We start from the raw sequence: 487,587 nt of genomic DNA, 5'->3' as shown, positions 1-487,587 counted from the left end.
CGGAGAGCTGGTGACAGAGCAGGAGGAGGGTCAGAGCCCTTAGCTTTGCTGGATTTCGAGTCAACCTCTGGTGGGTTGGACCTTGAAGATTTTGGCCTCTTCTGGCTCGGCTCTGGGCTCAATACCACACTTCCTTTCGTGGCCATTAGTCATTTAACTGACCTTGAGGAGCAGCAGTTGTGTGAGATGTAACTTTGGTCTTCGGTCCCGAAATTGTTGCCTGTCGTGGTGCTGAATTGAGGAATTCAGTCTCTTACTCAATGTCGGTGGTCTCAGAGAAGCGACCCTCGAGTTCTTTCTGCACCAGGCCGAGGGAGTGTTGGAAAGGCCCGCCACGTCCTCCTCCGAGACAGGTATCTCTGCAGTGTCAAAAATAACAGGAGTCGCAGATAACTTGGAGTGCACTTACCTTCTCTCCCTCTTGGGTCTTAGCAGCAGAAGGCAAGGCAGGTGTCGCAGACTTTCAGTGCTCTGTGTCGAGGCAGATAGATGGACTAAAATTTCCAAGGAGAAAAACAAGCTGCAAATTCTAGACAACACTTGTTGGCAGTAGTATGCAGAGCATGTGTATCTACAGCTATACATGATATATATAACTATAAAGAGATATGAGGGAAACAAATAATATATATACCCCCTAGAAAATAAATAAAAATACTTTAGCAATATAAAAATATATAAAAATCAAATATATAAATTAAGGGGGCTAGTTTGGCGTTATAGTTATAAATGTGTGCGTGTATAGAAATAATTATGTAAACAGATTTACATACAAAAAATAAAATGTAATAAAAAGATGTTCAGGGAAGGCTGAAATGCATGAAAAGATGTTTTGGACAAAATAATGCACTACATAGAAAAATAAAGATATTGAGAGGTGTTTTTGAAAAGTGATTGTGCAAAAGATGTTTTGGAAAGGAGATGTTCACCCTGTAAGCACTTGCTTGTAATGAGAAGTGCTGTAGATTAACATGGCTTGCATGCTCCTGCAATGAACTGTTGGGCTCAGACATATGTTTTTTGTTTTTTTAAAGAAGCTTTCACACTCTGGATGTTGAGCAACTCCCTTCTTTACTCCACGATGTGCATGGACACCGACTACGCCTTAGATCGTTTTTCGCTCAGTGGGTAAAAGTTGAAATTGAGATTGAGTGTAGAGTGAGAGTAACTAAACGTGTCCTATGCATTGTTAATTGATTTGTACTGGAGTACAAAAAAAACATCTGCTGGCTTCAGGGAGGGAGGTAGGTGCATGTGAACCTCCAGCACCACACGCTGTGAAATGATGCTTACAGGGTAAGTAACATTTTGCGTTCATAGCATGCATATGCTTTACATACACGGTAAACCATTTTTCTCCTAGCAGTGGCTAGTGGTCAGATAATGCAGATGTTTGAAGCAAAGTCCTTAATATATTTTTGCCAATCATACCTTGTTGACAAGCTAGTATGACTACATAGTAATTCTTTGTGAACATGTCTGGTGTTTACTAAAAAGCTGTTTTGCCAATATCAGCTAATGGGATGTTGTCTAAGACAGCCATGGTGGCTCTCTTTTTATGAGTAGTGAGCACTGAACATTGCAAGGAGTACACGTTTATCCTTGGCGTATCAAGTTTGGGTGCATTTGTGATACCTGCTTTAGAAATAGGGTGATCCTTGTAGGGTTAGAAAAAGTAACGATATGTTGGCTAGCCCTAAGGAAAAGCTAAGTACCATCAATACTGTACGCGTACCTGTTTAACATCTGAAGTGTGGAATGCTCTTTCCTTTACAGAATCAGGTGGTGAAAAGACTACAGGCAACTCAATAGTTTGGTTAATGTGAACAGATCAGACTACTAAAGGTAAGGAATTGGGATTGGAACCAAGGACTACCTTTGTCCTTGCGCACCTGAATGAATGTTTTTCAAATAGCAAGAGCTTGTAACTCACTGATGTGCCTGAGTGACACTATAGCTACAAGAAAGGACTATTTGCAAGAAAGGAAGAAGCCAGTTATTTGTCTGCAATTATAGTTTTTCATCTTGAAACTCTTCTAGATTCACATGCTTTGCACAATCCTGACATCTACTGGTTGGTTTTGGAGATGATCATAGTGTTCTCAAAGTTTTCTTAAGTTTCCGTTTGGGGTCGACATGGGGAAGAGCGGGCGGGGAGGGTTGTCCCTATGACATCTTCCATAATCCCACAATACCCATGTACATGACCAAATTTTAGATTCTTTTGTAATTACTCTTGCAACAAACCTACTGCTAGGGGGAGGCGAGAAGGGTCGCAAGTGAATCTAGAAGAGTTTCAAGCTGCAAAAATATAATTAAAAGTAAGTTAACTAGTTTCTTTCGCAGCATGAAATCTCTTCTAGATTCACATGCATTGTGGTGGTTAGCAGGAGTGGAAGCACAAATAATCCTTAGAACCTCCTGTCCCACCTCCACCTCTTTGCGTGAATGCAAGTTCACACAGTAATGTTTAGTAAACATATGCTGCAAGGACCAAGTTGCAGCTTTCCATAGCCCCTGAATGGAGAGGTTTGCTGTAAAGCCCATCGCAGCCCATTTTTTCCCTAGTAAATGGTGCCTTTGGTTTGTAAAGTAAAGGTGTGTTTGTTTGCTGGATAGTTTGTACAATCCATCTTGCAACAGTATTTTTAGAGACCACTGTTCCAAAGACTTGGACTGAATGGCTCACAAAGAACTGTTGCGTTTTCCTGATGCCGTGGTTCGCTTGCATGTAGTTTATGATTGCTCTCCTAACATCTAAGGTGTGTAGGCTTCTTTCTACTGCATTTGTAGCTTTTTTGAAAGAAAGCTAGTATAGTGATAGTCTGACTTATGTGAAAAAGAGAAATAACTTTAGGTAAGAACTTTTTGTGTCCTCATAATCACCTTATCACTGTGTATGACTAAGTAAAGTTACCGCAGTGTTAGGGCCTGAATCTCACTTACTGTCCTGAGAGACAATATAGAAACTAAAAATTGTGATTTTTAGCATAAGGTGTCCGAGCGTGGCTTTATGCATTGGCTCAAAAGGTGCCTTCATCAACCCTGCCAACATCAACACTAAGCTATATTGCTGGAAAGTCTTTTTACCCCTTACATAAACCTTTTGATCAACGGACTTGAAAATATGTTCTGTATGTGTAGGCCCTTTAGGTATTCTGAAACGGCTGCTAAATGTTTTCTTCTCAAGGCATATGTACATTTTGATAGATAGATCAAATACTAGACTTTAACAGAGCACTAATGGATCGTATCTTACAATTGTTTTGATTTACACCAGGTAACATATCTTTTCCATTTCAGTGCACAACACATCCTGGTAGTCAATCTACGGACCTTCTTGATATTTCGTAGTGTCCCCTTCGGTAGATGCAGGTGTTCAAATTCTGCTAATTCAAGAACCATGCTGTCAATTGTATCTCCCCTGAGTGTGGATGTAATACCCGTCCCTGCTACATGGTTAGGGTAGGTTTGTTCATTGGCAGACCCATTTGCTGTTGTTTCGACAGTTAGTTGTAAGAACCATGGTTAGTAAGGTCTAGGTCTGGTGCTCCCCATAGACTGAAAATTTTGCCCACTATAGACTGTTTTACCTCCCATTCGTGAGTGAGGTTTGTCTGATTTTGCCGCCTGCTTGAACATTTTCTACTTCGGGGACATACTTCGCTAGGAATGATATCTGTTCTGCTATGTCCCATTTTCAAATGTTCTGGGCTAACTAGTAAAGTAGGTGTGATAATGCCGCCCCCCCCCCACACACACAAACACACACTTGTTGATTTACAACATTGCTGTGGTATTGTCATTCAGGATTGGTACAGTTTCCCCCTGATCTGACTTTAGGAAGCTCTCAGAGCTAGGAATACTGTCTTTAATTCCAGGAAATTGATTTATTTTGTGGAGTCCTGCTGCAACAATACCCACTTACTCTTAGTGTGGCCATGTGTGCTTCCTAGCCCACCATTGAGGCATCCATGGCAATGGCTTGCAGTAGGGGAACTTTGAAAGGCCTTCCCTTGAGCATGTTCACTGCATTCCATCACATCAATTCTTTGCTGACCAGGTCTGATACAACCAATAAATTACCTTCCTCACTGTCTGAGATTGTGACATTTGGTACATGAGAATTTGAGCAGGAATGGTCTGCACACTTTGTGCTGTAGGGGAAGCCTTTACTAATTACTTGTTGAGGTCCACTCCCAGGAATGTTTTCTGGGTTCCTGGACTATTTTTCCCAAATTACTGTAAATACCAGAATGTACAGAAGGGACACTACCCTCGTCACGATCGCCTGGTAAATTTTTAGGGTGTCTGCTTTGGCCAGCCAATCGCCTAAATATGGGTAGACATGTATGCCCGTCCTCCTGAGGTGTGCGGCTACCACTGCCAGTGTGTTGGTGACGGCTGTTGGTGCAGAATTTATTCCGAAGGACAGGACCTTGAATTAGTAATGTTCCCCTTCCAGTACAAATCTGAGGTATTTTCTGTGTGCTATGTGAATAGGTATATGGAAGTATGTAGGCATCTTTGGGATCTATAGTTGCAAAGTAGTCCTGTTTATCTAGCAAAGGATTACTTCTGGCAATGTAGTCATTTGAAATCTTTGTGCTTTATAAAGTTATTTTACGAAGCGCATAGTTAGGTCTATCTTTGGTACAATAAAACAAATTGAGTACACATGTGCTTCTCTCACTCTTGGTACTTTTTCAACAGCATTGTTTGCTAGGAGATCCTGGACCTCTCTACGTAGGACTTGAAGCTGGTCCTTTTTGTAGTGTTGATAATTTGGTTGCTTTGTTGGTAGTTTCTGTATGTAGTCTTTACAATATCCGAAATTAATGATATTTACAACTCACTTGTCTGTGGAAATGGTGTCCCAGTTTTCTAGGAAGTCCTTTATTCTAGCCCTTACAGGTGCGGTGTGATGGGGGGGGGGGGGGGGGGGGAGGCGATGATCGAAGCGGAGGCAGAGCTTCAGGAGTTTCCAGCCCCTTGAAATGGGAAGTTCTCTGTAAAGCAAACATTTGTCTTCCTTGTCCTGTCTTATCTTGAAAGGGGCCTCTTATAAAGAAAGGTCTAAAGACCTGAAGTGCCCCCATTGTTTTGGCAGGTTTATCTGCACTCTTCAAATCCTCAGGCACTTGGTCTATCCCCGATTGAAGATTGCACCTCGGGTTTATACCCGGAGATGCACAGGCATGCGTCTCTCAGCCTGTCACCATAGCTGGCTGCCTATTTGCTGTATGAGCAGCATTGAAGGTTGACTTTAGGACTACATTTGCAATTTTCCCCCCCCATAATGATGCTCTGTTATGGAATTCTTCATGGAGATGTGACATAAGGTCTTCCATTGCCTCCCAGTATTGGTGAGCATGTCTACGGCACTGGAATTGGAAATTCACCACAGCAGCTCTCTCCATCTTCCTTTCTCCATTCTTTTACTTTCTTCATCTGGTTGTTGTCCGAAGGATGCTGGAGACAGTTCTTTTCTTGCTTGCTGTGGTGACAACCAGCAAGTCTGATTCTACATGCCCCTCTATAATTGTAGGGTCCTGTGTTGAGGCTCTGTAGTTTTACTCTCCCTCTATAAACGTAGGGTCCTGTGTTGAGGCTTTGTATTTTTACTCTCCCTCTATAAACGTAGGGTCTTGTGTTGAGGCTCTGTAGTTTTACTCTCCCTCTATAAATGTAGAGTCCTGTGTTGAGGCTCTGTATTGTCTCTCTATCTGTGGTGTAACTGGCTTGGATGTTGCTGGTTTCGTGAAAACTTCCTTACCGGACAGTATAATGCTAGGGAGCAGGGGGAAATATTGGTCCCTCCGATAGGTGTGTCAGGGTAGAAGTGCCTCGAGGATTAAACAGGTCTCCTCCTGTTCTACTTCCATCTCTACCCCAAAGGCCTCACCTGCCTTTTTTACCACAAGTTAGTATGTAGTGATATCACTGGGGGCAGACGGCCCTGAAGAATAAGATTCTACCTCCTCCAAGGGAGAGTGTCTCAACATCTTCCCATAACATATCGCTCCATTTCTTTATTGTCGGGGTCAGCTCCAAAGACTTTCCTCCTCTTCTCCTACCTCCATGTCCTGTCCCTCTTCTGTGATTTCTTCCTGTTCCTCTGCTAGCGTACTGTAGGCTTCTTTTACGGCCTGTTGGTTGAGATTTTTTGAATGGATTTATGGATTATTCCAATGCCTTCCTTTTCCTCATAAGAGTCTCTATTTCGGTCTCCAAAGTCCTTTTCTTTTTCTCAACATCCGGAGGATTAGGCTTCTCCTGAGCCTTTTCCTTCGAGGGTGCCCGTCCCTCTTTTCCTTTTGCCGGTTGATTTTCGTTGTAAACCGAGGCGCTGCCTTTCAACGTGTCCTTCCAGGTGAGTTTTGCTTTCCTAGTAGCTTGGGAAGTGCTCTAAGCTCCTTCGACTGCTACTTTCCTCGTGTTGATGGCTTCCCCTTACCTGACCGAGGCATTGCTCGAAGAACCAGGCTGCGGCGTCTTGGGCCTATGCTTGACTGTTTAGTCTTTCGATGGATCAGATTGTTTTGGGGCATGTGGCACTGAGGGTGTGGGGTATTTACACTGAGTTTTTACGATTTCAAAAATCTTGTGTGGTGCCTTGGTGTTCCACGTGGGCCTCCTACGCCACTTACTTGTTATTGGAGAAGCCCAGTTCCTCCATCGATAGAGCATCCCTTCTTTGCCTTTCCATTTCCGACATGCCCATCATTTCTGTGCTTGCACAGTGTGCTCAAAGCATTTTGTGCCCATGGACGACTACTGTTTTTGGCTTAAAATACAAGCATAAATGTTGTAGACTTGTAAAGCGCACAGCTGCCCCAGCAACAGGGCGTCCCGGCGCTGTAGACCGCTGGGGAACCCGTCCTGGCTATCCCTGTGAGATGGTCCTTTTCTGGGTATCTCCAAGGTGAAACCAGGCATCCCCGGCGTCTGTGGGGGGCCGTTGTAGGGATGAGGCAAGCTTAATGCCCAGAGTTGCCTAGTGTGTTCCTGGTTAGAGTAGGTACCGAGGCGAGAATTATCGAGTCCGTTTTGACCCTGGTCCACGACCCTGCCGCGTCGGGAATTGAACCCTGGTCCCTGGCCGATTCTCTGCTTACGGGTCTGCCGCCTCTAACCAGTGAGCCACACCTCTCCACAAGCATAGGACACAGTCCTCCGACTTGTGGTCTTGTAGCAAACAGAACATGCAGCTTGGCCGTTCATTGTTTAAGGCAAACTTTCGGTGGCAATTTGGACAAAATTTGAAGAGCGTGCTCATACTCTAAAATAGCATTGAGGAACCCCAGAGATTCTACTTGGACTAAAAAAACACACATTCTCTGAAAGCAGATCCCTTCTGCAAACCGCCCCCCAAAATTCTCTCCAGCTGCATTCTCTGTTCCTTAGACTGCTTTAGAAAATTGTTCAGGGACTCAACAAGTTCTGTCAAAAAAGGTCGGAAGACTTCCAATACACCTCTGTACCAAACAGCAGAAAACTAGAATCAAAAATGGTGGGCATGTACATGGGCATTGTGGGTTAACAGCTGAAGTCATTAGGACTCTGCACGTCGATCCTAACCACAAATTTAAGAAAACTTAGAGAACACTAGGAACACTTTCAGACCCAACCACTCGATGGCAGATTTGTGCAAAGCATGTGAATCAAGAAGAGATTTCATGCTGCCAAACTGCAAGTTGCATGAGAGGAATTATTAAAGCAGCCCCATGAGGCATTAGAGAGCCACATTAAGGTTCCACACAGGCAATGGATGTGTTCTTGAGTGTATCTCCCTTTGGAGACCCTCCTTGACTACACTAATTATAAAAAGAGAGGCGCGTTTCTCTGTTCTGCACATAAAAAGCTATGGCTGCTAAATGGGGGCAAATAAAAGATGTATGCCAAAGCTACCTTCTGAAGATGTAAAAGGTAAGAAATGATGTCCTGGGCCTGAACTTTGAATTGGTGTCTAACTGCTTAGAGAGTAACAGCAATGGACAAACCTTATCCACTTGGCTGCCTTGCATGCACAAGTAGTGGGCCTATGTGCATCTCGTAGGATCGCCTATACTGCCCTCTTGAAGATGTAGGTATCCAACCTCAGGTGCCAGAACACTAGGTTTAACTGCTTGGGATCTGGGTATCCAATGTTGCTGAGTTGCTATAAGAAGTTCTGAACTAATCGGAGTTTCTCGTATCGTATGGACTGATTGACATTTCCAGTAACTAGTGCTTGAAATGAAAGTACAGAAGTGCAGGTGCTCCTTGTCCCATAGAACCGGTTTGCTGCTGAAAATGCCAGTCCTCTCCCATTAAAAGCATAGGGGCAGTGCTGAAAAGTGCTGGTACCACCCCTTCCAAATGAAAGAAGTGCAGGTGCTTCTGGAGCAACAGAATGATATCCTGCAAGTTTGTCATATGGAGTGCGCTGACAGGATGTACTAATTGGGGCAGACTTAAAGGCGTGGTTATGCCCAAGCAACTAGGCTGCTGTCTACGAAAATTGCCCCTTGGGGTAGGCTGGAAGGCACCCATAGCCTCTGCGCAGTAAGTATCTTTTTTTATTTTCTACACCACCTAATCCACTTGGGAACCAAAAAGATGTTCCCCATTGAATGGGCTGTTGAGGCATTACTGAACCTGTGGTTTAAATCCCGAGATGCGAATCAATGAGTGCCTGCGGAGCAGGAAACGGGTGTTTATGCTGTATGAGGTAGGGTCTGTGGCATCTAGGGCATAGATGATATTTGCTTTGGAGGTAATTTTCCCATCATTAAACTACTCATCACCGCTTTTTTAGTTGGCATCAGGGAGGTGCTTTAGGAGTGCGTCTCTCTCCACCCAATCAAACCGGTCATACCTCGACAGTAGATCCATCAAATTAGCAATGTGCTATTGGTCGCGCCACCTGCTACACGTTTGTCAGTGGCATTGAGGCATTTGCTTTCTTGATCTGGGAGTGGGAAGTCTCATGTTGCAGAGGCCCTCCTTCTGGCGGTATGTACCACCAAAGAGTCTGGAGAGACTTTCCCGTAGAGAATGTCACTGGGAGACGCACTACTTCTTCACAAGGGAATGGGACAGCTTTGACTGGATCTTTAATAGGGTTGGGGTGGACTAGAGCATACCCTTGAGATGGGGCAAGAATTGCACACTACATTCAGTCTTTAAGAGGGTCTCCACCAGACAGTCGTCTTCATCCTCTTGTACGTACATGGAGACTTTAGGATGGTGAATGGCTCTGAGTGAAGGCACAGTGTGCCATAACATCATCCGGCAGGGATGGGTTGGCTATGTGGTGCTCTAGATTCTGCCCTTTGAGTGGCGGAGGTGGGGGAGGAGTGAAAATGGTAGTCACATAGCTCATCCCAATCTCTTTCACCAATGGTGAAGTATAGGGTCTCCCTCCGTATGCCTGGGACTGAAAGAGAATGGAGTGATCTTTACGGGAATTCAGGTGAAGGTGGTGGCGAGACTGAACATGGTTGTGGCGAGTAGGACTGTGGTGGTGGAGTAGGTGGTGAATGCTTTGTTATGAATGTTTGTGGAAGAGGACTTGTAGCCTGGTCCTAATTTCTCTTGGCCACTGGGTGTTAAGGTGTCACAAAGGCAAGCTGCTCTTCAACGGTTAGCCTCAATTAAAAAAAAACAAAAAAAATAGATTATGAAAACTAATTTGCTGGATGACTTTGGTGGAGGTGGTATAGCCAAAATCATGCCTATTTCGTGATAGATGAAGAGACACTTGTCAGGAGTCAAGTTCTTCTGTCAGTCTCATGAAGATGGAAGCCTCGGAGGTCAGTCGAAGGAACCCTCAGATCGACTTGGTGTCCTGTTTAAAAGGCACACTCTATGCCACATTTAGCTCCAAAGTTGGAGGCTTAGTGCCTTTGACGAATGGTGCCTCAGACTCTGAAGCCTTGCCTCACTGTCAACAGGAGCCAGAAAGCGGTGGTCTGCCAGAGGCAGAAAGCGGTGGTCTGCTCTGGGATCAATGCACGGCAGATTAAAGTGGTGCTATGCTTCGGTGTAAAGTTTTTTAACTGGGCATGGCTCAGGGGCATACTAACGGGCCTCTGTGGCTTCTTGCTGCATGGCCCCATCAGTGCAGATGTCGAAAGGTTTACTGCTTCTCCGTAAGAGGCACTCTGGGATAATGGCTCATAGCTATGCTTGTCTCCTCCTCTTCGATGACGAGCAGATCCTACTCACTGAAGATGTCTGGGATAACAACCACACTGCATTTTTTAGTGTGCCCAGTGCCTTTCCCTCTGCTACTGAAATGTCTTCTTGCAATGTACAGTGAGGCATGTGTTACAATTCGACTCATTATCATCAGGATAGAGGAAGAGACTGCAGACGCCATGTTGGTTGACCCAGAAATTCTTGGCATTACACCATCTGAGACAAAGTCCTCCTTGGCTGCGGAGGGCAGAGACATAGAAGGCTGGGTGCCATCAATCCGGGTATCAAGCTGATTAGTCTCGGTCAAGGGTGGAAAAAGTGATTTCCCATCTTGAGAAACAGGCATGGTGATTGTTCCTGGTTGCCAGACCCGAAGGGTAATAGCTGGGCACGAAATCAGCATGAGAAACATGTTGGCCTCTGAACCAGAACTAAACGCGTGCAAACCCAATAGGAGAAAACAAACAATCTAAAAGGCAGTTGTGCCTATGTGCATTGTGGACTAAGGGAGGAATCACTCTGCTGTGCAACATGTCTAAAAATATATTAAATTGTATTCTGATTGATAGGCATGACTGTTTTGGCATAAATGAGATTCAAAGGTGTATATATTAGACAAGCTGTGCTGTGTTACAAAGATCAATTAATACAATTAAGAGTACAGCTTTTACTACTTCAGAAATGCCAATACAAAAAAGTGTGCTAAAGCAGAAGTGGCAACAGTCGGCACCATCCATTTCTACATTGTAATCACTACATCCTTGAGGTTTGTTTAAATGCACTGCATCTTTAGCCATCTTTGTGAAATTGAAACATTGTGTGGGCTTTGGTGATCTTGAAGGATGTGTTAGTTAGTAGTCATTGGAAGAGTGTGCCAAATTGAGCTGATCCATGGCATCAGAAACTTTTTTGAGTGGCTGAGCCTCAAAATTGGCTGTTTTTTTACTCTGAATATTAGCTGTGCCAAGGATGTGTAGGAGCTTTTAAGCTCAACTTCAGACTGTAAACCTATCGCTTCTTCGGCTCTTTGAATTTCATTTGCCACTTGCTGCAAGTGAGAGGCTTGTGGAACTAAATTATTTCTTACCTGTAGGAGTAGTTTTGCAGTTTGAAGAATTTTCGGGATTCACATGCTGTGCATTATTATTCTGCCATCTAGTAGTTGGTATTAGTAGTCCTTTTTCTCTCATTTTTTCTTTTTTGGGGCATGGACATTTAGGTATTTCTGTGCTCTGTCCACTATTTCCTTGCTGTAATACTTAAAAAGATGGCAAATATAAGAAGGAATATGCTACTTACCAGTATGCATCTGTTCTTGGCATGAAGAGCTGCAGATCTACACACTGTGCATAGATCGCCATCTGGTGTTGGGCCCGGATGTTTGCACTTTTTTTTGTCTTGGAAAGTCTTTGGAAGTCACAAGGTATGTCACTCCTCCTTTGGATCATAGTGCGCATGGGCATCGGCTCCATACTCAGATTGTTTTTCGCCAGCAGGGAAATGATGGAGCTTAGTAAGAAACAGGAAACATGTCCATGTGTGGTGTATCTAAGTAAGATAATACTGGAACAGATAAAAGGAGGCGGGTGGGCGTGTGTAGATCTGAAGCTCTACATGCCAAGAACAGATGCATACTGGTAAGTAGCATATTCCGTTTGAGGCATATGAGCTGCAGATTACACACAGTGCATAGATTGTTAAGCAGTATCCACTCCTAGCGGCGACCACCAGTATCTGTTGCAGTAGTTTGAAATAGTGTTTTGAGTACAGCCTGGCCCTTACTAGCCTGTTGTTTAGTTTGCACAGACACAATAGTGTTTTGTGAATGTGTGCGGTGTAGACCATGTAGCTGCTCTGCAGATATCATCTAAAGGAATGTTTACTAAAAATGCCATTGAAGCCCCTATCTTTCGTGTAGAGTGGGCTTTAGGAGGAACAGATAATGTACGTTTTGCTTTGTGGTAACAAGTCTGTATGCATTTGACAATCCACCTAGCTATCTCAGATTTTGATATGGGGTTGCCTTTGTGTGGTGGTAAGAAAGACACGAATAGTTGTTTGGTCTTACAAAAGGGTTTTGTTCTCTCTATGTAGTACAGCAGTGCTCTTTTGACATCTAAGGTGTGAAGAGCTCTTTCGGCGACTGTTTGTGGCTGCGAGAAGAATACAGGCAGCTCCACAGATTGATTGAGGTGGAAGGGAGAAATGACTTTAGGGAGGAATTTAGGATTAGTTCGGAGAACAACTTTATTAAGATGCATCTGGAGAAAGGGTTCTTGAATGGTTAGTGCTTGTAGTTCACAAACTCTTCGTAGAGAAGTAATGGTTACGAGGAAAGCAGTTTTCCATGTTAAGAATTGTAGCTCACATTTATGTAGCGGTTCAAATGGAGGCCCCATTAGTCTTATGAGAACCATGTTCAAATTCCACACAGGGGAAGGTGGTACTCTGGGGGGAATTATTCTCTTGAGTCCCTCCATAAAGGGTTTTATGGCAGGTACACTGAAAAGTTAGAGATGCTGTCTATTTTGTACATATGCTACTATGGCAGCAAGATGCAATCTGATAGAGGTATAGGCTAGGTTGCATCTTTGGAGGTGTAGTAAGTAGCCTATGATGTGTTGGATAGACACATCTAGGTGATTAGTGTTGTTGTTATGGCAGTATACTACGAATGTTTCCCACTTGGCTGCATAGCATGCTCTAGTGGTAGGCTGTCTAGCTTCTTTGATGACGTTCATACAGTCAGGAGGAAGGTTAAGGTAACCAAATTCTAGGACTTCAGGAGCCAGATCGTTAGGTTGAGCTGAGCTGGGTCTGGGTGTTGGATCTCTCCGTGGTTCTGGGTAAAGAGGCGTGGACAGAGGTGTCGTTTTTGGTGCAGAACTACTGAGAGTTCCAGCAGTGTGGTGTACCATGGCTGTCTGGCCCGAGTTGGAGCAACTAGGATGAGCGTTAATGAGTGTTGCTGTAGTTTGCGCACCACTAGTGGAATGAGTGGGAGAGGCGGAAAAGCGTACGCAAATCTGCCTGACCAGTTCATCCATATCGCATTGCCTTTGGACAATGGGTGAGGATACCTGGCAGCGAAGAATGGGCATTTGGCGTTTTCTTGGGTGGCGAAGAGGTCTATCTGTGGTTGCCCCCAGACCTGAAAAAATGGTTGAAGAACTTGTGGATGAAGCTCCCACTCGTGGATTTGTTCTTTTTGACGGCTCAAGAGATCGGCTATTGTATTTTGGACTCCTGGGACATGTTGGGCTAGGTGAAAAATGTTCTGAGGTATAGCCCACCTCCATATGCTCTGTGCAAGCTGAGAGAGCTGCAAAGTGTGTGTCCCACCTTGTTTTTGGATATAATACATGGCTGTCATGTTGTCGGTTCGGACTAAGACAGTCTTGCCTGATATTTGTTTTTTAAATGCTTTTAAGGCTAGGAGTATAGAACTCTGTACTTCGGGTTTAAAACCCGATATACATAACCAGGCATGCCTGCGCAAAAGGACACTGGTGTTGATTGCCCTTGAGGTGGTATCTGCTGCATCTAGGGCACAGCTGATGGAGGTGTTAGTGACGGTCTTACCCTCTTGGATTAGTTCACTGGCCCTGTTTTTGTATTGGTCAGGGGGGTGCTGCATTATGGACTCAAGCTTGTCATAATGTGCCCTGTCATACCTGGCTAGGAGTGCTTGGGTGTTAGCAATGCGCCAAATATTTGCTGCCTAAGACGCTGTGCGATTGCCAGAGGCGTCTAGGAGTTTTGATTCCTTGTCTGGTGGTGGTGCGTCACCGGACGTTTGGGAATTCGCTCACTTCCTGGCATTAGAGACTAGCAGGGAGTCTAGTGGTGCGGGGCCCTTAATGTATACTGCGTCAGTAGGGGCAGCTTTATATTTCTTTTCTATTCTTGGGTTGATGACCCGAGCCGTGACCTGGTCTTTAAAGATCTCTGATGCTTGCTTAATGACCCCTTTAAGCATGGGCAGTGTTGAGGTCAAAGGCCTCCATAAGAAAATCCTCCTCTAGTGGCTCTGTATGCAGGGCCATCCCGTGGTATTGGGCAGCTCTTTGAAGGAGCTGGTTGAATCTAATATTGTCCTCGGGGGTGGGGGGGGGGGGGGGTGAGGCCTGGAGGGATAAATATCATCTTGTGGGGTGTAAGGGACATATCTGGGGCACTCTAATCATCCCAGGGGTCAGGGGAGCCAGTAGGAGTAGGGTCCCCAAGGGGTTGATCGTCCGCACCTCCCCCTGCATCATCTGAGGTGTCATCATCATCATCAATTGGGGTAGGTGATGGTGTGGGAGAGTGGTGTGGTGGAGGAAGAGGAAGAGGAGCAGGAAGAGGAGAAGGAATCCGCAATGGAGAGGTAGCAAAGTCTCTCTTCTTTGGTGGCGGTGCGGGCACAGGCATTTCTAGTTGTCTTTTCTTGATGCGGAGCATTAAATGACCAGTCTTAGGGTCTTTCATTAAAGTCTTTTGGGTAGGATTTGGACGAAACAGTTCATCTGTGGGAGACCGATCTTTCGGAGCCGAGGGCTTTGGTGCCATAAGTTTTTTGGGCGTCGACTCGGTAGCAGTTCTAGGCTTGGAACCGTATAGTTTTGAAGTGTCTTTATCAGTTGGAACCGGTTGTTGTTTTTTCGGTTCCGAGGTCTTTGGCTTGGAAGTATCGGGGCCTATTGGCGGGCGTTTTTTAGTCGGCTCCGAGGGTGTTGTCGGTGCTGAGGAACTGGTGCTAGCCTTCGACGCAGAGTGCTTCGATGTGGGAGCAGCGGTCGGCGTGGATGAGGTCGATGACGCCTTTTTCTTCGGTGCCGGATGTTGCTTTTCATTACCGAGGGTAGGCTGATTCGAGCCCAAGTCGCCTAAAGGCTTACTAGGTTTCTTTACCGGGCCCGAAGGCGGGGCATGGGAAGCAGTGTCTCGGCGTGCACCTGGGCCCGAAGGTGGAGGTGGTACCAAAGCCTTTTTTGATGGTGTCGGGGGAGGGGGGGTGGGGGTGGGTCTGGGTCGACGTATGTACTCACGGCCCTTTGAGCTGGAGTGATGTCTTCGACGTCGGAATCATCTGCTTCGGAGGCACTGAGGATTGCTTCCTCGACTCGACCCTGCTCCAAAACATGGACGCCCTCTTGAAAGATGTCGTCGGGGATCGAAGAGGACGAGCGCGCCATTGCTCTTCGAGCTCGACGGTCCCGGATGGTCTTTTTGGAGGCGAAGGAGGCACAAGCTGGACAGTCTCTGGCCTCGTGCTCTGGTCAAAGGCAGAGGTTGCACACCTCATGTAGGTCGGTGTGGGGAAACTTCGACCCACATCGAGGACACTTTTTAAATGGCGTCCTTTCCATGAGGTCCGGGTAGGCCCGAAGGCCTTGGTCGACGACCGGAATCGAAGACTTCGAAGTTGAAGGGTCGCGTGTGGCTGGAAACGCGATCGAAAACAATACCGTCGAGATGGGAAGGATTGCGCGTTCGAGAAAGAAAACCGTTAACGGTTCCGAACTGGAACGCGAGAACACATCCGAGCCTGATGGCGGAAAAAAACAATCTGAGGATGGAGCCGATGCCCAAGCGCACTATGATCCAAAGGAGGAGTCACATACCTCGTGGCTTCCAAAGACTTTCCAAGACAAAAACAAGTGCAAACATCCGGCCCAAACACCAGATGGCGATCTATGCACAATGTGTAATCTGCAGCTCATATGCCTCGAACATTGGGTTTTTAGTTAAGGGGGAGACTACCCACCTTAAGCAACAAGCACAATGCTTTTCAGGATTAACCAGTAAAGTCACTAAATTATCCTGAGCTCAATCCCCCGGTTGCTACGGCACGGAGCAGACAGGCTTAAGTTAGAGGCATTATGTAAAGCATTTATGCTGTACAAAAACAGTAACACTGACAACAACAGAATGAAAATCCCAAACCAATTCAGAAAAATGTAGAATAATTTAGTAAATAAAATGCACTAAAATGACAACAATATAATTTGGGGAACCATAGACCTGATTGGGTAAATTTTTAAGTATAGTTTTGTTTAATAAGGGGTGAGGCTTGTGGTGTTTACGTAAACTGGACAGGACCCTAGTTAGTGATCTAAGAGCAGGACAACCTATCAGGTGGCTACAACCTAAAAATCCACCAGACGGAAAGAGAGAAGTGTGAAAAAGACAGATTGTGCCAAAAGTTTATAGTTTGATTTTCAGAAGAAATGTCCAAATATCCAAAAGTCATGTATTTTTCGGTATTTATTGTGATCATCAGAGTTCAGGCCTGATAACGAAGGAACAGCCTACACGCGTTTTGCCCATATGGCTGGCATGCCTAGAGATTTTTCAAGGCAAATATCAAAATGACAATTCTAATTGTCGTCCTTTAATAATTCTCATAAGACTCTGCAAAATAGGAGAAGTGGAAGATAGTCTCTGTGGTCAGACCGCCACTCCTATTTTTCACAGTTACTTTTTTAAGTTAAAAAAAAGTGTTAATCACTAGCCATGGTTAACTAGTTGTGGTAGATCGGAACCTAGGCGCAATATGAGGCTGACCTCAATGGAGCGTGGGTCGGATAAAGGTACCAGGTTCAACCCAGTTGGGAGGATTTACTTTGGGGCTTAGTCTCATAAATGGAATTACAAAGTGGGGAATTCAGGCAAGCTGTAGAAGAGGAGGGATCCACAAGTGTTGGAAAGCCGCTGGACAAAATGTTGGTGAAACGGTTGGTTTTAGGAAGGCAAAATTTGAATCTAGCAGCCATGGAAGGTCCCTCGCCGGTTGGATACTTTTTGATGTCTTTCCCCCCCGATCATGATTTCTTTATCCTCACCTTTTTTTTTAGCTTGTATTTCCTGAGAGCACAGGGCAGCAGCCGAAGAGAGCTCCATAAGGCCAGATATAGCCTGAGAGTTCCAACTGAATTGGATTTGCTGCTGCAGAAAAGCTCAGAGCAGGTAAACCTGAATGATCAGCCCTGCGGCTTGACAGGTTTTGTCCCGGTCCCCCACTGGTTTTTGGAGCCAAAAAGTGTCAAAGCCACAGATTTTTAGTGGTGGTAAGAAAAGTCCACCCAGGCCCAGTCAAGGGTTCAAGGACTTTATGATTTGCACTTAAGAAGTCCGGTATCACAGCAGCAGAGACCACAGGCAGAGTCCACGTCAGGTTCAGTTGGAACTGGTCAGATGGAAATCTTCAGAAATGGCCTTCTGTAGCTTGTTGTGTCCTTGTAATATCACCAAGACTGGTCTTATGACCATTTGAGTTCACTTCTTTGTTAAGGGTAAAAAAAAGAGAGAAGGTCCTGTTCTGGGGTCTTCTCGGGTCTCGGACAGAAGCTTCAGTCTTCTTCTGAAATTCCTGAGGTTCTGAGGAGGGTACTGGGGACGAAATTTATGTCTGGCAACAGCTTTTGGTCTCTCCTTAACCAATGGAGTAAAGGTTCTCAGGAGTTACCCTACCCATATGTTCAGCATTTCTTGTGTGCCCTACTCCAAGCAATCTCACAGTGCCCTCTCTGCCTAAATCCAAGTTAGTGAAACCCTCCTCCCCTTGTGCAGAGCCTGTGTGGTGTAATAGTTCAAAATGTCTGCAAAAGTAACAGTGAGCAGGAGAAGCGTATCATGCCAGCATGCTCCCAAAATAATTTAGGGTACTGTGAAGAATGTTGATGGTTTCTAGCCATTAACTTTATAAAGTTTCTCAGTCCTCCCTGAGACTCATTTATCAAGTTACAGCTAGCATTTTGAACATCAAAAAACAAGACTGACTCCTCCAACTTCACCACACTTAATGAGAGTCTGACGTTTTGTGGTTTCCTTGAACAGCAAATACCAAATATGCGTTTATGATGAGAGATCCCAGATCTAGGAACCCATGAGCGACTGTCAAAACATTCACGCATAGTGTTCATCATACTGTATATAGAAGTGGCATACGAGATGCAGAAACTATCTGGGTACTTGAAATACAAAGTCAAAAAGTGAATCACACATCTCTCGAGTCATGAACAAGAATTAATGAACAAAAAATGTCCTTGAAGTTCCATGCAAATTAGACTAATTCATTATTAGTCACCAAGGACCCGCACACCGCCAAAACCAACCTCCACGAGGGAATGAAGGCCGTCACCGAATGGATGAGGAGCAGCCGACTGAAACTGAACTCGGACAAGACTGAGGTCCTCATCCTCGGACCCACCCCCTCAGCCTGGGACGACTCCTGGTGGCCGACCACGCTGGGAACAGCACCAACACCCACCAACCACGCACACAACCTAGGAATCACCCTAGACTCCTCCCTCTCCATGTCAAAGCAGGTCAACGCCGTCTCCTCCTCCTGCTACAACACCCTCCCCATGCTCCGCAGGATCTACAAGTGGATCCCTACCGAAACAAGAACAGCGACACAGGCCCTCGTCAGCAGCAGGCTGAACTATGGCAACGCACTCTATGCAGGAATCCCGGCCAAACACCACCGACGACTGCAACACATCCAAAACACCTCCGCCTGACTGATCCTCAATGTCCCTCGCCGCAGCCACATCACCCCCCCACCTGAGATACCTACACTGGCTCCCCGTCAACAAGAGGATCACCTTCAAGCTCCTCACCCACGCACACAAAGCACTCTACACCACCGGACCAGCCTACCTCAACAGCAGACTCAGTTTCTACACCCCCACCCACCAGCTCCGCTCCGCCAGCCTCACCCTCACCGCTGTCCCACGCATCCAACTAACGGCCTCCGGCGGCAGATCCTTCTCCTCCCTCGCCGCCAAAACCAGGAACACCCTCCCTACCCACCTTCGACAGACCCAAGACCTGCTCACCTTCAGAAGACTCCTCAAGACCTGGCTCTTCGAGCAGTAGCAGCACCCCCTCCCTCAGCGCCTTGAGACCCTCACGGGTAGGTAGTGCGCTCTACAAGTACAATGATTGATTAGTAGCTGTACTCTAACTAGACCTAACTAACATTTCATTCCACAGCTTTCCACACCAAATACTATGCACCAATACCATACAAAGGTGTGCAAGCTAGTGAGGAAACATGGGACTAACTAGTGCTTGGACTGCTCTACAAAATGGACAATCTGTGTTTATATGCTGTTCACATCCCCATAAGCAATATTCTCGGAAAGGTCATTTTCTAGTATCACACAATATTCTACCACAGACTAATATTGATATTCCTAGAATTACATCAAATCATACCACTACATCATAGGAGGCATATGATATACTTGACATTTCAGCAGTCACTGTTAGGAGATCATGCATATAAAGAACACGTAGCGCAGGCAATAAAAGAATATCTGGACCACAATATGAATTCTGCTCGTATAGCAGACATGTGGGATACAGTGAAGGCAATCCCGAAGTGTGCTATGCAGTTATACCAGCACGAAAAATCAAAGTGAACCAGGTGGGTTTATACAAATCAGGAAACAAATATATACGCTAAAAATTGATATTATTAATGTAATAATAGTCAAATCAACTTCTATTAGAGAAATATACTTAAAAACACTGAACCTTCATGCACGATTAGCAAGACAGAAGAAGAAAAAATAACCCACTGCATTATTATGTCTGCTTGTATATATGGATACAATGAATCGCTTGGGCATACATTACTATATAAGCGGAAAAAAGTTTGTTTATTTTCTTAAGCAAATGAGGGTGGATGATGGTGGTACAAAACCAATTATCAATCAATTTTAAAACTTCTATCACAATCTGTACAGCAATGAGGAACAATATGACTGAGAAAATTAAAATATACCCAGATGGGATATCACTAAGTGCACTACCATTAGGACATTCTGCTGACCTTTTTCTTTTTGTTTTGTTTACTGTTGAGGAGTTGATGAGGGCCATAAATATCCTGACTGGAGTATGCATGAGGACCCACTCACCCTCTCTGTGTTGGTTTATTTACGGTGTCTGGCTTCCAAAGCTTGAGGAGCTGCTCTTTGTGTAGGGTGATTGAAGGTGCTTGGTTTCCAGACCTGGAGGAGTGGCTATTTGTGTTGGTTTATTTAGGGTGCTTGGCTTCGAAAGCTGGAGGAGCAGCAATTAATGATTCAAGGAGAACAACATGAAAATGAAAACTCATTTTATTGGTACCGTACATGACTCAAATGGCACAGACTATGCAAATGAAAAATTCCTTTGAGTAACTCCAATGTTGGCAGAGTCTACAAGGTGATTGGATGGGGGGGTGGGGTCTACACGTCACCATTTCACACAGAGAAAGAGACCAAGATTATTTAAAAAGAAATAGGATTAAAATCGTACCTTCAAATAACAAAAATATATACATGTACATATATATATTGTACAGGCCCAGGGGTTCTCTGAAACACCTGCAATGCCCAGGAACAATAAAAAAGTGAAAGGTGTCTGACCCTCTTAGAGGCCACGGAGCATTTGGTTGCAACACGTTAAAGTCCCAGTACCAGCTTACAAACATGAAAATGGCACGAATATCTGGTGACAATAGCTGCTCCCAGCCCCATCCACTCCCTGTGCCTTTTTATTTTAAACTTGCATTAGACCCAGAGGGTGGAAGGGAATAACTGTTCTTTTCCCCAAACACCTAAGGATGCATTGCTTCTAACGATAACACAATAGGACCAGCATTACAAACTGCTTCTACCGGGCGTATATTCACAAGCGGGGGCTACACAAACCAAAGAGGAACTGGATTAGGGGGTGAGGAAAGATAACAAGCACAAAAGCTTACATTTATGGAAAGAAGAAAAAAATACTTATAAAATGTGTCTGTGTCTCGCTTGAAGGATTAAAAAGCAACTTTGCAAAGTCTCTCCTTGGTTTGAAGCTTTCAGATCTGTATAAAACAAGACCCACCCCCCAGAGATACAGAATAAGCCAGTACAAAATCAGGACAGTGACCTTATTTTTTTTAACTTACTTTTTTTTAATAATAATAATAATATTTAAAAACAAGAACAATAATGTCAAAGGAGGTACTGGGAAGATGGGACCGCAATAAACCAAAGGGCCACTGTGAGAAAAGGAGATGGGTGTTCCTGCCTTGCAAGGCTATCAAGGTGCAGCAGAGAGCAGCTAGAAAGGGTGCCAGCCTGTTGGGTGGATGTGTGGAGTGAGGCGGAGCGGGACAACCTCCTACAAACATGGTACAAAAGAAGTTGGAACACTAAAGATAACTTCACATTAACACAGTTAATCTTGACCAATTCTGTTTTTAAAACGCTTCTTTACAAGAAAGTCATACAATTTGGTTCAGAAAGTTAAAATAAGCATGGATACATGTTTTTTCTTGGTGATTTCACAAAATAGCTGACAAAAATGTTAAGTTGTCACCAGAAGGCTCCTGACTGCTTTCGCGTATTTTTTACAGAAACTGATGTGCACATCAAATTAATGTTTAGCTTTAGAGGGGGAGGGGGATTCAGAACGTTTAGTCCCCAATGATACCCCTGTGTCCAAAGGACCACTAGACAGAAAAACTACACTCTTGCTAACCAAGCAGCCGTTATTTCTGCTGTTAAAAATCTAACATACATGGCATCTTTAGACATGGATGTACAAATTTAGGTCCCAGGAATTTGAAGAGAGGAATTTATACTCATTTGACATGGAAAAAAAGGTATTGACGGGAATACTATTACCCTTCTCCATTCCTTGAGACAGTGGAAATGTGTCTTCTAACAAGCTCAAAGGGATACCACTAGAAGACGGTATTTAAGTAAGAGGCAGTCTCTCAATGAGCCGCCTCGCATCTACCAGTTACTGTACATTTCCTAATAGTGGTCAGTATAAAATAATATCCTTTTACACAGGAATAAAACATGTATGTAGACAAAGAGACAAACAAAAGAAATGTTTTGTAGGGGAAAGATTTCTTCCTCGCTCTAGCTCTGCTTCAAACACTGAAAACACCGAAATTGAAGGAACGACGAATGGTTCACCGAAAATAATAATTAAGACAAACTTTATTAGTTTGCAAACATGGACCTGCGGGGTGCTAATTTGGGTAGAGGAGACACTTCTGGAGCAGACAGTTTTGTGCAAGGATAATCTGGAGGATTCCCAATAGTGCCTCCACTGTGACACTAGTTAACAGACTCCCGCCACACAAAAATTCGCTCTTTCTCGGTTTCTTTGACAAGCCTTGCATTCGGCTAAAGATAGCCTTATCTCCAAGCTCACCTGCAGTCCTGAATCCCACAGTACCTCTCACCTTCCTCTATCAGGTTTGCAGTTTTATTTGCAGTTGGTTTGTTTTAATTTACAGGTAGATACGTTACAGCTTTTCAGAGTCTCCCCCCCACCCCATTTCTTTCCCCAATCTCAACAACAACTTCTCCTACATGGCCTTATTTTTTACTGCGATGCCTGTGAAGTTGGGTTCTCTGACTTGCTCTCTTGGCTTGAGGGTGGTTTGCTGTTCCATGGGCTGTTGGCACCCAGGGCGGGTGAGTTGTTGAAGCTGTCTTCATCGTCAATACCATTGGCAGCGTCAAACTGTGTGTTCTCCAGTCGTGTGATCAGCCGCTCATCTTCATCCCCAAATTCACCTCCCATGAGGGTTGGTTCTCCCACCACCATTACATCCTGAAAGGGAAGAGGTCCCGAAACATAATCAAGGCAAAGGTGTGTCCCTCCTTAACTTCTCAAAGTGCAGATTACTAGCCCATAAGCCTGTCACTTATTTGCTTTTACAGTAAATAGTCCAATCAAAATACATGCATGCAGAGTTTGAGTTACTCAACTCTGCCACCAAACCAAGGGCAAATGTGGGCCCTAGTTAAAAGAGTACAGCCAAGCCAGTGGATTAACCAGCTAACATTAAATAGGTAAACAGGTAGTTGTCATACGAATCTGCGATTTCTTTGAATACCATAACAATATTATAACTAATATCAGAAAACACTTGTGAAAATAATGTAAATATTACTCGACTACACATTCGACATGCAATACAATGATTAACTCCAATATTGAAAATTGCTTGCTATATGTGTAGCGATACCTTTGGTCTACGGTGTCTGCAGAGTGTAAACAAGGGCAACAGTATGTGTATAAAATGCCACAAGCAATTTCATTTAAGACACAAACTCTAAAGATGGAGTAAATAAGAACCTCTTCATTGTTCATACATCAAGTTACATCAAGAGGGATCAAAGCCTGATTTTTCATGAAATATAACCCAAGGCACAGACTATGTAGGCAGCCATACTGTCTGTAGGCTAGCAGAGCCGGCTGTACAGAATCTATGTTCCTACTTCAGCCAAATCAGACAAGGCGTTTATTGGGTTAATAAAATCTGCTGCCCACCAATGCAATGCCTGTGCTGATAGTGGCCCGCGTTGGACAACGTTGGAGTAAGGAGCACATTTACTTCATTAGAGCATTGGAATGTTGAGCTCCACTGAAGACAATGGAGTGGCTCCGGGCTTATAGTGGGTGGTATAAACTGAGCGCCAATATTACAATGTTTATCTTTCTCTTTTTCCCCTCTTTAATTTAGAACATTCTACCCTTAGTGGGTGGGATTTTCTAATAGCCTTTTAGCCCTTCTGTCTCGGGCTATACCTGTTTCTAAAGTCCCTCGCCTTGGTTATAGGCCCGAGCTGCATAACTCTGGTTCAGGGCCTTTAACAACCGATATAGCCCTCGGAAGCGAGCTGTAATGAATTACCATTTTTCAAATAGCAGTCTGCTCAGACAGACAACGTTAGGAGAATGCATTAGCTGGTAGTGAGGAGCATCTTCAAAGAGGAGGAAGCAGGTTTTGCTAGCCCCTATTCCTCGATGTAATAAAAAAAAGATGCAGAACACTGTGGCCAAACAGTCCTCAATGGTGTGTTTTGAAAGAATTATTTTGTTGATGTGCGTTATGTCAATGATTATATTAGGCAGGCAGTGTGTACTGAGCCATGGGGACCTGGCAAAGGTGGTCCTCTTAGAAAAAGAGAGGACACAGAAACCAGTAGGACAGAAAGAACTATCCTGCGTGGAATCGAGAGGTAGACCCGAGAATGTTCACATGTAAGGCTACCCAAGACTGAGAAACCTTGCACGAATGGATGCCTGAGGATCTGACACTTGCACATGTTTTGGATTTAGGCTGGGAATACTCAAGAGTCCGATTAAATGGTTTCTACGTGTGCTTCATGCAGGATGGGAGACCCAAGAGACTGCTCCTAAAGCATCTCCAAAAATGACCCTTGCTCGAAGACGATATTGCCCATTTGGAAATAGGTATAAGAGCAAGGGGTGGTGACTAAGGCCTATTCCTGGGTTGTCCAGTAATAAATTGTGATGAAAAAGAAACAAAGACGCACAGGAGTGGGCTCTATGTCTCAGAGAATCATGGAAAGAGCAACGCTTAGCAAACGTGCTTGGTTCATCAGAACTAGGATACCAAAGATTACACTTCAGCAAAGTGCTGGGCCCAACAACCAGAACCCACCCGCAGGGGCTGCCAACAAGCTGCACTGAAAACTAAGAAAAAAGGGGTAGCCATGATTTAGAGTATTTCAACCATGAGAAGCCATAAAGTGGCACAGAACTAAAATCAGACAAAATGGCTCACCAGTGCGAATAATAGTGTGGCATCCATGCAGACGCATACCGGTAAGGTCAATGAGTTATGTAAGAAGTACTTTTGCAAAGTCGCAATTGGGTCGTAGCTTCCACTAATGAGGAGGTGTTGCGGCTTACGCTCTAACTTGAAGTTGGAATCATAGCAATGAATGCAAATTATTCTATGCATGGCTGGTCTACTTTTCAACATGAATTCAAGGGTAAAAATATCCACAAAGGAAAGCGTGCATCAGCCGAAAACTCACATAACTGGTGGGTTCTAGGATAAAGACCAAGCCAGAAAGTCTTTCAACATCTTTAACAGGAAAACTGCCTTTACCACACATGGTCTTTAGCATGCAGTTTATCCTTCAGGTAAGTACAGGGTATAGGTTTCATACCTTTATCAAGCAGACTGAACACGTAATAGTGGCTAGGAGACCAGTTTGTCGCACTATCAAGTGTGTTATATCAAATTTAGATACAAAAATTATTTGTTGCCCACCTCAAATGGCTAGCAACCAATTGCCATAAATAATACAGGTTTTTTTAAACAGAATAGAGAGGTAGCTTTGAATACAATCTTATGTAATGACAAAATGCTATTAGATCATGAAAGGGTGAATCGAGAGGTAATTTTCTTAGTTTTTGCAATTCTTTAGTCAAACTTCGTCTGATTGAGGAAAATAATTTCCGTGCAGCAAACGCGTTTTGCCCAGTTACGTTTTTTTGTAAGTTTTGTAAATCATGAAATGTGATGTGGAACATAATTAACAGGTTGTCTAATATTGCATATATGTGTATATAGATGAAATGTAAGAAATATTGTTAGAATGAATAAGTAATGTAAGTTATGTTTGTATAGGTTTGCAGCCCTGAAGTAGCCAGTAACTGGGCGAAGCGCATTACTGCGGGGAAATTTTCCTAAACCAGAAGACGTTTGAATAAAGAATTGCTAAAACTAAGAAAAGGACCTCTCGATTCATCTATTCATGGTCTAATAGCATTTTGCTGTTACTCAAGTTTTTATTCAAAGTTCTCTCTATTGTGTTTAAAAAAAAAATACCTTTACCAAGCATACTTTACCACGTATTTTTAAAAAAAAATCTAATATTTCATGTTATTTTATTAGAAAAGGGGGTAAAGGTGCGGGTAGAGGTAAAGGGAGGTAAGGGACATTTTTAGAGTTAAGGGGAGGGTAGCAGTAAGGGTAAATTTAGTATTATGGGGTGGGTAGCGGTAAAGGGAGGTGTGGGTAGATCTAGGGTTCAGGGAGGGTAAATGGAGGTTAGGAGTAAAAAAAAGGGGTTTACCACAAAAATGAAAAATTCAAATACATATAATATTATATATGTGTGTATATAAAACCCCAAAAATGTGTGGTAACCTGTCACAGTGCAATGCAGCCGGTGTAAAGGTGTTAAAGGCATGCGTTGTAATGTCGGAAATTCTTTTAAAGGAATATGCTACTTACCAGTATGCATCTGTTCTTGGCATGTAGAGCTGCAGAGCCACACACTAAGGATAAGATCGCCATCTGGTGTTGGGCTCGGATGATTGCAGGTTGTTGTTGTCTTCAGAAGAAGTCTTTGGTCACGAGATAGGTGACTCCTCCTCTGGACAACAGTGCGCATGGGCATCCACTCCATCCTCAGATTGTTTTTCGCCATGATGGGAATTGATGGAGTGTATAAGAAGTAAAGAGAAAGGATGTCCATGTGTAGTGTCTAATTAAGACAATGCTGGAACAGATACAGGTCCCGGGGAGGCGGGTGGGCGTGTGTGGCTCTGCAGCTCTACATGCCAAGAACAGATGCATACTGGTAAGGAGCATATTCCGTTCGAGGCATACGAGCTGCAGATCACACACTAAGGATAGACTATATAGCAGTGTCTCCCCTAGCGGTGGTCACCTTTATCCGTTGCAGCAGTTTGGAATAGAGTTTTTAGGACAGCTTGGCCTACTGAAGCTTGTTGTTTGGATTGCACATCAACACAGTAATGCTTAGCGAAGGTGTGTATAGTACCATGTGGCTGCTTTACAAATGTCTTCTAAGGGGATGTTCCCTAAGAATGCCATAGAAGCCCCTATTTTACGCGTGGAGTGCGCCCTAGGGGGAACTGTAAGAGTACATTTAGCTTTTTGGTAACATATTTGGATACATTTAACTATCCACCTGGCGATACCCGATTTGGAAATAGGGTTGCCTTTATGTGGTGGAGCGAAAGCAACAAACAGTTGCTTGGTTTTTCAAAAAGGTTTGGTTCTGTCGATGTAATAAAGCAAGGCTCTTAACATCTAAGGTATGAAGTGCCCTCTCAGCTACTGAGTCTGGATTAGGGAAGAAGACTGGCAGTTCGACTGACTGGTTTAGATGGAAAGGGGAGATGACTTTAGGGAGGAATTTTGGATTTGTCCTAAGAACCACTTTGTTACGATGTAGTTGTAGGAAGGGTTCTTCGAGAGTTAAGGCTGTATTTCACTTACTCTTCGCAGGGATGTGATTGCGACGAGGAAAGCCACTTTTCATGTTAGGAACTGCAGTTCGCATTTGTGCATTGGTTCAAATGGGGGACCCATGAGCCTTGTTAGAACAATATTAAGGTTCCACACTGGGGAAGGTGCTAACCTTGGAGGAATAATTCTTTTTAGACCCTCCATAAATGCTTTAATGGCTGTTACCTTAAAGAGGGACAGGTGTTGTCTATTTTGCAAGTAGGCTGCTAATGCCGCTAGGTGTAGACGTATAGAGGAATACGCTAAATTGCATCTTTGCAAGTGTAGTAAATAGCAAATGATGTTTTGGATGGAAGCATCCAGTGGTTGTATGTTATTGTTAGTGCAGTAAATGGCAAATGTTTTCCATTTTGCAGCATAGCATGCCCTAGTAGTAGGTCTTCTGGCTTCTTTAATGATATTCATACAGTCTGGAGGAAGGTTGAGGTACCCGAACTCCAAGACTTCAGGAGCCAGATTGCCAAGTTCAGTGTTTGAGGATCTGGGTGTCTGATTTCTCCATGGTTCTGGGTTAATAGATCCGGGGAGAGATACAGTTTTTGATGTGGAACTAGCGATAGTTCCAGAAGTGTGGTGAACCAGGGTTGGCGTGCCCAAGTGGGAGCCACTAGGATGAGGGTTAGCGACTGTTGTTTCAGTTTGCGTACCACAAATGGAATGAGTGGGAGAGGCGGAAAAGCGTACGCAAATCTGCCTGACCAGTTCATCCATATTGCATTGCCCTTTGACCGTGGGTGTGGGAACCTGGCGGCGAAGGTTGGGCATTTTGCGTTTTCTTGTGTGGCGAACAGGTCTATGTCTGGTTGTCCCCACTTTTGGAAGAATGGGAGTAGGACTTTGGGGTGTAATTCCCATTCGTGTATTTGCTGTGTGTGGAGACTTAAGAGGTCGGCCACCTGGTTCTGAACCCCTGGGAGGTGTTCTGCTAGCAGGTAGATGTTTTGGGGAATTGCCCATCTCCAGATTTGTTGTACAAGTTGGGACAGTTGTAGAGAATGTGTCCCCCCTTGCTTCTGTATGTAATACATTGTGGTCATGTTGTCCGTGCGGATGAGGACAGTTTTGTTTTTTAGATGCACTTGGAAGGATTTCAGTGCTAGAAACACCGCTAGAAGTTCTAGGTGATTGATGTGGAGCCGTTTTTGTTGAGTGGTCCACCTGCCCTGAGTGATGTGTTGAAGGAGGTGGGCTCCCCACCCTGTGAGAGATGCGTCGGTGGTCAGCACAACTTGTGGAAGAGGCTCTAAGAACGGCCGCCCTTTGGACAGGTTGATGGTGTTCCACCACTTCAGCGAACGAAGTGAGCGGCTGTCCACCAACACCAGATCGGTAAGTTGTTCGTGGGCCTGGTTCCACTGTTGTGCTAGACATTCCTGTAAGGGACGCATTTGAAGGCGTGCGTGGGGTACTATGGAGATGCATGACGCCATCATGCCTAAGAGTTGCATGAACACTCTTGCTGGGAGAGAGTGTTGTATTTGAAATCTTTTGATGAGATTTTGTATATTGGCTATCCTGGCTGTGCTGGGATAAGCTATGGCCTTGGATGTGTCTATGGTGGCTCCCAGGTATTGATGTACGTGGGAGGGTTGTAGTTGAGATTTTGGATAGTTGATGGTAAATCCCAAGCTGTGTAGGGTTTGAATCGTGCGGTGAGTGTGGAGAACGCATTTGTCTAGAGTATTGGCTTTAATGAGCCAATCGTCCAGATAGGGGAAGACATGGATTTGTTGTCTTCTGAGATATGCTGCCACAACTGCTAAGCATTTGGTGACTACCCTGGGTGCGGTTGTTACTCCGAATGGGAGAACTGTAAACTGATAGTGCTGACCGTCTACCACGAATCGTAGATACTTCCTGTGTGCGGGATGCATAGGGATGTGAAAATATGTGTCCTTGAAGTCTAATATGGCAAGGAAGTCGCCTTGTTGAAGTAATGGAAGGACCTGTTGGAGAGTGATCATGTGGAAATGATCAGATTGTATGTACTGGTTTAGTAGTCTGAGGTCTAGTATGGGACTTAAGGTTTTGTCCTTTTTGGGAATGAGGAAGTATAGGGAATATACTCCTGTGCCCTGATGTTGTAGTGGAACAGGTTCTATTGCATGTTTTTGAAGCAAAGACTGAATTTCTTGCTTGAGGAGCGTGAGGTGGTGAGACGTCATGGGACGTTGCTTGGGTGGTATGTTTGGGGGGGGGGGGGTTTATGAGTTCGAGGCAGTAGCCAGACTGGATAATTTGTCTTACCCACCTGTCTGTTGTGATGGAATTCCAGACAGGTAGGAACTGTTGAAGTCTTCCCCCGACCGTAGTGGAATGGTCTGGGGGGAGTGGTGGCAAGTCACTGTTTAGTGGCTGGAGAGGTGCGGGTGTTGCTGTTGTTGCCCCGTCCTCGGCCTTTAGTATTGTTTCCCCGATAACCTCCTCTAAAATATCCTCTGTTAGGGGATGTTTGACCTGATGTTTTGAAGGTGGAAGAGTTGTCTGTTCCCACATTTTTGGAAGCTACTCTATAAAAGGAGCGACGAAAGGAGCCTCTGGGTTGAGTAGACTGTAATGCTCCCATTGATTTGGCAGTCTCATTATCTTTCTTCATTTTTTCTAAGGCAGTGTCTACTGCGGGTCCGAATAGTTGCTCCTGATTAAAGGGTTGAGCAAGAATGGTGGTTTGTACTTCCGGCTTAAAGCCGGAAATGCGTAGCCATGCGTGGCGTCTAAGCAGTACGCTTGTGTTGACTGCCCTAGAGGCGGTGTCCGCTGCGTCTAATGCACATTTGATGGAGACATTTGATATTAATTTACCCTCTTGGATGAGGTCATTGGCCTGTGATTTGTATTGATCAGGCAGGTGTTGCAAAAGGTCCTCTAGTTGATCATAATGTGCCCTATCATAGCGAGCCAATAGGGCTTGTGTATTGGCAATACGCCAGTGGTTAGCAGCTTGTGCGGCAACCCTTTTGCCGGAAGCCTCCAAGAATTTAGACTCTTTGTATGGGGGCGGCGTGTCTCCGGTTGTTTGGGAGTTCGCCCGTTTTCTGGCATTTGATATGACTAGTGAGTCTAAGGGGAGTTGCGCCTTGATGTACGCAGGATCTTGTGGCGCCGGTCTGTATTTTTTTTCGATCCGGGGGTTGAGAACCCTGGCCCTAACAGGGTCTTTAAAAAAGTCAGTGGCGTGCTTTATCACTCCCTTAATCATGGGTAGAATGTGAACTGTCTTTTGCGACTGCTCAAAGGTGTCGAGGAGAAAATCTTCCTCAGGGGTGTCGGTGTGCATGGGGACGCCATGAAATAGTGCCGCTCTGTTTATAAGCTGACCAAATCCTAAATGGTCTTCAGGAGGGGAGGGTTTTGAGGGGTATGGAGTGGGGTCAGGTAAATCAGGCATAGGGTAAGTCCAGTCATCTACTGGTGCTGTGTCCGGGAGTGTAAAGGGATCAGTAGGATCAGTGGGATCATTAAAGAAATCTGGGTCTCCCCCTCCCCCAAATCATCATCATCCTGTGGAGGTGGTGTGGGAGAAGGAGATGGTAGAGGTGAAGGCGGTGGGGGTGGGGGGGATGGGATAGGAGGTAATGTAGGAATGGAAGGACGTATGGGTGAAGTGGCACAGTCCTTCTTCTTTGGAGGAGCTGGAGGAGGTGTTGTGTCCAGCTTCCTTTTCTTGTAGGGCACCGCTGTGACATGTCTAGTTTTCGGATTTATGTAAATCCGTTTTTGCTTTGGATCTGGCCGAAAAAGTTCCTCAGTGTCCGAAGGCGGCTTTGGCGCCGACTTTTTTGGTTCCGATCTTAATTTTGTGAGATCGACGTGTTCTTTATGGACTTGTTTTGGCACCGAGGATGTTTTGGGTGCCGAAGAACTTTTCGGTTCCGGTGGATTTTTCGGTGCCGAAGAACCTTTTGGTGCCGACGAGCCTTTCGGTGCCGGTGGAGACGTCAGTGCCGAGTGACGTTTCGGAGCCGATGGAGATTTCGGTCTCGGAGCCTGCTTCGGTGCCGAAGGTATTATAGGCACAATAATATGAGGTTTGCTCGAGCCCGAGCCACCTGCAGGCCTACTTTTCTTCGGAGCCGGGCCCAGCTGGCAGAGTCTTGACCAATGTCTTTTTTTGGTGGGGTTGGGGTAGGGGAGCTGGTACTCACAGGCTGCCCCGGATCAGAATTGCCGGCCTCGGACACGATCTGGAGGTCAGGGACATCCTGTGCAAAGATGTCTTCTGGTTCCGGAACCGGCTTGGCCATGATATGGCGCCGAGCTCTTCGGTCCCGGATAGTTTTCTTCGAACGGAATGCGGCGCAGGCTGGACAGCTGGATTCGTTGTGGTCTGGTGAGAGGCACAAATTACAGACCTCGTGGTGATCACTATGAGGAAACTTTGCTCCACATTGGGGGCATTTTTTAAAGGGTGTCCTTTCCATCAGCCGCGTCCGGATCCGGTCCGATGTGGATTTCGACGTCTAGTTTTAAATTTTGAGAGTTGTTTTGATTGCTAGAAGTTTTCTGCTGGAGCGGAAAAAAGTTCATCCGAACCCAATGGCGGAAAAAAACGATCTGAGGATGGAGTGGATGCCCTTGCGCACTGTTGTCCAGAGGAGGAGTCACCTATCTCGTGACCAAAGACTTCTTCCGAAGACAACAACAACCTGCAATCATCCGAGCCCAGCACCAGATGGCGATCTTATCCTTAGTGTGTGATCTGCAGCTCATATGCCTCGAACATAGCAATTATCGAATATTATTATGCAGATTATGAATCTAGGTGGGTCGGATGTCTGGGAAGTAGAGAAAGCCCTCCTAGCCTACATAAACGTGCAACCATGTGACGTGAGGCACTGGAGTGGAGAATCACAGGTGAAGAGTATGAGTAAAAAAAAAAAAAGTACGTGGGTAATGCCTTATGGCATAGAAAAGTGCAGGGAATTTGAAGGCGAGTTTCATCATTAGGTCTCGCCTAGCATAGGCTGCGCACATTCGCAGTCTCGCTGGCGAGACTTAATGACTGGTTAATTTCTGTAATGGGCATTAAGCCCCGCCCCTCTTTTCCATCGGCCGGCGTCACCATTTATGCTAAACGGTGGCCAACCATTGGAAAAGAGGTGTTTGTGACATTTTTGCTCGTCTTTCTGAGCCGTCCCATTTGGATGGGCTCGTCTGCCTTTCTTCTGCCGTGAAAGCTTTCTTATCTTTATGGGGCCATGTGTTTCAAAACACATGGCACCATAAAGACAAGAAAGCTTTCACGACGGACCGTGCTTGTTAAGTGGTAGCTATCAAATATTAGGAGTAAAGACAGTAAGCCAGAATATTCAACAAAAGAGATGCAGGGCACAACGCCTAGGAACCAAAGTCCCTCAATAAATAATGAAGGAGCACATGATGAGGGACCTTACTGAGGAGAGACTGTGAGGGGATGACGGGTAAGGCAGGCACCAGGTGCCTCACCAGCTAAAAGGAATACCTTCTATGAGGTATCGGTCTACATTAGAGACATATACGAAATAATTGACTGAGTCCTTTTCAGCACCTACGATGACCACGGAGGTGTAACTAGGGGAACAGAGTTACTGATCCCAACCCTATATGGCGGCTTAAAGTTAGGTTTTGGTGGGAAGGTTAAGTGGGTGGAAGTGTGGGCATGTAAGACGTTTACACAAAGCCTAGGGGCTACCCCCTGAGTTAAGGTGACCTTCTGGCCGTTACTTACACAGTCCTTCCGTGGAGTCTAAGGTTTGCTCCGCTGTTGCTTCTATGGATATAATTTGTCTGTAATTTCAGCAGCACTTCCGGGTCGCAAAAGAACAAGTCCCACAGCTGCGGACATTCTGGTCGTGGCCTGGGGTGGGCGGAATCGGTAAGGTGGAAGGCTACCTAAGATTGACGCATTGGCGGCACCTCAGCCAATCGTAGTGTGCCGCATTGAACTTGCAGTGCTGGTTGGCTGTGGGGTTCACGTGTTCCTTGGCCGCCCGCTTCTGACAGTTGATGGTCATGGCCACATCGGAGCTACTGAGGGCGGGGCTTGGCTGGAAGCGTGCAAGAGGGTAGGCGGTCAGGAGTGCCCGTTGAAAGCCTTTCTCTGTTCGTGCAGGCCAAGATCGGTTGTTGTCGTCCGCGGTTCTGGCTGAGAAGAGTGGAGAAGGGATGGGGCTTGGAGCAGGGCTAACCCCGGATGCCCAGAGTGAGCCAAATTTAAACCTTGTTACCAGGCCCATACAGTGGCTCGTCTGTTGATGAGTGACAACCTGCCCGCGGCTGCTCATGTATCTGTGGCTCAGGCCGGGTCCAGGCACATGTTAAATGTCTAGCATTTATTGATTCTGGGTATTCCGTGTCAAGTGATTAGATTCACCCTTTGCTGCTACATTGGCCTCTCCTTGGCATGCCTGCCAGACAACATGTCAAACTTCTGTGGCATGATTGACATTGCAAGTCCTGCTGCTCTTTTCACCCTGTTGTGCAAGTTCTTTAATAAATAAGCGGTGAACTTGTAGTTGATTTATTTTACACGATCGTAGGAAACCACATAAGCAGCAGCAGGCTCCTTGCATGCCCTCAGCTCCTTTGCAAACGACCACCCTTGAATTCCAGCGCGGCAAGGAAGCAGAATATAGTGTCACTACACAGTTCCCTTAACACAGCCACACTAGCCATAGCTGCCAAGGTCTCAGATTGCTTTTGTGTTATGTTTCTGTGGTTCAGTGTGCCTATGTGTGACATTTCATTGCCTTTAAGTGACGCTATAGAAACAAGAAGTTATAACTTGTGCCATTTTACACACATACAGAGTATAAACTGGGTAGAAATGGCTGTGAATACTAGCTAGCATTTGTTTACTTGGCAGTTAGGAGTTACTGCTTAAGAAACACATTTACCTTCATTGTCGATAATAAAGAACATTATCACTGAAGAGAGGTATAAAAGAAGAAATCCAGGAATCCAACGAAGGTAGGATATATTTATTATGCAAAAGATGTTCCCGAACAGCAGAGTTTCCTAGGTCAAACAAATTATCCAGCTGACTAATTCACTGAACATTTTAACTCACATTCCCAAGTGTTTCAGGAGTTCCATGGATCAACGAACAATTCTAATTAGGGCTCTCAGTTTTATGGTGTTTACATTTTTGTCATTTATGTCTGTATTTATCCATATTTATTTTTTGCAAATCTTACCTGTATTTATCCATATTTATTTTAGGTTTTGTGAAAAAATGAAGCTAAAATGTGTATATTTCTGCATTTATTTAACCAGTTAATGTGCACTAGTGCCTGAAGGCCTGACCGGTTTTAATTATATCTACACACTCAGATGGTAAAATATGCACTTGTAAGGAAATATGTACATTTTAGTATCAATTTTGTGCAAATCTACTTCTGTTTAAGGCTTGTACTAAAATCCCTATATTTTTAGGGCTCGCGCCTGCGTTGCAGGGCGTAGCGCTGCTCGCGCAGCGAGAGCCCTTTTGTATGGGGTTTTGAAAGCTGACCACACGCTTGGTTTATTTCAGGAAAAATCAGGCAAGCATTACTTCACAGGACAAGGAGCAGACCAAACCGATGACGTGGGAAAAAAGAAATAAAATTCCAGCTACATTAAAAAAATATTAGAAGCTCTCTGTGTAAGCTGCAGGATGAGCTGGGCAGTGCAGAGAGAAGAGGGAGTAAAGCTCTGCCCGCCCCAGCCCAGCCTGCCAGCCAGATGCACCAGACAGAGTCCTCCCTAGTAAAACTATATGAGGACGCCACGCCTCACAGGTGTTTCGGTTTCATAGTACAGTGCACTGTGCGAGCTGCAGGCCTGCTTCACTTCTGTACTTTTCTTTGAGTAAAAACAGCGATTTTCAAAGGGAAGGCCCAGGCCCATGGTTATATGACCTCATCTGGTGACCCTACTCTGTGGCCTGCTTTCTGCCTGGATAAGAGACATGCAGTGCAAACCTGCGTATGCAGAGACCCTGCCTGCCTCGCACTATAAACTTGCATATGTCGGGACAACGAGGGGGGGGGTGTAGAAAGTATCAAACTTGGATGCTTACAGGTACCTGACTGGAGAGGGCAAAGGTACTGGCGGGGCTTTTCTTCTTGCTGTTGCTGTTGTTTGTGTTCCCCCCTCCAGAGCTCATGGTGCTGCCCCCGGACATCTTCCTTTTCCTGCGCTTGCTGGGCGCCTGTCGGGCCGGCTCCGCTGTGGAGAAGAGAGAAAGATTATGCTCTACGAGCTTAGCAAAATGGAGCCATTTTGGCTGTCTCAGCACAACAGCCAAGCACTGAATGGGACCCTGGCACACCCAAGCACCCTCTCACCCCCTAGAGGTGCCTCCAGAGCAGGCTTGAAGCTCCCTGGCAGCACAGTACTGGGGGGTTTACACTGCCGATCCCCATGTGGTGCTTGATCTGTGGATAAAAGCAGGACTTCAGTTTTCCAGGGGTGCCCACCTTACCGGGCGCCATCAGCAGCACCTAACATGCGCAAAAGCATCAACACAAACCTTTGAAACCAAGTCGCAGAATTTATTATATTGGTTGGTAAGACTGAAAGCCTGAAAATCTCGAACACTAGAAAAAACACCAAGCAACAGCCATGAAGCTGCCTACAAAAGAAGCCTACTCTCAAATGCCACACAGGACATGCAGGTCTCGATTTCTTAGTAAAGACGAGCAACAACTGCTGAAAACAAAGTGGTGATTAGATGTGAGGATAAAACATAAAAACAGGTAACGCAACTAAAAGTCAACATATTCATGAAAGGAAAGGAGAACACCCAGGTGCAACTCTAGAAAATAATGTCATGAAAATTGCAGTGAATGCCTCGAACCTAACCCCAGCCGAATTGGTGGAGACAATCCAAATTAACTAATTGAATTATAGTCGAGGCAGAATCAATGTGATATGCCTGCAAAGCATCTAATCCCGACATGCTTGCTACAATTTTCTGACCCTTTAACAGGAGATGCGCTGGGGCACATCGTAAAGTGAATATTTCAAGTAGTAACACTTTGGAAATTCATAGTTGAAAAAGATTACATTTTTATGCTATTGTTTCACAATTTCGTCCCTTGAGTAGGGGCAAAAACTGAATCTCACTAGCACTGTCTGCAAGCAGGGGATGGGGCACGGCAGCCATTTTGGAGTGGAGTATCCTACACCATCCATGAAATCGATGTTACAAATGGGAGGAGGGGCATAACCGCTTATTAAAAGGTGCAAAGTGTTCACCGAGGCTTTCCCACACATACTGTGTAGTGGGCTTGGATTGAGTAAAGAGAAGTTAAGAGATGCTGGACAGCGAACTGAAGGGAAGTACACTGGGGCTACTACGGGGCACTAGGTATGGAATTCGTACAGGTGACTAGACAGCTGAATGAAAGTGCAGAAGTCAGAGTAATTGGGGGTCTATAGGCATGACAATATGCAGAAGATCACTTCCTGTGCATCTTTTCCCCACCATAGAAAAAGAGGGATTAGAGAAGACCTTTTTATGAACAAATGCGAATATATATATTATGTTCCCGTTGCTCATCCCACCATAATGATGCACACATTCCTCACAACATCCTTACAGCCACTAACACAAAGATGTTAACTGGTAAAAAAAGAATATATGCTGCTATAAGTTGGACATGTTCCCACCTGGTGGTGCCACCATCCGCTGCCATTTCTGGAATAAGCATGTCTTCAGGCAGTCACGTGGGCTTAAACTGTATGTCTTATGCCGAGACATGAGCTCCTGCATGGGTTCTAGGATTACACAGAGCTAAAAAACAAACAAGAGAGAGTTGGGAAAAGTAGGAGTGTATAAAAGGATTGTCGGCCTATGTGTTGTACACTCAGTCCATTTACCTCCCCAGCACAACCATTCAAACAGAAGTGCTCACATCCATGTAGGCAACTGAAATGCAATGACCACTAAATGTCAATGATGCAACTAGAAAGGTTTCATTTATTTTGCATATATGCTTTAACATATACTTGCAGCCAATTAAAAATATATATATATATTTGCCATAAAATTTCAAAACAGTTAATGTGTTGACTAGAGAAACTATACCAGCAGTGCTTTAAATGGTCAGGTACTATCCGGTACCGACACTTGTTTATTTTGAGGGGACAGTGCCTGCACTTCTCAAGAAAAACATAATTGTTAGAAGGTGGTTCTGACTCAATGGGTCGCCCGGAATTTTCGCTTTTTGAGCACCTAATTGTTGAGCTTTTACTGTGGGGGAGCCTCATAAGTTGGGACTCACCCACAGTGAACTCAGGATGTAAGAGACAGCATGGGGATTTTACTGGTGTCCCCCTGGCTTGACCAGGCCACTGCACAGCAGCTGGAGTAAGGGATACCGGGCTGGTTACACGCAGACACATGTGTACCTGCTTGTGCACATGTGTAGGGGCTGCGCAGGGTACATTCCTAGCGTGCACAGCCAAGGAGCAGGTGCAGATAGACTAGTGTGGCAGGACTGATGCAGAATAGGGTGGTGACATGGAATAGGCTTTATACACTGGAAAGAAACATGCCAGGGAAAGTCAGTGTGTTTTACTGTGTTTTTCACTTCATTACCCCCTGGTCCCTACGTCCTCGACACCTTCATTGACAAGTGAGATGTACTATCTCACTGACAGAAAAAAAGAACGAAGGAATGCTGGACCTACCCTCCCACTGGGAGTACATAAGGCGTACAGGTCCCAGCAGTCCTCCTGTTCTTTTTTTCTGTCATGCTGACAGTGTGAGGACGTGGCGGGAGCAGGGGTGCTCCTGCCTTTTTGCTGGATTTCTACTTACGCGGAGGTCGCTGGTCGATCTTCGGTCGGCGGTCCTTCGTCGAAGGCCTCTCCCTCCCTGCTGGGCTTGGGGGGAGTGGCGCAGGCTTTTCCTGGTTTGTTCTGCCGCGCGGCGGTGGTGGTAATACCGCGTTGGCTTTCATCTGGCCCGATGGCCGCACCTCCTGGCCTGCCGGGCTTGCTAGGGGGCGTGGCCGGTGTGCTGCTCCTGGATTGGCTGCAGCTTCCTTCCCCTTCCGGTTTCGGCCTGCCTGACTTCCGGTTTGTGACGGCGGGACGGAAGTCAGGCGCCTTGATATTCCCGGCTGTGGGCTGCTCGTTAAAAACGGGCCGGTGGGGTGAGTACCGCATAGCGGTTTACTGCTGTGGCGATTTCTTGTTTTGGCTGTGTTTGTGGTGTTCTACTGCCATGGGGAAACGTTCGAAGAAGCGGCATCATCGTGAGAGGTGTTACTCTTCTTCTTCTTCTGATGCTTCCAGGTCTCCTTCCCCTGCCAGGTCTAGACGCTGTGAAGATGGTGGTGGCGATGCGCGTCTTCAGCGCTTGATCCGTGAGACTTTGTCCGAGATGGGTAATGTTGGGTCCCGTCGCAGGTGCCCTGCTCCGGTTTCTTCGGACTCTTCTGGCGATGAGTCTGCTTGGTTGGGGGACGGTGAATTGAAGGGCAAATATGTGGACAAGGACGCGTTGCCAACTATTCTGAAGCATGTTAAAGAGAACATGGGGTTCGTGGATGGTGACGCTCCGAGTACCTCTAGGGGGCCTTTGTTGCGTCAGTTTCAAAGTGCTGCCACAGTTGATGTTCCTGTCCATCCCTTCATTAAGGATGTTCTGAAGCGTGAGTGGGCTGATCCTGATCGCATTTTGATTCCGCGCTTCATGGCTCGCCTTTATTCCCTGCAAGATATGGCTTTGGCCCTTCCGGATTCTATCCCCATTGACTCCTTTGTGGCTAGTTTGGTGGATTGCACTTCCCTGGCTGAGGACGCTGTGCTGAAGGATCCTGTAGACAAGGCGGCGGATGTTGCGCTTCGGAAGGTTTATTCTGGTTCCCACCTGGCCTTGCGGGCTGGAATCTATGGCACTTATGTTTCGCAGTCTCTGCTGTCTGACCTGAAGTCGCTCTATCAATCTATGGACGATGCCACGGATTGTTCCGGGTTGCTTGAGCAGATCGAGCATCAGGTGGAGCTTCTTTCTGATGTCTCCTTTGACGTTGTGCGTGCTTCTGCACTGTCCGTGGGGCTTGTGTGGCGGCTCGTCGCTGTCTTGTCCTTAAGGACTGGAAGACTGAAGGCGTGCGCTTTGCGGTTGCCTTTCCAGAGTACTATGTTGTTTGGGGGGGGGAGTTGGAGGCCAAGTTGCATAAACTGTTTAAGGAAAAGAAACATTCTTCTTCGTTTAAGGTCTCCGCTTCTGCTCCTGTCCCTTCTAAGTCCAAGTCTTTCTTTCGTCCTGCCTCTCGTACACAGTTTGTGAGGGGCCAGGGAAGGTTTGCTTCTGGCCGGGGTCGGGATCGTAAGGCTAAGTCCCCTCCACCTGCCAAGCCGCGTTCGTGACTCTTTGGCGGTGGTTCCCGGGTTGTTGGTTGGAGGGCGGCTGCGCTTCTTCCTGGCTGCCTGGGTTCAGTCTTGTTCCGACGTCTGGGTGTTGGAGATCATTCGCCTCGGTTACACTCTGGAGTTTTCGGTTCCACCTCCCGATTCAGGGGTTCGGCCGACTCCCTGGCCTTCGGGCCGTTTGAAACGGGCTCATCTTTCTCAAGGGATTGTGGATCTTCTTCGAAAGGGTGCCATTCAGGAGGTTCCTCCTTTGGAGATAGGGGAGGGCTTTTATTCCCGGATCTTTCTGGTTCCCAAGAATACGGGGGGTTTCCGCTTGGTTTTAGACCTGAGGGTGATGAACAGGTGGGTGACCAAGGTCCCTTTTCGCATGGAGACTTTGCAAAGGGTGATGCCTTTGGTGCTTCCGGGTCACTTCATGTGTACCCTGGATCTTCAGGATGCATATTACCATGTTCCGATCCATCCGAGGTCCCGCAGGTTTCTGCGGTTTTGTGTACAGGGGCGTCATTATCAGTTCAGGGTGTTGCCCTTCGGTCTTGGATCGGCACCGAGAGCTCACGGCGGTTTCCCGGGCTGTGATGGGGTTTCGGGGTCTGTTGCTCGGTCGGAACGTGTTGGTTCGGTCCGACAATATGGTGACGGTGGCTTATCTCAATCATCAAGGGGGGATTCGTTCGGCCTCTTTGAATGCGGTGGTTGTCCCCCTGTTTTGTTGGGCGGAGGGCCATCTGCTGTCTCTGACAGTGGTTGATCTTCGGGAGGGGTGTACAATTGTGTGGCGGTTGTCCTGAGTCGCCGCTTTCCGGATTCTCTGGAGTTGTCTCTCACCCCGGTTGCGTTTCGGCTTGTGTGCGGGAGGTTTGGGCGTCCCTTTCTGGACCTCTTTGCCTCCCGGCACAATGCGTAGCTTCCTCGCTTCTGTTCCCGGTTTCTGCAAGACGGTTGCTGGGGGGTGGACGCTCTGTCGCTTCCTTGGCCGTCTCGGCTCCTCTATGCCTTTCCTCCTCTGGCTCTGATTCCCCGGTTCCTGGCCCGTCTGTGTCAGGAGGATTGGGAGGTGGTGGCGGTCCTGCCGTTTTGGCCTCGGAGGTCCTGGTTTCCGACGGTTCGTCTTTTGGCGGTGCGGGGTCCCTGGTTTCTTCCCCTGTCCCCTTCTCCTCTGCGGTCTTCCCCGTCCCGGTCTCTTCTCCGGTTGAGGTTGTCGGTGTGGAGGTTGAGAGGCAGGGTTGGCGGCGGCGTGGTTTCCCGGAACATTTAGCTGTGGCTCTTCAGCGTTCCCGGCGGCCTTCTACCCTCAAAGCTTATGATCGGCATTGCGGTAATTTTGGTCGTTGGGCCTCTCCCCATTGTTCTGCTCCTTGCAGGTGGTGCTTCAATTTTTGTGGGAGGGTTTCCAGAAGGGTTTGGCTGTGTCTACTCTGCGTGCCCAGCGGGCCGTGGTTCGGGCGTTTCGTTCGCCGTGGGGGAATATTTTGGATGTTGAGGACTTGGTCTCTCGTCTTCTCCGCAGTTTTACCATTTCTCGTCCTGTGCCTCGTCCTTCTTTTCCCCTATGGGATTTACCGTTGGTTCTTCGGGTCTTGATCAGTCCTCCTTTTGAGCCGTTGGATGAGGTGGATTTGAAGTTTCTTACTCTCAAGGTGGTTTTTCTGGTGGCTGTCACCTCTGCTCGTCGTCTTGGGGAGTTGGGGGCCTTGATGGCTCGTGCTCCTTTTCTGTCCTTCACGGAGGGTGGGGTGGTGCTGCGCCTTGATTCTTCTTTTGTGCCGAAGGTTTCTTCGCAGTTTCACCGGTGCAAGGAGTTGGTGTTGCCTGCCTTGGGCTCTGCTTTGGATTCTCCAGGTGGTCCCCGGTGGTCCTTGTTGGACGTGTTCCGGGCTTTGCGCATTTATCTTGATCGCACGGCGGTGTTTCGCAAGTCGGACTCCCTTTTTGTCTCCTTTGGGGCTGCTTCACTTGGGGGTAGGGCTTCTTCTGTGTCGATCGGACGTTGGCTGAAGCAAGTCATTTCCTTGGCCTACTCTCTGTCTGGGTCTCCTCCTCCTTTGGGGGTTCGGGGACGTTCTACGAGGGGGGTGGCTGCCTCTTGGGCGGAGGTTCGGGGTTTTCCTCTCTCTGAGATTTGTAGAGCTGCCACGTGAGCCTCTTCTAACACTTTCATCAGGCATTATCGGCTCCTCAATGTGTTGGGGGATGATGGGAGTTTTGCGTTGGGGGTGTTAAGCTCTGTTCGCTCCTGATGTTTTTTTCTTGTTTGTCTCCAATAAATCTCTGGGTTTGTTTTGCTATCCTGGCAGTTTGTTGTGTTTTCTGGTATGAATGCCGGTGTCTGCTTTGGTATTTCTCACTTGTCATTGAAGGTGTCGAGGACGTAGGGACCAGGGGGTAACGTCCTATTACTTACCGGTAATCTTCATTACTCTGGGTCCCGTAGTCATCGACACCTTCATGACTTCCCTCCCTTTCTGTCTGTCGGCCTTCATTGTGGCTTGGTATTTCAGGAGGACTGCTGGGACCTGTACGCCTTATGTACTCCCAGTGGGAGGGGGGAGGGTAGGTCCAGCATTCCTTCGTTCTTTTTTTCTGTCAGTGAGATAGTACATCTAACTTGTCATTGAAGGTGTCGAGGACTACGGGACCCAGAGTAATGAAGATTACCAGTAAGTAATAGGACACATGGGATGGTGGAACCCCTGGGCTAGGGTAACTTCCACAAGGCCTACAGATTCCAGACACGCACTAAAGTCCACTGTAGCTGATGTGAAAAGAAGTATTCTGCAGAGTCCAAAGTCATATTTGTACTGCTATTGGGTCATACAGAACTGTCATATTTCTCTGAGCCAGCCATGACCAGACCCAGGCTGAGGGCTGATCTTAGCTGGATGGATTGATTGATTACCTTTCTTCCACAAGCTACGGCCTCTTCTCCACGAAGAGAAGATGGGTGGGGCTACAGGCTCATCCATTAGCAGCAGTCACTGGGTGCCAGGCACCAGGCTACACCAAGGAGGGAAGGCAGTGAGGGGGGGGAAGGAGTTGGGTTTCAGAGGCCATGTGGCCAGATACACTGGACGACGCCATTTTGAACAAACCCAGAGGCTGGACAAGGAGGAGGGGGCAGGGAAGTGATGTGTCGCTGTTTGATAGGACCCACAGAGACTTCCTGCCAGCCCCCTACTCAACTTTTAAAAAGTGCTTGGACAGGAAGAGAAGCTCTCTATGGGGTGTGGTCTGCTGAGGCGGAAGGTGCGGCAACCTGGCAATGGGCAGTTGGAAGCAGGTACCCCCTGACTGCCCCCCAGGGCCCTAACAGCACCAGAAGAAGAGCCCACGACTGGTGTGCAGATGCAGGGGCCTCTGCGCAGGGAGAAGAGAGGCCCAGGAGGACAGCCGGGCGAAAGGCTGGTGCAGGGAGCCAGTCAAGACTGCTCCCTGCAGAATGCAGCCTCTTGGAGACCCGGAGGGAGAAGGAGAGTGCTCCCAGTGGCTGCGGGACGCCACCAGGAGCAAGAAAGAAGACGCGAAAATGGGGCTGATCGAACCCCCAGGGGCTGAGACATGGCCCCCGGAAGGTAGGCGACCTTTGGCCCCTAAGAAGACAGACAAAGTGCGTGGGGCTCCGCCGCCGGTCTCAGAGATGCCCCCGGGGTGGGCCAGGTCCCGGGGGCTGCACCCAAGGAGAAGGGAAGCGGGGGAGTGCCGTAGCACTCTCCGTGAAGGTGCCCTGCAAGGGGGGCCAGGAGCCCACACTGGCCCCCACTGAAGATGGGAGGCGGGGGAGCGCCGTTGCCCCCCCCCTGCGAAGATATAAGCCGGGTGCGCCGTCGCGCTCCCTGTGAAGGTGCCCCCGCGGGGTGCCAGGAGTCCACCCTGGTCCCCGCCGAAAAATTAAGACCGGGAGCGCCGTTGCGCTCCCCGGAAGGTTGGCATGGGGGTGCCAGGAGCCCACCCTGCCCCCCAGTGAGCAGCGAAGACTGAAGGCACAGGCGCGCTGCCCGTAAAGAGGACAACATAATACAAACAATGGTTCCATAGGGAAACAATTTCAATCAAAATGAATAAAAAACCACAGCATTTAAGCATCAATTGAATAATCAATATTAAACAAAGAATTACAATTTTAGATACAACAATTTATTCTTTACGTTTTCAGTTGAGTATCAACTCATTCACAGATAAACAAAATCCTATACAGAGAATGAAAAAATGACGAAAGGCTGTATACACAATATTTTTTGAAAAATGACGCAGTGACCAAGTGAATAAAGTGACTTAGTGCAATAAGTGAAAGTGTTGATATTTACAATATATGCACGTATCTCTTAATTGAAACCAAAAAATATATACAAAATTTCCTATTATAAAAAGTCCTCAGCTTCCTCGTGGGTATGCAATAAACCTTGTAAAGCACATGTCCTATCCTTTTGTTATAGACAAGGAAATCCAATCAAATAAGGGACTGTAGAACCGTCGACGTTTCGACCCTACATCAAACAATAATTGTAAATAGTCATATCGGGTCTTCTTCAGGACACAGGAGGTATATAACAGCCTAAGGTGTAGGTGATGGAACAGATGACCCCACAAGTATCACAGTTGCCACTTGATGTCAATCAAAGGGGGACGGGGTCGTAAAGGGTCTTTGCTGCATAAGGGTTCCTCTTAATCTAGCAGGTTAATTTCTTCTTTGCTCTCTCTGTCTTTATTCTTACCGCTGCACTTGGCGGGACTTTCTCTTGAATACTGGCTTCAAAGTTGAAACTTTACGTATACCACTTCAAAAAATAGATGCAGCCATCAGGACACGACTTCAACTGACGCTCGTCAAATATTTCTCACTCCACGGGGTCAACTCATTAGAAGCAGCCCAAAGAGGAGGCAGGGGCCCGGGACCCAATCTCCGGGCCCCGAAGCTGGAGAGAGGCAGGGGGAGTGTCGTCGCACTCCCCCCTGAAGACTCGCCGGTCCTGCGGCAGCCGCCGCGTCTGCCCGCCGGAGCGTGCAGACCCGAAGAGCAGCACTGGCTACTGCGGCCGCACACAAGAGTGCTGGCCAGGCTGGGAGCCAGCCGGAGCAGCCAGGGGTGGTCTCCCTGGGCTGTCCCCACCACCAGAAGTGCCAAGGTTGCAGAGGGCTCGGGTGGGACCAGGCCCCCGCGAAGAAGGAGGAGAAGCGGTGCCAAGGGCTCGGGTGGGACCTGGCCCCGAAAACTCTGCATAAGCGGCCAGGGGTGGGCTCCTCGAGCCATCTTACTCACCTGAGGGTCCGGGTGGGACCAAACCCTCCAACGGGCAGCCAAAGTGGCCGGAGGCACAGATCGCGGCTCTCCCCTTCGCAGCGGGAAAGCCGCTGCTATAATGTTCATCAGCAGGAGCCTGAAGCGCCCCATAATGCCTTGCAAGGCATGGGGAATCAATTGTTTTTGGCGTTTTGGTGGCCCCCAGAGGAGAGGGGTCACCCTCAATGGTGAAAAGGGGCTGGGGGGGAACTGCTGGAGAAGCGCAGTCTCCCCCCAGCACGAAGAGACGTCCCCACCTATGTCACATGGGGACTTAAAAAGAATAACTCCTCAAGGGCTCAGCCAGCCACTCCTCTTGGGATGGAACTTTCGTTCTACAGCTGGAGGAGGGTTGAGAAGTGCATAATGGAGTGAAGGGCTGAGTAGGGGATGTCTAGAGAAGGGCATCCCCTGGAGGTGAAGAGGTGTAATTGCACCAGAAATGCTTTTACTAATGTTATTTCTTTATGAGGGACTGAAGGTCACATGTATAATGTGAAGTACTGGTGTAAGGTGATGTCATAAGCAAAGTGGGATTATGTTGTCAGACATTCCTGCTAGGATGTCTAGTTGTATCTGCGTAATCCTTTGATTTCAGCTGTGATGCCTTTAGGGGCAGTAATTGCAATGCAATCATTTTAATGATACCCAAATGTTATGAGAACCATCATTCTAAAGTGGTGCTTAAACATGTATTCTTGCTGCTGCACTTAGGTGAAGACCCCAGACTGCTAGCCCTTAAGTTATCGAGGTGCATACTTTATGGTCAGTAGGAGATGCTCAGTCAGGGTTATGTGTCACCAAGGCAGGTGTATCCATCTTTAATGCTTGTTGAGGTAATGGGGTGAGTCGCTACTGGGATGGTGCCAGTGCGCAGGGCCCACGCCACAGGAGATGTTCAACTAATTGAATTGGGGGCAAGATGATGTGCATACAGGGGAGTGGTGGTACTAGACCCCACCCCCCACGGGAGGGGTGGAGATGTTATGCAATGTCACAAAGTAATTCCAACAGCTTATGTATATTTGTAAATTGGTGCATGGTTTTGAGTAGTGTGTGTGTGTGTGTGTTTAATAAATGTACTCTTACTTTTATAAAGCAAAGTACAGACTGGACAATCAATTATTGAGTGTTATTTTTGCGCACCTGCAAATGGCGATTACTAGCCCACACCACCTCCCTTGAGTAAGCCTCAGACTGCTCTGCAAAGCTACCCTCAGAAACAGGTGCTACAATTGGGTGTTTGGTTCCCAGTGAAGGACAAATGTAGTCATGTTATATGTGCAGGCCTCACAGATGCTGCCTCGTTTTCCAACAATAATACTTTTAATTGGAGAGTACCAGCACTTCTTAAAAAAACAAGCAGGTACTCTTAACACGAAACTGGTTTTCTACTGCCCAAGCTTTAAACTTTTGCTTTTCGCATCTTTTAGTTTTTCGTATTCAATAGCACTATTGTGTGCGTGAGGAGATCGAAGCCAAGCCGATCAATCCGCCTTTGCAGATCAAGTGATATGTATTTAACTGCGAACACATACATGTAGAAGTTGATGTTGTGTTCCCTGAAATTGAGCATGGGAAAACAAGTAGATATTGAACAAAAAAATTGATAAAGTGGTCCCTTAGGTTGTAAGAACAAAGATCTGATGATCACCGCTTGGCAGCAGTGCGCTTTAGCAAATTCCTTTTTTCATTTCATTTTCATTTCACTGGATCTGGGAGAAGAAAATTAAAGAAAATGCATTCATTACAGGCAAGAAGAAAACCAGTGGGGTTGGCCCGTTTATGTCAATAACAATGTGCCCATCTGAAAGATGAATTTCTGTGGGCCGTACACATGACGCACCTAATTGATACCAGCAAGCAAAGGTCTTGGAATATTTATGCAGCTCAGTGTACTTAAAAAAAAAAAAAAATTAAAAAAAAAAAAAATCGCTTTAATTGATGAATAAATGACAGATGGTTCAGAGATGTGGTAATTTTGTAGTTGAGTTACCACTTAATAAGCAAGGGACCAGGCCTTTCCTACTTGGCCAAACCAGGTGATGGCGGAAATATGTAATTTATGTTTTTTTTGCCAGAGTTTCCATAACTGTCACAACTAGAACCTCTTTGAAACCGATCACACCCATAATTATGAGCCATAAAAAGTCACTCACCTTGACATTTACGTGTATACTGCTCAACGTTTAGTTGGGTCAGTTTGCAAGTTTGGAACTGTTGGACCTGATGCCATCACATGCTCAGCATAAAGGGCAAGCAACTTGAGCACTACACTGGGTTAATTTACATTATTGTTAATTACCTTCAATTAGCTGCAGTTTCTTTCATTCAATAATACTAATTTAATTACTATAATCATCTTAGATAGAAACCAAGTACCAGTAACAATTTTGCCAGACAAGTGATTATTAGCATGACTCCTATACTGCAGACCAAGATTTAATCGGAGTGTCATGCTTGGAATCTGTGTAAAATGATGCAACATACCTTCACTATGCCTCTTCCACAGTACTCATAGGCAAGTCAAAGAAGTCAGCATAACTTGCTAAATGAGATTTCCATAGAACTGATTAAGGTGTATGCTCACTGGCCCAAGAGACGCTCTAGTTAATGTGAGATACCACTTACCCGGAGGTAGTTAAGCGTGGAGTTGGAAAGTCCACACCTTGTGATGTTCTTCGACAACTGATCCAGCATCTGGGGATCCTGGGACTGCAATGGACAAGAACACAATTTAAATATGCATGTACAATATGTGCTCAAAGATTCAGTGACATGCCCTTCTATGCATTTTTCCTTTTTTTGTAACCCCGTAATGGTGTAGTGATCAAGTGTAATGAACAAGAAACTATTTTTAAAAAAAACACCCTGAAGTGGATCGAGTGGTATATACTTGCCTTTATATTACTCAAGCAGATAAAGGGCAAAAATCTGGATCCAAAAGAATATAATCAGTCACAAAGAAATTTAATTTCAACAAAGAAATGACTCCAATTATCTCACCACAGACCAAACAAGAGTCACTTTATATATAAAGTATGTATCTATGCATCTCTCTCTGTATCTCTCTCTCTCTCTCTGCATCTCTCTCTGCATCTCTCTCTGCATCTCTCTCTGTATCTCTCTCTGTATCTGTATCTCTCTCTCTCTGTATCTCCATCTCTGTATCTCTCTGTATCTGTATCTCTCTCTCTCTGTATCTCTCTGTATCTCTCTCTCTGTATCTCTCTGTATCTCTCTCTCTGTATCTCTCTCTCTGTATCTCTCTCTCTGTATCTCTCTGTATCTCTCTGTATCTCTCTGTATCTCTCTGTATCTCTCTCTCTGTATCTCTCTCTCTGTATCTCTCTCTCTGTATCTCTCTCTCTCTCTCTGTATCTCTCTGTATCTCTCTGTATCTCTCTGTATCTCTCTCTGTATCTCTCTCTCTGTATCTCTCTCTCTGTATCTCTCTCTCTGTATCTCTCTCTCTGTATCTCTCTCTCTGTATCTCTCTGTATCTCTCTGTATCTCTCTCTCTGTATCTCTCTCTCTGTATCTCTCTCTCTGTATCTCTCTCTCTGTATCTCTCTCTCTGTATCTCTCTGTATCTCTCTGTATCTCTCTGTATCTCTCTGTATCTCTCTGCATCTCTATCTCTGTATCTCTCTGTATCTCTCTGCATCTCTCTCTCTGTATCTCTCTGCATCTCTCTGCATCTCTCTGCATCTCTCTGCATCTCTCTGCATCTCTCTGCATCTCTCTGCATCTCTCTGCATCTCTCTGCATCTCTCTGCATCTCTCTGCATCTCTCTGCATCTCTCTGCATCTCTCTGCATCTCTCTGCATCTCTCTGCATCTCTCTGCATCTCTCTGCATCTCTCTGCATCGCTCTGCATCGCTCTGCATCTCTCTGCATCTCTCTGCATCTCTCTGCATCTCTCTGCATCTCTCTGCATCTCTCTGCATCTCTCTGCATCTCTCTGCATCTCTCTGCATCTCTCTGCATCTCTCTGCATCTCTCTGCATCTCTCTGCATCTCTCTGCATCTCTCGCTCTGTATCTCTCGCTCTGTATCTCTCGCTCTGTATCTCTCGCTCTGTATCTCTCGCTCTGTATCTCTCGCTCTGTATCTCTCGCTCTGTATCTCTCGCTCTGTATCTCTCGCTCTGTATCTCTCGCTCTGTATCTCTCGCTCTGTATCTCTCGCTCTGTATCTCTCGCTCTGTATCTCTCGCTCTGTATCTCTCGCTCTGTATCTCTCGCTCTGTATCTCTCGCTCTGTATCTCTCGCTCTGTATCTCTCGCTCTGTATCTCTCGCTCTGTATCTCTCGCTCTGTATCTCTCGCTCTGTATCTCTCGCTCTGTATCTCTCGCTCTGTATCTCTCGCTCTGTATCTCTCGCTCTGTATCTCTCGCTCTGTATCTCTCGCTCTGTATCTCTCGCTCTGTATCTCTCGCTCTGTATCTCTCGCTCTGTATCTCTCGCTCTGTATCTCTCGCTCTGTATCTCTCGCTCTGTATCTCTCGCTCTGTATCTCTCGCTCTGTATCTCTCGCTCTGTATCTCTCGCTCTGTATCTCTCGCTCTGTATCTCTCGCTCTGCATCTCTCGCTCTGCATCTCTCGCTCTGCATCTCTCGCTCTGCATCTCTCGCTCTGCATCTCTCGCTCTGCATCTCTCGCTCTGCATCTCTCGCTCTGCATCTCTCGCTCTGTATCTCTCTAACTGTATCTCTCTGTATCTCTCTGTATCTCTCTGTATCTCTCTGTATCTCTCTGTATCTCTCTGTATCTCTCTGTATCTCTCTCTCTCTCTGTATCTCTCTCTCTCTCTCTGTATCTCTCTCTCTCTCTGTATCTCTCTCTCTCTCTCTCTCTCTGTATCTCTCTCTCTCAGAACAATCTCTCTCAAGAGAAGCATGTCACAATATTCAGCCAAGACAATAAAACCAGATATAGTCAGACATCATAGCAGGGATGAAACTAGGAGCATTTCAGATCAGACTTCATTAACTTGGGACGATCACTGAACTGAATCACGAACACCCCAATCAAGAACAGTCAAGATCCCTGGGATTAACCTGCAACCACTTGCAATACAAAGCAAAAGACTCACAACAGGACCCTACTTGTAATCCGCTACTACCCAGTTAGCAACAAGATTGCCATGGAAGTGCACCCCATTCGGTAATAAGATGAATCACTGAGATATATGCCACTCTGCATTTTGACAACCACCCATATTCAAAACAAGGTAAGAAGCAAATTAAACGCTGAAATGAAATGTGCCATGCAAAAGCATGTGGCGTCTAACCAGCTAGTACATCTACAGCTCTGATGCAATAAAACCATCATACTAGGGTAACACACAACAAAATCAAGGTGGTTTCACCTGTGCCTCTGACAATGTGGTCTAATAACCATCTGTATAAAATGTTCACAGGAGGCGATTATGCTTTAGAAATGAGGGAATTAAACGTCACTGGCAGAGTAACAAGATACCAGATAATCGCGGCTCTAAGGGAGGGCATTTTGGGGAACCAACCACATTTTCCGAAATCTAAAAATTGAAATACTCAAAAAGAACTTCATAACAGAAAGAAAAATTACAACTTCTGAACATAAATGTATGAAATAGATCCATACACTGAGAGTTGGTCTTAACAGGTACTGCAGCTTTAGGACAAACTCGACTGAAACTTTCACTCTTCCCCTCCAAACGCACATGTTGCAAAAAACTTGACCCAAAACCCCACACTCCTCTCTGAGCCACTCGTCTGACATTCGAGTCACGCCTCCAGATCCTTAAATTTACAGATGCATTGATCCATCAGTAACTAGATCCACCCAAGCCCATCCCACCTTCCAGAAGTACCAACTTAAAATGCAACTCTGCACTTTGACATATGTACAACATGCCAGTATGTATACACATGTGCAGAGTGGAATATTCTATATATTAAGATTGTTGAGTATTGGGAGGGTCCAGGTTCATGAGGTGCAAAGTTTTGAGTGGGTAATATTGGCTCTAGCTTCTCTAAAAATGGCACTACATAGCAAATTACTCAACAAGGATCTGCATGTATGGTTAATTCCATGCTGCTTGGACATGTATAGCAGTGACAAACAAAATTGGATCAGAACTTGGACACAAGGGATAAAAAGTGAAACAAAAACACACACCGCTAAACATCAGGTCTATTCGGAGAGCTATTTACCTCTGAAAGTCATTGTAACATGCAACGTGGGACACTCACATCAGTTATACTGTACTGTGAAAATACAAGACATCTTAAACTTTCACACAATAGTAGTAAAAGTATGTTTAATTGTAAACTCGCTATAGGTATCGTTCTATTGGGTCACCTTTAGATTCACAGGAGCAGCATAAATCCATATATCTATACTCATACATACATCTTGTGTTAAAAAATTATGGCAACAGGAGATATACAAGTGCATTATTTCAGCTCAATTAATTACCAGCGACTTAACTATTGTGTATTACACATTAGATGAATATAATCCAAACTTCTCAAATGTACAGGGCATAATTTACAAATGCATTCAAATTATTTCCGAATTTAGCTAAAAGGAATTCACAAATCCTAGCTAAACAACCACTTCTATAGATAGTATGCACATCTATGTACATGAAGGGGCGGTAAAAACACACAACTACCCTGTAACTATGTTCTACCTACTGCATGTGTCCTTTTCCCTCCCAAGGCTTCATCTCTTCTAACAATCCTCCACGGATTTAACCTTCCGTGGAGGGGGCGAGGAGGTTGACTGAGGAGGCATAGAGCCCAGCCACAAAGAATTGCACTCTCAGAAAAAGAAGAGGAAGATAGGCTACCTCCAGAACACTCACATGCATAGCAAGGATGCTACGTGGGATGAGCTCTCGATGCTGCCGGATACTGAAGTGCCATGTTTTTATCCTCATCATGTCATCAAACATGAACTCCAGGTACAGACGGCCTTCCACACACACCTGCAAAGTCCACAAATCCCAATGAAAGAAGAGCATTAGAGAAAAGAACAACTGTGTTGCCTCAAACGGTTTTGCTATAGTAAACACCATTAAATGGCTGGGCATTGCTTAAAATCTAACATGTTATGCATCTGAAAACCACGTTGTTTATGAATGCGGTATATGTTTTATTGTATAAATGGCATACTTACCCGTTATAATTTTGAACTTTTTCTTGATTCACATGCTGTGCTTTATCCCACCATATAGTGGTAGGGATTGGAATAGCTTTGCAATTACTAGAAATTAAACTTTTGTGTGTTGATAGTGTGACTACATGACATTTACCTAAACCGGTCACTGGAGACGCCATACTGCCAACGGTTAGCCGTTTCGCTGAGCACATTTATGTACCGAGGATTCTATAGCCTTATCTATATAGTCCATATACGTCCAGAATTAGATACTCAATTATAGCTACTTGGTAATGAGCACAAACACAAATTATTTGTGAAAAATGATTGCCACAAATTACCATGCATTCCTTTTCCAGCCCTCTGCCATTTCAGCTCTATCACAGGTAAGACATGATGCAATGGTGCGATTTACATAACAGTCAACTTTTATTAGAATCCATAGATGGAAAAATTGACAAGCGATGCAGGACTTGAAGGAGGCTATTTTCAGTGCTATAACCCTTATCCAGAAAAATAAAAGGAGAAATTATGGATAATCCTATTAACAAGCAGGCCATAAGCACCTCAACAGGACTCCAAGTGCAGCACTCACTTGCGCACTCAAGTTGTTCAGGGGTTTCATGCAGATGTACGGAGGAATACAAATACGGCAATGGGTGGAATGCTGGAATTACTCTCCAGGCCGCATCCCAGGTCATCGTTATTTTTCCCACCATGCCACCTAAAACAGGAACAGGCCACATGTAAATCCGCTTTGGTCATGCTTCAACAGTAGCAGTCCAGCCAGAATTGCCAAGGCTAGGGACCTTCTGAACCAGAACGCAGGCTACCCTAAAAAGATTTTGGCCTGTTTGGGCCTCATCAGTAGGGTGGTTCAGATGCATTCAAGTATTCTAGCTATCACTTTGCTGTAGTTGATGCCTCAAGTGAGTGCGATGAGTATGCACAGAAGTAGGTCCAGTGCTCACTGTGCCATAGGAATCAAGCTGCACCCCTACTGAATAGGCCCAAACCAATCTACGGTTGCTAGCATTTCCTTCTGAAAGGGGCAGTTCAAGAGACTGCATCCATGATGACCCAAGTCAGTACTGTTTTGCATACGGCAAGCCTCGATCTAGAGTGGCATGTTGGGTGAAACACAATGAAGTGAAATGCGGCCCATGATCTCCAGTGGCTGAGAGTAATTCAAGCATTCCATCTATCGCCTTTTGTCGTTGGGTGTAGCTCCTTTACGTTCAGACACAACCCAGCCTCTAATACACCAATCATAGCAAGCTTCCTATGCTCAGAGATCCAGGTATGGAACTGGAAAGTAACTTCTTCCTTAACTGCAAGAAGGCTCCGTGGACGGTCCGGATTTTTACTGAAGATTTTATAAAATAAGATCTTCTGCAGGACAACCAGAGAGTCCTATATGCATCAGATCACAAGAAGCATCCTACTGCCATATGGCAAGAACCCATCTGAAATAAGGCTTCCAATAATGATGCCTTTATGCAAAGGCTGGATGAACAATGGAAGCAGAATTCAGAGCGTATGCTGAAAATTATACTTTTACATGTCTGCTGTTACATGTCTGAAGTAATTGACCACGCAGTAGGTAAGATGAATGTTCTTTAGTTGTAAGTCAAGAACCAGTATACCTTCAGCTTGCCAGTCAAAAGCTCAAATCAATAGAAGCACTGCCTGCCAACATTCCAAGGCAGCCTTCACTCGAGAGTTCCAAGATGGAGCCACTAGGTAAAGTAGGGAGGGGGGAGGGGAATGTACCACCGGGGTAAGTTATAACAATGTCACACTTAACAGAGTTTAGAAGAAAGACACCGCTTTGAGAACCCACATTTATATGAACCTTCGTAGCCTCTAGATTAGCACAATCCCTACTTGAGAGTTGATTGCTGGGTATAATGTGATCAAAAGACATGTGGAGTTAGTTAGAAACAAGAAGCTTTTCATACTGGCCTGGCTTCTCTTCCACTTGCACACACTACATTCTAGAGGCTTGCAATCCAGCATCTTAAAAATGTGATAAAGTACTCGTCCCCAATTGACAAAGCTGAACAGGCATGTAAAAAGGAGTGTCTTGATATCTAAATAAAAGAATCTTTTACACCTAATAAAAACAAACTTTTGGGGTTAAGAAAAAGCGGACTATTACTTTTCTTTTTAGATGGCAGCCTAAAACACCACCAAGCAATAAGGTCTGTGGTTAATGTGCCTACCACAGGCTCCTGATATTAAAAAATAAATGTTTATGCTATAATTAAAATACTTCTGGGAATCCAGTTTCCAGACACACCATAGCAAGACATTTTCATTCAGAGTTGGTAGGAGCGTCATCATGGGGAAGTCCCATCGTCATCCTCCTTTAAAGGTGAAACAGGAATTAAGAAGAAAGAGTGAAACCTACCTTCAAACTCATGGAAACTGTATGCGTATGGCTGTTCTTCAATGGAATAACAGCAATATACAAGAACTTGGCATAGAAGGAGCTAGAAAATGGCAAGACCAAAAGACCCAGAACCTACATAATTTTGAGAACATGCTTTAATGAAGTACAGCAAAAGAACATTTCTGCCTCTTATTCTGAGAGACACAATAGAGAGGGATGGTGTAATAAGATGAAATAATTGGAAGTAGATGAGGTGTAGCATATGAAGAATGCTTTATTAATCAGATGATAAGTATCAAGGGGGCCCCACCAGGAGCAGCCCACTTGCTGCTCAGCCCGTCCTCAACTGATCCTCACACTCGGGCATTCCAACACTCCATTCCAACCACGCACCAACATTCCACTCTGGCTGAGCAGCAAGACCTGTAATACTAGTCTACTACATCACCTTCCCCCTTTTAATCAGAAACAAAACAATTCTGTAAGTACAGTAACAAAATGAATCAACATAGGGGTAAAATTGCTAACACTGTATCCAAAGGAAAAAGACATGCAATAATTCATAAAAGAAAATACATTGCATTAATTAAGAGCAAAAGACATAGCATGCCTCATCCCCATTAACGGAGCAAATGAAGGATAGAAATAGCAAATGGTAGAAAAGGTAGGAAAGATCAAGCAATTCATAAGAATATAAGGAAAGACTGAAGAAAAAAGTATATTAAGAAAGGTGAAAACTGCACCCTGTTGAACAATAAAATAAGTTCAACATGACAGAAAAAGGGGTAGAATCATGTACCAGAACCAAGAGAAGAAGTGAAAACCACACACTGCCACAAAATTACAGAAGTCGTAGATTCTACACACAGTGGATGGATAAATCCAGTAAAGTAAAGAAATAAGAAGTAAAAACACAGTAGGTGATATCAGCATGTACAAGTGAATATCACAAAGCCAGTAGGCTTTCAAAAATGTATACCAGAAAGTGACCTGTCCACGCAAAAGTGGATATCATCGTACACATGAATAAATGGCAACCCCTTAACTAAACATGCGAAGAAAGCACTATGAGCGATACACAATAATGCAAAATATATATATATATATATATATATATATATATATATATATATATATATATCAGAAAGACTACTTCCAACAGCCTTGAGGATCCTTCAACTGCCAAAGGAAAGAGTACACGAGCCTGGAATTGGTGCTGGTTTCTTTATTTGCCCAGAGCGACGGCCATAACGTTTCTGCTCCGTGGAGCCTTGATCATATGTGGTAAATTCACGTACCGGTGGAAGACCACATAGCCGAAGGCTATTACAGTGTGTACCTTAATAAATGCAAATTCTAATCATGCAGTTAAATTAAATAACGTACAGTAATAATTTATGTGACATTTCCACGTACAAGTGAAATGACACTGGCAATGCATGCGTACCATGAAAATTCTGTTACTGGCTGAATTTAGAAGGCAATCTATACATAAACCTAAACTAATGAAAATTCCCATTAGGAAACTTGTAACAGATTAATTAGCTAAGGGAAAAATTCCACGTTATGAACCAGTGCATACTTCAATAATGAAAATTATTTCTGTGAAGATGAGTAAAATACTATACAGTAATAACGTATGTGACATATCCACGTACAAGTGAAATGACACGGCAATGTATGCATACCATAGAAATTCTGTTACTGGCTGTAGTAGGCTATATATAAACCTAAACTAATGAACATTCCCATCTGGAACTTGTAACAGATAAATTACCTAAGAGGGAACAATTACACGTTATGAACCAACAAACTTTGTTGGCAATGCATACCTCAAATAATGAAAAAATGTGTTAGACTGTAGGTTATTCACTCGCATACCTAATAAAAAGTTTCCTTCTGGAAACATGTAACAGATCAATATCATAAGAAGAAAGCTATACGAAACCCTTGCCCATAAAGACTGCTGTGTCAACGAAATGGAAAAACATATTGCAGCAATTTTAAAATAAATAACTTCTATTCTTTTTTTTTTTTAAATAAAATAAACATGCCACACGAATGAATGAATGAATGGTTGAATTAACTTTTTAGATGGGCCTGAGAGATATGATAATAACAACACCAATACTTGAAAGAATAAAATGTTTCCTTAGAGGATTAGCCGATGACCAGTACATCAATGTAATGATGAATATTAATTCATTACAGAAGTACGAATTGGGCGTTCTTCTGATGGAACGAAACGTTGCTCCAGATGGATAGCGTTGCTTGCAGAAAATAAGCGAGACTGGCCATATCCTGAAATTGGCATTGGGTATCCTAGGTGATTCATGAAATCGCTTCACCTCCATGCTGTGACACAACTAGATCTTGGCATCGAAAAGGCGTAACTCACCAGAGCATTTGAGCAGGCAGGTCTTTGAAAAACTAGAGTACAATGTCCTAGTGCTGCACGGGGAAAAAAAACTTTATTGTCCCCCCAAACGGAAAACAAACGTGGTTGGCAGAAGCAGCACTACTGGGTGAACACTGGAAGAAAGCGTGGCTAAAGTGCAGAGCTCCGGTGGAAACACAATATGGCGGCACGCTTCTTGACGCTGCCCCGGGTAGCTCACGGTGCGTCAGTGCACACAGGCATCCAGGAGCAGCTCTGATCATCATGGAAGCAGAAACGCCTCGCGAGGAGACGCAGGTGAGCTCGAGCGCGCGGAGTATAGCTCGTGCTAAATTTAAACTGAGACGGTGGTTTAACTGCCTTAGGGTGCTCCACTGCGATGCGTAAAAAGCTAAAAATAAAACAACTAAATAAAGTACTCACGGTCAACGCTGGGAAAAGCCAAAAACGACTCCAAAAGTGCCCAAACTGCATACACAGACGAACTGCTCACCCTGGTGCTAAACCACAGCAAACTAAATTAGGCAGCCTCACTCCTCGAATTCATCAACAGCACTTGTACTAGGATGTATGGGGATACAGTTTCAGGCGAATCAAAGTTCCTTTTACTTCCAGTAGATGGCAGCGTCCATCTATTCACTCCTGCAAGTGACAAATTACAAAGCCCTCTGACCTGTCAAAACGTGGAGATCGTTTTCATGACTGCCAGTTCTCAAGTCAGAAATACTTATATCGCGCACATATCACTCTTACGAGTCTCATTGCGCTAGCAGGCTGCTCTGAACAGATAAAAACGGGACCACAAGGCTAGTTTCCAAAAAGCCAGGTCTTAAGCCTCTTACAGAAACAGCTGTGATCTGACATGTTGCGGAGTTCGTAAGGCATTTTATTCCAAGATGCTGGAGCCAGGAATGTAAAAGCGCGCCCCCCCCCCGTCTTGCAGTGTGAATCTTAAGGGGGGTAAGCAGAGCAGAGTCGCTAGAGCGCAATGCCCTAGAAGGTTGGTACCAACGTAGCTTTGGCGACCAGTATTTTGGACCTTTTTCATACATGTGTTTATGTGTTAAACATATGGTTTTAAAAAGAGTTTGTTTTCTCACAGGGAGCCAGTGGATGGTGTTCAGACAGGGTGACGACGGAGATCTGTAAGGGCGGTCAAGGACCAGCCTCGCAGCGGTATTCTGAAGAACTTCGAGTTTATCAGAGTGTTGCCATAATCCATTCTGTTGATTATTAGACCTTGTATTAAGGGTCTGCGAGCCTCGAGGGGAAGCCATTTGAAAACTTTGCGAAGGCTCCGCATAACACCGAAGCAGGTGCCAATAATATGATTCACATGCCCCTTCATGGACAGACAATTGTCCATATAGAATCCTAGGTTCCGGACCAAGTTCTTATGAGGAGGACATGGACCGAGCCTATATGGCCACCAGTCCTGAATCCAGTGGTTGGACGCTTTACCAAAAAGCATGATCTCAGACTTGGTCCCATTTAACTGGAGATGGTTAGATATCATCCATTTATCCACATGGATCAAACAGTCTTTAATACGTTTCTTAGTTACGTTGGGGTCAGGACCGAACGTGACCAGAATCTGTGTATCGTCAGCATAGGATATGACGTCAAAGCCATATGTTCTAATCACTGCAGCTAGAGGGGTCAAGTAAAGATTAAAAAGGGTAGGACTCAAAATAGAGCCCTGGGGGACACCCATCTTTACTGGACGTTCACTAGAGGTGGTATTTCCCATCTGGACAATGGTTTTGCGATCCTTCAAGTAGCTGCCGAACCATTTCAAGGCCTGCCCCCTGACACCAACCTCCCAGAGTCGCCGTTCAAGTATCCGATGGGAGATGGTGTCAAAGGCCGCCGACCGGTCGAGCAGAACGAGGATAGCTGACTGATGTTTATCTAGAACTAGTCTGATATTGTCAGTGACCTCAACCAGAGCAGTCTCAGTGCTGTGTGCCACTCTAAAGCCGGATTGCGAGGGATCTAAAAGTCCATGGCTTTCAAGGTGGCACACCAACTGTTTATTTACCAAAGACTCCAGTATTTTCCCAAAATAGGGTAATAGAAAAATCGGCCTGTAATTCAGAAGTACCTCCCGATCTGCCGAGGGCTTCTTCAAAATTGGTCTGATCCTAGCTGTCTTCCAGCATGATGGAAAATCGGATTCAGCCAGGGATTTATTGAATAGGCTGACCAGCCCCGTTAGGACTGTAGGGGCCATAATAGGAAAAAATTTGGGAGGGAAAGGATCAGCGGGGGAGCCAGATTTTATTTTTGTCATGGCCATGGTGACAGACTTAAAGTCACACTCCTTAAAGTCGGTTAAAAATTTGCACGGATCACGTGAAGAACACAGAGGTTCTTCAATGTACCTGTGGTCTGGGGAAGTGGGAAAGGGTTGTGAATGTTCAGAATTTTTTCCTCAAAATATCCTGATAGGTAATCCGTCCACATTTGGGAGACGGGAACAATAGGTTCATTAGCAGCAGAAGTGAACACTTTAAGGATATGATATAGTTCCCTTGAAGAGATTTCTGCCTTGTTTATCCGATTTACCAAGTGCGTTTTTTTGGCTAGTTTTATTTCGCGCATATAGCCATAGTGCTGTTTTTTTATAATTTTCACGGTCTACAGAGTTTTTTGTTTTCCGCTACAGTTTTTCTGCGGTACAACATAAATTTTTAGTGATTTTTAAATGATCCGTGAACCAAGAAGCGGTTCGATTCTTGGACCTAATATTCTGGAACGGGGCAATTAGATCAAGTGTAGTTAGTATTGCGTTATTTAATTGCACAGCATTGTAATTAACACTAGCTGCGGGGTCTAAGGAATAAGGACAGAAATTCTCTTCGAATAGCGGCGAAGTTACTTTGCGCCAGGGCCTACGGGATACTTGATTGCTATCAACGTTTGGTTTCTTTTTAGGCATAGTTGGAATGGTGAATTATAATAAGAAATGATCAGTCCATAACAGCGGCTCCGGGGTTTCAATGACCATTTCCCGTACATTTGAAAAAAGAAGATCAAGCGTATGGCCTGCGTAATGGGTAGACCCAGCCACCATTTGGGCAAGACCAAGGGAACTCATATTTGAAAGTAATTTGTCTGTGTCCGGATTGAGAAGCAATTCCGCATGATGGTTAAAATCTCCAATAAGGAGAAAGTTGTCAGAAGCTAAGACATGTGGAGCAATAATTTCAAGTAGCTGATCAGAGAAGTCACCTTTTATACCAGGGGGTCGATAGACCAGGGCTCCTCTCCAAGACCCATTTAAGAGACCAATGATTTTAAAGGTGCAAACTTCCATCTGACTACATGATACATTTTCCAGAGCGTTGATTGTTAAAGTGCATTTATAAGCAATTAGTAGGCTGCCCCCCCTTTTCTCTTTTCTGTCAATACGAATAATTTTATATTCGGGCGGAAGGGCCACATGCAGATCTGGACTGGCGTGTTCCTGAAGCCAGGTTTCTGTGATGAAGCATATTTCTGGGTCAGTTTGATCCAGTAAATCTCATATCTCCAAAGAATGTTTGGAGACAGATCGGGCGTTAAAATAGATTGCTTTCAGTGAGGGGAGGGGGGCTTTACGTTTCCCCAGAGACCTAGGACTGACAAATGTGATTGGGTTGATTAAAGCAGGTAAACATCTAATTTCTGGGCATTGGAGGAGATCCTTTTCATATGTGTTGGTGCTATTAGAAGGAGGGGCATTTAGGTCTTTGAGCTGGGCACTCGAATGTTGAATAAGACCCATAGTCTTCTGATCACAAGGAGAGGGTTACCCAAGAATGTCTATAGGACGGAGAGGAGAACGTATCTTGGCGCGACCAAGAAACTAGCAAAGTTTCTGGCCGCTGGCTGCGACCAGGCGCGGATGGGCGCAGACGGGCTTGCCTTTGGCGCGCCGCTGCGCGCGTCCGCGCCCTCGCCCCACTAAAATAGGCAGAGTGTGAGGAAAGACTAGAACGCGACCCAGAACTTCCGTCCAAAACCGGAAGTTGAGCTGACCCCTAGGCGACCCTCCGTGCAATCGGCACACGCCGTGACGGACCGGGGTCAGGGGCAGTATCTTATAAAGGATTTCAACAGCGACAGGTAGGCTAAAACTATTTCTTAAAGACACAGTGTAAATATAGTATTAAAAACCAGTACATTTGGCAAATGGTGGAAAGTGCGCAATAGTGCAGAAGGATGGCATCTGAGGCAAGAGTACAGGCAAAGCAGCAGCTCCTTAGAGCTCCGGTTTTCTTTATCTGTTGAACTCTCCTCAGATAGCTCTCATACCGATCCTGGTTTGACGGAAAAGCGACCGATAAACCCAGGAACTGGCAGGCGCAGGTCCGGTAGCTATAAAGAACCAAAAGGCAGGAACCGGCAAACTGTAGGTGAGGAAGGTAGCGGGAAGAGCCTCGAGTCCTGACACACTTCAGCGGGCGACCGATGGTGGTCACTGGTGGGGCCCCTGGTGTCAGGTCTTTAAGTACGTAGATTACCATTTCAAGATAGGTGCTTTACCTTAGGTAATTTCAGTTTTCTGTTTAACCATCTGTTAAGGCAGCACAGGCAGGTTCTTCCGGATCGACGCCAGAAGTAATAAGATGAAATAATTGGAAGTAGACGAGGTGTAGCATATGAAGAATGCTTTATTAATCAGATGATAAGTATCAAGGGGGGCCCCACCAGGAGCAGCCCACTTGCTGCTCAGCCCGTCCTCAACTGATCCTCACACTCTGGCATTCCAACACTCCATTCTAACCACGCACCAACATTCCACTCTGGCTGAGCAGCAAGACCTGTAATCTAGTCTACTACAGATGGGTAGGGACGAGCTCTAAATCTAAGTGACTGAAACAAACAGACTGGGCTTCTCTTCCTCAAATCTTTGGCCTCTGGGAACCATCATATATATCAATAACACTTTGCGGACCAAGCAGAAGAGAAGCAAAGCTACACACCATATTGGTTATGGGTTAACCAACAAATACCCTGGGTAGGTGCTAAAGATCTGTCCCTGAACCACAGATCTCATGTTTTTGTCCACTAAACTACAGGACAGTATATATTAAGGAATTAGCACGGATTTCATGGCACCCTTTAAGATGAACGTCTACTAAGCATACTCTACCTTGAGAAAAAACTGTATGGAAAGCGTACCCAAGACAAAGATGGGTGGGAGCTACTCAATGTCACAATTCAACAGCACTACTTTTTCAGCATCATGCATCCAGTTCATACCGGGATCAAAACTCTGATGAAGGGATGTGGCGAAGGCAAGATCATTCCTAGAGACGTCCTGGACCTTTGAGTTACTGGACATTGCCCTGCAGTGGTGACCATAAAATAAGGGCTGTAGAGAACATGACTGCACACATTAAGAAGTTTGTTTTGCCTAGGAGTTAGACTTAATCTTGGCAAAGCTGCTTCTGGTGGTATAGGCCAAGGAAAATTTGGAGAGTGCAAAAAGTAATTTCTTACTAGCACTACTTAGAAATAAGCAGCCGCATCCCGTGCAGGTAAGAGCAGGGGGGTGGAATTTCGACAGATGACGACGAGGGGAAATTAAATAAACAATGTTGTCTGTTGAAATACACCCCCCCCCCCCCGCGCGCTGCCCGGCTCCACCGCCTGACCACTTTTACCTGCATGGGCCGCGGCTGGAAATAAGTTTCTGTTTTCTGGTCACCATTAATTAAAGAACCCTTCTCTAAGAATGGGCCAGGTATGAACCTAACTGGAAATAAGGACACAGTGGCATAATCCCAAAAGCAGGGTATCTAAAACGAACAACAAGAGAATCTTATTTTATTTATCCTTGGTTTTTAAAGGACATCAATATGGAATTCAGTGTGCAAAATTCAGGAAAGAGCAAAGTGTCAAACCCAATTCAAAGCACCCATGTGAAGGCTGCATAGCCTATTCCTAATGGCTGACAATTAAGCAGATATAGGCATAGACCTAGAAAATGATATATGTACATCATTAAAACCATTTTAGCAAAGAAATGAGACGATCAAACATACTAAATTTACCAAAATAAAAGAAAAAAAGTTTACATCAGCTCTGGAAATTGGGTCTCCTCGCATGAATTGGATCATAAGTGATGTCAACAAATGGCATGGTCATGGCAATTGTCTGGTGAAAAGACAAAATGTTTCCAGGCTCATTTGGGAAGATGCCTGGAGTGGAATCAGTACTCCAAGTCGCTCAACTCATTGAAGTATGTGACAAAGGCTCTAGCTCAATACCTATTGTCCCTGGCCCTGCTCTGAACGCCCATCTATTTTATGGGTGCAATATATCAAATACCAGCAGGTTCCAGAGTCTGGTAGTCAGTAGGAAAATAATAGATCCAGAGGTCTGAAAGAACAGTGGGCCCCAGGTGGAAATTGAAAGCTGAAAGGTGGCTCTTTTGGAAGCAAATGTGAGAGAGTACTATTGACTTCAATGTTTGTCCCATAAAATCTGTCTCCCTCTACCTTCGCCTGCTACAGAATAGGTCAGTGGGCCTCTGATTTTCTAGAGCCATTTTACTGAATGGCGTGGCTTGCTTTGATTATCGAATGCTACCATAAACCATCTCCTTCTGTGAAAAGACTGAACGCCCTCTGATCAATAAGAGGCAGCTATCCGCGTATCTTTAACAGGAAAATGACATGTGACAAAGATTTTCTGTCAAGTGGAATGGTAACCTTGGAGAATCCATGGGAGGGTGTGTTTACACTCTCAAAGTAAGATGGAATTGCTAATGTATCTGACATTAAGATATCAGTACCTTACAGCAAGTGAGAGCTTCCGTTAAAGTTCCTTTTTCAGAGCGGCCCACACCGAGGTCTCCATAATGAGAATCGAAATGCATGTGATGGAGGCACACTCTACCCTACTTTACTGCTTGAAAACAAGTCTCTCTCTAGCACCTAAAATGGATATTTGTGGAGTTTAGCAAATGATACAAATGGAAAGCATTACTTAGCCCATAACCATCTGTTCATAGCTAATAAATATATTTCTACCAATGGACCTGGAACAATTTTGCAAGCCACTGGATAATTAGTACAACTCCTTAACTGCAGGACAAACTTTAAACCAGAGGATTATCTTGCTGGGATTCTGTGTGTTAGATGATGCACCTACATACTTTAACAATTTTGCCAATATGAGCTCTTGATAGGTCACACCACTGTAAGATACCCTGCTTGTACAATACCCATATGCAACTCAAAGATGCCATTAACACTTGCTAAATGAGACTTCTAGAGAACTAATTAAAGTGCATGCTCATTGGTCCAAATCCTCTGCATACTCTTGTAATCTAGTGTTAGGCCCGGATGTTTGCAACTTATTTTCCTTCAAAGAAGTTTGAGTCATAAGACCTGCCGTAACTTCTCTCTTTTTCCAGAATACCTCAAACAGTCCACCTCCGATTGTTTTCCAGTCAGTGGTCGAGTAGTGTAAGTGAAGTGTAGTGTCGAAGACAGCGTGCTGTGCATAGTAAAGTAAGAAATAGTAGAAGATATAGGAAACATATGGGATCATAGCACTACACTCTACGAATAGATGGTTGCAAGGTAACATTTTCCGTTCCTAGCATGTGTGGCTGTAGATGCTCTGCACATACTATAAAGCAGTCCCTCCTCAAAGCGGTGGCTAGGTAGCAAGTAATGCAGATGTTTGGAAAAGTGTTCTTGATACCGCCTGCATTACTAGACCTTGTTGATGTGATAATACGTCTACAAAGCAGTGCTTGGAAAAAAGTGTGTGGTAATGGCCAAGTAGCGGTCATACTTCTATCCATAAGAGGAATATTCCCTAAAAAGGCTAATGTGCTCTCTTTTTCCTTCTAGAAAGTGTTTTGGGAGACCGAGGTAGAATGTGCTTTGCTTCAGCATAGCAGATCTGAATACATTAAACTATCCACCAAGCAATGCCAGCTTTGGAATTAGCATACCTTTTTTTATGGGGTATGGAAAAGGACAGAAAAACTTAATTGGTCTTTCTGAATGGTTTAGTTCCTTCAATAAATACACAAGTGGTCCTTTAACGCTCAGACTATGAATTGCCCATACAGCTACAGACCCAGGCTGCATGAAATAAAATACAGGTTGGTGTGAAAAGATGAGAAGCTTGGTAGGAGATTTAGGATTAATATGAAGAGCCCTATCTTTATTTACCCAAATGAATGTTTCCTATACTATATATTGTAAGAGGTTGGAGCTCACAAATTGTTTTTAATCTTCCATGAAAGATTTAGTTACAAGGATCCTGAAAATGGATGAATGTTGTCTGTTCTGGAGCTAGCCTGCAACTGCAGACAGGAGTAGACACAGAAGGTGTAAGCTAGACCTGCCTTGTAAAGAAATAGGAGGTAGGAAACCAGCTTCAGCACAGGGACGGCAAATGAATCCAGCTCTTTAGAAATATAATAGTCCATGCATCTTTTCCATTAAGCTGTGTAACAGGTGCAAGTAGTGGGTTTCCTGGCCTCCCGTAGAATCGCCATATATTCCTGTAGGAGGTTTAAGTAGCCAAACTCATGTGCCAAATTGAGAGATTGTGCCCTTTGAGGGTCTGAGGTGACTCTGGTGCCGATTGAGTCACTCCAGTTGAATTTGGTGGGGTCTGACATCAAGGGACACAGAACTAGAGCTATCTTGCCCAGGTTGGCATGACTAAAATGAGTCACGGATACCGGCCTCATTTTCCTCACCACATACGGGATGAGGGGGAGTAGTTGGAAACGCATAAACAAATATCCCTGACCAGTTCATCCATAGTACATTGCCCTTGGTCTGTGAGTACCAGGCAGTGAAGCTTTGGCACTCTGCGTTTTCTGGAGTGGCAACCAAGGTATACTGCCCTCTGTACCTCAGTGTTAGAAGAACTTGGAGGATTTTCCACTAGTGGATCTCTTCATGCGCTCTGCTGAGTAAGTCTACAAAATTGTTTCCCACTCCCAGTAGATGCTCCAAAAACAGGTAATTGTGGTTGCATGTTGCCCGTCCAGTGTCAGATCTACTGTACCAGTTGAGAGAAATGTGGAAGGAGTGTGATACCGCTTCGGGATGCTGTACATGGCTGTCATGTTGCTTGTGTTTATGAGCACAGCCTTCCCCCTCAGGACCGAGAGTGAGGCTTTGAGGGTTAACCCAATGGCTAGATGATCCAGGTTACTGATGTGACTACCTCCATGCTGTGGAGTCCAAGGGCCCTGAATGGTCACCTGATGGATGTGAGCTCCCTACAAGAGACACATCTTTAGTGATGGTCACCTACATATGGTGGGTCTAGAAAGGGACTGCCAAGCAACAGGCTGTTGCTGTTCCTCCAACAGACTGCTGTGCCATGGTTGTTAAAAATACGAGATCCACCTAATGTCCCTCTGCTTGGGCCCACTGCCATGAGAACGCTCTTGCAATAGACACTATGTAACCTGGCATGTTATACAATCGCTATGCAGAAACCCATCATTTCAACCAGTTCCATTACAGTGCAGAAAGTGATGGGACAGTTTGTCTGAAAAAGAGGCACGGGCTGGACTGCCATCACCTTCTGTTGGTTGGGGTATGCTTTGCCCGTTTCCGCAACGAGAACAGAGCTTAGGAAGGATACATTTGTTGGGGCTGGAGATTCAAACCTAGTTTGTGACGTAGAGACACTGTTCGAGACTGTAGTACACACGAAGGGCACATTCTTGACCTGGCAGCATTTTCCAGATACCAGAAAGCAAAGGAACTGGTGGTGTGCTGGGTGATAGGAATGTGAAAGTACAGATTTTTCAGATCCAGCACTGGCATGAAGTTGCCTTGGTGTAGTAGCAAGGGATTTCCATCTTGTAACGTGACTAAGTGAAAGATTTCAGAGGAGATTAATTTGTTCAGGGTCAGAGTGATCTGTGCTTTTGGGGGATAAGAAAATACAGGGCATACACCTCTACCTTCCATTTGTGCATGAGAAAAGGTTCTATAGTACCATTATGTAAGAGGGCCTGCATCTCTTACTCCTGGAGATTAAGGTGATCTGAATTTAGTACATGATGGCAGATTGGGTGATGGGGTTAGGTTAGAATTCAAAGCAGTATCCTTCCTGCACAATGAAGGACTCACTGATCCAATGTAACACTTTCCTACTGAGGCAGGAAGTGCTTAATTCGTCCCCTGACAAGCATGGGGTGATTGGGAGAAAACTGATCACAATTTTGTGGCAGATGATCCCCTCGCAGAGCCATTCCTACCTATTACCCGCCAGTTTCCGCTGTAGGCCACCCCCAGGCTGCTAGGTGTCTTAAAAGGTATTGCTGTTGGATACTGCTGATAAGGCAGCCTCTGTCTCGAGCCACTTGCTTGTTATTTATCCTGGTGTACTGCCTATGAAAGGCAGACTTTGGAGGGGAAGACTGCAGGGTGTCTACTGACTTTGCAATACCCATCACCTCCTTGACTTTATCGTGCTTCTGATAGACAGGAGGGTCATAGGGATTCTCTCCATAAAAGAGTACATTAAAGGGCTACTAATGCAACTCTGGCCTAAACCCAACACCTTAACCCCTTCCATGCCCATGACGGAACGGTTCCGTCATGAGCATCGGTTGCGCTGTGCTCATGACGGAACCGTTCCGTCATGGCCCCGCCCGCGCTCGAACCCTTCAGCACCGCGGGGGAATTCCCGCCGCGCTGAAGGGGTTAATAAAGGCATGCCTACGAAAAAGGATGCTAGTGGGGATCTCTCTAGGAAGACACTTTATGAGCCCCTTTATTTCTCCCAGTGGTACCGATCATACGTGGAGGGAAGGCAAATAGAGTTGGCAATTCGCCAGTGTGTGTTTTGTCTGTCTCTCTCTCTCTCTCTCTCATGATTGAGAGTCTTTTTGCAACAGAAGGCAAGGCAGGCGTCTCTGGACAATTCTCTCTGCTCCAGCTAGAGGCAGAGGTATAAGACCTTGGGGTGGTCATCATATCCAACACGGTCCTAGGTGCATTCTCAAGGAAATTCTTGACTGATTTCGAAAGAAAGCAGAGAACCAAGGTGCAGTGAAGTATTTTTAACTCCTAAGGTCGATACAGAAAAAGTTTGATGCAATATCATTTTCATCACTTGGGTGGAAGAAGGAGCTGCATAACCCGAAACAGAATTGATAAAGAAATTAATCCAGTGTATAGAATGCTTTGACTTTTTGTGTCCCAAACATCCGTGCCAATGACAGGAAAAAACAATCTGAGATGGAGCCTGTGAGATGATACTTTCTCGAAAAAGAGGACTCACAACAGGTTTTGGAACCAAAACTTGTGTAGTAAACATCCGGGTCCAACATTAGATGGCAGGTGAATGCAGAGCATGTGTATCTATAGCCAATTTTTCTTTTAAACAACAAATTTGATAAACAAGCTTTTGAGATCGTCCACATAGCTTTAATGACCGCATGAGGATCTGTGTGTACATAACACGAGGATCTTTCTATACATAACATGCAACAATATATATGTGGCACAAGGAAAGTAATGTGCCTGTCCCTAAACTCCAGAATTCCCATTAATAAAATAAATAAGACCAAACACCATTTATATTAAACATTTGTTTGAAAAATTAAAGCAATCTAAAGTGTCTAAAGGCTTTGCAATTTTCTTTTTTTTTTTTTTTTAAATAATGGGACTCAAATTAGTTTAATATTTAAAACAAAAACACATGCAGGAGTTGAGAAAAAACTCCTAATGCTTTGAGATGACATTCCATCAGAAGAACAATTAGGGAGCTCTGTGGCACAGTCAACAAGAGACATTGGCAGAAAATGTTATTTAGCAAATAATGTGTATACACCCATTTTAGTAGCATCACTATTTTTATTAGTAAACGCCCGCACTGGAGAAAAATCAACTACCCAATCTTCCTAGCACACGCACTACACATTGTGGATAGGGTGAACTGGCTGAAAGGTGATAGTGCAAAAAAGTATAAAGTTGGTGGCCAAAATACTCAATTGAGCAAGCAAGTTTCTTTAATAAATATTTTCTAAGGCAGAAACAGTCTAATAAAACTGCAAATACTTTCAACCCCTAACAAGGGCAAAGCAAATAGCCGTGTCCCTGCAATGGAACCCAAACCAGTAAAACACATTCCTCCACAGACACAGAGACTCAAGACAGTGGAGAACCTGCAGAGGATTCCAATCAGCACTGAAGCTCATGACTATAAGCGCCCCTATGCTTGATGGGGGAAATGCACTCTGTTCCATGTGGGACACTGAAACAATGAGATCAGATGATGAGGAGCATGTGGCAGAAAAGGAAAGCAGCAGCAAGCTAGGGGTTTGTGTACAAGAGCCCTTGCCGGCGACTGGGAGAGTACAGAAGGGTGGAGTACCGGAAGCACGTCATGTGGACCAGTGCATGCTTAGAGGGTTGCTAGCGTCCCCTGTGTGCATGGGGATAATCTAGGAGAAACTGGTTTTGCCAGCTTATTTGTATTACAACCAGACAATAAAAAAGTAACTGTGGTTTTTTCCTTTGGTTACCATTCCTATTAAAATGGAGTAGTGCGTTTGAGCACAACGTGGGAGTTAAGGCTACCCGAGTTCACTAGATATTCCCATTAAGGCAGCAATGGAAGGAGCATATAATAAGGTACTAGGACAACACTTGCTAGAAAGAGAGACGATCTACGTTTTCTGCCCAGCATGGACCACTGTGGCGATGGAGGAGTGTAAAATTGAAGAATCTGTTTTCTTTGAAGAATATTTAAAGTGTAAAATTTGTATTTTCAAAGACCGGGCCTGTTTCTACGTGCTTAATGAATGCTGCGCTGTTTGGTTCATTGCTGGTATGCTTATTATCTTCGCCAAAGCATGAGTGATATGCCTAACAGAACAGATTTGCAGGAAGAAATTGCCTTTTCAGGTGCAATTCACGGACATCTCAATAAGCAGGCTAATATCGTAACACTCCATTCAATAACAGCTAATGCTGGGATAGAACTAATCCCAGCTTGCTGGGCATGCTTCTTTACCTTATGTGCACAATCTGTACAAAAATTTATAAATACATTCCACTCCAAAGGAGTGCACACCAACAACTGTTTCTAGCAATCTTGTCTAAATATCAATCATGTATTCTAGTCTCCGTTTTGCGTACCTGAGTGAACATGGGTTTGCCGTGCTGGGTGACCATGGTACACTGATCACAGTCTAGTGAGACAAAGTTATTGTGGAATGACTCCTTGGGATGCTTCAAGACATAATACAGCTCTGTGGCTCCCCCTTCGAAGATACTACGGAAGTAGCGGGGAATAAGCGTCCGCCCAATTGCTGTGGTGGAAAAAAAAAAAATCGCAAACAGTAAAGGATTTTATAAGTGGCCCTTATGAAATTCTATTCAGTAAACCACTTTGAAAGGAAACAGAATCAAAAGATGCATGGGGAATATACAAGATGTTTCCCCCCAGGGCAAAAGTTATTGCGTGCACTTACTGTATCTCTTTGGTCCATCTTCCAGACAAAACGTAATGGTCAGCATAGCATCATCCTCAAAAAACTCTGTAGTAAACGCATCCCACCACAAATTGTCACACTCCTGGAACAAAAAAGGTGTTGGTGTTTTAAGCAAAAAGCTGAATTGCACCACAACACAGTGAACATTAGATTAGATGGAAAACAGCAAGGTGCAGGAGGGAGAGGTTCTTTAGTGGCTAGGAGGCAGTTTTTGGAACTAGGAACCCAGATATGCTCCAAGCTTCCGCACTTGACCCCACTGTGCCACCTTGCGCAATTCAGCTTCTGCCTCCGTAATCTAATAACATTTAGGGTGGATAGCAGTGATTCGGTATGCACGGAGAGCTATGTAAGATAATTAGTTCATCAACTACAAGTACACCATGATGGAATCTGAATGGATATCTCGTAACTTTTAAAAAGTGGCATGACTACTAAAATAATAGCAATAGCAATGGAACAAATTTAATGCAATAGTTCAGTATGTATTTTGTAATTTAATTTGCAATGTGACCTAGCTTGGTTGTTCTTTGAGGCATTCCTCTCAGTACATCAGATGGAGCTTTGTTTCCTAATCCGTCTGTTTTGCAGTTTAGTAAGAGAATCCTAAATATTTTCTGTACACAATGCTTAACTCATGTAGTCCTTTTGACAGCTGGATATAAATACAATAAACGCCAAAATCTCTTAGACTGCTTACAAGAAATACATTTGGGAGACATCTTGTTTCTCCACTCCTTGGCCATTTGTGGCGTTTACTCTTATCATACCTCTTTCAGTTTCATCAAGGGAAGTGACGTGAAGGACGTACGGCTCTATAGCAACGGGCCTGACCCATACCGGATATCTTCTATCTAATCAACCACAATTAGTTTACACTTTTCTATCTGCCCTTCACTCCCATTAAGAAACAGGAGGCAGCCACCTACAACACACAGCTTCAGACGGTCTCCTTAATGCAGTCCAGGAAACAGACTTCCTTGGACAAAAGGGAACAAGACTCGTTTAGGAATCGCCATGGTAGACTAGTATGGTCTGATGCTGCACCTTACTTTAGAAAATAAAACACAGAAAGCAAGAGCAGCAGAGAGCAGTTCGTTTTCTGGTGTGGCGATGAATGATAGGTAAACATTTCCAAAAACCTGAAGTTCAGTATAAGTAGAGGATATCCATTGAAGGGGGCAGTGAATAAATGGGAAAGATAAACAACCATTACACTCTATAAGGAGCTAAACCAACACAAGTCGAAGTTGGTTTTCCCATTTAATTTGAGAAGATTAAACCACCAGTGGATGATTCCAGATCTTTCGTTGTTGCACTATCTTTGGAAAGTCCTTCAAAAAGTTTTGTCAGTCTGTATTTAGGGCAATGCTCAATGGTTTTCATAAATTCCCAAATGTACATATTCTTAAATTCTTAATGCGACCATTAAATGCAATGTTAGATTAAAGACGGACAAAGAAGTCTGACATTATCCAAAACCTGCACATAAATTTATTGGGAAAGTAAAAAACATCAAGAAGATTTAAGGAAAGAGCGTCATTGTGCAGTGCATAATGAACAGATATGGTCTCATGGAGCAGAACGGATTCTTTTTATTTTTTGTTCTTTGGGAGAAAACATTATTTATAATAAGGTGTAGAAACCCAGGCCTGTGTTCATATATAGCAATAGAAAAAGACCCAAGGAAACACCTTGAAATCAATCAATCTCTGTTCACAGACAGAGATTATTTGTCCTTTCAGAGTATTTAAAATGTCTCAACTGGCTACTTTTACCATTGGTCACTAATCTATCCTTACTTTATAGGGTTTCTATGCTGAAATGTTCTGCCTTTCTTTTCAATTTCCTCCATCCACGTCGATTTTAATAGGGCACTAACTAACTGCCCAAATTAATGGAAAGGAACCCAGACATTGAATCAACAATGGGATCTTTGCAGAGATTCCTACTCATAACAATTGGGGCTAGGTAAAATTGCTTAAAGTGGAGTAAAACAAAGATATCTGAAAACTACCAGCTTCAATAGACAACCATGTGAAGGTCCACTTAACTTGTCCTGTTGTCAACACCTACGAAAACGTACTAAGTTGCCTGTTTAGCAAATAATTGCAAATTAATACACTGAAAAAAGAATAACAAAATCCATCCATGAGGTGACCTAATGGAGTTTGGGCAATTAAAAAGATAGTCTCTCTGATACAAATAAGGCCACAAAGAAGAATGTATCTGGAGAGGTAGGACTGGGCTCGCAGAATCGGAAATAACTGAAAGGAATTATGTTGCCCAGGTTTCACCAGAGAGGCACAGGTTGGTAAACATCCCTATCTGATTTTGAATGTCTACATTTGGCAAGAACTTGCTTCATTGAATGCAACTGCAGCAGAGAGAGGACTTTGACCTACATTTATCACTGTACATTTAGGTTAGAACTTTGAGACATAAAGAATTTGAAATCTCATGCATTTGACAATAAAAAGGTTTGAGAACTGTAGATAAAATTAATTTGTCCTTTAGAGTATGTGTCAATCTACAACTGTGTTCATGGGTCTGCCAAATTGGCTTCTCTGAACCATTTGTAATTTCCTACACTGATATTAACAAAATGACCAAGACTTCTTCAGTAGGAAAGGTTGATTTAGGAGTAACCAGCTCACTAAACTCAAAGAGCTCTATTAGGAAACGTAGACCGCAGGAGCAACCTGTTTATGTGACCAAGAGGGAAGAGGATTTGGCCTAACGGCTAGGGCGCTCGACCACGGACCTGGGGAACTGGGTTCGAGTTTCGGTAATGACGCTGAACATGCTGCGATTCTGGGCAAATCACTTAATCTCTCCGTGCCTAACAAAAATAAAAATGAATGTGTGTCCTGATGTAACGTAACTGGTGCCATGTAAAGCGCTCCGATACCTGATTGGATTCGAGTCACGTTCGCGCTATATAAAACTCTGCAAAAAAAATATATATATTATAAAAATTTGCCAAGCCTCTGAGGGATAATGTGGATTGCCTGGGTCACAGCGGGAAGTTTGAAAGAAGGTCCCCAAAGTATATTTCTAGAGTCAAAGTGCCAGATAAACAGAGTATGCAATCTTGAAACTATGCAACTGCCAGGTAAATCAATAGAATTTGTCTCTAAAGAGAAACTTGTCCAAAGGCAATAAGAAAATAATCAAGAGAAGACCATGCACATTCCTGATAGTGATGTAACCTAGTAGATTGTTGAATTCAAATGGCCTAAACTGCATCCCATGCAATGCCTTTATTACAGACTATGTAATAAATTATGCAACAGTAGTTGAAAGAAAATGCATGGCAAACATAACCACTTGAACTAAAAATAAAGATGGCAGTACCTCACTAATAAAAATACAAAGTTTCTTGTAGCCATACTTCATTCTCGGAGACTCCTTTCTTATACTAATGAACATTGCACAACGTATTGTGCTTGCAAGCAATACAAGTGTATCCACAGCTACTCCATGAGCGATAGAAGAATGCTACAAATAGTTACCATAAGTGTACAGATCCTATAGGATATAAGGACTGAGAAGTAAACCGGTTATGAATAGAATACAATTATAAAGGTTTTACTTCTAACCAAGTTAACATGTGACTACTTTAACTTTTTTTAATGGATCTGCCAATTTCTTGTTAGCACTTTCTTTGATCTGGAGAGCTCAGGACACGATAATAGATTTGTAGTAACATGAAGCTTGTGATTAGAGAAACGCTCCGCAGAGTCAGTGTTTGCAAGTGCATGTTACACACATAAAATGGTGAAAGTACGCATGCAAAAAAATGTCCTGGATATATTCTGAAGAATAAACCCCAAACTCGTTAATCTGGTGATCTCCACCATTCAACAAATATTAAAAAGTACATTTTACTTTCCATTTTTGTGAGACCATTTATGTTCTTTATTTTTTTATTATTTCTAACATTTCTTCTGGTAGTGTATGTAGCACGCAGCAATCTGACCTAAGTGTTAATTTAATGCTCATACAAGGAGATATCTGCAGCACACAATGGAACCTGGAAACCTCAAATGAAACTGTGCAGACAAATGACCTACCTCTGTCCAGTTCTGCAGACGCTTGTTCAACTCAAATATTCTGTAGTCCGTCTGATTTCCATACGGTGTGTGCCGCCTACAAATCGAAGAAATATGGACCAAAGATAACTATGCAGAAGACATACGCTTGGCCTCTCACTGAAGTGCAACACATTTTCCAAGGCATTTTTTGTTTTCATTGGATATATTAATAGCATTTACATAACGCTTCCAATGTAAGTTATTTAAGTATAACATAGTACCATTTATGATAAACCATAACAAAACAATCATTTATAGCAACACTGCAGATTTAAAACAAAAACTAAACAAGTCATGGATAACATTAGTACCCAGGTGGTTTTAAGCATAAGTTTTTTTACTCAAACAGAATCGGAGGGGGTGCAGGGAGAACATTAACCAGAAGAGAATTCCAGAGTGTTGGTACAAAGGGTGATGCAGAGAGGACGCATGGGTGCTTTATGGACAAGCTAGAAGACCAAAGAGAGACAGTGAGAAGATTGTGAAGTGGCTGTCCGGGGAGCAAGTTTAAATAATGAAACTGAAAAGTGAAGGAGGATTTAAAAGTGAAAAATATAAGGAGTGGTGTGACAGCATAACCAAGACCAATTGCTTTAGGTACAAGTTGAGGAAAGAACGGAACGAAAAGAAAGAAGGGCATAACTGAAACACCCATACATAAGAAGCAGTTGATGAATCAAGATACAACAAGAATCTGAAATAGGAGTTTAGCAAAAGGAAAGGGGAGTAGAAATTGAAGGTAATGCGGCACACAGGACCATGATATTGGAAAGAAGGGCAAAGGATTATTGGAAATCCTAAACTTGTGCGCCGCCAGCACAGAATCCTACAAGAAAGTCAAGTTGCCAGTCTAAAGGGAAGGTGAACTAACAAGGATTCAGAAAGATTAAAATATAAATGGTGAAGGATAGCGGTGAGCACACTTGAGCAACAGATGGCTCAATTTTATGGTTGACACCTGGACGTTTTTTAACCAGAATAACCAGTGTTGTACTATCCAGGACAGTACAAAAATTAGGGAAATCACCTAAAGCTGGTATTTTTCCGTTTATCAATAAGTATGTAAAACAGCCAATGTAAGAAGAAATCACTTTAAAACGTGTTCTAGAAGTGCAAAAATGACTATACTATTGACTGATAATTAAAGAAAACAATGACAGAAAATACTTATTACAAAATTAATTCAGATTATATTTAAATAATTGTTTTAAGTCCCGGAACTAATAGAACCTTAAAACATGGACAAATGGCTGGTATTTCTCTCTGGGAAAGGTGACAACCTAACACAATAGTCAAGAGTTGAACCTATCTGAACTTCAAGTTCACAAAGAGGGGGGCGGGGGGGGGGGGAGGGGAGATTGTATGATGATCAATAGTACCAGGATCAAAAGCTATATTATGATAAACAACATTTTCGGGTAATATGAAGTGCTAATTACCTAGAGCGTTCTACAAAGAATCTATATTTCATGGCCGAAACTTAAATAAATCGCAAGACTGTAAAAAGGGATTTTAATAAGTGACCCTCTCTAAAATTTGGGAAATGCGGTAAAACAGAGACTGGGCTAAAGTAAGATTGAAAAGAGGAATCCATAGAACTTTCTGGAATAGGATTAGCCAAAGCAGACTTCAACAATAAAGGAGATATACTGGAAATTAAAAATGAGGAAGGGAGATTAATATAAGAGAACTACAACAAGAACGGCAAAGGATGTGAAGAAGAGGAAGACAGAATAAGATGTGAAATTTCAAAAGACTGCCAGAGGTAAAAAAGCTGAATAAAATACTGGGCCGGCAAGGAATACTTTAGAATAAGCTAACATTGCAATTATCCATACACACACACACACACACACACACACACACACGTGCCAGAGGGTGCTGCTTCTGTGCCGCTGCTCAGTGAGATTTTGTACTTGAGCAGCACCTGTCTCACCGCAAACGGAAGCAACTGCCCGCGTTGAGGAAATCTCACCAAGTACACTCCTAGCGCCCGAAAATCACACTAGAGGACGCCAATTCTCATTCACTCTTGACAACTGTGTGCAATAAAAATTAAAAAAACTACGCGATTGGCAGAGTTTTACCAGAACAGGGCAAAACTCTGGGTACTCTGCCCGCAGAGTGGATTGTATCGCCTACCTCTAATACAGATCAGTCGTCAGTCCTCCTTGGGGGACCGAGAAGTAAAAGGACCAAAATGGTGTGCACCTCTTCCAGGGTCACCACTTATTTGGCCCTTTTTCCAGCAAGGCTTCTGCCTCTAGGATCAAAAAAGGGAGGTGGTCGGGGTCTAGGCTGGCAGGGGAAGGTACTGGGAGACTGCTATAAGTAGGAAAATAGGGCATAGCCCTGAAGATCAGCTTGAACACCCAATGAGCCGTCAAGCTTGCCTCAGACTGAACCCAATGCGTGCACTCGAATGGGATGCTGTGAGAAAGAGGAGTCAGAAAGGGCTGGATGCAGCAGAGCTAACTGACCACAGTGGGGATTGGATATGCTGCTGGCGATGCCCTCAGGGAACAACCCTGCTTTGACGTAGTGATGTTTTGCTGTAATGAGGCGATGGGCGAATTCGGTGTCACTTACATACAATATTGTACCGTGCCGAACGAGGGAACAAGTTATAGCCCTGAAAATGAAACAGTTCAAGGAGTATTCTCTCCAAATAGAGGATCACCATCAATGAGCATGAGTGTAGTCTGGACATAGTCCCAAAAATCCAGTGGAAAGCATCCTAGGATACCGAAACAAGGCAACAGCCATACTCACAGTCCAAGAAGCTGTGCTTGTGGTGTTAAAAATCACACTTTAAGATCTGTTTTGCTCTATCTAGTCCATCACTCAGCAGGTCATATAATGGCGTCTCCATATGATCTGGCAGACTGCTAGTTGCATGTTTCCACAGCTCCCCATAAGGAACTATAGAACGGCATAAAAGGCAGGTGCAAAGAGCCAAGCTCCTGGAGACAAACTCTTGCAACTCAAAGATTCAAGCATCCTGCATCGTCTGTTCAGAGAAGCCATATAGAAGGTATTGCAAATCTGCTTCAGAGACTAGGCTTCAACCACCAGACTCTCCAGTGACAGGTGGACGGAAAAAAAGTGTAGGTCACTCGAGTGGGCCTGTGGCATCTAACAATCTGCCTTGTAGTAGTAGTAGTATAAATCTTTATTCGGTTAAAATGGAACCATAGAAGATGCACATAACAGGTCTGTTGAGTGCTGGGGCTACAAAGGATTTCTCCCATACAGCAATTATATGATCTAGGAGAGCCTCATTAACATGAATTCAAATGAATCAAGGGCTTCACAGAAGCTGTGGAGTATTGCAACATTTCCATCAGAACATTAGATTTCAATTCTGTAGATGGCAAAGTCAATTCCAAGGCCTGGACCACCTTCGTAACGTCTGTTGATGAGGAGACCTTCACTGAAGGAAAACCAGGGTGGTATTAAATATGTCCTTCTGGATGAGTATCTGGCATATTGCAAGTCCAGGTAGAGGCCAGCCATCAGTTTTGTAAGAGGGTAGGAGGTGATCAGCCTCTGAAGCCTCATCATGTCGGGTCACAGTCCTAATCTTCCGTAGCCAAGACATCTGAATCTAAACCAAAAATCTCATTCAGGTGGACGAACCTTTGGGCCCTTCTGAGATGCTCACAATTGAAATTAGTCTTGACCTTCTCCTTTGCACACAGATGATACTTTTCCACTAAGGAGCGGTTGGTGCAGGAGTATGCTCCGTGGGCAGCATAATCAGTTCCGAAATCTGAGCCAATAAAGGCCCAAACAAATGTTTCAGCCTAGCCATAGGCAGCAGGGCCAAAGCCCATAGAGGTGAGGGGTCCGATCCAGCAAGCCTGCTAGAAAAGCCTTCGCGTGGAACGTACCTCATATGATTGTGGATAAGTGCTGAATAGATTCAGCATCGCTAGTTGGCAGGCCTCTACCTACACGGGATTAGCAAACAGACTAAATAACTCTGTTCTCATCTTTGTAGCCATCAGGCAGCTTGAAGGTTTTCGACCAACACTGAAGAGTCTGAAAACAAGGAATAATGTTGAATAATGTTGAAACTCTAAACAATGCAGGGAATCTGACCACTTACTTGAGGAAGACGCCTTCTTATGATGGTTCTTGAGTATTTTTTGGGGAAGATATCTTAGGAGAACTTTGCTTGTAGTGGACTTGCCTGAGGGAGTCTGCTTAGGATCTTCTCTGCGGGCCTTAGCCAAAAATAGCTGGGCCTCCCAGGTGGCCTTTGAATACAAGGCGGCACAAGATTCGCAGACTGCAATGTCATGTCCCGCTTTGAGACCACATCCAGCTGACTGGGAGATCCAAAAGGGACACCATCTTGCTGCACTGCCCGCGAGGATTAAAACCAGAGACCCTTCACTGAGACATTTGGCCTATTCACTGTTCACAGCTGAGGAATTTGCCAAAGAGACTCAGAGAGCTCCAGATCACGTTGACAAAGCACAGAAAAAAATTAAAATACTGATGTCAGTGAGCGGATTGGCGCCTAATATACTCCAGTAAATGCATATCCAAAGGCATTTGTGGCTACAACCGCGTAGCACCACCTGGTAACACAGTCATTGCTGAGTAAAACAATTTCTAGACCAATCTAAGGCCTCTGAAAAGAATTTAAAAGGCGGGTAAACTACGGGCAGGTATATCCATACGTTTTTATTTTGAAAGCATTTTGATTTGGCCTGCTCCATTCAAGTTCAATTACAGAAGTAGGAGTACGAGTGAAATGTAGTAGCTTTGCTCACTGTAATACACAAGAGTAATCCACACCCTGTTGCTTAGTGGGTGCTGAGGAAGAAGGCAAAATGGAAACAACCAAGATCCATGACGTACCAAAACATATGCTCATTGGTGTATTGGAAAAGGAAGAGAAAACCAGAATAAAATTTATTTATTCAGGGGCCAGCTCACCAACACAATCAAAGATAGCATAAAAGTCAATGGATCTATCGGCTTAATTGCAGTGTTTTTGTTAAAAACTAAATTACACAGACTTCTGATCAAGGGTCCCAGACTCTTACCTGACTTCCCATAAAGAGGAGTAAGGTCAATACAACCACACACCTTAGCCAACAGCAAGGAGGCCTAACCCAATGTAACCCAAATCAGTATTTGTAAAAATTCAGTGTATGACTTGCAAGGCACTGCGTTTCTATAAGTGTGTGAAGTGTTACATCTGGATCGAGACATCATGAAAGGGTTAGGCCTGAAAGAGATGTAATTGCACGCTTGTGTGCGTCAAATCCACAGGGGTAAATATGGAAACAGCTGACAATCATCGGTCTTCAATCCTTGGCTGTCTCACTACTTCAGATAAAGGTGGAAACACATGCCATGCCATAGAATGGTCCTTGTGAAATGAACCCTTGCCCACTAAATGGAAAGATATGTACACCAAGTTCAGAATAAGATGCCAAGCAATTTACATTTTTAAAACCGCATCTTAGGTCAGACCCCATAGTCCTAGTATAGTTTACTCTAGAGCCACTTTGGCTGTGGCCGAAAGCAGGAGGACTAACAACTTTGGGGAGCACTAGAACCATTGCTGCGAGTATTGAATCAGTCAAAATAATTTAATTTTTTCACTGTTGTTCTACTTACCTGATCCCAGATATCAAATTCAAGGGATTGCTTATGGCTGGATGGTATTGTGATAAGCAGGCAAGGGTTACCAGGTAAGTGTGCAAGATTAGCAACAAGTTTAACAAACTGTGATTTAGAAAACAAAATTAATTTATCAAGTCTCGAAGCACACCAAGCCATCGCACAGTTTGTCCTAAGTGCAGATATTATTGACATTTCTGGTGGTTGCATTTCATCGCAGACCAGGTCAATCAATCAATCAGGGAATTTGTAGAGCGCACTACTCACCCGTAAGGGTCTAAGGTGCTGAGGGGGGGTGCTGCTACTGCTCGAATAGCCAGGTCTTGAGTAGCCTCCTGACGGTTAGTAGGTCTTGGGTCTGCCGTAGGAGGATGGGGAGGGTGCTCCAGGTCTTGGTGGCGAGGTAGGAGAACGATGTGCCGCCAGAGGTCGCTCTTCGGATGCGGGGTATGGTGGCGAGGGTGCGGTTGGCGGAGCGGAGCTGGCGGTTCGGGGCATAGAAGGCGAGTCGTCTGTTCAGGTATGCTGGTCCGGTGTCGTGGAGGTCCTTGTGTGCGTGGGTGAGGAGCTTGAAGGTGATCCTCTTGTTGACGGGCAGCCAGTGCAGGTCTCTCAGGTGGGGTGTGATGTGGTGATGTCGAGGATCAGGCGGGCCGAGGCGTTTTATATGCGTTGCAGTCGTTTCAGCAGTTTGGCCGGGGCTCCCGTGTAGAGGGCGTTTCTGTAGTCCAGCCTGCTGCGGACGAGGGCCTGGATGACCGTTTTTCTTGTGTCGGTGGAGATCCACCTGTAGATCTTGCAGAGCATGCGGAGGGTGTTGAAGCAGGAGGATGAGACTGCGTTGACTTGCTTGGTCATGGAGAGTGTTGAGTCGAGGACGAACCCCAGGTTGCGTGCATGGTCGGTGGGCGTTGGTGCTGCTCCCAGGGCAGTCGGCCACCAGGAGTCGTCCCAGGCTGAGGGGGTGGATCCGAGGATGAGGACCTCCGTCTTGTCAGAGTCCAGCTTCAGACGGCTGTTCTTCATCCATTCGGCGACAGCTTTCATTCCTTCGTGGAGGTTGGTCTTGGCGGTGAGGGAGTCCTTGGTGAGGGAGAGGATCAGCTGTGTGTCGTCGGTGTAGGAGATGATGTTGACGTTGTGCAGTCTGCCGACACAGGCGAGCGGGGTCTTGTAGATGTTGAACAATGTCGGGCTGAGAGATGATCCTTGGGGTACGCTGCAGATCTTGGAGGCTTCGGAACGGAAAGGGGGAGGCGGACACTCTGGGTTCTGCCGGAGAGGAAGGAGGTGGTCCATTCCAGGACGGAGGTGGACGCGCATTGACAAACTGTAGCGGTGATTTAATTATGTAAGGCTCTGTGAGTCCTTTCTGACCAGCATTAATTACAGCAGACCGCTAGCCTCTTTCAGAAACGTATTTTTAAACTGATTTGCTCATTTGCACATTATCCTGATTTTAAAGTTGACTTTAAATTTTACTCCTGATTTTATAGTGTACTTCTCTGCCTTCATCTTTGTTTTTCCGCCTGCACCCCGGTCCACCACGGGGCTCTCCCGATTGGCTGACAGTATTTTTTCAGTGGCAGTTGGGGGGGGGGGGGGGGGGGGGAGCACCGCGACTAGCGCTGTGCTTGCAGCCTATATCTGCCAATGTGTTACCCGTTGCGCAGCGGACGCATGCAGTAGGCGTGCCAAAGGCAAGCCCGTCAGCATTTGTCCGTGGCTGGCCGGGGCCAGGGGCCGTGCATTATGTCCGTTTACCTCTCCGCTACTCCACAGCTGAGCTTAACTCCCTTCAGGGGGAGTGGACCATCAACCCAGATACCAGGAGTATCCTAGATAAACCAGGGATCTTGTTCCATAAGAAAACTGCCTGTAGATCAATTATAAACCTTTCTGATCACACGCCACAGACAAGTTCGAGGGACACTCTCCCCAAAACTCCTACCCCCCTCATCAATACAAGCCAGGATAATCTGTCCATCTGGTACCTTAACACCCGCTCGTTGGTCAAGCCTCAATTAGAGATTTTTGTATCTCCTGGATACCATTAAGGCTGACATACTCCTATCAGAAACCTGGCTTACAGCTGAATCCACCCCAGACATCCTAGCTGCAATCCCTGACAACTACTATGCCCTCCAGGCCAACAGGCTTGAGAGCAAAGTGGGGAGAGGGGGTCGCAGCCATAATATCACAGTCACACAAATTACTTCTTTAACCACATCAAAAATCCCCTCTGTTGACAACCTCCTTTTTAAATTCGAATCTAACTGCTCCTCCTTTACCTGTGCGTTATTTTACAGGCCCCCCCCCCCACATGCCCGCAAACGTTTGGCAATGCGATTGCGGAGTTGGCTATAAACCATGCCAGAGTGATTATTATCGGCGATTTTAATAATTGGCCACATGATGCGCGCGAAAGCCCCTGCTCGGCGGATTTCACTGACTTGTTAAAAGGAATGAACTTCACCCAGCACATCAAGGTAGCCACCCACATAAAAGGACATATCCTGGACCAGGTCTGGACATCCAACCTTGAGATCACTGACCAACAGATTACCCCCTGCACATGGTCTGATCACCACTTTATCTCTTTTCTATCCCTAATATCCCCACCACCAAAGCCCCTCCTCAAGATTCCTCGATGGCCAGGAACTGGAGCCGGGTGGATACCACAACACTCTGCACTCTTTTAGCCACCTCTATGCCCTTTACCTCTCTGCCCACTGGCCACCCGGTTTCACCGCACACTCCGGCAGAAAACATCAATGCCTGGCTAGCCTGGCTCCCCTGAGAAAGCTAAAAAATAAGAGGACCCATGACGCCAAGCGATGGTTCACCAACAATCTCAAGGAAGAGAAACTCACGTTGCGCATAACTGAACGCAAGTGGAGACAGGATCATTGCCCTATCAAAAAATCTATCTTCACATCTGCCCTTAAAGACTATAAGAGCGCCATCCTCAGAGCCAAATCAGATTATTTTTCTCTGAAAATCCTGGAATCCACCAACAAAGCTAAAGACCTCTTCTCCACTGTGCACGAACTCGTCAAACATGACCGCATCACTGTTAAACCCACCCCTTCACAATCCCTCTGTGACTCTCTCAACACATACTTTATTGACAAAATCACCAGCATCAAACCTAGCATCCCCAAGGCCACCCTACCCCCTGATCCCGGCTGTTCTTATCGCAACCCTCTCCATCTTGATCTTTTTCCACCGATCACTCAGGAGGTCTTCTCCCTCCTCAAAAGGGTCCACTCAGGCTCCCCGTACAGCTGCCCCCCTCACATCGCTTGGGAGGTTTTTTTCCACCTTCCTGAACCTCCCCTATCGCTCAATAACTCCCTCTCCACAGGCATTGTCCCTAACCTCTTCAAGACCGCGGAAGTTGCACCCATCCTAAAAAAAAGTAGGCTCTGATCCTCTTGTACTCAGCAACTTCCGCACAATATCGCTGCTACCCTTCCTGGGTAAAATTCCGGAGGCCCATGTAGCAAACTGCCTGAGCACCTTTGTGGAACACTCCCGCTATTTAGACTCACATCAAGCGGGCTTCAGGCCTGAACATTCTAATAAGTCCATTGTTCTGGCGGTTCACGATGAACTCAGGAAGGGGGCTAGTGCTCCTGGACTTGTCGGTGGCTTTCGACACCGTCGACCACAATTTATTGGTTGACCGGGTCGAGAGCGCCGGCATCCGGGGCCTCCCGCTAAAATGGATCATCTCCTTCCTCAACGATCGCTACCAAGCGGTTCGTCTTTCCAATTTCTTCTCTGAGAATAAAACACTGACCTGCGGGGTCCCCCAGGGCTCTTCTCTCTCCCCTCTTTTTAATCTGTATATTTTTCCCCTGATTTTAGATCTTCGGAAGAGAGAAGTAGTTACTTTTAATTACACGGATGACCTCCAGCTGGTCTTCACCATTGACTCGTCACCCTCCTCCATGGAGAATTTTCAATCGACCATGAATTTCATCAGCAACTGGATGAACTTAAACCAGTTAAAGCTCAATCCTGATAAGACGGAGCTGGTTCTCACAGGGACCTCAGCCAACCCTTGGAACTCTAACTTTTGGCCCCATTCTTTGGGATGCCCACCCTCCCAAGTCAGCTCGGTCAAAAGCCTAGGTGTCACACTTAGTAGTGACCTCACCATGAAGGCCCAGATTAATTCGGTGGTCTCCGTCTGCTTCTTCCACCTGCGAAGACTTCGGAACATTAGTAGATTCCTATCCTTTGAGGCTCTTATCCAAGTTACCCTGGCCTTAGTAATGTCGCGTATCGACTACGCCAACTCACTGTACGCCGAAATCCCTGCATACCAATCACACCGGTTACAAATGGTACAGAATCAAGCCGCCAGGCTTGTTTATGGCCAGCCAAAATCCCACCATGCGAAGCCGCTGCTTAAGAGTCTCCATTGGCTCCCAGTGACCCAGCGCTGTCTCTTCAAACTTGGCTGCCTGATCCACAGAGCCTTGTCGTCCCATGGACCTGTTTTTAATGCTACCAGAATTCAGTGATATGCCCCCTCTCGTGTGCTATGTTCTTCTAGCCTGAATCTACTGACCCCTTGCTCATTCAAACGAAAAAAAACACGGTAGTCTAAGATTCTCGACCTTGGCGCCTCAATTCTGGAATACCCTCCTCCCCCCCCCCCCGAATTGCACCAAGTTCCCTCCTACCCTCAGTTTAGGAAATCCCTTAAGACTTGGCTCTTTTCCCAGGCCTATAACTAATTGACTCTCACTGCATCTGTCTATGCATCTCCGTATAAGCGCCAAGAAACCACTGGTGAACGTGCGCTCAATAAATAATTTTATCATATCATTCCAGAGCCTTGTGTCAGATCCCTGCGTTGTGGAGGAGTGTGTGTAGGGTGCGGTGGCAGACCGTATCGAAGGCGGCTGATAGGTCCAGGAGGATGAGTGCAGCGGTTTTGCCGTTCTCCAGCAGGGCCGTGATGTCAGTGGCAGCAATGAGGGCCGTTTCGGTGCTGTGGTTGCTGCGGAACCCGGACTGGGAGGGGTCCAGGATGTTGTTTCCTCGAGGTAACGTGTCAGCAGTTTGTTGGCGGTTTTCTCGATGACCTTTGCCGGGAACGGGAGCAGGGAGATGGGCAGAAAGTTCTTAAGGTCCCTCGGATCTGCTTTGGGTTTCTTGAGCAAGGCGTTTATCTCGGCGTGCTTCCAGCTCTCCAGGAAGGTCGTGCGCTTGAAGGAGATGTTGATGGCCTTGCGGAGATGAGGTGCGATGGTGGCGCTGGCATTGTTGAAGATACGGTGTGGGCATGGGTCAGACAGGGAGCCGGAGTGGATGGTGTTAATTATTTTGATGGTGTCGTCGTCGTTGATGTTAGTCCAGGTGAGCAGGTGGTCGTTGTGGGTGGTGGTCGTGGGGTCTGAGGTGTCATTGGCTGTCGTGGTGGTTTGGTTGTCGAAGCGGTCGTGGAGGTCTGTGATCTTGCAATGGAAGAAGGTGGCCAGGGAGTTGCACAGGTCTTGCGATGGTGGGATGTCGTTGGTGTTGGGAGCTGGGGCTGGAGAGTTCCTTCACGATGTTGAAGAGCTCTTTGCTGTTATGTGCATTGTTGTCGAGGCGGTCATTGAAGGAGGCCCTTTTGACAGATCTGATGAGGTTATGGTGTTGGCGCATGGTGTTCTTGAGGGCTGCGTGGTTCTCCGGTGCCTGTTCACGGTGCCATTTCTTCTCTAGTCTTCGGCAGGTTTGTTTGGAGGTCTGGAGGTCCACAGAGAAGCAGCTGGCATTCTTGTTGGTGCGTCTGTTGGAGGGTTTCTTGATCGGGGCGAGGGTGTTGGCGCAGTTGTGGATCCAACGCCTGAGGTTGCTGGTGGCGGCGTCTGGGTCGATGAGGTCGGCGGTCGGGCGGTGTTTAGCTGGTCTTCGGTGACTTGTTGGGTGCGGTGGTGCATGGTGGGTTTCTGGAAGGTGAAGTGGATGCAGCGATTGTCGGTCCAGTGGAGTTTGGTGGTGTGTCTGAAGGAGACGTGGGAGCTTGCAGAGAAGATGGGATTGAGCGTGTGGCCGGCGGAGTGGGTGGGCGTCGTGACGAGCTGTCGGAGTCAGAGGTTGGCAATCAGGGTAGTGGAGTTGGTGTCGTTGTTGTTCTCGAGGTGGAAGTTCAGGTCTCTGAGGAGGATGTAGTCTGTGGAGGTCATGGCGTGTGCTCACGGAGTCGGCGATGGAGTCGCTGAACTGAGGCCAGGGTACGGGGGGGTCTGTAGATCAGAGTTCCTCTGAGGGTGGTGTTCGAATCAGTGTGAGCAGGTGTTTGGAGGTGCTTAGGGTATCGTCGGAGTTGGTCAAGACCTTGATGGTGGACTTGTGGATGATGGCGATTTCCCCCCCCCCCTATTCCGTTGGTGCGGTCTCTGCGGATGATCTTGTAGTCGTCCGGGATGGCTATGGCGATGTCCGGTGCCGACTAGTCGTTCATCCAGGTCTCTGTCAGGAAGGCGACGTCCGGGGAGGATGTGTCTAGCAGGTCCCAGAGTTCGACGGCGTGTTTACGTGCGTCCTGTCCTGGTGGGGCGGGTTAACGGCTCAGACTGGTGAAGCTGCAGCTCTGGCAGGAGAAGGGTCCTTTGGTGCACTTCAAGGCTGCCAGGAAACAGGTGTGCGCTCGTCCGGTGATGAGTGCGTGGACGGTGTTGGCGTCGTAGTGGAGATGGGCTTTCGTGGCGTTCACAGGGGCCAGGGGTTCTGGTGCTGGGCGCGGTCAAGGCGTGGACGGCCTTGCCTTTGGCGCGCCAGCGGTGCATCCGCTGCGCGCAGCTGCCATAAGAAGGGAAGGTGGGAGGAAGGAGACAGCTGGGAGGAGGGAGCGGCGAATGGGCGAGCGGGGCCGCAGTGGATGCAGCGGCGGGAAAAACGGGGGCAGGAACGGCGAGGGAAACAGAACGCAAAAGGGCACAGAAATTAAACAGGGAACAAGGAGGAAAGAGACAAATAATACAGAACCAATACAATACTGGGAAGAGGGAGCAGACGGATGGGCGAGCGGGGGGCGGGGCCGCAGCAGCGGGAAAAACAGGGGCAGGAACGGCGAGGGAAACAGAAGGCAAAAGGGCACAGGGCACAGAGATAAAACAGGGAACAAGGAGGAAAAAGACAAAAACAAATAATTCAGAAGTAATACAATACTGGGAGGAGGGAGCAGACGGATGGGTGGGCGGGGCCGCAGGGGACGCAGCAGCGGGAAAAACGGGGGCAGGAACGGTGAGGGAAACAGAAGGCAAAAGGGCACAGAAATAAAACAGGGAACAAGGAGGAAAGAGACAAACAAATAATACAGAAGCAATACAATTAAAGCAAAAAACAAACCTACGGCTTACCACTGGCCACCAGGGATGAGGCGCAGGTGGTAGCCTGCAGGTAGAGGAGGGCCTTGAACTCTCCACAGCAGCGGCAGCTGGGGCTTAAGGGCAGGACACACAGGTGGTGCTGTGCGGCGTGGGGAGCGACCTGCCTATGAAAGGGTCAAAGGTCGCTAAGGCGAAGACTGACAGCTGATCGCCACAGGGCATGCACTCAGGTCTAGGGCTGGCAGCGAGCCAGCATTTCTCTAAGATGAGAACCTGGTTGTTTTGCATCAGGCTCACTAGGAGCATGACCGCCAGAGCCAGGCTTAACGTTCTAGTGTATCCTTTGCATTTTCCGCAGTCGGTAAACGAAGACTAGTGCACACATTCCCAGCAGAAGATCAACGATAGCTCTCTAGCTTTGCCTAATGCCGGAGCTTTCTAGGAGCATTCTGTGCGCTATATGTTTTCCATTAGTAGGCTTGAGTGGGTTTTATGTAGTACAAGTTACAACGTCCCTTTGTCTGAAACCTCTGATCAAGCTTCAGCCCAACTTGAGTGAAGAGTTGCCCGACAGCAGCGTTCGTGTTCTCCCATTTTAGCTCATGTCAATGGTCGAAGGTTTCTCCATGTATCACGAGTGATCTTATATTCCCATGTACTGCATAAATGATGGGTTTCACCCCTGCCACGGTTCCTACAATCTTAAGTAAAGCCTGATGATCTCTCATGATGTGCACATTACCCGCTTGGAAGTTTTTCCTATGCTTAGCTGTCTGTACACTATGATGGGCCTCTGCTTTGCAGTGGTGAGCTTCCTTCACCTTACAAGGCCTCCCTTCTAGTTCTCGGTCTATGTACCCCTCCCCTCCTAGTCACAAATTTCTACTGAGCAGTTACATTCGCTTTCAGAGTTGCTTAGGAATCTCCTGATCATTTAGGATTTTTGGTTGCTCTATGATGTGGTGTAACCTATTTTTACTTAGTGATCTATTCAAACACTCCAACTCTTCCGACTGGATGCCCCGCCCTCATTAAAGAAGATGCTTCTATGCTTACCTTGAAGTTACAACAGTATAAGTTGTGCATATCTGTTTAATTACTGCCATATTCTAAATGCTGACTGCAAAACAAGGTCGAGCCTTCAGCTCTTGTCAATAGATTAAACTGCCCTATCATTATGGTAGATTGTGCCAGGCAAGTGTTAAATGAGGTTCCGAAAGCCACTCTAGAAGCTATTAAATAGCAAACTGTTCCCAGACAGGCTTTTCTGTCCTACTTAGTTTCCAAGTTTCGCTTTATCAGGACTCAATCCTTTCGTACTTCATGGTTAAATTGTGCTCTAGCTTGTTAAGACCAATGGGAAACTTTAGGCAAAGGATTCATATGCTAGAGTGACAGATCGCATTTAGATTAGTAATTAAGCAGCAATGCACACAACATATCACTGCAACCTGTAAGAATCTGTTTACAGGTAGAGAGATGCCAACAAGTGATGAGAGGCAGAAGGCAAACATGAAATTCAATGATGCAAGGGGGGTAGGCAGCAAAACCTTATTGTCGTCTGACCTTTGATGTCCCACAAAGATGCTGCATAGTCATAGAATATCAACAATCCTTCACACAAAGTGGTTAGGTATTTGTAACAAAACATTATTTAAAAAACATCAATATAGGTGACAACACATGCTCAATGCTCTCATTCATGATACACCTGTGAAAATAGTGGTCAACGTGTGCATCTAAAAACAAGAACAGCACAGACCACTGTTTTTTAAAAACAGTGCAAATATGTGACTATAGACAACCTTCGATCCCTTAGGCTTAGGAAGATAGCAGAATAATCAGCAGGACTTGGGAGAGTTATAGAGTCCTAAAGTCAGCTAAAATTCACAAAAATAAACAAGAGACAGATCTAGTAAGGAATATTATAAGTTACAACCTGGAAAAAATACTTGCATGTGGTACAGACAATGAAAAAGAAAAGCTTGTGGAATACGTGTAAAAAAAAAAAAAGAAAAAAGGGAATTGTCAAGATAGAATGTGATGGCTCACTTCAGGAGTAGTGAAGAAAAAGGTAATTACCTTCAGTTATGCCTTTTCTGGCAGAGACTATCTTGCCGCAGATTCCTTACCTTAGAATTTCCCTGAGGCGTCAGACTGGACCCTAAATATTTTTTTAAGCAGTACACCTGCGCGCCAGTATGTGGCATCGTTCAGCTCCACGTGGCATTGTTGTCGTCGTCCGTGTCGGAAGAGACATTCACGGTGCTTATATAGACACCACGCGGGCGCACTACCCTCAGTTACTTTTTGCAACTTTACACGCTAGAAGCACGGAGCAACGAAGTACACTGGCCACTGGTGTGGAAAACAAGCCCTGAAAGGGAAGTACCCAGTCCCTAGAAATCAGTTTGCAGAGCAAGGAGGATGGGTAGGTCACTAAGGAATCTGCGGCGAAAAGAGTCTCTACCACATAAGGCGTTACAAAACTTAAGTAACTTGTTCATCTGATAGAGACTTCTACGAACAGATTTCTTACCTTAGAATAGATGGCGAAACAATGACTTCCCGGAGGTTGGTCTACGGATCAATTCCACATGAGGAAGTCCAGCACGACTGAATGGAAAAAATGACCATCTCTACGGAACTGACTGTTCAGATAATGTTTGGTGAAGGTGTGTAATGAGACACACGTTGCTGTCTGGCAGATCTCCAGACCAGAAGTCCGTGAAATAATTAAATGGTTGCAGCTTAAGTTCTGGTGGAAAGTGCAGGCAAACCCTCAGTGGGTCGCTTCTTGGCCAGCGCGTAGCTGATTTTGATGCATTGAACGATCCACTGGGAGATGGTCCGCTTCTGCATGGCCTGTCCTTTCTTTGCTCCAAAATACACCACGAACAGTTGGTTGCCCACCCAGAACTCGTGTGGTCAAGGTAGAATGACAATGCACTTTTTGGGTCTATCGTGAAGTCACTCTACTTCCTTAAAGGGCTGAGGCAGAGGCTGGGTAAAAGGCAGTGTGATGGTTTGGCTCATGTGAAACGGAGTGACCCTTTTGGAAGAAAGAAAGAAAACTCTTTAAAGAAGCACCAGTTTATCTCGGTAGATGTTAAGATAAGGAGGCTTGGATGACAAGGCCTGAAGCTCACTGACCCTTGGGGAAGATGTGATTGCCACGTGAAAGGCCATCTTGATTGAGTCCGAGTTGACAATTGTGCAGCGGCTCAAAGGGAGCACACATAAGGATAGTGAGAACAGGATTGAGATCCCACTGGGGCATAACGAAGTAAGTGGAAAGGAACATATATGTTGCAAACCTTTCAAAGCCCTATGTACAATAGGGGAATGGAAAAGGAAAGGCTGGTCAGGCAACCGAAGAAAAGCAGAAACAGTAGATATCCCTTAACAGAGTCCAGAGCAGAGCCCTGCTGGGAAAGGGAAAGGACAAACAGGAGAAAGTGGATCAATGTGGCTTTCTTAACAATATGCAACATATTTAGCCCAACAGCAAGCATAAACCGTCTTGGTGGAGGGGCACCTGGCTACCAAGATAGCCTTCAACCTTCCGCCTGAAGTCTAGAATGTTATCAACTGTCACTGCACAATCGCCACGCAAGAAGGCGAGCATTGACAAGTTTGGGTGGAGACCCCTTCTGCTGTGACAGAAGATGCTCCTGAAGGGGCAGCCCGATCAGAGAACTGATGGCCATGATCAACAGCCCAGAATACCACACTCTTCGTGCCCAGTCTGGAGCCACAAGGAGGACTTGAGCCTGGTCATTTCTGATATTCTTGAAAACTTTAGGCAGGAGTAGTATGGGCAGAAAGGTGTACAGGAGGTCTGAGCTCAACTCAAGATGAAAAGCATCTCTGAGCGAGAGCCACCTTGGAGACTCCACCACGCACACTAGAACTTCAGGTCCCACTGCAGAGTCTGCATATGCCAACTGGCGTACACCAGAAACAGGATGCATGTGGTCCAGCAGCCTCAGAGTCAGTCTCACCCAAACCCAGGTGAGTGGTTAAAACATCAGTATCATAACCCGAATATCCTGGACTCGCCGTTCGAGAGAATAGGCCCACAACTGATTTGGGTCCAGAACAGCGCTGATGAAAGGAAGCGTCTGAAAGGGAGTCAGGCTGGACTATGGCATGTTAATAGTGAACCCCAGCGAATGCAGGAGGCCCACCGTAGTCTGGAGGTGGGAGAAAACAGACTGGGGCTAGCCCGCCTTCAATAGCCAGTCGTTGAGACAGGAGAAGACTGGTACCCCTTATCTCCGAAGATGAGCTGCAACCACCGCCATCACCTTAGTGAACACCCGAGGAGCACTGGTGAGGCCAAAAGGCATCACAGCAAACTGAAAATACTAGTCGCCCACAGTCAACCGCAGGCAGGATGGGAATGTGAAAGTAAGTGTCCTGCAATTCTAACTCCACCATTTAGTCTCCAGGGTAGACAGGACTGAGCCAGAGTGAGTATCTTGAATTTCTCCATGTTGGGAAAGAAATTGAGAGAGCATAGGTCAAGGAAAGAACAAAGACCTCCGACATGTTTGGGCACCAGAAAGTAGCGAGAATAGCAACCACAGACTAATTCGGATACCAGCACTCTTTACATCGCTCCTTTAGCTACACGTCTGGAAGAGAAGAGACATGTGGTCCTCCATCAGCATGTCTTAAGTGGGTGGCATGGAGGGAGGGGCAGTCTTGAAGAGGAGGGAGTAGCCCCTTCGGACAACTTACAAAACCCCCCTTGTCCAATTTTATGGACTGCCAGAGGAGCAGGTGATGACAAATCCTGCCACTGACTGGTTGCCCATGATGATGGGCAGACTAGGAGAATTTGGAGGTAGAAGGGGGGGTGGTGGACTGACTCGACCGCTGGCAACCCGACCCAGGGGGCTTGTAGAAACCACGTCTGTGGCCACAAATAAGCTGAAGAGCTTGGGCACCATGGTGGCTGGTAGGTAAAGACTTGGTTGCATGCCCCTTACGTGACCACGAAAGGCAGACATAGGGTGACGAGGGGTATAGAAAGGTCCATGGATGTGGCTGTAGCCTTGCTGTCCTGAAAGCGAATCGGTTTTGTCTGCAAAGCAACTAGAGCCATCAAAGGGCATGTCCATGAGGGAGGACTTGACATCCCCAAAAAAGCCAGATGTACTCAGCCAGGCATGGCGTCGCCACTGACGAAACTGCTTTGCCTAGTGAGTCGGTGGTGTCAAGTAGGCCTGGGCGGTGAACTCCGGTCTGTTTGCGGAGTTTTCTACACTCAGCGCAGCTCACAGAGTGCAGAAAACTCTGCACTCAGGCGTAGTGGAGTTTTTTTCACCTCGCCAACGGTAAGTTTGTGAGCGAGAGCTGCCACTCGGGTGGCATTTCTACTCAAGCGGCAGGAAGATCAGCGCGAACGGCAGTTTACACTGCTCTCCGCAGTTTTTTTTGTCACTTTGCGGAGTTTCACAGAGCGGAACTACGCCCAGGCCTAGTGTAAAGTCCACAATGGATGGTGAACTTTGATTAATCTTTCCTATCAGCAATATAGCCTGTGAGAGCATGGTCCGGGCATCCTCCAGGACCCTTGGCAGCACCTGCACAACCCTATCCCACAGAGCATGGGAATAGTGGCCCATAGGACAAGCGGTGTTCACAGACCGCAGAGCCAGGCTGGCAGAAAAAAATATAAACTTTCCAAGATTGTCCAGCCTCTTGGATTCCCAGTCCAGGGGTGCGGTAGGGAATGTGCCAGGACTTAATTGGGGCATGGAGGCTTTTAACACCAAGTTCTCCGGGGTAGGGTGTTTGATGAGAAAATGTAGGTCCCCTGGAGTGGGGTGGTGGCAGCGAGCAGTCGTCCTGTTCATATGAGCCCCTATGTCAGACTTAGGCCACGGTTTTACAGGCAAAACTCCTGGCTGATGCACTTGCATCAATACATTAGTCTTGACTGCCATTGAGGGCAAACTAAGGTCCTGGACCTCAGCTGCCCCCCGCACCACCATTACAAAGTAAGCTCCTTCCTTCATTGCCACGGAAGAGGGAGGAAGCATGTCAGTGTCTGGAGAAGTTATCCAGTCCACTGGCTTCACCCATATCCCCAGCTCAGTCCAGTCCAGTTGTTCCTCATAAGGCTGGTATTCTTCAGGGACCAGCAACCCCTCCCAATCCTCCTAGAATCCTAGCCCATTAGGATACGTCTCAGCCTCCAGCCCGGAATGCAGGACTCCAGTCAGTACCAGAGCCGGAAGATGCCCCTCCAGCTTCGTGTCTGAGTCAGGGATGAGAATGGAGATGGAGCCGCCAGGACTGTCAGCCTCAGGATCTGCGTCTGGGAAGGTCGAGGTGGCATGTCCGGCGCCGATCCAAATCCATCTGTGGAGCCTCGGAACGGAGCTATCAGCGTGCAACCAGTAAAGGCACCTCCTAAACCCACAGGCCCAAAGGTATGCCAGAGGGAATGGACCACCCAATGAGGAGGTGCATGGCTTCAAAAAATTCTTGCAACTGGGCAGAGTCGCTTCGGATCCAGGAAACTCGGGAGGCACGGAGCAGACCCAGATGCTGGCTCAACCACGGAGCCAGACTGCGAGAGGAGAAGCTCCCTCGTCTCGTCAGCAGACAGACTAGGTGAAGCAAAAGAACACTGACTTCTTTTTATGGGACATGGACTTACCCAAATGGCTCGATGACTTTGAATGCGACGACGACCTCGGCCTCCGCGACTGCTCCCGGGACCATGAAGGTTGCACTGTCAAGCCGCCATAAGCTTGAAGGGTCGCTCCCTCAAGGCCTTCAGGTGCATGGGGCAGCAGTCTGGGCAAGCCTTCGGGTCATGGTCCCACTCGAGGCACTAAAGACATACAAGGTGCGGGTCTGTCACCAACATCTGTGGGTGACTGGGGTCGCATAGCTTGAAGCCTGCCTTGTTTGAAGACATCCCTGCCACACCAGAGGTAAACCTAAAAAAATACTTGATCAAAACACCAAAAAAAAACTAGTGACTTTGGGGTAGGTCTTTCAAGATCAGCGCTGGCTGGTGCAGGAAGAAAACAACTGATGTCATCATGCCTGGGTGGCGCCTATATAGGTGCCGCAAATGTCACCTTCGGCGCGGACTAAGCCAGTGAATCCAAGAGGATCTGCAGCTAGAAGTCTATCACATCTTGAGATTGCATGGGGATGAGGAATACACGAGAGGCGCCTGAACAGAAGTAAGAACAAGCATTTGCTATGTAATAGGTCTCGCATTTACACCAGTTTGAGCTATTGACATTGTAAATGACAATGCCTTTTATTTTTGTTTTTAAAACATAAATAAAAAAGTCATTGTCATTTATAATGCCAATAGCTTAAACTCTTGTATACCGAACACGTAGGTATTCTATATATCTGCAGTGATGGTGATCTCACACCTATATCTGCAATGATAGTGATCTCACAGTAATCTCACACCTATATATCTGAAGTAATGGTGATCTCACACCTATATATCTGAAGTAATGGTGATCTCACACCTATATATCTGCAGTGATAGTGATCACACCAATATCTGCAGTGATAGTGATCTCACACCAATATCTGCAGTGACGGTGGTCTCACACCTATATCTGCAGTGATATTGATCTCACGCCTATATCTGCAGTGATAGTGATCTCACACCTATATCTGCAGTGATAGTGATCTCACACCTATATCTGCAGTAATGGTGATCTCACACCTTTTTACTGTTAGCACATCACTACAGCAAGGCCAAGCGAAATGAGCCCTTGGGCGTGAAGGGGCGTCTTGAGACCTCAATAAACAACAAATGAAGGCTGGGCTCTGGTGTGGAGCAGTGACTGGTTGAAGAGTTGAAGGGAGCCTCGGCGGCTGGCAGAGGGGGGAGATGGTGCACACGTGTGCTCTAGAGGCAGAGTCAAGAGATGGTGTATGTATATCAGCACAGAAGTCTGTTTAAACATTAGATTTAGGGTGAGGAAAAAAACAGTAGCATGAATGTTTTATTTCAGTGTAGAATGTGCACGGTGCTGTTTTATAATGTGGTCACTGGCAGACAATCACATTTAGAAGGGAAAAAAACAGACTTCGGAAACATAATCTGTCACTACACGCCTCCTTTAGATAAGAAATACCCTCACGACAGCCGTTAAGCAAACAATCCAGTCCGGATGGGCTGTTCCAAAAGGAGACAGGGCGTTAAAGAAGCCTCATTTTCAATCGGAGGCCACCGTCTAGCACAAAGAATGACGCCAGCCAATGAAAATGATGGGCGGGGCTTCAAGTCCCCAGCTGAAATCTCCTCTACCACAATACGTCTTGCAGAGCGTACAGCGCATGCGCGCTGCAACGTTAGGCGAGACCTAAAAAGTGACAAATTGCAATCCAAAAGGAGATTACTGGGGGGAAATTGCAGTCCAAATATATGAAAATCACCCCCAACTAATCTCAACCAAAGAGAACTCAAAATAGTGGTCTGGTGCTGTCCCAGAGGAGTGCCGTTTTGGGGCGGCAGATGTAGAAATGCATGGGACACATTGCAGTAAAGTGCCTGATCAGCGGTCTACTCATTGGAACCCGGAAGAGCGATGACACCCTGGGCAGTGTACCAGAAATTGGACGTGCTAGCATGCTCTCACAGAAGGACGATAAGGAAGTGAGGGGTATAGACACAGAAAGAGGACAAGGGGGACACACCAGTGATCAGAGGACGATTAGAAGGTGGGCATTTAGCTATGGTGAAGTATGTAGGGAAAATGGAAGTAGAGAAATGGAAAAAAGGAGAATGAGGATTGAGAGACTGCAAGGGGGAAAAAGCTGATAGTTAAAGTGGATTTACACTATGATTCAGAATCAACAATGGACATAATCAAATGATAACTATCCATAAATTTGAGTTCTCATGGATGTGCAGATCAGTACCCCTTGTGTTCAATGTCTGACAATTCATTCACTTGAAAAGCAGTGCAAACATAATTGAACCTGAATCAGAGAGAGTCTGGATAGTGGACAATTGAAGGTTGTCCATGTAGAGGGTGACCAAATCTAGGTCAAAAACAGCCCCTGTGGAAGTGCTATTCATTTACAGCAGGGGTCTCCCACCTTTTGGGTAATAACAGCTACTTAAGTTCTCTGAAAAACATCATGACCTACTAATACTATTAGCGTTATAACCACATTAGACAGGATTATATTAGTGGTAACACTATGCCCTGTTTACTGGCAGTGATCACTATAGTGCCTCAGGCAGGATTGCCAACATCAATATAAACAAGGCGTTGTCAATTTGAAATGCCTTTATGTGGGTAATGCATAGAAGCCACAGGTTGAAAGCCCCACCACCAAAGTAAGAATATTAGTAAAACAAAATGTCCCTAGTGCCACAAGATTTATCACTGAAATATCAACTTTAAATATATTTTTGAAATTCAACAATTTTTTTTGCAAACATCAGCTGATGAGTTCTGAAAATATATACAATTTTGTCTCAAACACACACTTTTCACTCTTGGTATATATATTTTAATCAAGCAAAAGCTTCTAATTTGGTAGGCTGAGCTGCACACAGGAGAGCCACTCACGAGTATCTGAAGAGCTACCAGTAACTCGAGAGCTACTTATTGAAGAAGCCAGATTTAGAGAAAGAAGTCACTCAAACTTTAAGAATTTTTTAATTTATGCAAGTTTGAATAATTCATTACCTAAAGATTTGGGTACCTGTTGAGGCCTGGATTAGGTGTCCTAGGGATACACTGCTCACATCACAAAATTATCACCAAATCGATTAGTGTGTGCGACTGCCTACCTTTTCCCGTTACGATTTTTTTTCAAAATATATTAAAAGGCACTGGAAAGTGTTGGTAGGATGGGACCTTGCTTTGGACACACCTATGTTTTCCTAAAAGAGGCAACAATTTGAGAAATCACCTTGTATGGGCTGCAATCTTACCAGATAATACACCATCCAGTATGACTGAATATTGATGTATCCCACCAAACATGGGCCATTTTAGGTATGGCCCCATTGCAGCGAGACCAACGTATTTGCGCACAGTAATACCAGGGTGCCCCTAAAAAAGGTCTCCAACTGATGCAACAAAAGGATTGGGTTAATTTGATATGAACTGGCTCCCCAAGGAAAATTATGCTTACATCGCTTCTCAAGTGACTGAATTGCCAGACGTTGAAAACCAGGAGTACTGATCTGCACCTCCATGAGGACTAAACTTTATGGATAATTGTCGATTAATAAGAAAATGTAATGTTTTATACATTTGTTTATTTATGTCCTTTGTTAATTCTGAAAGGTTTTCCTAATCATAGTGTATATCCACATTGAATGTCAGCTTTTGAGTCTATTTATAGGTATGGTCTCCTCTTTTCCCTTATTCTGCTTTCATTTTTCGTACATACCTCGATAGCAATATGGCCACCTTCTAACTGCCCTCCGGTATGTTCTCCTTGTCCTCTTTCTATTTTTATTCGCTTCCCTTCCTTCCCATCATTCCTCAGGAACACACTAGCACGTCTAATTTCTGGCACACAGCCCAGGGAGTCATCCCTCACCTTGGCTCCCATAGGAAGACCGCTGATCGGGCATTATGCTGCAACGTGTCACACACATCTCTACAACTGCCTGCCCTATACAGCACTACTCTGGGAATAGGTGTGTGTTCATTGCTCAGTCGAGCACCCGCAGCCCTGAGACAGCACAGGACCACTATCTTGAGTCTTCGAAGGTTGAGATCATTTGGAGGTAATTTGAGTCGAAGTAGGCTGCAATTTCCCTCTAATTATCTATCCTTTTGTATGTGCATAGGCTCACTTTTTTGTATTCCTCTCATTGCGGAGTCTTCATCCCCATGCAATCACAAGTTCACTACTCCTGAGGTGATCCATGTTTACGTCGCATTCTATTTTGCGAATTCCCTTTTTTAGGTCTTGCTAGCGTAAGGCTGCGCGCATGCGCAGTCTCGCTGGTGAGATTTAGTGTTAACAGGGTATTTTCAGTAAGGGGCATTAAGCCCCACCCCTCTTTCCCATTGGCCGGCGTCACCGTTTATGGTAAACGGCGGCCATCCATTGGGAAAGAGGTGCCGGTGACGTTTTCACTTGGCTTCGAGCAGTCCCATTTGGACGGCCTCACCTGCTTTGCGTTGGTCGCAAAAGGTTTCTGATCTTTATGGGGCCAAACACATGGCCCCATAAAGACAAGAAACCTTTTGGCAGGTGAGGCCGTCCAAGTGGCTCGGCAGAAAAAGCCGAGCAAATACGTCATGTCATGGCGTGCGCTTGTTTCTGCATGTCCCCTCACAATCCAGCGGAGAGGCGCAGGCATGAGGAGTGAGCAGCCAATGACGGGCTCTGACCTTCGCACAGCAGGCACATGGTGCGCTCCTCGGCGGGCCGGGCTCGGCAGCAGAATTTGGAGCCAGGTGACTCGTTTATAGCGCCCCGCCCAGCACTAGGCGGTCCAAGGAATGCACGCAGGTGCCACACAGCTCCCCCTCCCACGGGCTCGGCATGATACAGGCCAGGGGCAAGCACTGCAGTCCTCGCGCGGGGATGTCTGGGATCTGTCCGTGTTCACTGGCTGCTGCAGCCAGCTCCCCCAGGCAGGGCGCACCGGAGGGAGCTCTTGCATGCTCCTGCCGCCGCCACCAGGGATGATTGCCATCTCCTTCAAGTGCCGTTGCCAGATCCTGCGGAAGCTCGCCAACGGTACTGTGCCTCCGTCCCCTCCCTAAATCGGCGATCTCACGGCGTGAGCTGGCACGCGATATAATGTCACTGACACTGTAGCGCTGTTTTAAGCGCCGTATTTTCGACATAATGCCTGTGCGATGTGATGTCGCGGACACTGTCGTGATGAAGACTGTGCAGAATTTGGGCAAGTCTTTTGATGTAAAGCATGCGCAATATAATGTTGCCTATGGTTGCGAGGTGGTATGTGTACGATTTAATGTCGCCGACATACTTACAGTACGTGCTGCGATATAGTGCCTTTGGTGGATTGTCGCAGTACAATGGCCATCGGTCTGTCTGATCCGAGCTGCTTTGACATTTCAAAACACAGGACTTCATTAGCGAATTATTTCGAGTGGTGTGCTCGCACGAGCGGAATAGATGCACGTCCAATGTGGGCTGGCGAGAGTTGATATCAATGCTATACAAAACTGGAGGTGAATTTACCCCGAAATACAAGCGAGATGTGTAGATGAGGGAAATGTAGTGAAAGGCTCACTGCAAAAAGCAGTGCATTTTAGCAAGCCGTCACCTGCTGTTTTCTTCTTTGACCGGATGAAACGCATGTAAACTTTAGCATTAAACACATTGCATTGGCTCGGCTACGCTTACACAATCAACTAAAGGTGTGTTTCTTGTTCTGAAAGTAAAGATTGCGTATGCATCTGGTAAATGTTTTTTCAATACATCACTTTTACCATTTAGCAGTGCCCTGCGCATATTATTCTGTGTACAAATGTTGGGTAAGCCTCAGTTTTCGTTTTAATGAGGTGATCAGTAGGTCGTTAAATACATTACTGAACCGTTGCAGTGCTGCCACCTAAGGAGCCATGGGCGCAAGGAGATGAATGGTTTGCCCAAGATCGCACAATGAGAGGAAGATAAGATCGAAACCCTTGTCGGGTTCCAGATTCCACCTTTTCAATGCTAGACCAAGTTCCCTGTGTGCTGTTTTGCAGCTTCTGATTGTCACTGCTTTGGCTGGCGCTTATACTGTGGAAGTGAGTTGTGCAGTGTGGTTACAGTTACAGAGGTGTGTGTACTAGATTCAAAGATTTTTACCATCTCTTTCTCGGTTTGTGGCTCTTGTCTGGAGCAATTCATTTCATTTCGTACTGGATCGCAGCAGTGCTCGTATCGACCCGTTAATATAGTTCCTGACAATCGCTGCTTGTAAAGTGATTCACTACTTGTGTTCGTAGCGAGGACGAGGCAGAGTCTTGTGGGTCAGCGTCTTTTTATATTCCAATTCTTTTAAATATAAAGCGCAGTGTTGCGTTGAGCCTGCTTCTAAGCACATCCAGTTAATTTAGAGAAGATTAGGGAACTGGAGAGGTGGGAGATAATGGGTCGTCCAAGTTTGCACAAGGTTGGGGTTCAGGGTTACAACTGAAACCGGCCCCATCCGCACAGTTGTGAGATCAGTGGCTCACTTTGCACTTGTTGCTGATATAGCGCAGTGGGTTAACGAGCTTGCTGCTGGAGTTATCTGGAATGCCTGCGCTGTAGGTGTAACACGTTTGCCTCACAGCAGAGCCTTTGAGCCTTCCGATGTTGATACATTTTTTCAAGCCACGCCCAGACCCACGCCCATCCACCCACCCATCAACCTGTCCAACACTGACCCACGCCCATCCACCCATACTTCAACCCGTCCAACACTGCCTTGCTGCCTTCCATGTCTGCTACGCACCCACCACATCTCTGTTGTTAATGCTCTTGCTTAATCCTTTTCACAGGGCGTGCAGGGTGGAATTATTCTGGTCCTGCCGCTGATACATGAAATGTAACCGTCTGCTGAATGTACTTTCTGATGTTTGTAACTTTGCAGCATGTGTGCTGCATGGCTAAACTCTTAAAAGATCCCAAAGGCGAGACCTATTGGCAGGCGAGGCCAGCAGGAAAAGCCAAGCAAATATGTTATGGGAGGGGAATGGGGGCTTGCAAGGCACGTTCACAGAACTGCGAGGGGGGACCGAACACATGAAGTTTATGAGGGATGATGTTACAGCGGGGCAGTCTGGAGGAAGCGATGAAGTAGTGTGTGGGTTGCCAGTGACTTTGAAGCTGGGGGACAAAAGTCTGGAGAGAATAGCCCGGGGGGGGGGGTCAGGAAGCGCAGCGGCTGAGGAGGAGGCGGCGTTCACACACTGCGCCACTGGGAGCACCGGGCACGGCAGACGGTGGCTGGGGAGATAGCAGGCAGCGGCCGAGTCCCGAGCTGGGAGTGTGCGGGGCGGGGCAGTCAGTAGGTGGCGCTGAGAGCGGCCGAGGCACGCGTTGTCCTCCGGGTTGCTCCAGGCGCTGCGGCTAAGCCGATCTCCCCTCTGCGGGTCTCAGCGGGTATCTTTGCTGCGGGTCCCGAGCTCGGGTCCCCTGTCCGGCAGGAAGCTGTGGAGGCCAAGGTGCAGGATGGGCTGCACGGTGAGCGCCGAGGATAAAGCCGCGGCCGGCCTGTGTGCCAAGGGCAGCCTGTGCGCACGCGACTGTTTCTGCAAAAGGGTGACCTCTTTTCAAGTGCCACACTGTGTGCAAGGGTCAGTCTGCGTACCTTGGGCACTCAGTCTCTAAGGGACAGTTTGCGTAGAAGGGTCAGTCTGTGTTCATGGGCAGGCCGTGCAGAAGAGACATCCTACGCACAAGAGAGATACCCCCACGAGCCCAAACTGATTCCCACTGTCCACCCCCACCCATCCCGCACACACTGGTGTTTGGGAAGACCCCCCCTTCCGGTTCGTCTCCCCCAGCAAGTAAACCCACCGTTAGTGGGGCGCACTCTAGCGAGTAACCAAGAGACAGCCGTCAGCGCCAAGATGCTGAGAAAATTAAAAACGCGATTTATAAATACTCCGTACAATATCCTAGTATTGGGTTCTTTGGCGGCTTGTTGTGGATGAGGGCGTCTTTCCTGGGGTCTGGAGCTATTGGTAAACTCCAGGATCCTTGGCACAGTCTGAGAACGGGGCGCGAGACCAAGGGCAGGAGCAGAGGGCAGCTGTCAGGATGAGGTAGGGGCAGCCTCGGGTGTACATGGAACAACCGGTATACCGGGGTTGCCCTGTGTACATGAGAAACACTGATTTATACATGGAACAGCCTGCAGAAAAAGAAGAGCCTGTGTACAGGAGAGAGCAAAATCCTATATTCAATGGGTCGCCTTCTGCGCTGATGAGAAAGGCCGCTGCTGGGCGAGGTCAGCCTGTGTACAATGATGAGGGCGGCTCTGGAGACCAGAGGTCGGCCTGTGAGTGCATTGATTAACAAGCATTTGCAATGCAATAGGTCTCGCATTTACGCAAGCTTAAGCTATTGGCATTGTAAATGACAATGCATTTTATTTATCTTTTAAAAACAAAAATAAAAGGCATTGCCATTTGCAATGTTAATAGCTCAAACTCTTGTAAATGCGAGACCTATTGCATTTTTAATGCTTGTTTACACATATTGTATATTCTTTTTTCTTTGCAGTGTCTGGAAGCCTATACCACATGCATGTATTTCTTCCGGTTTCTTCTTTAGCTTGTACTGTTCCTTTTTACAGACAGCAGGTTCCTCTTTTTTACTTTTGTGGGTTTTAGCTTAGTCTCCAGCTTCATAACTCTCCAAGTGCTAATGATGAACCTGGTATCTACCCAAGGGATTGGAAAGTCGACCTCATTCAAGGACCTTATTTGCACTGTTCATTAAAAAGCAATAGGCCGTGTTGTTCTTGTTTTGGATACACACTTTGACTACTATTATCACGAGTGTTTCAAGAATAATAGGAGTACCAAACACGTTTTGCCACCAGCACCTACTGCGCCGCGGTCGATGTTTTCCAAGACTTCCTTTTGTTACAAGTAAATAACCATTTGGTGTGAAAGTTCGTTGATATTATATGTACAGTGCCACTGTTTGATATACTACGATTACCCAAGGTCCCAGACTAAGCTTGGGTTCCCTTATTACTTAAAACCACAAAGATGCTGCAGCACCAATCTGCATGATGAAGAAATGATATCCCTAAAATATGAACTCTGCTTGCTGCTCTGGCGACAATGCTATGAATTTCACAAACACTTGAGTATTGATAATAGTAATAATATATAAAATGATATGCAGACACAAATCATTCATGTATTAAAACTCATACTGATTTTGTTCCCAGCAGAAACTCCGAGTACTAATCAATCGAGAGAGACCTGCTTTTTAGCCTTGATGTCCCCGCTTTATCGATGACCGTATGCCGTATTTGCTGATGCGCTAACATGCACTGCTGGTTGTGCAGGTTAGCGCATCAGCAAATTCCTTCTCTGTTGATCAGTATACCTGTTGCAATACATACGACAAGACATCATCGCTACTGGTCGTACATGATGAAATTAGCAACCTCAAACAATTAGCAGGCTGCCTCCTCTGCAGTGCTGGAGGGAAAACAACACACACTGAAACTAGAACGCAGGGCACCAGTATATACTGCAATGCTCAAGTGCTGTTAAGGGATATTCATAACCGAGTTAAGTTCTTACCCTATCCCAGGCTCCAGATACGTCGGAGGGTACATTGGAGTGGGTCTGAAGGAAACAAACCAATAAAGTTAATGTCACTAAAGCGCACTGGCATCAAAACAAGTACCACATGCAAAGGGATAACCTGTTGTACATGGCAAGCCATCAGAAAAATCCATCCATTGAACAATTTAATGAACTTCCAAACTGCAATGTAGGACTTTCTCATATCCCGGTCCCTCCCCCCCGTAAATGCAGCTCAACCCCGTTCCATTTTCAGCAATGCACTGGAACCGGTTGGCACAGACTCTGCGAGTCCAGCCAACCGGTGACTAAGAGACATTAAGCAATGCAAGTCTGTGCCAACAGGGACATGCGGTTATTATTTAATAAACTTGAGCATGTATTGTGATGACAACCAAAATAACAGTTCAAAGTTACTGAAGATTTTTATGAGCTTTAACTCCCAGGGCTGCCGGGAAGCTTACTTCTGTGATTTAATGCTGTCTTCCATCAGCAGGAAACCCTCGGGCCCTGAACAGCCTCACAAAGGGCCAATTGTAATGCAGTGTACCGAGGTAAGATCCCAGTACAAAGAAGCCCAGGTCTACAAAGATACAGCGCTTCAACCAAGTAAGGTGAAGTTGGCATATTCCCCTCAACTGAGAACCAGGAAGTCTGAAAACAAGTAAGGATGTAGATTTCGGGATTCGGCCTGTGCACAAAGTAAACAAGCATTCAAAATGCAATAGGTCTCGCCCTTGTTTAAGTTAAAGCAATTCTGTTTGCAATTAGGTGGCTTTTTAGTTTTGTTTTTATTAGTGTTTTTCAAACTTTCATGTACATAACATGCATATATGTAAGCATGAATTTATATTTGGATTTATATAGATAAGCAGATGTACATAGGTATATATATATATATATATATATATATACATATACACATATACACACACATCTAAATGCGTATGGATATATATACATATATATGCATATGTGTGCGCATAGAGAGAGGTAGAGAGTGGTAGAGAGGTAGAGAGCAGTAGAGAGTGAGTAGTAGAGAGTGAGTAGTAGAGAGCAGAGCGTGAGCAGTAGAGAGCAGAGCGTGAGCAGTAGAGAGCAGAGAGAGCAGAGCGTGAGCAGTAGAGAGCAGAGAGAGCAGAGAGCGTAGTAGAGAGAGAGTGAGTAGTAGAGAGTGAGTAGTAGAGAGTGAGTAGTAGAGAGTGAGTAGTAGAGAGTGAGTAGTAGAGAGTGAGTAGTAGAGAGTGAGTAGTAGAGAGTGAGTAGTAGAGAGTGAGTAGTAGAGAGTGAGTAGTAGAGAGTGAGTAGTAGAGAGTGTAGTAGAGTGTGAGTAGTAGAGAGTGAGTAGTAGAGAGTGAGTAGTAGAGAGTGAGTAGTAGAGAGTGAGTAGTAGAGAGTGAGTAGTAGAGAGTGAGTAGTAGAGAGTGAGTAGTAGAGAGTGAGTAGTAGAGAGTAGTAGAGAGTGTAGTAGAGAGTGAGTAGTAGAGAGCGTAGTAGAGTGAGTAGTAGAGAGCAGAGAGTGAGCAGTAGAGCAGAGAGTGAGCAGTAGAGAGCAGAGAGTGAGCAGTAGAGAGCAGAGAGTGAGCAGTAGAGAGCAGAGAGTGAGCAGTAGAGAGTGAGCAGTAGAGAGTGAGCAGTAGAGAGTGAGCAGTAGAGAGTGAGCAGTAGAGAGTGAGCAGTAGAGAGTGAGCAGTAGAGAGTGAGCAGCAGTAGAGAGTGAGCAGTAGAGAGTGAGCAGTAGAGAGAGTAGTAAAGAGTAGTAGAGAGTGAGCAGTAGAGAGTGAGCAGTAGAGAGTGAGCAGTAGAGAGTGAGCAGTAGAGAGTGAGCAGTAGAGAGTGAGCAGTAGAGAGTGAGCAGTAGAGAGTGAGCAGTAGAGAGTGAGCAGTAGAGAGTGAGCAGTAGAGAGTGAGCAGTAGAGAGTGAGCAGTAGAGAGTGAGCAGTAGAGAGTGAGCAGTAGAGTGGGTTGTAGAGAGTGACTACTCGAGAGTGAGTAGTAGAGAGTGAGTAGCAGAGAGAGAGTAGTAGAGAGCGAGTAGTAGAGTAGTAGAGAGCGAGTAGTAGAGAGCGAGTAGTAGAGAGCGAGTAGTAGAGAGCGAGTATTTGGTTCCTGTCTGAGTGTTTGACTTGGAACTCTGTTGATTGGATTAGGGATAAGTGGAAGGTAAAGGGGCATGCTGGGATTTGTGGCAGCCTAATTTTATGGTGCTTCTGTCTTTTTAGTTTTTTTTTTTTCTTGTGAATCATGAGCCGTTCAAGTAAAGGCAGCCTTCAGTAACATTTTGGGAATAGACATAGCACCTCATGCCATGCAGAGGCGATCTCAACACCAATTTATTGTGTGCTGGAAGACACAAGCCAAAAATCACCCCATGCTTTACAGCCTGGCAAAAACGCGATCCCCCAGTCCATAAGAATCAAAAAAGCGAAATATGGAAAACGTAGACAACCTGCGTACAAAATATCCTCAAAAATGCTAAATAGCTTTACCAATGGCAACATTCCGTCGCAAGACTAATGCCAGACCTGTTTAAGGAGCTTCAATATTTGTAAAAGGAGAAGACAGGCAATTTTGTCCACGTTGCAATTAGCGCACGTGCGCCTCGCGCTAAAAGTAAAAATAATAACGCCCCCCGTCCCCGCTAGAATCACTCTCGTCAGAGGGTGAGAACCTAGCCCCTGAGAGTTTGCGTTTCTGAACACAGTTTTGCTGCGGCTTGAGGTATGCGTCTCTGGAGGGAGGGAGGGGAGGGAGGGCAGGCGGGAGGGGGCTTCTGGTGAATGCCTACAGACGGAGTGAGGCTGCTTGCAGGCGCCAGCAGCGGCGAGATGAAAGGGACGCTCCTGGGGGAAGCTGCTGCTTTTGCAGGCACCAGCAGTTGTGAGAGGGGGCGTCGTGGGGGCAGGGAGACAGCATGGGAGAATAAAGGTGCATTAAAAGAGGCAACACAAAACCGTCCTCACTCCAAAATTAAAAGAACGCGCAGGCAGGACGAAAAAAAAATCCAAATCCGTACTGTTAGATCCAATTGGGTAGGTGATTAATTTGTGCTTTATTCATAAGGGTGAACACAGAAGAAGAGGTGGCACAGCCAACACGTGTTTCACCCCCTACAAGGCCATCAGGCCTGGGGCTTCCTCAGGGCAGATGGTTCCGTATTAGCTTTCTTTGTGAAGCCGAAGGAATACACCTACGAGGCATTAGCCGAGACTAAAGAATCCATAGGTATTTACCTCATACATCACGAAAAGCTAATACGGAACCATCCGCCCTGAGGAAGCCCCAGGCCTAATGGCCTTGTAGGGGGCGAAACACGTGTTGGCTGTGCCACCTCTTCTTCTGTGTTCACCCTTATGAATAAAGCACAAGTTAATCACCTACCCAATCGGATCTAACAGTACGGATTTGGATTTTTTTTCCCTTACTATATAAGACCAGAACTCTTGCCTAGACACTTCTTCAGAACTCTACTTGTAATTAGGGGGATAGGGGCATCTCCCCCTGTCATGGGCAAGTAACAGCACAAGAAAAATTCATGCTTATTTTACGGCTAGTAAGGGATTGGGACTTTCTTCCCCTCATTTCCTGAAGGTAGCAAGTAAATTGCCAATGCTCCAGGGGAGGGGCGGACACAAGATGGACAAGGCAAGCCCTAAAATAAGCAGGCTAATGAGAGTGACAGTGAAGCCAATCCAAAGTAAGCAATGGCTGGGCTGCATGCCCCTCTATGTTCATGGTAAGCAAAGAATAATTCTTTCGCAACCAGATGGCAGCGCTGTCTGATAGTCCTGACTTTGAAAACATACAGAATTGGGGCCTCATACCCAATATTAACTAGTATTTTATTGCAACACTGCATTTTATTTTTCTGAATTCTGAATGTTGTGTGAGAACCGTACACTGTGCTTAGCGCCTTCTGAATAACTTCATGGACCACACAAGTTTTGGTGTCTTCACAGAACTGGAGTCACATTTTTGGAAACAATATTCTCATCTGGTTTTAACCACTCTCCAAACAATTTCTTTATTATTAATGTCATGTCTGCAACCAATCACAAAATATTAAATCTTTAATATGTTCGCAGATGGAATTATTTAACTAGTTTGAAGTTGCCATTTCATTTTCTTTGCTCTAAATCCAGAGCACTAGGAAAACATTCTGCTTCAACAGCAGTAATAATTTCGAAGGGACAAATTAATAAAATCACATCAGGATTTATAAAAGGAGTATAAACTAACCGAATGCAAACAGGAAAAGGTAGCAATATAGAAATTGGTGAGTGGAAGACAATTTTATTGAAATGGGTGCTTTTGTCCTTTAATATAAAAGAGTTGTTAGCAAATAACAACCATCAGCATATAAACAGTAGACTGTTAGACAATAGGGCTGTAGCCATCCGGATTCGATTACAAGGTATAATGATGAAAATAAAAAAAAGCAATATATTCCATTAGAAACAAAATGAAAAAAACATGTCTCGCTGGTAAAAGGAGAAAGTTATTACCATTGGTATCGCTCGCTCTGGTGGCTACCTTATATCACCGCAGATTCCTTACATCTTTAAAATTCCCGGCACTCATGACCTGTATAGTCTTTGGTGTCCAGACTCGCCCACAAGACATACCTGGCTGCCTCCAGACCATGGCGGATCATCTAAGCGAAACTATTTTTTTGGGACTCCTTAGGGAGGGTGGGTAAGATCTTCCTTACCATATCCCAGAGGGCACAGGTGCATCTCCCCAACTAGCAAACAACAATCTGAGACCTCAGCACCCAACTAGCGGAAATGAAAGCTCTTATTAAGTACATATATTTAAATGATCGGTCTCGCTGGACAGAAGGTAAAACATTCAGGTTCACCTTGCAAAGCTTTCTGGCATGTAGTGCGGTGTCTAAAATGTCAGATGTCCCCAGAGCAGGTCGGCAGAGCCTGGCGATAGGGTGACTTACGGACGGTATCAAATATGGTTTTTAGACCATTCCACCATCAAAGCCTCCGTCAGAGCTTTATTGAAGGGCAAGGAAGGCTCTGGATCTGAAGGGAGTGGGTGTCAGGCCTCAGTAAGAAAATGGGCTTTGTTTCCCACAAAAGGGCATTTTTATTCTAACAGCTCGGCAGCTCTAAGGACCATCACAGCAAGAGCGACACTTTTCTGTAGGTGGCCCCAACATGTGAAATGTCAAGACCATTAACGTAAATGGTATTCTGCGATCTGGATCCTAACTCATGTATTTGTAATAAAATAGGCGGGAGGCAGATCTTAGGTGCAATAACAGTCGAAAGAGCAGGCACTTACAAACCTACTAACATGGTGCCAATCACTTGAACGTAGATTTTACACCCGGTGCTCTTCCGTATTTAGGGGCTTGTAGAAGAAATAAGAAATCATAGACGCTACATATTGTGGCATTGTTCCATGGATCCAGGGGCACTAAGTATAATACAAGTGTTAGTCGCCCAAGTAGTTATAGGCGACAGGTACAGATAGGCACTGTAGGTCTATTGTATTATTATAATACAATATTACTAAGGCACAATTCTTCAGGACAAGAGTAAAGTACAATTTTTTAAGAAAAAGCAACATTTGATAGATGTGCAGAAAATAGAATATACTGCAGCTATTGGAGTTCCACATGTCACGAGCAGGAGTTCTGACTCCATACTAAAAATTCTAGCCAAGAGGACACGTGCCCCAACACCTCGGGCGTGTGCACGTCACGCCGACCAAGTAGGGCAGCGTTCCTCAAGGAGAATAACGTGAAATGGGATTGCCAAGTGCGCTAGAGCATCCCTCCGAAAGGAGCCTTGGTTGGTGTAGGGGCGTGGACCGAAAGCGCGCTCGCCCACCTGGAGCCACTGTACTTGCCAAAGGGAACATGAGAATCGGTTTTTATTCTTAGGGCAGAAACCGGCCTGCAAGCTTTATTTAGTACCTACTGTATACAGAACACAAAAAGGCCCAGCAAACCCCCAGAGGCATGGCTGGCCCAATAAAACTTTCGAGTTTACCAGGATTTCAACGTGGAAGTGCTATACAAGCTCACACCATGCATGGTGCGCGCTTGGCGCCAAGATGACCTGGTTCTCAAAGCGAGTGCGTCTCAACTGCGAATGATGCTCTCATCTGGCGACAGATCGTAAGGGAGCCAGGATGACATCTCAGCGTTAAGATCGGATGGGTGGGATTGCTTCCCAATTTGTTTGCCACATTTAATCTCCGTCGATCCTTCTTCCAGCATGAACGACCCGACCAATGCCTGGGATAGCGTGGCATGTTCAGCCAGAAGACCTACTTACCTTGAAATGAACCTGGGCATTTGTTTAAATAAGCACAGAAAAGCCATGAATGGAGGAGGCAGATGACGAACTGGTTTGCCAATCGACAGAGCCAAGCTGAGACGACTCGTCAGGTTCTTTATAGCTGCTGCTTAAAATCGTAAAACATTTACAAACGAATGTATAGCGTCCCAGAGCAGTTTCCTACACTGCAGTGTAAATAGAACAAAGAAGCATTCGGAGTGGAAAGATTTTCCTTTTAAGTGGTGATCCCGGATATGCCTTCAGCAGAAATCTACCCTGCTACAGATGGCCCCAGATTGGTTCCCTGCGTCTTATGACCAGCTGGTCCAGCATTAAACTCACCAATGACACCCGCTATTCCACAATGGAAATGTACTTTTCAGTTGTAAAGGAAAGTGAACAGATCAAGAGGCAGGGAAAAGGATAGGATTTGCTCAAATGGCAGAGAATGAGGAAAACAATGGATCTGAACATTTAATGAAGCAGATGAAGCAATGATCTAAAGGTATAGAATTTACTTTTGGTGGGTACATTTATACTGACAAATAGGTTTCTAGGTTCTGCACGTTTCTACAGGTTCCAGGTTAACAGGGAAACACTGTGGCCATGATAACCACCCAAGCAGGTTTCCTCTACCCCTGTCAAACACTTCTATACATTACTTTTTTGGGTTAGCATCTGTTTTGGGGTGGCATTGCATCTCATTAAATTGACAATTCAACATTAATACATTTCCGTCGAAATGTACCAAAAGAAGAATCAAGGGACTCGGAGCAGAAATAAAAACCAAAGAGCCTTGTACAAATAAACATATATAGGGTGCATAAAAGTAGGGAAGTGCTGTTGTGAAATAACTAATGAATGATCAGTCTAAAAACAATTCAACGTTACTTAGCATTTATTTAAGGTGGAACCTAATTTAAGTCAAGTTATTATATTGTTGGCTACAGGCACCTTTCTTCATGCCTACTTTCAGAAGTAGAAACAATCTGAGAATATGTTCCTTACAACTGGGTGGTAAAGGGCACGTCCCAAACCTACATTTGCCTCTACAAATAAAACACTAGTAGACTGCTGGTTATAGAGCCGTCCTTGGCATTGGTTTGGTTTTAACAAGTGTTGCCTCTCTACTTGGTCAAAGCACACCCCATGACTGAGCACGTCCATGCAGGCTCTTTCTGGAACACACAGTTGCCTCTTGGAGAAGGCATCGCCCAGCCCTAACTGGCTCATAAGAGGCAGACACCGAGGCGTAACCACACACAGACTCAGTTTACCATAGGTGATTCTCCACACAAATAGCCTCCATAAAATCCCACTTAGGCAATTTATTTACTTTTTAGGGAGCTATGGGAGTACAGTAAGGCACAAATTCTGTTTGTAGGTTGCCTGCGAAGTCTTCTGCCCTCCCTTCTACAGAGACGACAATTCCTATAAGCATCCATGGACCAATCAGGACTCATTTCTCCTCTAATGTTCCATATCAGTGGCGGGAGGTGGGAATGCTCTGTACGCTCAGCGCAGCACATATGGACCATCTTTAAACTTCATCCTCACTGACGAGATAAGCTGTTGCTGACTAACAGGACAGAGTAGGTGCCGGCTCATACAACGGAACTTGTAAACCAGGAAATCATAAATGTGGAGCTCTTGCTATGGCGGCTCTCCCAAACACTTGCCGCGGTTCTCTTCCCATCGGTCATCCAACAGACTAAGGTTTGAGTAGCCACTGGATTCTATTGTAGCCAGAAGAACTGCCAGCCCAAGAAGCTGGTGGAATGTTCCATATGTGACTCAAGATTTAACAAGGCACAACAAAGCAACCTGAACTAGCTCAAATAAACAACACAACCGAGGTAACCACTTAATGTTTCCTGTTCAGCAGTAAATCACATGGTTCAGTAAATAACTGCAATGCAATAAGAAAGAGAACATCTAGCAAGCAGTCAGTACAGAGACCGGAAGAGAACAGCTTGGAAATATTAAGATAATAATCCTGAACACACCCATAAAGAATTAACATAAAATGTTAACGATCAGACGTACGCTTTAGGAATTGCACATAAAGTTTTATATGCAGGCTTTGAAATAAAAGCATGGTTATTACCAGTCTCAGCAACAGGCTCAAAAAGCCTTAAAATAAGTTTCACGCACACAGATGGGATAATAACACGAGTGGCAAGTGGAGAAGAAACAGTACTTTTAATACGTAGATAGCATTTCTTCTCCAACCAATGTTTCCGACTGTGGAACACCTAAGCAGGATCTCCATGTTATCCATCCCAAAGTACAGGACGCTGCTTTCAATGGTGCAGCGCTCAGGTGACTTCAACCCGCTATAAGCAGGTTTAATCTGGATGTTCAATACTTGAAACAGGCAGTAATGCGGGGAGGGCTACCAGTTACCATCTAGTCTGGTTGTCCCCACCACCACTACGGCTCTGATAAAATAGCCATTTATGCGGTCCCCAGTTAATAAAAAAAAAAGACCAGCTTTGCCTCATGACAGGCATAGGGAAGGACCATCACTCATTGCCCCATGCGAGCTTGGACTATACTCGAAACACTTTGCACTGTTCAAAAGACTGACACTGCGTAAAATTAGACAACCTCATAGAGAAAATGTTGACCTTAGGATTTACCATTATCAACAGGATCCAACCACTATCCACACTGGAAATGAAAGCAAATCACACAAGCAATTCTGACAAGCCTGCCCCACTAATGAAGAGAACTCCCCATGTGATCAGACTCCCCTTCCACGCCTATAATAGAGGGAAAAAACTACTGAAAACTTACTTGGTCCAGATTTAAACAAAACGCGGACAATCATAAGCAACTAACTGAATCCTTGTTTCCTACATCCAAGTAGATGCCTTTTCTGATTGGACTTAGGGGCAGAATGCAGAATAAAATAGGCACAAGGACGCTCCGAGATGGGACCACGAGAACAGGAGATCGATGTACATTTGGTGAAGGGGGGTGCATGGGAGATACAAATAGGTTCTTGACTTAATCTGTAGAGATATTAAAACTTGAGAAGTTATCAACAGTACTTTGAATTCATATAGGGACAACCTATAGAAGGTGATTCTATGGAGTCTAAACGTAACCCCTAGTAAGGAGACATGCAAAGAGGCAACCAATAAAAAGACAGAGATTCACAGTAAGTGAAGAGATATGGTACAAAGCTTCAAACCGTTGGGTGAACCGCCACCATACACAGAGCAGATTAGTTCAAACAAAAAGGGATGTGGTCCTGAACTTGCTTAATATTTGCAGTAAATTTAGCAGGTTGCAAATTTACATTTGGACCTGCCTGACTAAGCCTTTTACAGGCTCGTCGATATACACACAGGCAAGACATCAAATAGTCTCTAAAAAAAAAAAAAAGGGGATTTACAAAAAAAAAAAGCGAGGGATGATACCAGCGAAACAAGAGAGTAGCCAATAGGCTGCATTCAGTCGCCATTCGCAAACTAATATGCATCCTGTCATGCACAATATTGTTGCTATTAATCCCCTTATTATAGGACACAATACAAACTCACCAGTTTTTTTGACAATGAACAACATTTTGCAACTCAATGGCATTCAATGTATTCAGGTCTTAAAAACCGAAGCCCTAAAAGAAGTCTAACTTATGCCACACTGATCATGCAGTTTGCAAAAGTGCATATACCCCCCTCCCCCAACCTATTTCTTAGGACTGGGGTTGGTGGCATGCACGTTTAACAAGGATCGTTGAAATGTATGAATGAAGTCGCAGGAATCGCTTGCTAGTATTTGAACCTATTTTCTGCTTCTGCATGTTGTGCGGTGCACAACGCACTTTAACTTTGTTACTATAGTCTTGCAGCTTAGTACCAAGTGCAAATGTTTATCTACGCTCTTGTACGTGCTCTGTGAGTCGTGCACGCTAAGAGCTGGGCAATTATTGAAGGGCCCGCATATAACTACACTGTAGGTTTACAGATTTCTATCATGCTTGTGGCGAGGTCTGGTGTGTCCTTAGATACCGCCCTTATGCTGCAGCGGATAAAAGCACTGCATGACTTGTGGGTGCTAGACAGAGGAAATCGAGATCTCAGCCAGGATATGTAGCGGGTCAGATTCAATCTTGTGCATTTTACTGCCAAGACCTCGATATCAACCGGTGATGTAGGAAGAAGTGCCAATCTTCAGCCATAGTTTATACTGTCATTGATTCCTTGGCAACAGGGTGAATATTTTTACCCACAAATGGGCAGGAGGTGAGCAAGTTCAGTGAAGCTCTCAAGAATACACAAGGCTGATAGAACCAAAAGGTCCAGAACGTTTAAAATAAAGAGTAAACCTCTACAATTTAATGTGGGCTAGGCAGTATCCATTCAGTTTCAACCGTCCCTTAACTGGAGGCCAGTGGTGTCTCACTAAGACTGGAGTGATGTGGTTGTGGCTTCCCTGAACCACTACTAGTCAGGAGGCATTATAATGGACCCGGGAGCATGGCTAATGTGTTTTTGGGAGTGTTCAAGTGAAATAGCCAAAGACATTCCAAGGTAACAAGCAGAGGCTTAAAAATGCCACAACTGATCACAGACTCACTGCTAGAGTTTGACTGCATATTTTATGTACAATGTAGTATCACTGGTTCAATGCGTGATCATTCAGACGGTGAGCGACGGATGCTACAATCGTAAGATGCTTGGGAATAAGCAGGACTTCGGGGAGTTTGAGCCATTGATCGGTTCTTGAAGGTAGGATAATGTTGCCCTCACTTGAGGTTCAGAATAAGAGACAAAACCTGGATGTCCAGTAATGACCGCATTTTAATAAAGGCAGAGGGAAGGGATAAATGGAGGGGCTGTGCGTCCTTAGCTTCCAAAAAACTGCAAAAATCAATTAGGGAAATGTTGAGGGAAAACAGAAATGACGCACTTATCTCACGTCAAAACTCACAGAAAAGGACTTCAGCAACATTAAAAAACTACCAGATAGAATCAATGTTAAAATAGACCACCAAATCAAACTTACCCCACATCTCGATCGAGCATGGTACCCGGGTGGAAGGGGGGGAAGGCGTTGCCGTTGGGGGGCTCCTTTGGAGAGTACAGTTTGAATGACTTGGAGGAACAGCCTGAAGAAAGGAGACAGTAAGAAAGAATGGTTAATAAATGGTTTTCTTTTAATGTAGCCCACTGATGGGGGGGGGGGGGGGGGGGCAGTAAACAAAGTAGGAAGTGCTTACACCCAAAGCTCTCGTCCCACTAACATCAGAGATGAATGCAATTATACTACTAGACCCTGGAAAACTGGGGGTCAAACAATGTATAACAATGCAAAGCCCTCACTTTATACAAGTTGCAAAAAAACAGGAAGACCCTTCAATGAAGGAATAAGAGACACCCAGTGCGGGTGACAAGCAGTGCAAATGTGATGCTGATGACAAGAAATGCAGCAAAAAGGAGGTGTTGCGCAAACAGATCACGGAGGTAAACAATGGTGATAAAAACAGTTTAAAGCATTACAATTCACATATCACACAAAATAAAGACAGTCTGAAAGGCCGAATGGGAATCTTCACCCAAGAGCTAAAAGGGATCCTGTTTTCTACCCCATTTAAAACTGAGCCACAGGTTTTCAAAATTCAAAATCACGAGTGATACGAGTAACCAGAAATCAAACCACTCAATTTCTTTAATACCACCCACTCAGTGTGCATTGGTCCCTTAATCTATCTTGCAGTCCTGTTCGCAGAAGGATAATCCTCCAAACAAATCAAGGATTACTTAACCTTCCTGCCCTAGGACCACTCCAAGAGACTCGTCACCTCATTTAAATTCATTCAATCCTACTAGATATGGTCCACCGTGTTGCGATTGATCCTTCGTAGCTCATACCACTGGAATTCTGCAGTGGGAGATTTTCTGAGCAGTTATGGCTCTATGGCATACAACACCATCTGCTGCAAAACTAAAAGGTAACAAAAATGTTTTCAGCTCAGACGGATTAAAAGTTACTATAAAGACTACACATGTCATGCAGCCAACTTCAGCACTAACTGCTGGCCTTGTGCCTGCCGATTGCTGCATTTAGACCTTCACGAGACGATGGTTTCTCCAAACAGGATCTGTATCGCCAACTGATTGAATGGGGAGAGGGCTTAGTCTACAGCAGCTTTCAGATTCCTTACAAATTTAAACGCCGCTCATGCAGGGTGGAAAGGACAATTTCTCCTGTGGCATGGATATATCGCAGTGTCCTTTAGCAAAAGCTACTTTAAGGAGGCAGACTCCGTTTAAACAAATCCCAGGCTTTTTCGATCTCTTGTTCAGGTTTGATATTTTGAACCTTAACGTAGCGAGACACGTGCATAAGGTACAGCACTGATCTACAGGGCAGTTTCTTGTTGCTAAGAGTTGCTCAGGTGCCCTATGCTGTGAAACCCTAAACACTCATGAAACGACGCTCCTAAAGAACATAGGATTTAAAAGAAAACTGGGCTGCCAAGATTAAAAGAGGTTCAACTTTTAATACAAGAATCATGTACAAAAACAATAGATTCCTGCCAAATAAAATATTTCATACAAACTATTTTACTCCAACAATTGTGTACTTCTTCAGTTCAAGAGAAATTCATTCATTGATTATGAATAACATTTATGTTAAAATGCCAGAACGGGTAGAGAACAAATTCTGCAGACTTTTGCATATCATTGCATAATATTCTTCATAACTTGCCTGCTCTTGAAACATAATTTACTTATCCCTCTCTTAATCTGGTCCTCCCTTGTTGCTGTGTTCCTGTCGCCGGTGACCTACATTTCATCCGCATCCTGTTTACCTCAGCATCCTTAGAATATATATATATATATATATATATATATATATATATATATATATATATATATATATATATATATATATATATCCTCAAAAGCCCCAGACCGGCTTAGTCTCGAGATATAAAACCGTATAATAAAATAACAACAAAAAAGGGACCTGTAATAGGGTTTAAGGAAGATTAACGTTAAAATCTGCCCCTTTAGGTAACCACTCTGGAGTGCCTGACCACCATAATTTAATGCTGCTGTAAATTAATTCAATTGTTAAACTTAAAGTGATGTAGATCACAGAGAAAGGCTATATGGTCGGCAAACACAAGTCCCGCTACAGTTACAGCGTGCTCAGCTTCTGACCCGGCAATCACTCTGAACATTACCTATAAGCACTTGAACAACCACTCTAAAGCTAAAACCAACCACTTTGTTTCAATGGCCCCTTAAAAGGTACCATTTTTGTCTTTTTATACAATAAAGCCATTTGTAAGTCTGGCCAGATGCACGAATAGTTCTACCAGTCAAATGGAATCAGCAGAACAAGTGGCGACACTGCCAATCGGTCTGCCATCACTGTACCAAAGAAAGTAAACACATGTATTCAACAAATGCGGTTTACATGCACTGCATGCAGAAATACTGCATATTACTGCATTGGTAAAGTCCACCCTATTGACTTTGCCTTTGCTGGAAATAGAAAGTAGCAATAAATAATGTGCAAACGGTGTGGTGATAGTGTGCAATTTTCGAATGTACTCCCTCATGCACTCCAATGGAAGTACTTTCTGGAATGATACACCAAACAACCAACAGCACGAAGGGACAGGGTAATGCTTCTTTTATTTTTTTTTATGTAGCGCTAACTAGTTCCGAGAAATCGGGTATCAGAGCGTTTTACATGAGCACCAGTATTGTTAAAGATGCACACATTCATTTTTGTTAGACAAGGGGAGATTAACTGATTTGCCCATAATCACATTTTGCTGAGCTTAGTTGCTGAGACTCGAACCTGGTTCTCTAGTTTCGAGGTCGACTGCTCTAGCTGTTAGGCTCCATCCTCTCTATGGGATGAGCCAAAGCGCAACCAATAGTGTTGGAAACAAATTGTCGGGCAGACACCTGTGCTATCAAGCCAGACCTAGAAGAGATTCAAAAATGAAGGGCAGTGTCCAACGATTCATTTAAAAATTAACATATTCAAATATTTTATGCATCAAACTATTACTATTGGTATCAAAATATAAACAAACGTCCAATAAAACAAATAAAAGAGCAAGTTAACGTAATTCTTCATATTGTATAGTACCTTACGTTTAGTTAGCGGGGTGACCTGACTCAATACAGGCCCAAAAAAACATAAGATTCTTAAAAAAGGCTTTCCAATTAATGGAATGCGGGATCTTCCGGATGCCGTGGTTAAGTATTAAAAAGTGTTCATGGAGGACAAAAGAACATATGATGTATTTCCATTTTATAATTTAAGACCACGACAGACATTTTATACTAACCAAAAACGCACAACCCATCTTCCAACTTTCATTGGCAGAAGAAAACATTTGAACACGGTAAGATTAAAGTAGTGCAGTCAAAAGTCAAACGCTTTATTGATCAGCTTAATATAAACCGCATTCAACACTTACAAAAATACAGTCAATGAAAAACCAATAACAGTAAAGTGCCGTGGGAGGGGGGTGGTTCGGGGGATAGATGGTCTTGTCACAAAAGAAAGTAAAAAGGCATTAGTTGAGACTTTGCAACTCTTGGTAGATCGCAAAACAATCTAAAACCTCACCTGTGCCTGGCACACATTAAAATCTATCTGTCCAAACAGCCCAGTACTCGCCAGACGCCCAGCAGATGCCTCACATTTGAAAACCAGCGACTTGGCAAGCGAAGCAAAGTAACTCCGAAACTTTGACTTTTTACTTTTTGGTGTACACAGCCATCAAACCGACATTTCAACGACAGCAATGCTGCGTCGTTTGAGCAAATGAAACAGACATACAAGTGCCACTAAACTCTGCGCAAACTTCACGATACACATTCATTTATGAGGCTGCACTTCCTGCATTACTATGAGGGTTTCAGAGACGCATTTCTCCGCAGTCTTGCTGACCCGTGCGTGCCTCGTACATGTGCAGGGCTGATGCTCATTTAATGACGTCGACCGTATCGTTGGTTTCAAGGCACTGTGCACATTAATGCTGAGCATGTTGGAGACTCCCTGCCTTTACTGGTTGCACTGTGTGTGGAAGGTTTAGGGGGCCACAGCAGTCGCACTTGAAATGCCCTCTGTACATAAAGAGCCGACAACACGAGCCAACAGAGAGGGGTGATCTGATATAGCGCCTACTATAGACTCAGCTGCCTCTCGGCATTATGGGAGCAAGGAGGTACCCGAAGCACTGCACATACAATATCAGGCCTTAGAGAAAAAGCTGAAGTTTTAAGCTTTTCCGGATTTCAACTTTTGAAAGATTCTAGCGCTGCCTCGATAACGCAATGACGGCTCCCCAGCAGTGCTCAATCGAACAGGAGGCGCTGAAGGGAATGCATGGTTCCCTGATCTGCCGGGACTCCATGCAGCACACATGTGTAGTTTAAGGTTTAACTCTTGGTGGTGGTGTCACGTGCAGTTTCTCATCAAGATGGGGCTGAGAGAAACCGCTCTCCTCCAGACTCGTGTATGTAAATGTAAAACAATAAAAAGGCACCCTGACAGTACCAAACCCAAACAATGAACCAGGGAAAGCTGTATAGTTTTGTCAAAGCCTACACCACAGCATTCCACTCAGCTGTGATAACAAGCATACACCAAACACATGCTCAAATACTGAAATATTTTGTTTAATTCAAAATCAAATAAAGTAGAAGTTTTACAACCTTAAATGTTGCTTCCTTATTTGCGCGGATCCCCCATGCCCCCCCCCCCCACCCCCCGAGTAGGCGTCATTGGCCACCAGGCGTCCTTGGACCACGGGTTAAGAACCACTGATCTAGGGGCTTGTGGTCATGTCTGTCTGCATTAGTCGCTAATCAACCGCCATTCCAGCTGGAATGAATCTCTCTCCTTCAATGACATTGAGATCATCATTCCCATGAGTGGCAACTGACAGTGTCTTCAGGGGGGGTTGGTCTGCCATCAGACTTTGTGTATACTTTCAATACTGAGCGTTCATTAGTGTTAATGGAAATCAGGAAGAGGAAAGCTATCTCCACTGATGGCATCTAATAACAGGCTCTCCAGACAGGCACCAGTGACGTGTTAAGTGTGCAAACCACTACTATATTTATTTTTAGTATGTGTAAAAAACAAAACAAAAAAACAAACAGGGTCCAAATGACCAATACAACTTCAACTTATGGCATAGTTAATACCACTAAGATTTCAATTCCTAATTCATTCCAAAATGAACTTAACTCAGGGCAAGACCTATCCATCTCAAAAAACGTCATCATGTGTTGCATGAAGAGTATTAGTAGGATAGAACTATGCCTGAAGTAGGTAGTTGGATTGCATTAGTCCAAAGCTACTGTTCCTGGATGGATCACTGACAGAATATCGAGGAGCAAAATATCATCCTGCCAAAATATCGATTAGAAAATATAGAATGACAGAATATCGACTTCCTATCTTCAAACAGGTAAGTACAGAAATATCGAATCCAAAATATCGTTGTAAATAATATAGTGTGTTAAAATATCGAATTTTTGAAGTGTCTTAAAAGTAATTTAAAATAATGAAATAAATATAAGTAAAACATACTAAAAATACTTAAATAACCTTACAATTAATAAAGAATTAATGTAAATTAAAAAAATAAACATGCCTTTTTTTAATACATATATATATGTTAACGTAATATTATTAAAACATATTCCTTATTTTTAGTGTTGGATAGCGGGAGGGTAAAAATTACTATTCCCACTCCAGTGAGTTCCACAGTAGGGAAAGTAATCATTTAATTATTAAATCAATAAAAATTAATCCACAGTAGGGAAAGTGTTGGATAGCCTAGGAGTAAAAATTACTATCCAAACTCCAGAGAGTGCAACAGTAGGGAAAGTGTTGGATAGCGTAGGGGTAAAAATTACTATTCCCACTCCAGTGAGTGCAACAGTAGGGAAAGTAATCATTTAATTATTAAATCAATAAAAATTAATCAATACCAATAAAAAAAATTAAAATTAATTACTAATTATAAAATATTTAATAATTAATTATAAAGACCAATACACATTAGTTATTAAAAATTAATTACCTGTTCATAATTACCAAATTAATTTTCAATGCCAAAAATGAAGTTCCAAAAAACAATAATTAACAGTAAATTAATCAATACACAAAATTAATTTCAATAATTACTTAATTACAATTAAATTACTTCCCACCCTATTCCCCTATAAACCCACAACCCGCTCCGAATAATAAATATAATTATTAATTAATAAAAACTAATGACCAATTAATGAAAATTTACCAATTAATAAATTATCAATACGAATAAATAAAAATAAATTACTTAATTACAATTAAATTGCTTCCCACCCTATTCCCCTATAAACCCACAACCCGCTACAGAACTAAAACGCAAAATTAAATTAAAAATAATTAATTCATAGAAATTAATATTTAATTTACTATAATTAAATAACTTCCCACCCTATTCCTCTATAAACCCACAACCCGCTACGGAATTAAACTACGCAAAAATTAAATAACATAAAATTCATTACTTTAAAAAAATTCAAATCTATATTACAAAAATAATACATACTTTAAACACATACTAACACTTAAAACACCACAAAAAAATGTGGATATTTTTAACTATATTATGACTGTCGATATTACCAACATCGATATTATGAAAATCGATATTTCTTACCTGAATTTCGATATTCTGCACCACTATATTTTTGCAATTTGATATTCTGTCCATTCTATATTAAAAACTAGATATTCTGTCCAGTCGATATTTTTTTTCCGATATTGTGACTAGTTACCTTCCTGGATACTGTGACACACATGCAGTTATGTTTACCCATACTTCACCAGTAAAGTGCACCGTGATACTAATCTCCCAACTATGTCTCGGTGCGAAGGGCCAGAGACATCCAGCAGTATCCCAGATTTTAGATAATTTTTTCCCCATCACTTGGTGTCAAAAGGGCATGTAAATGTCTAATCGCCTAGAGTTCAGGAGTTCATTATTCAAGGTTAACCTAGCAATTGGGTTGGACTTAACCAAAAGAGACCGCTACAAATAGAGAACACAGAAATATGTGATACCCTTTAATTTTGTTGCCCCAGATCAGTAGAAAACACAGAACTAGTGAGGCATGTATGGGGTTCACCGGGAAGGAACGCACATGCACAGCCAGCTTTGCTACTTAAACTCTGGTAAGACTGCTGGTAATGTCCTCAAGGGGGCACCAGTGACACACCCTCCAACGCCAGAGTAATATATAAATATATATATATATATATATATATATATATATATATATATATATATATATATATATATATATATATATATATATATATATATATATATATTACCTACTGGCGGTCGCCAGTAGGTAGTTATAGTTAGGACCCCTTTTCCATAGGAAATCCGCAACATTCTATTTTGAATAACTTTGGCGCCGGTCGATGAATCCTCGCGAATTTCTCAAAATAGGTGGGGCGCTACGCTCCGCTCCTACCCTGAAAGTCTCGGGGGGATTCGTCAAGCGGGGGCTGAGATAAAAGGGGGGTCCCAAAACGCGTTTTTCCCATGCATTTTTCCATAGGACCTTTAGAACGAGCTACAGCCCGAACGGCTGAACAGAATTACTAGAAATTTGGCAGAGAGGTAGTCCGTAGGTCAAGGAAGTGCCTTTTGTAGGTTTGGTGTAAATCTGTTCAGTAGATTCTGAGAAAAAAGCCTTTAAATCAATATATATATCTGAGCCCGCTTACGGTACGCTTACCGTACGCTTACCGTACGCGTACGGTGGCGTGCGCGAGCGCGATTCTGATTGGCTCTTAGATCTTAGTAAACATTCGAATCGGCCGAAACCAGGAAGCGGCGTCCGCCATTTTGTCTCTCGCACTGAGTGTTATTTATCAAACATGATGCCCAAAAACATGTTACGGGGCTGTTTTGACAACTCCCTCCCACATAGTCATGTTGAGGGAGTCCCCAAACATCCCCCAAGAGCAAAAACGGTTTTATTTTTTTTTCGGCAATTTCGCCGAGTACGCTTACCGTACGCTTACCGTAAGCGTACGGTAAAAAATAGAAATAAAAAAAACACTATCCACACTTACCCCACCCCCTGTGCTTTTGGTGGCCGTAGGCCACCAAATGTACAGGGCTTATTACATCAGTAAAAAAACTATATTTTGGCAACATGAAATTATAAAATCGAAATAAAAAAAACACTATCCACATTGACCCCACCCCCTGTGCTTTTGGTGGCCGAAGGCCACCAAATGTACAGGGCTTATTAAAGTTGATAAAAACCGTGCACGGAACGCACTGCGTTAAGTGGGCGCGCACGCCTCGAATGGCGTAAAGTAACTTAGCATTTAAAAAACCGTACAAATTCACTGAAAAAACCATAGGTTTCACACACGTTATAGTTAGGAATTAGCATTTAAAAAACCTTGCAAATTCACTGAAAAAACCATAGGTTTCACACATGTTATAGTTAGCGGAAATTTTACTGATAAAAAACCAATGAAATTGCCCCGTTATAGTTAGTGCTGGCAACTATAACTCACGCGACCGCAATCTTCTGCTGATGATATATGTGTCTTTATAAAAAAAAATATTTGTAATATATGTATAGCTAAAAATGTATGGAAGAAGACATGGGCAAATAAGTGTCTAAATACAGTATTAGCATCAGCAGAGGATTGCGGTCGCGTGAGTTATAGTTGCCAGCACTAACTATAACGGGGCAATTTCATTGGTTTTTTATCAGTAAAATTTCCGCTAACTATAACATGTGTGAAACCTATGGTTTTTTCAGTGAATTTGCAAGGTTTTTTAAATGCTAATTCCTAACTATAACGTGTGTGAAACCTATGGTTTTTTCAGTGAATATATATATAGTTAGGACCTAGTTATCGGAAAATCGTAATTCGTAACATTCTTTTCCCAATAACTTTGGCACAGGTTGACGAATGTTCGCGAAGGTTTCAAAACTGGTGGGGCGCTCTGGTCAGCTCTTATCCTGAAAGTTTGGGGGCGATTCGTCAAGCGGGGGCCGAGAAAAAAAGGGGGGGTCCCAAAACGCGTTTTCACCATGTTATTTCCCATAGGAAATTTTAAACACTGCTATATATTTATTGAGGCAGATGCTCTCCGTGCATTTTACATAGTATCTTTTCTCTTACGTTTCCGGTCCCATTAGCCTTACATGTTCGAGTGCAATCTGATTTGTTTGGAGCAGCTTCGGTGCATTTTCATACAAACTTAAAAACGAAAGCTCGTTATATTAGAACAGCATTCTATGCACTAGACATCGCGACGATAAAGTGATACCTGTTGTGAAGGAACAAATACATTTTTAGATCTAGCCTTTGACAGTGCAGCTGTCAAAATGACCTACTGCTAACAGAATACATTGTGTCAACTTTTGGGATCGCCCCTTTCAACCATTGGCTTTCTTCGCTAAACCCCTTTCAGCCAATGGCTGAAGACTTAGTCAACTTGTCTCCACACCGTGGATTAATCTGTGGCTTACTGCTATTGGCTGCTTACGTGCAGCCTTCTGCCTCCACTGCATCATTTGCATCGCACTGCACCGCATTGGGAGACTACTTTACATGGATAGTCCTTCTCCGATTGAATCTTCTGGCTCGGTCCCGTGCGCCTCATTTTCACGTTCTACTCAAACCTATTGACTTCATCAATACGTGTTAAACTTAGGTTTGTTGCATCACAAAAAGGTGTAGCGAAAACAAAACGTCTTTCTAGTTGAAATATGTACTGCATAAAAAAATTGGGAATTAACAGTCGGTTGAGCAGATGGGGTACAGGATTTTAGTGCAAACGGCAAGCAGCATATTTAATTATAGTTTAAGCAAGACTATAGTTTCAAATTAAATCCATGCTTTATTAAAAAAACACAGGGCTTAGATTTAATCTTGCAATTGTAGAGAAAACCCAAATTTACCTTTAGAATTCGTGAGCTTGGTTGGATTTACAGGAAGTAGGGGGATCATATGATCAAGTAAAGCAAGCATTTCTTACAACTCAACACAGTCCCTGTTTCAGAGCATGCTGAAGTTCAACAAAGTGTACGGTTACAAGATGACCCTGTGCCCTCAGCGATGCAGTGCTTTAGTATTGGGCGCTCCTTTTACAAAACACAGTGATTTGGTAGTTTAGTCCAATTGTCAATAACGGATTAGAACCAGGACTAGATTTAATAGAATATATTTAAGCTATGAAATGGACACTCCGGTCTGGTGTATTGAATTCTTGTTGACATGAAGCCATCAGATAAACTTATGTGCAACGAGTAACCAAGAGGGATGTTTGAATCACCAACTTTTAAAAGGCTCCCCCAAGAAGTTCCAATGAACCTAAGTGTAGGAAGCTTGCTCTTTATGACATTTCATAATGAGATATCGTGCAGAATCCAGGTATTCCCTTATGAGTGGAAAGGGGCTTGCTCTAGCAATCCCGCGGTGCTCTTCTAGGGGGTAGTGTGGTCGAGCAACATTAGGCTTATCAGCGAGGAGTGTCAATTAATGATGCACACGATCTGCTTATTGTGTCAAAGATACTGCCTCAGCGTCCTCCGTTTATTGTAGATTTGTTATTCATGCTATCATTTGTTTTTCTGAAGCCTCGCTCCAGCAGGCAGAAATTAGGTGTGGGGGCACTCCAGACTCACTCTAGCTGTCCTGGGAGACACAGTGAAAGATTAAAGGTTTTAACCGGGCGACAAGTATAAACGCACTCACAGACTAGCTGCAGCAGTCTCAGGAGGTGCAAAGTGTTATTTATTGGCCCGGATTTTACGTCCGTATGTTACATTTATGAGGCGCTGAGCAACAAATTTTTTTTTAACTGAATTCGGAGAGGGAGCCCATTCCAAGATGGCACGCAATTCCAAAATCTTGCGTTTACCACCATGACACTTTGGGTTGATTAAAATCCGGCCAGCAAGCAGAAAGCCGGTTGGTTAGTGTTTTCCGATTGGAAAGAAACAAGGTTCTTGCCATTATGTAGGAGATCCAGGTGACGACTACAGAGCCAGCTGCAGAGACTCCCTCACAGCCATCCTTACAGGAAATTATTGCGATGGCAGTGGAGGCAGCATTCAGAGCTAGAGAAGGTCCTTCCGCCCCTAAAATTCCCAGGATGCAGGAGCCCGAACGTCTGCTGGGGAATGTGGTTATATATGGAGGAAGAGAACAAAAAAAAAAATTGCGTTTTGATCAGGGAGCTGTACTTTCCAAGGGGCTACAGCACTTGCGCACCAATTTGAACGTCCCTGGTGCTGATTTGGCAGCGGACAAAGCTGACCTTTTGGCACAAAATTTAAAATCTGAGCCAGAGTCAGTCCCTTTAAATGCAGCAATTAAAAGAGTGTAACAACATGAGTGGAGAGACCGTGATAAGCCTTGTTTTCCGTGGTTCATTTCCAAAAGGTATCCTACTGAGAAATTTTCTGATGAATTTCCTGCTTCAGTCAAAGTGGATAACCTTATGACAGGATTGTCTACCCAGCGTAATGTGATTTTGGCGGAAGCCTCTCCAACAGATTCAGTGGATAAAATAGTGAATATTGCAATCAAATGGTCATATGCAGCATATAATTTTGTGGTTAGGGCCAACGCATTTTCAATTTATACCGTACAGCCGCTGCTCAAAGATTTTCAGTCTCCAGTTGATCACATGGTGGAGGGTTCCGACTGCTTGGCTCTTCTGGCTCAGATGGAGCAGCAGGCTCGTTTTCTATCAGATCTGTCTTTTGACTTATGTTCGTCAGCGACAGCATCATGGGCAGCAATCTCAGCTCGTCGTCATTTGTGGATACGGACTTGGAGGGCAAATGCTTCTCAAAAGGCAGTGCTGATGAAGCTTCCCTTTGATGACTCCAAGTTGTTTGGTTAACAATCGGAGAGCATGGCATAAACATTTTTTTTACAAAAAAAACAGCAGAAAATAAAAAGTTGATTGCTCCTGTTAAGACATTTTCTAGGGATAGAGGCTTTGCATATGAAAGGGCATTCCCTTTTTCTTCAGCTAAGGGTGCTTCTCAGCCCTTTTGGAGGTAGGGGTCGTGGGAGGAGATGGGCTAACTCAAATATAAATCCTAGTTCCATCTCCCAGGTCCTATGGGGAAATGCCACAACAGGTATGACTATGGTCCAGATGTTCCGGTAGGGGAGCATCTGAAGTATTTCAAAACATGGGCTTTGACCGTCTCGGATGCATCGTCATTTTTTTATGCAAGGAGGAGAGGAGATCTCACTGGTAAGGACTGGATCAGGGAAGATGGATGAGGTAATGCATAGGATAACCATGTCTCGCAATAGAGAATGAATTACACCACAAATCAGAAATGTCAGATCACTCCAGAGAGAATTTGTTTTAATGGTCTGCACATTAAGACAGCATGATCTGTGGTGTTGTACAGCACAGGGTCGGATACATGCAAATTTAATGATAAACCCTAAGGGTTCTTAGCAGACTCGGGCATTACAGGAGCACATGCCAAGGGGGCATTCTCCACTCTCTGGAACAATTCCATAGAAATAGATTAGGTTTTTCTTCAAAGGAGGAGTAATTATATCAATTAGTCAAATAACGTACACTTAAAATGTAATGTAAAAACATGCATGCTTTTGGTACAAGCCTGATCACGTTTTACAGATTGAAACTTATTTTGGAACGCTTGGCGTATTGCATCACTTGAATCATTCCGTTGAGTTTTGTGTAGTTTTATATAGCGCGAACTCGACCCGAAGGGATTGGAGCACTTTACATGGGCACCAGACATTACACAACCAGTTTGCTCCATGATAGGGCCAACAAAAAATGCAGAAAGAGCAACGCATGAACTTTGTCGGCACTTGCTACTGCAGGGTGAGATGGTGAGTGGGTGGAGGAGAGAGCACAGAAAACACAAACACATGGTATCTCCCCGCGCCCACAGCCGGGTCTGCAGACTCACAAGGAAACAGAGAGGCACCATCTGTTACTCAGGAAAGATCTGGATGGCTAAACGTGGTCAGGCCACAACATGAGCGTCCGCGGCCACCACACAAATAAACACAGACAAGCACCGGCAGTCTATGGTTGTGGTGTGCATCAGCCCACGCTTTACGCTGTGTATTCTATACGTAGCAATAGCGGATAAAGCAAACACTGGGTGCGTGGGATTGGTTTGTTTTTTCATTTATATTGTACCTGGTTTCATTAAGGTCCGGTCTTCACGCCTACCAGCCTTGCATCTTCTCCTCAGCTGCTGGGACCTTAAAAGGCACCACAGGTTTAAGGCTGAACTAAAATTCACAGGCAGCCATCGAAAACCGAGGAACTAACAATCTCCACATAGAAACTTTACTCTCCACAATGCCATCATGTTCTTCCGCTCAATGTCTGGATTGTGGCCCAAGATCCAGAACAACAAATCTTGTAAATCAAGCAAGGTCCAAGGTGGATTCCCCCTGGACTCAAGGGGCAGAGCATTGGATCTCTAGAAGTAGGAGTGAGAACAAAGAGCTGCTGCCTGCTATGGTAGGATGGACCACGCGCACAACCAAGAGTGCAAGGGAAGAGGAGTGAAGAACGTGAGATTGCATGTAGGGCTGAAGCCGAGATACTCAAGGCAGATGGCAGAAACCATGCAAATGGTTGTGCGCCATGCAAACGGTCTTAAAGATCCGTTTATTCACTGGTGCCCCGTGGAGGAAGTCCAACTGGGATTTAGCAGCCATGTGCTGAGGTACCTTAAGTAACCAGACGAAGCACCTGCATTTTGCGCAATATGAAGGTAACAGATATTAGGGAAGCCAAACAAAACTGCATTCCTATAATCCAACCAGAATGAAATGACTGCCTGGACCACTAAATTTCTCCCTTCAATACAGAGGTAAAGAATCATTTGAGATCTTTAAAAGGGTGTAACAAGTACCGATGGTCTTGTTAATATGCGAGCAGAAGTAAGATCAGCGTTAATAGTAACACCAACATTGCTGGTCATCGGAGCAGGAGATGAAAATGGACCAAGATCCAGTGAACACCAAAAGTAGGCCAGGTCTAAGGATGATTCCTGAGAACCAACACCTCTGTTGGTCATCGTGCATGTGACTGAAGTTTAAGAAAAATGACAGAGATGCTGCCCGGTTTTGCGTTAGTAATTATAGATTAAGAGTGTAGTTAAGAAGTACAGTCAAAAGAAAAAATTAAAGCACATAACGAGGCTAAATAGGTAGAGCCAAATAGTTCCACAAAGTGCATAATAATTCAATTAATCAAAGTCCAGATAAAAAAAAAAAAAAAGAAAAAAAAAAGTTGAATTGACACCTAACAATACACTAAACAACAAACTACAAATATGCACAATAAAATTGAGACAATAAAATTGAAACTTCTCTAATGCTACTTGAACTAGAGATCCGTGTCAGGTGGTCACTTAGTGTCATTCAGTGTGTAGCTCCTCTGTGATTTGTGTGTCAACTACATTAAGAAGAACTTCAGTTGACAGAGTTCAGGTAAATCACTTTCATCTTTCATTTTCAAGAGAGTTCACGATATAAAACCTGAGTCACAGGATATTGAGGCAGAGCAGCCCAATGTGGACTCGAGGGCGTGTTGTGGACTAGAAATCCAGAACACAGCAATACACAAAAATAACACACAAATCAATGTCAACCAGTGTGTTTTCTTTATAATGGAAAAGTACTCTTTAACGTACACAAAATTATTATACTAGCAATGACAAATATTTACACGTTTTCAGGTAGAATTACAAACTGGAGCCCCTCCTCTAGGCGACTCGCATAATATAAAGTGAGCAAATCTTGTATCCTAAAGAAGTATCAGAAGCATACTCCAAGTATATAATGACATGAACCTTAAGACAATTAAAACAAGCATTGGCATAGCCAAGAGGTCTCGCCTTTGGGACCTTATAAGTGTTTAGCCATGCAACAGTTGCATAACTAAATACTTATAAGGTCCCAAAAGCGAGACCTATTGGCTATGCAAAGCGGCCGCGAAAGTGATCGCGTTCACGATCAAACATCAAAGCGGCCGCGAAACCGAAAGTAATGGCGGTAAAGCACGGCGCGCGCGCACATGCACTGTGGCTCTAGGCTGGCCTGGTAGCACTTTTTGGAGCCCTCTCAATAAGTCTCGCCAGACCAGCGCATGCGCGGGGTCAGGCGAGACCTAAAAAATCTCTAGTAGTCAGACCTAAGAAGGGACATCTGTACTAAACTCCTTTCTTTTGTACGCGAGAAGTTTCACAATGTGAAACCCCTTTCTATGGTGTTTGGCAAGGAGTTTACAATATACCACCTCTACCCTATTGCATTGGAATCAATTTCCGGACGTTCCAAGTCAGTCACGACACCTACTGGAAAACATGGGGCTTTTCCCAATCATTACCCAGCAGTCACCAGGCTTTATTAACCCAACCACTGCTTTTTCAATAAAATTAGAACGTTCTTCAATGCACTCACAAATGCTATAATCAAAAGTACAACTATTTACAGGATTTCAAGTGGAATTATAAATTGGAAGCCCCTTCTGTGCTGCCGTTTCAGAATAACAAGGATGTAAATAGTGTGTGATGAAGAAATTAAAAAGTGGCAACTAACTCTGTAAATGTAGTTTCCTTTCATTATCTGTCAGGTACCATGTGACAATTTGCACACCAGCCGACTTCAATAGTAAAGAACAGCAATTGCCTCCTCGAATGGAAAATGTGAGACTTTTCATAATAAAAAATGTGAATACTACAGGCTTTGTAAAGTAATTCACAATGTAAAACGGGAGTCCTACTACCGATCTCACCATATTTATACACCAATATACTAAGCCTGTTGGCTTTAACATGAACATAAACATGACCATGTAATCTCTGCCTAGAAAAAAACTTAGTAAAATATTGTCCGAACTAAAGTATACATTGACAAGCTCATAAAGATGTATTCTCACAGCTCCAAGCATTTGCTGTGTCTATAACTAAACACGGACCTCTGTACTAGACTCTTCCTGTTACATTTGCCAGAGTTCATAATGTAAAACCCCTTCCTATTGCATTTGTCAGAGCTCAAAGTGAAACTTATTCCTTCCTACTGCATTTGTCAGACTGTTTGCAAAGTAAACTACTGGCTATGGTGATATGGAAGGAATACAGAATGTAAAACCGCTTCCTATGTTTTCTGACAAGCAGTCCAATGTATAATCTATTCCTGTAATACTTGTTCGACTTCTCAAAGTGAATCACCTTCCTAGTCTATTGGCCATCAGTTACAACAATGCAAAGCCCCTTCCTACTGTATTGGACCTGCGACTGGTGTTAGAAAACACTGGTCTACAGGTACTAACAGTGATAACAATCCACCAATAAAGAAAGGCCTAGTGACTTTAACATGCGCTTTTCACAATAAATAATTCAGACCTGCTGTCTTGGTTGCAACTTTTCAAAATATACAGATCAGACTGAAAAGCATATGACACAAGTGTTCCCAATGAGCCAATCAGGCCAACAGTCGTGATCATTTGCTTTTTACCACAAGTGACTCAGGCCTAGTGTATTGAGCAGGGCCGGCTTTAGGGCAGTGCGCTTGGTGCAGCCGCACTGGACGCTGATCTGTGGAGGGGGCGCTGTGACCTCAGGGGGGCGCTGTGCTTAGCAATATGTTATGATAGGAGAGATGAGGGGCACTTTTGCAGGTGGTTGTGAGAGAATCAGAGGAGGGGGGGGGTCATGGGACGTGGGGGCGCCTAAAGTGATTGTCGTACCGGGCGCCACCAGCGCTAAAGCCGGCCCTGGTATTGAGCATAATCTGCTCAATGCAAGCACTCTTTTTCAGTGGAAGCACACAACTTGCCGAGTACACCTTCTGCATCAGGTGACAGCTGGGATAGTGCAGCAGATGGCCCTTCCACAGCACCAACCCAACCCTTGATTGTCAAAGCCTATGCTTTCATGAAAAAGGTGGAATGCAAATAAATAACCCTCAAAGCCTGCTCTTCAACCAAACCCTATAAAAAATATCCCTGTTGATTTTCTTTTTCAGACATGCTAGAAGGGGTGAGGAGGAACAGTGTGGAGGAATAAGCTTGCGGAGGGAAGCAGCAGACGAAGAGTGCTAGAAAAAAACATGCACTTTTATCGAGTGCTGAAAAATAAAAAAGTAATTCCCTAAATGTGAGTAGTGGAACGATACAAGTCAGACAACCAAAAGGACCATACAAATGCTATGCTTCAGGGGAGGGACAATGCAACGAGAGGAATGCAAGAAATTGAATAAGTAAGCAAGCAAATGAGAGTGACAAAGCCCACCAACGTTAAGCAATGAGCGGGCTGTAAGCCCGCTAAACGTTCACAATAGGTGTTTAGCAACCTGAAAGCTTACGGTGTCTCGTTGGGGAGACTTGGAACGACCAAGTCCCTCACATTTAATAAGCAAGTAGCATTTGCCGGCAGGCACAACTGTTCATTTTCTACAGCTGATGAGCACAGGTCAGATGTGAAAGATGTCTTGTTCACGGACAATTGTTAACCATCAACTTCTGAATCTCAGGAAAGGTTTCCCGTGAAAGTGCAAGGAATCGTTCAAAACAACATTCATATCATCAGCATAGTTATGAAATCAGACATGGTTGAAGCAGAACCCTTTACAATGTCCTCAATTAGTAAAAGCAATGGTAATCCGCAGGGACCTTGAAGGAATTGCCAAAGTCTCCAAAACTGGGTCTAAATTTTCCATCTAAACCATCTATAACCTATATACGAGGCAAACCATTTCTGGTGCCTCTTCCCTTTACCTTCACTTTAAAGAAAGTTGGATTATCAGTTGTGGGTGACTGCGGCAAAAAAAAAAAATTTGCAGCATCAGAATGGCAGCAGTCCCAGCATCACCAAGTTGTAGAACAGGCTGCTCTGCTACTCTTCTGGGTGAAAAACACATTTTTGACGCATTCTTTGATCAAGTTTGGTGAGATAACAATAGGTTTAATATTTACTCAGGCCTGTTCCTTTATAATCTCTTTGAAATGGAATCGTTTTTTATTTTTTATTTAGTACTTCTGCACTGAACTCAGAAGTTCATTACTGTATCTGGCGGTGTCCTGTTTTCTCTAGAATCGCATCAATGCGTTCTTATACCAATTGAATTTACTCTTCCAGATCTTCTTTTAACTATTCATTCATGACGTTGACCCGTTAGATTTACATGCAATTAATGGAGTGAACCTGTTTATTTTTATGAATATTCCTGAAATGCTCCACTGTTAATCTAAGTTGGTATGGGAGGTCCTTCTATCCTGGTTCAACGGCAAAGTGATCTATTCATGGAACAGACATCGAATAGCCCTCTTGCATAGTGAAGATTAATACTTTATTGGATAGTGGCGTAACAACAACTAAATAAAAGCGGATTGCACAGCGATCTGGATCATCTACAAATTGCATATTCATATTTGTGTGCTCAATATTATAGGATAGTAACCAATTAGAATGTGGTCTTTTTTGTTTGTAGGTGTGTGCTTCAATTACACCCCATTGAGGGGTTTTAGGGTGTTAGTACAGCAAAAATAATTTACAGCATGGAAGATTCAAACAGCACCTACCCAAGTCCAAATTAACAGACATACTTCCTTTTATTGATCAGTAGGAACTGTATTGCAAAATCAATATCAATATTGTTGGTGGCTGATAACCACCACTCCACAGTAGGTAATGACTAGGGTGTGGTTCATCCTGCACCTAGAAATCCTACAACGTGCACCTAGCCAACAGCTGCAAGAAGTGTCCTCCTCTTAGCTAGCAGACTTCAAAAGTGTCATTTAGCACTTTAAAAATGCTGCTTAAATCCAAAATAATTATTTCTAATCTCAGCTTCCAAAAGGCACTACAGATACTCACCCTTAAAAATGGTCCAGATCACAGATATACGTTTACCGACCCAAGGATGATGACCTAAAGTTCTACAAAGATAACTTAGTCGGTCAACATTCCTGCGCCAGCTACATTAATAGCTTTAATACTGAAGATCCAAAACATCTGGACCGTGCTGTACCAAACCAAATTATTTTTTAATAATAGGGGAGCAGTATTAAGTTCACCTAATGGGACAATCTTAGGCTACAGCAGTGACCTCCCATGAGTTCTTCGGCAGTGTGCTGGCCCAGCTTATCGTAGGCAAGAGCCGGCCTTTCTGAGCTCAGCATTAAATATTAAGGAGGCCGAGCCGCAAAAGCGTTTTGGATTACATAAGGTAGCACGCGAATAGTGCCTTTTTCTGTGCTCTCACATGCCTTTGTGGATAGGTCCCAAAATATCAAAAATGGGAACATTCATAGACAATTAGCACAAATAAAAAGAACTGTGCCCTCTTTCGGTGGGCGTTTCTGGACGGATTCACAAAGACATTTAAGAATAAGTAAACTTATTACTATACTACTTCTCATACTCCTAAATGTTTTAGTCAGTCACTGGGCTGTTGAGAATTGACAGGAGTGCTTACCACCAATCAAGTAAATAAACTATGAAGTTTGTGCCTACCACTCAGAGCAAACAGAAATAATTGTATACGCCCGCACTTTAGATTCAATGTAATTGGCGCTTTGTCTGCACCAAGTGACCACATTCTCCAAGGTGTAGGAGCCTTTTCAAGACTGCGGTTATGCAGATACATTACAAACCAAACCATGCTGAGGGCTTCCACAACGGTCTTGATTTGGCATATGTCAGTTTATTTTTATTTGTTTACGTAAGCCTGCCAATTAATTGTGTTGATTTAGTTATTAACTTTTGTTTCCAAATTTAATTACTGTTCAAGGAAGAAGACCGGCTGTGAAATTGTTCATTCGAGAATTGATCTCTTCCTGAATTCATTGTTGCGGATACTCATTCAGTTACATTTACCCTGCCAAAAAAGCAACTTGCACCACAGATTGCTTGTTTACTTTACGCCAAAACATTTTGTTTTTTCAGGGTACCGCGGCCTGCGTCAGGCACTGTTCTGCCTCAAAGGCAAAAACGTTACAAAGGGCACCAAACACCAACCCTCTTCTGCTCCTTTCTCATAGGCAAACTGCTTAAAGCACGGCGGCTTGTCCAACAGGGATGGGGGTATAAATATTTTATAGTGTACATGATAGCAGGCATTATGACTGAGGTTACTCGGCTATCATCTCCAAGTGTGCGCCTCCACTTCATACTATAAAGTTCTTGTGTGAATGTATTAACATGTAGATAAACCTTGCTTCCCCCAAAGGAAACCTGCATTCAATCTAGAGAGTGCTTTATGCAAGCAGCAAATGCATGGTGTATATCTGCCATTATTTAGGCCTTGCATTGCTGATGACCAACAAGTACACAAGACAATACTCTTGTCAATGTACATAAATTGTACGAAGATGGACATCCTCTGGAAAAAATGCCCTTACAAGGGGAGCTTAGTGTCTGCAGACTGATACGGTTAAAACAAACCCTTAAAATACACCAGCCAAGATGAGTATTTCTGCAGCACTGTTGAAACGGGGAAATTCTGTGCATGACTAGGCATTGCGAAGGCCAGGCAACGGTGTGCATTACAGAAGCATGGTAGACACTGGACGTGTATTATTTCATAAATGTAGAGACTGGACAAATGTGTGCCTCAATGCGGTAATTGAGCATATTGTGTATGTGAATATATATATATATTCACTGAAAAAACCATAGGTTTCACACACGTTATAGTTAGGAATTAGCATTTAAAAAACCTTGCAAATTCACTTAAAAAAACCATAGGTTTCACACGTTATAGTTAGCTGGACATTTCACTCGTGAAAAACCATTGAAATTCCCCCATTATAGTTAGTGCAGGCAACTATAACTCCCGCGACCGCAATCCTCTGCTGATGACGTCAGATATTACATCACTGTATTTAGACACTTATTTACCCATGTCTTCTTCCATTAATTTTTAGCTATACATATATTACAAATATCTTTTTTTCAGAAAGACACATATGTCATCAGTGATGTAATATCTGACGTCATCAGCAGAGGATTGCGGTCGCGCGAGTTATAGTTGCCTGTAGATAATATATATATTTTATCTACTGGCGGTCGCCAGTAGATAGTTATAGTTAGGATCGTGTTTCCATAGGAAATCCGCAACATTCTATTTGGAATAACTTTTGCGCCGATTGATGAATCCTCGCGAAATTTTCAAAATAGGTGGGGCGCTCCGCTCCGCTCCTACCCTGAAAATCTCGGGGGGGATTCCTCAAGCGGGGGCTGAGAAAAAAGGGGGGTCCCAAAACGCGTTTTTCCCATGCAATTTTCCATAGGGACCTTTAGTCCAAGGTACAGCTCAAACGGCTGAACAGAATTACTTGAAATTTGGCAGAGAGGTAGTCCTCAGGTCAGGGATGTGCCTTTTGCAGGTCTGGTGTAAATCTGTTCAGTAGTTCCTGAGAAAATTGCAGTTAAAAGTACATATATTCTGGGCAATGAGTCTACTTAGTCCCCGTCCTGACCTTTTTCCCCCCTCGATACTCCTATGGACTAGTGGGGTCCCCCTCCTCGGGGAGCACATGCTGCTGTTTCCGATTGTGGGTTGCCTTGTGGATTTGTTTTTTGTTGTTAATTATATTAAAAAGAAACCGTTATGTGGGGTCCGGATGGTGTGGCTGCCAACGCTTCTTTCAACTCCTGTGACTTTCCCTCTGCCGCGGCATGCGTGCTATTGTCTGTATCACATGCTCCTTCTGCTTGCTAGCGGCCGGCCTGAAGGTTGTAGGCCCATCTTTGTATATTTTTTGGATTCTGTAATAAACGGTTTAAAAAAAAAAAAAAAAAAAAGTACATATATATCCATAAGCGCCCACCGTGCGCGTACGGTAAGCATACCGTACGCGCACGGTGACGTGCGCGAGCGCAATTCTGATTGGTTGTTAGATGCCAGTAAACATTTGAATCGGTCGAAATCAGGAAGTGTCGGCTGCCATTTTGTCTCTCGCAGTCTGAGGCAGTGAAAAAAAAAAAGGTGGAAAACGTGAAAAGGGGGCAGGATGGACAGTTCCTTACCCCCTAGCCTTTGTCAGGGGGTCACTGAAGGAGCCCCAAGGATTTTCGAAAAATCGTGGAGTGCACGCACCGTACGCGCAACGCATCGTGCGCACACGGTGAAAAACCTGAAAAAAAAATATATAAATACATAACTTAGCATTTAAAAAAAACGTACAAATTCACTTAAAAAACCATAGGTTTCACACATGTTATAGTTAGCTGGACATTTCCCTCGTAAAAAACCATTGAAATTCCCCCGTTATAGTTAGCGCAGGCAACTATAACTCACGCGACCGCAATCCTCTGCTGATGACGTCAGATATTACATCACTGATTACATATGTGTCTTTCTGAAAAATAAATATTTGTAATATATGTATAGCTAAAGATTAATGGAAGAAGACATGGGTAAATAGGTGTCTAAATACAGTGATGTAATATCTGACGTCATCAGCAGAGGATTGCGGTCGCGTGAGTTATAGTTGCCTGCGCTAACTATAACGGGGGAATTTCAATGGTTTTTTACGAGGGAAATGTCCAGCTAACTATAACATGTGTGAAACCTATGGTTTTTTAAGTGAATATATATATATATATATATATATATATATATATATATATATATATATATATACACACACACAATGCGTAATTATCTATTTATTGTGTGTATTATATATATATATATATATATATATATATATATTATACACAATCTCTCACTTTGATTAATATGCTGGAGCCACAACACTTTCTAATGTGTACACATTACATCCAGGCAGATCACCATGAGCACAATATCAAGGCTACATTGTAGTTTTTATTTGCAATCATGCCGAGGATTTTGTAGAGTGTCATATTGTGTCGCTTTACTTTGTACAGCACTAATGTGTTTAAACAAGTAAGCTCGTTTTTTTCAGAGCTGCTACAGTAATGAACTAATTCGTTATATGTTTCATGTTATAGATACTACAATGAAACATTACTGTTTATTTTGTCATTCACACTTTACATGCATGTATGCATGCATGAATGCATGAGTACGTTTTCCATGGCCACTACTTTTCTGACACTCACTTGTGGCATTTAAGGCTTGAGCAATGGCGGCCATGCTATGTGATCAAGGTGGCTGTGTCCAACGAAATGCGCCGTCCTACGAGTGTTTTTGCCCAATAAACACTTCTTCCACATTCCATGTTGCCGGTGGCTGCTTTTGAAGATTTAAGGCGAGTGGGTTTGAAAAAAAAAAATATATATATATATATATATATATATATATTATTATTTTTTCACTGAAAGAACAAAGGGTACAGGGATGTCATAGTTGAGGTCAGATTTCACTCGTACAAAACCAGCGAAATTCTGCAGTTATAGTTTCTGCAGTATAGTAACTAACATATGCCCCTGCAATGCACTGCTTAGGACCTCACATACTACATCACTCATGACATGGACATCACTGATGATGTCAAATGACATCACTGATGACATCATCCACAAAACCACTCACACCTACTCACAACCCCATACAACCTCTTGTACGCCCACTCACACAACTGACTTACCCATTCACAGACCCATAGCAGTACTCACAGACCCTCTTCCATAGAGCCACTCACACACCCACTCATACAACCATTCACTCACCCATACAGCAACTCATACAACCACTTACTCAGATTGATGAATAAAAAGAAAAAATGACCGCCTCATTTTGTTTGCATGCACCTACAAAATGACAATGCCTGCATCATAGTGCTTAATTTTTTTAAAAATTGTTTTTTAAAGAGAAATAGCTGGGGTACTATACATCATGTCTAAATATTATGGCAAAGCCCTCAAGCATGTACTTTACACAGAATACCTAAATTAGCACTCATAATGAAGCAATATTAGCACTTATTACGCGGCTCCCATCATCACCCACATTAACTCTGTGACCGCGCCCTCTTGGGATGGTCCATATTCCAGGTGATTGGCAATCTCCATCATGAATCCATTGTTCCCCGCCGCCACCAAGCAAGGTCACTTCTGCGGTACGTCACAGGTGCTGCTCCCCAATGTCAAGCAGGTTATTTTTCCCCCAAACAAGAAAATGTTCGCCGCTGCCGCCCTTACAAAAGCACTCCTTGCTTTAATGCAGCATTTTAGATGCGCGTCTGATGAGAAGCCAAAGTACTTCCAAGTAAAAAGCTGCACTTTTTGCAATGGAGAATATTCCTTTCTTATGTCGCAGAAATTACTACTGTGCAGAGCGCAATGTTTCCGAGGCACTTACATATTAGAGTGCACTTCCTTTTTCTCGTACTGACTAGCATAATTACACACCCTAAATGTGAAAATGGCTTTAAGGACCAGTTTCACATGATTTTACTGTGGTACATTTCTGCAGGTGTCTGAGGGGGGAGAGGAGAGCAAGCTTAACGGAACTTGCAGCTACAAAACAATTCCACACATTAAAGGTAGTGCTGGTTTAGAGAACGCACCTGTTGCCCCTGCGATTTATATACGGCGGCAACACCCAATGATACCAGCTCCACACAGGTTTGGACAGGAGATCGCAAGAATGAATGCCATCTGCAGGAAATGCCCTCGCCCACTCTATACTCAACGTACTCATTGGGTCTCCTGTCAACAAACACCCTCCACAGTGCCCGTGCTTCGCGGTCAACACCACAAACACAGCCCAGCTATGATCCAAAGCGGTACGGTGTGCTTTATGAACACGTATTGACAAGGTCAATAGGCCTTGACTTATGGACCTATTGCCTTTGCCCCTGTTTTTTGACAATGCTGTGTGACATTTGCAAAAAAAAGGCATGCTGATGCAATCACTCCTAAGGTCATATAATTTCCAAGGCATTCACATGTGTGACGTATGCACACTCATGCATCATCATGCTTCAAGCACTGAGATAATGACATGAGGTCCATTTTTAGGTCTCGCCTAAGCAGCACTTGCGCTCTTTCTCTTTGAGACATGCTGTATCTAGGATATAGGCTTGATAAAACGTCCATCTTTTACATTGATTCCTGTTGCTGTCATTTATAAAATGCTGGCTTTTCATTGGTGAATACAATTGGTATTCCCTCCTTTTGGAATTTCGTATCCTCCCATGAGGACTGGCACTCTTACATGTGTTCTTACTGTTCAGGTTACTTACACCTAGAGAACTGTTTTTGTAGTTGGCCTGCCTCTTGCACGTTAACTGTTCTGCTTACTTGTGCAGTGAAACTTCTGTAGCATCATGTGCTTGCCGTCGCTTTATCTCCGGTGCCCCCCTCCCACAACACTGCTTCAGTTACTTCATATCCCTTAAACTCCCCGTGCCTCTCCTTCACCCCTCTCACAACACTGCTCAATCCCCCACAACCCCTCCGAGACCACTGCTTTACAAATGCTTTTATTTATATAGCACACCTCTGCATGGGCTCTGGGAAATTAAACAATCAGCCCTATCACATGATGTTGAGCCAGACAGCAGACTCGAACCGGGCAGCTCACGAGTCAGCTCTCGCCGCTGTGCCATATCCTTTGCATAGTCATGTTGCAAGGTGAAGTACCATATGTGGCTAAAAGAGATCCCAATGGACACCTAGTGACAGCTGCGGTACTGCACCCTCACAACACTGCTGGTTTTAACGTGGAGTGGAAATCTCATTCTCACTCCCAGCACTACAGCATCATTGCAGGTTTACAACATTAAAAAAACACAACAGAGTTCTATATTTTATTAAGGGTGGGAGAGCATATCTATTGCGTAGGCAAAAAACTGTGGCATTTATTATTCCAATTACTTCAACTCACGCAAGACCTATTGCATATTGCATTTCCGATGCTCATTTATTTTCCTATCCAAAATGGCAGGCGCACCATGGACTGGTACTTAAAAAAAAAAAAAAAAAACATAACCATTTTCATGGTATGAAAGCGCATTCAGCACTGAGGAGGGATGATAGACTAACCACAGGATGGAGAGTAGTGTTGGCGGAGAAGCAGCACAGTGTGGAGAAAGTTAGACCACATATGCACTCTCAAGGAGTGCAGAAAGAAAAAGACAGAATTCCCTGATTGGGAGCAGTGGAAGGATACAACACAGCCAATCAAAAGGATGGTAAAGAAGCGGAGCTGTAAGGGAAAGACAAATACAAAAAGAGGATGGGAAGCCACCAGACAAAAAGCAAGGAAATGAGGGACAAGAAATCCAACTACAGGTACGCAATGGCTGGACTCTAAAATCGCCGTACACAAGTGTGTTGCATTAGACACTCAATGTCAACTCATAAGGGTACAGTCATTTCAAGTAGTTGATGGATTCAAATATACGGACGCATAGCAGTCTGCTACTAAATTGCAGTTGTTAAATTAATGGATCACAATTTGTGCTATTGAATCCCTTATGGTGTATAAGAGGAGCAAAGGTGTGGACTGTCCAGGTTGCTCTGGATGACTCCGTGGGCTGCAGGAGGCCACTCAGACCTGAAGTTGCTTCGAGGCATGTTCTGCTGAATGCTTGTTCGAACAATGTACTTCTATCGGAGGAAGTGTGCATTAGGGGCAGGCCAGATGGTGCATCCCTGGTTGAAGGGAGGTAGTTGAGCCATTGGAATCTACTTTGAGAAATGGTCCCCGATATCCCTTCATGTGTTCGGATGATGTGAATAATTGATGAGCTTTGCAGAGGTGAACATTTCTAACGACTTGGTGTCTAATCCTATGGGACAATGAAAGTTACTAGACTGGGAGAGATGTTGCAAGAGGGAGTTTTCCACAACAAAAAAACTGAGGAGTGAGGGTTAAACGGTAGGCACAGTAGCCGTGGTATGGCTTTCTTCATGGTCGCCTGTGCCACCAGAGAGCTCCTCTTGATTCATTTGACCGTAGCTCAGGAGAGGTGCATTACATTCTCTGCTGATGTACATATGTTCAGGAAATAATGGTCCTTAACATACATTTGTGGATTAGGCACATTTAAGCCGTTAAGTGGTGTTGAGCGCGTTCTTCAAAGTATCATGCAACTAAAACTCTTTAGTACTTTTTAAGGCATGGTGTTTAATATTTCAGGTGCTCAAGAGAACATAAAACCCTTTCCATCCTAGCCTTACATGAACCAAAATGGAGCGGGTTATAAATATGCCAGTAGAAGTATGGCCGACAGGACCTCGATATGATGGTAGCACACGAGACAGTGAGGATGCCGCACCCCTACAGTTCATCTATAGTCTATCATTCTACCATGCCATTAACAGGGGCCAGAGTGGACGCATTTATCTCATAGTATGCTTCCTGAATTAAATGGATTCACCTCTATGTGCTTGTGCATCCCAACTGTTTGGGAAGGGGAAGGAAGGGCACAACTAGTGGCAGAAACAAGCAAGTCAGGTTGTAATAAGCACAAAGTGCGTTTTCATGTGACATAAGTTCCAGTAGATAGGCGGCGTCTGTGGTCACCACCAGCTGGTATCACAGAAAACTGAGCAAACCACGAGGTGGACATGCATTTTGGCCTCTTGCGCCCAGTCAGGTGTATTCATTTCTAGAATGTGATCTAACCTGGAGGCTTTTCTCCACATGACACCAAGAGAAAAGCATTAACAGTAGAGTACTGCTGACACTCATTGTACTGGAGGAGGTGTGTGCTGTTGGTCTTTCGGCAGGCGTAGGGTAGCAAGTGCATTTTCAGTGCTTCATAAACTCTTAAGAAAGGAGGACCTTGTAAACCAGGGCAGAGCATGCCATAGTTTTGGATTGAAACAAGAGAAAGTCTGATAACCAAGATTAGATTTGGTGCCTTTTGGGGGATTCCAAGCACAAGGCAGTGTTTACTTCTTGAAAATCGAGAGCCTCCTGTTATGGCGATGGGTAGGTGAGTAGGGTGAGATGTATTGGGATCATAAGCCCCTTGATAATGGGTTCCTTCACGCTGTTCCATCTGTTGAGCCATCCATTGCCCTCCTCCCTTCATGCACCTCCACAGGTATGTATTGCTTACCTTACCGTTGCCTATTACAGTGCCATTGAGCGCACGGCAGTTGTACTGAGACGTAGATACCATGATGAGCAACGGATCCTGCTGTGCGCATAGAGAATAGAAGTTGGGGATTACCTCCATTTTATCGGGTTACTTCTCGCTGATCAGTGGAAACCAGTTTCTCCTCTGGTTCTTTAGCCAACAGCACAAGCAGAATGAATCAATCAATCAATGACATTTATAGAGCGCACTACATACCCGTAGGGTCTCAAGGCGCTGGGGGTGGGGGGGGTGCCGCTACTGCTCGAACAGCCAGGTCTTCAGCTTCTTCCTGAAGGAGAGGTGGTCTTGGGTCAGGCGCAGGTCGGTCGGGAGGGAGTTCCAGGTCTTGGCGGCCAGGTAGGAGAAGGACCTTCCTCCTGTAGTCGCTCTTCGGATGCGGGGGACGGCGGCGAGGGCGTGGTTGGCTGATCGGAGGTGGCGTTTGGGAGCGTAGAAGTTAATTCGGCTGTTGAGGTAGCTCGGGCCTTGGTCGTGTAGGGCTTTGTGTGCGTGGGTGAGGAGGCGGAAGGTGATTCTTTTGTTGACGGGGAGCCAGTGAAGGTCTCTCAGATGTCCGGAGATGTGGCTGGTTCGTGGGATGTCGAGGATGAGTCTGGCTGAGGCGTTCTGGATCCGCTGGAGTCTCTTCTGGAGCTTGGCGGTGGTACCGGCGTAGAGGGCGTTGCCATAGTCCAGTCGGCTAGTGACGAGGGCCTGGGTGACGGTCTTCCTGGTCTCGGTGGGGATCCACCAGAAGATCTTCCGTAGCATGCGTAGGATGTTGAAGCACGCCGAGGAGACGTTGTTGACTTGCCTGGTCATGGAGAGGGAGGAGTCCAGGATGAAGCCCAGGTTGCGTGCATGGTCTGTCGGTTTGGGTGCGGTGCCCAGGGCGGGAGGCCACCAGGAGTCGTCCCAGGCGGAGGGTGAGGAGCCCAGGATGAGGACCTCCGTCTTGTCCGAGTTCAGTTTCAGGCGGCTGGTCGTCATCCACTCGGCTACCTCTTTCATCCCTTCGTGCAGGTTGGCTCTGGCGGCGGCGGGGTCGTTGGTCAGGGAGAGGATCAGCTGGGTGTCGTCGGCGTAGGAGATTATGTTGAGGTTGTGTTGGCGTGCGATGGCCGCGAGGGGGCTCATGTAGACGTTGAAGAGGGTGGGGCTCAGAGAGGATCCTTGAGGGACGCCGCAGATGACTTCGGTGGCCTCTGACTTGTACGGTGGTAGACGGACTCTCTGTGTTCTTCCGTCGAGGAAGGAGATGATCCATTCCAGCGCCTTGTCCTGGATTCCGACGTTGCTGAGGCGCTGTACTAGGGTGCGGTGGCAGACAGTGTCGAATGCCGCGGAGAGGTCTAGGAGGATGAGGGCCGCTGTTTCTCCGTTGTCCATCAGGGCTCGGATGTCATCGGTGGCGGCGATGAGGGCGGTCTCGGTGCTGTGATTGGCTCGGAAGCCGGACTGTGAGGGGTCGAGGGATCCATTTGTCTCGAGGAAGGCGGCCATCTGCTTGTTGACGGTCTTCTCGATGACTTTGGCAGGAAACGGGAGGAGCGAGATGGGGCGGTAATTCTTGAGTTCGGTGGGGTCCGCTGTGGGTTTCTTGAGTAGAGCGCTGAGTTCGGCGTGCTTCCAGCTCTCAGGGAAGGTGGCGGTGTCGAAGGATGTGTTAATGATGTCTCGCAGGTGGGGTGCGATGACAGCGTCAGCCTTGTTGAAGACGTGGTGAGGGCAGGGGTCGGTCGGTGATCCGGAGTGGATGGAGTTCATCGTGCGGATGGTGTCTTCGGTGCTGATCGGGGTCCAGGCGTGGTGGGGGGTGGTTGTTCGGTCTTGGTGTGCGTTGGTTGGTTGTTGAAGCTGTTGTGTATGTCCGCGATCTTGTTGTGGAAGTATGAGGCGAGGGAGTTGCAGAGGTCTTGCGATGGGGTGATGTCGTTGTTTCCTGCGCTGGGGTTGGATAGCTCTTTCACGAGGTTGAAGAGTTCCTTGTAGTTGTGCGCGTTGTTGTCCAGCCGGTCCTTGAACGCAGTTTTCTTGGCGGCGCGGATCAGCTGGTGGTGCTTCCGGGTGGCCAGCTTGAGGGTGGTCCTGTTGTCCGGTGTAGGATCCCTTCTCCAGACTTTCTCGAGGGCTCGGCAGTTCTTCTTGGAGCTCTTGAGTTCGTCGGTGAACCACGGGGCTTTCTTGCTGCCGGGTCTGCTGGGCGGGGTCCTCAGCGGGGCGAGTTCGTCCGCGCAGTTGCTGATCCACTTCGTGAGGTTGTCGGCGGCCTGGCTGGGGTTCGCTGAGCTGGCAGGAGGGTGCTGGCTCAGGGAGGTGGCGAGCTGGTCGGCCGTGATCTTGTTCCAGCTTCTTCGGGCAACCTGTTGCTGGTGGTGGTGGGTCGTCGTTCTCTTGAAGGTGAAGTGGACGCAGCTGTGGTCCGTCCATTGAAGCTCTGTGGCGTGGCTGAAGTCGATGTCTGTGCTGGAAGAGAAGACTGCGTCGAGTGTGTGTCCGGCGAGGTGGGTGGGGGTGGACACCAGCTGCTTGAGTCCAAGATTGGCGAGGTTGTCGAGCCTAGATGACACATCTAGGCCGCTGCTTGATATAGCCGGAGTATGCGCTGTAATGGATGCAGTGCTGTGGGAGGAGCATGCGCAGGGCTTTACGTGATATTGATTAATGCGCGTACTTAAAGCACAGGGTGAAAGAGGTGCAGCAGCTCAGAGAGGATCCAAGGCTCAAGTGAGTACTGAAGGGTCTTGATGCAAGGAATTTGGTTAGTGGCCACCTGCAGGTGACATTAGCCATGTGAAGCGCTTTAAACTCCCCTCCCTTTCATAGTTCAGCTGCTGATTCACCTCAACATAGTGTAAAAATCTTCTTTCTGCCAAATTGCTCTCTCCTAACATTTCCTATATTCCTTGGTGCACCAATCATTCATCTGACGTCCTGAGTAGGAAAGAATGCGGTTTGAAGCGTACCAAATGAAGCGCTATAGAAATCGAATGGTGGTAATATAATATGCAAGTACTCCTCGCCTCATAAGTTGTCTGATAATCAAAATGGCCTGTGTGTAGTATATGTAAATAAAAGCGCACTGAAATGAAATGTGCATTTGGAAGCACCCGGTGCAATAATATGCTATTCCAACCAGGGCCGGCTTTAGCGATGGTGGCATCCAGTGCGACAATCATTTTTGGCGCCCTCACACCCCATGACTGCTTCCTCGGATTCTCTCACTACCACCAGGCAAAAGTGCCCCTCATCTCTCTAATCATAAGTTATTGCTAAACACAGCGCCCTGCCCTAAGGTCAGCGCCCACTCCACAGGCCAGTGCCCAGTGCGGCTGCACCAGTTGCACTGCCCTAATGCCGGCCCCGATTCCAACTTTCAGAAAATCTGTAGGATTACTCTCTGAGACTGGGTGCTGCTCTTCTGAAACGAAGCACTGCACTGCACTGCACTGTACTGCACTGCACAGCCTTGTGGTCTGCTCCGTTCGTTCAAGTGCCTTCAACCAAGGATCCTGCACACTTTAACTTAAACGTTTTTAAGCCTTAGCGACGCTGGGAGAGCAGTGCAAGGCACAGTGTAGAGCCCATCTGGACAGGATGCAGTTTGCAGAGGTAATAAACGACAGAACGGAATCAAAGGACTTCAGTAAACCTTTGGAGGAGGACTAGAAGACTGGACTGAGACACTATTCATTATTACTGCCGAACACGCCACGTGCAGCTGATCTGTGCACTTATGCCCATGTGTTATCCAAGCACACACTGCAAGGCTGGCCAGCAACTAGACAAGAGCACAAAGGAACAAGGAGCCCCAAACACAGCCTCATCAGAAAAGAAACTGGGCCAATTCAGAAATGCATTTGTGAGCAGGGGAAGCACTACAGGAGTACTCCCACTTCCTCAGGAGGAACTCTGAATTGACATCCAAAACATCCAACTCCCTATTACTAAGAATGCAAAGCGGTCCCGGGACCGTCTGTCTCTCTGTCCTAACTGTATATGAACATTCCATTAAAAATCCCATTTTAGTGGTATGGAGCCAATTCACAAAGACATTTAAAAAGGGAATAGGAGTACGAACGTAGTTCTATTTTACGTACTCCGAAATACCTTACTCAAAGGCCTAATCATGTAGTCCAGACCCATCTCCCTGGATGGTTTAAGGGACTTGATAAGAGTTAGTACTTAATTTGTGTACATTAGGGAAAAGCTTGTAATTCTGGTACTTCACACAAACTGCAACACATGGAGTTACGATTTAAGTTTTTTTTTAAATAGCAGACCCAGCGGAAATCCCATGATGTATGCAAGGCAAATACTTTGATTTTACTTAAAAGAAAAGCTTATGCCAACTTTTTTGGCAGCTATATCCGCTATATGCCAAGCATATCGCACTATGATGCAAGTTATGTTGCAGTAATATATTGTAAATGAAACATGGAAATAAAAAGCGTAATTCTTTGTTGGTGAATAAAAGTAAAATGCACAGGATACAAGAAATAGGAGCCCCTCTGTATTTGCGCTTTTTAGGTCGAGCATTCGAGACCTCTTGGTTATACTTTAGTATTTACTTATTAGGCTGAGCATTGGTATATACCGATTATTAGGTCGAGCATTTGAGACCTCTTGTATATACTTATTATATACTTATATGTGTATGTACTTTGTGGGCTCTGGAGATCAGCCCTAGGACTTGTCGGCTTCCGCTTAGGGACTTTGTTTTCTGTTCCACTGCCTCTATTTAACTGTCTTGATAGACAACAACCTGCAGAGGTCAGTAACATACCAGAATTGCTTTCTGCTGAGTGACTTTCTCTTTTTATTTTTCTGGCAATTGCCTCTATTTAACTGTCTTGATAGAAAACGACCAGCAGAGGTCAGTAAATTATCCGAATTGCTTTAGCATTCTCTAGATTCCAGTCCATAGAAATTGTCTTCCACGAGCACCCGTAGACAATGTTTTCTCAAATCTTGTATTTTCAGTGATATGACCACTGAAGGCTCCGGTATATATTATTAAAAACAGGAGCTTTGGACTACAATTTCCCGCTGAATGGTAATATTTCTCTTTGTGTGTTCCCCCATACCTGGCGTGTCACACAGTTTGGTGCTTACTTTCCCTCCATGTTAAAGAACAGTAGATGTTTCAGCACCCATGCTAATGTGCTGCATAGCTAAATACATACAAGGTCCCAAAGGCGAGACCGATTGCATTGCAAATGCTGGTTTAATTGGTGTAGATGATTTGTTAACCGTTTGATCGCTGAACTGTGGTGACCTCTCAGCGTTCTTTAGCTCTTCCCTGCGCTTTCTCTTCTACTGCATTTCTTGCTTTTTCTTTCCGTGTATACTTCCTCCCGAACCCATATCCAACTACAACCACCTGAGCCCCCAGTGTGGTTCTTTCCCCCACCTGTTCTCTCCTCCTCTCTTAGTCCAGTTTACAAAACAATTTCCATGTGCACTTACTAACAAAGTTTGTGTGTAAGTAGAACTACTCCAAAGTGTGAGCAATGGGTTTCTGGGGAGGGAGCGCCTTTAAAGTTTGTGAGTAATTTTACTTATACATTTCCGAGATAGGATTAAGTCCCTTTCCGTGCAGCGAATGGGAACGGAACACCCTTCACATCAAATCGGTGGGGTATAGGACATGGGGTTTCTCCTAGCAGGTCATTTTCCTTTTGCAGTGAAAAGGGCATTTTCACATTCACAATTGTACACAGCGTGCAACACTGCACAGGGAAATCCGCTGGAAGTGCTCCTGTAGGAACTCACAGAATTTTCTAGGAGGGCAAAAAAACTTCGACTGTCACTGGTTTGCAGTAATCCTCTCAAAATATCAAGAATTCAGAATCCGCATCCACCCTGTACAATACCTATCAGAGATAGATGAGAGATAGATCTGGGATTTCAAAAAATATTCAAAATATTTCCACATTTGTAATTTTCTCTATTTTAAATACTCTTTTGTGATCAAGAAAGTGTTCATGTTGAAACGCTAAATTTGAACAAGCGCTAGTAAAGCCACTAGGTCTCGACCTTAAATGACTGAAATATTCATAAAGACGAAAGAAGAGGGGGGCAATATTTCTGGGCAGAACAAACGAGAATAGGGAGGAAAGCCATCAAACCAAGCATATAACTGTGAGAAGAGCATCCAATCTTGAGCAAAGGGCTCACTCGAAGCCCACACTTACGTACATGGTGTATGTTGGAAACTGTAGGCCTACCAACAAACCGCAAACAACGGTGCCTGCAGCCAACGCTTAAAAGGGATGTTTGATGATTTTACTTTGAACGCACCGTGGCACGTGCTACTATATGGGCAAGAGAGGGGGTGAAGAACAGTGACACTTGCTCAGAATTCTGTGAAGCTGTAAGTAATATGCTAATGTTTGTGATGTGATGTGTTTAATCTTACCTGTACCTACTCACTAGTTTACTTCATGCCACTAACAACTGAAGCAAAGTCTAAGAGTCTTTGCAACTCTTAGCTGAGTCATGCTCAGAGGTGGTTTATTCCCACAGCTTGTTAGTTGGGTTCTTTTAACACCTCACATGAAAGCCATGGTCTTGAAGTATAGTTATTACATACATACCTACCTTAAGGTTAGTCCTGAATGCGAGTGGGGCAGGTGTGCAACGTCGTGGCATTCTAGGATTTGGAAAGTTGCTCTGTATATGGTCTGAGGAACCATAAGGTCTGTTGAAGTAACTAAGGAAGTTTAATCCTCGTTGCAGGGTCCTTTGAGCTAGAATAGCTTGAAGCTGAATTGTCAGCGAGTTCAACACTTGTCACCTACATAGACACTCACCTCGTGTGTAACAATCTTTATACGAACTGACCGCCTTTCCTTCAGATTGCTTTCTGTCTACTACTTACTCCATAGGTGGTATATATGGTGCAGAAGTGACTCACAGCAGGGGGTAGAGGACAGTGTGAGCGGGGAGAAGCAGACACCGGGATTGGGTGCACGAGGCAGCACAGAGCTTCAAATGAGACCGGGTTTACCTGCAGATATGGGTAGGTTATCGATGTTAAGATGTCCGTGCTTAACATATGTATAAGGACAGATGTTCACGTTATAGATTTAATGTTAGTTACCTTTGTATTCTACGTTGAATTCTTTAGGCTTCGATTCGTTGGGCAGTCTCTCTTTAGAAGACTCATCTTTCTATTAACTGGTGTACTTTGATTTTATTATTACAGGTGCTTTGTGATGCAATACAGTGCCTTCAATAAGAAAAAGAAAGCACTACTTGCTTGTAATAGTTTATTGCAAGCAAACGGTCTTGTCACAGCCCCATGGTTGTAAAATAGAGGCACGCAAGGCTCAACGACATGTGCCTCTACCACCCAGCCCGGACCACAAATGCGACTTAAAACACGCATTCCCTTACGCAATTTCATGGTAAAGGCATGAATGGCAAGGGTGTATGCACTGTTAGGTTCACCACTACACTGACTCCCGCCCTAAATTACAAACCCCCTACCTGCCCTCCGACCTAAGCCTTAAATTACAAATCCCCTACCCGCCCGAAGCCCTAGATACGCCCCATTTCTTAAACACTCCCTCAAACCCTGCCTTAAAGCTACCCCAACACCCTCCCCCAGCCCCAAAGACTTGCCACTGCACCCCCAATAGTGACCCCCAACCCGAACCCTAAAACTTGACCCCTTCTCAAAAGTACCCTGACCACCACCCTGAGCCCTAAACAACTTGCCACCGAACCCCCATAGCGCCGTCCGACTCAAGCCCTAAAAACATGACCCCCGAAAGCGACCCAAAGCCTCACAGGTCTGTGTCCCCTTCCCGTTCCCACGCTTCTGGTCCTAGTCCCCGCCCATCCCGAACACTAGAGCACATTTGCCTTAACCGCGCATATGCGCGGTTTATGCAAATGCGTTGTTTGGACAAGCGTGGTTACACTTGAAGGCTTTCGGAACACATGGCTCTGGCCGTGTAGTTCTGGATGTTTCACCAAGCCCACTACTGTTCGTGCTGCTGTGTTTGCCTTCCCGGTGTGCAGCAACAGCATCGAAAACTGCAGTAGGAGCAGTCTTGTTGCCTCTGGTCAGGCAGCCCCCATTCTCGTGATACTATGCAAACCTTTAAAAAGGCCAGGTGACTGCCTGTGGCCACTCTCGTCTTTCGCCTAAAACACCACCAAAACCCTAAGCCTGCAAACTGTTGAAGGAGGGAAGGGGCTCTATTATTGCACAGTGCCTCTTACTCGACAGCCACATTGGAACGGGGTTGTGGTAAATGCCTTTAAGGTTGGACTCACTACTCTCAGTTTCTCCGGGTTTTGGCCTCTACAGTGAATCTAGTCATTTCTGAATTATGGGGCTGTAAGTGCCATTTTTATAAACATAAAAACAAACCTCAGAATCCAATGGGGAAAGAACGGATTGGGCAAACTATGACTCCTAATTCCCACAACTACATTTGTAATGATATTGCAAGCCGCCATCTACTTCCTATGGCCTTGACCTTTGCATTATGAGGGTATTTCAAATGACTAAGGAGGTGCATACTTGAGAAGCACACCATCCCATACAATGTATGGGTGAGTGTTATCCTTGTGGAAGACTCTTTAGATTACTTTTTTTATTGCAGGTAGATTGGGATGATAGTACTGTTCTCTTGTAACAGCTAGTTAGAAGTGACCAGTGATAGGATACGAACTGTCCCAGTTTCTTTGCAGCAGAGTGGTTGGCTACTTCATCTCAAACTGTGAAAGAAGATGTGGCTGGACAAATGCACACACAGTACTGGAAGCAGGGTGGGGAAGAAAAAACCATAGTACTTTTTCAGTAGTCAGTGACAGAGATAGTGCTGGTATGTTTGAGCTCAATTTCCTTTTGAAACACTGAGGAACGGCGAGCCCTTGTCCATGGAAGTGGAGGAGGGGAAACACGGAGGGCGCAGGTGTGGGAGGGGAGCAACATGGGGTGGAAGGAAGCAACACAGAGGCTGTACTGAGGAGGAGAAGCAATAGACTGAGAAGGAGGACAGAAGCGGAAGCAACACAAATCAGAGATGAGGAGATGCTCACAGGTGAGAAAGCAAAGGGCTAGATGACATGATAGTGAGGCAGCATGGAGGGGTGGCGGGGAGAAGGTCATGGGTGACAGAGCAATACGGAGTGCAGGGGGGAGGCAATTATACAAGGGAGACTGGAAAACACCTGCTCTCTTGTGGAGTGCTGAACCAAAAAGAAACAAGCATTTGCAATGCAATAGGTCTCGCATTTACGCAAGTTTAAGCTACTGGCATTGTAAATGAAAATGCCTTTTTTTTTTTAAACATAAATAAAAGGCATTGTCATTTACAGTGCCAATAGCTTAAACTTGCGTAAATGCGAGACCTATTGCATTGCAAATGCTAGTTTTAAAAAGCCTCAATATTTGAAAATTACATCCTCCCACTTGCAAACAGAAACTTAGTTTCCATATATTTAGCCCCCCCCTTCAAAGAACTGGTTTGCTCGCACAAGGCAAAATGCCAAATCGGTGGTGGAATGTAACAAACACGTAAAACATATGTAACATACATGCATCTTCAGTTCATGTGAGTTAGGGCCTACATCATTTTCATTGGCTTTTGGTTCGATGTGCGCTATAGAAATACTACATACAGACATACACACACACACATACAGACGTACATATGTACAGACATACCTACAGACATACCTACAGACATACATACACAAAAACCAGTAGATAGGGTTGTCCAGCAGAGGTAGAGCTGGTTTTGGTAGCTGGGTGGTCAGGGTTCCTATTGTAAACAGGGGCCTGAAGATTGAAGGCTTGAATTTTGTAACTCAGTCAGCCTTTCATTATTTTAGGGCATCAAAATGAGCACCGCTGAGGGCTGCGAGTGGTGCAGTAATCCGGATGTTACTGTTCATGAGAGATACCGTCTGCATGGACATTGCCACTCATGGGGAGATACCACGACTTGAAGTTGAGAGGTTTATCTGCGCAAAGAATCGAAAACGTCTGTGTGAAAAAACAGCTAAGAAACATACGGGAATCGGGTGGGCTAGTTTCGTAAATATTCTGAATTCCCACAACAAAGTAATAATTATACCGAGGGTTTTGGTCCTTCCAGGCGCTAGAATGTACACTAAACTCTCGTATCACCAGTAAGCTGCCAGAGTTGGAAAACGCCTTTTAACATTGCTATTAAACTGCAAGAGTCTGCTAACAAGAGGTAGTAATGACTAGTAAAGCAAAGTAGGCACGATACGGACATCCGTGCCTTACTGCCCAGCGAAGACACGGACAATGTCCTCTTCTTTCCTGTGCTGGCAGCTGCCCTCCCACCTCTTTCTATTATTCCCTCTCTTTCTGTCTTGCTCCTCACTTACTGAAAACCGTGACTTGAAGAAACGGTTCACAACCTCTCTTTCATTTAGTTGCTTCCCTGTGAAATGGATCCAAAAAAAGAACAAGCCGTCTCCGTGGAGCAGACGGGGACGGAAAGGGAAAGCATGCGATGTGCTTGTGAGCGTGTGGTGGGAGCCAGAGACGAGACGCCATGCGGGCGCGCCCGTTGGAGCCTGTGAAGCAGAGGAGACACCATGCGCGTGCACATCGGATGTCCGTGCGCGCACATGGTTTGTCTCCTTTCGCTGGGAAAAGCCACAACAATAGAGTCTCGCCAAGCGAAACAGCTGCGCTGGATTCGCTAGGCGAGACCTAAAAAGTAGAGCTTGAAAAGTAAGCAATGGAAGCATAGAAGCCAGCCAATCCAAGAGATGCTAAATAAAGAAACCAATAGAAGATTGATAACTTGGGACACAAATACTCAGACAAATCAACATTAGGAAATCCAATGAATGGTAAGCAATGGGCTGGCTCCAAGCCCCTGTATGGTCTTCCTAACTGCACAATATGTCCATCTAAACCAGACAGCTGTGCCATCTGGCAGGCTCGACCTAAAAATTTGATTCTCAGTGCGACCGGATGTGGCCAGCAGTTCAAGATGAACTGCTGCTACTGGAGCAGCATCAAGGTGGACTTACATATGGGGGTCTCTGCCTGAGGTGACACAGTGAGCAAAAAAAAAAAACCTAGGAGGAGGCCCAGACTAGTGAATCTAGATAACTTAAGTATTCTTGTCAGAGCAATATTTCTGAGAATAATCATAATCTACAAGGTTGGCTCCAGGAAGAACACATGCCAACACCCAGCACTAGCTCATACTCCAAAAGCAGGGCCTCGAACAAAATAAGAGCTACTTATGGTCAATAAAAATCCTCCCTAGCTACTATTATTAAAGATGTAGTACAACCACATAAGACAAGATTACATTATGGCCATCATATTCAAGATTACAAGCAATGATCACCTGAGCGCATCAGGCATGGTTGCCAGCAATGATGTAAGAATGCTTAGTCAATGTGGACTGCCTCTACATGTGTAACACTTGAACAGCCAGAGCTGCACTGCTGGTAGCACCTAGCTCAAAAATATCAGTAATAAGTCTTCCTAACACAGTTTGATTTGTATCACTCAAATAGCAGTTTTAAATATATTTTGCAAACATCAACTATTTTTCCCTAAACATTAAATTATTATGAGTTCTGAAAATGCACACATTTTCGTCTCAAAATACATGCATTTTAATTTTGGCATACATATATTAATTCAGCCAAGCAAAACCATCTAATTTAGTTCACTGAACTGCTCGCAGGAGAACTACTTACGGGTAGCTGGGGATACTCATTGGAGAAGCCTGCACCAAAATATTGCCAAAACACAAAACATGCACTCATATCATGAACACAGGCCAAGAAGCACAAACGCAATTCATACACAGGCTGCAAAACATCTCCTGCGGATCAGATCAACTGCCCTGCATCACTTTTACCACCTTCAAGATATGAATGTAGGCAATTGCTAGTTCACAGCACTAGTAATCTTTTGATATGATACTATTGTACTCTGAAGATCTATATATAGTGAAAACTATTTTTGAAAGTCGTTAATCAACAAGTAATTTGTGCCAAGGGACTGTGATATCATTTTAAGATTTTTGAAAGTTGCCAATTGGTGGCAAGATGTCGAAAGAATTCTGTAGCAAGATGGCAGCGGATCTGTGAATTGCTGAAAGCAGAAGGTCAGAACCCACCCAGGCACAGAAAGGACTGCCGGGCACGCCAACAGAACCAAGTCACACAGGGAAAGAATCACCCAGAACAAGGGAAAACAACGTGGGAGGAATGAGCCGATCCACTCATGGATTGGAACATAGACACTGAACAGACCCATACAGCTGAACCGAACCACATTGGGATGAGCCACCCTTCACACCGCAAAGGCTATCATGCTGAAGGGAAGGAAGGGAGGGAAGACTGTCGACCAGGGCCTAAATCTGCACTGGGAAAGAACAGACTCAGGCCTTACTGGGATCGAGCCGCCCTGCACACTGAGGCATGGCCTGCTACCATTTGAGAAGCATCAAGCACTGGGAAAGGAGCATAAAAGCTGAACTGTGTCACTTTACTATAGAAACTTAAGGAGGAGAGTAACTTGTCTATTATATCTGGCTCAACTCTACCAGTACTAAGCTCAATGCTCTTTTAGAGAAGATGAAAAGGAGGATTCGAGCTCATGATGTACACAGCAGGGGACGGACGGACGGACACAGACACACCCCCCCCCACCCCAACTGAAAAAATGTGGACCAAAAGCTCACTGATGTAGAATGGGAAAGGATTAAACATTTCCAAAAGAAATTATCAATAAGACAAGGTTCAAGTTAACTCAGTTCAACTATCCACACCAAACGTATTGGACTCCCTTAAGGTTACATCGTTGCAAGTCGCAGTTTTCGAATTGCTGCCCAGATGAGGAGAAGCGCAATTTTAACGACATGAGTTGGCTTGAGACACACTGGAAGATCACATGGAACTGACACCGCAACACAAGTTGAGGTAGCCAAATGTAACCTACTATACAATATGCGTGGTCGGCGATATGCCCAGACCCAAGTGAGCTAAAACTGAAGATAACATTGGAGACCAAGCTTTCTTGCTAGCCAAAAGTCAGGTCTCTGGAGGTGGAGGGATGCACGGTGGACACAAGGCTCTGGGTGGAGGCTGTAAAAAGCACGCATGGTTCCTTGACCAGGTAAGCAGGGAACCTAAGACCGCTCATGCACTGGATGCACTAGCGTCACAATTCTTCAAAGCGGGTTTGCAGCATGAACACAACATGGCTACCAGATATAAAGGAGGCCCTCGACAGGATAGCTATATTGCACAGATTGTGCCCAGGAAAAAAATGTAGAACATGCTCTGGGGCAGCATGTTAACTATGTTACCCACTTTTGAAACGTCAAACGACATAAACCGCTCTTAAACAGCTGCACGGGACAGTGTTTGCTTGTTTAGAAAAAAAGCATTTTTTTGTTTTTAAAACGCACACAAAAAAAAAAAAGAGGGTGCATCGTCTTTTCAGCTCTATCACCAGCTTAAGTTTATTTTTTTGTTATTACAAAAAGCATTGACAAAAACAGAATGAGCCTTCGAAAAACAATAGCAGAACGATTATCGTAATCATTTTACAGAGTTCATCATCTTATCAGCTACAAACATCTGGCGATAAAAGGGGAAAGGTTTCCAGTCTGCTCATTAACTCAACAGCGCCTATTGTGACCCAAATACGTTAAAACCCACTTCCTGCGGACTTCCCAAATCAGAAATAGCTGCGGCTAATCACGGTGCAGGACAGGTTCAAATATCCTGCATAATCAAGGGCTGTTTATGCACGCGCTGAGTTGGGGCTTCCAACCACACAAACCCAGGCAACCAAAGATGACAGATCCAGGGCAAGAAAATTCATTGCTTCAGTGTCTGAAACTCGAGGCCATGGTTGCAACAACCTCACCATACTATGAAACCCACATTAACTGGCCTATGACCTGATTTTTTTTATGCTCGAATCAGAGCGTAAATCTACAAAATAAACTATTTGATTATTTCGGGCTGAAGGAGAGGGGAAAAATTGCCACAGTTCTGCAGACTTACCTCAAAATACAGATGTTATGAAATGGCCAATGCAATGTTTAGGAGTTTAACATGGCTAGGTGATAAAAAGTAGAGCTGGCCTAAAACGGAGATTAACTTTCAAGCGGGCTTTTCGGAAAAGTAAAAAAAAACATTTGCTGTATATAACGTCTCTCGTACTGGTAATGCGAATGGCCAGGAGCAGAATTGTCAACTACGGCCAGTCATAAAGCAATGTTTACATATTTTCCAAGTAAAATGGGGAATTCTTTTTTTTTTTTTTGGAGTGAGTTCGATTAAATACTTATATTTGGAAAGCAATACTACTGCTTTATTGCTCATTGGTTTTGTCTAGAGCAGTTATTATATGCACGCGGAGAAAGTTACTTACCATTCAGAATTCTTCTAATAAAGGCCTGAAAATTTAAATGAAATATGTTGCCGCCCCCGAACTTTTTTTTTTGGGGGGGGGGGGGGGGAGAGGTTATGGGTGGTTGCGGACGGTGAGAGAGTTGTACAACACCCAGCCACCTGCCCTCACTCGCCCTGCTGATTCTTACATGAAACTGACAGTTGTTACTGCAGGGTCAAACATGCCAACGTCATAGGTCCTGATCCTAACTAACACAACTGGCTACAGATTCCTGCACATGTGCCATCTCCGGTCACTCCAGTTCCCCCAATCGCACTCACCACTACCAGTTAGAGCATCCTTACTGCAGCAATCTCCTCACTCACTCCTTCTTGAGGTTAGCCCACTTATCGGGCTGTTAAAAAACAAAAAAGGTTTATTTAAATGCAAGCAAAGAAACTGCGGTCCACGGACCCTCGCAGGTCACGACCTTTGTGGCTGTATCCAATTGGAGTGATTTGCCATTTGTGACCTACCTAATGAATATTAATTAGGTAGGTCGAATTCTGACCCACTCAGATTCAGAATTTTACAAAACGACCTTTCAGTAGGTTGGGTCGCAAAAATTCAATGCAGATTGTAAACACACTGGACACAAACTGCGACCAGTGTGAGGCTACATCTGGCCCCAATTACATGCTGGAGGTCGTCACCACCAATGACACGAGATAAAAATGCTTATTTAGGATAAAACTAAATTAAGACTTATGTGATCCGCTGCAAAAGCAATTCCAACATCTAAACGATTAAAACACTGCTGTTGGGGATAGTAATTCAGAAAAAAACAACAGTATTGAGCAAAATTACTTTTAAAGAATTAGGACTACTATGAAGAGAAACATTTTACTGCAATGGAATACTGCCTTCCAAATTTACATCCAAAACATTTAGAAGATGACGGAAACCAGAAGTCTACTTTCCATGAAAATATTAACTGATCTTGAACAGACAAAGTACAAACTTGCAGGACTATGGAGGGGAGTCCTAAACTCTACACCTGAGCTGCCTATCAACAAAGCAAACAAGCAGCGGTACAGCGAACAGATCTGGATTGCATTCGGAGTACTAAATGAAAAACAAAAACACTTGCTGTGGAGCAAATTATAAGAATATTGTTTTCTGCATATAATGCATCTGTGAGATAAAAATAATGTATGAGGATGCAATGTAATTTATATACGCAATATAGTCCATCAGGAATTGAAATGAAAGTACTCCGTTGAGCTAGAAGGATACGCTAAGCAGCAAACCGCATGAGGCGGCGGCAGGGGGGGGGGGGGGAAATGAGGGGGGGGGTTCCTAGGCAGGACAGGTACTTCTTTTGATGGAGCCAGATCACACTAAGTATTTTTTGCAGCACAGGTAACAATAGGTAACAGACAACTGCGCTATCAAGCCACACCTCAAAAGGAAACCAGGATAACGATCATTTTGTCTTGGGGAAGCTCACTCCGAGATGCTCCTTAATGGAGTACGATATTAGTTTTAAAGGAAAATGGCTGTAATTTGCAAAGCTGAAAACTGTACACGAAAAGTTACCAATGTGCGCTTTCACCTTTCAATACCTATTCAGTGGGATTTTTCATAAGAGACATTTTTTAATCAAATGTCAGAATAATGGTACTTTTCTTCCTGCCAGCTTGGTTGGGTTTTGTCCGTTTCTTTCGCCTTCTCTATAGAAGATGAGAATAAACTTAGCAACCAGTTCCAAATTCTCAACACTAGTGTATTTTATTGCCAAAGCCACAGTTAAAACTTTTGCCAACTAAGAAGGTTTAAGATAGTTATTGTGTGAGATACTCTTATCCCAGGGCAGCTCTCGCGGCCATTTCCCTCAAAAGGTAATCAGCAAGGCAACCCAAACATCAGCCGACCAACCAACCAACCAACCTGGCATCACAGCACACAAGTTCGCAAACAAAGTCACTAGCAGCATGTTTGATAACAGACTTAAAATGAAAAGCAGCGCATAAAACCAGCAACTTGAACTTTGTGAAAGGAGACTTTTTAGACTTGCCAATGCTGAAAATTGGCAACAAAAAAAAAAAAAAACACCACCAATTAAGGCATGATGGAAACGCATGGAAGCGTCATAATGCTGCGTTCAGGTTTTTTTTTAAAAAAAACATTGGCAAAACCAATATATTCAGCATTAGCAAGATGGTGAAGCCCATGTGTTTACAATAAACATTTTATATTTTGGAAAAATACCCACAGCATATAATTTTAGCAGAACAGTACATGTGCGTCCTACCGGGTAGGTCTATGAATACAAACCCTTTTTAGTTTTAATGTACATCATAGCAAACTATATCCTTGCGCACTGTGAACACAAATGTAACCGGGCTAATTAAAAAAAATAATATTTTAATGAATCTGTCACCAGTTTAAAAAAAGATGTTTACTACCAAACGAGAACAGCGGGTACAGCATGTAACAGCCGCTGAGCTTGTATTAAACCTATAGAACAGACGTGTGCGCCATCCAACGCCTTCAATATTCATAGCTCCAGATTGAATATGCATGTAAACCAGCAGCGCCTTTACTATAGGGAAACTGAGCTGAGCAACTGGGGCAATGAAAAGGCAATCTGCTTGAATTATACAAGATTCAGGTAATGTAGGACTTGAAGAGACCACTGTCGTGACACTGCATTGTTAGGGTGGGAGGATATGATGCCACCTTGTGCATGGCCAGAGTGTTACCAGTCATCTACATATTTTACTCAATTCAATCCACACTATTCTTCTGCAAACTGTGATAATATTCACATATTTACACCGGTAGCACTGGGCCCAAACAAACGGCTGATGAGAGCGGTCAGTCCTACACACCTAACTTCATGCAGGTTCACCCTGCTGTTAGGAAGGCACTGAGCATATGGCTGCATTACATTTCACCGGACCGGTTACAGCAGCAGAATCACGTTGATTGCATTGTGCGCTCCTTCACTGATTTAACATCTTTTGCAGGTTAGTTAATATTGTCAACTTTCTACTAAGATGCTTTCCTGCATCAGTGTCCCTTAAAGTTGAACAATCTCCCCTCTCCCCTTTAATGTGTATATATTAACTCAACTGGGCTTCGCATTACCTTCAACTTCACCTAGAAGAACTTTGCAGGACACCCCTAGATCACCATAAACGCGATGCACCTTTACTCCACGTCCTTGCCTCAAACTCACATCACCTGTGAAAAACAGGGCAAAGTACAACCTCACCACCATCTAGCTGGTCGTGGAATCGGACACATACTAACCGCCTCTATGGGGAAAAAAACCTGGGAGTGATGATGGACTTCAGTCTGTCCCTGGTGCCACAAATAATCAAGTAAACCAAGGTGCATTCTACTCCACACAAACACCAAGATGCAGCTTGGACTCCATTACAGGGTTCAGGCCACCATCTCCTTGGTCCTATCATGCCTTGCCTAAGCCAATAATTACACGTGGCACCCATCTCTACATCCTGCAGATATCCAAAATGTGACTGCTAAACAGCTCACACTTCGACTAATATATGGCCAAAGTTCTCCAGCCTTATATGCAGGGCCACTGGAATTATGTGGCTGCTGCGAATTTTCCCATAGTCATAGATTTGCTGCATTTGGCCACATAATTCATCATCTGCCGCATAATGTGCAGATTTTGAAAAAAAAAAAAAATCTAGCTCAAACGGTTCAAAAGTTACTTAAGCACAGCGATACGTGTTGCTGAGCAGTGGAAGGTCCTTTGCAAAGGCAGATTGGTCACTTTTCTGTAGCATATTCCTATATTTAGATGTTTAACTGGTACAACTAATGTTTAGACAGTGTTAACAAGCTTAAATAAGACAAAATAATGAAGTATAATACCTTGGAAAAATGTGCCACATAATTTGCCTTTTCTTCCCACATAATGTACTCAACCCTACCTCATATTCTGCCCCTCCACTGCCGCACAATTAGAGTGGTCCTGCTTATATTCTGTGCACTGGCTAGCAATGGCCAGGCACAGCTTAGTAACATCCATCGCTCACTGGGGGCCATCTACAGAGTCCGACCTCAGTGGCGTAGCCGTATCTAAGAGCCGGATGGGTTTAAGGGTTTTTAGGGGGATTGCAGGTGAGAGGGGGGGGGGGAGGAACAACCCCCCATCCCTCTTGCTACGCCGCTGCCCATACAGCCTTCGCACAAATAAACAATAATAAATCCATAGTTGGGGTTTCGGATTGAGAATGGCCGCCTTTTTAGCCATCCCTTCCTTCAAATATAAAAGTGTGTCGCTTCAGTTCTAGAAGTAGCTTAGAACAAGCATTGGCATAGCCAATAGGTCTCGCCTTTGGGGCCTTATAAGTGTTTAGCCAGGCAACAGTTGCATAACTAAATACTTATAAGGTCCCAAAAGCAAGACCTATTGGCTATACAAAGCGGCCGCGAAAGTTAAAGTGATCGCGATCGGGATCACGATCAAACATCAAAGGCCGGGAAAGTGAAAGTAATTGCGGTAAAGCGCGGCGCGCGCGCCCGCGCACATGCACTGTACCTCTAGGCTGGCCTGGTAGCACTTTTTGGAGCCCTCTCAATAAGTCTCGCCAGACCAGCGCATGCGCTGGGTCAGGCGAGACCTAAAAACGTTGTACTGGGAAAGCTGTAAAGGCTACTTTGGTTAAACTGTATCACAACCAGGCAAAAACAGCGAACAGGAAGGTACAACCAGCACACAAGTGGACAAAAGGCGGCGGCTGCTGTGAAAACCAATCGAGCACAGAAACCAATTATGGCGAAGAAGGAGAAAAACATATGTAAAAAGTTTGCATGAACTCAAACCATAAACCGTTTCTAAAAGTTTAGAACTGTAACCAAAACTGCTCTCTGCTAACATTTATTGGAAGTGGTGTACTCATAATAGCACACCCTCTTGTGAAATTTATGAGCTCTTCAGCACTTAAATAAAAAAAAGAACCTTGCTCTTTCATCACCATGTGTCCTCTCCTGACTTACATCCGTTCAACTAAATTCACCAGCCACTGCCATCCATCTACTTTAAAAACAAGCACTTGCAATGCAATAGGTCTCGCATTTACATGAGTTTAAGCGATTGGCATTGTAAATGACAATGTCTATTATTTTTGTTTTTAAAACGTAAATAAAAGGAATGGTCATTTACAAGGCCAATCCCTTAAACTCGTGTAAATGCGAGTCCTATTGTATTGCAAATACTTGTTTAAGTTTAAAACTGTGTGGCGCCGCTTCAAGGCCACGGCGCTCAGTTTCTTTTAGCTTTAACACTGAGTGCGGTGTCCCAGAAGTGGACGCCGCACTCAGTATTAAATTAAAATAAATAAACTGAGAGCGGTGTCCCTAAAGCGGGCGCCGCGCTCAAGATACAAATACAAATAAAAATAACAGCTGCCATTGTCCCCATAAGTGCCCGTAAACAAAATAGTGCTGACCCCCCTAGATAAATCAGACCGTGTACGGAGCCAAATAAAAGGTCAAATCGTCATGAGCGGTAACAAATGAAGACCGGGCGGTTACAAGGAGGGACTAACAAGCCTCATAATGAATTGGAAGCCAGCATTTACCAAGGACAATGATACAAGCCAATCAAAAATATGGGCGGAGAGAATGCAAGGCTTACACAGCCTACTCGGAAAGAAAGCCATGGCCAGGGCTCCATGTCGTCCATCGCTTTAGGGGGTTCATAGTGAGAGGACTGCGGCTGCTCCAACATTATCGGAGTTGGAAAGCAGAAGAGAGTCTCAGCGTTTGGAATGCAGCAAAACCCTAATAACAGACCTACCTATTAGAACAGTCTATGAGAGGCGCGGGTAGTTAGGTGGTTTCCATTAAAACAAACTTTTGGCATTCGATGGTGAGCTAGAGGGTTTTGTAACAGAGCCAATAAGGAAACCGTTTAAGAAAGACTACTTTTAATATTCCCTGTCAAGGACTGGCACATGCTTACACCTCATGTCACCCTGGACCAGGCAATCTACAGAGCACCTCTCTGCACAAGATGAATAGGTTTAACAGACAAATCCACTCACTCAGGGCAGGATTTCCACATTTAAAGTGGGAGTGGAGGGATTAACATTGAAAAAGAGGGCAAATTATACCTCTCAGCTGCAGCACCGCCTTCAACCATGGCCTCCTTCATTCAAAGGTGAATGCAAACTGTATGTAGCGCCTCAAGCTGCATGTACCAGCTTTGAGGGGAGACACGGCCCCCACCCAAAGGCATCGTGGAGGAAGAAGATTCATGGGACCCCCCCCCCCACCCCCCCCGACCTGCAGGCTGAATGCAGAATACTCTGGACTTGAGGAGTTATCTGAAAGTATATCTTTAAGGGGCCATTATTACTAGAATTACAAATAACTCACTTTAGGCGAAGTACCGCCATCCCCTCCAGCCTCATCACAAGTGCGAGAGGCACAGGGCGCGCACAGAGGGGGCGCAGTGTAAAGCAGGAACCTCCTGAAATGCAGTGAAGACGCCCAGCTGCACATTCGGTGGTCGTCCATCAGCGCACCCCGTCTGCAAGAGACTATCTCACAGCATCCCCGGCAGTCCTGCCACAGAGATGCAACAAGACAGGCATAAAAAGGATACAAATAATCAGAGGGGCACATTAATTGCCAGAAAAGGTAACTTTGTATCCAGATAGAGGGCTGAAGTGGGGATTCTGAAAGTAACAGAAGAAATGTTTTGGAGCCATCAGGTCATGAGGGTGGTGTCAGTGCCATTAAAAAGAAGAAGGAAAATACACACACACACACACACACACACACACACACACAAACACCATTCTAGTAACAGAGTGCAATAATTTAAGAGGAAAAAAAAAAATACTGAAAAAATAGATAACACGAAACAACCAGCTTCGGTTTGGCACCCGACATCGCTTTCAGCGCTTCAAGTCTGTTAATGTCCTACAGGATGAAAAGCACCACCCACTGAACATGCCGAGGGGCCCGATGCACCAAGATATTTGCAGTCACAAGGCCAGACATTCGCAAGATCAGAGACAGAGACTTTTTTTGTTTTGTTTACAATCTTCAAAAGCCCTATCATGAGTTGGAACAGTGTTTCAAACTCATAAAAGGTATTTTGCAACTCTTTCCTAATTGCAATTATGAGGGCGTGTTAACGGAAGCACCCCACACCTACCCGCAATATGATTTTTCAGTGGTTTCTGAAGCTACGACATCCAAGATGCGGTGGTAACTGATTTGCAATGGGGGGAGCCTTTCCCTTTAGGAGAGTGTCCATGATTTTTCAAAATAAACAAGCACTGGCAAAGACAATGGGTCTGGCCCTGGCTGCAAGCCTTTTGGCTTCGTCAGTGCTTGTTTTTTCATGGTTTCGTGAAACATTATTGGGGGGAGCTGCTGGGCGACAATATAAAAAGAAACCCCTGGCTGTAAGCAAAACTAGGCTTTAAGATCCCAAATAGCTCACATTGCTTTAAATGTTCCCGGCACTGAAGGGAACCACTTGGTGTGTGCTCGCTCCTTGTGGAAGTGCAGAATGCCACCAGTCACGGTGGCTAGTTAATGGATGAAGAGGGCTCACCCATTACACCATGCAATATGTAATAGTGGGAAGAAGAAAACGTGAATGAAACAGCAACAGACCAATGGATGAAGCTTAACCCCTTCGCCGCGGCAGGAATTCCGCCGCGGCGCTGGGGTGGGTTTGGGGGCAGCGCGGTGGCGCTGTGCTCGTGACGGAACCGATCCGTCACGAGCCACGGTTGAGCTGTGCTCATGACGGAGTGGTTCCGTCACGTCTCCGCCCACTGCGCTAATCGCCCGCACAGGCGGGGAATTAGCGCCGCGTGGGCGGAGCGGCGGCTAACGGCCGCATGACGGAACCACTCCGTCATGAGCACAGCGCAACCGTGGCTCATGACGGAGTGGTTCCGTCATGAGCAGGGAAGGGGTTAAAGAGCCCTTACAAATATACATATTTTAATAAAATCAAGGTGTCTTGGCAAACGCCATATGTTAAAAAACCCACTTCTTGAACGTGGAAGAAGGTACAAGCGGACTCTAAGAGCACTCTGCTAGTTCAATTCCGAGCATGATGGAGGGTTTTCTAAAAAAATGTAAATCTGCTGAGACACAAAGCATTGCAATACACCTTTACTCCAATTCGCAAAAGGAGTAAACTCCTTTGTACACATTATTCCAAGAACGGGTAAAGTAACGCTGCCTTCAAAAGCAATGTTCTGAAAGCATAGTTAAGAGAAAACCTCCAAATCATGCAACACGCAAGCATCTCCCTGATAAAAACTCTAGGGCAGTGTTTCCCAAACTGCAGGTCATGACCCCAATTTTTGGTGGGTCGTGAAAGTACAAGCAACAAATTAAGATTCAGAAGACAACTCAAGACCTGGCTGTTCGACCAGTAGCAACAGCAAGCCGCCCCCTCCCCCCCCCCACCGCCTTGAAACCCTTGCGGGTATATAGTGCACTTTACAAACTATTTCATTGATTGATCGATTTAAATTGTGTATTTATCTTGGCACAATTGCTGTGCATCAAAGACAACGGTCTAATGCCAAGCTATGTCTTCTGACTTGCTTGGGTTTTTTTATTTTTGCATGGATGGGGATTGATGTTTACAAACAAAAGTAGTGTTAAGTGTGTGGGATCCTTGCTGGAGTAGGAGTGTGAAAGAAAAGGCTGAAGAACGTCGCTTTTATCGAACACAAAACAAAACGTAAATGCCTGTAAATAAACAGTAAATATTCAGGAGTTAGGAACGGAAAAATGAAGCACATTCCTTTTGGAATTTTAAAGTTTGATGGAAACAAAGATTTTAATAGAATCAACACAAATCAAGACACTTTACGTTGACACGCATAAACGATAAATATTCACTAAGCCCCGATTTCCTGACCATCATTTGTGTGCCATATAGTTTTATCAGTAAAACTGTACGCCCGTGCACATTCAGTCGCCATTTCACTGTAAAATGTGTGCTCTATAAATAAAAACGAGCTACCACATGATGCTTGGGTACATAAAAAAAAAATTCCCCTCTCATGTCGATTAAAGCTAGGTGGGTCGCAAAAGTTTGTTCTTGTAAACATTAGGTCAGTTCTAAAAAGTTTGGGAAGCACTGTTCAAGGGTTTTACAAACTGTTGCAAAGTATGCAACCAATTTTGTTGCATGTATGCTTATAGAAGGTGGGTCCAGTATTTAGTCAAGAAAGGCACGGGTACAACCCTACAAGAAGCTAGCTGACCTCCAATGCAATGATGCCCACACCACCAAGACACATTTGCGGTTTGAATGAAGACGGAATATAAACAAGCTTTGACAAAGCCAATACGTCTGTTTACCTTGCTAATGGATTCAGCTTTAGCACATTAGTGTGGGACACAGGGGAGGAACCAGCAGGAGCATAAAGGGCGCCTTGCAAAATAGTCCTTCTTGTAGTTCAATGCAAGCACTTGAGTGGTGGTGGTGGAAGGATACAGCCACACAGCCAACAGCACTGAGTGAGAGATGAATAATCCACTGGACTGAGGCAAGACCTAATTGACAAAATTACAAAACAGCTTAAAGTAGCTGAGAAACAAAATCCAGCTGTTTAAAGGGACTGACTTTAAAGTCAACTCAGTGTATATTGTTAGCAATAGCTCTGTTTGACAGTTGTACTGTCAAAACCTAGACTGAATGACCAGATAGAAATATTAACCCAACATGCATCCTTCAATCTCTAGGACCAACAGCCACACCCGTCAAAATTAAAAGTCACTATACAGGTCACCGACGATTAAGACAACTTTACTGGAAGCATTAATTGAACCATACATACAATACTGATGGTACAGCCTTACTAAACAAATCACACCCCGGAAAGAATTGTCAAACCCGCAGTTGGAAGATAACCAGAAGCCCCCATGCCTAGGAGGACATAATAATAGTTAGCCATGCAAATCACTCACGACACAACTACTACTCTGCCAACGTCCGAGGCAAGAACATGGTCTACTACAACGACTGGTCAATTCCTTTATGAAGAGCAGCATGTCTCTGTTTTCTAAATAAACAGTAAATTATTATCCCACCAGCACAGGCACAGAGCTTCTGTTCTTTCTAGATGGATGTGCACTTGCGATCAAGCAAAATGGTGTCACTGAAGTGGCCTGCTGCTCCATGCTGGCTGCGAGGGGCAAAGGAAGCAAAAGGTGAATGACCGTTGTATAGAGTAATGGATAACAGTGCTGACGCAAACCCCTCCATATATGTATGTATCAATATATAGGATATAGCTTTGAGAATAGAGCTACAAACTCACTTATTCTGTTATACTGGACCCAGTAGTCATCGCACCTTTCCATGATTAATATGAACCTCGGGTCACCGCAGAACTGTTGGACATATAATTCTTATAATCCTGCTCTTCCTCTACCCTCACTCAATCACCTTTCTCTCCCTGCCGCTTCTCTTCATGCCAGCCAATCCCCTTTTCCCTCTCACCCGTTAATAAAAAACCCTCAACTCTTCCTCTCCCATTACTCTTCTACCTAGAACCTGCCTATGTTCATCATTGTTGCACTTATTACTACTACAAACTATCAGTTCAACGTAAGAACTTGTGTTGCATTTAGTGTTAACCTCTAAAGTGCATCTTTACGTTTGGTGACTATGAAGTATAGAAGTCAGCTATATAATAGGCCTGGGCGTGAAGTTCCACTCTCGGAGTTTGCAGAGTTTTTCCAACTCCGCGCTCCACATAGCCTGCGGAGTTCTGAAAAACTCTGCAGAGCGGATTTTTTTTTATCTCAGTTGTGATCGCCAATGTTAAGTTGGCAAGTGAGGAAAATATTACTCCAGACCACCTCCCGGCTAAATTTCTCAACACGGGCAGTCACGGATGGTTGCTACCGCGCGCATTGAGAAACCTTCCATTTGCGTTGAAGAAGCTGCCGCTCGAGTAGAACATCTACTTGAGCAGCAGAATGAAGCAGCGCCCTCTTGCACTGCCCATGGTGCCATTCGCGCTGATTTTCCGGCGTGGGACAAACACCCGGCGCTAAAAATCAGCACGAACGGCACAAACTAACGTCCTCCGCCACTAGAAGAACTCCACGTAGGCCTACTAAACAAATAAAAAAAGATAGGTCAGACCTAAAGAGTTATGCCACTTATTCCATGCTTTCAGCAATGGTTTAAAGCTAATCTTCAGTTTTGGGCTCACTTTTTGGTCACAGAGTAAGGCCTCTGGAGACAACATCACCTTGTAGTAGTGTTGCATACTACATAAGTATTTTGTAGGCTTCTCATTAGGAGGCACTTTAAGCTTAATGATGACAGGCTTTAATAAAATTTTAAAAATGTAGTATTCTGAAGATGGGATGCTCGCCATGAAAAGCATTTTAGTGCAATTGATCACCGCGAGCTAAAAACAATATTTTGTTGCACATTATGCAGGAGATGGAGTTGAATGTGGCAAGATTGGCACATTTATAATTATTGAACCGTGCCTACAGGTAAACATAGTCTGTGTCTTTTTAGCGTCAGAAAGAACCTTGCACAAATGCACAACAGAGGGGATGGTTCATGGGTGCAGTGGTATGCAGAGGCGAATCTATCAGCCAGGTTAGAGGCTCCTCAAACAGATGGCTGACCGGCTTGTCCCATGCTGCTTTCACTTCTACACAAGGAAAAATGTATCTTAATGATAACCCTACTGTTTAGGCCTACAGGAAGAGTTCAGGGACAGTTCTCAATCACAAAGATGAAGAGTTCACCTGATATTTCTTATATGAGCTGGCAATTTCAAGGCTGTGTGTTTCAATGAAGTTCTACAGGAGCGCATTCTACCTTGTAACGGAGAATTTTTTTTTGTTGGAAGTGGATGGAGGTTTAATACGCATTTGCCACCAGAGGTGTAACTCTTCCGCTTAGACATTGTCCAAGTTCCCTATTCCCTGATCCGTCTTGTCCAAGTTTATTAAATGATAGAGGCATACTGCCAGAGACCAAGTAGCTTAAGTAGAAATTGATACAGGAATACGTGCTACAAAACCCAGCTGGGTAATGGCAGGAAGATGCATTACCCATTCGTCCATCTTTCATTCTCCGGGGCTCACTTTCATGGACCCGCCCCAAATGCAAGGATTGGGCTTGAAAGAGTTGGTTTCGTGCAAATATGCAGTAAGGTAACTTCAACTCCTTGACAATAAGGGCCAAACTTTAATGTGGCCGTTTTACTGCCATTCTCAATAGAAGGCCCGGGTAGTGAAATTCAGAGATGTCATGTCGAAAATCTTTCAACAACAGCTTAAAGGTGCCCCACAGTCCTAAAGGATCGAGGACTATCAGCATACGCTTACAAACCCAAATGAAACACACTTCACATACCTTATCCACTCACCATGCTATGGGGGCATGCTTGTGGCGGAAGACTGGGTATGCCATAACTAATAATGTCACCGTTAATTGTGACAACCATTAGTAGGGTCATGTCTGAGGCACAACCGCTCGCAACACAATGCGAGATATGACTGGCAAGTTAGACTTCTAGTTGCAGGATACAAGGCAGCTTTGTTATGAACGACGTGACATGTATTAATAATAATTAAAATGTTCCTCTCCTGTAGATAAGTCCCTCTTTCGAATCCACAACAACCTCAGCAAACACCAGTGTGATCACAGAACATCCCAGCTTTGAGAACTGTGTTTCATTGTTCCTTGAAAGCACAAGTTATGTTACAGATAACACCACTACTATTCCAGCTGCACGGCAGCCCCACCGTATACCCAATCCTTCTCCCTAATGCCTATATCCCTTACTTTGGGCAGTACCCCACTGATGAGAAGCCATCAAAGCAGCAGACATCTTCTCATCCATGGACATTAGGGATGAATAAGCCAACACAAACTCCCCAGCAGTGGGCAGAAGATGGAATCTTTACAGTAGGTGGTAACCTTCAGTCTGCTTTTCCAATTACCCGTCCCGTTTTCAGCCCCACCGATTATGGTCGCCCGAAACCTAGGAGCTAAAACTGACAAGAACCTATGCTTCAAGGCTCAATTCGAGAGAGGCTCATAAAAGTATGCAAATACACAATCCTATGCTGAGAAGCCACATGCCAGAACTACCTCACCCTCTTAAACCCTCATGGGTCTGGGTAGTCATTCTCTCCAAGACCGACATTGTTGAATCGCTCTCCCTCAGTCTGTCCCAATCCCTGGCCAAGAAGTTCCAGGCTTCAGAAACAACAACAACAAGGCTCATTCAACTGCAAGTCCCATGACTGCACATAGTACACAAAGACCTATCCTACGTATTGGATCACACACAAAACTCAAACCCCTCAAATTACCCAGAAAGCATATCATGGGAAAGTCCGTCATATCAGAGGCCTGGGATCATCTAGCACGCCAAACAAGAAACTCAGTCCTCCAAAATGGCCTGCAGGGGTAGGTGAGGTGGCTGCAGCTTATCTGCACCAGCCCAAATGTAGGGAACAGTCTACCGTCATACCTTGAACATCAACTTGATCTTCTCAGGTTAAAAATGAACCACAAAGAGTTAAAGTACCATTAATATATTATCACAAACTCCCTCAGTATCTTTTGATGTCTTACTGATCGTTAGGGCAAACTTAGGGAATACAGGGATATTTAACTTTATTCAACGATTTGTAAAACTGGAGTTGCATATAAACCTGCAGTCGCAAAATTGATCAAACAATACCACAACATAATCATGTTGTAGGGTTTACAATTGAAAAGACTTGGAGCAATGGGCAGACAGTTTTAAGAATATATAAATATCTTATGAAACAGTGAACTGACCATTAGGAATTGTGGACGAAGACTGTTAGTAAACAGTAAACGCATTGATGTTATTGGTGGAACATCCATACAGATGCTTACGCTTTCCAAGATTTCCCAAAGGATGAGAAATGATCCAATAAACTATATAATCCCCTGACCTTTGGCCTACCGAGTTATAACTATGGAGGGGTAGTAACTTTCTTTTGCACATAAACTTTGGTTCTGGTTTAAGCAACTGTAAAACAAACATGCAAAGGTTTCGTAAAAATGTATAAATGTCAAACTGAGAAGAGAGACCAAACACAGCAAGAAATTCAAAGTCCATGTTTTTGTTCAGTTCTGAATCAGAACTTCAAAGAAATTGAGGCAATGTCCATGCTTTTTCTCGCCTCATGCCCGTTTCATTCAGAACTAACTGGAGGACAACGATAACAGGAACAGCAGTGGATGCAGTTCAGATGCAGAAATATTTCTACGTTTGGGCCTAATCTCCAAGTCACTTTTCGAGCACATAAAGTACGTACTCATGTGCCCTTAAGAACTGGGCCCCAAACATTTAAAACTGGAGTAAAATGGGCGCACTAAGGGAACATTCATATAAAACTAGTGCAAACAGGGAGGAGCGTGGCTCTTTCCTATTTTACTAATGGGACACTGGGTGTTCGGGCACATTCACAAAGACATGCGAGAGTACATAAAAGACTACTCCTGTGCTACTACGGCAATAAGTCAAATGCTTTTGAGCCTCAGCACCAGTGTCTTTTATAACTCAGTCCCTAGAAAGAGGCATGGATTGGCAGAAAGACTGAAAAATGCAGATGTGTTAAAATCACATGGCTAATACTGGAAGATGATGGGCACTGAAGCATGCAAAAACAACAGTTGATGGACAGTATTCAGCACAATGTCATACATTCACCCCAGTACAGAGCTCTGGGCCTAAATCCATCGTTTTTTTGCTCACCATGCCGTTCCAGTTTGAACCCAGCCATATGCAAATCAGTCTTGACCCTGTGCCTCATGGGTACAGTCCAGCATACAGTCCAGCCCGAACTGCCCAGCCAGGTTCTCCCTGGACTGGAACCAAGCATCCTAGGACCGGTTTCGGGGTTTCACCCCTCTTCAGCCAGGATAGCTTGATTCCAGTAGCTTGGAGAGCACAGGACTCACGTCTGAGCATACCCATCCCACTCGGGGTGACAAATGCAAAAACAACAGTTGGACAGAATGCAGAACAATGTCATACATTCACCCCAGTACAGAGCTCTGGGCCTAAATCCATCGTTTTTTTGCTCACCATGCCGTTCCAGTTTGAACCCAGCCATATGCAAATCAGTCTTGACCCTGTGCCTCATGGGAAAAGTCCAGACTGAACTGCCCAGCCAGGTTCTCCCTGGACTGGAAACAAGCATCCTAGGACCGGTTTCGGGGTTTCACCCCTCTTCAGCCAGGATAGCTTGATTCCAGTGGCATGGAGAGCACGGGAACCACGTCTGGGCATACCTTTCCCACTTGGGGTGACAAAAGCAAAAACAACAGTTGATGGACAGAATGCAGAACAATGTCATACATTCACCCCAGTACTGAAGCATGCCACCAGCACATCACTTTTCCAACATACTCCAGGAGTTGGTTTTCTTCAAATGAACAGTCGGATAGCAACGAAAGAGAAGCCCACGACAGGAAAACAGTAGCGTCTGTTATACCTAAAACCATCTCACTCAAAGCCACTCAAACTGGGTCGGCAGGGCCAAAAGAAGGCTGAGAGGTAGCAGCATTCAGCAGCCCCCGCAAGTTACAATGGTGACACAAGATTCAACTCAACGCCGGAAGTGAATACAAGTCAGGAGGAGGTGCTGTCACTGCTGCGCTACGGCTTAGATCGGGGAGCATCAAAAGAGCCCAGCATCGCAGCAATAACGAAGCATAAGCGAGTCGCGTGCTGTTGCACATCCGGTTCAAAACAGAGAAAATGTACACACACTGAGAAGAACTTGGGTCCTTTGAAAATATACTTCACAGAAAAAGCACGAAGTGCGCAGCATGCCAGAGATTTTCAAAAATCCTCACTGTAAGAGAATGTTAATGCATGCAAACATAAGTAGTAACCACCTTTGGCGTTGCACGTGACAAATGTCTATCATGTCACATGGGGGATCCCACGAACACTGGCGTAGCTGCTTCTCGAGCTCTGTCCACCAGCAACCTGAAAGTTGCCTAGCCATGTTTACAACCAAGGCGCGTGCTTCCTGTCGCCACAGCTGAGCAACTCTCATTCATAGCAACAGCAAAAGAAGGGAAGTTCAGGGGATCCGAGTTTATTATTTCACTTCAGCTCCTGTTTCCGGGCTTTTCATGCTTCGAGACAACAACAGTGTCCTGTCATACACAAACCTCTTCTCCCCCCCTTATCAGGAACTGCCAAGCCGGCGCTCCAGTGCTATCAGGAACGCACACTCGCCCAACAAAAATACAACTAGCATCTGAAACAAGAACGAACTCCTTCCTTGTTTAACGTGGACTCTGGTCTCCCTCCGCACAAAATGCACATGCAAATTCACAACATCCCTTCAAAATCCAGCCTCACTCGCCTTCCAGGTGGGGGCAATGCTAACAGCAGACACACAGGCTCGGTTTTATGGATAAAATAAATACGTAAACACAAAGGCACTCACCTGAGGGAAAAAAGTATCTAGATCTTGATTCTGTGGAAGCGCTCAAAAAGATAAAAATAAAAATTTAAAACATGTCTGGCTTTCTCAGTCCCACACAAAAAAAAAGAAGTAAAAAAAAAAAAGTAAATTGAGAGATATACTGCTGCTTTTAGACTACAAAGGCAGAAGCAGTGGCCTGCAAGACTATCAGGAAAGCAGAGCTTGCGAGGAGGTTTCAGATGAGGCCTAGCGGGGCTCTGCCGCCCGAGGAGGGGGCCGGGGGCAGTGCACGGTGCCGGGAGCCCTCTCTTTGTTTGCAGGGCTCTCCCTCAGCTCTGAACAATGGCTGCTGCCGGCTGCTCACAGCTCTCTTCCTGTGCCTGCCTCAGCGCCGGCTCGGGCGGCTGCTACTGTTCTGTGCAGGCCCTCTGTGGGGGCACGGAGGCCTTGCATACACACACTGTCTCAGGGAAGGGAAAAAAATAAAAGCCGCCTTCCCGAGCAAGCCCGTCCCCTTACCCCTCCCCCACCGAGCCGACAGAAGGAGGAGGAGGGGAGAGAGCAAAGGGAAGAAGGGAGGGGACTGAAGCCGCATAGGGCCACGGAGAAGACACAAAAGGCAGAGGGAGGGATTCTCTCGCCTCCCTTCAGTTGTTGGGCTTTACAAAAAAAAACTACAAAAGAAACGTGCTTAAGAATGAATCCCACATTCTGCTGGCAAAGAGAGTTCTGCGTGAAAATACAGCTGTGTGATCCGCTGCTGGGGACGGTCTGTGCAGTTATCAGCGCCTGCTGTACTACTGATGTACAAATACAGCATTTTATGCAAGGCACTTGCCATACTGGACGGAAGCAACAATATTCCCAGCCCTTTTCACAAAAGGGTGTCTTTCTGCGCATCTGTATAAGGTTGCCGCCTTCTTTCAAAATGTACGCAGTGGTACCCATAAAGGCGCACGCGTACAGGGCTTGAACGTCCACGTGCAAAATAATGTTTTTCTTTTTACATTTGTTTTCTCTCACATATAAGCATAACATTGTTTATAGTAAATACAAGTACCGTTGCGTTTGCTGGACGTAGTTCGAAATCATATCGCCGTTATTTACATATTCCTCAGAATCCTAGGCATCTGTTTATGCATATACAGGAGAGAAGGAAGGGAGGGGGCTCGACTCCCCGAACGTATACAGTACAGAAATGGGAGGGCACTGTATAGCCGACGTACAGTTCACATAGCTGGAAGTCTCAGTATAAGAAGGTGGGGGAGGGGTGTCCCAGTAGCATCCTACGGATATGTCTCTTTACAGAAAGTGATTACAATACGTAGCACTCGATTCCAGCGGAAAAAGGAGTGTGCGTGTAATTTTATGACTAAGAGAAAATTATTTGTGTTAATAGATTAAAGCATATATAATGACCGCATCACAAGCAGTCAGTATAACGCCCAGCAGCATCCTCCCAGTTGCCACAGAGGAGCAGCCCACACGTGCACTGGTTTCAGAGACCGGGTGTCAAGCCCTGCGTGACTGCCTCTTGGCAAGACTAGAGTGGGTATTTTACAATCCCTGGATTTAGGGAGTTGCTACTAGGGAAAACTATGGAAGAAGCCGAATTATTTTAGATTAATGGGAGGCAATAAGAGGTTAAGGGCAGCATATTTGTCAAGATCCAGTGTTTCTGACCCTCGGTTCTGTCCAGGCCCAAGTAGGGAAGTTGCACGGACAGTAGGGTGACCAGAATTTGAAAAACAAAAACCGTCGCAAAAATAGAACAAGCATTGGCATAGCCAATAGGTCTCGTATTGGGACCTTTTAAGTATTTAGTTATGCAGCACAATATCCTTGGTGCAACAACATTAACTGTTGCATCGTTAAACACTTATAAGGCCCCAAAGGCGAGACCTATTGGCTATGCCAATGCTTTTTTTTTTTAAAAAAAGGACAAGCAGTGCTATCAGGCTCCGGCTGCCACTTAGAGGTAGAGAGAGAGAGAGGTGTGTAGACAGAGCAAGAGAGAGAGAGTGGGAGAGAGAGAGAGAGAGAGTGGTGTGTAGAGAGAGATGTGTGTAGAGAGGTGGGTAGAGAGAGAGGGGTAGAGAGAGAGAGGAATAGAGAGAGGGGTAGAGAAAGAGCAGAGACGTAGCTAGAGCTTGTGGCGCCCGGGGCTATCCCTCAGGTTGCCGCCCCTGGGGAGGGGGGCTAGGGAAAAAGGGCAGCAAGCACTTGAAAGAGGACCGAGAGTCACGTAGTATCGCCGCTAATAGTTACCTCGATCATGCAAGTTACATGCACATAAATGACATGGTCCAAGGCTACACAGTTGAATACAGCAGTGACTGGCAGTACAAAAGAGAACACACAGACTGCATGATCTATCTGGGGACTCAGAAAAACCGCATGTGACATCCATCAGAGCACATATAGATAACACATAGAGAGGCAAAAATACAAAATACAAAAACTGTACAATAGACACTTAAGTCCAAGTTGTTCATTAATACAAAATGTTTTCTTTAAAGTTGCAAGATGATCGTATATAGCAGCAGCAAGACAGCCAACGCGTTTCGACCGACAACGGGCTTCCTCAGGGCAAAATTCGAAACTAGTCCAATCTTGGGTCAGTCACTGATATACAACGATCCCAGCTTGATTTGCTTAACAATCATACAAAAACTCGTCTTTAATTTCCAGTATGGACAAGAGAAGGAATTCTTCAACTAATCCCAATTTTGAGGTAGATGTACAGCAGTTAAGTCCACAATTCACGTTAGTGTAATTTAAGCGTTGTATGGCACTCACAACGTTCACTACGATTGGTGAATATCCTGAGCAATAGATGTTACTTCATGACTGGCCCAGTAGGACGCCGAGTCCTCGTATCTAGACCCGCCAACAGCCTTCAAACAAAGCGGAAAATCCTTCAGAGAGCTGCGTGAACAATTACCTGGTAATCCCCTCAGCAGAATGCAAACATGCACATACATGACACTGTTCAGGGATCCATCATCTACAGCTGACATTAAATGACCATTCATCATGGTCCCCCCCTTAAAGCAGTGCACTTTGTGATCTGCATGGTACATGTTCTTTGCAGCAGGCACATTAACCTTCTGTGCTACCTTTCCAGGAGTCAACCCTTCCACTAGACAAAACTCGGATCTCTCTCTAGGAAGAACAGTAATCACCGAAGTTATCATGAAATTTTTATTGTTTCTGAAAATTGCTGGAGGCCAGGAAGGAGGCAGCAAGTTTTTTTAAACCATAATATACTAGCAAACACTACGCACCCACCCGAAATAGGTACCCAGTGCAGTCACACCGTTCGCACCGCCCTAACCTGCTCAAGGTTCATGTGACCTCAGTGACAGAGTCACAGTGACTGGATCACTGTTGCTCTAGGGTGCGCTGCTTCGTAGGCCTGCCCGCAAGACTGGAGATGAACTTCAGTATGGATTGTGGTGGACAGGCCTTCAAGGTTAACTCACAATTGACACCACTAGGGTACACCTGCTTGTGCTAAGACATCAAGCATTCTAAGGTCTAGTGGGGCCTTGTAAGGTCTAGCATGGGAATATGCTCCCTCAGTAGAGTGGTCTGGTGGACTGGTCATGAAGGCTGAACCCAGTTCGAAATTCGATAGCTCTGGCCATAGTGCCACATCCTCTCCCCCACTGAACCCCATACTGCCCCACTGAGAGAAACTCTCACTGCCTTCAGCTACAACCTAATTGTGCGCGCTAAAAACACTTGGATGTGGCTCAATTCAAATTATGCACTTGATAAGAGTAATATGCTGCCTAAAAAAAAAGTAAAAGCAAACGCTCATAGGGAATGCAAGATTAAGTAAAGCATGTGAAATGTAAGCAGAAACAACATGGTTACCTTAACGATGTCTCCCTCACTATTCAGAAATCAGCGAGTGGTTTTACCTGAAAAGTTAAGGACATGACTACAGGGCCCTGAAGGGAACCGTTTCAATGTCCATTGCTTATATCCTTAATAAACGTAAGCAGTATGGTTTAAAAAGACCACATCCATAAACAGAGCCATGATACACATTTTGTTTTCCAATCCATCCATCAACTAGGTATTGCAGTACCTCCAGGAATGGTGCACTTCCCCACCTGGGGACAACAATGCTGTTCAAAGAAAGACGAGAAAACAAAAGTAGCGCTTCACTGCAAAGTCTAAAGTGAGGCTGATGTGTTTGGATGTGAATAAAACCAATCTGGCCACTTTGCAACCACTCTGTCTTGCTTTATTTAGTTATGTATTTATTTTTCATATTTAAAACCTTCTATTTCTCTCCATCCCACTGCACTTTGGAATAGAAAAATGTCAGAAAAAGGGCATTTCCCGCAAGAGTGTTTTTCTTTTTTGGATCCATTTCACAGGGAAGCAACTAAATGAAAGAAGGAAAGAGGTTGTGAACCATTTCTTCAAGTTACAGTTTTCAGTAAGTGAGGAGCAAGACAGAAAGAGAGGAAATAATAGGAAGAGATGCGGGGAAAGCTGCCAGCACAAAAAAGAAGAGGACATTGCCCGAGTCCTATTCCTTCTCTGCCCGTCCACGAAAGCAAGCCGAGCCTTATTTGAATGCCTTTGTCCGCCCCCAAAATAGTGCCGCCTGGGGCGGACCGCCCCCACCGCCCCCCTCCTAGCTACACCACTGAGAGAAAGGGGTAGAGTTAGGGGTGTAAAGAGAGAGGTGTAGAGAGACTGGTAGAGAGGTAGAGAGAGGTAGAGAGAGGTAGAGAGAGAGGTAGAGAGAGAGAGGTAGAGAGAGAGGTAGAGGTAGAGAGAGAGGAAGAGGGAGAGGTAGAGAGAGAGGTAGAGAGAGAAAGTGAGGTAGAGAGAGAGAGGTAGCGCGAGAGAGAGGTAGCGAGAGAGAGAGAGGTAGAGAGAGAGAGAGAGGTAGAGAGAGAGGTAGAGAGAGAGAGGGTGGAGGAAGAGAGAGAGAGAGGTAGAGAGAGAGAGGTAGGAAGAGAGAGAGAGGTTGGAGGAAGAGAGAAAGAGGGTGGAGGAAGCCCGTGTGTGTACAGGTCCAGGAAATGGCGTAGGGTCTCACCCAGAGGTAGGAAGTACGCAAAAATTAAGGGTGCCAGGGTTGAGCCACCCAGGTAGTTGCTCGGAGGATCCACTAAGCGATAGTGGATTCTACAAGTAAAGAAGTGCCATGTGAGAATCACGGCATGTGGAAATCGCTTCACAATAAGTAGGTCCACTAATGATTGAGTAAGTGAAATCAATATGCGTTAATTATGGGCCATAAAGAAGGAAGAATAAAAATTCACAATATAAAGATCAATGCACATAAATATGGGCCACCGTGAAGGAGGAAAAGCCAAATGAGCATCAAGAATGGGCCATTATGTAGAGAATAGGCTCACTGTAAGTAGTGCAACAAAATTCTATTAGCCATGCAACAGTTTAATGTTTCGCAGTTGCCAAAAGTCCGCCCGTCTGCTTCCTCTCCCTGGGCTGGTTTGTTCCTCGATCACGCCCATGGCACAACCTCCCGGAAGACACCACTAACACCTAAACTGCCCTAATTAAGGCCCTGCAGGCAGGAGGAGTGGTACGGGTATTGATAAGGGAAACGAAGATAAGAGGGAAAGAAAGGGGCGGACGAAAAGGAAGCCCATTAAAGGTGAACGGAGAGCAGAGATGAGGGGAAAAGAAAGGGAAGGGTGGAGAAAGAAATGTGGCTGGAGAAGAGTTAAAGCAGGGTGGAGTTGGACCAGAGGATCGGAGAAGAGACGCCTCTCAGAGCCCACCTTGCTGAGTAACGGTCGACCATCATCTCAGCTCTAAGACACCAAAGAAGAAATGTATACATTTTTAAAGTGTTACATGTTGCAAAGCAGCTGCATTTTAATTCCGGAATGGAATTAAAGTCAGCAGATGCGCAGCTAAAACCAAACTTCTGGTGGGAAAGGGGGGTGAGCGGAAGGGGCGTTGGGATACTCTTTCGAAGAATGTGGGCACAGGCATCTTTAGATCCTAGTCAGAATTACCCGTGGGCACTCCCTTTACTGTTCTGGACTGGAACAATACACAGCCTGGAGGGTCATTTTCCGGGAAACAGTGCATTTTAAAACGCACTGAGCTATTTGGTCCTGGAATAGAAGGCTTAACAACTTGCTGTTTAAGTATATTCCTGTAGTTAATTATTTTGCGTAAACCATTTCGCAGCACATAGCACAATTATATAAGTTGCAAAATGGGTACAGGAGACAACTCTTGCAGCTGGGCCGGATTGAGCGTTGAGGCTTGAAGAAGTAAACAAGTGGAAGGGTGGGGGGAGTGCACGCGCGCACACACAGGAGACATCTCTTGCAGCTGGGCGGGCTTGAGCCTTGAGGCTTGAAGAAGTAAACAAGTGGGATAAGTGGGGGGAGTGCACACACGCGCGTGCTAAGCAGCAGCTGTTTGCTCTTTTTCAAAGCACACACTCATGCTTGTGGCGCGCCGCTGCGCACTCCCGCAAGCTGTATGCCGTCACGAGTATGTGCTTGGAAAAAGAGCTGTACGACGGCTAAAGGTCTCCTAAGCAACGCATGCGCGCTGCATAGGCGAGACCTAAAAAGGACTAACACTTTACTTCAACATTGAAACACAGATAATGTGACACTAAGTGAATAAACTAAAAGCAACTTATAAACCCAGTATCATGCATGTTAATTAAATTGGTTGCTGCCTTGGAACACATAAAAATAAGCCTCCATCTGTTTTCAGTGGATCCTCTCTGAGTAGCATACTTGGAGCCAGGCTCATCACTGAAGAGCAAATAACTTGTTTAGATGTATGTGAACAATCTGCATAGGATGTTAGCAGTCACTCAAAGTGAAAGGAGCCAATGGATAAAGGTGTGTGAGAAACTGAGTGTGTGTTGCAGTAACCCCCCCCCAGACTTTTTGCCTGGTTTCTGATGTAACTGGGACTGTAAGTTCACAGGGTCCCTTCCAATCATGTCCGCTGTGCCAGAAGCTCTTTCCCTAAACTGAACCTTTTGTTTACCAATTGGCACAACTTCAGTACCCCTTGTAAGTCCCCAGTAAATGGTACCCAAGGTATCTAGGGCATTGGCACTGGAAGGACCCCAAGGGTAGCAGTAGGAATTGCTCCAACCTAGGGTCCCCTCACCAAGGCCATGTACACTGCCATCGCAGATTGCGTGCCTTGGTGTAAACTAAACTGAAGAGCCGACATGACCCACATCCCTGTGTACCACGTCCACAGACACTGCATGGGATACAGGTAAGACACCCCTCTGACAGGCCTTACAGCCCTAAGGCAGGGTGCACTTTCTCTCCAGTGAGGACACATCTGGATGAGCAGTTATGTCCCTGCAATATCCATGTCAATTCTTGGATATTGTAAGTGAATAGGGAAGCCATAGAGTGAACATGGGCCGGACATTCGTCATTACGAGTTCCTCAGCTCCATGATGGATTTACTATACTATGGGATGTTTGGTACCAATCATCTGTTCTTAATAAACCTGCACAGATTATAGAGTCCGATGTATTGAAAATTGCACACAGAGGACCCCTTAGAGGGATCCCCTGAACCCCACCAACCCATAGTGTGGTCGCCAACTCGTCTAAGCTAGCCTGTCGCCACCAGACAGAGTTCTGACCTCATGGGGTGAGCGCCAGTGCGCTCAGAGGGTGAGAACAAAGCCTGTCCTGGGAGGAGGTGTTCACACCTTCCCCTGGTCAGAAAGAGCCATCTGTGGTGGGAAGCTTCAAAAGCATTGCCGCCTTTGAAACGTTATCCCAGCCTCTCCTGCTAGAAGGAGCAGGACACCCCCCCCGTTCCTCACTCATTTTGGACGAAGGACAGGGAGGAAAACTCAGAAATAATAGGAGGTGTGCCCCCCTCTGCCAACTCTAACCCTCGGGTGCTGGAGGTGAGGTGAAGCACATTTTTCAGTGCCCACCATTTTGAAGATGGTGTGACTTCTGCAATCAAGGCTAGGGTTATGTCCCCCTGCCATAGGAGGTGGGCATAATAGAGGGTGTTGTCACCACAGGTAAGGTACCCAGTGGCCACTACCTGTCACTCCCTTGTAATCGACCATAAATTTAGTATTTAGGTGGCATCCCCAGACCCTGAACTTAGATTCCACAGACACAAGAAGAAGACGAGCGAAGAAACAATGTTGGACCAAGCACTGCTGACATTGTGGTGGACTTGTGGGTGCGCAAACTCCTGCCTGCCGCTGTAGAACGCTGTAGAACTCGACAACTGCCATCCTCCAGCTTGTCTCGTTACTGTGTGGCCTCCATAAACCCAGGAGGGTCACTTCGCAAATTGCCAAAGAACTCCCTTGAGATAGAGGTACTATCTCTCAGCAGCCACAGGTCTCCAAAAACCACAAAGTTCGGTTCAGCCTTGCCCAGCTCCCCAGCCCGACCAACGTCTCTGAGTGCCATCTGAAGGTACACTTGCCCTGGGGGGGTCAGTTCGGCCTCTCACCAAGTCTTGAGGCCCAGGTCCCACCGAAGCTGCAAGGCACCAACACCACTGGTACCGGACCTCTTGCTGCAAAAACCTACAAATCTGAGTACAGGCGGACTCCAACTTTACAGCGAGCCAGCACCCCACGAGGGACTTCAGGACTCCAGAGACCCACCTCAATAGTAGCCCAGCAGCTCCAGAATCGTTGCTCCAAGGTGCCAGCCCCTGACTGCGAGGTTCATCTTTGCACGCCTTTACCAAGCTGCACGTCTTCACTGCACCCAGCCCAGGGCATCTTCAAACCAGCAGTGCTCCTGAGGCCCTAGAGCCCTTGCGACCTCTACTCCCCCTTGAGAGCCTTCGCACTTGCCTGCAAGTCCCCGTTTGCTTTTTCAGGTGGCCCCAGCTCTTCAAAGCACCAGCTACAGAGGCCCCTTTTGCCTTGTTTCCCGAGAAAATCAAGGAAGCTACCGAGAACTTGGCAATGGCACTTTGGACCTTAGCCCAAACCTTCCGATTTCCAACTGGTACCCACACAATAACTGTATTGCATTGCTTTTCCACTTGCCTTTTTCCTTCCATAGGAAATGTACTGTGCGTATTTGTGCACAACTGTGATTATAGCATTTAACTGTAATCTATCATATTGCGTAAAGTATTTAACTTGTACCAAAGTTCTTGGTCTAAATAGTTAAATAAAAAGAGGTACTATTTTTCTAATTTGATCTTGACTTCGTTCCTTGAGTGTGTGTAATAATGTATTGCCTTGATATGTACACCAAATGCGTAACACTACCCTCTGATAAGCCTAACTGCATGCCCACACTACCACAAAATAGAACGTTAGTATTATCTACTTTTACCTTTGTAAACCAATAAGGGTCTCTTCGAACTCTCTGTACAGTGTCCCCCATTGTGGTGCACTATATAGAGAGGTGGGTTTCCTATAAGGGACCTGACCCATTGCCCCATGCTCCAAGCTGTGGTGGGCAGACGAAAAATGTAAATGACAATTTTACAGATTAATGGATGAACACTGCTTACCTAAAGCCCCTCTTTGCATGAACATTATGTATGCATTTTTTAAATAAAACAATTGTTTAGCAAGACAGTTAAACCTCTCACAAAGACCAGGTCTAAATCCTTGCAACCCTGATAAGCAGGGTGAGCCGCAGTTCAGGTCCACAGACTGCAATCGGTCGCCATCAAGGGAAATGGGAGGGCTTACGTGACCACTAAAGACACTACTCTTCCCTTGAGGTTCTGTTTCGTCTAGTATTGCCCAGCGCTGGGATGCTTCCGGGTAGTCATGCGCTATACAAATGTTTTTTTAAATTCAATTCAATTCAATAGGCAGAATGAGCCGCAGTTCAGGTCCACAGACTGCAATCGGTCGCCATCAAGGGAAATGGGAAGGCTTACGTGATCACAATGTTTCTGATGGCGTTCTACGTCACTAAAATCACAGTAGTTTGTTATTGAGTGAGTGAGGACACCAAGAGAGACAACCCTTTTCTATATAATTGTAAAGAACTGGTAGTTTGTTATCATAGTTCAGAAAAAGAGATCATGATTTGCTTTTGTACCACAGAAGCATAGTTCTTCAGCAGCAGCAATCAAGAATTGTACGGCAAGTCTTAATCTCTTGCCAATGCGATGAGGAGAGATGGCGATCAAGTTCATTAGCTGGCTCAAAGCATGATATTTCCAGGTTTTAATTTAACGAATGGCTGTAAAGAGTATTTGGAAACCTGTTTTTTACAGTAGTGCATATTAAGAGTTGGGCAAAATTGTATTCAGTTCTGAAATTTAACAGCCATTTACCACCACGGCACAAATGGTCGTAAATGTCTAGGTAAATCAGTGTATGGGCAGCAATAAGGTCAAAACAGGAGAAAATGCCACTTGCTCACATTAGGCCCAATGTTTAGCCCCAAGCTGGATGTAAAACAACAGGCAGCACCCAGCACAGTCATATTTAGTGCCAGTGCACCTAAACTTACAGGGAGGGTCTAAATGACCCCGCGAGAGCGGTCAGACCCTGCTGCCCCTACTGCAATGCTTGGGAAGGCCTGGCCTAGCAGGGCCCCTGTCCCCACGGACCTCCGCTATGGGCCCTGGGGGGCACATGTTCCGACCCCCCAAACACCCATGTGCCAGGCACACGGTGCATGGATGTTTGAAAAATGCCATTTATGATTGCAGCTTGTGCTGTGCTGGGGACAGTACATGTTCTCCTTATGGTAGTTGCTGCACCTCTTGACAAGGAGAGATAAGAGTGGTCCCTCAATGAAAAATAAAGTTCTTTCCACTCCTCTAGCCTGAAGCCTATTTACTTTATTTGAAGACAAATGGGGCTAATAGACTATCGGGGCAAGTTGTACTTTCCTGGTTTACTGAATAAAATGAAACAAGAAATCGAACTGCAAATTGGAACTGGAACAGAAACTTAGCAATCAGCACTTAGTAATATCTTGGACCTTATCCCAGAAAGGGGGTCATGCGTGCAACGGAGCCTCCTTCACACAGAGCGGCCATGGTAAATATACTTGTGAGCACAATCATCATTGGGTGTTAATATGAAAGGTAACATATAGCAACATTCTTACACAGTGGATGTGGTACATAACCCGCAAGACAATTTTGGAGACATTTGCAGAAAACTTAGTATTTAATAGCACAATTTCTCATTTGTGTTAATGGTCTTATTACTGTTGGCAAATCCAAAATGGCTACCCTCCTCATCAGTTACTCATGAGGTGTCAGGAACATCTGCTGGCCGAGGCTGAATGCAGACCCTGGTTTGTGTGCTCCAATTCATTCTTTTTTTTATCAGGGGGAATAGACAAAAATATCAGAGAACAAATGCATTTATCTGAGTGTTCTTCTACAATGTACCATTTATTACAATGTTAAACTACTGTACAGTGAAGAAATTCCTAAAACATGATCTGTTATTCTGTTCAGAAACTATACGCGCAGCGTATGACTATACTCAAAGCCGGAAGTCTTGGTTATGGGAAGGAAATCCTATAACGTTCATAGTTTAACAAGGAAGTGAATGCAATAGTGAGTCATTACAGCTTGTACTTAATGAGGCTTGCTGCACCGGCTTTGGAAAAGTTGGCAGCTTCTTCTACGTTATGATTAATTAAAATGACTCGTTGGAATCACGTGGCACCGCTTTGGGTTTTAAAAAGATGCAGAAGGTTTTGCTTGTGAAATTACAACAGCCTCGAAGTCCCCTTGCTCAGACTAGTCTCCCTGAGTCGGGTGTGACAAACAGGTTGATGCATTTCCAATGTACAGAAAGAGTGTTTTGTTCAGTTCAATGTTTACAATCTCTTTTCACACTCCTCGTTTTGTTCCATTTACATGTGTGCTTTATGCAGTTTGGAAGTCTGGGGCAGTGAAACCAAGCTCACAGAACACGTTAGACCTCCCCTTACTGTCCTACTCTTGAATGTCATTAATTTCATATGTTAGCTATATACATACATATTTACATTTGCGTTCCATGCTTTCGGTATTCTACCCACAAAATAAAAACCTTTGCAATGGGCGTATTGATAAGAGCATGCCCAAGGAAATATAGGTGACCATGAAATTTCCTATATGACAAGACAACTGGAACAGGCAAACACACAAAATATGGACTGGATTGCGGACCAAAGCGTCTGAGATTAATTCAAGCAATCTACTCATCACTTTTTGGTTTCCAGGACAACTGGGACAAGACACAAACATCCTTCCACTGGTGCATTACTAAAGGGGATCAACCTCTTGACCTCAGAGAAACATGTGATAGCCTACGGTTTTAAAGGAAATGGCACCTGGAGTGGCGATTTCTTTTCACTTCATTCTTTGCGACAAGGGAAAATAGTATTTTTTTTAAATAAAATGACAACCTGATGTTTGGGTACAAAATGCGTTTATTCCTTTCAAATTACAAGCTAATAATTTGATACTAAAATAGTGAATTCCACATTCAAGTACATACCTGGTATCTGAAACCTGAACCTGTAAGATGTGTGTGACTGCAACAAAATTAGTGAATTTCCACGAGCAACTATGCAACTTCTGACTGAAACCCAAGTCTGTAACATTTGTGTAACCTTATATCACTGTATGAGCCTGGGAGATGCATCTAAGCTGAATGTCAGCTTTTCTGTTAAAGTCCCGGGAATTTAAATTCTCCAAGTTTTCATTTTTCAATATTGTCCATTTCAGGGATATTGTCATTTATGCTTTATAATAAAATAATGGCCTCACCCTCCTCAGCAGACTGCTCAACACCACAGTTGAAGACCATTTTCCATGTTGCTGGACACCTCATTCACTACCAGCACAAGTACACTCACATCAGCAACACCCTCTAGGACGCTCACCAGCTCTTGCTTCCAGGATGCTTCAAGTTCAAACAATTGTGCATCACCTACAGGTCCATACACTTCAACATACTGGACTAGTATGGGAGAAAAGATAGATTGCAGCTTTGATGATGGGAGGGAGATGGCTTTGATGATGGGAGGGAGATGAAATTGATGCGGGTGGGACTGGGCTTCAGGAAATGCAAGGGCAACCAGTGTCAAGTGTCAGGAAGGCAGGCAGTCAGTCATTTGGGTTGGAATAGCATCAGAGGGAGATAAAAATGGTGGCAATTTGGATCTCATCACTAAAGACTAGGTAGAAGTAACCACATGAGCAAATAATGACACTAAGGAATGTGAGAACAAATAGAAAAGGAGTGGTCAAGAAAAAACCTGTCTGATTATGCGCATTGGTTGTGGAGTGGGTGGGAAAATAGACAGTGCAGGATCAGGCACCAAGTGCCGGCACAGAATAGCACCACTGATGAATAAACTTTGCATAGATAATGAGTAATGGCGGATCAACCTTGTGCAAGGCAGCAAAAAGATCAAGAGTCATGTCAATCCAGGCATGACGACTGGGGTGAGCTGAGGCTATGAAGTTAGGGATGACGTTAAGAGGCATTGCTTTGAGGCTTTGATGCTCTATTGAACGCAACTGCAAAGATAGTTGGATGTGAGGTACTCAGAGAGACTGCTGACAATAAGACACACTATAGCCATCGCAAGAAAGGTGAGGAGTAGTTGGGCTGGTTGCTGAAGGGTGGTGGAGTGGCTTTTCAGGAGGAATGACCTACTTATAGAGCGCTCGGCTACACGTTCAGTGTCCTGGTGCTACAGGCAGGAACCATTCCCAGAACAGGACCAGAGCAGCTAAATAGGTGAGTGTTTAACATTTTGCAAAAATACTCTTCATTTCACATGTTCCTGAGATAGAACGGAAGTCAATTCCAGGCATGAGCAAACAGCACCGCAAATGAAGACCCAGCTCTTCTCATCAGCTTAAAGTGAGTAACCACCAGCAGCCGGGCATCGCAAGAACACAAAGCCCGGGTTATACAATAGTGGCAAAACCTACCCATAAGGTAATGTGGACCTGTGCAATGGAATGCTTGGTGGGCTAAAACCAAAGCTTTAAACACAATTCTCTTTCTGACCTGCAACCAATAAAGCTTTTTCAAATACAAGGAAATGGAAGCCCGTCTAGCATGTTTGAATAAAAGACGGACTGCCATGTTCTCCACATGGAATCATTGGTCTGGGAGACTCGAATAAAGTACATTTGAATAATGTAGTCGGGAGATGACCAAAGCCTGAACAATTGATCGCTGTGCTTTCCAAGGGAGAAAAGCAAGAAACTTTTTTAACACTTTCATTATCCAAATAAAAGGTCTCACCACGGAGGAGACCGGAGCCTTAAAGGAGAGATAAGAATCAAGCTGAACCCCCAACTTTCTGGCAACCTCTGTAGGAGACGGGGAGCCAGAGATTCCCTTGGCCAACTCCCTACCCCAGCACGGTTTGGGGCCAAAATAATAGCACTTCCTTTTTGTCTGGGTTGTACTGTAAATTATTAACTCTCATCCAACTCATAACTTTCCCCATACAGGCCGAAGAAACCTCCTTAGCTGAAGCAAACTCCCCGTCATAGGAGAGCAGGAGCCGAATATCCTCCACGTAGGAGATGATTTTAATGCCGAAGGATTCCACTAATAAGGCAAGCAGGGCCATATACATATTAAACAAGGTCGGACTCAGTGCAGACCCTTGAGGGACACCTCATTCGAGTGTCTTGAGTCAGAGGTATAAGGGTTCATCCAGATTGCCTTCTCTCTAAGGTTCAAAAACAAGCCAAACCAATTCCAAGCCGACCATCCTACTCCGAGAGCGGTGAAGTGTTGCAACAGTAGATCATTTATTTTTATTGAGTTTTGTACAGCGCAACTTGACCCGAAGACATCAAAGCACTTCACAGAGTTAGCACTGCAGCAGTTACAAGAGCTACATCAGTGCAAACAACAGAACCAAGTAATGGCATAACAAGGAGTACACAATAGACAGCAGGATATGTGTACAATAGCAGCAATTACATGTACTTAGTAACAATATAATAGACAGTGGGGTATGTGTATGGTGTAGCAGCAATTACACGATGACAGAGTTCATAGGGATACACAGTAACCATATACGAAGATGTATACCTATAGACAGTAGGATATGCAAACAATATAATTCTGAGGTAGATATGGAGGGAGTTGCAGAGGTGGGGAGAGTGGAGTCACAGTTTTTCCAAGGTAAGGGTATTCCAGTTTAGAGTGGGGTGCGGCGAGGAAGCACCAGGCCAATGGGGTCATTTAGGGGTGGGGTTTAGGAATTTAATGAGTAGAAGTTTAAGTTTCTTCTCGAAATTCTCAGAGCATTCCCGGAGAAGGGAGACAATGTCAAATGCTTCCGAAAGATCTAATAAGATTAAAGCGGCATTATGGCCGAATTAAACCAAATCAAATCTGCTATCTCCAACAACTCTGTTTCGGTACTACGGCGAGAATGAAAACCAGATGTGAAGGCTGTAACAGCTTAAATGTCTCCAAAAATCCTATAAATTGGGTATTAATCCTTTCGAAAATGTTTGATGCTACAGGTAGGAGAGAAATATTTCAAAATGTAGATAGAACTGCACTTACTGCTAAAAGTTTTCAAAAGGGGACTACATTTAATCGCTTCCAAATTTTAGGAACTTGGTCTGACTGCAGTGAAGTATGAAACAAATTAACAGATACCAGATTGATAATGCCAACGACCTGTCTCAAAATATGAGCAGGACAGGGGTCAAGAAGGAAGCCAAATTTACCATAACAAAAAACAGCTTTTAGCTCCTCCTGATCAATTGGATTGAATTGTAAACATTTACACACTGGTGGAAGTGTCTGTACAATAGGAGACAGCTGATTGATTGATTGAAGAACAACCCTACGACAGGGGATTTAACAGAATTTTAGGAATTTTGCCTTTAAAAAAAATCTCCAAGCCTACAACATAAGTCCAGGTTTACCGTAAGAGGCAGAGCCATGGCTTTACGGTCCAAAAAAATGAGACAATCTTAGAAATCTCTCTTGGCTTATTTTTAGCTTAATTTACTAGTCTAAATATTGGCCAGGCCAGTTTTAGATTCATATGACATTTGTTTAGTGCTTGTTTATATAATAACTTATCATCCACGGCATAGTGTCTCCACCATAATCTCCCCAGCTTTTTACAGCATTTTCTTTCCTCAACAAGGCTAGAGGATAACCAGGAGGCAGACTAAGCATGCATTTGCTCCCCACATCAGGTAACAACTTTTTTCCAGGATTGAAATGAGTGAACTAACATCTGAGATTTTGGCCTCTCCTCAATCATGAGAGACCAAGCAAAGGGAACTAGGCAATGGTCTGAACTGACAACCTCCAATGGGGGATCCCGGTTGTATTTCAGCAGGCAAGATAGACTCCTGACTGGGGGGTCGGGGGGGACCGAATACATAAGATAAGTGGATGAGAGTAAAGGGAAGAGCATCATGGTTATTCGGAGGACGGTGATGGGCCACCGGGAACAAAGACAAACTGCATATATATCCATTGCATTAAAAAAGTACTAGTGAGGTTAGCCAGATTGAGACTGACGGTATGAGAATCCATTGTCTACTATCTTGACTGAAAAAACCCAACTCTTTATGTCAAACATCAGGCATTTAAAATGGAGTGTGCAGTGTGTTGTGTTCTGGTAATTTTTTACCCAGTGAAAAGTCTTGGGTGTTCTGGGACCAAGTGCCATATCATGCCTTTGAATAATGCTTTTAAAACTACCCATCAATTTTACAAATGTAATGCATGCATTTGTATCACATCTACTGCTATTGTAAGAGTCACAGAAAACAATGCTTAAATAAGGGATATTAATTTCGACATAAAGGTGCTCAGCATAGAAAATGCTTACTTCCTTCCCATACCTTAACATGTTTCACAACCACAGACACCGCTACATATACACACTGCTTACTTGCTGAAAAATAGGCAAGGTGGTGCATGAATGAACGCTACAACCAGGGCCACTGTAATTATGCGGCAGCAATGGGCCAAATTATGCAGCAGGGTTGAGTAATTATGCATCAAGAAAAGGCAATTTATGCAGCTTAATGCGGCACATTTTTGTGATAGTAGTACTTCGTTATTTTGTCATTTTGACAGTTTCAAACACTGTCGGGGCATCGGTTGCACCCCATTTTAACATAAAGCAATAAGCAACATAAAGGTGGCCAGTTAACCTTTTCAAAGGGCCTTCCTCCGCACTGTAACACGTCACTGCGTTTTGAGTAACTTTTGAACAGTTTGAGCTTGAAACAAAAATATTTTTGGGCTAAAATCTGCAGATTAAGCAGAAGATGATGGATTATGGTGAAAATGTGGCAAATCTATAATTATGTGAATAACACTGCATCTGTACAATCGCATAATTCCAGTGGTTCCGGCTGTAACCAGCCTGCACAATGTGAGTGAGAGAATCCATGTGTTCGGGGGGGGGGGGGGGGGGGGGAGGGGACACATTCATTAGCAATTGCTTCCTACCTCTAAAATCCTTGGTCATTGATGGACTACATGACACCTTTTTGGAACAAGCCGGTCTTTCTCCGTTGGCGTGGCACAGTAGGCCATTGATTTACAATAGACCGGTGCAATGAATTATTGCCCTGCTGCGATGCCAATTGTGTTGCCATAGAGTGAAGCACCTCAAGATCAGCACCCCACATGCATAGTAAATATCGCAATTGAGAATCTCTGCTTACACCAGCTAAGATTCGTGGTTTGCCAACAAAACCATTCCTACCGATGGTCCGTCGCTGTGGGATGGGAGTTTGGTTAGTGTCTTGGAAGGGAGGTACAACGGCAAGCAGTGGCCATTTCCACCGTGCCTATCACAATAGGCATAACGCCTGTTACTAAGCACTTCCAATTTTTACAGATGTGAGAATAAACAAGCATTGGCAAAGCCAATAAGTCTCACCTTGTTGACCTATTGGCTTGATCAATGCTGTTTGCCAATGCTGTGCAGCAACAGCAAAAAAAGAAAAACAAATTGTGGAAAAAAGGCACAATGACACGGCCACTGCTGCCAGCTATTTAATTCTGTAGTGTTGACAGTGGTAAGGGTTTGATTGTTTGGAGGAAGCTTGGCGCTCAAGCGTGTACGTGGTTTAGTCAAGTGAACAAAGGTGTCCGGTGCCACTAGGTCAGGGGGGACAAACCCAATGAAATTACCCCTGCAATGCGTAGGTCAAGACCTACAACAAAAACTGAAAATGAGATCCTGTGCACACGTATGGATAATTAGCTGGTTCTGTATGTATTCAATAAATGCCAGAAGGAGTCAGACAGATTCTTAATAATGGATAAACACCGGTCGACATCAGGCGTGTTGCGTGCAAGATTCCTTTTAATGAAAAGTTTCAGTTCAATATACAAAAGAAATTGATCAGCCGACACGTGTTTCGTCACAACGTGTAGCTGTTGTGACTCATCAGGGCTAAGGAAGGAAAAAAGGGGATAAGGAAAAATAAATGCAAATGAAAATACAATGACCACAAAAGGATTGAAAATGAATAAATAATAATAAATGGAGCCATGGCAACAGTCAAAATGATGAAAGCCAAGAAAAGGAGAATGTCAAAAGACCGGCTCGACATATGGTGTCGGTGAGGGAGACGGAGGATTCTACGGTGTGCTGGGAAAGGGGTGCCAAATGAAACAAATGGTCTAGCAAGTTCGTGGACAACGAAAAATGGAGAGTGTACACAAGTGAGGCAGGCAAAATGTTGTAAACATTAGATTAACCGTGTGAAGACTAAGTCTTGCCCGAATGAGTAAGTTAGTGTCTATGATGCAAAACATAAAAATTATAACCGTGGAATGATTAAATTTCCTATAAAATTTAATCATTCCATGGTTATAATTTTTTGACATTCTCCTTTTTTTGGCTTTCATCATTTTGACTGTTGCCATGGCTCCATTTATTATTATTTATTCATTTTCAATCCTTTTGTGGTCATTGTATTTTCATTTGCATTTATTTTTCCTTATCCCCTTTTTTCCTTCCTTAGCCCTGATGAGTCACAACAGCTACACGTTGTGACGAAACGCGTGTCGGCTGATCAATTTCTTTTTTATATTGAACTGAAACTTTTCATTAAAAGGAATCTTGCACGCAACACGCCTGATGTCGACCGGTGTTTATCCATTATTAAGAATCGGTCTGACTCCTTCTGGCATTTATTGAATACATACAGAACCGGCTAATTATCCATACGTAATTGTATCAAGCCAAGTCAGAAAGCAAATTGGAATTAGAAACCAACGGAAACCCTCGCATAAAACGCACATTTATTGGGACTCCTCAGTAAAAGACAATTCACCAAAGTTTAAAGAGGAAAAGAAGGGTAGCGTTCAGAGGCAGGAAATGGGAAAGCCACACACACCTGTGCTTCTCTAATTGATGAGTTTTGATTTACATTTTATATAGCGCTCGAATGCCCGGGATCTTGGTGTTGCTGCTGTCGTGTTTGGGGCGGAGGAAAAAAGAAGAGGAAAGAGAAAGAGGGACCGCTGCGGCACTCACAGAAGTGAGCACTAGAAGGGAATGGATTATGGACATTGAACCTTATGCCGAGTGTATTTTGGAAAAGGGATGCTGCCAGGGGTACTTGCTCTTGTTATGCATTGTTCCCGCAGAGGGAAAGAAATGCTATCACGGGTTTTGGTTTGCAGGAGTGGGGCGGTGCCTTGTGGTTTGAGAGCCAATCCGAACTGCCCTAGTGGAAAACTCTTTCAGAAAACCTTAAGGTCTGAGAGAATTTTTCATGCACTTCACCTGGACTAAGTGAACATTTAACCCCCCCACCCCTTCCAGGTGACATACAGGAAGGAGAAGCCCTCCAGTCTTAAAGATGGCCGGCTGACACCTCTATCAGGTGGCTGTAGCAGTCTCAGAGGACTTGGGCCAAGCGACACAGGGGAAACTAGTTTATGGGTGAAAGGGCAGAGACTGAGGCAGGGTCAAACTCTTAGGAGCTACCTATGGGCCAGAGAGTATGGCCAGGGCTCAGGAGCTACAAGGTGAGGCTTTTACCAATCCTAATTTTTCCCTCTCATCAGGCCAGTGATGCTACAGACCCAGGGAGGGGTTAGAAGGTACATAGTGGCGACTGGTGTGGAAGGACCGAGTGCTAGTCCTCTCCCTTTTATCTCTCCTCGGAGGAACGCATTAGGTGCCACTCTCAAATAAACTATCCCAGGAAGGGTCTTTGACTGAAGAAAAATTACATAAATGGACACTATCTTTGTGCTGCACTGCTAACTGGGGAGCAGGGGATTATCAATTAATAGTTCGAAACCTAAGTACTTGTGTGTCTAGAAGATAATAAAACAACTCGACAAAAGAACTTCCTCTGGGAGACTGCTGCATTTCATGTCCATTAACACCAACATCTGACAGTGCTATCGTACATCGTTCAGAGCCACCAAATTACAGTGGGCATTAATATTACCATTCAAATGATTACTACAGAGGGAAGCCTTGGGTACTCGTGCGGGACAACCTCGTAAAGTGCTCATAGCATCACCATCTCTCCCTGTCTTGTAGTTTTTGAGGTTTGTCTTGATAATGCACATGAGGTTTCAGGATCCCATTTAGAAGGTGAACTCTGCTATATGTTTGTTCCAGCTCTCCTGTGGTTCTGACCTAGCTCTCCACCTGACCCCTTCCCAATGCGTGCGACCAAGTAGCACACAGGACCTTTTGGATTGACAGTATTTTCTGGTACAGGCGGAGACTGAGTTGCTCAGGGGTCCTTTGTTGGACCCTGCTGTATGTGGGCGTCCCTCATATGGCCTCAGTGTAGAAAGAGAAGCAGTTCCACTCTGGTCTAAGCAGCTAGTCTGCAGATATCAGGTGAATGAAGGCAGCAACAAAACTAGACAGAGGGAGTGGGTTGGTCAAGGTGTTCATTCCTTGGTGGCTTTTACAGGTTTGGAATCTTCCTCTGGCCGATACCTGAACCCACCGCCCATAGAGCTGGGTGCCCATCCTAGGTGAGTACTTAGTTCCCGATGTTGGCCCCTCCATGCCTCTCCTCTGGAACTTTGACTAGCCTCTTGTGGAGAACGTAGATTGGGGTGCAGTTTCTTGTAGTGCCCCACATCTTGGTGGTTTTTTTACAGTACTTCACAACTTTAGGCCTCTTGGTAGTTTGAGGAGAGCTTGAACAGGCTTAATTCTCAGCTACCAACGGTCTACAAGGGTACACAGTCTGGTCAGGCTGTAGCGACACCTGTGGGGGACCTGGACTTCACCCTATTAGAGTGGTGAAAGTTCTCTCAGTGCCCAGCAGATGTCGTTCGGTAATCCCAGCAGGACTTCTTCTGAGCAGCATCTCCCTCATGCAGAGACATGCCTAACTCTCTCCTGAGCAGTTGGTCAGCTTTCTCCCTTAACTCTAGAGTCCAGACAGCCTCTCGTGGTAGGTTCCTGATAGAGAGTTTCTTTTCGTCTCCGGTGTGTAGACCCTGGAAACCATTAGAGAGATCTTGGCACACCTGCTGCAGTTATCGGTCATATCTTTATATGACGGCTACAAACAGTAGTTGTGTAGTGCAACAGTCCGTTCTGAGATCAGGTCTGGGCAGTTCTGCCCTTTTGCTTATTCCACTCCAGCCAAAGTCTTAGTTACCATGTGTGAGCAGGATGGCGAGTGGAGCTGGGAGGCTTCAGGCAGGAGAAACCCTAAACAAGGGCACAACAGAAAGGACTGTGTGTCCCTCAACTACCTGTTAACCTGTGGGGATGGCCCTTCCAGAGAACCACAGCCCAGAAAAAATAGAGGGGAACTCCCTAGCACCATAGGGGCTCTCTTTCTCCTCTTCTTAACACTCTTCCATCTGATCCACTACGAAGGATTCATGGAAAGTCCTTGTAGAAGGGGAGACCCTGCAAATCACATGCTGTCTGGGCTCTTTAACCTTCCATCATAGGTACCTCTTGACTGTAGCAACTACAAAATGTAACCCAATTTGGCTATGGCCAGTTGTGCTACACACTCTGCATACGCACTTCTTTTAGATACAGTGAAATGGTACTCACATGCAACACCCCCGCCCAGCATGGACTGGTGAAGCACATGGTTGTAGAGACTGGCAGCCCACTTTTAAAGAGTCTGGTATGTGACTCTCCAAGGCACAGACAGGTAAAACACACCTGTCTTTACACTAGAAATGGTAAACTCCACAGGATGTCGAGTAGAGGCTAAGTCATGCTAGGTGCAGATGGCACAAATGGTGTGTCCTTCTGGACCACAGAGCTCTACTCGGTCTCAATCCTAGTCACAAAAGTACGTTAGTAGATCCAGCACCTCGAGACCCTCACGGGTGATTTGCTGTGCTCTATAAATCCCTTTTTGATTAATTGATTGAGTTAGGATCCTTCTATCCTGCCATGGGTGGTGCTACTTGAAAACATTCCGTGACCCTGTCTCCATCATGAACATTAGTTTGGAAACTGTGCCACACTCCAATGTTCATTCACAAAATGTCCTCATCCTCTTTGATACTAGATCCAGTTCAGACCACGTTCCAGGTTTTACGTTCCAACTGCTGATGCATCATAGAACATGTATGCCTTACTGGGGCTGAAAGCTAGAGAGGTGCTTTTTGGTGTATATAATTACAATTTGGACACCGGATTACCACCTCTTGCATGTCCGCCTGTGCTTCCTATAATCAATACCTGCCATGGTCCAAAAGAACATCCAGCCCAGGTTCCATTCCAGAGTTTCATTCTGCCCACTTGTTGCTTCCTAAAACCTCTATGCACTCCATCAGACAATGGGCTGGAGGATGGACTTTTACTGCTGTCAGCTACACTGTGCTGCAGCTAACCCATGCTTGTTCTATGTTCCATTCAGCCTGTGTTGTGAGAGCTAGAAGGGGGGATTTAAGACTGGCTTCTACCTTCAAAATTCATGCTTTAACTACCATTACTGGGCGCTCCTGCTTTCTACTCCAGTTGCCTGCAGTGGTGAAACTTTGAAAACTTGAGAAGAATTATGTTAACTGTTATTGCTTTTTGCAGCGTTCTGCTTTCTTTTAGCTGCCCTGTTTGGCACTGCGTTTTTCTGTTTCTTCCCTGCTTCACAGTATCATCTTGTTTCTGCCTTTCCCTTCTACCCTGATATCCTGACTTTTTGTATTTTCCTTGTTGGGCATCTGACCACATATTCACTGAGTTGGCAGTGGTTCCTGTTTCCTCCTAGTTCTTCATTCCTTTGTTAATTCCATGTTGCGGCAGGGCATCAGCTGTTCCAGTGCCGGTTGGGTGTATTCCAGAAGTTCTTTGTTCTAAACCCTAGCTCTGGTTTCCCTGTACCCACAGGACATTGCCCCAGTGTCTGTTGGGTACAGCCAGCTCTTGCTCCCAGAATTCCTGTCCTTGATCTCTGAAGCTCTATTCATGATTTCCTGTTTAGAGCTTTTCTCTTGACTCCTTGCAATCTCTTTTGTTCTCTAAGTAAGTGCTACCGTAGTATCTGTCTTCAGACTCTATCTCCTATTCTTTCATATTGTTTGGTTTCCTGCTCTTGATCTTTGTCTATCCTGTATTCTGGTTATTCCTTCCATTCAAGTTTTATGTTCCATTCCAAATTTGGTCATCTTTTGGACTATATGCAGTCTAGTATCAGTGTACAGTGGGACCTCTGGCATGGTCTCTATTCTCATCAGGTAAGGGAAAGGTGCCTGGTGTTGTATCCTGTTTTTTTTTAGTCTTAACTGTCTCAGTTGTGGTTTCAGTTTTGGTCCACTTTGCACTGAGTACAACAGTCTCTATAACAGCAGGCCCAAACTAGAACTTTGCTGCATGACTGTTAAGAGCAGTCTGTTGGAATAAATCCTAGGGGCTTTCCCTAAGCTACTAACAGAACCCTTGTTATATACTAGTACAGCCCTTACTTTGTTCAACATTTAACACTGCACACCTGCTTGTCTTCCTATCTCTTCCCTTGTTTCTACTTACAACCAGCTCTTGTCCTCAGCAGACCCGTGATCACAGTTTTCCCTTTTGGGCAGACTGGTATTTACCTTGCCCTGTCACCTTCCCTTCCTTCACATTCTTTGACGTTCACTTCCTGACTAGGTATCTCCACCACACATGCATGATTGTTGTGTGTGCTGAAACAGGGGTCAAAAAGCTACAAGTTGCTGAATTCGAGGCGGGGGCGCACCTTCCAGGCAGAGGGCGTGTCTCTCTCCCAAGATCACGCTCTTTCGAACCGTAGCTCCCGAGGAAGAACAAATATGAACCGGACTTTCAAACTCTTGTTCAGTCCGTGAGCATCTGGTTTGGATGGCTTTGATGCCTTGCCTTCCTGGTTTTCTGCTCAACTCTATTTTTTAGGGCTATTACCCACTCAGCAAATGGTTGGGGCCTGATAATGTGGTCATATCACTCGTCCTTCTTTTTAGAATGCACTGGTTGCCCGTGCGCTTTAGAATCTCCTGCACTGCTCTGTGCTAGTTAGTCCTAAGTCTCTATAAATCCACGGCTGGCAAACTGAACAATTACCGAGGCTCTAGGCATAAAACTTTAAGAAATGAATTCTTAAACACGTAATTCCTAAACTTAAGAAAAATTCTATACCCAGGTTTTTCTTTTTAATGCTTTACCTCTGAAAATCCACTGATTGTCCTCTCTTTTTTTTGTTTCATAGATCTTATAAGAACTGTTTCACGTTAGCCACCCTTGCCTTATACTGATATTATTTACCTATTCCAGATTGTTTGGGACATTGGTTTGACTTACTCTTAAGCTCTTCTGAGAGCATATTTGGGGATTTTGTTTTGTCTTACTTTTTCTTCTAGCCTCATGGTCACTTTACTTCAAAATTGTAAATTTTCTTTCACCTCTTGTTTCTTCTTAGTATTGTCTTTCATCATTACATATTTTGATGGTCAGTTTCACTTTATTGCTCGAAGACTCATTCCATTGTAAGATAGATTTGTGCTTCTTATCCATTAAAAAAAGTCATGTGAGGCCCTAGATCAGTATGTGATGATTTGTGGACACCCCCAGCATGCTGGGGTCACTTTGGTAAGCAATTATAAAACACTGGAAATGAAGTGAATCAACCACAGTCAAGAAATTAGACCTTTTTGGTGCTCCCCCCCCCCCCCCGAATATCCATAAAAAGCATACATTTACCACAGTCACCACCACTGAGCTGAAGACAGCTGCTGTAACAAACCATGTGTTAAACGCCCTATTTTTGATCAGATAAAAACAGTCCTATAGATTGGAATGTACAAACAAAATGAGAACAATCTCACACACGTGTCTACAAATGCCTAAAGAGGATTTCTCTAGGAACCATACAAAATCCAGAAATTACAATTCAATTTGTGAGCAATTCTCAAACCTTTTAGCAAGTGAAAGTATATCTTTTTAGTTTATTTTATTATGTTGCAGTTTTATAGAGCGCAAACTCAGTCCAAATGTATTGGATCGCTTTACATAAGCACCAGTTACATTACTCAAGGTCTCATTCATTTTTTCTTTTTTAGGCACAGGAAGATTAAGTGATTTGCCCAGATTCACAGGACGTTGAGCTGACGCCGAAACTCGAACCTGGTTCCTCATTTCCAAAATCAGCAGCTCTGGCTGTAAAGCCACCTCCTCTCACATATGGTAACAGTGTACATATATTTTACAAGTATAAACCAACTTTTGACATTCAGACAGGGCGGTATACACTCATAAAAATGCAGGCTTAGGCAAATACATTCTTGTAAGTATGTCTACTCTGGGGAGTGGGAGTTTCAAGGAGGAACGCCACCATGAAAAGGTTTGTCACTTACAAGCGCACTTGTCGGTGTCCAGAGACTATCGCCTGCCCCTTTCCCACCATCGAAATGGCCAGAGGTCTACTCCATAAATAACTAGAGCTAAATCCCTTTCCAAAATAAGAATGGGCATGGAACACCCCCCCAACATTGATGGGGTGTAGTGAAAGGGGTTCATGCATGGGAAAATGCTTTCTTCTTTGAGGGGAGAAAGTGCAATTTCGGTTATGCAGCAGTATTTTTGTATGCCTGACTGTAGTTAGTCCATGTACAACTACATATGTGGAAAGTCCTTCGCTTAGACACAACTAGGAATTTACAAACATTTTCTAGCGCTCTCTGGAAACCTGCAACTGATAATTTATAAAATTCAAAAATCTGCACCATGAGTGGTAGTAAACGTGCGGGGGGGGGGGGGGGGAGAGGAGTGATTGTTTTTAAGAACCCCCGGCCAATGATTTTCTGCAGCTTTTCAAGATGCATAACCAGCTACATATTTGATACAGACCAAATACCTTTGCCTCTTCATTAATTATGAGCGTTTGGTGCTAATTATTAGGGGACCCACCACCGCTGCGGTAAATACTGCTTCTTGCTCTCACAGGGTGTAATAAAGTCCTGCCGGAATTCCTCGGCTCGCCAAGGCAGGAGAGAAAGAAGATGCTGGCAGCAGGCGGAAAGGAGGAGCCACCATCCAGGTGCAGATAAAGGAGGCGAGGTTAGCGGACCCTCGCAGTAGGAAGTGGGAGGCAGAGCACTAATACCCAAAGGAAGTCAGCAAATCACAGCCATGTGCTGGAGCTTTAAACTCTCCTTCAGGACATTCATGCGCTGGAGTTTCAAATTCTCCTTCAGCACATTCATGCACTGGAGCTTCAAACTCTCCTTCAGCACATTCATGCGCTGGAGATTCAAACTCTCCTTCAGGACATTTGGGCGCTGGAGTTTCAAACTTGCCTTCAGCACATTCATGCGCTGGAGCTTCAAACTCTCCTTCAGCACATTCATGCCCTGGGGTTTCACACTCACCTTCAGGACATTCGCCCACTGGAGTTTCAAACTCTCCTTCAGCACATTCATGCGCTGGAGCTTCAAACTCTCCTTCAGGACATTTGTGTGGTGGAGTTTCAAACTCTCCTTCAGGACATTCATGCGCTGGAGCTTCAAACTCTCCTTCAGCACATTCATGCCCTGGGGTTTCACACTCACCTTCAGGACATTCGCCCACTGGAGTTTCAAACTCTCCTTCAGCACATTCATGCGCTGGAGATTCAAACTCTTCTTCAGCACATTAATGTGCTGGGGATTCAAACTCTCCTTCAGCACTTTCATGCACTGTAGTTTCAAACTCTCCTTCAGCACATTCATGCACTGGAGCTTCAAACTCTCCTTCAGCACATTCATGCGCTGCAGATTCAAACTCTCCTTCAGCCCATTAATGTGCTGGGGATTCAAACTCTCCTTCAGCACATTCATGCACTGTAGTTTCAAACTCTCCTTCAGCACATTCGCACGCTGGAGTTTCAAACTCTCCTTCAGGACATTCTCGCCCTGGAGTTTCAAACTCTCTTTTAGGACATTCATGCACTGGAGTTTCAAACTCTCCTTCAGCACATTTGCGTGCTGGAGTTTCAAACTCTCCTTCAGGACATTCATGCGCTGGAGATTCAAACTCTCCTTCAGCACATTCATGTGCGGGAGATTAAAACTCTCCTTCAGCACATTCATGCGCTGGAGATTCAAACTCTCCTTCAGCACATTACTGCACGGGAGTTTCAAACTCTCCTTCAGGACATTCATGCACTGTAGTTTCAAACTCTCCTTCAGCACATTCGCACGCTGGAGTTTCAAACTCTCCTTCAGGACATTCTCGCCCTGGAGTTTCAAACTCTCTTTTAGGACATTCATGCACTGGAGTTTCAAACTCTCCTTCAGCACATTTGCGTGCTGGATGTAACGCCCTGAACGTCTCAGGATCGTTTAACAGACACGATAATGAGGACGCAACCACTTGTGAAGGGTTAGTTATTTTAATGAAGGCAAAAACAATACAAAGACTAAACAAAAGTTATAGTCACTGGAATCCTCCAGGCTAAGTACGTTACCAGCCCACAGCACGGATGGTCCTAACCGTCCTCTGCATATACGCCGATCCCGGCGTATGCCAACAGAGGGCAGAAATGAAATGGCCGAAAATGCCAATCGGTAGGCTGTGAGGGGCACGAAGAGTGTTGGGGAGAATTGAGGAGTCAGGGAAACACCCAGCCGGGGTCTCTACCTGAAGGGAGCAGCCGCTCAACCTCTTCCTCAGACTGCACCGGGACGCGGAGTCACCTCCTGGTGATGCGTCACCGATACCCCAATCAAAAGCAAGAAGACTGAACCGAGAGCAGCCGCTCGATCGATCGATCCTGTGGACTTCCGAGTCTGTAACGCGGCAAACACCTCCTGGTGTGCGTTACAGCTGGCGGTCCCTGTATCTCTGGTCGGGCTGGGAGTTACGACTCCAACCAGCAAAAGCGCCACTGCGCTTTGACTCAGCCGAGTCAAAAAAGCGAAGCTCAATGGTTGACCGGTAGAGCTTCCGGGTCCTTCACAGGTGACGATGGGGCAAGACACGGCCCAGGGAGTAACGACTCGACCTACCTCCGTTCTTGCCTTACTGGAGCACCACTCCGGAACACTGCTCTTCACTAAGCAGGTACGTCGGTGTAAACACAATATCCGACAGCGTTGTACCTCCCGGTTCCTCCCTTTATAGGGCGTGTTTTCCTTGAGTTATGTAACAGCTCTCCTGTTTACATAAGGGCGTGTTTTCCTTGAGTTATGTAACAGCTCTCCTGTTTACATAAGGGCGTGTTTTCCTTGAGTTATGTAACAGCTCTCCTGTTTACATAACCTCTCAACCGCTAAGCATCCTGGGAGATGTAGTCCGTTTTCGCTGGTTACCGTTTTCCTCCCCTCGCATGACAGGAATTCTTGACACTGGAGTTTCAAACTCTCCTTCAGCACATTCATGCGCTGGAGATTCAAACTCTCCTTCAGCACATTCATGTGCGGGAGATTAAAACTCTCCTTCAGCACATTCATGCGCTGGAGATTCAAACTCTCCTTCAGCACATTACTGCACGGGAGTTTCAAACTCTCCTTCAGGACATTCATGTGCTGGAGATTCAAACTCTCCTTCAGCACATTACTGCACGGGAGTTTCAAACTCTCCTTCAGGACATTCATGTGCTGGAGATTCAAACTCTCCTTCAGCACATTAATGCGCTGGAGTTTCAAACTCTCCTTTAGGACATTTGCGCGCTAGAGTTTCAAACTCTCCTTCAGGACACTCATGTAATGGAGTTTCAAACTCTCCTTCAGCACATTCGCGCGCTGGAGTTTCAAACTCTCCTTCAGGACACTCATGCACTGGAGTTTCAAACTCTCCTTCAGCACATTCATGCTCTGGAGTTTCAAACTCTCTTTCAGGACATTCATGCGCTGGAGTTTCAAACTCCTTCAGCACATTTGGGCGCTGGAGTTTCAAACTTGCCTTCAGCACATTACTGCACGGGAGTTTCAAACTCTCCTTCAGGACATTCATGTGCTGGAGATTCAAAGTCTCCTTCAGCACATTAATGCGCTGGAGTTTAAAACTCTCCTTTAGGACATTTGCGCGCTAGAGTTTCAAACTCTCCTTCAGGACACTCATGTAATGGAGTTTCAAACTCTCCTTCAGGACATTCATGCGCTGGAGCTTCAAACTCTCCTTCAGCACAATAATGCGGTGGAGTTACAAACCCTGCTTCAGCACATTCGCACACTGGAGTTTCAAACTCTCCTTCAGCACACTCATGCACTGGATCAAACTCTCCTTCAGGACATTCATACGCTGGAGCTTCAAACTATCCTTCAGCACATTGGCGAGCTGGAGTTTCAAACTCACCTTCAGCACATTCATACGCTGGAATTTCAAATCTCCTTGAGCACACTCATGCGCTGGAGTTTCAAACTCTCCTTCAGGACATTCATACCCTGGAGCTTCAAACTCTCCTTCAGCACATTCATGCGCTGGAGATTTAAACTCTCCTTCGGGACATTTGTGCCCTGGAGTTTCACACACTCCTTCAGGACATTCATGCCCTGGAGTTTCAAACTCTCCTTCAGCACATTAATGCGCTGGAATTTTAAACTCTCCTTCAGGACATTCATGCGCTGGAGTTTCAAACTCTCTTTCAGGACATTCATGCGCTGGAGTTTCACACTCTCCTTCAGGACATGCATAGATGAATTTGTGGTGGTGGATGAAACAAACCAGGAGTGGAGGGTGTCCTACCCAAGTGAAAATTAGTAGAAAAAGTCTAGCTGTATGCAGCAGTGACATGTCGAAAAGGCGTGGTTCGCAAAAGGGATAGCAAGGAGGCAGAGGACTTAGACGTAGATAGTGAGATGAAGGCCACAAGGCACAATTGATGCTTCAAGAAAACTGGAAGCATCTTGCCAGAGACTTAGAAATCTTTTCTAGACAGAGGAAGTGGGGTTTAAATCATATGCAGATGCCGGCTGCCTTTTAATTTCCCACTCCTCTTCCCAAATGTTATCAGTGAAATACGGAGGACAATTACAAGCAGAAAAGACCATATTATAAATGTTAAATGTCTTCCTTTCTAAGTACATGATTCACAAACTCCGGCTCCAAAAGTATTAGAAATGTACTACTTCCGATATGTTTCTTCCTACATTCAGCATAGGTTGATGATGGTTTTGTAGGGGCAGGGGCAATATCTGAAGGCGCCGTAGAAATTTCTGAAGTATCTGGAAATCAGAGACAGCTGTAGACTTTCAGGAGTACACCTACTTATCACAGTGTGCTCAGACAGGGTTTCTGCTAGATAGGAGTGCTTGTGGAAGTGTGCATTTGCACAGTTGACAGCATTCTCCATAAATTCCCAGCCTTTCTCTAAACCCCTAATAAATAACCCAAGTATTCAATTCCCTCCCCTACCAATGGAGTGCTCTTTCGCCTTCCTTTAATAGAAGTAGTTTTATGTGAGCTCCTTGGGTAGAAAACGACCAGCTGTTTGTTAGTACACACTAATCTAAAGGTTTGTGGGTGTTCAGAAGACTTTGCCCACCATGTTCCCACATTAGACTGCTCAGGTGCACCACCATGACCCCACATAATGTTGCCTTTATGGCCCCCGCCCTTAACACTTGATGCTGGGAAATTTACCATACAGGCATATCATCTGTGGTCACAGGTATACTTTGCCTTTGAAAACACGGCTAACCCGAATTGTGAAGCACAATGTGAAATTCTGAAGAGTAGTCAGCGTACTTGTTCACCAAGTTCACACTGCCACAGAGCCATTATGAAATAGGCTGCATGTTTCTGTGACAAAAGCAATTGATAAACAAGTATTGGCAAAGTTGTGTGGCGTTGGCTACAAATCTTTTGGCTTTGGCAATGTTTGTTTTGTTTTGCCATTGTTTTATAAAACATTTTTGTGGGAGATGCTGGCCTCAAAAAGCGCACATCGCTACAGTAGTTTATAGCACTGAAGGGAACTACTTTAAGTGGATATGCTCATTGTGAAAGTGTAGAATGCCAACACATGGAAGAACAAGCACTGGCAAAGCCAATATGTCATGCCTATGTGAGAACTGGTTCGCTGACAGAATATCAGAACCAAAATTATCATGTGGACAGACCATTATGTCAAAAATATTGAGGATCAAAATATTGAGAAGAGAAGTGCAAATAGGTAAGTATAGATTTCCTATTCTTAACTCCACATCTACATACCTTGAAGATATATATATCGTCAAGATACATATATGTGAAGTTATATATAGTAAAACTTTGCTTACCTACAAAAACTTACCTTTACGCTATTTTTGTCCTTGATATTCTATATACATTATTTTGTCCCACAATATTTTTGGTTCCATGAGAGCTATTGAATTTGGCAATGTGTTTTAGCCATGTTGTACACCAGTGCAGTTGCTGTTCAGTGGCGTGAAGTGTTGTCGAGTGAAGTGTCGTAGAGTGGAGTAGAGTGGAGTGTTGTAGAATGGAGTGTAATAGAACGGAGTGGCATAGAGTGTCACAGTGTCAAACTGGAGTGTCATGAATTGGAGTAGCATGGAGTAGAATGTTTTAGAGTACAGTGTCATATAGTAGAGTGTCATAGACTGGCGTGGAGTGGAGCGGCGTAGAATGAATTGGAGTGGCGTAGAGTGGAGTGGAGTGGATTAAAGTGGAGTGGATTAGAGTATCACAAGTATAGAGTTGGGCAGTTGTGTTACATGCAGCTTCAAAGAAGAGCGCTGTAGGATATGAAAAGAGAATGAGACTGCTACTGCGGACCCTCTTTGTAGGCAAGTGATACAAATGGGGTCAATACGCTTGCTAATTTATGAAGATTAAAACAACCAACATCATCGCAGTACTTCGGTTCCCAGGGTGCGCCACAGAAAGGAAGACACTTTCACGTGCCTTGAGCTCCAGCACTACTGGTGCGGTACATGCATCAGTATGAGTGTTACTGCAGCTGTGTCTAATACGTGTTGTCAGGTGCCAGAGTGTGCATTAGAATATGTATCTTCACTGTCAAAATATTCTTGTTGTCGTGTTTGAAAAGAGCATCTGCAGTGATCGGTATGTGTGTGTCACTGTGTAAACAAATCTGGCTACATAACAGACTCTACAAACTCAAAGCCTACCTACACCAGCAGAAAAACATGTTGGCAGACAATTATTTCCCTGATGTGACTAAGACAGCATATACACAGGAACAACATAAAGAAACACGAACAGGCGAGTGTGGAGGGGGATAAAGAAACGTACAATGGAAACACCTGAATCACACACAGCGCAATCAGCAGAAGGACACTAATTCCGGTGAATAAATCTGTGCTTGGTCAGCATTCAACAGAAATAAGGAAGTGACACCAAAGCACATACTGGCCAATAAGGATACAGCAAAGTGACAATTAATGCAATGATTGCAAACCAACGGGCAGGCTGCAATATTGTACACAATAGTGTCTCGCAAGCGAGAGCGCCTACGCTAGCACATGCTACTCATGCAGGCTCGACCCTAAAAATGTGAATGACAATAAAAGGCCAGTGGTTTAGGAGGACTGACTTAAATACCCTAAAAGTAAACATATCTAGTGAATATATATATATTATTTTACTAAAATCAAAAGGTCTTGGCTAATCACATACCTAAAAATAGCTGAAGAAATGTCCCCTGACATCCAAATACCTCATTAGAAATGCCTTTCTGTAATCGTATTCCGTGAAGACTAGAAGTTTAGAATTTCTGTAGACCTGTATTTTAATCTGGGCTTCATAGCTGACCGAATATCATGTGATTCTCTGCATATTACTGGACCAATCACATGCTCCCACCCCCTTCACATCACAGTCTAGTTTCTAGCATACACAGTGCATTTTAGGAGACAGCTCAAGGCCTCTTCCGACTGACAAATACCTCCCATTGACTCCCAGCACTTTGTGCACTATGACTGGTAACGTGGGTGAAATACAACGCATATCTATATACAGTTTAAATGTTAGATGTTTATATAGGGTATTGTTAGGTACATAGAACCGACTTTTCAGAGTAACCCTTGAAGAGCTGAAGCATCAAGACTAACCAAAAGCAAAAACAGACACCCAAGATCATACCATTTCCAGTCGAAACCCTAGGGTTAAGTTGTTCCCATCTTGAACAAAACACAGAATTGTCATCAATTGATGGGAGCAAGAGCTGCCATGAACAGAAATATTCCAATAAGGAAGAGTGAGGCACAGGGGTCCAGGCTCTTCTTAAGAAAAAAATCCCTGATTTAGGAAATCTCAGAGGATAACATTTTTGTACAGATGGTTGTCACAATAGCACTGTGGCCTGCATTTTATATTGGACATCTGGCCTGCATTAGTGCCTAAAAAAAGTGAACTATCAAAAGAAACAGATGACATCTCCGGTAACACTGCAGGCATCTGAAAGGCCACTGGGTTTCTGTAGTGATGGCTATTCATCCTGTCTTGCTCATCTTCTGCTGTCACCATGTGGAATGTTGGTATTCATGATGACAGATTAGAATGTTGGGTTCCTAGCTCTGTGAATTCAGTTGGGAGCTTGGGGCTGAGCTGTGAGGAGACAGCTCCTGGTGGGGTTTTTATTCCATACTATTTAACATCCTGATACCTTGTACCATCTACTAAATAAATACTTATTCTTCAAGAACCTACGTGGACCTGACTATCATTTTCCACATCACTACAATTTTGGCGACGTTCTGGGATTTCAACTTTATTCTTACTTCAAATGTCAAGCAGCAACAAATGGACTTTCTTCAACAAGGTAAACATTTAAATTTTAATTTCTTCAAGTGACTTCCTAGCATACTGGCAACCCAACTACTGAACCCCACCAGTGACCATTCAATCAGTCGCCCTCATCTCAACAAGCCAGTCCCTGCTGTAACTTTCTTCTATTTTTCAAGTCTAAGTTCCTGACTTCTCCATCACTTCGTAACTGATGTTCCTTTCATGCCACTTTTGGACAGTGTGCCTTCAATTCCACAACGACCAGTCCTTGCTTTGCTAATGAGCGTCTAAATGATTTACTTTGCCTTATTTCAACTTTAATGCTGATGTCCTGCCAACTTTAACTCCAAGTTCATGCTGTTCCTATTATACCTGTTTGCCCTCAGCAACTTACTGCAATTTCTCTTGCCTGCCATATCATATTCTGCCTTTTCAAGTACAATTCTCACAGAGATGCAGCCGGCCTGATCACCCTGCTGTGTTTATCTGGGCTTGGTAGCAAGTTTTGCTCTTCATTCAGCGATTTTTGCAGTCAGTGTTTGTTTAAAGGCAACGGTTTTGGGGACTGTGACAGTGATTAAATTTACCTCATTCTGTGAGCATACTGCTTTAATGCCAGCGCCATACATAAAGGCCAAGTGTTTCTTCGTGAATCCTTTAAACAAGCGCCATCCAATTAATGTTTTTGGAGCCTGTTTCACGACCTGGTTTAAACGCTTATACATTTCTTCTGCATGTGAGGCAATTTTTTGAAACATTTGCGGTAATTTTTATTTTAATATTCATTATGGGCCTTGATTCATCATTTTCACTTGGCAGTTCAACCGCCCACTTAGTTTTTGAAAAACAGCGTGTGCCATGCTTAGCGCGCGCTCTTACCTTCGTATTTCAAGCTTCAGCCGCAACAATGCTTCCTTCAATGACGTACTTGCTCTCCGTCTTTGAAGCTGCCTCCATGTCAGCAGAGCAACGTTTGGTGCAATTTCCTGCTTTGAGCCATCCTGCAAGGCGTGCTGTACATGCCGCCATCTTGTGGTTGACAACTACTACCATACTTATACCTGACTCATCCTATTACAATTCTTCCGGTATTTCCTTCAATTGCCAACCGTGTTTTATTTTCAACATGAAGGCAGGCAGTTTCATCGTCAACATGAGCACCGAAGGTTCATTCTGTCACGTTCTGTCACGCTGCGAGTTCGTCAGGATTATCGTCTCACCCAGGATGTTTAAGAAGGATTTGTGACTCTGCGAATGTGTCATTTTCCGTGGCATTTTCTTCACAACAACTGCAAGTCATTTCATCTCTGAGCCTATAATTGCTGCATTGATTTCACGACTTCTATTTTAATTGAAACTTGGTCATGTTCCTAAATATTCTGCTTTGTTGTTTTATTTACAAGAATGTTTTTCTTGGCATAGTGAACATTATTCTTTTATCTGAGTACAGTGTGTCATCTTTTGTGTTTTGATTGAAATTGCTTATTTTCATTTCTTAACAAGTTTTCACATTCTAGTGCACACTCGGGTACTAGGTCGAGTACCGGTGATGTTAGTTCTTGTATCCATTCAAAATGTTTGAGCGAACCTTCACTTTCTATTCCTATTTTGTGAATGACAGGTTCATGTTTTTAAGAACGTAATCTCAAGCTGTAATGTTTGGTTCTTATTTCAAAATGATGCATTTCGCGTTTCTGCTGTGCAAGTTATAATGAAATTTTTCATATTTCTGTATTTCTAATGACAGTACGTACATGTTTTTAAGGTTTATTGCTGACGTCAGTTCTCAGTTTTAGTGCACAAAACCTTTTCTGATTTTTAAGAGCTCTATGATTTTATTCTATTCTTATGCCAGTTTTCTTCTTTGCGCAAAGTGTTTTTCATGAAATTTCCTGGCAATTGGGGTTTTCTCCTAATTAAGTTTGTACTCCAGTGTTATTCCTGAGTTTCATTTATTCTTCTGTTAGGAGTACTCTTTTTTCCATTATTATAGTTGTTATTTCTGCTCTTGTTTCTGACGTTCGTTGGTTTTCATCTCCACTCCTGTATGGCCAACAGTTGTGTTGTGGATGTAACTCTCAACTTTGCGTCGTTTTCTTATTTTTTGCTATCTTTTATCCTTTTTACTGTGTGATTTCCTCTTCTTTTTGTGTCATTTTTAGGGAGAAGATGTGTTCTATCTCGTTCTATCTCCTATATGTTCCATCTCGTATGTGTTCTATTACCTTATATCTACTATATGTTCCAACTCTTATCTCCCTCTTCATGTTTTTTCTTCTTCGCTTATCCTTTATTCTTCTGTTATATTAGGGTATCTTCTTTTCTTTAATTATAGTTGTGTTCCCTTTTCCATATTCCTTCCTGCTTTGTAATTGCTCTTTTTTCGTTATGTCCTTATCGTACTCTGTGTATTCTCTTTCTGATGCTATGTGTACGTTGTACATTTTAGTTGTTTTTATAAAAAGGTATAAAGGGGAAGATGTGTAGTGATGGCTATTCATCCTGTCTTGCTCATCTTCTGCTGTCACCATGTGGAATGTTGGTATTCATGATGACAGATTAGAATGTTGGGTTCCTAGCTCTGTGAATTCAGTTGGGAGCTTGGGGCTGAGCTGTGAGGAGACAGCTCCTGGTGGGGTTTTTATTCCATACTATTTAACATCCTGATACCTTGTACCATCTACTAAATAAATACTTATTCTTCAAGAACCTACGTGGACCTGACTATCATTTTCCACATCACTACAGTTTCCCATAAAAAAAATATCCTCTATTCAGAGCTTCAACCATCCTCTTAAGTTGTCACAGTTGTTTACTGCAGTTTGCCACTTCCGCTCACTGACTCCCTGACTCGAAGCACCCTCGCTATCACAATACTAGTTCTGTTACCATACTACAGAGGCACAAAGGATGACAGACACGCCTGTCTATTTATTTGCGACTTTCTACTTGTTGCTGCTTTACAATACCGTTTTTGCTGATCCGGAACTTATAAGACTAAATTCGCATCACTTATGTACACATCGCCCGTATTGTAATTTTACTTGCCTCTACAAATATGGCCACGAATGTACTTGTTGCAAATGTGTCAGTTATGCTTCCACAATCAACGTATGGGTGACTTTGTCTCTACTCATACTTTCTGTAACTCTGGGAGAACTCCGCGCTTAAGACAGCAAATAAATAAGTTTGTTACTGTGCGTAGAATGGTTCGTTATAACTTGTAACATATTTTGAAAATTAAATGAAGGACTGTATTCTGGCGGTTCCTTAAAGGAGCTCCTTACTGTGTCCACTAGAAGGCGCGCTAATGCTTCCTCCATGAAGCCTTTTCCCGCTCGGATCGTCGTAAACTGACGTGAGAAGGAGGACAATGCCGAGACAAACAGCACAGGTTCCATCTCATTGGATGAAGCATCAGTACATCTCGCACATTTCTTTGGTGCATCAAATGAATAGGTTCCGCCTATGCGAGATCTATTGAGTTTGTCAAGAGGTTTTTAAATGTTGCACAGCAGTGCGTGCTGCTGTGCTACATCGCTTACAGTAAAAAAAAAAAAAAAGCAATAGATTGTGGCCAGACCGCATTTTTTTTTTTTTACTTTAAGCTATGTACGTATAAACAAGTTAAAATAGTTATTTTCCCTATATTTAGTATGCAGTTTATATCCTTGAACAAATGCCTTTTGTAGTTACCAACGTGTCAAAGTGTAGCTATCTGGAACACTGCGTGCGCATGGAGAGGCTGTGGCATTATAAACATAGGTGCTCACTTTGGAGCTGCGGAACCAGGTTCGAGTCTTGGTGCCGGCTCAACATCCTGTGATTCTGTGTAAATCACTTTAGGCCTAATATAGAGTTCGGCAGACACGTTACTCCGTCACAAACGTGACAGATTTCCCATCCACCGTATTCCAAGTGCCATTGGATATAATGCACTTGTAATACGGCAAACGGAATATCCATTAATGTTTGTGATGGAGTAACCCGTCCACTGAATTCTGAATCAGGCCTATGCAATGATGGGAGCAAGGTGGTGGGAGGGACAGGCCAGCAACGAATGGGGAAAAGGCATGCAGGGAGGGGGCAAGCAGCGGTGGAAGTGAGGTGGTGATAGGGACAAGGAAGCAATGAACAGAATGCAGATGCTGGAAAGTAAAAAATGAAATAAAGTACGTTACAAGTGCTCAGCCAGTGGAAGGACTCTGGCCACTACAAGCAGTATTTGGTCCATGCTCCACAGCAAGGATGAAGATGTGAAGCCCAGCAGGAAGCTAGAGGCAGGAGGAGACACTGACTAACAGGAAGAAAGGAAATTAGAGTGATGTGAAAGCCAACCAAAGGTAAATAAAGGTAAGTAACGGGTGGGCTTGAAGTCCCTTTTAAGATGTATTTTTTTGTTACAAGACATTTCACAAGCATGGCACGAGTGCAATGTAGGAGAAACAAAAAAGAAGAATGCAGTGTAACAGCATTGCATCTTTTTGGTCAGATAATATCCCTGACAAGACATCGGTAAGGTGAAGTATTGTTTTTGAACACCTCTGAGTGTTCCTTTCTGGTATTTCTTATGATCTCAGCCCACTTAGCTGGTTACTGCATTAGACTGTTCTTTCGGGGATATTTTCACTGGCGGCTCGCAGTGGGAGTGCAGCGGTGGGGTGGGGCGTGGCAGGGTGGGGGGTAGTGGAGTCGGACATACGACGTCCACGAATAAACTAAGTAAATACATAAATACAACTATTTACATTACGCTCGCTGCATCGCCAACTCGGCGATGCAGCGAGCGCAAGGTAAATAGTTTTATTTATTTAATTACTTTACTCGTGGACGTCGTATGTTTGACTCCACTACCCCCACCCTGCCCCTCCCACGCCCCCCCTCACCGCCCCACAGCACTCCCACTGCGAGCCGCCACTGGATATTTTGTTTAAAGTTTATAGCCCTGAGCGCGCTGTGGTGGATTTTGCCAATATAATCCCATATCTGATTGGCAATGTGAGAGTTCACGGAGTGATCATGGTATAGCTTTTCGGGACCTGCAGTGGTAGACTAAATTAAAGTCCTCCATTGGCCAGCAGCATGTGGCAGATCTCGTCAGCTATTCCATGCCTGTTCAGTTTGTGATGGGATGTCTTCTGGTGCGGCCTGGCACAGTTCTGGGTGATGACATGATCCATAGCAGTTTTGTGTTATATGAGTGCAAGAGTGTCAAGCAGTATAATGGAGTTATTATGCAGTCTGTATTGTCTGCAATCGACTGCCCAACCAAAGAGTGTTATGGTAGTGGTAGTAGTATTAGTGTTGGCCAGGGGATATATGTTGCAAAGCAATTACATTTATGTAGATTTTATTAAACATAGGCTCACTGGAATTATGCGGCAGAGGAGGGCCAAATTATGAGGCAGGGTTGAGTAAATCATGTGGCATGAGAAGGCAAATTATGCGGCGTAATGAGGCATATTTTATGATAGTGTTTTGCCATTATTAAGTCAGTTTTACACTTGTTAACACTGTGTCAGCATTAGCCATACCTTATTTGTTCCAGTTTAACACTCAAATATAGCAATATGCAACTAGAAGGGTGACCAGTCAAGCTTTGGAAAGGGCCTTCCACTGTGCAGCAACTCGTGTCACTGCGCATTAGTAACTTTTGAACTGTTTGAGCTAGAAACAATTCTTTTTGTTAAAATCTGCAGGTTCTGCAGCAGATGGTGGATCATGAGGCAAATGCAGCAAATCTATAACTATGTGAAAACCGCTGCAGGCTCACAATCCCATAATTCTAGTGGCCGTGATTAAACATGAAGCAATGAAGTGCTTAACACCGGCGAGCACGCTGCTCCAGAACACTTGATTAGTGCTGTTTTCAATGTGGGAATGTAAATGGTACATCAACTAACTAACATTACTTTTGTTTTCTATTAGTTCCTGCTCACTTTTACACCTGCTGGCAAAGTTAATAACAGTCCATGCTTCTACAGCACTGACACCTTCTGGCCAGCCGTGGCCCATGCAGGTAAGAGCAGTGGGGCTGGGTGGGAGGGATTTCGACAGACGACGATGAGGGAAATTTAATTATTTATTTAATTTTCCCTCGTGGTCGTCAGTCGAAATCCCCCCCCCCAATTCGGTCCCACCGCCCACCACTCTTACGTGCATAGGCCGTGGCTGATTCTGGCGTGTTCACGTGCTCAAAATCTAATTTTCTCCTCTTGCCTAACTCAGTGGTCCTCATTTGAAAACCTTTCTAGGCTCTGTCAGGACTCAAACCTGTGACCTGTAAGTAACACAGAAATACCCCTTACAGATGATAAACACACTGAGCTACTTTTTACTTTTCAAAAGTGTGTTGCCTTAGCAGTGGCGTAACAAAAGTTTAAGGGACCCCCCGCAATGTACAAAGAGGGGCCCCCGCTCCTTATTTTATCCGGAGCACTCAGACCTGAGTACTGTGCTGATGGGGCCCCCTGCAGGCCCCCCGCACCGCGGAGGATGCCGGGGCCTGTGTTACGCCCCTGTGCCTTAGGAAACATTCGGTAGCTCTCTGAATACTCAAATATTAGCTCAAATCTCTTATAATTTTGGCCATAGGTCATGTGGCACATGGCATACATTAAAATATTAATAATTCATATTAGCAGTTACTATCTTTGTGCTGTACCACATTCACTTTGTAAAAATGTCTCCTGGGATAAATAGGAGAGAGTATCTATAACAAAGTAGATCTTAGCCAGGTCAAATGAATGTGTCCAGGTTTATTCTCACAAAAACACCCAATCCACCAAGAGGTTAAACACACAAACTAGCTCCAACTGTCCTACTCGGATGCAAGTGCATTCTAAAAAGAAATCAGAAAATCCCTCTACATCACATATGTGATGTGAGAGATACGACATCTACTACTTTACAAAATGTAAGGTAACTATGTACAAAGCGTCAAAAGAACAACAATCTGAATATAAAATGAAATATAGAAAAAGTTACATTATGCAAAAAAAAAAATTGGAAGAAAAAAACCAGTAGCCCAGCAAGACAAGCATTTGCAATGCAATAGGTATCATATAGGTATCATATTTGCGAGAGTTTGAGCTATTGGCATTGTATATGAAAATGCCATTCATTTTTGTTTTGAAAACCTGAAAGTGGTGCGTAAACACGCACTTTGTACTTTTAGTCCTTGCTTACCAAGCCTGGCAGTAAAAGAGGTGGTTACTGCCAGCCTTGCTTCTCGTAAGCAAGAACAAGAAGTACAAAGTGTGTGTTAACGCACCACTCTACTTTACTCCACACCATTCTGCTTTGCTCCACGCAACTCTGATTTGCTCCATTCCACTCTGCTTTGCTCCACTCTGCTTTATTCCACTTCACTCTGCTTTATTCCACTCCACTCTGCTTTACTTCACTCCACTCTGCTTTACTCCACTCAACTTTACTCCACTCTGCTTTACACCACCTTACTCCACTCTGTTTTACTTCACCCCACTCTGATTTAATTCACTCCATGCCATTCTGCTTACTCCACTCCACACCACTCTTCTTTACTCCTTGCTGCTCTGCTTTACTCCGTGCCACTCTGCTTTACCCCACTCAGCTCAGCTTTACTCAACTCCACTCTGCTTTACTCCACTCCATACCATTCTGCTTTACTCCACTTTATTCCACTCAATGCCACTCTGCCTTACTCCACTCTGCTTTACTCAAAGCCACTCTGCTTTACTCCACTCCACTTTACTCAAAGCCACTCTGCTTTACTCCACACAACTCTGCTTCACGCAACGGCCCTACACTCTACACAACTGCACTCCACTCTACTCTACACCACTCCATGCCACTCAGCTCTATGCAATGGCACTATGCCCAACACCACTCAATACAATGCCAATCCATGCAACACCACTCTACTATTCGCCACTTCACTCTACGCCACTTCACTCTACACCACTTCACTCTATGCCACTCCATGCAACTGCACTCCACTTTACTCAATTCTGCCCCATTCTACACAACTGCACTCCAAGCAACTGCACTCCAAGCAATTGCACTCCACGCAGCGTCAATCAATGCAGCCCCACCCATGCAATGCCACTTCTTGCAATACCACTCCATTATACACAACACCACTTCATGCAATCCCACTCCTCTCCACACAATGCCATTCTACTCTATGCAACACCACTCCAACCAACTGCACTCCAATCAATGCTACACAACTGCACTCCACTCTATGCCACTCCACTCAACACCACACCACTCTAATCTACGCAGCGCCACTCCACGCTCCACCACTCAATGCAATGCCAATCCATACATCCACACCATGCAACATAATTACAATCCACATAATACCACTAAACACCACATAATTCAACTCCACCTAATTCAACTCCACCTAATTACACACTACTCAATACCACATAAATATACCCCACATAAATCTACTCTATACCACATACCAATCCACATAAAAACACTCCACACCATGCCACAATATTCCACAACATAATATTACTCTTTGCCACACTGTTCCATGTCACACTATTCAACTCCACACAAATCCATTCCACAGCACATAATAAAAAAAAAACACACAGCATTATTCCACCAACAACCCAATTCCACTGCACACCACAGATATTCAATTTACAACACATAATTCAACATCGTACAATAAAATTCAACAGCACACCACCAAATTAAACTATTACATAACACTCCACAACACAAAATAAAATTCATCATAATTACACTCCATCACACACAATCCCACTACACCTCATTCCAATACACTCAAAAAAAGATAACTACTATCCACATAATACAACTGCACACCATGCCACCTAATTCCACTACACAAATCCACTCTACACCACACAATTCCAAGCCACACAATGCCACAACTAAGAATTCCAATCCAACCCACATACTTCCACTGCACACCACATACATCCACTCCAATTCATAACATATAGGTAAGAGACATTTACATTTACAATGCCAGTAGCTCTAACTTTTTTTTTAAAAAAAAACACACAGATCTGAAGCTTAGCTTCTACCTATTTCTTCTTTTTCATCACTAAACAGGTAAAACTATCCACACAGTTCCACACCACACAATTCAACTCCAAATATTTGCAATCCATACCACATAATTTGACACCAAATCATATAATACAACACACTTACACAACACACCACATATATTTAATCCACACCACACAATTCCATATCGTGCCACAAAATTCAACAGCACACCATATAATTAAACTCCACTACATACCACTCCACATAATTACACTCCATAGCAAATAATCCCACTCCACATAATTCCAGCACACTTAATACGACATATTTACTATCCATATAATTCCACAACACACCATACTTCATAATTCCACTACACAAATCCAATCCACGCCACACCACGCAATCTCATGCCACACAATTACACTACTAACTAATCCAGTCCAACCCACATACTTCCACTACACACCACATACATACCATAATACAAAAGTAAAAGACATTGCTACTTACAATGCCAATAGCACTAACTCAAACAAATGCGAGACCGGTTGCATTTTCAATGCTTGTTTCATTTATATTTGCCGAAGAAAGCCAGTGGCGAACACGACCAACAGAAAACAAGACACACAGGTGAGTTCTAGTAGTTGCACTCTGAACTGAGGCATTTGAAACATACAGCCAGTTCTGACGTTCGCTGCTCCTGCCTGGCCTGCTTCGCAAGAGGAATCTATCTTGCACACAAGAGCTGTTGTGTTGAAAGTGCTGGTTTTGTGAGCAGAAAGTTTTAAGGGTAAATGGAACAATGACCCACGGCCCCCACATTAAAGGTGGCTCCTAGTAATGGGATTGGACAATCAGACGTCCCACTATAGTAACAGTATGCTTAACAAGGGATTCTGCTTTAATATACCACGAAGGATTCACGTATCCAAACTTAACCTTTGCACTCTTTGGCAGTTGGTTACTGTTCCGTAGGCACTCTGCGTTAAAGAGTGCATGGTCAGGAACTAAATCGTAAAGCTGTGGTTGGGGTAGTCTGTTAGTATCCACAGGGACCGTTTTAAGCAACCTTACAATAAAAACAGATTGAGAAAAAATACAAAGTTCTAAACCCAACCCATGCACTTTGCACTCAGTTCGTTAATGCCGGTCATAGCTCACTGTCCAATGTAGTGGGCACAGACATTGCGTGAACTTGGCTGTGGGTACACAGCTCTACATTGGGCGCTTTTAAAAGGGATCTCGCAAGAGAATTTAGCTACCATAGCAACAGGAGCTGGCGTTGCGGGAGTTCTCTAAATCGAGCGACTCTAAGTTAAAGGGGTCTGAGCTCATTTTTTTGTTTTTTTTACTTAAGTATGTATAAAAATGAAAAAAAATAACCCTCGATTTCCAAAGTCTTATGTCTGTCTTTGGTGATTTTAGAGACGTGATGGCTACTTCACTAATAAGTTAATTCCCCGAGTTTATTCTTAATACTTACTGAGCAATTGCCCATGCCACGTTTTGTAGGGGCAGGATATGTATGCCCGAATACTTTCCCTGTTAGTGGTGCACCAGATAATCCTGCGCCTTCCACCCTCCCTCTTCCTGGGGAAGATTAAAAGAAATGCTGTTGAATCGCACCCCCCACTTAGCAGAGTGACCAAACTGCACGCCCGCCTTGCTTGTTACTAACTTACTGGTCGAGGGGCTAAGCTGGCATGAAGCCCAGGCATGTGATGTGTTGTCAATAAAAGGCTTAGCGCTGGGATCTACTTGGAATGTAGCAGTAAGCATCAAGTCGCGCTCCTCACTCAACACACACTGCACAGGGCCAAAGTTAGAGCGGTAGCAGCATCGACAACAAGCAAAAGTGAAAGCAAGTTGTTCTGTATGCGTGCACATGAGCCGTAAGCGTGCACATCTCCTGTCCTGACCGACGCGTGCACATCTCCTGTCCCCCTTCCGCCAACAAAACAACAACAATAGATCTCGCCAAGGTGTGCAGCGCATACGCTGCGTCGCTAGGCAAGACCTAAAAAATGGTGCTAGGACACATGCCATGCAGGTGGTATGGTGCAGGCAGAGCTGTTTATCAACACCATTTACATGGCAGAGGCAATCATACTTTGCTGTGTGCCAACCCTCCTTACATAATCCTTCAAATAAGGGACATGACCACACACCTCCCACTTCTTATCTTTACACTTGCATTGCCTCCCACATTCATCCTCAGGTTGCAGATGGTGACTTTGCCCTCATTGCGGCTATTCAACACAACACCATTGGCACATCCCCCATAGAACACTACCCTGTTTAGGGTACATATCATACCATCATTGGTTTTTACAGGATTAGAAAATAGCTTGGTGACCAACATCAGGTTGGAAAACGTGGAAACATCTCCTTTATTCTGAGGCAACCTTATACAAAGGGGGTCAACCAATTGAACCTTAGTGGCTTTGACAGCATTTCCTTTAACAAACCTTCCCCATATAATTTGAAAGGCATCCTTCCTGTGATAAAAACGTGAGATCAATCAATATATCACTATCCTCTTCAGCACTTTCACACTCCAATTTCTCTATTTGCCCAAAAAAAAAACCACTTAACTTTTGCCGGCCGCCGTCTCACCTCCGCTTCATTTCCTTCCCATGCCGCTTTTGCCTCAGCTTAGGGGGAAGCAGGAAGCACACATGCTCCCGCCCCTAAGCCAATCACAATGCTGCATTGCAGTATTGTGATTGGTCTGAGCGCTGTGGTTCGGCACTCAGACAGGGAGGGGGAGCCTGGGCATGTCCCTCACCAGGCTATGTAATGCAGACTGGTGGGGGAACATGCAAAGTGTGCATGATTGTTTGGCTGGCCCAACAGTCATGCATGCTTAGGGAGGGTAAACCACTCCTCCCCCTGTGACTCCAGCCCCACCCACCCTAACCTAGCCCCGTAGTGAAAACTAGAATGATAATAATGGGGTTATATCCTTTAATTTTTCCTTTCTCCTGTTCTAAAAGCAGTGGGGCGAGGCTCCTCCACCTTAGCGGTGGTGCCGCCCCTGCTTGTAAACTTTGTGACCTATGGCGCTCCAACGTTACACTTCCCTTGACATTTTAATTCATCACTCATTTTCCTATTGCAGTTGCGGCCGGTATGACTCGTGGGTGGGTGGACGGGGGTAGCGCGGGGAGTTTTTTAAAAATAAAAACATACCTTCGCCAGCCCGGTCCTGTCCTGCGTCGCATCGTCTCTTCTCCGAGTACTTGCAGGAAGCAGGCAGCCTCCCTCCTCTCCCCTAAGCCAATCACAATGCTGCAATGGCAGCCTTGTGATTGGCTGGGACGCCGACCACACAGGAGTCTATGGGGAGGCCATTTACTCCATGTGGCTGCATGCAGCCTACATGGAGAAAAGGGAGAGTGAGTATGACTGGTTTGGTCGGACCTGGGTCCGACCAAACAGTCAGTGTCCGCAACAGCCACTCCTCCCCTGCAATGGAGCAGGACCGCCCGCCCTCAACCAAACCCTTCTGCTGTCTCGCAGTGTGAGAAGCAGAAACATAAAATTGTACTTATAATACCATTTTATGTTTCTGCTTCTCGCAGTGTGAGAAAGCAGTGGGGCGACGCTCCTCAGCCCACATGGAGGAGCCGCCCCTGTCCTATTGTTATCACCTTAGTGTCTTGCTTTAGCTCCACTTTCACTTCACTCACCTTCTCTCTCCCTTTGTTGATTTCATCCACACATGCTATAGTGTGTTCTATCTGTTTAGCCATGATCAAAACATCACTCAAAGACAGTTTGACAAAGCGTGGGACAAGTTATGGCAGAAGGACAATGTTGCAGCCCACCATGAACTGATCTCTTATGCACTCTTCCAGACTGCCCCCAAATGTATAAGTTCTCATGAAAACCCCCCATCCACCAAGAAGGTAAACTCACACATGCTCAACTCAACCCAACCAGCTCCAACTACCCACATCTCTGATGCAAGAGCATTCTAACAAGGAATCGGAGTATCCCTCTACAACAAAGATTTGTGGTGCCAGATACCAGAGAACCCCTGTTTGAAAGGACCATTGACTAATTGCCAATCGTTTCTAGTGGACTTTGGACATTGCCTGAACTGCTAGTGTGAAAATAAATACCAGCAGCATCTTGAAACTTGGGTCTAATGCAAATCATGTCTCCCTTTCCTGCTCAGCCGGGAGTGTGTATGATGTCACCGAACACTGTGACGTCAGTGTTTGGACAATGGCAGATGGTGCGAGATGACAGGGAGACTAAGGGAAGATGCTGCTGCTGTTAGGGCAACTCAGACAATGAGAGAATAATAAACCTGAATAAACCACCTAATTATGTTTACTACTCTGATCCTGCATCCTTTCTGCAAGGAACACTGCTCAATTCAGCACAGCGAAGAGTCTTCGGTGAGTTTGGCTGGAAAGAAGAGGCACTAGAAGATGGAAGACTTTGGAAGTAGGTAGGAAAAGAAAGGTTGTGCCTCCCTGACAGTCCTGTCAGCTTATGGGTTCCAGTCACCTATGTAAGGATTTGTCGCATATTAGGGGAGTGTCCCTGCTACAACTGCAGGTGCTGTCAAGGAGCTGATGTTTTCTGTGAGTGACAGCGAGATTGTCTAGTGAAAGTTACAGGTGTGGTAACAAGGTATTGTGCCTCGCACCGATTAATGTGCACTATCACAGTACTGGCATCAAGGGCATTACCAGGGTGCAGACTTGCAGTGCTGGCGGTCTACGCTGTTGCAATGTTTTACCTATATTGGTTAATTGAGATATAGATATATATATATATATATACACACACACACATACATATACATATATACATATAGAAATGCACATTTGAAAGCTGTTATGAAATGTACATATCAATAGTTAAGGCTTTCAAATAAGAATTCTATAGGTTTCATGGCATTATTTCCCATTGCATATTAGATGACCTTTCGTCTGTTACAATAATAAGAAAGTAGCTTAGGAGGGATGGTGAATTATTGTTCACCTGCTATACCATCATTTCTAGGTCACTAGTGCTGCCAAGAATAGCTTTGCATGCAATGTGACATTACACAATCAACAAATGCAAAATGACAGAGGAAGGAGCCAGAGTAAATAAAATGGCAGCCTGGGTTTATTTTGTTTATTGATTTAGTAAACGTGCCATCCAATGAAAAGACACAGAACCCAGTACTGCGCGATTTACTTAATCCTGCAGCAGCCACAACCACCAAAAGTAAGCATCACCGTGTGCCATCGTTTGTTTAGTTATCCTTAAGGGACTATTCACAGGATGTCCACTTTCAGGTTGTTTGTGCAGAACCAACGTAGTCACAGAGACAACTATGTGTTGTATATCCATCAAAACGGGGAAAATATAATTGGTACAGAAAAATGTTTTTAGCATGAGCCTCACTATGCAAACTTTTAAAGGCAGATTCATTGACGGAGGTTTGTGCCGCACACTCAACTCATGCTCCCAAATTCTCCCAGAGACAGATGAAGTCCAAGAGGTGGTTTCCATCTTGATAATGGCACCAACTGGACTGGTACCCTGAGCAAGCCAGAGTGAGGCACAGAGCAGTCAACAGCCCACTGCCCTAGAGCACAAGACCTGTCCATCCTGCCTCTCCTCTCCCCACAGTCCTTTCTCCTCAAACTTAATCTCGCGACAGGCTCTTGTCCCAGAAACTCTGGTTGCATCTTATGCAAATAGAGCGGCTTTCCCAGACACACTATGCATTTCGTCACGTGTTTCTGCTTTGGTTTCAAGAAGCTCATGACATTCAGGGATAGGAAACAAACATTCTAAAACTGTGCACACAAATCTAAAGTGACAGGTGGGGAGAGATCGGATGCCCCCTGCTTCTGTTAACCCTCGCCCTTAGTTTAAACAAAAGCGTTGGAATCAACCACTAGATTCAAATAGATTAAAACTCAGGAAATGGGTATCAAACAGATACAAGAAAAACAAGCATTGGCATAGCCAATAGGTCTCGCCTTTGGGACCTTATAAGTGTTTAGCCATGCAACAGTTGCATAACTAAACACTTATAAGGTCCCAAAAGCGAGACCTATTGGCTATGCCAATGCTTGTTTTAACTGCTGCAATCTATTGAAGCCTCACGGAGAACATCAAAGCGCCCGTACGGCCCCGAAAGTGATCGTAATCGCGGTAAAACGCGACGCGCGCGCCCGCGCACATGCACTGTAGCTCTAGGCTGGCCTGGTAGCACTTTTTGGAGCCCTCACAAAATGTCTCGCCAGACCAGCGCATGCGCTGGGTCAGGCGAGACCTAAATAGAGGATCACACTAAGATGAGAAAGCTAAAGATGAATGCCAGCTTGGAGTGCGTTATTGTCTAGATAGAATAGTCCATGAAGCAATGAAATAATCTTTATTCAGTCGAAAGAACCATAAAAGCACAAGATGAAACAAGTTACAAATTGATCAAACACACCATCAATTATCTATCTCTCGCATCGTGAGTGAGTCACACTGCATAATTGTTCCTTAAACCTCTTGCCTGTGTAATAAAATTTAATATTACAAAACAGATTGTAGGAGACTCACAGCATTGTAAAAACAGTATACCTGATGTGTTTGAAAACATTTCCCTATTACAATTGGGTGTAAAAAACGGGTTCTAAAAGCGGAGTATAAAGTGCAGAATAACAAAGTGCTTGGTGGATAGTATGGACACTGAAGCACATGGGTAATGGGGTAATGAAGCAAACCATGACCCAGTAACGGGGAAAGCCACCACTAAGTGAATCATATTTATTTGGAGGCAGGTTAAATGAAATCTGTGTTCTGGTACCTTTATCCCTAAAAGATTAGGCTGCATTCTTCACAAGCTGGACAAAGTGATATACTTGTGGATGACTTTCTAAAGTTTCATCTTGTCTATATGGTCATGGTATGTGTCCTTTACCAGAGCTTTTGTGAGTGAGTCAATCTCGATAGTATTCTCAAAAACACTGGTTAATCCTAAATCATGACGTTTGTTTTTTATATACTTCATCCAAGGGATGTCTAGCATTTTAGTCTGTTTCAGACAATCCTCTAATATTCCCCGAGTGAAGCTTAGCTCCAGAGTCGACCAGATTTTAAGCCACAACAAAATAGGTGCCAAGCCCTGCTTATCTTCTAAAAAATCAAGGCCCATCTCTTTATGAATAATACAACTTGCTGTGGATGTGGGAATTCCTAAGAGCCTTGCTAAAAACGTGTTTTGTGCTACCTGGAGGGTCTTTACAGATGTATGTTCCCAGACTCCCACACCGTATGTACCAACCAACAAGAATTTCCTTCTGTATAGCATTATCAGTTCTTTTGGTGGATTATGTCCTAACTTTCTTGTGAATCTAAACAGGGATTCGCAGGCCGTCTCTAACGACTGGGATTTTCGAAGAATGAGACGATCCCACTTCTAATTGCCACTAAACAGAATGCCCAAATAGCTAAAATCCATGGTTTTCTTTATTGCTGTAAAGCCACAACAACAAAAAAAGAATTTTTGCGGGTGGTCTTTGGCCTACATGTTACAATGTAAGATTTATCATGTTTTACGTTCAGGTTTAACCCCTGCATCAAACTATAAAACCAATTTAAAAGAGCTGGCAGACCATTTGTGGTGCGGGGATGGAGGACTGCATCGTCTGCGTGTGATAAATTTGGGACTAGGCACAAACCAAGTTTTAGGAATTCAGGGGTACAGTCTTATAAAAAGGGGTCAAGGACATGAATATGAAAAAGAAATAAAAAAGGGCCCCAGGATGCAGCCATGTTTCACCCCATGGGTAACTTGGATGAGGGGAGTCTGGTCGCCTGACTGGGAGTGGCGTGCTCTCATATTTGTGTCTTGGTGAAGATTTTCTAACACATGCAATAGGGATGAATCCACTATCGCTAGGCTCATGATGTCCCACAATGTATTTCTAGCCACTGAGTCAAAGGCACTGAAGGTCCATAAAGGCCATATTTACCCAAACTCAGGGAGAGATTCAGAGCTTACTCTGTAGTACCCATCCCCGGGTGAAATCCAAATTGTGCTTTGGTAAAAAGAGAGTTTTCACTCGCCCAAGCTACACCAGATAAAATAGTCAACCTGGAACCAAAATAGGTTTCAGCACACGCATGTCCTCCTGTCTGTGGAAGACAAGAAATGGTATGGGGGGTAAGTTTACCCGTACTTACTTATTGAGCAATTGTAATCAATTATTTTACAGCCTTCAGAAGGCGGCTTGGCAGAACTTCTAGTGAGATTGAGCAACTCTTCTACTTGAAGTATAAAAGTTTGCTTGAAACCTCTGCATAAGCAGTCACGCTTTAATCAGCACCTGTACTTTTCAGCAGTTATAGTTGGAAGCTATGGGCGGCAGAGGAGGCTTTGGAAAGGTACTCTCCTGTGCCTAGGGCAAGCGAAACTGCATTTCCATATTTGAACCACAATCAACCTTCAATATGAGCCATGTCAAAAGTACGCGGTAACAACAATAAGGCATTGAATTCGATGAATGACACAACAAACCCCAGGCATCATTAAGCACAGTACATACAAGGAGTGACATGAATTGCGTTCCAAGATACACGCAGGATAACTTTATTTTGTTCAGTGAGACAGTGCAGAAGGACTCAGACACAATGGTCTCTACATTGCTCTTGTTTCACTTTGATTTAGCACAAATTGTTTACACTGAATGGTTTCCAAATAGGTCACCTTTTTCATTAGTTAGGTGGGCTTGCCTTCATGGTGGGCTGAGCGCCACATCCTCTGACATCCATCTGCTCCATAACACATCATGGTTGCTGTGCGGTGCATAAAGGGTATCCCATTTGCACCATACTGTGTAGGAGAGGGATACCCGCTGAGGGATGCCCGCTCTGTGTGAACCAGTCTGCCTCCATTCGCACACCCTCAGTGGGCAGGGGGTTTATCCAGGCTAGGTTGTTGGTCCTGCTCCCGACAGTGTTGAGGAGGAAGGGTAAAGGAGCTCGGACCCGGTCCAGGCTGGATAGGATCACCAGGTGATCCAAACCACATTAAAATAGGGTGACGAGCTCTCCAAAGATAGCACAATGTCCATGGGTCTTGTTCCCTCCCTTTCAACCTGGCCATCTTTCAGTAAGTTGGAGGAAATAAGTAAGGATGCCGACAGCGCTCACAGGGCAGCCTGCAGAGTCCAGGAGGTTGATGTACGCCTGTTATCCTTCAGAGTATCCGCTCGTCCCTTTGGTGCACGTCAAGAGAGGAGAGCGGAGTCTCTAGGCTCTCTTCGGAGAAGGTTTTGGCAACTCTGTGACCCTGGACCGCCCTTAAACCAACTGAAAAAGTAGTGAAAACGTACATTGTAATGGCAGCCCAAGCTACTTCTGAACCGTCCTTTGCATGCCACCTCCTGCTGACCTAAAGACCGTAACATTGTTGCCGCTTTTCCGGCCCCAGGTTACCATTTACACTTAGAAGCATTTGACCCCCGGGTAATGTTTTTCATCCTTAAGTAGAGATGACAACTCACAGGAACTCATGTTTTCACATTTGGAAGGGTTTAGTAAGCTTGGCAGTATTCTTTTTCATCACCTAAACCTGGTCTCACACCTGACTATCATATGCCAATCTCTGCCTGGCATGGACATAATTTAAATTTCTCCACATTTCACATCATTATTTAAACAATTAGGAAGGTTCTGCAGTTTGGTTGTGGCCTCTCCTAAGAAGGCTGCTAAACGGAGAATTTTTGAAGCAAGCCTTCGATTGCGGAACAACATTCGGGGGTACCACGCTCAAGGAATGCTGCGCAACAGAGCTGCAACATATTGAAGCTGGACTCACACCGCCTTTGACTTGCCCCTTACAGCTTCTCTTCCTTCCTCAGTTACTTCATCCTGTCTTCAACATTCACAAAAGTGATATCTGCAGCACCATCTCACTACTGGCCACACAGAGGCCATCCCCTACCTGCAAACACCACCTCCCACCCCCTATTTGCTGTCACATTGGCTGAAAACTGTACTCTGGACTGCCCCAGCCGCATCAATATGATGCCAGAAAACCACAGTACACGGTTCAGAGGTAAGCACCCTGATGGGGCTTTAACCCCTTCCCCGCTCATGACGGAACCACTCCGTCATGAGCCACGGTTGCGCTGTGCTCATGACGGAGTGGTTTCGTCATGCTACGGCCGTTGGAGGCCGCTCCGCCCACGCGGCGCTAATTCCCCGCCTGTGCGGGCGATTAGCGCAGTGGGCGGAGTCGTGACGGAACCACTCCGTCATGAGCACAGCTCAACCGTGGCTCGTGACGGAGCGGTTCTGTCTCGAGCACAGCGCCACCGCGGTGCCCCCAAACCCCCCCCAGCGCCGCGGCGGAATTCCTGCCGCGGCGAAGGGGTTAAAGCAAAATATAAAGTGCTAAACAAAACATCAAAATAGACGTATTGCAATCAAAAGGCACAGTACCAATGGAAACCAACTCCAACTTAATGCATGCTACTACTCTTAGAACGGATTAAACAACCCATCTCAAAGAGGACCAGGTTCAGTAGGGGAGCACACTATTTTAACTTTCAGTCGGGTTACATTCCTATACATACATTTGATTAGGAGTAATCTACAAGCAAATTAATTCAAACACGCTCAGCCCAGCACGCGTTTCAAAACACCGCTTTGTGAAAAGTCAAAATGGTCGTCTCCAGAAATCCAAGAGGTATAAATGTGACAAATCACGACTGTAGTTCTAGTAAGTTAAATATGAATGTATTTATTTATTTTACAGTATTTAGCTGATGAGCGCACAGTTCATTTAAACAATAAAATATACCTGGTGGTAGCATCGGCGGGAATTTATAATATAGGGGTTGCGATAGAAATGTCCATCTTCAGATAACCACTATTGTCTCATATTTCAAAAAAATAAATTGCATTCCAAGGTTACTCTAGTCTCATCTCAACTAAAAATCAAATTGAAAAGTTGATTTACTGTGCAGAAAATGAGAGCAGCACCTCTCCTAGTCTATTTATAAGCTTTCTTGAGAAGGAAAGCTTTCGAGGTCTGTCCTCCCTGTGGAAGTACAGGCCTTGGCACATCTTTCTTTCTTCCTGCAGCTTCCAGAGTCTCGAGTTGTGCAGCTTTGCTACAGAGCTGTGGCTGGAAATGACAGTGAGCAGATCTCCAGCAGAGGCTGTACGTAAGTGTTTCAAAGCCAATGTCAGGCCGCGCATCAAGCCTCATGGTGATTGGCTGTGTTACAGGCCCTGTACTGTCAATCACATGATGTGCAGATCCAGCATTGCCTCGAGCCGTGGAAGCCGCCCACCTTTGATGTAATGTTATTGCTGGTGGTAGTTATTGAGTACTGTGGGCATCCATGGCATGATGGTGTCTACCCCTTCTATCATGCTGGTCATGGCTTAAGGGTGGCAATTGTTTGTCAAGTTTGGGCCTCCATGGCATGGTTGGTGACATAAAGACATATGTAATGTGATTCTATGTTGAAAATAACTAACTGATGTTTGAGCTCTTAATATGTATTGAAAGAAATGAACAGCTGGTGTTTAACGACAAAAACAGTGTTTTATATGGGGTGGGGCTGGCTCGCTTGGCTCATCATGCACACGTTTTGAAATATTTCACAAAGGCCTCTTCGGAAATATTAGCTTTTTAGGACATCTAATTGGCTGTATTTGTTTCCAATATGTTCTTGGTGGTAATTATGGGGTGATTCGAACATCCCCCATGAAAATTCCTAAAAGAACGTTAGATCCCTTAATTCGATTGGTAGTGGGCATTTATGACGCAACACTTTCAAGGCTCACCCGCTGACGGCGGAGGCTTTGGCTTGGTGACTGAACACAGCTAGGGTATCATTTATCTGACCTCACTGGAAGAATGTTTCAGTACAGTGGACCCACCAGAACCCAACAGACTTCATCTGAACTGTTCATCGTCTTGCCTGCAAGAGCCAATCGCTGCAATGGAAATGCCCTCTTGTTTTCATGGTATGCGGAACTCGGGGTTTACCTTCTTTTTTTAGAACTTTCATGTGAGGCAGATCTTAAAATACAATTAACTGAGACACAAGGATGGAGTGATGTGCCCATTACCACACCGTTTGGTTAAGACCTGAAGTCTGAATGAAAACGCTCAACTTCTGTTTTCACATCCGACAACTGAGAAGTAATATGAAGGATTCCCAGAGATTTCAGCGTCTTTACTCCGTTGCCTTGATGAACCCGAATTCTCATGACACCGCCAACTGCATTTTGAACACTGCAAATTTGGCCACGGCCATGATTACAACCCTCTTCTGATACCACCAAGATCTCAAAACTAAGGTTTACGAAACCTTGCAGTAGCCACACCGCATCCTCATCAGTTACTTTGCCCACTCTCATTCCAACCTTTAATGCTCTTGGATCATGACAGAATGTTCTCGAGCGGACACGAAGCTTCGACTATAGAGCACTGATTTCCCTCGAATGAATAAAGTTAGTGCTGTCACGTTTGCTACTCGCACAGATGCATTCCGACTACAATCCTAATTTAAATAATGAATACATTTTTCCTCCCATAATCTATATGAAATATATTTCTAACCCGAGACAGTGTGCATTTACACCACTGAATAAGTTCAATGAGCAAAATATCACTTTTATGAACTCTCCGACTTTGTTCAGTCAAGTAGTTTACATTAGGCAAAGCGGTGGCTCGTCTCAACAAGAAACACTTTGTTCCACCTGCAAGCAGGAGATTATACAAACTGTTGTAGTCTTTTAACGCATATAATTTGAGGAGCCCATTTGGAGGATCTGGCAGGCAGGCAATGGTTAGTTGACAGCAACCACCACATTATGGATCTGTGGAGGTAAGTTGCACATTGAAATACTGCCCTGGAATGGACAACAGCTGTAGATGCCTCGCTGTTCCAAATGCACTCCAACCCAGTCGCGACTACACGGCATGCAGCTGATAGAGTAGTTTCTGCAATGTTATGACAGGCAGATGCCCCCAGGGCGTGCTTCTCCTGTCAGGGTCTTCCTTAGATCACATACTGCTGCCTATTAGCAGAAGAGATCCTAAAATAGCCATGCTGAACATCTTATTAATAATGTATCACTCTTGTTTCCTCTTTGCCAAATGCTGTGTGTGTATGTTTGCCTTTAGCACTGGATATTCAGCGGTGTACCACGATTCACACAGTAGGGTGGTTGGGGGATGTCCGATCATTCTCTCAAGGCTCTTTCTGTTAGGTTTTGTAAAGAACCAGGTTATAAGCCTATGTTATATATTATAAATCCACCTCACATTGCACTTGGACATTCTATATGCAGTCTGCCATGTTTATTTTTCGATACTTTGCGGGTCAGGTCAAATTTCCACCATGCCGGTTTTATACTTATTGGTCACGCCTGCTACTAATGCAGTGATTCTTAACATGCGGTCTAGAGATTCCTGGGGGTCTACCCTATCTACTCAGGGGCCTGCGCAACTTTTGAGAATTACGTAACATTAGCAGAATAATAAAGTACGTATACATAAAAAGCAGGATTGGAAACTGAAATTTTTTACATGCTCTGTGTGTGTGAAGTAATTCTAAATTGGAAGCTAAAAATTGAGTTGGTGTTCCTAGCTTGATTAGTGGAAGCAACACAAGTACAGGAAACTGAATCTAGTAAGGACGATCAGTGGCCTCAACTGAAGCAGCACTGGTATTCTGTGATGGAAAGAGCATGCACTGTGAGGAAAAAAGACAGTGATATGCTAGTGTCAAGCGTATTGCTTCCCATTTAGAAATAAAGCAACATTTTGAAAAAATCCAACCTTCCATAAACCTTTCAAATTTCAATTGTTGTACATTTTTTGTTAGTGAATTAAATAGATTTCATAGTTTCTGTATTAGTTTGATATATACTGGTTTCTGTATTTTGATGTATTATTTTGATGCTCAATTTGTAGAAATGGTTCCCGGCTTCCAGTAGTGATTCAGTCGGGATTCACAAGCCTCAAAAGGTTAAGTACTGCTGGCTTAGTTCATTTCAATCGTATCTATTCTGACTTTGGTAGTTTGTAGTTTCCAATAACATCCTCATCGTTTCGTCTGTGCCAGCAATGTCAACCTCATATATGCCATCACTGTGAAGCCATTCTGTGCCAATGGGTACTCAACAGGAGTTTGGCAGTCTGTCTGTGACTGCATCTATATTTTTTAAATGAACGTGTCCAGAAGGTTTCATAAGAGACTGCTTGAGATGATTTTTGCATGTTTGCCTCTATGTTGGCAGAGGTCTGTGAATGCGCTTGTAGATCCTAGGAGTTTTGCATATGATGCTGGACAACCACCCATTGATTGCTATGTGTCTAAGCAGACTATATAATAGAGGGTATGAATGCTGCAGAACAAGAGTGAAGTTGCCTTTCCATTAGGTGTAGATCACATTTACACTGGCTAGTGGTGGAGGGGCACTTCACTGCTCCCTGATTGGCTGGCGAGGTTGAGTATGCTTTGATGTGATTGGTGCAGTACAACCAATGAATTATATGCAGGATGCAAAAGAAAAGGTGTAACAGATGCACCTTTAAGATATCGAATCCTTCCCACAAATGTCATTCTTAGGTTGTTGTTGGAGCAAGCGGAGGGGTGTATGTTTGGGTAGGATATTGGAAATGGAGGAAAAGAACTGAATAAAATGCAACTTTGGTATAAGCATACTATTTCACACTCATTACGAATAGCGTAGTAAGACTTATAAAGAAACTAAGGAAGCAAAGAAGGTTTGAAGGCCCCTTAGCCTAAGAGAAAGGACAGGAGTGACCTAAAGTAAAATAGGTGAAAATAGTAAGGTTACTGGAAAAAAACAAATCTGAGCACTCAGCTTCTGGGAAAGAGAGCTCATTACACACGTAAACCCTGTTACGATGACATAATGGCACTTTGGTGAGTGCCAAAATGTCACCATGACCCCGTAATGTTTGGCTTTCAGAGGATCCTGGCACAGACAGCATTTAGGACTTTAGACCTCCTTTCATGAGATGTAGCAAACCCCAACAGAGGGGGGAGGTAGAGCCTTCTCAGCACAGGCAGTAGAACGTGGAACACCCCCCCCCCCCCCTTTGCCTAACACACCACGGAGGGCCACCTGACCTTTTCAAGAGGAGGAAACTTAGGACCCCTTGTTCCCTGCAGAGACTGTGTTGTCATTGAGCGAGTTGTGATATTATAGAAGATCTAACATGGCGCAACTAACCCAAATCTATATATATATATATATATATATATATATATATATATATATATATATATATATATAAACACCACATCCGACTCCTTTGGAAATGAAACCGGACACCGACACGGGGGACATTTTCGGTAATTAGGTTTTTAATCCACAATTTCGCTGCGACGCGTTTCAGCAAAGACTGCCTTGATCGCACAGTATATATATATATACATATATATATATATATATTCATTCTCTCTCTCTCTCTCTCTCTCTCTTCCTCTCTCTCTCTCTCTCTCTCTCTCTCTCTTCCTCTTCCTGATCATGGCACTCCATTTAAATATTATTGTCTTAATCAAGTGAGTTTTAGGCTCGACCTCATCTCTATATTACTGCAATTCTTCTGTAGTGCATAGGTGGCACTTGTACCCCTCTGGGCGCTGTGGCAGCCTGGTTTGCACATACCGTCACAGAGCCCATCAGATACTAATCTACTATAGGATAACAGCCGCAGTAAACAAAATGTTGGCTTGCTCGTGCATTCTAGTCAATATTTTGGTGCTCATAAAATGTTGAATTTTTTACATGAAGGGGAATTAAAGAGATACTTGTTTTCAGAAATCTACCTAACTGCATCTATGATTTGTTTACTCACTCTGATCTGCTTGACACACCACACAACTTGAATACAGACAAACAGTAATCAAGGTCTCTTCATGTTCTGCGCCCACGTTTATTGAAGGCTAAAATAATTTGTGGCCCTGCCAAACTCGCTGCTAAAAATGGCAGCTTGACACCTGCCAGTGTCTCGTGCATTGATTCTCAGCATCCTGTGCACTAATGTGGAAGGTTACGGCATTGTCCCTAATGTTATGACAGCAATGTCTACTTCAGTACTGACAAAAAACACAAATGACAAATCTATTAAACATTTTGAGGTAGGTGTATGAATTTTCCCCAACTGAGTGTGTATTGTTGGTCTGTTGAAATAGAAGTTGCAATGGAACATGCCAATGGCCATTTCCCATCAATGGAGACAATGGCACCAGGCTTGGTGGCTTCTGTTGACAGAAATCCCTCTCGCCCAGTGTTCGGCAGGTTACTACTATTGTTAAAACCGAGATCCACCAAGCACTCTTTCTACACAAGATCAGCTGGGTGTCTGCCTGAACTCTGTGAGATTCATCTCCTTCGTGCCTTCTTGTAAAATGTTGTCACCACACAGAGAGACCTCTTTCCTAGGAGCACACCCACTATTCTTTTAGATAGTCTTTCTATCATTTCCATCGTACCCTTTTGTTGTTGTATGTTGTATATGTCAAAACCCTTCTGAATTCCCTGGTCCTTGTTGAGCTCAATGAACCCCAGTTACCTAGCCCTGCCCAGAGTTTAGCTAGGTTTCTGACAGGTACCGGAGGACTGCCAAACCTGGCGGCCTCTATAAATATATACACATTAATATTGGGGCTTATAAAATGCAAATCTAGTGGGAAAACAATTGACCACTAAATATTGTGGCGCAAGGAATGATTCTGGGGTGAGTGTAGTGAGATGGGGGGTTCTCTTTTGGTTGACCAGGGTGTTCTGCGAAGCTTGACAACTTCTGTAGACTTTGGATGAGGCACTCCTTGAAGAGATGTGTATAAGCTCCTTTCTTAAATGTAGGGCTGGAGAACCGAGCTGTGCGGCGAGTTGCTGTTCCACAGACTTCGTGCTTGATGTGAGAGGATTTATTTCCTTTTATTTATTTTCTTGCACTTCTCGAAGGCAGAAAGTTCTTTGGACCAGATGTACTAAAGAGAATGGGATGTGTTTCAAAAAAGAAAATGAAACATTTACGTTTTATTTTATAAGAACAGGCAGGACCACTGCCTCCTCTTAAAAAAAATTGGCTTACAGCTCAAAGGGTTTAGGTGTCCCAAGAGGACCAGTTTCCATTTGCAAATGTTACCACTACAAGTTTGTAGTCGGTCAAAGATTAATGTTTTGCAACTGAAATATGGTCGCAAAACATTAATACATACCATTCTGATTTGGAATTTGGAAGGGACAACCCTTCCAAATACCGAAGCGGTATTTAGTAGCAAACACAAATTGTGATTCAGTAACTAGTTACTAAATCGCAATGTGCCTTTTGTACATTGAAAAAAGCTTTTGCGGTCGCAAACGTCCCATTCTGAGAATTGGGACATTTGTGACCTCTAGAATGCTTTGTATATCTGGCCATTAGTTACTGAGGGCTAACAAAGACCGACATTTACCTCTGGAGTCCTTGTTGCGAGTTATTTGGAAGGTATTTGAAGATTACATGATATTGTGGGATAACTTTTTATGTTTCCAGTATGTCCACAACTTTCCAGCCTGTTGTGCTCTTAAAAAGCACCTCTGAGTCAAGTGAGAAATGTACAATGATAGAGGTAGAATGTTTCAATTTAAGTAGGTCTTAGTTTTATTATATGAAAAGGATTGGGTTAGGTGGTCCTAAGGACCAGGATAAAAACATTTTAAAGAATGTGGCTCAAGGCAAAAAGGCATTCAACCAGCTTAATTTGTGACTGTGAATTAGAAGAAACAACTTGTGTGAAGAAGGAAGTGCTGTATTGTTACCTCTCTGCCTTTTCTTGTCCACTTAAATTATCTCAGATGTGAGTATCAAAAACATTCTTGACTACTTGGGCAAGACGGCTCAGCAGATTAATGCTTGCCTTGGTCATCTGCAATCATCACAATTCTGAAACCAGGCTAGACAGAATCAGCCATCTACGGTTGGTAAACTGAGCCCCATCAAATTGGGTTATAGTTGACATCTGTTATTTACAGTGCTTAGAATGACAGAAGGGTGGTACGGTGTGCCCAACGAGAAATAAGTTCTTGTAAATCAAAGCTATTACGTCAATAGGAAACAACACCTTCCTGAAGGTGTCTCATTGAAGTGTTGTTGGCAAGTCCAATCCATTTATTTGACTCTCACATTTCATGCAAGTTTGAATTTGTATGGAAACATTAACTAGATCGAATGTGGACAGAAAAGCACTTGATTTCTTAACTATCTAGGACCTTGTGTAATGGTGATCTATGAGGAGTAAAAGAGGTCACAGGGCCACGAGCCAGGTGAGGTTTTATCCCTTTAGCAGCGGGATATGGATGTGCGCTTGCTAACACATGGAATGGACATTCATGGCCACCAACATTTGCCATATGCGCTCCATAAGACTCTGTGCAGTCTGTAGCAATAATGGCATAGTCTGTGCTTGTTTAGACACAGTTTGGCTAGTTACAAGTGATGCTGTATATTCAGCTTTCTCCAGATCACAACACAGAACTAGCCTCTATGGGGCAGGTATTTTCTTACAGAACAGATGCTTTCTGTTATAAAGAGAGATGACACTAAGAGAAAATTGTAGAGTCTTTATCGATAGCACATAAACAAGGGTGGGGGGGGGGCCAGGGGCAAATAAAGGTCCGGCATGGTGCTCCAAGTTATGAACTATCAATCACAAGGTGTGCTGTTCCTAACAGAAGGAGCGAGATCAGTTCGGAAATCCAAACGGAAGGGGGAGGGGGGTAGCTCCTATAAGGAGCAAGGGCCCTCACACACCCCGGGAGTGTCATGCTTCATCCTAGGACAGCTTCTCTTTGGACCGGTGCTGCAATGCCCAATGTGCCCTACAGGGGAGCTCTTTGCCAGAGATCTTTTCCCTGTGGTTTCAGCCGTAGATGAAGAGGATGTGTGTGGGAACTGTGGTGTACAAGATTGAGTAGAGTGTGGGGTGGATAAAGTTAAAAATAACTATAGTAACTTGCTGTATTCCCTTCATTTAGCGGGTTCCATGTCATGATTAAAAACCACTGATGCTTGCATAGTGAGATTGTTAATGGTCTTGTCAAGCATTATAAGTCACGATAAAGGTCAACATGTTTCATGCCTTGCGTGTCAAAGATCGTGGTAAATCGTCAGTACCTAAATACCCTATGTGATACTCAGAGTGTTGGTATGTATATATGTGTAAACAACTATAACCATGCCCCACCAAAATACGCCAACTGTCACAAGGTTCCTCCAGAGTAGGGACCATGATGGCAGGTGAAGAGGGGCGGAGCTCCGGAGTCACAGGACGCTCACTAGCGTCAGTGCCGACTCATTGACGGTGGCCGCACTGCACGACTGACCTACCCTCCGTCAATCTGGAGTGCGGCCAAAGGTAAAGGTATTTCAAAGAAATACCACATGAATGGCATAGCAAGCACCCCAGAGAATGTATGACCCTTTTTTGTACAATCCACCCGTACGTACAAGCATTCTACTCTGATGAAAGAAGAAAACTCTAATTAAATGATGGAAAACATTGGCACAGCCTTTTCCAATAATTAGAAACGTTCTAGAATAAACCATTTGACCACTCCTGGTTGTTTTTCGGAATCTAGAGGTCAAAGTTTTGCTAAGGTTTTGTCCATTATATTAAAAAGTTGCGAAGTTTTGGTTCAGTTTTAATTTGCATTCTACCTGGTGTCTAGGTTGCACTGTTATCGCGTTGAAACAACCTATAGTTCCGCTGACTCCTACATAAACACCACATTTGCTTCTGATCAAGCTTCAGTTAAGTAAGAAAATGCACTGTGAATCTACAGAAAACATACTGCCTAAAAACAAAGGTAGTAAGTTCCGGCGAGCAGAGAATTTCTGCTGGAACAATCTCATTCTCAAAATCAGTGCCTGCAGATATAATATTTGTGCAGAGTTTGCATCTACGAATGCAAACATCTGCAGGATGTGCAGATTAGCAGACAATAAGAAGCATCACCAAGGGGTGGGGTTAAAAGGATTTCCCATAAGAGGGGACACTGCAGTTATGGCAAGCTGTTGGTATTTGCAATTCCTACACCTACCCTTCTATACAAACACCTAAATAAAGCAGTTGCTGATAGTGAGTTAAGAGTGAGGCAGTGCCATCATGACCTCATTTGAAAGGAGTGTAGGGGAAGGGCTTGCTTTACAGTGAAACATTATTTACATTTTTTTCCTTCAAAGGGAACACAAAATTGCACTAGTGCACTGTCTCCCTAATTCTACACCTGCACATGAATCACTCTGTTGACATTTTGCAGGAGTAGGATTAGGGGAAACAAGCATAGGGATAGAAATCTATCATAAATTGCAGCTCTTTTGTTTTGTGTCTGAGACCTTAGTGGATAGGGACAAATTGTAAATATCCGCAATTCATCACCTTTAAAGTGAGATATGACTCTGGGCTTCAGAGTAACAACTGTTTGCTGCACACCACAGAGCAATAACACCGACTGGTATGTTGCTACATGGATTTTGATCTGACAGTGCTCCTTGGTTGTGGTGCATATAATAAAAATGTGTGTTTTAAATTTAATTTGGGATATAAAAACTAGTGTGTCCCAGAAGACACCGGCCAGTAATTCAAGTAAGCAGATCATGTTGCTGACATAATGCTTATGTCGATCATGTAATTAAAAGTAATGTAAAATAAAAATAAAATAAAGAAGACATGAAACAGAATAAACTGGAAAATTAGTGGCACTGGGGCCATCTTACATTCTTGGCTCTTTACTCTGACAGGGGCCATCGAGATAAAGTCTTGATAATAGATCTCAAAGCTCAACTAGACCTTGCACAGACTGCCATCAGGTCTATCCAGTCAGCACGGGAGTTCCTAAGGATGGACATGCTCTTGTTTGACGCTGTATGAGACCAGTGCTTTATTTGAGCCAGTGGTTTCCAGTGCTCGACACGGGCACTGGTACTTAATTGTCAGCACTGGCACTTATGACAGCTGCCATATGCTGTTTGTATAATTTAGAGATGAGCAGAACAGCAATTGTATATTAATTCTGTATGAATTAAAACCAACTGATACCTGCTGTCAAAGCCATTTTTATAGCTTTGGGGGCCTGGAATAGTCCGAATTGTCATATTTGTAGCAGTGTGCTGGTCAGTAGTTGTGTAGGTACTGTCATTGGCAACGTTGGCAGTGACACTGGGTGGTGCAAGCTGCGGAGGCCCCCTGACTACAGCCATGACAAATTAAGCACTTCATGAGACCCAGGTAATGTTCTTCACCATACTACTCAAAGGATGCCCTGCACCCAGTCGCTAATACAGTTCACAAACAGCCTGAATAATTTAGTAAACACTTGTGAGATAAGCATGCTGCAACTGCATGCTAAGAGTGCCTCTCAGAATCTACATTCCAAAAAGAGGTTTTAAGATCAAGGATCTAGAAGAAAGTCCTATATTTGTTGTATGTATTTCTTAGATCCCAGAATGTCTATTCAACATGACATCACAGTGATAGTCCAGTTACTGTCCCTTTATTCCATGTTTTCCATGAATACGTCAAAGCATTTTTTTAAAATTACTTTTGCAGAATAGAAGATGCATTCTACGAAACGACCCTTCTGTGGATCATGTTCCAGTTCATTTACAAAAACCAATAATGTGAATTTATTTGGTAATTCACCCAATATCACCCGTTAGGAGGGAAGAATCAAGTATACGATCTAAAAGAAGCCCTTTATGTATTTTTATTATTTAATGCGCATGCTGACCGGGACATTTCAGCATGGAGTTGGTGCCTCTTTTTAAACCAAAAAGGTAATGAGTTGCTGCCTTGGTATGTTGGCCGAGAGTCAGTGCCTCTTTTTAGCCCAGAATGTCATTTGTCGATTTTTATATACTTTTTGGTTTTGTTCATGTCACATTAGCTTGGTCAGCTTCAATAAATTTAAAAAAGAATTGTAAAGAGGAATAAGTCTGCAGTGCATTGCTCATGGTTCCATCCCATTGCCAGTTTGATCAGTACCATTTTCTGGTGGAAATCACATGCTCGTCCATGGCCTCTCCGGGTCACAACAAACACTCTTTTAATATTCCACTACTATTTTGATCCACCACAGCTTGAATGCAAGTGCATCCTGAATTCCCCGTTTAAAAATGATTTGCATTCAAGCAAAGGTATTTAGAATAAGAGCAAATGCACACACTGCGACCCGCGTAAATTATTTCACAACGCACACCTTATGCATTAAATTACCCTTGCTAGCCTCACCCATAATTTCTAAAATTGCACAAACCACCTTAGCCAAAAAACTTTACACTTTAGGCACGAAACAAACATTTTGTGAAAAGTTTCTTTCTGTGGTACATCTGAAACATCTATTTCCACTCCAAGGGCTGACACGGACAGTTCCACATTGCACAAAGTACTGCCTTAGTTAAATAGGCCAAACTTGTAATGTTACTGTGGAGCCCTCACTTATTTCTTGCACAACCTCTAGGTGGCGTATGAGCCTCCATTTCTTGAATCCTACCTTGAGAGGTGTCAAAGTCCACCTAACTGGATGTATGTGTAACACATTATAGAACACAGGAAAAAAATGTTCGCTTGCTTAGAATGGGCAATAAGACAACCTATGCAGAATTGGAATGAAGGGCTTGAATTTTCTGCAATATACTTCATGCAATCACCATTCTTCTATATCATCTCTGTAAGAGTGTCTGGGAGCAGTAGGGCTGTTATCTTGAAGGGTGATGTAAGGACATATTTAAGGATAGACTCATGCAATTTCATTTCTGGGACAGGAGGCTTGTTAATATGCTCGTACCCCACCCGCGCATTACCAGCTTACTACCCTAGCTATCACCCAAAACATGCAAGAGTTCTCCATGTTTTTGTGCCTTCAAGAGGAGGGACAGAATTAAGCGCTGATCTAGGGGTGCCCGACACAAAATGAAATATACAAATGCATCATATGAAAAAGTACTGAACGCTTCTTAATTAGGGGTGTGCTAAATTTCCTATTGCGTAATTATCTGAAATTTCGGGAAAACTACAGGAAACGATGTGAAGGGCAAATCTGGTAGTTTGCACTTTTTTGAACGTGAAGTGCGTCCCCGCATCCAAAACTGACGAGATGATACGCTTTCCGCAAAAAAATATAGCACAAAACACAAGGGCTGTTAATAGCTGCTTGTGCTCCACCCATTTGAGCTGTTACAGTGCTCCTGTTATGGGATTTTTTTACCCGAGCGACCCACAATTAAACCAAATAATGCAACGTCATCATTTTACAGAATTTCGCAAAAATATCGCAACATAAAACGCTGGATATTACGCAAGTTACACCAGCGTTATTGCAATTTCACCCAAATCTATTCATAAGGTGTCCCAAATGCATTCCGATCAGTAATGAATTAAAGCTTTAAACAATCTCTGCCTTCAAGTAATGCAATCCGTTTTCTCTTTCAATAAATTTAATTTCCAAGGCTGTAGAAACTCACTCCTGTGCTCTCTTGAAATCTCCCCTGGCCAAACAAAAATAAACCCATGCAAAATGATTGATACATTGTTTTCAGATACCATTTTAAAAAGTAACAATCTTCCTCAATTGTTCACAATTTAGGATTCGGTTTACAGAGCAATTCAGATTATGAAGAGTGGATTTACTGTTGCCTGGTAGCCACATAAAATACCTTGTAGGTTCATATTTATTTACTACTGCAAAATTGCATGCCACAATTGCAAGCAATTAAACAGTAGTAACCCCAACCCTTTGAGCTGTTCAAAGCATGCTTTGCCTTGTGAGTTTGTCACCATTCACAAACTCCTCTATGACCCTTTTCCACCCAAGAAATGTCCTGAGATGTGCTAAAAAGAAAAGGGCTGGAATAAATAAAGCGCCTTTCAGGATGGGAAGGGGAGCGGACCACCACCAAACTTCATGAGAGGGTTGGGTATGGGCAGCTCCTCAGCAGGGCTGCCTTTTCCCAGAGCAGAACTGTACTTTGTGTACTAACCCGCGGAACAGCAATGTGGAAGAACGGGACAATGCTCTCAGTAGTGTGCATGGAAACCGGTGAATGGCGCTGCTTTCCAGGCATAACATTGGCTGTATTTGTGAATTGCAAAAAGTAGTAAATCTCCACCTTTTGTAGATGCACTTGTACAAGTGCAGATTGGCTACTTTTTGTGTGAACCAGGCCTAGATTATTCTAGCGGTTGCGTGAAGGGCAGCCTTCTGGCCTTACAGTGCCTCCCAGTGAGGGAGCTCCTGTGACATTGTGTTCCAACTGCATTTTTGTTTCGTTGGTAGAACTGAAGCCTGGGGAGATATGGGCTCTATGAGTGGGACGGCAGATGATGCTTTGCCTCCTTCACTGGGAAAAGCGAGGTTTGTGCATACAAGTGTGTCCTTCTTAGAGAAAATTCCAGTTAACCTCTGATAAATGGTTTCTACTGCATTCAGTTGTTAGACATTCAATGAACTGGCATGTTGGAAATAACTGATCAGCTGGCCTAGCTATTGGGCACTCAAGTCACCTGGTGCAGGGCCGAACTGGCTGTAGCGGGCATCGCGCGTTTCCCAGGGAGGCTGGAAGGGTGGGAGCCAGTTTAGCAGCGGTGGGGATCGGTTTTGTTACTGAGGGCTGGTTTTGCAACAGTACTGTGAAATCGGGCCCCTGTAACAAAAGTAGCAGTGCTTCACACTTCCAGGCCCCCTCCCACGGGAGCTGGTCCGACAAAGTTTCCAAGGCTGCTTGGGGTTTCGAGTCCGCCCCTGACCGGGAGCTCCCATGTTGGGTGTGTCCAGCACAGAGAAGGATTATGTGAACCACAGCAACAACAAAAAACCAAGCATTGGCATAGCAAATAGGTCTCGCCGTTGGGACCTTATAAGTGTTTAGCCATGCAACAGTTGGTGTTGTTGCACCGAGGATATTTTGCTGCTTAACTAAATACTTATAAGGTCCTAAAAGCGAGACCTATTGGCTATGCCAGTGCTTGGATGCAAGGCGGAGGGGAGAAGGGTGAAAGGCGGAGGGGAAGAATGGTGGAGGGGAAAAGAAGGGTGCAAGGCAGAGGGGGAGAAGGGTGCAAGGCGGAAAAGGGTGCAAGGTGGAAGGGGAGAAGGGTGCAAGGTGGAAGGGGAGAAGGGTGCAAGGCAGATGTGGAGAAGGGTGCAAGGCAGATGTGGAGAAGGGTGCAAGGCGGAGGGGGAGAAGGGTGCAAGGCGGAGGGGTAGAAGGGCGCAAGGCAGAGCATGAGGAGCGTCTAGCAGCACCAGGCCTGTCGGCAGTTTATACGGACCCCTATACAAACAACTATGCAGGGCCCCAAGTCACAAGCGCCGGTTTCGAAGTTTAAAAATAAAGTGTTATGGGAAAGAGAAAACACAGTAGCTCCAGTCTCCGCCACCAACAAATGATTTCAAATGCGTCAGCTGACATGAAAAAACACAAAATGATAGCTTCAAAACCTATGCATAGATTTTATAGCACAAGCACCGGTGCTGTCAAAGCGCAGGGTCTGAGGAAAAGAGTCCCTTTGGCAGTCCTTGAGTGTCTGTATCAAGGTGTGACTGCATCAGTGCTCCCTTTAAATGCAGTATCGCAATCAGCGGCTGTCTCCTCCCGCGCGTGGCAGTGTCTGGGGCCTCAGAATATATTATGATGGTGCCGAGGCCTCTAAACAGCAGCAGGCTTTGTATTAGCAAGAACATGCTCTGCATACAGCGTGGACCCGTTCTCATCAGAGCCGCGCGGGCCAGACACGGCTGGGGCTGGAAGCTTCTCATCACAGCCAGCGTGTTTACCAAGGAAACGTGTCCTTGGCAACCACTGGCCCCAAATTCATTCTCAATACAAAAAACAGAGGCACATTCCCCCCACTAATGCAATATTCGTAGGCGATAAGTCCATAAATTAGGATGTACCCACAGACCAAACATAATATTTAAATTGTTTTTACTTTCATTTTCATTCATCAATCAAAAATAATTTTATATATTTTTGGTATGAATGTTGTAGTGATGTCACTACTAATGTTCATTTGTTGGATACTAACGGTGGCCGGCTCCGGAACTCGCTGTTTCTATTCGCCTGGGCTGTACTCTATTCTCGAGATGCCTGGGGAACGCTGTGCAAACTTGGTCCTCTTCTCACTCACCCAGACCAGCGGTTAGTCCGTGGTTTCTCAGTCTTAGGGCTAGAAGATTTCCTCTCCAAACTGACTCATGTATCCTTGCAAGTTCTCTTTGCAGAACCCGCTGCACCTCTTTCTACTGTATGCGTTGCTGGATGCCATTCTGTATCTTTAGACCGGTATTTGCCGACTCATTGTGCACCCTACACAGTTTAGATTTGGTCTTCCCTGCCTGAGCCCCCAGCTTAAACTTACGTATCAGGTGTTGAAGCGACGCTCACACCATTGATTAAAAAGTTCCGCCGGGACGTCTTCTCTTTTTAAACCGTCAGCTTTTATGTGATTGAAGCCCGACATGTAAATAATTACTCAGTCTCAAATAATCCAATTGGCTATTTCTACTAAGACTGCCATGCTATCTGCGCCCTGAGGAAGGAGCTCATTGAATATTTTGGGATCTCCGAAACGCGCGTCGGCGCTTTCTTGTCTTGTTTATTGTCTTTTATGTATGTTATATTGTATTGTGCATTATTTATTGCTTGTGTTTCTATATGTGTGAATCCATTGTATGTATTGGTTGTTCGCTTATTGCTTCTTTTGTGTCTGGCATATGGATTGTTTTTCTTCTTTAAATTACGAATTGTGTTAATGTTGAATCCAAAATGTGTCTGGTTTTATATATAACAAATGAACATTAGTAGTGACATCACTACAACATTCATACCAAAAATGTATAGAATTATTTAACAATTTAAATATGTTTGTTCTGTGGGTACATCCTAATTTATGGACTTATCGCCTACGAAAATTGCATTAGTGGGGGGAATGTGCCTCTGTTTTTTGTATTGATTATTCCCTGACTCCTTTCCCCTCCTACTTATTGATCCAGGGTCCCTCTTTGTTTTTCACCCAAATTCATTCTCTGCAGGTCTCACTAGGGAAGTAGCCAATCCTGAGCTGGCGGGGGCCAGAGGGTCGGCCGCACATGGCTTAAGTCAGAGGGGCCCTTATGAGGGCAGCAACTTCTGCTGGTAGCGAAAGGAGGGGGGCGGGGGGTGCACAGCGAGGGATACAGTTGAGAGGGGGGAGTGGGTGTGAAAGGAGGGAGGGCGCAGAGAGATTCAAAAGGGGGCTCTGCTGAAAAGGGGCGAGCAGGAGGGGTTTAAGGTGGGGAGGGGTGAATGTAGCAGAGAGAGGAAGAGAAACAGGAGACAGGTGTGACAGGGGGAAGGCGGCACAGGGAGGGATACAGGTGAGAAGGGTGTAAAGGAGTGGGGAGGGGTGGTAGCAAAACGAAGTAAAGAGAGGAGCCAGGTGAGTAAGAGAGATGTAAGTATATTAGAAAAAGAAGGCATTAGGGAGCGAAAGAGACACAGGGATGGGGCTTGTGAAAAGGGGAGACGCGAGAGAAAGTGACTGAGGATGAAACCGATGCAGACTGGGAGTGAGACAGTGAGCAGGTGGGTAAATGAGTTATGGGGAAAGAAGGAAGTGGGTGAGTGAAAGGCCTTGGAGAGATATCGAGAAACGAGGAAAAAGAGAGGCCAAAGGGAGCATATGTGACTGGAAGGAAGAGGCCGGGTGTGCAGAGAGGCCGCGAGAAGGCGGTGCAGGGCGAGATGAGAGCGGGTCAACAGTGGGGAAACAGATGGGGGCGAAGGGGAACAGGAATATATAGAGGCGGACAAGGGGAGGCCGACGAGCAGGAGAGAAGGGTAGATCAGAGGGGCGCGGAAGCGAAAGAGAGGGGGCTAAGTGAGCGGGTGAAATGGGGAGAAGGTGGAAGGGGAAGCGGCGAAAAGGAGAACAGGTGGAAAAAAAAAGAAGCTCAAGGAAATCTGATGCTGGAGGGGAAAGAACGACAGATGTAAAGAAGCACGGGGTGAGACGGGGTTGAAGGGAAGACAGGGATCAATAGGAAATTGGTGTGTAGCAAGAAGAAGGGGAGGAGAGGTGGACGAAAATGAGGGAGGAAGAAGGGATCACAACGGAGCCATGAAAGAAAAGTGAGATAAGAAGTGCAAAAAGGAGTTAAAGGGGAGGGGCGTGGTGAAGAGGGGAAGGTTCACAAAGCAGCGGAGAGACACTAAAATGTTATGAAAGACGGTGTGCAGGAAGAAAGTGCAGGGGGTGGGATAAAGGTGTGAGAGAGGGAAGATCGCAGGTTAGGAGAGATACAGAGAACCAAACAGGACTGAGAATAGAAAGACAAGAAGAAACCGGGTGCCGCTCGCGCCAGGGATAACAGGAGGAGAGGCACAGATAACACGAGGAGAAGGCGCATGGCTGTAAAAGTAACACGCCCGTGAAAATACTGGCACACTGAGAACAGCAAAGCGGCCGCGAAAGTGAAAGTGATCACAATCAAGCGCGGTCAGTGATGCGCTTAATGAACATGACGAGGAAAGCCATATGGCACCTCTGTTCGTAAGCGCGCGCCCGCGCACATGCACGCAAGCTGTAGGCCGGTCATGGTAGCATTTTTTGAAGCCCTTACTAAAAGTCTCCCCAGACCAACGCATCCGCTGGGTCAGGCGAGACCTAAATAGTGCCCTCTCCAGCTTAAACTTGCTCTCTGAGTTAGTGCCTGCACTGGATAGAATGCAGCAATGACAGACATAGCAGTGGTTTGCCAACCGGTGTTTTATCTTTCACTGCAGGCTGGTTCCCCTGCCGTTGGAAGAGTGAACTGTAGGGTTTGCAGTCTGAAGGATGTCTACATGACCGTTAGTCGCCCCTCGCAAAAGTCACTATTGGAAGTCACACCGACTCTCCTCTCCTTCTGAGGTGGTGGGTGTGTGAAGACATTCCCTCTTTTTCCGGGGGCCAACCCAGATGCAAACAGGAAATGCACAATTTGTATTACAGAAGGGCCAACACAAGCATATGTGGAGCATTCTATAACACAGAACTGCACCCTGGAATACAAAAATGCCCGAAAATATCAGAATGGGCTTGAGGCAATAGACATCAGTTGAGTAAATTTCCTCACTATTTACATTCTACAGAATTGATCTTTATTCACTCTGCCTGCCAATACTATGTTTAAATATGATTTCCATTCAAATTAAACAAATTAACACTACAAACGATTACCAATGTATACCTTACCAGTATTAAGTCCAATTGATATGCAACCTGTGCTCTCAAAAAGGCACAATAAGATTGTGATAAAACTTTGATTGATGTTGGTTGTACTTGAATAATAATAGTCCAATTACTTACCAGTAATTTCCTTATTCTTAGTCCTACTTGTCTTCGTTCGAATCATTACATGCAAGGTGAATCCCACTTCTTGAGATACCCTGCCCACCCTCAGCTGGCTGCTATAATAGGGCTAGCATTCCCATCATACCCCTGCAGTCACAAGCACTGTCCGATCGCCGGAAGGAAGGGAGGGTGGGTTGTTGTAATACTGGGACAAGGACGAGTAGGCCGAAGAGTAGTAAAGATTACTCGTAAGTAGACAGGTCATTACCTCTACGTCCCTCGTCATGATCCCAGCCTTTACTTGTGAGGTATACCAAAGTTAAAAGGACTTTGACAACAATGCAAAAGACATTAGAACAGGGGTACTCACAAACTTTCTCTCGGGGGCCAAATTTACAGTGTGGTTTCTGGCTGAGGGCCGCACCGGTGGGGGCGGGGCCAGTGGGGGAGGGGGCGGGGCTAGATCAAAAAAAAACTATGACCATGAGGTTGAACACAGGCCCCTGCAGCGGACGCCTTCGTCCACTGAGCCACCAGACCAGGCAGTCACACATAGCTATCTATCTATCTATCTATCTATCTATCTATCTATCTATCTATCTATCTATCTATCTATCGCTCTGTCTCCCTCCCTCTGTCTCCCTCCCTCTGTCTCCCTCTCTCTCTCCTTCTCTCTATCACTCTCCCTCTCTCTCCCTCTCTCTCTCTCTCTCCCTCTGTCTCCATCACTCTGTTTGTCTCCCTTTCTCTCTGTCTCCCTCCCTCTCTGTCTCACTCACTCTGTCTCACTCACTCTGTGTCTCCCTCTCTCTCTGTCTCCCTACCTCCCTCTCCCTCCCTCTCCCTCTCTGTCTCCCTCTCACTCCGTCTCCCTCCCTCTGTCTGTCTCGGTCTGTCTCCCTCCCTCTGTCTCCCTCTCTCTCTCCCCCTCCCTCCCTCCCTCTCTCTATCTCCCTCCCTCTCTCTCCGTCTCCCTCCCTCTATCTCTCTTTCTCTCAATCACTGTTTGTCTCCCTTTCTCTCGGTCTCCTCCGAAAAACACAATAATAAGAAACATGGTAGCACCTATTCTCTAAATTTCTCAGGTATGGTTTGGCCTTCCTCCAAATGTCCTGCTGGTTGCCCTGTTGTCGCTTCTTTGTTAAGTTGTCTTCTCTCTCTTTTTTATCTCTGGGTCATTTTATCAGTGTTTTCTTTTTCTGAATTATTTTCTTTTCACCATGTCAGTCTTATTTCTCTTTCATTCATTGTCATTCTTCTGGTTTTTGTCTCACTTTAGTTCTACTTTTCACGCTCTACTACTCCTTTGCCCTCTCCTGTGTCCCTTCTCTCTTCTCCTTTTAGTCCTGTACCTGTGCTTTTGTTCTCTCTCCCTTTCTCCTATTTTTCTTTCTTCCCCAGTTTTACCACGTCTTCCCCTGTTTTCTCTAGTCTTCCGTGTCTCATTGCACGGCTGCTCCTCTTACGTTTCTGACACATGGTATCAGGGTTATGGCCTTTTCAGAGCACAAAGGCACGCTGTTCCCGTTCTTTTGACCACGTACCTCGATTCAGTCCTAAAAGGCGTCCTTGCGATATTCCCTTACATCTGCCTCTCTACAAACAATTTCTCTCCTGAACTGCACACGATGAGAGGGGGGGCGGGGCACAGAGTGGACAGAGCGCACACAGCCGCCGCACCCAAGTACTTCACGGGTCTTTTAAAGACCATTCACTTGGTAATGAGGCTTTGTTGTATTTCACCTCTTCTTAGTGCCCCTGCATCTCCGCTCAATCAGAGTGGAGATGCAGGGGCGCTAAGAAGAGGTGAAGTACAACAAAGCCTCATTAACAAGTGAATGTTATTTAAAAGAATCGCCCGGCCCCCATAGCTCGCAACCGGCGCCGGCGATATAAAAAACACCAAGGCATATGATGTCGGCAAGGTCCGCGGGCCGCCAAGGAAGGCTTGCCGGGCCGCTGGCGGCCCGTACTATGAGTACCCCTGCATTAGAATCACCTACACACAAAAGTGAAAAATTGTATGCATAAAGGTAAATTCAAACTTGTCTCAATAAATACATCAAAGAAATAAACACCAGAAATAAACACAGCATCTGTAGATGAAGCTACAAAGTTGCAGAATTGAATTGTAATTCTCAGAATTCTCTATGGACAGTAATCGTTCAGAAAAGCTCATTCAGAGGAATTCCATGACACTCAGCCCAAATGCAGAAAATACTTTTGTTGATCTTTCTTATTTTCTGGAACAGAAAAGTTCCTGTCCTGCAAAAGAAACATTCTCTTTAATCTAGTTACTTATTGCGACCTTGGATGCCTTCTTACCTCCCTACCTGGTACACCTTAGATCTCACATAAAAGGTCTGATTTCTTGAATGAACTGGTCCTGTCAAGATAAATTGACAAAGCTCTTCTAACATCAAGACAATACAATAAGGGCTCCTTATCAGATTAGGGAGAAGGAAAGAAAGTAGGAAGAATAATCTCTCAAGAAGAACTTAAATAAAGACTTGATCTTTGGAAGAAAGGCAAGATCGGGTATCAAAATCATACCATCTCCAAGAATCTCAAAAAAAGGACACCATCACAGTACCAAAGGTCTTCCCACTCTGATGTCTGGTGTGATCCTCCAGGAAAGCCACCTTGTAAGAAAGTCACCAGAAATAAGAGGATCAAATAAGTGGATTGGAAGAGATCAAGTATTAAGGGAAGGCTCTAAGCTGAAGCTTTCGGAAAAGAGATCAGCCTAGATAGAGAAAAACTCTTTAACAATCTATAAACTAAAATATCAACGTCCAAAAAATAAATTGTCATACTAACACAATGCCTTAATACCTAACCATGAAGTTTTCAAAGTAGAGAAGGCTAGATTAAGATGAAACCTTTTCCACAGACATTACAGAATAGTTGGTAAAAGGCATGAAACTGGAGGCACTGAATACAGTGAACACCATTTGTGAAAAGACGCCACAGGTCAGGAATATGACTTCAAAGTGGGAGGCCACCCTGAATAGCTTCTGCTACATGAAGTGAAAGTTTCTTGTTTCAAATGCTTAGGCTTTCAACTTCCATGGCAACAGACAAGATTCTGAGGAAGGTAAAGAGTAGAAGGCTTGAAATAAGACCGGGGAAAAGGAAGAATCCGGTGAAGAACAGCTGGAACCTACATCCACCATCAGGAGAACATTCATTTGGAATTTAACACATATTATTCCACCCTCTATCGAAGTGCCACTAATTGCACACCTAACGATATGGAGGATGTTTGTGCGCCTGTGCCTTTCCCTACTATCACACCTGCGGAGGCAGATGCACTGGTGGAGATATCATGCTCCTGGAGATCCGTGCAGCTATAAAGTTCATGACCCGAAAGAAAACACTTAACGGGCTCCCTGCAGAATTCTATTTCATCTATGTGGCGGACCTCACCCCCAAATTAGTTAACATCAATAAAGCAGCTAGAGGTGCAAACTTGCTGCCACCCACCACACCAGAGGCCCAGATCGTTCCCCTGCTGAAACCAGTGAAGCTGGCCCATGAAAAGAAGGCCTACCGGCCATTGTCTGTGCTGAACATTGATTACAAAATTCTAAGTAGGATCCTAGCCACTCAACTGAATCATTATATGCCTACCCACATACGTTGTGATCAGGCAGGATTCATCCCAGGACGCAATACAGAACTTATTATTCATGAGTTCCTTACATTGCTGGGGGCGGATACATATGACAGGGAGTCAGCAGTGATTTTCTCTGTGGACATCGAGAAGGCTCTCGATAGAATGGGCCTTCCTCTATAGTGTGACTCTGCATTTCAGGTTGGGGCAGGAATTTGTGTCCTGGACCAAATTACAGTATGCATACCCCTTGGCAAGGGTTCAGACAGGCCGCATCATCTCAGAAAGCTTTAAGGTGGAGCGGGGCACTCAACAGGGCTACCCTTTATCGCCTCTGCTCTTTGCCCAGTCGATGCAGCCATTGGCTTATTACATCAGGGCTGGGAACAAAATCGAGGTATAGAGGTGGGGACCCAGACACACCACATTGCGTTATACGCAGATGACATTTTGCTGTTTTTGCGATGCAGACGGTGTTTTGGCAGGTGCTTGAGGCCTACTAGAGCAATTCGGCACCCTCTCTGGTTCACAAGTTTACTGGCGGAAATCTTGCCTATTTCCCATTCTGGTGTCCAGGGCCCCTCCGGATGGATTGGGGTGCTGCAGTAGCAGCCTCATTAATTGCCCTACCTTGGGGTACAGATCTATCATGATCCTGAAATTCTTTTGGAGGGAAATATGGGTAAGACCATTCAAGCACTTCTATCCAGCATTGAATTCTGGAAAACACTACTCCCCTAGGTGGCGGGCCGCGTGGCATTGCTAAAAATTATAGCCCTTCCATGCTGGTTATATTTCTTTGTAATGTTGCCAGTCTGGATCCCTCTGACATTTTTCCACGAGATCGACACGTTATTATGAGCTTCATATGGGGTTGGTTCACATGAGAGTGCCTCTTGTCACACTTCAGAGACCATCAGCGGAAGGTGGGTTGGCTGTTCCCCACTTTGAGACCTATTATCTTGTGGCACAGCTCTATTGGCTGACACAGGGGTTGGCAGGCAGACCCACCCCTGGTAGAGAGAGGAGACCCTTTGTCCTTGGCCTTTACAAACTGGCTAGAACTCTCCTTTGGCTTCACAGTCCTAATGCGGGTGACACTACAGAATTCCATGTGCTACGTCGATGTTGGGCTAGAAGACTACAGAAGATTCAGATGAAATTACCATATTCCCCCGACATCCCGATGACATACCTTACAGAGCTTTCACATAGAGGCGGGTGCAGAGAGTTAACAGATTGGGAAGCTGCAGGTGCAACGACCGTCTGGGCGCTGTTTGAAGCAGAAATGCTCCTCCTATTTGAGGAGTTCAGCCTGCACCATGACCTGCCTCAGAGCCATTTCCTCCTTCAAGGCATGTTAACAACGGCTATTTGCAGACACTGGAAGACGGGCTTGGCGGAGCCGCCTTGCGCTCAAGGCTGTCAATACTTGGGCACCAAATTAGGGACCTTTAGTGCCATTACTACTTTAGATAAAAGCCTACGGGGAGACATGATGCTGTCCTCAGGCACCCTTAGCGTCCGATGGGAAGAAGACTTGGGGATACTATTTTAGAACAAATATTCAAGGTATCTAGAAATGCCTTTTTTAAAGTTACCAATTTCTATGCATTGCACAGTGCGTATCTCACCCGCAGAAGGATTAACACGTACTTCGCAGTGGAAGAATCGAGGTGCCCAAGATGCGGAGAGGTAGGAGCCGAATTTTTTGCACATGCTCTGGGAATTACCGAATTTCAGCGGCTTACTGGGAGAACGTAACAAGAGTGCTGGCTAAGGTCACCTAGACAAAGGTCCCATGTACCTCTGGACACTGCCTTTTTAGCTGGTTCTTGCACACCGCCAAAACTGAGGCTAAGAGCAGGTTTCAGGTTCTGGCTGCCATCCATAGTAGACCAGTACTTTGGTAGATGCCACAAAAGAACTTGAAGATGAAGTTTCACCACTGTACCACGAAAACACAAGCTGTAATGTGTCCCTGAATCTCAATCCAGTTCCGTGCCATAGCTTGGAGGGACAGCAAGGTAGCCAGAAAAAGGCAAAGACAGGCTCCTCTCTTCTCTGGCAGAAATTCCTTTCCCGAGAAGACCTGACTCCAATGAAGTTCATGTCTTTTTTTGGTTTGAGTTGACTTTTCAGAAGATTCAGCAGAAATTCATGAGGACTCAGAGATGATTTTGTTATTTCCAGAAATTGAAGGACCTTGTCTTCCGATGGGGCATGGACTAGCGATTTGTCTAGATACAGAAAAATGCATAGACCCTAGAGATGTAGATGAAAAATAGTGGGACCAAACATCTTCCTAAAGACTCTGTGCTGGCCGCAGTCCAAATTCAAGAATCTTCAGCTGCCAATGCTGAACTTGATTGCAAAACCTCAAGAACTGCTGGTGCCCTTTTGTAATCAGTATGTATAAATAGGCACCCCTCAAGTCTATTGTAATCCATGAAGTGATGCGCTGGAATCAAATGGCATAATTCCTTGAAGGGTCTCCATCTTAAACAGGATGCCTTTCAAATGCCTGTTCACTTCCTTGAGGTCTGTCTGAATCAGAAACCCCCCTGTCACCTTGTAAACCAGGTGGACAATGGAGTAGATGCAGGTTTTGTTTCTGGTACAGGAATGACAGCATTCTTCTTCGATAATGCACATCCCTTCTTTATTTGCCCTACACTTAGGTGGGTATTTTGGTCATTGCACAAGTATGATCACTGAACTCTGAAGAGGGTAAACAAATCCTATCCTGTATCCCTCCAAACAATGTCCTGTTCAGGACCCACACATCTGAGGATGATATTTGCCATTCTTTTAGAAAGTAGTGAATTTGACGGCCCACCTGAAATTCCTGGCCACTGTATTCCTGGGATTCAGCATAGTCAGAAACAAGGCTTTCTAGAAACTGGTTCCTGTGTTTTTTTTCTCTGTGAAAATTTCCCAGGTAAGTATTTTCCCTGGAACTTGAAAGAGTGGTCAGAATATTGCAATCTTCTTGAAGGCAGTCTGAACAAGCATTGGCATAGCCAATAGGTCTCGCCTTTGGGATCTTATAAGTTTTGAGTTATGCAGCACAATATCCTTGGTGCAACAACATCAAGTGACCAGCACCTGCTGAGCTGACCATCCGAGTGCTGCAACATCTATGCAAATAAAGGGCAGTCTCTGGGCCCAAAGCTTCATATGGCTCAACCTATCTGGGAACTTGCGCACAAGGAAGACAATGCCAAGTGTAGACATTTGTAAACGACTCCTCTGTTTAAACAAGCATACGTCATCTTAAATGGCGCAGCAAGGAATAGCAGAATGCAGTGAAATGGAATGCCACATTTTCTTATTACAGTTGATTCGTAATGTCTGAAATAGTCTGTAGCGAGAAAACCGAAGCTAGGTGTTCGTGTATGCTTGTTTCAGGTATTCGAAGACCGTACAACATAGTTATGTACACAAATCCTTTCTTTAAAAGGGCAACTGGTGGACATGCGCCTCAAATACGGATTGTAAAGGAATCCCTAATATAAATGACATTAAAAAGAGAAAAAAACAAAGCGAAAATCTAAGTATTTTATTTACAAGCTAACTATTCACCAGTACATTGACTATTTAGATCTCTTCCAGGAAGGGCATTCTAATAAAAAAGGTATGCAGAAATAAGCCACCTCTGTTCATTTCTTGCTAGGCGGGGACGGTTTTCTGACACTTTTATTCACTTCGCACTTCTTAAACTGTATGTGGACTAGAATTCTCAGACTTCCCATGGCTGGCAAATAATTTTATATCCAAAAGGGGTACAGAGTTCCTCAAGTACTGGAGAGTAGAGAAAGTAATCAGAGGACGGCCAGGGAAATTTCAGAGGACCGCCAGGGAAATTTCCTTTGGTGGAACTAATGCTCTCACACACCCAGCAAGCTAGGTGTCATGCTTCATCATATGAGCATTGCCCCTCGTCAAGTCGGCGCTGCAATCCTTGACGGGCTCCCGAAACCGGGGCTCTTTGTCGGGGATCTTTTGTTCCTGCCGAAATGTGCGTGGGTGTGAGGGGCCTAGTAGAAAAAATGTAGCAGAATGTGAAAATAAAGTAAAAAGGGTTAGTCAGTCCTAAGCTATTTTTATTCAACAGGTAGACTACCCTATTAAAAATGATGTAGAGAGGCTAGGTCCTAGAATATAAAGTTCTAGACGTAAAGCTCTACTCTAGAATGATCGACATGTTTCTTGCCATATATGTCAGGAGGATCAGGGCAATTCATCAGGATCGGGGACTGTCTACATAAAAGGTGGTAATGTGTGTGCTACATACCACGTCCTAGGCTGCTGGCCTGTAAAGAAAAAATAATCAAATCAAGGATAAAGACAACAACATCTCTACAAGGAGTACATAATCTTTCAGCAATGGTGTTTCCAAAATCACCGTGCACAAATGTGAGTGTGGCACACTAAAGTCAAGGTGCACAATCTTCAAGGATTCCGTGATCGTGAAAGGCGTGGGTGGTATCAGATTTACTAATACACTGGTGAAGTTCTAAAGGACAACAGGGATTGACTCACCTAATGCGTTAACTAGAAGTGCTAGCAACGGAGCTGGCGGCTTAAAAGGACACCGATTGGGTCCTGGAGTAAAAAAGAGGGGGATATAAAAACAAACAAGCAACCAAACACTTGAAATACGCGATCAAAACCAAGAGACAATGATATGGGTAATGTAGAGTACTCGTTTATTTGTCATGCAAGGGTTCTGACTGGCCTTCGAATAATATAATGCAAGGTGAGGTACAATGTGTTGCTAATTAAACCTGGTGTACTGTTGGTCGGGTTAGAAGGTTTAATCAGAAAAAAAGCGTGTCGGTAATAAACCCTAGTGTACTGTTATTCGGGTTAGAAGGATTAATCTAAAGCAAGGGGGTATCTCATATCGTCAGGTGGAAGTGGCCCAACGTATTTAATCGAGGACCCACACTATGTCGTCAATTGCGGCAATCTACAGACCGTCAGAAATGAATAAAATGAATAAAAGGGGCCCACAGTACGCCGTTGATCGCGGCAATGACAAGTGACTAGAGTCAGTCAAAAAATGAATGAAAAGGGGTGGGGTTAACAGACTAGCATGTCCGGAAAGAAAGGCTGTACTCACCAGCGTCAACGAACGCTTTTTCTTTATGACCTACCCAAGCCGTCAGTGTCCGGGGTGGTGTGGAACAACAGACGCTGCAGCTAGATATACCCAAAGTGAAAGTGAGATCCCTGTCACGTGTCGTCGCGTTGCGTGCTGACGTGTGTTTAGTTGCTATGGGAGCGGGTAAAGAATCGTCGCGTAGCGTGCTGACGATACTCGTTACTCAGGAGACGGTCAAAGGCGTCAGAAAGTGTGGGGGTGTGTAATTACACAGCGGAGGCGCATTCAATATCAATGGAAGTACCAATTAGATCACCAAGTGATGAGTTCCCGTCAGAGCACGGACTCTCTGCTGGTAGCATCGTGGAGCGAGTTAATTAATCACACCTTACTAAGTCAAGTAGTCGAATAGAGGGACCCGGTTAAATAAGGATCGAATGATGGAAGGGGTCTCCTAGTCTAGGTGCTAGTGTTTAGAGGAGCTAAAACAAACATCTACCACGTAAAGCTCTAGTCGAGGCTGCAGTGTGTTCGTGTAGCAGGTCAATGTTACCTAAAAACGCCGATATATAAAGCGTAATAGTAATAAATACAAAGGTGATCAGGATCTTGGAGTAGGTCTCGTGTAGACTTCTAGTGTGCTATGTCGGCGAAATAATATGAATAATTAGTCTTCCTACGACATGGGTGTGAGCTAGGGTATCTGAAGCCATCAAGGGGAGGGTAGTGCCAATTATGGAAGGGCACTCCATGGGATGTCATCATTTAATCCAATGGTGTCACATGAAAGTCTATGTACCCATCTCTGTTCTACTCTAAATAGAGAAGTTTTGGAAATCTGAGTGTGAGATTCCAGTATAATCCAATGCAGCGAATCAGGGGAGTGGTGTGCCTCCAGAAAGTGCCTGTAGAGTCTGGTTGTGGTGCGTTGGCAGCGTATGTTGCTCCTGTGTTCTGTTATGCGGATTTTAACTGGCCGCATCTTCATCCCTATGTATTGTAGTCCACAGGGGCATGTGATCATATAGATGCATTGTTTGGTATTGCAGTTGGTATGTTTCGTAATATGCCATTTGAAGTTGGTAAGTAGCGTGACTTCCTTGGTGGTGGTCGTAAATTGGCAAACGGTACAGGTACCGCAGGGAAAGTGGCCTTGGACTGGTGGTAGTCCCCAAAGTGTGGTCTGTGACGGGGTAGTCTTTCTCCTCGGTCTAGTGTGTACCAACATGTCTCGCAAGCTACTTGTTCTAGTGTATGCGAATCTGGGTTTAGGTATTGAGAGGTCTCCTGAGTTGAGAATCCCCCAGTGTTTCAATATGATTTTTTTAGTCGAAATCGAATTAGGTGTAAATGAGGTAACACATGTCATGATGTCGTCAGATGGCTTGTTGTGCACCTCCAGAAGGGCCTCTCTGGGATTGTTGAGTGCCCTCTTCATGGAGTCTTTGATCACTTTATGAGGGTAACCTCTCGGATACAATATTTGCTTTCCTGGATCTGAATATTAAACTAACAGATGGACAACTCGTTACTAGTCTTTTTAAAAAACCTACAGACCGTAACAGTTTGCTCCTATACCAAAGCCACCACCCCAAAGCCCTCCGAGATAACCTTCCAGTTGGCCAATTTTTACGTATCAGACGTAACTGTACCTTGACCAAAGACTACAAAGTAGAAGCTACCACCTTGGCCACTAACCTCAAATCGAGAGGTTACCCTCATAAAGTGATCAAAGACTCCATGAAGAGGGCACTCAACAATCCCAGAGAGGCCCTTCTGGAGGTGCACAACAAGCCATCTGACGACATCATGACATGTGTTACCTCATTTACACCTAATTCGATTTCGACTAAAAAAATCATATTGAAACACTGGGGGATTCTCAACTCAGGAGACCTCTCAATACCTAAACCCAGATTCGCATACACTAGAACAAGTAGCTTGCGAGACATGTTGGTACACACTAGACCGAGGAGAAAGACTACCCCGTCACAGACCACACTTTGGGGACTACCACCAGTCCAAGGCCACTTTCCCTGCGGTACCTGTACCGTTTGCCAATTTACGACCACCACCAAGGAAGTCACGCTACTTACCAACTTCAAATGGCATATTACGAAACATACCAACTGCAATACCAAACAATGCATCTATATGATCACATGCCCCTGTGGACTACAATACATAGGGATGACGATGCGGCCAGTTAAAATCCGCATAACAGAACACAGGAGCAACATACGCTGCCAACGCACCACAACCAGACTCTACAGGCACTTTCTGGAGGCACACCACTCCCCTGATTCGCTGCATTGGATTATACTGGAATCTCACACTCAGATTTCCAAAACTTCTCTATTTAGAGTAGAACAGAGATGGGTACATAGACTTTCATGTGACACCATTGGATTAAATGATGACATCCCATGGAGTGCCCTTCCATAATTGGCACTACCCTCCCCTTGATGGCTTCAGATACCCTAGCTCACACCCATGTCGTAGGAAGACTAATTATTCATATTATTTCGCCGACATAGCACACTAGAAGTCTACATGAGACCTACTCCAAGATCCTGATCACCTTTGTATTTATTACTATTACGCTTTATATATCGGCGTTTTTAGGTAACATTGACCTGCTACACGAACACACTGCAGCCTCGACTAGAGCTTTACGTGGTAGATGTTTGTTTTAGCTCCTCTAAACACTAGCACCTAGACTAGGAGACCCCTTCCATCATTCGATCCTTATTTAACCGGGTCCCTCTATTCGACTACTTGACTTAGTAAGGTGTGATTAATTAACTCGCTCCACGATGCTACCAGCAGAGAGTCCGTGCTCTGACGGGAACTCATCACTTGGTGATCTAATTGGTACTTCCATTGATATTGAATGCGCCTCCGCTGTGTAATTACACACCCCCACACTTTCTGACGCCTTTGACCGTCTCCTGAGTAACGAGTATCGTCAGCACGCTACGCGACGATTCTTTACCCGCTCCCATAGCAACTAAACACACGTCAGCAGGCAACGCAACGACACGTGACAGGGATCTCACTTTCACTTTGGGTATATCTAGCTGCAGCGTCTGTTGTTCCACACCACCCCGGACACTGACGGCTTGGGTAGGTCATAAAGAAAAAGCGTTCGTTGACGCTGGTGAGTACAGCCTTTCTTTCCGGACATGCTAGTCTGTTAACCCCACCCCTTTTAATTCATTTTTTGACTGACTCTAGTCACTTGTCATTGCCGCGATCAACGGCGTACTGTGGGCCCCTTTTATTCATTTCTGACGGTCTGTAGATTGCCGCAATTGACGACATAGTGTGGGTCCTCGATTAAATACGTTGGGCCACTTCCACCTGACGATATGAGATACCCCCTTGCTTTAGATTAATCCTTCTAACCCGAATAACAGTACACTAGGGTTTATTACCGACACGCTTTTTTTCTGATTAAACCTTCTAACCCGACCAACAGTACACCAGGTTTAATTAGCAACACATTGTACCTCACCTTGCATTATATTATTCGAAGGCCAGTCAGAACCCTTGCATGACAAATAAACGAGTACTCTACATTACCCATATCATTGTCTTTTGGTTTTGATCGCGTATTTCAAGTGTTTGGTTGCTTGTTTGTTTTTATATCCCCCTCTTTTTTACTCCAGGACCCAATCGGTGTCCTTTTAAGCCGCCAGCTCCGTTGCTAGCACTTCTAGTTAACGCATTAGGTGAGTCAATCCCTGTTGTCCTTTAGAACTTCACCAGTGTATTAGTAAATCTGATACCACCCACGCCTTTCACGATCACGGAATCCTTGAAGATTGTGCACCTTGACTTTAGTGTGCCACACTCACATTTGTGCACGGTGATTTTGGAAACACCATTGCTGAAAGATTATGTACTCCTTGTAGAGATGTTGTTGTCTTTATCCTTGATTTGATTATTTTTTCTTTACAGGCCAGCAGCCTAGGACGTGGTATGTAGCACACACATTACCACCTTTTATGTAGACAGTCCCCGATCCTGATGAATTGCCCTGATCCTCCTGACATATATGGCAAGAAACATGTCGATCATTCTAGAGTAGAGCTTTACGTCTAGAACTTTATATTCTAGGACCTAGCCTCTCTACATCATTTTTAATAGGGTAGTCTACCTGTTGAATAAAAATAGCTTAGGACTGACTAACCCTTTTTACTTTATTTTCCCATTCTGCTACATTTTTTCTACTAGGCCCCTCACACCCACGCACATTTCGGCAGGAACAAAAGATCCCCGACAAAGAGCCCCGGTTTCGGGAGCCCGTCAAGGATTGCAGCGCCGACTTGACGAGGGGCAATGCTCATATGATGAAGCATGACACCTAGCTTGCTGGGTGTGTGAGAGCATTAGTTCCACCAAAGGAAATTTCCCTGGCGGTCCTCTGAAATTTCCCTGGCCGTCCTCTGATTACTTTATCTCTACTCTCCAGTACTTGAGGAACTCTGTACCCCTTTTGGATATGGACTTGTGGGGCACGTACATTGGACCTCCTTAAATATAGCCCCCTGTCCCCCTTTTGGATTATTGGCAAATAATTTTACAATAACAGAAAAGCACTTCACAAAATGAACACTGGAGGTCAGTGTTAGCTCTAAGAAAATATTGGTAACACACGCAGAGAAACAATATAAATATACATTCCTTTACTTCGGAAGGTTATAGGTCTTTTCGAAGCAATGTGGGTACCCGTAATCAATTTTTTCATTTCGTTAGGGGAGGGGCAGAGCGAGGCGCTTGGGAGAGCAAGGCTTAATGAGCCATGAAAGCCACATGGCGGCTGCGCGCGTGCACGCGCTCGTGAACACAAGCTTGAGGCCAGGAAAAGATTGTGGTCGCACTTTGAAAAGCCACTAACTAAATGTCTCGCAGAGCAACGCATGCGCTGGCTCAGCAAGACCTAAAAAGGACTTCTGCTTAAAATAACCTGTGAATATACTTTACTCCTCCCTGAAAGAGTAGAAAAGGATCCTTTCCTTAAACATGGAGTGTGGCATATCTACCAATTCAAGTCTGAAAAGATGAGTTCCCTCAAAATGCATCATAAGGGCTGCAGATCTTTGAGCAGTATCAACATTATTTTACCTTTAAAGCCGAGACCCGTCCTGCTACAAACGAATTGTCTAAAATGAATTCCACTTGGTGTTCCATCCCTTCTGGATGCTCTGAACACTAAGTAGAATTCATTTTAGTCATTTTGTTTGTAGCAGGACGGGTCTCAGCTTTAAAGGTAAAATAATGCTGATACTGCTCAAAGAATATTTTCTTCTACCACTAAGGACTGGCTTCTACAGAATGAACATGCATTGTGTCCAGCAGTGTGCTGTTCAGATCTCCTAATGGATAGAGTTGTGCCATGAATCCAGGCAAATGTATCCTGTCAGGGTCCTTCCATTCATGCAAGACCACATCCATACCATGTTGATGACAGGAACTCCTACGCTGGTAGTTTTCTGGAAATGCCGCAGAAGACTCTTCTGAGATTCCTGGATTTTCTGCTTTAAAGAAACCCAGATTCTCCCTCACATAGCCTAGAAGGCTTTGACTGTTTCTGCTTCATTGCGGTCCTCTGAACCAGGTACAATCTTCCCCTATTTCTAAGCAGAACACTTGCCTCTATAATAGTGGGGCTTAAACAGCCCCAGGGGACTGCCAAAGAAGCTCTCTGGCTCTCAGTACATACATGAAAACAGACGCATGAGCGGTGTATGCCCTTCAAGATCCATGCAAGAGAAAAGACACTTTCCATACAGAGAAAAGCGAGTGGACTCTGCGTAAACATGAGCAAATTTCAACCTGAGCTATGAAACACTTACCAATTTGGGAACTACATTGCTCCAGGCTAGGAGCCAAATCCCGACTTCCCATGCCTGTCGTTCCCTCGCTATACTCTGGTTTCCCTGAAAGCAATGAATGCGTCTTTGTGTAACGTTACTGGTGCTCATGTAAAGCGCTCCGATACCTTCGGGTCAACTTTGCGCTTTATAAAGCTCTGGAGAGAAAAAAAAAGCCTGGCAGGTGAAAAACTAGGAATAACTGTCAGAGGTCTGAACCTGACAGAATCTTCAGCACTTCCACATACTTATCTCAGTTGAGACAGGAAGTAAACTGGAGGATGCTGGGAGTGGTTGCCCTGTTATGGCGTCCAGCTGAGGGTGGGTAGGGTTTGCAACTCAGCACTTCTGTGTCGTTCCTGTCTCAAAAGATGGAATTTGCCTCACAAGTAATGACTGAGACGAAGGATATAATAGTAATAGCATTATAGTGCTTTAAAACGTGCAGCCCTTGGCTGCAAGCTCTAGGCAAAAACATTACTATTAGTTATATCTTTGTTCTATTATCAATATTGAAGGACCCACTAGTAGAAAATCATCTTTGTTGAAGCCCTAATTAGACACAGACCAAAATGCTTATTGAACCATCATTTTGCTTGAGTCCTCCATCCATATTGACATAATAAACATACTTTACAATAGTTTTTTTTTTCCAAACTCAAATCCGAGATCGCATGTGTTCTGAGGTCTTGGTGCACACTAGGGCACTGGGCATACATTGGCTACACTATTGCCTAGGAGTGCTTTGTCATTATTTGCTGTACAACCCCGTGTGTCCCAGCGGACATTCTATAGCCCGTTATTAGTGGGGCCACCATGGCCCTCCCGCCCTCAACCAGCGGAGAGAGGCGGAGGAGGCAGAGACTGCCATCTGCCATCTGAAAAAGATCTCGCGCAGAAGAGAGATTACGGATGGCCCCAGGATAAACCTGCTTGAGGAAGAGGAGGGGGAGGGCAGTGAACGAAGGCACAGAGGAAACACGAGCGTGTGACGAGGGCGACTCATTCTGATAAAGAGGGGAGGAAGCGGAACTACCTCACCAAACTTACGTCAGCTCACGCTTCGCTCATCTATTGTGCGCGCGGCTGGTGAATGTAAACAACAAAGGGCGCGCAGCACTGCGAGGAAGGAAACGGCGTTCCTTCAGTAGTCAGGGAACTCGGGTTTGTGGCTTTAATATGAATGTTTTAACGAACTACACTGCTAGTGATCTGCATTTCGTGAGAAGCTGGGAACCCAACAACATTAAACGGTCTCACCTCCGGCAGATGGTCTTTTTATACTAACACATTTTGCGTTCAAGTTTTCGCAGCTGCTACTTTGCAATTTTGAAGGGCAATTAAAGTTTAATACGTGTATTTCCCAACTGAAGAGTAGCCAGCGCTGGCAGAGAAAAAATAATTAGCATTATTTGTGACATCAGACAACCTCTGATTCTGCGGCAGCTATCTTATAACGGAATTCATTCGATACGACATATACCTCTTAAATTCATATAAGGCATATCTGCTGAGAGCAGGGCTCGAGTCGGGGTACCACGCAGGTGGACGGCGTCCCCCCACTTATTTTACCAGGAGCACGATAATTGGAGCAAATGGAGCCACACATTCACTCTTTGGCCTCTCTGGGGCGAGATCGGAGCTCATTCAGAACGCTGCTCACGCGCTGGCTTCTCTGATGCAATCGCATCTAAGGGGTGAGCGAGGGGAGGCAATGAGTCTGATGGTGCAAGCCACCTATCGTGACGTCACTTCCTGTCGTGACGTCAGCGTCCCCCCACTTCTTTTTTTAGGACTTGTGCCCTGGCTGAGAGGTTTTGCCATGAGCAGTACTGCACAGCCAAACATTGCCAAATGAACAGGCATGGAATGACTGAAGAGATCTGACACACTTTGCTGGACAATTTGGAGGACTTTAATGTAGTCCATTAACTGCAGGTCCCAACTATCTATACACTATGACCACTTCTTTACATCTCACAGAGACACTCAATAGGGGACTATAACAAAATGTCAATCCCAACAGAACTCTCTGCTTCTCTCTTATTCTGGCCGTGCCAGCTCAGGACCACAATTATACACACAATCTCAGATTGGACAGCAGTAACCAGCTAAGCAGACTATAGTGTAAGAAATTCTATAAAGGTATCCGTTCAAAGCCACCAGCATGCTGAACAGGGCCGGCTTTAGGAGTGGTGACGCCCTGTGCGACAATGTTTGTTAGCGCCCCCCACAGACTCCCTCACTACCACCCTTTAACAGTGCCCCCTCAAGTCACCGTAACCACTCTCTATCAGATGTATAAAACCACTCTCTATCAGATGTATTTGATTAGTTATATAGCGCCACCTATACCAGTTTAGGGTGTCAGAGCACTTTACATTACACACACATTACACAGAGAGTCAATCATGTAGAAGAAATGTTACATAAGTCCGAAGACTACAAGGTGAGGCACATGTCATCCATACTGGTAGACAGTATAGTTTAAGAGTGCTTGGTCTGGAGAAGCACAGACTCAGAATTTAAAACATAACCCCATGGTTATGGCTTATATTAAATAATAAGGATTTATTTTTACCGAAACAAACCCTTTTTGAAACATTAGAATAATGAAAGACGGAGAAAAAAAATCATAACGCTCCAATTTAAACCTTGCAGTTTGCATGCAGCTCTTTGATGACAGTTATTAGTTCACTGTTCCATGTTAGGATTTTAACATCTACACAGCTAGTAACAAAAGGATCTCTCTGACAAAAGCACTGATCTATTTAAACTATATGCACTTTGTGATCTGCATGGTTAACATTCTTTGCAGCAGGGATATTAACCCTCTGTGCTACCATAAAATGAGTTAAAACTTCCACTAGACAAAACTCCTTCTCTCTCCAGGAAGAACATCAATCACCAGAATTATCTTTACGTTTTTATTGTTGTACGAAAATTGCAGGATGCCAGCAATGCAGCAGCACGTGCTTTTAAAACCATAGAATACTTTCAAATACGGCACCCCCCCTAAAAGAGTCAGCACCCGGTGCGGTGGCACAGGTTGCACCGCCCTAGAGCCGGCCCTGATGCTGAACACCATAAAACTGCTCGTCTGGCTCTCACACTTCATCATCCACCACATTGCTACATGCAGCGTCCCATAAAATGATAACCGCTGCTCAGTGGTCATCACACACGGCATGGAAACCCTTCCCACTTAGGATCAAAACCAAGACAATATCCTTTCAACCACACACTCTACACTGTGTAGCATGCTACCCATGTAGGCATGTGCTCCTGTGCCCTACCTCGGGGCAGTATGCACTATATAAATGCTGCAACACAATATATATTACATTGTACATAGTGGCGTAAAGGTAGGAAATAAAACAGGAAACAGTAATAGTGAACAACATACACTGCTTTATATCCAGGACCACAGGAATTCTGAGATTCTGTGGCTACCGCAATTTTTAGATGATTATGATTTGCCGCATTTACACATAATCCATCATCTGCTGCCTAATCGGCAGATTTTCACCCAGAAAATAGTTTCTAGCTCAAAAGGCATGAATGTTCATCTTTCAGTTGTTTATTGATGTATTTGGGTCTTAAAGTGATATTAATAAGGTGAACTTTTTTTCCCAGACACTGTGCCAGGTGTAAAAATGACAAAACAATGAAGTAATAATATCACAAGATGTGCTCCATCAAGCAACATAATTTTCCTTTTCTTGCCACACAATGTGGTCCTTCTCTACCACATAATTATAGTGGCTTTGCTTATATCTCACTATATAACAAACCATTATTCACTATCCAATCAAACTGAATAGTGCGGAAAATATCTGCATTTGGAAAGGTTATTGTACCTCACTTTATTTCATGTGTTCCCTGAATGCCATTTCTATGCGTATGCAACAGGTGTTTGGAAGTCTAACAACATGGGTGACAAAAAGAGGTAGAGACAAAGAAGTGCCTTACCCAGGATACCTTGTGTGTCTCTGCCATCCACCTGTCTCCTTGATCTTTCCCATCCATTTCCTCTTTTACATCTCTTCTCTCTCTGATTTTTCTTCTTAGCTATTTCTTGACACCCTTTTACACTTCAGGACGAATAGTCAATACTGAATTGGCAACAAAATAAGTGCCACTTCCGCTTGAACAGCCCACTGCCTCCATCAGCATCGCCAAGTACAGGTACAACACAACTACCAACCATCCCAATACTACAAGTAGGACAATTCTGACTATTCCTGGCCCATTACGCTATAAGAATGGCTTTGGCAGCAGGTATTGGTCATTTTAATTTACATTGAATTAATAAACAACTGTTGTTGAGCTCCTTTCAAAATTAGAAAAACAGCGCCACCATGTGGCAGACTGTCATAAGTACGGGGGTTGACAATTAAGGGTCGATACTGCGCACAGGCAACCACCGGCTTAAATTATGCACTGCCCATAGTCCCAGTGGAGCAGTGTATACCATACTCCCTATTCACAGCTTCCAGCTCTCTGCAGCCCTCATTCCCTGCCTCTCAGAGCTCACCTGACCCTCACAGCACAGGATACCCAGAAGTGAAACACTCACCTGTGCAGTCAGCCCCCCCCCCCCCGGCTAGCTCTTGCCCAAACTCCTTCAATCTAAAGCTTTTTTTCTAAAATGGACCTTGATGGCTTGTAGCACTATTATTAATGATTATAAAAATGGGTTTTGAAAATTGTGCTTCTTACCACACTTCTGCTGTTTAGATTTGCTGTAATTAACAGGTGTTATTTCTACCATGGTACTCATTACACAATTTCCTAGCAAGGTACACGGAGAGCGTGTCGGGGGGACATGTGCACCATTATTTCCCTTTCAGCACCCCATGTCCAAAAGGGAGCCTCACGTACTTGAAGGAGGCAGTGGGTGGCGAATACGCAGCATGACTGACTGCGGCTATAGGGGTGACCCACTCTCTGGAGACCCAGGAGAGCTGGTTTAATTTCATACCAAACCATAGCCACCCATGCGCTAATGTCTTACAGCTGGCACTCAAGAAGAAAGAAATGCAGGGTAACGGCAGGCACTTTGCACAATAGTGCACGTGTTTACACAATCCTCTTTCTGAAACCATCCTCTCCATGCTTCTGAGAGATGGCCGGCTGAACATGAGTACCATTGTCACTTACTGCAGGTTCCCCAGCCCTCTCTCCGTCAAGCCCATCCGTGAAGCTTCATCTGAGGGAAGAGGAAGCGATACATGACCGTACATAACATGTATGGTAATGCGCATGCTTTGGTAACCCTTTCTCTGGAACGCGCGACAAAATGGATTTGGAGCGAATGCCACACATGCTGAGTTTGTCACTCACAGGCATGTCTAGGAAACCATCACTGCACTCACACAGAGTGACTATTATTACAGCCACGTGCATACTGCTGGAAAAGCTAGCGACATTTTCTGCAGCCAGCGACATTTTCTGCAGCCAGAGTAGGCCTTTTCGAGACAACAATAACTGTCAAAATGTAAAATGATGCTAAAAACAGGAGAAATCTGTGGTGTGAATTGAGAGTTTGAGTCTCAGACTGTATCTAAGCTGACCTTGTTGCCAAACTGCCCTCTTCAACTTGCAGATATGTTTGCATTAGGTGTACTAGGAGTCTGAGGTATCACTCAAGGTGTAAAGGCAGAGTCGCAAAACACTGTTATTTAAATTGCAGGTTCCACAAATAGTTCTTGGAATGGGCACATAACCGCCGAACAATCTGCTGGCTTAGTGGACTAATGCGTCCACTGTAGTTGCCTGTGTTTGACCTCATGGTCACAGGTTCACTCAGCCTTTCCCCTTTCTGAGGTCAATAAAATGAGTACCATTGAGTTGGGTAACAACAAACATCTGTTATTCAGTGCCACGGTCCCCTTCTGGGTGAACATGCGCTTTGCAAATACACATGTTATGATATGCTATGTTATGTTATGTTACCTATTGTGAAGCAGGAAAGGAAAAGTGATAATGGTACTTTACTGCAAGAATATAGCACTCGCATGTCTGGATTGCGACGCTTTTGTTGGGTTCGTTTTGTTGGATTTCTTTTACAGTTCAAGGTCCCTACAATGCTGGAAAGTTTATTATTAAAATATTGATCTGGCTGGTAAAAGATCAAACAATAAAAGAACAGTATAATATGAGCACCGGGTATTGCCATACAATATTTGTACATCTCTCCTCCCCAACTATTATTCGCTGGCTGGTGAGATTTTGATTGAAAAATGAATTGTTCCTAATAGAAACTTTATGATCCCCCGTTGGTGATCCATTATTTTACTTTCAGCCTCTAGTTTTCTTGATTTTAAAGGATATGTTGGTTTTGAGCCGTTTATGGATGTCATTGAACCACCCCAGGCAAGAGCCTCATATATCCAATTTAGGTATGGTTCATTGCCTCTAAATTCAAGAAGAAGTATCTGGGAAAACGCATCCATATTGCCAGTATGTCCCACCTGTCAAGATTCCCCTGAGACCATTACACATTTTTTATTCTTTTGCCCATCTTATGTTGATCATCGGAAAAAATGGATTTTGCCTGTATGTCGCTCCTTAAGCTTCACACGCCCAAATGATGCACTAAGAATTTTTGTGTCTGACTCCACTAGTTGGTTGGTCTTTGCAATTTCAAGATACTTATTGTTTACTTGGTGGAAAAGATCCAAACTAACCAAAAATGCATACGTGATCAACTTACAACCTTAACAAACGATTCTTATTGAATTGTCCTATGAATTGTTTTTAATATGGCAGAATATTCACTGTTTTAAAAAAAGCCATAATGCTGCTATCTATGTTACGGGATGCTTTAAATCAATTTTATTTTAAAAATGATGTATTGTACTGTAATTTTAATTGTTTTTACTCATATGATGTGTTTTGATTTTACGATGTAAATGATCATACATTTGATCGAAATAAATATATACTTTCAGCCTACACCTGCTCTGGCTGCTCTGGGCTCCGTTGGGACAGTGATGCAGGTTAACAGTTAACATCGCTTTGTCCTTTCCTTACTGGCTCTGGCCAGTGTGGCACTCGCGTGGTTATGCATTGTGAGTAATACTCTGCGTGCTCTGGGCTTTTTTGTGGTCTTGCTGCTACGGGAGGGGCACCAGTAGACCCTTGGCCATGTTGCATGTGTTAATGGTGCAGCACTTACAGTACTTGGTGGCTTGTTTTGTACTCCAGAGAATACCTTGGGAACTGGAGTGAGACACCATCATGCATGCCAACATTTTAGAAAAGTGGGAGATTAAAAAAAAAAAAATAATCTGGAGAATATATTTTTCCCTTTGACATATTGAGGCCTGGATCGGGTCTACTGGCATGTATGGGACTTGCAAGTTTGCTGCAACAGGATCGGCTTTCTCAAATGCAAACATATGTTTTATGCCCTACTTGTCGGGAGCACAGAGAAAGTGCTATGGCAGACAGAGAGAGCATAACAGGCATGTTGTGCACTTGCCTGCAGGAACAGGTTACTAGCACTGCAAACTCCAAATCACACAAGCCCAGTCCCCGTCAGCTGAGGCCTGCAGAGGAATCTGGATTTTGCAAGCAGGAATCGGGAGACTAGCCTTGAAATCGGTAGTCTCCTGCCTGAAGGGTTGGCATGTATGCGTCATTACACACTGGCTGGATTCAAAGTGCCATGCCCACAATATTACATAAAGAGCGCTACTTACATTTAATATGTGGAGTTTATTTAACTTACTGCTTCTTCGTATATCTCTTAGAATTCGCTTAATATCTTTACCATAATTTACAGACCACCTGAGACTGGTAGCGGTCCCTTCTATTGAGTCCTACAAAGGGGACGACCCCCAGTTTAGAGGTCTAGTAATTGGTTGTTAAAATACGGATTGCTCAGTGTCAAGGCCTTAGAGTAATCTAGCCAAGCCCAGGCTCTTGGTAGCAGCAGGTGAGAAGGGCAGTTTATGATTACTACTGCATCCTATGAGGGATGTAAGGATGCCACAATATGTCCGCAGAGCCATTCTGACAAGGCCCCCAACGTAATGATTGGTGTAATTTACAAGGCAGCTGAAATAGAAGGCTTCAGTTTGGCATATCCCCCAATAGTTCAATTTTCAGAGGATAGCAAATTTCAGAGTTGAGTCAGGAAGTCAAAACAAGATTTTAAACCAATGTTTAAAAAATCATGATAATGGTTGATAGTTTCAGGAATCCTTATTCCAAAAACACATTCGGAAGGTGGGAAGCTTCTCCTCGTGGCTGAGTACATCTGACTCACCAATCACAAGCCCCTGAACAAAGTGGTCTTGAATGAGAACGTCCTTGTCCCACAATTGCTGACAAGGCTGGGTTCCTACCATAATAAATCTGTTAATGTTAGCAGTTCAACCCTACCCCCTTTAACTGCTCTTCGATATTTATTGGATTTGTAGAGCGCCTGAATCACCCCCTGAGGGGTATCTCTGCGCTTAGGACAAGGCTGCTGGCAAGCTGATAAAAAGAGTTAAAACAAAGTGGACTTAAGTAGTTTCCTGAAGCGCAGGTAATAAGGGCAGAGCCTCAAATGAATGGGCAGCTGGTTCCAGTAGAGGGGGGCGAGGTATGAAAAGGATTTACCACCGAATCTTGCTTTCCTAACTCTGGGGATTTGTAGAAGTGATTTGCTTCCTGACCTAAGAGTTCTTGAGGGAGCATAAGGCTTAATCTTCCTAGAAATGTAGGATGGGCCTTTGTTATGTAAGGCTTTGTAGACTGTGCAGCAGACCTTAAACTTGATGCGCTTGCGAATTGGAAGCCAATGAAGTTTTTGTAATAGGGGAAGGGACGGGGTTTAGAACGGAGAGTTCGTAACGAGTCGCACAGCAGTATTCTGAACCACCTGTAGCCTGCTGAGGGATGACTCATTTGCAGAGACCAGGAGATCATTGCAGTAATGAAGACGGCTCATAGCCATGGTCTGGATGAGAGTTTTTCGCATGTTGTCTGGCAGGAGAGGAAAGACTCGTTGTAGCAAGCCCAACACATAAAAGCAAGAGTTAGCAGTGTGGGTGACATGCTCATTTAATGTTAACACACGATCAAGGAGAATGCCCACGTTTTTGCCTAAGGATTTGGGATTAGGGCATGAGCCGAGAGCTGCCGGCCACCAATTCGGGGACCATAGAAGAAAGGCGTCTCCAAAGAGCATTATCTCCGTTTTTCCAGCATTAAGCTGTAAAAAATTACTTTTCATCCATTCTGCAATAGCAGTCATTCCTTCCAAAAAGGTAGACATGGCCAGGGAAGAAGATTTCTCAAAGGAGAAGAGACGCTGGGTGTCATCAGCATAAGAAATGGGCAGGAAACCATGGGACCTGAGAAGGTTGCCCAAGGGGGCAATATAGATGTTGAATATTGTAGGGCTCAAACAAGAGCCCTGGGGGACACCCTTGGTCAATTCCATTGTTTAGACTGAAAAGGACCCAGATTAATGGTCTGAGTGCGATCGGACAGGAAGCTGGTCATCCACTGAAAGGCCGTTCCACTGAGTCCAACCTTCTTCAGTCTCCTCAGCAGAATCAGATGCGACACCGTGTCGAATGCTGTGGAGAGGTCCAACAGAACAAGAATTGTGGGGTGGCCACTATCTAAGGTCATTCTGATGTCCGTGACCTCAAGTAGGGCCAACTCCGTGCTGTAATTGGGCCTAAAATCAGATGGAGAGAGGTCCAAACAGCTATTATTTTCGACATGGGCGGATAGGTGTTGATTAATATATTTTTCCAAGATTTTGCTGAGATGAGGTAATAGGGAGATGGGACGGAGATTGGATAGTTCTTCCATGGAGACCTTGGGATTTTTCCGAATGGGGATGACCTGAGCCGCCTTCCAGACCCATGGAAGATGTCCTTCTTCCATGGAAAGGTTTAGGATGGTACCTACTGGTGTGGATAGTTCGATATAAAGAAGGGAGGCAACTTTTGCTGAGATGACATCCAGGGGCGAGCCAGATGTGACCGAACAAAGTAAGGCTGCTGCCACCTCCTTTGACATAGGAGGAAAACTGTCAAGCAGTTGTGAAGTGGTAAGATCAATAGGAGTAGGGGCAGATGTAATCAGTTGTTGACTCCCCAAGGGGGCGATCTTATCATAGATAAGATCTATTAAAAAAAAAAAATACTGAGCGATGTCATCACAAAGGGCTTGAGAAGCAGTCTCAGGAATATCGCAGGCCTTTGGACAAGTAAAGGATTTCAGTATCTGAAATAAGGTTTTCGGTGCGTTCTCTGCTTTAGTTAACTGATGGGCAATGAACGTTTTTCGCGCTCCTTTTATATTTTTATGATAGCAGGAGAGAGCATTCTTGAACATATCTTTGTTCCTCTGTTCATGGCACCTATGCCAGCATCTCTACATGGTTAATTTTTATTATGATACATTTAGACTGATAATGCATCCCCTTAAAGCTCATAAGAAAATGGAAGATATCATTCAATTCAATGCCAGACTACATTCAAAAAGTGCTCAAAAATATTGTTTATCTCCTAAATGCTTTAACAACTTTAATATTGTAAACCACTGGAGTGTAACTTGACACCCTGTCTCCCCTACCTCGAGCCCCGGTCATGCTTTTCTTCCGTGCTCATAAAATGTAGATGGTACTTATCTCAAAACGTTTTGTAAATACCACACCCAGATTCACAAAAAGGCACTCAATACCCTAACAATAACACACATTTCACCCACTGTTGCATGCTACATAATTCTCAGCTCCTTAATCCAACCTCACCCTCAGCAGCGGTCCATCACCATTAGTCATGTCTTCTCTACCACCGACCCATCACCTTTGTTGATCCTCATGGCTAACAGCTTTGCACCGTACTACTCTTCATAGACTGTCATCACAAGCAAAACATTAAGGGCCTGATTACGAGTTTGGTGGATAGGATACTCCGTCACAAACGTGCCGAATATCCCGTCCCCCATATTACAAGTTCCATAGAATATAACGGAATTGTAGTATGGCAGACGGCATATCAGTTACATTTGTGACGGAGTAACCTGTCCGCCAAACTCGTAATCAGGCCCTTAGCTTTTTAGGTCTCGCCTGACCCAGCGCATGCGCTGATCTGGCGAGACTTATTGAGAGGGCTCCAAAAATTGCTACCAGGCCAGCCTAGAGCCACAGTGCACGTGCGCGCGCGCCGCTCTTTACCGCAAATAGTTTCACTTTCGCGGCCGCACGGCCACTTTGATGATTGATCGTGATCGCGATCACTTTCACTTTCGCGGCCACATGGCCGCTTTGCATAGCCAATAGGTCTCGCTTTTGGGACCTTATAAGTATTTAGTTATGCAACTGTTGTATAGCTAAACACTTATAATTTCCCAAAGGCGAGACCTATTGGCTATGCCAATGCTTGTTTGTAAGATCCCACTGACATTAATAATAATAATGTGCATCCGTCCACTTCGCACAGCCTGCTCAGCTAACCTCCTTTCCATCTTGAAAGTTATCCACATCCTCTGATCATCCTGCTACCCCTTAGCCCCATTAGACCCGTTCGGCACTCAACCATGAAACCACCACCCTCTTACTGAGAGGTCAAGATTTTTCTAACTCCCCCTCTGCCCACAAATACCTCAGTAATAATACTCCACAACCTCTCTGCAGCACTCAGCACAATCAGCCCCACACATTGTCACACATCTCCACTCCTTAGGCATTACTGATGAGGAGCTAGAGTGTTTCGTATGCCCTAGATTGCTCATCGCTCTCTCGCTGCCTGTTGGCATCCCCAAGGACTTGTTGTAGTCTTTCTCCCACTCCCTATGTACACAGCCACCCTTAGTGTCATCACCCCCTCTTCTGGATTCTCCATCACCACGGCACTGCTGCTACCAAAATATTCCAATCCTCTTCCTTCATTCCACAGCGTGAAACAAAAATGTCAGACTGCCTCACAGCTTTCTGGCGTTAGAGCGCTATCAGATTCCCTACATCCATCCCCTAACTGAGAATTCTGCCCAGCCTTCCCACCCGTGCAATTTGGCTTACATGTCTCTCCACCAGATGCACTGCTTCCGCCCTCCCTCTCAGCCAGGAAACTTGGCAGACATTTTCACTCTATTATGAGATTCCCATGCTCTATCTCCTCCTCTACTGAGGTGTTCAGGTTCCAACTACATGAAATCAGAAAGATCAGGTAGCCATTCCCTCATTTGTGAGAAGAAATCACTATCTAACACAATTTTCAGAAGCAAAGCTTGAGTACTACAAAAGCTTACTACTGGGTCTCTCACCCGCAAACAAGGCCCACGTTTAAAAAAAAGTGAACACACACCAGAACCCTACCCCAGAAGCCACAAGAAGGCTGGTTCTCAGCCATGCACAGCATCCGATAGAAACAGAAGCAAAGCAACCGTCTACATAGCAAGTCCTCATCTTACCGCCATCAACTGCTTGTGCAACATGTCCTCATGCATACCCTTTGGGTGGCCTACAACACCTACTAACCATACAAAAGCTATTCTAGGCTTCTTCTAGGTTTCTGTATTTTAAGTTGCCTTTACTCTTCCATGGGATTTCCTTTTCTCGTTAGATTTGAGACTTCGAGAGATCAAGTTTAGACTCAGTCTGACATCCAAAGGCTTGAAACCTGATCAGCTAGTCATTGGTGCACCTAATCCCTCAGGAGTCTACCTGCCTTCACAATCAGTAAGTCTCCTCAATTGAACATGTGAACATATACACCCTTGTAAACCGAATCAAATTATATTTTCTTGCTTTGAAACAATCCCCATCCTCACAGAGATGCATCATCATATTGGCTGTACACAGCCATTAAGTTAATGTTCTCGTGTATTGTTTTATTACCGTGATGAACCCAGTGGGTAGAAGTGCTTCCAAACAAATTAATAGAAACACGAAATGGATCAGCATGAATGCGGCTTTCGAGGAATGCTGCCCCACCATTGTCATCGTTCTGCCATTTCGCTTGATGGGAAAGGCTAAACCTGTGGATGATGTTATTGTGCTTGGTTGAAAAAAAGTACTTACCGACAAAATAATTGCCAATAAATACAACCTCTTACATTTCACATTTTTCCTTTTCACGTAGGGCATCGCATTTTTCCTTTGTTTTTTTACAGATACGGCCATGGATTTTCACAGGGTAGCAAAAACGCTCTTTAAAAATGTAAAGTTTTGTTTTACACTAGGGTACCCCCATAGGCAGGCAGATCCACATTTTCCTAACAAGCTGGTGCTTCTGAAAGAGCAGCATGGCTTGGGCAGCTTAGGTAGCATGACATGCCCCCCTGACGGCTACAGCGGTGTCCAAGCCCACCTGTTGGAGACATTTCTTCGATGGACAATGCCTTGCGTACTCTTCTCTTGCCAATGGATCTAGGACTTCGGGTTGGTTTTAAACCCTTTCGAGCAATGCAAGATTTTGGATCCATGGTATAGCACTGACCCTTTAAAGGTGAGGTGGGTATCCACTGGCAACAATTTCCTTAGCTAGCATCTGCTATGGAAGGGGCATGCCACGTGCAATTCTTATAGCAAAAAGGGCAATAAGTGACCTGGAGAAGAAAGCCCCAGTGGTTAAAGAAGGTTCCTGGGGTATAAACAGGGTTCACGGAAAGTACAGCGTTCAGACACTTTCACCACATCACCTGAATGGATGCACTTCACAAATTCAAATTTACAAAAAATCATCTCCAGTGATTACATTGTACTAAATAATTATTTACCAAAGTCTAGTGACAATCCCATTCACTAAGTCCTTGGCTTTCCATTACTGCGCTTCAGTAACGAGCAACATTCAGATGAGGACGTGAGCTCTTTAACGGCGTAGAAAGTGATTACTTGGTTAAACTTCAGATGAAAGCAATATATGAATCTATGAATCCTAAAACGCGTTGACTTATGGTATTGATTGCAAAGTAATCAGTGGAAATTTACATGAGACATGATTTGAATGCGAGGAACAAGATGAATTTTCTGTTATAAAACCGATTAACCCTGCTGGAACAAAATGAAAGACGTCCAAAATAAAGATTTCCACCTTGTATTCAGTGGAGTTAACTGAAGAATTGTATATTTTGTTCAGTGGCTGTGATGGTCGACTGTAAAGATTCATGTGCCCAAAAGTGCATGAAACAGTAACATAAAGGGGATCACTTAAAATATATTTTCACTGCATGCAGTCTTCTTTGTCGCTGTTACAATAAGCCTTAATGGTCAAGTTGTCGAATCGGTGCATGTCGGCAGGGCTTCATGTTTCTAGTCAGCGCCTTTTACAAATCGTTTTGTCAAGTGACTGAAGAATCCATGTATTAAGTCTGAGTCGCAAATAGATGAGGGCGTGCAGGCAAACTAATAGGGCGGACTGGGCTGGGCTGAGCCGAGCCATGGGTCTGGCTTGGCTCTAAGAGTCAATGCACAAGCTGAGCCATGAACCGGTTTGCATGTATGTTGTGCAACAAATATAATGTAAAATATTACACAATCTCTGCAAAATTTAAAGAACGTATTTCTCTAACCTGCGGAAGTGTTTCACTTTAGCACATCAGATTATATCACTGCATTGACTGACATTTATGAAACGTTTTTAGAAATATTCATGGCTTGCCCTCAAATAGCAATGCCATTCTGAATTCAAAGGTCACTGTTTTATTTTTTATTCTTGGCTCACCGCAGGAAAGACCAGCACAGACATAGCAGACTTGGCAGCCCCCGATCCTACTAGAAAGTTAAGAATGGATTTACTTGGGGGGTGCCCCACCCCAAACACCCACGCACACTCCCCCGTAAAGTTACGCCCCTGGACGTGCACTTTTATACAAGTATAACATGCTACTGCTTATTATTAACGTTTTAGCATCTGCTACATTTCTAAACACACTATTTACTTCCATCTTATGTTTTTAAAGTTTTTCTAAGTTTGATCTTACTCAGTAAGTTTTAACTTCCTTAACCATCATTGTAGAACTGCCTTCAATCCTTGAAACAAAAGCTGGCATCAGAGGAGGGCCGGAAGTACACCCTTTGATTTGTTACCGCAGTTTAGGTGCAAAATTCCTAGAAAGCCTATTCTTGTAGATGAAAGTAAAATCTAAAGTAGTCTTTTATTCTGTGCATGTAGTGATGTCCAGGATCTACAAAGGGCAGTTCCTGTCCGCCGCCAACATCGCTGCAAGGGTCAAGAGTGATGTTTAAAAAACGCTTTTACATATAAAGAAAGAATTAGATGAAGGGCGTTTTGATTGTGAAATCCATAAAAAAGCCCATTACTCGGACTACTGTACCCTGCACTAGATTACACCAAACGGAAAACAGTTGAATTATGTTATCATGCATTCGATTACAAGCCCTTATTGTACGTTTCCTTACAGAACCAAACTACGCTTGGTTGCAATACCCGACACTGAATTACAACAGGAGATGCAACTACTGCCCTGCAATAGGGAACAGAAATACTGCACGGATTATTTGAATCGCGCTATATGAAATGAGATTACTCCAATTACTTATTGTGCCTCATATAACAGATTACGTTGCAATTTATAGGATAACAGAGGTTCTGGGATCAAATCTGAGATGTTCGGCGCACTAATGAGCTCCTGGATACATTCATTTTTCACCTAGAACGCTTTCACATTGTGAGTACCAAGCACGGCCATTGGTGCTTGAAATATAAGGCTGGTTACTTGTTCAGAGACAAACAACTGGACTCTTAATGTATCTTCAGGGGAGTATTTGGGGTGAGACAACCTCCAAATAAATACACTCTGACGTTTTTAGTTAGGTCTAAGGTTGCACAATCGGGTGTGATGGTTCCTGTGTCAGTTTTCAGCACACACACACATACAACACAGACTTTACTTCACCAGACCATGTTTTGGGCATTGGATCACACAGTCTGTTACACACAGATCGAAGCAGCAGGCGTTCAACCTCTTGAACTATCTCATGGACACCGGTCCCTGAAAAATTCAAGCATCAAAGGAATCAAATGACTAGAGTCCATCAGCACACTACCTTGCAACTGTACTGGTGGGAAGTACCATCCATTAAAGGGGCAGGCTGGCCATGGCGGAATACGTAGGTGTGTGCGGTGTTGGACATCAGCATGGCTAAGGTTTCTGCACCGCCCGACAGTGACCCCACAGGAAATGCCTAGGATTCGTTTGGCACTGCCTTGCAAGCACTGCAGATGCAAAAGTTGCTCCGGGGTATCCCATAGGCCTGTAAATCCTACCGTACCCAGGCAATCCTAAGAGTTACCTTTTAAAAGGCAGTTCCTGCTAAAGCAGGTTCCACTGACCGCGCATGCGGAAAGCAACATCCTGGGAATCCCAGAGATCTCCCTTTTGTTTCCCATGGAGCCGTGAAGGTGCGCTTGTGATGGAGGTGGTCTCCTCCTGACGCGAGTCAGAGAATCCATGGGTATTCTTGTCAGCGTAGAGAGGGACACAGAGACATACCCCATCTAAACACCCCTTCAAGCCTCTGCCTGCCCATCACGTTGTGTTGTTTCGTGGGCTACACTCCAGTGGTTGTCAATACATTTCAGGCTCACATTCCTCCCCTCACCAATCTAATGACCAGGATACGCCCCTGGCGGAGTCTCTCTAGACATTTTAACTCCACAAAGTCGAAAGTGTCCTGCCACTAAAAGAAACATTTTAATATTTTGCAATTCTTGAACATTGTTAAATCATTCTTAAACCCTTTGATATGTTTTCTTTTTTTTTCAAAAGCAACATTGTGCTTATCAGAACTTACGCGACTAGATTATACTGTAAAAGACGCAGCGTACTCAAGACACTGGATGGTGGTTGTTGTTCTTTAGGGCATAACATGTAGAGGAAATATTTCTGAGATGTGTCATAACTATGACTTGTACCATCCTTCAATTCCAGGTCTTTTTTCAGCGAATGGGCAATGCTTCAAATGGCTAGTTACCCAACGAGTTAACTATAAACTTACTGTTTAAAGGCGTTCATTCTACCTCGCCTATGACACAGAGATTTCAGGTAACCATTGACAAAAAATATAGGTTTAAAAAACACATTTTTTTTCAGTTTTTGCAATTTCAAAATGCACTTATGTGCTATGTTTCATATAATGTTCAAGGACGGGCAACTTGGGTGTCTCGATGTTGATGGGCATTCCGGGTGAGGGGAACGAATGGTGCAGTCGTTTCTGGGACATTCCTCTGGGACATTAGGTACATAGGTCACTGTCAGGGCTGGTGCTGTATTAAGGTTTTTTTAGGCAGGTACCTTAAGGTACCATCTCCACAAGACTCAATCATATTGTAATTGAGGGCCTAAATTGGCTTTGTTGCTGAGGGGAGCGGCCAAATGGCAAACTGTCTTGTTGAAGGGGTTCCAAAACTTCTTGCGCCAGAAATGGCCACACTACTGAAGTAGCCGAGGAACAGCTTATGGGAGTTCACTGTAAATCTGTGCATTATTCATGGGGAGACAAAATGGCTTCCAGTAACCTCAAAACTACCTGGCACCCAGACACTACTATCGTCTATCTACAGAAACCTCTAATTCGACACATGAGAGCTTACTCTGTGTACATGCCGCCTACATAGGCATAGGTCCTAGGAAGCTTGTTTCCGGTCCAGGGAAGACATGGCTTGGCAGTTCGGGCTGGACTGTTCCCATGAGGCACAGGGTCAGACTGATTTGCATATCGCCATGTCTGAACTGGGGTGGCAGAGTGGGCTAAAGAACGGTGATGGATTAAACCCAGATCAGTTGACTGGGGGTGAGTGCTTGCAATGTTCAACACTCCGTCCATCATTTCCTTTGGTTTTTACATAGAACATGGGCACTGATTGCCCTCACTACGGTTCCCTTTATTTAAGTGTGGATAGAAATGAATGCAATGCCACACAATTGGTACATTGTGAGCTACACAGGCGCCTGTTAACACTAACAATAATAAACATACCCTTTGCTGGCTTTCAGAAGCGGACTGCTTTGACAGTTGTACCCAGCTTGGATTGCAGAAACATGTCGCTCTAATTTCTTTATCCTGGATTCTATTACAGTGGGTTGCTTCCTATATTTTATCATCTATTGAACTGCACAATACTCAATGTGCATGTGAATACAGAAGATGGTTGCTGTTATATTGCCCTGCATTTGATGGCAGAACAAATACTTCAGTCTTTACTCAATTACAGTAGGAGATTAGTAGGATTGTTCTACGATGCCTTACCACATTAAACTACATTAATAAAGTTAATGTTACCGTTTATTTACTTTTATTTTTTTCAAGTGGATTGCTTTACCTTTATTTATTCCTCCATGCGATTTTATAGAGCATGGGCATTACCCAGAGGTGTCACAGCGCTTTACAATAGACCGAAGAATATTACATGACCCTTCATTTTGGGAGAGAAGTAAATGGCATCACCCTGCATTTTACTGATTGGTAACGAAGGCGGAGTTGCCTTTTGCACTTACTGGATTACAGAAAGTAATTTAGGTTGTTTTATATGCGTTACTGCATCAGATTACAAAATTAGGACAACCTTGACTACATTACCCAGCATCCACTCACAGGTGAAGCGGAGCCCAACTGCTTTACCCGAATTGGATAACATACATTTTTTTTACATTACTCTTAATTGCACCACAGAAGTATGTTCGGCTACATATTCAAAATCGCAATCATTGCCGCATTTAAACTTTTTAAGTGTGTTGTGGCGCTGGTTGTGAATGTCCCGCGGCCCGAGTTTGTAGGCTCAAAGATGAAATGAGTTTACAAACCGCTCAAGATGCACTCCCAGCATCAAGTACCATTGCTGTGAGTGCAGAAGTGAGAACCCCGCCAGTGAAGCCTGCCTGTGCCTGCTGAGATCCGCACAACACCCGCTGCATAGCAAACATGTCTGTAAACGCTGCTTCCGCGGATTTTGTAAAGTCAATGAAATCGCAGAGACCATGATGGTAAGAACAGTATTACATAGCATAGAGTGTAACAGAACAGAAAAACTGTGGGATCCATCCACCATGCAAAACAACTATGTAAACAACGGGGGAGACAGAAAACAGTAGTATGGCTCAGGGAACATCCTACCCGACCTTCTCCTGACTGTCAGAGGAACTCCACAGCAGGGGCTCACTGCCTCAGCTGCTGTCGGGGGACAAGGGCCTCCCATCCCAGCACGACTGCACTAAAACACGCGGCGCCATGATGTACTGCAGATAGATGTGATCCTTTGGCAGAAGAACACCTGAAACGCACTGTCACTCCTTCACTCTCCTTCCATTGTAATACCAGGGCAATAGCACCCCCTAGTGGCAACAAAGAGCCACTAACCACACCAAATGTACAGTCTGCTTGAGTGCGGCGATGGGAGAAAAGGCGGAGCTGCCCAAGCATGTAAATCTAATACAGGGCTCCTGTGGCGCTAAAGCATTCACCACATAAAAGGGCAGGGTGCACCAGTGTGCAATGAGCTAGTTCCGGTGGCCTCATAATAAGCGCCCAAATCAGCGGCCTAAGTGGTTTAGAGCCGTTTATATAGTGCTCTGCTGACATTCAGTTAGGTTGCCGCTATATAAACAGCATATACTTGCCTACATTCAAAGAACACACGTGAAACGGCCAGATCACCACGAGCTGGCTCCCGTCCTTCAAAAGAGACAGACTATTTAAACCTTGAAAGTAGTGGTTTATCGCTGTGGCCGCCCCAGAAAGAATTCTCTGCACTTTGGGTATTTTCGACTATTGTACACTACGATTTTGTAAAGCTTGGACAGGCCGTTATTGATCACAAAGCATCGATCTGTTATTCCGCCATCACAGTACAGATTACTAAACACTCATGCCTGCTCGACACCAGGCATTTACCTCCCGTCTGGGAAAGGCAGTTGCCTCTTTGCCGTAGATTCTTTCTTACTTGAAGACTTCAGAACTGTAATATATATATATAAATATATTATTATTTTTTTTAAAGCGATCCTTCACTTACAATATATTACCTCCTCAGTTACAAACTCTAAAAATATCCTAAAAAAGGGCTATGCCAGTTTGTTGGCCTAGTAAAATGTATGACTGCCTACCGATGGACAACTGTAAACACTTGCACACTAAACCTAGAATCTTTTCAACGCATCTGGTATGGACGCTAAGAGGACTATTCCGGGCTACTGTGCCACTTTAATGGTGACCTTGAGGACACTTTACTTACTGTGTCTCAGGATTTATCTGTTGACTTGCAACTGAAAACGAACATATACCCCGACTCTTATTTGAGCTCTGAAGAAGTCCCTATTGGGACGAAACGCGTTGGCTAAAAGGATTATGAATAGTGGATTTTAACAACTTGATGTGTTCATCATTTTCAATAAAGAGTTAAGGAAATAAGAACATAACGACTTGGCATATTCTTCAGATCATCACGGACAATCTGTGTCTAACTGACTCTGAGTGCTTAAATAACTGATGTGTGCGGAATCCATGTTTTTTTAATAGAATCTAGAAATGTGTGGAATCTAGAAATGGTTAAATTGTTTATTGAATGATCGTGTGGTTCTTCCTGCCATCAAAATGATAATATTTTCCTTCTTTCGCAGGGTAGAACGAAGAACCGACAATATGGGGCCCTTCATGCATTAAGAAACATGAGCTACTTATTTGTACACACTGTCGATATATGCTTCTGACTGATGACTACAATATTCACTGTACGGCATTATACGACATAAGAAATCTCAGCGCCTTCACTATCGAGAGTTATCGATGAAGACAAGCCCAGAACAAATCAATACTTCCATAAGAGCAGGGCTTTAAGTTGGATGAAAAAAGTATGGGCGGTCTCTGAAAGGGGTGTGGCCTCTGTAGTTATAGGCGTGGCTTCAACAAGTAATCTACATTTCTGTGATTCCGACTGTGTGCCACCCAACTGGTAAATAGATTCTTCTGTGCTTTCTGTTATTTCATCCACATATAATATCACAGCAAATTACATATAGCTAAAAACCAGCCTGGACTATTGGCTTTGTCAATTGTTTTCTGTGTGCGCTCTACAGAGAAGCCAAGGATTGGATGACCATGTTTTAAGAACTGTCAAGAATTCCTGTCATGCGAGGGGAGGAAAACGGTAACCAGCGAAAACGGACTACATCTCCCAGGATGCTTAGCGGTTGAGAGGTTATGTAAACAGGAGAGCTGTTACATAACTCAAGGAAAACACGCCCTTATGTAAAACAGGAGAGCTGTTACATAACTCAAGGAAAACACGCCCTTATGTAAACAGGAGAGCTGTTACATAACTCAAGGAAAACACGCCCTTCTGTAAACAGGAGAGCTGTTGCATAACTCAAGGAAAACACGCCCTTATGTAAACAGGAGAGCTGTTACATAACTCAAGGAAAACAACGCCCTATAAAGGGAGGAACCGGGAGGTACAACGCTGTCGGATATTGTGTTTACAACCGACGTACCTGCTTAGTGAAGAGCAGTGTTCCGGAGTGGTGCTCCAGTAAGGCAAGAACGGAGGTAGGTCGAGTCGTTACTCCCTGGGCCGTGTCTTGCCCCATCGTCACCTGTGAAGGACCCGGAAGCTCTACCGGATAACCATTGAGCTTCGCTTTTTGACTCGGCTGAGTCAAAGCGCAGTGGCGCTTTTGCTGGTTGGAGTCGTAACTCCCAGCCCGACCAGAGATACAGGGACTGCCAGCTGTAACGCACACCAGGAGGTGTTTGCCGCGTTACAGACTCGGAAGTCCACAGGATCGATCGAGCGGCTGCTCTCGGTTCAGTCTTCTTTGATTGTGATTGGGGTATCGGTGACGCATCACCAGGAGGTGACTCTGCGTCCCGGTGCAGTCTGAGGAAGAGGTTGAGCGGCTGCTCCCTTCAGGTAGAGACCCCGGCTGGGTGTTTCCCTGACTCCTCGATTCTCCCCAACACTCTTCGTGCCCCTCACAGCCTACCGATTGGCATTGTCGGCCATTTCATTTCTGCCCTCTGTTGGCATACGCCGGGATCGGCGTATATGCAGAGGACGGTTAGGACCATCCGTGCTGTGGGCTGGTAACGTACTTAGCCTGGAGGATTCCAGTGACTATAACCTTTGTTTATTCCTTGTATTATTTTTGCCTTCATTAAAATAACTAAACCTTCACAAGTGGTTGCGTTCTCATTATCGTGTCTGTTAAACGATCCTGAGACGTTCAGGGCGTTACAAAATATCCGACCTTAATAACACTAACTGTCTCCCGGTCGATAACAGACATGGCAACACTTGATGATGTGCTGGCTGCTTTAGCGACCGTGCAAATTGAATTGGCTGCCTCCAGGCAAGAAACAGCCGATGTAAAAGCCAGACTGGATGCTATCCAATTGGACCCGCTCACGCCCAGCACCTCCCTCACGAACCAGACCCCTGCGGTAGTAGTGGAAATGCCGGTAGCCGTCCCCTTGGCAACACCAGAGAGGTACAGTGGGGATCCTAACACAGTGCAGGTATTCCTCACACAAGTGGCGCTACATCTATCGTGCAAACCAAGGGCGTTCCCCACGACTCAGGCTCGTGTGGCTTTCCTTATATCCTATTTGGCTAGAAACGCGGCACAATGGGCCGTACCTCTGGTGAGCAGGGACGACCCCATCTTATGTGATTGGGGTGCTTTTCGCGAGGAATTCCTGAAGGTCTTCGACAGAAGGGCTGACTCGTACACGGCGGACCGTGAAATGCTTGAGTTGAGACAGGGATCCAACGACCTGGTGCAGTATCTCAACGCGTTCCGAAGGCTGGTTGCGGAAACCAAGTGGCCTGTTGCTAAACAGACGGCGCTCTTCCATCACGGGCTGTGCGATGAGCTCAAGGACGCCGTGGCTCATATTGACCCACAACCCAAGACATGTGAGGGCCTTATCAACCTGGTATTACGGCTGGAACATAGGCTAAGTGAAAGAAAGGAGGAGCACGTACACCACGTCAAAGCTGTGCTCCAAAAGCTGAGGGAAAACATGCTGTTTTGTAAACTCAGCAAGTGTGACTTCCACGTCACATCCGTGGAATTCCTCGGAGTGATGCTGAGTCCAGAGGGACAGGAGATGGCAGAACGAAAGATCAAGGCGGTTTATAGATGGATTTTCAGGATTGGTGGCCCCAATCACACAGCTACTGAGGAAGTCCAAGGAGTTTGTCTGGTCCCCTGAAGCGAACAAAGCCTTTGAGGCCCTGAAAAGCGCCTTTGGTAAGGCACCGGTGTTGGCTCACCCCGATCCGGATCTCCCCTACGTGGTGGAAGCGGACGCATCGGATGTGGCGCTGGGGGCTATCTTGTCCCAACGCAACCACGACACAGGGGTGCTTCATCCCGTTGCGTACATGTCCCGCAAACTCAACGACGCCGAACGCAACTACCATATTGCGGAGAAGGAGCTTCTCGCAATCAAGGACGCCTTCACCGAATGGAGGCATTGGTTGATGGGGGCAAGACATGTGGTATCGGTGTACACGGACCATCGGAACCTACAGTTCATGACGGCCACAAGACACCTTTCTCCCAGACAGCTGCGGTGGATGATCTTCTTTGCGGGGTTCAACTTCCGCATCACATATCGGCCGGGGACGGACAACCGGAAGGCGGACGCCCTGTCCCGTCAATCTGCAGTTAAGGAACCATTGCCTGCGACCGAGCATTCCATCATTTCCCCGAGGATGGTATTGGGGGTTATCCAACCGGATACTTTCCTGAGGGGAATAAAGAGAGGGATCAGGTCATTCGCATGGCGGAGGTGGCTCCTCAGTCACAGAGAATGGCAGCTGAAGGACGGGATACCCCTGAAGGGCAGGTGCCTATTGATACCCACGCCTAGGTTAAGGAAACAAGCATTCATCTGGTGCCATGACTCTCCATGCGCAGGTCATTTGGGCTTTGAAAAAACGGTGGCTAGCATGGGACGGCATTTCTGGTGGCCAACCATGAGAGTGGATGTCAGGAGGTGGGGACAGGAGTGTCCTACGTGTGCTACCATGAAGGCCGACCATGGCCGAACCCAAGGGCTCTTACATCCACTTCCGACCCCGGATAGACCATGGGATAGCATATCGCTGGACTTCGTGGTGGGCCTACCGGTAGACCAGGGGATGACGGCAATACTGGTGGTGGTGGATTACTTGACGAAAATGGGGCACTTCATCCCCTGCAAGAGAGTCCCTACGGCCGGGGAATTGGCGTCACTACTCCTAAAGAATGTGGTACGACTGCATGGATTACCTGGGGTGATCGTGTCGGACCGGGGGTCGCAGTTTACTGCGCAATTCTGGAAGACTTGGTGCACTGCGCTGCATGTTAAGACCGCCCTGTCCACCAGCTACCACCCTCAAACGGACGGCCAAACCGAGCGCCTGAACCAAACGCTCAAACAGTATCTGCGATGTTTTGTGGACCAGGGCAGGGAAGAATGGGTCGACTTGCTATGGGTTGCAGAGATCGCCTATAACAACGCCACTCACAGCTCCACACAGTCATCTCCGTTCTATAGCAACTATGGCCAACATCCCAGGTTCTTGCCATTTCTACATCCGTTCAGAGAGGACAGGATTCCCGCCACAGCGGACAGGGTGGCACACATAAAAGACACGTTGATGCGCTCAAGGGCTGTCCTAATGGAGGCCAAGAGAAGATACAAGGCTGCGGCAGACAGGAAGAGAAGGCCCGGGCCACTGTACCGTACTGGAGACTACGTCTGGATATCCACAAGAAACATGAGGTTTCGAAAGAACAGTGTGTTCCATCCCAAGTACATGGGCCCCTATCGAATTACCAAGTGTATGGGTCCCGTGAAGGTGTGCTTGCCCCAGTCATTGCGGATACACCCTGTCTTTCATGTATCATTGCTCAAACCAGCACCCTCCAAGCCGTCTGGGACACCTAGGCCGGTATGCGTGGAGTCGGAGGTGGAGTATGAAGTGTCGGGCATACGGGCGTCCCAATGGCGCAGGGGGAAGCTGTGGTACCTGGTTGCGTGGAAAGGCTATGGCCCGGAGGAGCAGTCATGGGAACCGGCTGAAGGGGTTCATGCTCCGCGCTTGGTCTCCTTGTTCCATCGGCGTTTTCCTGCCAGCGCTGGACCCGTGGGGAGCCGCTGAGAGGGAGGATGTACTGTCAAGAATTCCTGTCATTCGAGGGGAGGAAAACGGTAACCAGCGAAAACGGACTACATCTCCCAGGATGCTTAGCGGTTGAGAGGTTATGTAAACAGGAGAGCTGTTACATAACTCAAGGAAAACACGCCCTTATGTAAAACAGGAGAGCTGTTACATAACTCAAGGAAAACACGCCCTTATGTAAACAGGAGAGCTGTTACATAACTCAAGGAAAACACGCCCTTATGTAAACAGGAGAGCTGTTACATAACTCAAGGAAAACAACGCCCTATAAAGGGAGGAACCGGGAGGTACAACGCTGTCGGATATTGTGTTTACAACCGACGTACCTGCTTAGTGAAGAGCAGTGTTCCGGAGTGGTGCTCCAGTAAGGCAAGAACGGAGGTAGGTCGAGTCGTTACTCCCTGGGCCGTGTCTTGCCCCATCGTCACCTGTGAAGGACCCGGAAGCTCTACCGGATAACCATTGAGCTTCGCTTTTTGACTCGGCTGAGTCAAAGCGCAGTGGCGCTTTTGCTGGTTGGAGTCGTAACTCCCAGCCCGACCAGAGATACAGGGACTGCCAGCTGTAACGCACACCAGGAGGTGTTTGCCGCGTTACAGACTCGGAAGTCCACAGGATCGATCGAGCGGCTGCTCTCGGTTCAGTCTTCTTTGCTTGTGATTGGGGTATCGGTGACGCATCACCAGGAGGTGACTCCGCGTCCCGGTGCAGTCTGAGGAAGAGGTTGAGCGGCTGCTCCCTTCAGGTAGAGACCCCGGCTGGGTGTTTCCCTGACTCCTCGATTCTCCCCAACACTCTTCGTGCCCCTCACAGCCTACCGATTGGCATTGTCGGCCATTTCATTTCTGCCCTCTGTTGGCATACGCCGGGATCGGCGTATATGCAGAGGACGGTTAGGACCATCCGTGCTGTGGGCTGGTAACGTACTTAGCCTGGAGGATTCCAGTGACTATAACCTTTGTTTATTCCTTGTATTATTTTTGCCTTCATTAAAATAACTAAACCTTCACAAGTGGTTGCGTTCTCATTATCGTGTCTGTTAAACGATCCTGAGACGTTCAGGGCGTTACAAGAACACTTTTTTGACCCACTGACAGGCACTGTGGGAAACCCGTACTGTCTGGAGCCTGAATAACAGAGCTCGCCATCCTAGCCGTTATAAACATCTGGAGACGACTCAGTTCCAAGCATGCACTATACAAGAGTAATATGCGGATCTAAAAAAAAAAAAAAGACAAAATCATGAAAATAGCCAACACACTAATGGAGTGCATTCAGTATCTAAACCACGGACATGGATTACCTGAACATTTATTACATTAATTGGTCAGAAATTGTCATTGTTTTCTCAGTAAAATTAAAGAATATAATATAATATAGGGCCCAATAGGGACTCGTTTCATGTCTATTCTAAAATACTACCAAGTCCGAGACCCAGATGGGCCTGGCTCACTTAAAGCCCTGCATCTGAGGCAAATCAAAACCCGTAAACAGTTCAATATGATCACCATATCAGAATCCGAGCACTAACACACCCACAAAAATCACATAATCTAAAAGCAGCAGCGAAAAAAGAAAGTTCCTTAGTGAGAAACAAAGACGTTCTAATGAAGTTAGCCTTGGGTTTCCTCTATATTGTACCATTGAGGAAACTGAGCCCCAGTGACAATGGAGTAACAAGGGTGCGAGTTGGGCCCTGCCCCAAGGAAGTAAAATGACCAACCACTGGTTAGGCAGTACAAAAAATATATAATAAATCAGGCTTCCGGGACCTCTAAGGCATGTGGACTCTGGTGTCACCGTCGAGACTGTACCATTGATAGCAACACCCCTGTCCTGTGATGCGGATACATTAATTATCCCAAAAATTATGCCCACCTTCTCTCATTGTCAAGTTATCCTCGGACACATGTGCTAACAATAATGCAACAGAAAGGAGTACTACACTTACAACAGTATATTAAAGGCCTCGTTACAAGTGTGGTGGGTAACAAGGTTTACCCACAGGCGCACCTGGAGACTCTTGCAGGTAAAATCACCCAAAATCCCCAGGTGAAACTGCAGCGGGAAATGAGTAAGTACAAGACTGGCACATTTCCTAGGGAATCCAGATGATTCAACTCGTAACGGCAAATATTTCTTCACCCAACCCCTGGGGTTACTGGTTCTACCAGCATCCTTAGATCCGATTTGCGAACATAGCACCTCCAAGTCCAGAGCACTCCTAAGTGGACCCTTAGTAGGGAATTCTGCCAGCAGAAGTTCACCAAACAACACTCCCTGATATGCTGTGAAAAGATGATTGCAAAACAGAGACCCACCCACTGCAGCGACTACCGGAGGGCTGAATGTTTGCTTGAAGTTCACATTGAAAGACTCCTTTATCTTATTGGTTGATAGACTGATAAAGCATTCAAAAGCATCCAAGAGTAAGTTACACCTAAGTGATAGCATTGCATGCAGAGGGGCCTGCTGTTACTTGTAGGAGAGACACTTTATGCTGTATAGTACGGTGGCACAGACACCATAGCGGTGTACCTCAAATATAATCCTTCCAATATGGGCTAAAGGACCCTGTGTCCTACTTTAGAAGAATGCTACAAGTTGAATACTGCAAGTCACCGTGAAGTTCAGTTCCCATAGAGAGGAATGAGGCGGAAAGCTAAGTTCCTTTATAAGATCATAGAACTCCGAGTTGACTTGCAATAAATATCCTTTTATTTCATGCATAGAGTCTTTTAATCCTTAGAATACATGGTCACACCATAACCCTTCCCACTAACCTCTTACATTTCCTCTTAAATCACCTGTGTCTTGCTTTTTCATATGAAAGAGATAGCATGGTTGCTGACCTGAAGAATAAAAGCAGAATCTGTAGTGCGGAACTAAACACGCTAAAAAGCAGTTTATTAGTGTGTTGCAAACATATATTAGAACAAATGTAACGTTTAGCAGGTTTTAAAACTGCTGTAGCTCGTAATGAATAGAGAGATAGGTCTTTCCTGGAACGACTCGAAGCACAAAAATAAACTTGTTGCCATATACATCTCTATTCTGCTGATCGCTGTTTATTTCAGAACAGACCAGCAGTAAGAAAAGCCAGGCCTTGTCTCGTTTAAACCACAGATAGAACGATGCTCTATGACCAGCCTTTCACCATGTCTTCTGGCTCCTCCTGCAGGCATTACAACTTCACAGCACAACTATAAGTTGTTACAGTTATGCAGCTACTCATTTCTTTATTGCAGGTGATTAGAGGCTGCAGGATCTCAAGTAGCGTAATCCTATTCAATAGGCAGCATTGTATTTTGATGACGTAAAACTTTAACAGAAGCTTCGCGTGTGCGCTCCCAATATGCACCACTAGATGGCACTCCTAGAAGACTTATGACCATTTCAGCATTAATTTGCAGGGAGAGGGTGGGACGAACCCAGGAAGCAGGAAGGAGCTCTCATGTAGGTCGAGAGCAGTCCTGCAGCTACGCAGGCATCTAATTGCGTAGAAGATGTTGCAATAATAAGCGGTGCCAGGGATAGGGCGCTGTTTTGCTCTTCGTGTTCACTGCTCTGCACATCAGAAATGCGCACCTCAGACGCCTGCACGATCTTGGCAAACCCAGCTCGCTTATATAGAGGGCGTGTTCTCAAACAGGTTTTCTTTTAAAAATGTAGTTTAGCAGACGGCCTCTGGCCTGGCATTTTTGTCTTCTTTTGTGATCGGTGACAGCTACCGCGAAGTCACAACGCAAAGGTCTGAGCTGAGCCTTTGCTTCCCAGCATCCAACCACGTTACGCAGTTACGTCACCATGATTAATGTAGCGTCTGCTCGCGGAGACGCCCAATAACACGAGTTATTAACTCTCACCTGATGTTTGGGCGCGAGCCAAGGGAGATGGTGCATAAGAAGGGTGTGAGTAAGAGATTGCAGCCAGAGTCTGCGTCTGCAAGCTCGAAATAGCATACGAACGTACTTGCATTTTCGTTCTCTTTCGAGGAATTAAAAAATTTCAGTTGTGGTAGACCTCCAGACAAGGGCTTCTAACGGTATTTAGCGGCCGCATTATGACAGATTGGGCGTTCCACGCTCAGCATTCTAAAAGGATCTGGTAATGATTGATGACAAGTTTACCGAATATAAGCATTAGCAAGCTGGTGAAGTAAGCAAACTGCAATCCCCATACTCCCAGGGCCGGCTGGTGACGCCGGGTGCGATATTTTTTGGCGACCCCCTCAAATCCTGGATTTAAAACATACAACAGTGGTTGACTTTACTTGTAAGAATGTATTTCTTCTCAAAGTAACCCTTTTTTAGCAACATTGAATCAATGAAATACTGAAAAACATGAGGGTCGAACACTCTGCCATGCAGTATGCATGCAGCTCTTTGATGACAGTTCATAAGTCACTATGCTGTATTTGGATAGTAAATTATGAACTAACAAAACGATATCTGTGACAAAAAAACAGTCCACTGAGCTATCCCCATCAAATACACTTGAGTGACCTGCAAGGCACACACACTGCACTACTTTATGACGAGTCAGAACCCGTGCTTAATTTGAGCAGGTAGTTTCCAGCACTGACACTTAATTGTCAACACCTGGGTGGTGTTATCTGGCTACTTTAGAAATGACCACAACAACAGTTAATTATTTATTCAATATACATTAAAAATGACTGTTACCTGCTGTCCAAGCCATTCTCATAACAATGGGGGCCTGGAATAGTCCAAATTGTCACACTTTTAAGAGTGTGATGGTTCGTAGTAGTGTTGTTACTATTATTGGCAGCATGGCAGGGCAATGTGTGGTTCAAGCTGCAGTGGCCTCCTGAAAGAGCCCTGATACTTTATTTTGTTTTACAAATTAACCACCAGTCAGAACTACCACTAATAAAACCTTGATCTCTGTCCAGCAGGAACATTGATCACCAGAGTTCTCTCTCATTTTTATTGCTGTCTGAAAATAGCCTGACACACAATGAACTCTGCAGCGGGTGCTTTAAAACCCATAAGTAATTTCCAAGCACGGTGCCCATTTCCCCTTTCCCCTCCACCCCAGTTCAGCACCATGTGCAGCTGCACCAGTTGCACCGCCGTAGAGTCAGCCCTGCGTACACACAGAATTTTGTAGGCAAAGTAGCTGTCACACCTCACGTTGTGCTTCCTATTGAAGGTCAGGCTCCCAGGATTTGGGCTTGCTTGAGGGATTATCAAAATACAGTGCTTAATTCAAGCCGGTGGATTCAGGTGCTCCGCACCGCCACTTAATAGGTTTCCGGTGCTCGGCACCAGCACTTAAAATGTCAACACTGCACTTATTACAGGCTGCCACATGTTGGCGCTGCTGCTCTAATTTAGAGAGGAGCATAACAATGGGTGTTTATAAATGCAATACTAATTAAACATTACTAATACCTGCCTCCCCAGCCATTCAGTTAGCTTTGGAAACTTGGAATAATCTGAGCTGTCACACTTTCAGGCAAGATAGATAGTTGTTTTGAGCAAGCTGCAGTGGCCTCCTGGTCAGAGGCCTGGCACTTATTATTTTACAAATTAAGGACTGCCGAAACATGGCTGCAGTGCGCATCTCTGAGCCACTGACAGCCCGTCTTCTAGGAGAAACCTGCCCATACTGCTTTTGGTCGGGGTAATGCTACGTGTATCTTATATGCCAACATTCGAAACAAGTAAGAGGGAGACTTAATTTTCCCCATTGATATACACTGGAGCAAAGGCAATGTCAGGCGGGAGACGGCTACAATGAAGTCATTTTTGGCTTTAGAAAATCAAGAGTTTCCCGCCTGAATCGGGTCTGTTGGCAAGTATGCTATATTACTGGATTGTACTACTGAGCAGACGTGCAGGGTCCATCACGGTCGCATACTACTCTGCCAGTCACCCTTCTCTTACTTGCAGGAGTCCAGGCAGCATGTCTCTTGAGAACACACTTTGCTCACTACCATACTCTCACGTGGTTCCTTAACCCCTTCAGTGCCCATGACGAGATAGTCTCGTCATGGAGCACGGTTGCGCTGTGCCCATGACGAGACTATCTCGTCATGAACCCCGCCCGCTAATTCAAAGCCCGGCACAGGGCGGGGAAAGGGCAGGGCACTGAAGAGGTTAAGTGACGGCAATATTGTTGGTACTTCTCGGGCCCAGGAGCCCTCATTCAGGGCGCCTCGCCTTATGGGCTGGATGAGCTACAGCGAGACAGATTGGACGGACAATCGTGGTGCTCCTTGCCTAGCTCGGTGGGTCTTGCATACAGCTACAACCAGCGTAAACCTCAGCCCCTCAGTCCAAGGGTGTTCGCAGCCTCAGACAGTTGCACTCACAACTGGATAGCGACTTCTTTACATTTCATCATGAGCAGAGTGAAAGCTCCACACATTTTCCAGCTTTTATTTGCCAGTGACGGCCAGAGCATGTACTCTGTTCATCAAGCTTCAATGAGGTAACCCTGTATTCTTCAGAACATAGGTATTGTTAAGTATATTTAAGCAGTTGGTTCTGTTGGAACAAAAACAACCAATGCTAAATGTATAGTTGATTTGTTACAATAAGACATCGATCTCTTTAGAAAAAGTGAACGCTGAATATATAGTTTATTAGTAACAGTATCAACAAGGCTTCAATCTCGTTAGAAAGAAAAGGACTTAAAAATATAAAAATGCAAAAATAATAAATGAAAGAACACACATGGGTGTATCTACAATGTGTTTGCTATTTTGGCTTGTAATAATTCAAAAACTTTACTGAGGGGGGTTGCTTCATAGGCGCAAAGTGAAAAGTGCTCGAGCAGTGCATCAAGCAAACAAGAAAACAATGTGACTAAATTCACAAAACAAATAAAAACGGATTTGGCTTCACAGTGTGTATGCAACAGGGTATCAGCACCACTGTCGTTGGCCTGTCTAGAATAATCTGGTTTTTGAGTCTCATATGACAGAGAAGGCAGAAGTTTATCTCCTTTTAGCTGCTTCCAGGACTGTGTTTTTCATACAGGCAAATTAGCTCGATCGTCGACGTTTCAAGACTCAAAAGTCGTGTTTAGTATGAAACATACGGGTGGGTCTTCTTCATGGCTGGGTTTGAAGCAACCTGGAGTCTCGTGGTGCCTTGAAACTCGTATTCGTTGGATCAAATGGAACTGCTTATAAAGTGACCATAGAGAACTTCATTCAATTATCATAAGTCAATGGCTAGAGAGCTCATTTTGGGGAGTTTTCTGTGCACAGTTAATTTTATTGTCTATGGAGCAGTGTCTGCTGAAATGTGGTCAAAACAATCCAGTTTCTTCTTTTGTCGGTCTCTTTTGTCCAAGCAGTTATGGCTCACTGGCAGCTGCTCTGAGTTGTGCTCTGTTCAGCATCACTCGGCAGAAGAGCATTGCTGTCAATGTCTCGAGGACTCCTTTATGCCTCAGGTAAGGGAGGGTGTTCTGTTTTTTAATCCTGTTCGCAGTGACGCATCACATCAGTAGAACAGGGGGATGCGTTCAATATACTTAGCATTTCACATTTACCATCTGGCTGGGTTTTTGGGTAACAGGATGATGTGCTTTGTCAATACACCACCGAATAACAGTTGTTATTTATTTGGAAGTTTTCAAAAGAGTTGTAGTAGTGGCCCGCAAAGCATGAGACGCTTTCACTTCCCTCTCCACTGGCTCGCGGTCAATAAATGCATTATGCTCAATAGACTCTGAGTTTTCTGTCTCATTGTCTACCGACAGGGACCCGTCTACATCTAAGCCAGAATAGTACCCTGTATTCCCAAAAGACCTTTTTGTTCTTGCTGTGCAGCCTTGGATACTGTTCCACTACTTAAAAGAGCTAAGTCATGCCGGCGTTCTTTTTTGTCAGCATCGCAAAACAATGGAACTTGTTGCCTCCTCATTTAAGGTCCCAATGGAATCGTCTGTCCTTCAGGAAACCACTCCAGACCTGGCTTTTTAGCTTACAGCCTCTATTTATGCTGTCTGCCTTACCTAGCACCAGGACACTCACGAGGAAGCAGATTGCCCTTTACAAAAATCTTAGCATTAACATTTAACTGTAAGACTTCCATTCCTCTTACAGTCCCTTGGCTAGGTATGTCATTCTGTTGGAACTATGCCTTTTCTGCGTGGTCATCCTGGACTTTTCCCCTTTTGCTGAACCCCATATGTTTACTGGTTTTAGAACTCTGTGCACTTTAGCCCTGCTAAGCAATAGTAAAGTGCCTGTGCTCTTCTTTTAAATCTGGTCAAATTGGCTTATTCCTAATTGGTATGTTTAGCTTACCTATAAGTCCCTAGTATATGGTAAAAGATATTAGCCAAGGCCTGGAAGTCAAATACCACTATTAGACTGCAGCAGCTATTGTGACACTCACAGTGACAGTGCAAACATGATTTCAAGCCTATCCTGTGTAGCCTGACTGCAGCACTGCAGAAACTGCAATTTGGCATGTCCAAAAATGCTTTGAGAGTTCAAAGTCTCCATCTTAAATATTAATAAGTCATCCTTATGTAGGCATTGGAGTCCACAAGAGAGGGTGCATGGTATTTAAAAGTATGACCTGTAGACATTTAATGTTAACATGTCCTTACGAACACGTCAATAGATTCTTTTTCCGGTTAGTGAAATTTATGCTATTGATGTTATCATTTTGGTCCAATGCCTTTAATGTTGCCTTTGAGCTCCACTGAGCCAGGATTTTACACTCTTGTGGATAAACATATCATCCCACAAGCCATAAACAGAAAGTGCAATTGTATTCCACAAACTTAGAGCAAGCACCATGAAAGCGCTGCTTGAAATGCCACCTCTGAAAATGACTAAAGCTTTTCATAAGCATATCTTTATGGATGTCAGTGATTACATTTACCAATGTGAAATGATGAGCTATTCCGGGGATAGCGCTAGGAGCAATAAATAGGAGCCTAAAAGTTACTTTATTAGCCAATGGATGAGGGTGGAGGGCTGAAGCTGGAATAACACGTTCTGCTAATTCCGTTAGGCACATTTTGTAAAGTAAGTATTACATTGGCCCTAGACAAACATATATGTTGTTGCCATAGTCATTCCTAGATGAAAGACTCTCATGCATCATCATATCAATCCGGTGACTAAAAGAAGTAAAATGCCTTATTCCATCTCCACGAGGAGAGAGACACTTGCAGATGCAGCAAGTTGCAGAGGCAATGAATAGATACCGTTCAAGGAGTTTTAAGAGTGCAGACAGATTCCTCTGGGGAAGGGGAGCAGAGATGGTTTGTCGATACTTTCGAGTGGTTACTGAAAAAAAACAATATCTATTATGGCTGGCCTCATTTTGAGAAGGCTCGAGTGCACTCAGGTATCAAAATACTGGAGACAAGTGAAACAATGAGACATCATTGAGCCCAGGGCCTATCCTTTTGCACTGCACACAAAGTATATTGCCACTTGTGTGGAAAAAAACTCCAACTGACTGAAGTAGAGGTGCCGGGAGACAAAGATGCAGACTAAAGAGGCCCGCACAAACAGGAGTGACCTTGGAGCTATCAAATTTCAGATGTCATGGTGGAGGTGCAGAAGTCAAGAGCGACAAATTGACGTCTGTCATTTAAGAAATAGGTAGTGCCAGTGCTTAATTTGAGCTGGTGGCTTCCGGTGCTCGATACCAGCACTCAATTGTCAACACCGCATTTGTGACAGTCTGCCACATGGTGGTGCTGTCTGGCTATTTTAGAGATGACCATAACAACAATTAATTATTAATTCAATATACATTAAAAATGACTATTACCTGCCACCCAAGCTAATCTTATAGCTTTAGGGGTCTGAAATAATCCAAATGTTCACACTTGTAGGAGTGTGATGGCTAGTAGTTGTTTTGTTACTATCATTGGCAGCATGTCAGGGGCAATCTGTGGTGCCAGCTCGAGTGGCCTCCTGACGAGAGTCCTTCACATTTCTTTGAAAAATGTTTTTATTACAAATTAAGCACTGGGTAGTGCATTTGAGGACGTCTCACGGACCTGCTTGATTTAGCGAGCACTGGAGGATGCCATGATAAATGGTGAAGATTGATCTAATCAGCTTCAACAACACAAGGGCACTGGTGTCCCTGCAAGCATCACATCAGACACTAGAGACAACACAACTGACATTCTGCACTTCACCGGGCATACACCTATTTGAAAATGCCCTTTGGACCAGTTTGCCAACTACCTGCTCCATGAGCAAAGCCAGGGACGGCGGGTAGGATCGCTGGCGAAAATAAGCTGGGTCAAGGAGATGCTTTTTAAGAAATGGGGGTCAACGTTGCTAGTGCAGCTTATTGCACTCTGGTATCAGGTATCAGGTGGGGCAGCTTAGCAGTTATGCAAACATATTCTCTCTCCTCTGTGTTTGCCTTCCAACTGCATCTTTTTTGTACCTATTCTACTAATAAAGATTATTTAAGTAGGCATAGGAATCGAAGTTGACATTATCAATGTTGCTTTTGTCATTTAAATTTAGCACTCGCACACTTCTGACTTCTGATATACTGGCACTTGTTACCCACCACACATATAACTATTTATCTAACCGCCCCATATTTGTCAATATTTGGGAACACTCAGGAGCTTGCTGCAGAAAAAGGAAAATTCAATCCGGCCATGTGGACCCTCATTACGGAAGTCATGGGACTCCTGATGTGTTAATGTTACACATGGAAATTCTGATATCGAGGTTGCAGTATTACCACACCATTCAGAAACTTCCCTTATGGCATGTCGAACACCATGAGATTCTTGCATGCCAGGCTATTGTTCTGAATCATGTTTTGCCAGGTTTTTCCTTCAGAAATCCAAATGAAAAAAGTAAATAAAAAAATATATGTCTTATATATATTGACAGAGAAAACAATGGTTAAATAGACGTTCAAGTTAGGTGAAAATGTCAGTTAAAACATACTGTTTTAAATTAACAAAACCACTGAAATTAACCAGTTCTAGTTATCTGAAGTAAGAATAACTTGTGCCCTAAAGTAACTATAACTCGCACAACCACCATGCACAGTTTTATCATCAATTATATCATTTCAGATATTGCATTGGTGTTATCAATGGTTCACAGACCATGTCATGAGTGATGTAATATGTGAGGTAATTAGCACTGCATGGCGAGGGCTCGGTTATAGTTACTTTACGGCCCAATTCCTACGGGCACCCACACTACGTACAGCCTTTGGCCGTGCGCAGCGTGGGGTTGTGCGCAGGTGCCATCTATCTCAACGGATGGCTGACTATGTGATGCAACAAAATTAAGGGTGTCATTTTAAGTACGGTAGGCCTTCTGACTTTGTCAAATGATCAGGCTTCCAACATATAAAAAGTGGACCTATTAGCGTTATCAAGGGATCAGTACATCAACATATATGAAGCAATCCTATTGTCTGTCAAAATTCACAAATAACGCTAACCAAATGTATGGTTGAGAATATTCACACATTCCAATGATTAATAAATGTGATTGTCATACTATATTTTTATTAATGCCTTAAAAAAACATCAGCGTGTCTTTGAGACTTTTAAAAACATTTTTCAGGCAACAAAATGCAACCTAAGAACACATTACAAGGGGGCCCTGCCCTCCAGCTGAAGAGCATACAGCTCCAGACCGAAGTGCCTAAAACAAATATATGATAAGCTCTTCTGAAGTCATGGATTCAATGACCCAGGAGACTTACCTGTTTTTATTAAAAAAATGTTTTAATGCACTTCCTGCAGCACCCCACAAGAATAACAAGTGAAGAATGGTTGGTTATTCCCTAGCCCCTTCTGAGGGAACCAACAGGAATAAAAAGTAGATTTGAAAAAGGCCTAAGGCATTATTGAGCAGTCCTTGCACGGAGCAGTGGAAAACAAGCCCCACAACACAATTGAATGTTGGGGGTTGCGAGGGGAGCCCCAAAACACCTGCAGCACCTGATGTATCTCCAGGCTGCTTCCATACCAGTTGCCAGCAGACGCTAGCATTTTTGGAAAAAGTGGTTACCATGGTGCCCACCCAGAGCACCCACAACATATTTCGATGTTGGGGACTGTGGGGTAAGTCCCCCACAGCCCCTGCCAGTTCTCATGCCAGCACCCATACTGAGAGCTGGTATTTGTTGTTCAAAAGTAGGGTCTTGTGGTCCCTGTCGGTTCCCCAGCCAGCACCAATTTTGGTGCTGGCAGGAGCCGACTCTGATTGCGTTACCGCTGGCGGGAGCAGTTTCCGGGAAGTTGTGCTCCCGTCCTGGGAGAGTGCAGGCAGAGAGCAAAGTTTATATTTTTGCACAAACTCTTCAGGCAGGAAACACAGCAGTGTCCTGGGGGATGGGGTCCCTGGAACACTGCAGTAGCCATCAGTACCAGGGGGATGGAGTCCCTAGGGCTGATGTACGGCTCTGAGAGATGGCTGCATGCCCCTCCCCAAAATCTAAGACCACTCTGCATTTAATGTAAACCGGCATTTAAAAAAAAAAAAAAAAACAGAGGCACAGATCCTGGCGCAGATTAAAAAAATATTTTTGGTGCCGGGGGTGGGGTGGTCCTGTGCCAAATTTGGTGCAGATTATAAAGGAAGTCTCAAACTTGTTTTTCTGTTGCTAGCAATATGGAATTTCTCACAACAAATCTTTCTACGCAGATATTTTAAGAAAATGCTGAATGGATTATTACCAAAATTTTATGGCACAACTGTCTTTTGGTAATTTTGAGCCTTCTCTTCATTTGGTCAAACTCTGTTCAGGTGTTTTGGCGATATAAGACAAAAAGTAATGGTATAGTGTGGATTTCAACAGCTTTTTTATAAGATCAAACATTTTGCAAACTTTGCTGAAATGGGAACACTTGAGGAAATTGCAAACTTAGATTGAGTTTGCTAACACCACACAGTCTATCCTTAACACTCAGAGACAACAAGCTTCATACACACATCTGGTACATCTACTCTGCAGGAAAATCACTCAACACTCAATCAGAGACAGTTTTCAGAGTGAGGTTACTGCCATAAATGTTACATCACTGAAGTCACTGGGATTTAAAAAAATCCAAGCGTCACACAAACAAGTATAGAAAATTAGCTATGCCAGTTCATCAAGTGAGTGGTAAGGGTGTGGTATATAGCCGTTCATGAATTGTAGAGCATACTGTCACAAATATATTACTACATAATGGTGTGGTAGCGCACTATCATTTACAGACAGCACATTTTCTATTGAAATGGCAAACAAATTTGCACGAACATGCAGTTTTACTGTTTAAACTATAAAGTGCACAAAAATAAATGTGTGAAAATCAGGTTTCCGAAAAAATGTATCATTTGCCTTTCACCAAGTAAAGTGTCTTGATTTGTTTTGATCCTATTAAAACCTCTGTTTCCGTCACACTTCAAAATTATAAAAAACTTGCTTCACTTGTAAGTTCCTAATTGCTGTGTTTTGAATTATTTGTACAGTTAATTTACAAGTATTTAAATGGTGTTGATAGAAATAAAACTGACATCCTACAGCATTTCCTTTCACACTCCATGTGCCCCAGCTAGATTGTCATATAGTTCACTTCACAAAATTCTCTAACATTGCTGTCAGAGAAAGAAAAGTAAACAGCAGTTTTCATATTAAAAGATAAACAGCTATTTGTCAGGCGACTAGCATGATATGAGACCTCTGTCTTTTAACACAGCAAATTTGACAAAAGCATTATTTGGTCATTGTGATTTCCACTACAATCTCTCTTGTACACTGTTCAGGTTCTATTTGACCCTGGGTGGTGAACTCCGTCCCGCTCGCGGAGTTTGCGGAGTTTTCCGCACTCCGCGTTATGTGGAGATTGCGGAGTTCCGAAAAACTCCGCTTCGCGGCGGAATTTTTTTTCCTCACTCGCGTTCGTCAACGTTAAGTTTGCGACCGCGAGCGAGGAAATCAACCACCCAGCGAGATTTTTTTCCTCGTTCGCGATCCTCAACATCAAGTTGGCGAGCACGAGCGTGGAAAATCAACATCCCGGTGAGATTTCTCAAAGCAAGGGGGGTGAGGGGGGGGTTCAGGTTTCTCATTGCGAATGGTCACATATGCTTGCGACAGCTCGCGTTGAGAAACTGCCCGTTCGCGTTGAGACAGCTGCTGCTCGAGTAAAACTCTACTAGAGCGGCAGAAAAAGAAAGCAGGGACCGCTTGCACTGTGCTGTTCGCAATGATTGCATAGTGCGGACAAGCATCTGGCACTGTGCAATCACCGCAAACGGCATTTTTCTCTCATACTCCGCCGCTTGCGGAGCTCCGCGTAGTGCAGCAGAGTTTTTTTTGCACTTCGCGGAGTTGCGCGTAGTGCAACTCCGCGAACTCCGGCGAGTGTTAGTTCTATTGCATGGCCAACCCCGCAGTAAACCACTTAGTGTTAACTTTCTTCCGAAACTGACTGGCAACTTTATCTGTGGCATTTTAACTTGGTATCCATTTAGTGCATGTATTCCTGTGAATTTTCCATGGTGATCATGTGAGATGAACGATGAGATGCCCAGGCAGAAATTTAAAAGTCTACTGCAGGAACAAAGTCATCAGAGAATTCTGAAAATCAGTAAAGCTTAATGGAAGGGAGTGGGTGCAAGGACAGAGAAGCTAAGCCTTTCAAGACATGTCATTTTGTATTTCTTTATTATTAGAAAAAACAGAAGGTGGCCTGAAAGATCCCATGTGGATTTAAGAATGGATCGTTTCCTGAAGAAAGGCAGGGGCAGGTACATGGATGGGTCTCTGGACCACGCTCAAGCTTAAAGGATATTCAGTCCTTTTTGGGAAGCTCGTTGAGTAAAGTTAGCTGTGGGCTAGTATGGCTAAGTTACATGAGCTCATCACTGGTCTGGTAGTCTGATTCTGAATAATTTGAGTGTGATGCAGTAGGATCTTGGGAAGACCCAGGTGGAGTGCATTAACATAACCCATATGGGATTCTCTGACAGCAGAGATGATAAGCCAGTTGACATGGTCAGTGAGAAAAGCTGTGATTTTTCTTAAGAGTCAGAGGTAAAAAGTAGAAGAAATAATCAGAGCTGAAATTTTAAGAATACATCTAACCTCGGAATCAAAGCAAAACCATATGTTATGGACCGTCCTGAGGTGAGATGGATAGGGCCCCATCTGCTTAAGTCAGGAAGTGTCACTCCTATGGTCAGCCCTTGTCCCCAGCATAAGGACCTCAGTTTTGTCCGAGCCATGGAGTCAGCAGCCTTCAACAGGAAGCATAGGTCCATGATAACAGGCAAGGTGGTTGCTAGGAGAAGGAATAGAATATCAGGAGACTTTCTAGTCTTGAATTGACTGAGTGAAGCATGCTCAGCTCATCTCAACACAGAATGGCTATCTGGATCAGGCCACACAAGGGACTGATAAAAGTTTTCTTCTAGAATAGCAAGAAGTAAAAGGGAAGTCTAAAATATCTCTGACGGGGCTTGTCGGTTTGTACACATCCCAAAATGTAGAAAGCTTTAGGCTGATCCATTGAATACCCCAATCTAAATCTAGTGATCAAAGACCAGTAGGCATTAAGATACTAAAGAACCAACTGAATGAAAAAATACATAGGTCCAGCCAAGAGGTGAGCATATTTCCAGGAAGAAAAGATGTGCATTAAGGAAAGATTGACAATGTACCCAAAATGACTTCACAGGAGCATGGATATTTAGCCGAATCATCTTCACAGATATGGCATTTTTGAAGATAAAAGTTGCGCACCGCCATTGTCAGTGTGAGGATTTCGGAGTAGAATCCCTTAGGGCATTATTCTGTCAGAATATGTGCACATCAAACATCTTGAATCAGTAAATCACAAAAGGCCCAATTGTAGCATATTTATCATCCTCACGCATGTAACCGAAACCATTCAATCATGCACACATCAATCACCAACCTTCTGACCATTCCGCCACATCCTCTACACATGGTTTTCATCACACTCAACCACTGTGTTATGCTTCAACTCTCCCTAAGCAATCCAAGTGTATCAACTCTGCCATACCTGCAGACAACATACATGATCACATTTAGGCTACACCAACTAAAAACCTTCTCATACACATGTGCATCAGTGTGATTCCTACGGCAAGGACAGCAAATTGGAACAGCAATGGCAGCAACATGCTAGTTTATTACAATGAAAATGGTAAAGAAGCTTTATCCTTGGCTGGTTTCACCATCTTACTGGCCATTCACGTGGACTTGGTTCCTCAGTTGATTTCACTAGGAAACACAATAGTGGCTCATATGACTTTCAAAGTCTATAATGAAAATTCAGCATCTACTTCTGATACAGGCTTGGAAGACAATCATTCATGCCCTCACTACTTCCCGGATCGATTATGCCAATTCTCTCTACTTCGGTCTTCTGGCACACCAGCTGAAGAGACGTTAGCTAGTCCAGAATGTGGCTGCATGGCTTTTATTAAAAGGCTCCGATATTGGCACACATTCATCAACACCCTAAGGAGCTTCATTGGCTTCTGATCAAAGAGAGGATCTGGTTTAAATGTCTCACATTGGCTCACAGAGCCTTTCATCAGGTTGACCCTCTTTATTTGGCCAATAGACCTACTCGAGATCACCCTGTAAGAAACCCTCTGCTCCTCTGGCACTGTGCTGGCAGTGATTTCGTGAATCAAGAGCAAAAGATGTGTGGGGTGACACTTCTTCATCCTTTCTTGCCACCTCAGCCTGGAATGCCCTCCCCTTGAACTTATGGGCAATGAAGTATGAGCACGGGTTCAGACACAATCTTAAATCCTGGTTGCTTCAATCAGCTTACCAGTAGGTTGGCTCTTGTATTTGTTGTCAACTATTCTGTCTAGCATCGGGACACTCTCGGAGTAGCCATGTGCTTTACAAATCCTTCGATTGATAGGTGGAGAGATGGTAGAGGATTCCTACATTGATCAGGCAATCTGTGGTCTAGCGAGGTAATGCTGTGGAGGTCGTTGAAGCATGCCAAAACATGTTCAACGGGTACAGTACAGCAGTGGCACAATAAAGCTTGAAGGGCCCCCTTGCAAAGTACAGATAGGGGGCCCTCCCACGCTGCCGACCCAGTCAGGAGCTCTCAGGCCAGGGGCCCACCACTTGTGCACAGTGCTGGGGGGGGCATGGAGCTCGGGGCCCCCCACACCACAGGGGCTGGGGGTGCTATTATTATGCCACTGCACTACAGGGCCAACTCTCCACAACAGACAACATGGAGAGAGATGCTGTATGCGTCATGCTCCTCGGAGTAAAGTAAGATATGTACCTTGAGGGAAGAGCAAAACCTCAGTCAATCACTTGGATATTCAACCTTTTTCCCATGAACATCATCTCGAGCTACTAAAAATATAATCTGAGATACATCAGACATAATTAATGGCCACTGCCTTCAGGCTTACTAGCTTGTAACCTCTTTGTGGCATCAGGCATTGCTACCTGCGGTTATTTCAAGCACGCGTTCTCCATATGGAATGCATGACGTGAGTGATGACGTACCAGCTAGAGCTGTACTGCCTCCTGGGACCAAGGAAACCGAGTCAGTAATAAGTCTCACATAAGTAGCATTAATTATCACTCAGCTAGCAGCTTTAAGTCTATTTTGGAAGTGCAAACATTGACTCTCCAAGAAAAAGATTTTCAGGTCTGAAAAGACACGTTTTACTCTCAAATACGCATTTTTCAATTTGGTAAACAAGCCTAATTTAACAATACATTCGCTTTCATCTCAGTAGGCTGGGCTGCACGCAGGGGAGCTGTAAACTGGTAGCTGGAGAGCTACATGTACCATAAGAGCTGCTCGTTTTACGACTCGCACAGCGATCAGAGAAGTGGTGTTACAGACTAGTAAATACTGATGATTTTCTGGGTTAAAGATGCGTTGAAGTGAGTTCTTTGAAGAGGAAAAGCAAATTAGTCAGCCTTCCTGTCAATAAGATTGTACGTCTCGGGGAATAGTTTAGAAAAACATGAACTTGATTTGTAGTTTTTTTTTTTTAATGTATGCTGGGCATGGAAAAAGAAAAGTGTGGTTTTCCAAACGTTGTGATCCTCAAACACAATCTCACGGATGATCCACAAAGATGCCGTACAGATGTGTAGGCTGTCACTACAGGTTTAACAGAGCAGCAGCTGCGCCCGTGACTCCCCCTAGGGGCACAGTCGGGTATGGCATCCGATGCCGCTACCATGTCATACGCCAACGCTTGTAGATCTCAAGGGGCGCTGCCAGCGCCGCGCTCCTTGCATCACTATTGCGCGCCTCTCCCTTTGGATTTGAATAACAATAATCAGCGCAGGGATTTCCTTCATTTTTCTTCTACAGCGCAGGGTTTTTACATGGAATTGGACACACACTCTAATTGTATGGGCATCACTTATTTATTCATTTTTTTTCGACAGTGCACTAGGAGTGTTAACACGTTATACAACATAGATTCTCAATGTAGGAGCACAATTACACAGATCAGACGACCAGAGATATTTTATTTTTCATCCTATGCATTGAAATGCTGGGAACACTGGAGGTAGAACCAAGGAAAGGGGCAGCAGGGCAATGGCATGGTCCTGTCCCCTGCAGGCAAGTGTTTTAGGAAAGCAGCAGGAATCATTTGGGATAATTGTAATAAGATCTTCTTTCGTCATCATCTGATACACAATTTACAAATAGCAATCATAGAGTGGCGGGAACTGAAGGACAAGCATTTATTCAATTTACTAAAATGTGCATGCGCAGAAATATACAGCGACTGGTTTGACGCCTGGATCTGCACATCTTTGCTTTGTCAGTTCTGTAAGAGGTAGCACGCCGCTTGCTCAGAGACGCTCTTGTGTAGCCTCTTCTTGGAGTCCAGCACTGCCTTCCAGTACCAAAGAGTGCAGATAGATTATCCCACCTTGTTCTCCGAAGGTTTCATGTCCACTAGACAACAACAGAGCAACAGACCACTCACAACTGGCCCAGCCCACCAGAACAGCTTATTGACAAACTACGACCAACATTGACTCGACTGCCGATCATGGAATTAAAGGATAGATCAAACAAGATAAAAGGCCAACCGCTGGATAAAGCACACACTGAAACCTAAAACCAGACACGCTACGAATTAACTGAAAGAAAACTGGTGTAGCACAGTACAAGAACCTTTAAAAACCAAAGGAAATCAGGGTCTTCTGTGTAAGCCCATCCTTTTTTTACTAGAACAGAACATCAATGTGTGCATTTCACTCCAGCACTGCATGCCATTGCACAAGGAGGGGAGTGGTGGAACATTCACTTTCGTGGTGGAAGATGCGAGGTAGTGGGATCAACCTACTAATTAATTTCAACCTACTCCAGACTAATTTAGTGTGTTCCTGAAAAACGTGACACTTCCAAAGTGAAGTAGAAGCAGAATAATAATCTACAGTGAGGTAAGTGTTGACTGGTATAAAGCACCAAGACGCATTAGGAAAGCCTTGATGAATACACTTACGTTACCAGCGTTACCCTGAATGTGCTGTTCTGAAGGAGGCCTGATGTGAGGACCCTCAACAAGCAAAACACGATGATCTCCAAGACTGGCGGATAGTGGATTGAGTAATTTATAAAAAGACCTTCTTTGCCTTGGGCAGAAAGATGGTGGGTGGATAGTGGTGTATGAGCAGGTAGCGCAGGACGAAAGTCAGTGGTCTTGGAGCTCTTAAGTTCCGCGCTCACCCAGCCGAGACATACACATGAGAAACAACAATCAGCCTACTGCGAGCTCCTCCTTACATTGGCAGCCATTGGCACACGTGGCCTGGCATGGGCAGATATCGAGAAACCGGCACAAGAGGTGGACACAACAACGAAACAGGAAGCGACCCAATGAGAGAAAAAGGAATCTGGCCCTGACGCTGTACCCTTAGCCAGCAGAAGGATGCTTTAGGAGGAGAAGACAACATTTGATCATTAAAACTCTCTTGAACAACCATTATTGGCTGGTCTCCATCATGAAATGGGGGAAGGTGCTAAAGAGGGTCCAGAGGGATAGAGTTGCTGCCTGCTGATGCACTCCTCGGGCTAGTGAACTCTTCAGCCGATGCTTGGCCTGAGATGTCCCGCGGAGGGACAGTCTTGTTCAAGTGGAGGTGTGCCGTGCAACCTTCCTCATTTGTAAGTCAGGAAGAGACTACTTTCCCGTTCTGAGTCATTGGAACATTAATCTATTCCAATATATTTACTAAAATGGTCAGGTTGAACAGATTAGACTAACATTCGTATTTGTCCTTTTGAGAGCTCTGGCCCTTCACTCCAGCCAGACAGACGGCGGTGGATGACATCTCTGCTGCTGAGGACGAGCTGTGAGCTAACTCCCAGGTCACTATGAGCAGCTCCAAGGAAGTAAGCAAGCCCAGAAGGGGAAAAGCCCTTTTACCCTGAGAGGGAAAAGTATCCCAAGGGGAAAGATTTTACCTTTTTAATCACCACCTGGCTTCCCAAAGGAACTGAAGAATAGTTCAGAGAGGAAGAAGGAATATTTGGGGTCACTATGGTGCTACTTTTAACCCAAGCTGGAGTACTTTTATGATTTTTATCCAACTTTAATTTGGACCTGTTAATATGGGAACCTTTGGTTTCAAGAGTAGATATTTACATCAAGAATAGAATGTTACATTACTCTTTACAACAATTTAATACATTGAATTATCATGTAAACAGTCATCAATATTTTGAGAATCTTTTCCAATCAAGATATTTGTTCTTTGTAATTCTTTAGTTAAGGGTGGAATAAATAGGAAAAAGTACACAGGAGTATGGAGACACAGAAGAGAAGAGAACGGTCATGTGGTAGGGAAAGATCTGAGGGGGTAAAACTACATCGGAAACCATATTTACGATAGTAACAAAATAGAAACAGTTTCCTGCTGTGTCTCTCATGTGCTTCTCTTCCCTCCATATTCTCTATTGCTTTCTCTCTCGCCGGTGTGCTTCTCTCCCAACACCTGTGCTTGTGTTTCTCTGTCTCGCCTGTGTGCTTCTCTGCTCCCATTCTCTATGTTATGGTTCCTTGCCAGTGTGCGTCTCCCCTTGCCCCTATGTTGTTCTATCTTATTTACTTGCCTGCTCGTCCGCAATGTTACTTCAACATCCAGTGCCTTGTTGCAACTCCTACACGCCTGGCTGCTTCACCTCCCACCCACCATCCTTCGTCCACCTACCATCCCTCTGAGTTGCTTGCCCGCCTGACCTGCTCCTCTGTTTAAAGATTTAAAAAATGCTTTTGTACAATTTTTTATTCTTTATTTACTGATCCATCTCAGTTCAGTAAAGAAAAACGGAGCCTGCATCATTTTGAAGGTGTGCTCACCCAGAAAATGACATGCCATCAGCGCCTTTTTCGTTTTTTCTTTAGCCATGCTCCAGAGCATTGGCGGTGCTTTACAGCATCACCAAAAACTACTGCGTCGCCCAAAACATTGGCAAAGCCAATGGGTCCCAAAAGAGAGATGCATTTGCTTTACTAATGCTTATGTTTGTGGCCAGCGTGCATGAAGTAATGAACAATCTATTATCAGGTATGTTTAGCAATCGTAAGAGACTGTAGAAGTGCCAAAGGGCTGGTAAAAGACAGATGTGGAGTTATATTCAAATGAGGGTAGACAGGCATCCATTCAAGCTCTATCTAGCGTACCTGACTTTATTAGCTGGTAAAATATTTGGACAAATAAATGAATCCATATCCAGGCATCTGGAAGAAGGCCAAAGTGGCAACACCAAATCATAGAAAGTGCAATTACACTGGACTGGAGGGATGCAGATGACCTGCTCCACTGTCATACTGTGCAGCAGAAAAGGTTTAATTGACTGGATGTGGTCACTGTGGTGTGGATCAATGAGGAGCTAAGTGACCGCAGTCAGGGTATTGGAGAATGGTGCAGGATCAGACTGGAGGAAGCTACAAGGTGCACATCAAGGGGCAGGTTTGCGACCTCTATTATTTACCTTAAGTATTAATAATCTCGGAAGGGAGTCTGACGCATTTCTGTACAACGTACAGAGGACAGAGAATTAAGGGATGCACAAGATACAACAGAAACGGAACAAAGGAAGAAGAACATGGTGGACGTGGGGCCTATATGGCACTACAGAGTTCCACGTTCTTTATGTTTTCATGCAAGGTTCTACTTTTTGGATCTTTAGAGTGTTTCTGCTCAGAGACTCCAGAGTAGTAAATAAAAGGTCTATGCCTAATGCTAGCCTCCTGTTTTGCCATAAAACCAGGGAAGTATACATACTGACCCTTAAGCAGCAGGATGGTAGAGCAATATAAATACTCATTGCCGACACATTATAGGACATGAGTTCGAAACCTGCCAAGGCCCACTCAGCCATCACTCCGCCAAGTGATATTTTAACAATTTGCAAACATTTTTGCACATTGTCACAACATGGGCAATAAATGACAGCTACAAGAAATACCACAGGAACCTTATTTTTATAGGTTGATGTGATATTAGATGCAGTTAGTAAGGCAGCTTTATGCAACCCATGGATCTAGGCTGGTTTTAATATTATATAGCATGCACCTATCACTACGGCATGCCCCCACCTTCTATATCCTTTCAAAGGGTATATTGTGGGGCGCTTCATTTGACCTCTTAATTTTCCATATTTTAACCACTAGATCAATCAGCATGAATATACTTTCTTCTAATTCAGCATATCCAATGCACTACCCTATTTCTCACCCTTTGCCGCTCTCAATATATCCTCTACCTCAACTCTGACTCACGTCAAACCTCTTTCTACTACTCTTTGCAATGCACTGCCCTATTTCTCACCCTATACCTCTATTAATATATCCTCTACACCCACTCTCTCATTTATCCCAAACCCCATACCATTACTATGATCCCCAAAATAGCCCTTTCTAGATTCTCCGCTACTCTACCCCTCCTTGCACCATCTGACACCTCTTTTACTATACCGATCGCCCAAAACCAAGCCTTTCTAAACTCTTCCCTCTGACTCTTCCCCTCCACATCCCTTTTAACTCATCCCAAGCATCCTACTACTGCTATGACCTCCAAACAAAAAATCTAAATCCTTCACTCTTCTATCCCTCCCTATCCTTTTCAATCAAAATAACAGACTAACATGTCCACTTCTCAAATTTCATATTTCACTATACTAATTCACCACTAATCCTTTATGGGTTCCAGTGCAGCGTGCTACTAGTCGAAAAAAAAGCGCTTCAACACCTCATCAGGGGTAGCAAGCGCTATATAAATGCAAACCTTTTTCCCTCTTCTATCCCTCCACTACCCTTCTCTATCCAAATAACTGAATAACATATCCACCACTCAAATTACTTTCATATTTCACTATAATAATTCACCACTAATCTTTTAATGGGCTCCGGAGTAGCGTGCTACTCGCCAAAAAAGGGCTACAACACCCCATCGGGTAACAAGCACTAAATAAATGCAAACCTTTCTTCCACTTCTATCCCTCCGCTATCCTTCTCAGTTCAAATAACTGGCTAATATCCACCACTTAAATTACTTTCATATTTCACTATACTAAGTCACCCCTAATCCTTTATGGGTTCAGGAGTGCAGGGTTCAGGAGTTTATGGGGTGTTGACGCGCTGAAAAAAGAGCTTCAACACCCCATCATGGGTAACAAGCGCTTTATAAATGCAAACCTTTTTTCCCCTTTCTATCCCTCTGCTATCCTACCGAATCCAAATAACTGACTACCTATCCACCACTCAAATTACTTACATATTTCACTATACTAATTCAACACTAATCCTTTATGGGTTCCGGAGTAACATGCTACTCGCCGAAAGCGCTTTGACGCCTCGTCAGGGGTAGTAAGCGCTATATAAATGCAATTAAAATACAATATTTTTGGGGTGGCCTCTAGACACCATCTATTCCTCTGTAGGGGATATAAGCTGTTCACAGATCTCAACACCAACATAATAAGCAACGCCTTTCCAAAACGCGCGTCGCTTTTAGATTCATTAATTGTCATTATCCTATCCAGATTGTTCTGTCTTCAGTTCTTATACTTATTTTTGTGCACCTTGTCTTGTACCGTATACTATAGTAGTTTTGCCCTTTTATTAAATGTTTCAGTCTCTTCATAAAGACGACTTGGTGATCCCTCTTGACTGTGTAGTTCTGAATTTGCTCTTCAACACAAGTATCACCTCCGCATTCATTTCTTCCTCATAATTCCCTCCGGCCCTACGGTATCACCAACTGACTAGGGGTGGGTGCAATTTGCGTAGTCACGCTACGCAAAGCTCTGCGAAACGGTAAAAAATCTCGGCAAACACGCAGAAATTCCGTGAACACGCGCAATTGCTTGTTCGCAATGCTTTTTTCCTGTTCGCAAATGCTGTTTGCGTGATCGGGGGGAAATATCTTGCGAACACGCATTTTGAGAACGCGAACAAGGAATAAATTCCGCGGAGCCACGGGACGCAGAATTTTGGGCAATTCCGCCTTCTCCGCAGAGCGCAAAATTACCCAAATTCCGCGAGCGGAACGGAATTTACCACCCAGGCCTACAAATGACCCAGCCCATCCATGCACCATTCCATCAGCATTCATAACTGCCCCCTACATCGTCTATGCAGCCAGTGACCTGTGGGAAATGGAACAGGAGAATTGTCCACCCCGCTGTTTCCACTCTACTCTTCTCTCGGGGCGAAGACCTCAAACACTGAGGCATTGTGCTCTTTGATATAATCTAGGAAAATATAAACAGGGAAATGGTCCTAAGAGGAGCACTTAAATGAAAGTGCAATATCACACACTAGACAGGAACACTAGGCTGGAACAAATCAATGCACCCTACCGTGCAAGGCCCTACAGTTCTGCCACTCTAGCTGACCCGTGATGTTCCCGCCCTTTTTATCAGTGCATAGTTTTTGAAGTAGAGGACTGCTGATATAACACACTTCCTTAAATATCTGCATTAGTTCATCAGCTGAATGCAAGCACATCTGGCATTGAAGTGCACGGTGAGTGCGACATTCATGTGGAAATTTTAAGTGATACAAAATAGTGAGAATGAGGAACCAATGATGGCTCGTCTGGAAGAGGATGCAATATTTATTGTACCTTATACATTCTGATACCACAGAGTTCAAAATTTATGTGGCGGGATAAATAGCACACCGTTAGAAATGCAGCCCGAAAAAGGGGCATATCACAAGGAATTTAGTGCATAGTGCACCGTGATCTTCATGGCTCCTTATTTACCAGGTGGAAATGTGGAGGGGGTGGGGGTGTTTATCGCAGAAATCTTATTTGGGATATGTGTCATGCCAGAAGTTTCTGCATATCACAATTTTCAATCCACCATGCGATGTAATGGTCCACTCTCTTAATCAGGATGTAATACACCACTCTCTTAATCATCAAATGTATGTATTACTAAAACATTCACAAGCCGTGGCATCATTATCCAGTGGCCTCGTTGTACAAATATTTCAGTGACCTCAAGTAAGCTTTCATGGCTAGAGGTACCAGGAACATATTGCTTACGTTGACGTTGCCGCTAGGCAGAGCCCTCATTTCAGAGTAGGTACAGTGGATATAAATCTGGACACGATCAAGATTCTGCATTGTGGCAAAATATATCCCAAAGTTTAAAAAGTCTAAAAAGCATGACTACCAGATCTGCTCCAGCATTCAGTGTGGAGGGGATTGGCAACACCCATCTGTGCATTCAGTAGGTTTCACACCTGGCATATGCGTGCGGATCCCAGGATAGAAAAAATACCCGTTTCTTGTGCTACCCAACCCTCCCTAAGCTTAGATCCTGCTTGTAATGTTATATATTTTGACATGGGATGTAACTGTGCTCTGGGATGGCGAAGCGTGCCACTCAGGCTCTCGCTTCAACAGGATTTCGGTCATTCTCAAAGGTCCTGTGTCTCAGATTGTCATTTGGGGGCTCAGATTTTAGCTTGCGAACGAAGGATCGGTGGATATGAAGTTGTCAGTCAACGCCTGCGGGTCATGGGCTCTGGGAGTTGTGTTTCAAAAGCATTCATTCATTTCATAGCTGCGGGCACTTCACCCTGCCACACTTGACATGCTACAGCTACTGCAGCATCCAAGGGGAAGCCAGACGTCAGATTCAATTTTTCCGACACCTGAGCGCCTAACATCCTCACCTCATGCAGTGTTGACATCTGATGATGCTAAAAGTAACACCGTCCTTCCTTGCATAAAAGCGAGCCACAAATGCCTATTTTAACTCTGCCAAGGAATCCCGCCTCTCTTGAGTACAAGTTTTCACTTTTTAAGAATATTATCCCCCTGTCCATCTGCCACCATTATCGTTTCTTCATTCAAAGTTGGAGAGTCTTCCGCGTCTTGTCTCTCAGGACTGGCGGATGTTTGCCTCAGAGCCCAGCCGCTGGTTTTATGTTTGTGTGTTGCAATGCTTATGTTACAGTGCAGATTGAGCAACGTCTACTCAGGTGGCACTATCTGATGCCCACTGAGCAGCACTTGAATTGGCATCAATGCGCCCAGCTGGTAAGAGCAGAGATGCCAGGTGTTCCAGATGACTTGTTTCACTTTACAGGGAGTGCCTCTAGTAAACTAGCTCCTCTGTGATGGTTAGGTGCGGTGTCATAGTACCTGTTCTATAGATATGTAACTTGGCATTCACCTCCTCCGTCACCATACGGGAAATCAGTCACTGGATAGTAAGAAGAGCACTGCAATGTGTATTTAATGCAACACATTCACTCTAACTCCATAAAGTCGAACCCCCTTTGAACCCCCGCTTTCATTCAATAACATCCTTGTGATGGAGACCTCCAATGGTTTTAAAGAGCGATTACTAGTTGAACAATCAGTGACTGATCGCGACCTATGCGCGCAGGTAAGGGGAGCCTTGGGTACCCGGTGCTTGAGGAGTGCAGTAGGTAAGCCCAAGAATAAGAGGTGCTTTAAGAACTAAAGGAACAAAATGGGACCTGGGGCTAAGTTATTTCTGATGAGTGAAACATCAATACAATGTCTTTTGAAAGCCTTCGAAAGTAGCGTCATGATATAAATTCTCATGCTCCGATCTAAAGTCCTGAGATTAGGATAGGGAGCATGAGTGACTTTAGACTCTTTTTTACCTTCCTTAAGCCCTTCAGAAAACACCTAAACCAGGGTGCTCCCATGGCCAACGTCTGGACTAAGTCTCAGCTACAAGCATTTACCACGTTTTTCGGTGCTCATGGTAGGTGTGTCATATACATACTGGTCTCACCACATTAAGATAGATGAGGGATTCTGCATACCTGTCCACCGGGAGAAATAATGCTTTCTCAGTCCAGCAGAACAATCTGGTGACGTCCACGGAGAGAATTACACATTGGCAAGTCCTGGTAGATTTCATATTATGATCTGGCAATGTCTAGTCTGCAATCATGTAGAGACTGACCCAAGTGCACAGTTCCATTAACAAACCCTAGGTGCGCCAGCCTGTAACACAGTCTGCGTTTGAGGGAGGAGCGCAAATCCCCTCAAGTCTAAATGTGGGATCACTTCTAGATCTCTGAAGACTTTGAACCATGTTGTCAGTCATCTTTTCAGGGTGTATCATCCTTCGTCCACTGCTAGTAAGAAACACTATTTCAACACCACACAAATAGCCCTCCTGTCGCAGGCCTGGGGCGTAGCCTGGTCAGTAAGATTGGGGTGGAGGGGGCATATAGGGGAGGGAGCAGCTTCAGATTTTCCAACAATCACGCTGGCATATAATGTTAAAATAGGTTATTCAATAAGCTGGACACATGAGAGGAGCCTAAGGGACAGTGAAAAGGTAGTAGAATGCAGATTAATAGGTGTACCAAGTGAGAGAAAACACAATATTTTGGAAAAATAACCAACATTTTGGGGGACTTTCAAGACCGAGAGAGAGCGAGTGTGTGCGTGCATTTTTGTCTGTCTGATTTCACCAGGCATTGTTGCATACACACAGACACCTCATCATACCCGACTGAAAGCACCTGTAGCCAACTATTTATCAGAAAATACATTTATTAGAGGGTGTAACACCCCAAACACCCACCCCCCAAAGATACACCCCTGCGCAGGCCACAGGAGAAGTCCACTTTGAACCACTCGACTATGGCTGGCAGAATGTAAAACAAATCTCACACTGAGGAACCTCACTGCTAAAGCCACAAATGCCCATTCGTCCAGGTATAGAAGAGAGCACAAGCGTGGTTACCCAACAACTGAGATGAATCCGATGTATAGAGATCCATGAAACAACTATGCCACCCCTCCTACGTTTCCTCCAGATTGAATTTGAAGTCCAAATAGCTTTGCATTCTGTAAACCAATGAGTGGATGAACATATTGGCACACCCAAGTCACTTGGACTTTCCACTAGTGAGGCCAGACTCCTTAAAGGTACACTGGTGACCAGGCATCCTGCAGACGATACTCAATGTACAGGGGAGGGATGGCACTGCTAATATTACAATATCTACTTTGTAGCAACGATCACTATATCTGTCTAAAGGGTTGAGACTCCATTGGAAAAAAAAAGAAAAATGCAAAAAAACACATTTCTGGTGCAGGGATCTGAGTGGTGGTCAGCTCAGAGTCTGTCATCTAGTTCCTTGGTTCCGTGGTATCTCACCTCTCCCAGGGTGTTAGTCAACAAAACATTTCACAGATTCTCTTTAACATTGGGATGGCAAAACACACTTTCGTGCAGAAGACATACACTGCCCTATAAAGTTATTTTTCCCCACTGATAGCAACTAATTCATAAATCATATACTCAGCCATCCTTTGGGGCACATCACAGTCAAGTTCTCTATATTAATTTTAAGGACCATGAGGGTTTACCCTACCCACTGTGGTCACCTGTTCAAACAAGCATAGTGGCAGGGCCTGACTTAACACTAAGCTTGGCGGCACACCCATACACTTCTTGATAGGGGAATGCGCCCCTTCTTGCCACACTTACCTCCATTATCAGAGTCATACTTTTGCACACCATCCTGTATGTGTTGGGCCCTTGTACATCAATCATTACTGAAATAATCTTCATTATGAACCTTTTATCTCCATGGAAATGATACCTTGCTAGAAGCATCATCTAGACAATTCAGGAGCTCCAGAACATATGACAATAGAGGTGCCACATTTTTAAAGCGTCCCAAGATTTCTCTGCTGTATTTAACTCCATTTGACTGCAGTCTCTTCAACTCATCGCACTGAGGGTTCAGGTCAGTGTGTATGGCCACACAGAGTGAGATCAGAGTAAAAAGTGGCCCACCTTAGGCTGGCTCTCAGGTCATATGACTGGTCATGATACTTCTTCGAACAATACACACTATAATAGAACAAAATTATCTTATGCTACTTAGTTAACCAAGTTATTTAAATTTTATTAGGTTTACTTGGCCTTTTCCCATGCATAAAACTCTTTTGCCATGCTCACTCAATCCAAGAAATTCAATGACATAGTTGTCCTTCTTGCCACGTTTTCTAGGCCTGATGTTATATGTTAATTGCCTTTTTTCCTACTACACAGTTACAATATTTTTCCAAATGTTGCATTTCATCTTCAACTTACTAACCAGTACTAAAACTATGGAGGTCAGAGCTTTGAGTTAGTCTTTGGTAAACACAAGAACACGAGGCAGAATATTACAAATGTAAATAGGTATCAATGCTATAAAGATCGAAATGTTTAAAATGGCAACCTCAATATTTGAAAACTCCAAATTAAAACAACAGTACCTGTCAGCACTGGCATACCTGCGTGGTTTCCCTTAACATTTTGCCTTCAGACCACCTGTTTTGGCGGACTTCATTTTGCTGGCCATAGGATTCAGCTAACCAGTGCTAAAGTGATTGTGCTCGTCCCTCAAAACATGGTAACATTGGCTTATCCACAATTGTATTTTTAAGTTACTTATGAGTCCCTAGTAATGTGCACTACCTGTGCCCAGGGCCTGTAAATTAAAATGCTACTAGTGGGACTATAGCCCTGATTGCGCCACCCACTTAAGCAGCCCTGTAAACAATTTTCAGGCCTGCCATTGCAAGGCCTGTGTGTGCAGTTTTAAACTGCAGGGCCGGACTGGCCATAGTGGGCACCGGGCAATCCCCCGGTGTGCTACATGGGTGGGGGCCGGTTTTGGGCCACTGGGGGACGTTTTTGTTACAGGGACGTTTTTGCAGCATTGCTGCAAAATCGGCCCTGTAACAAAATCGGCTGAAAACCAGCCCTGGCAAAGAGCTCGGCCACACCCCCAACCCCCCGGGGGGGTCCGGCCGAGCACTTTGTCAGGGCCGGTTTTGGTTCCCAGTCCGGCCCTGTTAAACTGCCATGTCAACCTAGCAAGTTAAACCTTCCATTTTAATTCATAGAAGTCACCCCTTTGGTAAGTCCTGGACAGCCCAAGGCCAAGGTGCAGTGTACTTAAAAAGTTGGGCATGGACTTTTAAGTTTTACATGTTCTGGTAGTAAAAAACTCTCCAATTTGTTTTTCAATATTGCATGGCCTATATCTCCCATAGGATAACATTTGGGAGTGCCTTATGAGCTTTTATATGTGTACTGGGAAGATGTAACTGATCCAAGTTAAGTTTGGCGTCTCTGGAATCACAATTTATAATCCAAACTTATGGTGAAGTTGGATTTTAAATTAAATTCTGAAAATGCCACTTTTTACAAAGTTGGCATTTTCTTACCTTACCCATTTAGTGCCTTTTGTCAGGGTCTGATCACATCTGGGTGGAGTTGGCAGTTGGGCTTTGTGTATTACACCTAGACAGCCACACACTATGGGAGCCTAGGTATGACTTGATGGGCCATCCTTACGGGATGGGAGGGAGAAACTGGGCACAGCCTCACTTACACCTGAATAGTCCACACACAAAAGGCTGCATACCTTCCTGTAGTGAGTCTGGAGCCAGGGCAGGAAGGGAGGACATCCGTGCACTTCAAAGGCATCTCTTTGAAGCCTCCTCCACTTCAAAGGCACCACTGAGTACAAGTACTGGGCCTCGGACACCACCACTTCAGTACATTTCTGGACCTGTAGATACTCTGCCAGAAAGAAGGACTGCTGTGCTGCTGAAAGGGCTGCCACTCTGCTGGACTGCTACTTTTCTGGACACATGCTTTGCTGTGCTGACCTGTTGCCCTCTTTCCTGGGTTAGGAGGACTGGCCCTGCATCTCTTGAACCCTGAGTGACTCCAAGGGCTAGTTGGCTGGCCTCCTGATCTGACGCCTCAGGGACATAACAGGCTTTCAACAATCTTGCACCTGCACCTGGACTCTGCCTCTTTGAGTCTACCCTACCAATTGGTATCACTCCAGTCCTTGACCCTTGGAAGAGGGCCTATGGTGCTTATCAGCAGAACTCATGCATCTTCCCTCCTGAGTGGTGCATCCTCAAGCCAAACTAATGCATCTCCTCAGGTGAGCAGTGCATCTTCGAGCAGAACCAACGCATTGCTGCTGCTGCAAGGATTGGACCCGGCGCAGAAGGTACAGAACGCACATCTCCGACCCAGGTTCTCACATCCCTCGTGAACAGCAGCTCAACGACTATGCCGGCCTGCACATCGCAGCTCCATGGTACTGACACATCACCAAGATGACAGCAACATCCTCGAAACCCGGATTTTGCATCACAAGCCCCATCGAGGGGATCCTTAATGCTGATGCAACAGGACCGCTCATCGCATCTTGAAACTGACCCATTGCTTCGACTGCGCAACTCCTCTTTGCCTCAGATCCACGCAAAGCTTCGCAACCAGGATTTATGGTACTTTGTTCAGCAGGTCTAACCTGGTCCCTGTAGATGACCCATGCTCCATCGCAGTCTGCCTGAACAGTTGACTTTGTCCCAGTCTGGCGCGACCAGATGTCCCTTGTTGTCACTTTGTGGTTTTTGGCACTATTTTACCTTAAAACCTTGAATCAATATCTCCGGTTTACCCAACTGGATTTTTGTAGTTTTGGTCTTGTTTTATTTATTAAAACATACACTTTTTTTCTAAACCTGGCGTGGGATCGTTTTGTGAGGTGTTTTTTACTGTTTTACTGTGTTGCACAAATACTTCACATTGCTTTCAAGTTAAGCCTGACTGCTCTGTGCCAAGCTACCAGAGGGTGAGCACAGGTTAATTTGGGGTATGGTTGTGCCTTACCCCGACTAGGATTTTGGTTGCTGCTTGACCGGGGCTCACCCCCCAGTCAACCAGTAACCTAATTTTTAGTGGTACCAAACTACAAATATTTAAATATTACATGTTTAGTAAATACGAATAATAGAATGACTGTTGTGTTTAAAACTTTACATTTGCCAATAAAATTTTCCCTAGCTAAATTTTGTGAGAGAAAAAACAGAGAGCTAGAGAGGACAAAATATAAAACACAAAAAACACAGCAAGACAGTTTTGGAGCATTACCTGTCCCTTATTTTCATGAGGCCAGTGAGAGGAGGGAACATGACATTTTGTGGACTTCACACGAATGTGCTTTCTGGTCTACTGCCACATGCAAGTGTTTGTTAAATAGCAGGCTGTAACTCATTTTTTGGTATTGGGTACCACTCCATGCTTGCCACTGGCCTAGCATAAAACCCTGATCTTTGGATGCTTTGACCCCTTACTGGCTGGAGTGGGCCAAAGAGAAGCATATAAAAAGGATAGGTTTCACCAACTACTCCCTTGTAGTCCGCCCAAATGCCAGTGTTCATGTTGTGATGGAGGCAAGGGGTGTGAGCTAGTCCCACAGGGCCAATTAAGGAGCAATTGCCTTGGATAGATAACCATTACTGAAGACTCCTGCAGGAGCAGAAGCACTGATGAATCCCTGGTGTTTGTTCTTGCAGCGCTTGAGAGACCACACCTCCCCTGCAAATCTTTGTTGAAGAGACAATGCAAGCCCAACCCCTTTAGGTGTGGCTAGAGAAAGCTGTAGCTCTCTTGCATCTGCAAGAGACCGAAAATAACTCTGCTGCTCAGTGAGTCATTAGGCTTTTCTCAGGTCCAGTGAATCATGTCTTATCATTTGATTGTATTGAACTGGGCATTGTGTACGTAGCCACTCACAGAACGAAGCCATGTCCAGTGCAGTTGCCATATTGGGGTCAGAGATTTACAGCAATGCAGCAGGCAGTGTGTGATTTGTCTATATGCCTGTTCTAAAACATGATTGGTGCAAATGAAGGGGAACACCAGGGTCCCTAGCCTGCAGTGCTCCCACCAACCAATGCTCTGCCAATACCACCAACACTGCCACTATATGCCAATGCATAGCTAACCCGAAGCAAAATATTCCAGCCCCATAAGAATGCACGCCTACCCCACTCCAATGTACTACAACCCACCCACACCGCCACTCTCACCTTTACACAGCCAGGTAAGAGGCACGCAGTACACATCACTTTTTCTCCTCCCCCTCCCACTCAGCCACACCACTTTCTCACACTATCAGTCCTCAGCTGCAACATCAAACGCCACTAGCAAACCACCATTATTGAACTGATACCATCACACACGTGCACTACCTCATCTGGCTCCACCATAACACACAGAGCACTAGACATTCAACCAAGGTACAGCACTACCTCTAAACAGCCCTGCTCTTGCCATCATCAGCGCACCATAGTACCACCCAAATGCACTGCACTAACCCCACAGTGCAGTCACTCTGCCTTCCTTCAGCTCTACATAAAGCTGATCTTCCTGTGCATCAAACAGCCGCTCTGACGACAACATGAGAGCCACACCAGGCCCATCAACCCCCCATCTTAAAAGTGAATGTATTGCCAACAGAGTCAACCACGGGACCAATCCAGAATGTGGAAGGCAACTACGCCTCACTGCCACTGGGTGGTGGGTGCCCCTGTAACTGAGGGTTCGTGGGACATAATTTGCCAGGGCTGCTGTGGGTTTCCAGTCTGGCTCTGAAGAGAGTCTAGAGGAACACTGGCAGTAGAGGATTACAAAGTCTATTGGAACACCTGGGGGGGACTTCTAGACAGTGGCTGGAGCCCTGTTTTTCTGCTCATTCCGACCTCAGAGTTGCAGTCTGACTCAAAAGGGATATTACCAGAGCATTCTGATGATGATAATATATGGGATAAAGTACCCTCGTTGTACAGTATAAGGCAATTGCAAGACACTGAGAAGTTTCAGGACTATTTAGTGGAACAGGGCCGAAGGTCGAGTTCCTGTAGAAGGTCATGGAACATCAAAGTGTCGAGCAATATGCTTTTATTGTACAACAGAGAGCATTATATTGCATGGTCACACCATCACCCTTCCCACAAACTGCTTAAATCCTTTGTGCCTCACTCTTTCATGTCCATTGGCAATCAGAAGAATAAAAGCTAAATCAGTGCTGCAAAATTAAACACACTAAAAGGCAGTTTGTAATTTTTTTGCACAGCCATATTAGAATTAGTTTAATGTAAGTAAGATTAAGAAATGCTGTGGCCCATATTGTGTAGGAGAATGCACATTCTCTTTTTCCTGTAATGGTCAGTAGTGTGAGAAAAGAAACTTGTTGCAAAAAACATCTCGTTTTTGCTGGTCACATTTTCTTTCTAGAAAAACCTTACAGAAGACGAGAACCCAGTTCCGGTTTTTCCCGTTTTAACTGCATCTGTAATTATGCTCCGTGAACCTGCCTTTGACCCTGGCTGCTAGCTCTTAGCAGCCACTGGAATATCAGAGTCAACTGTAAAAAGTTATCACAGTTGAGCCGCAAATTAATGTTGTTATTAAAGGTGACTAGAAACGTCACAAGTCAGCTGTAATAAGGAAATTGGAGATAGCGATTTCAAGCTTCCATGTTTCATAATAATAATAATAAGTATTGAGAACTCAGATTTCACATTGGTAGTGCTACTAAAGATTTCTGACATTTCATAATGATGTAAATAAGAGATCAGATATTAATTTCACCTACTCAGTGGTACTCCTTTCAACGTGAACAACGCAATGCCATTTTCCCAGTACACTGGAAGCTACGCCTTTTTTAGTGTTTCAAAAGCTCCTTTTTTAGATCAAGCCTGGGCAGCGCATGCACTGTTCTGCGAGGCATTCTGTATTCGAGTAAGGACTTGAAGCCCCGCCCACTCACTGCCCATATTTTTCATTGGCTTGGGTCATTGTCCCTTGTAAACGCTGGCTTCTGATTCATTAATAAGCTTGTTAGTTCCTCCTTAGTACCGCCTTGTCTTCATTTGTAACATCCCATGAGGACTGGCCCTTTTACTTCTATTGTTACACGGTATGTCTTATTTAGTCAGTAAGCACTATTTTCTATAATGAGTTTCTCCTACTGCAGGCACGACATGCTTTCCTGCAACATTCATGCACGCCATGAGCGCTTTTAATTTCCAAGCAGCCCGGACAATGGCGACTGCTGCTTTGAAGTGAAATTGGACTCGCATTTACAAGAGTCTGAGCTACTAGCACTGTAAATGACAATGCCTTTTATTTATCTGTTAATTATCAAAACAGAAAAATAAAAGGCAGTCATTTATAATGCCAATAGCTTAAACGCTCGAAAATGCGAGACCTATTGCATTACAAATGCTTGTTGTTGCATAGCCGGGGGTAAATGTTTCACACTGACTGTTTTGCAAGCCAAATTACTCCCATGCACTAGGATTCTTAAAAACGATATTATGTCGGAAAATGTGACGGGTAATATTCTGTGGTGCTAATACATTGAAAGTTTCTTCTGCTGGATCATGTCAGGCACCAGAGTGCAAATTCTTGACTATACAGTAGACCTCTTACCATTCTCTGAACCCACAGCTTTTAAACCAACTTTGCGTCTGCCAGGGGTGCATCTGGCACACGAAAAGCCACGTAAGGCTGGAGAAAGATATGAATTCCCGAAGCCAATTGTTAAGCAGCAAGGACATTCCTTAATAAACAAATAAGAAAAAGTGCAGGGTCTGAATATTTCACAATCATTTCTTCAAACCTCTATGGAAAACCTATGACTATTTGGCAACTATATCTTTAAAATGGTGCTATGGACTGGCTCATTTAAAACAAAAGTTAAAGGGACATTATAGTTTGGTATGATAATACTATCTTACTGACGCTATAGTTAGGTGAATATGTCAGGGACAACATTAACGTTTTGAACTCCACAAACCACAGAAATTCACCAAGTATAGTTAGCAAAGTGAACTATAACTTTCACACCCACCATGCACTGCTTATAAAAATCACATATTACATCACTCATGACATGGTCTATAACATCATTGTTGACACCTTAAATGACATAATTGATGAAATCACTGATGACATTATCCAATGAGTGTGTTAGTTTGTTTTATCGTTTACATAGTGGCGGGTAACCACCATATTACTTTTCTACCTAAGTTTGTACAGCCTCTGTCCAGCTAATTGGTGCAATTTTTTACAAAACGCATGTGTGCGCCCAATGCATCATAGGTGTATAGAGGTACTGAACACATTATAAATCATTTATTGAAGAGTAACTATGTGCAGATGACAGTTGATTACTTGCGTCCAGTATGTTCCATACAAGTTGTTTGGTATTGCAGAAAAAGTTTCTAACAGGGCAAATATTCTACGTAATAGATACTAAGGGGCCGATTACAATGTCGTTAGGAAACTGTTCCGAAAGAATCGGTCTTGAACTAGTTTCTGAACTAATCGGATCCTGCGAGTCCGGGTGATTGGGGTAAAACCTTGCACCCTGTGGCGGGCACCCCATGGTGCCTGCTACATTGTGCATGGTTGGGGACGAGGGGCCCCTTGGGTACCCCCAAGGGCCCCATTCGTACACCTCTGTGAAGGGAGCCTGCAACAGGCCCCCAAAGATAGATTCCAACAGCCGATTCGTGTCGGGCAGACCGAAACGGAATGGCTGTCGGAATCGGTCATCATAATCACTCGTCCGGAAACCATGTCAATAGAGCTGTACGAATCGGCTCTGAAAGACTCGGGCTGTCCAAATGCTTTTTGAACAGAGTCGGACTGCTCAAACAGTTTCCAGGCATCGTAATCGGTCGTTGGGCAATGTGTACTATTCGTTCGGAAATAAGGTTTCCGAATCGGATTCTGCAAAACCGAATCCCATTCGGAGCTTTTCCGAACAGCATCATAATCGGTCCCTATGTATTGTAAGGAACCATAGAGTTACCAGTCCGAATTCTCTCAGCGTGGCAATTTCTACATAACATACTAACCTAGGTACATTTGTTGTTTTTGCTTCACAAGATGGGCTACCTGTGAAGTTTTCAGCACAGTATGAAAGATGCAGGTAGTAAGATCTTTAGCTCCTCCAGATCTTGGTTATTTCATGTGAATAGTGCATTTTTTGCAGTATTGAGGAGAGTGTTCACTGTTCTTAGTAGATACTTTTTAGTAGTCTGTGGTGTATTTTTCAGAGTGGTATAAAGTAAACTCTCTCCATAGAGTAAACACAGTTTACAATACCCACTTTTCTGCTCATATCAATTTCATTTCTCAGTGTAGGTTTGGTGACTGTGAGAGGTTTGATACATATAAAAGCTGTCTGTAGTAGTTCATTAATTTTGGAACAGATTTTGAGTATCTTGAGGAACTTCTCTTTCTCTGAACAGTTGTATACATATTGAACATCATGCACAGTAAGAGTTTCCTATATATCTGTGGTTGATAGTTAACGTGAACTAGGCTACCTGTGAAGTGCATGGTACAGGGTCCATGTTGCACATAACACATGCTTGCTACACCTAAGGGAGTTGTGTCTGTGATGGCATTAAATATGCTTCATATTATTTTTTCGCACTACTTTGTGCTTACTTTCAGGCCTCCAATGTCATACTAGTTTATCAAGTAATGTGTACAAAAAATGCTTGGATGATGTCATTAGTGATACATCAATTTCGTCATTTGAGATGTCATCAGTGATGTCATAAATGATGTCACAGAAAATGTCATGAGTGATGTAATATTTGAGGTCATTATCGGTACATGGCGTGGGAGAAAGTTATAGTTAGCTCTGCTAACCATACGAGGTACATTTCTGTGTTTTGTTTTAGTTCAAAACATTAAAGTGGTCACTGACATATTCACCTACCTGTAATGTCACTTTAACTGTTGTTTTTTTTATTGATTTTCTAAGGTTTTTTTTTGTAACAAAAACAGGTCTTTTTGTCACACCTAACCAGAACATTATTTTAACCTTTGTTTTGTTTTTTCAGTGAATTTCTCAGGTTTAAAAAAAACAAAACAGAAACAGATCTTTTTATCACACCTTACTATAATGTTTCTTTAACCTCTGGTGTTGTCTAGTGCATACTCTACACCACAGCTGCATAAAGGACCAAGAGGTAATGTCTCTAATGACCTTGTGTACATGTAATTTTGGCAATGTGATTGTTCCTCAAGTCTTCCTACAGAAATCAGTGACAAAATGAATCCTCATATAGAAAAGACTACTACAGACACAGAGTTGAATCTCCACCAAAGAAGGGTACTTTTCTTAATTATATGAAGTAATTGCTTATTTGTTTGGTGGAGCTGTCCTCATATTCCTTTGTGTCAAGAAAGTGCCATCAAAATCAGCTGGAAATGCGTTCAGGACTCTTTGGTAAGTTGAGCTATCTATCAGCATGTAAAATGGTGTAAGCGGTTTTTAATGGGGGAGGTAGAACATGAGCCTCCCCTCCCCAAACCTATTATGGCCCGGGAGAACGCATCCACGTGGCCTACCTTTAAAATAGGTGGGTTCCCCAGTGCCCACCTTGGGCATCCACAGACAACTCACTGGGGGCTGCAAGGGGAGCCCCAGGGCCCCCACGGCCACAGTAGGCTCCCCGCATGGTACGGGAACCAGCATTCTTCCTGCCTGGATGGAGCAGCTATTTATGCTGCTCTCTCCGGGCGGGAGCAATATCTTGTTCGGTTTACCTGCCCGCAACAGTGCAGGTAGGGAAACAGAATACAAGTCTGCTCCCGTCTGCAGGGAGCGGACTTTGTTTGCTCCCGTATATGGTGAAAGTTTTGAAACGGGAGAAAACACAAGTTTTCCTGCATGCACCAGTGCAAGCAGCAAAACTACTGTGTTCCAATGGTGGGATCGCCAGGACACAGTACGTAAGCTGGCCACTGGGATGGGGTCCTTGGAACCATTAAAGGCATAGGGATGGGAACCGTGAGGCTCCCCTCCCTTTAGAGTGTCAGGTTGGGGGAATGAGTCCCCAGGGCCTTTATATGGCTCAGAGAAAGGGGGGGCGCGTGACTCCCCTCCCCTTTTTAAACACATTGAGCCCCAGGGGATAGGATCCTCGGGGTTGAATACGGCTCAGGGAAAGGAGCCACACATCCCATCCCCTTAATAAAGATATTTGGCCCCGGGGTCAAATATGGCTCGAAGATGGAGCTGTGCTCCCCTCTCTGCTTATAAAACAGATTGGGCCCCGGGGATGGGATCCTAGGGCTAAAGACAGCTTGGGAAGAATTCACGCCCCCTCCCCTAAATAATCTAAACAATCCTGGGGATGTTGTCCCTGTGGCCAAAATGAGCAAGGGAATGTAAGCCCTACTCCTGTCTCCTTACCATATACAAATCTTTTTTTTTATTTTAAAGTGGGCAATTTGTTTTTATTTTGGCCCACGGGGTGGGGGTTAATTGGATTCCCTCATGGGGGCAGGGTATCTCTACCCCTGCCCCCTTATATTAGTCCCCAAGTCCTGTAATGGATGCCAGCAACATTTTTCTAATGTTGCTGGGAGTCAATCAGAGTGCTCGCTCCCTTAGGAGCGAGATGGCCCAAGGGAAAACAAGCTCCCTGGGCCTATCAGAATGCTCTATTTTTTAATTGGTGCTCCCATGAGCCTCTTGCAAACCCAGCCATCCAGATATACCAATATTTTTAAATCTTAATTTCTCAAAAACTACTGAACCGTTTTACACCAAATCCCAAAAAACACAATCTGCGAACCAAGATCTAGCTTTCGGCAAATTTGGTGTAATTCTGTTCAGCAGTTTTTGCAGTAGTACTACCTGAAGAAGTCTGTGGAAAATGTATGGGGAAATTTGCCTTTGGGACCCCCCTTTTTTCCCTTGGCCCCCACTTGACGGATCACCCTTAAAATCTCCATGAAGGAGCTGAAGTGAAATTGCTTTTTTTGTGAAGATTCTGCAAACTGTGCCAAAGTTATTAGCAAACCAAAAACGTTGTGTCTATTTAAATCAATCCTAACTATAACTATCCTGTGGCGACCGCCGCGGGGTAATAGTGGCTAACTAATTATTTATGAATATATATTTAATTTTGGGTTATGGATTTGCATGAGCTTGTGATCAAAATCCTGTAGAACCGAAACTTGTCTGGAATTTGTTTGTGTGCGCCCACTAATTAAGTATTGAAATCAACTCACGAGTATGTTTCTTTTGTTGCATACTGTGACATTTAAAGATTCAGTGATTGCTAATGGTTTGGTCCTGCCATTCTACCACACCCCAACAGGAAGCCACGTCATCCTAAAAGTTTGGAATGCACGATTGGATTGCATGTGTGTTAAGGAGGTAGCATCAACCCATCTTTCATCGAACCACCCAGAGCCCTCCCGAAGAAGGCCAACCTTACTTTTTAGGTCAAGCCTGGGCAGTGAATGCGCTGCTCTACGAGGCATGCTGTATTCAGGTAGGGACTTGAAGCTCCGCCCATATTTTTCATTGGCTGGTGTTATTGTCCACTGTAAGCTGTGGCTGTTCATTAGTCACTAGGCTTAGTAGTCCCTCCTTTTTACTGCCTTGTCTCATTTTGTAACCTCCCATAGCGACACCCCCGTTACATGTGTTGTTACTCGGTAGGCTTTATTTACAGTCTCCGAGCACTATTTTCTCAAATAGCTTTGTCCTGCTTGCTTTTGCAGGCAGAGCAAACCGGTCCCAGGATGCTTTTTTCTGTTCCAGGGAGGACGTGGCTTAGCAGTTCGGTCTGGACTGTTCCCATGAGGCACAGGGTCAAGACTAATTTGCATATGGCTGGGTCTAAACTGAGATGGCATGGTGAGCAAAAGAACGATGGATTTAACCCAGATCTCTTGACTGGAGGTGAATGTTCGATTTGCTCTGCATGCCGTCAATCATCTGTGTGGCTTTTTTTTTTCTTGCCTTAAGTGCTTCAGGTATGCTCAGACGTGGGTCCCGGGCTCACCATGCCATGGGATTCAAGCTAAGCAAACACAAGGAGATGATGGACGGAGTGCTGGAACTTTTCAGATACTCACCCCCCAGTCAAGCGATCTAGATTAAATCCATCGTTCTTTTGCTCACCATGCCACTCCAGATTGGACACAGCCATATGCAAATCAGTCTTGACCCTGTGCCTCATGGGAACAATCCAGCCCGAACTGCCAGGCCATGTCCTCCCTGGACCTGGCCTGGCAGTTCGGAATGGACTGTTCCCATGAGGCACAGGGTCAAGACTGATTTGCATATGGCTGTGTCCAATCTGGGGTGGCATGGTGAGCAAAAGAACGATGGATTCAACCCAGATCTTTTGACTGGGGGTGAATGTTTGATTTGCTCTGCATTCCATCCATCATCTGTGTGTCTTTTGCTTTTGCAGGCAGGACACGCTCTCACCTAACGCTTTTTAACAAAATGTAGAGTACGGGCGCTGAACGCATTTGCAATGCAATAGGTCTCGCATTTGCGAGAGTTTAAGCTATTGACATTGTAAATGACAATGCCTTTTATTTATCTGTTTTAAAACCAACACATTAGTAAAAGGCATTGTCATTTACAATGCCAATAGCTGAAACTCTCGTATATGTGAGATCTATTCTTGTTATATTTCCGAGGGCTACTTTTCTTTCCAAGTCCAGCCTTGCCTTTCACCATCTCCCTTTTGCTGAGAAGAGTATTCCAAATGCAGCCCTCACTTTCTTGCAGCTAAGTTCAGTAACACTGTTTTGCGATTTTGGGTCCTTGGGTTCGAGGTGCTCTAGTTTGTTGGGTTTACAGGCTGTTTGGTGTTGGAAGATAAATTTCCAGAAAATGTCAACGTGTTGCTACTCTTCACAGCGGCATGCCGGTGTCATTTGCAAAGCTCCTTTGAAGCAGTGGGTTGCCATGATCCTCATTTCGAAAGCTTTGCTTTACTTTTAGGAACTAAAGCCAGTCCCAAAATTGCGGTGCCTGGAGTCTTGTTTTCTTTGGCTGCATACCCAGACCACATTTTAAAGCACCTTTCCATTACCTAGTGGGATGCAGTCTGGAATGGGCTGAGGGTGATAGTCTGGCACAACTGTGCACGGCATGCAAATCCATAAGAAGACTCTGAACTCATTAACCATTTTTTTTATTCTTTTATACACCACTGCACTTTCATGCCCTGACATCATGAACAGCCGCCTGGCTGTAATAATGCCACTACTCCTTTATATCCAGGATCTGGAGCAAACTCTGCAGCTTAATTTGAGCCGGTGGTTGCAGGTAGGGCCCACTAGCACTTTTTGGGTGGACTGGCACTTATTTTTCCAGACCAAGAGAGGAAAAAACCCACAAAAGCCAACAAGGGGGAAGAGAACAGAGAAAAAGCAGAGACCATGGGAGAAAGCAGGGATGGAAAAGAACCTCCAAGAGTGTGATAGAGAGGCAGGAAGTGTCTTATGGCATCAGGAGGAAGGAATCAAGACTACGCAGCCTTAGTATTCAGCATCTCAACCTCCGACAGCACAGACTATGGACTTTTGAGCAAACTTTAGGACCCGGCAGTTATTCTTTTACAACTTAACGACTGAAAAAAAATGCTTATCCATTAAGAACACCACAATGCTGCTCCAATTTAGGAAAGAGTTGAATATTCCCTTTTATTAAGGATACTAAATCACAATGCATTAACCATTAACAACACAGTTTCATCTCCTATTGCATTTTCTTTGTAGTAAAAAACAGCTGTAATTGTGGTGCATTGGTCCCCTGTACCTCTGGGCCTAGTGCCACTGCATCTATTCATGGATCAGCCCTTGGCAAAAGCCCCCTACTCATAGCTGCAGAGTAAAAACGGCCATAAGAGGGGACAGTGAGCCCCTCATACCTCCAGTTCCTGGTGTTACTCGGTGGCGTGACACAAAAGGAAGGGCCTCTCCTGCAGAATGCGATGTGGGCCCCGGAGTCTCACATATATCACAGATATTCATTGGTCCTGGGCTGACTGCAGCCCCCTGAAGGATTGAAGGACCCTTGAAAATCCCCCTCCTATAAACAAAGTGGCTGCAAGGGCCTTGGTTATGCCCCTGGTGTCACTTCTCCTCCTCTCTAATGATATAGCCCTGCACATACAACGCGTGCGCTCTTAGACAAAAAGGGATGTGGCGTAACTGTTAGAGCAGCAGACTTTGGAAGAGGGGAATCCAGATCAGGTCTTGGCGTCAGCTCACCATCCTGTGATTTTGGGCAATCAATTCATCTCCCCCTGCCTACCAAAAATGAATGCGCCCTTGTGTAATGTAACTGGTGCTCATGTAAAGCGCTCCAATACCTTTGGGTCAAGTTCACGCTATATAAATCTGCAACAAAAACCACAATGGGTGTATTCCCTTACCCTGGCAGGTTAGTTCGCTCGCATGCACTTCCCCTTCCGGTAACCTGCTTCCGTCCCCTCGCAGCGCCTGGTTGTACAATGGCTGTTGTCGGCTTCTCTGAGCTCTTCCGCAGCCCAGGAGGTGTCACGAAGAACACAAGGGGAACCATTGTAACGAGTCACAATCCTGGGAAGCGCAGGTCACTTGGATGAAAATGTCACTTCAAGCACAGGCCTGGCTCCTGCTCTGCATTCTAATTGCACTGCAGAAGAAGCATAATTCATAATAATAAAAAAGAAAGAAAGAGCGGTGCTGGGAATGACCTCTCCAGAGCCCGGCTCAGCATGCCTTCAAGCGTTTTTACACACCAGACACAATAAGGAGCAAAGAACGCCCTGGACATGCTGTTTCGTATCATTTACATTAAAGGCAGCAGAAAAAGACTCCTGCCAAGAAACAGCAGAATATAAAATGCAAAGATGTCGAATATTCGAAATATTGAGAACAGCCAATCGATAATTCATGGGAGAGTGGGCAGCAAGTCTGCACAGTGATGGCAGCATGGCTCAGTGAGTTGAACGTTTGTCACTGCAGAATTTGAATCCCAGCAGGACTAATCCAGCCATATATCATTCTAAGACCTGTAAATGGCGTCCCATTAAATAGGTGGTATTGACACCTTCTATCTACAGCACTTAAACACATGAGAGTGGGGAATGAAGAGCTATACAACAAAACAATGTATTCATTATGTTGTCCGTGGACAGCCACAGCCCTATCTGACAAACAAGCAATCCTGTGGAGGCTGGTGGGGAAACCGGTGTCATGGCAGAGTCCTAGGCTCACTGAAGTACCGAGTAGACTTCTGGCCCCCGCAGCTACCAGTTTATTCATTACTGGCCTAGTTATGATTAATCTGGCCACTCCAAGTAACCTCTAATCACAACTTTCTGCCAACCCTGCCTAGATTTAACCCCACAGTTTGGAGAAGCTAGCCCTGATGGCTCCATCAACCAATGCATCCACTCAAAGGACCTGTATTTGACCTCATGGTCAAAAGTTCAAATCCTGGTGGGTCCACTCAGACTTTCATCCTTCTGTAGCAAAGTTAGGCTGTGTAACCCCCCCCCCACCCCCCCCAAAAAAAACATCTGTTATCTATCAATATCCAATGTCCTTGTGTAATGTAACTGGTGCTAATGTAAAGCGCTCTGATACCAGATACCTTCGGGTCAAGTTGGCACTATATAAAACTCTAGAAAAAAATAGCACCAAGAGACTCCTCGGGGTGAGTTGTGCAAATACATTTGTAATGGTGTAATGTCTAACGCCCCACGTTGTTGCAGGAAGCATCATATACTGAAGCACCCGTCAATGAGGTAGCTCCCACTTCACATTACACATTCACCACTTCCAACTAAATGGATGTTTGCATGCTGATAAAAATGAAAAAATAATATTTGTATGCGCTTCAGAGCAAAGAATAGGAAGAGAATGATTACACCAAAAAAAACACCATGCTAGAATTGTGCAAGATGCGTGCTCTGAAAGGCAAGGATAAACGTGAAAAACCTGAGCAAAATTGTTTTCACATTCCAATAATTTTGCTTTTCTTTTAAGTCTCGCCTAGGCAGCGCATGCGCTATCTCTTCAAGTCTTGCTGTATCAACTCTGTGGGCTTTCACCAGGCCAATCGCTTTCCATTCTTTCTACTTTGTGCCTTTCAAAATTCCTTTTATTTCTGTGTTGAATTGGTCACATATGTTCCTCCTTTCCATGTGTTGTTCTCACCCATGGCGACCGGCTCTTCAGGGCCATTGCACGGACAGATGTGGTACAGGACAAAAGAGGTCGGAAACGCTTACTGCTTACTTCTGCCTTCCATGACATAATTCGGGTGAACTTACAAGATCATCAGTACTTGTGCACTGCTATTGCTGTTCGGGCATATGTGCTTTTAGTGTTTCTTGTTTGTTTTAACAGACTTTAACATGCTCTATCCTCATTTAAACCTTTTTTTGTGCTTTATGTGGACTGGGCTTGTTTTCCATTTCTTTTGGTAGGCCATGCACTTTTTTGGGGCTTCTTTTCAAGGGGGGGGAGTGTGCGTGTTTTGGATTTCAGACCTGGCAACATGAGGGGCAAGTTGCGGTGCCTGGGCCTTTATAGCAAGTACATACTGTGCATGGGATGGAGCACCAGCCCCCTTCGCTCGCTGCCCCGGTGTCCCCTTGCAGAGTCATTAGTGTGGCTGCAGCCTGTGGCCGGTAAGGAACCGTGGTCTGCGTGGGGGGGGGGGGGGGGAGATAATCGAGGCAGAATTGCAGAGAGTATTATTTTTTATTCTTAGTCCCCCCCCATTGTTGGTTACACCCGCCGCATCCCTCCCATATTCCCTTGCTGTTGCTTATTTTATAGTTCTCTCCCTCGTGTGCTTCCCCCAAAGGCCCAACAAACCCCTGCCCAATGCTCTGTGTTGCTATCCTTTACGTTACCCCCAAGTTGTGTGCTTGCTCTCTCATCTGCTTTTCCACTTACACCGGCACCCTTCTGGGCTCCTTTCTTTTGGCTCATGTGCCCCCCCCTTCCCTGAAATTCTCCCGACCCCCATGCCATGCTCTGTGTTGCACTTAATACCCCATAGCGGAAAGTAAATTCTCTTTGAAGTCTGACGGGTACACTCTGTAGTCACTTTAGACTTCTATGCTTAAAAACACCCCAAAAAAGTGTACATCTTTCTTAGTAACTTTATCTTACACAACGTCAAATGTATACTTTATCTGTGCATGTCCTATCCTTAAATTATTTGTTGTTACTTTTTGGTGGCTGGGTGGGGGCGATGTACCTGCTGTGCTTATACAAAAATAAGCACATGCTTACTGGGAACGTGGTTTATTTATTTCTGGAGTGTCTGAAAATGCAGAGTAAAAAAACACACAAAGTCTATTTGCTTTCTTTGGAGCAAAGCTTGTCCTTCCTATAAAACCGGCTTCCAATTTAAAAAAATAATTTTATATAGCGCTTACAACGAAGAAGGCTAACACGGGTGAACTGTATTTTTTTTTCGGTTTTAGAGAGCGCTTGCAATGAAGAAGGCTAGAAAGGGTGAATTGTGCATACATTGCTGAAGCAATAATACATTGCTCAATTATATTTGAAAAAGAAGCAAATTATTGGAGCACTTTACACAAACAACAGCAACAATTCAAAAGGTGGCATGCATGAGGAGATTAAGTGATTTGCCCAGAATCTCAGAATATTGAGCTGAAGCTCAGACTCGAACTTAGTTCCCCAGTTTCAAAGTTGACAGCTCTGGGTGTGATGCCACATCCTCTCCCCTTTTTCTCTGGAGACCCCACTGGTTGTGCCAGGTCTAACAATATGGGCAGCGATAGACTCTCATATGCCACAGGAAAGTGTATGTAAAAAACGTCAGAGGGGAAATATACAAGGATGGCTTGAGTCTTGTAATTAAAGCTGTACTTTTAATGCGGTCACTGTTTGCAGCTGTAGACCTCCGGTGAGAAAAATGTACAGTTCTCACTAGTAGTAAGACAAACATTGACAAAGCCAATACATCTTCTCTATGTGAGAACTATTGGTTTTGTCAATGTGTTTTAACCATTCTGCCATGGCTACTAAGACAAGTATTGGTAAGCCAATAGGTCTTCCCTATGGAATAGCTATTGGGTTTGTCGATGGGTTTCAGCCATTGACAAAGCCAATAGCTCTTGCATAAGCTAGACCTATTGGCTTTGTCAATGCTGGTTTATTTTGCTCTCCTTGACTTTCCTTCCCCTCCCTGTAAGATCTGTGTACCTCACACAATAGGGCGCACTCAGAAGTGGAAATTCTTATTTCCGGTGGTAAAGGCAAAGTGGTGCGATTGATGGGAATTTGTAATCCCAGAAAGAAGCTAGTTTCCAGCTTTACATCAGGCAGAGACTTTGATGCTCCCTACCCATGAGCTGCATGCAGGGCTAAAATAAGCTTGCGATCGCAGTAGTGGTTGCGAGTGAGGAAAACAGAAGTACTTAGCATCAGATGCAGGTGTGCCTAAGTTCTGCATTAGCCCCCCCCCCCCCTTTAGTTAGAACATGCATGCAGCAGCCTGACCCAGTCGGGAACCAGCACTGGAGTTGGTCTCAATGAAGACAGTGGTGCTTGAGAACCCCCATTCTATCTGTCTGGGGACTCACTAGAGGCCCTCTTTAGTGTCCCCCTCAATACTTACTGAAGTGCGGATAGTCATATTTACCCTGCTGGCAGGCTGCATGTGGGCAGCAAGCACAGGTTGGAATGGCTGTTTCTTTTCTCCTTTCGCTCAAAGCAAACTCCTCAACCGGCAGCCCTCAAAGTTAGTACAGGAGGGTATCCTGCAGGTATTAATAAATAAGGGTCTAATTCCTACCGTTGGGGCTGTGACAATAGATCACACCTGAATTTCTGCTTTGGTGACAACTTGTTACATTTACATACATTGCAGAGGGTGGAGAGAGGAAGCTTCCTGCCAGGTCCCAAAATACAAATAAAGGCGCGCAAGCATTTCCATGAGGAAGCATCATGGGAAGCCTCAGGTTATGTTTCCAACCACAAGTGCACCCCAAGATTCAAACAGGCTGAAAATACTTGGAGCAGTTTTAGAAGTGTGCAATTAGCTTGCTGCCCTTTATGAGACTACAAAACTCAAATAATGATGGAGATGCTCTTGGGGGGCTTTTTGTGATTAAATGCCATCCTGACTTTAAAAAAAAGCCCAGGCCCTTGATCTTTAAGAGCCGCTCAAACTAATAATGCCCCCACACCAACAACAACTCTTCCGAGTTTATCTGTAGCAGCCTGGTTGTCTTCCTCAATGAAGGTTAAAGGTCCTTGGGACAAAGTCCACATGAAACCCTGCTCCTCATTTTAATGTTCTGTAAGACCCAGGCTTTTCTGGGGCAAGAGAACCATGTCACGAATCTCTTCAACCTGGCTCTACATGATTATCATATATTACTCCCAAACAGAGTGCCAGACTCTGTAGGAGTTTGGGGTCCACCCTATGTGCTACACTTTTTAGTGGGGGAGACTATGGTCCCCCAGTTTCAAACCTGATAACATTACACTCCAACCCATGCATTCTTGGTGATATAAACATTTGGTTTGACAAACAAAATATGCCACATCCAAAAACGATCATCACTGGCCTAGACACACTGAACACTGGAGATCGTCCACAAACCCACACATATCGCTGGACACATTCTAGATGTCATTTTTGCAAATCCGAAACTAGTTACCTTTCAAACGATTACTCCAGTCACATAGTCAGACCACCATTTGATAGCTTTCCAACATAAAACACCACAAAACAACACACCTAAAACCACCTTATTTGCATCCTCTTACCAATCATTGAACAAACTCAATTTTGAATACTTGTAAACACAACTAACATCCTACACAGATCTAGACACAAAAAATTCCGTTCAAAAACTATACGAGTGGATACAAGAAGCTTTTCCTAATACCATTCAGAACAACAAAATTGGACAGAAAAAAATAGCCACTGTGGAGAAACACAGAACTAAAAGAGATACAACAGCAAATTAGAAAGCTGCAAAGTCACCTGTCTCAAAAGAAACAGCAATCAAGACAAACGCCACCTGCAGAAACTTAACAGAATATAAAAGTCATCATACAAAAAAGCTAAAAGTACTATTCGGACAGAATTCAAAATGCTAAGTGTGCAAATAACAATTTTATAAAATTATAAAAGAATTTCATAAACCTAAATGCACAGAAAGAACTTATCCCATTACTCAAACATTCACTGACAAATCATTACACAACCAAAGCAGACACATTGGACTCCTATATAAAACAAAGGAAAACCACCAGCACCAACTCATTTCCAAAAATCCCCTCCACGAGTAAGCTGTCCCAACCTCTGCATTCCTTCAAACAAAAATCGCAATGTGAATTTATGGATCTGGTCCAAGCACCCAGGCCAGCCAGTTGCCCTTCTGATCTTTGTCAACCACAAATATTCAAGAACATTCTTTTAACTACCTCCTGCCACACCAGTAAGAAGAATCATCAGTAATTATTTAGCTGCTGGAATCTTTCCTGAAAAACTAAAAGAAAAAAGGCATACACATGCCCACTATTAAAGAAAACAAACCTGGACCCACATGACCCCGACAACTACATACTGATTACAAATGGGCCTTTCCTGGCCAAACTGATAGAAAAAGCAGCACTGAACCAGATTTCACAATTCATTGAAGAGAACTTCATTCTTTCAGACTACCAAACAGGGTCCCAACCAGTAAGAGGCACAGAAAAGGCCTTCATCGATATCTGGGATGACCTCAAAAACACAGTAGACCGCAACAGGGTCGCTGCACTACTTCTCTTGGATCTCTCAGCTACCTTCGACACAGTTCACAATGACACTCTAAAACAAAGACTATGAAGCCGGCATAGAGGGGACTGCTCTCGACAGGATGATATCCTATCTTCAAAACAGGACTTATGTCATCTATACTCCACTAATCCAAACCGTACTTCACAAAAGGAGGGGTCCCTCAAGGCTCTATCATCTCTCCCATGCTTTTCAGCATCGACGTGAAGTAATTACTGGCAATGATCAATGAATTTCAGCTAACATGCTATAGCTATGCAGAGAATACACAAATAATCCTTAAACAGGAAAGCCCAAAATCCATTGGAAACTCTTAAATCTTCAGTTGCCCTAAAGCGGTTGATCAGTGGATGACATGGAGCCATCTCAGATTGAATGTCTCCAAAATGGAAAAACACGTGGCATTTTTTTTATCTATCACAATATGTAAATATTATCATAAATATTGAATCTTTAATTGATTCACTATTGAAATATTGCAACAACAAAAAACTTAAATTAAAGAAATACACAAATAATTAACTTAACCCCTTCCATGCTCATGACGGAACGGTTCCGTCATGAGCCACGGTTGAGCTGTGCTCATGACGGAACCGTTCCGTCATGGGCCCGCCCGCGCACGAACCCTTCAGCACCGCGGCGGAATTCGCCCAGCGCTGAAGGGGTTAAAGTACAGCAACACTTGACAGTCTGAGTTTATTAAATACAACATAAATCTTGATATATTAACTTCCTTTTACATGAATATCTTCTATGTACTTATGTATCTATATATTTATAACTTTACTCCTACTGTAAAAAAAAAAAAAAAAACTTTGAGTCCCTCCAATGCACTACCCTATGCTTCACCCTATCTCTCAATATATCCTCTACCTCCACTCTCTGACTTATCCTAAACCTCATTCTACTACTATGATCTCCAAAATAACCATTTCTAGACTCTTCCCCCTCTATCCCTCCTTGGATCCCCCCATCCTAATTTTACGACTATGATCTCCCAAACAACCCCTTCAAAATCTTTCTCTCATGTATCCCTCTTTAGATTCATCCAAAAACTCATTTTACTATTATGATCTCTCTAATCCATTTCTAGAGACTCTTCCCTCCTCCATCTCTGCTTTACCATCCCAAACCTCATCTCACTACTATGATCTCCCAATAAACACTTTCTAGACTCTTCTGCTATCCCTCCATTGTTCTTTTCAATCCAACTAACAGACACACATGTCCACCGCTCATATTAACTAATATTTCCCTATACTAATTCACCGCCAGTCATTTTTGGGTTTCTGGAGTAGTGTGCTACTCGCTGAAAAGTGCTTCAATGCCTCATCAGGGTTAGTAAGCGCTATATAAATATAATTACAATTCCTAGGCTATTTCACTACTAACAACAACTGATTCAAGTGGTTGGGTGCAAGCCTTGACCTAAACCACACTGGGGGGTGCCTGCAGGCTCCCCTTGGCAAATCTGTCTAGTAGGTCATAACGTAAAACCCTCATTCAACCTACTTTGGAAGAACTGGGATGTCGCCCCACCTCTGCATCGTGTGCTTTGTACTGGGAGCAGCAATCATCTGCATGCACTGTGCAAGAGGCACAGTGATTGTTCACCCCCAATTGCTTGCCACATAACCAAGGCTAACTTGAAAGAAAGCGTACCCCACCACCCAAATTTCGGGCAACTGGATTTAATTGAGAATTTGGAAAATGAAGTTTCTCCCAGGTCTGGGTTCATGCATGTTGACTTTTGAATTGAAGACAAGAGCGGACCAGAGACAGAAGGCATTGTTGCATTTTTTAAGGGTTCAGAACTAATGATCAGATGTACAAAGCATTTCTGTGGACACAAACACTAGGAGTTTGCAGACATAAAAATGTTTTGTGCATTGTAGAAAGCCTATTTTGCGATTCTGTAACAGGACCCACTGCAATTCAGAAGGTTGTGACCTGACCTATTTGTACATACATCGGTTAGCAAAATTCCACACTGGTCACAAAAATACTGGTTGCAATTTGCAATCAGTATTTTACTAGCAGTGTTTGAAATAGAATTTATAAAGCGCAATGGCTACCCCAAGGCCTCCCAGCGCTGCGGACAGAGAGCACGCAGAGAGCAAAGGCAAAGGAAGAGCTAGAACAACCAAGTTTTTAAGAGCTTACGGAAAGATAGAAGGTTAGATACCTTCCGTAAATGAAGCGGGAGGGCATTCCAGCCAATGGCGCCGTTAAACGCGAAGGACCAACCCCCACATCTGGCCCTCCTTATTCTAGGTTGACAGACAATGAGGGATACAGATGACCGGAGGTTTCTTTTTGGATGAAAGGGGGTGATCAGGGGCTGAAGAATAGGAGGACTATTCTTCCAGCAAATTTTGTGGACCAGGCACATAGCTTTAAACTGGATCCTTTCCCTGATAGGCAGCCAATGCAAGGTCTTTAATGCTAGTTTGGCTGAGTGCCAACGGGGGATTTGAAGCAGACTGCAGGCAGCAGAATTCTGAATGACTTGGAGCTTATCAATGGTGTACTGCGGGGCTCCTAGGTATAATACATTCCCATAATCCAGGCGGGAGAGGATCAGGGCTTGAACCATGATCCTTCTGGCATTTAAAGGAAAGAAGGGGCAGAATCTTATGAAGCATCCTTAGTGTCCTAAAGCAAGTTGCAGAGAGTTTTACTGCTTGGTGACTAAAGGTGAGTGAGTGGTCAATCCAGATGCCTAGGCTCTTGATTTGCTCTTTGGGGGCCAGGGCGGGGCCTAGGCAGTCTGGCCAAAGAGAAGCTGGGTTGAAAACAGGAGAATTACCCAGAAGCATCAACTCGGTTTTGTCCCCGTTAAGTTTGAGGCACGAATGTTCCATCCATTTGGAGACCTCCTCTAAGCAACTGCTTAGAGTGCTAGAAGGCCCTTTACAGTGGTTAAGTGACACCACCAATAGGGTGTCATCCGCGAAGGAAACAATTTTTATACCAAACGGTTGGACGATCTCTGCCAGAGGTCTCAAATATATATTAAAAAGCGTGGGACTGAGGGCCGAGCCCTGAGGGACTCCACAATTAAGGGGAAACTCATTAGAGACCACATCGCCCTCAAAGACCCTAAAAGAGCGGTCACTGAGGAATGATTGAAACCACTGTATTGCCATATCTGATACTCCCACATTCTTAAGTCTGAGGAGCAGGGTAGCATGGTTGACAGTGTCGAAGGTGGCACTGAGGTCAAGAAGGATAATGGCCGCCGTGCCACCCTGATCCAAAATCCTTTTTGTTTCTTCTATCACCGCAAGGAGAGCAATTTCCGTGCACAATTGGGGACGAAACCCCATTTGAGACGGGTGGAGTAAGTTATGAGTTTCCAAGAAGGCTACCATCGTATTATTTACGTGTTTCTCTAGGATCTTGCTCACCCAGAGAAGGAGAGATATGGGGCGATAATTGGAAAAATTATCCCGATCCATATGGTTTTTTTTTAAAAGGGCTTTGACCATAGCACATTTCCATGCCATCGGGACCGTTCCTAAGGAGATGGAAGAATTCACCATATCCAAAATTAGAGGGCGAACAATGTCGACAACTAGGGTGAGAGCCCGGGGGGGGGGCAGGGTCCACAGGGGAGCCTGATTTTATGTGTGCCATGATTAAATCCAGCATGGCAGGATTGAGAAGAGGAAATTGGGCTAGTGAACAAAGGGGCCCTACAGACAGCTCAGCAGAGGTGGTAATGGATATACTAGGCTGAGGGGGCAGAAAGGCCCGATATATAGTTTGGATTTTCTTATGGAGGCATTCTGCCAAAGTGTTGCAATGCGTCACAGGATCCTGTAGCCTAGGCTGATTTTGGGGCAGTTTAGTAAGGGTTCTGGCAATTTAAAAAATTTCTTTGGGAGAGTTAGCAGCTAATTCAATTTTCTGTTCATAGAAAATTGCTTGGGTATTTTTAATTTCCTATTTATAGCATCTAATGGATTCCCTGTATTCCGTTTTACTAGAATCAGAGTAATCCAGCCTCCACTTCCTTTCCAGCCGTCTACAGCGCTGTTTAAACTCTCTAAGATTATGAGTGAACCAAGGCGCAGTTTTTGTCCTATTAGTTATATACGTTGTTTTTTTTGGGAGGACTGTATCTAAGGAGCCTTGTATCCAGGAATTAAATGTCTTATTCGCATTTTCCAGGTTAAGGTTTTCATCCAAGGATGGCCTGTTGATTTCCACGACAGACTTCCACTGGTCAGTAGGGAGTTTAGACCAGTTTCGCTCACACACCGGGATAACATTGGGGGAGCAAGTGGGGCTGGGGATTTCCCAGTTTAGCGGAATTAAGAAATGGTCAGTCCAGGGAAGAGGGATAGGAAGCTCACAGGTAAGTTCCCTACAATTACTGAAGACTGGGTCCAGAAGATGACCTTTGGAGTGAGTGTGGTTCGATACTTTCTCCGTGAGCTGGAGGGCTGACAAACTCTCAATCAGCTCCATAGCCGCTTTGTCAGATGGAGTATCTAAGTGTACGTTAAAATCACCTAGTATGGTAAAATTAGTTTAGTACATCTGGCCCTAAACCCCCAGCTCTAACAGCCTAGATAGAAGAACTATGCAATTGAGACCTTCTAAGAAGGGGAGGCATTGTCCTCTGTGCTGGAACCCTGCCTTGCATCGCCAGAATTTATGATCTGTAGGTGTGAGGGGACAACCTGATTGACAAAACACTCTAGGCACGAGGTGGACATGTAACCTTGTGGGAAGCAACTCGCAAGGCAGCACGTAATGCGCCGCTGCACCCAGGGTCATGTGTGATCATGCTAGCGGTACAAAAGAGGGTGGTGATGGACGGAGCATCAGAACCAATCAAACACTCACACCCAGTCAACAGATCTGGGTTTGATCCATCACCGTTCTTTAGCCCACTCTGCCACCCCAGTTCAGACATGGCCATATGCAAATCAGTCTGACCCTGTGCCACATGGGAACAGTCCAGCCCGAACTGCCAAGCCATGGCTTCCCTGGACTGACAGCCATTATCAGGGTCAGTGTGACTCTGCCCAGCTGCACTTTGCAATCATGATCTGCTGGTGCTGCAGTCCCACACATGATGAGCATTCACATTGTCAAAGGCAGGCCCAGCCCAACAACACCCTGCCCGCATACTCAGCTTTTGGACAGTACAATGCGGACTATCTCCCCACTGACACTGACCAAGCAAGTCAGACTTTGCAGACAGGGTCGGGCCATTTGGGGCCCCAGGCAAGACCTATTTTTGGGACCACTCTTTAGAAAAACTCGCATTTGAGTACCATTTTTCTTGTAATTCATGCCAGTACAATGCCAAATAATATTGAATTAGATGTTAATCTTTATGAAACGGGGTCATACAAAAACAGACAAAATAAGGCTTGCCTGAGGGCCTGTGTAGCGAGTCACAGAACCACAGGTAGAAGTAGCCATAGAGAGGAAGAGAGGGAAATTGACACAAGTGAGATTAGGCAACAAAAAGGACACTTTCTCAGGCGACCCCTAGGAAGGTGGTGGCGCAGGGCAATTGCCTACTTTTCCCATGCCTTAAACCGTCTATGTTTACAGAGATCCTGACCACCTTCATTAATTTTCAAACATGCATCAGTGACTCCATGCACAAGTGCTCATGGCTCATGAGCTAATGACCCTGCACACGGCAAATCCTAGATTAAATGTATGTGATTGATTGTTGTCATGATTTTTCTTGCTTGCTCCTCCCACTGAGCACAGAGGTTGGGAGAAACAGGATCACCAAGAAAGAAAACACAAATTATGATAAATGTCAAAAAACTTCATGAACATATTTGCTTACTATTATTATTGGTCTCGTCCCTTTTGAGCAAAAGAATAATACTCCTGGCAACCCTGCAAGGGGCCCTAAACCTTCAGGGAGGCCCCATTCAGCCCAAGGCCAATGTATATCTGTGCGATATGGGACACTCAGGGCTCCCTCATCACATTCTGCAGGGAGACTCCATCCTCATGAGTTACACCACTGTGGAGAGGAGAATCTGCCAGTCCAGGCTCAGCCTTCTGGGTGTCACAGCAGCATTTGATACAGGCTCAGCACACACCTGAGGTAGACGCTCGCCCCCGCCCCCGCCCCCCCAACACTCCCGCCCGCCCTGCCCTGGCCGCGTCAGCTCTCAGAAATGTTCACCTTCTTCTTGGAAGAGTGCTGTGGCCCAATCAGAGGGATAAACATCCCCAGCAACTGTGTAGACGCTCTGTACTCCTACTGCATAATTCAATATAACCATATGCTCTCTGGTGCATCTTTCACGAAACATTCCTCGTGACTTCCAGCCCCACGCAGGTGGCAGCAACGCCACCTGTATGACCATAAGTCACCTAACCGGTTACCAACTGCAACAGGAAGTCAAATAACACTTCTCATCCTCCAAGCGGCAACAAACGCAGTTAATACAGAACACCTTGGCAACAATCCTGTGAATAAAGGCAACACTACTGTTTAGTAAAAAAAACATGCATGTGTATTCCAAACGGCCAAACCTCTTTCTGATAAATATTTCAGTAAGTCTGTCACTTTTGAAGAACAAAAAGTGTGCGATTATGATTTGTGGTTAATTTTTGCTACATTTTAGTATACAAGTTGTATATTTATCAAAGTAGATATTGTTGCAATTTTAAAAAGTAATGCATGTTCCATAGGTTATTTTATTTGGGGGCAGCTGCATTTATAATGAAACAACTACAACAATTCTGTCAGATATGCTGTGTCATTTCCATGCATAAACTTTTAGGTCAAGAGGTAAACTAACATGGAGGAACAGTGACTGCTTGTTCAAAGGAGGGAGTCTCACTTCTGCAACAGGATCTTCTGGCTAGTGTACAGACAGTGGCACCCAAACAGCTCTAGTGGTTCTTTTCCTAAAATAAATAAAAAATGCCCCAGGACCTCAAATTTTTGAGAAAGAACATGGGAGAGTGAGACTAGGTGAAGTGAGGGGCAGTATTAAAAAATAAATGCCTTCACTCGCTGTCTCGACTAAGTATCCGAACTGCCTCAGTGCCAGATCTAGGCGATGTGTTTATTTCGTGGCAAGGACTGGTGACAACCGAAGTTCTAGTGAACCAGTACAAGCATGATCGAGGTGGCCATTCTAGAAGAGCTAGGCAAAGCAGACCAGGGTTAAATTAGCAAGACAAGGGCTTCAACCCACATTTACAATAAAGCGTCTACAGCCAGGGCAGTCCTCTGTTTAATCTATTGCTTTGTTGAACCACTTAGTAAAGGTGCAACCAAAGAGAGGAGTAGGTGAATCAAACAACCACTTCCTCATCTGCATGCACCAAGATACATGACTGGGGTAGAACAGGAGACTCCTGGGGGTTAGGTCTAGCCCATCTTTATCAGTAACAGTTTTTCGATCCATGGAGTCGCATCCCTATTTCCACAGAGCAAATAGTTCCAGTCATTTCGGCGAAGGATAGGAAATCCTCCTTGAGCAGGAAGATTGTAAGTGCTCTCTACAACAGACGCCAGGCTTCGGAGTTTGCTCAGGTCAGGTTCGAGGGAGTTCCATAGTTGTCCTTCCCACATCCACATCTGTCCCTCTCCCTGATTCGTGCATCAGAATCTGGGTTGAGTAATCGGGGTTGCCCTGCTGGATCTCAAGTTACATCAGCATATAGGATGGACATGGGAAATAAGGCCAGGGCCTATTGTGGCCATTTGCCCATACATGCCCTTGAAGCAGTGCAAAGTAATTTGAAAGCTATCCTCTGAGGGACTGGGAGCTAGAGTAATTCTCTGAGTGCAGGTTTCAGATTATCCCTATTTTATGTTAAAACAGAGCTTGGCTGCTTGATTCTGCCACACCTGTAGTTTTGCAGTCGCTTTCTCTGGAGCTCCTACATACAAAAGGCCTCAGTTATGTCTCGGTGACACCAGTGAGCTGGTTAGTTCAGAGTGATCGCTTACATCCCGCCGAGGCATTTCTCTCTTAGCAGCATTAGGTAGAAGTTACTGTTCTTGACCAGTTCTGTGATTTGCCAGGGAATTTATGGTTGTCCTCAAACCATATGCTCAAGTTGTTAACTGCTTCGGTCAGTGGTGGGAAGGTTCTTAGTTCAGTAGAACAAATAAATCTTGTTGATCTGAGGAGAATCCAACTCTGAGGATTTCAGTACAGATGGGTGCAGCCAAAGATGGTTCTCATTCATCCATATGCGCATGCGTACACAACAAGAAGTGAGTTTGTTCTTGGCTTTCCAGCCATATGTAGACCTGGAGGTAATCAGTATACATTTGGAATTGGACATGATACTGAGATAGTTGCAGTCACAGGTAGCGTGTAGAGGTTGGACACGAGGGCGGTAACATCATTCCCTGTGGTACCCTTCATGTAGTATGCTGTACTGATGACGATGAAAAAGGAATTATGATTTGTTATTGCAATTAGATAAGAAACTTTTACACCCTTGGACAGTGATTGCATTAATACTGGCTCGCTTTTACAAGTGGTCCAATAATATGTTGTGGTCAGATGTGTTGTATGTAACCTGCCAACAGTGCAGGCAGAATTAGTGTTTCAGTTTGGCCCTCATCAAGAGAGGTGAGCAAGCCTTCTCTAATGTTAGATAGTGCAGTTTTAATCCTTCTTCCTGGTCTAAACCAGGATTGTTTTTCATGTAAAATGTTGCTCTCAGGAGTTGCCTTTTCGCTGAGGGAATTTAAAGTCAGGGAGTTTACTGTAGGACTAAGATGCTATAGGTTTTGCTCAATGTTTGTTAAACAAGTTGGTTTATACACTAGATTTGCTTTACAGTATTAAAAGCTGAACTAAAGATGGCATGCAACAAGCTAGCAGGAAACAAGCAGCTGTCACCCATTCTGGGGACCCCTGGACAAGGGTAACTTGGTCTTTCCTAAATACTTCAACCAGACAAAAGATTCCAAATGCCACCTTACATTTAGTTAATATAGCACTAAAACTAGGAAACTTTTCTTCTAAGTGCTAAGGTGGAACAAGGGTGTAAGCGAAGAGAGGTCACACACTTTCTGGAATCACACTTTATTTTATCATGCAGCTACGTTATGTTATGACTTTGCCATTCGCAGGACTGTATTCTGTAATTTGTAAGGTCTTGCGATCTGATGACATTGCAACGGGTTCTGTAGCAAGGGAGTCTGATACTATTTTAATGCTATTGTGTTCTGGTCCCATTCTTTGAGAGGTGGCTTTGTCCTAGTAACGGAGTTGTGGTGTGTGATGTTAAGAGTTTAAGGGTTCAGACTACAGAGTTTCTTTCATTGCTTGCAAATCTTCTGGGTCCGTAGCCAAGCTCATTTCCTGGGGGAAGAGGTGATATAGTTCTAAAAACCAATCTCCACCCAGAATCGCCACTAATGCAATAGTTAAATATATGACGTAGCTGGACCTTGTTGAATATATGAAAAATGTGAAATTTAGTGTGTTCTATTTGTGCAAGGTGGGTGCTGCAGTAAATATGGTGATGACCAACATTCTACTATACAGGTGCTGTCTTGGACATAAATGAAGAGTTATGTAGGGTGTTTGTGTACGTTTCTTAGCTATTAGTAGTCTCCTGAGGCTTGAGCCGGGAGGTAGCGTCTACGCTTTATACATTTGTCGCTCATTTATTTGCTTTGCGCATTCTGCTCATTTTTGCTCATATGTACTGCTGGTAAAATCAGCTCTTAATCTATTTTAAAATCGGCGCGCGGTGAAAGCGCTCCTCTTAACTCACTTGTGTTACGTTTCCAGGGTGCTTGAGACCAGGTACGACACCGGATTGGCACTCCAGCTTCATAAGTGGAAGCAGGGGGGACGCCATCTTGGTGGTAACTTTGTCCCTCGCACCAGCTTTTATCTTACATGCCAGCATTTAAGCGGACGCTCACTCGGGCGCGCAGCTGGCACGCCGCCGGCGCGCCAAAGGCGCGCCCAAGACAAGCCCGTCTGCGCCCGTCCACGCCTGGACGCCGCCAGCCGCCAGTCATGCTGCTGGACGCACTCCCGGGACGCTCAGGTACACTAGGGAGTTTCTGTTATCTATTGGACATAGCATTTCCTTGTGCAATCTAGGACCGTGTCTATCGTTGGAGGGACCCTTTTGCTGTAGTAGGTGCAGGTTCAATTCATACCCCTCACTGCTTCCCGCATCCTCGATTCATATTAAGACTCCTTTTAAAATACTCTATTTGAACGCGCGCTCTTTAGTCAAGCATTACAATGAGATCTACGATCTCATTGAGACGGAATCCCCGGATGTTTTTTTTATCACTGAAACGTGGCTCAACGCAGACACAGTCGTTGAACCTGGACTCGCACTCCCTCCGGGATTTAACATTCACACCATCAATAGAGTAACCAGAGGTGGAGGGTTGGCGGTAATCTTTAAAACTCCCCTTCACTGCACGTTCGTCCGTGAGGACATTGCTGGTTGCGAGTGCGCCCGCTTTTCCATCTCACTCAATGCCAATTTCTCTCTTTCTGGCCTCTTGGTCTACCATCCCCCCGGTCCCTCTACAGAATTCAAAGTAGCTATCATGGAAGCTGTCCATGTTTAGGCTACTAGAACAGCCGATTTCAGCCTTATCGGCGACCTAAATATTCATTTCGACCACCCTTCAGACTCGGACGTCAGCTCCCTGCTTGCTGACCTTGAAGCATGTCAATTAAAACAACTCGTACTGGGATCCACTCACTTGGCTGGACATCTATTAGACCCGGTCTTCTCCAATATTCCCTCCCTCCAGGTCAAACCCCCCAGCCCGGTTTGCTGGTCTGACCACTACCTCATTACCATTTTCCTCCCTCAGGTGGCGACCACGCCCAGAGTCGCGTCCAGGGCCACGTTTAAACGCAGTTGGCACAAACTTAAGCTGGAGGATTTGCTGGCCCTTCTGTCTTCCTGCCCTCTTACCCTCGACAACTCCGACCCAGAACAAGCCTACAACGCTATCTGTGAGTGGATATATGCAGCACTCGACTTCCTCATTCCGGCAAAATGGTCCAAAGGCCGTGACTCCGGCTCTAATCCCTGGTACACGGATTCTCTTGCCGCTATGCGGAGTGCTTGCAAACAACACGAACGAGCCTGGCGAAAGGACTACTGTCCCTTAGTGAAAAAACAGTATCAGGCTGCTGTCAAAAGCTATCACAAAGCCATACAGCTAGCACGTACTGCTTTCTTTACTAATCAGATTGCATCTAGCAATAATCCTACAAAATGCATATTTAAGATTCTCAGTGACCTGAAAAAGAGGAAAGATCCATCCACCTCTAACATCACTTCCGGAAAACAATGCGAGGAACTTGCCACTTATTTCGTTCAAAAAGTTGAAACCATATATAAGACCTTCTCCAACTGCCCCTGGGTTTCAGAACGCCTTTCAATCCCTATAACCCATGCCTCTCTGGAGATCATTCCCCCCCTCTCACAGGAGGAGTTCCTTGTTCTCAGCACCAAAGTTAAATCGGGGTCTCCTCTTGACCCCATGAGACCAGCTCAATTCAGAGAGTGCCTTTCTGTTCTTCTCACGCCATTACTCTCGACCATTAACTCTTCATTTAGTAAGGCACGGGTTCCCTCAGCTTGGAAACAGGCCAAGGTGCTTCCACTGCTGAAAAAACCGCTTTTGGACCCCACCAAGCCCGAGAACTTCCGTCCGATCTCCCTCTTGCCTTGGGTGGCTAAAGTGGCGGAGGCACATGCCAATAAAGTTCTCTCTGACCTCATAATCAAAAATAAGATCTTAGACCGGTCTCAGAATGGATTCCGTGCTGGTCACAGCACTGAAACAGCACTTCTAGCGGTGAGTGAACATCTGCGTTCCATCCTAGACGAAGGTCAAACAGCGGCACTCGTATTGCTCGATCTGAGCGCCGCGTTTGACACAGTCTCCCATCGAATCCTTCTGAGTGGGCTTGAAGAAGCTGGAGTAAAAGATCTTGCCCTTGAATGGTTCCGCTCCTTCTTGTCAGACAGATCTTTTCAGGTTTTTGCTCCCCCTTTTGCTTCCTCCATCAAACCCATTGAGCAGGGGGTTCCACAGGGCTCAGCGTTAAGTCCGGCCTTGTTTAATCTTTATGTTAAATGTTGTAGACTTGTAAAGCGCACAGCTACCCCGCAACGGGGCGTCCCGGCGCTGTAGACCGCTGGGGAACCCGTCCTGGCTATCCCTGTGAGATGGTCCCTTTCTGGGTATCTCCAAGGTGAAACCAGGCATCCCCGGCGTCTGTGGGGGGCCGTTGTAAAGATGAGGCAAGCTTAATGCCCAGAGTTGCCGAGTGTGTTCCTGGTTAGAGTAGGTACCGAGGCGAGAATTATTGAGTCCGTTTTGACCCTGGTCCACGACCCTGCCGCGTCGGGAATTGAACCCTGGTCCCTGGCCGATTCTCTGCTTACGGGTCTGCCGCCTCTACCTAATGGACACACCTCTCACCTTTATGTTCAACCCGTAGCAGCAGTCGCCCACTACCATGGTCTTTCCATGGTCTCTTAAGCGGACGACGCCCAGCTTATAGTAGCTCTCTCGGACGACCATGCCAACGACGCCTCCCAATTTCGGATAGGTCTTGAGGCTGTCGCGGGCTGGTTGACGGAGAATTGTCTCCAGCTCAACGCCAGCAAATCCGAGGTTCTACTGGTGGGCAGGGACAGGGGGCTCTGGAACACCCAATGGTGGCCTCCGTCCCTGGGTCCAGCCCCTCTCCCCAAATCGGTGGTAAAGAACCTCGGGTCTCTGTTCGATTCGGCCCTGAGTTTTCAAGAGCACACCAAAAAAATAGCTGGCACTTGCTTTGGTCTTTTACGTGGCTTAAGACCTATTCTTCGGTTCTTCGACCCGACCACACGTCAACTCATAGTCCAGGCCACTATCCTCTCCAGACTAGATTATGCTAACTCTTTGCTGCTAGGCGCCAATAAGGCGGAACTGAACTTCAGCGCGTCCAGAATTCAGCAGCTCGCGCCATTCTTGGTCTCTCAAGATCGTGTTCTGGAGCTGGGGCTGTTCATCGCCTCCATTGGCTTCCTATTTCTAAAAGGGTTGATTTCAAATCCCTCTGTCTCACCTTCAAAATTCTAAAGTTCTCCACACCCGAGATCTTGTCGGGCCTGATAACCCCTTATATCCTCAGCCGCATGTTGCGCTCTTCTGAATTGATCCTGGCCTCTGTCGCCAGAGTCAAGAGATCCAGAGCTGGGGGCAAGTCTTTTCGTCTCCTTGCGGCCAAGCTGTGGAACTCCCTTCCTTTGAAGATCCGCAGTTTGGAATGTTTGACTTCTTTCCGTAAAGCTATCAAGACTTTTCTTTTTCCCATGGCCTAATCATATCTCTTCTGGAAACTGCTAGGAGCGCCGGGACGCCCCTTAGTTGGGGCAGCTGCGCGCTTTATAAATGGTTTAATAATAATAATAATAGTGCTGTGTGGGCCATATAATAGCGCTATGTACAGGGCCAGTGGCATTATGTGATTGTGGGACCACAGCATTTTCCACACGGGCATTACTGCATTTGCCACTTTAACCATCTGCTACATAATTTGCTGAATTGAACAACAACAACTGTTTTTATAACAAGTATGTGTTGCTGCACAATGGCAGACTATTTGCAAAGGCATTTTATTTAAAAGATAGGACATGTGTACATAAGACTTACATGTCATGGCAGTGAAAGATCCCTAAAGTAATTTCTCACAGTTGTATGGCCTACCTCTGCCACTGAATAACACTGGGCTACCTTATTACATTTAATAAGTGATAACTTTGGTTTGGAGCAGAGAGAAAAATAGTGTTCACACTCGAATGAGTTGTATTTTAAATTCCTCTTAAATGGTGAAGATAGATTAGAAGGCTAATGCTTATGCAGCTGAACTGTGTGTCTAATTTGCAGGTCACAGGTTCGGTTCATAGTAAATTGCCTTTGTCACTGGCCTTACACGGAGAGCTCTTCATCAGCACAGCCCTGCAATTTAAAAAAAAGTAGAAACCTTATCAAATCAAATTTTCAAAAGAGCACTCTAAACCGGGGCTATCCCAAGCCCCTCCCGCCCCCCCCCCCCCCCCCACACACACACACACACACACACTCTAGGGCGATCCTGCATAGGGACCCCTTTGGCTTGCACTGCATCTGCCAGTGGACCCCCGAGCCTCTCTTTGCGGAGGAGGCACCTGTGGACGGCTGGAAAGCCCGCCCACCAACTTGAGTGACAGTTTAAAGACCTTCTCTGACAACTAGGCCTGGAGATCAGGCAATTACCGCTGGCGGGCTCTTGGAGGATTTCAAGGCAGCTTCTTGACATCATACGGGCAACACTCAGCAGCTTGAGTCCTCTTGGCGCTCTAAAAGCCGGAACAGCTGGGTGTAAACACAGACAAGAGTCGGAAAAAACAGAAGCAAATGCCTGTCACAGTGCCCTTTTGAAATCCTCTTCCTCGCTGTGAAGGTAGCACATGTCCTCCACAGGAACGTGGACTTCTTTTGACAGTCCCTTCTCGGTACTCTCATTTTAATTGGCGCCGCTCTTCAGGGGAGGGGCAGATTAAAGCTTCATTCTCTGAACCCACATGTTTATTTTTATTGCTTGCTAGTGCGTCGGCTTTGTTGTGCATTCTGTTGTGGATAATTCCCCTGCTGAAAAATGTTGTGCTGTTTTCTTTAAATATCCCCGCCCCCCCCCCCCCCCCCCCCCACCCCCCGCTCGCGCGTGTTTCTTGAATGCTGAAATATGGATAGATGGCGAGGAAGATAAGCGTAAAGAGCAAGTCATCGCCCCCACCACCTCAGGGTGGGCTTTTCGCCGTTCCCAGGTGCACTGGGCTGGGCAACGGCTCACTGTAAGTACGGCATGCCAGTAGACCCGGTTCGGGCGGGAGACTCCCTATGTTTTTTGCCAAAAAAAGCTTACATTTGACTGTCTCCTGTCTTAAATCGCGTCTACTGCAATAGAAGGCAATGGGGGAAATACATTCCCGCGATTGTTTTTTGAGAATCCCCCGTTCCTCTTCTAAAATGCTGGCATGCATACGCACATTTTAATCTAGAGACGAAAGTAGAAATCACACATTGGAGTTTGTCTTTGCTCCTCCCAGCATGGAGAACGACTGACTCACTCTGCTGATGGTGCAAAAGACACCCGGCCAGGGCACGTCTGGGAGCCGGTCTCGACCTGCCAAGAGAAGAAAGGATTCGGAAAAAGGACAACTGCTGAACTGCAGCTAAACATGGCCCAGCCCTGTAGGGATGGTTCGCAAGAATGCTTGATCGGAAATGAAAGGTGTTTCTGAGGTTGTCATGGAAACCGCGGCGTCTGGCATTTTCCATGACTTTCTGTGATTCTTCAAGCGGGGCGCAAACGTTAAAGACATGGGCGAAGGAGCACGGGCCAACCTTAATCGATAAACAAGACATTGAAGAAACGTAGACTCCGACAGAAGAGTAGGCTAATCCAGGCCCACTCTGCCTGCCAGCCGGCTAACCATATACCTCATTAACTTAATTTTTTGCTACAACAGTTTTTGTCATTTTGTGATGTCATGAATTACAGGGGTTACTATTTACCAAACCAAATGGTGTGATTTAAGAAGGGACGACTGAGTTACAGCTGCTAGAACTTGATGGTTTGGACAACAATTTGCCTGGTCATCCTTTTACTACTTTGTCAGTAGTATGTGGTTTGTAACGAGCAAAATGATGGAATGGAATGCTACCCTGAGCAATGATGGCGATTGTTCTTATTTCAGGAAGTCCATCCGGCAAGTTCACCGTTCTTTTTAGTGAGCGATTCCAAGGGTGCGCCCAGGCCTGGCCTCATATAAGTCAAACTGCACCTCACTGGCGATGAGGTCCAGCAAGACAGAATCCAGGTGGGGGTTTCTTGTGCCCTCATTCACTGAGTATATATGGTCGAGCATTGCATACTAGAGTCTCCTTTGAGTGGCGCCAATTGTTGATTTGCCTATGGCCTCCGTTCTCCCTCCTCTGCATTTGCAGCCAATAGCAAGATACCAGACTTTTCTAATCAGAGCTAGACAGACCAACACACATAAAGATGGCAAATTTCAAAGGGATTCGCTAACAGTTTGGGGCGTGACTGGTTTTTATGCTGCCGATTGGTCAAGCAAAATTTGAGTGATGGGCAAAGGCCTTGTGTGATAATGCCTTTTCACTGGGGGGGGGGGGGGGGGGGGGGTATTAGGCCGAGGAGGTTTTTGAAGGATAGTCCGGTTGATCAAGGTTAGGTCCTATGCCCTTTAACCCAGTTACAGCGCACACACTAGAACTGTTTTACACAAATAGAAAAAAGGAACAAGATACTGCCTGCCTGCAAAATAATGGGTGGGAGTTGTACGTAGAATCGTTAGATGGAGTGCAAGAATTCCAAAATGGGAGTGGTTATTCACTCATTGTGTGACTACACAGAATTCCTTTTATTTTGCACTTATTTTTTATTGGAATTGTCATGACAATCCAGAGTATCGTGAGAACGAATACAACATATCATTGTAGAAAGCAACTTGAAACATCAATACCAGAAAGTAATCAACCATGAACATAAAGCAGTAGGCATGGTATACTCAGGACGGTTTGTAGGAGAACATTAAATAATACATTTGTGCTGTTGCTCACTATAGTATATAAAATGTAAAGCATTCAAAATTACAAGATATACTGTTTTGGCAGGGAGCCTCCTAAAAGTCATTTTATTCCGGCAGTCATGCAGGAGAGCTATCTGGCAATTAGGGGACCCCTGTGGAACCCCATAGGTCACATAGGAGAGGCCTCTGTATTTGCTGCTGCGCCTTTTTCTCCATTTGAACCAGCCTGTTAAAATATCCATCCTCACGGTGAGCAATCCCCAATTAACTTTTTACCACACACATTTAAGGTTCCTGGGAAGCAGGCTATGGGATAGATGCCCCCAAGCATGATTTTAAAGTGACTGCAGTCACTGGCAAAACCAGGCTTTTAACCCAGTGCGCCTTGTACTCAGGGAAGACTCTACCCATCATCAGCTTCAGCTCAGGGATAGAGGAGGCTAGGGATGCCAGCAGAAGCAGGATATTATCACACATGACATGTTTCGGTTACGATGTCTCTAATTCCAGAGCTTGTCAGGTGGAGTTGCCAATGACTCCAGTGGTGAGAGGGATACGGCAGCGCTTCTAAAGGACGGCATTTTCTGATCTAGCTTGTCTTTTATTTGCCACAGGAGGTGAAGAAGGTGTGCAGGGCAAGACTGGGGACGCAAACCGGCCCTGGCAATTAAGTGTGACCGGTCGCGGGAGGGAGGGGTGCTGGTAGGAAACTCTGCTGCCGCTTTTGGTACGGGGGGCTGATATTGCAGCTCCGCTGCAAAATCGACCCCCTGTACCAAAATTGTCCCCCCACCGGTCCAAAACCGGCCCCCACCATTCCAGCCCACTGGGAAAACACTTGGCACCCGCTATGGCCATAAAGGTGTGCAAGTTGTTTCTAGACAAGGTGCCTGGGACGAATATACCTCTTTTTTCCTGCATACCATTACCCCGCATGCTGTCACAACGCGGTCGTTACAACGACCACGTTGTGACAACGCATACCATTACCCTGAAAGTCGTTATGATGACTTGCGAAGGGGGAGTGCTGGATGTTAGAATAGTAAAATTTACTATTCCAACGCCAGTCTGTGCGGACTGTAGGGAAGGTGTTGGATTTTAAATCCAACACCTTCTCCCCCCTGCGCAAGTCGTTGTAACGACTTGCGGGGTAATGGTATGTGTTGTCACAACGCAGCCGTTGTTACGACCGTGTTGTGACAGCATGCGGGGTGACGGATGCGGGGTGATGGTTGTTTACCGCCTGGGACCAATCTAGCGCGTGCCTCATGAATAAACCAGAGGATGATTCTTCAAAGTCCATCAGCAAAACACTTGCCCGGTGCACGGCATAGGCAGCATCGTTTAAAAGTTATCAACATCTATACTAAATGATTGTATTATAGACCCTTTTTTTATTAACATGCATAAATTTACCCAGCTCATGCCAAACATATAATACATGTATCCAGAAGAGAATACAATAATGAAAAATCTAAGTATAATTATGGTGTATCCAATACATATTGCAAAGAGTATAGAAGAGGTCACAATATGCTATTCAGACCAAACGCAGCCAACACGTGTTCCATCTTTTCCAAGACTTCCTCAGGCCTTCTAATAATATCAAAACCTATGTCACCGAGTATATCCCAAATAAGAAGGTCATACAGCAAAGTACGAAGTCTTGACAAATGAAAAAACGAAGGCTTACAATTAGCCGCTTCAATATAATGTTTAGTGGCAATTTTTCAATAGGCATAGGATAAATCTCACTAGTAAGTGTAATATTGTTACGAGACCCTTTGATAAGGGATAAATGTCCAGATCTCACAATCCACAACCGGGAAGCGTTCGAGACGGATCAAAAGTACTTCAGCAAAGACCTTCACCTGGATCTTCAGGTCGGTGTTCATGAGAGAGATTGGGTTTTAAATAGCGACCTGAAGAGCTACTATCCCCCGTTGGGGGAGGAGTGGAATGGAGACCATGGTAAATTCTGGTCTAAGCAACCTAATAGATTCTGCCTCTAGGACTGTTTTGTGAACAGAGTCATTTAGAAATTTTTTGTTCCCCTGGCAAGGCGTATTTGGGGCTCACATTTAGCAATTACATTGAATTTTGTTACATATTTTCTGGTAATTCAAGTGCACACAATGCCAGAGAATATTGAATCATACGTTACATTTACAGAAAAGGAGTCACATAAAAACTGCCAAATGATGACTTGGACGGGGCCCAATATCCTTAAGATGGCTCTGGGTGGAAAGAGATAGAGCCTGAGGTAGAGGTAGACTGAGAGAGAAACAGGTTGAGCTGGAGAAATAAAAGGTGACAGAAAGAAAATGACTTTCCCAGGGGGCCCCTTGAAAAGGTGGGGTCTTGGGCAATTGCCCACTTTGTCCAGTCCTTAGACGCCTCTGTTTGTGAACTAGGAAAAGGAAGCAAGTTCACAAAACCTTCCTTAGAGTTCAACGAGGAAGCCACCTCACCCAGCAGCCATATCCCTACTCACAGCACTGCTGCATTGGATACAGAAATTGTGATTTTCATAGGGATGTTGCACAGGAGTTGCAGCCCGCTGTGCATGTATTGCAGGTAGATAATGTTTTTACAGACCAGAATGATTGATCTAACCGAACTGACTTATCTCAATTCCCAATGTAGTGTTTTTCTGTGTTTTTTATAGGTTGCTAAAGGATGTTTATGTATAGCGCAGGGCTTCATTTTTTCTGGAGGTTGCAGGTGGTGGGCACTGTCACTTGTTTGAAGGGACTGATATGAAATCCCCCTCTACCCCTCTTCTCCATGGCCCAGCAATTACCATAATGTTCCACGCCCTGACGGTCCTCCAGGACTCCAGGGACTAGAAAATCTGCTTAATAGGAGCCACTACGAACAATGTAAATTAGTTCCCACCCAGGATGATCATAGAAGCTAGGTAAGTGGCAAGGGAGTAGCTCTGTGGGCTAGTGCACCACGCATGGCCCCGTTATTAAACCCAGCAGGGAGAGTCATCTATGCGAGGTAGATCCAGAGGAGTTCCAGTAAGACTGATTTTACAGCCTCACGCTCTACCAAGCATGATATATAGATATATATATATATATATATATATATATATATATATTCCTGAATTCCGCTACTCCTCCACTCGGAACAAAGACCAAAATGTGCTGTTTTCAGTCGTTTATTTTCAGGGTGCAAATTTCGCCACTACGCGTTTCAGCCCACCACAGGCCTTGATCATATATATATATATATATATATATACACACACACATACACACACAAACCAAATTGTCCACAAGGAACAGAACAACTCGACGTTTACAGGATTCCAAATGTATTCTCCAACAGATGCGTTTCGACAGAGCGTGTCTTTCTCAGTGTTGTTTTTTTATCTGTTAAACGGGTGTCTATGAAGAAAGCAAACAACTTGTGCACGAGACGAAATGCAGTACTGTGAGTGAAACTCTCCTGCACTTCTCAGGCCCCTGGCAAGATACGCTCCGCACAGCGGAAGAGGGAAGAGGTGTGAGGAGAGAAGGCGGGCTGTGGAGCTGCTGCTCGGTTTGTTTGTTCAGCCTGCATTTTGAAACGGAGCAGGAGTTAATTCTTAACTTGCTCCCAGTGGTGTCACGTGCCAAGGGCATGTGAGCTGGGAGACGGAGGGCTGCGGAGCTCAGCTCGGCTCCTCCATCTGGGAATTCAGGGGCCGGCGGGCACGCGGAGGGAGGCTCCGGCGCGGGCACGCAGATTAACACACTCCGCACCAGGGCGGCAACTACACCAAACTTTGAGGGGGCGGTGAGGCTATGGTTTTCAGTAGTGGGGGTGCTGCGCTTGCCACAGTATGTCACAATTATTCGTTGGTCTCTCTTCTCTGGTAAATGGTGCATATTTATATATTTTTTCTAAAGTAGTCCAGTACTACAGGGTGCAAGGTATGTTTTTTAAGACATTCACCACCAGATGTTTTAGGAAATTGGTGGCCAGTGCTGGGGTGTAGCTCCAGGGAGGGTGTTTGGGATGTCGTTCCCAACCACCCCCGGTGAACGGATTCTGGTGTGTGTAAATGGGTCCAGGGACTTCTAGTCGAGCTGGCTGTGTCTGTGGCCAGGTTTCCACTCGGATCATAGCACAGAAACGTTTTACAGAGCTTGTATACTTCCACATCCCCTTCCCTCTCACACAAAAACAAGCCAAGGCTAAACAAAGGACTGGCTGGCTGTTAGGTGGTGCAGAGAAGCCTTGTTTACCTGCACACAGCACCTTTACAATATTTACAGGACAGGATGTCAGCACACGAGCCAGCTCTCTCAGGGTGCCTCATGTCCAGGCTCTGTAACATATAGAATGCTGAAATTGCACTGTATTCAACGGAAGCTGGAGCGTAGGGTTACTCCAAGTTCATGCTGCCATAAACTATTGTTAATGTTGGCACTCCAAAAAACTGCAATCAACGTTTAAAAGAGCCATGAATGACAGCAGCCTCACCCCTGGCAGCAGTGCTAAGCCAACAGGAAATACTGTGTGGCATCAGCCCAGGAACCGCAGAAGGCCATCCCCTGGCAGCAGTGTTAATCCAGCAGAAAATAGTACGTGGAACTAACCCAGGAGCAACCGATGGCTCCACTGAATTATTTATATAGCGCTTGCCTTTCGAGTTCATGAAGTGTACCAATTTTTATGTGGTTTCCAGGGCTTTAAGTGGGATGAAAAGTGTTGGGGGGGGGGGGGGGGGGTCTCTAAACGTGACATGGTCTATGTAATTAAGGGCGTTGTTTAAACATTTAAACTACATTTCTGCGATTCCCATGGTGTGTTACCTGACTGGTATTTTAGTTCCTTTCTGGGTTTTCTGTTACTGCATCCAGATATTTAGGTCACCTCAAATACACCTAAAACTATCCAGAACTATTGGCTTTGTCAGTGGTTCTTAGTGGTTTAATATGAACGAGTAATAATAATGGTTGTTCTGTAATTGATATAAAACATGTTTCATTTCTAAAATTGTGAGAACGAGAATTAAACATTACTGAGGCCTGCGGAAGGGGTAATGGTCTTCAGAGTGTCTCAGTCGCTCCCGTTATGTTCACTCTATGCTAAACACCCACGCCCTTTCCTCTCCACATCACGTCCATCTTCATATCTTACACCTCTTCTTTCCTTTCAGCACCGTCTCTTCTCCTGAATGCACTTCCTCGCCTCTCCTACACTTCAAGAATAATCAGAGAGTAATGCGAAGGGGTCCAACTGTATAAAATACTGGTAGACGATCCCACAAAGCGGATGAAATAGTAATAACCTTCAACCAAGTTGGTCCCATACATTTTCTTAGTCTCGACGGCGAGTGTGCCCGGCCCGGTAGCTGGCTATCGCATTACTCTCTGATTATTCTTGGCCGGATTCTACAGCCGTTTAACCCTTGATGTGGGATCGTCGACTTTTCCTATACAGTTGGATCCTTCTTGCTGATAATATTTTGATCTATTTGGCCGGAATCTGTTGATACTCAACCCTCATTGTGGGATCGTCTACACTATTCTCTATACAGTTGGATCCTTTTGCTGTAAATATTTTGCCCTGAGAAAGTTCCTTTAAAAGAAACGAAACGCGTTGGCTGTTGTCCTGTCATCTGTTGTATAAAAGAAGAATAAAAGGTATTGAAAAGACTATACTGAACAGAGTGTGACCTTATTCCTGGTGCTCCCTCCGTTTTTAGGTCGAGGACTACCGGTCTGCCGAAGGCAGAACCGGAAGTCGGAAGATTTAATGTTTTCTAGAGTGGCTATTTAGCCCGCCTCTCTTTTTGCTTCTCCTCCATTGGCTGGCTTCCTAAACGGAGGCCAGCCATTGGAGGAGAGAGCCGTCCCTCCAAATAGGCTCCGTCTTTTTCAGATTCGGGGGCGTGTTTATTGCGGTTCTTTCCACTTTTTAGCCACGCCCTTTTAGAACAGCAGGAACACGCCCCCGAATCCGAAAAAGTTTCGGAGCTTCCATCCGCCATTTTTTCCCTATCGTCTGGCCGTGAGGATCCATCCGTCCGGCGCCGTGTTCATGCCCCATGCAAGCAAGTGTGGGATGATGCTCACTGCCAGGAGATGGCGAAGGCTGCTTCTGTGCAAGTCCCAGGATCTAGTGCCCGGGGCCGTTGTTTTTTTTTACTTCCAGCAGCGATTGGAAACGGAGATCTAGCTGAAACAAGATTCAGAAAGCAAAACTTCCGGTGTTAGAAATTTGAGTGCCAGTGCTACGAAGTTCCGCCCAGCAGCTACACTCCGCCCTTGCCTCGCTGCGCGTCACTTCTTCGCGGGGCTGCGACCCTCCCACACTCCCTCAGCTTCTTCAAACAACAACCATGCAGATTTTGAGGAAAAGCGGAACGTCGCGATTTTCTTACTCTAGAAGTCTTTAAGGGAAACGGTTATTTGGATTAAGAAACGTGATACCACTTTTTTTGATACGTATCTTTCAGTAGAGGGGAGAACCTCGACATGCAGCTACACGCTGGGCTTCTCCTGCTATTTACGTCCACCCCCGAGCATCATCTTCGTCTGAGTCCTGCCTCCATTGATGAAGAAATTCCCAGGCACCGACCGGGTCGGGCTTCAGACTGGTGGGAAAAAGCCCTTTGGGCAAAAAGGGATTCAGATCCCCCCCACCCCGTCGTGTAACCAAGGCTCGCCTGCTGCATCTACCGGTTCTCGTTTTTGCTTCAGTATTCTCTGTGAATTCTGGGCACGTCACGTAATTTCTCCGTACTGGAAAAATGAATGCGATCTTGTGTAATGTATGTGGTGGCCATGTAACTCACCGCTGTACACACTGCGGTAGATGTTGCATTATTTAATGTTATGGAAGGTCAGTTGGTTAATGAGTTAATTGCGGATGTCATTGTCTCTGTGTATCCAGAGAGAAAACTGAATTCTGGTTACTGAGCTGGACATGTTTAATTTATAGCGCGACGAGGTCCCAGGCTGCAACTGAAAGCCCTGCGAATATGCAAGTCATTTTAATTTGTTTTATTGCACACGTTATAAGATAGGCTGCTGCAAAATGTACAAAGAGATTAAAAATGAACATTCACTAAAATGTGAGGTAACACAACACCGAAGCCAAAGTTTATATGCTGCATCAAAGGGAGAGTGAAAATAGTGGCATTTCTATTAAGATATGGTGCTGTTTTTATTTCCCCCAGCACTGGCACTCTTTAGGCTACTAGGCGCTAATGCACAACCCCTTGCACCATAGTGCAAAAGTGGCAGCGTTCTCTCATGCATAGGCTTTGTACTGGAAGGATATCCTTCCAGTATAAAAACTATGCTTTAATTGAGGGGTCTCTGACAAGAGCCATTTCTGACTGCTGAAAATAGCCCAAGTCACAAATGACTCTGACAGTTGTTGCAGTAGCGACCACTTTAGAGACAATCACAATGGTGACCACCCCTTCTAAGTTTCCTTTGAGATATATAAACAGTGACCATCCAGCTGTATGTCACTATATTGAGTGATGCCAAAAGACCACATCCAGAATATTGACGAATACAATAACATGAAGGTTCATACATATAGGTAAGTATAGATTTGCAATTCTAAACTCCACATCTGCACTCCTTGAAGCTGTATACATCTTCAAGATAAATAGATGTGGAGTTAAGAATGTAACTAACATTATACTTATTTATACTTACTTTCATGAAATTGCGGTAGTCTACAGTCTGGAACAATATTTTGACTGGGCGATATTTAAAATTCTATTTTGTAGTAGAACACCTCCCACCCAAGTGCCTAAGACCGAGTTATTAACAGCAATTTCAAGGAAAGCTTTTTCCTAATCAAATGCCTTCTCATGATTAATGAAATAACCACTGCAGTGCCCATTAGCACAGAGGAAGAAACTAAAAGCTATACATTTCTACAATTCGGTATTATCATTCAAAGACCAGCTTAAATATATTTTAGATTTTCATTATTTTGTTTTTAAATACCAGCATATCTCAAAATGTGAGATATTGGTTTTCTATCAAATACACACTTTAAAAAAAACTTTTGCGTAGAAAATCAGATTTCATGCATGATCATTAAAAGTCAACTTGTCATTTCCCTAGTACAAATGCATCACACAGACAGATTACGTCTCACCTGTCCAGAGTTTACCATCACTCACCTGGGATGCCTTCCATAGTGCCGAAGATGGCTACATCATATCAAGTATGCACTCCATTATGTCAGGACTACAGTTGTGCCACTGCCGCTTACCATAATTCTAACAAACCCCACATGTCAGCATTGGACATTTTTCCAACAATAGCCACAATTTTTGATAGATTGCAACCATTGGGCCAAGCATACCCAAGATATGGCAAGGATAGTTACCATGATTAGTCCAAGAATGCCTGGCATGTGTCAAGATTTACTATTATTATGCCAGTGTCAACATTATGTCAATAATAGGCAACATTTTGCAAGACATTAAAGCCCTTATATTTGGGGCACATGATACATTTGGTGTTCCCTGACAACACGACCATCTTCCAGGAAGAGGAAATGCCTTTCACGAAGGGTCACAACACCAGACAGATATACAACCTATATATATTTCTATATTTCTATATATGTGCTAGGCACATTGCAAAAAAAAGGTCAGTTTTCGCTGGTTAGACTACTTTCTAGTTCCTACAACACAAAGCCGGAGATATGAGGATATCTTTATTCCTTGCAAAAGGAATCTGTAGCTACTCACATCTGACACACCTGAAGCTCCCACTCAATGACAATGCAAGGAATGGAAACTAGAGACATGAGAACTGAAGGATACAGAAGTGATGAAGCACTTGAAAGATACCACAGTTCAATCAGAGGTACAGTTATGGGAAGCAGATAAAATGGCAGTGAGAGGACAAGGCATCTCTAAAACCACAGAGGGAAGTGAAGGCAAGAGATATTAAATAACAACTGATGAATTAAAATTCAGACATGGGCAACACCATCAATCAGACAATACATAGCAGATGCTAAGACAGAAATATAGAATACTAACAGAGCAGACAACCAGAGCACATGGTTGCACCAAACAATAAAAGCTGTAGGATGTAGAAAATAAACTGAGGAAAGCCAAATATGGGTTTGGGGCATTCATTGTGAAAAAAGGTGATTGGGTAAAATGACAGAAGAGCTAGTACAAACATTTGCAGACTATCTGTAAAAAGTGAGCTTTGTAAGGAATCTTACAACTAAGAAGTTATCACGAAATTATATTTTAAAACTTCTGGAAGCAGTAAACAAATGCAAAGTGGGAAAGCGCCTGGTTCAAATGGTCTCCACATAGCAATAATTAAGGGTCTATGAAATAAATGTGACTCATACAGGTCTATCTCAGTATTGAACTTGAACCTAAAATATTGACACTGGTCCTAGATAACTGCCTGTAAGAAGGTATAACTAAATTCATCCAGCAGCAGCAATTTGGCTTCATGACAAACAACTCCACCAGCCACATTATGCAGTGTCATTTTGGATGCCTACTTAAGGCAAAGAGGTATGCGATCCAGCGATAATAATATCACCTAATGCCATAAAAGGCATTTGATTCCCTTGAATGGCCTTTTTTCGGGATGATATTACAACAGATGGGCTACACCCCTGAATTTATGTCCGTACACAACCAATGGCAGGTAGAGTAAACTGTTGCCAGTGCTGTCCCTAGATGTGATTTTTAGGGGCACACACTGGGCCATAGATAACAAGCATTTACAATGCAACGGTCTCGGCATTGTTAAAGTTAGAGCTATTGGCAGTGCTCATGACAATGCCATTTCTTTAAATGTTTTAAAAACAAAAACATAAACAAAAATAAAGTCATGAGCAATGCCAATAGCTCTAACTTTACCAATGCCGAGACCATTGCATTGTAAATGCTTGTTCTTAAATGCTACACATTAGTGCAGTCTGTGATGCAGGCACGGAGACTCCTCCTGACCCTTACCGAAACAAACACACACACTCAGAGAAACACATCACATACAAACATGCCCAATTACAGTGCTTAATTTGAGCCGGTGTGGCCAATCGACACTTTGTGGGAAGTGGCATTTATTTTCAGACTTTCACCCAGAGCAAGAGAGGGAAAAAGACAAGATAACGGAGGAGGAAGAGAAAGATGGAAAAATTGACAACCGGGAAAGTAATGGCAAAAAACACCCGCAGGAGTAAAATAACGGGGTAGACAGTTTGGGAAGTGGGGGAAGAAAGACGCACGAGGTGGAATCCAAACTATGCATCCTTGGTATCCCGCAATCCTGACATTCGGGGGTGCCGTCTGCTGGCTTTGAGGATAACTCTGGGCATCAGCACCTATTATTTTATAGACTTGCCGCGGTGCGCAAACAGGCAAACACTTTCATACACAAAACAGGAAAGCACAAACATGCACACAAACGGAGAGTGATACGCATCAAGAAAACATACACACGCATATAACACCAAAACCCAGAATCTCTCCCAGACACACACACATACATACACCAGAAACACGGACTGCAGCTCAGACATACTGAAATGTACTGTCATAGGCACAGACACACACAATAAAAAGAATTCCACGAGGAAACAAAACGAGGCAAACAAAGAAAGACATAAATACAAGAGAAGCAGCCACCACTCACAACACGAACTTCCAGAAATATGCAAAGAAACGCATAAAGACAAAGGCACTACAAAAAGCGACGAGACAGTCCCTTGCTTCATTAACAACATGCCGAGTACGAATGTGCAGCACGGCTAGGCAGGCCTGTGTGCGCGTGGCGCACGCTCAGATGTATTTTTAGATGCCGGTTTGGCACAGTCGTCACAGCCCTTCTGAACCGGAAGAAACAGCCCGTGACTGGACTTGCGGAACGAACTGTACAGCAGAACAAACGTGTGCTTGTACAGGCACGGGGCTTCCCTGCACGGGTCTGTTGTTTTGCTGAGTTATTCAATTTATCGAATACTACAGAGAAGCAACCCTGGTTTAGTAAGCTGTCAGTTACAGCACAGTTTAACGAGGACAATAAATAGGGTGTCAGCTGGACCGATTGCTGGTCCGGCGCTTCCCATCACAGTGCTATGAAGCCAATAAATAGGTGTGAATAGCCCATTTCTCCAGTGTCTTTCTTTACGGCTTTCCTATGGAAGCACTTTAACCCTCGGCCTGCCACCCCCTGTGTCTAGTCTGCTTTCAACAAGTGCTTCAGCATGGAGCAAAGCAAGGCACACGTGGCATGCTCCGGGACAGGCAGGGGACCGTGCACAACACATGCACACAGCAGACTAGACAGTCATGGAGGATTGTGAGCACCATGCATGGGGCAGTGATAGACGTAGGCACATGGCAGTGAGGGACACAGGCCTGGGGTAGTGCGAGACACAGGCTTGGGCATCGAGGGGAGCAGGCACGGGGCAGTGTAGGACACAAGTTTGGGGCAGTACAGGACCGTGAGCGACGCAGGCACATGGCAGTGAGGGACACAGGCTTGGGCATCGAGGGGAGCAGGCACGGGGCAGTGTAGGACACAGGTTTGAGGCAGTACAGGGCAGTGAGGGACGCAGGCACATGGCAGTGAGGGACACAGGCCTGGGGTAGTGTGGGACACAGGCTTGGGGCATTGAGGGGAGCAGGCACCGGGCAGTGTAGGACACAGGTTTGGGGCAGTACAGGACCGTGAGCGACGCAGGCACATGGCAGTGAGGGACACAGGCTTGGGCATCGAGGGGAGCAGGCACGGGGCAGTGTAGGACACAGGTTTGAGGCAGTACAGGGCAGTGAGGGGCGCAGGCACATGGCAGTGAGGGACACAGGCCTGGGGTAGTGTGGGACACAGGCTTGGGGCATTGAGGGGAGCAGGCACCGGGCAGTGTAGGACACAGGTTTGGGGCAGTACAGGACCGTGAGCGACGCAGGCACATGGCAGTGAGGGACACAGGCTTGGGCATCGAGGGGAGCAGGCACGGGGCAGTGTAGGACACAGGTTTGAGGCAGTACAGGGCAGTGAGGGACGCAGGCACATGGCAGTGAGGGACACAGGCCTGGGGTAGTGTGGGACACAGGCTTGGGGCATTGAGGGGAGCAGGCACCGGGCAGTGTAGGACACAGGTTTGAGGCAGTACAGGGCAGTGAGGGACGCAGGCACATGGCAGTGAGGGACACAGGCTTGGGCGAGTGTGGGACACAGGCGTGGGGCATTGAGGGGCGCAGGCACGGGGCAGTGCAGGACACAGGTTTGTGGTAGTACGGGGCATTGAGGGGCGCAGGCACGGGGCAGTGCAGGACACAGGTTTGTGGTAGTACGGGGCATTGAGGGGCGCAGGCACGGGCTGTATTAGTATTGAAAGACCCACTCCTGGCGCAGTAGGAAACATACTCAGGCTCAAAAAAGTACTGCCATTGAACACCTCCTTTTACAACTGAAAATGATTTACATCTCATTAATTTCTAGTCACATAAGATGTCCGTCAATTCTTATGCCGCCGAGAGCTCCAGGCAAATCACTGAACTCTGAGACGTTTTGGTGGAAAATTAGAAATGGTAAATATAGGCGTATACGTTCGATCTTGCAGTTTTTACTACTGACTCATACTTTCTTGTTATCTTTAGACAAACCACATTTGATTGGACAGCAAGGCCCTAGTTCCTTTTCAAGCAGAGGGCAGGCTAATGCCATGGCAGGTACCACACTTTTGTGTCTTTCTTAAACTCTTTGGCGCCACACAGCTCCAGATGAGAATGGCACAGGGGTTGGGAGCTCAGAAACCTGGAAGCACTCTCGGTATCGACCTTCCTGACCGGATGACCCATGTATTACCAGAAAGTTCGATGAGGAGAGAACCGTTTCTGAGATAACAAACCTGCACGAAGAACGTTGGCGCCCGTTTTACTTTATTTTGAAAAGAAACCACAAGAACAAGAAATAACATGCATTGGCAAAGCTAGTAGGGTTCACCTTTAGCTTTGCCAATGCAAACGTATTAGCTTTGCCAATGGATTTTTTGCCGATGCCATTCAGCATCAGCAATAACAAAAAATGGTTATTGCCAATGCTGAACAGTATTTGCAAATTAGAAATATAAGAGCAATGGTGCATATACGCACGCGTCACCGCACTTGTGCATATATGGCTCACGTTGGTCCAGCAAACCCAGCATCACCAACCATGTGTCATGATAAAGATGCTGCTTTGTGTTTTTTTGTTTACCATTACAAAACGGCGCACTTATTTTGGAACAGTGAATAAGAAAAAAAACATTAAAATGCATTTTTGCTAGAACGGTACAGCCCGGCAAAGAACTGCTGGGACCAAAAACAGTTAAAAAAATAAATAAAACAGGGTGCAGTATGAGAGGAGCTGGAATGGTGAAATGAAAACATATATTCAAAAGTAAGTGAAAAACCTGAGTGGAATGGGGCAAGGGTAAGTGAGGCACCAGACGAGCTGGAGAGGTAGGAGCAACAGGGAGGCAGTGAGGGGCGCAGAACAGCGGGGGACAAGAGAGCCAACAGATGAGCTGGGAGGGGCAGGAGGAGCAGCACAGACAGGGCATGGCATGGGAGTTTCAGTGGTGAAACAGCCCACAAGGGAGAAAGCAGTAAAACACATGTCCTTGAATTGAGGGCTGATGGAAAAGAAGAAAAGTAGGTCTTTGAAAGAAGGAGTGGAAAAATAAAAGTAATTCAATCTAAAAGATGGCAAAGAAGCTATGATGGAGCAGAGAGATAAACACAAGAAGAGGAAGGAAAGCCTTTGACTAAGAAGGAAAGAATGAGATTGACAAGAAAGTCAATAAATGGCAAGCCTTGTGAGCGGATGTGGCGTATCAGCCAGAGCTTCCGACTGTGGAACTGGGAAGCCAGGTTCCAGCCTTGGTGTTGGCTCTACATCCTATGAGTCTGGACAAATCACTTAATCTGACTTTGCTTAAAAACAAAAAAAATGCATGCCTCACTGGTGCTCATGTAAAGCACTCCAATACCTTTGGGTGGTGTTTACGTGATATAAAACTGCAACAAAAAAATGGAAGCATTGGTATTGTGAACATTAGATCTTTGACAACACAAAGCTGTCTAAGGTTGGGATCTAAAATAAGATGTATGACTTGAATATATAAATCTTTCTCAACTAGTGACAGGTCCACAGGAAATGCACAAATTAAGGACTTTGTGAGAGTGACTGTAAAAGCAAGAAAGTCTAGCTAATCTCACATATGATCTGGAAGAATATTTCACTCACAAAGTGAAAATTCAATTTTATTCCAAACTATTGCGGAGTTCAGAAATGTGACCTCAAATAGGCAAATTCCAATGAGCCTTTGGAACAAAACAACAACTAGCTTGGCTCTATACCGGTGAGGCTAACCACAGCCACAATGGAAGTAATCGCAGTAATTACATTCCAAATAGCTCATATATGTAGAGGCCGCCAACATCAGATACAAGAACACCGGCCCTGATGGACAGGAGGTTCAAGTCATAGGACTTGAAGATCAATCTAGCAGATTCTAAGGGTCTCCTACAATGTCTGTGAGTACCGATCACCACAGAGAACATAACATCGCAAAAATAAAACACCATGTTCAAACAATGGCAAATAAAGCAGTAAATATTTCAACTAAAGTTCTAAGGAGCAGTAACATTTTCAACAAACCAATACTTAAACTTACTTTACTAGTGTGCTCCAGGATCTGTAACATTTGCAAAGAAAACAAAGCACACCCTCTGCCATTTTATGTCTTCTCCTCGGAACGTTTTTCTTCGTCTACGATTTTGCCAGGGCGGCTGAGGGAAGTTAGGAAGTAGGGCACGATGAGGATGGGCTGTGTGGTAAAAACCTAAATACAACATCTCATGCCAGGATAATTATTGTTTTTGGAATTGTATTTATATAGTACTTACTAACCCTGGGAGGCATTGAAGCACTTTTCAGCAAGTAGCATGCTACTCCGGAACCCAAAATGGTTTAGTGGTGAATTAGTAGAGGGAAATATAAGTTCATTTGAGCACTAGACATGTGAGTCTGTTAGTTGTAATGCATAGGATAAATAAAGGATAGAGGAGGGAAGAGTCTAGAAAGTGTTAACTGGGACATCATAGTAGTAAAACGAGGTTTGGGATGAGTCAAGGGAGGCATAGAGGAGGGAAGAGTCTAGAAAGGGTTATTCTTGACATCATAGTAGTAGAATGACAACTGGGATGCGTCAGAGAGTATCGTGTGGTTCTTCAGCCGTAGGGTGCTACAGAAGACAATAAATAGGGGATGCCAGACACTTGTTGGTTTGGCTGGAAGGTGTATTCAGGAGGCAGTAAGCCTCCACCCTCATGCAAGTTGTTCCACTATATGAAGGCAGATTGTTTTTCACTGCTTATTGCCAAAACAACGTTTTTGGAAATGGCCTTCATCGGGTACAGCGCCAAAATTTTTCAAAACAGCATTTGATAACATCGGTTTACTCATTTCATTATTATCGACTCTCGATTTTCATGCAGATCAGGTGCATGGCGGATGGGAGCACCTGGTAAGAACGCAGGAGAGTTACTTATATGAGAATATACCATAGGTAGATAGTCTTCACAAAAGAAAGCTTTGTGCTAAATGGACTATATATTGAGCAGTTAACACACTGTATTTTCAAGGTGATCTGATGAAGGTTCACTAGTTGATAAATCAACGCACTTGAAATGTCTATATGTTCAGGAGAAATCTGGGGATGCATGTGGACTAAAAGACGAATGTAGTCTTCTATGTCAGCCCTTGGATTTCCTTATTTGGACTGCAGTAACAAGTGCCATAGTCCTAGCAAAAAGCTAGTCATGTCAACTTATGCTACATTGGAATTCTATGCAATATTCGAAGACATTTCCAAACTTGAAAGCCAGTTCCTCACGCACATGTGGACGACTTCCTAAAAATCTCGGATCAGAACAAATCTTGCCTTCTAATCCTCCTAGACGTATCTTCCGCGTTTGATACGGGTAAACAGGACAGTCTCCTAGACTTACTCGAATGAAGGATGGGGATCTCTGGGTCCAATCTAATTTGGTTCACTTAATTTCTCCACAACAAAACTCAAAGAATTAAGGTTAACTAGTCCCTATCCAAGGCCACAACTGGTCACATTAGGGTTCCCAAAAAGGCCCTCTCTCTCACCTACGCTCTTCAAGCTTTTCATGGAGCCTCTCGCCGAAATGCTCAATTCCTCTACAACCCATAATCACATGTATGCGGATGACACCCAATTGTACCTGAAAATCAGATATTAGGTCCCACAACAGAGGATATTGGGTCCCTCAACACAACCCTTCTTAACACTCAAAACTGGCTAACCCCCAACCACCTAAAACTTAATACCATCAAAACTGAATTCCTTCTATTTGTGCCATCCAACCTCTCGTCAGGGATTGATCTATAGATGAATCGGCTAAGCGCCCTTAGCTGCACACCACGCATTATAGATTCCACAAGATCTTTGGAAAGAACAATTGGCAAGAACCTGAACATGCAGGAACACATCAGCACCACCAAAGGCGCAAATTATCAACTGAACATTTTAAGAAAATTAAAACCCTTCCTCCCTTATGACGACTTTAAATCAGCAGTCCAGGCCCTAGTCACCCCCAGATTAGGCTATGGAAGTGCAACACTTTGTGGTCTGCCTAGATTCAAGCTGGCACCTCTAAGGGCCACTCTCAGTGCTGCGGCCAAACTCATTAGATGATCAAAAAGAAACAGTCACTTCTCCCCAGATCTTAAAGCCCTAAATTGGCTCCCATTTGAGGCAAGGATACAAGTAAAAATTGCTTGCATGACCCATAAATTACTACAGTAAAACACCCCAAACTACTTGGCACAAAAACTAGAGTTAGCCCGTAGATGCAGATCCTCCAAAAGCAACAGCCCATGTTACTGAAACCACAGAAATTCCTTAAGAAGACAAAAACCTGCAAAAGAGCCTCCTCAGGCATTTCCCCGAAAATGTGGAACTCCCTTCCACCTGAAATCAGACTTATTCCGTCAACTACATCTTTCAGAAAAGAAGGTAAATAACCACTTATGAATCAATTCCTGCCCTAGGTCATACAATTTTGACACAAGCTCTACACTCATGACTACTATTAGACTGCCGGGCCATATCTACTGTTTCGTCGACCTGACCTAGAGATGTCACCTCACACAATTCGTAAACTTACACAGCTAATACATCTCCTGGAAAGCCTGTTCGTGATACTCACACTGATCAAAATGAGCAAAGAACCAGTGCTCAGCAGTAATAATAGAAAGTGAAACTTGAGTAACTTCTAAAATTGTGTCTCTTTCAGACGATGGCAGAACATAGGGCAGTGAGTTCTAGCTCAGCAGTGCCTGAACATGGATAGTGTGGCTACTATGGAGACACTTGCAGAACCCATGATAAACTAAAGGAGTAGTCCATGAGATGATCTCTGTTAGAGTTCATGTGGGCCAACAAATAATATTAAAAATCGATCATTTGCGTGGCCAGCAGCCAAAGAAACATTTGGAAGGCCAGAGAATTCCAGTCTTTATGCTTGTGTCTACACAAGAATCAGGCTGTGCCATTTTGTGGTTGGCTGGCCAAGTGGGGGAGAACACCTTGAGGGATAACAATGATCCAGTAGAGTAATGAATCCACTGCAGGTGTCAGTGTTTAAACTCACAATTGCAGATTTGACTCCCAGTAGGTCCACTCAACCTTCGTTGGCTCAAGGTCGATAAACTATGTACCGCTGCGGAAGATAACAGAACACATCTGTTATTCAGAGCCAGGATATCAATGGGTCAACGTGCCCTTCACAAATACATGTCATCAAGTCTTATCTAGAAAGAACCGGAGTTGGCCCACCGACTAGTGACACTGCACATGTGCCACGTATACAAAAGCCACTAGCGCAGAGACCACCTAACCAGCCATCCTCAGGCAAGCTGGGAATTCTGCTAAACTGATGTTTAGTCTGTCTGCCAGGCTCTCTCTCCTTCCTTCTTGACATTCTAACTATTCAAAAGAAGTGACGCAGCAAATTCGACATCCTGAATGTCAGTCATAGCAGAAATCTTGGCTTGCGTATCGGTGGCTTTCTCATTGCAGGATTTGCCTCCTCAGATGCCACAAAATGTACTTTTGTTTATCTCCACACCAGGCCTTCAAATCTTGTAAAAGAGCCTATTCCCTTTTAGAGGAAGCTTTCCTTGCAATACAAATTTTTAGCCGGCAAAAGTCAGATTTGAAAATCAGTTTAGCAATCAAGCAGTTCTTCCGTCCTGTTTGGGGTTAATAATGTGTGACGTGACATTCTATGTTTAAATATCACATTATTCTGGGTCCAACCAGAGAACTTTAGTCATGAGACTAGTTTCTAATCCAATGTAATGTATCAACGTAAAATGTATAAATCGGAGAATGCTCTTTTTAAAACTCTGCAACATATAATGTTCTGTGTCTTTTCCACATTTTAGGAGGAGCTAATCTAAGCACGTGCTCTGTGAGGTTTCATTACAGCATCATAAAACGGGTCCACGAGCCTGCTCACACTCATTCGGTGTCCTAGATAGGCATAGTAAGAGCTACAAACGCATAAAACAAGAAAATAAAACGATGTGGGCTGAACGGTGCCAGCGAAGAGGGACTCCTCCAACTTAACTTCCTGTGAAGGTTCAGTAAATGACTTACTTGTAATTGTCACAAGCAAGCAGCCGCTGACCGTAATACTCATCAGCAGCAACCAGCCCAGTCAGTACCACTGCAGAATAATACCCGGTGGGTTGCAGAAGCTACTGCAGGTTAAGAATTTTGCTCCTCACCAAGATTATTATCGCTATCAAAACGTCAATACTCACACCTGCACAAGCCCCCAGCTCACTGGAGCCAGCATTCCAGTATAGTGAGTCCCAGCAGCTGCTGGAGCGTGCCAGACACCTTCTACTACAAAAGTAACCTCTGGGCTTCACACGTGCTCTGCTACGGTTCTCTAGATCTACTTGGCGATTTTATCTATCACCACAAACTTACCCCGCCTGAAAAAAGTAGGGCAGGGTGCGAAGTTCTTGAGTTGGTTGGTTTGCATTCACAGTCATGTGCCACTTTCTTGTAAACCACTGACAGCCATTGTGGAGTAAGGACTTATGCAACTGCTCGCGCAGTCCAGGCAGGTCCACAAAATATATACTAGCTTTCACCTTGAATAACAAAGTATTATACTAGCATGTCCCTATTTCCATACATTAAGGATACTCATTGGAATATGTAAAATTACAGACAGCGATGACTTGTTTTGTACAATCATACATATTGCGCATTTCCACAGATTATTAATATTGCGTCTCCTCCAAAGTCTGGATTCCGAATTATGTCACAATATCCACAGACATTTGTACACTGGATGTGCTGTTAAGGCCTTGCGTTTGGTTCACAAAGCAGCATTTCCTACCTTCCAGGCGCTCTGGCTAAGAAATGTAATTGGTGCAGACCACGACGACTTCTGAAATCCACTTCTTGGCGAGTTTTGTGTATCCCGTAAAGAATAGTTCACACATGTGATAAAGTGTTTGGAGTAACCGCAGCAAGGATACGGTGCTCTATGCCATACTCGTGAAGGCCGAACCAAATATTGCAAGATTTCAACAATCTGTTAACACCTCGCTGGTTCACTGCACTGAGGCCATTTTCTGTCATACGTTCTTTTGACTAATGCATAGTGCCAAGAACCTACAGTGAACAAGCACTATAGAAACACGCTAAATCAAATCAGGTTACGTGTCCACATGTCCGCAAACACTCTACACGAATCCCAAATTACATGTGTTATTCTCGCATGAAACACAGTATTTGCGTCAGGAACCTTGTTATATTAAGCTCTCTATAGAGTATACACAGTTCCCCAAATGGTCGAAGGATGACGCAGATGAGGAAGGAGAAGAGATGCAATACGCGGGCCAGGGGCGGGCTGGGGGCGACCAGCAATCTGCGCTAAAGGAGCCTGAAGCTCAGATTCAAAACGAATGCCATAGCTACCTTACAAAGGGTCTTCATTCATACATAATGAAAGAAGCAATGCTTTTTCTGCAGTTATAGATCTGTTTATCATGGCCATGCCAGCTCAAGTGTTTAATACGGTTTCCAAACAACAACACAGGTTGCTCTTGAAGGCAATTTTTCATAAATAAATGTTTCAATTCATATGGACATTAGCATGTGCATGTAAAAAATATATTTAGTGTGCGTTATTCACGTTTAGATCAACTATAGCTAATGTAGGCCTGTATTTTAAAGTAGCTGACGTCAGCAGCTCTTTTGTTTTAGGTCACAGGTCTTTCTTTAGTCCGGGAGACGCTGACTCCACGCGTACAACGTGATTGCGTCCTTACTCTTGTTCTTATGTAAAGTGTTTTCTTTTGGGTGATACTTGCAGAATGTGCTAGCAAGCGGTTTCAAGGCATCCACAGAGGACAGGTTGGTCCATTTTGGCTCATTTTGTTGCAGATAACTGAGCCTGAGGACGTTTAGAGAAGACTCATTGCGTAGTGAGGAAATAATGAGCTTGGTGATCTACTTGTGCCTTAAGCCGATTGGTCTGGTATATGGGCACCATGTGAAGGCGTATAAAATGTTAGAATTGTCTGATTTTAAACTAATGCGCTGTAGGTGATTTTTCAAAAACCCTCATTTCTGATTTGCAGAACCTTTCCTCAACTCAGCAGAGTAGGGTGCTCTCTTTATGGGAGAACTTATTTTAATTATCTTTATTTTTGAGACTTTATCACAGTTCGTCGTTGCTCAGTGGCGTAGCTAGCCTTACTTGCACCCGGGGCAGCCTCTAAGTTTGGGCTCCGGGTGCAGGTAAGAGCACAGGGGGGGTAGCAGACAATGGCCGGATTGTTCTGTGGTGGGCTTGTGGCGGCTGACAGGCGACTTCTTCTCAGGGCCAGTGGTAGTCGACAGACGCGAGTCCCGCCTCCCCAGAAAACAGTGCCATTCGGTGCGGCCCGCCCCCCTCCCCAGCTACGCCACTGTCTTTGATTTCATGACTTTTGAATTGCTTTGAACTATACATTTACTAATGTATTAATTATTGATTAATAACTAGCTTACTGATTTGTAACCCTGCTAATCCTATAGTAAACCTTTATCATTTGAACTTAACCAGTCTCTGTCTTCTTTGCGGAGCCTAATGTGCTTCTTAATTTTAGAATGTATTGATTTTGATGACTACTCTCAGCTGTGAATTAAGATTCATCGAAGAGCGCTTTATGAGCCAGAATTTCCACAAAGCAAAGCGCTCCAACACTTTGTGCACTGTCATCACTGTGCATAAACTGCCCTATGCAACAGTAGACCTGCGATAAAGTCAATGTGACCATGGGTTGTGTAGAAGCGGTGGGTGGTAGCCAGCCATTGCTTTACCTGTGTGACCTGGATAGAAACCATACACCGCAGCTGGTGCAACACACCTTTATCAATACTTTAATTATTGTATTAGCCCTTATAAAAGGGTTAGTAGGGCCGGGAAGTTGGGGCAACAATTGCACTTAATCATGCAGCCCTAAACTAGCAGAGGACCAGCCCTATAGGGTTTGTTGCTTTCACTCATTTCAGGTTGGCTTAACTGGTATTTTACCAAATCAAAGCTGTAATACTGTGCCTGGAGTGGTAATTGGCTTTTGTCATTTTACAGCTCGGCAAGGGCAGCACTGTGCTAGTCCTATGCTTAAAGACTTTGCTGTACAAATGGCAAAAGACTTTGTCCTTTTCTATCTCGGCGTGGATGGCACTGTGCTAATCCTATGCTTAAAGACTTTGATAGAAAAACAGACATTTGAGGTGAGCAGATCTAGAGTGTCGCTGGTGTTGAGAGTGCTCCATACAGGAGCTGCTTTCCACCTAAACTTGAGAACTACCCAGAGTTCTCTGCTTCTTTTTTACGGCAAATTAGGCATCCACCAACTTTGTCCATAGCTAAATTGAATGCTTTTTGTGCCCATACTTGACCAACATTGTGTGATGCCGGGTCAACTTTTTGTCACAATTCCCTTGCAAGCAAAAGTTTCAAATTTGTTATTAGCTACAAGAACTTCCTTGATACACGTAGAACAATAAGACTTAGGTTTAACATCAAGTCTTATTCCTTCTTTGTTACTCCTCACAACAAATGTACCCTTAACACACAAATACGTCACATTTGTACAACAGTTCACCCCAAGGGGTAATGGGTTCAAAGACGATTCACTAAGCCATGGTAAGTAAAGTCCACCCATACATCATATTAATCCAATAGCTTCTCACCATTGAATTCCCAAGAACCTAATTTAAACATGTGTTCTTGCATCTGCTTGTATCTGTGGGGATTTCTACAGTGGAAACACAGCTACAAAACAAAAGAGTTTTGTACAAAAATGGGAGCACAAGCAGAAGCACAGAGAGGAGTGGTTGGGATGCGTGCAGGACATAGGGGGAATTCCACTTGGTCAATCACCCGAAGGTTAAACATGGGCGAGATGTTGCTTGAAAAGTAGTTTAGTCAGTTCCTTCCTGAAGAGCAGAAGCAGGACTTAAGAAGGCTGATGGATGTGGGAGTAGGAAGAGCGATACATACCCTAGAAGCAAACCAAGCTAAGGCTTGGAGTCCCGTTGTCTCTTTCCTATGTGTTTTTTCATCAGGTTTCGTGGGGTTCCTAATGCAAGTTTTATATATCTTGCTGGAAAGAATTGATGGAGGGCTTGACTTTGCCACGTTGTATCTGATGCAACAGACAATTACATGGATGGAGGCTGCTAGATGGAACCAGTGGTGTAATTTGAGGGTGGGAGGGATTCTGTCAAACTTTGAGGTTTTAGATCTAGCCAGCAGCAGCATGTGGGAGGCTCCTTATTTCATTCTGGGATACCGACAGACAGTGACACTCATTGCGCTGTACATCTATATGCTTATCCTGGTCACTCACCTCATGGATTTTGGAGTCACTGAATAGATTTCTATCATGTGTGCCTATCAACCGTGTCCCCCTTCTTACATCTTCCCCTTGCCAGTAAACTTCCAATTTCCTTTTATTTCTTTTTGCTATCATACCTCCAATTTCAACTCCTCAAGAGCCTTAATTACACTTTAGCATAAAAGCCTCTGTAGGGTCGAACATGTTTAATATCAAATATACTAAGGCATGAGGTCTCTTTACAAGATAGATTGTCGCCTTTCTCCCAGAGAACCTGCTGCAGGGCAAGGTGCATAAACTGCAGAAGCCCATGTTCCCTTTAAGATCTTATACTACTCTTCCTTGAAGAAGAAGAATCAAAGTAGGATCAACTCTGCAAGACATAAGTGGGCTCTCCCTGATCTCATGCAAGGAAGAAGATGACGTGCTAGAATTCAACACTCCATTCACCAAGCACAACTGATGTTTTATACGCGCTCCAACCCACTGTATGCAAGGAGTGAACAATGCACTCTCATGTCGCTTTAGTGCAATATATATGATGCTAGTAAAAGACCTGAAACATATTAAAGAACAAAAAGCTGCATTCTATTTTTGTCCTCATGCACAGTGAGTTTTAACTGTGGCACGTGGGTTTTGACACAGCGCGTTTTGCAATGGTTTCTTCGGACTGGGTGTTCTTGTTTAGTACATACCTAGTTTCCCAGGACTACAATTCCCTTGAATCGATATTTTTATTTTTTTTATCCAGCATTTTATATTATGATATTGGCACCTGCATTGTACACATTCTGCCAAAAGTATGGCCTCATGGCGTTTTCAGCAATCCAGTACCTTTCCACAAGGTTCTGAGTTTACCAACGCAGGCCAACTTCTGATTCAACTCGTGATGACATGTTCCAGGTATTGTGATCTGATGTAATGCTTTGTTAAGTGACTATGCATTAATCATTTGTCTAAGGGTTATGATTTTGGCCTATAAGAGTTAATGCTGGGGGCACTGCTTTGCATACTTATTGCGAGCCACACCCTTGCAAAGGCTGCTTTAAAGCGTGTACTTCTGCAAACAAGCTTTATTTACAGTGACTTTATTATTCTGTGTGTGTAAAGATTATAAGTGAGTCTGTTTTAAGACAAGACAGAATGGCCAAATGAGACAAAAATAAAAACACAAGAAGAGAAGTGTCTAACTAAATGAGTTTGACACTCAGTACTACTACAAGCGCTTCAGCGCCCCACATCAGAGTAGCAAGTGCTATATTAATGTTGCAATACAATACTACCAGAGATGATAAGAGTTCAGCTACAAGTGAGGGTAGCTGATCGTTTATCCACAAATAAGAATTTGTTTCAAAAGTGAGCAAGCAAAGTGTCCGATTTCTTTGTATGTGTACCCCTTCCATAAATTGAGCTCAATTTTATTTGCCAAAAGGGCTGCAAATGGTTAGCTTTTCTGCACAAAAGCAAGGAGTTTAACAGGCCAGCTAAAGTAGCGATGGGTGCCGCTTACAATTGTCATCCCTGGCATAGGTCTCTACCGAGAAGCGAATAAGCATGGGCACCTTATTTGCACGTAATCAACCAACCAACCAGACACAGAGCGCACAGCCGCCCAACCAGGTGTCCCAGCGCTAAGAAGCAAAGAGTTTGCATCAAAGTTACCTGAGGCGGCCAAAAAGGTGAAAGATCGCCCTCCACAAGTGGCAAGCCTGAACTTAGGGATCCTCAATAACAACTTCCAATAATCTAAAGGAACTTACCGGTTGGTAATGAACAAGCCTGTCAATCAAAACACCACTGGAGGTCTTAATGAAGGCTCGATGGACAATAAACAACAAGAGCTTTAAAGGGGATCCTATTTCGAACTGTCAATAAGTGCAGTTTTTAGATAGAGTCTGGGCAGTGCATGCAGTGCTCTCCGTATTCAGGTATGGACTTGAAGCTCCGCCCATTTTCCACCCATCTTTTCAAATGGCTTCTGTTACTGTCCTTTCTATATGGTTGCTTTTGATGCATGAATAGGCTAAGAAGTCTATCCTTAGTACCCACTTGTCTACATTTGTAACCTCCCAGGAGGACTGGACCATTTACTTGTGTTACTCAGTATGTTTTATTTAGTCTGTGAGCACTATTTTCTTAAATGACTTCTCCTATTCCACCCACGACATGCTTTCCTGTAATGCAGCATGGCACCCGCTTTTATACTTTTTATTAATGGCGGACACGTCAGATTTACAAAACCGGCATGTTTAGTGATAGCGTTATGGCAGCCGCGTTATATTTACAAAACCAGCTTTCACCTTTTTGACGATATTTACATTTTTTGGCACACCGGTCTGCTTTAACTATAGCGGCCGCACTCCTTTCTTTCTTTACTTTGCCAGCGCAGTCCGCTTTAACTATAGCAGCCATGCTCATTTTTTTTTATTTACGTTGGCAGTGAGGTCCGCTTTGACTATAGCGGCCGCGCTCCTTTTTTTATTTACTTTGCCACACTGGTCCGCTTTAACTATAGTAGCTGCCATCTTTTCTTTTTATCGGAGTACTAACTAATGGCAGCTGCACGCCTGGAGAGCAGAGGCACGCATTTTGCACATAAAGGCGTGCGCCTGCCGTTGGCTGGTACTCCGTACTCCCCCCGATGTCCAGGATCTCCTGTGCTGTGCCCAACACCATCTCAACCCTCCCACTTGACCGGCCCCACCACCCAGTTGAGATGGACAGTTTAAGCTATTGGCATTGTAAAGGACAATGCCTTTTATTTACGTATTAGTTTTCTTAACAGATGAATAAAAGGCATTGTCATTTACAATGCCAATAACAAACTCTCGCAAATGCGAGACCTATTGCATTGCAAATGCTTCTTTGATCCAGTAGGCAAACAGGTGTCTGTTAAGAACTTGTAAAATTAGCTTTGCAGCCGCATTCTGTGGTATCTGCAACCGCTCGGTTAGATATTTAGAAAGCCCGAAATATAGGGCATTAGCATAGTTGAGCCTAGATATTATTATTGCATGTACAATTGTTTTCTTAGTTGTTAAAGAGAGGAACTTGAGAGTTTTGCTTAAGGCCTGGATCAAAGAGAAGCAAGTACCTGCTACAAACAGAATCTGGGGGCGAAAACACAACCGCCTATTACATTTAACCCCCAGATTTCTGGCTACAGTCGTGGGCTCAGGTAAAGGATCTTTCCACACCAGCCACCAAAGTTTGGACCAGTCTTCCATCCTCTAACCAAACAATAACATTGTCATCTTATCAGATAATCAGGCAGGAGCCTCAATCTACTAGGTTTCTTGCTGACCAGAAAGAATTGATTCAAAACCTACCAAATGCTCATCAATGCCTGGGTCTGAATAGACTTCGTACAGAGGTTGGAATGTTCATGGCATGTTAGGTAGAAAGCGCATTAACTATCATGCTATGTGGGGAGACTGTAAAAGCCAGCTTCCCTCGCCTTATTTATTTGAGTTTTATATAGTGCAAACTTAGCATGAGGGCATCAGAGCGCTTTACAAGGGTTGCATATACAGCGCTTATAGGAGACATAAAACAGAAGGATGCACACAAGACAAATAATACAAGGAGAGGATTGTCAATGCAGTTCTGAGGTAATTATAGGAGATTGAGGCATGGGCCACGGAATCGTAGGTCTGGATGAAACAGTTTGCTCCGAGGTTGGGTTCAGTATCTGGTTTGATTTAAGAGGGAGGATGAAGGTATTTGTTGAGAAGAGATCATTTGAGGTTTTCCTGAAGTGTAAGTAAGATTGGTTGTCACCCAGTTCTTTGGGAAGGGCCTTCCAAAATCTGGGAGCATTCCCTGAGATAGGAGTGGGTGTGAGATGTATTAGTCTTGAATTTGGGCTGAATCAAGAGAAGAGGGTTAGAGCTTTGAATGGGTCTCTTGTGGCCAGCTTTTGATGGTTTGTTGGAGAGGTAGGTTGATTTTCCACAGTAGGGTTTGTAAGTTATAAAAGCTGTTTTTAATATATTTCTCGCTTCAGTTGGTAGCCAATTGAGTTTCTTTAGTGTGGGAGTGATGTGGTCATATCGTTTCACTCCAGAGAGAAGTTTAGCCGCTGCGTTGAGTGTGGACTTCATTTGTAAAAGGTGGATTTTTGGGGAGCTGGTGATTGTTGCATTGCCATAGTCCAATTTGGAGAGGACTAGGGATTTTGTTACGGTCTTCAAGGGTGATAAATGGTTTAATTTTTTTAAGGTCTTTTAGAGTGTAGAAGGGTGCTTTTTGCTGAGGCACTGGTGTGGTCCTACATTTTCAGGTTTTTGTTGAGAGAGACCCAAAAAGATTTAACCAAATTGAAGATGGATACTTTACAGTTTAGTGCAGTTAGGTTGTCGAGCATGTTAAGCATAGGATTGAGGGCTGGTGTTTGGCTGGATGAGGAGAAGTTTTATTTTGTTGGGGTTGAGCCAGGTTTGTATCCGGGAGAAAGTGTTGCTTAGGTGATGGATGTCTTTAGGTGATGAGATTTTGATGTAGATTTGGGTGTCATCAGAGTAAGGATGGTAGGCTGTTCTGGCTTGTTTTAAGATCATTGCAAGGGGTTCCATGAAGAGGTTGAACAAAGCAGGGGATAGAATTGCGCTTTGGGAAACTCCTGGTTTGATTATTGGTGCTGGTGACGTGGAATAATTTATTTTGATTAGTTGTGATCTTTTGCTCAGGTATGATGCGAGCATTGCAGGACAGTACAGCTGAAACCAGCACGTTGTGAAGGGTTTTTAGAAGAATGTTGTGATTGATGGTATCTACGGCCGAGGAGAGGTCCAGGAAGATTAGGAGGCAGGCATCGCCATCTTCGAGAGATCTATGAAGATCATCAGTGATGTTCAAGATTGCAGTCTCTGTACTGCAACCTTTCCTGAATCCAGATTGGAAGGTGTCATGTAAGTTGAATTTTTATATGTGTTTTTTTAACTGGGAGAGCATGCATTTTCCCATGGTTTTGGCTAGGAGCGGGAGGTTTGTTATAGGTCTGTAGTGGTTATGGTCATTGGGGTGATTTGGCCGAGTTTATGAGGAGCCAGCATGGAGCCACAAGATAGGGAGGAGTTGATGATTTTAGTTCAAGTTGGTGAGATACGATGTCTGAAATTTCTGACAAGAGAGGAGGGGAGCAGTTCAGCGAGGTATGTTATGTTATGTTATTGGCACTTGTATTGCGTATGGATACTCAAGAGTGTCCCAGCGCGGGGCCATCTGCAAAAGCAATGGAGCTGAGAGTAACTAAGCTGAACTAAAAAGCAAGGTCTTTAGCTGCTTCTTAAACAGCCTGGGGTCTTGGGTGTTCCACAGTTCAAAACGGAGGGAATTCCAGGCTTCTGCTGCCTTAAAGGATAAAGAGCTGCCCCCCATTCGGGTAAGGCGAAAGCGGAGGACCACTGCTAGATACTGCACAGCTGAACGCAGTTGTCTTCGGGGGACGTAGAAGCCAAAGCGTCACCAAAGATAGGGCAGCCCAGATCCATGCAGAGATCCATCCATCCTAGGATGCCGAGCAGAACTCTAGCTGCAGCATTTTGTATTGTTTGCAACTTTTTTTGCTGATATCCAGGCAAGCCAATATGCAATGCATTGGCATAGTCAATGCGTGACAGGATAAGGGCACGGGTCACCATTTCTTTAGCTGGCCTGGGTAGCAGAGGAAGAAACTTTCTGAGCGATGTCAGTGTGCCAAAGCACACTCCAGCAAGTTTTTTTTATCTGCGTGGAGAACCTGAGGTCCTCACTGAAGTAGACACCCAAATTCATAACAGGATTGTTGACAAAATTGGGCATAGGGTACTCTGTGGGCCAAAGTGCCTCCCTAAAAGAAGGGGGGAAGGATCCATACAGAAGTACCGTAGGCTTCAAGCACGATAGTATTTTGAGGACTTCCTTTTCATTGACATTATGAAACTTAGACCATGTTGTGCTGTTTTTTTAGGTGTAAGTGATTGGTGATGGTGTTCTGGTTTTCTGTGAGGGTGGATTTGGGGGGGGGGACCATCTTCAGTTGAGGTGGTGGGGCCATCCTTGGAAGAGGGGTCAACTTTAGTAGTTAGAGAGACGGTCTAGCTAGAGTTCTATGTTTGTTATTTTATCTGAGAAGAATTAGGTGCACTCTTCACAGCGCTTGGTGGACGTATCAATAGGATGCTGTGGGATAGAGGAGGTTTGGTGTTTGATGAAATTGAACAGGTCTTTGGGCCGGGGTCTGAAATGATCCAGCTGGGTTCGGAAAAAAGATTATTTTTCTATGTAGATGTGTTTTCTCTATTTTGAGCGTTTTGCTTGGAGGAGATAGAGATGAGCTAGTGAGGCTTGTTTTCTCCAGGTTCTTTCAGTCAGTCTGAGTTTTTGTCTCTTCTTGTTAAGGTCTATGTTGAACCAGGACCTGGAAGGGATACTTCTCGATATTTGGAGTTTTACAGTGGCGATGGTGTCAAGGAGTTCTGTCATTTTGGAGGTGAGGTCAGCGGTGGTTGTAAATTCAGGAGGGGGTAGAATTTGGGAGTGGATTAGAGATTCTAGCTCGGATTGCTGGATTTGGTGTATGTTCTTTGTCCAGTGCTTCGAGCAATGGGTTTTGTTGGAGGACTTCGGCTGGTTGAGATTGAACAGAATTAGGTGTTGGTCGGTCTAGTCGATGGGACCGATGGAGTGGAGGCATATGCTATTATAGTTGGTGATGATTGTGTGGAGGGTAGAGCCTTTATTGTGGGTTTGTTTTTAGCAGCGTTGAGGGAGACCTTTCGATTCAAGGGGGGTGGATAGGGCTAGTACTGTTATATCGTTGACATCATTCAAGTGCAAGGTTAGGTCTCCTAGTATGAGGTCTGTGGAGGCCTTCATGGAACAGATCTCATCCGACACATAATACCCAAGCACAGATACAACTGCTCTCTCTGTCTGCCGGAAGACCTGAAAATTCTTGGACATGGGTAGGTTCAACAATGCAAGTTATTCAAAGGCTTAAGAGTAAGTAGTTTTTAACATTTTGAAGCCGCTGAGTCATTTAAAGATAGCACCACTGGCTATCTGTGAATTACACAGAACATCATGTTTTTCCAAGGTCAAAAACACCAACTTTTAAAGCCGGGTTCCAAGAAATACGGTGGGTATTAAAAAATTATACACTTTACTAAGAGAAACACAAACCTATCTCAGCTACAGATATGCCAAACCCCAAAATATAATAAAGCAAAAGTAATAACAAAATACTTAGATTGGTACCTGTACAGCCCCAGGATGTTACAACATAATTCTGAGGCAGCAGCCTAGAGACTGTATGAGCGCCTCCCAACAAGTCCGGCCTTTGTCCATGAGGAAGAAAAGTGTGCTTCTGAATTGCCGGTGACTGTGAGAAGGGTTAGGAGATTATAACCAACACTTGGGCTGAGGGTAGGAGGGCTGAATTAATCTATAAAGGGCATTTGTCTCCAGCCAGTTGGATTACCAGAAAGTAGAAGCACTAGCTACACAAGCAGGGAAGGGCAGTTATACAGAAAAAGTTGCAGGACTGGGTGCCTAGAAGGTGTGTGGTTGATCCTATCGAGATGAAGTCCAAACCCTGTGCAAGGACCCTTAATTGCTAGACAGTTGCTCACTTTTAGGATTCATGTTCAGGGCACTTGCAGGAGATGGGTGAACGTATAGAGTCAATGAGGTCCCGTGTACTGGGACAATTGCACTTAATATGGAGAGCCAGTTTTGCACAAGGCCTGATCTTCTGGAACTAGAAGGGCCTTGGCATGGTATAGCTGCATTAGGAGCTTGAACTTTGCAAGGTATTAATGGTCATATCACTTAAGAGTAATTAGGTGAGGAGGTGACAGAAAGACTGTCTTGGTGAGAGTGTGAATGATGGGCAGCACCAAACTCGGGCGTTACATAAGGGGGACTCCATATGCCATACAAAAGCAGACAAGTTGAATGAAGTGTATTTTTGTGGTGCTGAACGATGTTTCTCTAGCGCATTTATGAAAGAGTATTCTGCAACAGTGAGATATTCCACTGCACCACAAATCCCTCATGCACCCTCCTCTTTCATTATTCTCCTTTTATCTTGCGACTACTGAGTAGCTGCTCCTGTGGGGAAGATACAGTATAGATTAGACCAAAAGAAGGTCTGAGAACAACCTCTAGCGCTGCCACAAAAAAACACCACACACGCCCAGGGCATAGATTCTCTCTTAGGTTTCAAAAGGCAACTTGCTTAGCATGTTCGGAAAACTCAATGGATCATCAGATCCTGCTGTACTAGAGGAAAGAATAAATTTGAGAGTGTAATCTAAGAGTCAGTGAGGTAAAATGTTACATTACATTTTTTAATCAAGAGTGACACTTCTAGAGTATCAATTAGTAGTATGGACTAACCGTAAATGATCCCTTTTTGTAAATTAAACTCAGATGAAGGCCTGACTCATAGTTAGATGTCTAGGCTATATTGGCATGGGTTTCTTTAGGCCCAATCCAAATTTAGATGTGCAGCCTGTTAAGTTGTTTGGAATTACAGCACATAGAAAAGGGAGTTCAATCACAAGGACCAACAGGGCCGTACTTCGCCAGATAGCTGGGATGTTATCAGGTGGCATAGACCTTCTAGTGAGAAGTAAGCCCAAGCTCTTGGTCAAATGTGCTCACCATACTTATGGGGAGATTAGAGGGTAAATTGGTGGCTCTATGCACAAATGCTGTACTTCCAGGCATGGGCTTTACATTTACAAATCACTGTTGTGAGGTTGTTTGTTAGGTAGGACTATGGTACTTAATGTGTCTGCCGCTTGAAGTGAACTAAGACTCACAGGATGCATGAGACTGTCAAATGAAAGCCTAGGGCTGGAAACATTGCGACCTGTCGACTTGTAGCCATCTGCAACCAATAATATGTGCTGAGCACCACAGGCAAGTACAGCCACTCCAACTGTGCAAACGTGCTCATCTATTTTAATGCTTATTTTTTTTAAATAGCCCCAAGCTTATCTTAAAAAATATTTAGGACTGCATATTTAATGCTTTATTTTTGCTTCATTAGAGTATATAAAACGTGTTATCATTTGAATTCTATTGCTGTTCCTTTCAAGTTCAGGTGGGCTAATCTTTTCTCAGTCTTTACTCTTACTCTGTAAGTTAAATATTGATTATTTTATTAAGAGACACAGGATGCTGGTTAGATTTGCTAAGAGGAGACTTTGGCTGGACAGAAGTAGGCCACAAGAGGCAGTTTCCCTCACTTAATCATGTACTTGGTGGGTTTATCGGCTGACTCCACATCTTTTGGGACGCAATGCTCCAGTCCCGTGTTTGTCTCCTTTTACTCATCAGTCATTGGAGATTCAGAGCAACTTAATCAATTAATATGGATTAAGAGTACTCCTCTCAGATCAACATAACTTATATTTAGGCGCACGTTCACCCAGAAGAGTACCTTGGCGCTGAATGACAAATGTTTGTTACCCAACTCCATAGTACTCGAACCTGTGACCATGAGGTCAAACACAGGCCCCTATAGTGGATGCATTAGTCCACTAAGCCACCAGACCCTGCTCAATGTTGGAGCAATGATTCCAAAATAACCAAGAGTCCTCTGGCAACACTAAATGGATGTGGGGTTAGACTCCTGGTGGCACCACTCTACCCATTCTCGTGCATCTCGGCCACTCTCAGGTACCACAAAGACATCTCACGAAAGATGACATGTGGAAAATGTATTCCTATTCCTTATTCTTACATCCCTGAAGTACAATAACTGGGAATACTGATGAACAGTTTAAGCTCCAATTTCACTGTTCAAAATATTTTATTACATTTTACAGAGAATAAAAAACACCTATATAGGTACAAGATATCTAGTTCAGTGTTTTCTAAACTGTAGGTCGGTCATGGGCCAATGTTTGGGTGGACGGTGAAAGTCCAAGCAATAAATAATGATGACTTTAAATTCTGTAGTTATCTTGTCGTCTTTGCTGTGCTCCGAGACAGAGGTTAAATGTCATGTCTATGTCTTCTGACAAATTGCTGCTTTTATTATGTTTTTAACATGGGGATTTGTTGCAATACACAACAAAATGTAAATACCTGTAAATGAACTGTAAGCATTCAGCAGAGAGGAAAGGATAAATGAAGCACATTTTTTGTAATTCTGAAGTGTGATGAGAGCAAATATTTTGATATGATCAAAACACATCAAGACACTTTATTTGGTGATGCACAAACGATAAGTATTTGACACCCAATTTCCACATGTTCTCATTTGAGTGCAGTATAAGTTTATCAGTAAGACTGTATGTCTGTGCAAATGTATTGTCCATTTCAACAGAAAATATGCTGGCTGTAAATAACACGATGCTTTTGTTACATTAAAAAAAACGCCACCTCATGTCCATTAAAGTTAAAGGGGTCACAAAAGTTTGTCGTACTAAAACGTTTGGGAAGCACAGACCTAGTTGGAGTAGGAATGGTACAATCTATTAAAATTAATAACTCCGCTAAAGCCATGCCTTACAAATGGCAAATAAGCTCAATTTTTTTAAACTCAACTTAAAAAAATATTTACTTTTAGCCAATATAGAGAACCAGCAGACTTTATTCCTCTTATAAAGTAGGCCTGTAACGGAGGACACTAAATCATTAGTAATACCACAGTTCATACATTGTAGAATTGCGTTATTATCTCCAATTTAGAGGTGTCCATGCGTGCACAGACTTGGCACCAGATATTTGCTGCCAATCACCCTGGTTTTACCTTGCCGAATGTGGGATTACCAGAATGGCGACGCTGTGTAATCACTTCACCCAGAATATATTAAATTGCGTGAAATATGCTATTATAACATTGTCACACATTTCCCTAGGTAACACTTCCTGATGGTATGGATGGCTCCTTCGTGATGTGCTTTAATCCAGCGTTCTCTTGCTTTTCAAAACTTCACGGTTCGACCTCCATGTAATGCACAGACACTGGGGTCAGAGAACTAACAGTATCCAGCCACGACCCTCCAAGATATTATCCATATTGGTCCATTACAGACTAAATATAAAGTTGGACCAGCATTTCAAGGTCATTGGAGGGCACAGCTGAGTGTAGTCTTTGCAACACATGTGAACATGAGCAAAAGTAAGGTATTTCCAAATTACAGCTGGATTTACACACCACACATACATAAAATTGCCTGCAGCTGAGCCGGGTGCCCACGCTACAGGGACCTGCGCCATACATCATGCCACGCCTCCAGCAGAATGACCCATGTTTGACCACAGCCATGAAGGGCTCCTGTGATGGAATGTCTTGCTAATGAACTCGCACCATTTCCGATTTCCGCGCTGATGACACATTTCCGGCACAATGATGGAGCACCGGAAACAGCGTGAGCTGCATGCAATTGAAAACCCGATGTCCCAGGAATGGAAGGGGCTATGGAAATGTGTTAGATTAAGCGAGCGGCCCTATGACCAATCACGATTCAAGCCAGAGATTAGGAGGGATGCGAGAGCTCGCCCCCTCTCCTTCCTTTATGAAGCGAGGAGGCCCATTTCTTCAAACATCAATACGTGAAGCCTGATCGCCAGCGTTACCATCGAGATGGTGTCTGTTTTTTAGTGCCTGTTGGGTTGTGGATTGCGCATGGTTTCTTTATGTGTTGCAGAATTTTCAGGTAGTGTGCTTTAAATGGGCCGGTACTGTCGGTACGGAGTACCGGCACTTTTTTATTTTGGGAGGGAGAGTACCGGCACTTCTCAAGAGAAATGCTATACTTTTAATTGGAGAGCACTACTCAGGAACAAGCAGGTACTCTGATACAGAGTGCCTGTGCTTCTATTTTTCCATTTCAAGCACTGGGTAGTTCAGTTTCGTTCTGGTAAATCCTTGTAGAGGGAAATCTGGAATCAGATATCCCTGTGCACTTACTTCTCCATCCATTGAAGAAACATGTCCAATGTTCGTGCGCACAAGAGCAGACGCACCAAACCCGTAGTGGGCGAGAACAGTCAGTGAGTTTTAGAGCGAGTTGAATTGTATTGGAATTACAATCATACAGCGTTTACTAGCCCTGAAAGGTGGGCTGAAGTGCTTTCTAACTTTGTGGGAGAGCCAAGCCTTCCCCAGTCCGGTTTTGAGAGGGGAGGAACACAACACATATTTTACTTTCATAAGCACATTTTTAGAAATACATAATCTTAACATATATAGAGTTAGGAAAGGTTCTGGTGCAGTGTTCTTGCTATAAATATATATTAAGGTTGGCTACAGTGCCCCAGAGATTTATTACTGTGCACAATTAATTTTATGCGTGTGCTCGTTTGCCATCAAGTGCATTGTAGAAACACTGGATGCACAGAAGAAAAATGTTTCTACCATGGAAGTAGTGCCTATGCGATGCAACCACTTCTCTCTCCTTATAGTTTATTAAATCATACACAGGAGAAGGTTTTGTACAGTTCAGATACTGAAGTCATGCATTTTGAGGTTCTCTTAAATGCAATAAAGAAGAAAAAGCAGGGGAAGGGAAATAAAACTATTGCCTAGGATCACACAATATTGGTAAAAAGGGGAAGCCGGGATTAATCCCAGGTTGTCTGGTTTCACAATGTGCACTTCAGTCACTAGATGTATATGCTTTGCTTCCCCTACACCCACCATTCTGCCACAACCTCCACCGCCAAACTCCCCCTTCTTGACCGCCACGGTTATAGCATCGATGCGCCGTCTGTCACATTATAAACCAAACTTTGTGGCCCCTGGGAACTTGTATGTGAGTTCCCAAGCCAGACGTATGCTCACACTTCCCTCTGTCAAAGCTGGATTGAACACCAACAGAGTGCAATACTAGGCCACCATAATCTGATGTTGAAGACAACACAAACTATCAGGGCAGTGGCCACAACAATAGACAATTTAAGGCAAATTGCCTGAATTGAGCAGAATAGCACTGTTATGCAATGAACCGTCCAGTTTAACAGCAGCACATTTGCCATTAGTTGACCAGCTAGTTGATCTGTAGTATGTTAATGGCAAAATAAATGCATTAATTGCCATTTGCATGGGCTTTACCGTGAGGTTTCAATATTTCTTGTGGGTTTTAAGAAGGCCTTTTATTCTCATTTATCTTGCAAGCCTCTCCAATTTTTAAAATGTTTTCAGGACAAGCAGTTGTTAAGAGGACCAGATAAGACCAAATCCTCAGCAATTTCTAATTTTGAGCACCTACAGTTCATGACCTTTCACAGCCAGAATTGCCCAACAGTCTACTTTTACCCTGTTGATTTTGAGGCAATAATGTTTACAATATCACTCTAGTGTCTCCAATGAACGTTGTAGAGCAAGTAGGCCATTCCTCAAACACGCCATGTCATATCTATAGAAGACTAACTGGTGCATAAATAGCACCGGCCTTGGTGGGAAATTATTCGTTTTTTGATATCCTGCTTGCAAATCCGCCAAATCTCAAAAAGCAGTGTTGCCAGGAGATAACCCTGACTGGCACCACTAGCTAGTTATTATTTACAATCTCCACAAGAATAATCAAATGGTGAGCAGAAGTCCATTCAAAATACAACAATTGCAATCCTCTAGGACATTTTGACCAATGGTATTAACATTAGATTTAAAAACAATGAACCCACAATAGTTGGAAATAGTGCTTGGTCTTTCTTTGAAGCCTGTCTGAGCAAAGGAAAGAATGTTATTTACTTCTGTAGCCCACATCCTTTTTGTATGCCCTCTCTATGCTCTCCCTCGTTATAGGTGGCTTAGACCCATTTGTCTTAGGTTGGCAACCCGAAAATGTAAAGAGGCACTAAGGATATTGAGCTCTGATTGTTCACCTTATATTGCGGTGGCTGTAGCAACGTTTTTAGGCTGGTCCTGGATAATACGCACTCGAATGCTTACCCAATAACCTGCCAACTAGCATCTTTAATGTGACTAGATTCCTTTCAAGTTAAATGAAATATCAGCTAATTTTATTGTTTTATCACATCTTCGACAGAAACGATGGAGTCAATGGATTTCTTAAAAAGTGTAAATAGTTTTATGATATTTATTGTGCTGCATTTTATATACTAATGTGCTTTTAAGACAAACTGTCGAATAAAGCTTTTTGAAATTGATCGTTATTTACTTCACCCATTCTTGTAAACCCTCAAATAGGTCCTTTCAAGATTTTTTCCATGACAGCTCAATCACTCAACAGTTTCTCATGAGAATTTTGGGTCCTTTCATTGTGTCACTTAATAGGGGTGCCAGTTCACAATTCTTTTAGAACTGCCCTAGCCATAATATAACCACATTCGGGTCACACTTCCATACTGGTCTACTTTTCAAACAACCCACGCACAAAACTTAATCGACCAGTACATCCCACTGAAGATATCTGCAGACATTATGTTACATGCCCAAATACAATTTTTAGTAGCACTGGTCCAGCGCGCAAGCAGATTGTCCCATAGTTGACTTAAAAGATATCTGCATGGTCTAATGTATCAGTCAATATCTGTCCCCAGCCATGCTTTCCACAGACAAGCGGCCATGAGGTTTCACGCACAGCTATTTCCGCTGCAACCATCGTGACGTCACAAGCAGATTATGGTTTGGGACGAGGATAAGCATGCGGCATTGCATGAGAGATGAAAGTGAACAGCGCTAAACAAACATCTGCCGGTATCCTTAGCAACACACTAGAGAGAAATTCGAATGCACTGAAAATCTATTAAACCTTAAACCAATTCCAGCTTCACGATGCCCACATTTCCAACCAAATGTTGTCGTGTGTTAACGTATGCTTTAGGCCTCAGAGGAGACAGGCCAAACAAGTGCGTCAGTGTTACTTTGCATTGCCTTTGGAAAATCTCTTACAAAATGGTCTATAAAAAAAAATGCACATAACAGTGGAGAGATGTGTCATTCGCCTGACGACGCTGGCGCTTTAAATTTTTGGCCTGCCTTGGAAGAAGGTCACGTGACTTTCTGCTTGAGGAAGCAGCAGCACTGGCAGCTTCCAGTGGGAGATGGAGGAGGGGGAGGGAAAGGAAGAGGTGGGGGGAAGGGGCTGCTTAATGGGAGCAGCACTGAGCAGAGAGAGAGAGAGAGAGAGAGAGAGAGGAGGGGAAAAAGCCCGGTGCTCGTCACGGGCAGGGAGGGGCGCGGGATCATGATACTGTTACTGAACATCAGGAGCGTCTGACTCGGGGCCTCTGGGCTGAGGAACGGCAGAAGGAAACCTGTACTTAGAATCAGATTGGGGCCAGCTGCCCTCCTGCATCCTACGTGACTGGCACGCGCGCCCCTCCATGACGTGAGGGAGAGGTCTACACCAAGCAGCAAAGCGCAAGCTGTGGGCGGCGGGAGTTTCCCGGAACGCGCTCAGTCTGAGGTCACTGCCTCCCCGCCAGCCTTGCATGTCTCCGCGGTCACTCTCTCGGGAAACTGCAGGCAACTTGCAAGCGCAGGAGAAGACAAATGAGGACATTGGACAGAACTTAGGTGTGACCCCAAAAATGTACCTGTACCAACCTGTCTAGTGTACCTAGGAGAGAAATGTAAGAGTTCGGGGCGACACTAGCACCCGCTATTTGAAGTTCAATAAAAAACGAACGCATCTAAAGAACAAGATATTAAACGTTTTAACAGAATCGGACGTTCCCAATCTTGGCACTCTACTAAAATCAGTTAGCCACTTGAGAGTGGCTCAGAATGAGACTGTTTAATGGTGCGAGGCCTTGAGTTATTCTCATATAAGCTGTGTGCACAACCTATTGGCACACGTTTGACTCCAGTTTACTCATGCAGAATCCATCCAATACAGAGACTCTCATCTTGCAAGCTCTCAAAGTATGTGTGATGGCAAGTCATGGCCTAGCTCTGTGGGGCAAAAGACCAACTCCTGCGGTAAAACGTGTCATGGTTCACACTTATCTGTCACTAGATGGCCAGGTATCTGCTGTTTCCAAGACCTCCACTTTTTATTTGAAATTTCTGTGAATAAAATGTCCCTTTTTATTAGAGTCTCACAAGATCGTTGTGTCTAAAGCATTTATCCATCCATGCATTGATTATTGTAGTGGCTTTTACTTGGGGATGGTCAAAAGTGTTCGGAGTAGAATTCAATCTATTCTAAAAGAGGCTGTCGATCCATTTTTAAACTTCAAATTTGGTATTCAACCTCTGGCAAATGGAAATCTTTACACGGATTCCTGTTCACAGGATAATTATTATGCCGGCTGATACAATAGCACCAACTTGACCTGTGGCAACAGCCCTAGAAGATCAAGACCAGCTAGGACAAGAACACCTATCTCAGATGGAGTTCCCATTCTGTTCTCTCAGCAAGAATTTGTGCTCAACTAGCCAGAAATTAGTGTATACGTCTAGTATAACTAATACTGTCCCATGAGGACAGCCACAACCTCAAGAACACCCCAACATTAACACAGTAATGGCTGACGCGCAATCACCTCAAACTCAATCCCCTTAAAACAGAACTTTTTACTGATCGCTCCACCCCCCTCCACCACTAACATCGAAGAATGTCTCCCTCTTCTCTCCTTGAACTTCACACCACACACCATCGAATCCACCAAATCCCTAGGTATCACCCTAGACAAAGACCTCTCCATATAAGAACACATCAGGGCCAGTACTATAGGAGCCAACCTCCGGTTGCATATTCTTAGGGGAAAGTAAACATTTCCTCCCGCGGCTGACCTCAAAATTGCAAATCAGGCACTTATGCTTCTGAAGCTGGACTATGGTAGTGCTACCCTTGAGGGCCTCCCGAAAACCTCACTTGCTCCTCTTAAAGCCACTCTTAATGCAGCAGTTAGGCTTATCGCGGGATCAGAAAATGTGATTACTTTACACCTGAACTACGATCTGGAAATTGGTTACCACTCAAGGCCAGGATGAATAGTAAAATTGCTTGCATGACTCAAAGCGCTGCACCACAACACCCCTTCCTACCTGTTCCAGTAACTGACCCTTTTGGGTGGGAACAGATCCTCCAGAAGTACGAGCTCCTTACTGCTCAAGCCACGGAAATTCAAGAAAAAGAAAACCTACTACCGTTCCTTCTCTGGAATGGCCCCCAACATCTGGAACTCTATCCCCACCAAGATCAGATGTGACCCATCCATATCCTTTTTCAAGAGAGAAGTAAAAAACCTTCCTGTCCAAATAATTCCTCTCATTGACGACCTGGCAACGCCCCCGCTCGACCCCACCCTCATTTGTCTGCTGTCTCCTGTCACTCTGTAACATGCTGTAAGTCTTGGTCCTATGTTTCACTTCACCCCCCACCTTGTTACTCTATTCATCGCTACCTCGGGGGGAACACTCTGCCTCTTGTCTCCCCACCCTGCATCTCCCTTCCATAACTACTTCAGCACTCTTATGTACACTGTAAATCGTACTCTTCTGTGATTTATTGTCGATTTGTACGGCTATTTACACTTTTTGTTTAACTTTTATACCTCTGATATTCTGTTTATGTATCTCACTACTCATTGTTTACTATATATTCTTATTTTGCTCTCAATGTACGTCGTATGACTGATATTGTTCTACTTTGTAAAGCGCCAAGCTGCCTTGCTCGTTAGTGCAGAGATGTCATACACGATCACCTCCTCGGGTGAATCTATGCAGCTACTCTCCCTATCCTGGCAACTCCCCAACAGATGTTCCTCAGAACTTTGTGTTCAGGTATTCCTATTGGCTTTTGGGCACTTTTTTTTATACTATTGTTGTTGCGTATTATTATTATTGTATTTTTTTGGACACTTTATGTAATGTGCAGCTATTTTGTTCCATATCCCACTGTACTTAGTTTTCTTTTTTTATCATTACTAGATTATATATATATATATATACACACACACACACATACTTAGAGCATGCATTTAAGCAAATATTTCAAATGTCATCTGATAATTACATTTTATAGGATTTTAAAATTGCAATGATCTATTTATTACTTTTTAACATTTCTAATTACCATTTTATTAATTTATAGCCATTGTTAAGAGACGCAATAGAAATGTAAAGTATGTCATCACTCTCCATGGTTGAAACTGTTTGCACAGAGCACTTGTCACTTTAAAAGTTCAAAAAAATAATGTAGCGCTTGTCATGTGATCAAGGCTAGGATGGGCTGAAACGCGTAATGGCAGACTACAAGAAATAAAATAATACATGCACTCATTTCGAGGTCCGTGGCCGTGTTTTGTCCAGATGTTATGGCAAGAAGTGGAAGAATTGGACATATATATATATATATATATATATATATATATATTATATAATATATCATGTTATTACTGTTGGGCTTACTCTGTAAAGCACTCCGATTCCTTTGAGTCATGTTCACGCTCTACAAAACTCTCAAATAAATAAATACTGCCAGCCACAGCTCATCAGTGGTTTCTCGGTTTTTGCCCTCTGTGGCAGCCTCAATCCGGATTGGTTGGAGTCCAGCTAAGCATCCAATACCAGGTTTTTCTACAGCTAAATCTGGAGGGGTTGTGGCATAACACAGCTCCCCACCCCCTGTGGTGTGGAGGCCCCAGGCCCCCACCCCCCCTCTGCACAATACTCTGGCTGTAGAGCTCCTGATTAAGTCCAGTGGGGCCCCCCTTCAAGAACCTTGCAGGGGTGGCCCTCAAGTTTCATTACGCCAGTGGGAGGGGACCTTCTATTACCACTGCAACAATGAATGGATTGCAATACCAGCCTAATCCATTCCAAGTGAGGCATTGTTAGATCAAGCTTTCAAAGAGGCATCTGACTACTGCATGCTTTAAGGGTGACAGCATTTTGACTTCCTGAAGATAACGGTTCATTATTCTGCAAATTATATTTTGTTTTTATTCCAACATTCAGGCTTGGCACAGGCCCTAGATCAAGTCAGAGCATCCTTTCACCTCAAGCTGTCACGCAATTAACATTCTGTATTTTAAAGACACGGGTTCCTAAACGAAGCACCTCCATCCAATTCCAATAAGCATCACTGTTGCAGCTGACTGACTGCACTGCTTTACACAAGGACATGTTTGCAACAATTTTTTATGGTGTGGCCGTGACAAACCAGGAATAAAAACACAGGAGCTGTATCGGCGGACAAGCGCTACCATCAACAATGGTTCTGTGCTGCAGCGGGTTGTCTCTTTTGTTCAAAACTTTGGTAAAGGAAATATTTATCAGTGAGTTCAAAAACTTCTGACTCCTCTGCCCTGCACTTTACAAAACAGGATGACAAGTCCAGCCAAAAGAAAACTGGTGAGCTCTCAAGGTTGCCAGCGTATGCCCATTGTTTTTAACATATATATAGAGCTGCTACATGATCTTCCGGATAGTCGCGGCCTGGGATTTCACAGCTGTGCTGACAACTCCCAGCTGTTTATCCCAGCCAGTGGGAGGCAAGAACAAGACACAGTGCTTAATTAACACGTTAACGCCATCAAAGAATGCATGAACCACAGCTGTCTGGATCTGAATGCTAGCAATAGACCTGCATTTAGATTGTCTGTCCTTAAGGACTATATGGCTAAAATATTAACAATTGTAAGTTTAATAAACACGGGAAAGAGACGTTACCTCTCACTAAGGCAGCAAACTACTAGGAGTCTATTTCTATAAGAAGCTTACTATAAAAAAAATGACTAAATCAGCTAAAAATATAATTTCTTTTTAAAGGACATGTGCAACGCCGTGCCCTTACATGAAAGAGCAAAAATGGGCATCTTGTGAATAGTTATTGGGTAACCTCGTAACGATTACAGTAATAGAATACTTGTTAGTGCCCCTCGAAATCTCATTGGCTGTACTTAGAGGATTCAACATCCTGCAGCAGGATCAGTGGCTGGTTTGATCAGATATCACCCACACATGATGACTGCAGTGGCTCAATAGCAGAGATACTGCTTTAATGTTAACTGGATGTATGGATGTCGGCCACTGAAAAAGCTCTGTACATGAGCGTTACAGGATCAACTTCTACCGACCCACTCTTTTATATCAACTTCAGAAATGTAAACAGAGATCCCTTTCTTCAAGGAGGACACTTTTCAGGCATTGCTTCTTACAGCGATTTGAGTGGGAAATTTCAAAATAGGACTAAAAAGCCTCTTATTCGATGATGAATGACCACCATGACCCATTTTTGTGGCGGCGAGCCTCTGCACAGGGGACGGTTTACGCAATATAAGTCCTGAGACAATCCATTCACAGGAAGAGGATCAGCCTTTTTGAATGCTAACTTTTCCCACAGATTGCCTTCCAAAACATGGACTCTTACAACTTCCTCCTTGATCAAAAATAATGAGCTTTTGTTATGGGACCAGAGCCTCGCTTTTTAAAGTGGTTCAGTCATCCATTTCAATTTTAAAAAACATAGTCCCTCTGTCAATTGGGAGACTAGCACAGAAGATGGAACCTCTAGTCCATAGGTACTTGCAAACATTTTCCAGGGGGGACAGAAAGGTTGGCCTGTCGTCTGACCGAGGGCTACATTGATGATAGCAGGGTGGCAGGTGTTTTCGGTGTATAATAGCAACCCAGGCCACCCAGAGGGTGAATGTAACAACTGACTTACCTCTTAGTTCACTATTTACATTGTTGCCAAAGTTGGGGGAAGCATGAATGCTTCTAAATTCATGTTTGCAACCTACTTCTCAATGCACTGATATTCCAGGGTGAAACGCTTCTGCATGATAAAGAAATTCACTTTTTTGGATATTTGTAAAGACTTTCACATTGTTTTCACGTTTGTTGCAAGATGTTTTTATAAAAGAATGTGTTCCTAAAATTAAGTGGTGCAAGACAACTTTACTTCTTTTCTTTTACTTAAGTTAATAATTTAGTTTAGTTGGAAAAACATGCTTGCCCCTTGAATTAACATCTTTCAGAATATTAGTGCTCCCTAAACTAAACAGCAGCCCAATGCTGCTGTTCACAAGGGCCATACTTTTGAGTGTCACTACTCTAGCCAAACATTCATTTACTCCCTCAGAATGTTACTGTATCGCTGTCTTTACTTCTGCAAACCTTGTTTTGACTTCTTTTTCTGTGAACTGAGTGTGTGCGCGAGTACACACTTGAAACAAAGTAACCATGATAAAAAAAGAATGCTATAATCTGACCTGCACTTTATTCTTTAGAGTCTATCTGCAAGTATGTGGCCTTAAAGAGATATACAGTTATTTTTAATAAGATTTTCCCACTCAGGTGTTGAAGCAGGGAGGGTACTGAGCAGTTTTAACCCGAGTTGCCGGCACGACCCGTGGCACTTCAGCATCTTCTAAATTGTGTTTAGTATTGTTATTTTTGCAGTTTAATTGGCTCGCATTACATGACCGTCAGTTACATTACACAAGGTCAGATTCATTCGTATGCCTTTTTAGCCACGGGAAGATGAAGTGATTTGCCCAGAATCACGGGTTGTTGAGTCAACGCTGGGATTCGAACCGGTTCCCCAGTTCCAAAGTCGGCAGCTCTGACTTTACAAGCTCAGGTGCGTGCAGGTGGTCAGAGTCCAGCTGTAGTTTGTGACTTCAGTAGGGGCGCGCGGGAGGCGCGTGCTTGTCTTGATTGATGCATTCTCTTTTCTGACGGGTTCACCTTTGTAGCACCTGGACTCGGCTCAGGTATGTTTAACCATTCACTAGTGCGCGTCCAGCAAGTTGTTGACAATTCCGGCGAAAACCGTGCCAGGCGACGGTATAAGTAGGCCATTCTAAGTATTCATCAATGATTATTTGGAGACTTACACGGAAAATGTAAAGAGAGCCGGTCTTTTATCTGTTACTACATCATTTTACGTTTTCGATGTTGTGGCCGTTGGAAGGTTACACAGACACCCGGGATTCAGCGGGCGATAGAAGTCTGCCATGCCTACAAGAATGCCCATTTCTCAGTTAATTCTCGACAACACAGCCCCCACCTTGTAGCCTATTCTGTAAAAACGTATGCTGCCCTCTATATGCCCCCGAACGTCAGAAATTCATAAACTGTTGTAGTCTCCCCCCAATTTCAGGGGAAGAGGTACTTCCGAGCATTCAGTGTACAGTCTGCGAATTCACATGTATCAGTGCTTTTCCACAGCTCATCTCTCACCACCACTCCAGTCGCATCACAGGCTGCACGCGCTAGGATACTCCTATTAAACAAGCATTTGCAATGCAATAGATCTCGAATTTACGGGAGTCTGAGCTATTTGCATTGTAAATGACAATGCCTTTTATTTAGGTGTTGTTTTTAAAACAGATAAATAAAAGGCATTGTCATTTACAATGGCAATAGTTTAAACTCTCACAAATGCGAGACTTATTGCATTACAAATGCGTTCGCGCCCTGCTATAAAAAGAAAAGTAAAGTGTTAGGAGAGAGCGTGTCCTGCAGCAGGCAGGACAAAGCTATTTGATAAAATAGTGCTTGGAGCTGTAATCAAAGCCTACCGAGTAACAAGACACGTAACAGGGGGTGTCCTCATGGGAAATTACAAAATGAGACAAGGCGGTACTAAGGAGGGACTACTAAGCCTATTGACCTATCAACAGCCACAGTTTACAGTGGACAATGACACAAGCTAATGAAAAATATGGGCAGAGCTTCAAGTCCCTATCTGAGTACAGCATGCCTGCAGAGCAGCACATGCGCTGCCCAGGCTCGACTTAAAAAATGGCAACTGTTATGCAGCCTTTATAATCTGGAAGAGTGTCCATGACTCTCATATCCCCTCCGATTGTGTGCGCGAGATTACATTTAGAAGACTCTTCTCTCAGAAATAGTGGTTTAAACCATGTATTTTAATTTTAACCTCAATCTCCCCTTCTGGGGATGTGGGTCTCAAACAAAAGTCACTTCTTTAGACCTTGCCTTCCTGGCAACAGTGGTAATCTTGTCCACATTTACCCAAGTAGTTCTCTGTGTCCCTCTTCACTCCAACATCCCTTTACACTCCCTGTGGACTTTCACATTGTGAATTCGAGTTTATATTTACAGTTTTAAAAAAGCAGCTTTTCTGAAGTCTTTTACACCCCACCCCTCATCCTTTACTATTATTCAAACCCCTGCTGTGCCGTGAATGGGCATTGTAAACACATTATTTTTAATAAAGAAAACCAGCAGCTGAGAGATTGCCCTTCCTGAGTAATGTCTTGTGGAGCTGGATGCCAGGGATAGCCCCCTCGACTCCCCGGCTTCTGATGACAAACGGCAGTGTGTCCCCAGGTGGCGAGGCAGACAAGGCCATTTTTCGGAAGTTGAAGAGAGCAGACACATGGAATCACTCTTGGAGTGCATTTCAAACCTCCTTAGGGTTTGGAAGAAATTAATAACTTGTCCCTGGTGAGGTCACCGAGGTCGGGACGGTTTTTCTATGACAAAGGAGATCCCTTGGAGAGTTCTGTTGGAAGCGTACCCTCTTGCGCTTGGCATCAAGTTGGTTGTTAGGGTCTTCGTGGCAGATACTGTGCCCCTCTGAAGAGTTGTGTATTTTCATTCTGCAAGATCTTTATTCCCAACCTTAGAACACTTATCGGCACAGCGCTGGTGACACTCACCTCACCTTCATCTGGACAGGTGCCAGTATCCACTTTTGCAGAGGACTCCAGTAAGGGGCCACATCTCATGCCGCTGTATGATCTGCATGGGAGCGGGAGCCACGATTGATAACTTGGTATGTCGAGGGGGTGATAAGCTTCACTCTAATGTGAATATCTGCTGTGGTGGATCATGAGTGTGGCTTTAGTTGTATTCTTTATTAAAGACGTTTAGACATTCCTCTGGATAGTCACTGTAATTTGATAAGGAGTCGGACAACCACGTTAAAACGAGCAGCTTTGATGCTAAGCAAGTTAGGCCCACGGTCTCCCATCAGCGGATGTCCACCCTCTTGGCTGCCCAGTTGGCCCCTTCCATCACTCCTACATAGGATGGTTGCAAATCCAACACGCATTTAGAACAAGCTGCTGTCTCATGTTTACACCCAACCTCTCTTCATTAATGTTTTTTGTTCGAGATATACTGGTGCATTATGTGATAAGATACATGTGTAGCATTCAGTTCAGGAGTGCTTCAGGATTAAAGGGAGTCAGAACAGGAGTTAGATCCTGAAAAACTGCAAAGGATGAGGTAGCTGGGTCCAGATGTGGTGTCCTTTAAGGAGCTCTGGCACGACCTGCATTCAGTGTCTGTGGCACACAGAGGAGTAAAGTATACATGTCCTGGCAGTGCCTAACATGGATCGAGGAAGGTAGCTACATGAATGTGGGTGATCTCCCCACTTGCTGTGATCTGAGATTTACATAGTGGTTAGCTCTGTAGTCCCTGCTCCCCCACCCCAGCAACCCATGTGCAGCTGAGAGATTGAAGACGCTGCTTTCCGTAAGCTCTGGAGATGTCGAGTTCATACACAGAGAGATGGTGAGACTAGAGAGAAGGGGCAGCGCACAGCCTAAATAAGCGTGTGGAATTCTTGGACAAACCAGATGTGGCCATAAAGACCTCCCTGAAGAGAGTTAGTGATGCCCATAAGGAATTTTCCAACTTACTACAGTGTGCTGCTGCCAATACAATACACTTAGAAGCTAAGATTGAAACAGTATGGAACAAGCGGAGAGTGCCTATTGTTCGTGCCACAAGCGCATCCATCGCAAAGAGGCAAGTGGAAGATCTGGAAAGTTGTAAGGACTCAGTATGGTCATAATTTCCAATTATGAAGAGACAAAAGCCGCTGGTCAGAGTTACAAGGGTATTCAGAGTCATTAAGATAATGGCGGAACTGCGATGGTCCCACAGAGAGACGCGGACAGTGAAATAGAGTATTATGGGCAGCTGCATGCAAAAGCAGAATCTTTGTGGTAGATGCTAGAACCGCCGGGCATTCTTTAGGTGTGTGGTGCGCCAAGGAGCGTGTGGTGGGCACCTTGGAGCTGAACCACTCCCGCTTCTCCCTCTCGTCCCCGCTGTCCTTTCGAAGGTACAGAGTTTAAATCCCCGATCTACAAAAATGGTTTTTACATGAGAGTTATATTGAAAAGCAGCGTATCTTGGCCAAACTGTAAACAGCAGATTCCATGCTTACTTTATACATTACTTTGTCAGTTTGTTTCCAAAATAAAATTCTATTGGAAACATAAAGTAGAAAGCTCAGACCTCTGTTTCTAAACTAGTCTACATTGACTTACAGGTGCCGGGAGGGAATAGAAAAGGTGCAGATGGAGACACTGAACATATGTTTTGTGGTTTTAAAACAATATTCTTATTGAAGATTTCAAATAAGTTAATCCCTACCGTCAGACCAAGCATCAAAAGATATTTTTTTATGATTTAAGCACGCACTATATATGGCAGGATGGTTATGCGACCTCAGCTACACTTGTATAGGTATGGTCAGTGGGATTGTTACTCTGAAGTAATGCGTTTGTGTTAATTTTTATGTGTCTTGGTGCTGTAGGAGGCCCTAACTTGCAGACTGATATCTTGAGCCCTGGGGGTTTCCCTGTAAAGTAACCATTTAAGGGTATAGGATCAGGGCACGAGTCAGGCGTACACGCGGATGAACGGCGTCCACCCACTATTTGCACAGGGTGAACACCATTCACCCTGCCAAGAATTTGGGCCCCACTGAATAATGTGCTGACCTCGTCCTGGTGTAATTTCCAAACACTGGGACACTTTCAGCAGCATCTACTTGTTGTCTGCTTTCCATCTGCAACAAGCAACAACGTGCAGGCAGGGATGGAGCTTTCTTATTTAAAGCTCCTGTTGGGCCCATAACAAAAGTCGAGTTTGAGGGGACATCAGGCCTCCTTTTGTTGAGTCTTAGCTGGAAGCAGTCAGGAGCCTCACACCTGATGCAAATGAAGGCGATGGGAAACAAAGGCTCACACCTTGTTAGCACTTCAAACATACTTAAGAGAGGCAGCTTTTCACTTCAGTCCCTGTTTAGGAGATATGCATGCACTGTAAGAATGTCAGGTGTATTGGTCTTTCCCAGTATTTACACAAAGCAAATTGCATTTGTATACAGCTTACTACACCTGAGGAGGCGTTGAAATAATTTAAGTACCACTATTTTTTCCTGTATAGCCCTACTCATCCCAATGAAGGGTGTCGGAGTGCTTTACATCAACACGTGCATATTCCATGTACAATACATTATATAAGTTTGTAGATGAATGTACAGGATGTGTTACAAAAAACTGAGAGATTGCAAGGTGTAGAAGTCACATATCATCTTCCATAGCTCACTGTGCTATTATCCTCGCAATGCACTCAAGCGTACACATGATAGACCTGCTAAACATATATGTGAGGGTTGTAGATCTGATGTCACTTCTTGTGATGCCACTTCCTGTAAAGTCGTGGCTTGTGATGCCACTTTCTATGATGTCGATTTCTGTGATGCCATGTGTGATGTCATGCGCCGTGATGTCACTTGCATACTGCCCAAGTTAGTCCCCCCACTTCTTTTTTTAGTACTTGTGCCCTGGGTAGAATTAACACCCTTACTAGCAAAATAAGAAGAATGTGTAGTTCAACATTAAGTGTTTTCTGCCTTTGGTCCTGTTGGCAACAAAAGATGTAAATAAACAACAAATGAATACTACAAGCACAACACAGGAGCAAGAGGGAAAGGCGCAGTGCTCCGTACTGCATGTAAAACTCCTACCCTCCATGCCAGATGTTTGGAAAAGCCACTTAGATTCATTGTTAATTAATTTATCTTACTGGATATTCTGAAATTCTGTCGTGGATTTGGCCTTTTTCTAGATACGCTGGACATCACTAGTCCCTCAACTGCTGAAGCATCCATAAAAATCCGAAAATTGGCGCATAAGCTAAAAATGGGTCCATTATAAAAATAAAAAAAACTTGGCTGAGTCTCAAAAAAGACAAGCTCAAAACTGGCCACCAAATGCATTTTAGAACTAGTTTAAAAAATCTTGTCTAGCCCCAAAAGCCCTTTTTAGAGTCTATCCAGGCTGTTGTCTCCAGGATAAATACATTTGGGACCAGAAAATCAAGATTTGATTTCCATTCCTTCTTTTGAAAAACAAAGCAGAAACAAACCCAGGAGTGTTTGGGTCTGTGTCGCCTCAATCAGGTAGACCCAGTCTCCATTCTGCTACCTGGCTGTCACTGCTCATGGTGCTAACCCGACAATCCCCAATCCCTCCACTCTCACACTGTACCTAAAGAGAAGGATCTGGTATAGTGGTCCAGAAAGGCCCGATTCATACAAGCATTTCAGGATAACCCCAGAACGTCTGAATGAGTTCCTCTTAGGATCATTGTATGTAAATGTATCGTGTATGGACACCTTGAAAGTCCGACAACGACTAAATATGGAGGCTCAATTTATTGTGAAGAGAAAAATACTTTAGGAGTTCGAAGTTGAAAAAAGCAGTGTATGCCACTTAATGCTCCAACTGCTTATTTCTGTTCCTGTCCTCTGTTCGCTCTTCCTGGCCGCCTTACTCACACACCAGTTTTGTCCCATCTTCTCTCTTATCTTCTCTCTTGTCTTGACTTTGGAAGTCCTCTTCTCCCACCCAAGCATCCTAGGGACGAGAAACTGAATGTGCACCCTATACATTTCGATGGAACTACGGCCAGTCGCAGTCTGTAAATGAAATGGACTGGAAGGGATGTTGAAGGATGCTAAGAGGAGTTTATCGAATGGAAATTAATTAATAAAACTGCCAGAGATAAAGAGTCAATCTATATTTGCAGAGGGCTCAATGACCAGAGGGTTACAGGCAGGGTCACACAAGAAGGAACAGATTCATGTAAACATAAGGCCTTACACCCCTCCTAGGATCACAGGCAGTGCAAAGCAGAGAGGCTACAAGAAGGGTCCGAAGTCCACAATAGGTAGATACTCTGGACATACACACACTAAAAACAGAAAACATGCATAGCGGTGAAGATGCGACATTAAAGTTGGAACAGAAAGCAAACATTTTTTTTTGGGGGGGGGGGCTTTTACATAGGGTGGGTATGTAAGGGCAAAAACATCTCACAGCGAAATACAAACTGGTCATTATATGGAAGTTCAGAAACATCTCACAGTGAAGTACAAACTGGTCTTTAATGTAAAGTCAATGAAGCAAAGCACGACTTTAGACGACGTCATATGCTGTGGTGCCCAATGGCCTCCATCCTTGGACATTATAAGGCTACAAACCAAGCCCCATCGCACTTGGGTATTCTGTCGGGTTTTTGTCTAGCAGGCCTAATGAGAAGCTTCTTTCTGAATGAACACAGCTGACACACTTGAATCCCATGGCACCAGCACACGGAGCGTACAGTCAACGCCTCCTTGTATCCTAATGGGAGCAAGCAGCCACGGGTGGGCTAGGCTGGCAACAGATCGAGAACTTTCTGACATCAGAGCGCGCGGCCCTTTGACTTTGCCTGCACGGCTGCGTGAGGCACGAGCTAAAAAGGAGTCGCGCGCTCCTATTGTGAGGACTGAGCAACGCATCTCTTCCTCGGGCTGGGTGAGTCATAGGAGCACCGCAGATGGCGTGTGACCGAAGGCCACGCGCGCAGTGCCCATGAAATGATGCACTGACAGCACCGGGGAGAAGTAGGGCGAGCATGCAGCTGGCAGCCAAGGAGGCCACGGAGGAAGCCACGCAAGTGGGGGGCCTTTCTGACAGACCCCAGGGCCGCAAACGAGGAAACAATGTCACACGGACTCCCAGGCTCCTTTCACTGCCATTGCTCAGGGCTCCTGCACAGCCACCAGGAGTGCAGTGTTAGTCCCTGTTCTGCGATAGGTCTTGCATGTTTGGTAATGGCCAGTGTTTTTTAAAGATTTTTGGGTATATGACCCACATGTCCTGCAAAAAAAAAAAAAGGTCAGCGCTGACTCAAAAAACAAAGCATGGGCCGATGGAATAAATTACAACAAATAGATTATTAATTTCCATATTGACTATATCGCTCAAACACCTCTTTTCCTGAAACTTTAGGGTGCACCACTTATGGCCAGGTCATGTTCCAATGCCGGGTATTTTTGCCCTGGAGATGGGTAACTTGGCCCCATTCTTGAACCGACCGGCACAAAAAAAGCAGATTTTAAACTGGTTTGTGAGTGGTAATGTCGGTTTTCCATTGGTCTTCAGGGCAGATACTCATGGTATCGACCTCAAAAGGATGAAACGGTGAGTGGCAAATACCCAAATGTGGTGTAAAATTGCCTGGCATCAGTTCAGTGCCGATCAAGCCCTCAGAGTTCTCTCTGGGCCTGCCGGCATTCCAACGCATGATTTGCAAAAGCAGAGCCAGCTAAATTGATAACATTAAGTGTTTTCACAACACCACTTAACGGTTTTCCGAGCAACCTTTCTGGACTTTGAAGTTAGCCTTTGTACGTGCATTTTTATTTATTTTTTAATAAAAAAGTTGGCTTCTCCGTGATCTTTGTGGCACGAAATGAAGCCCTACAGCTGTGAGCCAGCCCCAGAGCATCTCGCGAAGAAGGATGCAACAGGCGTGTGGCTGGTACTAGTTTCACTCCACGTAACACCAAAGTGCCACCTGCACAGGTTTATAAAGCATGCCAGTTACACCGCCCGAGACAGACTCAGGGACCCCTGGTTACCCCCATTCACTGCTGCTCATCAGATTGAGTATGTTGTGGCGCCGGTTTCCATGCACGTACTCTTGCCTTCAATTTTACGTACAGTTACGGGTGCCCTCAAACAGGAAGAGGACAGCTACAGGACATTTTGCACTGCTGTGATCGACAGCTGACAGCACTAAAGAATATCTTGCTGTCTACCATGCAAAAATTGCAAGTGGAGAATGCAAACCAGTGATTCTTGTTCGTTGCAGTACAATTTCTCGAATACAACACATAAGATATGCATGTTTTACGAATATTAGTACTCACTTATAGTAAACAACAGGTAAATAATAGTGGCGATGGATGCTTCAATAATGTTAAAAAGGTCAATAAATAAATTAATTAAGAAAAGGGCTATCTTAACAAGGTTGTGGTTGAAAAAAATGTCAATCCTTAAGCTGTTGGCTAATACATTTAATAATCCTATTTTCAAAAAAGACATTCCATGTACCCGAGATTTGTCCCATTTTCGTACAGAAGTGGGTGTGCACAGAGAAGATATGGGTTGGGAGAAAGCAGCCTGGTGCTTTAAGCAGCTACTACACGTGCAGGGTATGCTGTTGCTGCAAACTAGTGTAGAGGCACAAGAAACACAATACTTTAAACAAAAATTAAAACGAGACTACTAAAGGACTACAAGTGATGGTAGAACTTAATTTGCTTCTTAGAGCTCGTAAATACAGAATAACCCACACCAGGCACACAATTTACTGAAAAATTATTGCAGAATAACAGACCGTGAAACTCTCCAAGTTGGGCAAATACGCACCCTCATTAGTCAGTTCTTGGAGATGTGTCAAACCTCAAGTGAAAGACTAGGCAAATTGTTACACGACTGACCAATCACAATATTCCATCTTCAAATAGCCTTTTTAGAACAACTTCTGCACCACTCGCTTCAAATTGCCAAATATGGTTAATAACGTGCGCAATCACCATTCACAATTGTCTCAATCCAGGATTAGTGATTGATGGCGAAGTTAGCCCAAGAGCCGGTACCAATCACATGTTTAGCATGAAACAATCGCAGTTTGTGGTTTCATTGTACCAATTTACAAAACTCAAGCAACAGAGAGGGACATGCGCATGACTATGAGCAGGGTACACAAAGTGGAAAAAAACCAATACAACAAGTGTGGAAACACTTCTGGTACACTGAGGACAAGTTGAATAGTAACTACTACTGGGGTAGAACCCGTCTATAACTAAGAGTGAGAAATGCTAAATCAAAAGGCGATTGTAGCAGTTCAGCTGGGGGTCTCCAAAACCCCTCCTGGTCAAAAGACTCCGTTCTCATATTGCTCCAGAAATGAGTTTTAAAGACCAGTACTTAACAATCTGAGATGGATAGATTGACACACTCTTACTTATATGTATATGTGTATAGATAGATAGATAGATACACTCTTACTTAATGGGAACAATAACGCAAAAGGTAGTGCAGTGATTTTCAACCTGACTTTGCGTTTAGCATCAGTTTTACTTTTAAAAATAAAAGGCTGGTGCTAAAATACATGTCTAAACATCAGAAATGAGGTAGTAAAGGCCACAAAAGCACATGAAAATCAATTTTGCCTTTTATACCATAAAAGTGTGAACTGAGTCTCCCAGAGTGTGTTTGCATCAAGGCCTATGGCCTCCTCTCAGCTCACAATCATGAAAGATATTTTCAGCACATATGTAGAATTTACTGCACAGACGCAAAAGCAACAATATCTCAGTAGCCTGTGCAGGCGTATTACTGCAGCCTGCTCTATCTGCACAGATATCAAACAATTATTTATCACACCTCAGGCCACAACCAGAAATTCAAAGCTAAAAGTTTCAGAAAGCAAAACAGAGTGGAATAAAAAGCAATTGATGCTTCAAAGAGGTGAGACACCACTTCAAGGAGGTGAGACACCAGCCTTGGGGCCACCTGTCAGCTTCACTTCAACACCATGGATAAGTACAGCCAACAGAAATGAATTCCAATAAAGTCAGCAATACTTGTCACCAATGTAGATCCAGAGGGCTGATATCCACAGCAGATTTTCAGGAGATGGATGTACATAATGGACATTCGCGATATTTCTTGAAATGCCGGCAGCGTATAGCATTTTCTTAATAATGATAACATAGTGGAATTAAAGTTGCCTTTCACTTCACATCCTTGTAACTCTTACCACAGCGCGGAAGCTTCGGCTTGACCCCATTCTGATATTCACTGCTGAATGGTGCCACCATGGAGGTTGGTGAGTGGAATCAAAGGTAATCATAGTAGGGTTGTATGGCACTCAATCAATGAAGCTAATCTACAGCATGACTTATGCCGAGTTTTAGATGGGCAGAGCCTCAATTTAACAAGCATTGGCAAAGCCAGTAGTTCTTTAACATGGCAAAAAAATGTGAACACCGGTATTCACAAATTCTGTTTATGCACATTCCACGCACAAATGCTGTTTATCACACTAAAGGGAGTCCTGTTGACTTGGACTGTGCTGGGGAAATGTAGTCAAAAAATGATTTATTTCAGTATGGAATGCATAAATACATGCAAACCTTTGTCCCTCTTCTATCCCTCTCCTACCCTTCTCAATCCAAATAACTAACATCCCCCACTCAAATTACTTTCATATTTCACTATACTAATTTAACACGAATTCTTTTATGGGTTCCGGAGTAGCATGCTACTTGCCAAAAAAAAGCGCTTCAACACCCCATCAGGGGTAACAAGCGCTATATAAATCCAAACCATTCCCCTCCGCTATCCTTTTCAATCCAAATAACTCATTAATATCCACCACTCAAATTACTTTCATATTTCACTATACTAATTCATCACTAATCCTTTCTGGGTTCCGGAGTAGTGTGCTACTCGCGAAAAAGCGCGTTGACGCCTCGTCAGGGGTAGTAAGCGCTATATAAATGCAATTATACACATCTGACTGGACACCCAACTGCCCAGCTTTGCAATTAACCACATATATAGTGCAGAACACAAAATACTTAGGAAAAAAATGTTTTATGTCGTCAGTGATGTACTGCATCGTTATCTTGGTATGTCCACTAAAGCTAAAATGAAATCCACAGGTCCCCATACTACATTTTTATTTTCATTTTATTGACACATAGCTGCCACGTGCCCCAGTGTTGCATGCAACAACTTCAGCCAGACCTGCCATTTAAGTCAACAGCACTTCTGGGACTTAAGAGATATTTAAAATGCTAAATATTAAGTTATAATTCCTATAATAACACATGACGCTGGGTAAAAAGCCAAGACAAGAGAAAGATGTCACATAAAACAGAAGGTGTTATGACAGACGCGTCCTCAGTTAATCCCACACAATAAATATAGCACCAGGCTCTGCAAACATGCACAAGAAAACAAGAAAAAAAGAGCCCAATTTCTTATGGCGGCATGTTGGCTAGGAGTCGTTTATAAAAGTCGTGTTCTTTTCTTTGCATTCTAGTACTTATATCTCACCTTCACTTCTATAAATTTCACACTATAAATCCAGTTCGCAAAGAAAAAAACACAAGTCTGGGTGAGCCATTCGCACAAGAATCGGTACCTCTAAAAAAAGTTACCACAGAGATGCGATGTGGTGAGCATGTCGACACACTTTTCCAAAAATTACAAATCGCCGGGTTACCAGCTGACTCTGCCACTAGAGACATTGAGAGGTCTTTCCCGTTTTATTTGTTGTTTTGAAAACCCCGTTATATTTGGTTCTCCAGTCCCACTGAAGTGAACCAAAAGTGCAACTTCCGTAAGGCATCAGAACGACCAGGGCTGGACTGCCCTGTTGTCATGACAGCATCTCCTTACCACAATGGATGCTGATTCTGCAATACTCCATGTGTAGCAAAATAGACATCACGCACTATTTGACCCCAGAGACACCACATGCGCGTTCCCTGTTACATTCGGAGGCCAGCAACAGCGTCATACTTGCTTCTCAAGGGCTAGCGTACGGCGAAGGACTGGAATTTACAGAAAGTTAACACGCTGTGATATAGCGCGCAATAAGAATTTACACAGCGCTTTCTAACCCTGCTGAGGTGCCCCAGTCCTCTTCCAGACCACCGAACACCAAGGTATCAAGGACAATGCCAGGGGTATCAAGCTGAATTCCTACCCCTACATGACACCGATTCTCAGAGCTCTCGCGTTTCTCATGTCCATGCATGTGTAGCCCATCGAGGCCACGATTTTTTCTTTGCATTCTGGGACTCGTAGTGAGGACTTCAAAATGGGATATGAATACAAATTTAGGATGCAAAGACAAAAAAACGTACTGGTCAGCTATTCACACTTTCAACTGGAGAAAGTGACTCTCTAAAGTTTTACAACAAAGTAAACAAGTGATAAAACACAGCTCACAGGGGCGAACGACCCCCATCCTGTTTTCACTGTCCCCAATGTATTTCAACGTGTCACTGCGACAACATGTTTTAAAGTAATGTTTCTCAAACTTATGCACGAAGAGCGCATCGTCTCATCCAGGCACGGTAGTTTTCCTTGGCATTCTGGTATTTGCAGTCCTGTTATCTCAGCAGCCCTACCGGGGTACACACACCAGAATGCAAATTGGATCCTATGAGGACTGAGCTACTCGTGCGTGGAATCTGGAAACTTGGAAGCCCTGGTGTGAGGTAGCGCTGGCAAGAACGCCTGACACTGAGTAACTCGGTCTAACATGTAAACAAACTCACAGACGGATGCGCTCACGGGCTGCACAGCTCACAGTCAGCGCTGCACAATGCGGGGGCGGTTGGGTGGTTTCTGGGGGTAAAAGACTAGACCCACCCACCCACCCCTAGACCCAACCTCAGAGTGGCAGTAAGGGTGGGTGCAGGAGCGGTGGTACTGCTGCTCAGCGGCGGACACAGCATTCCTCCAAGCTGGGTCAAACGAGCAAGCGTCCCAAAATTAGGACCAACCAATCAGAGCCTCCGATGACCCGGGGTCAAAGTCCAGAGGCACTTCTGATTGGCTGACATTTAGGGATTCTGGGTATTTTTGGTCCCCCCCAGACTTCCCCAAAAGGATCAGCTAAAATAGCCTAGCGGTGCTGTTTTAGGACGAGAAAAAAAACACACGGCAGCCCGTCCTCTTCAATGGAGTGACAGGAGCCCCCCTGGCGCCCGCGCCGCCCCATACCCATTCCTAATTGATCGTAAGTTAATTGAGGTAAAAATGGGCACTTACCAGGGCATGCGCAACCCACTGACATCTTCACATGCCTGGCTTGGAGCAGAGAGGGTTCGGGGTTCCCAGCGTGCAGGGTCCTGGCATGAACTGTCCTTGCGAGCAGCCTCCGGGAGGAAAAACAAGCCCCCCCAAACAGCAGAAAGCGGGCCTCCGCGGAGGCAGGAAGAAGGAATTTTATTCTGTCTGTGTGTGTGTGTGTATATGTGTGCGTGTCTCTCTCTCTCTCGCTGGCTCCCTCCCTCCCTGGCTCGCTCGCTCTCTCGGCTGGCAATGCTGTGGTTTATTAATATGCTAATTGCAATGCGAGTGGGAGGAGAGAAAGCTTGTCAAAGTGACCTGAGTGAGAGAGCGAAAGGAAGAGAGAGAGATTCGGCTGAGGGAATAACAAGCATGTGACGCAGATTTTTTTTTTCTTTTTTTTTTTTTTTTAAAAAAAGGGAGAGAAATCTTTGACATGGTGATTGTCCTTTTGATAGGTAAGACATGTTTGTTAAGAATAAAACACAGGGAGGCAGAGAGAACGGCGGAGGGAGATGTGTGCGCGCGCGTGTCCTGGGCTGGGGCTCGCTGCATCAGCCCATGTTATTCGCGGCTCCATACTGCTGTTCTAACAGAGGCTGACAGACAGCGCGCGGGGAAGGCAAACTACATTAGAGGAAGCACGCCTGCCACAAGCCCCCGCGCGCGCCGATGCTGGCTGCCTTTGTTTTTTTTCTAGTACACAGGGAAGGCTCCCTTGATGCGCCAGCCCGTGTCCCCTGTGTTTTATTCTCCTTACCACACACTTCAAGGGTGAGAGCCAGGTGACTGAAATCCAAACAACAGACCCTTTTTCCGGCCAAACCTGTCCGCATGGAAATTCCAGTTGGCCAGTTGAACCGACTAGTAGGGTTGGTGGAGTATTCCATGCCGGCTAGGCACGTGCCACTCCATTAGCAAATAGTTGAATTTTCTTTATCTCAATGGGTTCAATAGAACTTAACAAAGATGACAAACTTTCAGCACGCAGGAGGTTGTTGATTGAAAGTCTGAAGACTCAAACGTGGAGCTCAACCAATATGGAGGCTCCTTGCACCTCAAGCAGGTTGCTGACATGTTTTTTTTTTTTTGGGCAGCACGTGCCCTCTTACGGAAACATTCTAGTTGTATGTTTCAACTGTCACTTGGTATGTAGTTGTGTCTGTTGGTTTCCTTAGATAGTATTATTTTATCAGTTATAGCTCCCTTATGTTTTCCTCTCTTAACCCATGTAGCCCAATGTGTAAAAACCGTGTGCCTTAAGTGGGTTCACATTTGAAACTGGTCGACCTAAATTTCAGTCAGAGCCGCCACTGGGAAATTTAGCTCCACATGATTGAAACAATGGGAAATGTTAGTTTAGCCAGACTCACGCAAGTTTGACAAGTGGGTGATCGTGGAAGAAAGCCCAAGGGCATCGCTTGCACAGGTGGTACCTTTGCTCCCGATATCTAACATTTATGAAACAGGTGCCTTTTTACAGCTTTGGTCAATAGGCATTTTACAGACTAAGATTCCAACTTTTTTACTATGTTAAAATTGTTATTAAATGCATTGATAGCAAGATGGATTGGAGTCCCCTTTCTTATTCGTTTAATGCTGATATGTATTCCACAGGCCAGAGATAAATAAAGGTGTCTCTGTAACACATTATTTGGAACACATATACTAAGAAATGCACATTCATGGACTAATAACTACAGGTCAAAGGTGAAATTCCATGTTATTACCAAAGTACAGTATAACCAACTAGAGAAAACACTGCTTGTCATCTCATAAAAGGCACTTTACAACGACTTGACAGAAAAACAACTCTGAAAATAGTGCAAGGCTTAACCAGTGTGATTTTCCTCATTGGTTCTGGTTAAATAGCTTCACTTATAAAAACTAGACTTAACAAAGCTGCATGGCTTAAAAAGTGCAGACGCACTGAGTGTAATATTTACCATGGTGGAAGGAGGGGAGGAGCATCATACCCCACTTCTCAGTACTTCAAGAGTTATGGCCCCTCTGCACACAGTGTAATGGTGATAAACACCATAGTACTCTCTGCACATATTGTCCGAATGTTATGTTTTCGTTTTAAAATCTCATCGAGCGGTCCATTTCTCACATAAGGAAAGGAAGTAGGATTTTCTCATTCTACTACAACCCAAACACATTGATGCAGAAGGGAAATTCAAGTTCACATTTTATTACATTTAGTCAATACCTACCGTCCTCTTCAGGGCTTGAGTCAAGTTTAGACGCCGTCTGCCCACTATTTTCAGAGGGTATACTCCATCTGCCCTGCTGCAAAGCTAAAACAACAGTTGATGGACAGAATGCAGAACAATGTCATACATTCACCCCAGTACAGAGATCTGGGCCTAAATCCATTGTTTTTTTGCTCACCATGCCATTCCAGTTTGAACCCAGCCATATGCAAACCAGTCTTGACCCTAAGCCTAATGGGAACAGTCCAGCCGGAACTGCCAAGCCAGGTTCTCCCTGGACTGAAAACAAGCAACCTAGGATCGGTTTCAGGGTTTCACCCCTCTTCAACCAGGATAGCTTGATTCCAGTGGCATGGAGACCAAGGGACCCACGTCTGGGCATACCCGTCCCACTTGGGATGACAAATGCAACAACAACAGTTGATAGAATGCAGAAAAATGTCATACATTCATCCTAGTACAGAGATCTGGGCCTAAATCCATCTTTTATTTTGCTCACCATGCCATTCCAGATTGAACCCAGCCCTATGCAAATCAGTCTTGACCCTGTGCCTCATGGGAACAGTCCAGCCTGAACTGCCATGCCAGGTCCTCCCTGGACAGGAAACAAGCATCCTAGGACCGGTTTCGGGGTTTCACCCCTCTTCAGCGAGGATAGCTTGATTCCAGTGGCATGGAGAGCATATGGCCATGTCTGAACTGGGGTGGCGGAGTGAGCTAAAGAATGATGATTGATTAAACCCAGATCAGTTGACTGGGGGTGAGTGCTTGCAATGTTCAAAACTTCGTCCATCATTTCCTTTGGTTTTTGCTTTGTTCGCCATAAGTTGGCAGGGTATGCTCAGACGTGAGTCCCTTGCTCACTTTGCCACTGGATTCAAGCAAGCCTGGCTGAAGATGGCTGAAATGCCAGAAACCGGTCCTGGGAAGCTTGTTTCCGGTCCAGGGAAGACATGGCTTGGCAGTTCGGGCTGGACTGTTCCCATGGGGCACAGGGTCAGACTGATTTGCATATGGCCATGTCTGAACTGGGGTGGCATAGTGAGCTAAAGAATGATGATTGATTAAACCCAGATCAGTTGACTGGGGGTGAGTGCTTGCAATGTTCAACACTCCGACCATTTGGTTTTGCTTTGTTCGCCCTATGTTAGCAGGGTATGCCCAGACGTGAGTCCCTTGCTCGCTTTGCCACTGGATTCAAGATAGCCTGCTGATGAGGGTTATGAACCCAAAACCAGTCCCAGGATGCTTTTTTCTGGTCCAGGGAAGACATGGCTTGGCAGTTCGGGCTGGACTGTTTCCATGAGGCACACGGTCAGACTGATTTGCATGGCCATGTCTGAACTGGGGTGGCGGAGTGAGCTAAAGAATGATGATGGATTAAACCCAGATCAGTTGACTGGGGGTGAGTGCTTGCAATGTTCAACGCTCCGTCCATCATCCCCTTTGGTTTTGCTGCTGCAAAGCTGGCCACTTTCAGGGGAGTACCACGTTCCTTTCCTACTTCTCCAGGAATTCACAGAAATATGTTGAACTCATCCCAGTGTCATTTTCTGACTCTGGGACACTTTCAGCAGCGCCTTCATGTTGTCTGCCTGTGTTCCGAGCCACAACATGCAGGCGGGGAAGGGGTTTATCAGATTCCAGCTTTGCCGATAACAAAAACCGGAGTAAGGAGGCAATTAGGCCTCTTTTTGTTAGAGTATCCTGGCTGGGAGCTATCGGGAGTCTCACATATGAGGGGAGACAAAGGCTCACATCTAAATGGTTTTGACTTTGTTCAATTCGTTTATATGAGATCTGCATACACGGTAAGAATGTAAGATGTGTTGGTCGCCCCAGTATTTGCGCAAATAACAATTTAAATATCACTATTTTTTTTATATCACTTTTGCAATAAACTCATCCCAATAGAGGATGTCAGAGCGCTTTACATCACACGTACAGATTATACATTGACAATAAATCATATGTGTGTACATGAATATAAAGGATGTGTTACATAAGACAGTGAGGGTTACAAGGTCTATTGGCCACGTCCTTCATACCTCACTCTGCTATATTAGAAGGATTGCAATTTATGAACTGCAAGTAACAAAAGTATTTCTGTCTTAAAAGCAGTAACATACTTACCCATTTACATAAAATAAAAATCTGTCATCTGCGTGTTACATAATATATTTGCAGGAGACATCTTAACCCTCTATGCTACTTTGAATCAAAATTAGGACTAGACAAAACACAGATCTCTGCAGCAAATACGTTATCCTGCAGAGTTATCTTACCATTATTATTATTCCCAGAGATTTGGCTGACACACAAAGCTCTCTGCATTAGGTACCTTAACCCCATAAGACATTTTAAAATACGGACATTGCAACAAATTAAGCAGCACATATTAACTGCCATGTTTCTCTTGTTGCCAATTTCTTTCTGGCAGGGTTTAAAAAACATAAATGTATAAATTGAGGCCAAGATTGTGCCTTGGGGTTGCATGAATATTTTGGCATAACCCCAATGCAAAATTTAATTTGTTAAATATTGTATGTGTTCAAATGTACTCATGATAGACCTGCCAAACATATGTGAGGTCTTAAGATCTGATGTCACTTCCTGTGAGGTCGGGTTGTGATGCCACTTCCTGTGTTGCCACATGCAATGTCACTTCCTGTGCTGTCATGCGTGGTGATCTCACACCCATTCTGCCTAACTTAGTGAGTCCCCCCACTTCTTTTTTTTAGGACTTTTTCCGCTGATCCTCTTCGTGGTGAGGGAAATTTAGGTCTTTTTTTCGCAAATGTTCTCCTCCGTACAGTGTATTGTTTTCTATAGTACTTAACACCGTTCTTTTGTTTTTTAGACCAGCTCAAAACAGTTTTGAAAAGTTTAAGAACTTTTTTTCCCATGTATCTGATAGATTTCCATTTTATTTGCTATGCTGTAAAATACCACAATAATGAGTAAAATAACAGTTAGAGAGAGCAGAAAGAGCTCTAATTAGTTGATTTATACACTACATTTTTAAAAGCATCTGTCGCCTTTTCAATGGTAGACTTATGAGATGCAACACATACACAACTGGTCTTCCAAACACTGGTATGAAACATCTAGGATACATATTCAAATATTTACTCTTGTTGCAGCAGTGTTCTCCACATGTTGCATACCATGTCGTCTCAGTCCTCTTTTTCATTCCAGATTAGTATGTACAGTTGTGGGGAGGAGGAAGGTTTTGCAAACATTCTTTGGCAAGGGTGTAGGCTGGGAATATCTAATCCCAAATATCGATTGAACAGAATATCGTTCAAACAATATTGAGGGAAAAAACTATTGAAAGGTAAGTTGTATACATTTAACTCTACATATACATACCTTGGTAAAATATATCTTCAAGGTATGTAGAAGTGGAGTTAAGAATTGCAAATTTGTACCTCCTTTTGTGCACTTCAATTTTGATAGCTTGTCCCTCGATATTATAGTAACCATATTCTGAATTCTATATTCCCAGCCCCAATCTATGTCGACATGAAACCTTGTTCCAAAGTCGGTGCATGCCAGAATGACGGGTGTGTTAGCTTCAGTGGTGACTGGCATGTATGGAGGGTGGTGGGGTGGGTGGTATAAAGGTACATTTGATATAAAATAATTATCCTTAACTTCCAGGCAAGACTTCCTCCTTACTCGGGTCTACTTGAGGCAGGCTCCAACGCGGGACCCAGGAAACTGAACAAGCCAATCCTGGTGCTGCTTTCATGCAGCATGAGAGAAGCACCAGGATTGGAGGGAGCGGCCTCCTTCGGACACTGGAGCCCTATGCTTTTTCTAACCCAATTGTCTTAGACAGCTAGGTTAAAGAGGTTTAATATGCACGTCTGGCTGGCTGGCTGCCACAGCACAGCCGGCCAAAGTGACATTTTCACTTTATACTTAAAGTGCCCTGACTATCACCCCTCTCTGCTGCTTCCAGTCAGCAGCAGCCCGCCCTGTCCTCGGGACGGGGTTATTGAAAAATAAAATAGTAATAAATTAACTTTATTGCCATTTTAGTTTTAATCTCTGGGGGCAATTTAGTTAGTGAGGCGACACTCCCTCGCCTTAATGGATGAGCCTCTCCTGGAAGTCTTTCTGGTGTCATTCTGTATCCTTCTGGCAATTTTCAAATGTCAAATAATCAGAGAGGAATGGATCACTTGTCCTGTTGTTACCAGGGTCTGGGGTTCTGGCCGTCTAAAAAAACCCTCATTCACGTGGTAGTCGTAGGAGCGGTGTATCTTGATTGTCCGCTTCAATCTGTTACTTGAGCATCATTACTTGGTCTTATTCATGCTTTCCTCCACCAGGAGGGAGACCAACTGGTTATTCACAGTAGTGATCAGAAATGGTGAGGGTGAGAGTGAGGTGAGCTTAAAATTGCCTCCATTCCTCTGATACAAATTTATTCTGTCAGGGATGGGGCAAGGATAAAAACGGAATGTGGTGCGTGAATAGAAGGGCTACTGTTCTATAGCACCTGTATCAAAAACGTGAGTGGTCGACATGTTTCAGCCCTTTAGGTGCCCGGTAGGGTCGGAGGGCTTTCTTCAGGAGCAAAATTGCAAGTCACTGTTGCGTGAAGTGCGAGGGGAAGCTTTGCACTCACCCATCTCAGTGCGTCAATTAGTGCACTGGATGGTTATGGGTCAATGGTACCTATAACTTTTTTGAGACTTAATAGGCTCCCTCGGAGGACTTGCGGAGTGAACGCACTTCTACAATGAGAAGTCTTCATGGCTACTTGTGCTATCTCCGTCTGCCGTGCTTTGAACTCTTTTCAAATGTCTTGCCGTATTTGTTGCTTCACGCTCATTTCAGCTGTGCTTTCTGTCCTCCCCAAAGTGATCAAATATGGAATTCCTCCATATCTATTTGTAACACTAAGTCTGGCCCAGAAGCCTGCTGTGAATAGGTAGAGCCTTGGAACCCCTTAAAACATGGGTGTGGCAACTTCAAGCAACATTGACTTGCAGGGTTGGATTGGGATTGAAAATCGGCCCGAGCACGGTAAAAAAAATTGGCCCACATTTGCATATTGCCTTTCCGCAAAACACTGCTTTGGGGAAGTTTTATAAAAAGAAGGGGGGCATGTTTTCTAAACTTAACATAGATTTTTTAAAAAATGCACGGAATAGTTCACACTGGTGAAACACACCTGAAAACAAGTGAGTCCACGTTTGCTCAGGCCCCCTGCTCCCTCTCAATATGCATACATTAAGGGGCCGACCCAGCGAGAGAAAGGGAGTGACACCTCTGCCTGTTGGTAAAAGGGAGGTAATGGAACGCGCATCTGCCTCCAGAAAGGCCACTCAGGCACCCACCGGGCCGCTGACGGCATCCAAACAGCACAGACACCGCCCAAATGCCCCCCCCCAAAAGCAGCCCACAGCTGGAACTCGGGTACCGGCCCCTCGGCCATTGCCCGAGTGCCCGGCTTACCAATCCAACCCTGGTGACTTGAGTCCTAATCATTTAAAGGCCTTGAGTTAGGATGTGCTTGCCCATAGCTGTCCAGGTGAAGAACTAGGCACACTTGGGTTATGAAATCTGCTCCAGTACATGGCAGAAGGCCACCTGACCACATTAGCAAGCAAGAGCAGCTGGTCTTACTGAAGCTGTATCACAGGGTATTTTCGCCAGGCTCCCTAGCCCCTACCCGGACCGTCCTAATTTCAATCTGGGAGACACTTCAGCCCTGCATTACCCGTTTAACGTTTCAAAAAATCCTTTGGGACAACTTCTTTGACTGACATATTGCAGTTGGTGGACATGCTACACAGCCTGATATTTAATTTGTATTCCATCACACGTTATCGGGTGCATCAGTTTCTCAGCTGTGATCTTTTACATTGAATAGTTGTGCCCAAGGTCACCAGTGCCAGTAAATGTGGCTTAAGGGCTAGACCGGACGATTTTGAAGCTGGGGACCCAGGTTCGAAGCTAGCCGGAGGCTCCAACATCCTGTAATTCTGGGCAAATCACTTAATATCCTTGTAATATATATATATATATATTCACTGAAAAAACCATAGGTTTCAGGGGCGTTATAGTTGGCTGGACTTTTCACTCGTACAAAACCATTGAAATTCCCCCGTTATAGTTAGTTCAGCTAACTATAACTCGCGCGCCCGCAATGCACTGCAGATGACGTCACATATTACATCACTCATGACATGGTCAGTGACATCACTCATGGCATCACTGATGACATCTCAAATGACATCACTGATGACATTATCCTTGTGGCAGACCTCCTCTCCCTCTAATATAACCTTTGATACACACATTCAAAAATAGAAACTAAAATGTTCAAAACAATGGACATACCAATACCAGTTACAACAACCTATTCAGTAATTCTAAGATCCACATACACATCCACTCATTCACCAACAGTCCTATACAGTCACTCATACATGTACTCACTCATCATATGTACTCATACACCATGTTACAGCTGAACTAACTATAACGGGGGAATTTCAATGGTTTTGTACGAGTGAAAAGTCCAGCTAACTATAACGCCCCTGAAACCTATGGTTTTTTCAGTGAATTTCTAAGGTTTTTTAAATGCTAATTCCTAACTATACCGTGCCTGAAACCTATGGTTTTTTCAGTGAATTTCAAAGGTTTTTTAAATGCTAATTTCTAACTATGCCTACAGAGATAGGACATATGAAGAAAGAAAAAGAAACGCACAGAAAGAAAAAAAGAAATTCAGAAAGAAGCAACAGAAGTCCTCAAAGACGAAGAAAAAGTGCAGGAAGAAGGATAACGTGCAGAAAGAACAAACGGAAGAGCAGAAAGAAGCTTTGTTGCAAAATCATCCTGTACCCTCAACTTTTTCAGACGTATACTGGTGGTAACTGAGTCTGACTAACCAGTAATAGAGCCAGTGCTATGTTAAAAGACACTCAGAATACAGTGAAAACACCTACATACACTAGGGAACACTATGCGTTGGGGTCCCCCTGCGATTAGCATGACCTCCTCTGTAAGCCCCTAGTATATAATAGGGCAAGGGATTAAAACTACCTCTTAAAACGCGCCACAGGGCGTGTTTGCACATGTCACCTCAGGCCCCGTCCCCTCCCTTCCCCACTGTGTAAACACGCCCTGTGGCCATTTTAAGTTGGGAGATTAAGTCCCCTTGAATCCTGAGGGTCCCTAGGGTCCAACTAGACCACTAGGTACCTCCAGTAAGCGCCACAGAGCTGCGTTGCAGAGAGATGTAAAAAGGGGCATGGCCTAGACCACCTCTCTGCAGCGCAGTGGCGCTTACTGGAAGCACCTGGTGGGCTAGTTGGCCCCCAGGGTCCCTCAGGATTGAAGGGGAATTATTTCCCCAACTTAAAACGCGCCACAGGACTTGTTTGCACACATTAACTCAGGCCCCGTCCCCTCCCTTCACCACTGTGTAAACACGCCCTGTGGCCGTTTTTAGGTCGAGGGACCGTCCGGTCTGCCGAAGGCACACCCGGAAGTCCGGAGATCTTATGATGCTTAGAGTGGCTATTTAGCCCGCCTCTCTTTTTGGCTCTCCTCCATTGGCTGGCTTCCTAAACGGAGGCCAGCCATTGGAGGAGAGAGCCGTCCCTCCAAATACGCTCCGTCTTTTTCAGATTCGGGGGCGTGTTCCGTGCTCTTCTTTCCACTTTTTAGCCACGCCCTTTTTAGGTCTCGGCTCGAAGGCTGCGCTTGCGCAGTCTCGCTCTGAGATTTAATGTTTTGGAGAAGAGGGGCTTGAACCCGCCCCTCTTCTCTCCTCTTCTCCATTGGCTGGCCTCTTAAATGCTGGCCAGCCATTGGAGAAGAGTCTTTGTCTCGCAAAACAAGCCCCGTCCTTTTCGGATTCGGGGGCGTGTTTTTTCGATACTTTTCGCTGGGTGTGTTTTTCTCTCCTCCAGCCAATGGCAAGAGGAGAGAAAAGAAAAACACGCCCCCGAATCCGAAACCGCCGCTGCGTTTCTCCGAGGCATTTCTGCTTCGCCTCGGAGAAAGGCGGCGGTGTTCATGGCTCTCGCTGCCCTATCCTCGCAACCTGGAGCTTGTGGTGAGGTGTGCTCTGATGTTTACGTTTCCAACTCAGGTCACAAACCATAACACGTTTAAATCCTGGTTTCTCCACTTGACCCCAACCGTGTGATCTTGCGCAAACCACTTTAACTCCCGGTGCAAAGTTCCGGATTCCCCGGGAACGGTCTAAGCTCCAATATTAAGCCTTATCTTGGAAGACTGCATCCTCCTGCACTGGAGCCGCACTGTTGGGGTCCCCCGTACCCCAGGATGTCCTCGGTGCTGGCAGAGCTGCAGAAAGGAGGTCCAAGGGTCCGTCCCTGCCGCGCCGCTCCTTATGCGCCCTTGGCTCCTCTGTGCACTGCACCCTCAGCTGCAGCGGGTGGAGAACGAAGGATATGCTGAAGAGTGGGTGCGGTGCCCTGGCACCCCCCGGGTCCGCATGGGTCCAGCTGAGAGTGCGAGGTGAGTGTGTGGGGTGCCACAGGTGCACTCTTCTTCCCCTGCAGTTAGCCTTGCGGAGCTCTCAGCTATGGCACAGTACCGGTGCTTGACACGGATCCTCCCCCCTACCTTTAAGTACAGTGCATCCGCCCTATCCATTTACAGCGCCATTTCCACCCTCCGCGGCCACTCCCGGCCCCTTGTGCGCTCTATTGTTTGCTAACAAGCTTCTGATGCAATTTAAGAGCCGCCAGACTCTGCCAGGCCGGGAGGATGTGCCTTATTCATGAGGCGCTGCGGTGGCGAACCTTCAAGTCTTGGCACCTCCCACAGTGCCCTCGTGTGATGGGCAAGGCGCTATAGGTCACCCCTCTAAAGGCAGCTCAGTGTGTTGGGACCCTACTGCAAAGAGTACCGTTAAACCCAGGCTGTCATGATTGGGCAGATATAGGCCGCAATCCTTACGAGGTCGATATATTTACAGCCATATGTGAAACTCAACCTGTTATCCTTCGGAGATCTATATAATCAGGGCCACTTGAATTATGCGATTCTGCAGCCGCAGCGTTTTCCACATAATTATAGATTTGCCCCATTTGCCACTTGATCCATCCACTGCTGTATCTGCAGATTTTAACCAAACAATGCGTCTAGCTGAATCGCATCAAACGTTACTAAATATGTGGCGACCTCTGTTTCCGCACAATAGAATGCCACCCGCAAAGGTTGACTGGTTATCCATCCTTCAGTTGTTTATGACCGTATTTGGTTGTTAAACTGGTCCCAATGAGGTCAAATCTTTGGCCAGAAAGTGTTAGCAAGTATAAAAAACCACAAAATAATGAAGCAATACTATAAAAAATTGCCTCATTATACTGCATAGTTGCCTTTTTTGCCTCCTAGTTTGGTCCTCCCTTTCTGCGTCATTTGAGTGGCCAAGGAGATAATAAATATCATAATTCAAATTAGGCATGTCATCTTTCCGAGGTCGATAAAAATAGTCCTGCAGGTGACACAGCCTTTAATCATTCTGAGGCTGCTAACGTGAAGGACATTCTACTCACTCCCTCCACTGTTCAACAGCAATCTAGAGGATACCATGAAAGGGGCGGGGGAGGGGGGAAATAAATGCTCTATAATTGTATTATCTTAGCTTTTATTTGTCTCGATGATTGTATTCACAATGTTAGCATACACTATACATTGGTTCTTTTCTCTCCGGCAGATCTAGCATCTTTGAGCTTACCCCTTTACTGCACCTCCTTTCAGCACTGAAGTTGGCAGACATAGTGATTGTGGTGCGGCTGTGGTGGGATGGGAACGTTTGGGAGTACTTGTGAGGGGGGAGATTAAAGTTAACAACCTCTGACTGTTCGGGCCAACGCGTTCTGCTTACATGATGAGTGTGAGCTCAGATGCATGATGGGTCGTGTAGTTTCCTTGGTCCTTGCGAGGGTAGTTAATCCTACCCAGATTGTATTTTTGTTACAGGTTCGGATTTATAATTCTCCTGTAAGAATGAGTTAAAAGTAGGGCTACAAGTCTTTGAAGGCACAGCGAAAAACATGAACTCGGCGAGCTGCTCACGCATGGATCAGGGCACATGAGAACTTAAACAAATTCGCCTTCAAAGTCTCCTAAGTGGTCGTGGTCAAGAGGCAGGTCAGTGGGTCCTATAATTCAAACAGAGGACGTAGACTTAGGGCTAGAGCAGCCGACTTTGGAGCTGACGCACAGGGTTCGAGTGTCGGCCTTGGTTCAGCATCCTGTGATATCTTAATCTTCCCGTGTTTATAAAAAATGAATGTGTCTTGTGTAAGGTAACTGGTGGTCATTTAAAGCGCTCCAATACCTTCGGGTAGAGGTTGCGCTATATCAACCTGCAAAAAAATAAACAATGGATTTAGGAAGAGAAGGGGGCCGCAGAGGTGGGTGTTCATAGCTCTTTGACTTCACAGCCTGTAAGCGCTTTGTGAATATACACATCATTAGTTTAACCCCTTCAGCGCGGCGCGGATTTCCGCGCCACGCTGAAGATTCCGTGCGCGGGCGGGGCCATGACGGAGCGGTTCCGTCATGCGCACAGCGCAACCGACGCACGTGACGGAACCGCTCCGTCACAAGCGTCGAACGGGTTAAACAAGCGCGCGCCTCGCGCTACAAGTGGGAGGGGTGGGGGGAGTGCAAGAGCACACAAAGCGTTTCCCTTGCAGGAGCATTTGAGAGTGATTAAGCTATTGACATTGTAAATAACAATGCCGTTTCTTTAAATCTTTTAAAAACAACAACATAAACAAAAATAATGTCATGAGCAATGCCAATAGCTCTAACTTTAACAATGCCGAGACCATTGCATTGTAAATGCTTGTTACTTGGAAGATTAAGTTCATTTGAATCCTGAGGGTCCTTAGGGTCCAACTAGCCCACTAGGTACCTCCAGTAAGCGCCACAGAGCTGCGTTGCAGAGAGGTGTAAAAAGTGGCACGGCCTGGACTACCTCTCTGCAACACAGCTCAGTGGCGCTTACTGGAAGCACCTGGTGGGCTAGTTAGCCCCCAGGGGCCCTCAGGATTGAAGGGGAATTATTTTCCCAACTTAAAACGCGCCATAGGGCGTGTTTGCACACGTCACCTCAGGCCCCGTCCCCTCCCTTCCCCACTGTGTAAACACGCCCTGTGGCCGTTTTTTAAGTTGGGAGATTAAGTCCCCTTGAATCCTGAGGGTCCCTAGGGGCTAAATAGCCCACTAGGTACGTCCAGTAAGCGCCATTGCAGAGAGGTGTAAAAAGTGGCATGGCCTGCACCACCTCTCTGCAACGCAGCTCAGTGGCGCTTACTGGAAGCACCTGGTGGGCTAGTTAGCCCCCAGGGGCCCTCAGGATTGAAGGGGAATTAATTCCCCAACTTAAAACGCTCCACAGGGCGTGTTTGCACACGTCACCTCAGGCCCCGTCCCCTCCCTTCACCACTGTGTAAACGCGCCCTGTGGCCATTCTAAGTTGAGAGATTAAGTCCCCTTGAGTCCTAAGGGTCCCTAGGGTCAATCTAGCCCACTAGGTACCTCCAGTAAGCGCCACAGAGCTGCATTGCATTGAGGTGTAAAAAGGGGCATGGCCTCAGAACACCTGTCTGCAACGCAGCTCCCTGGCGCATACTGGAGATACCTGTTGGGCTAGTTGGCCCTCAGGGACCCTCAGTATTGAAGGGGAATTAATTCCCCAACTTACAACTGGCCAGGGAACGCGTTTGCAGAGTGCTGCAAGGAGGGGGTGTGGCCTCCGGCGCGATGCCGGTCTTTTATTTATTTTATTTTTTTAAGAAGGAGGACTGTGTGGCTCCCCCTCTTTTTCTAATTTATTGGCCCTGGGGACCCCATCCCCCAGGGCCTGCACCCTAATTTGTTTTGTTGAAAAAAATAAATTTGGCCCTCCCAAGACCTTAATCGGCCCCGGGGACCCCAACCCCCGGGTTATGGCCTTTTTTAAAAAAAAATTCTTTAGGAGGGGGGCTGTGTTGCCCCCCTCCTCAGGCCACTTATGGCCCCGGGGACCCCATCCCCCGGGTCCGACCTTTGTTTTTTATTATTTAAAAAATATATATATTTATAGAAACACCTAGGACATGCTGGACAAACCGTATGTACCTATCACCATGACGATTTGAGTGATATTCATTAAAAGGCGACTATGAATACAATGAATCCACGTGGAATGTAATTACACCGCTAGTGAAGCTCTGACGTGTCTGACGCCCTACCGTGCCTAATCCCGGCGCCCCCGCCGGTGGGTACTCTCCAAGTAGACACCCTTGTTGTTTATTTATACAAACATGGGTAGCTATTGACGGGCACATTTAATACACACGCACACCAAGCCATTCAAAGGGGATTCGACAAAAATTCGACCAAACTATGCAAGAAACCCCCCTCACGGTTAATAAAACACACATCCACCGCAGAATGTGTAATACTTTTTATTTTACTCTCTGGAAAAGAGACGAACCTCACTTGAGAGTCACAGCGTGCTCCTGGCTGAGCCCAATGCTGTGTTACACCCACCAGTGCCCACCGAGTGCCACACACATCTGTGTTGTATTCCACCAGCTAGTGCGTATGCTATGACACTCTCTAGCCCATGTACACTGTAACACCACCCCGTGAATATGTCATGCCACACTTGCCTTCGCACGGGTTATATTGCCCCATCTAACGTGCCTTCCTCGATGCCTATGTTATAACGCACAGCGCTATGCCATACATATTACAATCTGGGATCCATATCTTTGTCACAGTGCATATGCAACATTACATTCCCCAGCACATATTTTATATTACAACTTTAGAGACTAGTTAGGTTACACAACACTGCCCTGTGCATATTACACTCCAAGGCGCATATCGCATAGCACACGCTAGTGCCTGTGCTATCTCGCGCTCTCCAATGAATCTGTCATTGCGCACAATGTATTGCATATTATATTTCATGCCCCTGTTCATCTTATATCACACTTTTTGGTGCATAGTTTATACCATATACTATATCTAGTTTTCATTTTCAATCGTGCTCTCAGGACTATGTTCTATATAACACTGCGTCCACCTACCCTTTTCACGGGCATTACATTTTGCGATGGGAGGGTCAGGGGGTGTATCTTCCAAGTGAGCCCAGAGTCACAGTCACAAACGTCCTCTTCTTCCTGAATAAAAGTGAGATTATGCTGCATACTTGTTCATATTTTAAGTAGTTCGCACAGACACACATTTTAAAAACAATAACGTTCCTAATACCCACCTTCTCTGAACAGTTAACTTGCTGCCCCATCCACCTCCTCCCTATCCTCTGTTGTCTGAATCCATGGACTAGCCTCCTCCCTCCTGCCATGCATGGTCTGATGTGCTGCCACTGCCCTCCATTTAGCATGATGTACCAGTCCACTCCTCCTGCCCTCCATTGCCCAACTCTATGGCCCATCATTGACCTCCTGCTTAGCCTCTGTGCTTAGCTTGCTGCCCCTATTCTCCTTCCCCCTGCCCTCCGATGTCTTTGTGCATGCCCCTGCCTTTTTGCCCGTCATGTTCCATGGACCTGCCACTCCTATCTACTTTGAGTGTTCTGTTGAGCTGCCACTCCCCTCCGACCTGCCTAGCATTGTCAGATGACTGCAACCTGTCCCTGCCACCTCCACCCTGCCTGTCCACATGCCATGCCCCTATCCCCTTCCTCCTGTCCTCCATGGTCCATTTTACTGCCACACCCTTCTGCCCTCACTGGTCTGTTGTGCTGCAACTCCTCCTCTGCCTGCCCCGCACGGTCTGTTGTGAGGCCCCTTCCCCGGAACTCTCTTGTCTGTGCCCAGGTCCTGACCCTCCCTTCTATCCTCCATGGTCCTTTGTGCATGCCCCTGCACCCTCCTTCTTGCCCATCATAGCCATTGTGCTGCCACTAACCCTCCCGCTTGCCATGCATGGCCTTCTGTGCTGCCATGGCCCCTCCCACCTTCCCTGTGTGGTCAGCTAGCTGCCCCTGACCCCCTCCCACCTTCCCTCCATGGTCTGTGTGTATGCCATCATAGTCTCATTGTTGCTCTCCATGGTGTGTCTTGTTTCTAGTGCCCATCCTGCCTGACCTCCATGGTCATCTTGCTGCTCCTGCCTTGCCCCCTTGCCCCCAGCCCTCTGTTTCCATGTGCAGACCCCTATTCCCTCCCTCCTGGCTTGTCTGTTCCATTGTAATGCCCCTGATCTGTCCCTCCTGCCCTTTATGGTCTGTTATGCTGCAGCTTTCTCTCCTGTCTGTCCATTATGATCAGCTAGCTACCATTGCCTCTTTCCCCTCTGTTCTCTGTTGTCCATGTGCATGGTCCTGTCCCCTCCCTATTGCTTTCTATGGATTGTTGTGCTGCACTCCCGTCCCGCATGCCCTGTGTGGTGTATTGTGCTGCTGCAAACCCTGATGCCTGCCCTGTAGGGTCAGTTTGGTGCACCTCTCCATGTCCCTCCTGTCCTCTGTTATCCGAGTCCATGTCCCTACCCCAATTCCTCCTGCCTACCATGATCCAATGTACCATACTTGCGAACATTTTGAACTTGGTAAGAGGGAGATTTTGAAAAAAAACTGGGGTATTGATTTTCCCCTTTGAGTTACATTGAAAAAGAGGAGATTGTAGACAGGAGACAGATCAAATAACGCCCATTTGAGCTTAAAAACATTGGACGTTTCCTGGCTGAAACGGGTCTGTTGGCATGTATGGTTGTACTACCACTGCCTCTTCCTTCTGCCCACAATGGTCTATTATATTGCCACAGCCTCTCTTGCCAGTCCTGTATTCTTGTTTTGTTACCCCTGCCCCCCTTTCCACTGCCCTCCATAGTCTGTTGTGCTGCCACTGCCCTTCCTGCCTGCCCAGTGTGGTCAAATTGTTGCCTCTGTACTCTCTTACCTGCCTTCAATTTTCTGAGTCCGTGCCCCTGGCCTCTGCCTCTCAACAGTATCCCAATGAACAACTAGATTGCTAACATTCTATATTTATTACAAAAGTGTGGAACGCCTGATGTCATCTTGATGTAATCAAAACTGTAATACCCAGAGCATTTCCTTTAGAAATTACATATATGAGAGGGTCTTATTTGCATCAAAATTATGGTTAGTGCTCTAAAAAACTAAAATGAGGACATATTTTCTGAGTTTTCAAATAGCGACAAAGAACTTTTAAAATATTTGTAATCTTTATTTTTTTTTATCCAGTTGACCACTTGATTAAATGTTGCATCTAGGGGAGAGGATGTGGTGTTACTTCCAGAGCTGCAGACTTTGCAACTGGGGAACCAGGTTGGAGTTTCTGATTCAGCTCAACATTCTGTGATTCTGGTCAAATCACTTAATCTCCCCATGTCTACAACCAAAATGAATTTGATCTTGTGTGATGTAACCAATGCTCATGTAAAGCACTCCAATACCTGACAAGTCTGCACTATATAAAACTGCAAATACACAAAATATAAGTGTTTTGCACACTTCTGTCATTGGGCTACATGTGGGCTACATCTGGGTGATATTTGTGCTGCATTTGGGCTCTTTTGTCTCTGGTGGCCATCATGGGAGATTTATTTGTTATGAAGTTTCCTAATTTCCTCGTTTACTGCAGTCTCCTCAGTAGGAAATACTTTCAGTTTTTTACTTTGATTCCATCAAGAATGTATTCAGATATGTCACACATTTGCCATAAATTCTAAATGTTAGCACTCTAGTTGCTCATTAGATCACTGTAGTAAAGCTACTGCTAACCACGGACGTCTGCTGCTGGTATTAAAAGTGCATGTTCCAGTCTGCATATCAGAATTTTTTAATGAAATAGAAGAGGATTTGAGAAGTCACTCAAAATGTGCCCTAATTTTTCTTTCTTCAGCACTAATCATAATTTCTATGGCAAAATGAACCCCTTCATTTTGTTCCTTTGTAAATTAAATGTTTTAAGTGTTACCACTTTATTCCAATCAAGATGGCTTCAGATGTGCCATACTTTTGTCATAAGTAAGACTGTTAGCACTCTAGTTGTTCGTTAGAACACTCTGGGACATGCTGTCATTGGGCTATACTTGGGCTACATCTGGGTGATATTTGGGCTACATTTGGGCTCTTTTGTCTCTGGTGGCCATTTTGGGAGACTTATTTGTTATGAAGTTTCCTAATTTCCTCGTTTACTACAGTCTCCTCAGTAGGAAATACTTTCAGTTTTTTACTTTGATTCCATCTAGAAGGCATTCAGATGTGTCACACGTTTACCATAAATTCTGAATGTTAGCACTCTAGTTGCTTATTAGATCACTGTAGTAAAGCTACTGCTCACCAGGGAAGTCTGCTGCTGGTATTGAAAGTGCATGTTTCAGTCTGCCTGTCAGAATTTTTATATGAACTAGAAGAGGATTTGAGAAGTCACTCAAAATGTGCCCTAATTTTTCTTTCCGCAGCACTAATCATACTTTCTATGGCAAAATGAACCCCCTCATTGTGTTCCTTTTTAAATTAAATATTTTAATAGTTACCACTTTATTCCTTTCAAGATGGCTTCAGGTGTGCAATACGTTTGTCATAAGTAGGACTGTTAGCGCTCTAGTTGTTCTTTAGAACACTCTGGGAAGCTGCAGTAGAACACAAAGGAATCAACTGACAGTCTCTGCCCTTGTTGGATGTACATGTTTTACTGAGAATGTCAGACTTCATTCTCACATGACTGAGAAAGATAATGTGAATTTACAGAAAATATGCTCTCAGTTTAACTTATAGATCACTTTCCAAACCTCTGTGGGAAAAGCATGAGAAAATGGTTTTCTCTCAAACATGATTCATGATATCACAGAAAAAGGCTTTTTCACATGGTAAAATCACCTTAGAACACACCCCAATTCCTAAAATGAGTATGGTGCCATCAACAAATGATTTATAATGTAACTAAAGTCTTAAAACCTTCTATTAACTGCAATGCTTTTTAATGAGGTGCTATCATGTATATTGGTCCCAAGATGGCTGCCAACACTTCTTGGATGAAGTGCTGACAGCCAATCAGATCTCACGATGAGATGTGAGGTTAGGCTCCGCCCAAATATATATGTGATTTTGATTTTCTCAGGAATTACTAAACGGATTTACACCATTTAAGCGAAAGGCACGAGTCTGAACTGAGGACTACCTCTTTGCCAAATTTGGTGTAATTCCGTTCAGCAGTTCGGGCTGTAGCTGCGTCAACAGGTCTTATGGGAAAATGCATGGGGAAACGAGTTTTGGGACCCTCCTTTTTTCTCAGCCCCCGCTTGACGAATCACCGTGCAATTTTCAGGAGAGGAGCGGACCGGAGCTGGCCAAAAGTTTGGAAAATTTCGCGAAGATTCGTCAATCGGCGCCAACGTTATTTCAAATAGAATGTTGCGGATTTCCTATGGAAAATAGGTCCTAACTATAACTACCTACTGGCGACTGCCAGTAGGTAATATATATATATATATATATATATATATATATATATATATACATACATACATACATATATCTGTCTGTCAGTAATGTAACCGGTGCTCATCTAGAGCACTCTGATACCTTGGGGTTGAGTTCACAGTATTTAAAAAGAAAAAAAAAATCAAGGTCAGAAACTGTTGAGCACGCACCTAATGTTAACCAGTATTTAGGAAGGGTTGGTTGCACCTGCAAAACTTTGACATTAAAAATGCTGCTTCAGAAGTTTTCAGAATTCCTCTAAAGAACAAGATCATTATCGCGATACTAGAAGATGCAGCGTAAGCAAACGGAGGAGATTGCGGCCATATATACAACACATCATTTGGAAATGACTGGACGAGTTTTGTAGGCCGCATATTAACGTTACAGAAAATGTGATGCGCGTAGAAGCAGTGCAGAGCGTAGTACTGAGGAGGGGCGACAGGAAGGTGGGAGCCTCGGATCAGCAGCCCGGGCCAGGTTCAGTCACCCGGGTACCCCATCCTGTTTCAGCTTCTGCTGTGCTCCTGCCCCGTGAACTTCTCGGTTTCGGAGGAGTGATGAAACCTGACTCCATTGGCTGCGCACCCGTAGCGGAATCAGGCTGCTGCAGCAGCAGCAAGTGTGTGTTTTAAAACACTGCATTCTTTCACATGCCGCTCAGCCGGAATGACAAAGGGCTGGGGAGGGGGTGGGGGCTGAAAGGGTGGGGGGAGACTCGGCGACAACCAGCTGCACACGAGCAACAGGCAGAGAGAAATTGCAAGACGCCACTACTGCCAACCACCTCGTTCGGCTGGGCATGTTTTCCTCTCTTCCCCCGCTTTCCCTCCACAGCATCTGCGATTCCCCAAAGGTGCCCTCGGCCCTGCAGTCACTGGAGAAGGAAGGGCTAATGAACTGCAGACTTCCCTCCCTCTCCCTCTCCCCCTCCCAACACCCGCTGTTAAACTGGGCCAGCATCATGCTTGGGAGGGCTCTGGCTGATGCTTCTGCTGGGAGGCCAATGGGAACTTTATTGGTAGCGCTCTTCCCTCTACTTCTCTCTCCCCCCCCCCCCCACCTCCATCCCCCAGAGAGCTATTATCAACACAGCGGAAATTGTGGCTGCTTTATTTTTTATTTTTTAAAGAATCCTCTCTAGTCTGCTCCATTAGAATACGGAGTTGGTCTTCATCATTTGCACATTCTATTAACAGGAAAAAGCGTAGCCCCAAACCTGCAGTTTTGCAGTCAGTGAAAAAACAGAACACTAATTGGATATTTGCTAAAATGGTTGAGCAGCTTTGTATCTAGCGAGAGTTGCTTTAATGTGAGTGGGTGAAGGTGTAAGGGGCTGGTTATTGAACTGGGTGGACATTCCACCTCCTCTGCTTACCCACAAAGCTTACTTTTGCACTGGTATTGTCTCTTTGTAGTTTGTGACTATAAGGTGCCCTGGCAAGCGTGGGCACAGCCGTTAGGCCTGGCTTGCATGTTTGTATAGTTATAAGCCAGACCTGTTGATTTGGCCAAAGCTGCAAACTGTAGGGAATTTAAATTTTAGCAGCAACTTGGAGGCGAGACCAGGAGAGCTGCTTAGTATGCTGAATATTATCCATGGCCCAGCAGCCGAATATGGCTGTTGGGGACAACAGGAGGTCGTTTGTTTTGTCTAATGAAAAACAGTAAATGTACAGTCATCTTGCATTATCATCAATGTGTTTATTATGCTTATAGAGTACCAATGTATGTTACTTTGGAAACAAATAGCTAAAATAATTGCTTTTCGTATACAAAACATGTATGAAATAAAGTACTGAATGCAACAAGTGTGTTAATTTTGATTTTCAAAAATAAAATAGTCCAGTATGTATTGGAAATAGCAGCACTTTGTAAGAGATGGATGGATACATCCATACAGCCAATAGCATGACAATGAGATTAAAATACTCCTCTGGGCAAATTCGACATGTGATTGACAATGTCTGAAGCCAGTGGCTGATGGGAAGTCACCCAAGTAAGCCAGTGGTTTGAAATGAACAGACCTAGGGTGACCACCTAACATGAAGCTAAATTCAGGGCACTGACTTTAATAAAAGGGGCAAAATTCAGGACAATAGGTCAGTTTTACGGTCACATCTGAGGAGCTTGAGCACTGATTTAAAAGTAAGTAAATAGGCCTACACTAGTACAAGTCAAAATAGCATAGTGCACTCCAGCTTGCTGCACCATCCACAATTACTCTCAGAACAGTGAACCTCATCCTGTAGCATAGTCCACCACAAACCCCAGCCGCTGTGCAGTAGTCCTAGTTTTTTGCCCTGAGCTGGGCCTTCAGGGCTGCACTTTCTGACATTCAGAATTACTGCTTTTCAACGATTCCTAAAAACACTTGGTGAATTTATAACTTTCTCCAACATATTTCAGGGCTGGAGTTGGAATACCAAATAAGCCACCTTGAATATTTGGGGGAAAGTTGCTGTTTTCCCAAATATTTTAGGACTGGAGTTAGTATGATAATTTTAATCTTCCAGTGTCCACCACACCCACTGATGACCTGAGAGTGCTGTTCAGGGTTAGAAACACGAACTAGCCGACTGTGAACCATTTCAAAAGGCTCCTTCTACTTGGCCTAAATTATGATGAAATAGCTTACATAAGACACTTAAAAAGCACAGTGGCTCTCTTATCAACACTACACCCACAAGCTTAGCCCAGTTCATGCTGCTTAGCCCAGTTCATGCTCACATTTCACATTTGTAGAATCCTAAAGTATGTCATGTTTTTTTCCTGGTAATCACATGTATTTCTTGAAAAAAGTCCAATGCTTAAGAGCATTCTTCATTAAGATTGATGGAAAACTCTCTCATAAAAGAACTGACTGCTGTGTGCTGTGGTGGTGTGGGTGATGGGATGAGGGAAGGGGTGGTATGTTTGAATGTTTGGGAGGCTCACCAGACCCTTGCACATTGTGGAAAGCCATTGCAGAATGGAGGTAATTTTTGGCTTACTGTAGACATCCATTTTATGACTGAATGCCAAAGGGTAAATGGTGGTTTATAACAAGCCATGGACCAAAAGAGGCATTGATTAACTATGAAGTTTGTGCATGGGGATAGATCATGTGCACCCAACCATGAGTTGGTAATTACCATCTAATAATTCAGAGGATTTAGCAGGGGGCGTGGTCTGCCGTGCTGCGGAATGGCTACTCGGTGAGCGAGCTCCGTTGGCCGAGACATTATCCTGCATGAATCCGCACAAAAAGAGGGGTCGAAGTTCTGAATTTCCCGTTTCATCGGAAGCGGAATACCTGCGGCACTGAGCGGTGTTGATATCGGAAGCCTACCCTGCTCGCCCGCCGCGATACAAGCCCCAGTGATACTGTCCGCGGAGGAGCAGGCAGATCCGACGGAGGTGTAGAGCGGCAGCCGTATGTAATTGAGGCTGGGGTTCCGGTGACGGCCTGGGGGACGCAGACTGCAGCGCTCGCGACGCCAGACTGCTCGCCAGCGCAGAAGTAAGGCTGGACCTGGTGCACGCTTGTCCTTGTTGCGAGGTGAGGGGGTTAAATAAACCAGGAAACGCACTATTCAAAGGTCTATCACGTGACCCGAAGATGCCATTTTGTGGTTGGGAGCGCCGATCGGTGTACGTCCGCCTGTAGCAGCAACACGTACCTGCCCTGTAGAACCGGCAGATCCAGAGAGGCACAATCGAGGAGCTATCCTGGGCTACAGGTACACTGTCTCGCTGGTGGATTGGGGTGGCCTGCAGGGCGGTGGATGTGTCTTTGTGAAGCGGCGCCGGTGTGCTGCTCCGGTGAGCCAATTCAATTCTCAAAATGGCTGAGGTGCTGTCACTCGCTGCAAGTTGTTAGCTGGATGTCACCCGCACAACACTGCGGTACCGGAGGTTGCTGGTGAAGGTAAAACCGGAATGCACTGCTGCTAACTGAGTGCACAGAGTGACATGCTTATAAGGGGAAGAAAGAAGTGGTGACTGGCGATGTGTGGTGATATGCAGAGTGGAAAGGTGCTGTGCTCGTATTGAATCCGACAAGCGCTGGGTCGCTGCTATCTTGTTTAAATTGCGGGTGCTGTAGGCATCGCCCCCCCCCCGCCAAGGAACATCGAGAAGAAGGGGATAGGTGCTCGTGAGGGCAAAACTGCTGCAATATAGTATCTGGTCCCTGCTGACCCGCAGGCCTAGGATAGAGACAGTGTATGCTGGACAGACATTGAGACGCCTGTTATTCACTGCGGAGGTGCGCTCCCTGAAAACACGACATGGGCACACAGGACACTAAACAGCTCAAGCTCAGTTTTGACCAATGAAGGGCGACTCGCCTTACAGAATCGGACCCAGAGTCCGCCGCGGGGGGTTCTACCGAGGGTCAAAGGGGAGACCAGGGTGAAGATATCCGCATGCTTATGCTCGAAGTGCGCTCTAGCCTCAGCAACATTTATGCGAAATTAGACACGTTGACAACCCAAATGGAGCCGGTGAAGACCCAGGTCAGCGCCCATGAACACCGACTTGACGTGCTTGAAAATAAGCAGTCGGACTTTCATGAATTCCAGGTGGAGACAAAGGATCAACTGTTGCAGATGGATAAGTTATTGGGTGTGATTCACGCCAAAAATGAAGATTTGGAGGCGAGGTCACGCCGCATCAACCTGCACAGCACTGGAATTTCGGAAACCACAGCGATCACCAAAATGGAGGTGTATGTATCGGAACTGTTGCGGGACCAGTTTGCTGCACACCTTTCACCAGTCTTTACAGTGGAAAGAGCTCATCGTGCTTTGGGCCCCAAACCTCCAGTGGGAGCTCCTCCACGACCCATACTGGTGAGATTACTGAATTACCAGGATCGCGATGTGATATTGCGCCAAGCGCACGCAATGGGGAAAATGACACATCAAGGAAACCAGGTCTCCTTCTACCCGGACTTCACCCCAGCGGTACAGGCAGCGAGATGGGAATTTTTGCTGACAAAGCAGGTTCTGCTGTAAGCGCAATTCCCCTACTCATTATTATATCCTGCCAAATTTAAGGTGTCCTATGACGGCTCTAACCAGTTTTTTACGGATGCTAAATCTGCACTCAAATTTGAGAAACACGTGGGTAGCAGACAGACCAAGAGAAGTCCTAAACTGCAGGAATCGACTGAGCACCAGCTAAGTGACACTGATTGAACAGCAAAGATAATATAGCTTTTTATATAATACGAATAACACTTCTCTACCCCTTTTGAGTCCGAGAGAAAGACTGTATTTGTGATCTGTTTTGATATCACCCACTTACATATTTGGAATGATTAATATTGTTGCTTGCAGCCAGCGGATATCAGACTGGGCTAACTAATGTACGATGGCATGACTTGTGGTTGCCCACGACTGTCGGATGCCCTGGGAGTCTATTGCTTTATTTACATTATTGCTCTTTTGCTTTATGTAGATGTTGACTATTGAAATATGCTAGGCATGGGTGGACAGACGGTAGAGGCGCTTCCTCTGCTCTATAGCCACATAGGAATCATTTTGTCGAAATGCAGGCTCGACTCCTTGCAGTTTCTTGGCCTCCCTGCCGCGGTAGGGAGGTATGCCGGTACTCATACACCCCCATGGGAGCTTTCCCAGAATCACGCTGTTTTGTATGTTATTGTTGGGAGGGTATTCTTCAATCTGTTTGGGGGGTTGGTGTGGGAGGGGGGTGGCAGGGTGGGTATGTTGTTCACTGTTTTGCTGGTGTATTAGTATGCTATCGGATGAAACACATAACTGGACTTGAGATAACCATATGTTGCAATAGACGCGACGATGTCACACGCATGATTTTCTTGTACGCCACGAGAACGGTATAAACTGCTTGACATGGAACATAAGGGGGCTCAATGACAGTAGGAAATCCAGATTGGTACATGCATACCTCACAAGGCATAATATAGATTTGTGTATGTTACAGGAAACTCACCTGCATGCTCCGCTATCCCAGAAGCTCAAACACAAAAGATGGGGGTTCGCCTATACATCAGTATATTCCAACTATTCCTGTGGGGTGGCAGTGTTGGTTAAAAGGTGCATTGACTGGAAAGAAACTGAAGTGCACACAGACCCTGAAGGAAGATATGTTATCTTGGTGGGCTCATTGGGAGGGGTTTTCCTGACCCTGGTAGCGATATAAGGACCTAATATTGCCTCCCCCAGTTTTTTCCAAGATATTTGAGCCAAAATCAGAGAGACTGGTTGCACCACAATTCTATGGGGAGGGGACTTTAATGCTGTTTTGAATGATGATATGGACAGGCAGGGAACGGCAAGGGTACATCCTCTCACAGCCGGCAAAGTTCTGAATGCGTTGTTGAATGATGGGGACTTGGTAGATGTTTGGCGCTTACGAAACCCGCAGACTAGGGAGGGCACCGGCTTCTCTGAACATCATCGAGCCTGGTTTCGGTTGGATTACTGGCTGATGACTGGGGATGTAGCTAGCTGGGTGGTGGAGGTGACACACTTGCCAAGAACGTTGTCAGATCACTCCCCTTGCCTATTGAGAATTTCGCTCCCTGACGCCACGCGGAGAGCGTTTGCCTGGAGACTGCCCCCTCATGCATTATTAGATGCCGCATTTAGGGAGTAAATCCGTAATGATACAACTGATTATTTCACTCTCAATACAGGCACTGTTGACACGGAAACCTCTTTGTGGGAAGCATTCAAAGTGGTCATTAGAAGACCGTGCATTTCTAGGCAAGCGGGGATCCTTAAGGCTATTAGACTCACGTTACAGAACATAGAGGCTCAAATTAAAGATCTAGAGATGCGCCTCTATTCTGATGGCACGCCTGCTAGTTTAGCCCAGTTGAAAGCCAAAATACTAGAATATGACGAAGAAGCACAGAGGGAGGTGAAATTTCTTGGGAAATATGCAGAGGCGCGTAGATATGGAGAGAGTGACAGACCTGGACAGACACTTGCTGGTATGCTTCAAAATCCGCGGTCCACTGCCTACATTCCAGACCTAGTCAATATTGTCAGAGGTCCGGTGGCTATACTCAATGAGTTCTCTTCCTTTTATGCCCAGTTATATACAGCTACCCAAGTCGAATGCCCTGAGGGCATGCAGGAATTTTTAGACGCTCTGGAATTGGTTTGGTTTAACAACAGACACAGAGAGTACATGCACTTGCTATTTACTGTCGAGGATGTGGCTAAGGTGATTAGAAGCTTGCCATTGGATAAGGCCCCTGGGTCGGACAGGCTGACTACAGCCTTCTAAAAAGCCTATGCGGAGGAGCTGGCACCCCGACTCCTGGCGGTGTATGACGAAGCTCATGAAACAGGGATACTACCCCAAACAATGCAGGATGCGATAAATGTAATCCTGTTAAAACCAAGGAAGCCGGAAACCGATTTAGATTTATATCGTCCCCTGTCGCTTATAAATGTGGATGTCAAAATTCTGGCAAAATTAATAGTAAACAGGTTGCAACCTATGCTCCCCATTATAGCCCGACCAGACCAATTGGGTTTTATACCCGGGAGGTCTACATCCCATAATCTTAGGACAGTCTCTTCGGTCCTACATTATTTACACCAGGATGTGCAGGCGGCGGCGGTGTTCTTAGATGCGACCAAAGCCTTTGATTCGCTTGAATGGCCCTATCTTTTTAAAATATTGAAACGGATGGGGTTTGACCCCTTTTTTATCAAATGGATCAAATTGTTATACACTGAGTCGTTGGCTAGAATACGAGCGAATGGTCTCTTATAAGATCCGTTTCGTATCTCGCGGGGCACGCCGCAGGGGTGCCCTTTATCCCCCCTGTTGTTTGCCATTGCGATGGAGCCATTGGCTGCACGCATCACGCAATACCATACGGATAAAGGGATAGGGTTCAGCTCTAGGAGTCTTCTAATATCACTCTATGCAGACGATGTCACCCTGTACATCCTGAACCCCGCCAAGAACCTAGGCATTGTATTAAGAGAGTTCATTAAATTTGGTGGGCTGGCAGGCATGTCTATAAATTGGGCCAAATCGGTAATATTCCCCTTAACGGACAATACCAAGGCAGTGGCTTCTGAGTTCTCATTACAATGGGAGGATGAGAAAGTGAAATATTTGGGTATCTGGATCAGTCGAGATCTACAGGAAATATGGAATTTAACCTATCGTAGAACCATTAGCTGGTTGGAAGAGAAGGTTGCCCTATGGGCTAAGCTTCCATTATCCTTAACAGGGAAGATTGCACTGGCAAAAATGGTTGTGCTGCCCAAGTTTCTGTATCTCTTTGTAAATCTGCCGATAATACTTACACAACCGTTCTTTAGAACACTACGCTCGCTGTTAGTATCTTGTGGTGTGGGCGGGTGGACAAGCTCGAGTTTCGTGGGAGCTGCTATCTCTTCCGCTTAAACAGGGAGGTCTGGGTACCCCAGATATGAAGATATATGCACTTTGTGCACAGGCACAATTTCTGCACTATTGGGTCCACCCAACGCCCTTTCAGCCACAAGTGGCGGTTGAAAAAGATGTGGTAGCACCGGTTCCTCTACAGCTGGCGGTTTATCAGACCTATAGCCACCCCAAGGATGGTATTGACACTTCTGAAACTTTACGATGGGCTTGGGATGGTGTCAGGAGGCGGGCGGGAGCCCAGATATTATATGCCTCTTCAATCCCCTTAGCACAAAATCCAATGTTACCCAACATCAAAGACGAGATAAATAAGACGATAGCACAGAAGATGACACTCCATACATGTGCGGATCTATACCCAGGAGACACGTTTAGGGATCCACCGATGGCGGAGGAGGGCCAGAGAGTACCATTTGGGGAAATGTTTCTCTATCATATATTACAGACCGCCTGTCGAAAACTCCACAATGATTTCCCGGCCCAGCCGCCCCGCCTTGCTGGCACTGGAGAATCTACTTCGTTCCCCATCACCATGTAAGCTTATAACCAGACTTTACACACATATGCAAACTAATGCCCCTGTGACGAAGCCTAGTGCTTGGCTGAAGTGGAAAACTGAGTTATCGCCTCCCCTGACCGAAGTCCAGTGGGCATACTGCTGCATCCAGCTCACTGAGTTATCTCCGAATAATAGGCTCCGCCTAATCCACTTCAAATTTCTTCATAGATATTACAGAACACCCATCAGTTTACATAGAATGGGGCTCCGAGATGACGACTGCTGCTGGCGTTGTGGGTTGTCCTCTGCCTCTTTTCTCCACATGGCATGGGAGTGCGCTGCCCTTGCTGACTACTGGTCCCAAATTATTATGTCTATAAACCAGATCCTGGATATGGACTTATCCCCCTCCCCCTACTAGGTTTATTAGGCTATGTCAAAGACACATGTTACAAAACGTAAATTACATGCATTGTTGCTACTGTTCGCCAAATGCCAAATTGCAGTTCATTGGGGGAGGAAGAGGAAACCAACTGTCCCGGAATGGATTAGAGAGTTTACTTATTGTCATGTTCAATTATCCAATTTTTGGGAACTGATGCTACCCACCTCTAGACCACGTGAGATATGGGAACCTTTTATCTTCTGGGTTCGGGAGAGGACGAGTGGAACTGCAGATGCTGTGCTGAATACTATCCAAACCGAGGGGTTGTGATTGATGTAGCACGGTGATTTGATATGGGTACGGGGTGGGCACTAATGACGTGATAGTTACATTAAGACTCAAGATTGACATGTGTATTTTGAATTGTCGTATATTTGGTACTTATACACCAAGCTTGTTTGTTGTTGCAGAAGATGTATATTGCAATGTCTTTTGAAAATACCAATAAATAAATAAAATTAAAAAATATCAGAGGATTTGGGGCATACCACTTACCAAGAACAAGAATGCTCCTTTATCAACTTTTAAGAAATATTGTTTGGGAGATCAATACACTCCAACAAATCTAAAGGAGGAGCATTTATCTTTGCCATGGATCAGGAGTGGGCATTACCTAAAAGCTATGTGAAGCAGCCCAGGATTTGCCCTCTGCTGTGAACCAGGAACAGTGGGGTTTAATCCCTGCCTTAAAATAAGATCTGGGATTCACTGCTCAAAATAATCTGGGGCAGGTGTGCTTACCACCTGCACAGTATAAAAAGGCACAGGGAAGCATCGGACAGGAACAATGCCCTTCATTTTGGGAGATTGTGTGCAGTGTTTGGGTGCCAGCAGGTAATCGTTTTGCTAGCTCTGCCTGTGGCAAGCTTGTCAAACAGGCCACCACAGGCTGAGTGCATTGGTTGTTGTAAAGAGGCCAGTACCAGTATCAGGAACGGCAGTGCTCTGAATAGTGGCTTGGGCGCACATGGTAGGTGTGGTCCATGTTGTTACAAAAGTAAGTGTAGGTGTAGCTGAGGTGGCTATGGGCACCATAGGGGGGGTTTTACTGTTTGCCTCGGAGGAATGAGTGATGATAGGGGCAGAGGCAATGATAGTGCTTGCCGTACTTGTGATTCTGGTGGTTAGCACTGATATGACAGTGAAGCTTGCCAAAATAGTGCACTGGTAGTAGACACAGGAGTGGTACTGGTGGTTGACATCTTGATGGCACTGGTGACTGGAGTTGTGGTTCCAGTGGGACTTGCAGATGTCAGGGCTGCAGCATAGAGTGCCTTCGTAGTGACCAGTGAGAACAGTGGCTTCTTGGTGGCAATTCTTGGTCAGTGCAGACGGTGACTTCTTCGTGGCAGTAGGAGAGGGGGCTACTCTTGGCAAATGCTGAGGGTACCTTCTTGAAGGGAACTTTTGGCTGGTGTGGTGCATGCACTTTGTCTGCCTTTGAAGCAGCAGAGTCATAATGTCGTAATTTGTCAGCACGTTAAAATGCCCATGAGAAAGTCTCACATATTAGTATGTTACTATGCACATCTTCACCTCATGTACTGTTGGTTCTAATGGTTAGTGGCCGTCAGGAACAAGCATGTATACTGTCACAAAGTTAATGAAAATGGGTATATGTGTAGGTGGATAACTTGGATCTCTGCTGATATATAGACCTCTGATATGTCTAATAGTGCCTTACACAGTTGTTCTGTAGTTGTATGTCCTGTTCCTGGTACAATACATATAATCTAGCCACAGTAACATTGGAAGTCTGTTATATGGACCAATGTAGGATTGTGTGATTCTACTGTTCAACCAACAAGTTTGTGTGAATGCCTGTTCTGATACAGAAAATTACATGCCAGTTCACATAGCAATCCAATATCTGTTCTCTGCTAGCTTCTAACACATTCTATCTCAGACACATTTGGAAGGCACAGCTCCCTAGATATCCTTATGCACTTTTCACAAATGTTGTGGAGTGGGTTGCAGTGTGAAAGGCGTAGTTGCAAGTTGACTTGCCCTTTCCAGAGTCCTTGCTGTGGGTATATATGTGTCGGTTGCCAAGTCCTTGCATCCTAATCTTTAATTTTTGGCTCATGGTATCTCTTGGGTAGCAGGCATCTTCTCTTACCACAGTGTCCCACACTTTGGACATTGTCTCCTGCTTGGGCCCAACAACAGTGTCCCTAGCATGACATAATGGGTCTTATGAAACATCATTGTGCCTCACATCCCCCTTGGCCAATGCATCCAGCTGTGGATTAGAGAACTTGCATTTCCTGGCCTGATGAGATCCATGGCGAAGCTTTCTGCCTGGCTTGGATAGCAGCATGATGGATGGGAGTAGAGGGTGAGATGGATCCTGCTTACAGCATTGTTAGGTGGATCCCTGCGTAAAACGACAGCCTCCTTGCTGTTTTCTGAACTGGCAGTAAGAGGGGGGCAGTTTGGTTACTCTGAGAAAATGTAGAGATTCATAGGCCTATAAAGTGGAAAACCACACCACCAGGCAATCACCAAACTCATGCTATTTAAAGAATCAGTAGCTTACGCTGATGACTAGCAGTGAATATAAATCATACGGTGGCCTCTCCCTTTCGTGATTTGAGCTATCACAGAGCTGCCAAGCAAATCCAGCCATTCCCCATCACCAGACACACCCAAGACATTCATCATGCCCTTGCCCCCCAAAGGAGACAAATATTCCTGTGGTGGAGAGATGCAGCTGGGGTTGCTGAAGGAAAAACCCATAGCTCTGATGCCACGTCAATGCCCAGCAAGGAAGCTTGCAATTCGAGGTGTATGAACAAATGGCAAGCGACCATCACATAGTTTAATGGCTGCTTATACTTGCAAAGTAAGTGCACCTACCCCTTCTCAATAAAAATGAGAGATGGAAAAAAAAAATGAACCTGCCCATTTTATCCTTGCTACCACTTCAACTCAACCAATACACATATGTTTGATATGTGTCAAGCTGTCTATTCCAGTTAGTAATTGCTGCAATGTAAGCGTGGTAAAATGTTTATTATACTCCTAGTCTTTTTACTGCTCTAACTGTACTGGGCCCTTTATAATTCGAAAATCTAAAGTACTTACATTTACCACAGAGGCAATGATCCCCTGACTAATCTTTGTCCGCCAATAGGAGAGGTGGAAATTTGTCACGGTTCTAGGTCCGCTCGGCATATGACCAAATCCTCGGGAGCGAAGAAGGACCTCCATTCTCCCTCAGGGTACAACAACAACCGGCTATAACCGGGTTACTAGCTAACTACCCGTAGGGGAGAGAAGAGACAGCTCAGGACCACCGAGGTAAAGGGAAGGCAAGTTATTCCCAGGAATGTGGGAACTTCAGGAATACCGGGTATACGTGTTGATGCCCTAATTGGAGACAAACAGAAAGCAAGAACAGATTAACACTGACTGTAGGTATCTCTATTGTTATGCCTACTACCCATGAATTATACCATTTCCCCTGTTGTGTGCTCTCTCAGACTCACCGTAGACAGCAGCATGAATACGCAGTAAGGGTGATCAGGAATCAAAACAAGAAGGTGAAAGTACAGAACATAGTAGCTATTCACAACCACAAGGACACTGAGGTCTAGGTATTTACAAGTTCAAGGCTTCCCAGGATTTCAGTAGAGACAGTGTCCAAACGGGATTGAAGAATTTCTCCAGCTGGGGCAAATAGGGAAATGAATCCAGGAGCTGCTCGAATGCTACAAAGGCGCAATGAAAGTCACACAAAAGGCGTCCAGGTTAAAGAAATAACCACCGCGAATAAGGCGGCAACGCCTATCTGGCGTGTCAAGAAGGTTGTAGTGCGCGCGCAGCACTAAAGGAAAAAATGAGTCGGGCCAAAAAGATTCTCCGCTATGACTCGCAACAAAAAACCAATTAAGGAAGCGATGGAAGCGCCCAACGTGCTAGTAGCGTTCACCAAAAAGAAAGAGGAAAATAACGAGGTCCAACAACAAGGCAGGAGTCCGTCCGAAGTCGGCAAACAAACACAGGTTAGGAAAGTCGCCAGCCAAGCGTAACGAGAATTCAGCCCGCGTTCTGACGAGGAACAGATGATGGGAGGCGTGGTCCACCAGGAAGTAGGTTGCCAAGCACTTGTGCTTGAGAGCAAGCTTCCTTTATCGCCCAGGAGGTCACGTGATGGGGTCTGCTAGTGCACACAACCTATTCCCCCATCTAGTGCATTTTGGGAATCGTAGTTCTCAAACATCAATGATCATGCAGGAGCATTACCCTAATGTGTAACAAAATTAGGGTAGCGAAACACCACGTTAGCTGTCCAATGAGGACTATTAATTGACAGCCAACTCACAAATTTGAGATTAGATTTAGGTACATCACTCTTAAAATCATACTGCAAATATAAAGAATAGCGACGGGAAGACACAACCTCCTGAAGATGTTAAGTTGAGTTAGAATTATGCAGACCAAAAGCTCTGCAACTGCTACACAAAACAAAAGAAGTAACACCTGATGTTCAGTCAGCGCTCGCTGATTGTCCCTACAATACATTTAAACAGCATAGTTGAATGGAAGAACTAACAGGACTCAATAACAGACTCAGACAGATATTTGATTAATTTGGTTATTGTGTTGGAGGTTCTAAGTTCATTGCCATAAGCATTCTCTTAAGAATTTCGGTTAGGAATATCACAGCTTGCATAATAGTGCCATACATCTAAACAGGCTTTATCAGATGATTTTATCATAATCGGTTTGCAAAGTTACAGAGTCCCAATACCATTAAAGCAGAAGGAATAGTTTGTTACCTTTCCGCTCAAATCCTACAAAGAAGGGGACATGATTCAAATTTAAAATCCATTAAGGGCGAGTCCATTAGCATAGAACAAGGAAATAAAGAAATGAAAAATAGAAATGATTCCACAATGAAGGTTTCAGTCCATCAGCCACCGATTGTAGCATCTGCAAGGCAGTCTAAAGTAAGAGAAAGTTCTCAAAAACCAATTAGCATAGCATCCTCTCGCACGGGGAAAAGAAAATGTATTGTGTTGCATCTTCTTTGGGTTTTCTTCTTTTATAAAGTCTCTAGCAAATTCCAGTGGCATGGCATCACACCACCATTTAAAGACTATCACATGTCCATATTCACATAACGTCACCTAGGACACTTGAAACAGGGAGATGTTTTCCCATGCTAGTCAGGAGAAACAAGAGATTTGGTACTCCACATAAGATTAACATCAGTGTAAGAAAATACAAAGTAACCATCCATAGCAAATAGCTGAAATATTTTCCCCGCAGGAATATTTCACAGTGTACATCAAAGAAACATTCAGGAGTGTCAGGATGGGTACATGTACAGGAAAAATAAGCAACATTTTGCTAGTTGTAATTGGGGTATTGTATTAAGTCAGGGGAAAGGGCAACACCAGAGAAAAAGCTTTTTCGAAAAAGCCTTTAAGTTAGCATTACACGTTTACATGCAATAAGTTCTAAATCAACATCAAATATAATGTAATTAAACCATAGTACATTATATAGAATTCTCACCAAACATCATCAAATGAAAATAGCTAACGTTATACTCTATTACCATAATTTTTTTCAACATTCATACAAGTGCATATTTTTCTAAACTCATATTACAAAATTTGTTTTGTATTTTTCATAAACTATACATAAACTATAGAAGCTCTAGTATTACTATACAAAGTTTCAAGCTAGTATTTCATTTCTACATGTTTTTTCACCAACTTTTCTAACTGATGCATTCTAATAGAAAGCATCAAAACACTAGGCCAGTACACTTAAAATCAGAATTCCAACAATATACATTAATAAGCAACATGTTCATTAGAAATGTATTAGTAAAACTTGTTTATATGTATTAGTATTGCCTTAAATGCATGTTTTCTTCATCTTATTTTAAAGCACACTTTTACGGTGCTTCTACTACACTTGTCTCAGTTTAATGTGTCAACCGTTTTTAACATGTGCAAAGTGTACTTTCAGCTTTTCATCTCTTCAGTCAATAAATGTGTCATGTATTATGATTTTTAAAATTGTGCTGCATCAGAATTGCTGAGCAAAAAGCATTGTTTAAATCTCAAATGTTTTTTAGTTTTTCATAGATTGACACACTACAGTTACAGGGTATGAAATGCTGTACCTTTACGTAAAATCAATGGCCGTTCTTTTGAAGAACCGGGGTTTAACCCAGCGGCGTCAGGGGCATGCCTAAGATCTTCGAGTTCACCTGTCTTGGTATACAGAGACACGGAATACTTCTGGATGGCATCAGAGACCAAGTTTATTAGCTGCAGCTAGTAACAGTGATCCTAGAAATACATCACGGTGTAAATTCTCAGGACACTGCTCATTTTACTAAGGCGAGATGTCTCCTTTTATACCCAATATTCACGTTATAAATGTACACCCACTGCACAAAATTCTAGCCAATAAGGTACATTTTCAAACAAAGTGTCACATAACAAAAACTCAATTTACAGTATCCCAACCCAAAAGTTAATTATTAGGAATGTCCCAAATTCAATCTCCACAAGCCGGACAAACCTATAATTGAAAGCATAACCCATGTAATGAAGAAACATAAAAAAAGAAACGGTAACAGATGCTGAACAAGATACGCATGTGCAAGGAAACTAAAAGTTAACGATGTCCTGAACATTGATTGGCAATCTCAGACAAAGATCGATCAGGGAAATTGGCTTTGCGGGGTCAGTTTCAGGTGCAGAGGTCAGTTTCTTACAGTTCATTTCAGAGTCAAAAATAAACCTAGTTAATGTATACATGAACTAAGATGGCCAGGCCACTTTATTCGCCAGGCTACCTTCACAGGCCTACGTGAGGGCAGCACAAAATGGTGGCACAGAACAAAATGGAGTCAGACTCGAGAATTACAGAACCTCAGACCCTCCTTTTGCCATTACGTAGGCAATAACCTAAGACTCATGTTAATCTGTATCTAGGTCTATGTCGATATTCATTAGGTCATCAAGGTGTTGCAGTAGCATCATCTTATTATTCTCTACTTCTCTCGGGACAGGTCTCCGAACACACATAGTAGCACAAAGACTACAAATGGCAGGACCACACTGGATGCAAAGACAACAAGAGAAAAGGATGGTTAAAACCATACCAAGGAATGTCAAAATCTTCCATCCCCATTTGGACAGCAGTCCCCAAAACCATCCCGTCAATGACCAGTCTCCTTCGTCTACATGGATAGACTCAGAGATTTTATACAACCTAGAGATGGCTTGGTACACTGTAGGGGCATTATCTGGTATGTAAACACAGCAACTGTATCCAATCAATTAACATACTCCTCCTCGATCTGCAAGTCTGATGTCTAATACCATACGGTTCTGCAAAGTCATAAGGCGGTCCGCTTGAAGCTCAGCTGTAACATTACTAAGAGCACCTGCTGTCTCATTAATAGTGGCTTCAACAACGCGGACAAGCTGTCGAATATGCCTACTATTGATCATAGAACCCCAAAAGGGCAAGAAGCCCTTGAAGAAATCCCCTACTTCGTGTGCTGTGGTATCTTCCTTATTGAAGACACCTCTACCATATTTCGTTCTATGATAGTCTGAAGCAGTAGTGTATGTAGGGGGAAGTAGAAACGCCACATAACACGTTCCTGAAAAATCAGGTGGCAACCATGTGTAGGCTCTGTCATGACAAACAAAATATGTGCCTTTAGCTGGCACAAACGGTGGAGAAGTCCGAGATGAATAGACATAGGTTTGAGCACACACACTCTTACCTAGCTGAGCTTTCGGATTCCAACCATTACCTTGAAAACAAAAGTGGCCTCGGTGGGGTACAATCCAAATAGGGGGAGACCTTTTTCGTCTCTCCTTCTCTGTCAAACTGGTACTATATCCAGTCACGTTCCAACCAACGTAAGCCTGCACCTCATCCTTAGGGATAGCATTATATGCATCAATATCTCGGATCATAGCTACTATTCCCCTTATTAAGGCACTTTTGCTCGAGTTATCTTTAAGGGAACGTAAGGGGCGTACCTCATTTGCATAGATAAACATGGTCTGAAAAGCCCACACAGACCCATTAAAAGAAAAAGGCAAAACCAAATATGGCATACCTTTATCTGTCGTATGAGGCATAAGACCACAAACCCAACAATTAGTGGTATTTACTACTAACTGATGCTGATGCAACAACTGTATAAACGAGTTGTTGACAAATTCTGATCTCCTTGTCTGTTCATGTTCAGGCAACGTATAAAACTGGTGCAAAGAAACAGTAGTGCAAGAAAGCATAGGTTGGGAGGTGGGTGCAGATGTCTGTTGTGTAGCATAGACAGTCCAACCTACACAAGCTAATGTGATACTTAAAAACATCAAAAAGCACAATATTATAAAACATTTGCTATGTATCAATGTACAAAATCTTGTCTTAAGATCTATTCTCTCAACATCTCTTTCAGTTACAACAGACTCCATCCTCTAACGTGCTGCTCGCGGCAATTTTCCTTCTTCACTCAAGTGTGCGTCCAGGCGTCCTAGACGTCCCTAGAACCGCAGACCTTTCGTCAATACGCGGGCCACCCCTTAAGTTCTTATACCGCGACCCTGCAGCTGAACCCGGATGGTGGTTCAAAAAAGGAAAAGGAAAATAGTCTCTTGTCTGAAAGAGTGTAATTCACAAAAAAATTCAAATTTTATTTGTCCTTTTTAGACCTTAAGTTGTAGCGTTCTTTACCAGGCACAGTTTGATCCTGAAAGAGTGTCTCTGGGTGCGTAGTATCAAGTCTCAAACACGGCAGCACAGCTTCTTGCAAGACTTTATCATCCGCACGTTCTGACTGAGTCCATTCCAGATGTGCATCACTAAAAGGTACAAATCTCGGAACCCTTTCACTCTCGGAATCGGCAACACCTTCCCGGACCCACTTATCGTACGGTAAGGGCAAAGGTATCTTCTTACAATGGGTACCATGTACCCAGTTTTTCTTGCCGAACACCTTAATAGCAGTCCGAGTTGATAACAGGACTTGGTATGGACCGGTCCATCTTGGTTCCAAGTTCTTTGACCTCTGGAAATTCTTGGTTAGAACCCAGTCGCCAGGTTGAATCGTGTGGCCTGCGTCTACAGAAACTGAAGGCAAAGTGTCATGGACCTGTTGGTGAAGAACACGCAATTTAGCAGTCAAATCATGTAAGTAGTCAACCAACATAGGGTACTCGATATCACTGTACTTCTTAGGCCTCGGCACACCCCAGACATTCGCCGGGCGTCCAAAAACAATCTCGTATGGGCTAAGTCCCACGCGAGAATGTACTGTCGTTCTCATGGACAAAAGTGCCAATGGTAAGGCATCGGGCCATGTAAGACCAGAGCTCGCTTGCACCATGGCCAACTTCAGCTTCAGAGTGCCATTATAGCACTCGACCAGGCCTGCTGACTGGGGGTGATTCGCAGCGTGAAATTTCTGTTTGATACCCAGACCCGCACATACTTTCTTCATAATCTGACCCACGAATTCACTTCCATTATCACCCCATACCATCCTTGGCAAGCCATATCTGGGAAAGAATTCTTTGAGCAAAACCTTGGCTGTAGACAAGGCAGTATTATCCTTTAGGGGGTAGGCCTCTATCCATCTGGAAAAGGCAAAAACAACCACAAGGACATACTTCAAGTTATTGCATCTTTCCATATGAATATAGTCTATCTGCAGCACCTCGAACGGATACGTTGGAGGAGCAAAATGACCCGCTGGAGTTTGGGTTCCCTTTCCAGGATTATGCATCAAGCAAATCATGCAGTGTTTAACCAAATTCTCAGCACACTTAGGAATTCCGCCATTCTGCCATACCGGAGCCAACAACTTACATATCCCTTTTGAACTAATGTGAGCCAACCCATGAGCCATAGTAACCACCGGAAGCCCATATGCATCCGGCAACAACCATCGCTGGTGCTCTGACATCTCAACCCAACAGCCTGTTGAATCCAACATTCCCGTACTCTCTCTCCACATACTCAATTCTTTCTCAGTAGCTTCTGCCTGAATCATCTTCACACTTTCTGTTGTATCTTCACACATTCCTCCTTCCACAACCCATCTGGCAGGACCTGCAACATACATCCGACTCGTCACATCTTTCGCCGTTTCTCTCGCTACTTCATCTGCAAACGCATTCCCTTGACCCACATCATCCGTAACCTTCTTATGCGCACTACACTTCACTATCGCAATTTGGGTCGGCAAAGTAAGTGATTCAAGAAGTTCACTCACTAATTGTCCATGCTGAATTTTCGTACCGTGGGAAGTAAGAAATCCTCTCTCTTTCCACAAGCGACCAAAACTGTGAGCCACGCCAAATGCGTATTGGCTATCAGTATAAACATTCACTCTCTTTCCTTTTGACAACACACACGCTCTAGTCAATGCTATCAACTCCGCTGCTTGCGCTGAATTCTGTGCAATACGTGCTGTTTCAACAATCGTGTGCAAAGTTGTGACAGCATATGCTGCAGTCGTCTCTCCATTCGGAAGCTTAAAGCACGAACCATCTACCCATAGGCTACCATCAGGATTCGAAAGAGGAGTATCTTTCAGATCAACTCTACCCTTCGTTTCCTCCTCTGTCCGGAGAAAACAGTCATGCTGTTCCTGAGCATCTGTCTCTACAAAAATCGGCAACAATGTAGCTGGATTCAATGTGTTGCACCGCTTGATGTGCACATGCCTAGCCAAAAGCGTCAACTCATAACCTGACAAACGCGCACTGGTAAGATGTTGAGTCTTCGTTCTATTCAATAGGGTATCCACTGCATGTGGGACCATCACAATCAATGTATTATCCAATACCAAACCAGCAGACTGTCGGATAGAAACAGCTGCTGCCGCTGTAGCTCTTAGACAACTAGGCAACGCCCTAGCTACCGGATCTAAAGTAGCTGAAAAATACGCACATGGACGTTGCTTGTCTCCAAATTGTTGCGTCAACACTGACAATGCACAACCTTCTCTCTCGTGTACATAAAGTGTAAAAGGTTTACTGTAGTCGGGGGTACCCAACACCGGAGCAGAACACAATGCATCACGCAATTCGGAAAAACTCTTCTGACATTCGTCAGACCAAGGAAGAGGGTGTGGTGTGTCCTTAAGAGTAAGTGCCAACAAAGGATTCGCTAGCAAAGAAAAATTCAGAATCCACTGTCTACAATACGAGGTGATACCTAAGAAGGCACGCACCTCTCTCTGTGTGCATGGCACAGTCATTTGGGCAATCGCTTGAATACGCTCTGGGGTCAATCGCCTTCCCTCCTTCGACAAGAGATGACCTAAGTAGGTCACTTCTTGGCGGCAATACTGCAACTTCGAAGGTGACACTTTATGATGAAGGTCAGACAGGTGTTGCAACAAAGAAAGAGTAACTTCTTTACAAATCTCTTCATCATCAGCAGCAACCAACAGATCATCAACATACTGGATAAGAGTAACACCAGAAGGCAATGCAAGAGTATCAAGCTGAGTTTTCAAAGCCTGACTGTAAATGGAGGGACTCACAATAACCTTGAGGAGCGCGCTTAAACCGGAAACTGCGGCCTCCTAAAGAGAAGCCAAAAATATCCCTACTTTCCTCAGCAATCGGAATACTGAAGAAAGCGTTCTTCAGATCAATAACAGAAAACCAAGCAGCTGAGGCAGGGATCATAGTCAATAAAGCAGTAATGTCCGGGACAAGAGGAAACTGTGGCACAACGAACTTATTGACCTCTCGAAGGTCGATCACAAACCGATACACAGGTGGCTGAGAAGAGTCAGTACGCTTAAGGACAGGCAGAACAGGACTGTTACACACATTACCTCTCGTTTCTTCAACCACACCTTTCTCAACCAAATCATAGATAATCGCTAAAAGAGCTCTTTCGCCATCACTGGAAATTTTGTACTGGGGAATGCGAGGTAATTTAGCATTCAACTTAAGGGTAACAACGTAGGGTGAAATCTGCAAGAGACCAACATCATTGGGACCTGTAGCCCAAAGTGTATCAGGGAGAGAACGCAGTTCCAGTGGAAGGCGATCCTTAGAGAGATACATCGGGGAAATCACTTTCTTACCCACCGTAAGATGTACTCCAGAAGGAGAACAATGAAATGTCGCATGCAATCTTTTCAACAAGTCCAAACCCAACAGATTCTCGCCACAGCCCATCGTTAGAATAAGGGGAGCCTCCAATTCACAGGGACCAATAGAAAGGGGCAAAGGACAAGAAACCGGATTACGAACTGGGGCGCCAGAAAATCCTACTGAAACATTGGTCAAGCCAGACAAAGGTGCGCCGGGGAGTTTAGAGTGCATGATAGAACTCTTTGCTGCACCAGTATCCAAAAGAAAAGGTTCTGCCACACCTGATGTAATCACTTCAACATAAGGTCCACTCTGGTCTACTGGAACTGACACTACTCCCTCCCTTTGTCCATGGCTGTCCTAACTATCATGAAAACCAGCACTCTCACTTCCAACATAATAATCATCAGTGTAGTACTGAGCGGACTGGACGGTCGGAACATTCTGTTGGGCAAAATAATTCATAGAATTCTGAGGGGAAAAGGAACGTTCATTCTGGGGAAACGTACCACGTCCCCTACCCCTAGGTACTTGTTGGAAACCACCACGACCTCTCAGACCAGACATACCATTCGCACGCTGTCGCAAGATCGGGCAACTATTCTTGAAGTGACCTTCTTCTTTACAATAAGCACACTGATTAGGGCCTAGCGGGAGTCGCGAAGCAAAAGACTCAGGCTTCTGCAACAGTTTCTGAAACTGTGGAGGTTGCTGAAACTGGGAAGGTTGCTGAAACTGACGCTGATTAGGGCGAGGCGGATAAGCCTGCTGCAGAAGAACTTTAGTTTTTAATTCTCTAGTCTTCTTCTCTACTTTATCCTTCTCATCTTTATCTCTATTCTCATAGTATTGTGCAGTAGCCAATATCTGAGCCGAAGAAGAAACTCTCAGAGTCCTTTAACTTATTAGAAAGTTCAGGAAGTAAATTAAAAACAAACTTATCTACAAACAACCTCTGACCACCTTCTGTACTCATATCCTGACCACTATGATCAATGAATGTTTCCTCAAACCTAGTGAAGAAATCAGACACACTCTCGTCTTTCTTTTGTTTGCATGCTGCTAACTTGTCCCAATTCACCCGCAGAGGAGGCATCATAGTTTTCATTAAATTAATAATCCTACCAGGTAGTTCTGCAACTAAGGGTTCAGGTTTGGCACCTCCTACCTGCCGACCATCTGCAGCAGTAATATTAACCCACGTATCTCCTAACTCTGGCACGTGATCCTCGTGACGGATCTTCGCCCACAAGGGTTGAGGAACTACATTACCCATCAACATATCTATGTCAGCTAAATTCATAACACACGCATCAACTGTCTGAGACAACTCCTTATAATAACCAGCAGGATTTTTACGGGGGTCAGGCAAATTTTGCTTGAGAGCCAGGACCTCAGCTCTCTTCCAAGAGACATGCACCCACACTCGCTGAAAATGAGCCGGTGCAGCCGCAATACCATGAGCGGCATCAGCCACAACTGCCTCTCTCCATACAGGGGGAACCTCTCTCATAGGATACTGCTTCACTTTTCTCCTAATAGAAGGGTCAGGTTCGAACAATGATGAGGTGGAAGTCTAGACCTAAAAGTGAGTAGTGTCACTACCGCTTCCTCAACATCGGAACCCACTATCGTCCCTTTAGCAAATTCAGACTGAACATTAAGCAATTCCAGTGGAATTGAACCCAACTTATTATCTTCCCACTCCTGACGAAGGAAGGTACACATGACATCAAAAACATACCTTTGTTTTGGCGCCTCCCACTGTAGGAAGATATCCATAACCACTTGTGGACTGTACTTGGAGGTATTCAAAACCCATCTACGAGCAAGGAGATCTAACACTGCCCGCTCTTCGGGATCAGGGAGCTGACTACGTCTCTGCTTACGTTCAGATACAGGGGACATATTCAGTGACCCAAAGAAAGGAGACAAAAGACTAGTGACAGTCTCAGTCATTCGTTGCCGAGCAGAAGGAGAAGAAGTTGACATGAGGACAGGAGACAAAGTGTTTTGAGGTGACAGAGACGTAGGGACAGAAATAAGAGAAGTCGAAGATAAAGGAGTGTAAGGCAAAGGAGTTTTAGGCAAGGCTGGTGGCAAGGCTGGCGGCCCTGGAGGGGGCTGCGCTGGGGGAGGAAGAACCACCTGTGAAGCAACGGGTGGCTGAACAACAACAGTGGGTTGAACGACAACAAGGGGTGCAACAACTGGAGGTAACAGAGGTGCAGTAGCACCCTGCACATAAGGGGGTGGTAATCTCAGTAAATGTGACATCAAAGGATCCTTTTCAGGGTCTACAGTCACATTTGAAAGGGGAGGTGGCAAAGCCGGGTAACATTTGTCAATGGCCATGCAATGTTGTCTATCTGACACTTCAATCGCACGATCTTCTTCCTTAAACTGCCTAGCAGCTTGCATTACCGATATATTCCTTTCCTTCCTATCTCTCTTAGCTTGCTTAATTTCTCGCTGTTTGGCTTCCTTACGCCAAAGGCGGAAAGAGTCAAACATCGCCGGCCGGGCTTTCTTCTTAAATAGCGCAACTTCTAGGTTATCTAAAACATCTGATTCAAAGCTACCATGTCGGGGCCATCGTAAAACACCATCTTTCCTTGTATAATGGACCCATACTTCATTAAAGGTAATGGGACCTACACCATGCTTTGAATAGAGCTCATAAGTTGGAGTTCCAACCGGAGGTATCGGACACGAGTCCTCCAATCGGGAATCCCTATTACAACTACAACAAAACCATTTCCTAAATTTGCTAAAACCAGGCATCTTTTAGCTCACTAGTCTTGCTTCAAACTTCAAGGGGTTATCAAAAATTATACACTCGCAAATATACGAACCCCCCAGCTTCGACTATTGCAATGGCCGAATCAAAACCAAGAAACAAAACAAAGTCGTGGGAGCGACCCACTTATACTTAACCAAAATGTCTGTCAGGCCACCAGAAGACCGTCTAACGTCTCGCCTTACAAATCATCACAAGAGGGTCCAAGACAGGGCGACAGTCAGGGCAGCAGTCCTTCGCAGCCGTCGGAAAGGGGAAGCCTCGCAGAAAAAAACCTTCGGTCCATGTCGACATGCAGGGGGTCGATGAAGTGGCGGCCGTCCTCCAGAATTTCCTCACGGGGCTCCTCACAATCTTCGGGCTTGAACCAGTACCGCTGAAGTCGCCCCACGTTTGGCGCCAGTTGAAGAACCGGGGTTTAACCCAGCGGTGTTCGGGCTGGACTGTTCCCATGAGGCACAGGGTCAAGACTGATTTGCATATGGCCATGTCTAAACTGGGGTGGTGTAGTGGGCAAAAGAACGATGGATTTAACCCAGATCTCTTGACTGGGGGAGAATGTCTGCATTGTCAGCATTCCGTCCATCAATTGTTTGTTGTAACGCTTTTCGCCCTAAGTGGGATGGGTATTCCCAGACGTGGGACCCGTGTTCACTACGCCACTGGAGTCAAGCTATCCTGGCTGATGACGGCTGATAGCCAGAAACCGGTCCTAGGATGCTTGGTTCCGGTCCAGGGAAGACATGGCTTGGCAGTTCGGGCTGGACTGTTCCCATGAGGCACAGGGTCAAGACTGATTTGCATATGGCCATGTCTAAACTGGGGTGGTGTAATGGGCAAAAGAACGATGGATTTAACCCAGATCTCTTGACTGGGGGAGAATGTCTGCATTGTCAGCATTCCGTCCATCAATTGTTTGTTGTAACGCTTTTTGCCCTAAGTGGGATGGGTATTCCCAGACGTGGGACCCGTGCTCACTACGCCACTGGAGTCAAGCTATCCTGGCTGATGACGGCTGATAGCCAGAAACCGGTCCTAGGATGCTTGATTCCGGTCCAGGGAAGACATGGCTTGGCAGTTCGGGCTGGACTGTTCCCATGAGGCACAGGGTCAAGACTGATTTGCATATGGCCATGTCTGAACTGGGGTGGCGTAGTGGGCAAAAGAACGATGGATTTAACCCAGATCTCTTGACTGGGGGAGAATGTCTGTATTGTCAGCATTCCGTCCATCATTTGTTTGTTGTAACGCTTTTCGCCCTAAGTGGGATGGGTATTCCCAGACGTGGGACCCGTGCTCACTACGCCACTGGAGTCAAGCTATCCTGGCTGATGACGGCTGATAGCCAGAATCCGGTCCTAGGATGCTTGATTCCGGTCCAGGGAAGACATGGCTTGGCAGTTCGGGCTGGACTGTTCCCATGAGGCACAGGGTCAAGACTGATTTGCATATGGCCATGTCTGAACTGGGGTGGCGTAGTGGGCAAAAGAACGATGGATTTAACCCAGATCTCTTGACTGGGGGAGAATGTCTGTATTGTCAGCATTCCGTCCATCATTTGTTTGTTGTAACGCTTTTCGCCCTAAGTGGGATGGGTATTCCCAGACGTGGGACCCGTGCTCACTACGCCACTGGAGTCAAGCTATCCTGGCTGATGACGGCTGATAGCCAGAAACCGGTCCTAGGATGCTTGATTCCGGTCCAGGGAAGACATGGCTTGGCAGTTCGGGCTGGACTGTTCCCATGAGGCACAGGGTCAAGACTGATTTGCATATGGCCATGTCTGAACTGGGGTGGCGTAGTGGGCAAAAGAACGATGGATTTAACCCAGATCTCTTGACTGGGGGAGAATGTCTGTATTGTCAGCATTCCGTCCATCATTTGTTTGTTGTAACGCTTTTCGCCCTAAGTGGGATGGGTATTCCCAGACGTGGGACCCGTGCTCACTACGCCACTGGAGTCAAGCTATCCTGGCTGATGACGGCTGATAGCCAGAAACCGGTCCTAGGATGCTTGATTCCGGTCCAGGGAAGACATGGCTTGGCAGTTCGGGCTGGACTGTTCCCATGAGGCACAGGGTCAAGACTGATTTGCATATGGCCATGTCTGAACTGGGGTGGCGTAGTGGGCAAAAGAACGATGGATTTAACCCAGATCTCTTGACTGGGGGAGAATGTCTGTATTGTCAGCATTCCGTCCATCATTTGTTTGTTGTAACGCTTTTCGCCCTAAGTGGGATGGGTATTCCCAGACGTGGGACCCGTGCTCACTACGCCACTGGAGTCAAGCTATCCTGGCTGATGACGGCTGATAGCCAGAAACCGGTCCTAGGATGCTTGATTCCGGTCCAGGGAAGACATGGCTTGGCAGTTCGGGCTGGACTGTTCCCATGAGGCACAGGGTCAAGACTGATTTGCATATGGCCATGTCTGAACTGGGGTGGCGTAGTGGGCAAAAGAACGATGGATTTAACCCAGATCTCTTGACTGGGGGAGAATGTCTGTATTGTCAGCATTCCGTCCATCATTTGTTTGTTGTAACGCTTTTCGCCCTAAGTGGGATGGGTATTCCCAGACGTGGGACCCGTGCTCACTACGCCACTGGAGTCAAGCTATCCTGGCTGATGACGGCTGATAGCCAGAAACCGGTCCTAGGATGCTTGATTCCGGTCCAGGGAAGACATGGCTTGGCAGTTCGGGCTGGACTGTTCCCATGAGGCACAGGGTCAAGACTGATTTGCATATGGCCATGTCTGAACTGGGGTGGCGTAGTGGGCAAAAGAACGATGGATTTAACCCAGATCTCTTGACTGGGGGAGAATGTCTGTATTGTCAGCATTCCGTCCATCATTTGTTTGTTGTAACGCTTTTCGCCCTAAGTGGGATGGGTATTCCCAGACGTGGGACCCGTGCTCACTACGCCACTGGAGTCAAGCTATCCTGGCTGATGACGGCTGATAGCCAGAAACCGGTCCTAGGATGCTTGATTCCGGTCCAGGGAAGACATGGCTTGGCAGTTCGGGCTGGACTGTTCCCATGAGGCACAGGGTCAAGACTGATTTGCATATGGCCATGTCTGAACTGGGGTGGCGTAGTGGGCAAAAGAACGATGGATTTAACCCAGATCTCTTGACTGGGGGAGAATGTCTGTATTGTCAGCATTCCGTCCATCATTTGTTTGTTGTAACGCTTTTCGCCCTAAGTGGGATGGGTATTCCCAGACGTGGGACCCGTGCTCACTACGCCACTGGAGTCAAGCTATCCTGGCTGATGACGGCTGATAGCCAGAAACCGGTCCTAGGATGCTTGATTCCGGTCCAGGGAAGACATGGCTTGGCAGTTCGGGCTGGACTGTTCCCATGAGGCACAGGGTCAAGACTGATTTGCATATGGCCATGTCTGAACTGGGGTGGCGTAGTGGGCAAAAGAACGATGGATTTAACCCAGATCTCTTGACTGGGGGAGAATGTCTGTATTGTCAGCATTCCGTCCATCATTTGTTTGTTGTAACGCTTTTCGCCCTAAGTGGGATGGGTATTCCCAGACGTGGGACCCGTGCTCACTACGCCACTGGAGTCAAGCTATCCTGGCTGATGACGGCTGATAGCCAGAAACCGGTCCTAGGATGCTTGATTCCGGTCCAGGGAAGACATGGCTTGGCAGTTCGGGCTGGACTGTTCCCATGAGGCACAGGGTCAAGACTGATTTGCATATGGCCATGTCTGAACTGGGGTGGCGTAGTGGGCAAAAGAACGATGGATTTAACCCAGATCTCTTGACTGGGGGAGAATGTCTGTATTGTCAGCATTCCGTCCATCATTTGTTTGTTGTAACGCTGAACAAGATAAGGCATGTGCAAGGAAACTAAAAGTTAACGATGTCCCGAACATTGATTGGCAATCTCAGACAAAGATCGATCAGGGAAATTGGCTTTGCGGGGTCAGTTTCAGGTGCAGAGGTCAGTTTCTTACAGTTCATTTCAGAGTCAAAAAGAAACCTAGTTAATGTATACATGAACTAAGAAGGCCAGGCCACTTTATTCGCCAGGCCACCTTCACAGGCCTACGTGAGGGCAACACAAAATGGTGGCACAGAACAAAATGGAGTCATACTCGAGAATTACAGAACCTCACTTTCATCAATTTTGGAAATGAATTTCTTAGTAGGTTCTACTAAGTTTCGAATTTGTAAGAAGCCACCTATTGCTGAAAGTTATTTGCAGCAGGTGGGTTAGCCAACAGCCTACTGTTTTATTTTTTCTTTGAACGGGAGTGTAGGCCACTTTTTACATAAAAAATGAGCAGGGGCTTGGCAACACCGGGGAACCCATTTGTGCCCCTTTCCTATTGCCTTATTCACTCCACATTTTCATCATGGTCAGTGGATGTCATGCCATTGGCCTCACAAAGAAAGGAAAAGAATAAAAATGTCCAAATATCAAGTCAGCGTCATCCTCCTATCTTAAATCTCTCAGCTTTCAGCACCACACGGGAGGTCGGCAGCAGGCAGGGCAGCGGCAGCTCGTGTTGCCACAGGAGAATCACCAGTAGCATGGAGCATGTGCAGTTTGTCTCACTGGTTCTGTTCTGGTCTCTCTGCTCATGCACACTCACAGTGGCTGTCCAGTACATTCTATGCAAGACTGATGCACGGATCTGCTTCCTGTTTAAATGTGAACCTGCCAATGAACTGGTGAAGGTCTCCACTGCTAATATATGCACAGAAGAGAGACATAAGTGTACCTCAAAGTGTACTTTAAAAAGTGAAACTTTTCTGAAATTATGAACAAATGCTGTCTGTTATCAGATCAATAACGGACAATGGACATTAGCCTCGATTTGTGAACATTCTTCGTAATTAACAGGCAATTGATCAACCTACGCAGACCCAAAACACACTCTGTGTTCCCCACACCTAAAAGTGAGTGGAAGATCCTCCTATCTAAATAAAATAGCTGTGGATGAATACATCCCGCATAGGAGACAGTCTCCTCAGAATCAAGGGCCCATCAAGGAACAAACTTAACCCAAACTTAAGACTCTGAAACAGTTGTGAACTGTACAGTTTTACCTTAGCTCAGCTGTAACACTGGCAGCGATCTTTCTGCTCAGTGCTGACCAATGCTACCAAGTTTGTGCTCCTCGCCGACATGTAAAGCCTCACTCTTATGCCTGGCAATGTAGTTGATTCATTTTCTACTTATAGCTCATCTCTTAAAGTTTATATTTTAGGATCAGTTTGAAAGTCACTTGTACACTCTCCTATGACTTCATATCTTGCACTAGTGTAAGCATTTGTTTCGGTTTCTCCACATGATTTCCATTGGACCCCTATGTATGAAAACAAAAACATTTGTATCTTGAATGAACGAATGATGGGTTTTATTAAGTGCAGCGATTGCCCAGAGGTGTCTTGGCACCGTGCAAGATAGGGAAAAGTGGAACTCAGTTGTCGGTTTGCTAGACAAAAAGCCAGATTTTCAAAGATTTCCTAAATATGCTTTTAGATTATAAGAGAGATGGTTCCAATGTAATGCCGTGGACTTAAAAAAACTTCTGTCACCCCAGGATGAACGTTTGAAAGATGGCACTGCCAAATGCATGTGTCGGATACCCCCACAAGTTACCTGTTTCTTGCGGAGAGATCTCGCAGAGATGACATGAGCTATCGCCCCCACGCCCACCTTACCCCGCTCTAGATTGGGCAACAAACCAGGATGAAGATGGGAGTAGGGATGGTAGCTAAAAGATCAGGGTGATGTCAGGATGGAGTACTGGACGTCCCTCTGTGCAGAAGAACCGTGGGCACCAACTGGACAGGAAGACAAGGGAACACCTGTTACCATCAACACAGCAAACCTGCGACCATGCACTCATGTGGGAGACAGCGATTACCTCTTGTGTAGACATCAGAAGGTCTGCTACCATCGAAGGAGAAGGAACTGAAGTCTTGCCAAGTAGCTAGCGCACCTGCGCTATGTAAAAGAAATCAATAAGCGCTTCCTGTGCTACTTACAAAAGTAAAGGCGTTCCTATGCGATGGGCAAGGTGCAAGCAGAGGAACAAACAAGCTCACCAGCACTACAGGTAAGGCAGCGAGCACTGGCGCTAAGCGGGAAACAAGAAAGTTACCGGCCTTGAAACAGACGCTCCAGCGCTGTGAGGCAGGTAAAGGAGCTAGCGCTTCAGCGCGAGTAAACAAAAGTCACGGGCAAAATCAATAAGCGCTCCAGCGCGGCAGTAACAAAACACTGTCAAGTGCTCCAGCGTGGTAAACAAAAGTCACGGGCAAAATCAATAAGCGCTCCAGCGTGGCAGTAACAAAACACTGTCAAGCGCTCCAGCGCGGAATCAAAATTAGGATCAGAACCTAAAGCGCTCCAGCGCGGTTTAGGTAGTCATGGGTAAACATCAAGAAGCTCTCCAGCGCGGCAGTAACTGAAACACTGTCTAGCGCTCCAGCGCGGTAAACAACATTAGGGGTAGAACCTAAAGCTCACCAGTGCGGTTTAGGATGTCACGGGCAAAACCAGCAAGAAGCGCTCCAGCGCGTCGGGCATAAGTACCTGGGGCAGGGGCAGCGTCAGTAGTATACGCCGGGATCCGGCAGCAGGTTGGCGATAATCCGAAGCGCCAGACCGGAGGAAAGCCGCAGCTGATAAGCGGATTCCCCTGGAAGCGCTGATGACGTCATGGTGTTTCCGGCAAAAGGCTTGGCCGCTAATGGCAGACACCGGAAGTGAGGAGATCGCGTCCCGCATGAGCTACACAGACGCGCACAGGCAACCAGGGGAGACGGTAGGGGTGACAACAGACGAACCACGACAGCATGGCAGAACTGGGGCTCAAAGTAGGTAGTGCCCTACCCATGAAGGGTCTTATAGCCTGTGCATAAAGCCTTTAAGATGAAACGTTGTTTAACCGGCACCCAATGAAATGTACTGATGCCCGCTTTCGCCAAATTCAATTTAGGGATTTTCAGGAGGAATGACACAACAGCGTTTTGAAGAGTTTGTGAATTCTTTAGGGAACCCTTGGGTAGATCTAAAAAAAGGACTGTTACAGTAATCCAGTCTTGCTAAAACAAGTGCGATGACCACAGTGTTTAAAAGATCAGCAGGTATGAATTTTTCAGTTTTCTAAATCACTCTAAGAGCATTGAAGGAGGACAAGGTGACCTTATTCACTTGGATTTTGTATTTCAGTTCATTATCCAATAGCACCCTGAGATTTGTAACCTTTGAGATGGGTAATGGAAGTGTTCCCAGATCCAAAGGCAGCCACGCTGGGGACCAGAAAGACGTGCTATTCCTGAAAATAATAACCTCTGTCATTGAGGAGTTCAGTTTCAGACAATTGCAACCCATCCATTTACGTACTGCACTCTTGCGGTTCCTAAATAGGTCACTTGAGTGGACATCATGTTTTTGAGAGTGAGACTACAATCTGCGTATCATCAGCATACAATGCTAATGATAGACGAAGATTTTATGAGCACAGCCAAAGGTGTTACATACAGCTTGATTAGCGTTGGGCTCAACAATGATCCATGCAGAACTCCACAAGGTCAAGAATAAGGTTCTGAAGTGAACTCTCCTAGGTATTCTGATTGTTGTCGTCCCGAGAGAAAAGACTGCAGTAGGGCTAGAACCTGGCCATCTATCCCAACGCTACGAATACTGTCAACCAAAAGTCTCGCCTTTGCTTGGACAGTTTTATGCTTATTGGAGTACTAGGAGATCCACTTGCTCCCACTTTGTGATTCATAGACTAATTTGTTTTCTTCATAGGAACTTACAAACTCTGAATTGGGATATGACCAGATTTACTTTAAGAGGCCCATAAGAAATTACTGAAGAAATCAAAACAAATATTTTACCATATTTATTGATGCACTGTTTGACATTGCTATAATTTCCAAATATTTGCCAGTTTATATCTGATGTAGCCAATTGCTAGTCCTTGATGCAGCATTCTACTGCAACATGTAACCTCCTACAAACCATCAAAATAAAAAAAAATACTTTGTTTGATAAGGTAATGCTGCTGTATAAAACTTTCATGAACATTTTAGCCAGAGGAGATTTTTTTGACAGTCTCCCTTTGATGACCGGTGGGAGGAAGTGACTGGCTAGGTGAAGGAGGAAGAGATGACAACGGGTTGACTTGCTGCAACTGAGCTTCCATAGCACCTGTTAGACCTGGCATCTTTTGGCGCGTATCCCCTATCTTTTTGCTTTCTGACTTCCTGTTTTTGATGGAATGCTGGAATTCGTTTTTGCTGCTATTTTGTCTCTGCACACTTTACCACTGCTGATCAGTGCTAAAGTGCAAGTGCTCCATCTGCAAACTGTGTTACTGATTGTTATCTATGATTGGCATATTTGATTTACTAATAACTCCCTATTAAAGTGCACTGTGTGTGCCCAGGGCCTATAAATCAAATGCTGCCAGTGGGCTTGCAGCATTGATTGTGCCACCCACACAAGTAGCCTTTCAAATGTGTCTCAGATCTGTCACTGCAGTGTCTGTGTGCGTAGTTTTAAACTGCCATGGCGACCAGGCAAGTGCCTAACCCTTCCAATTTATTAGATTTAAGTCATCCCTAAGGTAGGTCTAAGGCAGCCAGGGTGCAGTGTATTTATAAGGTAAGACATGTAGTAGTGTATTTTCACATTTCCTGATAGTGAAATACTGTGCATTTAGTTTTTCACTATTGAAAGGCTATCTCTTGCATAGGTGAACATGGGGTCTGCCTTGAAACATCTTTCAAGTGTAGATTCCTGTTGAAATACGACAGAAAATTGGAGTTTGGGATCTCTAAACTCACAATTTAAAAATACATCTTTTAGTGAAGATGGTTTTTATATTGCGTGTTTGAATATGCCACTTATACAAAGTGAAACAACAAGGCGAGTTAGGCCCAATGGACCAGGGTCAGGTAGGGTGTACAAATTATTAGCAATGAAGGAAGACCTGACCCCTTCTCAACCTTAAAGCTATCTATTCAAAGCAAAGATCAAACTAACTCCTTTCAGATTGATCTTGGTTATTTATTTAACCTTTTTAGATTTATTGATATTTTCAATATGTTTTAAGAAATATTCATTAAATGTGTGAAAAGACAACACATATTAATTCCAGAAACATTATACAATCACAGACATTGAATCAAAACAATAACATACATTGAGTTCCACAATTTACATAAGAAAAACACTAAAGAAGTGGCATCACTACGTGAAACAAATAGCAAACATGTTCTTACATCATTTTACATTTACCAACAAGGCAAACCCTTAATCAATCAATTCATCAAAAAAGTAGAGGGTATGCCAAACCAAAGGGAACAATTTATGCACAAAACGGGGGACAATTCTCATTTCATTTCCCTCAAACAGTGCATAAAAAAGATTCAAAGTTCCTCAATGTTATTATCTGCCAACGCGTTTCAAATCCCAAGCACACAGTCAAGGGACTTTGTTTAGGGCTTCTTACTTATGAAAACTGGTATGATCTAAAAAACAGTAATGCAAGAACAGATTTTGGATGATGTATAGACTGACCCATTCTCCATTTAAAACTACAATATGTACTTCTATCGGCTTTATTTACAAAATAAATAATTACCTGATGGAAATTGCTTTCACCATCAGTGAGGCTCTCAGGGGGGCGTGGAGGGAGTTTGTATCAAGTCCTGTTTAAGCAAGAATGGACTGTCAATACTTTGTATCTCAGATAATTGCTAGAATCAAATCCATAGGCAAAAGCCCTTTCTAGTGCATACCTGCACGGGTGTAGTATGTTAGGCTTGCTGGTGACATTCACGCTTCGTTATACAAATCCCGGCTTCAATTTATCTAAACACGAAAGAAACACCGTATTGGTAACTTGGTTTACGCGGGAAGAAGAACACGCTGCCAATATTTGCAACCACTGAGTCAAAGAGTTTTTGATGTTTCTGTAACAAGAACACGTCTCTAATTAGTATCGCCATACGCTCAGACCAAGGGTGTTTTTCTGCTAAGGAGCAATCGTATTGACTTACTTTCACTTTTTGACCTATTCTTTCGGTCCTTCCTCGCCACAACGGATGCATAAGCAACGTGTTAGGGCATTTACTGTTTGGCTATATCACCAAGCATTGAAACATGCAGGGGCTTTTGGGAAACGTTGTTCAGGGATGGCAGCCAATCGCTGAGGAGTTTAGCACCCCAGCAAATTCTGGTTTTTGTAGTGCGTGCAATGTTACTCATGTCTTTGAAAGTTCCATCATTCCGTTCAGTCCAGTTGCAACACTGTCATATTTTAAGATAAGATAAGCTTCCTTCTGCAGCAAAGCTGTATCAATGTCAATCATTATTTTAGTAGTATTCAAGACTGCCAACACTGTCAACTTTAGGTCTTTTTCACTATGTGACTTGGCGATGTAATGGTCAACCACAGGCATCGCAACAACTTTCTTTTTAATCCTAGATCGAAGTTGAGTGATTTGTTGGTTAATTTGCTGGTTTGTCTTGCCAATATATACCTTGGGGCAAGGGCACACCACTGCATATACAACATTCCTCATTTTGCAGTTCGTGAAATCTGTATGTTTCCATTTAATGACATTATGAGTGAACTCTGATCCTTCAATCGTGAATTTGCAAACCAAACAATTACCACACTTGTGGTGGCCCTCAATTGGTTTTAGTTGCCAGTGTGTTCGTAAATTGCTTTTATGCTGTGTGGGGAATATACCCGCCCTTACGATTTGCTGTCCGATACTCTGGTTCTTCTTCATCGCGAATAATGGCTTCTGGAACGGAACTTCCAAATTTGCCAATAAGTGCCAATTCTTCAAGATAATCCGACGGAACTTATTAGTATCCGGGATATAATTAGAAACACAAACAATCTTTCTAGTGCAGGTTTCTCTTTTTTTTGGAGACAAACTTCATGAGGCGTGTACATGCTCTTTATGTGGCATGTTTTAGCATTTTCTTGGGATAGCCTCTGTTAACCATTTGTTCAAAGAAAATGTTTGCGTGCTGTTCGAAGTCTATTTTTCTTGAACAATTCCTTCGTATCTGCAATAGTTGACCATATGGGAGGTTATCCTTCAGGCTTCTCGGATGGGCACTCCTATGGTGCAAGATTGTATTTTTGTCAGTCGATTTGCGGTACAGAGATGTTGTCAATCGATTCTCATATGGAAATACTTCAACATCCAGAAAAGTGAGACTGATTTTGCTTTTATTCAGACTGAACTTGATGTCTTCATGTCGACAATTTAACCAACCATGGAAGGAATCCAATTCTTCTTGGGAGCCATGCCAAAGACACCAAATGTCGTTGATGTAGCGCAGCCACTGTGAGATCTTATTCTGGAAGGGGTTATTGTTGAAAATGAATTTTTCTTCGTATTTCGCCATAAAGAGGACTGCCATTCCTGGGGCGAAGGGACAACCCATGGCGGTCCCCTTGGTCTGGATGTAAAACGAGTCTTCGAACTTCAAATCATTTTTCTTGAGTGCAATCTCTGCCAATTGTAAAATGAGTACCGACGGCATTCATTTTGTAGGGTTTTTTATTGTATTACTATCTGTTTTGTGCAAACGCTTTACACATTGACTCTGAGATAAGCCTGACTGCTCGTGCCAAGCTACCAAGGGGGTGAGCAGGGGTTATTTTAGAAGTGTAACTCCCTTATCCTGACTAGAAGGAAGAGTCCCTACTTGGATAGGGTACAAGTCTGCCAACAAGAGACCTCCATTTCTAATAGCACCGATGACTCAACTATTCATAGGGAGAGGTGAACTAAGTCTCCAAGGGACCTTTGATTGTCTTCTTGGGAGCTGGGGAAGGTGCTGAGGATACATCAAGTACAAGCAGAATGCAAAACAGTTAATATAATAAAAATGTGCATACAAAGGGGAGTCCAGAAAATATACAAATCTACTGACAAGAAGTGTCTATAATGATAAATGAAGAGTAAGGATAAAAAATGCCCCATATTGGGATTAAAAAAGGTATTTACCTTTTTCTTAAAAAAAGATATTTTAGATCATGTAATAAACCTTTATAAAAGATGACAATGCAAGTGTATTGAGAAAATGACTGAGATCAAAAACTGAGTGTTAATATGTACAATCTTGGTTAGTCCAAATATAATGTTGAGTCTGCCAAAGGGTCAAATATGGGCGTGGTAACCAAAGGGTGAGGCTCCAGTTAAGAATCAGCCCTGTAAATATGGCATACGAGCCCTGCCTGTAATATTTTTACCAATAGCAACTAGCACCATATCCTATCCAGAAGCCATTCAGTCGTTTTTGGAATAATCATTGGAAACTCTCTTTCTGTCGTTCTTGCTGCTCACCAACTCTAGTACGAAAACGCTGCTGGATACATGTACAATATTACTAGTAGATGTACATTTGACTTGGTTATCTTCCTTTGTTAAAATGTATTTCATCATAATTCCAGAGATGTTTGTTACAGGTGTGGAGCATAAAATGTCTGGTAACCTGATATCAAACCATTATTACTACTTTGCATCATTTCCGCTCCAATAATAATGGTCACTAAACTCTTGCTTGTGGAGAAAAGTTTTCTCGGGTAGGAACTGGCAGCAGGCTGTAGCTGATGAAATCCGAATATCTACTGATTGGGCAGCTGGGTGTTTGTAAGGAGGAAGGTTTGAAATGAAAAGTGTTGTCTGGGCAGAAGTAGACTATGGTGGGGAGATGCAGGAGGCAGTTACCTTCAGTTCTTCCGATGACTGCCTAGAGGAGCAAAGACGTCTCAAATGGCAGCAGATCTTGGACATGGTCCAATAAAGTCTTGACACACTCAGAATGGCTCTATAATTGCTTTGCTCTGAGATACTGGTGGATGATGCAAGGTCATTGGATGGATGCAGGGGTTGCTCTTGCTCATTTACGTTTTTTGTGCATTGAAGAGTATTGATAGGATTGCAGCAGCAGTCTGGCAAAGTCATGGTATCCCTTCCTTGCCCTCGCAAGTTCCTGCCAAACCGTGCTCTGAAAGAAAATAACTTTTCAGACTTTTTTCACAAATTCTTCTGAAGTCAAGGGTGTCAAAATGGCTAAGAAGCTTTATAGGGTATGAGCGCTTTAGAAAAACTACTTAGCATAACACAAAAACGTTCAGAAGAAGAGTTTTCCTGGTTTTAGCAACAATAATCAGAGCTTCAAGGAGCTTTGCAGTAGGCCTTTTACGGAGGGGCTTATATTAGTGCTGGTCAAGTCTTCATGCCCTCATGAGTGTATGTGCTGGTATATCAACCAGACAACAGGCAATTGCTTCTCTCGTGAAGGCCCAGAGCCTGAGCAGCCATACACCTCAGGGCTTTCATTGTCACGGTAGAGGTGATCACTTTGTCCCTGATGATCAGTTGAGGGAATACCGCTGCCTAGCGCTTGGAGCTCCTCCGCAGTTGTAAAAAGATCAAATTTTGACTATATGTTGTTGGGTGGCAGAGAGAGCATATGATTTCCATAAATTAGTTAAACTGGCTTCAAAACCTGAATACATTATTGTGGGTAGCCATTCTCTAAAAGTATTAAGTAACTTCACTCAGGTCAACAGATGGGTCTCTTCTCTCTTTCGTTGTTGAAAAGAAAGCCTGCCTTTCCCAGTTATTTACTGTGGGAGTGCTCTGCCCTGGTATCAGGTTGGAGACAGACATATGCACACAAAGTCATGTTGGATGAGTGCAAGCACATTTGTCATCAGGCCAGATTTCAGCTTTAAGATAATTATTAAGCCTGGGCAAAGCACTACGCTACACTCGCGTAGTTTGCGAAGTTTGCACTACTTCGCACTATGCAAATTGCACGTAGCACAGTGCAAACACGCTTAGCGTAGTGCAGCGGTCAGTTTTTGTTTGCTCGCGGTCCTCAACGTCAAGTTGGCGACCACGAGCAAGCAAAATGACATCCCGGCGAGACTTTTTCCTTGTCGAGATCAGCAACATCAAGTTGCCGATCGCGAGCGTGGAAAATAAACCTCCCGGCGAGATTCTCAACGCGGGAAGGTCAGGTTTCTCATTGCGAGTGGTCACATATGCTCACGACTGCTCGCGATGAGAAACTACCAGTCCGCGTTGAGAAAGCTGCCGCTCCAGTAAAAATCTACTCGTGCGGCAGAAAACTACAGCTCGCACTGTGCAAGATGCCGTTTTCAATGATTGCACAGTGCCGGATGCTTGTCCGCACTGTGCAATCATTGAAAACGGCATCTTGCACAGTGCGAACAGGGTACTATGCAGTTCGCAAAGTGCTACGCGTAGCTCGCGTAGTGCACTTTGCGTAGCTACGTGTAGCGCTACTTCGCGAACTACGCCCAGGGTTAAAATTATATTGCAATTGTTATGGCGAGTTGTGTTGGGATCAGACATGTTGGTTCGGCATTATGGTGCTTTTCTCATACTGCCACCACGATATCATGCTACATTTTAATGTGTTGTATGGCATCTACGCAGGTCTTTAGGTACAAGTGTACGGCATTGGGATGACTGTCAGGAGGCAGCAGTACAAAAGTTGCTACCTATAATGCCATAGCAGAAAGGCAAAAGAGAAAACCTAAAAAAGATGAGCGGATTCATCAAAATACCTCTGCTTTGCATTTTTCCTGCCTTTCATTTACTAATTATAAATATATGGTTTGCTTATTATTAAATTGCTTACATTCATTGTATAGTGTGATGCATTCATGTAAGTGACAGTACACGGACAGCTCATATGTATTTAGTACTGTGATTTATGAAGTAGGGTGCACTCAGGCAACTGTGCGAAAGAAATTTGCATATTTCTTTTTCACACCTTATGTCACTCCAACATAAACTACTTTGGGATTTATGAATGGCATAAAGGGTTTTTGGGGCGCAATATCATCTATAAAGGATTTGCTACATGTCTTCCTTCCACCTGCTTGCATGACAAAATTGTTAGCCCTTTCTAGTATTTCTTGACATTGTTTGTGATTTAGATATATTCCCAGCTCCATTTTTCTATGCTTCCTGGAAGGAAAGTTTCTTTCTGGTCTTAAGAATGTTATACGATTGTGAGAGGATATGTGCCCCATCTGATTGGCTCACCAGTAACTTCTTGCAGGTTGTGAGGCATCTTGCCGCCTGTTGCACGCCTGTGATTAGTCGGTTCAGAATCCAGTTCAAATGATTTTACTTGCCCGTCTTGGTAGAAATCTCTCAGGGTTACACACCCTCATATTTTCATTTCGCACATGCCTGCGTATCAAAGCCTGACTAAAGTTGGTATTGCACCATAATGCTGTAAAGGAGGAGGGGAATGAGGTGAAGCCTCCTCAGATGTTGAAATGGCCCCACTCCATCAAAGGTGCCCTTTTCATGTGGGAGGTATACAGTTTTGAGTCCTTCTGGCATTTCGGCTTTCTTGACACCTCTCAGGGCAGTCTCAAACTCAGTGTTTGGTCGATCCTGCTCCATACTTTATCAGTCTCTTGGTGGGTCCAATGATGATATTTCACATAGTAGAGGACTCCCGCCACCCCCACCCCGCGCACATAAGGCACATTGGTCATAAATCAGTCTTGCTCTCCTTCTCTGCCAAATACATTTGTTACAGCATTTTTGGAGTTGAATTAGTAATTATCTTTTGAAAGCAGAGGGGGATCACCTGTAAGATATATAACGTCCTGGGGAGGATGAAAATCTTACGCGCTGCTATACATCCTACTCGCGGTATGTCCCTGTGTTTCAAGTTTGGTAGATCTGTCTTAACTATTTATTAAAGAAGCTTTGCATTGGCATCACTGGTACCCTGCAGTGTGGACAATTTTTATTTATTTATTTATAGTTTTATATAGCACGAAACAGACCCAAGAGGGTATCAGAGCGCTTTACATTTAGGATCGTTGTGTTAAGAGTTACATCAGATACAAGAGCACCGTAAGATACAGTACACATAAACAATGATTCACAAATTCGTAGGAAGGAGGGGAGGAAGGAGTAATAGCGGGGAGACTATGAGGAACTGTGCCCAATGTCTGGCTGGGTAGGTGACGGTCAAGGGGGAAACCAGGGCCAATCTCCTCATTAGCTGTCTAGCAGCTCCACCGGGCATCATCCATGTTGCTCAGGTCTCAGAATTCAGGAAAACCAGGTTTTAGTTTATTTGATTTGAGAAGGTTATATAGCGCTGGCTAGACCCGGAGGTATCCGAGCACAAAACCAGAGGATTGTTGCATTACAAGGTATATCTAAAAAGGTTTATATAGCGCTGGCTAGACCCAGAGGTATCAGAGCGCTATACAAGAGGAACATTGCGTTACAAGTTACATCATAATAGCCTCCATTTCAGTAATTGAGGGTGTAACAAATGAGAAGCACAATATTCTTCTTTAGGGAGCGCAGTGCAGCTGGGCTGAATGTAAGCCCCATAGACTTGTTTAAGTATATCTTAAAACCAAAGGTATTCTAGTATTGTCTAAGTTCAACCTTAATTGCCAGTAGATAATTCTGGGGGTCTGGAGTCGTCATTAGAATATTGCCGGTCTACTTCTTCGTCAGTATAAAAACATCTCCCAAGTTAATGCCTTTGATGAAATTGTCTTCTAATGCCATCAGGTAGAGGTTCCAGAACAAGTGCAAACGAGAGTAGTAAGAGGGCTCCATAACCAATGCTAACTCAGATAGAGAAGTTGTCATTTAACCTGATTCTGGCCTCGGGGGACCTGGTAGCCTGCTAGAGCTCAGCCAACAAAGCAGTTCCAAAAGCTCATTTTGGTCTAGGTATCTGCCAATAAATTCCATTCCAAATTTGTATTGGCCTTCTTGGCATCTAACTATAGAAATACCATCCATCACCAACTACTGCATCCCACATCTATAAGATGTAGCCCTTTTTTGGCGTTGTCTTCTGTGACAGTGTTTCCCCTGTTGTAACTGTCGCCAAAGAATCATCTCAATCTCTCTGCCCTCTCCTTTGTCCTATTGTATACCTTTTCCTTTTCCATCTGTAGCGCTAATTTCTGAAATATAACCAGTTTCCCATTTTGCTCTAAATGGATTGGCTAGTAATTTACTTGCCCTGTTACTGTCTTCAAAGAACTGTTTGACTAGCTGAGCTAAGAGATAATTTGCCCTGTCCATCTCAAAGGCTCTTATCTGTCCTCTGAGTCATACCACCCAAGTCCGTGTCTTTTGCGACTGTGTGTTTGTGCAATCCTACTGCCTCCAATATATCTTCCCTTAGATTTTGCTTCTCTAATTTTCTTACGGAGCACTGTTTCTACTAGAGGCTAACCACACAGCACCTCTTTGAATGTGTGTCATAATTCACCTTTGTCTTTGGCAGATAGGTAATTTTGAATGCATTGCTATGTTTTTCTGTACTATATGGTTTCTAAAAAAGGCCAGTGTTTTAGTTGCCACGATCCACCGCTCTGTGTTTTTACGTCCATGAGTCAATCTAGGGTGCAGGTAGCAGTGCAATTGTTTATCAAGCTATGGGTCCCTGTTTGACTTTCCTGATTGCGGAGATAAGCTGCTTGTCAACCAACATATGATCAAGCATGGCGTAACTTTTATGTAGCATCAAAAAGTGTGACTACTCCATCTTCAATGGGCATTGAGTTTTCCAACTGTGATCTTTTTCTTGTAACCAGGATACCACCCCTCTGCCCAAGATTGTATTGGTGCTCCATAATGATTATGTGTTTCATCAATGTCACCTCTCTTACCCAAGTTTAGTATCCCCCGACTATGAGAGGGCAAGAAGTCCAGGTTGTGACAGTGTGAATTGTGTTTCATAGAAATACTTTCTGACCCTGCTTGGGAACATATAACGAAGCCAAGGCCCAATTCTGGTGTGCTGCTTTGAATGGTGAAGCTGCGTATTACCGTTACCGGCATTACCGGCATTGCAGGCATTGCGGGCATTGCTTTTTAAAATCTTTCAACCTTTGCTGATCTGGTGTGCTGGTGTACTTGTGTGCTCGCGCATGCTTCTTGTTTTCATACTTATTTGATCCCATACTCTGCTCACCCCTTCCACGCACCGAACCTGTTGGTGCTTCTTTCCCCGCTCCGGTCCACCGCGACTGTTTTGCCGTTTGCATGGAGGGCGGTCACTCTTCCCTTTGTCAGCGTGTGGTGACGCACTTCCGGTGGTGTTGGGGGTGGTACTGTTCATGCTCTCTAGTACTTAGGCATGAACAGACCGCGGACGTGCAGCATTGAATGGTGAGGCTGCGTATTACAGTTACCGGCATTACGGGCATTGCGGGCATTGCTTTTTAAAATCTTTTAACCTTTGCTGCTCTGGTGTGCTGGTGTACTTGTGTGCTCGCGCATGCTCCTTGTTTTTATACTTATTTGATCCCACATTTTGCTCACCCCTTCCACGCACCGTACCTGTTGGTGCTTCTTTCCCCACTACAGTCCACCGCAGCTGTTTCACCGTTTGCATGGATGGCAGTCACTCTCGCCTTAGCCAGCGTGTGGTGACGCACTTCTGGGAGCGATGGGGGCGGTACTGTTCATGCTCTCTAGTACTTAGGCATGAACAGACCGCGGACGCGCAGCATTGAATGATGAGTCTGCACATTACCGTTACCGGCATTACGGGCATTGCAGACATTGCGGGTATTGCTTTTTAAAATCTTTTAACCTTTGCTGATCTGGTGTGCTGGTGTACTTGTGTGCTCGTGCATGCTCCTTGTTTTTATACCTAGTTGATCCCACATTTTGCTCACCCCTTCCACGCACCGTACCTGTTGGTGCTTCTTTCCAAGCTCCGGTCCACCGCGGCTCTTTCACCGTTTGCGTGGAAGGCGGTCACTCTTCCCTTAGCCAGCGTGTGGTGACGCACTTCCGGGAGCGATGTGGGCGGTACTGTTCATGCTCTCTAGTACTTAGGCATGAACAAACCACGGGCGCGCAGCATTGAATGGTGAGTCTGCATATTACCGTTACGGGCATTTCAGGCATTGCGGGCATTGCTTTTTAAAATCTTTTAACCTTTGCTGATCTGGTGTGCTGGTGTACTTGTGTGCTCGTGCATGCTCCTTGTTTTTATACTTGTTTAGCCTTAACTGTCGCTCCCTAGCTAAGCACTATCTTGATGTCTACGTCCTGCTACACGATGAATCTCCCGATGTCCTTTTTCGTACGGAGACATGGCTGTCAGCTGACACGGTGGCTGAGCCAGGCCTGGCGCTCCCATCGGGTTTCGGCATTGTGACTCGCAATAGAGAGACTAGAGGGGGAGGTATCGTAGTTGTTTTTAAATCCTGCTATACCTGCACTTTTGTTAAAGAGAACCTGGTGGGTTGCGAGTGTGCGCGTTTTGAGAACTCTAGCTACACAATGTCTGGCCTACTGGTCTATAGTCCACCAGGACCTTCAAATGAGTTTAGGGCTGCACTAATTGACACAGTTAGTTCCCTGGCTATGAGATCTGCCAACTTCAGTGTTATTGGTGATTTAAACCTGCATCTTGACAACCCCCATGACTCAGAAGTGGGTAACTTCTCTGCTGGCCTAGCGGCCTGTCAGTTGCTCCAACTGGTTCAAGGCCCCACCCACTCTGCTGGCCATTTGCTAGATCCAGTCTTCTCCAACCTTCCCTAACTTACAGTCACTACCCCCATCCCGGTGTGCTGGTCTGACCACTATTTGATCCCCATGTCACTCTCTGGGGTAGAACCCCCCTTGGAGGGTGCTCCAGAAATTCTCTCTTAAACGCCCTTGGCACAAATTAGATTTTGACCATCTCCACGCCCTCCTCTCCATGAACACACCCAGCTTGCCGGATGATCCGGATGCAGCCGATAAAGTGATATCAGACTGGATCCTCCGCCCTCTGGACACACTTATTCCTGTTAAACGGACTAAGTGCCATACCACCAAATCTGGTCCTTGGTACAATGACAAGCTAGCTATTATGTGTAAAGTCTGTAAGAGGTTGGAGAGGGCATGGAGACGAGACTTTAACCCAATCCTGAAAGGATGTTATCAGGAGGCCACCAAGAAATATCATTGGGCTATTCAGAAAGAACGGGCAGCCTACTTTGCAGATGAGATCAGGAGCAGCAGTAACCCTACTAAGAGTATCTTTTCCATACTTAAAGATCTTAAATCGGCCGGGGTATCCGCAGCACCCTCTATCATATCGGATGAGCAATGTGAGGCTCTTGCCACCTTCTTTGTCAACAAGGTGGAAAACATCTATAAGACCTTTCCTCAGGTGGTTGTGTGCTCGGTCCCTGAGGGTAGATCCCTTCCCACTCACACACTTGCCGCCTTCCCGCCGATCTCCGAGGATGTGCTGCGCTCACTATGCAGCAAGGTTAAATCTGGCTCTTCTGCTGATCCCATGAAGCCTGATCAACTTATGAAACTGCTACCTCTGCTTCTTACACCTCTGAGCCAGGTCATTAACATGTCCCTGTCTTTGGCAGTTGTCCTTAGGACTTGAAAGCAGGCCAGTGTGGTTCCGCTGTTAAAAAAACCTACCCTCGATACATCTTAACCTGAGAATGTTTGTCCTATTTCTCTCCTGCCGTGGGCTTCTTAGATCTCAGAGGCCTATATAAATTCCATCTTAACAGCTTTCTTGAAAGAGAATAACATACTTGACCCCTCTCTGAATGGCTTTCGTCCGGGTCACAGCCCGGGGTCTTCCCTCCTAGCGGTGACCGAACATCTGAGGGCAGCACTGGATGAGGGACGTAAATCGGCACTGATCCTATTGGATCTCAGTGCCGCGTTTGATACGGTCTCTCACCAGATCTTGCTGCAAAGGTTGGAGGAGGCCGGCATCGTGGGCCCTCCACCTGACTGGTTCGCCTCTTCTTTCTGAGAGGACCTTCCAGGTAACTGCCCCCCTTTCACCTCCATGGTTCATACTATTAAACAGGGGGTGCCACAGGGCTCAGCTCTGAGCGCAATGCTTTTCAACCTGTATGTTCGGCCATTAGCAGCGGTGGCCAGGAGCAGAGGGCTGACATTAGTATCGTATGCAGATGATACGCAGTTGATAGTTGCACTCTCCGATGACTGTGTGCAGGCTGCTCATTAGTTTCGGGGCGATCTTGCTGCTGTCGCTGAGTGGATGACTGCCAACTGCCTCCAGCTCAATGCCAGCAAGTGTGAGGTTTTGCTGGTAGGGAAAGATCCTGAGCTGTGGAATGAACGCTGGTGGCCTGCTACCCTGGGTTGTGCACTTGCCCCCAAACAGGTGGTAAAAAATCTAGGTGTCTTGGTCGACTTGGCTCTTAGCTTCCAGGCCCAAACCAAGAAAGTGGCAGGGGCGTGTTTTGGTATATTACGAGGGCTCAAACCGCTGCTGGGTTTTTTCGATCCATCCATCAGGCAGGTATTGTCCAGGCCTCCGTTCGGTCGAGACTGGATTACGCCAGCTCCCTCTACCTAGGGGTCAACAAGTCTGAGATTTCGAGACTGCAGAGGGTCCAGAATGCAGCTGCCAGAACTCTCCTTGGCCTTCCTAGAACCTGCTACACCACCAGCGCTATTCGTCGGCTACACTGGTTGCCGGTGACCAAATGAGTGGAGTTTAAGTCTTTCTCTGCATTGCTTTTAAGATCTTGAATTTTTCCTCTCCTGACATCTTGGCCAACCTGCTCTCACCATTCACCCCCACCCGCCAACTCCGCTCGATAGGTCATCATCTGGCGGTTGTCCCCCGGGTAAGGAGGGCACGTGCTGGGGGGCATACTGGCAGCTAAACTCTGGAATTCACTTCCTATACACATCCGCAGCATCGATAATTACTTGGCTTTCCGTAAGGCCATTAAGACCCACCTCTTTCCCTCACTATAGGCCACCTTCTGTCGTTTGCCTCCCTTTCTGTCTGCTAGAGCACTGGGACGCACCTTTGCTTTGGCAGCTGTGTGCTCTATAAAATAAAAAAATAAACCATAAAAATCATATGTTATGATATGCAGGTTTGAAGAGCGCACTGTCCCCCGGGAGGGAATCCTGGTGCTGAGCACATGTGAGTCTAGCCCAACGTATTGCCGAGTGGGACTACTCGGAAAGAAGGTCTTCAGCTTCTTGCAAAAATTAAAGAAGTGAGATAATGGTTTTTATGTGTTATGTGTAGTGGCAGGTCATTCCATGCTTTAGGAGCAAAGTAGGAGAAGGCTCAACCACCAGATCTGATTTTCCGTATGCATGGGATGTGTGCTGGTATGAGCCTGGACAAGTGGAGGTATCTGGATGGTTTGTGAAAGAAGATGTGATACTTGAGGTATGCTTGGCTTGTGTTATGTCGTGCCTTGAAAGTGTGGGTAAGGAGTTTTAATTCTTCTCACTTGTGTATGGGGAACCTTCAGGTGTGATGTAATGTGAGTGTGGTGTGAGAGTTTGAGAGTTTGAGAGTGATTCTGGTTGTCAGGTTCAGAATGGTCTGTAGGTTTCAGATGCGTTTTTGTTGATCTTGGCCTAGAGGGTGTTCCCATAATCCAGCTTGATACCTGTGATTGCTATCCATCACCCTTCATTGCCTTTATTATGATTAGGGCTTCCGGTTTTAAGGTATTTATATTTTAGTCATTTCCGTCGGTATTTATCCATACTTATTTTTTGCTAATTTTACCAGTATTTATCCATATTTATTTAAGGTTTTGTGAAAAAATGAAGCTGAAATGTGTATATTTCTGCATTTATTTAACCAGTCAACTAATGTACACTCGTGCCTGAATGCCTGAAAGGTTTCAATGATATATACACACTCAGAAGATAAAATATGCACTTATAAAAAATCATGCAAATTTTTGTATCAAGGTTGTGCAAATCTACTCTTGTTTAAGGCTCTTTGTTACATTTCCTTTATTTTTTGTAATCCCCTTGTCTGTCAATCTGCACAGCTATTGGCCTGGCTGTCATGACTGATATCATTTAGAATCACTCAAAAACAACACAATTTCCATTTTTATCCACATTTAAAAGTAAATACAGACTGAAAAATAAATGGTTTTCTGTCTGTATTTATCTGTAAAAATCAGTAAAAACGGAAAACAGGGAGCCAGAATTATGATCTTTCATACCAATTCCATGGTTTTGAAGACTAAGTATAGTCACTTCTGCTATACATTTGGGGGATAATAAAAAAAATTGCACTAGGTTTTCTTTATATCTTAGGCATTGCTGATCAACGCCCCAAAAGTTGTCTCTCCTGGAGGTAACAGATGTCTGTGCCTATGCAAAAAGCTCATGTAGGAAGACTAAGTACTTAAAGGGGACTATATTGCCTTGGACATTGGTCGAAGGTATTAAGAATTCCAGTGCTTAATTTGAGCCGGAGGTTGCAGGTGGGGCACATCAGCACTTGTTTTAGGCACCAGCACACATTTTTCATCATCAGACCTTGACCCTGATCAAGAAAGAGAGAAACAAAAAAGGGGGAATGAAGGGGGAACCGAAAAACAGAAAAACAGTGACTTTGGGAGTAACCAGGGATGAAAAACAGCCTGCAAGAGTGAGTTAAAGTGGTAGTGAGTGACTGGTGAGGGATTAAAGAGGTGTGAGGTGGAATCAAGACTACACAGCCTTTATATTCAGTACCGCTACCTTCAACAGCTCCACCCGCTGACTTCTGTGTAAAACTTGGGCTGTGGCACTTATTCTTTTAGTAATTAGGCACTGGTCAGGATTGTCTTGCCAATGACCTCTACTACCTTGAGCCCTTGACCTATATTCCAGGTGCACATTACTATCCAATCCCATCCCCAAAATGTTCTCCAAAACATCTCCATTCCTAAAACATTTCTTAACAATCCCAAACCCACCCAGTCCAAGCAGGATTGCTCTTGTCATTCCTTTAACGTAGTGAACAAGTATATAAAGAGAACACTAAAATGGAAGGAAATAGGGACTATAATCCACTAGGAATCTAAATTATAAAATAGTTAGATTAGGCCCAGCAGTGTTGGAGGTCAATCCTTTACTGGTCTGATATTGTTCCTAGGAGGCCGCTCAACCCTTCAGTAAGACTTTGAGACATAGCTATCATTCTATGGGCCACTCCACGTGTGTGTGGCCTCCTTGGCACTTATCAATGGGAGCTAGCAGGTTGGTCACCACTTCTTCAAAGCACTTACGGATTGTGGCCTGCCCTGTGTTCGAGCCTCCTTAGGGAAAGGTGGCTCCTTACTGTCCTCAGACTTAATATGAAACATCTCGTGGCGTCCAGGGAAGTATATTTTGCTTTCAGGTCCCACTGTTTTAACTTGAACTGTTGGTTTCATGTTTTTCTTTCAGGACAAAGTATCACTGGCTCGGCCCATGCCTTAGCCCGGATGAACACGAAGGTGTCACCAGGGTTAAGGCCTCAGCTGCCAGCTTATACCGGCTTCTAGATAGGGTGGCCACACATCACGCTGGTCCCTTGCAGCAGCTCCCACCAGCCTTCGCTGGAGTTTTCACTGGTTCATGATGAACCTCTTCTGTTGGGTGCAGTCCTCTCTGGAGCTTGGCTGATAACAAGGTCGTTCAGGGACCTGTCATCTTTTTTGTCATGGACACTGCTTAATTTGTGCTTAGTTGCCAGCAAGGATACATTTTAATCTCCTGTTGCTTGTTCAGAGTTCCTCACAGTCTCCCCACACTTAGCTCATACCAGGGTGTGGCCAGAAGAGTGTAGGACTAGTTTGGGATGGTGCTTTTTTTCCATGCTGTAGATGACAATTACATGCAGGGCCAGCTTAAGAGCAGTTCAACTGGTACAGCCACACTGGGCGCTGGCCTGTGGAGGGGGACTGACTTTGCGGGAGGGTGCTGTGTTTAACACTAACTTCTGATTAGAGAGCTGGGGGGCACGTATGCCCGGTGTTAGTGAGAGAATCCGAAAAGTCAGACATGGAATGTGGGAGTGCCAAAAATGATTGTCGCACCAGGCGTCACCAGCGTTAAAGCCGGCCCTGATTACATGTCTGCCCCCATTTTGTGCTTGGCTCAGAACTGCCACAAACAAAAATATATAATTTTCTTCTGTGCTTTGGAAAGTGTAGTTGAAGGCTCATATTGGCGTTAGAGGTTAAGCACTAGAGTTTATTTCTCACTGTGGTTTAAAATGCCCTCCCCACGGTACTGGCTTAGGGTTGCCGCCTGGCTCGATTTGTACCATTGTGACCGGTATCTTAATGTCCCTGCTGTACAAAATTTTTATAAATCACCCAAAAAGCTTTTTTTTATTATCCCTTATCAGTGCATATTTTAAACAGTAACTGTTAGAAGAAAACAGATGGTCTAATAATCCCTGATTGAAAATGAAAGTAAACAAAGACAAAAAGGCTATGTTAATAATAAACACAGACAACTTCATATAAGTTCTTCTTAAGAATCATGTCATAGCCTTTGCAGAATCTTACAACATGAACAGATCGCTGGTGTTTTTCTCTGGGAAGGGTGGCAAACCTATTTTGGCTCCTAAATCTAAATGCTGGAAAATAAATATGTTGCCACTGTCAACTGGGTATTAGCAAAGATGACTGGCCTATGGTCCAGGGTATGCAGCCTATACCTTTCTGGTTGTAAAGCTGACTACCTTTGTGAGTCACAGAGACGAAAGAACCTGTTAGTGGAACACCGATAAGAAGTAATGGGCAATTTGCTTGGTGATCAAGAACCATTTGGCTAATATAATGAGAGAAGTTCAGTCTGGAGATAGGATTGTGAGTAAAGGATGATGACTGAAGGCAGTACAATGTGGCAAGTGCCCTTCTCTGGACAATGTGCTTTGATGAATATAGGAGCTTTGGGCCTAGTTCCTTACACGAAGGTAAGATCAGTGATAGGAAATAAAACAAATTGCAGATCCATAGGTTCTACTGTTTTTTCAAATCATGTCCCAGTCCACCAAAGACATAATCAGCAAATTACTGCATAAAAAGAGTTATGGTTTAGACACTGCATTTCCGACAGTGGAGGCAATTTTTTTTTTTAATAATTCTTTTTATTAAATACATTGAATCAGTAAACAGCTTACAGTAAAGAGGAAACAAATCAGGATTACATTAAATATCACAATTACAACACATACACAGTAGTCGTACAGCAGGGAATACATCTTTTACAGTGATGGTGGATCGTCAATGTGGGAGGCACGTGGGGGGTTACAAATGTTATCATAAACACCGATTGGTTAAAGGGTCTGAGGGAAGTTTATAGACCAGCACGGACAAATCCCCTATTCACTAAATTTATATCAACAAAAGGTCGCAGGTCTCATTAAACAAAACTGAGAGCTAATAATGACCAGTCCCATCCCCCACCGAAGTGGCATGCTTCATCATCTGGGGCCTCCTCTTAACCGCACCTAGTGCAGTTAAGAAGCTACAACTCCTTGCTAGTGTCAAAAGGAGAAGCTCACGGATGTTTTGAGTGTACAAACAGAGATCTAGATCTCCTAACAATCAATGAAGCTACCCGACGTGTGGTGAAGAAAATGTGATGAACGTGCAGTGTGTATAAACAGTGTATTAAAATTGACTACCCAAAGAAAAATAAGTTTATTCAGTATCTCGGGGTGTCAAGAGATAAAAAGCATGAAAGCGTGTACTCGGTGAGTCTCCTAGTTCGCTAATAACAAATGCGGTCTACATGTTTCAGCCAACTATGATCTAACAATATGATCATGGCTTTCTTCAGGACCATAAGATGATACTACTGCAACAAAAAATGTGTAAAGTGCAAATTTGTCACAAAGCAAAACAATAAGAAGAACGATACAACCAACTGGTGTACCTGCGTATTCAAAGATAGACGATACTGCAGGAATACACAGTAATCACCTGTCAGAAAAAGCAAACCGAAAAAACAAATATCACAAGTTATGTTGGGTCATAGCAATCAGTGGCTAAAACAACTGTATTTATAAACAATTGTCGTGCAAAGGTGTGAAATAAACCTTCTTACCCGCACCATGTCGGGGATAACGCCCACCACTCCTGGTAACAACTCAGGGCGTGAGGCAACGCTCTACAGAAAAAAGAAGAAAAAGAAAACTAGTACCTCAATGGGACCACAGGCTGAGTTCCTTTTGATAGCACCGTTTTAAAAACATAAAAATGGTTAACACAGGAAATCACCCAACTAGACTTAATTACAGCCCAAGCATAGGACCTAAGGCACGTGGATTGTACTAACCTCCCATAGAGAAAATCAGAGGTGGAACAGCCAATGGTGGTGAACTGAATTCACTACTAAATCAGAGCATCATTATAAGCAACAAGCAAAGCGCCAAACCTCAAAACTAGATAAAAGGAGAAAAAAGGAGAATAAAGTGGCTCCTCATCCCATAGGCACATGTGTTCCTCAGAAACCAATTTGAGAAGGGCCATAGTGAGAAATACGTGGCCCTTCATCGAATGAGCACATGCTTAGTTCTGAAACCGGCCATTCTAAAACACAGAATTCAACAACATGGCTCTAATGGTTGCCCCAGCAGCGTATAATTAATAAGACAAATTCAAAGTCTCTACACCACAAAGGCAGCGCGCTCGCTTCCTTACCTGTCTGTCGTTACCCCGGGCGTTCTTCCTGGTTATTCCGAGTGGTAACCGGACGGAAGCGAGCGCGTTGTTTATGAAGCCCCTCCTCCTTTTGACACTAGCAAGGAGTTGTAGCTCCTTAACTGCACTAGGTGCGGTTAAGAGGAGGCCCCAGATGATGAAGCATGCCACTTCGGTGGGTGATAGGACTTCGTCCTCTTTAAGAGGACTTTTTTTCACAACTATGTTGTCTGGTCGTTATTAGCTCTCAGTTTTGTTTAATGAGGCCCGCGGACCTTTTGGGGTTACAAATGTTACCTTAGTAAGCGTTCCAATTACTCCAAATTATGGACCACTTTTTAGGGCATCCCCGTGCTACATATACTGTTTTTTTCCTGGATACGCACAAGTCCATGTCCATCTTCCAGGCTTTTACTTTTGGTGGATGGGTAACCCCCACATTTGTGCAATGTTTCTCTTTACAATCATCAGATCCAATGTGACCCAGAGTTTACTTTTACTATTTAGGTCTGTAGGCTCCCACACATTCAGGAGGCATCTTTTCACTTCGGGGTGAATAGCAAGTTCGAGGATTCTCTCAGGATATCATGTATTTTGCGTCAATACTGCTGAATGTATTCACATTCCCAAAGTATGTACATGAAAGTGCCTTCCTGCCCACAATGCCTTCTACAATCTCCATTTTCCATTTTCCCCATACGGACAAGACAGGGCCCAGTAATGTAAACGTCTATGTAGTATTTTGAGTTGAACAAGCCGCAGTCTGGCAGAGATCGCTACCTCCCTTGGGGAGGCGACTGCTTCCACCCATTCTTCGTCGTCCAATTCAAGGCCGTCTCTCTCCCACTTCACTCGTGTTGGCTGGAGGGGGCCTATGGTGTTGTTAAGCAGTTTCTTATAAGTCAGTGAAATGGCTTTCATCTGTAAATAGCCATCAATCAACGTGTCTTTAAAGTGGAGAGGATTCTGGAGGAGAGGAACCTTTTGGTATGTGTGACTGTAATGTGTGACGAACCTGAAGGCTACTTTTGGAAGAACTTCAGCAGCAATAGCTTCTATGTCCTGTGATAATCACTTCCCTCGAGTGCTTGACAATCATTTTTACTTTGTGGATTGTAATGTATCCCTGACAATCATTTTCTCTATATGGTCTCAAATATGTACTCGACTCAAAATGTACTGTAATGTTCTTAGGGCGTAGTGCGCTGCTTAAACTGCACATCCTCGTCTAGTAGGGCCTTCACCTGGTTCCTCCTATGCTACCTATTGTACTTTTACTGTCTCCTCACAGCAACACTAATTATCCTCTTTGTACAGTGCTCTGTTACCCGTTCTGGGTCTTGTTCGCGCTTTATAAAACTTTTCAAATAAAATAAAATAAATAAGGTATCTGAAGTATTCTGAATTGGCTAATTCATATTTTTGTTGTAGGGAGGCGAACGTTATTACATCACCTTTAACCCACAGGTCCCCTATTTTTGAGATCCTGATTAGATCCCATTTGTCGAATCCTTTCGATGTCCACAGGTTGCCTAGTTTCTCGGTGTCCCATAAGGGAGTTGCCATCATAAGTTTCTGCTCCCACCCCAGGCTTCTGTTCGCTGCATGCCAAACTTGAACAGAATGCTTGGTCGGCCCTGTTAGGGGGGACCTCTGAGTTTTCAAATATAATATCCTGTTATAGTTTCCTCCCGGTAGCAGCCGCCTGTCCATAGTAAATCCCGGATCATCAGGGCGACAGTATGTGCCCTGATTGATGGCGGCAAGATGGGCGGCCCAATAATATGTTTTGAGGTCCGGGAGACCGATCCCTCCATCATACCTATTTAGGATGAGTTTTGTAAATGCTATACGAGGATACGCATTTCACAATAGTTCCCTCTGCAGGCTCTCTAGCTCCCTAAAATATCGTACAGGAACTGTGTCAGGGTGGTTTTGTAATGCGTAAAGGAAACGCGGCAGCGACTTCATTTTGAAGAGTACCGCTCTTGCCAGCAGCGATAGTGGGAGCGCCCTCCAGCTTATGGTATCACGTTCCAACCTTTGTAAGGGTGGGAGTAGATTGTGACCGAATCTAAGTTTGTGATCCTGGGTGATGAAAATGCCTAGATATTTAAACCCAACTGTAGTGACTTGTATTGGGCTACCCCTGGGTGGGAGAGGTAGGGCCCCGCTAAGGACAAATAGAAGAGACTTACTCCAGTTAATGGAATACCCGGAGTATCTGCCAAAAACTGCAAAAAATATCTAGAACTCTGCTTAGTGAAATTCGGGGCGAGGCTAAAAATAGCAGAATATCGTCAGCATGCAGGGAGATGCGGTCCTCCCATGTAGCCGACCATCGCAGTCCTCGTATCACTGGGTCCCCACAAATCCATGCTGCCAGTGGTTCCAAGGCAAGGGCAAAGAGGAGGGGAGACAGTGGACAGCCCTGTCGGGTCCCACGACTCAAAGCAAAAACGTCTGATTTTTTATTATTGACTACCACTTGAGCCAGGGGTTCCGAATAAAGGAGTCTAACCCATTGGATAAAATTAAGACCAAACCCCATTTTCTTTAAAACTGCAAAGAGGTACAACCACTCAATTGTATCGAATGCCATAGTGGCATCTAGGTCTATTCTCCCCATCACTCCATGCACTCTACACAAGTTCAGTGCCATATTGCGGTGAGGCATAACGCCTGATTAGTCCTGATGCACCAGTCCACTTATTACTTTGACCAGCCGGGTAGCAAGAAGCTTGGCTAGAATTTTGGGCTCCGCATTAAGTAAGGAGATGGGCCTATAGGAGGCACAATTCTGTTTGGGTTTGCCTTCTAAATGAATAGCGACCAGTGTCGCTATCCTCTGATCCAGTGTGAGTGTCCCCAGCCTCTTGCTATCCTCAAACATAGCACGCAGGTGTGGGGCTAGTTCTTCGGGTCTTAGTTTGTAGAGCTCAATGGGTAGACCGTTGGAGCCTAAGGCCTTGCCTGATAGCACAAGCGATCAGGAGTCTCCTATCTCATCGTTAGTGAAGTCACTCTCCAGTAGACTCAGGTCCTCTGCCTGCAGGGTGGGGAGTGTTATATCTTGGAGTAGTGATTGAGAATCGCTGTCGGGGTATAAGGCTCTCATGCGATAAATTGCGCTATAATGGGCAGCAAATTGATCAACTATTTCTTGGGGGTCAGTGATGGTCCGTGCGTTCTCAGCTATTAAATCTGGCACCAGTCTGCTTGCCAAATCTTTCTTAACCAGCCATATAATTAGTTTCCCCGCCTTATCACTAAGGTCATATATCCGGCCAGCTTTTTATCTCCCCATAGCTTTGGCTCTGTCCGTAGCTATCGCTTTATACTCATCCCTTTTAAGTTGTAAGGTATGTAACTCCTCCGGTGTGACCTCTTCACTCAAGTCATTCTCCATACGGAGAACTTCATTTTCTACATCAATTAATTCCTTTAATCTCTCCTTTCGTGTCCCTGCTATCAGGGAAAGTGCTTGCCCCCTTATGACCGATTCAAATGCCTCCCAGAGGATCTGGGGAGATTCGACCGACCCTTCGTTTTCTTGGAAATAATGATCAGTGGCCTGGAGTATTGCTTTTCGGATGGCTGGGTTACGGAGATACCATGGATTAAATAGGAGCAACTCAGCCCACCCTCGTCTGACCCACTACTAATTGAACCCATATCGGGGAGTGGTCGAAAATGCCGCAGGCCATGTGTCTGACATCCTGTATGTTTGCAACTTGAGATGCGGGGGCAAGGAGTTGGTCTATACGGGAGAGACTGTTATGGGCTCTTGAGTGAAAAGTGTGCTGGACATGAGCTGGATGAAATATTCTCCATGCATCTGCTAGGCCTAAAGTGTCTCGGGGGGGGGGGGTGACAGTTCAGTGTGCCAGAAACTGCGGAATTAAAGTCCCCTCCCACCACTAGGAGCCCTTCAGGGAGCGAGAGTAGAATTGTCCTTAAAGGTGCTTCTGTGCAAGCGGAGCGGCACATAGACCGACATGAGCGTGAGCGCATTACCCTCCGATTGTCCCGTGATCGCTATATATCGACCCCAGTCGTCCGACCAAGTGGATTGTACTGAGAAGGGAAAGGAGTTTCTCAGCATTATGCCCACCCCTCTGGAACTGGTGGTAAAGCCTGAATGGGCCACTAATTTATAGCCGCACCTATTTAGTGCCTTACAGGAGTTGCCCACCAAATGCGTCTCTTGGAGCAGGATAACATCTGGGGCATGCCGCTTGATGTATTGTAGTACCACACATCTTTTAACCTTATCCAAAAGGCCATTGACGTTCCAACTTAGTATTTTAATACTTTTTTTCTAGTGTGTACTCATTAGAACACATGTAAATCATGTAATCCACTTGAAATGTGCAGATTATTCGTACCGATTCAACAAAAACATGTACAAACTCAAATCCCCCAACCCAACTACCCCCCTCCCTGCTCCCCTGTACTCTGGGCTCAAATCTGCCCATTAAATAAAAGATGCAGAGTGCCTGTTGCCCAACTAGTGAACTAAATGTAGTAACGTGGGGGATGTGTTGTACTGTGTCTCTGATCCTCCCATTATATCTAACACTGTGTAACCCCCGAGAGGGGTAAAGTCTCAGTGTCTCTACATAAATGCTAGGCGAGGTGTCCCAACCAGCCAGCAACTGTGATAGGTCATGATACCTGTTCCTTTCGCTGGTGCATAGTTCGGTGAGCATTTGGTGGCTTCAGCACACGGGACTGCGTTGCCTCTAAGGGCTTGATGTGGCCATCGTCTCAGCAAGAATTATGTTCTTTCGCTCCCCTCCACCCCTCCAACCAGTCAGCAGCCGCCTCTGGAAAGTCAAAAAAACAGGTTTTACCTTCAGCCTCCACCCGGAGCCGAGCCGGGAACAACATTGCGTATTTCACACCTTTGTCTCTAAGCTTCTTTTTGACGTCAAGAAAGGAGTGTCGCTGTTTCAGTGCAGCTTGTGTGAAATCAGGGAAGAAGGCGATCTTGGCATTCTTATAACGGAACGAGGGGGCCAACCTGGCGTTCTGTAGTATTACGAAAGTTGAGGAGCCTGGCCAATATTGGACGAGGGGGTGCTCCAGGTTTCGGTCGTCCCCCGACTCTGTGGGCCCTCTCAAAGACAACATTTTTTGACAGACCTTTGAGTTGTAGGTGATGGAGAATAAGGTCTTCTATGAAGAGGCCTGTGAACTGCACCTCCGCTTTCTCTGGGACCCCTAGAATGCATATATTGTTTCTGGTGTGACCCTCATAATCGTCCAGCTTACTTTCGGCAAATTTTCGGAAGGTTTGCAATTCTTGGATTTTGTTTTGGAGGTGTAAAGTGTCATTGACTAGGCTTGCTGTAGTAATCTCTACTTGTTTACCCTTTTCGCTGAGTTTTGTGAGGTCCGCTCTGATGAGCGTTACCTCCGAAGAGATCGAGCCCATTTTCTGTTCCAATGACGTTCTGACCCTGGTGATCACCTCCACGAAGTCTTTAAGAGTGAGTTCAGGGGTGTCACCCTCCGCC

The 487,587-nt window shown here is 44.6% G+C and overlaps 1 protein-coding gene across 14 annotated transcripts; it reads right to left on the bottom strand.

Moving 5' to 3' along the window:
• Window positions 1-20,279: 20,279 nt before the first annotated feature.
• On the bottom strand, window positions 20,280-410,830 carry LDB1 (LIM domain binding 1). 14 transcript variants are annotated; one of them, XM_085606437.1, is made up of 11 exons: window positions 410,564-410,830; window positions 114,992-115,094; window positions 103,671-103,715; window positions 74,417-74,492; window positions 70,320-70,422; window positions 69,985-70,157; window positions 51,748-51,885; window positions 47,535-47,618; window positions 36,908-37,031; window positions 35,313-35,461; window positions 20,280-22,782 (listed from the first exon to the last, which is right to left on the bottom strand). In XM_085606437.1, exons 1-11 carry the CDS (start codon window positions 410,586-410,588, stop codon window positions 22,552-22,554), a joined length of 1,251 nt encoding a protein of 416 aa, XP_085462563.1. In that variant the 5' UTR covers window positions 410,589-410,830; the 3' UTR covers window positions 20,280-22,551. The 14 variants fall into 14 exon arrangements, with proteins under 14 accessions (XP_085462563.1, XP_085462548.1, XP_085462549.1 ...); XM_085606422.1 differs by having other exon boundaries at window positions 35,319-35,461; window positions 410,564-410,826; XM_085606423.1 differs by having other exon boundaries at window positions 51,763-51,885; window positions 410,564-410,826.
• Window positions 410,831-487,587: the final 76,757 nt, after the last annotated feature.

The sequence above is a fragment of the Triturus cristatus genome, chromosome 1_2, assembly GCF_964204655.1.
Source record: "Triturus cristatus chromosome 1_2, aTriCri1.1, whole genome shotgun sequence".
NCBI classification, from domain to species: Eukaryota; Metazoa; Chordata; class Amphibia; order Caudata; family Salamandridae; genus Triturus; species Triturus cristatus.
Note: the sequence above shows the minus strand (reverse complement) of the source record. Positions and strands in the feature narration are given on the sequence as shown.

Coding starts and splice junctions, on each gene's coding strand:
- LDB1 (XM_085606437.1), bottom strand. CDS start 410,588: ATGTCAGTGGGTTGCGCATGCCCTG. Junction 103,716..114,991: donor ATGCTCGATCGAGATGTGGG/GTAAGTTTGATT, acceptor TGTTTCCTTCAG/ACCCACTCCAATGTACCCTC. Junction 22,783..35,312: donor CCCTCTCCAGTCAGGTACCT/GTAAGCATCCAA, acceptor CTTCCCTTTCAG/GATGTAATGGTGGTGGGAGA.